The sequence below is a fragment of the Chiroxiphia lanceolata genome, chromosome 3 (genome assembly GCF_009829145.1).
Source record: "Chiroxiphia lanceolata isolate bChiLan1 chromosome 3, bChiLan1.pri, whole genome shotgun sequence".
In the NCBI taxonomy this organism is placed as follows: domain Eukaryota; kingdom Metazoa; phylum Chordata; class Aves; order Passeriformes; family Pipridae; genus Chiroxiphia; species Chiroxiphia lanceolata.
In genome coordinates, this window is record NC_045639.1 from 29,900,204 (window position 1) to 30,444,619 (window position 544,416).

The 544,416-nt window shown below is 39.2% G+C and overlaps 5 protein-coding genes and 2 long non-coding RNA genes across 24 annotated transcripts; 5 read left to right on the top strand and 2 right to left on the bottom strand.

The window, feature by feature from the left end:
• Positions 1–2,892: 2,892 nt before the first annotated feature.
• MOCS1 (molybdenum cofactor synthesis 1) lies at positions 2,893–33,717 on the top strand. 6 transcript variants are annotated; one of them, XM_032682572.1, is made up of 11 exons: positions 2,893–2,945; positions 10,699–10,831; positions 11,483–11,650; positions 16,267–16,431; positions 21,380–21,441; positions 22,674–22,785; positions 23,104–23,216; positions 23,827–23,937; positions 24,745–24,865; positions 26,065–26,112; positions 29,973–33,717. In XM_032682572.1, the coding sequence occupies exons 3-11, from the start codon at positions 11,494–11,496 to the stop codon at positions 30,839–30,841; spliced, it is 1,758 nt and encodes a 585-aa protein (XP_032538463.1). In that variant the 5' UTR covers positions 2,893–2,945; positions 10,699–10,831; positions 11,483–11,493; the 3' UTR covers positions 30,842–33,717. The 6 variants fall into 6 exon arrangements, with proteins under 6 accessions (XP_032538463.1, XP_032538464.1, XP_032538458.1 ...); XM_032682573.1 differs by having other exon boundaries at positions 2,895–2,945; positions 26,065–26,127; XM_032682571.1 differs by lacking the exons at positions 2,893–2,945; positions 10,699–10,831; positions 11,483–11,650 and adding exons at positions 13,083–13,157; positions 18,093–18,196.
• Positions 33,718–45,326: 11,609 nt separating this feature from the next.
• DAAM2 (dishevelled associated activator of morphogenesis 2) lies at positions 45,327–247,609 on the bottom strand. 4 transcript variants are annotated; one of them, XM_032681445.1, is made up of 26 exons: positions 247,462–247,609; positions 167,460–167,662; positions 143,766–143,855; positions 124,131–124,205; positions 117,798–117,892; positions 111,812–112,145; positions 104,401–104,511; positions 103,237–103,340; positions 100,849–100,915; positions 99,842–99,959; positions 97,612–97,750; positions 96,110–96,168; positions 95,510–95,694; positions 94,266–94,583; positions 87,432–87,539; positions 84,630–84,662; positions 81,086–81,192; positions 72,514–72,598; positions 70,856–70,962; positions 70,047–70,135; positions 69,107–69,275; positions 67,283–67,390; positions 65,823–65,883; positions 62,033–62,164; positions 53,396–53,566; positions 45,327–51,457 (listed from the first exon to the last, which is right to left on the bottom strand). In XM_032681445.1, the coding sequence occupies exons 2-26, from the start codon at positions 167,631–167,633 to the stop codon at positions 51,242–51,244; spliced, it is 3,255 nt and encodes a 1,084-aa protein (XP_032537336.1). In that variant the 5' UTR covers positions 167,634–167,662; positions 247,462–247,609; the 3' UTR covers positions 45,327–51,241. The 4 variants fall into 4 exon arrangements, with proteins under 4 accessions (XP_032537336.1, XP_032537335.1, XP_032537337.1 ...); XM_032681444.1 differs by lacking the exon at positions 247,462–247,609 and adding an exon at positions 222,510–222,707; XM_032681446.1 differs by lacking the exon at positions 247,462–247,609 and adding an exon at positions 202,266–202,280.
• On the top strand, positions 50,581–59,065 carry LOC116783700. The gene is made up of 2 exons (XR_004355798.1): positions 50,581–55,756; positions 58,065–59,065. It is a non-coding gene; the product is annotated as an uncharacterized LOC116783700 (long non-coding RNA).
• Positions 247,610–268,123: 20,514 nt separating the features above from the next.
• On the top strand, positions 268,124–435,799 carry KIF6 (kinesin family member 6). Of its 8 annotated transcripts, XR_004355793.1 has the most exons (23): positions 268,124–268,232; positions 269,092–269,201; positions 272,880–272,954; positions 281,152–281,299; positions 283,863–283,972; positions 292,666–292,795; positions 302,378–302,584; positions 307,849–307,992; positions 312,126–312,212; positions 314,793–314,896; positions 327,356–327,461; positions 328,342–328,480; positions 330,467–330,679; positions 362,250–362,352; positions 371,627–371,682; positions 395,190–395,240; positions 409,587–409,671; positions 410,678–410,813; positions 412,301–412,389; positions 418,920–419,009; positions 420,934–421,040; positions 424,110–424,208; positions 431,726–435,799. XR_004355793.1 is itself a non-coding variant. In XM_032681448.1 (22 exons), the coding sequence occupies exons 1-22, from the start codon at positions 268,167–268,169 to the stop codon at positions 424,124–424,126; spliced, it is 2,373 nt and encodes a 790-aa protein (XP_032537339.1). In that variant the 5' UTR covers positions 268,124–268,166; the 3' UTR covers positions 424,127–427,515. The 8 variants fall into 8 exon arrangements, 5 of the variants coding, with proteins under 5 accessions (XP_032537339.1, XP_032537340.1, XP_032537342.1 ...); XM_032681448.1 differs by lacking the exon at positions 431,726–435,799 and having other exon boundaries at positions 424,110–427,515; XM_032681449.1 differs by lacking the exon at positions 431,726–435,799 and having other exon boundaries at positions 412,304–412,389; positions 424,110–427,515.
• Positions 428,461–457,285, top strand: LOC116783696 (potassium channel subfamily K member 16-like). 3 transcript variants are annotated; one of them, XR_004355796.1, is made up of 6 exons: positions 428,461–431,839; positions 435,788–435,902; positions 436,441–436,607; positions 438,938–439,103; positions 440,434–441,043; positions 457,174–457,285. XR_004355796.1 is itself a non-coding variant. In XM_032681455.1 (6 exons), exons 1-5 carry the CDS (start codon positions 431,627–431,629, stop codon positions 440,655–440,657), a joined length of 885 nt encoding a protein of 294 aa, XP_032537346.1. In that variant the 5' UTR covers positions 428,461–431,626; the 3' UTR covers positions 440,658–440,662; positions 440,937–444,034. The 3 variants fall into 3 exon arrangements, 2 of the variants coding, with proteins under 2 accessions (XP_032537346.1, XP_032537345.1); XM_032681455.1 differs by lacking the exon at positions 457,174–457,285 and having other exon boundaries at positions 440,434–440,662; positions 440,937–444,034; XM_032681454.1 differs by lacking the exon at positions 457,174–457,285 and having other exon boundaries at positions 440,434–444,034.
• Positions 439,521–444,986, bottom strand: LOC116783698. The gene is made up of 4 exons (XR_004355797.1): positions 444,874–444,986; positions 443,589–443,684; positions 439,951–440,016; positions 439,521–439,556 (listed from the first exon to the last, which is right to left on the bottom strand). It is a non-coding gene; the product is annotated as an uncharacterized LOC116783698 (long non-coding RNA).
• Positions 445,344–474,885, top strand: LOC116783697 (potassium channel subfamily K member 17-like). Its single transcript, XM_032681456.1, has 5 exons — positions 445,344–445,478; positions 457,174–457,288; positions 466,204–466,370; positions 467,423–467,591; positions 472,228–474,885. Exons 1-5 carry the CDS (start codon positions 445,344–445,346, stop codon positions 472,497–472,499), a joined length of 858 nt encoding a protein of 285 aa, XP_032537347.1. The 3' UTR covers positions 472,500–474,885.
• The last annotated feature ends 69,531 nt before the right edge of the window (positions 474,886–544,416 follow it).

Here is a 544,416-nt window from a genome sequence, read left to right on the forward strand (position 1 = left end):
GTCTTTAAGAAAAGTAAATAACAATAGAACTACAGAGCCAGAGTCTTCACTGTAGGTAAGAACATTTTCTGTAGAGTATTACTGATCCTGAAGATTTTTTTTTTAATGCCGATGAAGCAAATAATAATTTTTTCTCTTTCTGAGTTTGTTACAAACTTTCGTCTTTATTCATTACACATCTAATTCAACCTTTTCTGCAACTGAAAAGCTCACTGAACAATTGCTACATTTAATATGAAGCTAAAATGCTTTCAGTGTTTCAACTTCAATTATCACTTGCTCTTCAAATAAATCCAGGAAATCCTTTAATTACAGTTATTCCAGTTCTACACGGAGAAGTGAGCCTTCATAAAGCTGCTGTAAATGTCAACAGCAAGCTTGCTTCTGCATCTTTTAAAACTTTTAATTAAAATCAGTATTTTATCTACTGTTTTGCTCTGTGTATGTGTTACCTTGACATCATACTGATGGGCATGGTTTCAGAATAGAGGTTTGGTGACATTATGAGTCATTTGAGTGTATTTCTTTTCAAATGGCTTCAGCTTTGGCAGGAGGGGAGTGTTAGGGAAGGGAGGAAGTAGCAATGTTGCATTAAGTTTTCCTGTTAGTTTGTATTCAGCCTAAAGACTGAATAAAGTCTAAAGTCTAAATGCTTAAGACTGAATTGGACAGAAGGCGGTGTTTTGCTACAGAGCAAAGATTTAAGTATAACCTGACTAAACAATTGAATCTGTACCAGCACATGTAACAATGTCCGGAAATAACAGCTGACACAAGCAATTGTAAGACCCAGTTACTCAAACATCAACAAGTAATGCACAGGTCAAACACTAAAGGGTTAAGACTGTGCAGAGAATTGTTAATGTGCAACCATTAGTTGCAAATGCAAATACCCCTGGCACAGCAATGTGGTAATGGAAAACAAAATTCTTTTAAATGGAAGAGTGATCATAGAACAGCATGGTGTACAAAATTGTGAGTTTTACTCTTAACAGCTGCACAGTTCTAAGTCCAAGAGCAAATAAAGTCATTTAGGGAATCACCTGTCTTTTGGAAGAATATCTGACATGATTCAGGGAAGGAGTTCCAGGAAAATTTTGTTATCCCACCCAAGCCCTCCTTTGACATGTAAAGTGTGTACAGAACAAGTGTCTGCAGTTCATCTCGGCAGCAGGTGACCACACTCTGCAGACACTCACCTGGAGGTGGACAGTAGGATACCGGACTTTACATCATGAGCCCCTTGTCTGAAACACCGCTAGTGTAGGGGAAAGTATATCAGGCTGAAAAACTGAAATATTGCTTTCTTATGCCCCACAAGATCAATTACGCCTCATTGTGCCTATCTTCAGACAAGGTTGTACAGATTTTACTTGAGACTGGGGCAGGACTGAAGTTATGATTTCCACCAGATATGTTGCCCAGCTGAGGATATCTGTGCTTCCCAATCCGCTGGCTGGCCTTGCTGGGACACGTACACCATGCGTGTGTCCTTCAGTGCCCACATGTCCCTCAAAGGCAGCTGGTGGGCAGGTTTTGGCTCTACACCTGGCTTTTGGAGGGTTGAGATGAGGGCAGGGGAAGGCAGATGGCAGATGTCAGTACAGGTTTTGCCCTCACTGCTGAGAGTCACAGGGCTCCCATCCAGAAGAGGGCCATGAAGACAGTGAAGGGCCTTGAGAGGAAGCCATGTGAGGAGCAGCTGAGGTCACTCGGTCTGTTCAGCCCAGAGAAGAGGAGACTGAGGGGAGACCTCATCACAGTCTACAACTTCCTCATGAGGGGAAGAGGAGGGCAGGCACTGATCTCTTCTCTGTGGTGACCAGTGACAGGACCCAGTGACAGCTCCCCTGAAGCTCTGTCAGGGGAGGTTTAGGTTGGATATTAGAAAAAGGTTCCGAGAGCAATAATTCTCCATGGTTCAGTAATTTTGCACCAGCATTCACAATTTAGGTTTCTGCTAAGATAGTTGTGGAATAAGTAAGTTTATGAATGCTTTAGTTAAAGTAGTGGTAACATAAGTATCCAGGTTTTGGATAAGAGATGCTGAACAAAGGTACTTTATAACCAGCTGTAAATGCGCTGCTCAATGGACAAGTTCAAGTAAAGTTCAAGCTCCAAATAACCACCAGAGACCACCAGAAGACCCCTACTGACCAAATAAGGACTTCTAAAGAAGTTCTTAGACCTAAATAACATATGTATGAAATTTATAAGAGAAATAGTGAATATGCAAGACATTTAATGAATATGTAAAATTGTAAGTAAACAGTAGCTACACTGAGCCAAGAACGGGGCACACGCATGATTAGAGGAGCTGTCCTCCTGTGTGTCCAGTGCTGATAATAAAGGAATGCCTGCCTGCTAATGCTCACAAATTGAGTTTTAGGGGTTACTTATTTGCCGATTTACAGTAAAAGTTCTTTACCCAGAGGGTGGCTGGATGCTGGAACAGGTTTCCGGGGAAGTAGTCACAGCACCAAGCCTGACAGAGTTAAACGACACTCTCGGGCACGTGGTGTGGCTGTTGGGGATGGCCCTGTGCAAGGGCCAAGGGTTGGACTCGATGATCCTTGTGGGTCTCTTCCACCCGAACATACTCTGTGACTGTGTGAACTGCCCGTGGCCGCTGCCCCGGGAGGACACGCCGGTGGCGCGGGACCCGCAGGACCCCGCGCGCGGCTGGGGCCGAGGGGAGGCGGACTACAGCTCCCGGCGTGCAGCGCGGCACCGGTGCCGCTCTGATTGGGCTCTCCCTCCCCGCCCCCTCCGCGTGACGGCTCGCGCGGGGCTGTCGGCGGCGGACCCCCCGCGCGCCGCTGCCGAGGAGCCGCATGGCGGCCGCCGCCTTGTGGGGGCGGCTCGTGCAGGGGGCGCGCGGAGCGGGCGCGCGCCGCGCCTGCAGCACCGGGGCGCGCGCCAGGGCTCCCGCGGCCGCCGCGCAGGTGAGGGGGGCGCGCCCGGCGGGAGTGAGGGTTTGGGGCCGGGATACCGGCGGGCGGGGGGCGCCTGTGGGAGCCGAGCCGAGCTCTACCTTGCTGCCTCAGGTCGCCTTTGGGATTTGGCGTCCCGGGCCGGTGCCTTGTCCTTAAGAAGACGTAGTTCATGGTGGGGCACTTGTGGTAACCGTGACTGCGCCCGCCGGGGTGAGCGGGGGGCTTGGGCACCGCGGGCGGGGTGTGCCAGCGCCTTCCATAGAAGTGCAACCTGTCCGTAAAATTTTGCAACGTGTCCCGGGCTACCCGGTGGCTTGTGCGACGAACATGACCTGGTTATGTATAGGGGAGGAGGGAAGAGTCAACAAAACGTGTAGCAATACATAGTTCTGTGCCCTTCTTTTGTTGAAATGTCACCCTCACTTTGGAAGTACGTGGGACACCCAGTCTCATGGACCGAGCTGATTCTGTGCTGCCCAGTCAAAGGAGAGATTACACAACGGAGTTTGGTCAGCTCAGATCAAAAACCAAGTGGTTTGGCAGCTTTCGGTGGTTGTGCTCCCGTGGTCACAGGAGCTCGCACTGGACCTGTTTGTTCCGGTCCTGGTGCGAAATCAACACAGGTGTTGCCCAGATACAGCTCCTGCCGGTTTAACTCTGGATCCCCCAGGTGAATTCGGTCTCTTGGTGTCCAAATGCAGGAGAAAAAGCTGCACGCAAAGGTTCTGTGACTGTCTAGCAGAAATAGGGCATGGCACGCAGAGTAAGCCCAGCTGGGACATGATTTATTGAGTTACTTGTGATTGCATGGATGGCTTTAACAAGCAGAAAACAAGCTAAAGCTACTAGTGACAGACTCTCTGTCGCCAGAATTGAATGCATTCACTGCCACTTACTTATTTACAGGAAGCCAAATGTATTCATGCATTGCTATGTTGAATGCTTACTTGAGTCACAAAACTAGAAAGGTTATTGAGTTTGGTTGGTTGGTTTGTTCTTCCTAAGCCATGAACATTTTTATAAATTCTGATCAGAAATACTTTTCACTACTTCCTATAGATCCGGTAGCTCTAACAATCATTCAGGAATACTTTTGAGAGAGCTTGGTTACAGCATCCATCTCTGAAAGCCCTACTCCCTTAGGGGACAAAAGCCACAGTGGCTGGAAGAACAGGATGGGTGATATGGGTTTGTGGCATCGTAACTGTGAGAGGTGTGCCAGGGCACTAGTGGCTCATACCCTGCAGGGTCTGAGAAGCAAAAACAAAGACGCTGAAAACTTAGTAACTATACAGTGATAATATACTCATTGCTCCTTTCTGTTCTCAGTCTCTCCTGGGATTCATCTGTAGAGAGGAGCAATTGGCATTGCAGCCATAGGGGACAGCGAAATGTGCTTTCAAATGACAGGATGATCAAACATTCAGAATAATTGTGAATACTGCTTGACTGTCTTCTGTGCTAGAGCTGAAAGTATTCATGGGTTCTGTTTAGTTTAATGAGATTTTGGAGGTGGGGTGGGTGCAAAGGGAAGAAGAGCCCCTTTTAAAATGGTCATTCCAGCTGTGGAAGGAAAAACCCTATAACTCAGGAGCTTCAGGAAACGGGTGAAAGGCTGTGCCCAAGGCCATCCATTGTAAGTCTTTAGTTTAGGTTCTAAACAGTGGAGTCGGTACAGTTGCTGTACTGGTATTGTGTGGTACAATTTTTTTATATCTTAGTATTTAAGATACAGTTGTCAGTCTCAGATGTGCACAGGGTGCAGTTCCATTTTTTAAGACTAGAAAAGGGCAGGTAGCAACAGGCACTCTGAAAGCAACGTTTTCACAGTTGTTTGGTTGTGTACAAGAGTGGTTTGGGGTTTTTTTTGTTTCTACTAATTCGCAGTTAACAAAGTTAGTTGGATGCCAGCCTGTTATCTTGTATACCTGATGGTATATGTCCAAATTATGTTTTTTAATTAAAATAAGTATGTAGGATGACCTATTCCTACTACAAAACTGTATTTTCCAGTACGCTAGAAAAAGTAATTTCTATTTATTTTCTTACTTTTTATTTTATTGTAAACTGGAAGTTTACTTGCAAAAACTCCAGCTTTTTGAAAAAAAGGAGGAAGATGAGAGGACTCTTAACATAGTGAGACTTGGGAGCAATGACACATATTTTTTTAAAAATCCTGCTCTAGATGTATCATGTCCAGTAAAGGTCTTGATACAAAGTTTCACTTCTGTTTTCTCCATCTGCTTATGTACATCCTGTAATCCAAACACAACCACCTGAAATTTTTTGTGCCCACAATGAAACCTTCACCGCCAGGATGAAGTGGAAAGCCCAGCTTGCCCAGAAAGTCCTCATATGGCCCTTATTGTCAGCCAGTCATGACTGAAGCTCTCTGTGTGCTGACGCTCCATTTTGCGGGTAGCTGGTCGCAGTCCCTGGGCAGTGCCCACTGTGCCAGTACTCACAACTGTGGCATGCTGTTTGGGGTCAGCTGTTGGGCAGCAGCTGCTGAGTCCTCAGACAAACATTTGTCTTGGAATTCTCAGCTTAGACCTCATTCTGGCACTTGGCCTACATTTCAGCCTCTGCGGTTGTCTAAGTTTCAGGTTGAACCAAGGACATTATGTCACTGCTTCCCTACAGACTGAGATGCTAAAGGTGAGGCATGAAAGAGAAGAGCTTTAGCTGAGTTCTGTCCATGATGGTGCTGCAGCAGCTTTAGGTGCTACATTGGGGCGGCAGCACTGGTGCACAAACCCAGAAGGATTGCAGGAACTGAAAGAGCCAGCAGGTGCCAGGGGCAACACTAACAGTGACATCGGTACACAGGTTGTGGTAGTCCCTGAGGCCTGTGCAGAAGTGTTTGCAAGCATTACTGTTTTGTAGTGCACAAATATTACTGGGGATGAAGTGAAGGTGGAAGAGTAGAGCAAGGATGATACTTGATCTTCAGCTTGGTTAATAGATAAGAGTTCCATTCTCTGCCCCCTTGTGTTTAAATGAGCCTTTCTAGTATCTGTCAGTTTGTGGTGTTCCTGGTGGTTATTGATACCTCTGGTGACAGCTTCCAATTTTGCTGTATTGTTAGAAGAGTTCTGGAAATCACAGGTGAATTGGCAGGTCTGAAGGGTTGACAGCTTGTCAAAATGTAGCTGCTAGGTGCAGTCATCTAAGCTCTCATTCTTTCAGTACTGGTATAAAACATGTGATTGACAGCCCAGAGAGAGAACTTTTTTTTTTCATGGATCAGATAAAGCACACCGTGTGACAGGTCATACTGCTCCATGTGCAGAAGTGTCTCCTGTTGACTATGGAGAGAGGGGAGTGGAGACTTGTGGGTTATAGCCATCCCTTTTGAGTGAGAAAGTTATGTGGTTGGGCACTGATATGTTAAAATACCAATACCTATCTGCCTTTTCCTATTTCAGGGAACTGAATAACCCTTTTCCTGTAGCCTGAGAACTGTAGCAGGCCGCTTTTGCTTTCTTCCTGCTCCAGTGGCTCTCACACAGGCTGCAAGTGATTAGGTTCAACCTCAACCTGTTCTTCCCCTTCAGAAAATCTTACTTACACCACAACCTGAGAGAATGTTTCATCATTGCCCTGAGTTCCCAGGAAGGCAGCTGAGTTTATATCTATGATATTTGGCCTTTTCTGTGGTATAGATAAAAATACAAGTCAGTGCTGGGCTGCAATTTTGGTAATACAGGATCCGCCTCTGCTGGAGCTCAAGTTGTTGCTACTGAATTCCTCATGGGTGTCTCCTAATTCCTCTGTGCTGACTTCAAACTGGACAGACACTGAAATAACAGCTTAAAAATTCCTTCTCCAGTCATTCTTCCCTTCCAGACAAGCCCATCTCTGTACAAAACAAGAAGCTGATGGAAAGAAGTTCTAGTAGCTTTGGAAAGCGTTTTTCTTTTCCCTGTTCTAAAACCCACTACTTTGCAGCAGAGAGCAAAAGTTAGTCATTTCCAATAGAAATTTTAAAGTTTATTGACACCAACTGCCTGCTGAGTGCCTGTTCTTTTAATGCTGCTTCTTAACAGTTCACTTTAGAGTAATTAATGAAGGGCATTGTTATTCCTGTTATTTCTTTGCCTGTAACAGCCATGCAGGTGGATGGCAGACCAGGAACAGAACAGTCTCCTGCATCCCACTCCAGTGGTGGCTCCTTCTGAAAACAGGAAATTGTTTTAAGCATCTTAGTGTCCTTGCAAGTATGCAGTTTTGACTTCCATTATATACAAGCATTGGATCTCCCTCTCTTGCCACTTTTCTGTCAGGAAGGACAACTTTTCACTTCTTTCTCTCCCTGTAATGCACACTCTAAAACCGGGAGACAGGAGGTTCATACTAATCTGTCTTCAGGTGGAGTGGGTAAGGATCCTGAAAAAGATGCAAACAAGAGTTATTGAGAAAGAAACAGGAGAGGAGAGCTCCCACAAAAAGGGCACAGATAATCTTAATAAGCATGGTAGTACTTTCCCTCTCAAATGCGAATACCTTTCCAAAATAATAGGAAGGAGAATGTCAGAAATCCAACGAGGCCAGAAAGCAGCACAGTTTTTAAGAGAAAAATATTTTCATGTTGTGGTTTTTCTGAGTTTGGCAGATTTAAAATATCTTTAGATTTAATCTGTTCAGGGACGAGTTTTCTAACTGGGGAAGAAGAAATGAAGTCTGGATATTTACCTGGGCTCTTTGACTTAACCCTGCTTGTATTCTGAGAAACCCTCACAGTAAGTGCAAGAGAGCCAGCATTTCTGTCAAAGCAAGGGATTTTCAACTTGGGGTTTTTTTGTCTTGCTGAAGAAGGAAGAGATGAAAGAACACATGTAAGGGTGAGCAGTGTGTGGCTGCAGAGGGATCGCCACTGACCCATTTGGTGCTGCAGTGAGGGAAGGCCAGGTCTGGGGAGGGCTGGCCTTGCGCCCCATACTGCTGTGCTGTTGTGGCCACTGCTTCTGAAACTGAAACTGAAAGGGATTGCTTCCTTCTGGCAGAAAAGCCATTGCATGGAAACTTGTTCTGCAGTTTTAGCACGGGCAAACAGATGCTCTCTGGGGTTTGAAATAGCCACTTTCTATCTCCTTTATCTTCTCTAGCCTCCCCCCCCCCCCCGCCCCGAGATCATCTTATTTTACCCCAAAGCTGTTTGCATCAAGAATTGTAGAGGATTATTTAAAAGTTAGTGAAAAAATTGTGCTGCCAAGAACGACTGCTCCTGTAGTGTTAGCACAGCTGGAAACAAAATTGTTGCAGCTGCTGATGGCTGAAGTTGGGTCTCTCCCCAGATAACCTTTGCTGTCTGGCTGATTTGGTCGCTGAGGGTCTCTCTGCCTTCTACCCACCACAAATCTTTCTTAAAAATGTTTTCAGAATAAAATGTTTTGAGGAAGCATACCTGGGTTTATTTTAGTTGACCTTTTCTAGACTTCTTGCAAGGGCTGTGTCACAGTACTGTACAGGGTTAACTTCTATAGTTACTAGTAATGATCGGAGCCAGGGAGCTGATGTTCCAGCCCTGTGTGTTTCTGCCCAGTCCCTTGGCATTATCCCATACATGCTGATTTTAGTATGTCTGGGGATTTCACAGGTCTGTTTTTCACTAGATGTACGTCATGACTTTTGCTTAGGTGAGCAGTTTAAATACCCATTTGTCTGGTTCCTCATTCTACATCTTAAGTTTATGTCAAAACTTTATTTAATCCTTTGCCTGCTGCAGCCTATCAAGACAAGTTAGCATGATTTCAGCTTGAGGCACAATTCTGCAGCTGATTCACACACACACACACACACACACACACTTTGTGAACACCATGTATACAGAAATGGGTTTTTATGTGCTTTTTCACTGGAGATGAAATTCACTGTATGTTCAGGAGTTGTTTAGTTTTCTTCTAGGTTTCTTGGCTGACTATCAGATGTCTGTATGTGGTTAACTAACAAGGACTCAGTGAAGGTGGTTCCTTTAATTATTTTGTGTTCTCTTTGTTTTGTGATGTTAGGCAGCTGGCCTCTATCATGAGTTATTAAATTGGCCTCCTATAAAATGTTAATTTAACTGTGATGTAGTAGATAAAAAGACTTGGCAGGGGTTGAATTATGTTGTTTGTAGATGTTTGTATGTAGTGCCTGAACCAAGCTGATAAAAGTATAATGGTAAACTTTTGCTTTTCTGCAGTACTGTGATAAGAGCTGGTTCAGTTAGTGTGTTTTACTTAGGGTATCAAAATATTTTCCAAAAGTAGCAGAGTGGTTTCAGCTGTGCTTTACAGGTGTAGAAAAATAGGATATAACATGGTAGTTTGAAATTCATGGGCTAAAGGCAATGGGACTCCCTCTGTTTAGACCTTGCTATAACCAGCAGTCTTCTGGCATTGATGGTTCTGATGTTTTTAAGTTATGTGGTATAAACTGTATTAGTTTGCAGCTACTAATTTAGGATATTTATTTTGATACCTAATGTGATCATAGAGTCACAGAATGGTTTGGGTTGGAAGGGACATTAAAGATCATCCAGTTTGAACACCTTGCCACGGGCAAGAGCACCTTCTACTACAACAGCTTTCTCAAAGCCCATCCAACACTTCCAGGAATGGGGTATCCACAACTTCTCTGGGAAACCTGTTCCAGTGCCTCACCATCCTCACAGTAAAGAATTTCTTCCTGATATCTAAGGCTACTCTCAGTTTAAAGCCATTCCCCTGTGTCCTATCACTCCATGCCCTTGTAAAAAGTCCCTCTCAGCTTTCATGTAGCTCTGTTTAGATACTGGAAGGTGCTATAAGGTCTCCCCAGAGCCTTCTATTCCCCAGGCTGAACAAACCCAGCACTCTCAGCTTGTTTTTGTAGGAGAGGTGCTTCAGCCCACCGAGCATCTTTGTGACTTCATCTGGTCTTGCTCCAGCAGGTCCACATCCTTCCTATGCCCTCATTCTAGAAAGCAAATACTCGTACTTCCTAAACGTTGTGTTGCTGTAGAATATATTACATCGCTCTTTAGGAAAACCCCAAGATTGTAAATAGAAATCACTTTTAATATTCACTTCATGAGAGTTAATAAAGACATTATTAAAATTCTGAATTTTATGCAGGTTGAATAGGTGTTCAGAATCATATATTTCTCTTCCAGTTTCACCATGCCCTGTATTATTTATCATCTTTTAAGAGAGACAAGCTTTTTGGAAGTACTCTTTTATATGGGTTTAGACAGGAAGACCTTGTTGGAAACAAGACATCGTGAAACATAATTGTACATAGCAGTATTTCAGTTAAGTCTTGCACATGAAAGTTGGTAGGAACACAAGCAGAGATGGCAGTGTTTCATCAACTAATAGTTCTCTTATCCTGAAGTGCAGGGAGGACCGCTTTTACATGATGTCATTTACCCCAGGGGTTGTAGTGAGATAGGGTGGTCCTGGATCATTGATTCTGGAAAGTAAAGAGACAGGCAACTGAAAAAAAACACAACCTCCTATTATGGACAAAAAACCTGAAGCACCTGTGGCAAAGAGGCTGTATCTTAAAATGCACAGGGAATATTGTAGAACAGTTCCATGGAATTAAGTAGTGAGAAAGTTAATCAATAAATGGCCAGTTTTGATCATAAAGACAAGTCATGGGTTTTTTCTTGTGCAGCTGTCCCTGTGGGGAAAAATGGAATAATAATTATCAGTTCAGCTCAAAGTTAATATTTATACATCAAGTTGACAGGGTGACTATTCAAATATTTAACACTGGCTTGTTTTCGTTACAGGAGTTGCAAAGCCCAGGAAGAGGACGCTTTCTACTGGAACATGCTGCCCCCTTCTCTCCTTTTTTGACAGACAGCTTTGGGCGTCAGCACAATTACTTGCGAATTTCTTTGACCGAGAAATGCAACCTCAGGTGTAAGTGTCTACTGGGTTCTGTGAACAAACCTCTTATACCCATATTATGCAAAGGCCAAGACTTGAATTGGGGTGTTATTGCTGTGTTGGCCTTGTGCTGTTTCTTGTCTTCACAAAGTAATAGTAAAGGACAGATAGACTAACTTGGACCTGAGCTGCTGGTGGGATGAGGAACCAGGAGCAAGCCTAGGGATTGCCTAGGGATTCCACTGACGAGTGGAAGTGACAGGTCTTTTGTCAGACTTGGTGTGGTTGGGATAATGATGCTTGTTTGCTATACCTCAAGTGTGTAGTAAGTAGGAGAGCTCATACCTAGGCATTCCCACAACTGCATCTGCAAAGTTTGTGGCAACGTCCCAGTGCTTGCCAGTTGAATTTGGTGTCTGTGTTTGAATGCAGGTTAGATAGAAATAAGATCAGCTTTTCCTTCAAAGTGGATCCATTGTAGTTTTGAGACACATAAATGAGTCTTGGGTTTTCTTCTGAAGGAAACCAGGAAAGTGTTAGGAGATTGCTTTTAAAGTTTTGCAAAATTGGTGTCATTTGACATCCATTAAAGACAGCTGCACTTGGTGCATTTTGCCCATCAATATTAGATTAATTGTTGCTGGTTATTTTTTCCCCTGTGTATTTCTGTAATCTTTGTTTCAGGTCAGTACTGTATGCCCGAGGAAGGTGTTAAGCTGACTCCTAAATCAGAGCTACTAACCACTCAGGAGATAATCACCCTAGCCAGACTGTTTGTGAAAGAAGGTGTAGAGAAGATCCGCCTGACAGGTGGAGAGCCACTCATCCGTCCCGATGTGGTTGATATTGTGGGTGAGTTCCAAATCAATACAGTGTGTTTCAGAGTGACTTGGTGCATATTGATCCATTGTCTTCATATTCAACATCTGTCAGACTAGCTTGCAATAATGCAGCCTTAGGGTGAAAAATCAAGAATTGATGTGACCAGGTCCTCACTGGGAAGGAACAATTGAGATGTTCTTACAAACAAAAGAAGCTGTCCTTTTGATTTTGAGGTGGGTTGTTAGTTGTGGGTTTGTTTTGTTACCTTGATAACAGATATCACTTGCGTGTGTAATAAGGAATGGTGGAAATGCCTATGTTTTTACAGCTATTGATGAAGACTATTACTTCATAATTAATAAATTATGAAAGTAAATTACTGGGTTAAATTACTTTTAAAAGTCTGTCTCCTTTGACTGGTATTGTGTTGGATGACTGTGCCTGGTTTTTTTCTTGAGCCAGGTGCTTTGTTGCTCTTTCCAGAGTCTCGTATGTTACGAAAATTGGACTAGCTTCATATGGTGTCAATGTATTAGATTAAGGCTATGTAGGTGGCTGCACTTTGGTGTATTGTAGACAACTGAACTAGTCTGTTTCTGCAGGTATACTCTTATAAGTACGGAAGAGAGGGTTAAAATGGAAGATGAAGGTCTTGAAAGAAGAGAAATTGCCTAGCAATACAGTGAGTTTTGATGCAGAAAACAGTTGGTCTCTGCCTCTGCTCTTTTTTGTTCAGGATTTGGAACACCGTTATGGTCTTTTCTAAAGGAAGCAGCAAAGCAGTGTAGTATGTAAAACTGACCTGCTTATAGCTGGAAAAGGTATAGCTGGAGTGAGCTGGCTTGGGTCTTCTTGAACCTTGATTGTGAGGGGTCATGGCACTGCACTAACTTAATATTTTTACAACTCTGGAATATCATTGTCTAGGACATTTTGCCCACACATGATAGGTTATTTTTGATATAGCATTGAGAGCTATGTGCCTTTTGAGAGACGTGTTTCTTTCAAGAAGTCATTCCCCATTTCTAATGATAATAGGTATAATTATTTGCTCCTATAAAGGGAGCTAGACTTATAAAATAGGTTGCAATTTAAAATATAATAAAGCTTTACAGTTCAGCATATAGTATTGGCATGAAAATTAGTTGAAATTAACAATGTCATCAGCTCAGCGTAGAACTTTCTTTCCTAGTGTATGCATCTTTTTTTATTTATCGGTGGTAGCTAGTGACTTTTTATACTCAACACAGCTACTCTGATGTTGATGATCTAAGTGGAGTAGTCAGGTCACTGCAAAATAATTATTGCATTGCTGCAATTCTGAAGTATTGGAATTGGAAGGATAGAAATCTTTTTGTTTTGTTTTGTTTTACTCCAAAGATAGAATTCTCAAAGGTTTATTTCTGTGCCCAAAAGAGGGAGATGGATCTTTTTGAACCAAGTTATTCTGCTTCTGTTACAGTTCTCAGCTGAACTTGGACAGATTCATAGTGATCACTTTAATGGAGTACAAAAGAATAGTAGTTTTGGGGTGAAGGTAATGTATGTTAAGATGATTGTCCCATTGCATTAGTTCATTCTGTCATGGGTTTGTATGAGCCTGGCTTTTTTTTTTTTAAGACTTATTGAAAGTTGGCAAATTAAGACTATAAACACTTCTCAGCCTTTGGTGTTACTTTATGGTGCCCAAGTTTGGGATCCAGATAAAAGTCCCAAAACTAAATAGATCAATGTAACAAGTATGGGAAAAGTCGTTGAAGGAAAAAACAGCCCAAAAATGTCTTCTGCAGAATTTGAGTAGAGCACCTTTATTGAAGCCATCTTAGCACATGGTACTGCTTTGGTCTGGGATGGAGTTAATCTTGTTTTCTAGGTGGTTTATAGAAGCAGTCTACAATATCTCAGATGCTGAATGGGGTTGAGATTTAAGTTAGGTTTGTTTTCAGCAAACCTTTCTCTCAACCATAAGTGGTCTGTGAAATATCAGTAAAGCTCAAAAATATTAATGCTGGATTACTATTACTAAATTTTTCAAATACTCAAATTCAAGGTTTTTTTGTTCTTCCAAAGAACAAATGTGATTTGAAGCTACTGTAGGAGACCAAGGTATTCAGCAACCTACTACAGTTCTTTAGATTATTTAAAATCTTTTAATACATGCACATATATCAACTATGAGTCCGCAACTAACACTTGCTGAAAGCTAAATTATGTCCTGGGGACTGCTGGAAACATATGTTTGAGACTTTCCTGAAGCAGCTGATTGTGGAATGTAGAATCCATCTCCTTTGGGATACTCAAAAGTATAAATAAGCACCGGATATAAACTGTGTGATAGCTGTTTATTATTAATAGTCTGAGAGGTACACGTCTCCACTGAAAAAAAATAATTTTCCATGGGGTGGAGGAGGGTTGACTGGATGACTTTTTATAGCAACATACACATTTCAAGAGTGAAGTGGTATAGGGTAGACTTTTTAGTTCATGTTTTAAGAGATACACATACCTTTTTGAGACTCAATCAGAGGTGCAATTAAGGAGGAGGAGAGTATGTAAAAAACTTGTCTATTTAAGAAGATGCTCCTGATCCTAAATGGAGAAGTAAATGTAAAAGGGTTTATTTTATGGCTCAAGCTTGACATACAATCTTGAAGTTTCATGCTATGGAATTATAGCAACTGTTCTCTTTCCTTTTCTACTTCTTGGTTTATATCAGTTGCTTTCGCTTGTGCTGATTGGTGCTAAAGCAGTGACCAAAGGTCAGCAAACAGATTTAATGCAGATACAAGAAGAATTACAAAGTTATGAAGTCTCTTTAATCCCTATTGAATTTAGGGGTCAACAAGCCAAGAATCCAAGACACTGTGAACAATACACTTGGTAAAGTGTACTAACTGGTCCTTTTTAACTTGTTGGTGTTAGCATTAAGCCGTCATCTCTAATTTCTCACAGTTGACTTCTGTCCGATTTGTTACTACAGGTGGTTCCATGTGTATTTCCGGTGCCTCATCCTATATCTTGTCTGATGAGGAGAAAGATGTGTGGATAACAACTGGTCCTACTGTCTTTAATTTTTCCATTTAGGCTGCAGCATGATGTTAGTTTTATTCAATACCTTTTTGCATTTTACATTTCTAGCAATGAAGCCTGTATGGTACCAACTCTCAGAATGCATTCTGTGCATTCTGAGACTATAAACAAAAGTAGTGATGTTCCTACGCTATCCTTTGGCTGCAGTATGTATACTATGCTCTCACAAAGACTAGGCTACTAGGGGTAACTAGTAGCTAATCTGTGGCAAAATTGGGCCAGTAGCACTTATCCTCTAGGAAACGTTTATTTTTGGTCATTTGGGAGGATTCTGAGAGGTGAATGCCAGAAAAAAAGTATTTCTTGGTAAAGATTGCTCTTTTCCTTATAACCTCAGTTTGCAAATGTCTTTATGGAGCTCTTAATCATATTGCAAGATGCTGCTGCTGCTGTAAGCTTCAGCATTTTTGCTTCGACCTGGCTTGCCTCATTCCAGAACTCTGGGCCCAGCTTAGAGTGAATATTTTGAGAATAGCTGGGAAATGAGATAAAGCAGAAGTAAAGCCCTTATCAACATGAACAAATAGAATCAAAATAGTGAAGGAAGAAGGAACTATGAAATATTTCTGCTGTAATTACAGCTGCCTCAACAGTAAGGATTCTTCAAATATTTATTAAATAATTAGGGTGGAGGCTGTGAGAGAGGAAGGGAGGAAAAAGTACTTTGCTGTGGCTCTGCTTCTGCAAGTTGTTTTTCCTATTTGTTATTGTACTCATAACTGGAGGTTTGAAAGCCTGCCCTCTGGAGATCAGGTGTGCCGAGGATTTCTGCATTTGGCTTATGAGGAGGCAGCTATTTTCTAAATTTTAGTCTCATGATATTAACTGTTTCTTATGCTATTTTCTTTTGTTAGCCATTTTTTAGTATCTTGCGTAAGTGCCTTCCAGTTGGCTGGGCTACCTCTGTGGGTAATGGAAATATTTCAGCTGTCAATTGCAAGTGTTTTGTCCCTTGGATGTTGTTGCCTTGGATGCTCTGTAATAGTCTAATATGTTGACCTTTTTCTGTTTCGTTAGGACTACATGTGGTATTTCTTTCAGAAGTTTAAAGTCACTACTGCTGGCAGCTATGTCTAGGCTAGAACTGGGTTTTAGTAAAGCATTGTAGAATAAATGTTGCTAAAGAAACAAAGCTACTTCAGGTGTCAGGTGCGAAAGGGATGGCTTGCTGCTTATTATCATTGCAGAACATAAAACTGATTTTGCAAAGCTAGACGAGGAAAAGAAGGTACATAGAATCAAAGGCCTTACTTCAAAAATAAAGTAACTATTTAAAAAATGGAGAACAAAATTAGTGTGCATTTTGATAAAACAGGACTTCATCACCCGTTTCACATGCAATAAACTGTTCTCTCATACATTTTGAAATGGATTTGTGTGAAAATGTTGGTTGTCTTCAACCGATATGGCTGGAAGGAGGCTGAAACACCGAAGTGTCCCTGTTTTCCTCACACCTTCAGTGACACTTTTTTGTTTCACAAATCTTTTGGGGTTTTGGTGTAACTTACAGTTGAATTACTTCTTTTAAAGTACTCATTTTACTTTTTATTTCCTAGGTCAACTGTACAAGCTAGAAGGGCTGAAAACCATTGCTGTCACAACCAATGGGATCAACTTAACCAGACTTCTGCCCCGACTGAAGGAGGCAGGACTGAATGCCATTAACATTAGCCTGGATACTTTGGTCCCAGCTAAATTTGAGTTCATTGTCCGAAGGAAAGGTACAAACTTATCCTCTAAGGCAACTGTGTTAATACCTACAAGAATGTTCTGAGTTGTCTGGTGTATCTTTCACACTCAGTTACATCAGGAGGGGAGCGAATTGCTATCCTTCTGGGGCTAGGAAAAGTAGTCTATAGTAGCTTACTCAATAGTGACTCTTTTCCTTCTTTCTACAATGCTTAGGCAGGTAGAGCCCCTTCAGTTGGAGCTGGTGAAGTAGATGTTCAACTCACCAGAGTCAGTGGGACTATGACTACAACTGCCAGTAGTAGCTGGCACTGTGACTGGTTAGTCACAAATCTCAAGAGGACTCTCCAGATCTTGTGTTGGTCTTGTGTGCTGCCTTCCTTTCATACTGTTCACAAAACCAGATATTCCTCCTATAGCAGCTGGGGACTAAGATGCCACAAGAACTGAACTTCTTGTCACGAACAGCGGCCTGTTCTGGAAGTTATAGTTGGGTGTGCTAGTAGTGGTCTCACTTGTGGTTAGTTATGTTCCCTATCTGCACTATTTTTTAATAGGGATAAACATAAACCATGCCTGAGGTAATCTGAGGAGGGCTGCTAGCTTTGTAACTTCTCTCCAACTGAGCAAGGAATTCCACACAAAGTTTCAAAAATGCTTGGATTTGCCCAGTCTTACAGATTCTTGCTTAAATGAATCCTAAAGCTCATCATGGAGTTCAGCTTCATGGTTGGGCTTTCTTCCAAACTAAAACTGGTAGGATCTTCTGTCATTCTCTTTCAGTCCCGTAATGTAACTTTGGCAGTCTGTGAACTAATTCAGACAAAACCTCTAAGTAGCCACCAGATGGTGCAACAGCCTAAGATAGATGTAGGGCTGTAGAAAACCTGTGAGAAGTAATGTCAGCGTTTGAATCACGGCTATCAAATCGAAGTTCTGTTGGCAGGTGCAGAAAGGCTCTCTCTAGGAGCACTACTTCAGGTTTCTATATCATGATGCAGAAATCTGTTCCTGTCATAAATCTGACTGGAGCATTACCATTCCAGCATAAGCTGTTGCATTAATCTGGTTGTTTCAAGGCAGAATTGGCTCCCAGAGTGGTATCTGGGAGTATCTAATCACAAGCAGGTGTTGACTATGCTCTTTCCTTCTGCTCTCTGCATTTGAATATTACCTAGTTTGTGACATTCATTAGAAACAAGCCCTTCTTTTGCTACTGAAGGGGCAAACCTGAGCCTCCAGTTCCTGAATTATAAGGCCACAGCTCTTCATATCTGATTGGAAGCTGTTAGGAATGTGCTGGTTATAAAGTAAACTGAAAGTTATTAGGGGATGTGGGTAATTTTTATTTGTATAAATATTCTCTTCCCCTCTTTCTCCTTTAAATAAAAAAGGATCTTTAACAACAAAGAGAGAAATTATTCAACTGAACAGCCTAGAGAATGAACAGGGAAGTTTCTATTACTCAATACTTTTAAAGAGGAGAATAAAGTCTCCAAATCATACTTTTTTTTGGAAGTGGAGATTAGGTAAAAATAGTAACACTGAGTAATGGGGTTTTTTTCTTTTCTTTTGTTAGGGTTAAGGGCTGAAATGATGTAAAAATACTTTTTTATTGTTTGGTTTGTTGTGGGTTTTTTTGGTTTTGGTTTTTTTTTTTTAATTATTATTACTGAGGGTTTTTATTTAATAGGGAATTTCCAAGTATGGAATGAGCAGAGAATAAAGTGCCTGTCCTTCTGTGCTACCCTGTCTCCTGTGGCAGTTCCAGAGCCAACAAGATATAGCTCTGTTAAGGTGAGAGGGATTCCTGGTCTTGAACTCCTACAGGCTGGTAACTTCTCTGGAAAGTAAAGATGTCATCTGATTATGGAGCTTATCAGGAGCTCAAGAAAATTGGAATCAATTTTTCTGCTCCACTGGAAAGTCATTCTAGGCTTTTAAGAAAACATTGAAAATATGTATCTTTGGTGCAAGCGCCCTGCATTACATCTGCTCTTACTTCCAGATAGTTGGGATAGAGGAAATGACTGAGATCACCAGAGATTTCACTGATGTCTGAAAGCCTGTTAGAGGACCATGGACCATAATGTTTCTATTTCTTCCCATCTACCACATTCTAAGGAATAAACAAATGAAAAGTGCTTGCTTCCAGGTAGCCAGTCTAATATGTTTCATAGACTGTGCTTCTTTTTTTGTTCAGTACAAGGAAAATGAGATCATATTGTACTGTACTTGTATCCTTAAACGTTGGCCTGAAGTCTTTCTTGTTTTAAGGATTAAATGGTGGGAGGTGTTGTTCCACATAGGATTGTTCTGGATGGGTCTAAGGTTCTCTGTCCTTCAAATTTGGCTAAAGTTTTGATTTCAGAAGAAATCTAATGTGACGAAAATATTGAAATGTTTCATTGGGCAGAAGAGGAGAAAGGTTGTCATTTTGAAATATCGAACAAAAACTTAGCAAACTTCTGCAACTTGACAATGTTTCCCAGCACAATGACATCTAGTATTCATTTCTGCTCTAATATTTTGAAATGTTTTGATTTTATTCTTTTTGTTGTTCTATTGCCACACAAAGACTTTGATTCAGAAGGGATGTTTCAATAAGCATGGCAATACAAGCGAACTAACAGCTTTTCATAGAGAAAAAACAGAAAGCATTAACATGAAAATATGAAATGCAATAACAGATTTATAATTTTTTACTGTAACAAGTTTTTGTTTTAAATAATCACCCTACCCCAGAAATATTTTAGTGGAAATAAGTTCATAGTTGTTGTTATTCAGAACAGCTGAATTTTTTGTTTACTTGTAGAGATTTTTGAGAGTTTTTCTAAACCACACTCATGTGCTAGCATGGCAGAAGGTAAGAGGCAGACCTGGGAAGGTCACTGAGTTAGATGCATTGCAAGATGTAATCCTGTTCAATACCTCTGCAGTGAGCTGAGCCCAGGCATGAGAGGTTTCAAACACGTGGAGTTTTTGATCTGTTGCTTGCCAGTGGTTGCTTCTGGCCTTTTTAGTTATGTTCAGTTTCACCTTTCTGCAATCCTGAGGTTACATGTAAGATTTTCTGAGCAGTTGCAGAGACTTTTGATCCCATTCGTGGCTCTGGATCGTGCTTACAGCAGTGTATCATTATGTCTGTTGCCACATTCTGCCTGCAAACTTGCTTAATTGGAATGAGATCTACCACAAGTGCTGCAAACTTCCTGGGCACATGCACAAGAAGGTGATGATTGAGAAAGGTGACAAGTTGTAACTTCAAACAGTTGCTTGCAGGAGTTACTTCACTGTCTTCTCTGTGCTCTTCACCTCTCGTTTTGCATTAGGACTGGCTTATAAAACAATTATATCTTCTGCTTTCCTGTGCCCACGCTTTATAATGTCTTTACCAGCCAGAGAGCATTTAAGTGAAATATTTGTCTCTCTCCTTTTTTTTTTACCCCTGACTTTAAACTCATCCAATATTAAGTATGCACAGAATACTGTTGAGTTATTGCTTATTTCTGCTAAATACCTACAGACTAAGGAAGGTATGATCTCTTCACTAGAGAATCTGAGTCTCCAGTAGATAATAGATAGGGAAGGGTGGGTGATGGACCTATGCAGAAAAACATATGACTAGGAACAGCACAGGGGTGGTCAGCACAAACTTCTGGAACATTTTGCCCTTTTACTACCATGTGTGAAGTATTTTGCTGTTGAAGACTGCAGCTTTGGAAGAAGGAGCTTAGTCTTGTGCAGTGCCAGAATGGGAACAGAACTTAGTCTAGAACCTGGCAGGGTAGAAGAGACATTCACAAACACAGTGCTGACAGCTGAGCAGACCCACTGTGCACCCAGAGCTCGGTAGTTTGCTGCCCATTCTTGCTACTATTCACCTTTGTTCTCCACCACTTGGTGAGTGTGTCAGGGAAGGAATAATATGTCAAGTCTAAAATGATATCTTTGTGAAAGGTCTTTACACAGAGTTGACAGAAGGGGTGGTTTGAATGAGATAATTAAGAGGCTCTCCTAAAGGACTTCGGAATTTCAAAACTGCATTGTTGCTTTATTTTTCTTCCAACTTAAGAAGGTAAATGGAGGGGCAAAGATACTTGCCCTGAGTCAAATATATTTTTTGTGTCTGAGAGAAGCTGAAAGGTGTAGGCCACCAAACGGTAGGATGAAGCTGGGCACTTCATTCCTTGATGTCACTGTAGTTTTTGACCTCATTCATTTGTTTTTGAGGATCAGAGGCCAACTGAATTTCTAAATGCTTTAATCTCTGCCATGTTTTGCTCACTAATTTCCCAAGTTTAGTCATAAAATGATGATCCTGTAAAGTGCTGCCTGTGATCTTCAGACTAATGGATAATCAGTAGCTTCGGGAAGCCAATTACATCTGTAGCCAGGGTTGAACAGGGAATCAGGGAGCTTTTGTTTGTTCCTAAACCCACTCCACTCCACATGCACTTTATAAAAATCCTTTTAAAATTCACTTAGCAATATTGCTGTCTGATTCAGAACAGTGATATTCTCTCATTGCAGCAAAGACATGAGCCATTACTAGAAAATAAACATTAATTTATTATTCTTTCTTCATTGCATCTGGAGGTAGTTCATAAAGTCTTTCCACTTCCTTTAAGAAGAACGTAACAGAAGGAAAGTTGAGGGGAAATGCTGGGGAAGTGGAGAATGTATTATGCTAATAATACATGGATATCCAAAGATGCAAAAAACCGTACAAATATTGTTGATTACTCAGATACCAGTTAAATACTGATCTTGGTGACGTGAGCACAGTAACAGTGGTAGTCTTTGGGAGTTGTGAGGGTGGAGTGTATATATAATTGAAGTCTATTTATTTGCAGCTCTTCCTACTTGCAGCCCTGTCTACTGAATCAGATTGGTTTTATGTGTCATCTTTGTCTTCTACTCCTTTTGCATTCTGATTTTAAACAAGGAAAATTATTTTTCATTCTTTTTGTATTTTAGGCTTTCACAAGGTAATGGAAGGAATCCACAAAGCCACTGAACTTGGCTTTCGTCCTGTTAAGGTAAAGCCAGAGTTTATTTTCTCTGAAACTGTTATGTTTTACCATACATACAGTTCACCTGATGAGGAATTTATTATATTCCACCCCATGAATAATTTCTTGTAAAACTGAAGAAAAAATTTAGTAGACTGAAGATCACACTAAGAAGTAACAAGGGAAACTCATTTCCTTGTGCAGCTGAGGGTACAGGTTCATACTGCCTCAGCCTATTGATTGCCTTGCAGCAGGCTACAGGATGGTTCTGCTCTGTATCTGCCTCCTCCTACCCTCTCTATTGAATTGATACTGACCCAGCTGTGAACCGGGCCGGAGGAGTTAACAGTAAGGAATTACCCTGCAAAAAGAGATTTTCTCCTGGTTTATCTCCTTTAGCTTCTTACAGCAGACTATTATGAGTGCCCATGTGAGAGCGAGGGAAAGAAATTGAGTCCTCCAGGTAGACCAATTTCACTGTAACATGAAATCCCACCCTAAGTCAGCTGTTTGCAGTTCTGCAGCTGGGGGTCCCTTCAGTTTCCCAACTGCTTTGGAAATTCTATTATGTGTAAGTGGTTTAGGCTATAGAGCTGTGAAAAACATTTAAAATTAAACTTGGTTTTAGGCTTTTCTGAAAGCACTTAAGTACTGTGAAGCAGGGTGTTTGGACATACAAGGCTGCCTTGCTAACAGAAATGTTAGGAACTCCACAGCTGTCTGTTGTTCTTCAGATAAAACAGAGGACCTGAGCCTCCAATGTAAATATTGTTTATGAGGAATGTGTGAAAAACTCAGTGTTAACCTCATTTTTGAAGGAAGAGCTAGTCATCCTGCAGCCTATGGCTATAGTGTTTGCCGTGAATGCTTCCCAGTTCAGGGAATTTGCCTATGATCTGCCATAGAGAGTGTTATAGAAGGTAACTTGCCGTTTCTTTTATGGAAGCCATACAGTGTAGGACTGGGGAGTGGCGTTGTCCTTTTAAACAGTAAAAGCTGCCATACCTTAGGTAGGTAAGATAATGCTTGTGTTACCTAGCTTTTTTATTAGTTTTCCATTTAGCAAGGCAACTTTAACCATTTTAATTAGGTTGGAGCAAAAACTTAGACTAGTTAGGCAGAAATTATCATCCATGCCATTACAATCCTGCCAGTTTCTCTCATCATTCTATCTGTGTTGCCTTCTGCAAGGACTGTGAAACCTTGTGTAAGTGGGAAGTACTCTGCTCACTGATTTCAGGTGTCTGCTTTACCTGCAGGTAAATTGTGTGGTGATGCGAGGCTTGAATGAGGATGAACTGCTGGACTTTGTGGATTTCACAAAGGACCTGCCCCTTGATGTGCGGTTCATAGAATACATGCCCTTTGATGGTAAGTACTCCTGCTTTGAGATTCTTCATGGTGTGGAGTGTGCCTTAGGCAGAGGTGAATCTGATTGGTGGTTATTTGCCCCATGGACTTGTCTCTGGAAGTTTTGTGAAGCTCTTTTGGGGAATTAGGAATTGCCGGAAGTTTTATTTTTTACAGCTTATCTTCTTCCCTGAGCTGGAGAACAATTAGTAGCAGAATTAGTTGGGGCTGGGACTCCTACAGGGAAAAATGAGATTTGTGGAGAATGTGAAGGTGGTTCTCTGCTAATTAAAAAAATAAAAGCCACAGTCTAAAGTACACTGATTTTGTTAATTCTAGGCAATAAATGGAACTTCAAGAAGATGGTGAGCTACAAAGAAATGCTTGATACAATTAAACAGCGATGGCCTGAATTGGAGAGATTACCCTGTGAAACTTCCAGCACAGCCAAGGTGGCGTTGGAAAAGAACATGTGAAACATGCCCCCGTTCTTTCCCTGCCCAAGATCCCCAAATTCTCCCAAGTTCAGCATTGATCTGGAGTTTTAGTCAGACTGCCTACACGTGGTTTGACATTCAAGAAATGCTAGTCATAGTTTTTACCTTTACAAATACAATGTGTTTCCTAGATGCCTTGGTCAGATATAAAGAATTGGCAGGCCTATATCCTATATTTACACCTTTTGAAACTTTTGTCTGTCTATGACTGCACATTAACATGGCTGATGAAACAGCTGTTCAGTGAAATAACTAATGCTTTAGAGTGTATTGTGATGATGGATGATTTCTAGCTCATGGCTGCTGCCTGAGTGTTATGCTGCCTACTGGCATCACCTGTTAGCTGATAACTACAAGTGCAAACATTTAACAAGTTTGGAAATTTCCAGGAACATGACAGAATAGACTGGAACCCCTGATTAAATTGATTTTTTGTTTCTTTCATATGACTTTAGAACTAAAGAAAATCTGTGTTAAAAATGTCTTCCAGTCTTTGGACAAGTGGAGCTTTAAAAATTAAGAGTCTATGTTTGATTCTTCTTTTTTCTCCTCTCGATTTCTTTAGAGTTATAAGGTGCCACATTTCCAGGGACAAATCAGCTTTATCACCTCCATGTCAGAGCATTTCTGTGGATCCTGCAATCGGCTGAGGATAACAGCAGATGGGAACCTAAAAGTTGGTAGTGAAACAGGACTCTCTTTGCTTTCATGCAGTGAAAATAGTGTTGAAATGCATCCCATAAAAGTAGCTGGGATGTAAAGACACATAATTATTACCAGCTAATTCCTGTTTATTTATCCTGTATATATTCTTGTTCCATCTTGTCAAGCTGTTAGGGAGATGTTACATCACTTTTTTTTGGTTTCTCTGTTTTGCTACCATAGTTAACTTCAGTTGTAAAACATGGTTGCAAGACCAGTAAATATAAACATTTATTCTAATCTTTGATTCAAAATCGTCTTAAACATGTGACAAGCAGATGATTTCCCATTAAAAAAGGATCCAAGCAGCTGTGAGGGCTTGGCTTTTGCGTTCCACAAGGATCGTGTCTTGTTTCCCAAACATCTTGCAACTCTTCTTCTTCAAGAGCAGCCTGTACATTTGCTCAACGATTCTAGAAAGGGGGGGATAACCATTTCCTGCCACGTTGAAACTGGCAGTTTCTGGCGGAAAATTAAAGTTTTCAATTAAAAATTGGCACTTATATATTGTCACCTGATATTGACAACAGCTGTGCTGCTGCTGAATGTCAGATGACCGAGGCAGCCTGAAGGCCCAATGAGCTTAGGTTGCATAAACATCCCAGGCGGTCTGTGTGTGCACATGAGGAGAGATAAAGAAAACAATCTCCATAAATGTTCCCTTCAATAGGGTACGCCTCTTCAAAGCTCTTGACTCTGAGGTTAGTACAAAATACTTGTAAAAGTAATTTATTTTATTCTTTCTCATTTCTTGGCTTCTGTTTCCTTGGGTTGGCTGCAGGTGTGCCTTTTTGGGAATTCAGAAGTGTCCTTGAGGGATCACCTACGGTCTGGTGCCTCAGAGGAAGAGTTGGTTCATATCATTGGAGCAGCAGTGGGCAGAAAAAAGAAACAGCATGCTGGTATGTTTGTTGTAACTGAGAAATAACAACAGTGGCTAGGGAAAAAAATGTCCTGGTACTCATAACCTTCCATGTGAGTTAGAATCCAGACTGTCTGAGAGATTTTTACTTTTGTCCTCAAAATGATGCTCATGACGACAACAGCAAAGTGTAAAGCTAAGCAGTTGTACTGGATCACTTTATTTCTTAAAATTAGTTTGCAGTAAAAGAAGTGCTAAAGCTAAATTGAGCTGTCGATCCAAGTATGCAGAAGTTTGTAGGCACTCATGTAGTACTCTGCAAAAGGTACACAAGGTCCGTGATGATGCAGTCACATTCTCAGGCCGTATTAGTCTTCTCTGAATTTATATTAACATAAACAGTCACATCTTGAACCTAACTGTATTTTTGTAATCTGGCTGCAGCTGGGAATGCTGACCTCTTGTACATGAACTGGCTTTATCATCATGGATTAGTCCCCTTTACACTAAAAACATACTTTGGCCCTTTTGTTTTCTTGCACATTCTGACAGATTAATAACAGTTGTTTTTCCCCATCTTTCATAATGTGTAAAACAAATTTAAAGGTAGCCTTTAAATCTGAACGTCAATTAACTTGAAAAGTACATTGGTCTGATAAAATAGTGCCTTGTAAACACAAGGGAAGGGGTGGAGGGCTTGATTCCTTTAGTTTTAGACCATTTATTTATGAAAGCAGGGGTTGGGTGGGGAAGAGTGTACTAAGGGCATTTTACCATCAGCGGCATTTACCTGACACTGTCTTCTTCCAGTTTTTGTTAATCTTAGTATTGTCCCTGGGCCCTTCTGTGACTGAACTTCTTTGAACTGGAACACTTACTAGCAACTTCTCTACTGAACTAGTACAGTCAAATACTATTGTTGAAAAACAAGATAGTCTCAAAGTTCTTTGAATTCTATAGTAGGTAGACTGTAGTTCGCATTATGGAAAACTTTCTGGGAAAGGGTTCTGTGGTGTGATAGACCCATAGCAGCTGGATGCCTGGAGACTCTGGCAACTATGGTTTTAAATAATACCAGACTAGATTCCCCTCTTCCAGTTCCTTTAGTCTTTATTGAGCTTTGTTTTTCCTAGCATGCAGGTTGCACTGTGAAGAGTAGAAAACTAAATATGTAAACCAGATGCATGACTTAACAACTAAAAAGCCAGGATTTTTATGTGTTCCTTATTTTATTTCTAGGCATGTTTAACATTTCCCAGATGAAAAACCGGCCAATGATCCTGATTGGTGGGTGACAAATCAGTACGTAAAAAACATACAATGATTTTGTTCGGTTTCTGTCTTTGGGGAAGCAGAATAGATTAGGCTTCTAAGTCTATCTTGTGTTTGATTCTGGCTTAGGTTTAGGCAAAGAAATGGGCTTCGTAAAAGGCAGTTGTGGTTAATGTGCTGAAGTGAGAAAGAAGGAAAGGTTTAATGTCCCTACCAAGCCTTATCCAGTCTTCTAATTGACAGCACTAGTTTTGTTTTCTCAGATTATGAAAGTTCATTACATTTTCCAAAGGGATAATTAGCTTTCCTACATTATTTCCTATCAGCTTCCTTTGTACTTCACAAGAATAGTATAGTAACTTATAAGACAGTTTGGGGTGAATTTTGACCATATTGCCACATAGATATAAAGGATGCAGGATGGACTTTTATCACTCAATAAAGAAATTCAACTTTGCTTATAATATATAGAGCCAGCAACCTGACAGAAATGCGAGTGTTCCCACCTCATTACTTCAGAATCTGAACTGTGGGGCTTTGTTCTTTTGAAATTACCTCTTACTACTGCAAAGTCTCAAAATATAACTGTGAAACCTCTGTAGACCAAGAGCTTTTCTGCTCCTCTTGTATCTCTTGAAGATGTTTGCTAACTCTCCCTTCTGCCTGAAGCTCTGTTTATGAGTGATGTAGCACTGCTGAGGTTCTCTCAGTGATTTTTTTATAACTCCTTCAGTGTGATTTTACCTCCTCCATGCCTATGTTTTCCTGTTTGGTAAGATAGCTATCTTCCCAAAGATCTTAAGAAATGGTTACAGGAGTTAGCATTGTGAGATTAATTGCAAGATGTTCTGTTGTTCCTTATCAGTAAGGGGCAAAAAAACCAAAAGCAGCAAGGGTGGAAGAGATGAACATTATGTTTCAAATCCAAACTCTTATCCTCCCACTGATGTTTAGGAGTAGGTTAACTGCTGGGCAGCTTAAAAGACAGGTTTTAATAAAGTACCCTTGGGTACTTTTCTTCACTGGGAATATATTTCACTTGGTGCCCCTCTTAGAAGGGCCGTCATTTTCCATGTTGAGCGGTGCAAGATTGTCTCTGAGTTGGCTTTTACTCTTTTGATTTGGCCACTGCTGCATTGTGTTCCAGGAAAATGGGAAGGAGAACGCTTTGTTTCAAGTGTTTGCTGCATTAGGAGAAAAATTCTGGTTTTCTTAAGATGAAAAATACTATATTATACTTTTGACAGCAGTCTAGGTCCTACATAATTTTTCAAGATGCCTCTAGAAGGATTCCTACACTCTAAAGTTAGCATTCATAGCAATGTTTGGATGTCTACAGATCAGATCCATCCCTTTTCCTTCTGAAAAGTGCTTTAACATTGTCTGACACACACTGAAAGAGGCAGCCTGTCCAGGTCTTTCTCCCTCAGTTGTTCCATATCCCTTTGAGTCTGACTGCTGGCAGTCACCGCATCAACGAAGAGACTGGAGATGAGTGGAGAGTATCCCACTGTGACACATGGGGAATAATTAGGAGATTTCCTAATTGTGTTTTGAATTACTTACAAACTTCAAATAATACTGGCGTGCAAGCAGTCAGTGGGGGAGTGTGTGCATGGAATTAATTTAATGAAATTTAGCGAATGCTGTGGAAATCACTAATTGGTTTTGCTAGGCCCAGTAAGCCAAACCTGGCATCTTCCCTGCACTGCTGTTGTCTGATCCTTTGCTATATGGTTTGTATCCTATTTCCCTTAACCAAAATATTCCTTTTGGCAGGTTGTTCTCCTCATGGGTTTACTTCAGTTATGGGAATTTCCTCATTAATTTAAGTACCTCCTGCCTTCTTTTCTACCCCTGGGATTGTGCTAGTTGGAAGCTAACACAATTAAACTTCAGGTGCAGTAATAGAATATAAGGAGATGGGATTTGTCAGATGGTTTTGGTATAATGTTATATAGAAAACCATTATCTATGTTTTTATAGGTATGTGAGCAGTTTGGGTGAAAATAGACATGACTAGGTACAACTTCGAGAAGTGTAGGTTGTTAGAAAAAGTGAAGATGCTTTGCATGTATTACTGCCTGTTGCCATCTGTTTACTTATCACTCTACTTGAGCAAACAGTGCTTCTCTTCCCTGCTCCAACCCACGTGTGCTTATCCTGTGGAAGGAAGTCCTTGTCTGCCTTTGCAGTTCAGCTTCTTCTGACGACAAGATGCCTTGCTGGTGGTTTAGCTTCAGCTTTAAAGTTAATCAGGGAATTCAGAAGTACTTTTCATTCAGAATTTTTAAGGGAACATTAAGGTTAGGTCCCACTATGAAGAGAAAGGGAAAGAAAGGAGCAATAAGCAAAATTTTCTGTGCTTTTCTAAAGCAGAGCAATGTTATACTCAGTCCATTAATGTCTATTTAATCCCATTACTCTGAAGGTAAATACATTACCTCAAAACTCACAGAAATCTTAATTTTAGTGGATAAGCCATCAGCTGTAGAACAAAAAGGGCCTTTGTCTGAACTAAAATTATTGCAGTGATTAAAAAAAAAATTAAATGAATGGCTGATTTAACCTTCAGGAATGGGTACTTTGAATGTTTGGAGGGTACTCTGGATGAAAAAGGTCCTAAGTACATTAGTCTTGTTTTGGCAGAGGCTAAAAGGAGATTGGTTGGTTTGTTCTTAAAAAAGGAGGGGGACAGGGGGCACAACCAAAACCTTATCCATGCTATGTCTGGCATGTGGACAGTCCAAGGCAATACCTGTAGGTCTGGGCAGCAGAGGTAGCTCAGCAATGTGCAGAGGGGTCGGGAAGCTATTTTGATGCACCTGTGGATAGGCAGAAAAGGGAGTCCCCAAATACCAGAGCTACCAAAGGAGGTTATTGAACAAAATTCCTAATTCCATGTTTCTCAGAACAGAGAGAGCAAGAGCTTCAGAAAAAGAGAAACATGCTTATCAATGAGGCTGTTAAACTGGAGCTTAGCCACTTACCTCCATACTGCTTGCTTTACTTACAGAACATTTTATTCACTTTTATGTGAAAAAGACTCCTTCTGTCTTCACACTTGGCATTTAGCCCAATGCAAATGCCAAAACCAAGGGATTAAATGGTGAAAAGGGACAGGAGGGCCTACTACCTCTCTGCCAGCTAGGAGCTCTGCCAGCTCGACTTGGAACATACTTCTGAGTAGATTTAAAATCTGTCAATGAGGGGACTATGGTTTTCCCAGTGCTTAAACTTCAGCTGTCATTAATGTGTTAAGAACTGGCAGTAATGAGAGGTTCCCATCACCCTCTGAGCTTGTAGACACTGCAGATGCAGATGCAGTGCTTCTGGTCCCTGCTGTCCTCAAGTGCTGGCATGACCCTTCCCTGCAGAAGGAGATGAAAGGCGGAAGTGCAGCCGCCTGTGCTGGGAGGGAGGTGTTTGGAAAGGCAGAGTTCAGAAGCTGAATGTAAGAATTTCCTATTAATGCTGCCAGGCTTTCGAAAGAAGTCTGGTGCTATGATGATCTCAAACAATGCTGTGACTCACTTTTCTTCAGAAGTGATGTTCCTATAACGTTTCTGGGCTGTTGTTTCTCAAAAGGTGTTAATACTTTTTGAAAGTAAATTGTTTCTTCTTGTCAGGGACCTTGAAATGAGTGTTTTGAGTCCTGAGGACTGTAGTAGCAAACCAGGAAACGCAGGAACTAACTGATGAGAGAGAAGAGAAAGAGCTTGAGGAAAAAAGTAGATGTTTGCAGGCTTATTGAGGTTTCTGCATCACAGGAAGTCCCAAGCAGTGCTCTGACAGGGTTCTCACCTGCTACAAACAGCTTAGCTTTCCAGTTAGTAAGATGTATTCTCATGTTACTTTTTGGTGTTTTTCCCCAGAGCCTGCATTGATGTCATTCCCACTATGCCAAGATGCCCTACAGAATCCCTCAAATTCAAAACAATGGGGCCACACATTTAGCCATTGGCTGACTTTGAGAGCAAGTTTACCCAAACAAAAGAGGAAAGCATTAATGAAAAATAAGCTTACAGGACAACTTTTCCTGCCAAGATCTCACCCAGAGCAACAGTGGCACATAACAGGAATTCTACAAACCCAGCTCAGAGGCTACTGTGTCTTCCAGAAGGACCCAAGTTCCACATTTGATACAAAGTGCCTTGACACTTCTCCCGTTGGACAAGTTTCTGTGGACTGTCAGTCCAAAGAGGCAAGTTCAGGATCGGAATTCTATACCATGGATTTGGGATCTTGCACCAAGGTACCTCGTGCCTCTGACAACTTGACTCACACTGATGAGGAAGGACGGGCCACAATGGTTGATGTTGGAGGGAAGCCAGATTCAAGAAGAAGTGCTGTTGCTGGTGCTGTGGTCCTGCTGGGTGAGAAGGCATTTGGGATGGTGAGGCAAAACCAGGTGAAGAAAGGGGATGTGCTGGCAGTAGCCCAGATTGCAGGAATTCAGGGAGCCAAGCTGACCAGCCAGTTGATCCCGTTGTGTCACAACATCCCGCTCTACCATGTTGAGGTGTCTCTGAGCCTGGATGAGGCTAGATATGCAGTGGTGATTCGCAGCTCCTGTCAGACCTGGGGGAGGACAGGTGTGGAGATGGAAGCTCTGACAGCTGCCAGCCTGGCTGCCCTGACAGTGTATGACATGTGCAAAGCAGTTACTCATGACATTGTCATCGAAGATGTGAAGTTGCTTAGTAAGACAGGTGGGCAGAGGGGAGACTTCTCAAGGGTCTAGGTAATATCCAGATACCTCCAGCCCTCCAAATGACCACTGCTCATGTTCAGCCTCTTACAGAACTACTTTTTCTCATCTGGTGGGCTTGGAGACATCAGCAGGTGTACAGTACAGCAACCCCATGACTCCAGCATTGCCTTACTCTGTCGGCTTACTGCTGGGTGACCAGTGAAGCCACTTATCCCTGTTAAAAACCATATGTGTTTTCTAGAGGACAAACTACTCTGCTCTGCCAATACCTCCATTTCAGTGTCATCACAATAAGCTTGAGGAAAGATTCATGGTTATACCACAGAGGTTTTTGGTTTGGGTTTTGGTGGGTTTTTTTTCCTTTGTGCTGTGAAATACTGACACATGCTGTAATCACACCATGCAACTGTGAGCTCTGGAAATGAAGCAAGTGCTGAAAGTGCTGTTATTTGGCAACTACTTTTAAGTCAAGGATTAAGATTTCCGAATTGTGTCTATCTGCCTGTTCTCCTAACCTCCTTGGTTGAATTAAGAAGGTGGCAGTGAGAAGAACATAGCTGAGGAACCTCACCATACAGCAGAGATTATAACCATGGAACAGTCAGGGTCAGGTGGCAGCTCCCATCCCTTTGCATTGCTACTACTTCCCTTCACAGAATCAAAAGATCTCAGAATGGCTAAGACTGGAAGGGGCCACAGTGGGTCATCTGATCCAACCTCCCTGCTCAGGCAGGGTCATCCTACAGCACATTGCACAGGACTGCATCCAGAATGCAGTATCTTCAGCAAGGAAGCCTCTACAGCCTTTCTGGGCAATCTGTTCCAGTGCATGGTCACCTGCATAGTAGTTCTTCATAGCCAGGTGGAACTTCCTGTTCATCAGCTTCTCTCTGTTGCCACTTATTCTACTGTTCAGCATCACCAAGAACAGCCTGGCTTCATCTGCTTGGCACTCCCCCCCTTCCAATACCTATAGACATTGATGAGATCCTCTCTGTCACCTCTTCTGGAGGCTGAACAGGCCCAGCCTTTCCTTTTAAGAGAGATACCTGGATGTGGGAAATATGTGGATATGATTTTCAAAAGAACAAAGAATATGGCAGCTGCCCAGTTCTCTGCCTTGAATTCTCTGTAAAACATGATGCAGAAACAGGAATTCTAGGTTTGAAAGAATTATTTTGCTGATCTGAAAGACATGTTTTACAACGTTAGAAGCGTGTTCTGGCATTTTGCCCTTAGCACTGGAATACATTGATGCCCTGCATTTGCATGCTTAAGGGCTTAATTGTGCTGTGCACAGAAGTAGGTATCAGCTCTCCCTGACTTTAGAAAGAGATGTCACACCAAACCCTAGAAGACTTCAAATTTTTTAATTCTACAGTGCAGTTCCCAGTAACCAGCAACCTGCACAGTCCTGACAGATAAAACAAAGTTAATACTAGTAGCCACTTGAAAGAGTAAGGCTTTTGCCTTGGCCAGAGTGTTTTCCTGCATGTTTCTCTGATTTGCTTTCATGAAGTCTTCTGGCCTTGGAGCACTTGAGTGTCTCAATAAATACAGCAGTGGCCACTGTCATGTAACATTAAATAGTTTTGATAATTAACTGTCCTAGATAAGAAATTACTCAACATTCTTGTTAATACTGATAGATCCTTTTCAGATGTTAATTTAAGTGCTTTAAACAGGGTGTTACTAGTTTACTACTGCTTATGGGTTATGTGAAGTTGCATATGATTCAGGGTGCTTCCTCTCCATATGCGCGGAGTTGAAGAGAGCTCTGATAAGGTCAAAGACTACAAAAAAAAGGGCATCTTAAGCTTTGCAAGTAGCTGCTTCTCATGAAATAAGGTTAAATTACTGTGAGCATTATTGAAGCACATACCACACTGCCAACACCCATCATGCTCACTTAAAGTAAGCACAGGTCTAAGATGAGGAGGCAATAGGTTTTACTACAAATCCTTTACAAATCTCATATACTAGCTACCAAAAAAGGCATTTTTTCCATTGCAGGTGAATGAATTTGATTCTTCATTCACTGTCACTGGTAGATAAGGCACATACACTGACAGACATAGCAGCTATAGCTGAAAGGGAAAGGAGTCTGGAAAATTGATGCCAAAATTCCATGAACACTTGTACACCTACATTCAGTGTTACAGTCCTGACGCCCTTGATATCACTGTGCTTCTCAGGAGTGTACCTAGCACTACTGTACTGAGCACCAACAGTTTCTCCCTGATCCTGCAAATACAAGAGACAGTGTTTATCTGTGGAATCACTGTGCCCATAGCACAAAAGTCTCCTTAGCTCAGCATGGAAACAAATTACCAGGAAAAGGAAGCACGTGTGTAACTTGTTAACTGATTTACACAGGCAGTTACCTGCACTCAGCATACACAAAGCACCCAAACTTTCACCCAGTCTCTAGATAATTTTGAAAGTGAAAAGGAAACTAGATGTACTCAGAAGTAATAAACTGATGCTTTAGGCACATGATTCTCTAGCTGCTGCTAAGTTTGCTGTCATGCTGTAAAGCTCACACAAAGGACTCAGGACCATACAAGGGACTACTGAAGCACACACATGACCACCAAGCACATCTTGCTACTTACGCACATTTCACTACTTTGCTGGTTTGAGAGTGGCTGGAAGTGTAGAGCAAACTGACTTTGGTGCCATTTTATGCTCATGTTACATTATCAAGTCTTTAAACTATGCACATATATAGGTAATGAACCAAGCATGAGTCAACAGAACATTTTGTGAGAAATGAGTTGAGAGCGCTGTATGTTTCAGTGGTCCTGGGTGGGCCATGGTGTAATATGTGTTGATGAACTGACTACTTTTTGGAGGCTTGCTTTTTTTTGTCCAATGTATTTTTAATAAATACTAGTTGTAATGGAGTATGTTTTGCATTACTTTGAATACCCTTTTTATTCAGTCAAAGGAACATCTATGTTTTAACCCACAAGCTTTTATGAACAGTTACCTTGGGACAAGCACCAAGACAGACTTTACAAGTTGCAATAATTAGTCAGCAATTAGCAAGGGACTGCTCACAATAACTTATTACTATAAAAAAATCTGGGGTTTTTTGTTGCTGTTGAGTGAAACTCATCACAATCTGGCTGTTCTTAAACTGTGTAATCTTGTGGGTTTAGCATCATAATTTGTCATCTCTTGTCATTATCCCAGCTTCTGCCACAAGCCTGTTCTGAGTCAGTGGCTGTGTGTAACAGCACTGCTTTTTGTTGCAGAGGAACATAAGGAGCTGGTGCCTTCAGAGTTCTTCCTCTTAGTCTGAATAACTGCACACTGAAACCAAGGTCTGGGGAAGCGCCTGTATAGAAGGCCATTCCTCCTGCTACCAAGAAGGTGTGTTCCTACCTGAGGAAGACCAGTCCATTGAGCTGTTCACAGTAACCACCCACAGGGCTCTGCAAGAAGGCAGAGATGGCAGCTGTACTCCCAAAGGGTCTCTTTTTCCAGGTACAGCCATGGCACTTGGGGGCATGGTTTAGCAGTGGACTTGGCAGTATTGGGTTAATGGTTGGATTCGATGATCTTAGAGGTCCTTTCCAACCTAAGTGACTGTATGATTCCAAATGCTGCCAATCATGAAATGAGAGCGCAAAGCTTTACATGGTTTTTCTAGGAGCTGCTTCCTAATTTGGAACCGGGTTTTTGAAGATTTAACCAGAAGGAACACAGCAAAGCACCAAGCCCACCACCTCCTCCTGAAGGGTTCCATAAGAGCACAAGTTGCACTTCTGTGCACATCAAACAAAACTCAGATGCAAATACTGCAGATCGTGGCAACCCTCACAGTGCACATGCAGTAGAGCTCTTACCTGCTAGAAACTCTCACTTGCCTCAGCTCACACTCCATTTGTGTGTTATTGTCTCTTTACTGCGAATCCAGCCTGTGTCCTTTGAGGCAGCTTGGCCTATCTTTCCTTCATGGCGACTTCCTGATGCTACTTACCCCACCCTCAGATTATCCTGTTAAAGACTGGATGCAATATGGCTGGTCACTAAGAATTAAGAGATTAAAGCTGTGTCAAAGAGAATAGTGCCTTCAGAAAGTGCTGAGAGAAGAAGAGTGGGGCATGGAGGGAAGACATGACTTGAAATACCTCAGGGAGGGACCTCTTCTTCTGAATGGGAACCACTCAAAACCACATTCTAAAAGCAACAACAGCTGAGCACTAAAAAGGGGAATGAATTTTTTTAGCTACTCTAAGCCACTGGTGACCTGCAATAATTCCTGTAAATTGCTGACGTTACTCAGCTTTACATGGGATTTGACTGAACAGAATCTGGCCCTTCAGTCTGCCCCTTCCGTGGCACTTTGATAGTTCTCAGCTTCCTCGCTTTGCTAGCTCTCAGCTCCTCCTTGCTGCCTCAGCAGCAGTCAGGCAGGCCTTTAACAGCTGAAAAATGGCTGCTGCATCATGTGTGCTTTGGCCAAGACAGAACTGCTAATTAGTTAACTGGAAACATAGTTCACTTCCCTCAACTTACCAGAGCCTCACTCCAAGAAAAGCTTAGTGTTTCAGGGAACCTAAAATCAGTTGGAGTCATCGCAGCGGGCTGACCAGGTTTTCATTTTTTTGAGACTTCAGATTAAAGCTTCAGCTTAGGTCTCAAAACCAGTGGATGTGAGGAGCACTGGAAAGTCATGACAATTGCAAGCAACCCCGTGGCATGCATGGCATAGTCCCCAGGAAGGCACAAGATGGAGCATCTGAATCCTTTGTCAGAGTCTAGGCCTGAGAAGGGCTTTGGGTGAACTCAGTGCACCCTGTCATAACAGCAGGGGCACAACAAGCTTAAACAGTACTAGCTGAGACACAAATGCAGCTGTCTCTACCTTTCCCTGTCCCTTCATGCTGGCAGTGCCATGTTTAGAAAACTTTCAGTTTAGAATCTCTATTTTTGCACTTACCCACTTTGCTTCTTTGGGGAGTAAAGGGTACCCAAAATAGTAGCAGTGAAGTGCAGCTGAGTGCAAATTCACCAGAAGGCATGGGATGGATGCTCTGAGACACTGCTGAGCTTTGCTCAAAGTGGAGCAACACAACCAACCAGCCATTGCTCAGCTCTGTGTGCACAACCCAACTCGCATGGCCATGGCCATGGCCATCAGGCAAGCTGCCTACTGTCTCTGGCTGTCTATCCATCCACACAACAGTTACTCCATGGAGCAAAGCTTCACAATTCATGATTGGTTTGCTTCCAGAACCCCAGATTAGCAAGAGACAATTGCTTCATCAATGACTCCGTCAACAGAGAGGGCATAATCTCAAATTCTGGAGAGCCTGTTCAAAATCAGAAACTCTCAGTACTACTAAACTCTTCCTGCATGAATTTAGTCTTTAAGTGCAACAGAAACACTCTTCTATACCCATGATATTTTCAGGGTGCCCAGCTGAAAGGACGCAAGGCCAGCAAAAGCAGCATTTGCATTTGCAAAGTCAAGAGCAGCTTGGCTGCAGTGTGACAGGAGGTAGGGGAGGAAGAGGAGGAGACAGCAGGAGGTCTGGGCAACTGTAAAGCTGTGTTAGTATTATGCTTGGAAAACAACACATGCTATCAGATGTATGCCACTGCATTGGTAATGCCCTGGGCCAGTTACCTGCTGGTGCACGTTGTGGCAAAGCTCCGTCAAAATCAGCAGAGCTGCGCAGTGTCACACCGGCAGAGACTGGGCCAGCAGCATCTGCTGCTGGCGGCTGGCAGAGAGGGGTTTCAGCTGCACAGTCTGACCTGCTGTTACTACAGCCTTAATGAACTTACGTTTCCTTATCAGGTTAATTTCGGCACTCAAGCGTCCCCATGTTCACGGTTCCAGCAAGGCTGGAATTGCTGTTGTTTGAGGCAGTGTGTGGAGCTACACCACCCATTCTTCCTTCTCTCCCTCCATCCCCTCTCCAGCTGCCACCCACAGTCTCCACACTTCAGAGAGCTGCCCTTCCCCACCCTGTGCCTGACATTGAATGGAAATGTTTTAGCTCTGTGGCTCACTTGGCTTCTGCAGATCAACCCCTGGGGCCATCCTCATCCCAGATCCAAGAAATGAGCTGAGGGAAGGGAATAATTTCTGCTGCCCCTGAAGCCTCATCTCTCCTATTGCAGCTGGCAGCTCAAAAGTCTCCATCCTGCCAAGACTGAATCTTAACTGAGATCAGTGGAAAAGACAAGCTGCTGCCAGGGCCGCCCTGATCCTGGGCTTCTAGAGAACACTGGCAGAGCTCGCCCAGCCTCACATGAGAAGACCTTCACTAGGGTTTGCAAAAAATAAAATTCCTCCAGTGCTGTGGTATCAGTGGAAGCAGCAGGCTGAAGGCAAGGAGAGTAGATGGCTTAGCCAGGTAGTTTGCAGAGGCAAAACCACACCACATGGAAAATCCTCCCATCCCTGCAACCTGCTGGGAAGGGAAGCCACCAGCAAGGCTGAGGGGTAGCTGGAAATCCCCAGGCCCTACAGTGAATTCAAATACTACAGCCAGCTCTGAACAAACATACAAAACTATCACAGTCTTGCCCAGAAATGCTCTTCCCAAGGGCTATAGGAAAAAGGACAAGGTAAGTTTGCCATCTCAGGAGAGAAAGACTAGAGCAAAACCTCTTCAAGCATCCCATCTGCATGTGTCACCAGGATGCTACATGATGCTTTTTCCAAGCCACAGATGCTGACTTCAAGCCCACTTGCTTCAAAGACCCTGGCAGAGCTGACTCATACTTCTGTGATTAGGCACAGTCTAGCCATCCCTTTGGCTTTGAGGAGGCAACCAGAAGCAATACTGCCAACTCCTAATGCACCCAAGGTGGGTGCTCCTCACCCAACTTCCTTATGAACAGAGTCCTGTCATCTCACCACTGTCTTGTCCCAGCAGTAGCAGCAGCAGTGCACAGCAGGAGCAGAGCAAAGCAAGTAGCCATAAGCCTGGGTGATTTTGACACCATTTGTTTCATCTTGCAGATTGAGGTGCATCTCCAAGTCCCTACATCAGAGCAAGGCCACAGTGGTAAGGTCTTGCTTGGACTGGGAGTTTAAGAGCTCCCCTTGCTGACTCAGGGTAGCAGAGTTACCAGCAGCTTATGCAACAGATGCCATGTCAGAGCCGCTGGACCTGAGCAGTGAAAACAGTCTCTTGCTTTGGTAAAACATCTTTAATGGGATTTTCCAGCCAGCAAACAGGCTTTGAGGGACACACCCAGGACATTCAGCCATCAGCAATACAACTGCATGCAGAAGGCTCTTGGCCAGCCAGACTGGGAGGGGTATTTAAACACAAGTTTCTTGCCTTCGTCTTTATAGCCTGCTATTTCTCTCCCAGCTCACTGAGGATGCCTCAGAGCACATCCCTCTGGACTGTCCCAGATGCAGCAGAGGCACAACAAGTAACAGCCCATCACCAGTAAACCATAGCTTTTGCAAACCTGTGCCAGAGAACTCTAGCTGAACCCCAGCAGCTGGAGGGGTTTTCATTTCCATTTCTCCAAAGCTGGTATTTCAAGGTGTTTTTATTTCTTTCTAATCAATGCACATGTCCAGCTCCAGAGGGGGCTGAACAAGGAGAAGGAGGCAGTGCAGCCACTGTATCTGTACAAAGTATTTCCACATGCAAGTGAAACAAGGCTCCACTCGCTTGGTGCGTGTTTTGCAGTGCGGTTACGGGCTGTCGTTCCGCCTCCACAAAGCTGTTATTTATTTACTTAAAGACTTGCATTCCATGGAAAAAGATGCCCCAAGATAGCACTGTGTTTCTAAAATTAAACCCAGCTGGATGGAGTGGGGAGCAAGCAAGTGAGCACTCCTGTGCTCCCACCAGCAGCAGGAATGGCTCCCTGTGTCCCGGAGTCCCCCACCCTCACTGAGCTGCAGTAGAGCCTGGCAAAATGCCTCCTGTGTCCTCAGTCGTGAGTGGAGGCAGCTCTCTGTGAAGCCGGGTTCAGACCAAGCGCCGTACTCAAAAACAGGTGTGCCACTGCTTCCCATGGCAGGGGATCAGGGCTCTGCAAAAGCCCCCACACTCCTGCAGGACAGCAGACATCCCATTATGTGCTTGACACAGGTTTGAGTGTGGCCAGAAATCCTTTAACAGAATTTGTGAGGACAAGATTGCATTCTTGAGGCTCATCTCCTATCTAATCCAGCCAAGATTTACTAATTTATGTATCTACTGGTAGCATCTTTCTCACACTAAAGCTCATTTAGCCCTCATTGTTGTAACCTAAGTTAAGAAACCTGTTTTCACAAAAGCCATTTATAGAGGGGAAGGAGAACACCCAAGTGTTCCTCCAACCTCACATGGCACCAGCAAGAAATCCCCCCCAGACACACTCTCGGCACCTGTTCCCCTGTCTGACACACATGCACAGGGGCTGCCTCTACTTCAGCAAGTGGCTCCACTCAGAAAAAAGTGCATCAGCTTGTCAGAGCAGCTGGTGCTAGAGCTGCTACTCAGGGGTTTTACCAGGGCCTACATTTAGCCTTATCTCTCAGACAAAATGTCTCCTCACACACACAGCTGAAGCTCTCCAAAGGACTGGTTGGATACTGGTGGAGCCCCCTGCAGCCATCGGGGTTTGGAGTGCCTTAGAGGCTCTTGGGAAGCAAAGCTCCAGGGATGGCAGAGGTGGCTCTGCTGGGGCCATGGGGAGGAAGGTGGGGTTCAGCCTCAAACCTCGCTGCTCTGCACAAATGTGGGACAAGGAAAGATGGCAAAGAAGTCTGAGCCAGACCCAGACCCAGCAGTGGAAGAAATAGGGATGATGGCTGATGGGGATGGCTGAGCAACAAGAAAAATGGTGAAAACTTTGGTGAGGTCAGGGGTGCATGTGCCAGCTCCCCCATGGCTGAAGGATTATGCCCTCTCCTGAGCACAGGCAGGAGCTGCTGTTCCTTCAGCTACGAGCAGAGACAGTCCCTGGCATCATGAAGCCTGTTTCAACCAAGGCAGGAAGAAGAGGACAGTCCCACCACTACAGGCCTGGACTATGACCCAGGAGGATCCGACCACAGGGATGTGGGCCAGACCAACATGTCATGCTTGGTAAGTAATTCAAATTATTGTTTGCATATGGGGACACTAACGTGACATTCCCATTGCTCTGTTCACTCAGCAGTGAGCACCTGGAGACAGATCTCCAAGCCTGAGTGCTCCTCATGCCTGATGTGCATCTGGAGAAAGTGATGTTTGCTACCAGACTGACAAGGCTGCTTTTAGCAAATGTGGCTTTTTCCCCTTGGTTTCTCCCAAATGTTCACAGAATATGCTGAGTTGCAAGGGACCCACAAGGATCATTGAGTCCAGCTCTTAGCCCTGCACAGGACCATCCCCAAGAGTCACACCATGTGCCTGAGAGCATTGTTCAAAACCTTCTAGAACTCTGTCAGGCTTGGTGCTGTGACCGCTAACCTAGGGAGCCTCTTTCAATGCCCAGCCACCCTCTGGGTGAAGAGCCTTCTTCTAATATCTAACCTACACCTCCCCTGACACAACTTCAGGCCCTTCCCTTGGGTTCTGTCACTGGTCACCACAAAGAAGAGATCAGTACCTGCCCCTCTTCTTCCCCTCACAAGGAAGTTGTAGACTGCAATGTTAGAGGAAGATTTCACCTCCCTGCCTCCCAAGGGAATACCTCCACATATACTGGTGATAACCCAGATCCTGTTCTAGTGACTATGAGAGGTGCAGACATTCAGGGTGTCAAAGCTCATTGCAGAGCTGAGGGAAAGGGTGAGTAGGAGTAAGAAGGGAAGCAAGCTGGCCACCACTCCTGTGAGAAGCTCTCAGGAAAGAGCTTGTCCCTCATCAGAGCTCAGCTATTTCTGTGACTACGTTCATTTTCCCATATTTATACTGGTTCTGCTCTGTGCGGCACTAAGTCAGGTCTACTGATCCTTGTCCAAGCTCCTCCTGCCTTCCTGTTTGTATTAGGGCGCCAGCATGGGTTAAAAATTAGAGAGTAAGATTGACTCGGTATCTGATTTATCCTCTTCCTCTTCCCATCTCGATTTGGGATATGCTGGTCAGAATCTCCCAAGAAGAGGATTAATTAGGAACAGACAGAGAACTGGCAGCTGCCTGACGGACAAGATCACAGCTATAGGACAAGCTGCAATTGGGAATCTCTTTCTTTGACTCTGGTAGAAGTCCAAGACATGCTTGCTGATGCACGCCAGCACTGACACCCCAGGAGCTGGCACAAGATCAGCACCCCCAAAGCCACAGCTAGCTCTGGTCCCAATGTCACGTTGCCTCAATGCTGGAGCAGCCTTTGCGGTGAAAGGCTGACCATCCCTGTGACTACAGAGGCAGCTGCAGCTCTCCAGCTGCAGAAGGGACCTCCTCTCCACTTACAGAGAAGCTGTTATTTCAGGGACCAAAGCGAGGGAATATGTTACTGCCATTCTAAAAGGGCAACACAACATCTTTAACATTTGCTCCCTGGATGAACAAGAGCTGCGCCACGAGGAGAACGACAGGAAGGTAGGACATGCTGTCTGATCTGCCTGCCAACGTCTGTCCCACTAGAGTGGTGCCTGGGTGTGAAGCCAGGCTGAGTGCAGAGCAACAGTGTTTGTACCACAGACAGTCCTCTGCCAGGGGCTTCACTTGGAGCCCGAGGTGCCCAAGCTCCTGCAGCTGTTAATAGCACAGAGGTGGCAGATCCACAAGGTGGGCAACCAAAGGATAATGGCAACAGAAAGGACTTGTGAGTACCTAAGAGGAAGGTGAATTGGGCTCAGATGTTGAAGAGAACCAGGAGTAGAAGCAAGGGTTACTTTACAACAGAGTGGGGCATGGCTCCGAAGAGTTATTTTCCTGCTTGGGAGCCCAAAAGGAAGGAAAGGCTGGATTGGACAACCCTGGGCAAAATCAGCTGCTTCTACAAAGCAAGAGCAGATCCAGACTTGTTTGGGGCACAAACACAGTCTGTGTTACCCAAGGAAACGCTTGCCCAGTTTATAATACCCTGTGAGCTCAAGGGTAGCTCAGCAAGCACTTGGCTGATTCCTACTTTTCCCCCTGAAAACACCTTGTGACTATGCAGGGGCTAAAATGACAGTTCCATCACACCCAAAGGCCTTCACATCCAAACAAGCTGCCAGCCAGGCACATCCTGCATCAGGCCCAATCACAGGAACACAAAGTAGCAAAGAGATGCTTTAGAACACCATTTCTTACCTCTGGAATCCAGTGACCACCTAACCTTCTTGAGGTGGTGGGGAATCCATCTTTGTTTTTTTACAATATTGCCACAAGGCCATAACCAAATTAAAAATAGCTTAATCTTTAAGCAAATGGACATTCATTTTCCTCCTTTTTTGTTTGATTCCTTCTGTGAGCAATGCAGCATGCAAAAGCTTTTGATTTTTTTTTTTCATTCTTCAGTCACTTCCACAGACCACCTTCTGATACCTTTACAGACCACTGGCTTTCCAGGAACCACAAATTGCAAAACACTGACAGAGTATGATAATCAGAGCATGAGCTATGGATTCACAACAGCCAAGTTCTCAGGTAGTCTCTCATAGAGCATCCAAGCCAATTCTTACAATACTCCTGACATTTTAGAGGATGATGAAACATGAACTTTGCTCCTGCAGACCTGCTGACAAGGGACATCCTTTACTTACAAATAGACAAATAGCGAGTCCCTATTTTCCATGTCCCTCAGGCAGAATAATCCATTATATCAAGAAATATGACAATCACAGTTCTCCCCCCACCAATCTTTTAAAACCTCTGCAAGGAATATGGAGAGAAGGGAGCCCTCTTCCCTCCCTCTCTGCAAGGACAGGCAGCAACATCACACAGTTCACAGCACACTCACCTCCCTGTCTGCCCCCCAGGAACGAGTGTCCAGGGCTGATGTCAGCCCTGCTCCTCATGTACCTGCAGCCTCTGCATGACTGCTTTTGCTTTCCCTGGTTAGCAGCTGCCTCAGTCATTGGTGGAACTGCTCTGAATAGCCTTTCCATGAAGGGAGAGGATGACAAAGGTCTTGCTATAACACAACAGACCAAACCACTACTAGTCATAGGCATTTCTACCAACAAAAGGCTTTTTCTACATCTCACACTGTGCAATAAATTAGGAAAGTCTTTTCCCCATTCCCCCCTCCCATTTTCTGATTATTTCTTTTTTTGAGCTAATGTGATTAGAGACAAGTTCTACTTTCATGAGCACTGCAAGGAATTGGCTCAACACCACTGTACCCCACATCTAAAACAAGGTAGGCAAGGAACAATTCCTGGATTCCCACGCTAAACTATTCACAGACGAGCATATTTCCAAAAATGGATAAAAAGCAACATGGCAGCAGTTACCTGGCTTCACGAGGACCATCACGCTCATCTCCCCTAAGCAATCTGTGGTGAGCCTGGGGTGGGGAGAATCAGGAAAAAAATGGGGGAAGAAAAAGGCAAAAGGGACAAAAAAAAAAAAAAGGAAAAAGGCAAAACTGGAAAAAAAGGACCTTATCTCCTGATGAGTGACCAAAGTAGACATAAATAGCAACTATGTCTCAGAGAAAACAGCAAGAAGCCTATTAGCTACAGAAATATCAAACAAACAAAATCTAGCATAACAATGTTAAAAACCAAAACTTTTGGGCTTTGTGAGGGAAAAAAAAGAAAAAGGCTTCAATTATTTTATTTCCTAGAGGTAGAAATCTACGGCCAAGCAGTTTTCTCCCAGAAAGCTCCATGTTTGCTATGGGAGAGACAAAAGCCACCCTTGTTCAAAGAGAAGCCAAAGGTTAAAGAAAGGGAAAACCAATGAATAACAGATTCTCAGCACGAGCAGAGAGTTTCCCTTACACTCCTGTCTCAGTCATTCAGGGCAGCTAAATCCCAGCACTAGTTTTGCTCAGAAAAAGCCATGAGGCACTTACCTTGATTCTGTGCAGTGATAACAAGGACAGGGAGGTCCATGGGAAAGATGTCAACCAGGAAGATGGAAGGAGGCTTCTGTGCTGGACCCATGCTGCAGGGCAGAACACCAACTCCTAACTGTGTGCTTCAATCCCACTCAAAATATTAAAGAAGAGTCTTCTTGTTAGAACTCAGGCAGGATATCTCTCTTGTTCAAAACAGACAGAATTCAAATGCCACTGGGTTTTACCTCTAACAAGAGGAAAAGCAATGGTTTGACCTCTCTACCAAATGCCAGCTGCAAGGGAAGAGAATCTAGGGAGGTTCCTGCATTTTCATCCTACCTCTTCCACTCACACAGTGCAGACATTACAGAAACATTCCTAGATGCCTTTGCCCTTGCATCTGTAAAGCAAGAATCTCAGAGTTAGAAGTTTACCAATGTGTGAACCAAACTGATCAAAACAGAGAAGCTGAGAGCCCTTTTAACAAATAAAACACAAGAACTTTCCCACAAACCACTCAGACTCCCATCTGCTGCTTGTTGATCCTCAGCCTGTGCAAGCAATTACCCCCTGATTACTTTTGCTCATTTCCACAATTTTTCCCACCTGAGAGCCAGAACCAACAGCTGGGGCTTTGTCCTGTGTGCTGTAGGAATGTGCTGTACAGCCAGCAAGGCTCCCACTGGAAGCATGAACTTCTCAGGAGCTCACGGTCAAAGCATTGCCCTTTGATGGGCTGAAGATAAGCATGAAATGTTGTGGTTTAAGGATGAATTTTGTCAGCAGCCTATTTCCGTTAACAGAAAAGAGGAGATCCATGTGTAAATGAAACAGCTGCACACATTGCGTCTATGATGAGAACAAGGTTCTGCCTCTGAGCTCCAAGGAATTCCTCAGCACATCCCTCAATTCAGCCACAAATTAGCTCTAGCCCTTGTGTGCATCTTGCTTGCCCTGCTGTCCTGTATCTAACTTCCCTACAGTCCCCCCACCCTGCTTTTCTGAAGTCTACACTCCTCATGTTGGCTTTCCTGGCTTCTTTTCAGGTGGCCTTATTTAACTCCTTCCTTTGCAGCAATCCTCTCCTGCCCACTCTTTCTCTGAGTCAACACTCTTGCTGTCAGGATGTTGTTCAGTTACATAAGGGAGCTTATGGCCAGCACTGCCACCCTGCACTCTCTTCCTCACTTGGACTACTTATGTCCAGACACGGATTATGAACCCTTAGAGAGGTTCTCTTCTTTTTCCTTTTTAAGTGAACTCCTATGTACCCTATGTTGCTCTTAAAGAAGAATGAGAGCGAGCTTTATTCACAGTCTTTTTAAGAGGACCCTTGGGTTTGGTAACCTGGTGGCTTCATTATCAGCTCTTCATCATTGCATGGTGTGGGGAAGATGTGCTTGTGTTTCACTGTGTTGCTTATTCCCCCAGAACAACTTGTGAAGTTTCTCACCAGCTCTGCAGTGACTGTGTCACCTAAAGAGCGGCGTGCTCTTAATCAAAGAGAGAGACCCACAGTTAAACAAAAAAGTACACTCAGACTCCAACTCACCTTTAAGACTTTTCAGCAAAATACACAGAAATTGAAACTAAAAAGAAATTTACAGAGACACAGTGGGGGCAATATATCTTTAATTTTTTTGCTTTTTTTTTTTTAGTATTACAGTATATTCTTATAAAAAGATACAGATAAAAAGGACACTACAGGATTTGTACATTTAATTCACTTATAGTCTTAAACTGACTAAGAATGAGGATATGCCAAGGCATTACAGCAGCACACAACCTCCCACTTCAATAAGCAGCACTGTACTTTCTAGCTGGGTGGGCAGGGGCACCTCCCAAAGACACCTGCGAGTTTCAAGCTGAGCAGGCTTGCAGGGGAGCAGAACAACTGAAGGTGGGGATGGTTTGGAAGGGAGGTCTTGAGCACAGGTACTCAGGTACTGAACATTCCCTTACAATTCTAAAAACTGTGAAGAATTTTAAAGAGCCTGTTTGAGGGCAAGCACGAAGCGGAAAAACAGCTTGTCACAGAGGGTTTTGTAAATCACTTGGGTTAGAGCTCCTAGAGGTGGAAGCTAAAAGGACCAAGCCTTTCATGAGCTGTGTAGAACATCTTGTAAATAGACAAAACTGCCTGAAGGAAAGTTTTAATCCAGATTCTACTTTGAATTACGCTGGTGTAAAACCAGAGTATCTTTCACTGGTTGCAATGGATCTATTCTACGTTACCATCTGTAGCAGAAAAATGGTTTGGAAGCATCCAGACCCTTTGATGAAATGAGGTGCCAAAACACCATGCTAGAGTCATGGCATCCTTCTCAACAGGCACAGTGAGCAAAATCTGGCAAACTTCAGGGAATACTGCTCATACAAACTACTATTTAGAGTAGGAGATAGCTTTTTTTATATATACATATTATATATATATATGGGTTTTGTTTTTTTTTTTTTTTTCAGTTGGCCAAATTGTGTTACCCAGGTTGTCCTTCTACCTTTATAACAGAAACTAGGGTGGCCAACAGAGACTACCAGTTTGGAAAGAAGGCAACCAGAAATCTATGTCAAGTGCAGAAGCCAAGGAGCAATGGCCAAACACCTGGTGATTGCTGGAGACTCCACGGGTAGAAAACCAACTCGCAGAAAGATTTTTTTTTTACCCTGGATAATCTGGGGAGGTGGAGTGGAGGAGGAAAGAGGGGGAGTAGAGGAAATCCTTATTCTTTGGCTATGAAGACGGGAAGGAATATTAGCTCTGAGGAAGGAGAACTGTCCCAATTTGTCTCACCAGCACGTTAACTCTGGTGAGAGGTTACAGGGCATGAACCACTTTCGGCCATCTATCCAAGCTTCTCTGGCATTATGGACAGAATTTGTGTGGAATGGAGAAGTTTGAGCGAGCAACTGTGCACCTTAACTCTTCTCAGTCTTCTCACCATGATTCATGATGAAAAATAAACAGCTTTTGTAGAAAGTGTTCTAAATTACCCAACCTCCATCAGTTTAGGATCACCAGGGGCAGTCATTATGACAAAAGCAATAGAGAAGGTTTTTTCCTTCCCTCCCTTCCCACTCCAAGACTGCTCACGTGCATCCCCTCACTGAGCTCAGCCTCAGTGGTGCAGCAGCCCAGCCAGCTGTCTCTAGCTGGTGTAATGCCCTGGCACGGTCTCAATAGTCCTTGCTGTAATGCAGTGTATACATACAAACATAGCAAACTAAAATAAGGCAAAATAAATAGAGGTGTCAGATTTACAGGTTCCCCTTAGAGATTCCTAAAACCTTTTTTAAAAAAATCATTTAACCCCCAAACGAACAAACAAACAAAACCCAAAACAACCAACCCAGAAACGAAACTGCATATATCATGTACATCATCTACTGTACAACAGATCTCTTTTCCCCTCACGGAAATTCCTGATACAAGCTTCTCCCATGCAACCCAGCTCAGAGTGTGAGCTTTCCTAAAGAAGAGGAAAGATTCAGTCAGTGGGGCTGATCATTATGGAAACACCTGCCCCATGGTCTCCCACCAGGATCCCTTGTGATTTCTCTTCCTCAGACATTTTGAACACATTACAAAAATTTTCTGAAGGATATCCAGGTAGTTTCCCCAGTAAGGAAGTCCCTTAGCCCTGAACACAAGTCCTACTTCTGCTTTCATAGGGAACCAGTGCCTGGACAATAGCTGTGCTGCAGAGTCTGGAAGGGCCTTGCTGCCTTGAAGTCACTTTACCTTGTAGCATTTCTAGAGACTTACCATCAACCGAGTAGAGTGACTCAGATAAAAGCAAGTGGGAGGGAGTCTTCTTCAGTCTTTTCTGGAATCATCCTAATGCAACCTTGTTAGCCACAATGCAGAGATGCAGAGGTGAGTGAGTGAGCACTAGACCTCTAGGGACAAAGTCTGGATAGTTAAAAAGTACCTCCTCTTCTAGGTGTGAGGAACTTCATCATAAAGTTAGCAATGACTGCATTTCTGCAGGAAGCAGAACAAGCCCTTGATTATACCCTTCTTTCTCACATCTCCTCCTCCACTTACTTCCAAAACCAGAGTGGCTTCTCTTAGAATGCTGGTGCTAGGCACAGGTGCAAGGACAACAGCAGACCCCAGCTGTTCGGCAGCTCTCAGTACGATGTTAGACCTTGGACTGCTTGCTATACCTGCTTAGAGTCAGATTTTCCTTTATCCTTCAGCACTCAGCAACTCTACCACAGTTGCTGAAGAACAGAATATTACATGTACTCAGAGTACGCAAGAGATGAGAAGCAAGACAAACTTGGCTCCAGCAAGAATCTGACACCAGGCCCTACAGCAGAGCCAAATTTTTCCTTATCTTCTGCACGGGCAGCCTCATCTCACACAGTAATTAATGGGCCTCTCCGCTTGTCACCGCTTCTGTGAAATGAGTGCTTGACTCAATGTGAAACTGAGCTTTTCCAAAACCTTATTTATGAACTTTCACCACGGAGTCAAGAGCCAGGGGGACTGTCCAGCACACTGAACAAAGCTTTCAGCCACCATCACAGATTCAAAACAGGAGTCTGGGGCACTGGAGTGCTGAGAAAGTTTTGCTGATGAATCAGGGGCATGACTTCGAGCTTTCTGTCCATCCCTGTAAGTATCCCACAGCTGATTTACAGGAATTGCACAATCTCTCATTATTTATGTATGAGTCAAAGAGGTGGCAAAACTATAGCAGCTTTCTTGGGCTCTCAGTGTTGCTGGAGCGCTGCCGCGTACCATCATACAGGATCTCTTTAGATCAGGGTCGAACTGTACACAAAGGGACAGAGGGGCATATCACTCTCTCTGCTTTTGCTACATTTGTGGCTTGGCAAAGTGACTTCAGTTTCAAAAATCACAGCACAAGCCTGGATTGACAAATACAGGGTGGGGGGAATGCTGTATTTATATTCAAAGTGTTTGCCCTGAGGTGTTTCTTCTCTGACAGCACTGGCAGGCTGACAGTCTGCCTTATCAAACAAGTACCTGGGGAGTAAGCAAGCAGCTGTACTTGCACAGAGCTATAGTCACATCATCTTGCACCAGAGCTGACCTTGGCACCACACCTGAATTTCTGGGTGAGTCCTAAACACAGGGAGAACAAAGACGGGGGGAAAAACCCTACAATGTTCTAATCCCTAAAAGCATAATCTTTGGAATTCAGGGATTATCCAAATCTAAACTCAACTGTATACCAATTTGGCACATATTACCACCTCTCATATGGCTTACATGGCATAGGTTACATGGCATGCTTTAAAACAAGACAAACAAAAGGGCTGGGATATATAGCAAGTCTACTTCAGGGAGCAGCAAGGAGCTTGTTAATATAATTTACAAGAGACATTTCTAAAAATCCATTTTGTAATTTAAAATAAAAATGCTTAAAAAAGTGAGAGTTTTTCTTAAACTTTCAAAAACCTTTATGAAATACAGTCTTTCTTCTACAAGGTGCTTGTGTCCACTGCAATAGGCATTGCTGTTAATAGCTAATCCCAGAAGGGGAGTGGGATGGTAAGGGAGGAGAATGCACCCAGCTCTTGTAAGATACCAGCTCTTTACGATGAGTATTATACAGAGGCGCGGCAGTCTGGAATGTCGTAAATAGGGAAGTTCTGGGGTGGGAGACTCAAAATTCAGTAAACAATGAAACATTAGAGTTTAACAATTCTGAATTTTTTGCTTCTTTCCATAGTTTACATAATTATTTAGGTTTCGAAGTGTCCAGAAAACCAACACAGTTTGCTTCTCCAGTATCGTCGTGTATAATACTGATCAGGCAGCGTGCATTGCAGAGGAAATTCTGTTCTGCAGACTCGGTGCAGAGCCTGAGGTTAAGTGACACTCAGACAAAAATCAAACCAAATTATTAAAGTGACAAATAGAGCTTTTTTCACTTCCCTGGGAATCCTTGACATTTTGTACTGTTGACTAATGATGCATAGTTTGTAGATGGTGGGTCCCTCTTCTGAAATCTCCTTCTTCCTATCTATGAGGAAGAATCCATCATCATTCTTTATTTTCCTCTTTTCCTTCTCCAGGGAAGATAATAAAAAAGAAGACAAGATGAAAAACAAAAAAGTAAAAAGAAGTACAAAAAAAAGCCCATAATAGCCCACACAGTCCAATCCCTTTCTTAGAGCCATGAAAACACACAGAATTCAGACCTCTTCTTGGGTTCTTTGCTTTTCTGCTTTGTGCTTCATACATGTAGCCTACTTACAAATTTATTTTTTTCCTCATGAACTAACCCATCTCTAAAGCCTTCTTGGATTACACAATTCTAGGTCCCCCTGGAAAAACTTTCAGCCGTAATTATGGGACTCTCCTTTGGTTTATTCCAAGTGATCTCTTCAAAATGAAAAAGTCCATGGGCTCGAAGGTTCATCTTTGACACCACTCATATCTTACTGAGTTAAGTGATTCCCCTTGGTAGGAGTGGGGCATGTACAGTGAAGGTCAGCCTGTTAGACAGAAAGACCAGTTCATGCCAACAGCAATCACAGCTAGCATCAAGTGGAAAACAAATCTCATTTCTTGCAGGCAGTGACCCTGTTTGCTTTTGCTTGAGACCTGCGGATGATACAAGAGAGCTCCTGATTTCCGTTGGGCTGCACTAAGAAATCTTGCACAAACAGGTAAGAAATTTTCCACTGATTCACTCCCAGCCTCCAGCAATGACAACAGGCTCCACAGTCATCTACTTGTAATCCCAGCCTGGCAGTGGCTTAGTTTTCTAAAGAAAAGCCAGAGCTTCTTCCTGAGAAGATGCATTTCATAGCTTCAAGACTCAACCACCAAGAAATTCCAGAAAACTCCTTCTAGAAAAGCAGAATTCAAAAGACTTTCGCAAGTTGATCCTGATTCTTGAATTTCCATTTGTTCCAGAATCTGAAGACTTCCTTCTAAGCATCACTTTGGACAGTGTAGGCCACACAAAAATACTATGCAGGACATGAGGTCAGAAGAATTTTTCAGGTGCTAATCAATGGCTTATAAAATCCAATTCTAGAAGGGAATTGTAAACTTCAAGAACCACATCTCAACAAACCCCTGAAGGCCAGTCTAGATCCTGAAGAAGTGACAGGTGTTTACAGAGCTGCTCTGAAATTAGTCTTCCTTGTTATCAGCAAGATGAAGATCGTGACTATTTTTTACTTTGGCACACAGAGAATTATCTTGTTCCAGCTGTTAGGCCCTCTGCAAGGCCTAAGTACTTTCTGTCATCACCATGAGGCCTTTGATGACACAACAAACTCCTAGAAGCAAATCTGTCAGCTCTGCATGGCCCAGTCACAGGCCCTGCTGGCTCCACAGAGGCACTTTTATAATGGTTCAAATTAGGAGCACAGAAGAGGGATGAGAGGAAAGCTGATCATGGAAAGGTAACGACTCTAGCCACAGTCCAAAGAAATCCTTTGGGGCAGCTGTCAGCCAGGCGCCATCACACACATTCATCTTCCTTCTTTTGCACTTCTTCATCACTTTCTTTTGGTTGATTATTTTTCTTCTTCTTGTAGTTAATAATTTAGTTTTGTCACCACCCGCTCCCGGCTTGTCTCTAAGCCTTGGTTGCCCGAACGCTTGCGGTTACGCTTGAGCTTGGATAAGTCTTTGTCAAAGACTTCACCCGACCTTAATGCTGATACCAGGTCATCAAACTCCCCACTCTCTTCAGAGATGCTTCCAGCTTTTGCTTTCTTTTGTCGCCTTTCTTTTTCCCTCTGCTCTTTTAGCTGTGGAGAAAGACACAGAGCTTTAGGATCAGCTAACCAAGATGCCAGATCACTAGGTACACTGCCAAGAAGCAGCTAAAATGCATCAGCACAGATTAGGGAAAAAAAAAGCAGGAGCTTATTTATAAGGCCATCACCTGGTGCCAAGAGCAACAGGAAACAATGTGGGACTTCCCTTCTGCAGAAGGTAGGAGAGATGAGGAATGAGTAGCACCGTGTGTCTACCTCCCAAAGCACTATCACCCTGCAGCAAAGAGGATGCATGGGATCTATCTGTGCTGCTGCTGTTTTGCACTAATTTTACAGTAGGATAGTGCCAGTAAAGTACCTGTGCCAAATGACCAGCTACAGGTGATGCTGGCATAGGTAATTACCCAGCTTCTGGGACCTGGCTTGCAGTGACCTTAGTGTGCCAGCACCTACCATGCTGATTGCACCTAACCTAGTGAGTCTGAAATGAGTTGGGATGTGTCTGTACAAAACACAGTCACAAACAACTTTGCACTTGAGGCATAGCTAGCTAAACTGACATGCAGAAAGGCTGAAGTCCTGCAAAAGGAGGAAAAGAAGAAAGAAAAGATCCTAGAAAGCTACAAGCTAAATATATTGCAGAATGAAAATTGTCCGAGATATCAAATTATTAATAGAAACCCTATGCACCAAACAGCTCATGTTTGCATGGTGGCAGCATGTTGCACTGCTGGGAAGATGAAGACACATTGCCTCAACTCTGGAAAGAGAAACTGATTATAAACACAAAGAGCAGAACTGCTGATTTTACAAATCATTGGATAAGTCCACCTGTCAGTGTGATGCCCTTGGTCTCCCAAGGGTAGCTCCAAGGAGCTAGGCTATCCCTTCTACACTGCTCAGATTCAAACTCAGTAGAAATGCCAAGGGATGGTCGTGACTGTCAGGAAGCAGACTGCTTGCTCTGCCCACTAGCTCCACATTGCAGGAAGACTCTTTCCATAAGCAAACTGCAGCCTCCCTAATGGTGTATTAGCTTATGAAACCACCCTAGTTCTTTAGCAGCGGGCTTCTGCACTTTCCAGGCTGACTGAGAGGAAACTTGAGCCTAAGCCCTGGCGTTTTATCCTTGTGTCCAACAGTAAGGCTGCTGGCATCCTGGTGTTTTACCTCTCTCCTCTTCTGAAAGGCACAAACCAGTGCTTTTGGCACAGCAAACATTTAAATCATCAACTCCCCACAGCAAGGCTTGGGGCCATGGTGGCAGCCAGGGTTACAGGGCTGGCAGGGGGGAAGGAGGCAAGGGGACTGCCAAACTTCTCAGGCATCACAGAGGCTGAGGTTAGAGGGGGAGGCTGGTTCACATGAACCCCTGGGGGAACACACGTCTGTCTCCCAGCAGCAAAATCCATGATGCACAAAAGTTCTCTTGCCACATCAAAGCTGGATGCAGCCCCAGTAATCAAGGCATTAAGGCTGCCAGAGAGAAATACTGCCAGTGTGGGCTGCAGCAGGTGCCAGGGCATTTGCTGTGTCACTGTATATTGTCAGATGACAGGCACACAGCAGAGGATGATGGATTCTGACTGGAAGCTGACCAGCTTGGCAGGAGTGAGGGAAATCTGGCTTCTTCACTTTCAGCCCAAAAGCAGAATACTCTGGCATGGGGCAGGGGCAACACCATTCTGCAAAGTGCCAGGGCAGAACTACTTGGGCTAGATTTGGTATCTGAATACAAAAGAGGGTAATTTAGGAGCCAAACAGTATGTCCTTGAGAGCTGACAAGACAGACAGCAGGAAAAATGTCATCATTTGAAAAGAGAATTATGCCAAAGAGAGGTAGTTGGGAGAAGAACATAAAATACTGACAGTGATGGCACATGAGCATTGAAATTGGCTCTCTCAGCCTTTTTCTCAAGACATGAAAAGGCAACAGAAGGAAACACCTTCCTGTGCCCAAATCCTCACCATAGCCTCCATGCGTGCCCTGCGCTCCTCCTCTTCCTTTTTCTTCCTCATATTCTCCAGATCTTGCTTGGCCTCTCCAAATGACTGTAAGAAAGTGTCGAAGATGCCAAAAAATTCATCTGGCTGCATCTTGCCCTCGCCCTCTCCAAAATGCTTCAGTGCCTTGGCATACTGTCAAGGGGGTAGAAAACAATAGAGCAAGAATTAGGCAGGCAGTTTGGTGAAGACAGCAAGGATAGCTTATGAGTAACCACACATGCAATTCAATACCCTCTGAACATTCATGTGGTGGGAGCAGAAACTACCCCCAGCAACAGAAGCACTTCTCCTTAAGGCAGGTGCCTCTATCCCTGAAGAATCTTCTCTCCTGGATATCCTTTGGGAGTCATGGGGCAATGGTGCTGGAGAGCACTAACTGTCCACTTATACAAACACCCCTCCATGTTTAGTGCCTAAGGGTAATAGAGTTAATTTCAGAGGACAGCCCTCTGGCCATATCTCAGCTGCACCTATGGGACAGCCAGGGCATGGAAAACAGTGAGCTAGGTGGGGAAACAAGTAGTTTTAGTCCATACTTTCCCCTTCCACCTTCCCTTCAAATCCACTTCTAAAATGTTTTGAGTTAAAGGGGTTTTTACAATAAAATTACAGTCTGTCCTCTCAGAAACCTTTTGCCATGTCATCCATCTCTCTGGAGTCCTCTGAGTCAGGGTGTTGCTTGGGAGAGAGGAGACTATAGACAGACAAGGCATGAGAGAGGGGCAAGGAAAGCAGCCAGGGCTCCCGGGCAGACTTAAAAGACAGTGAATACATCACAAGTGGTTTTTATTTTAAAAGGCAAATGTTGAGGCTGCAGGATACATTTTGAGGCAGCCAACTGGCAGGACTTCAGTCACAGGGCAGTTCTGATGGGATAAATTCACAGCAATCCCTGGCTCTTGGGCATCAGTCCTGCAGGAGTTGTACTCTCTTCTTTGCACACTCACACTTAGAAGCATGCCTTGTTACTCACTGAAATGCACTCAAATCCCTGCACATACAGTCTGTCAACAGCATGTACACACACAGCCACTAAGTGCTACATAAGGACACACATCCAAAAGCTGTAACATCGTCCAGCTGCCTTCACTCACACACCTCTGTACTGCAACAGGCAGCACGAGAAATACATTCCTGAAGGTATTTGTGTCCTGATGCACGGCTGTCCTACCTTGCACTTTGGCACACCACCACTGAGCAGCTGAGCATCCTTACAAACCTCAACATTTACCAAACCAAACCCAGACTCTCCCAGGCTATAGTCTGCCTTCAAACTCTCTCAAGGTCATACTAACACAGCGTAGTTTCCCCCTTTCCTTATGTGGGTGCTCTTGCAGAATGAAAGACAGTAAGAATCGTTCACGCTCCAATCCCAAACACAAAATGAGTTTGGAAGCAGGTTTCATAAACCCCTCTGGCCCTGTACCAGGTAAAGCATAAACAATGTCTCCCTTTCAACTGGGAAGAAATGTCCAAGGAAAGCAGCTTCCTTCTGGCACGGCCTGAGAGATTCAGCATCTCTCCTTCTCTGCTTTCCCTGCCAGGCCCACAAAGTTTGAAGCAATAGCTTCTTTTTTATTTTAAACAGGCTGTGTTCTCAGCCAGAAACAAACAAAGAAAACCAAAGAATCTGGAAAAAAAAGTGTTGGAAGAAATGCAAGTTGCCTTGAGCTACCAAACATGGCAGAAGTTGAAGGAAACTCTACATGGAAACAGCAACAGATTACTTCTCTGTTTAACTCCTTTTCTCTGAAAGCCTCTGAAGGTACATACACAAGTATGCACACCTCTCCCAATCCCTCTGTGCAATTTTATCTGTATATTATGTACTCATAGGCTGTTTGAATATAGGAAAGTGCAGGAGTCTCACAGTAACCCACTCCGAAACAGTACTAGCTCTTCATAAAGAGAGAATATAGGCTGTAAATACCAGAGAAGGAGATAAAGCATCTCCATGTGCTCTACTTCTTATCTTGTTTGCTCCAGTGTGACAATCAGTCAGGGAGGCAGAAGAGTGCCAGAGGAAGACTTCAGCACAGGCATTGCCCCTACTGCTTGAACACACAGAGCACCTGAAGCTCATTACTCAGCATATCCAGGGGATATGCTACCTGGAATCTCTTTCCACTTAATTTGTTGTTAACTCCTGTGAAAATTGGAAATAAGGCACAAATTAAGAGCAGTGACTAGAGCTGCTAGCTGGAAGGAAGGCCTGTCGAACTCCCATGAAGCCTGAAGTCCATGGGCAGCCCAGAGGAGATGGCTGTTGCCCCTTGCAATGCATTGTGTCCCTCCCTTGTGTTCCTCTTGTGCTCAGCAAAGGTGAGTGAAGGGGCACACAGAAATGGGCTGGTTTGAGTCCATGAATGTCCACTGGGGTTTCCTAGTCTCTTAAGGAATCTGGGGGTTGGAAAGGTGGGGGCCCTTGCCTTGGGGATCTTCGATCCTACACACATGGAAGTCTCCATTAGAGGGTGGTGTTGTCTGCGAATGTCCTGCACGTGGCCTGTCACCCAACTACTAGCACCAGCTAGTTCTTGTCACACTGGCAAGAGGAGCTTTTGCCACTGCCTCCCCACTGCCAACCAGAGAGGGAACAGTGTTGCTGTGCTGGAAAGACTGCCTGGGAGCCTTCCAGAGACACTCATGAGTATAAGGTGTTGTGGTCTCTAAGCAGCAGCGAGAAGTCTGAGAACAGCCTGTCTTTGGTGCCCTGTAACATAGGGCTTAGTAAGTCACAATCACTTACTGTAAAGCAGTGAAAGACAAAAAAACCCCAAAAATCTGTGAGCTAGATGTACTAAAATAACTACAAAAGAAATATCTGCAGTTCACTGAAGTAAACATTTTCCTTCTTTCTCTACCCCCTCTGGAGAAAAAGCTGACTGAGCAGAGGCAGGCAAGTCAGGAGATCCAGCCTCTGCTGCCAGCTCTGCCCATGATGTGGCTTGGGAACTCAAGCTTCCTTTCTGAGCCTTCCTTTCTCCATTCATTACAGAACAGAAAGCATTGCCCCACTAACCTGATATAGGAAATGGCAAAAAATCAGTTGTTCATATCTGTAGGGCACTGCATCAAGAGAGACAAGCTGTCTTTTCACTGTTTAACAGACCCCTCTGGCTTCATTACTTCTATTTCTCTGTAATTCTGGTTCTGCAAGCACATATGCTTTTTCAAAGCACTGGTGTTGGGATGAGAGGCAACGAGCTGCTGGAGATGGCCTACCCAATGCTGTTATGAAGCCCAGGCTCCTGCCTGCCCAGAGTGGCTCAAACCACACTGCCTGCCTCACTTAGGGTCTAAGAGGCAGTGTGGCACAGACCAAGGTGCTCTGGACGCCAGGTCTCTCTTCTGCTCTCTGTCAGAGGATTTGTGTCACCCTGTACAAATCACTTGACTGCTCCATGGGCAGATTCTCTGCCAAACAGTACCTGCTGTCATGCACAATTGTGAAATCTGCAGCTAAGTCTTCATGTGTCGAAACCACTTTCCAGAATTTTGTGATGTGCTGTAATATTGTGGAACAAGGGCTGAAATTTGCTTACTCCCGAAGTCATTTGGGGACAGATGAGATGGGCAAAAGCAAGATGGAAAACTGTGTTTCAGCAGGTTTTCCACTGTAAAACAGGATGGTATATCTTTTTTTTCATTAAAAAGTTCATTTCCACACCATAAGGGCCCCCAAGCTCCATGATATAACAGGTCCACGAGCTCAGTGCCAGCTCTGCTTCCTCTGCCAAACTTTCCACTGAATTTATCCTCTTGCCAAAGCAAATAGTTTAGACAGTTGTTTATTTTAAAAAACCATTTTAGCAAGGAGAGGGAAAGTGGGACAGCAGCACATACGAACTCTGCTGTGCTTGCCAATGAAATGTTAAACAGTGGCAGAAGAGCTCTGGAAATGGTAGGAATGGGGCTCTATGAGGAGGAGGAAAAACAGCCATGATAAAAATTTCCTGCTGTCTGTGCTGTCTGCTGTTGCAGAAGGAGCCAATGCATGAATGAATTATACCATGTAGCCATGCAACATGAACTGTCTTTCACAGAGAAGTAATCTTGAGTTTGTTGTTATGAAGACACCATTTCTGTACTCAGGCAGTTCAAATAAATGTCTGTTCTCTTTATGGGACAGATTCAGATCAGTTAATGCCAATTTCAGGCAGGGCTGGGCCCAGCTCTGCTTGTGCTTAAATGATCTCAAAGGATTCTCCCAGGAGTTCAGCAGGACTCTGGCAGCCACAAAATTGAGATATAGGTGCTCTAAACATTTCTCATATGTTAGATGCTGACCTGCACTGCAGCATCTGAAGTTCTAAGTTACTGTACAACAGTTATGTGATTTATTTACCAAATGGCTGTTTCTGACAGCAGGCTGCAGTGCCTTTTGTAACACATCTCATCTTGACTTCCTCAGACTCTGTCCTAACCCATTCCTTATTCATCACCCTCAGTGGCTGACAGAAAATACCAGTCCCCAAAATGCGCAACTGAAGTGCGCAGCCTGTAACTGGCACTTGGCTCTGTGCTTCAGAGTGTTCTGCTATTTTCTTAAATAGATTTTTGTTTTCAATGCCTTGCTGTTCCTCAAAACAGTTTCTATAGCTGCTAAGCTTATTAAATGTATGTGTAGATCCTGAATGCCTTTCTTTATCATGATAAACACTTGTTTGAGAGGAACTGTCATCAGAAAGACTGGAAATGGACACTTTTTCTACCTACCTCATCAGCCTTGCCCCAGCAGTGGCCTCTGCTGTGCCTCTATAGAGAGGCTTAAGTTTAACATTCAGCACAGGAATGGCAATATCTGACTAAGCAGACTTTGTTCTCCTAAGACGATCCAAAATGTTTAAAAACAGGTTTGTTATAAACCAAGCACAAAGTAGAACAGCTATGACACGGTCTAGTGATCTAAGTTCATACTGTCAATACTTAAGTACATAGTAAAGCTTCATATAGGGCAAATGTCACCTTTTTCAAGTAGGAAAATAAAATTCATACCATGGGAGGTTACTGTGCCTCTGCGTGGGGATTCTCATTGCTTCTCCAAAGGAAACAGAGAAAAAATTTTCACAAACAATATTCAACCTCATCTTTCTTATGTAAAAAAGTCAATTTTTTGTCTGTTCAAATATGTAAAAACTGGCGAAGGATTCAAGGGCAGTTTCACTTTCTCCTGCCCCCACCTTAAAGTTTATGGGAAATGGCAGAAAGCATTATCCCTTGATCTAATGTATATACTCCCTTATAAAGGAGTATTGAAAGCGAGAAAAACACAAAAAGAACAAGAACCAGCTGTGCTAGGGAGCCTGTTTAAAGAGTTGGTCTAAGTTTTCAATCAGTTCTTAACCAAGCCATCTGTTTACCGCATGAAGATACGTACAGTTACAAGGCTTCCCCTGCAAACAGGGATGCCTGAGTCTGACAACCTGGCCCTTTAAATTTAAAATATCACTTCCTCTCCATGGCCACTGACCATGAATTGTTCTGTTTAAGCAAAAAGGCCAGAAAAAGTACTGCATGGGATTCTGAAAAATATCATCTGCCAAGAAGGTCAGCAACACACCTTGGTAATGGATTGTTTCCATAACTGAAGAAATTACTTCTGCTAATACTGAAGAAGTTTAAAAAAAACAAAAAACTTCCTAAGTTTGAAAAGATAACTTACAGTGTTTTAAATCCCAGCTGAGGAAACATGGCTCTGATTAACTCAGGGTAATCAATTAGCCACATCTATATTTAGAAGGATATCCAATTCCAGCTGTGAAAACTAGGGCTTCATTATTAATAATAAATCTGTGAATCAGACCAGTTCTTCCTAGACTCATTTGGATATTTTTCAAAGTCCACCCTGTCCCACTGCTTTTTTTTTTTCCCCTAAATTTGCTCTGCAAAATCAAAAAAGAATAGGATAATCAGATGTCTTGGTCCCTCTCTTCCTTTAATTGGCTAGTAGGTTTCCATGGTAAGAAAAAGGCTTGTGATTCAACAAGCACAGAGAGCCCATTGAGGTTGGAAGATGTTATAGGCTTTGCAAAGCACATCTGGTTTGTTGAAAATTTCCAGCTTTCTTTTTCCTTTTTTTTTTTTTTTTTTTTTAAGAAAAAAGAGGAAAAAGAGGAAGAAGAGAGGGCCAAAATAATATGAAGCAAACATGAGAAATAGCTCAACATCGGTAAGGACAGACAGTTCCCTTATAGAAGTCCAAAAGCAGCTTTTTGCCAGTGGAAGAACCAAAGCATAGGTTGAGCAAAAGCTGGAATGGCGTGTGTTCAAACATAGTAAGGGTGTGTGAGGAGAAGGTAGAGTAACGTTTCCTAAGCATGTTATAGTCATTAAAATAAAACATCTCTTTATGTCAAGTGCTTTACATTGGCTATGTCTAAAAAAGCGTGCAACAACTTCCAGACATATTGGTCCGTCTGTAGGGAGTTTCTCTGGTTATTTTTAAAGCATAAGAATGGCATTTTTCCTGCAAGTGCCTGATCAGGAAAAGTTGCATTGCTGTGCTGGACATGTACCACTTGCTGGTTTTTAACCCCCAACTGAACCTGTAAAGAATCTACACTGGGCTTTTGTCCTAGTGTGCCAAAAAGGAACACCACCATCTATAACACCAAACAAAAAGTGTGCAATCTAAGCCACTGACATAGTGAATATCCTTCCAGAAATGTGTGCCTAAGTATAATGAAATTGCAAAATTTATCCAGTCATAATACAGAAGCCCCCAAACCACAGGAAACTGAGCTTTTCTCAGTAAATTTAGTGGGGCCATGGAATGTAAAATATATTTTTTTAATTATAAAACTAGTGTGGTGTGAACATTATTATACTTGAAGTAGTTTGAATCTTCTCAAGCAACATGACAACAATGAAAATGGATGTGATCAAGGCCATTCTGGTCTGAGCAATCTGGTCTAGCAGAAGATGTCCTTGCCCATGGCTCGTGTCGGAGGGTTGGAACTAGATAATCTTTCAGGTCCCTTTCAACGCAAACCATTCTATGGTTCTATGAAAAAATTAGTCACATTATGCTCTACAGAAATTCTTTACAACATTAGTAGTGTTAGACTGCCCAGCTTTGCCTCCCGAGTGTCCCAATACCTACTGCCCCACTGGCATTTGCCAGGGCAGCCCTTGCTGACAGTCAGTAGCTCCCAGTGTTTGCAGCTGCCAGTCACTATTACCAACTTTATCTCCACAGCAAGGAAATGCTTTTGAATCACAGAATGACACTACTGCAGAGATACATGAGTGAGGAATCTTACTGTTCAGATCCTCAGCCTATATTGTCAAAATCTAAGGCCTACTGATCCAATGGCACAGCTTTCATTAATAATGCAGCAGGTCCCTTAATGCTACAAGGACTGACACCAGAGTGGAAACAATTCAATCCAAAAGAAATAACACATTTGCTTTATAGAGCCAAGCACTTCTAACATGCCAGCCAACACGGGCAGATTTGCCATTACATATCGTTTACTTTAGAACTTGCTCTTCTCTAAACATTTTCATATGCCTATGATCTTTTCATATAAATTCTTCCTCATTTAGCTGAAAGACAGAGCGATTAGTGCCAGACTCCAGCCATCAGCAAAGAACAAGCATCTCTTTAGCTGTACAATTCTGGTAATGGAGATGGAGGCAGTAAAAGTACAAAATGATCACAGCACTACCTGAAGAGTAACACACACACACGATGGTGGCTGTGTAAGATGGGTCCAAGAATGTCAGACAAACCATGCGTGTTTGGGATTTCTATCCTTGTACTGAAATGCATCCAATAACAGAGATGCATAAGTGGAAAAGATCAGGTATATCAGCTACAGCACTGAACCAGATACAAAGAAGAAAATTAGGTCTATCCCAGCTGAAACCAGGACACCAAACTACCCAGAGTATCTTACTGTCCTAGTTAGAACAGCTGGGACCAGTTCATCACTGTATGGGTGTAACCCAAAACTGTATTCTATAACCTTCCATGCCATTTCCCAGAAACTGTTGTCAATAGATCATTTACACCCTCTGCCCAGATCAGCCTGACTCCTCAGGCTATAAACTAGGTGTTAAGAGACCTGAGAGATAGGAGGGTGCCCTCTGTCCTCACACTCATTGTGGAACTCCCCACCCTGAGGGAGGTACTGGGCATTCCTGCCTGAACTGGAGGATATATGATCTTGGAGTCTTGGGACTTTTTTAACCACTCGTGGGATCCAGAGGAAGACTGCAGACCACCACTCTCAACCAGACTGCAGACCACCACTCTCAACTGGACTGCAACCACCACTTTTCAACCAGACTGCAAACACCACCCTTGACTGGACTGCAATCATCACTCTTGACCAGACTGCAACAGCACTCTCACCAACAGGTTTTCCCCTCTCCTTTTACTTTGGACTCAGGGGGCCCAACGAACACCACTCTGTTCATGCCCCAGGGTGCTGGGTTATACATCTGGGTTTTGTGGGTTAAAACCAATTGTTTGTCTGTATAATCGTACTTATTGTATTATTTTATTAAATTGTTATTCTCACTTATAATCTCTCTTTTGAGTTGGGTTCATTTCCCCTGCCGGTTTACCTTTAAAACCAGCACACTTACCTTGTCTCTAGCCTCATTGAGAAGGTCTTCTAACTCTGAGAAGCTGAAACTGGCCACAGTGATGAAATCACTCATGACGGGAACAAACCTGTCCCCTGATTCCCGCATGCGTCTCTTCTGATAATCCAGTTCCTGAAAGAGAAACAAGAGATGTAGACAGGCAAGCATTAAAGATTCCTCGCTGACAAGGAAGGGAGCAGGCAAGCCCATCTATTTCACTCACTGCAGAGCATCAGAGCATGTCTGCTCCCACTCCACACACATTCATCCAGAGCTGTAACTCAGAAACCACTTTCTCACTAAGTCAAAGGCTTTGCCTATTACATGTGAGAGGGGCGGTCAAGATGGGAGGAAGGAAGGTCTTAGTTACAGTTCTGTTTATCCTTAAACAACAACCACTCTCAAGAAAGCCATCAACATGTTGAGTTTTTAAAGCAACTTTTTAATTTAAGTATCAAGTACATGAAGTGCTGCATTTTTTTGCCACCCCAAATGACAAATAACAAAAAACTCTGTGTAGCAAGCAAATTTGGAATTTTTAATAGTGAGCTTCCCTCCATCCTCTCTTCCCATGGTGACACAATATGCTGTATACTTGGGGAAATGTGCTCTAGATCTCCCCTTCATTTCTCTGAAAAGCACTAGATAAACAGCAAAAATTGGTTCTCCTACTGAAGGACAAGCAGACAGATGTCATGTGCAACATTTGCTAGCACCCTGCTAACCAATAAACATTAACTTGAACGTCATAAAATTCACAGAGTTATAAACGGAAGCTATTGCAATACAAAGAGTTACAGTAAAAGAAAAAGAAGACATAAAACCATAGGAAACTAAGTTCTATTTGTTTGCTACCTACAGAAAGAAAAAAAAATTGTAAGATTCTTTCTTTCTGGCTCAAGTTTTTTAGTTTTAAGCCAAGATCACCCATAGCTACCTCTTCCCTTACTCTATTCACTGTGCTTAAAGCACGGAGAGAGCTACAGAGCTCCTCAAACCTAAGTTATAGTGAGACTGGCAATCTCCCATGCCTGTGCTTGGCTTTTGTGCTGTTGACAGTCTCATGGGGACAATGAAATCATAATCTGGGCCTCATCTTTATTCTCAGCTGAATAATCACTGGGAATGATAAAGCATTACTTTCTCTGTAGGGAAAGCAGCATGAAACAGCAGGTCAAGTTACGGTCTGACCCTCTGTTCCCTTTGGAAAAAAATATTTTTGTGCTGGCTGCAACTCAGCTTGCATGCATGTTGGGTGCTCTCTGTTACTGGTCGTCAAAATAGTAGTTCACCAAGCCAAATGGGTAGCTTTATAAGCATCTATGCTGAGAAACATCTTCGGATTTGCTCCACGTGGTGCTGCTGAATGCCAAGAATTACTTTGGCCATCGACAATCTAAAATCAGACATGATATATGTTCTGGTCTGATGGGAGTTGGAAAGTGAATGTAACCACTAGAAGAAAAGACCACAAGGCAGAAAAGGGGCAGGAAAAGCAATGAGCATGTGGCCAGAGGAAGTCCACTTTAAAGAAGTGCTACTTCCTGTGCTTTATATTACATCTCTTCTCCACTGGTTTTCCTACCACATCACAAGGGATGGTCCTGGGAGTACTGTGCAGTGCAACACTTTGCAGTAACATAGTTTAGTAACATAGAATAGTTTCTATGTTACAATCACTTTGAATTGGACCTTACAAGTACAAGAATATGCTTCGAAGAACTATGCATATTTTTTTCAGCCACTCTCTACCATTCTAATTTTTAGGCTAATTTTAGCTGAAAGTTGCTCTACCCTCTCCTCCCCCCCTCCTCAGGCAGGTGAGTATAACAGTTCTGTCATTTTACTCCCTGTTGAAAGCTACAACATTTGAGACTGTTACTGGAGAGCAATGTTTTTCAAAGTAAAATTAAGATTAGGAGGTCTGCTCTTCAATTTCAAATGTAGTTCTTCCCTGCAGAATAATTCTCCCAAAATGCACAAAAAACCTAAAATCCACACAATAAACCAGCATGACTATGTAATCAGCCAGAGAGCAATGCCACAGAATAACAGAACTCCTCTGTATCTTCTAAGAAATGGTCTCTACTAATCATAATAGCACAACAACAGAGGCCAGAACTGCCCCTGGTGGGCTGGGCTGCTGGTTCTCTAGAGGGATGAAATGATTCAACCATGGCAGTGGTTTCTCAGGCAGTGGTTATGATCTTCTTGCTGTGTGAGAGAAGGGCTGTGCTGACAGAATTTCCTTCCACTACTTTGCTGTCCTTCTGGGAGTGTCCTACACAAAGGCAACAGCTGCATGAATGTCTCAAAAGTGAATATGTCTTATTTTTACAAAGAAGCTAGCTGCAAGTCTAGGAAGGCGGATTGTAAGTAGTACCTTTAAGAACATCTGACTGGGAAACTATTTTTAACTTTCTATTCTTAAGGGGTCTTGAAGAAACACCAGTCACTGGAGCCAAGGCTGTGGTGAGAACACACTGGAATGGAATCAAGAATCGCACCTTCCCCTCCTCCCCCTTCCACCTGACAGTGATCTTCTATTGTTGCTATAGTGCTGCTTTTTACACACTAGAAAACCACAAATTGAGCAAGCAGACTGGGAGGTGCTGGCAGCCTCAGATGAAAAATACCATGGCAGGGAGAAGGCTGAGGCTGGAAGATGATGATTGTATGGGAAGGAGAGGTTGCCCATGGAACCCACGTATGGCACAGAGAAGAAAAAATGGCTGTAAAGGCAAAAGGACAAATAATCCTTTTGAGAAAGCAAAACAGAATTAGCTACTCGCATTTCAATGGAGTGAACTGTCTGTCCCAGCCAAAAACTGGGCCCCTGTTTATGTCATGAAATCCACGTCAGCCTTGCCTTTACAGGTACCCTTAATTCCAAAACACTGTACCCCATGTATGCAGCAGTATTTCTTTCCACTGCTTCATTCTCCCTTACCCCAACAATCCAGAAATAAGGTTGGGAAAGTTGGGGTTTGTTTTGTTTTGTTTTGTTGGGGGGGTTTGTTTGTTTGTTTTTTGGTGTTTGGGGTGGTTTTTTTTTTATGGGAGGATCTCTGACTAGTTACATGATGAACTGCTGGTAACAACCAGACAGCCTGGAGGCTGCTGACAGGACAAAGATCTCTTCCTCTACACACAGAGGTAAAACAAAGGAAGGAAAATAAACTCATTACTGTCTGTCTCATGGTGAATGAGGAGGACAGGAGGGTTCTGTGTTAGTTCCTTGTAGATAGGTAATCCTTGCACAGAAACCACCCAGTGCAATTTCCAACTGGCTTTCAGTAATAGCAGGAAAAAACCCTGCCATTGTTGCTTTGCTTGCCAACTCAGCTGTTTCACCTTAAACTAATCTCTGTCTTTGCCTTCTCAAGGAGTGCTCAGGATAGAGGTTAGGATTGCATGTAACAGTGCACTACCTGCTTACTACTACTTCAAGGGCCATGTGAAACACTTGCTCATCAGCCATCCATCCCCCAGTAAAGAAAGAGCAAGAATTTTATTTCTTCTTTCAGTCCGTGCCATTTGTCAAACTGTCCTTTTACCTTCCAGGCAGAGATCAAACAAGCTTTTCATCAGGCTTAACTCTGCTAAGATCATCAGCAGTAGCTCCACATGAGAAGCTTTTATTTATTTTTCCTTGGTTAATGCATTCTGGAACGGAATGGGAAGGAATGAAAAAAGAAAACCCACTTTCTCTTATCATAAAATATATAGCGCCCCTGATTCTGAGAGAGATATTTTAAGTATGGCGCTTTGGAAACCTTCAGATACTTACAGCTTCAACAGCTTTCAATCCAGTCTTTATGTTGTTGACTTCCTTCTCCAGCTCTACCAGGCTGCACAGGACACAAACACAGAGCAGATAAAACAAAAAGAGCAGTGTTACACAGGGATACAGGAACTGTGCAGCAGAACAGGCCCATCAAGTCTGGTATCCGGCCTCTGGCACCAGCCACGCCAGATGATTAGAAATGAGGGGAAGAGGGTCTGCTAGTGCTCTGTGCTGCTTTTTGTATGAGATGTAAGATGAGGCAGACCCTGTTTGCCTGTGGTCATACTAAAGACTGGGATTTTCCTGGGTAGAAGAGAGGGGTTGCCCTCAGAATATCCGCCCTATGAGCTGGGCCTGACCCTTCAACAAGGAGCGCACACCACATGGCCAGCTTGCAGCAGTCGGCTGACACCAAGAGTAACCAAGGATCCCAGCTTTAGAACACACATTACTGGAGTCTCAGATTATCACTACATATGATTCTTGAACCATATAACTACTAAATACCATTAGCAGTACATTTACATGTGATTTTTGTCTTACTCACAGTCCAAACATTGTTTTTTCCATCTGCACTTCTACCATATGGTAGTCTGGGCCAGTTTACACTGTAACTGAGAATATAACTGTACTGTTAACATTAATAAATCCTTCCCTAGACACAAGCAATACACTGAATTTCTGCTCATCACATACAAACAGGAGTTTCTTTTGTCTAGGACTTGTAAGCAAATAAAAAGACTTTTATTTCCCGATAACCAGTTAGTACCTATTTGTGAGTCAGCCTGCATCCCTTTCAAGTATTTGGTGAGTCACAGCTTGCATCTCAAAAACACCACTTAAGCTTTAAAAAATACTTTTAAGTGTGAAAATACATTTGTTTTTCACTTATCTTTCATTAGTTGGACTAGTTCCTTATACAAAGAATCATGGCTGGGCAAATAATATGCAAAGGCATTTTTTGAGCAGTGCTTTGGAAAGAAAAAAAATGCTAGTATTTTGGGGGATGGCTTCTGTATTCATTTTTCACAAATTCCTCCAGAAATGGAGAAAAAATCATTGAAATTTTTGCAGAAACTATGATGCTTTCCGCATTTCTGTGCGAGACTGATTTGTGCAACAATTTTCCCGAAAAAGGCTTACTGTAGCCTCTGTGCCTAATTGACTCTGCTTTGGAAACAAACCTGCAATTACTCAGAAAAAATAGCATGACTTAGATGAATAACTATAGAATATGGTAAGTGAATTACAAACAACAGCCAGTCTAGTTACAATGTGTGATTCAGAAACAAAGTAGATATAGGCATATCTGAGTGAAGCTATCAATTTAGTTATCTACAACAAAGACAAATGTAAGGCTGGCCTTGAGTTTAGAAGACAGAAATGAAAAAATTATGATAATTAAGCTAACAGAAATCACTGGGAACTCCAGCTCTGGGAACAAGCAATAGCACTGGACTTACTTGACTTTTGCTGCTTCTGGAAGATGCTGCAATTCGGACTGAATATCTAGGATATCTGGATAATTCTTTTCAAAGATCATAATTAAGTAGTGCAACAGTGTAATATTCCTAAGGAAAAAAAAAAGAAGGAGAAATGAGCAGGATGATGGTCATGAGAAGGAAAGGATGGTGGGAGGATTGTGACAAATCAGTGAAAAAGTAGGAAATGTGCTTGACTGAGCAAAACAAACAATATATTAGCATTTAGGAGGTCTGTTCCTGAAAGAAAAGTACAACAGGCTAAAATAAATTAGTCCTTTATGAATCATCCTTCCTAAACCCTCAAGCAATAGATTGTATCTTCATTTGTTCTGGAAGCACCAGCATGCTTCCATCCAACTGGTAAATGGTGTAACAGAAAAGAAAATGGCATAACACAGTATATTTGTCCCCTATACTTCAGAGAATAAACAAGTAATAGTACTAAAGTGACATTAACTTGTAAGGGAGAAGCAAGCTGTTCTCAGAGGCAATGTGGGAAAAAATTCTAAGAGTTAACTAAGAAGTGGAAAAGGTTAGTGAAGACTGAAGAAGCTGCAAAGAAATCTCCCGCAGTAATGAAACAGCTTAGCTTATGAGTTGTTGTCAGGCTCGCTACCACAAAAGCAGTGGTAGCTCAAATAGGAGCAGATAGAATAGAGATGTATCAGGGATGCAGGAGAAGGTTTAACAAAATTTGTAAAGCAAATGATGAATTTTGCATGTCGAGAGAACTGCCAGCCGTAACAGCTACTTGAGGTGGGCGTTACATGATTAACTGGCAGGGAAGACAGCAGAAATCCACTGCTTCACACAGACTGGAGCCTGGGAGCTGGGAACTGGTGAGAGAACAGAATCTGCACAGGATGTTTAATATAGGGAAAACCCAAGCCAAGCTACAGTAATGCAAAAAAAAAGTTCAACACTAGCTACACAAGTGTTAGCCTTGGAATACAGAAAGGACATTGTAGTAGTCAAAACAGAACTCTGTTAGTTCAAACCCTATTATGTAGGGACAAATTTCACTGTCATTATTTATTCTGTCACAGCCTGAAGTTATTTCACCACAACTATGGTCTCAGCAGGTCTCGTAAGTCAAGGAAGCACCAATGTAAGAGATTCCCAAGGAAAACTGTAGTGCTGCTAGAATCCAAAATTCATATTCTCTCCCCAGTGACAGAATCAGTATGGGGATGTGGGGAAAAATATGGGGTAGCACTAAAAAGACCTGCAGTCTATGTCCATAAACAGTAAGCTCCACCTTCCTAAACCAGTTGCTTTCCTTATCTGTTCTAGATATAACCAGGATTCGCCTCTCTGAGCTATGCCTTGTGGTTCCAGTACTGGTGTAGGTAGAGAGACAGTTTATGACAGTCCTGCATCAGAAACATATGCCATGTTTCACAGGAGACAAAACTGTGTTCAGAGTTTATTGTTTTCTTTTTTGCAAAACCATGGCCACAAAACTTTGGTAAAAAGGGCAAACTCCACAGAAATCTTCCTTCCCCTCAAACTTATTTCAGTCATTTGTGAAATACTGCATTTTGTCATCTTTGCATAGTGTTGCAGGAACACAATCCAACAACAGATGTGCATTATCCAGAGAAATAGCAGAATTTGAGTGCTGTGTTAATAGCCAATCTTAATTGCTGCAGAATCCTTAAGAGAGAAAAGCTATACTTAAGTGCCAAATAAGACAATTTTCAGTTGCCTACAGAGCTAAAATCAAATGAAACTCTATTTTCATTACTATGATAAGAGATGCAGCAGCACAGTAACAGATGCATTTACAGCATTCTACCTTACCTGTCTATGCTGGATTTGGTGTCTGCAATTTTGTTCAGGCTGGAGACTTTGAAGCCATAAGCACTTCCTCTTTGGCCTTTGTTCATGTAATTCCCAAAGGCCAGAACTACCTCCAGGAGTTGCCTCAAACGCTTGCTTCGGATGAGTTCTTTGGATGCCAGAAGAATGGCTTGAAAAGAGAGAGAAAAGCAGAAAATGTTATTTCTCAGTGGCTGTTTTTAACACGCTTGGGCCCATAATTTGAAGTACCCTTAAATGTCCATTTGACTATTGCACAATAAATGCTGCAACACCATCTCTGTGTGTACTGTCCTTCCTGCTCCTCCCCCCCCCCCCAGAATCAGGACAACTGGAAGGAAAATACATCTAGCTTGTAGGAAGCTCCTCTGAACATAGGATCAAGGCTATTCTCTCACACTTCACACTCTAAAAACAGAGCCAGTGAGAACAGGGGGTAAGGCTTGAGTTCATTTGGAAGATTACAATACACTCTTCTCTGCAATAACTATGGATGTGGTACAGAAGCCATACACCACCCCTACTTGTAAGTTAGACATTCCAAGAATATCAGTGTCCTGAGGAATCTATTCTAAGTGCTCTTTGGAGAGGGAAGGTACAAGGACTTGAAGGTGAGAAGGGAAGGCTGACCTGCACAGAAAGGCCATGAAAGATGAAAGTTTTTGGCAGCTCGGCACAGCTTGATAGTACAGTCACATCCGTCAGGTCATATTTACAGAGTAACAATCATGAAACTGACTGTATTAAGTCAATGAGTGCAAGAAGACTGTCAGACAGAATTAATTGCTTAGGATATGACATGTCTTGGGCACTGCCTCTACAAACATGGCACATATATAACAGCATCTCTTTTGAAAACAAGCCTTTCTTGACCTTCCCTGCCCCTCTACCCAACTCATAGCGAAAGCTTTATTAACCATACCTTCCACTTTTGGTTTTGCTTCTGCCAGCCTCTCTGGAAACTTCTTCTTAAAGAATAATGCCTGCAGCCGTTGCTGGTAGTGGTCAATCCTGCATGAAGGGTAGAGGAAAGCCAACACTGAACTGAAACTCTTAAAGCCCAGGGCCAGTATGCCGCCCACATAATCTAATGGTTGGATGTTCAGTCCCATGAGGCCCAGGCATGGGATTACAGGTATAGTTCAAACATATATATGTAACTGCATAATCAACCTTGTTATGAAAATGGAGGACCTCAAGTCATGTTTTGATCTCAGCTGAAAAGGAGCTGGAAGAATACCCATTACTCTCAAAATATGAGTCATGGGAGATGCCAGCTGCACCTCAATTAGCAGAACAAGATGTTAATCCTGATCAGGGGTGTAGTAAAGCTGGAACAAAAGAGGGTCAGAGGATGAGGAAATGGGATAGCTGATTGGAAAAAGGGATCTATATGAAAACCTGACCCCTGGCCACACTACATGTATGTATCCATACTTGGATATGAATTCCTTTTTGTGAACAAGTTTAGGCAGAGGAGGCAGATTTCTGCCTGCCATCAGAGGACTGGACCTTATGCACAGAGACTGCTTATGCTTATCGTCAATAAAAAGTTTGTGTCATGAATAGAAATACTTGTAACGTTTGTGGGCTTTTGGCAAAAGCAGGGTGTAATGCTGGCCCAAAATCTCTTGCACATTCCCCCCAGTGCCGGATGATCCATTTTCAATAACAGTTACGGCTGCTTCCAAGAAGTCCTGTGTGCACTTCCCCATAATGTATCAAACAGACCTGCTCATCTCAAAGAGGAAACGATCCGCACGGGCCATGCGCTCAATTTCATGTTTATGCTCCTCCAACAGGTCAGTATCGCTCTTTTCAGGAACGAACTTCAGTAGCTACAGTGAGAGACACAAATCAAACACTGAGATATAAGATCCAAGGAAAATGAGAAGGGAACAGAGAGGCACAAACAAACCCTGATAGAGAGAAGGCCCTCAGATTTCTCTGCTGCCATGGGGAAGAATTACATTGACTCAGCCGTGTGACCATAACTTCAAAAAAGTGCAGCTGTGTCTACAAAACTGACCTTTTCTAAACCTTTGCTTGCTGTTCTGTCTTTATCCTTCACTGACCCCATTAAGATTAATTTTTAATTCTACAGGGAATTTCCCAATTCAAAATCCTAAAGGCCAAGCGCTGCTGCAACTTACCCAAGGGGAAGTACAGAAAGAACTTGATTCCCACAGCATTACTTGGAGTTTAGATTGGTGCAAACAAGAGCAGGATGTGTCCCACACACTGTGAAGTACCCATCATGCCTATCATAGAGTACACACAAAGCCTCATCTATCTCTCTCCTGGGTATGCCCTACACTGCTGAAACAATAAACAATAACCGAGCAACTGGATTTGCCTCTGACACTGGCTGCTATTCATATGCTGACCTTAAAAGCCCATACTTTGACAGATTTTTGACATATCTCATTGTAGCTGTGCTTTAGTATGGTCATAAATACTGTCATGCACACAGCCTCACTGCACGCCCACAAAAACTGCTCACAAGGCGTATCAAGCACTTTGCTTTTTACCACTTCTCAATATTTTACTCCACTCTACAAAAACATGATATTCCAAGGTGTGGAGCATTAGGATCTTGCAGTTAGTTCTGGAGCAGCTGTGAGCATTCAGATAACATGACAAGTAGGCTATAAATTTCCAGAATGGAAAAGCCTTTTGTACGTGATTAAATACTGTGTCTGCAAAGAAAGAAGGAATAATATTTGTTAGACAGTTCATAATTACAACATTTTGCACACTCCTAAGGAACTTCATCATCTTTGCATCTTTGGTCAAAGTATCATCTGTCACCATCTGCAAATGGGGCAATTAGGGCAATGGGGGTAAATAGGGCAGTGGTGGTTTAATTGTGGGGGGTTTTTTCTTCACAAGTTACATGGTCAACCAGGTGCCAGGGTTGTAAGTCCCTGACTCCCTTTCTAACCATTCCAGTTCAAACGCAAGATCCTTTCTAGTCCTGATTCTAACCATTGACCTACATGGCCTGGTTCCTGGCATTTCCCAACAGAAAAGCTTCAGGCAAAGAAGGGAGATGAAGAACAGAGAAAAGAAGAAGAAGAACAAAAAATGGGAAAAATTATGGAAAAAGAGAGACCATGAAAATAAACCTCATACCAACTGTAATCATGCATATTTTGCATCAAGAAGAGAAAACTCATGAAATCAACCTGATACAAATACAGTTACAGGACAGAGGTATACCCCAACAACACTGGGAAAAATACTTTTCTCATGGTCCCATGTGCAGCTCCACTGACATGGCAGGGCCAAGTTCAGATCTGCAGACAGCACAACTAGTATATATATCCACTTGAAAAAAGACAATGAAGGACTTAAAATAAGTTATATCTGACTGCAATCTTTCTCACCTGCTCAAGCATATCTTTTGCTAGGTCTTCTTGTTCATCCATTTTCAATATTGCTTGTCTGATTTCTTCATTAGACAGCTTCAGCCTTTCAAAAGTATCAACATTGTACCATTAGTTCAAAGCTTAAGCGACTCTGACAATTCAGAAAGCAGGAATCCTGAAACACTGGCATGTGAATCCTGAAACAGGCATGAAACAACCCTGGCAAGCTCTACTGTGAAGTTGCTACTCTAGAGTATTCAGTAAGATGAACAAATCAGTCCTAAAGACAGAGATTTTATAGATCACATGTTTTTATCCTCTTCAGCTAATCAAACACATCAAAAAATCAGATGGTGATTAAGAACAATCAGTTCCTCATAGATTTAAAGTGCTTCCAGCTTCCCCCATACCAGATACCTCCGTCATCAAGTTCTTTTGCTATAGTAAAACACAAATCCATGTGATTTATGACCGTGATCCCATGTAACAACCTAACCTGTGAATATTAAAGCATCTCGCAGAGTAACAAATAATGGGGTTGAACATTCCCTTACTGAGAACAGGGTTTCTTGTAAGAAGACTGGTTGTGCTAAGTTGACTCTTTCAGCAGCGACAGCTGACAAAGGGATAGACAGCATCTACATATCCATGTTTTATAACCAATATGAAACAAGTTCTGAAAACAAGGGCTTATTAATGTTATCTAAGGTACTAAAATTACACTCTCCTTACCACCTACTCCTGTCCACCTGTGTGCAACGAGTAGGGGACATCAGCTACAATTAAACACAGAATCAATTAAAAAAAAGTCTTGAGGTCTCCACTCAAAATCCAGGGTAGACTAGGAGGAGCCAAAATTTGTGATCACTGAGATGTTACTTGATGGATAAATGAAATTAACTTGGTGGTTCTCAGAGCAGATGTCAACAAAGAAATGCAGACTTTCACCAGTCATTTCAGGACAGTAGAGGAGTTCCAAATGAACCATAAAGGAATGGCTGTCCACAAGAAAATCTCAATTTTGGGACTGAAACAGGACAGTGTGAAAATAAATATCTGAGGACCGAAGTCTACAGTCTCCATGGACCTTTTAAAATCAACATAATTAATTAACAGCAGAAAGAGGAAATGTAAATATAAATAAGAGACAGGCTGATGCATGAGGCAAAATATTTTTGTCTTCAGTGCTAAGAAATTCCTTGTTGAAATTTCACATTGCCATTGACATTTGGATAGAATCATATTTTTGGAACTAGGTAAAAGCAAAAGAAAAAGCTTTATTTTTATAACAGGAAATATTACTAAATCTAAGAAACTTAAAACATTTTAATATTGCCCAATATAACCAACAGCTGGAAACTAAAATATGAATCAACAGACATTTGAAAGCTTTTACATATTACATCTCTAAATTAATTGCTCTTATTCTTTTCTTAGATGGTCATCGTGTCTTCTTTTGTCAAAGAGGGCAAACTGATACCAGCTAAGCAAGATTATGTACCGAATTTCCGGAAAAGCTACATAATTGGGTTATGCTTGGATGAGATATAAGCATTAAAAGTTTTACAGTGAAAAGGCTGGAAACTTTTTACTTCAGGTCATCAGTTTGACTGCAGATCAAAGCAATAAACTTCAGTACATGGACTTCTGCATAAAGTTCTACAGCCTCAATCAGAAAATGGGTTACTTTTGGCTTAATAATGAATTACAAAGTCCATGGCTGTGTGACCCTGAACTGATTAAACACTGTGACCAGATGAGGGCTGAAATTGGTGGCTGTGGGTCTGGTTCCTAGCAGACACATATTACACATGCCAAACAATTTGGTGCCTGCATTTTTTAAAGTGTTACATTTTGTGAGTTATTTTTCCTTTAGAGAGCACCTTTGCATTTTTCAGAATCTGGAGTCTGAAGATTAGTGTGTCTCATAACACAAGCACACAGTCTGTGAGAGGGAATGCAATAAACCAGCCTAATAACGGCAGCATGAAGGGGGGTTTTGTTGCTACTTTCATTGAGGTTAAAAAGAATGAGGGTGAGTTTCATGTTTTTTCCATGCAATTTTGAGCAATTACTGCACTGACCACCCACTACACAGTGCAAGTACCTCTGTGTGTGTTTGGGGATGCAGTAAACAGGACCAAACAAGCAGATTTGAGGTACATCAACACAATGATGTTGTGCCTATTATTGCTGATCTTGCTGTTCAGTTCAGGAGCCCGAGGACTTCAGACTCCAAGCTCATCTGTTTGCTGCCATTCATCAGCACTAAATACACTTCAAAACATCTTCTGTTCAAAAATAATTGAGAGCCCCAAGGACAGACAGTTATACAAACACACTGATTTCTTGGATGATTCTGTGCCCTCTGCCATCAGCAGAAGAACATCTGGCTTGAACGGTTTAGCCTGCAGTAGAGAGAAGAAGAAAGCCTGCCAGTCCCCTGCCAAGAAGCAATTTAACTCAGTCACTTACAGGACTGTAACAGGGTCACGGTGCCTGCAGGTGTGCATTCTAGATTATTACCAATCTAATTACAAGTATGGAAGAATTTACAGCAGAACAATCTTACTTTTCTAAAATGGATTTGTTCTTCTTCTGGGACAGGATGCATTTCAAGAGCATCAATGGCACAAAACATAGATCTCTCCACTTAAAAACTGGTTGAATAACTGGCCAAAGAATTGTTAATCAAGTGATTCTTGCATTTTCAAAACTCATGCCCAGCCATGTAGCAGATCTTAAAGATGGCCAGCACTAACGTGAAACAGATGTGCTGCTTTTAAACAGAAACAGGTGAACTGATTAAAGAAGAACCTAAAGCAGATGCGTAAAATCTTTCCATTTAAAACTGAATAGAGGCATCCCTCAGAGCCTAAAACTCATATGAGACAGACAGCAAATTAAAATGGGATTATGGCCCAAAAATTTACACTACAGAAATTACATTTTGATATCTCTCGGAAAGTCTGCAATGACTTTCTTATAAGCTTTGCAGATCCAGGCACTCTTCCTCCAGTTCCTGGAGGTAACTCAATTTAGAACAGTGTACAATTCAAGCTATATTTCCTCTGCCTTACACTTCTGTAAATCATGTATCCTGGGATCATGATTCAGGAAGTAAATGTGACCAGAACAAAACACAGTGCCCCTTTCCTCAGCTGCAGTACATTCATTCATAGCACAGACACTGGCTGTTTTTTCCAACAGCAGCCTGACACTGGTCAGATGACAAAAGGAAAGGACCTTCATGGAGAATACTCCCTCCTTCTTCCCTCACCCATACATCTGGTGGCAGCATATGGAACTCCAACTGCTTGAGTCATCTTCAAGCAATGTTAAAGCTCAACAACTACCAAATAACTTCTGATATGGTACTTAGCCTGCCTCCCTCTATCCCCTCTGGCTTCATAAATACTCTCTATTGACTCTGCAGAGTAATTCATCACCAATCTCCCCAGGACACCTCGACTGATTTAACACCAGCTTCACTTGCAGACATCAAGTGGTTTATTGTTTCGTCCTCTTGGAGAACACTGGCAGCCTGACTCAGAACATGCCTGGGAGACATGTTGCAGTTTTACATCAACTTCCCTTACAGACATCTAGTTCTCACTCATTTTTCCTCCTTAAATATACCCATTGATTTAACTTACAGTAACCTCCCCCCTTCATTTCTCCCTCACATGAATCAAAGCAGAATACTTGTCACTCATTAACCATCTCCTCCTCTGAGGAAAAAGTGAGTTACTTCATAGACTTGTTCCTTGGATCTTGCTTAGTTTTTGAGAAAGAAGAATGTCTGCTCACTAACAGAGAACCTGCAGTTTTGTTGAACCTATGTTAAGCTCCCATACCACAGGGATCACAGTCCCACTCTTACCTTGGAGAAGGGGACAGATTATCATGTATCAAGGCCATTTTATAGCTCTTACTGAACTACAGTGCTTCCAAAAGATGCCCAAAATAGTAGCTGTGACAGTGAGAGGCACTGATTGATACTTAGCTACATCCTAAGGCCAGTTTGTATAGCTCACACAAATCTTTTTTGCTGATTGCAGAATTCTCCATCTCCACAAGTCATTTCACACAGGCTACTAGTTAATTAATTTCCAAACCTTGTGACTGAGACATAAGCTTTCTCTAACTCTCAAGCTCTCCTAAGGCTCGGTACAACTGCCAAGCTACAGGCTGTTCAATATCTGTGTTTTGGGAATATTCATTGTCACTATCCCATGAAGGCCTCCTCTCAGAAGCAGCATTCAGGAGTCAGACTGGTCTAACTGCAGACTCAGTCAGAAGACAGAAAGATGCAGCCACTCTTTCCACATCCTCAGCTTGTCAATGAAGGCAATAGCGCTTTAACTTTTGCGGTACAACAGATGGGACATTTTACCAGGTACATCTTACACCATTATATCAACATGTTGGGAAAAAAATCCATCAGTGCCTTTTCAGCACTTCACTGTGAAAGTATTCTGGCAAGTGCATAAAGAAACAGGCTTTTCTTTTCTTGTCCTCCTTCAGCAAAAGCTCATGAGTGACCAAGCCACTTCTTATCCAAATACTCTCAATTTCCTTCCAAGAAGGATCTGGGGATGACCATCTTTCTGAACCAAAAGGAGCAAAGCAGGGCCAAACTTGGGAGTCCCCAAATTACAGTGAGATACTGATAAGGGAGTGGTTCATCTTTTATCACAACCCTACGTCCTGGTTCCTAGTTGTGACCTAAGAAAAGATGGTATTGACTAACATGCTCAGTTTGCCTTTGAGTATCATACTCAGGATAGCAGGTAAAGTCATTTATTGCAGACCTTCACTTAAAAGCAGGAAATCTCCTCAGGAACCCAGGAGGGTTTGTTGCCTAGTGTTTTTCAAGACAGCACAGTGAGGAACTGAATTGCTGAGTCTGATTAGCTGTTTCTGTATCAAGACATGATCTGTATCCCAGAATATCATACTACTTCGAATCTACTTTGAAATAAGGGTGAACACTGTACTGTTAACATGGCAGAAAGGCACACAGGGACTGGGGGCAGTGCAGAGGCTGACATTCGCTGAATAACTTGTCCTCTTAGTGTCTGAACTGAAAGGGTTTGAAAGCATGGAGAAGCTACAGTGATGTGAGAAAAATACTTGATCTCTCTAACATTCTCTTTGAAAATTCTGCCCAAGACCCTTTTCTTCTCCCTTATTGATGTTTGAATTGAAAATCAAGAAGGCCACAAATATTTGGTAAAGCTGTCTGCCAGTATCTCTATCTACTGTCATATTCATGTTTAAAATTACCATTGTGTAGTCAGATTCTGCCTTCTGCTACCATTGGTTTTATGACATTTTGCTAGCACTCCTACTGTTTCCAGTAACCTTTCTCTTTAGAAGGTTACTGCTGACTCACCGGGCCACAGGAATAACAAACACATCTCAGAAGAACACTGATATAATTTTTTTTCTGGAATTCATGCAAAATAACTTGCGAAAAAAAAGTTCCATAAGTATATGTTCAATTTTCTTCCATACAAGATGCCTTATAGAACTGAATCTCTCCAGAGCGTTTCACAGAGCAAGACAGTAAGCAATAAATATTTTGGGCATGTTCTGCAAGAACATTTAAAGATATGGTACTTTACACTCTACTTTTACAGTAGAGCAGTGAAAATATTATCCATTACTTAAGTAATGGAGGCAGGGAGAAGCCACACCAGTGAGAGGTCAGAGAAATTTCCAGCTGCTAGGTGAAAGCAGGGAAACATGTGGATATGGGATGACTCTTTCAGACCATACAAGTCTGACAGTAAATCTCCAGCCTGGTGAAAACTGAAGACATCAGGAAGTTCATGAGAGAGAGCAGATTTCCAGAGTGACAGAAGCAACTGTATGTTTGAAACACCATTAAGAAAGCTAAATTTGAGGTTGGTGGGTGCCTGAACTCACCACAAATAGATGGTTCCATGTCTTGTTTGAACTATGGCCTACTGGAAATACTGTGGAATAAACTCATCCTGTGTGTATTCAAACCTTTAAAGTGGGCCTATGGAACAGAGCTTTGTTTTAGATCCATCAGGCTCTGTTAAACAAGGACAATTTAATTCTTCCTCTGCAGGAACACTGAAAGATCTACTACTATCAAGTAGTTGAAATAGAGATTTTTTTATGGAAATAGAGATGGGAAGGGGGAGGAAGGCTTACGAATCTGTTAACTGTCAGCAAAAATAAACTAGCAATTCAATTTTCATCTCTTTTCAGCCTATCATGCTGCAGTCTCTCTGCAAAAGAAACCAAGAGACATCTATTTCTCATTCTTGCTAGATTTTGGCTTGTTGGACCATATGAAACATGAGCTCTGCCTGACCCCTTCTAACACAGTGTTAGTAAAACAAAAACATTTGAGTAGGGGAGGGAAAGAAAACCCAACCCATGCAGCTATTTTACTTTAAAGGACACGACAGTTTAGTGTAAACAAAGGGGGAATAAACTACAGGGATATATGCACAGTAATAGTCAATTGGAAACAGCTGTTGGCAGATAGCGTGGCAACCTGAAAGCTCAGGGTTGCACAAACTCTCTTTTTTTGTCACCAGTTTAAAATCCCCTGCCATTGTACATGTGTGCACATCCACATGCACATGTGTGTGAGGTGTGCTGCAGGACCAGCAAGGGCATGGCAGCAGACAGGAATGGTTTGGCTGGGAGTGTCTCTCCTTTAGGGTTTAACCTAAAGGAGGAAGAAGTGGGTAATGAAAAAAAACTGCAAAGGGGTCATAAAACCCTTTCAATTATTGTCTGCAGCAAATCCTCCCAGTTGCTGTCTTTAATAATAGAACCATATAAGCACAAAGCAAAAAAGGCATGAATGTAGAGGCATTATTTTAGTTCTCAAAGATTTTTGCTTTTCTGGTTGCATTTAAAAGGGAAATTTGTGGAGGAATACCAATCCTGGGCCAAGCTGTAAGATATTTCTGATATTCTAGGTGTAACACTATCTGTCAAAAACTTTAAATGATCTAAGCCAGTGATAGCTCTGGAAACTGGTGTTTCCAATAGCACAGCACAGGAGAGTTAACAGGGCACAACACAAACTGGCAGGCTCCTTAAGGACAGCTCAGTCTCCAAATCTCTATCATCCATGTTAGGCCTGCTAACAATAAGGGCAAGATGTTTCCCAGTGGAGAAGTTGACAGTGACAAAAAACAGTTTTTCACCTCTGGTTTGAGTCCAGAGGAGCAGTTTGAGGTGGACTGGCTTCATGTCCCACCTGGAGTGAACAAATGCTGTGTATCTTGAAGTGCAAGGGTCATGCTTCAGTGACTGCTGCTGGAGATACAGAGACTATCCTTTCTCTCTCACTGTATAGAGAGGATTCTCCTCTGGTAAGAATTGCCCAGACTTGCATGGCAGAAAGAGGTGAATGTTGAAAAACACATATTGCTGCCATCCACACAGCTTTTGTTTTGGAGATAGAAGATTTTTGTAATAAATATCTCGTGCCATACCAAGTCATGGACCAACTTCCTGGATTATCCTCAGCCCAGCAAACTGCACACATTATGTTACCACTTGTAGGAAATGTTCCACCTGCTTACATGAGTTAACCTGAACCCCAGACACAATTTAGTAGGTCCATCGAACAGTATGAAAATCCTGTTACCCCAGTGCCTCCCCATTCCTCTGCCCTCAGTCAGCTGCCAATACCAGCAAAGATATGTATTGGCAACTGCTGCAGAGAGAGAAATGTAAGCCTTCCCTCACTGAAGGTTTGGATGGTGGGGGTCCTACTGACATGCAGGCTAATGCCACATAAGTAGCATAATGAGAGCCTCCATGGGTTTCACTAAGCAATGGAAAGAACTCATTTCAGCCCCAGTGGTTTGGCTGCGACTTTGCTTTTAACTGTTAGCTTGCTGGAGCAGAAAAGCATCACATCCATATGAATGCTTATTTTCGACTGATCATTGAAACAGTTTTTCTGCTCAGTTGGTATGTTGCTATGTTGGTAGAAAGACATGAAAAAATATAAAGGGCCCTGATGTCACTGCATTTGAACGCATTAGTCATTACAGGAATATGCAAAGGGAATGCTGGCTTCCAACACCTAATTTACAAACAGAAGACCTAATTCTTGGATATGTCTGTCTATGTTTACATTGTGTCTCACCACAAGTCAAAATTGACAAAAATAAACATCATTCTCAGCTCTTCTGTATTCCAGGGAGATGCTCAGAGCAACGTTTAGAAAGAAACACGCAAAACAGAGACAAGTGACAGACAGAGAACATGGGGGCACATCACCTAGAGCAAAGTGTCAAAGACCTGCTTTCATCTACCAGTGAGTTTTCTGATGATGAGTCTTCAGGTACATGCTGGTGTTCAGCTGTTTGATGCACAAAATGTGTCTGCACTCATATTTTTATTGAGATAACATGTTGGACAGATGTGCTTTTATGAAACCATAAGAGAGGTTTATCTGAGGCTCTGCAGGTATTAGCAGGTCTAGTTGGGAAAAGAAACATGTCCATTCATTTAATTCCCTCTCCTCTTACCCCTGCATTGACCATAGCATACCCTGTGAGCTAAAGGTTAGCACACTTACTTGGAAAGAAGAATGACACAATTCTGGGCCCTCCGGCCATCGATCACAGAAAGCTCTTTCACCTTTCGCGTGGAGAGGTAAAGGTCTTCTGTTGAGCCCATCTCTTTCTGCATGTATTTCAAAAGGAGGGAGAACAATCAGTATTATGTTTCTCACCCAAGACTGATAGCTTTAGCTGAGTGTAACGAACAAACCCATCCCAACCTAGAAAAATCCACCCACATGGTAAGAAAAGGAGACAAGAAGGGTAGAAAGCATGTAGGTAGATCCTGTATTACTAGACAAACAGAAGTAATTCGTTAACACCTATGAGATCATCTTTCATCTCAAATACTGGACCTGATTCTGACCTATTGGACTCACTCTACCAATAGTTATGTTATTATGCTAATGTGAAAAACTGGCATGACAGGAAAATCAGGCACATTATGATAAAGCCCACTGGTGTCACAGCACATTCTTCAGTGGATGCGCCTCCTGCAGGGGTTACACAACATTCTTGTAAGGCTGCAGCACAATCAGTAAAAATCCTTCTGTCATCTCTTAAGGCTGCCATTGGACCTGACCAATCCATATCATATGAGAGATGAAAACAGTAGGGCACAATGACATTTATCTTACTAAATGGTCAAAATCTACATCTGAACTATCTTCTCTTTTAAAAACTAACATATTTATTAATACAGAAACATTTTCCAAAGTTCTGTGTATATCCCCATTGCTGTATTCATCCCCTGAAAAAAACCCCTAGAAAATCCTGTCCAGAATGTTTGTCACAGCACACAGAGATAAAATATTTGCTAACTCAGTCTGACCATCCAGAAGCCTCTTGCTGTCTCCTTGTCCTGCCTACACATGAGAGTCATGGTATTTGTTTCATTTCCAGACTGGTTTTCTGTAGTTACTTTTCAGTATCTTTTAACACCATTCCTTAAAGGGCAGTAGAGGTAATGATAAAACGTGTTGATTCTCAGTAATAGCACTGTGGTTACCTACAGAGAAGAGGGAATTGAAAACAGGAGTTTTTATTTTCCCAGCTAACTGCAGCTGGAACATTTTCAAAAAAAGCCTTTCCATGATATCCATATTCTCAGGCCTTGAGATTTTGAGATTTACCAGTATAATCTAGCTTTGAATGCACCTGTCAAATAAGCAGGTGCATAGTACGTAACAGCAAGCATGCTGAATCAGATCAAAAGGCCCATCTGACCCAGCATCCTGTCCCTGAGAGTGGTCAACAGCAGATACCCCGGGAAACATGTTAGATCATGGTGCTTCCCAAAATTCATTCTCAGGACTCAAGGTTCTGCAACTCAAGACTTACTTATATCAGCATGACTAATGTAAGAGATTTTGACACCCAAGTATTTGAGTGTTTAATGTAAATCATATCCTTTCAGTTATTGTTATAGTCAGCTACAATGAATCTGTGTTCCTCGTGGATATACAAGGGATTCATACAGCCACGTCCAAACGTGCTGTAGTGAGCCACCACCAATACCAAGTGGCATCTATAAGCAGGTACAAAGCACAACTGAAGCCATGCACACGGTAGTTCTGCTGGATGTGCCCAAAATAACTAGCTTGGCAGGAAAAAAAATTGCAATGTTACTTGATACATCAAATAGTGTTTCCAAACAAAGGAAAAATTAGCAAGTTCATTATTTCTGAGAGAATAACAATGCCAATAAGCAGAACACCCCCAGTATAACCTGGCATGTAGAGATTTAGAAGTTTTCCTGAGTTTTCTGAGTTTGTGGGGAGGAAGACGGGGGGAGGTGGAGATGGGCAGCTGTTGAAGGGAAGAATGGTACTTGTTGGTCAGTGCTCTTGGTTTCAAAGTTTCACTCATCCTCACTAGTTAATGCTGGCACGCAAGCGCACCTGGATAGTGATAACCAACACCCATTCCAAGGGAAAAAAAAAGTTTCAGCATTTGGTTGTGTATGTGGGGTGGGGGTTTAGTCAGTTTCTCTTAAAGTCATGCAGCATGGATTGGTACAATAGTCTACATGCCATTTCCAATTCCCCAACCCACAAGGTTCAACAAATAACTGGAACTATTCAGACATGGCCTACTCCTTGGTCATAAGGATTGGGCTAGTCTCATCTAAAAATATATTCTCTTAAATTCATATTGAGGAGAGAGATATTTATAGATACTTGGAGTTAGGTGTAAGCAAAAGCAGATGAAGCCTCAAGTTTTACCAAAACCAGATTCTAAGCTTAGATGAAGGAAAACAGATTGAATATGGACTATCCACATTTTCTCAGAAACCTGAAAAGTTGAGCAAGAGGGCAGTAGTGACTAGCTTTTGTGAGAGAGGCCAAGCCCTGAAAGCAAAAACAGTTGGAGCTATTGCCAACCTGACAGACAAGATGCCTAAGTTTTATCCCATCATTCTTTATCAACTTTCCATCTGGAATAACATTATGTTATGTGCTTCAAAGAGTATTTCACAGCTGATATTTTAATTGCAAATTCAAAAATCAACTAAAATTTCAGTGCTGGAATGACTACACGTGTTCATCTTATTGCTGCCTTGTTTCAAAGAGAGTTTGATTTTGGTAAGCTGAAGAACTTGTGGCCTGGTACCATGGCAGAACCCTAGGTTCTAGTAATTATCAGTACTTTAGGGAACTGTTTCAACCATATTGACTTGTTTCTTGGTGTGCTGCCATGGTAAAAGGCCCAAAGCCATGCATTAGCTTCCCCCAGTGGCAGAAATCCTGACTAGACTTTCTGAATACAGTTCCCTGAGCACTCATGGTGAGAACTACTTTCTTCTGAAGCCACTAGAGACACTTGTGATATCTGAAAAATCCTCTTCCCATAGCATTGCTCTTACCAAAATTATTGCCAAGAATTTTGCTTAAGATGCTGAATAAATTGAGAGGTATCCAGTTTAAAGACATATGGGCAATCCAATATCTCTACTTATCTAAACACCATTTTAGTCTTGTGCTGAATTTCGTTAGGGCTTCAGCAGTCTGAAACGCAACTTTCCTCCATTCTAACCCTTCCACTCCTCAGATGGCACAAATCCTTCTGCCAAGCCAAAGTGCCCAGTTCTACACAAAGACATATTTCCTTTATCAGAGAGTCTGTGGCTAGTGAATGCATCCGAAGACTTCAGTAGTCCAAAGCAGATGGACCACAGATGGGGACAGCGGGAGTGAAGGTTCTCTGAGAGCACCTTTTGTTCTCCACTAGAGAGACAATTACTTTGGTTAAGGAAGAGTTCACATTCACATTCTTCTTCATTCCTGGCCTTTTTCCCTCAGGATCATCAAAAAGGGGGATACAGACACCAGCAGAAATGACAGTGGGATTATAACTAAGTGAAAGAACAGGAACTACTTCCTACTCTGGAGCTAATACAACTAAAGGAAGTTTTTGCACCACCTTCCCCACCCAGAAGGCAGAGTGCAAAGGCATATGAAACAGTAGCACGAGAGGAGTCATGACCCCATAATGTCATGGTGTGGGACTTCACCTTCACACACACTGTAAGAGGATCAGGAGGCAGACAATGATACTCACCTGCTTACAGGAGGAGGGGTTAGTTAGCAGGTCCTATGCAGGCAGCAGTCGCAAATAACGAAGAAGAAAACATGCCAAAAATTAGTCACAGGGAAAGATATCAAGTTTAACAAGGCAGCTGAATTTAGACACACACTGTTTTCTAAGAGCATAAAATGCTTAGCAAGTAATACTGGCCCAGATGGTTCAAAGGTATTTCAGCATTCCTTTGCATATTTTAAATCAGCAGATGTTGGGGACCTAAGAGTTCTAGGTCTTTTCTGAAAATAATAAATTCAGTCTCTAAAGCATAAATCTCTTAGGTCTTGAAATATTAACTAGGATAATGCTTAAATACCTTTACAAATCTAGTCCAGAGCCTTACTTAAAGAACTGCCAAGGTTAAAACTTGACGGTCAGTTCTCCTCTCCCGATGAACAGGCACAGTTTGCAGTTATTAACATGTATGACAAGTAAAAACTTGTTTCAATGGCACTAACAACTTCTAGTCAAGTATTTTGAAAGGACTCTGCAACCGCCAAGGAAGCCTTACAGTACTGCTGGGTGACAAACACCAAATATTTCACAACATATTCCATTCTCCAGGAAAACACCAGATATACTGAATCCAAAGGTCAGTATAGATTGGAGCAAGTCAAAAGAAAGAATTCTTGGTCCAGCATTCTATACACTGGACAATTCTGTTTTCCCTCATAGCCACCAAAAACAATACACTGGGCTTGAGAGAGGAGAAGAGACTCTTTGTCATTAAAATAAAATGAAGAAAAAAAGAAAAGCCGTTTAATGTAAATGAAATTGGAAAAAAATACGAAGATCATGTTAATAACAGCAAAGAAAGAAATATTTTTATCTCTACTCATTCAATATTTCAGATGCAAAAGAGCAGATCTTTGCATTGACATTTTTCTTTACAGACATTCGGATGAAGTTTAAAAGTCACAAACTCAGGGTAAACACTTGGTCATAGTGGAGTATTTCTAAAAGTAAAAGAGGAGAAAAGACTAAATGTGAACTGGAGAAATTCTTGTAAGTTTTTAATTCGAAAGCAATTCTGGTTGCCTGGTCTTTTTTTTAGAAAAAAAAAATAAAAAAGAAAATTTATGAGGACTTGATGATTGGAAGCCAGTTCACACTGGAGTGAGTATGGATGAAAAAGAAAGCATTACAATGGAGTATTTAAGGGAAAAGAAAAACAAAACCACCAATGTAAAAGCCTTAACAAAAGCTGGAAGGGCAGCAATACATCTAACTACACAAAAATGTGAGTATGTTACATAACTGTTACTCTAGTGTCCAGAGCCACTATAATAAAGTATGTTTAATGAGGATGGAAGGGTACTGTTCTGAGACCCATGGAGGTCGCTCTGAAATGATGGCTCTATTCCAGTGGACAGGGGTAAGGGTCAGGTTAGTTTATGGTTGAATAGGTCAGACTGCTTTTCAGTGATTGGTAACATAGCCATAAATTTTATGATTCTAACTGAGACTCATCAGACCAGGACAGCTTTGGCTTTGGATTTTGGGGCCAAAAGGAAGCAAAGCTTTGCAAGGTGAGGAAGCTGCAATGTTTGCACCTGAAACATTGCAATGGAACTTTGATGCTGCAGTGGCTACTCATGTGCACAGAAGACAGTCTGGCTACTTGCGAATCGAGACCTCACCACCATAGCTAAGCTGTTGGCACAGGGTCTAAATCCAGTCTTGTAACAGCACTGAAGTTTCAAGTGCCTTTCTTCCCCTCTATGAACTAAGATCTTTTTTCAAGGCATGGGATTCATAGAAAGAGAGAGGGACCTACTGAAACAGTGACAGCTATTTGCAGGAGCAGAATGAGAAATGAAATCTCATCATGCAACAGGTAACATCACATTCTTCAGAGTTCAAGTGGGGATGCCTAACTATTTGGCTGTGAGCTAGTAAATTAGAAGAGTTATTCATTATGCTTATTGGATTAAACAGAAAAATGAAAGAGAGAAGGGAATAGATGGAAAGTCCAAAGACAAGGGGTTGGTTTGTTAATTTTAAGGTACTGAATAAGTTAATGAAATAGTCATCATTACTGTAAGGCATAATCATAAAGGTTGATTATGGCAATCAAGTCTGTGTCTTTTCCTAAAACGTCACAGCAATGATCCAGTTCTGCAGTGTACAAGGGAACGAACATATTCCAAACGCAAAGGAAAGCTGGGGGAGTTGAAGGAGTGCAAGTACAATCTGTCTGCTGCTAAATCTCATTCAGCGGAGATAGACAGACTGCAGGTGACTTGTTTTCCAAGAAATAGAGGAAGGAAAAAAGACATTCTAATAAATGGCCACTTTTAAAGTACGCTGTTTGTGTTATAATCTGTTATTTGGACAGTTTCTGTCATGTAGCCAGTTGGGTCAGTAGGCTGTTTAAGAAGAAATAGACAAAATGAAATTTTGTCAGCTAATTCAGTCACCTTGCTCAGTACTCAGGCAACTACAGTCTTTTTCTCTAGATGAATGGGAGAAACAGAAAGATTGATATGTAAATACAAATATCAAGCTCAGGAGGCTTTGGAACACAGTGGCTATTGAGATTAAACAGAGGTTAAATCTACTGGAGAGCTGATATTAGTGTGAAGTATGTCAATAACGGAAGGTTATACTCTGCCCTGTATGTCCCTCCCCACTTCTTTTGGTCTTGTGATTTTTTTGAACAGTGGCAAAGTATCAAATAATACAGCCTGACTGTAGGGGGACAAAGCCCCAGATGTGTCATGTGTTCTTTTCTCCTCCAAAAATTCAAGGAAGACAAGGTATAGAAGAGTTCACCCCTACCTGGTGTCTCTGATACGCGGAGAACATCTTTTCAAAATCTTCTAGATCCAGCACCTTGAATGCCTTTAAATCATCAATCTCATTCCAGATTGTGCCATGAATCCTCTCCTAAAAGAAAAGGTCATATTTTAATGAGATAGCAAAAACTTTTAGCTAAGAACATCCAATCCCATTTGGATAGATCATACTCTTTGTACTACTCCTGTCATTTTAGAGGGCACACTTTGTTTCAAGAGTCAAAGGAGAGAAAAAATAGTGGGGTTTTTTGTTTGTTTTTAAACATACTATTTTGTATTTTTCATCACAGCAAGCCTCTGATGGAAAGGCGCATTCCAAGACTAGTAGACCACATCTCAAGCATTATCCATGAACCCACAGCATACTTCCTTTCAAGAGTGGCCATCTGCCTAACACAAGGATTGTGGTCATGCTGAAAGAAGTGCTACCATCAGGAGGAAAGAGCTTAGGAAAGCCACTGATGCATGACAATCCCCAGACACATCTTCCCTCTTGCAAACTTTGCCAGGTTCTGTTATAAAGCCCAAAGAGTATATGGTTTTCATTCTGCCTGCCTGTGAAATTTTTATTTTATTTTATTTTACTTTTAAAGCTCTGAGTCTTTGAAGTCTAATTGTTTCCTATCACATAAACTCCCTTGTCTATATGAGGTCTCTGTCAACGCAGATAGACACAGACTATACTCAGATCTCTGAAATAGCATCAACCACACTAACTGGAAATGTTCACAACCCTTGTGATGATACATTACCCTGAATGCCAGGGAACCCTAGCTCTCTGGCAGACGATTAGCATGGAGTGGGACAGGCACAAACTCCTCCTACTTTGCTGTCCACCAACCCCAGATCAAATAGGTTCTCACAGTACATGAATTGGCTAACCAGCAGTCATCCTAAACTAGATGAAGGTCTTGGGTCTCCTGCTGACATTTTCAGGACAGATACCCTTGCTGGCAGAGGACACAAAGATTGAACTACCTTCTCCTTCCTTAAGGTACATGTTGTATGGGACAAGCTTTGGGTAATTGCCCATTTAGAAAAGGAAAGCTTGCTCTTCACACCTGACAGCACTATCTTTCAGTTCATTTAGTTAATAAGGTGTACATTTATTGTACTTTAATGAAAAATAAGGAAGTCACTGATTAAAAGAAAAAAGAAATGGATAGAAGGGATTGTAAAAAAAACCTAAGCAAACCCCAGGAGATGAAGACCCAGAAGAACACTGATGCAGAGAAAGCCATGAACAGCAAGCAACAGCAATGAAACCCCACACAGGCTCCAGCTCAGAAGTACCTGACCTGTACCTTCACAGCAAAGTGCATTAACACTTAATTATCAGAACTAATTAGGAACAGGCTCTACTTCCCATTCAGAGTCATCAAAGGAATGAGGGAAATGTGGTAAGCCACAAGGCTCAAGGAGCAAGTTAAAAAACTGATGGGAGGATAAAATGAGGGGGAAATAAAAGTGTGAAGTGTTGTGGAGGAAATTCCTGGCAGGGCAGAGCTGTGGAGTAAAACCATCACCCTCTCTCCAGAGATGGCCTGTGACTGCCTGAGGGCAAGGAGGGGTGTCTGCAGTGCTATTTACAATAAGAGCATATCCTAGGTGGGAGCAGCACCCATCCCTGAGCACGCTCACCAATATCATTGTATCATCCCTTGCAGTCAGTGTGGCTCTTTTTTCCATAGTGGGAAGAACATAATGACCCTGTGACTGTAACATGGCAAACAAATTTGTGAGGCTCATCTCAGCTAAAGGAATAGGAGACAGAGTTAATTTTCATTTTATCCTGAACTCTGCTGCCAATCTTAGCCAGAAGCATTCAGACAGAGTGATCATTCTCATTCAATTTCCAGGCTGGCTTTATAAACCATGAATTATAAATCCTAAGGGATGTATTTGAACAGCAGAGCAGTTCTCCCAGTGCCTCAGTGTTTCAGATTGTCCCATCAAGCACTGAAATGGAAGAACATTTCTTGACAGGAGCCAATGGACATGACTTCAGAAGCAGTCCTTAGAGTCATCATTCGGATAGAGCCCTGAGGAAGCCAAAACCTGTATTCTGTGTTTGGCACAGGTAGGATGTGACTCTAGAGACAGCTACTCATTAGAGTTTTGCACATCTACCTGTCCAGCTGCAAAACCCTCATGGGAGTGAAGTTTCCTCACTAATGGCAAGAACAGTGAAAATGTGCTACAGAGCAGTCTAATCTGAATGAACTGCAGAGGTGCCAGAACAGGAAGTTCTGAGACTCAGAAAGGGATTGCAGAGAGTAGTTCTTGTCCATACTTTCTGAGGAAAACAACCCAGTGAAAATCATCCTAATTTGATTCAGATTCGTTTTAGGACCCAGGTTCAATCTGGTCCTCTACAGGATGGTATGTATGCTACTTGTAGCAGAAAGAGAGATTCCAAAGCAGCATACATTGCAATGGTGTGCACAAACACAACTTGGACCAAAGCAATACAATTTTAATGTTAATCCAGTCAAAGAAAAATCAAGGCAAGCAGAGCTATAAACAACCTTTGTTACACAAAACACTTGCAATGGGGGAGTCCCTTCTATTTCTACCATCAGCTCTGTCCTTGAAAACTTTCATATTGCTGCCAGATAATTTCCTACACTGTGCTCTTGATACGCGGTTACGGATTAACTGGCTGATAGTTCATTGTCATCAGTCAGAGAAGACTGAGCATTTTAAGAGAAACAGATCTGCATCATGTGGTTACTATGATTAATGATTCCTTCAGCACCATAAAAAAATACTTATGGTCCCTAAATAACAATTTAAAAATAAATTCTTTATTCTTTCTTTTTTTTCCTCTGTCCTTAAAAAGAAAAAATAGAAATTAAAAAAGAGAGCAGACACTTCATCTGTAACATGCTTTTCTTTCCATCTTTACTTATTTATTTATTCATTCATTCATTTATTCACTCTAAAAGTCTTCTAAGATCTGTGGTTCCTCTGCTTTGGAAAGTCTTGGCCTGCTTTGAGAAGCAAATCCTATGAAGCACACTTCCCAACATCCTCTAGCAAAATCGTTGTACATATAAAGGCAGGAAACGTCTTATTATCAGAACAAGTATTGACAAGGCATTTGTTCCATCAAGCTAACTTTTTGGTATGTTGCATTTAACAATTCGCTCACTGTAGCTGCAACAGTTACATCATTCCACCCTTATAATGAATCCCAGTTTGCTGAGACCAACCAAGATTAGAGAATGACAGCATTTCATGGAGCTACAAGTCATATCAAGTTGTCCTCTGCTACATCTAACAGATGATTTTATTTACCCCGAAAGATATAAATAATGATATTCTGGAAGCCATCAAAGACCATCATGCCTCAATAACCTCACAGCATGAGTGAAAATTTACAGTAGTTTCATTTGACCTGCAGGTTCAGAGAAGCCATGGAAATGATGAGTGTCTTGTGAATACCGGAGTACGCAATCCTGCTTATTAACAGGTGAATATTTGGAGAACATTAATCAGAAAAGTGGAAGTAACTTAAAATTTTAATTCAGAAGTCCATTAGGAATCTGAAAAGGTGATATGAACACAGTGCATTTTCCAAACTTCTGCCTTGATATCACATCCTTTCTTCAGTGTAAGAAAAATCCACTTTGAGCAAAAACTGTATTTCTGGCCTGTCTGTTAATTAAGAAAGCTGTTTATCACATTGTAGGACTAGGCACCACCACAGCTATTATGAGTAGCTTCACACTGAGATTTTGTAGAACTCTTTCCATTAGTTTTGTATCTATGGCAGCAGTCCTGCATCACTGTTTGTTATGATACTTTTAGGCTGCTTTTAGGAAGAAAGTTCCAGAAATTAGAATCATCAATAACATTACAGAAACATTTTAAAAGAAAAAAAAAGTAGTGTCAAAATGAACATTTCTGTTTCTGTGATTGGTTGTTTTGGATTTTTAGGGGTTTGTGGGTTTTTAAAAAAGTTTTTAAAAAATTTTTTAAAAAAGTTTTTAAAAAAGTCCTATATGCTATGTAGAACAAATATCTTTCTCCTGAGACTATTGTAGTCTGGTCTATGTAGAGGTGGCTAAAGAAAGTCTCCCTGAGATCACTGACAGGAGTCACCACCAGCCTTACTCTTAATGGGAAGCTGCTTCTCTAGCCATGAGATAACAAACAAAGCAGTTGAAGGTTGACTTGGTTTGCTCTGAAAACTTCAAATCAATATGTTTGTATTTAACAAATAGGGAATAATTAATCCATACTTCCAGTGTGCTTGAAACCAGTCCATCATTTGGATAAATCATAAATGTCTGGTCCCTGATTGACCTTGGGTGTTGTGTAAAATTCAGAGAGAGAGAGCATGGCTGCCCCAGAAACAAAGAAAGGAATCTTTCCAGGATATTACAGTGGTTACATTGCAATATCTTTTTCTTAAAAAACTGAGATCCTTGGCACTAGCACTATTGTAGTGCTGTATGAATGGAATTCACAGACGATGCTACAGTGCTGTATGAATGGAGCTGTGGTGTGGAAGAGCTTCATCGGAATTCAGCCAATCCACTCATCTAAATGGCTTTGCCACTGATCATCAGCTCACATCAAAGCTAGTAAAAAATCCTTAATTCTCAATGGAAATTAGTGGGTTGGTGGAGTTTCCTTGTTAGAAGCACGGATACTTTCCAGTCAAACCTTTTCTCGTGGTGCCCATGGGAACTGTGGACAATCTGTTATTGTCAACTGCTAAGAATTTGGCTATATTTGATCTTTCTCTTAACACCCAACAGCTCAGTTCTTTCCTTCCAAAGACAAAATCAGCACTGGGAAAAAAGGTGTCATATGACTTGCCCTGGAGAACTGCCTTGATTCTGCTACTGAGAAAGTATATTGCAGACAAATCTCTCTCAGCCAGTCCTGTCCACATTGCTCTTGGCCTCTGTTGGCTTTCTCTCGCTCCCTTGGGGCAGGTTGCATGGAGAGAGAGGAGTTTGCTCTCATGTGGGCTGCCTTAATCCTGTCATCATTTTCACACTTACTTGAGAAACCTTAGGAGAGAGACTGTACAAAATACTTTGAGAAAGGTGGTCTAAACAGTATGCAGAGATACCTAAGAGCTGAATAACATATCTGACCTTGTTGCAGCCCTAAATTTGTGTACAGCTCTTTCCAACACTGTGTCCCCTCACCTTGCTGTGTTCCATGGTGCCTGCGCTCTTTGCTAACTAGAGGGGTTTTTTAAAACACAGAAATGTAAACATAGTGTTAATGTATCCATTCTTTAAAGTCTGGCTACTCTGACAGTTCAGGAGAGCACCACAAAAGGGCTGCAAAGGTAAAAAAAGGCATGATGAGGGCATCCAACCTACCCATGGACATGGTTCAGAGGATTCATATCCCTGTGAACAGAAAGTAAGTGTCTGATAGGGAAGCAGGAAATCTAGGATAACTGATGAAGATGACCAAAATGTATGTGCTCCTCCAGCAGTCAGATTAAATGATCCCATAACAATGTGTAACCCAAGTAACAAGGTGAGCCACCTGTGTTGGCACCACAGCCTCTGCTGTTTGCAGAAACCTTACTAGGTCAAAACATAACACCGGTAGACACCCCAAAACTAAGGCCCCACCCTCTTATGGCCCATTTTCCAACTCTTTTGCCTTCCTCAAAATAGTGTCTTTTAGCCACTCACCACCCAGGTCTTCAATTTTATTAGCACAGCTGCCTTCACTCTTATCCAGAGGGCAGGATAAGCCTACAGTTACTGTACACTAAACAGAAACACCTGTGACTCTCTCTTTTTCATATACATTCATATACATATATTAGTTATTATTTCTTTTCTTCAGAGCACTAAGTCCCATGTTCTGCAAAGGAAAATAAATCCTCGTCCTTACATTCTCTCCCACACCCCCCACGTGGCCTTGATAGACAAGCACAGACGGTGCAGCAAATATTTCACTTCACTTTATTTTAAAGAAAAGGAGAGAGGGGGAGAGAGAATACTTGTGGCATTCCAGAGGTCCCTGGACACTCATTCCAAATGCCAGAGTTGGGCCCTGGGTGAGTTTCAGTCTAAAAGAGAACCTGGGTTTCTAGGCAGCTATCCAAACTCAACACAGACACTTTTTTTCTTTCTAAATCAGTTAAAAAAATTAAGACCTAAAGAGAAGGGGAAGGGAAAAAAAAAAAGGAGACAGAGAGAGAGAAGGAAGAGAGAGAAGTGAAGGGGAAGGAGACACAACCAAGGTAGAAGAAAATGAGTGCAACAGAAAGAATCAAAATCCTTTGTTTGGTTTTTGTCAATTCAGAGTTTTATCCCCAAGAGACAGAGTTCTATCCATGCAAGGAGAAAGGTAGCTTCCCTCATGGGCATGAACAGATGGTGAAGTGAATCAGGCCACCTTTCTCTCCTTGGTGATGTCTCCTGCCAGAGTAGAGGCACTTGGTTTTGCAGCTGGTTCTCACCATGTTTTGCCCACATTGGCTCTGGTCATCCTCTTCCCTGGTGCACAAGTGAGGGCAGCTCTGGCATTACAGTCCTGGAGATGTCCAGCTCTAGCTTATGTATTCAGCCCCACTCCAGCTTTGCTTAACCAATAGCATGGCCAGATTCACTGCAGCTCAATCTAACCAGCACCTTGGTCACCACAGAAGACACAGTGCACTACTGGAGAACTGGGCAGACTTCCTAAAGACAATTAATGACACCTACTGACCTCAGCCCAAAGAAAGCCACAATATAACTTGTTTCTATGACTTGCATTCATGGCACTAATCAACACTGAGGTTTAATTAGAAAGTCAGCTAATTGCCGAGGGTACTGCAGTTTCTTACCTCGCTCAGCTTAGCCCAGTTGAAGGATTTCAGTGGGTGCGAAGGCTGTGGGATAGATTTCTTCTTCAGACTGATGCCACTGGTGCTGAAAGTGGTTGTTGAAGGGGGTGGCACCCCCATGCTGAAGAAAGGTGGTGCTCCTGGTGGAGGAGGAGGTCCTCCTGGAGGAGGTGGTGGAGCAGGAGGAGGCGGACAGCTGGAGAAAGGCAAAGGAGGTGGCAGTGGTGGCAAATTCTCAGACATGTGAGAAGAGGACAAAGCTAATGGGCCGCCTGGAGGAGGGGGTGGTGGGGGTGGGAAGGAAATGCTGCCCCCTTGCTGGAAAATAAAAAAAAACAGAGAAAAAGAAAGCAGTTTAAAAGGCACAATAACTCCATGTTGCCAGCTGATGTGATTTTATTACGAATCTCAAAATATTTGATGTTTTCTTTAAAGCCTCCTGCACTCAAAGCCATGCAATAAAGGGAGGAATCTCAGCTTTCATTTAAGAGAAAGTTTCAAGCCCTTGAAGTTGTGGAGAAGAGCTTGAAAAAAGGAACCATAAATGGCTCAGAAAAACAGAAAGCTAGAAAAAGAAGCCAAAATGTATTATTTTCTCCTTGTGTACGAAAAAGAGAAAAGTTCAATCTTATGAACTTATGAACTCCTGGGTTTAAAAGCTAAGGGTTTGAAATACTGAATACCTGTCATTAGGCCCCACTAATGCAAAGTGGGAGAGGGGAGGAGGGAATGAATCTGCTTTCTGCAGTGTCTAACTTCTCAGAGCTGTGCTCTGGTGAGTTGTGGCTCAGGCACACTGCTGGGATAGAAGGAGCAGCAAGCAGGAGGGAATAATTGCAAATGTCAGTTTTACAGAGCTTCAGGGCAGTACAGATGGCTCTTGTACCATGATAGGAGTCCTGTTTCTTCACTTAATATACTTTCATATCTGGGAGGTTTCTCTCTATTCTACTGAAATAAAGCCAGGGCCACCCTACTCAGCAGTAAAAGTTATGGCTGGAGGAAGACACGTGCACCTCAGAAGTGCCTACAAGGAAGGTGGCTGAGGAGAAGGAGTAGAGCAGCCCACGCATTGACCATTCTATACCACCAGCTCGGGGATACTGGTCTTAGCTAAAAGCTGAGCAGCTTCTAAGTATTCTCCACAGTGACCATGGAAGTGTCTCAATCACAATATGCTTTTGTTCATCATTCACTAGTTAGCAGGCTTTAAACAAGGGCGGGGAAGACTCCCAGTATCATACCGAGAACTCATTAAGCTGAGCCACCAGGTCATTCATCTGGTCTCGGGTCTGGCGCAGCTCCAAGGATTCCTTCTGCAGCTTGTCCTTCATTTTGTTCAGTGTCTTCATCATTTCATCTTTCTCCTGGGTCTTTGTTTCACACTCCCGCTCCTTCTTCTCTAGCCTGCTCATCAGCTCAGCATGGTCTACGGGGAACACACAAATGGGACTGATGAATAAAGCTCATGAACAGTCCCTGAAGATATGTTGGTTATCATGAAATAAAGCTGACAAATCTGTCAGTTCGACTGGGATGTATAATGAAAGCAGGAAAAAGAAAATAGAGCCTGATTGCCTTGACAATGACCTTCAGTGATCAAGACAGCAATGTCCAAGTTTCAGTTAGACTGTAAAACCAATACACATGAGGACTAGGGGAACCCCCATCCTATGAAACACATAAACTGATCACCATAAGACAAAATGTACATGAGGGAACAAAGCAGATTTTGTCTGCAAAAGGCAAAGATGTGCCCAGCTCTGCTGCTTGCTGCTCTGCATATGGATTGGGATCAGTCTTGCCTCCTTTTTTTCCTACCCAAGCACAGAGGATGCACTCACCTTTCCGGAACTTCTCTGCCTGATCCCTCCACTGCTTGACTTCATTTTCGTTCACCAGCCTGAAAGATGAAAAAACATAATTTAAACGTGTTCTGAGCTACCTAAGACGAAAGGCAAGTGGCCATTATGTGTAGTGATCAGCAAAAAGCAACCTGGTGAATGTACATGTTTAGGCAGGATCATGCCAGTGGTCAGTCTGGATTCAGATTTTGATCCTTAGCCAACAGCTAATATAAATGTGATGGCTTGTTACTCCAAGTCATTAAAAGGGATAAAGGAATGCCTGGGGAAAAATCCCAATACATTCCTGTCTTCAGGTAATACCTTCAAAGTACCAAGTCTACTTATTTTTAAAGAGAGAAGTCATCACTAAAATAATCATAGTTGCTATTGGTCACAAATTACCACAACCTTAATATGAGACCACATTGCCATTTTTTTTCTACTTTCTCTGGTTCTATTTTTTTCTTTCTTCCAAGGAGGGAGGATGCTTATCTATTGGGTAATATATCAGTAACAAGGCAATTCTCATATCTCATACCGGCACAACTATTTCCTATTACTGACAGAAAATATGCAGAGCATGCTGGGGATTGATTAGATATGTAGAATGAGGAGTAGATATGAAAGCAGAACGGGAAGATCGGGCATGAGATCTACAATGAAGTCTGATATCCAAAGGGGCAGAAAGAAATCGGCAGCAATCTATTTTTCCATGATGAGAAATCAGTTTCAATTTTGGCTCCTGCCTGTAACAAGAGGGATTTTTTAAGATTTTTAGCATAGGAGAATTTGGGTTCATATAGGGATTATGTTCTGTAAAATGCTCTTTTCAGTGGATAATTCGGAAAGGTAATGGGCCATGAATTACCTGCAGAGGAAGTTGGATGGAATGAAGAGTCCAAAAGTTTGACTAAAAAAGGACTGAGAACAGGGAAGTTGAAATGAGAGCCAGCTCATGTAGCTAGACTTCTCAAATGATGTATCCTATGGGAAAAAATAATGGTAGTGCCCTCAGACAAGTCAAGTGGGTGAGAGCAAGTAGACATTTTATGAAAAGGTAAGAGGTTTTGTGTCTAGGTGGGGGCTGCTTTCCACTATTTGCAATCTTTCTAAACTATGTGCTCATTAGTGAAGAACGAGATCAAAATATAGATGATGATGTTATTTTATTGTTTTTAATATCAAGGAAAACTTTCAAGAACATTTGGAATGAAAAAAGGCACGTGAGGAAGCCTTATTATGAAATTTTATTTTTTATTGCTCTTCTAACCAACTTAATATTTAATAGAGATTAGAAGTCAAAGGTAAGGACTTTGCTAGAAAATACTGCCAAGTTAAGATGTCATTAGAAGGAAATTATCTAGAAGGCTAATGAGACAATGAGAAGCTGTAAGTTAAAATAAAAAACTCCCCACGTATGATATTCTGTTTATTAAGAATCTGCATACTTATCATATACTTATACCTGCATAACAGAAATAAACAATAACGCAGCTTACATTTTAATGATGTTTTTGACATTGAAGTTTTCCAGTGGAGCTATATCTGGATCATCGCCTCGTTCATCCTGAAGAACAATTTGTTGGAGTATTCTGTCCAACAGCTGCCACTGCTGGAAGTTTCCTCCATTCCTCTTATCTGTATGGAAATAGACCAACCTATGAGAACTTCCAATTCCATGCCAAAGTGCACAAACCTGCCAAGAAACCGGCATTCTTTCCTTTCCACCTTCCATCTCAATCCTGTATGTAATAAATAACAGAACACAAAGCCTAACTCTGAACTGTCACTAGTAGATTATTTACAAACACCTGGCATATTGTAACAGCACATAACAGGCATGGGCGACTCAGTGCCTGATTTGCACATTCAGGCTGTGCAACCTTTTTGACAGATTAGCTCTAACTTGCACTTTAAACCTCTAGGAAAGTGATTTCTTTGTGATAGCCATTACTCGGTATTTTCTGGGGCTTGATGCTGGTTTTTTTTTTTTTTAGTAACTAGGTAACATCACGATCAGGCACTGTAAAAAACAATCAGATGTTCTATCTGCATGCTTGGTTATCTACAGGTCAGCAAAACTCAAATAGCATAAAAAATTCATACAAACACGACCAAATATTGTGGAGATAAAGAACAGAAATTGAACTCAAGGGACTGATCCCATGGGTATCAAAACAGAAGAGTCAGAGCAACATAGAGTTTACCTCAGCTTGCTAAGTTACATAACCTAGATCTTTAGATTCTTTAAAACTGCACCAGCCTGGCCTAGCAGGATTTAGCCCTTCTGCCACCAAAAAATCCCATCAACAGGTAAAGCTCAAGTGCTGTCTTAAGGAGTAATTATCAAAGAGAACACTGAGACAAAGAACTGCTTGAATTTGTGCATGGCAGTACCTGAATCTAATGAAAGCCTGAGAACATATCACTTTACTTTGTAAAAAGCACACAACAGTACATCTCCCTCATGTTCCCTTCTCAGTTTGACTGCTCAAATATGGAGCAGTGGGGGAAGTAGTGGAAGACCAGCACCTGATACCTAACAGGATCAAGGCAGGCAGTTCTTTAGTGATATTGCTATGCATTTGCTCCGCACAATCCTAAACATCCACTGGACTGATTATATGACTAATGCGTCTGTTCTTGAACAGGCAGCGGTTACGAGTATTGAGGCCATGTTCCTGAGAACACAGCTGCATTGGGCAGGAAACAACTCAAGGATGAAGGACCACCGCCTCCCTAAGATCGTGCTCTGTAGTGAACTTGCCACTGGCTGCCGCATGAGAGGAGCCCCAAAGACGAGATACAAGGACTCCTTGAAACAATATCTCAGCCTTGGCCATACTGATCATCATCACTGGTCTACTCCGGCCTCCAATCGAGAAACATGGAGACACACCGTCTGTAACGCTGCTGCTTCTTTTGAGAACGCACGCAGAATCACTCTTGAGGAGAAAAGACAACGCAGAAAGAACTGTGTCTTGCCAATACCGCCTAAGGAGACATTCCACCGTGCCTTTTGCAACCAGACTTGTCTATCTCGCATTGGCCTTTTAGGCCACCAGTGTGCTTGTAGCAAGCATGAATAGAATCCTTCTCAAATCTTCGTTCGCGAAGCCTAGTCATGATGAGATGCATTTGCTCAGCTGCTACACTCTGGAAGCATAAATGAATTTTTTTATTACAGTTAACAAGAAGATTCCTATCACTTCTTTTGGGAAAAAGTGCCAATATTATTTTTCACTTTGAGTTCAGGAGCTCTCCACTGATGCATTGCCATGAGATCGCAGCCTGAAGACTTACTGTGGAATTTCCTAGTTACAGAACAGCTTTCAGTACCGTATTGTTCATCAGAAAAATTCCTCAGTGCATTTTTTTAGTATTCAAAATGCTATCTATTTCTGGGATTTTCCCGATCTAGAGCACAAGGACTCTTTTTTTAAAACTTCTAATTTAAAATTGTTGAAAGCTCTGTCAGTGACTAACTGGAATGTCTCAGCTACTTAATTTTATTTGCAAGTACAGAGGGGTCAAGCTGCTACCTTAAATATTGCAACAAAAATCTGCTGAATGCAGTCAGTGTAAGATACCAAGTTCATTAGCCACAGCGAAGTTCTGAATAGAAGACAAGGGTAGTGTGTGCCCTGCTATCTGTGAGCTTGTACCTACCCCAAAGCTTCACCTAGTTCTCCAATACCCCCACCTCTGGAAATCTGTAAATGTACTCACATGGCATCTGCAAACAGTGCTGGAGGATGGATAACAAATAGGGATAGGCGTCTGTGTGCTTCAATCTCTTCTTGATCAACTCAAACATCTGAGAGGCACTTTTTGTATCAATGTGGATCTGAAGTGAGAGGAGAGAAAAACCTTCCACAGTGAAAGCCTGATTAACTGTGAAAGACCCAATCAACACAAAGAGATGCAAAGTCTCCTGCCATGTCCAGCTGCAGGTTCCAGTGAGGAGCATACACACGGATCTTGGAGACCACCATTGTCATCCCTACTCCAATATGGAAAAAGTCCCCGAAGTAAAGGGTTAGAAAGGTAGGAGGCATGCAAAGCCACCAAGAGCTGCTCTGGAGCAAGCAAAACATTTAGGTCCTAGAAAGTGCTGGTACAAACAGTATAAGCTAATCAAGAAAGGGATAGTTGTTCTGTATCAGTGTGCAACAAGAGCTGTTCATGAAGAAAGAGGAGACTATAACTATTCTGGACCCTACAGCTTCTTACTAATGTTAAAGGTTGTGGAAACTGTCCTTGTTTTACACTCATCTTTAAAATCTGCCAATTATAAAATAACATTCCTCTCTACAGGCTCTTAGGTGACAGTCTTAAGTAGAGTCTCCTGCAATCTTGGGAAAACAGCCCAACCCTCACCCATACCCCCGTAAAGGGGATATCTGAAACTAGAATGCAGCTGGATCATCAGGACTGAGAACCTGAGTGCAGGCTCGAGAACCTCCTTCACTCCTGAACTTTCAGCCAAACAGAAGAAAGAAGTTTTTATCAAAGCTACTTGGCAGAAGTCCTGTGTGTGATCACTGTTTTCATTGTTCACACATCACAAACCTCCTCCCTGCTAACTGAGAAAGAGTGAAAACAAGAGCATCAGCCACTCTCAGCAACAAAGTAAAACACTATTTTCAGAGAGCACAAAGAGAAGTTGCACCAAACATCCAAACTGGATGTATATTCAGTTTTGTTGATTTCAGGTACTCCAAATAAAAACTTACCAGGTCAAACCGCTTGGCAAGTTCCAGGTCATCTTCATTTCTGACCATCTCAAAGAAATCTAAATGTCTAGGAGAAAACAGAAAAACAAAAAATTTGCCAATGTTCACTGCATAATTCAGACTTAAGCTAAATGTGTCACTACAGAAGCAGCAAGACCTCATTTTCAGCTGGCACACTTGGACATTGGCAAGCCTTTCGTCCATGAAGTGCTTGCATAGGTATGCAAGGCAAGGGGGTCAGAGACAGGCCAAAAGAAATGGCTGGCACAGGTATACGTGCTCTGTAACTCCTATGCTAAGTCACTGTATTGAGGTAAGGTGCTAAAAATAAACATAAGATAGAAAAGGGATATATTCCTAAGAAGTCCACACCACACTTGTTAACCAGATGTTAGACCATTAACAAGTTGTTTCTTTCAAACAGTGAAGTAGAGACACATTCAGTGGATCAGTTAAACAGCAGAGCTCATAACTATCTCTATATATGCCTACTGATAAGCACAGCAGCATGCCTATGTTTGGATCTGGGGGCCTGGTGAGTGACACATTTGACCATCTGGACTTCTCTCACACAGAGACCAGAGCACAGTACATCACAGAATCATAGAATCAACCGGGTTGGAAAAGACCTCCAAGATCATCAAGTCTGACCCTTGATCCAACACCGCCGTGGTTACTAGACCATGGCACTAAGTGCCACATCCAGTCTCATCTTAAAAACCTCCAGGGATGGTGAATCCACCCTGGGCAGCCCATTTCAATGTCTGATTACTCTCTCTGTAAAAAATTTCTTCCTAATATCCAACCTAAATCTCCCCTGGCACAGCATAAGACCATGCCCTCTTGTCCTAAATGATGTCCTAAATGTCTTAGATGATGTGGAGAAAGCCTGTGGCACATTTCCCTGTACAGATCTGTTATACGGTCTATGTAATCCAGGCACCTGAGATCTTCCCAAACTTTTGTTATCATTCTCATGGCCAACCCGTAAATCTAAAAGTGCCCCTAAGCCCCTCCTAAACACTCCTGGTTAACTGTCCAGAGGAACACAGATTACCTATAGGACAGATTCTCTTCTTGCTTATAAAGTTTTAGATCAAAAGTAACATTCCTGGTCCCAGCTCTGCAGTAAAGCACAGACATATGACTATATGCACTCTTTCCCTGCGACATGAATACCCATGTATATGCCTCCACCTGCTCAAAGGTGTGAGGCCAGTGTGTGTGACAGCAGCTAGTGCTAACTGGTGTTTATGCAGAGTCTCAGGCACATCACATATGCCCCCAGGGATAGTTCTATCACCCCACAGCAGTTCTGATTGGAAGTCTGAGAAAATGGTGCCTTGAAAGCTGCAGGCGTAGGCCTGATCCACAGGTTTTTCACCACGTGCTTTGACAGACTCGACACTTCTATCTAGGAAATCCCAGATATCAGATAGCTACAAACCAGCCCGGCTCTGGAGGAAGAGGATGCTAAGGGATAGCAGTATATCAGCAGGTCAGTGCCTCTGCACAGGTGCCAAGCTTAATGTGGTAACAGCAGAAGAGACTCCCACAGCTGCCCGCTCTTACACTTTAAAATGCTTCATTGTGTTAGGCAAATGGATTTTATGAGGCTCCTCATTGGTTCATCAGTCTTTTAGCTTCTTGAAATGTCTTGGTCAAATTGTTCCAATCGAAATTTACTTCAAGTCTTTTTCAGCAGGGGGCATTGTAAAGGTTTAATTTAAGGTCACTAGCAGCTTCAATTACTGTGGTAAAACTAAAGAATTGCTTGTGGAGAAAGCATTTATTACCTATATAACTTTTAACACAGTAATTTGCCATTCAGTGTTGCATTTTGTGCAGTAGCAAGGCTGTTTGAAAATACTTCTCATTCTTCTCTCATGCCCCCTTGGCATCTCTACCCCATCGCAGGTGCCTCTTCTCATAGTTGTGCCAGTGCCACTTTTTGAGAGGTTGTGATATAGGATAGATCATAAAAAAAGACTGGAAAAAAACCTTGGAAACTCAGAACCTGCACTTAGACCACACATACTCAGTCTCAATGAAGTCAGTGAACTACTGACTTCCCTCCCTCCTACGAGGACAGGCTTTTGTTCCAGTTTTGCTACAAGAGAAAAGAATTAGAACATTTTTTATGTTTTTCATTTTGATTGACATCCTCAGAAGAAAAGCAGTTGAGGAACTCCTTGCCACAGCCTCTGCTAACTTCTTATGTATGTTTCCAACTTCATCTGCTGATGTTAATTTTAAGGATAAATTTAAATTATTTTTTTTAAAGGGAGGCAGTTTCAGGAAGACACATAGACATCTGTCTCAAATAGAGAAGAGTTTCTAAGAACTCTTTCTGTTCATCAGTAGCTGTTCTCAGAAAATATATTTTACCTGTCCAGTGTGGCATTCTCATGTCCTCTTAGCTTGTCAATGACAGGTTGAATTCCCAGCATTAGAAACTCATATCGTAGGTGTAGTCGGAACTCCAAATTGTCCTTAAAAAGTGGGGGAAAACCAAGTTATTTGGTTTCAAAAGCTGTCATTCACATTTTTAAAAAATTTACTTAAAACCTCAGTTGTTCCCTTTTTAATATCCTCTATCCTGACACCAAATTCACAGGATGATTAATTCCAGTAAAGTAAGTAAAAGAGAAATTAATGCTTTTGCCTCTGTTTCGCTTAAACTACAGCCCTCACTTACCTACTATGAGTTCTGTATATGCAGTCATAAAGACAGCACACTCCATGTTGTTCCATAAAGAACAGAAGTTATTAGTGTTTTTCCTGCTGGTCCATTACAGCTTCATCTCCTGCTTACAGATGACCATTAACTGCAGTCTTCCTCCTAGTTTTTACATTTGCTTATCATAAAACCACTATATACTCTTGACAAATTTTCTGACATCTATTCAGTCGGATGTTGCAGGAATCCCAGCGATAAAGACAAATATGTTGTCAGACAGCTCTCATGAGCTTGTTGTCTGTTGTGGTTTAATAAAAAAAACCCACAAAACAAAACTCAATGTAACAAAAGTAACACTTTTATAAGGAAATAAATCAGTTTTAACTATCCTCCAGACTCGAAAGGAAGTCTTGTTAATAAAAGAAAAACAAGTGGGTTTTTTTTCTGAAATGTCTCCATTTGATATTTTTAAATTAAAACGCTTTGAGTTTGGCTTTCAGTCAAAACAACTTAACATTTCAAAACATTTATGAAGGTAAACCAAAACATCTTCTAAAAGGCTGAAATAAGGAGGTAAATGCTTTGCACTTCTTAAAAAAAAACCCAAAACCAAACCAAACCCAAAACCAACTAACTAAAAAAGAACCAACCCAAAGTAATCACTTGAGTGTAAGTAGTCTGTTATATTGAAGAAGCTGGGAACGAAATAATATGAAAGACATTGTAAGACTGATCTTAACAATTAAGCATTATTTCCCACAAACTATATCCACTCAGTATGACAAGATTTGTGACTTAATCTACTAACCATTTCCAAGGTTAATTAATTCAAGCATAACATTTTAGAAGGAATTTCCAGGACAGTGACTCACCTCACCAGCACCTGCATTCAGAACAGCATTGATAAAGGACATGATGGCTGTTTTGAGGTTTACTTCATCTCTGTATCGCCCCATGCTTCGGTCTAGCTCATTTAACAATGACTGAAACAGAAAAGCAAGCTGAGTCAGAGGACATAATCTAATTTCTTACACCACTGTGCATACTGTTGAAAGGATATGCACTTAGTCTTCTTTTGATTTGCTATATATTTGCTTAAAGAAATATTTATTTTTTCAGACAATGTTGTTAGAAATTTCGGACATCATAATAAATAAATGAAGAATAGTAATTGGAATAAAAGGCCCACCTGATCCTAATAAAAGTTTTTTGGTTTTTTTTTAAACAACCTATTATTTGAGAAAAAGCAGATGCCCTTTACAGTTCTTGCCAACATGATCTAAGAAAGCAGCAGAATGATGACCTTCCTTCACTCTGTATGGTGAATATCACAGATTCATAGAATCATAGAACGTTTTAGGCTGGAAGGGACCTTAAAGATCATCTAGTTCCAACTCCTTCAACTAGACCAGGTTGCTCAGAGCCCCATTCAACTTGCCCTTAAACACTTCCAGGAATGAGGCAACCAAAACTTCTCTGAGCAACCTGTTGTAGTGCCTTACCATTCTCTCAGTGCAGAGGTTTTTCCTAATAGGTAATCTAAACCTTTTCTCTTTCAGTTTAAAGCCATTCTCCCTTGTCGTGTCACTACATGATTTTGTAAAGACTCCCTCTCCATCTTCCTTGTAGGCTCCCTTCAGGTAGTGGAAGGCCACTATAGGACAGGGAGTTTATACACACAGAAAAACAGTATCAGATCCATACATTGTTTCTACTCACGTCACTCAAGTAATTTTCATTATTTTCTTGGATCTCAGTAGGACAGATTGCACTTATGTATACAGGGGAAGATAATTTTAAAAAGAAGCTGTCTTTGGAGAAATAAATCCTATACACAAACCGTGAAATATTTCTCCTTTTTCTTCACTTACAACCATTTAACACGAAATAGACAATTGTTACCTCTTGGTAAGCTCCTTTTAGGGATTTGCTAATAACAGGAACACCCCCTGTTCATACAGCTCCAAAGCTCAAAGGTGAGTTACGCATCCTCATTGGAAACGCAGTTAAGCTCCAGTTTCCTTGTTACAGACTTACAGAATGGTTTTGGTTGAAAATGACCTTTAAAGTTCATGTAGTCCAACCCTCCTGCCATGGGCAGGGACATCTTTCCACTAGACCAGGTTGCTCAAAGCCCCATCCAGTCTGGCCTTGAATTATTCCAGGGATGAGGCATCTACAACTTCTCTGGGCAACATGTTCCAGTGTTTCACCACCCTCAACATAAAAAACCCTGTTCCTTTTATCAAATCTAAATGTAGTCTCTTATACTTTAAACCCATTAGCCACTTGTCACTACAGGTCCTGGTAAAAAGTCTTTCTCTGTCTTTCTTATAAGCTCCCTTTATATATTGCAAGGCTCCTGTAAGTTCTCCCCAGAGGCTGTATGTTCTCCTACTAACCAAACAGGGTGGGTATTTAGCATTCAGGAGGTATGTAGCACAGGAATGCTTTTGGTCTAATTTCCACATACATATAGATATTTCACTATAATCTTGTGAACATCAGGAGGCAGAAGAAAAAAGGACTAGACAAATAGCATGAGTAGCCTTTGTCTTATTTAGGATTAATTCCACTTGAATATTTACCAAAGAGGTTATATGCAAAAACTGATTAGCCATGAAAGCAACTCTACTTTTAGCTTTCTCCTGATAACCATTAATCTTCTCTCCAGGACCTTCTTTGATCAGTTCATAATTCCAAAAATGATTTTCCTTACTGGAAGAGTAACAAATTCCGCTTGAGATCTGGCAGTTCAACTGTATAAGACTCACTCCAGCACTAATAATAAATGCCTCACGCTCATATATTTGTTTTGCTGTTGCACTAAAAAAGAGAGAATTCTTTTACTCTTCCCAAGAAGTTTTGACCATAAAGGGATAACGAAGACAAAAATAACTTTTTAGTGTTCAGCTCAGCAGACCATCTAAATAACATTTTGAAGCTATGATGCTGAGTAAGGAAGCCCATTTTCTTTTAGTCAGTCTTTTGTCCCTGGCTACTGAAAGTGTTAATTCATAGCAAAATCTTTCCTCTGCTAGTCATCAGTTTCATAGGTCTAGTTTCCTGTAGAAATCCATGGAGATCTATCTCAAGAAACAAGAGGAATATCCTCCTATGCACTCTTTGGGGGAAAGAATAACCTCCTGGTTTCATGCTTGGTTTTGTGTAAAAATATTTTGACCTATCATACACTACTACTGAAAGCTGTTTTTACATCTGAGCATAGTATGTTCAATATCAAACAAGCTTGATTTCATAAACTACTTTTTCTTGCTACTTCTTAATTTCCCAGCTGGAATTTGCAAATATCCCTAGTCCTGGTATTTGAACTTTGATCACATCCAACTTCCCAACAGTTGTGTTATGACCAAATAATATTCTGTTAGAAATGGGAATGAGTCTTACATAAAAATACATGAAATGCCCTACAGAGGCAGACTGGCAGTCAGTTCAATCCAGCACCCTATCTCTAACAGTGACAATAGGAGACAATATTTAAGAAGTCTTTAAATTCACCAACAAAACCAACTATCCAACTTGACAAATAAGCAGAAGTGAAATAAATTAGATAATTTATTTCTGTTACTGTCAGATTTGACACTGAAATCCAATGTACATGTGTCTTCTTGGAATAATTTAAGCAGCCATCACTACAGAAGCATCAAAACCCGGAATGGTTTTGCTGGTTTTCTTCAGACGCTTCATTCCTACCATATTTTCTCATAGACTTTTAGGAACATGCTAGAATCTATGCAATAGCATATCAGATACTGCATCCAGACAGGTTGAAGGATGTCAACAAAAGTTTTCTACCCAGCATTTTAGAATGCTGAACTAGGAGCAGAATGCAGTGAGGGCCAAGCCAAATTCAGGGCAAGAGCAAACAAAACTCTGTGTTGCACGAAGCTAATTGAAGGGTAGCACATCTTCATGCAATCGTTCAACTTGAGAAGGAAACACTGTAAGTTCACTCAATTCCTAAACATCAGTCTACACCCGCATACCATGGCCAAACTCCAATATCTCCAATCCTTTGCAAATGGCTGGGGTTCAAGTCTTCACTTGAAAATTTCCTGTAAAAAAGATTTCACCACACCTCTTGGCAGACAGTTCTGTGGCCCAATTGATCTTATGGTTATAAAGGTTTTTCCTACTATTTTAGCAAAACTTTCCTCACTTAATCCCATTATTCCTCATCACTGACATACAGTAGGGTTTCATTCAGTCTGCCGGAAACCTCAAAAGGCTTTGGTTGAGCCCTAAAGGGAAGAAGCAAATCAAGGGGGAATACTCGATTTTAATTTGTTCCTTTTTAGCTCCTCTACTATAATTCCAAATTGATCAGATTTCTCCCTACAAATTATGGTCTGTACTGACAGTGTCTAACACAAACCAGGCAAGGGGGCTCTGGAAGGCATGCTCCTAATCTCCACCTTTTCAACTGACAATATCAAACTTCCTTTATTCCTTTGCCTCAAGCTTCAAAATTACTAGCAGTATTAAGGAGGGAAACACGAGTATTCTGCCCAAAGCAGTCCAGTTAACTTTCCACCTGAAAGTGAAATCAGCTCCTTTCAGACAGTATCTAATACCTAGGTTCTCTCAAGACTAAAAGGAAAATTCTTTCTCTCCACAGGGATGCACAACTGGATGAATATTTTAAATAGCAGGCTAGGCTAGAAGAGCACTGGAACATCCTGATAAACTTTTCCGGGCCAATAGAGAATTATGACTTTGCAATGTTAGTTTGACTCAAAATATAGCATGTTAAAGAGCATTACATATTACAATGTCATAACATAATGCATTGACTCCCCAGGAAAAATGAAGGGAAGCAACAAGCATAACAATAATCAGAAATGCAATGGCTTAGGGAAGAGTAAGACCGTGTCCCTTTAACAAGGGAAACCAGTCATAAATAGGATAATGAGACATGAAAGACTATGAAATCAGAGACTTTTCTTTCTCAGTTTTCATAGCATTCTATAAACCTGCATCTTCACAAGAAAAATACCTAAAAATTCAAGCAAAAGTAACGTTTTCATGGTCACACAGTGAGCCAGTGACAGAATTACACTAGTACTGATTTTCAATACATTACATGGAAAAAAATCCCAGCAAGGACACCAAGGACTCATCTTCCTAATTCCACATTTCTGCTTTGAGGGTTTTTGTCTGTTTTCTTTCATCTCTCTTCTTTAAGGAGCAGAGTGGGATTTTTAAACAAAGAAGTCTATTTCAAACAATTGGATGAAGACAGAGCTTTTCCAGATTGCTTCTGGATGGCATGCCTTTATACCATTGTGGTATTTGAGTAAAGATAGAATGCTATTCTGAAGAGGACATTCCTCTGAAGAGGACAGTTTTCAAAGAATATTTTAAGAGGAACTACAGGCTGCATGTTGGACATTAAAGGCAGAATTATTCTAGGAAGAAGGACGTTACAAAAGAAGGCTCAACAATTAAAGCAAGTAAAGGGATAAGCTCAGGCAAGAAGATGCGGCAAATGTGAGACAACAGGAATAGCAACTATGTAAATTGAGACACAAACATAAAGTGTAGAATCTTGTTGCAAGTGCTAAGACAAAGATGATCCTAATAGACCTATAAACACACTGAACATCAAAGATACAGGGTGAAGTTACAGTATGAAAAGGCACTTGAGTAAAGACTGAAGTCTCAACAAAGAAGAGTAAGTTCTGGAGAATCTCTCCATGGCTTTAAAGTGAACCCTATTTGAAGTTAAGGACTGATAACTGTAGTCAGTAGATGAAATGCTGGTAATTTAGAAATAAGCAATATTTCACATCAAAGTTTCCATTCAGAGCAAAATATGGTTATTATGTTAAGGAAAGACTACTTCATATTCACAGAAGTTCTATCTATATTTTCCATTAACTGCAACTGAAAAAAAAAAAAAAGAATGTATCAAGAAGCAAGGACATCCTTTCTAAAATATTTTAGTTTGACTAGTGGTCTTCACTTGGTGAAGCAATTTGATTAAATTTGATGCAATTTGGTTAAATTAATTGAGATTGCAAGTGTTTATAATGCTCAGGGATCTCACCGTAATTTGAATGTTGACTTTAGATACACTAGTATAAAACTGTATGTTTCTTATTCAAATAATAGGAGTTATTGCAGGACAGAGCCAATGCAAGTTTAGTAAGAACCATATCTTAAGTCACAGCTTTCCTTCTCCACTAATTCACCCGTTGCTGAGTCCTCTGACAACTTTTGGCTAATTCTGCTTAGAAGGCTGACCAGCCAGAACTTCTTATATTCAATAAAACATGCCATGTTTTATGTTACCATGTTAAATACATGATCTCTATTCTACACCAGTCTCTAAACACATGTATTAGAAAATGCAAACAAGAACACATCCCTTCTGCTAAATCATTTTCAGGTTTATGTGGGGCTTTTGTTTGTTTGTTTAAGAAAGAAAAAAGAGCAAGTATCCATTTATCTTTCATTTTTTTCCCCAACATAAAAGTATTTTGACAAGAGCAAGTTTTCATGCAAAGTACTTTTCGTGAATGTAAGAGTTGGTAACCACCTGCAAATCAGTCAACCAGGATCCTCAAAAACTCAGCTGTACAAGACCTGTGCTACCACACTTCACCCAGCAATGACTTCTATCTCAGTAATTTGATGACTTTTAAACCAATATAAAAAAAGAGAGACAGAGAACAACCAAATAAGAGACACTGAGTAAACTCAGCATCTATCTCCCATATGGGCTTATTAGAGCAGAGTCAATTGGTCAAGTAAGGGCAAGTTAACACAGGACTGCAAGTGCTGTCAGGGCTCTAAGTTACCACTGTTTTTTGGCAAGCATCTAAAGTTATCCCCACGTCTCCCAGGTATATAACAATGTCACATTAATTCAGGAAGGATTCTTTACTTCAGCTAATTACTAGAGAACAAGCTGGTTTTAAAGTTTTTCCTTCTCTCTTCTACAGGCAGTCCACAATAAACTGCACATCATAACTCATGTACATGGCTTACTTTTCTGCATCTGCATCCTGCTCCTCTACTAAAGAATGATGACATATCCTTATGACTGTAGCTGCAATCTCATAATCTTCCAAGTTTTACTGTAATTACTATTTTCTCCATTGAAATAGCCTCAAGACCTTTCAACTGACACCTAAAGGCCCCCACTTCTGGAATCACACATCATACATGTCATACCTGAGTACTGAAGGCATGTATCAAGTTTGAATAGACAAGAAATGCAAATGGGGCAGTGCCCATAGAGGTATGGAACTGACAGTGCCAAATATAGGTTAACAACAAATCAAGATCTCCTGCATCCCTGTCTCAGGTCTGAGTCACGGTCAGTGAATCCCATAGTGCCTTTAGTTCTAAGACAAACATTGGCAGCTGCTGTCCACCAGCACAGACTGTTTCCCCATTCACTTTTACAGTAATAAGCTCACTGTAGCCTAAAATCCACTGATGCATTAGCTGAGAAGGAGGTAGGAGATAATGACTGTCAGGCATCTGGATCCAGGGCCTGTTGGCTCAACACCACTCTAATCACTTCACCTAAGAAAGAATAGTAAATGGGTGAGATTATCCCAAAGTTTAGAAGCCACAGCTTCACACAAAGCAACAGATTCTGTAATATCTTTTTCTAAAGATGATCAGTTCACTAGGAAGAGGGACATTATAATAGCAGCTAGTAGTATCCACAGTAAAACTTGTCAATGATGTACTGATCTGCTTCAAAGTCTCTGAGAAGGCGTTTCCCTTCTATGATCTGAATGGGAGTTATTTGAGCCAATAACTGCTAAGTCGCAACAACTCACAAGTTGATTACTAAGTGGCAAGTGAACTGCCTCCACTATACATTATTTAAGTCACTGTCTCCATTACTTAATCCATAACTCTTTTATTACTAAATTAAGGATTTAAAATAGGGACAGAGGCTCCTGGAATTCCGTGGTTTCAGTTTCTAGGGCAGAACAAATCATTACCACTCCAGAAATGCCATCAAGTTAGAGTACGAATAGATTAGCAGCTTTCACTTAACATGGCAAACTTCCATTTTCAAGTAAAATATAGGAGATTTTAAGTTAGTATTAATGACAAGCAACAGGTCTTGATATATATATATGCTGATAACCTATTTGAGGAAGTTCCCTTCTTAAAACAAAATGAGAAATATTGCCTTTTTACTACTTAGCAAGTTTGCAGTATATGTACTGTAAAAATCACTCCCTGCAGATATTCATCATACTGGGTATTTATGTCAAGGTATCCTCCTTTTACCTGGAATCTTGTCCTTTCTGCAGCGTAGACTTGGTAGTGAAGCATGGCTTGCAAGACTTTTTTGTGACCATCTGGTACCAAGCACACAGCCCCCAGGATCTCCAGCACAGCAATCTTGGTCTTAATGTTCTCAGTCCGTAAGCTCTGGGAGATGATGTTGATGCTTTCTGGATGGGCCAGAACATGAGCCCGTCCTTGGGAGTTGTTCATCAGTGCCTTGATACACCCTATAACGGATGTGTGTATACGGCTCTCTGAGGTCTCATAGTCCATGCTCTTCAGGAAGTTCAGCAAACAGCTCAGGCCATCCAGCTCAATAAACCTGGTCACAAACCTGAAAGGAAAAAAAAAAATCAATCAAAAAAAAACCAGGTAGAAAAAATAAGGAATGCAGATCAAAGGCAATTTATTCAAATGATAGCATATTATTCAGCCCTGCATCTTTAAAAGCTGGGTAGTTTTTAGCCTAAAATTCACAGAATAATTCCCAGGTATTTAAGAAAATCAAAACAACAACAAAAAAAACACCAAACAAACAAAAAAAGGGGGGGGGGGGGAGAGAGAAAACAGACTAGTTAATAATGACGTGTTACATAGTTTAGGGTAATTATACTATGTCACCTTACAACGCTACCGTTTGGTCTCTGTGCTCTTTGTTGCAGTTACCACCAAACACTGCTGTGGTTCACCTCAATATTGGCTGCATTTTCAATGGTGAATGGATTCTTTCTCATTTGCATTTAAAGTTCTCAAGCTTAGAAATGGGGATTGTTAGATACTTCCTAATGTACCATCTTTCTTTTTCTGTCCATAAGTGAGATGCTGCTACTAAATTCATTAGTAATAAAAGCACCATGCTGAAAGACTGAACTTCATTGGTCTCTGTTCATGTGTCTGTACCACCAAGACAAATCTGAGCCATACTTGTATTTCTCTAGATAATATGGATTTGACATATGTATCATCTTTTGGTGGCTACACTCCACACCACACAGGAATTTTCAGGGTCTACCTGAAAGTTACACTCACTATGCTGATAGATTTGCCAATTTTCAGCTTATTTGGGCCAGCAATTTGACCAAAAATATGGAAAAGCCTGGTGCTTTCAAAGTTTTGGTCTGAGGTTTGGGTTTTGTTTAAAATTGGGTTTCAAAGTGAATATCAGAGTAAGGGCAAGCACGCCCAGGAACACGTGCACATCAAAAATGAAAACAAGGTTTAGTTGAACCCTCTTATGACAATCTGCCAAGTTTCACACAGGTCTGATTGCACATTCTTTGGATGCATCATCTTGTCTACCCTAACAAATCGTAAGAGCAAAAGTCTCTCTTTCTCTGGGCCAGAGAGCAGAATCAACATTGTGCACCAGGAATTTGGTAAGTTACCCAAAGCAGTTTGTTAGTCAAACTGATTATAGAAAGATTAAGACTTAGTTCAGTTTCTGTAATGCATTTAGCTGCTAGCATGACAAAAAAGACTGAAACTAGAGCATTCATGGCATAAAGAGTTGCTGCTAGGGATGTGTTTGGAAAAAAAATAAGAACAATCTCAACCTGTTACCAAATAATATGATACCAATGAATTTTGATCAATTCCCTCAGCCTAAAAAGTGGAGTTGGTCTTTGTCTCTACTTACAAAGGCATTGTCTAAATTCTCCTTCTTCTTCTTACCTTCATAGTTCTATTCTATACCTTAGCTATTCCCTCTGTCTTTTAGGGGAAGAGAAAAAAAAGACCTTTTTTCCCCTCTTTTTTCAATTCCAGGGCTGAGGGAAGACTTAAGGTTGATATACAGTTCTGAAGATATAGAGCAATACTGATAGAAACATTCTGAAGAAACAGCAGAACAAGGGATCCCTTAAATGTACTTTTATATAGAACACACAGTCTTATGAGAAGACAAACAAGGCACTACAACCTTCACATATTTAAGCCTGCTCTGATGACCACATGAAAAAAAATGGTAAAGGCACAAAAGTCACATTGTCCCGATTAAGCACAAACTCTCACTAAATTCACTGGCAGAGCAATTTTTCTAGGACTGTTAGGATGAGGTCATTCCAAAAAGGAGGCATGCGCTGAAAAGTGGTGTGTGTCACAAAACTTGATTAATGACATAATTTAAAACAATGTTGGGACTTTCCTATACTTTTCCTAGCCCAGAGAGCAAACAGTGAGCATTACTCAATAGCAAGCAAAGCCAAGTTCCCTTCCATTTCAGCTGCAATCAGAAGAAGGAATCAAATTAGGATTTTCATCTTCCTTTTTCTAAACACTTAGTTCCCTATTCTCTGGAAACGCCAGAAATCATGCTGGGAGAGGTAAAGAAATGGCAAAAGCAGTTTCTGAGCCAACAGATACTCTCAGTATGAGGATTTGCTCAGTGTGGGGAGGTGTGTGTGTAAATGTCTGTAGAAGAGAGAAGAAATGCGAGTTTAGCTGACAGGCTGAAAGCCATAATCCTCACACTGTTTGGTGTTTGAGCATCTGTACGCCTCTAAGCAGGTGGGTATGTGGGAGTGTGTACATGTGAGTCTGTGTGTATGTGCAAAAGCAAACTCAACTTATACAAGTAAATTGCCTACTTCCTCACAGTATGCACATGTGTAACTCACTTCCATCTTATTCAGCCTCCATGCTGCAAAGTAAGGTCTTGTTCTAGACTGGAAGGTGTAAAGTTAAACATATTTGCCAATGCATTCTGGCTAACACATTCAAATACTCAAGTGTAAATAAAGTAGTGTTTTAATAGGTGCTAAACAAGCAAATTAAAACCTCAGACTCTCACTTGATCAGTTTAACACACTTTAAAAGGCAGGGCATCTCTTTGCCTTTCAAGTTTTAGAGACTGCTGATCAGAATGAATTATCTAGCTCTAATAATAAACCTTTCATCCAAACACAGGTGTGGTGGCCTAAGAGGTACTGACCCACTGATGGATTCCAAGTGTAGGGGGTACAGCCGCCCTGTGAGACTCAATCCAAGTCAGGAAAGACAGAAAAATCATATGCTGTGGGTGTGCAGAGAGCAGGATATTCCCACCCTGTTAACAGGCAAGGCTACACTTCCCTGCAGCATCAGTTTTTGAACCAGGGGGCACACATAATCCTGACAACTACTGAACCGCTGAAAAACTCAGCATAATGGATTTTGCTTGCTGGATGCATAAATGATCATCTTCAGTATGCACCTGGATTCAACACTGCTAAATCAAACAAAAATAGCAGGAGGTAAATCTGAATAAAACAAAAGGAGAAAAGCAGACAGTAAAGGGGATTAGTGATGATTCAGACGAAAGGAATTATTTTTCTAGGGTTCCAAAAAGTTATTTTTTTTTCCAGTCCCCTGTAAGTTTTTACTTTTGTTGCACTTTTGAATCTCTATTTTGGGTCACTAAAATAAAAGCTCTTCTCTTACAGCTTCTGTCCAACAGTTTGTCATCACACTTGTTTATAGTCATAAGCTTTTACAAACCTGACAGAAAATGTGTTTCTTGACAAGATGCAGATGTGGGGGTTTTGTTCTCTAAGGCTGGGATTGTTCCTCTGTGCTAGGACATAACCTGGCTTTATTATTTCAGGGCAGTTCCTAAATACAAGAACAAAATGCACTTGCTCAAAGGGGGCCAACTAGCTGCCCTAGGGATGCTTCTATCATCTTCCTTGCAAAGAGGAAAGGAACTCGAGTTTGGGTAGGTCTACTTTACTTTTTATTGTTACAACTAGTGGGTTGGAATAGAGACACAGATTAGTAACACTGCTGTGCATTACCTACTAGAAGAGGCACAGTCCTACAGAAAATAAAACAGACAGCCAAACACTTGCATTTTTCTTCTTTTGATTCCTCTAGATCAGAGAATTCAAACAGAAGAGCCTATTGGTAAGCTGTCAGAGCCACTGTGTACCCTATCATCACAAATAGATTCCAGACAGTTCATCCTGTGTGAATTTAGGTTTCTCTTTTCTTCAGAGATGAACAGAAGTGGCAAAGAAAATAGGATTTGATATCCAAATTAAACTAGAAAGACTAGTATTTTGAAGGCTTGGGTATCATACTGCCGATGAGAGGGATTTGATGGAGCAGAGGGCCTCTCTCCTGCAACCTTTCCATCAAGAAGAAATTGGCTTGTTGATCAGGTATTGGCATGCAGCCCATTTGGCAGCTAACGAATTGAGTCGCTGGAAATTAGTTGAGACACAGGACTTAAGTCAAAATTTGGCTTGGCTTAACTGTTTTTTTAAAAAAAGCCCCACAACCATCGCCAGTGATTTAGAAGAGAACACTTTATAGGGCAGCCCATAGATGCTTGTACTGAAGCCTGTTAGGGTTATTATAAACAGATGAAGCAGCAGCCTGTTGTCAAGGGGATCCAGCAGATGCAATACAGGTTGGAGAAGGAAAACCTTGCAAGGCTTTGAGCAAGAGACAATTCTTTTTCTTCATCTCTATTGCTTTGTCCTGGAGGTTGGGCTGTCCTACTCAAACTGACAGAGCAGAACAACCAACAGTGGCAAGTAAAGTGTTTCAGCTGGACAAAGCAAAGAGGCCTTGCTGTTGCGGCTTCGCTCAATGAAAGCTACCACTTTCACAAAGTAAGCATCAAATCAGCTCCATATTAATGTAATAGAGTTGCTACATCAAGTCTCAACAGCACAGGACTTTAGTTTTTTTAGTTTAAAAGCCTAAGAGAGTTGGGAGGTTGGTAGTTGCCTTAGCTTCCATTTTAACATGAAGCTAAGGCAGCTGCATTTTACTGTGTTCTCTGCTCTAGGACAGTGATAGGCAGGATCAGCCACTTATCCCCTTGGGTGAGGTCTCAATATAGGCTATGATTTCTCCACTACCATGTTAAAAGCACTCACGCTACCCACATGTAAAGTTATCAAAGCTTGATAAATCTTTATCCCTGAGGAGCACCAGAAGCTGATTTTGTGCCCTCTTACAGCCCATCACAACAGGAGGTAAACGAGGTAAAAAAATTAGGTTTAAGCTAATGTGTTCTACCTCACACGTGCTGTGAGGTGAGAAGCTGTACACAGTCAATTTTTTAAATATTGTGAAAGGAAGAAGCACAATCAGCACTTAGCTCTGCAAGAATTCCCAGAAATATCTTCACATCAAAGTAACTGCAATGCAAATTCTTTGAGATAACTTTCTGGATTGTTTTTATTTATTTATTTATTTATTTCATTGGTTTGGTTTGGTTAGGGTTCCTCCCCAAAAGAACCCTGTTTTGCTAGGCATTACCAAAGCTCTCTGAAACTATAACTTCGGCATGGGGTGGATGCAAAAGTATTTGGCCAGGATAAAAGAGATTCAGAAATTTTTTCATGTAGTGCTTCCTGAGATTGTATCAACTACAGTTACAGCTTCTGCACAATGCTCTTCTAAGTGCTAAATTGAAAAGGTTTCTGTGCTAGTTAGTTTGCTATTGTTCAGAGTTTTGTTCCCAGAAGAAAGATGACTTTACCTTCAAAGACAAGTACACAATAAAGTCTCTTAATATTTTTCTATGCCACAGTTACACATAAAACAGGAAGAATGCCAAACCAGGTGATGTCAGATGGATTAGCTGCTTTGAACCAAACAGTTCACATTACTAAAGATAAGAGGAAGCTTAAATTCAAAGTTCAGAGTAGAGGCTGAGATTTTGCCCAACATGAATCAAATTACATGGGACGTTCAGAGGGCTGCGAAGACTAAAATCAGATCTTCATAGTCATTACCAGTGTTTGCGAATATCTGCCACAGCTTTTTCACAGTAGACTTTGTCTTTTATTTTCCTGAAGCTACATGCTTCAGCATTGGTGCCCTCCCAGCTAGGCAGGTTCAGACCAGGGACTGTAGGGCTCTCTGAGGATTGTCCAAAATATCAGAGAGGCTTGTGTGAGGTGAGACAATGAGGTTTCTGTCCTTACCACTCTTACCCATGTCACATCTGACCGCACAGACGCAGTGAATTGCGACGAAAGACTAACAACATTACCTCATGGGCTGAGTCCGCAGAGCTGTCTTCAAGTCTTCGACTATTTTATTTTTCATTTCTGTTTCTTCTTCGTCAAAAGCATACAAAGTCTGCATCTGTTCAGAAAATAAGATGACAATTAGGAAAGCTCGAGTTGCCTGAAAGGTAAGAGATAGGCCAAGAATTATGAAAAAGAACTCGCCCGTTAACACAGAGGTGTCTGTCGACCTCTCACCAGGAAAGCAATGCCTCAGCTACAAAACTGAATCCAGATGTGGCTGTTCATGTGGACTGGCAGCAGTGTATACCACTTTGCCACACTAGCTAAACTAGGCTTCTCGGATTACCCCAAAAAATCACAGTTGCCAGCTTGCCCGCAGAAAACTGTACCTAATTTGGAACAGCAATCTGCTGTGGTGATCTATGGATGTGTGAAGCAAAGTTTGTAGGGAGAGGCAATATCTTTTATTAGACTGACATGACTGGAGGGATTTGGGGGAGAAAAAAGAAAAAAGAAACACAGCAAAACAGACTTATGTGTCAGGTTTCAAAGCATAAAATCTTTTTCTTCAAGTGACTACACAGCCTGCAAGTACCTTGAATTACATTGTGTGTACATACAAGTTTGGCTTTTCTTCCCCATGTAAGTATATCACCTGTTTTAAGATACCGATGTTCCCTACAGACTTTGCCCTTGATAATGAGGAACATTTACTTCAAAAAGTGGAACATCAGAAAATCCCTGACCCTGTTTTTTAACAAGTTAACTGAAGTACATGAAGATTAGATTTTCCCCCAGTATGCATCTTGAGATAACTAGAGCTTGCTGTCAACTGGAACTGAAGTTGCTGTGGTCACTGTAAATTAAGCTGGGAGACAATGAGTGGAATACACACAGAAAATATGACTCTCAAAGTCATACAAAGCCATTAAAAAAAGTGGTATATCAAAAAAATAGAGTTCCAGATCTACACTCAGCGCTACTACCTACTACAACCTTGTCGTGTGAAGCAAAACTCTTCAGCACCCCTTCCCTTACATACATCATTCAGACTCACAAGTCCCATGTGTGGCTTTTTAAAAAGTCAAGACTTAATGGTCAAAATTCTTAGCCTATAGCTATATCTTCTTAGTCACTTGAACTGTAAAATGAGAGGATAAAGACTCTTTTTGGCAGGACTTCTTGTGGATATCACTCAGTGGTATCTGGAAAGCAGCTCTGAATCCCTTCTCAAATGAATAACCCAATTAAACTAGTATCATCTATCAGGGATCTAATATTATACCTCTCTGTGGTGGAATCTGAGTAGCTACAATTATGGTTCATTACAGCAAAATATTTCAGTCTTTATTTTACTGTTTAGCAAGCACCAAAGAAAACCTTCCTCTCACTGGAACTTCCTTTAACCTTCCCTGCCCCCACCACCAGCCCAACACCTCACTTCTCTTGGAAGTGCTCCCACTTTGCTTGCTTTTGCAAGTCATGTGATGCCAACACATGTCAGATCCTGAGGGTGGTCATTTGGCTACATGCCGTTGCTGTCTTATGCTGAACAGCTGGCATAGGGAGATGTGTTTAACTCTAGGGGTCCTCTCTCTGATCCATGCTAAAGTCAAATTCACTCAGTAACAGAGCAAGCTATTTCCTGCCCTAATGGAATGACAGAGCGCTACTGATGGAAAATGAGCTGATGATGTTTTATCTTTTGCCAGCATCCCCCGACAGCCAGAAACATAAATTGAAATGTTTAAGCCAAGCCATATATGATCCCCCTCTTCGAAAAATAAACAAATCCCGAACAGGCCTTATGGAATCTCAATGGCAGAGTTCTCGGGTGTGATTTGGGGCTTGATTTGTATTTTCTTGGGTGACAGCCCATCTGGTCATCTTTCCTTTGGCCCATAAATGCTCCTTTGAAAAGCTCCCATTCCTCCAATGGCTTAATTTCTCCTCTGAGCCACAGTGGGGGAAAAGTAAATGGATAGTAGGAGGGTGCTTAACAGTATTTCATTCAGAGCGAAAAAGGCCCATTTCCAAATGAAACAAATACAAATAATCCTGCCTTTACAACAGAGGGTGATTATGGAAAACCCCTTTTCTAAAGCTGCAGGCAGCCAAGAGCCCTTCAATTTTCACTCCTGTGTATGGCCAGGAACTCAAATCTTCATGCCCTCTCTGAAGACAGACTGGTCATGCATTTGCATTGTGAAATAGCTTTTGCAGCAAGAGTTATAGAAAACTCTGGGAGCTTTGTCCCTGGGAGACAAAAGGGAGGGAACTGTCATTATGTGATGTTGGATTTCGTTAATGTGGCTGACTGACGAACTGCTTTCCTGAAGTACAAACTGCACTCAAGGACTAATGTCTTCTGGGCTCAGGATGCAGCTAGTTACCATCAGTTAACCAAACCTATCAGGAAGGGGAAGCAAAATAGTGCCAGGTCCTTATCTGGTCCCTAAAAAGTGGTATACATAAGGCTTTTTTTTTACAAGCACATTTTGTATATTTAAAGTTTTCCGGATTAAGTGTATCACCTGGGAAAGTATAGCATCTAGTTACTTGATTTGCCAATTAAAAAGATCCAAGAATTCGTGGAAACAATAATTCATGTGGAATTTTAGGTGTAAAACTTCAGGTAGTGTAAGGAATTATTTTGAGATTTTGGCTGCATTTAAAATGAAACACTTAATTTTTTTTTAAAGTGAGTATTAATTTCCACACCTTATCATAATGGTTAACCACTCCCCAAAACTGCAGGAAAGGAAAATACAAGGACCATAACGACAGTATGCTGGAGAAAAAGAAAAAAAAAGAAACAAAAAGGGCATAAACTCACATCAGCAATAGACTGTATGACAGACCTAGTTCTACATAATAGTCTCACACATGTTAAAATAAAAAGGTAAGAAACAAATAAAATAAATAGTGAAAAGGCAACCTGGATGTTCTGATTTCTCATTATAGTCAGTTGAAATTCAAGGTGCAGCACATTTCTAACTACATTAAGGCTGAACTAAAAGAACATCTATAAATCACAAACTATAGATAGATGTAATTTAAAAAAACTTTTAAGCAAGTAAGTTTAAAGTAACACAAATGTCATCTAACTCAGATAGAAGAGACTGTTATCATCCACCTGCCAAATTCTGCTGAAAGATATGTACTTTTAACCTCCTGTGAAGCTGCTCTGCTTTGAACAAATGCTTTCTGAATCAAGGAAAAGGGCCTGGTTTCAGCTGTATTTATGAATCTTGACCCCTGTCTCACAGTCTTGACCGAGCCATCTCTCCAGAAGAGCTGGATCTTCAACTACCGTTCACCTGAAAGTCTCTCTGTGGAAATGCATATACAGCCAAGATCATAAAAGCAACACAGTGCTGTCAGAACTTTTCCTCCCCAGTAAAGTGAGAGCTGTGTTTATTTGTGCTGCCAAGCAGACAGTTACATGGGGTGAGGAGGGCAGGAGGAGCACAGGGAGGATATTAACAGGGCAGCTGCTCTGTTTTCAAGAAAAAAAATTTTGCATGTTCATGAATCAGCAGAAGATGACAATGACATTGATAATGGAAACGGTCTTAATTGTGGGTGTGCAACCTGTGCACATCACCAGTAGTATTTACAGAATGTTGACATCAGAGGACTAGACAAATTTGGAGGGTCCTCTTTCTAAATTAGACATCATTAGCAGTTGCCCCTTTCTCTTAAGGACTGGTCTAGAAGACAATCTACCAATGTGCTACTCAGCCCCTTCCTTTCAGTCTGGAGGATGGGACAGTGCCTCCACAAGGATTTCACACTACGGACTAGTAAAAAGATACAGTTTTGTTGTCATACTCTCTTGTGAAAATTGAGTTTAAAAACTATTAAAATCTGAAAAGTCATAGTAACAGAAACAATTGTGGGAACAGAACTGTGTCTAAAATGCATGGCTTTTTGAACTGGATCAGGACTCTGTGACCTAAAGTGCTTCCTAATACAGTGGTCTAAGGTTACAAGTAGGGAACGTCAAACATGTCAGGAATCACCACACGCTCTCAAACATAATCTGTGAGGGGCAGATATGATGGTAACACTGCAACGGGTCTTCCAAGAAAATAATTCCCGAGTACAGGAGCCTTGGCCTGCTGAAATCCACAGAAAGATACCTAATGATACCAGCAAGATAAAGGAGCCATTTCCACACTATCAGTGAGTAGGAAGAACATTTTTGCCAAGCTAATATATAAAAAAAGAACTTCGTAATTAAACAAAAGGATAAAGAAAAAGATGTGAAAGCTACATATAAAAAGATTCTTATGCAATGAATTCACAGGAGATGAAAGAATTCAATTTTATTAAAAGCAGGATCTAAGGCATTTGAAACTAACACTTCTGTGATTATTACTACCATTTCAACAATAATACTTCTTGTAATATTTCTAATTAAAATATTGCAATACCTGATAGTGCCCAAGAGATACAAACTGAAATAGACTAGACAGTGTCAGGAAGCAATATGAAACATAATTTTCTTTCACCACTTCAAAGTCAACTCCACTTGGATGCAGTTTAAAAATAATAAGTTCAAAAAAACCCACCACTAAATTTAGAACTGAAATTATATGGGACCTAAAAATAACTGTTTGAAAGTTAAAAATCTCAGAGGTCTAAATAATAATGAACAGAAAATGTCTTTTAAAGTGTGTTGGAGCTGGTTCTCAGCTGTATTACTCCAGTTTTCCGCTGATACAATTTCTGTGAAAGTCAGCTAAGTTTCACCTGCCTAAAAGTGAAGCAACTAAGTAGTAAATCAGAAGTAAGGGTCATAACTTTAGTGTGTCTTCTCAAGACTTCAAGCAGAAGAGTAAAATGTGAGTCTTGAAGCCAAATAAAAGGTTATCAATAATTCAGCATTGGCATTCAGGCATGCAAACAACATTACCAGGACTAGTGTTTATTGGTGCTCTTAAAACATGTTTAAAATTAGAAACATAGGCCAAAATATAGACTCATTCCATGGAACTGCTCCAGATTTACAACAGTGGTGTGTATACATATTCACTCCAGGTTTACATCAAGATCATTTAAAGACTAATCCAAAAGTCACTGAAATCAATGGAAAAACTTTAGTAGATTCAAGAGGCCTTGGATCAAGTCCTACCAGAAGTATTTGGCTCAGTGACATTGCAAGGTTTCAGACTAACTTTTTCGTCTTAATGGCCCTTGTAGAGTAAATTTGTTCAGTCAGGAAGTCAAAGCACAGTGTCATGCCAGTCAGTAAAGCTCAATGTGTTTTCTCAAAACAAGTCCATGTTCTTTCTATTCCATTACTCTGTCCCATGAAAATACGGCATGAAGGTAAGGTTATAGTTTTGTTTATTCGTGACTCTCAGTAGAAAGCAGTGTTTCTTTTATCCTCTTACAGTGAGTGATTATAACTTGTAAACCTTAAATTGTTTTACTGAGCAAGACATATTTCACCAAGAAAAATGCATCATTATTGACACATTCAGCATCCATTAAGACATTATTTTAATTGAATTATTTTATAGCTCATAACCACAATACAAAAGGTGCAAAGAAACCTTTAGAAATCAAAAATAAAAGCATAAGTTAACAAGCAAGATGTGCTATCTAGGATGCTAGGAACAGAATCCTATTATCATTTCTGCACAACTACCAACTAAAGCTGAGTAGACTCTGTGCATGAGTAACTGGAGGCAAAATTTGACTACCAAAATCAATAAAATGATCAAATTTACAAATGCAAAATCTACCATAACAAAGGATAATGGTGTATGCAGGTGTTCTGATTCTACTGGATGCTTCAGAGGAAGAGACATTCTATACAGCTGTTGAACAAGGAAAAATAAAGAAAGTTTACTTCAAATACCTTGCTGGTTTGTATCTAATGTCTGAGGTGTTACAGCCTTATGTTCCTCTATTTATATGCTCTTATATAAGCGGATAAACAACTACCTTTTCTGGAATTCTTCTACTAAACTAATAGCCCAAGTGTTATTTCGTAGACATTTCAATTTGAAACCATACAACAAAACTTTACCTAATTTTCAAATAGTTGCTTTTCTGATTCATCAAATAATCTCTTGAATTTTCATTCCAGACACTAACTTGATTGCCTTCAGAGCTCAGTATTGGAGAAACAAAAACTGGAAATATTTATGGTTCTTTCTAATCTACTGTTCTGCTAGAGCAGGGCTGTTTCTGAATCCACATACTCATCTTCTTTTGAAGTCCTATTTTAAATCAGTTACACATTTGGAACAAAATTCTTCTCCTCTTGGGATTTCTTCCTAAAGAAACACATCTCTGTGGTAGGAAATCTTCCCTGCTTTGCAGGGGAGGTAACTTACTGCTGCCATGGAATTGATGCGGTCAATGTAGTAGTCTGGCCAGCTGGTAGCAAGCTTATTAGGATCTTCTTGTTCCTGAAAAGAAAGTTAAGCAAGGTTACACAAGTAGCCTCTACAGGATGAAATGCCACTCTAAAACCACCTGGGATTCTTCACTGCTCTGCTCTTTACTATGTTATCTCCCCCATATTCTTGTATAATGCACATAGATGTGTGGCATTTATTACAAACATTTCTGAGAGCGTAAAGTTAGCACTGTCACCATGGTGTGTCAGATAAAAAGAATCTCCTTCAGCTGAGATCATTAAACACAGAACAATAAAGTTTGATGAAGAAACAGTTATCTTTGGCATCTAAGCAACAAACCTCAGTCCCTTAAACATATTATGTTTCCCAGTAGAAGGATAGCCCATTTACAGATAGCAGGTTTATATTTTTTAGCTTTATATTGACAGATCTTATAAATTTTGGCTTCTTTACTGCTAGGGTGATGTTGGAATTCACCAACAAAGGGGTTTAACATCTGCTATGGAGAAAAAAAAATCAAGTCATGGAACCTGAAAAGAAGCCAAAAGACTTCACTGTTTTGATGTGATAAACAAAAACAGGTCCAGACTGGACATTAGGAAGCATTTCTTTACCAAGTGTGTGGTCAAACATTGAATAGGCACCCTAGAGAGGTGGTTGATGCCTGTTGGTATTTAAAAGGCATTTGGACAATGCCCTTAACAATCTGCTTTAACTTGGTCAGCTCTGAATTGGTCAGGCAGTTGGACTAGATGAACATTGTAGGTGTCTTCCAACCGAAATAAGTCTATTCTATTCTATCCTATCCTGTCAAGTTAAGCAAAATGTCAGAACATCCAAAGGAAAAAAACAGCATCCCCTCAATTACAGTAGAGTCAATATTAATCCTTCCCTCCCTACTTCACAAATAATCCACCTTAAATCCTCTTCACTAGACTAATCTCAATCAACCTTCTAAAAGAAGGACAGGAACCAATTCTTTCTCGTTCCTTGACTGCTCAGTGGAAATGAGATTTCCTTCTACTAAGTCTATTTATTTGTAGATAGGTGTAACAGTCATGGGTAATATAAGGATTGGTTTCTAGGATTCTAATCTCCCATTCTAAACTGCTGTCATAATAACTAATATTAAGTCTCCTAGCATATGATTGGAGATTGAACTAATTAACTCATCCTGAAGGTGTCCAAAGACATATGAAGACCGTGTGGATCTCACCAATGCTCTCTGTGCATGAATGCTAGGAAAGCTACTCTGGAAGATATGCATAAAACCACTAAAAGTGTAGGTCTATCAGATCACCTCAGCTATTCCAGAATATTTAATTTAGAGATGAGAAACTGCTCTATGTGCTATTAAGCCACATTCAGAAAACACATTGCTACCTGACAATTTCCTGCCAGGCTACACACCAAACAACACATGGCAGCAGTTCTGTACAACTCAAAATCTTCCTATTTAGAACTAAAAATAAAGTCATGACTGAGATTTTCATCTTTCCCTCTCTTTCTTCCACTGGTTTTTCAACACGTAAACTAAAGAAGCATCTCCATTCACCATACTGAAAAGTAGCTTTGTTCTCATCTAGAAAATGACTGCAGAACAGAATACCAAGACAGGTCATATAATTATTTTTCAAACCCTTGTATTCAACTGAACAATTAAGAAGAGCAGAAGATTGAAACCAAGCATCATACAATAGAATATCTCTGTATAAAAAGTATGAAATGCTGGCAAAGTGGTAAGAGATACCAAGTACATCCACAGTTGCTATGCCCCCACCACCTCATGATAAATTAAGAACAAGGTGACATTACTCAAATTAAGTGAGAAGTTCTGCTGATTTTCCTTACTTTTTTTCCCTTTCCTGACTACAACGAGCAGGCATCTGGTGGACCCAAATCTATGTCAAATAGCACATTACAGAAATATGCAACCCCCTACCAACAGCCAGTTGGAATTGCCACACTACATGTTATTGGTAGACTGCCCTTTTCTGTGCAGAATAATATCTAGTGGCAACCATAACCCTGACAACGGTTTCACACTTGGCAGACCTTAACCTTCTATGCAAAAATTAATATATGACCTTGACAATGGAAAAATAAATAAAAACATACAATAAATAAATACAGCATCATTTTTATATGATAATCTTATCACCCTCAAAGAGAACAATAGAGATGAGGAGCCAATCTAAAAGTAGTGAAGTAAGGTCACTCCGCAGGGAACCAGGGTGAGCCACTGATCTGAAGGGCAAGGAATGCTCGTGTGCCCTTCCGAAATTTTTCTCTGCAGACAATTATAAAAGTCCTAGTGACAGCTATAATTGTTTGTGGACTAGATGTGACAAGAACATGGAATGCATGTATTCTCTATACTTCTGTCTCCATTCTGAATTCCAAGTAAAGAAACAAACATACATAATCAAAGAATGCCTGAATTCATCCTTTGTATACCAAAATAAGCTACAATACTTTTTCTCCTTAAAATTTGTTAGGGAGAAAAATGCATAAATGCTGGAATGGTACAGCTAACATTTCTAGATGTCTGTGTTAGATATACAGGCCGAAAAGCATCAGGATAGATATAACAAAAAAATCAGAATTCTGACTAATTTTCTACCTGAACCCAAACCACTAGAAATCTCACAATTAGAACCAAGGAGAAGACGACTCTTATCTCCTAAAGTATATCTGTATATGCAGTTAGCTTGACAATTAAGGCATGGTCCTTGGTATATCCCATTTTTGACCATTCTCCATCCACTACAAGCTGGTCTGAACTCTGAGTCTGCAAGTCCTATGGTTAGGATTTAATTAAAACTGGGAGAAAATTTGTTTCAGTGGAACACAGTAAGCGTAAGATTTTTTCCTGAATGAAAGCCCAGACTGAAGATGTACTGCAGATTCCTGAGGTTAAAAGAGTTTTAGCAGATACTTCACAATGCAGTTCCTCACTTTCTGAGGTTGTTTTGGTCTAGAAGCATATTAAGCAGAAGAGTCCATTCAATCTCAGTGGTATTCTACATCCCCTGCTCACACCAGAATTCTGTGGCTGTTAATGTGTGTTTTACTTCACTAGAATAAATAATTATGTACTTACAACCTGGCACTCTATTTCAAATATGAAGTCCCAGAAAGCTCCTTATACTCAGGATGAGCATAGAGATTTTTAATCAGCCCCATGAAGTCCTTAGGTGGCAAAGTGTTATTTATAGCAGTCACCTGGGCAACATTTTGAAAAGACAGTCAAGTTCACACATGTAGCATCAGAGTAGTTGGAAAAAAAACCAACAAAAAAACCAAACCAATAACCCACATTTAACTGCCTAAATAATGTGAGTTTTGCCCTTGCTAAGAAATTGCTGTACTAGGCTTTCTCTCAGAGAGGGAAAGATTAGTCGAAAATAGAAAGCAATTCAGGGTGTGTAGTGTGGGGTGCAACAACAGGATGCTGGTTTCTTTGTGTTTTGTTTCTAATATATTCAGGGGTTTAACCCTCAAATAAAATCTCAGAGAAAACTGCAAAGCAAAATTATGATAATGACAAAACCCTTCCCTTGCTGCAGGAGACACAGAGAAGGAAAAAAACCCAACCAAAGGAAAAATAATGAGGCTCTAATATATAAAGCCATATAGGTATCAAAAGCTGGAAACAATAACCCATCTGTATAAGGGAAAACATTAGCTGAAGGAATCTATTAAAGTAAAGCCTTCTTTTAGCTCCTTGAATAGTGTAAATATTACATTAAAAAACAGGCGTCAGCTTGTAGACTTTATAAGGGGCCATATCATTCTTCACTGGAGTAACAACTATGTAACTGCTGTGAAAACAGGATCTTGATACTATACAAGCCTGCAATATAGCCAAGGTATTATACAGGCTTTGACACTAATTTGGACAGGCTCCATGACTTGGTGGAAAGTGGAACTTATGACTTCATCCCAAATAGGACTTAATGGAGTTCTGCAAGTATTTGGACCATCTGAACCAACCAAAAATGAAAGAAAATAAAGCAAAGAATTGTGGGCACAGCTCAGCTTATCCCAAAAACCTTTTTGCAAATCCTGGGAGACCTGATCCATCAGGCAAGCTGTTTCTAGAAAGCAGAGACTTTTAGTGGATGCCATGTCAGTGGGACAAGCATTTGCCATAAGAGACTTAAGCAAGCATTGTGGACCACTGCCTTTGTTGCAAAACATTTTAACAAGAAGTACCAAACACTAGTGTTACAAAAATCATGTGGAAATGCCAGATATTCATGGCTGAGTGGATTAGAAAAATGAAAGACACTGTTTATATGGTGAGTGTTTCTTTCGAGATGGTTTCAGTCTTGAAAGAAACAGCACAGGAAAAGCCTGTACAGTAACTGCCTGCATTGAAGCTCTTTTGAGGTGAGCACTGGGTTTCAGTTTCCAGTGATGAGACATTGCTGTTTTACTCTGCAGCAAAATGACTGCAAAAATGCTGAGAAGTTCTCTAGAGCATGTCCTGAAAATCTGAGCACATCAAAGCATTAATAAATACATTAACAAAATTAGCAAGACTTTACAAGTCTTCCTTCCTACAGGTGGAAACAAAGAGGCATATATGCTGACATGGCAATTAAAACTCATCCAGGAAAACAAATTGTCAGAATTAAGAACACTGCTTTAACACTGAATCCAGCACTCTCTCATTTCCACCCTCATTTACACCAAGGTGCTTTTATTCAATGTAGACAACTACCAGCTCCCTGAGATCAGCAGATGCTTGCCATCCCTGGGTGTCCAACCACTACATGGACTTGGCCACTACCTGCACACACGCCCATGTGATAAATTGCCAGGGATGATGACTCAAGAAGCCCTTCTAACGTGTATACTATAAAATAACACTTCCTCCCTGAACAGATACATCGAGAAATGCATCATGTGTTATGGATGTCATAGGAAAAGCATGGGTACTATTGTCATGACATCTCATCTGTTCATTGGCAACATGACTTCCTTCTCAAATCTGTCTCTTCAGAACAGCCAACAGCTGTTTTACACTGTTTAGAACAGAATGGGAACAAGCCACACACCTGATGCTGGGAAATGTGGTTTTAAAACCTTTCTTGGACAAGAAGCCATGATATTGTTCATTAGACTCCTCTCTATATCAATAAAAACAGTGTGCAAACACAGATGAAGAATAGGAAATGAGGCTATGGTAATATAAATTCCTGTTCAAGCTTGTTCACTGCATCGTGTCCAGACACTGTATGCTCAAGTTCATACTTAGGTCACAAAGAATTGCATTTTCTTGCAAAAGCTACATTAAGGTTAGTGTGACTCCTCCTATGAAAAGCCTTCATGCATCATTCTGGTACATCACAAAGCTGAAAGAAAGGTTATTTTCCTGGTCTGAAGGGTCAGCATCATCACATACAGTTCAGAAAATACAAATCATAGAGTTCAAGTCATTACAAGAAATATATATGATTTAAGAAAAAGTGAAATATGTCATTTTATCATACTGAGTAAGCCCCTGTAGTTATTTTTTTTCATATTTCCCATTAAAAAGCAATAGTAATGGAAATCCTGATTATAAATAGCTGGGTATTTTTCAGGTTTTTTGTTTTGTTTTTCTTTGGTTTGTTTGGTTTGGTTTGGCTTTTTTTAATGTCAGTTCACTTTAACATGACTTTCATCAAATGAGATGAAAGCTTTGCTGGATAAAGATTCTCTGTTTCTGGTTGAAGCCCTCACATACTCTTCACAATAACAGCTTAGCTGGTAAAAGGTTCATCTGAGATGTTCAGGATTCAGACTCGTGTCCGTGTTCCGTTTCAAAGTGACATGCATGACCCTTGCTCTTCACACGAATATTCTGTCCACTAAAAATAAGGTGGAGTTTTTGTTTGCTTGAAGGCTGGAAGATGGTTATCACTGGTGCTTGATTTCCCACAAGAGCTACTCTTTTCCCTTCAGAGACGTAAAAATTCAACTCCTAGCATCATCTGTTATTAATGCCAAATACAATACAATCTTGTAACACCTGGCACTATGCACTGACAAAGGTCCTTAAAGAAATTAATGTATTGTGTTTTTTTCAGCAAGATCAGCAGAAACAGGGAAAACGGGATACAGACAATTACACAGTTCCCAGTTACACAGGAAATCTGTAGCACAGCCAAGAATCAATCCACACTGAAATTGTACTGCACTTCCATCCAAATCACCATTTTCCCTTTTTTCATGACTGACCTACTGACTTTTCTTCACTTTAAGGAGTTCAGCTTTCAAAGAAACATTTACTTGTTCATTAACACACTGTCCATTCTACTGGCTATATCTCAGTTCTGAGCAGCCAAAGTTTCACAAATAAAAAGTAGTTTTATTAAAAGACAGAAAATGTGTTTGATCTGCTGTGGGATGAAATGCTAATCCAGAAGTGGAGCTAAAATACATCTAAGCTTTTCAGACAGTTTATGCCTCCAAAAAGCCAACCATGTCCCAAGAGATGCTAATTTTGAAACAGGACAGACCAAAGGACTGAGCCATTCACTAGACAGATGTGGTCACTGTTCCATTTCTCAGACTCCTTGACTAGCATTTACACAAATATTCTCAGTTTGAGGAAGGAAGCTATAGCTAAGCCTTTTGAGCACAATTTACCCATACTGAGAAAAACAAACATTATTCCTTTCCCTTGAATTAAGCTATTGATGTGCAGATAATAATCCTTATGCCACAAAAGCAGTCTACTGTATAACTTATTAAAAGAGAATATTCATTAATTACCAGTTGGAGCATGCAACTGAGTAGTTTCTAATTGCCTCTCACAATGGTCAGGTATAGCCATATCTGCTTCCAGTTCACTGCATTATGACACAGGGATATTTTACCTAACAGACCACAGGGTGTTTTCTGAGTTTTTTTTAATTTTTTTGCTTCATTTTGCCTCAGCTCTGTCCTGCTGCCAGTAACTTGACAGACCTAATAATGACCTCTGATGCTGGTTACTAACCAGCCTTTCAGAAGAAGAATCAAAGGCTTCATATTATTATTTATATTACAAAATGCCTTATAATGTCGAACTGTGGAACTCAGTGTCAAAAATATAATAAAGTTTAAAAGCATAAAAGTGAAAAAGGGATACATTTATGATCAATGAGGATTCTCTCTTAGAAATAATTTCCTAACACTGAGAGAAGCTTCAGAGATGCTGAAATCCTTAGCCTTTAGAAATGAAAATGGACTATCAGTCATTTTTGAAAGGTGGTTGGCTCTACCACAGCTGAAAAACTTTCCAGTCAAGTTAAACTTATGCTTTGTTTTGAATTGATTATGCCGTCCCTCGCTTTTTTTGCTTACCAAGCACCCATAGATATAGAATCTCCAGAAGCTGTACATTGTATACACACACGGGGTGTCATTTCCAATCTCCTCTAACACTCAAAATCACTTCAAATTAATTATTTCTAATTAGTATCATTCTAAAGGAGAAGACCATGCTTTTATTTCTTATCCTCCAGAAAAAATGTGAGATCCATTGCATATACATACAGAGATAGTTTCTCACAGAAAATAGACTGGAATGACATAACTGGCAGGCAAAAAGGTTGCCAGTACAGCATTATGAGCCAAAGAATTAATGTTTTCTGAAATCTCAGAAGTCTCAGTCACTGATTTCAATGTATAACTGTAGTGTTTAAGCCAAGACTAAATTTTATAATAAATATGTCTGGCACAAGACTTACAACAGATTACTGACGAAGAGAGTCCCATTTTAAGGAACTTTCTATTTCAGGATTGCATTGTACACTTTTGGTTTTAAGATCCTGTCTTCTCTGTTTTTGGCTTTTTATCATTTTCCTTAATATAGACACTTGTAAACTTGTTGCCAGCACTGACTGCAGCAGCCTCTTCTTACATTTACAGATTATACAAGTCTGTTTGTCCCTCTTCAAATATATTTAGCCCTGCTATAGGATGGGAATCACACGATCAGCAGGTATTAATTTAGGGGTATAGTGTGTGCAATGACCAAGAGGATAACTTGTCCCTATATTTACAGAACTACTTAATTGTACAGCTGAGACCACACTGAATTATCCAGTGATTTTAGCCCTCGGGACAAAGCTTACTTGCCAAATTGAAGTCTACCATTATTACACATTGTTCCTCTGCTGAATGTTTAACTTCTGTCATGGTAGTTGGTCTCTTGTTGGGTAAGTTCTCCTGACCCTGTTGCTGCATAAAGATCATTCTGTCATATTAACTGAAGTTCATACTCATACCTTTTATGTGCTCTACTTTTCACAAGTCCCAAATCAACCAATATTTTGCAGTTCATAAGTGTGCAATCTAAATAATAAGCTGCCAAATAAGGTGATCCATGAATTCCCTGCACTTCCAATGAACAAGTTCTCAGAAGCCTAGCTGTCTTCAGCCCATCCTGTATGCTTCTTTGGAAGGTGAAGGGAAATGCCCACTATGGAGGATCCTACAGTCAGAAGATTGATTCATAATCTTTCTACTCAGGGGGTCTTCAGGAGAAGACAAAACATTTCTCATGGACATGGCTGGCTCTCCAAGTGTGTGGTTGTGGACTTAGACTGTATTCCTGAACCACAGCTCTGTCCCCACAAACCTGCAGCAAGCTTGAGGTCAGGGTCAAGGTTCTGCAGTCATTCCTGTGGCAGGTGAAGCCAACAATCTGTCACTATCCCAACAAATCCTAAGGAGTAGCAGTAGGACATACTCTATTGTTTCACTAACATTCAAGCTCTGCATTGGCCCTACTACTTTTCAGTCTGTGTTATATATAAGTAGTGTGTGTACGTTTCCATGCTAGCATTAACCCTGTTCAGCTTACAATCAACATGCTGTGGATACAGCAGGGACAGAAAGGAACTTTTTCCTTACCCATCCGCTTTACCTTGTCCCCTTTCCAACAGCACTATTTTCAGCTGTATCCCCACCACATTAGAATGTTGCCACTTGGACTGTCTCCCTCCTCACTTCCTTTCTTCCTCCTCTGGGCATTCTTTAGGCAATGTGAAAAGCCACAGAAGGGCCCAGACTGTGTAACTGAGCCTCTTGTCTCCCACATGCCTGCACTGCAAGTTTATCTTTTTCTTCTACTGTTTATCTCCAGCAAGCAATCACTTACAAACTTCTGTAAATAAAATGAAGTCACCTACCATTCATGGCAAACACCCTGCACGTTGCTTGATGATGGGAATGAAACGTCACTATCTGTGCTCAAATACAAATGGAACTACCTAGGACACACCTATCTAGAGCCAGCAGAGATATTTAGGACAAGTCCTTCTAGGAGCACATGGAGAATTTGTTAACACCGAACTCTAAAAGGTGTCTCTTCTTTGTTCATAACATGTACATTGTCTGTTTTATCAGTGATGCACACTGCTTCTTGCTTTAGTTCACTTCTGCTCTGGGCCCTTTACCAAGTGTGATGACAGATGGTCAGAGCAGCCACATATTTTCCACTTTTCTTCATCATTTAACCCATCACTATTGAAAAAACAGCAAAGTTAGGAGTTGTTGGACAGGTGAACAAAGGAAATAAATACAGTCTGGCAGGCACACAGCTTTTAAGCTGCTAGCTCAATATTTGAGGGCATCACTCAGTTCCTTTGTCTACCTCTGCCTATTCCACAAACTCAGGTAAAACTGTTTCAGTGAGCCTTCATTTCTCTCTCCTATTACATCTGCAAAATGTTTGGGATGCCAGGTGCCTTTCAACAGATGACTGAATATCATGGAAAACAATGTGATTTTCACCTCAGCTAAGGTGCATAGCTGAAACTGTCACATGTGACTGCAATGAAAACTAAACAACTTTCCAGAATTGTAGAAGAAAATTTCTTTTTATTCATGACTGTCACTATATCCTGGCAACAATTCTTTACCATGCTCATTTCTTAACTATTCACTGAAAAGAGAGGAGTTCAGCAACTCTTTCTACTCAGTATTCACTGGTTTTTTTAAGGGTGGTGGACACTCAGTGAAATTCAGAATATGGAGAAGAGTGAGCCCCGGTCTGTACCAAACTTGCTTCTCACATACCAGAGAAACAGGCAAGTTACTTATATATTCTTTGCTCTTGCTTATCCATGGAAGACTAATTTGAACAACGAAAACTGCATTGTATGGAATATATATTGCTATTATTTTTGCACACTGTCAGCAGGACTGACTCATATTTGGGTTGTGGAGATGCAGAACTTTTGCAAGAGGACAGACAGCACATAATCCAGTGGCAGCAACTAAATCACGCAATCAGCATTTACACGTACTTCCCATAAAGCAGAATGGGATTGCTCACCATTATTTTGTTCTTAAGTACAGTAAATTACACCATGTTAGTAGGATGACAGCTGGATAAATGTTTTCTTTTTTTTTTTGCCCCCTTCCCTTTTTTTTTTGGTTTCTTCTTTTTTTTCCATGGTTAGGTCAAATCTGTGCCCACTGAGCTTTCCCAAACTCCCACTGAATGCAAGCCAAATGCAAAACACAACAACAGGAATGATGATGACAATTTTCCAGCTATTACTGTACAAACTCAGGACTATTTTGGACCTGATTTTTGGTATGTATTGAGTTCTAACTTCAACTGAAGCACTAGTAGTTCACCTGAAAAACGCAGAACTGCAAGATGGACACACAAATTCTACATACTCAGAACATCTATAGCAGATAACATGGCAAGTTTTGGCATTTATGTCTTCAGCAGTTTGAATTAATGAGCTGGGAAGACATTTTCTAAGCAACAACTAACCCTTCTTGCTGGAGAGAGAGAGGAGTGGGAGGAAGAAACTAAAAATATTCCATGCTGTTCCCATGAAGGGGGGAGGGCATGGAAGAAAATTCTTTTCAATTATACATAAATAAAGATATAATTTCAAGACCCTGACCCAAGGTAACCTCTTACACCAGGATAAATAAATGAATCTGTAATTGTTAGCATGACAACATGGAAAACACAAACCAAGTAAAGCAGAGAATTTGGAAAAACTTATCTCCTCTTATACCTGCTACAATGTGGTCTTCTAGATATCATGATTCCAAACTGTAATAATGGTATATAATCTGAATTGTGCATGCATTTTTGCCTCCTTGACACTAAACTTATACTTTAAATCATTACAAGTATGACTTTAAGAAAAAAAATAATTAAGAGGAGTCTATCACATTATTAAGCCTACAGTATTGTTGCTTCAAATACACACTTTGGGGTACTTGCTATAAAAGGGAAAATATCAAGGAAAAAACACAAAGAAACAAAATACAAGAACTTAATGATAAGCCATAAAAAATGGGCAATGATTCTTCTCAAGTATGCTGACCTACATGAGAAAAAATAGGGCAACATCAACAAATTTATACTTATATGAGATGAGGGAAAAAAAAGACTAAATTCATTATACGGAACTCTAAAAGAATGAGATGGTGTCTTACATGAATCCCAAGTTTTATTCTCCCAGTGAGAACACATTCTCTGCATTAAATGGTGTAGAAGGAAATGTATATCATTTTAGGCTTTACTTTACATTGTATTAATGATGTTGCCCAAATTTGGGAGCTCTTGCTTTACTCTATGACACACATTAACAAGTACCATCAATCAAACTGCTTTTTCACAGTGAAACACCCAAGTACACCACTAATGAGGAAATGAGTGTATTTGTTGCATTAGTGACACTCTTGCTGCATTTTGTTGTTTTCCATTACAGCGCTTGTCCTGTGGTTGTCATAGGCCAGAGTTTCTCAATTTACTGCTCTAAAGCCTACCTGCATTTATAACAAAGTAATTTTTGAAGCCATGTGCCTGTCTGCCATACCTAGACTAAAGATACTGAAATGACCCAATGTCAACATCAAGCTAACAAATCATCCCAAACATCTGAGCATGAAGTAATTTTGTTAACAGAAAAAGGAACAGATGCTGGTGGGAAAAAAGCAAGTTAACTCCACAATTGCTGGCATTTTCCAAACATCCAGCTGAAGGAATGTCGTGGTTTGCAAAGGGCAACATCCTCCCACTGTGACTTACCAGTGTTATGAGATTTCCAGTGAGCCCTAGGCTAACTGAAAGCAAGTCTATTTTCAGAGAATTCATTTGAGAAATTCCACATTTCAGACTGTTTCATCAGCAGCCTTCTGAGCTAAGGAAGTCACACAGTCTTTCAGACAAAAAGCAACCATGGATCCCAGGCACTGGGAGGGAACCAAATAACATCTGCTACAGCCTATTTCAAGGAGTTGGTCTCATAGCAGTAATATAGGACAGTGTACAGTAGAGTGCATAGAGTCTTAGTGTTGCCCCTTTTCTTTACAGGACCATTCAGCTGCTTTCCTAATTTGATTTATGGTCAGTTCAGGGAACCACAAAACAATTTAGGATGGAAGGGTGCTTGGGAAGAAGGGACTGCCTCAGAGCTAATTTCAAAGTTAGATCAGGTTGTTCAGGTCATTTTCAAGGTTTGAATATTGAGTCAAATTAAAATGTTGACTAAAGAGCTGAACCTCTGCCACAGACTTCTAAAGTATCAGTAGGAAAAGAAACAACTTTCTGATGCACCAAAGACTTCAGATAAAGTCTAATTCTACATCTCCAATGTGGTTTTGCTGGCCTTTGCCCTGTGGTCATCAGACATACTCATCGTTTAGACAGCAATACCCTCACACTAAGCACTCAGCCTCCTACTGCCCATTCTCTCATGGGCACTCAGCCTCCAACTGCTCTTACTTTTAGGCTCTTACACGTGCTGTGAGGGTTACTGTGCATTTTCCAGACTTCACAGTAAAGAGAAAGTAGAAGCACTCACCCCCACATCCATGCACACTCTCCCTCAATACTTCATGCTAAGCTGGGAGAAAAACTTCCATCAAGTCACATTGAAGCCTCATCAAACTAGCACTCATTACAAATGGATTCTCAAATACTGCAGCAAACCATCTGGTGTGTTCCCGTCTGCTCCCCAATACAGCATATGAAATAACAACTCTAAAGAAGGGAACTTATAAGAGACGCTTTAAATGCTCCTTAAAGCTACAACTCCATAACCAAAACAGTTTAATATTCCAAATCAATAACAGACTCTAAGAGTATTTCAAAGAGGAAGAAATACTGCAAGAAGATAGAATTGAAAACAATACAACTTCAAACCACCCACTTCATTTATGATGAGACAACCACGTGCTTGGCACTCTTCATACAGAAAGGATGAACTCCAAAGGCTTTTATAGCTGAGATCAGACAATACAAAACCAAAAACCCACACTCAGACAATACAGTGGTGTGATCTTCATCTGGCATATTGTGTCACTAAATGAGACCAGATGAAGATCCATTTTCTCTCTTCTTTAGGGAATATCTGTCTTCCTCTGAATATCTCAGAACTGGCTGAATGGCAGATCCCAGAGGGTCATGATCAGTGGCAGAGGGTCTAGTTGGAGGCCTGTCACTAAGAGTGCCCCCGAAGGTTCAATACTGGGTCCAGTATCGTTTAACTCATTCATCGATGACTTGGATGAAGGGGTAGAGGCTTCCTCAGCAAATTCTCTGATGACACAAAGCTGGGAGCAGTGGTCGATACCCCAGAGGGCTGCACAGCCCTTCAGAAGAATCTTGACAAGCTGGAGAGATGGACAGAGAAGAACTGTTTGAAATCCAACAAAGGCAAATGCAGAGTCCTGCAACTGGGGGAGAATAACCCCTGCACCAGTACAGGCTGGGAGGTGACCTGCTGGAAAGCAGCTCTGCAGAAGAGGACCTGGGAGTACTGGTGGACAACAAGCTGTCCATGAACCAACAGTGTGCACTGGCACCAAGGAAGCCAATGGGATCCTGGGGTGCATCGGGAAGAGCATAGCCAGCAGGCCAAGAGACATTGATGAAGTCGCCTCTCAGCCATAAGTATTTGAAGGAAGGGTGCCAAGAGGACGGATCAAGGCTCTTCTTGGTGGTGCCAAACAATAGGACAAGAGGCAAAAGGGAGAAACTGATGCAGATGAAGTTCCGCCTGAATACAAGGAAGAAATTCATTACTGTGCAGGTGACCATGCACTGGAACTGCAACAGACTGCCCAGAGAGGTAGTGGAGTCTCCCTCACAAGATATTCAAGAATGGTCTGGATGCAATCCTGTGCCATGTGCTCTAGGAAGACCCTGCTTGAGCAGGAAGGCTGCAGCAGATGATCCCACCAGTAGTCCCTTACCAATTCTGTGATTCTGTGGTTTCCATGTATATCTCCTACTTTAAAGCAGGAACCTAAAGAAATTAACTCCTATCTAAATACAATATCTAAATATCCCTAGTAGGCTAACGTAAGTACATCAAAAGCTACAAAAGCAGCTTAGATCCCTCCAGTAGATTATAAATATATATATCTATATTATAAACATTATTAAATTTTATATTTATAGTTTTAACAGGAGGATGAATACAAAGCGTAGGGTAAATTGCACTGTCTGGAAGCTGGAACCCCAGCTTCAAGTTTCAAGTAGGGTTTATAGCCATAATACAGCCTGGGTTTGGATTGGAAATTTTGCTCTGCAAGAATCTGAAGGCAGGCAGGGGGATTGGGATGGAGGACTTTTTATGGTGACATTTTGCTGACGATTTAAACCTCAAGGTCAAAACTCAAAGCAAGACTCTCAAAGAAAGAAAAAAACAAAACTGGGCATGTAGACATTATTTTCAGTAATGTTAGATAGCCAGCATGGGACCACAGTGGGAGTTTGTGAAAATGAGCTGCAAATGGTATAAAAAGATGGTGGTAAAACTACTAAAAGTTAGTCTGACTAATCCTAGGATTCTCCAGAGTATTCTGAAGCCTATGAGGATGGAGCCCTCATTTTAGAAAATGGAACTGAATAAAAGGTGATGCTGCTTCTTTGTGGGAGAGATGTAAATCTTCTCCAGAAGGGCATCTGGGGCTGAGGCACTCTTCACCTGGACTGCAGCCTCAGTGGTTTCAGCACTGGCCTGTGACCTCAGTTGAAAGGGCTTGGACTCTTTGTGTAATGTAACGTGTAGTGCACAAAAGTGCCTTCTACTCCATCCTTCCTGCTCCTTGCAGTGAGCTCATCCAAAACCAGAGATTTCACCACAAGAACATCTTAGAAGACAGATAAGTGCAGTGAAGAAAAAGAATGAACAGCATTTGAACTGAAAATATATTCAGATCTTTAAGACTCTATCTTAAAAAAATGAACAGGAAAAGTGGGAAAGGGGAAAAAAAAAACAAGGGGGAAGGAAAAAAGAAAGGGAAATGGGAAAATTAAAAGGAATGTTGTATGCAGCCGAGGCACATGTAAACAGTGCAGGGAAAATGTATGAGAGGACGGCATGGCCAGAACATTTCCAAAAAGTTTCCTAACTTTGCCACTCTTTCATTCAGGTAGAGAGAAATGCATTTATGTATAAACATAAGAACGACAAGGTCTTTGTAATTATACAATAATTTAAATCAAACACTTTTGGAAACAAGGAGTTTCCTGACTCCTACTTGCATATTCAGTTTCCTAGCTCTTTTATTCATCAGGTAGATGAAAAATGTAATTGACAGATATTCAGAAAAACAATTGCAGGGGATGGCATCATAAGGAAATTCATTTCTTTTCTGCCTATTGACTGCTACAGACTATGGTTTAGATAAATTTTTCTCAGCATTTTTATATACTATTTTGCTATTGTGGAGAAGCTTTTCTCTATATCTCTTTCCCATAATAGAAAAAGGAGAATAAATTTAAGGATTATAAGCATGTACTCTTTTTCAGATGCTGTAAATGCCTAGTTCCAGAAAGTTTCAGTGTGCTGGTTATTACTTCAGTACTTGAGTTTGAATAATCTCACTTGAGTAGATAAAGCATAGTCAACTCTAAGCAGCTATTCTATGGTACAACTAAAATCCCAAGAATGCAAAATAACACTAAAATATCTAAGAGATGTCAACACAGTTATTACGATTGGGATTTTTGTTGGGTTTATTTGTTTGATTGGAAAGAAACTGTAGGATATAGCTAGTCTAGCGTGACTGTACTTTGGAAAGAGATTTGCTACCAATTTTTTTCCTCAAAGAAAGACTGGAGTAAAAAAAAAAACACCTAACTTGTTTAACTCTGCAAAATGTGTGTGCTTACTACTAAAATCTCCTCAACTGAAGGCTTACAAATTAGTCTCTGGAGGCAGGAAAGGCCATAAAAAGAAAACAACTTGACTTGCTTTCCAATAGCAATAAGTCTAACATCTTGTAGGATTATTCAGAAGGCAATAAGCTATCGCCCATACAATGAGGCCTCATTTTCAGAAACACAGATTGCATCCAAAGCAATGTGTACTGAAACAGTGGAATACCTGCATTTTCTACCCTCTTGAGGATCCCAGTAGAAGCTCACTTATGGATTAAGTAACTGACCTCACAACTTTTTCTCTCCATATAATTATTTGATCAGTATTTAATGAGATTATGTACATCAGTATCAGTTTCTGATAAAACAACACTGAAGAACACTGGTTTTATAAATTTTTACATCTGAAATTAACATATAAATACATCTGAAAGCTTGATCTAGTGCTTGATCTAATTCCTGCAAAACTTATATCTTGTAGGAAATCTAGAGATAATTTTACAGAAAAGAGTTACACAAGTGCATTTATGTTTTATGAAAGTCTAAATTTCAGCTTATGGTGAGACATGAAGACTATTCTAAACAAAACCAGAAAAAAGTACCTGAACTAAGGGAGAATGTCATAATTGGTATAGTCTACATATGGCTTTACTTAGTACTCAATATCAGGAGAAGTTCATACTACAGAGGAAGAGGCAATCTAAAATATGTAATATTGGTGTTTTGGGTGGAATGTCAGGGTCCACCAGTGGTGACTAATGATTGTTCTGATGCAAATTAAGACAACTGCACCGCTCATTGTCCACCCTATATTGACTAATGGTAAGGTAGAGAACAGCTGAGATTGAGAACACACTAACGTTTGTCAACAGAGCAGCCTTTATTCCTTGCAAGTAGCTACCCCACAGATCAGAGCAAAGTATTCACTATAGCTGGTAGCTAAAGCTACTACAGTTTCAGATAGGAACCCAGAATGGCCAGAAGCGACCAAAGCAAACATGGCTGTATAACACTGTGTGAATGCTCCTCTGTAGATATCACCCATAACTATGAAATCTCAGTCCAGAACTAAACCTTCTTTGAGTACTGAGGACTGTTGACTGGCATGTTATACCCTTGGCATATAACTTTCAATGCACAGACATACCTGCCTTCCCTCATTTCTTCAGAAAGGCTTGGTATCAGAAACAGGTGGAACGAGTTTTTTAATACAACAGTGATTTGCTGCTAAGATATTGGGATTAGGTACCATAGAAGATGATATTTAAAGTCTATCTGCCAAGATAAATGTGTGTCTATGGCAATGACTGATCTTCATTTTTGCAAGTGACATTTGGCAGCCCACTAATGTCGCCACCTTTAGAGCAAATCAGGAAGCTTCAACTTTCCATTACTTTTAAGCTAGGAAAGGCACCTGAGATTAATGATTGTGAACAACTGTCTCAGTCTGCACTTGACCTTCTAGTTCATAGTGTTTTCAGTTGCCACATTACAAAGCGTAAAGCCCATGCTTCCCAGAAAACTCAAAGAACCCAACATCAGCAAGACGGAGTTCTCTGGGGTCTTGTCCTGGATAGCTGGTAGTGTTCTGCAAAGTGAGAAATTGGACCCTTTGTGGCTAAAATTAGATTACAAATTCTTCAGGGAAAAGGCAGCCTTGCTTTAAAACGAAGCTCAGAATAAGCTTCTCTTTCACTGCAAAACACTGATGATAGGTGGATTAAGTAGTAGGCTAGAGAGAGATGTCACACCGATCATCTGAGTGCCTGTGAGGAAAACAATGAATAACATTGGAAAGTTAAGGTTTCAAGTAATTGAAAGTATCTACAATGTAATGAATAGGCATTTGGCAATGGTATCCCGTTCCAGTTAGCACATGATTTTGGATAGCTGGAGTTCAGCTAAATGATGTTGCATATAAATGCATTATAAAGATTTTCCAGTACGCAGCTTCTTTAACTCTGGAGGTCTTTAAGATTCTTATATCAAATCCACTGTTTTAGGAAGAGAGGGAAAAAAACCAAACCAACAACAACAACACCCCCACTGTAACGAGTGAATCCAACTAACATATTAAATACATTAAAGCACAAATTTTCCTGCCAAGGCACACTGGTCTGGGAGGTGGAATGTGGGGTTCTCTGAGACGGCTACAAATAGATCCTCTCCCACCAGAGCTGAAAAATCCAGCTGAGCTGGCCAGCAAAAATGTAAAGGAGACATTAATCACAGCAGCCTGCAACTTCCCTCCACTTGCAAGGTCTGTGTACCAGCAGGGAAAAAGAATGGAGAGAGCACTAAAGACAACTGAGCCTAGACTGCTCTTATGCACGTCCTGAGTTATTGCTGTCTCAGAGGCAATAATTAATTTATTTCTATTAACTTCTCTGTATGAAGTTAAAAACCAACCAAACAAAAACCCTAAATGCAAAACATCCATCTGGCTGGTCTGGTTTTCTTTAATTATGTGGTAAGAAACCTCATTGTCCCACCTTGAGGAAAAAAAGGCAGCAAACACAACCTCAGAAGGACCATGAGCAGAGTTTTAATCTGCCATGTTCAGTATTGGAATCTAAACTTCCTCTTTCACCTTCTGTTATGCAAACTTATGTACAAAGACTGATGCTCTCACAGTATGACTTGCACACCCGGGAAATAAAATTAACCAACAAACCCACCACACCTTTTTTTCCGTAACATTAATCGTTAATAAATATATGCTATTGGGGCCATCTTTGTTTCCAATTGTCTGTTTCCTAGAGCAGCAAAACTTTTCCACCACATCATTATTGCAGAAGTTCCTCCTTTAGAAGTTTCAGAACAGTGATACAACTCATCAATTCATTTGGCCATCATTCTGCCAGCGACAAAATTGCCAGTATGATACATCAACCTCTGATTTACTGTTCCTTATTGGTTTGTCAGAATTTGAAGATCTTGAATGGAGAAGTATTTCATAGAAATTGAGAGGAGCAGGTCATCTTTGCTTTCCAGTGCAACGGGGAACATTTCCTACAAGCTCTGGAAGACCTTGAACTACCAAGTTTTAAGACACCACTATTATAGTGTACTTTTCAGATATTTGAAGACATCCTGAAAGAATTCAGCAATACTTTTTTTATTCTAAGTAGCCTATAAAAGTTTTAAAAAATTCGTTAAAACATTTTCATGATAGCTTTTCTTTCAGCTCAAAAAAACCCCCAAAACCAAACAACAAAAGAAACAACGCCTAAACAAACAATAAAACAAAATAAAACCCCCAAACATGTAAAAAATTCAAAATGGGACATTAACTTTTTTTAAGCATACACTACTTATACGAAAATTGTGCCATATCCATGCTGATAAAAATCCCTACATCACTTAATCATGTTCTTGAGTAAACAGTAAATAAACACATAGCTCAAATCAAGATGCAATTATGGACATGCACACAATTCACTGGTGAGCTACTCCAATCAGGACAACAGTAGTACCTTCTTTTTGCTGCAATAAATCTGCCATTTCTTCTCTGGAGGGAGTGCAAACATAGCCTCTCTGTTCTTGTCTGTGAGATCCAATTCATCCTGGAGATTGTGAAAAAGAAAAACAGAAAAAAACACCAGTCAACAGCTGCATTGGTAACTGTTAGGAACCTTGAGTTCTCCCTGTCAGAGCAGAACCTATGAAGAGAGGTAGCCAGAACAATTCCCATTTCAAACTTCCATTACTAATGATCAGTCAAGAATGGGAAAGATCACATTAGTCATGAAGTGAGAAACTCAAAGCACTGGATTATGTGACACAGACATTCATTATGACACTTAAAGAAATGCTAAAAATTCGATACACCTTTTTCCTAGCTGGCAGTACTAATTTGCTCTTCAATAGGAAAACATTTAAATTATTGCATCTTTTAAGCAAAGTACATAAGACAGTTGTCTAGTGGCAGTAATGCCATCAGCAACCTACAGGTTGAAATGTTTTTCCAGATGTTTGTCCTCTGAACCACATAGTCAAAGACAACCATCATTTCAACATAAAGAACATCTCTCCCCACAATGTCACATTAGGTTGATCAGAGCAGCAACTTCAGTCTCTGTTAAGAATAGCAAGTTCAGTAGAACATACCCTCTTAGAGCCGAGCCAACCTTACATTAGTGAAACGAAAGATAATGCTGTGATCTGGAACTGACTCCCAACTCTGTCAAGAGCACCCTCTGGATACACCACCAAATTCCCCAGCTTCAGTTTCTCCTCTGTAAAAGGTGGATAAAAATAGACTCTATTCCCATACAACATATCTCAGAAAACATGAAAGCAGATATTGCTACTCCCTCTGTGTTTATGCAGCACTGACCAGAACAGGGCTACAATCACAGCTACTGGTTTCAGGTGCTTATAATGGAATTGAACAAAAAAGAGTGGTGTTCAGAGCAAGCAGTCTGCATGAGTAGACATGGATGAAGATGTATAAATCAGAGTTTCATCAATATAAAGAAAATCTTCCAATAATATTTCAATAAATCGATTTTGGTAAGGTTTTGGTGTGTCCCCCCCCATATATTTGAAATGTTTGGAGAAGGAAGAGCCCAGGGGTCCAACATCAAATGACATTGTAGCACAAAATCGCTGCACATGCAGATTCTGGCACCCACACTAACCTTGTCCAAGCAGAGACAATACCTCTTTAACTCAGCCCAACAATGGCTCATTTGGAAAGCATTCAGGGCTGGGAAACTTGTGAAAACAGTGAGCAAAATTGCACACTGAGCCTGGTAGCGGCTGCTGACAGATTTAAAAGCCCACAGAGATTTAAGCTGCAAAAAGGTACAAAAGAAATGCAAACAGTAACAAGGCGAGGTCAGTGCCAGCAGCTCAAGGTAGAAGAAGCTGGAGGGTTATTTTAAACAAGAAAAAGTTTAAAGGGAAAAAAAAAGTAGCTGTGCAAAAAGAGTGCAAACCATGTGGAAATGTTTAGGGTGAGTTTCCAAACAAGGGGGCAGCCAAGCAAGGCAAGGAGTTTTATCCCTGCTATACACAATTAGCAAGCTCAGGCCAGGATCACATTCTTGGGGGGAGAGGGAGAGTGAAACGACATGTAAGGCCTTAAAACAAGCGAAGGAATGCTGTTGGAGGTCAAGCATGCGGGAGGAAAAGGAGGGGCAGACAGGGAATCAGAAATGCCAGGTTTAGAAGAAGCACCAGAGGCCAGAAATATATCTGAAATGAGCTAGCTGGGCTCAACTAAGTTCTTTGAAAAAATTATGATTTTATTGAACTGCTTAAAGATCTTAACATTTTTCTTTTTCCTCTCTCTCTCTTTTTTTTTTTTTTTTTAAATACAGGGCAGCTAACTTGAGCTCTTCTCTTTCTGCTTCTGGTGGCAGGTCAGACAAGCAGCAGAAGCTCTAAACAGAAGCTGTGCACAAAACTGAATGACGTACATAAACAGTATAGTCCAAGACAACTATTTCATTAAAGGAATACTCCTATTGACTAAAACCACTCAGAGGGCAGGATTCTGAGGGCAGGACACTGCAGCTTCTAGACACTGCCTTGGACACTGGCAGTATCAGGGGCATAAAGAGCAATCTGCCTTCAATGGGACAATGAGAATATGCAACTCCCAGCCATGAAATTAAGTATTCTGATACCATGACATGCTCTTCAGGATAGAGGTGTAGAAAGGTAGTTTGAAAGCATGGAAGATCAAGTGGGGAAAAAAAGTGCATCCACACACTAATTTATTGTGACTCAAGCGGGTAGATTAGGTCAAAAGAAGTTTAGAAGCCATCACATTAGATCAGGTAACATAGTAACAAGGAAACTGCTCAGGTATTGCAAGCAAAAGCATATTACCAGAGGCAGATCCAAACACATCTGACTGGAAAATAGCACATGGAAGGAAGATGGCTTATCCTTAATTTTGAAAGTTAGTGTTTGTCTTTGTTAAGAGGTAAAACACTGGGTTCTAACCTCCAGGTCAGATGGACAGGTAGCAAGCATGAATATTCAGCAGGGAAAGAAATATCTGCTCTAGAAGGCAAAGCAGCAGTCAAACTTCTTTTCCTGAAATTAGTCTTCGGCAAGTGTGCTCCTTCACTGAGAGGAAGAAAGGAGTGGGAAGAACTGAAGAGGCCTACATGCCCCATCACTATCAATCAAATCCTATCCTATAAAAAACCCCAAGAAATCCCTGCAAAATACAGGAGACATGAAGCCGTCTTCTGGAACCCTCCAAATCATCTTACTTCTCCCATCCCTTTGCTCTTCCTATAAAAGATGAACAGAAGACCACTGTGACTGCACAGGAAAAATCGAGATCTAAGAAAGAAGACCCTGGATTAGGTAGACCATTTTTCTATTCTGATTCAGGATCCTAACACAGATGGCACATAAGAAAACTTACTGCCTTGGAGAGAAGCAGGAGGAACAACAGAAAGAATTAATTTCAGAAGGACTGGTCCATGAACAGGTCATTCCGACCCAACAAGAGGCAGATCTGTCAGTATACAGAGATTCAGACCTGTTAGTTCAGTGACAGCAAGCAGCTATTGAAGGAGAAAGGAACTGCCAAGTTTGGCATGAAAGGTGAAGAACTAAACTCTGAATGCAGCCATCAAGACTGGGGTTGGAGCCAGACTAGAGAAGCCAACATGACAAAATGCCCTGGGTGCAAATGTAAAGGGTAAAAAAAAGGTACGGACAGAACAAAGCAGGGAGAACTCCCTCCTCTATCACCTGTTCCAGTTTCTCAACAGAAATGTAGTAACTCTTCTATGCCTTGGAAAGGTGGCTCAGTTCCATTAATTCATGCCAGCGTGACCCTGCACAATGGAGCTCAGCCTCCTGGCTCTTAAAAATACTTGAAGGTGGAAGTGTTCTCATGAAACATGGATTAAAAGGATATTTGCTAGGCTGGGCTGAGGGAGATGTAAAGTATCTCCAGTTAATATTCCTTATATTTCTCTCCTTTATCTATTTCCTATTTTATTTTATATACTGAGAGTTAATTCAGTTAATTTCACTTTCATGTGGACTTTTTTTTTTTATGTACACAGATTGAATTTCAATGATAAAACATTTAAAATGTACTGGAGCTGGATTTGAGGTTCAAATACTTCCAGTCCAGTTCTTAGGCCAAAAGGGAAGATGGCCCTCATTCAAAATGGCTACAACCCAAAGAAACAAGAGACAAAGAAAGGAAACAAGAAGGAGGAATGAGTAGGAAACATAAAACCAGTACTTTGTGGGATTTAAAACCACATTATGTCCCTTTTTTGGGGGAACGTTTATCAAAGCATGAAAGCTGGATTTGATGCTGGGCAGCCATCAGCTCAATAATGATACTACTCAAAGCTCTAGAAAAGCTGAACAGAAAGGCATTTCTCACCTAGACTGGGCAGTACCTTTTTCAGTGACACAAAATAAAATTAATAAAGAGAAAAAGTAAGATTTCGGGGATGTAGAAGAGTGGTTCACTTGGAGAGAGACCCACTGAAGGAGAACTTTTAACACCTACCAACACGCCTGCCTCTCTAAAGGAGAAACCTCAAGGCCTTTAGTACACAGAGAATCCCAGCTTCTGGTGTCCAGCATCTCTTGACTTAAAGTCAGTGTTGGAGACCAAGAGTTCCAAATTTGGTCCTCCCTCCAGGGATGTTTGGAACACTCATGGGAGGATTCTGTTCTACTTGTCCCAGGTCCACGGGCTGCTGGACTTACTGGTCACCGGGGAGTTTCACACTGACTTAAGGTTAGACAGCTGCTTTGTTTTGTAAAAGGCAAAAAACAAAGGGTTGGTTTTTTGGGGGGGGTTGGGTTTTCTTGTGGCTGTTGTTTTGTTTTGTTTTCCTAAACATATAATGAATCATGCATAGCATTCCCAGCATTATGAAACACAGAATTCTGACATGATATGTTTACTGCAGGCAATAATTTGATTAATATGGGCATAACAAATATGTTGCCAGAAAGGAGATTTTGTTTATTTTCTTATGTTTAGTTGGATAACTGTCTTGTTTTATCACTTTTTTATAATTTCAGCTACAGAGTTGAGTTACACTTTTAATTTTTACCTGTAGGTCACAGTCTCTCTTACTTAAAATGCTCGTGAAAGCATATCCTTCCCATAAGCATTCACCCCAGGCCTGTTTTTCACATTTAATGGCTTTTTTATGACTGAGAGATGCTAATAACATATAAAAGCATATTCTGACTTTTTTAAAGTTTATTTCTGCCTACAAACATATTCAGGCAATTAATAAAGAATTATTAAAAAATGAAATGCATTTATCATCCTCATAGGATGAAATCAATCTTTATTTTTCACCACAGAATTGAACACTAAGACATAATACATAGGCAAATAGGCTTCAACACTTCTACTGTTTGGAGATGTCTATTGTGACTGTCTGATTACAGCTCTGTTGCACTGATTGGTTCTTTAACAGCGATGGGTACTCAAGCAAAAGGACAGCCAGGTCTTGGCATTAACAGGCTCCATGAGAACCAAATCTTCAGATGGCACAAACTGGCAAAGCTTCACAGGAAGTTTAAATTCTACTTTCCCTTGTTAAACTCAAAATGGAAACTTGGGAATTTCCAGAACAGATGAAAGCAGCAGTTATCTGATCTGTGACCAGCACCAAAAGTTTCAGAGGGTTATGCAAAGCCCTGCAAAAGTACAAAACCACAGACCAAACCCCATAGATGGTCAAACACTTCCAAGCTCCCTGTCTCAAAAAACAGGCTGATTCTGTGATAGATCTGACTTAATGTCCCTTTCAAGATAGCAATGGTATTTGCAAAAATTTTTTTCACAGCTGTGAAGTTTTTCTTTTGCTCAATCAAACCAGCATTATCTCAATTGTTCTTCACGAGTCATCCAATAGGGAAAACTGAGAAGGCAGGAATTCTATCTGGATGCCTTCACACACTCTAGGAAAAGCTCCACAATTTGAAGACTTTTTATTTTAATAACTTGTTTGCGTACTCACCTCAAAAATTTAGGTTCCAAGGGTACAATCATTTTTATGTTATACCTTGCATTGTATGAATTTTAGTTAAATGCACCACTCTTATCTTGCTTCCTGTTCATATTCCCATTCCTTCTTTTTTTTTCCTTTTTCTTTCACACACTTACCTTTTCTTTTTCCCCTCACTAATCTTCTCATTCCCCTTGACCCTTTTCACCTGTCATGTACAAATGCACTCTCCCTCATCCACCTCATCAATCATTCTCTCTGTCTCTAAACAGCATCAAATCCACCCAAATTACAAAATGAAGTACAATACACCGCTGCCAGTATAATAAATTCCCTGTACATTATGATACCTATGCTTCAGGTTCCCCAAGGTGATTTATAGAGATGTCTGTCACCATGTCCCCAAAAAGGCCACATTCCAGTTACCACCGATGCTCCCAAGTGGCATAGCACAGCTGACAGCCTTATGCTCTGGATGAATTTATTTAAATCTTGTACAAGTAAACAGTGACTACGACACACCATGGGGTCCCATCCAGCAGCCACTGGTAGGCCCCAGAGAAGGTTCATGTTCACGTGTAATGACTTAGAGGGAATAAGCAGTGGGTTAACCAATGCTGAAGTACAACTCAAGCCACTTGACATGCCTGGGAGTTCAGAGGAAGAGGAAGCAGTGGAAAGAGATCAGGGAGAATGTTGTCGGCAGCGCACTACAGGCTTTTGCAACAGCGAATCCTGTCCAGCATAACCATTACAGCTTTAAAAAATGAACTGAGTAGGACCACATTGCTAACACTGCTTATATTGCATGAAAGCTATGCTTTTACATTAGCAACAGCCCCAAGAACCTTTATATTTCAGTTCCTGATGCCTATGTCAGGTCTTGTTGCCGAATAATGAGCAAGTTAGTCTGGCGGCTCACGTGCAAGTTTGCCTCTGCCCACCAGGGAGGGAAGTCAGGAAGGAGCAGAGACACTCTCATCATAAGTACAGAGGCAGTGGTCCAAAGAGCTGCTTCAGAGATAACTTCAGTGAATGAATAAAGAAACCAAAAAAACCTAACAAAAACCAACAGAAAATGCCAAAACAATCTTCTTCAAATCTCAGTGTCTCTGTGAAGACCTTCAGATAGAAGAGATAAACCTTCCTTATTTAATCACTGTGTCCACCTCCAGGGGACAGTATTGGATTGTTCCCCTACAGTTTTCCTTCCATTGTTTTGTTCATCATAGCTCACCAGCCTGACATGTAAGAGGCAGCCTGCTGGAAGAGTGTGCATTTCCAATACTGAGAAGGTCAATGAGGCATTCTGAAAGACTGCCTGTCTGAACTGTCAGTGGATGAGACTCATTAGACTGCACAAACTGCCTACACCATTGTACAAACTGGAGAAATGAGCAGTGCAAAAGTCTTCAATCAGCCAACAGCACTACCACCCACACAGCTAAGCACACCTCCGGATGGACACTGGTTAAAAGTTTCCACTTGGGCATCTGATACATGTGCTGAGTCTACTGATAACCCATGAAGAAAAGGCAAAACAACCCAAAACCAAATCAGTCCTGCCCCTCAAGCTCTTTCATCTTGTGCTAATCCTTGGAATTAAAAGCAGCCTTCGTAAAGCACATAGAAACAGCACACAGTGAGAAGCATGGGAGTAACATTTTGATCAGTTTTACATTTTATAAGAATTAGGTGGATCACAGCAAGACATCGTTGAGTTTCCAGGTATTTGCATGCACATAGTATGTGTGTATGCCACTCCCACCTTACACACACAAGACATATCACGTAGCATCTACCCATACCACAATGTTTTATCATTGCATTTGTGCACTATGAAACCACTATGCACACATGAGTTGCTAACACAGCCTGTTGGCATAGGAAGCAATGTTTACATTCCAGCTACTGCCACAGATATGACGGTAAAGCAGAGAAGCAGACAAACAAAAGGCTGCAATTCCCATAACACTCTTTTTTCCTTCTTGCTTTTTCAAAAAGTTGCAGCTTTAAAACCCCTTCAGTTCTAAGGTCTCAAATCTCTTGATCCTCAGTCATAACAGTACAAGACAGAAAGCACCTGATGTTTACATACTGGAAAATGTGTTTTTACTCTACCCTGCCAACACAGAAGTTACTCATTCTTAAGGCTTAGCAGCAGAGTAAGACTTTCATCTGTCAAGGGCACTACTTTTTGATAGAGAAATTTATCTCACAGAAAGTCAACTAACAGGCCCCCCCCTCACCCTCAAACACATCCCTCATTATACTGCTTTTTTTTTTTGCTTTTTAATCATTGGTTAATTGCTTCCTTGTTTCCCAGAGAACAGCTAAATCTTGTCCCTCTCCTACTCCTCAAAGCTGTCTGTGACTTGGCAGCACACGAGTACACACAACCAGCAAGACATATTGTGGCAATCCCCTCTCACAGGCCACTAGAACCAGCATCTGCTGTTCATCTTTCTGTCCTTCACAGGCAAAACACATGCATGACACAACAATCTGCTGGGCCAAATAGAAAGATTGAGGAAAAGCAGTACTTGTTTATGCAATAATACACACAGATGTTTAGAGAGAGAAAGAGATCAAGGCTTAGACATGCACTTTCACATGCAGGGCTACAATACAGGTAGAGCGAGAGGGACATTCCACGGATATGAGTGGGCATATGAGGACAATAATGCAAACAGCTGACTATTAGCATTGCTTTTTCTGTTAAGGTGGGCTGCATGTCCATGTCAGTGAATTGAAATGAGTCCAGTGAGAGGGACAGGGATGAAAACTGAATAGTCAGGCTCATGTCTAGTCTGGATCCCTGCTGCTGCAATTTAAGCCTATTACTTCCGGCCCTATCAACTACTAACATGGGGAGTAGATTTTTTCCTTCCTCTTGATAACTGTTTTTCAGCCTATTAAAGGCTGTTTTAATGTCCCTCCTCAGTCTTCTTTCTTGATGCTAAACAAATCCAGCTCTTTCAGTCTTTTTAGAGGTCATGTCCAGCACTTCTGGTCTCTCCTCAGTCAAAGTACATCTTTCTTGATTTGCACTCTTCAAAAGTGGGTACAGTGTTCCAGCTGAGACCTTACCGATGCTGACTGCAAAGATTATTTCATGCATCTTTCAGACTGCGTTTCTGGTTACATATTCCATGTAGTCAATGACTTTTTTTTCTTTTTTAATAAAAAGCCTCAAAACCTGAATGACTTACATTCACTCTTGATCCACTATAATCCCTAGTTTCTTCTCTGAAGAAGTGTACCTGGCTCCTTTCCATCCTGAGTTACGAGACTTGCTATTTAAAGGAGTTTTAACTGTCCCCATTGAATCAGATCCTTTTTCACACAATTTCTCCATCTTATTTTAAGCTTACGTTTTAACATATCCACAGTATGGATATGTGCCTAGTGACACGCTCTAGAGAGAGTGCTGTTTACTGGGGACTCATATTTGGGATGTCACTGAGAAACTACCAAGCCTCGTACAGTCCACTGACTTCTATCCACTGCTGTTGTTTCATGTGGGCATCAGTGATACAGACAGCAGCAGTCTGAGAAGTCAAGAAAGGTAGTTAATACATGAAAACTGCCTCCTTCAAGCTCAGGAACAACGCATCCCAACAAAGAGGACATCGGGTAAAAAAGCCAGGAGGCCTACATGGATGGACAAGAATGTCCTGGACAAACTCAAACACAAAAAGGAAACCTACAGAGGGAAAATAAGTAGGTGATTGGTGACAGTCAACGTGGCTTCACTAAAGGCAAATCATGCCTGACTAATTTGGTGGCCTTCTTGTGATGAGGTTACAGTGCTGAGGGATAAGGGGAGAGCAACTGTCATGATCTACATGGACTTGTGTAAAGCATTTCTCACTATCCCACGTGACATCCTTTTCTCTAAATGGAGAGATGTGGATGCGACAGATTGACCACATGGTGGATAAGGAAGTCTCTAGATGGTCACACTCAAAGAGTTGTGGTCAATGGTTTGATGTTCAAGCAGACACCAGTGATGAGTGATGTCCCTCAGGGGTCAGTACTGGGACCAGCAGTGTTTAATATCTTTGTTGGTGACATGGACAGTGGGAGTGAGTGCACCCTCAGCAAGTTTGTTGGTGACGCCAAGCTGTGTGATGTGGTTGATACGCTGGAGGGGAAAAGCTGCTGTCCAGAGGGACCTGGACAGGCTTGGAAGGTGGGCCTGTATGAACCTTAGGAAGTTCAACAAGGTCAAGATCAATGTCCTGCATGTGGGTTGGGGGAAGCACAAGCAAAAGTACAGGCTGGGTAGAGAATGGATTGAGATCAGCCCCGAGGAGAAGGGCTGGGGGTGTTCGTTGAGAAGAAGCTCAACATGATCTGACAATGTGTGCCTGCAGTCCAGAAGGCAAGTCCAGAAGAGGACCATGAAGATGATCAGAGGCTGCAGCACCTCTATTATGAACAAGGGCTGATACATTTGGGATTGTTCATCCTGGAGAAGAAAAGGCTCCAGGAAGACCTTACAGCACCTTCTAGTACCTAAAGGGGCCTATAAAAGAGCTGAAGAGGGACTTTTTACAACAGCATGGAGTGATAGGATAAGGGGGAATGGTTTTAAACTGAAAGAGTGTATGTTTAGATTACACAAAAAGCTCTTCACTGTGAGGATGGTGAGGTTCTAGAATGTGCTACACAGTGAAGTTGTGGATATTGCACCCCTGGTAGGGTTCGAGGCCAGGTTGGATGGGGCTCTGAGCAACTGGGTACAGTGGAAGGTGTTCCCTGCTCATGGCAGAAGGGTTGGAACTAGATGATCTTTAAGGTCCTTCCAACACAAACCATTCTATGATTCTATGATCTGGAAAGTTAATAGGTGTGTTCTGTACTTCACCATGCAGTCAAATGAAAATACCAAACAGAACTGAAGTTGTTAAACCTCTGCTTGATACATTTTTTCACTGGACAGGTCGCAAGTTCTCTAGGACAAATACCGCATTTACGTCCACATTCTGATTACACACACTGTACCAAATACCTCTCTCAAACAGACCTTCTATTATCAGCATATATAACACTAAATAACAATAAAATCTGCTGTTTCAGCACAGTGCCCATTTTCCGCCCCTCATTTCCTTTCCTTCCCCTCCCCTCATTTCCCTCCTCCCTTCCCCCTCCCTGTGCCAGGGTTTCTTTTTCATGCCAAGGTCTTTTAGATGAGACCCTGTATGGGAAGGTAGTTGTGGGAAAGGCTATTAGGAAACTGCCGTCTAAACTGCTACCTTTCCGGCTTCTCCACCCTCTCCCTCCCTACAAAGTGTCCTCTGTTCTGTTTTAATACTAATGAGTTCAGAGAAGGTTCCTAGGCTAGAGCAATTTACAGTTTGGACTGTGCCAAAGCACACAGGCACACACCTCTCTGATCACTTCCTGCCCAAACACAGTCCTGCTGGCTTAACCCTCAAAATGTGCCTTGGGGATTGCTGCTGTGTCCCTGTGCCAAAGGCAGGCTGAATTTCCAGGGGCATCAGTGCTACCTACTCCTCTCCTCCCAGCTTTATCCTCTTGTGTGCATCCTATTTGCCATATGCCCCTATGGAGGAAAACAAGGGTAAGTCAGAGCTTGGCTGACCTTTAAATCTCTGATAAAATATTACGTAAAAGGGCAGGAGGAACTGGGAGGTTGGTTAAGAATTTAATGAGCAAAATTAACTTCTTGTTGAGCTTTGATTGTGCAGCTAAGACACATAAGCTCAAGCTTACACACAGGGTAAACTCAAAGGAACTCCAAAAAAATCAACAAAATTTCTGGTGGAAGTTCAGGTTTACACAGATAAAAGTGAAACCAGAAGCTAGTTTTAGTTCTTCTCTTGCTCTCTGAATTAGTATTCCAAATTTGGTAGTGCAAACCAGAAATCAGAATGCCTCTAAATCCATTAAACTGAGCAGACTTACTCTGGATTTACTCCAATGCAAAATATTGATGAAATTGTCCCTTTTAAATTGTCAGCTACACCACCAATAACACTGGCTCATTCTACAATCTATAGCACAGATTTCAGACGTAGAATAGACTGAGAAGTCTATCAGTCCCATTTTTGCTAGTTATTAACTTCTACTTTAATAAATGGAGATGATCTGTATTTACAGTCCAGACCAGCTAGAACATCATCCACATACTGGCTTCTGTTATCTCCTCTGGGTTGAAGTGGAGGGCAATTCCACAGTTCTCTTCCCTCATACAAACTGAGTATTTAAATAGTCAAACAGTGAATTGAAAGCATGACAGTATATTTGGTTATTCACTCACACCCTGTCCTGTCTCATTGCTCAAATATTCTGATAATCAGAACACAAACTACTGCACTGACATCACTGGGCTTAGGAAAACACCAGCCAAGATGTCTTTCTCTAAATGTTTCTACTAAAGAAATTACCAGAAACTTTCACAAAATACAGTAAAAAGAATAAGAGAAGAATGAGCACGTGCCTTGCATCATCTTCTAACAACAAATCATAATTGCATTTACTATCTGGTTAAGCATTTGCAATCCAAAAGCTCTCCCTCATCATTAATGCAGAAGCCAACCACCTCACACCAACCAACTAACTCATGCAGCTGTTGCTCTTTATCCAAGATGTAATGCTGAAACATAGCCACTAAAGCAATCCCAATGGATTTTCCATGACTCAGGGATCTCCCTGGACACCTTCCAAACAGGGAAACTGCAATCTGCTTTCCCCTTGTAATTTCCTTTGGAGAAATTATTCTTCAAACCTCCACCTAGCAAACCATTGCATAATATTGTTGTGCACACTGCTCTTTTCAAAAGGTGGTTATTGTGGGCAGCCTTTCCCTTTATGTGGTCAAAAAATGATGGGAAACTGCAAAATTAAAAGACGCCCTTAAGTGCCTTTAATGTAGAAGTGCACAGAATATACAGATGTTGACTAGGGCCTTTTTGCATACACCACTGGGTCAACATGTGAAAGAAAGGGAAGTCTGCCCAGGAAGGCAGTAGAGTCTTGCATCAGATCCTCCCTAATAAAAAAACAAGTAGAAAAGAGTAGGAGGCAATAATAGAGATTTGCTCCCAAGTTCTTCAAATACAACACATTTGACACTGGAAGACTCCTGTACTGCCTGTAACCTACACGTGCTGCATCTTTTCAGCAACTTTTCAATGTGGCTCCAATTCTGTATTAAAACTGGGTTAAGAAGCATTATTGTTTCTCACAAGGGAAACAAATGCACAAATGCATGAATTTAGTTGTGTAAGCTTCCAGGAATAGCTAGGAAAAAGACCATGGTCTTGAAAAGTTTTCCTCCCAGAAAGCTTATAGACTTTTCGTTTACAGAAAACAAGGTAGGTAGCATTAAAAGCTTTGGGTCAGTGCTGTTCCTGTGCCAGGTGGAAGGCATCTGTCTGTACTACTTCAGGATAAAACATCAAAGCTAGAGCGGCTGTGGAGGCAGTCTGGTGTGATGAGTGACAGAAAAAGCACCTTCTGACACTTGCTTTCCATGTGCTGCTCTCACCTCATGCTGAAGGATGAACACAAGGACCTCTCCTGTAAATGACACCAAAATTTGCCCCTTACGTAGTGTGGAGCAACATGTCAGGAAACTGCTGATCTGAAAACCCTGTACCCTAAAAAGGTGCTACTCCGTCCAACCAGCCTCCCCTGTGGCACCTTGTTCTCCCCACTTTGGAGTCCTGCACACCAGGCAAATGATAAAAAAAGGCTATTTCCCTCCAATACTGGAAGAGCAATCCCATATTACCTTAACAGGTCCCCTGAATAATAAACAACAAACCTTGAGTACTATTTGAAGATAGAATCCACCTATAGAAGGGCACAGAGGTATGACATAGTTATACACCCTTTCCCCACACTCTTCTTCAGCCTATATGATACACCATCTGAGCAATTATTATATCTGATATAAATTGTTATTAGGTGAGCAACTACAGAAAATAATCTGAGTCAACATATTAAACAGATGATACTTCATAATTGTTATCTTCTTCTCCATTCAATTATCTTATTTTTTAACAGTTCCTCTTAAACCCCTGCTAGACTCTACCTCCCTAGGGATAACTCCTGTCCTGCAAAACACTTACGTCCCATCCTCTTTCCCAGCCTTTTCTCTTCACTGGAAAATTTCACTGCTTCCCCAGCTTCAGGTGGGAAATTATTATAAATTATATAAATAACTATAAATTTGATAAGGTCTTCATCAGCTAGATGGATCTGGCTTTCCCTTTCTTGCTGTCATCAGGCTAAATATCAAAACATACCTCCTGCAAAATCTCAGATCTGGCCCTTCCTCTATAAGCTGCAGAAGAAACAAGTATCTGTCATCCCACCTCCCCCAATTACCATGCAAGCTCATTCTCTCCAAAAGCACTGCCAAAAGATCATCTTGGTCTAGCATTTATCCCATATCATATCCATCTTTGCCATCTGTCTTCACTGTCCCTTCAGCACCACAGCTACTTCATTTGTTGTGTCTTTTTCTTTAGCACTTTGGAAAACATTGCTCCTCCTTATCACAGTCTTCTGTCCAGTTACAATCTGGCCAACACGGTCTTTGTAAGACGTAGTACTTTCCTCTGTCATTTCTCACAGATGTTGGAGAAATTTCTCCAGTTGGCATGTTTTCATCCCAAATTACCTTTCTTATCTGATTTATAATAGTCTCCCACCCCTCCTCAGCAGAACAAATCTAGATTTGAATATCCTCTCTAGAAGATGAGGAATGAGGTCCTAATAGATTGTTAAGCCATCAAATACAGCTCTGAAAAACATAAGACACTAATACAGAGAAGTAAAGGAAGGATAGAAATTGTAGAAGGGCAGAAATCATACTCAGAGAAGCCATTCCAAAGTGCTGGAGCAATAAGACATCCCTGTACTACTGCTGCTGACACTAATTCTACTGGAGAGGGCCCACTCTGTTCCTCTAAGCCAGCAGGCAAAGTGGCAGGAAATATATGAGAATGCTGGTTCAATTCTAAGAGGAGGGTAGGAAATTGTCTACTCTGTATCCAAGTGTAGCTGGAAAAGCTCTAGAAAGCTGAAATAAAGATAAATTCCAGCTAGCAAGTATGACTCCTACTATCAATATCATCTCAGTGTTTTATCACTTCAGCGGCCTTCAGGCTCAATCCAGAAAGTTGCTGACTCTTTGTTATAGTCATAATGGAACACAAAAACCATTAAAATATTAATTACATCTTACTAAGGAAAAAGGCCACAGTAGAGCCTTATGTTATTTTTTTATTTTTATATCATGCTGCCTAGCACTTGCAGTTATGCCAAAACACAACAGTATTATCAAATCATCTGATAAGGTATTAGAACACATGGACACAAAATTTCTGAACTAAACATATCCACCTAATTCATGACTTAAGGGAGAGAATATCATGACAGCTCCCAAGCATTCAATAGAGGGAAGACATAAGACTGGCAACTTAGCACTTTCATTCTCTAGTGGCAGATCTGTTCTTTCCCCTCCTTTTACAACCCAAGCTACATATCTGTGATGCTCCCAAAATCCAGTACTTCTCCTCTTTTGCCTTAGATGGACTACATGCATGTCCTCAATCATGGAACATCAGGATTACTCTGGTAAAAACATGTAATCCTGTGAGTCCTTTCTCAGGTGTTTCATGTCTAGTGTAAGTAAATCATACTCAGAACACACTCCAACATTCCCTTCAAGTATTCCAACCACAACTGCAACCTTTCCCACTTTTCAGAAAGGCAGTCAGCATGCTGCTCTGCTTGGGATATTCAGAAGCCAGCAATCACCACAGACACAGAAATATCACACAGGCCAAATTTCAGCCAATGGTGAATGATATAATTCCACTACTGTCTTCAGTGGAACTCAACTGCTTTTCATTGGGTAGCTATCTATCCATAAATTTTACAGTAAAGCAACAAGATCTAAAAAGACAGTGTATTCCTGCATAAAAGCATTAAAACTACACAGGTACTTTGGTAACACCCCCAGCTTCTTCACACGCAAAATCTTGCACGTAAGACCAGGTCTGGATTTACATTTGTTTACACAACCTTATTGATTCTCAGACATGGAGTGTGAGACCTGGCTGCCATCTTATGCTCCTTACACAGCACCTGTGTCTCACCCATTTGCAGCATAGGGACTGCTCCTTCTTACACAGCTGGTCAGGGAGCTGAGAGCTGCCAACCAGCTGCATCTGCTGGAAGGGAGCCTGGAGTGAGAAAGCACTGGTTCTGCACTCAGTGCCATAAGCCTGTCCCTATCATAGCACTCCATATGTAGGTGAGCACCTGAAAGGGGAAGCTGTCTCTGCAATGAAGCCTAAACTGCAACACCTCATGTATTGGGACTTGAATAACTACAGAAAACTGCTTTTGGTGATACGTGCATTAAAATCAGGGACTTGTACACATGTACTGCACATGGGACACATGAAAAGCAGACCCAACATTATGAAAAAGTCTCTCTCCGTAGAGCAGGAAGAAAAAAAGTCTCTTCTGTGTGGAAAACTAAAAAGAAAAGAGGTATCTGGGTATGTACAATCTTGGACTGAAGAACTGTGCTGGACATAAAGGAACTCTGTAGACAACTAGACAGACTATGATACCATGAAGAGCTTTTGCCTCTCAAGCCTCGGTACCCTAAGTGCTTCAGAAATCTTAAACCATCTAGTTCTTTTGCCATTATTATAATAGAAGACAACTGCATCTGAGTGCATGAAAAATGTTAGTCTGACAACTATAATCTAATCTGAGAGAAAAAAAACTTTTTGTGGCCTGGCCATCATCAGTGAGGAGAGTGATTTTCTGCCTCAAAGCTTTGCCTTTTTTCTGCCTTTAGAGACAGTGTCTTCTACTTAGAGGGTGATGTTAAGGCTTCTTCCTGGATATGAGCCTCTGGTCATGAAAATTCTGTCTTGGTCTCATCAGTAGCATTTTCTTACAGCCTCCACTTGTTTATTCTCATTAAGGAAGTAATAACTGGGGTGAGGAGTCTCCATTGAGCTAAGGCCAGCAAAGCCTCCTAGTTTGCTCAAGTCAGAGCTCATCACATACAAATAAAAATGAAGGACCTCTCCAGATGTTGACTACATTTGGCACTACACTTCCTGACTGATTAGGTAGATTAATTCATTATAAAAGAGCACAGAGAGGATGAGGATGAGCATAGGAAATTAAATAACTTCCTCTTATGGGCAAAACAGAATAGAGGTACTTTTAAATTATGGTTGCAGGGAAATTTGCAATGATCAACAACTCTAAGGCACTGGCCTGTCAGAGGTGTAGTCTGAAACCATGATTTACATGCAGGGCAAGTGACACAGAAAATAAATCCCTATATTCAAAAGAATCCAGCAAAAGGATAGAATGACTCAAAAGACTTAACATTTGAAACTGAAATACTCAAATCTTGATAACATGCCTGAATTTAAATGTGAGTTAATACAGTTTTCAATATACACACGACACATATTTGGGGGTTGAAGTGGGGACCTAAAATGCATGTCTTTCTAAGCCACAACCTTTCAATGAGAAACTAAGGACTTAAATAAGCTTCAGACCTGGAGGATACTTTTCTGGGAATGTGGTGCTCCACACTGGGAGCCAAGAGACAGAATAGGCAATTCTGCATCTATGCTTCCCAGGAACTGGAAATAGGGAATTTTGTTCGCCAAGGTCATCAACTAACACAGAGAAACACAGCTGATGCCCTCTTGTGCCTCCATACATTGACATATATTGTCTATAATCACATGAAAGACCACAATGGAAGCATTTCTTGTACTTTTTACCACATAAATACTCTTGCAGGTTTCAGAGCCAAAAAGGGGCCTCACGAACACTGCCACAGCTAGGACTTGGCAAGCTTGAGAGGGACTGGTGATATATGGGAGTACTTATTCGATGTGGTGAAGCTTAGTTTTCATCTGAGGTTTGTGTTGTATCCATTACATTAAATGGTCTGCAAGGGAGAACTAAGCATGAAGGGAACTTGCTACTTCCAAGTCAGCTGTTTTCAGTGGGAACTACTACTACAGTTATTTAGGTTTGGATCTCATCTCCCTGTGGCTCTTGAAGGTATATTATCTAGTGTTTGCCAAACTGATGCCTAGCTCAGAAATTGTTTTGCTTCCTTTGATGAAATAAATAAATGAATTCTCAGATACCTCTATGCTTTACCTTACTTACTTTCAACAAAAAACCCTTCCTTTCTTTTCTCATTAACTTTTTCTGCTCTGGGAAATGAGACTATAATCACTGAATTTTATTCTCTGTTAAGGTAAAGAAGGAACAGATGTAGAGAAATTTCACAGACTAAGCAAAGAGCAAAATTTTCCCAAACTTTATGTTATTGGTCACTTCATCTGATGCTACTAGAAACATGTCCATGGTGACCCCACTGCTCCTTTGTTTCTGTCCTGAGAGAACTAGCATAGATTCCAGTCACATGGATGGCTCATATACTCAGTACACCAACTCCTTTCAGCATTTTGTAACTAAAGCACTAGCCTGTAGTAGCTAAAATACTACCCTGGCGTGTTCAGAAATCAAGGGAGTACAACAAAATATAAAACAGGAGCAACTAATTCCATCAGAACAAGATGAAGACACTGATTTACTTAGAAAGAGATTAGCAGAAATGTGCAGAAAAACTGAGAGCCATGTGGTAGGTGAGGACAAAGGAAAAAGACAAGAGTGAAAGGTACAGTAAAGCATCTGGCATCTTGCTCTAGATATCCTCCTTCCTCAGGTGACCTAAGAGAGAAAGTAAGAAGCATTGAAAATTTCTAGTCATGGTTACAGAAATTATCCGATTATTCAGAGGTTACCAAGTTGCTCCCTCTGCTGCTTGGACTCCACTGCCACATCTTCTCATATTTATCATCTTCATGGGAGTTTCTCTGTACAGCTCTTATTCCAAGAAGACTGAAGGAGAAAGAATGATATTTTCTCTCTTCTCTTTACTAGCACAGTCACCGGCATTCTTTCCAGCTAGATTACTGAGCTAACTCATCTTTAATTCAGAAATCAAGCCAACTTTGATGTTGTGGCAGCCATTAATAAATTTAATGGGATCAGAAGTGACAAGGGGAGAGACTATGTGTAATTTAGGGTTGTGTCAGTAAGGGACATAGTTCCATGTTTTTGTGGTGGCTGTTATAGAGCACTGCAGACAGAAAACAAAGTTAAGGTTTCAATCATGGTTCCCAGTATGGGCTGAGGGAAGGACAGAGATCTTGATTCAGCATTTGCTTCCATCTTCATTTCATTGCACTCAGGCAATACTACAAGAGAAGATACGGGTTTGATTTCCAGTGGCCTTATTATTCAGGAATACATTGTAGTTCCATGTATCTTCTCTAGAAAAGCTGAGGCTTCACAGTAAGATCTCTTCAAGAGAGTGAGAGAGAGAGAGAGAGAAGAATGTATGCTGCCTCACCTGAGCAGCAACCTACCTCTTTCAGAAACTAAAGAATGACAGGACCTCATATGGAACTGTCATTTCAACGGAAAAGAAGCTTAAAGGCAGGCCAAAAGAGATGCTGGATAATTCTAAATTTTTCAGATATAGACGGTTCATAAGTACTTATGTTGCTCCTCAACAGTAAATAATGTACCTTAAAAGGTACTTGTGGTGTCATGAGATCTAAAGTTTTGTTCTCGAAAAGCCTGTGAGGATGGTAAATAGTAATATGGTTGAAAAGCTTTTGTGAATCTATAAAGTCAGCAAAACTCCTTCTTTAGGGACTCTGAGGGGGTGAAAAAAAGAGAAGGAAAAAAACCCCAAACTAAAAATTGAAGAGATTCAAATGGAACATAAGAGAAACAAACCACGACAGGAAATTCCAGTCAATGTCCCACCTGAGCTAAATACCAGAATGCTTCTTACAAGACCACAACGGTATAACAGTAAGCGTTTCTCAAATCTTTCCCAATATAAGATTGGAGCATATAATCATACAATCAACTTAAAAAATGTCAGCTCAAAAGACAACTCCACTTCTTCCCCAAGGACCTCCCATCTTAGAATAGACAATCCTGAACTCCACCTTCTCAAATACCATTACCATCTCATGGCCACTAACAAAAGAAACAAAGAGAAATAATAAAAGCACAAGCTCTTACACTGCTCTTTCCTCTGTGCTAGCATTCTTTACATTTTTCTGCTTTTCCTGATTTGCCACCATTTAAATCATCCTTCTTGGCATGGTCTGAGTTCCTATCTGGGATTATGTTGGTGGTATAAGAGATCTAGATGGCAAAATCTTTAGTGCCAAGCAGCATATCACCTTTAACCAACAAGAAGATTCCAGGATTCTAATACTGAGCAAAGGGAATTCACTGTGACAAGAACACACGGCTCCTAACGAATATGAAGAAGGAGATGGAGAAGCTGTTCCATGAAAAATAATTATTTTCCCTTGCCTTGGAATAGTTCTTCCAGATTCTTCTATAGTTCCTGTTCAGTCAATAAATCTGTGCAAGGAAAAACATGTGTGCTTAGCACAGACATTTTTGCCATCAGGCACAAAACTGGTTTAGGGCCTGACAGTAGACCACCAACTGCAACAGCACTTTACTACACGGTAGTATACACAGTGCCAGCTCAGAAGAGAGACTGAGGAAGGAAGCAGAAGTGAAGCTGTGATGCCTTGATGGCCAGGTAGGGTCAGTTTTACAATTTGCAAGGTATGGTACCAGTCCACACCCCTTAATTTCTAGAGCCTCTCTTTTTTGCCTGTTCATTGAAGGGGAGACATTAAAGCCACGAAAGTGGCTCTTTGAGGGGCAAAGTTTGCGGTCACAAATATTTTTGTTTGCTTTGTGTTATGTGCACCTAAACTTCTGATAAGGATTTACCTGTACTGTTACCATTGCATTAATCCCAAGTCAATCCCTGCCAACAGAGAGCTACTACATCTTCTCCTGTCTCAGCCCCAAAAAAATCAGACCAACTCATCCTGAGCTCATACATGTATACCTGCCTCAGTCTGGAGACTACACAAGTTTGAAAGCTATGAATGGGTCATGTGAATCCATCACAAATAAGGGATCCCAACACATTCCTAAATAATCCTATTGAAAAATGGACATCTCCAAATTCAGTCGTCATGGTACTAATTTAAGTACCACAAGAACAGGTAGAGACATGCTTCTGGTCCTCAAAATGTCAGTTTTCCTCAGAAAGTCAGGTAGAAACATACTGATTGTTTACTAGAATGGAAAATGCATCACAAGGAAGGCTTCTCCAGCACAGCTAGGCTTAGCTTTTCTTGTCATTAACTCTTACATGGGAAAATGCCCCAGATTTTAACTGCAATGAGGGAAAAAATAAGGCTTTTAAAAATTCATTCAAGCACATCAGTGTTTCATTATACCCTTTGTAGAGCAGATGGCAAGATGAGGCTATACCCCCTGGGCCTGCTTCACGGAGCCAACACAAATGCTTCTCTCACTACGGATCTCAGATGATTTTGGTGTCATCATTTCACTTGGGGATTTGGGTCAAAAGGCTTTACACTCAAATCTGGTTTTTATATAGTACAAGTGCACCCAGACTAGGCCCTAACGGATAAGCAGCAGGGAGCTAGTACACAGCACAGAGCTCTCTCAGGCACTTCCAGGTCGCTGATTTACACTGGTGCATTTACAGGCTGAATCTTTCTAATCCAATTAGAATCTCATCTGAGCTGTCAATACAGATGTAGCCTGTTTTATTTTAGTGACTCATAGAACATGCATTAATCTGGATCTATGGACAAACTAGCCCTTCTAGGCAAATTCTGCATTCTGCCAGCCCAGTTTCTAGCCCAGGATTTTTCCTCTTATAAAGCCCATAACTGCTCTTATGTTACCTTTCTAATCAGGAACTCCTATGGACATGCATCACCATCCTATCTGACTGCTTTATAAAAATGTGTAATGTACACCATTAACCTTCTGAAAAACAGCACTTTTCTTTCCCAGCTCCCTTCTCATGCAATGATGGCTAGGGTACTATCATTAAGTATAAGAACTGAATATGATCTGTTTTCATTTCAATAGCTTCATTTGTTTGAAATGCATATGTCAGTTATAAGCTGTCAGCACATTTAATAAGTTATAGCATAGACCAACAACTCTCAAACTACTGGGGCCAAAAATTTTTACAGATCATCACGTATACTTGTCATTAAATTTTGCACCAGAAACATTATAAATTATACTGTTTAATAGACTTCCATAAGGCAACTGTGAGATGTTTTGCCACAAGCACATGGAACACCAGTATTTGCCAGACATAAAACTAAAAGCACCATTAATACCACCACAAACTCTCAAACTCCTCATAAAACTGATACCCTTCTCAGTAAGCAAAAGCCCAGCAGCAACTCAAACAGGTCTTTCACTATGACCTGAAGGTAAACAAGCTCCAGTTTTAGCCAGTCAGGTTCAGGGGCAAAGCACATCTGTTGGTGACATCTTCAGGAAGGCTGGGTTGAATGCTTCAACGGATCTCCGTATTGGAGAGACATGAACTTTGATACAGCAGTTCAAGCTTTGCATGTGAAAACCAATACTTAAGCATCATCCAGAAATAAATTGTCAGCAGAGCAGATTACAGATTACACTCTTACTCATGAGAGATATCAGTCACCACGCAGAATTCTCGACAGTCAGACAGCTGCATTTTCTGAAAGGAATTCAAGTAGTCTCACATAAAAGGCAAACTGACTCAAATATAAACCAGAATTCTCTGAAATATTTCCATAAAAGAAGATTCCTCATCTGCTAATTAGTTTGAAGCAAGTAGACTCTCTTCTGCTGCACATATTATTCTTCCTGAAACAGCTGCAAATTCTATTGACTCCTTTCTACACCCCTGCCATAGAATACTGAAAATGCTAATGGATGCTAGGGAAGGTGAAAACAGTTAATGGAAAAGAAATCCATACCGATTTACTATGTACACAGAAAGCAACTTTTGACTGATGAAGTCCTTGAGCTGAAAATTTTTAGAGGGTTGGAGAGTATCCTGGAAAAGACCACCCTATGGCCACATCTTATATTTTTCACTAGGCATCTGCTTTGGACCCCATCTTGAAACAAGAGCCTGGGCTAGGTTGTCAGACCACTGATCTGACAAACTACAGCTGTCCTCATATTTGGTATGACATACTATAGTTGCCCATATATTAACCTCCACTTGCATACCCAAATTATATGGTTATTTTCATTGCTACAGTATTTTGAAGCTACGGTCATGGATAAGAATTTAATGGGCTAATGTTATAGTGTAATGTAGAAAGACTACTTGCAAATTCCTCTAATTCTGAGATCCAATATTTTCTGTTCTATTCCTTACCTCAGGCATATATACCCTTACAGATATCTCACTTTACATAACCTCCAATCTCAGAATGGCAATGAGATATCTAATCAACTGCATCAAATGGGCATCACCTTTACAACACAGATTGCAAAACAACCCAGCCCTATGACCTCTGCCTGTGTTTTGCATGCAGGCTGAACAAGTAGGCAAAGACAGTGAAGTCGTTTGATGCCAGGCGTGAAAAGCAAGTGTCTGGCTCCTGGAGTCTGCAACATTTACCACAAAAGCAAACAACAAAGTTCATCTGAAATAGTTCCTTCCCTTCCTGTTTACGGTTTTTGCTGCAACAGCACCGTTTCATGGTTCAAAGGCAGCTGGATGATGAAACATAATTAGCATGGTCATCTGATTCTTACACCTCACCAGCAGAATGTTACTGATCAACAAAACAGAACAATCCTTATTTTATAGATCCTTAAGATTTTCCAGCATAGTATATTATACAGCAGATTTTATCCCAAAATTGTTAACAAGAAATTAACTGTCAGTTCTCTCTAGAGAATTTATGAGGTTCCTTCTAATATGCTCAATCCTACACCTGGAGAATTGCATAGTGCTATGAAAATAAATAAACATATTTAAGCATTTAGTTGTACTTATACCCAGTGCCACTATCATCTGTCCCGTCACTTGCTGACTTTGTCCCACCAAGGAACTTGTCATAAAAGAATGAAAAAGGAAAAAAAAAAAAGCTTCAACAGAAGCTTTTTCCCCTATCTCTACTAAATCCCTTAAGTCCTTTTACTCCTCTTTTGAAGGGAGGAGTTCATCCACCCACTAAATATATCAATCTGTCAGCAGAAACTTACCACAAGTTCGGAGAATCTGGCATTGAGCTCTTCTGCTGGTGGGATTGGGATAGAAAACTCAAGGAATTGGAGGGGATTATTGTCCTTGAGGTTGATTTCAGGGAGGTCACTACCCCCAAAACAACAAAGAAATCCCAAGGCATGACGATTCCGCTTCCGGGGGGCCATGATCATGGTGTATGATGCTATCTTCTGATCATGTTCTGCAGGGAGAAAAAAACAAAACAAAACCAACAGACATTAGATGATTAACAAGACTTGAATCTGCGCAGCTCTCTGCAGGTAACGGCTGGAAGACGACAGAAGGATCTGATACACAAAAGAGCAAAATAAACACTCAACCTAGACAAGGTAGCTAAGCTTTATTATGGTACATTAACACAGTGTAAAATCACTTCTCCCAGTGTCTCTGAAAAGGCTTTACAAACTCAGTGTGGGATTTCCCAGATTTATCAGCAATGCTCAGTAGCCAAGGTTGAATGCTACCACTGCATGCTGGTATTGGCCTTTCTCTCACTACTACAATAAAGGAACCAAAGTATCTGAAGCAAAAAAGCATGTGCTGGAGAATTCACCCAGAACACATGGAAGAGTCTTCCAAAGGTACCCCATTTGACCAATATAAAATGAACAACAAAACAACGAAGTAGAAATCAAAGTTTCTATCACTCTGGAGCCAGACTACCAAACATTCACTTTTCCCTTTATGACCAGGACTATCACAGTAGGACCATTTCATCTACCCCATTTTCAAATGCATGTAAGTAGTTTGGGCTGCCTTATGTATTCAGGAAAGAAACATAACAGTGCTAATGCATGCTTTCAAATTTACATTTGAGCTGCCAGATCCCATCTTGACAGGATCCAGGCTTGAGGGGCTTTGGTATCAGGAGTATAAAGGGAGGCCTGAAGGAGAAGCTGGGAAGCGACAGATTTCACTACCACACAACACCGTTTGTGAGCAGCCCATCCAAACAGGAAGTCTCCTGCCAGCAGTTTGAAAGGAGGGATCTGTGCAGTGCACAGAGAGCCACATATTTTGCCCTTTTAAGGGACTTGTTGTTTGACAGCTCAGGGGCTTATTTGTGTTATATTTTTAAGGACTTCACTTTTTCACTTAATCTGCAGAATAAGCTATATCCTTAGAGAGTAAATAATTAAAGCTTGTTGTGATGCCCATCTCCCTGGGCACGGAACAGGGGAGCAGAAGAGAGGTGGCAGGTGAACCACACCACAGGATGCTGGATGCTGTATCAGCGGCAACACAGTTGAGCTTTGTCATCAGAGCAGCTGCTGCTCTAACCTGCCCCACAATGCTTTGGTCTGTTTGCCTGCCAGAACAAGGCTGCTTTGAGCTTTCACAGAGACTAAGTAGCTGTGCAAGGAAAAAGCACCTTTGGGAAAGCAGTTGCATAGTGGGACTTAACATAGAGTGCATGGCCAGAAGCTCTCCAGGGACCTTTTGTGCAGAAATCAGCATGCTCACTCAAGAAAAACCTAAGCAACAAACAACAAAAAAAGTGCCCAAACCACCCAAACCTCCACCCTTGTGGCACTGTGTGCTTGGCAGAAATCACCTGCCCTACTTTGCGCTGGGATTAATTTATCTAGCACCTTCTCTTATGCACTGGAGAGGCATCAGCTGCAACTCTCACGCAGCTGAAAGGAAAGTGAGCTGCTACTAAGTACTGTATTTTGGTTTGCCCACTTTGCTTTGCTCTTCGTGCCAACTCTGCAAGGGGTGGTATGTTTCAGCAGGACTCAGTAGGGCAGGATGTTGCTGGCTTCAAAAGCCCATTCATAAGAACACTGGTTCTCACTAGGAGATGCCAAAGGTCGACTTGATCCTGAACCAGTCTTTGACACAGCTTCAGTCAGTAAAACCAAAATGCCCTCAAATCTATCACAATAATGTGCATGGCAACTTCTGTTTCCTATCAGTAATGGAGACGTAAGAGATTCAGTTGTTAAAAGATTTCATGAGAGAGCCTCAGAAGTTAAACTTGTATGGTACAGACCATCCTCTCGAGGATTACTCCAAGTGCAATGCCCTTTATGGCAATCTGGTCATGAATGAGATCAGAACCAATTAGTTTGACAAAACTTTGTTTTGGAAGGAACTCAAATCAATGAGACAAACCTGATTTACATGAAATATAATAACATTTGCATCAATTCAGCTGTACCCAAGCTCTGGCCCACTGTATAAAGGCTTCTCTACCAACCGTCAAAGGACTAGCATTCTCTGGAGCATCCTTGGAAAAACTGGCTGAGACACTGAAGGGATAGGACCATCTTCCTTTATGAGCTCAGGTCAAGACTTTGGTATAAACTCCTCAAAAAGAGGTACCTTACCAGGAAATGAGCACTACATGAATGGATGTGGAGGTCAGCATTTTCTCTGGGGTAAGTACTACCCTGCTCAGGCCTCCACAGGTTGTCCTGTACTGACATTTCATCACTTAGCCTTCATCTTAAGCAGGTTCATCTAAGAAGTGAACAGTCAGTCTCCAGTCCTTCTTCTTCCATAATGCTGAGAAATACACAAGCTAGTGTTGGTTACTGTGATATTTTTACAGAATCACCAGTTCCTTGGGATCCATACTTGAGAAACTCCCAGCTACTCAGCTTTTACTACTCTGCAAAAACGTGCAGAGCTCACGTGAACAGTAACCTTGCCTCGCTTTCACAAAGCATCATTCCATCGCACAACTCATGCTCCGAACACTGGCATTTTCCAGGTCCATCCCTAAGCAGCATGCATGAAATTCATACTGGCACAGTGGGGTAAAACACCACTTCTGTATTGCTACAACACTCTAATTGTAGATAGGTAAGATGTCTAGATGCTTTCAAAATAAGAACAATTGAGGACTGCTAGAGAGGAATCTAGCACAGGCATTCTAGAATTGAATCACTGAATGAATAAATGATATTTCTAAGTGGGACCACTGTCTCTCTAAAGGTTAAACCTACCAGTAACAGCACTCAGAAGGACATCTACTTAAGTTGCACTGTTTGTGCTACGTAAGAATTAATTACAACTCTATGATTTTTGTTGGTAGCCATAGTTTTTTACAAAATAAATATTTTCCAATAACCTCCAAGTTAATTATCTTTTCCTTTTCTTTCTCTTTCTTTTGACTTTCCTCTGTCAAGAATCAAATCTAGGGAAAATGTGCTTCCAAATAATGGGGCAGGTGGGGTGAGAGGCAACAAAGAAAATTAAGAAAAGAGCATCTTTCATTTTCCTGGGTGGTAATTGATAACAAAGCTGACATAAAAATTTATGAAAATAACAAAAGGTGGTGGTTTTTTATTCTAATGAAAGCTCTATTGTCTTTCAACTTCTTGCAAGTAAAAATTAAATGTGTGAAATTATCTATTTCTATGTATACCCCCAGTGAGAATCAAGAGGAAATCTCTCTCTGGAGAGAATTCCACTATTACACATAACTCCCTCCCACAGCTCTTCTCAGTTCCACTGTTTTGCCCTTTTGCACAACACAAACAAGTTGCTGTCATTTCAACAGCTAACCACACACCCGCTCCTCGTAGCGATCCCTCTCCTGCTTCCCAGCCCCATCTGTGGTTCGGCTCAGGTCAGGAGTCACAGCCTGGAACTTTGCCCAAGGTCTAATTATAACAACGTCCTCTTCCTCTGACAGAGCGTACGTGTTCATTTCTAAACCATTTGGCCCAGTGACCAAACATAATTAAGTTAATGCAATTTTTCCAAGTCTTATCAGAAGTTTTAGCCACATGGGATGGGATCCATGTTACACGAGGATCCTCTTTCAGTTGCTTTCTGAACTGCTGCCTCAGTCTCACTCTTCTCTTCATTCTCATCTCAGAAATCATAATTTTCATACCAACATATGCTAACTAAACAACACTTCACAAACAGTAAGACACCTGAAACAATTGCTATGCCAGCAGGTGTCCTATATGAGAGAGCTGATTCTTACAGTTTTACCTCACTGTTCTGTCCTTTGACACAGTGCATAGCCAGAGCACAACGGTAGCTAAAACAGAGAAAACTACTTTTGCATCACCACCTTTGGAAAAAAGGAAGAAAGATAACTCAGTGGTTTAACTAAACACATGCAGTCCAGCAAAACCCATATGCAATGTAAGGAAACATTAATGGAAAACAGTTCCAGAGCTGAATCTCCACTTATTATCAACAGACACACAATGTTGGTAGATAGAGCCACAGCTCTCACCTGAGTGGGAAGCATGGGACTAAATATATGATGAAGAATCACTGCCCACACTGATTTATGCTAGTAGGAAAGGAATCAAAGTGAATAATTTCAGTTCCCCTGTAAATATATCTTTCTTTATGGCAGGATAAAACATAAATGTAATGTGTGATCACAGAAGTAGAAAGAAACCTGAATTCAGACTGGTTTGGAACATAAACCAACTCACCCCGAACCCCCAAATTCAAGTTCAGTCTCTATACTATTCAACTATTAAATAATAAACCACAAGAAATTCATGGCAATAAAACGGATACCTTCATTGTCACTTATTGATAATGAAATTGAGAAAATAAGCACCATGCTCAAAACAGTCCAAATATACACATTGGATAAAGCTAAAGAGCTTCATACTGATCCTATGCTCAGTTCTCTGGACCATATTACTTCTTCAGTACTTCTTCAGATGGTGAAACTATGAACTTTGCAGCATGTTCCAATTACCATGGGAATTTTCCATGTATGTCACATGTGATGTGACAGATGTCAAATGCATTATAAGGCAATTGCAGCATGGGGGATGGGGAAAGGAAGCAGACAAGCAAAGTCCCCGTGAGCCAAGCCCACTTACAACAGTTCCACCACAGGAGAGAGGGCAGTTCGAAACACTGTGCATTTTGAAGCCGGTTCACGGATTTTTCCTCCCACAATACATCAAAACAAGAGTGCAGGTCCCTCAGTTGTTATAAGGACTTTGCAAGACAGTTCAGGCACTCAGCTCTGGTCTGTTTTACGTACCTTCCCATTAAAACTGAGATGGTTGATAATTTCAAAGCATTTCATACACCTAAAGATTGTCTCCTGTTATATACATAATATTATATGTTATTAATATTTATTTAATTTTTATTCATGTCTTTACCTTGGAAGTATGTCCTGAGGTAAGAGAAAAGGCAAGGGCTATTTGAAGGCTGTCAGGTGTAACTATATCCATGAACCTACTTAATGCAACGTGTCTGTCAAAAATCTCTTTATTTTTAATACTTTAAGGATGCTCAGGATGTGCTGGATGACTAATGACCACTAATGTTAGTCTGTTAATGCCCACAAATCCAATATGTCTTACCTGATACCAACTTAACAACACACAGCAACAACAAAAAAAGCTAGAGTGTAGGAGATCTTTCCCTTCTGAAAGATTATTTTGCAACACTTTCTCTGTGAATGAGAGGAAAAAAACTCTACAGAAAAAAACAAACAAAACCAAAAACCTAACAAAAACCCAAAACCAGCCAATCAAACAAAAACAAAAACAAAACCACAAAACCCACCAAACAGAAAAAAAGCCAACAGAAAGAAAAAAGATACCAGCAGGTTCCTCAAGTCCCTCCTAATCCATTAATCTATCCAAATTGTGTTCATAGGAAAACAATTTAAAAAGAACCGTCAAATTCAAAATACAAAGTTAAGTGAGCAACAAAGCAGTAAAAGTCAGTGCCATGAATCTGGTTAGTAATAATTTATTATTTTTTTTACACCTTTTTTCCCACACTTTAATCAAGTACAGATTAATAATTTTGTCTACTTAACTGAGCTGACCAAACAATCCATTCACTCTTTACCTGCTAAGAAGTTTTTTTTTATTTTTGCAGACGTATTAGTTTCCTAAAACTATCACTCCACATAGACATTTGCAAGGTCAAAACTAATCTGTCCTCCTAGACACCAAATTCTGAGTCTTAGTTATAATATTGCAACTCATTAGATACAAGTAAATCTACATATCTTTAACATTTCTGAATGGCAATGTCACTACCACATCTTAGGTTGTGAATTTTACTTGTTTTGTTTGCAGTCTAAGTGTTTATCGAGAATATATACGTCCTTAATCTCCGCAGTGATTGTACCACAGATTCACATTCTAATTTCAATTCCACACTTAGGCATGCTTGCCAACAGTTCAAACCACCATGGTGGTGGAGTGAACAGGACTGCATACCGCCCAAATGTAATCAACCTTTCTGGTTTGAGTGCAAGTCTGGAGGCCTGTCCTTTCCTTGCCCACACCCTCCACTCCCATACTACTTCTAAGTTCTCTAGTGTTGTAGCATTGCAGTTTGAGTAATATCTACTGATAACCTCCACTTCCTTCTCAATCAGAAAGCAACTGCTACCAAGATCAATTTTCCTGTCTTCCTCACCATGAACCATATTTGTCTAAAGATTACCAATTCCCTTCTATTAAAAAAAAAAAAAAGTTTCTCCTTCACAGTCTTAGTTCTTCCTTTCCATCTTTTCTACCAGTTTTAGTTGTATTCTCTACTTTTTTCACTGTTTCATTGCAATATCTACATTTTCTTTCATGACAACCATTAGATTTGAAAAGGCTTCCTGTAGCCACTTACTATGCCTCAAACTGCAGAACTCTTTTTTTTTTTTTTTAAGGAGATATTGAAAAGGAAAACAATCCTAAAGAGACACCTACTGCATGACGCAAGCTGTAAAGATGGCACCACACTTTGAGTATGTTTTACTTTTGTTATATTTTACTTTATGGTCCTAGCTGTGGCACTGAGGCTGTAGGTGCTCCAGTGTAGGGTCTTAATTACCTGCTTAAACCAGTTATTTTACAGTGTCAAGTAGACTGAGGTACTATACAGTAGGGCAGCAAAAAGGTAATCACCTGGCTGGAATCTGGCCAGGACACAACATATTCACACCCCAGTAATGATGCTGCTGTAGAGGCAGTACTTAGCAGTGTCCACAAATCCAGCATGGATAAATTCATGCTTTAAGAAATAATGGAATTTATGCAAGGATTTTCCATACCACAGCTACACTAGATGGGTTGGTTTGTTATGTCATTCTTGATCAAATTGCTGTGACAGTAAGAGCCAGTGGGAAACACACTACATAAAAGCAAACAGGAAAAGAATCCCACAAACCCTCCAGATGCCACCCAAAGACCCAATTCTGACTAAGACCATGCAGCAGCAAGTCTTTTCAAACACTGTCTACAACACCAAGATTTTACTTCTGAAATAATTGAGATCCTAAAAACGTTATTTTTACAGTTTGTCTAGAATAAACTGTAATCCTAGGGCTATAAAATCAGGAAAATATTATAATCCCAGTTCGTATCTGTTCTACTCAACAGAGGGGGTCTGAACTGTGTTTTCTAGAAGCTACAGATCTAGACAGCAGAGCCTAAGTTAGACTCTCAATTTTCTTTACTTTCTTTTGGTGATGGGTACAACACTGTGATGCAATTTTACAGAAAAAAAAAAGTGCCTTGGAAGCTGGAGTATGAGATGAAGCCTTTATTCAATATAAGAAATCATAGAATGAAGATTAAATTGATCATGATAACATCAGTCAAGCAGACATTCACACTGACAGCCAGAACCAGCACATCGCTCCTTCAGTTTCAAAGCAGAAGATTATTTTCCTCTAGAGAAAGATGAAGTCCTGTGCCTTTTACAAGTCTGTGATATGAAATATCTTTACAGCCATGGGTACGCAACTGACTCTAATAAGTAATGTTTGTCAGTTCTATCCATAAGATAAACTCCCAAGGATGAGACATCTACACCCCAGAGCAAAGTCTTTGATCATCTTAAGAAAGAAGCCAAGGGATTGAGTGATATGGAGAACGAGGTGTCCCACTCAATCTTCTATGCCAAAAGATCAGGAATACTAGTAGAGCAGATTACTACTCTAGATTAGTACTAAAGCTTGGTCTGGGAACTTAAAATCTCTGCAATATTTCTATTGAGAGGAGTGGGGTTTAGTTACAAAGGAAGTCAATCCAGAGTTTCCCAGTAGCACTAATAACTGCCACGTCAGAAGAATGAACACACAAAACCCTATTACTAAGGGCGTCCCTGTCTTGTTTGAGTCATTGTAATTTTTCCATTCTGTCATTGCCCAATTATTTCCAGACATGATGTAACTATTTTGCCAAGGGATTTGGGAGTCAAAATGTTGCCGTTGTTGTCATCATTATCCTGGGTGCCTGAATTTTCCAGACAAAATAAGCAGCTGAGGGCATTAGAGTGCCTCTACTGAGAGAGAAATACTCTGTAAGAACTGCCAATGTGCTCCAAGAAAAACAAACACATGGTAAAGGTCCAATTACATCTTCCCAAACTCCAGCTCATTTCCATGTGAAATGCTGTTTTCTTATTCAGACAATCAGTAGAAGAATATTTCCTATGTTGTCTGATGTTATCATAGCATAAAAAAATTGATTTCCACTCTAACACTCTAATCAGGGCTACTATGGGATGTTAAAACTCATAGAAATATGTCTTGGTTATAACCACTGGAAACTAACCACAGATGTAGATGTACAAGTGCTATCTTCACTATTGACAGGTAAATCAACTACCTGCACCAGTAATATTTTCCTGAAGTTCCCTCACTGGAAAAAGCAACTCAGTCTTTATAGCAAATGGGTATAACTGGGGGAAGACCCAACACAGAGACCATTTGGACTTCTATGTATTTTTTGTGGATAGTACCAAATCACTTCAAAACTAATGTTCATCAAGGCCACCTTGTTGGAAAGCCAGGTTCCGGGCTCCAGATCTGTCACTTTCCTATTTAGTCCCCCAGCCAAAGTACAGTGTACTTTTACACGTCACTGCAAACGTGTCTAAAATAAAAATGGTTGTTCTCAGTTTGATTCCATATACTGAAAAACCGCCAGTGGGGATAATAGTTAAAAGCCTTCTTTAGTGATTCACTAAATGGAAAAAACAGTCAGTAGACCCATTCACAAAGGGAACGGGTTGGGGGGTTCTGGTGCTCACTCCATCTTGGAGGTGGTTTCCATAGGTCAAGGCACAGACATTGATTTTATATACTTATTTTTTAAACTACTTAGATTGCAGAGTTGTCAATCTGGCACCAAAAATAAATTCACTGTAGAAAATCAAGTTAAGAAAAGGTCATATTTTATTCCAGCATTATTTTTGTTCAACGTTCTGACCAGGGATATTCTGGGTTCAGTGCCCTGAAACCTCAACATTACGCAAGTAGGTTTGAACTCCAAGCCAACAGCTTGGTGAAACTGTTGAACTTTTAACCTAACGTGTCTTCATGAAGAATGGATATTTGGAAAGAGTTTTGCTCAAAGATTTTGGGTTGTTTTCTGTGTGTATTTTTAAGTAGCATCCAGATAAAATATATTTTCTGGCTGCTGTAATATTTACAGGAGGAGACTTTACACCAAGACTGAAAGCTGGTTTCAGAGCCATGACTTAACCATCCCAAAACGTAAAGCAGTAAGTGTTTCATTGCATTAAAGTGAATAAGGCCTCATCTATATTTAAGTCAAAATCTACAGAGCTGATGCTCTGAGTGACACAGGTAGTGATTAGTTTAGAGGATCTGAAAAGAAAGTGCTGCCTAAAACCAGTCACCTTCCTTGCATGGTCAGCAGGTGCTTTTGGCGAACAGCATTATGTTCAAAAGAGTGGAGTAAAAGGAGGGACAGGGAGGACTCACCGTAAATACCGACATACGAGGACCTTCTCTACAAAGTGTTGCATATCCACATGGGCTAGAGCATATGGTGCACAAGGGTGTGGTTCCTGGGCCAATTGCTACCAACCCTATCTACTGCACTCTTTGGACTGCTGATAGCTGGTAGTTCTAGTCTCCCAGATCCTCATGGCAAGGGATCATGTCCACATCAAGGCCCTTAAGGCTCATGATCAAGAAAAGTTTAAGAACTGAAGTATATCTAGGGAAGATTTCCTAGAATTGTAACTGACCAACACACTGTCCTCTCCCAAGGATAGGTAATTTTTAAATGTGTGCTTAGATACCCAAAGCAAACTGCAGAAAAGCTGCATACAGCAAATGTTTGGGTAGTCATCTCCGGACTTCTAAATATCTACAGCAAGTCAGTAGCCTGCCTGAAGATATACCAAGTTCTTTCAGCTTCTGAGCCCAATCTACTTGTAGCTTGTTGACGAAGACTGAAGCATACTTCACAGAAAAACAGATTGCACTATAAAATTCCTTCAGCTCCCCACCACAGCTGCACACAACTGGAAAAAAAATTAAAAACACAATCTTGCTTCTAAACAGGTACTTGATTTGGATACATAGTCCTCAGACATGATCCAGAAAGAAGGCCCTTTGTATACAAACAGAACTCTACCCTCTATCAGAGAAGGAACATGTTTATCCCCTTAGGTCTGCAAACATTATTATTATATCCAGTGATGTATGTCTTTGCAGAACATGTACCAATTTCACTGCTTGTTGTCCTTTTCTACAGCACTGATTTATTAGATAGGTTGTATAGGATTTTATCCAAATCATCACCTGCTACAGTTTATTTTGTCTTACCTTTTGGAAGCATATTTAAAACTTATTTAAACCATACATTTTTGTTTATTTTATATCTTAAATTTATGGATGGAATACATACAAATAGAGACTGTAAGGAGTCATATATTGCCTTGTACAAGTTGAGGTCTTGGCCCTGGCTGCCATGGTCAGGCAGGGATATTTATCAGATAAATACATATTATGCAAAAATATCTCTCACTGCAAGAAAGGTTGAAATTGCTGTTATCCCCATTTTCTACTAGCTGAAGAGAAAACATAGCCAGTCAGAACCAAAATCTTTCCAGTAACAAAAAGTAGCAGCCTTTGCCCCTCTCCCTGCCGAGAAACCCATTTGAACAAGGCAGCACTCTCAATTTTCATACAACCTTTGCACCTACCTCCCAGCAAAATAAGTGGGAACTGCAAAATGTCAGAAGCTCTGAAACATCAAGACCAACTGTGTATTTGGTCTGGATGGCAAATCCAAGAAAAAATACTTTATATGTAACCCAACAATTTGCACACTAACTGCCAGCCTATCACTAAATTCTTCCTATTGACTGTTGGACCAACAAATATAAGATGAAACCAGCACTAATGCTATGGAATCCTCATGTTTTACTTCCTCCCCCCAGTCATTCAGATTACAAGCAGAGGGTCTATCAAATTGCAGTAGTGAATGCATAAAACAGATAAAACTGTACAGAGAAGTGGATCCACCTCCAAATGTCTGAAAAGAAGATAAACTAGCAGATGTATAAAGCAAACACTGACCCCATACCAATGAGATACTCTTCTGGGTGAACTCTTCCCTAGTGCTTGTTCTGTCCATACCCTAACATCAGTCAAACACAGCCTGAAAGAAGCATGGCTACTGCCCAGGAAACGTTCTTACTGCTGGGTTTACAGTGTTATCAGCTACTAATCACAAAAAGCTCCACTGGGACAACCCCAGAATTAAACAAATTAAGAAATGCACATTAGGAGAGTGGAGTTCGTGTGGGAAGTAGTGTTAAGGAACATTGTTTTGTTTCCAAGACAAAAAAAACCAGAGTTCTTTAGACAAGAGTGAGTCCACAAGGTCTTAGACTATCCTGTTCATGCTGAGATTTCAAACACAGGTAAAAATTTTCTACATTTTTAAGAGGTCATGCTTGATAACGAAACAGTTCATCTCCTATAGGGCCTACTAATTGCAGCACTAACTCTCCTTGATTCCCAGAGCACATTTCATATCCATATAAATATTGCAGGACACATTTCCTGCATCTGCTAGAATACTCCTACAGTAAGAGTTGGTCTCCACTTAAATTGCAATATTATGATGACACAGTGAACAGCTCACAATCATCAAATCCCAGCACTACGATCACCAGGTCATCCATTTCCCAGAAAGCTGTCCACGGTTAGAAATGCCCTTCAAGAGAGTTATTTCCATAGCACCTCAGAAAATGCTGTGCAAAAGAGGATGTCCAAAAGAAAGCAAAACAACCCCCACAAAAAACACTTTAATGCTGTGACTGGATCCACCTTGAGAAGCAGTTTTGTCTTGTTCATTTGGTAGAGAGAAAACAACATTTCCAGTATCTTGGAAGTGAGATCACTCTAACCTTCTAACCAAGTACTCTGGACCAAAGAAAGCATTTCTCGAAGTTGGAAGCAGTGTCTCTAAGGATCAAAATTTGAGCCTGAGTTACTAAATAACTGAAGAGAGGGAAACCGCTTATCACAGGAACTAGAGCAAAACGCAAGAGGAAAGATCAGTTTTCTATCTGGAAGGATGCTGCATTCTGTGGGTGTATCACAGCAAGTCTCATGCTGTGGAAGGAACCTTGGTGAGGATGTAGTGCCAGTGGGTCAATGGGCCAATAATTCAGTCAAAAAAAAAATATGTTTTTGTATATTCAGTTCTTCAAATATTTAGGTTGAGGTTACTCCAGAGGAAATCTCTTTCTTATCATATACTAAGGGGTTTATATTCTGTAAAGCAAAGTATTTCAGACCTTTTTTTGCCAGGGAATCCCTCAAAAATCATATTTATGTAGGCAAAGTCAGCAGCAAAAGAAACGAAAGGATAAAAGAAACAGAAAAAAAAGAAAAAAGAGAAGCATTTTATCCTTCTTTTCAGAAGGATATTAGAAGGTATACTCAAAATTCTGTTCATCTTATCAAGGCAGTAATTTCAGGGTGAACATACTATTCAAATTAAGTCATGGAGACTTTACAAGAGCCTTTCATTCCTCAGATGAGTGAACAACATACATTCCCTATCATTTCCTCTCCATGAGTGTAACAGACCCCTATTAATTCTGATGGAAACACATAACCTCGTAGAGCAAGAGACTGACTTTTCAAGCAGAACTCAGACAGTTAATTTCTGGTGAAATGACCCTTACTGAAATTATGCCAGGTGGGCACCTGCAATTTATTTTCTTTTAGCCTCCCCAAATATTTCATTTTCTCCAAAGGCCTTTTGAGCTGAATTTAGCAAAGTCAATCCAAAGTATCCAGAGCATCCAAATCATGATTTCCTGCCTCCTGTGGAATGTATTTCAAGTCATATAAAAACTTCAGTAGGGGCCAGAATGAAAAACTGCATTCGCTCCTGCAATTTCTATAATTAAAATTTGATGGTGCTAGCAACAGAATTGATAGAGAACCTTTCTTCTTTTAATAACTGATTTTTAAAATGAATAGTTAGACTGAAGATAAAACACCTTTTCATTTGGGCTTTAAAACTGTGTTCTTCACTTGAAGAGGTAGGCAGAACAGTGAGACAAAAAGCTAAGTCTAAATTGAAGGCAATACCTCACAATGGAACAAGAAGGTATATATGTACTTGTTCAGTGCTGCATAGAGCTCTTGCAGCCTGGATGTACTCAAAACAGGCTTGGATTTTAACCTTAGTCCTAACTCTGTGTCTCTTGACTACAGATTCAGAAAAGCACCATATGCTACATGTCTAGTATTTTTATGTTTCAGCTACACTTCCATGCTTCTTCTCAAATTTTCCTTGCCTAGGTATACTCTTCCATGCTCTTTATAACAGCTCAAACAGTTTGCTTCAAATTAGAAAGAAATTGAGGGCAGAGTTGTCACTACTTCTGATACCACTAAGCAGAAGCTGCTCTCAAGCTGTGCATAGTCAAAACTTTTCTTTCTCTCTAGGCCCTGGGCAGAGCCTCTGCACCTCTACCAGCCAGCACCAGAGTTCAGAGTTGTGCATCATGGACTGCTCTGCAACAACCTTCAGCTCTCTTCATTCTGCACTCCCATCACCATCACCAGCTAAGACCTACATGTGGTTTGCTCACTGTTCATGCTCACCCACAGATTTTCAGTGTATCACAGGGCAGCAGTAGATAAGTAGTACTGGCTCTGGAGGGGATAACTAACACAAGACAATAGGAGAAAGCAGACCCTTTCCCCCCACCGATGGAAGGATTTGTGGGGATGTGCTACGGTTCTGCATACCTCTTAGTTGGCTTCAAAGAGACATTTTATGTTCTTTTCTTCCTTCTATTTGCAGATTCTCTTCACTAGCTATATCTTTGGTACTCACCTGCCTATCACTTCTGACACAACCCCATGGAAAGAAGCTTATGTTAGCACACTACCATTCAGAAGCCATTCAACAGCCCCATATAAGCTGTTTAGCACCAGCCATCCACAAATAACATGCAGCCATCCATAACCCTAGGGACTTTAGACTGTTGGTGAATAGTAAAACAGTGTCCTCCTGTTCTTATGGTCGGTTGAGCTCTCACAAGCAGCTTGTGAATAAACATGTTCTGGACAGTAGAACATGTACTTCAACTATCGAAATATGAGTCAAAATTCTAACCTTCTTCCACCGTTTTGGTAATATATCCTTGGTTTTCAGTACAAGGTGTTTCTACCCAGTAACTGTTCCTGGGATCTCAAAACCAAACACACACCACCCCCAATGCAGTTCTAGAAGAGAAAAACACAAAACTTCCATGCAATTCTTCCTTCCTTTGCTATCTGAAAATCATGAATCAGCCTCAGTCCGGACTTCTGCACTCTCTTTCAAACTTCATAGACTGCTATTGTAGCTAGTACTCCACCTTAGTTCAAGCTCTCTGTCCCCTCTATATAAAGCAAAAGGATTTGCAATTTATCTCAGAAATATTCTGCTATAAGGAATTCCCTTCCACTAATTTTATTAGAACATTGAGAGCACAGGCTTTTGCAACACCTCTTTCCTATCTGCTTCCAGTCAAGGAAGCACTTCAGTAAGGACACTTAAAGAGAGAGAGCCTAAAACAAAGGTTTATTATGGTCCACATATCTGTATATATTTATCTCCCTTCCTTGTTCTCATTCCCACCATCAGACATACTCAAAAGCCTACAACATTTTGATAAACCAAAAGTAGCTGAGGACATAAATATGAAAACATGTACAGCAAGTTTATTTTATGCTGGTTTGTTTTATGGCTCCCCTCCAGCATTTTGGACGCACAGCCCCAGTAGGGTCACAGTGCTAAAATTTTCCTTAAACAAGTCCCACTCAGAGATCCAGGCCTCTTTTTCTCTCTCCATACTACCTGCATCTCAACATTCCTGAAAGAAAACAGAATTTATCCAATGCACAAAAGAATAATGATGTGTATGTACATCCCCCTGTATTGAGTCCTCTCCTGCTTGGCTACGGTCCATCACACCGCCCTTCATCAGTGCTGTTTCCCAAGTACTAAGTGAGGAGTGGATCTGTACAAAGCTGCAAAGGTGACTAACTGCTTTAGCTCATCAGATCCAAAAGTTAGTGGGATTGCAACTTGAGAGTTTTGAAACAAGCTCAGCAAAATAGTTGGAGCAACTTGGTCCACTCAAAGCCTGAGGCAGATGAGACAAAGGTCAGGGTTCCTTCAAGTATTACATCCCACAAAGAGCCCCATCTCAGAAGGCTCCAGTGCTCCATTTTATGCTTCAATCCGTGTTTTCCCGTTAAGGGGACATTAGAATCCCAAATCACACATTTTATTCTGTCTGTGTCAGAATGGTGGAAAAATTTACAAGTCCACATACTTTTACCAGGCAGTAGAGGCTAATCTCTGTGAAATACATGGAAGAATTGGGGGCTGGCAGATGAGACAAAAAGTTAAAACATTGCCTTCAGCTTCACTGAAGAAAATTTATGTGCCTTTCTCAAGGAACAGTGCTTCTTTCACACACATATAAAGAGAGTTTTCTTACTTTGCAAACACTCTAAAACCAAACAACTCTCAAATTAACAAGAAAGATCTGACAGGTTTTCTTTAAGATGACAGGTTTTCTTAAAGAGGCAGGCCAAACAACTCTTGGAGCAGGGTAGCAGTGGGGTGAGCCATGACACACCTTTCATTCAGAAGTTGACAAACGAGTTCTGAGCAACTGGTAGAGGAAGAAAAAAAAAGAGAGGAAGAAAAGGAAAGTGTGAAATAATGAGTCAAAATATCCCCTTTAAGAAAAAGGTAAAGTTTCCATGTGCAAGAGGGATTAAAGACAACACTTAGAAGCAATGTATACTACCAAGAATCTTTTCAAGGGAAGGCCCAACTTCCTGACCCCAGAAGCCACACGCTGAAAACTTTCACATGATCAAAAGCCAAGATACACACACACCACACACCTTAAAGGGAAAGCACTAGGAAACGGTTCACAGTCTAGATGTAACAATAAATCCTCATGAATTCTGCTGCTCCTTTTGAGGTATGGCTGGGCCAGGCAGGTATCCAGTTCTTAAGAAAATTCTGAAATACTGATCTCAGCAGTTGAATCTGGAAGGGGCCTCTCCAGACTGTCTAGTCCAATCTCCCTGCTCAAGCAGAGTCAGCTAGGGCAAATTGCTCAGGACCATGGCAATTTGGGGTTTGAACAATTCCAAGGATGAAGCCACAATTTCTCTGGGCAATCTGTGCCGTTGTTCAGACATCCTCACAGGAAAAAAGTTCCTTGTGTTCAGAGGGAATTTATGCTCTTTAACTCTTGTTCTGTCGTCACTGGGCACCACTGAAAAAGTTCACCTTTCTTAAGCAAAGAGTCAAATTTCTCCAAAGTCCTCTTACCAGGTAGGTCCTCTTATCAACATTTACAGCTCTATGTAAGCATTTAGGGAACTTATTCCTATGTTTAGATCTAGAGTGTGTTGCATGACAACAGAATATTGCAGAAATTCTCTCTTGTGCCAATGTCTGCTAATGACAGAAAAGAACAAGCTGCAAAATAAAGAAGCATGCATAGAAGAAAAGTTAGAAATTGTGTTAGAAATAAAAACACCAGTATATTTTTAATAAGCAAATGCATTATAGATTCTCACAGCACCAAAAAAAAAAAATATCACAGAGAGGGTGTCAGTCAGCCAAAAAAAGACTCAGATTGCTACTCTACTGCATTGGGCAACTGCCCCATCCTTTCTCAAAACCAAACATTAATGACAACGCAATTTTGCCATTAATATTAGAAGTTGTGAATCCCCAAACAATTTAATACCAGTAGAAGCAGCCTTAAAGAAAAGCTCTTGACTAGTAATGTGTACCAAACTCTATTAATGACAAAACTGTCATTAACATCTGTGGTTCCCTAGGGGATTTAACAAATAGAGGCAGGCTTACAGAAAAGCTCTTGACTGGTAACACTTATCAAACTACTGTTTTCCAGTTCTAGTGCAATCCACAACATAGACACTGTCCCTGCATTAACACAGGCAGTGGCAGTGACAAACACAGTGGACTTGTACACCTTCTTTTTCCCATACCAGGTAAGGTAAGACCATTGCTATCGCACTGGTGATGATCCAAACAAAGCAAAACAAAAAAACACCTTGAGTTTGGATTTGGATGCTCCAGAAGTTAAGGGCTTTGCAGAATTTTCCCCTTTGTATGTTTCAGCTGTTTGCACTGAAGTCAGCGGAAGTTTAACCACTGATTTTTGTTGGAATGAGATGGGATTTTAGCCACAGCAGGACTGCTAACCACTGCCACCTAGTATTTGTCCTTCAGAAGCTTTTCAGGGCAAATGCTTAGAAAGTAGTTGAATTCATTTTTTTGTAAGCAAGGCCCCAGAAAACCCCTTTCTCAGAGGTCAAGCTCTGTTCCCTGAGGCCTGGGTGCAAGCTGTCTTGGCAGGATTTCTCCTGAGCCTGTTGTGTGGAAGATAAGGAATTTGAATTATTTCCTGCTCAGCAGCATGCAGCTCCCCAAACATTTGACAGTTTATGTACTAGGGATCATCTCCACAGAAATCTGCCTAAAGAGACCATAATGCTGAAAATGACTGTTATCCAGTAGCAAGCAGCTCATCTTCACTCCTTCACACTCACCATCCTGTACTACTTTCTAACTACATTTTCTTGCATGTTGCTCTCCCAAAGCATACCAGCTACTGCATGCCTCCTCCTAGCCAGATCTGAAGGAAAGGTATTAACTCCCACAGCAGTGTACCAGTGCTGCAGATAAAGCCACTCCCCATGGAATCCTTAAATCAAACACACTCTCCTGTTCACCAAAATATCATGTGCCAAGTGAGGGTACATTTGGCCCTGCCTTGCCACCCTCCTGCACTGCATATATTATCTATCAGATAAGCCTCTGAAAGAGTCTTTGGGTAATGTCTTTTTTACACTGTTTTCAAAATCAGAGGGGCTTCCTCTCAAGACAGCTTGATTTTTATCTCCAAAAACATAAAAAAACAGGGGAAAACCAAAAGCAACATTTTACATTATCCTAAAATAGAACTGCCTGCAACCCTATGCCAGAAAAACAACATAACCCCCAAGGAGCACGAGCCAGGTATTCTCTCTCTTCAGGCAATCTTTACCATACAGCTGCTTGATCTCTTCAGGACACTCACCTGCTAGACTATGCCCAGGAGATGCTGTGAGTAAGGTTACTTCCAGCAAAATTGCCCAGCATCCCTTGGGGCCAGGCCTATCTCATGCAGTAGCTGAGCTTATTCAGCCACATCCAAGTGGTAATTTGGTACAACAGTTCTAAAGGCTTACCTGAAGTGATGCCTGCAAAGACAGCTAGCCTGACCTCTCCAAGGCATACCTGCCCCTTCGAGGCATTCATCCAAAACAGGGATTAATTGAAGAGAACATCTCAATTAGTTGATACTTTTTCCATTCAACTGCAGGTCGTTAAAGGAACATTCTACTATTTAGAGGACATGCAGGAAATCCTTTCTCTAAATGCACTGATCTTATCAGTCTGCTCAGCAGCCTAGCACTCTTCACCACTGTTGCTTGCAAAAAGAGTGTTATATATATAATCTGCAAACTTCACTTGCCATGCATGCACTTGAATTTCAATAATAAGATTTTAAAGAGACTTTTGCTCTTGCCATCAAGAGCAGATTACACAAAACTAATCAGTTTCCATTTCAGTGAAAATCAGGAAGCAAATATCCAAAAGGAGTGCAGCTTACTGATCAAAGCTGGTTAAAAGAACGGTCTTGAAAAAAAAAAGTCATTTTAAAAAAAAAAAAAAGGCAAGTTATTCTCGTGTTGGGAATGTATTTTGAGATTTCTTTTTAAGAAAAGAAAAAAACCAAAGACATCTCCCTTTTCACCAATATATTTCCCCTCCTACCGAACAAAACAAAAAAAGGAAAAAACACAATCAAACAAAAAAACACCCAAAAAGAACAGAAAAACCAAAAAAACAACAACAAAACAAAAAAAGGAAGAAATAAATATAATAGAGAAAATAATTTAGAAAAATCTATCACCATTGTTTGCATAGCATTCAGCAGCATAAAAAAAAGAGAAAGGAACAATTACAAAGAAATACATGTTTCTGGCATGATTTATCACAAATTTTGAAATATCTAGCACTCATAAGAATGTGGAAACATTTGGGAAAATCTTTGTTTTCTTCAAAATTTGGCAATTCTGAGAACAGACCTTTTCAATGGGAAAATCTTAATGGAAAAATTTACATGAGACATACTGAGCTCTTTTGAAAGTCTAACCACTACTGAGAGTAAGGGAGAAGAACAATTACCAAGATCTAATCTGTTTTCTGAAAATAGTCATTCAAACAGCCAGGTGATTGTCCTCTCCAACTTCAACACATGTAGGCTATTACCAGCTGCAGTCCTTCAGCAATAGCAATCATTTAGCAGCTAGTTTGGTCAAGAATACAGAAGTTGTACTTTATCCTTGAGTTGCATCATCGACTCTGAACCGGTAGTATAGCACATAGTAGGAGACAGAATAAACAAGACCCACTGGGCTAATTGCCTTGTGCCATAACACAGAGGGAGGAAACTAAAAGCAAATCTCTATCCGACATAGGATGGGGAGCAACTCAGCAATCAGGGATCCTTTCTTTTGCTGAGCAACTGTGAATGCTACAATGCTGGGGAGAAAAATTAAAACAACATAAATAAATACAAATACATACGAATGCCCTGTATCAATGATTGCCAAAGGAGAAGCAGAGCAGGAATGTCCAACTGTGTCCAGAACCTGAAGGGTTCTGAGCCTTTTAGATCTGCTCACACTTTCTCACTTTTCAAATCCCATTTCAAGAAAACGAGCAAAACAAAAAAAGAAACATCCCACAATTTTAAGACATATGGGGAAAATACTGCAGATTGGTAGCAAGCTTAGTGATAACCAAGCACTGATAAGAAGATAAAAGCAACACAGGATGATATTTCCATGTATTAGCTGGGCAACAAGTGAATACAGGCTGGAAGCATGAAGGATGTGAAAGGCGGCAATGTAAAACTCTGGCCTCGGGTTTATTTGGCTTTCACTGGCCTCAGTGAGACTTACACTCACAAATCTGATAGAAAATCTTATGAACTATAAAGTTGAAAGGGTTGTACCAATCAGCTAGTCTGACCTCATGCATAGCATAAGCCACAAGATTGCCATAAATTAATTCCTGCCTGAAGTAGAATATAACTTTTCAATAGGCATCTCATTTGATTTAAAGATTTCCAGCAGTAGAAAATCTACCACAACTCTCAGTAAACTTCCTTTCACTATAGATATTGTGTTTCATCTGCCAAGTTTCAGTTCCCAGAACCTGGGCCCTGACTTACTTTTTCTAGACTGAAAAACACTATCGCCAAATGTTCTCTGTATAGCTAATTATAAATGGTGATCAACAAGTCACCTTTTAAGCACCTCTATACATGATTACAGGATAAGCTTTTGAGTCTTATCCATCAATACCTGGGATTAATCAACGTTAAATTCTGTAACGTTCCATTTATGACCTCTGCAGAAGCCTTTCCCATGGTCACTTCAAAAACAGCTCACTCTTGGATCAAACGAGTTCGTCAAGTTTAAAACAGAAGTAGTTATGTCTCATGGCAACCTGGCAAGATACAAGGATATCACAATGCAGGTATGAAGAGAATGATGGTCTGCTTAAGATCATTCAGCAAGTAAGCATCAGAACCCAGAGTAATGATAGTTAATTTAGATTTAAAATCCTCATCCTTGCTCACAATGCCATCTTCCTGCACAATATAAGACAGAAACTATTCTAAAAACAAAACAAAAAACCACATCCTGGAATCTCTCCAGATTTGAAGAAAGCTTTTGAGCTATTTGCATGCAACTGAAAGCAATATAGAAAAAAATCTGCATAATAGCATCCTCTCTGATTATTTCGAGGCATAGAAAACATACCAAGTAAATGAAACTCTCAGGCCTGCACCCACAGCAGGCCCACTCACAGATTCTTACTCTTTTGCAATTTCAGAGGTGCTTGGCAAGACCAGTTCCAGCAGCCTAATAAGGCTTTACTATCAATTTGATTTCTAAGAACTAAGTAGTCAACAAAAAAAAAAAAAAAAGTGTGTCCAACAAATTCCAGTTTGCTAATGTAAACATAATTAAAAAAAAAACCAACCCCACAACAACTTTAAAAACAAAATATTTGAAAGTCAGTTTCCTTTCTTTACTAGCTGCCAAGAGCAAAGTTCAGGGCTCTGTGCTTCTTGAGTTGATGAAATCATTAACACCTACAGCAGAGTCAGGAATGTTACTCTGCCCTCAGGACTTGGTAAGTAATAAGAAACTGGTGTCAGTTTCACATTTAAAAGCCAGTTCCAAGTAATAAATTTCAAATTTCAGATCCGGATGGAAGCCCAGCCCGAGCAGCATAGCAGAGGCTCAATTTAAAGCACTTCGCTCAAAAGTTATCAACACTGGCAAGCGTGCCAGCAACATGCTTGTGAAAACAGCCAGAAGATGCCTACCACAAAATTATGCCTTGCTGCAAAATGCATCCAGCAGAGTGTGTGAAGAGTTACTGCAAAAAACAGTGAACAATACTCACAGCACAGAAAACTTGATTAAATCATTTTCTCTTTAGCCAGCCCTTTTGTTGCTACAGACGCCAGAGCAAGACTTAGGGAGACCTTGTGTGGCAACATCAGGCAGCAGGCAGCCAGCCTGGAAGCTAGAGAGCCAGCGTGAATTACAGGGTCTGTATGCATTTAGCAACTTCAATAAAGAACTCCATTTATATTCATTACAACACAGTTCTGTCTTCGCTGCTATTGGGGGTGCTACAGAGGAGGCACTAACAGCTGGTCCTCGCAAGAGTCAAGGTCTTCTAAAAGGATAAAAGTGGGGTGCAACCCTCTTTCCAACAATGTGGGTCTCAAGTGCCCCACAGCACAGGGTGATAGCTTTGCCGTGGCTCATCTCCCTCTTCCCCAAACACAGCACAGGCACCAACCTATGCAAGTTGTATGTGCCCATTTCCATTTCATGGGAGAGGGAACTATGACTGGAAGTTCAACACCCATTCATTTATTTAGGGCTGCCTAAGAAAAGCACAGGCAGCTTTCCAGTGCATTAAAACACTTAAACCAACATTTCCCTGACTGTGCTACTTCCCATCCATGCCCTCCAGGCTTTAGGGCTGGTGCAAAAGATTCCACATAGTCACCTCTCTTCTGTTTTCGTGTTCCTCAGGTGAATTCACCTTTGCATTATAAGGTACAGAGGAAAATAATTCCTACAATGATAACCTGCCACTTACTCTGCCTATATTTCAAGTTCAAGGCAAGCTCTCTATCTTTCATCCCATTAGTACGGGATGCACAGAGCATCCTAACATGCCAATTTTCCTGCAAGTTTCTGCATATTTTGATGCACTTCTTTTGACACTAGTGCTATGTTTTGTTCCTTCCCACAAACATATGTCAGATACCCTTCCTGAAAACACTCCCTCTGACGTGTGATCCAGTGCACTGCTAGTACTATATGCCAGTCTTCCTGTAAAATCTACTTCCCTGTGTTCTACCAATAGCCCAAGAGTCCAGGATTCTCAAGTCATTTCCGGTCCCCTGGATTAGCATCCAACGATGTCCTGTTTACATTTCAGGGCTGTGGTGGAAATAAACACCATAATGTCAGGACATTCCATCAGCAGGATTCCAGCGCAACCATGCTGGGCTGTGACCAGAATGCTGAACCAAGTATGGTCTTTTTACTTTATCTTATTTCCTCTTACTTATAGTTCCATTACCTACCAGAGGATGCCTTCTAGTGAGTCAGTCCATGCAAGCACATACTGGAAGGGTCTTTACAATCGCAAAGTTACTAAACAAGGGAATTAACAAGTAAGCAAATAAACACAACAAGCAGGAAAGGGGTACTGGATCACAAAAAAAGCATTTTATTTCTTTATCAAACAGAATTTCAAAGCAACAAAATCATCCCTCTATCTGCCAGATGATGAAATTAAGAGACAGATAAGGAAAAGCCATTTCCTGGTTAAATGGTTGTAAGGACTAAATTCTGCTGTCAACTATGGTAGCAGTAAAACTAAAGATGAGTCAAAATTAATAAATTAATTTCAATTATTCTTAATTATATTTCACCTATTTAAGTAGCAATACTTGAATAATCAGAAGCACAAATGGATCTGCTGTTAAATCTCAGCCAAGAGATATTTATTTTTATTTAAGTAGGTTATAAAATTTCCAGACTAGAAAACAGCCTGTTAGCAAAAAGGCTGTTTTGCAGTATGACTAAAAACTCTCTGTTTCTCACCCCAGTAATGTACAAACAAATGCTGTCTTCTCCATTCCAATCAGAATATTAAATGTAAATATTATGAAGAAGGATCTCTCAAAACACACAAGTTGGATGGCTACCAAGGACAGGCTGAAGGATCTGAGAGCAACGCTTTCTATGATGTACTGGATCTCTCAGAATCAGAGACAACAAAGAAATGAAAGATATACCTAGTTTGTATACTCTATCTGACCCAGTGCAAAAAACCTCTGCCCGACGATATTTTGTTGAGTTGCCTGTTCAATCTAGATTTCAAGTGTTGCCATTTCATGCACAGAAGAGTTACTGTACAGGTACTGATCCTTGAGGGAATATAACTGGAAACCAGAAGACTGTGCTGCTGGAGAATGCTTGCTCTTTGGGATTGAATTAGCATGGAAGTGGCTCCCTAACACTTGTGTAAGATTGTCATCTTCAAGTTGCAAACCAGGCTAGAGCTGTCTTTAAGACAGTTTTGTATAATGCTTTAGTCCCACAGATGTTTCATTTACTAAGATTGATGGCCCTGAAGACTATTTGGAAACTGTAGTGAGTGTGATGATAGCTGCAATCTATCTAAATAAAGCAAGGGAGATAAGACCCATGTTCCAGGCTTGAAATCGTCTCCTTCCACACTTCTAGGTAGCAGTTATTAGCCACTATTCATCAAGTCAACTAGACTGGACAGATGCCTTAATATGACAACCACTTTGAGAACCTGCCTCAGGTACCACAGTGCCACGCAGAACATTTTCCATTCTGTGAAATTTGATCAAGAAGAATTGTATGGAAGCCTAAGCCTCACCACATTTAGACCATGCTGCAAAACTCACCTCTTTGTCCAAAGCATAGTGTGAATTGTAGACTCAGAACCTCCTGGCACTTTTCCATGAGCTGTATTTTTCTTTCTCCCCGTCCCTGAAGTTTGCAAGCACATTGTTGGAGGCAGGTAGGGAGTTCTAGTACTTTTGCTCCCCCTATTTGGGAAGCTGTTGATTTAAACCATGTGCACACAGTGAAGTCTCAACAAGGACATTATGAATGCATGTAATGATGTGATGGCTGCTGGTGATTAGTGGAAAAAAAGAGAGGGAGGAGGAGTTTAGTGGGTCTTGGGCCAGCTCCTAATGGACAAGCTTCCACATCACAAAACCAAGGTCTGCAGCTGCCACAAATCACATCCATCAGCCATCTCCCCAGAACAGCCAAGCAACAAATGGACAGGCACTGACCATGCTGCTCACTCCTAATGTGCTTCCACAGGACTCTGGAGTGCACTGCCAAGACAGGTTGTGAGCAAATTTGATATATATTGCCCACGCTTTGCCTGCCACTTTAGCATCTTTAACAAATACTACACTAACTTTAAAAATAATCAGTGGGCCCAAGTTAAAAATAAATTGCAAGTTGGCTTTCATGAGAAAGCAACTGAGCCAATACCATTTATAGTAATTTGACGTGTCACTGAATAGCATCATTTTTATAAATACACTGAAAGCCGGACATGAAATAACTGGTTAACAGCTCCCTAATCACAAGGGCTTCCTCTGCTACACATTTTTCCTATTTATCCAATGGCTTCTGTTTTATATCTAGTTTGCTAATGGAAAAAGGGGAAGGGGGAGGGGGAAAATTGGCCTAAACTGATCCAGCAGATGCACGGAGCTGGGGCCTCAAACACTGGCTTCTTTTCTGCAGCCACTAAAGGGCGGTGGGGGAGAAACATTTCAGCAAAATTCTTTCTCTGCAGTAACTACCGCAGAAACACATTTCCCTCTGTTTGGAGCCACTCAAAATAACTGCAGCTCAAATGCCAAAAGAATATTTTGTGCTCCCTGCATTTAGAAGAAAAAGAGATGGGAAAATACTGAAGAAAGTTCGTAGTACGGTGGTCTCAAAACAGCCATAGAAGGCTTCCAAAAAAGTACACTCTCACAAAGAAAGCAAAACAAATCTAGCCCCAAAATATTTGTTATTTAATGATCTCAATGTGTTTTACAACCATGTATAGGAAATACATTATTTTATTAGACGACTCATCTTCTAGGCCATGCAAACCATTCAGAAATTTAGAACAACTCTCTACACCAAATTTCTCACAACTGCCAGGAACACCTTTGCAAGCATGACTGTGTGCACCAAAAGCATCTGTCCTAATTTATGCATGTACTAAAATAATTAAATAAAAATTCCTCAGGTATATTGACTTCTGTCTGCACTGCTTAGGAGATAAGATGCACATTGAAGGCTGTGCACTTCCATAGTGAACATCCTGCCTTGTGTTACTAAATGGATGGCAGACCATTTCATAAGACCATGAAAACAGAAAAAGGTGAGGGATTCACCATCTACTCAAAACTGCATTCACCTTTGCTCTGTCCACTTTAATTTTAAGATACTTGTTAAATACGTTATGTTTTTAGTCTACAGTGGTGGATAAGGGGGGCACTATACATGCAAGCAGAATGTGATTGCAAAAGTTGCCAAAATTCAAGTCAGTAGCAGAGGCAAGAAGCAAACACTGGCCTTGTTTTTGTGTCCACAAGGCCCTTAGCTCCAGTGAATAAACTTTCACTGGGTCCCCTATGTCTCTACTGCAGTATTAGCACTAGAAAAATAGGCATGTAAATCTCCTAACCAAACTGTAAGCCTCTTCACATAGAAACTATGCCTTTTTCCTGAGTCCTTGCAGTCCCATCATCAGCATCTAAAGGGAAAGTTTTCTTTCAATACAACTCTGTGTTGTGATGACTTATTTCCTAGTCAATTGTCAACAGTTTGTCTATCCAGAGCAGAAGGGAAGAGAGTAGTGACAAACATGGGAAGGCTAGTGGCATTGAAATAATCTTACGTCTGTACTCACTGCAGTGTGGGCAGGTTCTAGCCTCTAACCTATACCTCTTAAGTGCTTAGGACAGCCTGTGCTTAAAGCATCTCCAGGTCTGGGTCAAAAGCATTTCTCTTTCTGAACAGTATGAGTGAATTTCGGAAAAACTTAGCAATGTATCAATAGGAATTGGGTTCTGAAGATCACTTCAGACAAACAACAAACGAAGTTTATTCACATGGTAGCTCTGATCCACGTTATGAAGCAGGCTGTTTATGGGTAAGTTTTATAATTCCCCCATAAGGCATCCTGTCATAATAGGAGACAATCAGATTTAGGAATGACTGACTGCAATGCAGGACCTATGCCACCAGTAGAGTAGACAAAGGAGAAAGAATAGCAAGAAGCAACTTTCAGTGGAACCGTGGACTCATGTGAGCCAGGGACACCATGAGATCTGTTCCTTCTCTTCTTCCCCATGGCTCTCGGTTTCCTTTCACCCTTTGCAATCAGAGCACAGTGTTCACAGGAACAATTCACTAGGCTTAGTTCTATAAAAAATTAGGCAGTATTTCAAAGAGTAGTTCCTCTCCTCTTGCTAAAGGCTGAGGGGAAAAATGTTACCCAAAGTGGTTGGTATTGCTGGTCCAAATGAAGATGCTTTGCCTTGTGCTAGATAAAGTCAGAAGATGACAGCCCAGCAGCTATTGCCTTGATGTGCTGAGGGGGATTACAAACCAAGGCCTGCACTTTGTATGAAAAAGCAGCAAGCAGACTGCCAAGACCCCTCTCTAAATACATCTCAAAGTAGGTTATTGTGAGGAGTGTGAGCATTATGATCTCAGCTGCCAACAAGTACTTCTGCGGGAAGCAATTTGCAAGCAGGAACTCATTCTCCCAACAATCCAGGCTTTGACCCATATTCGTGCTGTGCAGTTAATCTAAGTGGAATTAGTGCTGATGAAAGGGGCCATATGGACAGCCCTTGACACAGAAATCTTATTTACCCACAGAAATTTCCGTGGCCAGCAGCATTGTAAGATACATCTTACATGCATGTGCCAAAGACACGTGCACTTCTCTCCAGCTGCCTAAACAAGTAACCCTGGATTATCCAACCCCAACTTTCTGTAAAATGGAAGGGAAAAATTTTGTGATTCCTAGATTCATGAAAAGCAAATAGAAGAGTGACTTTAAAGCATTTTTATATACCACACAGAACACCTACTTGTGTTTTCTGATTAGTGCCATGTTTGTCTGGGTCTGAACAGAGGATATCCCAGAACAAACCCATTGTTATTCTGGCCCAATTACAAAACAAACACAATGGGTAATAACCAAAATGTGTTTTTCCATACTACTACACATTTGCCTCCCTCTCTTCTCAGTCTACAGCTCCTTTAGTGCTAACCCAGAATTGCTTAGATCAAAATTTCTATTTAAGAACTCCTTAGCTCTTATGAGAATGTAAGGCATGAGAGGAGCATAAAGCCAGCAAAGCAGGAGTTATGCTCGGACTTAGATCCTACTTTTCATGGAAAGTGAGGCTTGCAACATTATTCCTTTATGTCTTCACAAAGCACATGGATTGTGTCTACACAAACTTTGGAGAACTCTGTGCATATTCCTCACATGCAAGATAGCAGCATATCACACAGCTGTCAGAGAAGCATCCTTGTTAACATTCTTCAGTTTGTTTTATGAACTGAGATTTTGCAAAAGAGAAAAGCGAATAGAATAATCTGTCCAAAACCAGCACTAAACGATGGTACAAGAGTAGAGACGAGGCAAAGGTAGGTGCACCAGAGGTCCATGCACTGACTGAGTAAACAAGAACTTTTTTTTCCTCTGAGTTAGATTATATGTGCTGGAACAGCTACGGTAGTTCAGGACTCTTTCATTTCTTAAAATGCAATGGTAGATGGTGTTAACAAAGCTGCAGCTGGATTCACTGTTGTTCAGCAAGTGTTAGCAGAAACATTATCTGGTGCCCTTTCTTGTATTTCTTTAAGTTTTCAATAATAAATATTCCTTATTTAATTACTTTCTAGCCACCCTACACACACTCTTCTGGTGGATTCTTCTGCAGGAGTGCAAGTTGAAGAATTACAGTTCATTGCCTTTCATATGCTTTCATGTTAACCACTGAAATTCTGGATTGACTACTATTGACAGGGACAGAAACAATTCAAAAGCTCATTGTTGCAGACATCCTAAAACTACCAGGCAGGCACAGAGCACATACACAATGTCACTAGCAGAACAGGTACAGATCAAAGACAAGCAGAAAGCCTCACTGCTTTCCTGTATCCTGTCATCCCTGACCACCATCTTTGCCTGATGGGAGGACATTCTTTCAAAAGAACATGCAGAGAGAGCAGGGGCAACATTATATCTTGAGTCTATCCCTGTAGGAAGATATGCTTATGCTTGGATGCCCTTTTGCACATTCCAGAGCCAGACTACTCAGGATTCATTTGTCCCTGGCTTCTACAGTCAGAGACAGGGCTGTATGTTTGAGGATATACAGTAGGGATCCACTGTGGTGTGTCTGCCATCAGGCCTGCAGCCATGTGGAATGAGGCTGGCACAATATTCACTTCCACCTTTCTACTGAACTTAGGGGTAAATTGCAATTCAGTACTGAATTAAAAACATTTTTCCCAAGAAACTGGAAACCAGCAAGTGTTTACATTGGAGCTAAACCCTCCATTCCACCAAAGCAGTGTGTTGGAACAGTTATGCACCAGGACAGTCTTCTTAGATAAGAAGTGTTTGGGGAAATCCCAATAATGCCTTCTCCAGCCTGACATCTCACTTGGACAAGGATCGTAAAACACTAGACCTTTTCCCCTCCAAGTGGTAAAACAGTGTTAACATCTCTTGCATAAAAGACAACTCCAGTCCTGCTTTTGCTTCTTAAGCCAGTACTGTTCCCACAAATTCTGTATCAGATCCTCAGCTTGTTTACTCTGAAAGTTCCTTGGAGCAGTGGTAACTTTTCCATCAGCTCCTCACTGGGGCTTAGCTATGAAGAATAATAGTCAAATCTGCATTGGCAACATCTTCTACGGCCAGGCATCAGGCCCAGAGAAAACATCAAAAATTCTCTGACTTTAAAGATATTCTCCTATGGTTGCTCTGCATTCTTAATTACATCGTCGTTCACCTCAGAGGTGAGTTTGCCTTTGAACCCATTGATTATGATCACATTTTCACAGCAACACCTTCCAAAAACACTGCTAATACTGGACCACCCAGAATGGTAACAGAATGAAAAAATGGATAATGGGATGAACAATCTCAATTAATACAAAATACTAGACACTGAGTTCACTAAACAAGATTAGCACTGCTACTTATTGGTTACAATATCTATACACAAAGGGATTTATGCCATGAGGTCATCCATTCCAGGAAAATAAACACTTTAAAAAAGATGGTAGGGAAAAGCCAGGTACAGAAAAATGCCTGTACTTCCCCCTTCTGCATTAGACGCCATTCTCCTTCCTCAAACCTAGACTAAAGCCTCCTGCAAGTGTTGTTCTCCTTAGGGTTCAGGTGATGATTTGTTTCACACACAAATTCAGCCCTAAACTGCATGTTTTATGGATAAATGCACAGCCCACATTACCCAGCACCTGATGGAAAGATACTCTTGTAAGATGAAGGTCAGAATGGACCATTATGATCATCAAAGACAACTTCTTGCAGAACACAAACTGCATATCACCTAACAACTTCTTTTTCACTCTCTCTCATACAGGTGGAAACAGACTTGTCACTGCATGGTGTCATTTATTTTTTTTCTAACTCCCATTTACAAAAGGCCAGGAGATGTCTCTTAACACCCAAAGACACTTCGTCAATTCATGTTTGATGACCATTCAAATTCTGGATCAAGTTTACTCCTTGACCCTCCTTACCCAAGGATCACTAAACGCTTTACTAATATCAGTGAATTTAGTCTCAGGTCATGGCTTAAAGGAGTTCTCTTTCCCTATTTCACAGATAAAGAAAGAGAATTAGAAATCGTAAAACTACTCCTATACAAAGCAGTGTTTGAAGAGCTACAGAGACAAAAAATGACAAAAAACCAACACACAAACCCATCAGACTACAACAAAATTCACTGTACTTCAATGCCTCTAAAGGTCTTCCGCCTTTGCGTAAATGTAATCCAACCTTAATTCTGCAGGATACAGGTTTCACTACAAGAATTCTTTCTGCAGCTTAGCAAAGATCCACTGGTAGATCCAGTCCACTGGTAGATTACCAAACTGCAGTTGATCAGATAGTGTTGAAGAGGAAACATTTAGGAATCTTGCTCAAATACAATGTTCCTCCTAGTCTAGTAAGTATTTGTGACTGAGGTAACCAGAAAACATCTACACTACCACAAAGCTAAGAAATAGCTACAAGTTTGATGCCTCTGGCCAAATTCTTTGCTCACTTACAGAAGGACAAACATGTCTGGCTTCAACAGGATTTACTTAGTATTTCAAAGGTGCCCTTGGTCTCCAGTGGGATGCAAGGTGTAAAACAGCCAAGAGCTTTACCAAAATTTGCCTACAGTCATCAAGACTCAACTACCAGGTACAATTGCCAGTAATTTTTATTGATGTCATTATTTTGTTCCCATCAACACCACTTTCCTTTTGACTTGTTCAGGTGATTGTTTTCATTTCCAGGCTGATCATAAACCCTATTCAATGTTCTGAGAAAGATACAGTCCCTTCCTCTAATTTGCTTTTGAACAAAACTAAGAACTATGGTACTGCTCTCCCAAATCCCATAAGTTTCACTTAGTAATGAGTTCTCTCAGAAACATCAAGTAGGCTCCTCCACTGTGCATGATATGAACTGTTTGTGATCTCCACTGTAGATAATTATTTCCAAGGCCAGAGAATTCCTGTATGTGCTGTGGCATACCATGGAAAAGAAGAATACCTAGAGATATAAGACAGACAATGCAACTAGCAAAAAAAGTCTATGAAAAACGGTATTTGTAACCTTCAGGATGTTAGAGCACCCTGGACAGGAGTCAGGAAGAACATGCCCTCTCCAATCTGGCGGGAGGGAAAGAAAAAGAAAAAAGAAAAAAAATTAGTAGAGAAGGAAAATGTTTTCCTTAGACTGGAACTATGTTGAATGGCTCCAGCACATGGAGAAGAAACACTACCTATACCAATAAGTATGAAATATGGCAATCTTAAACAGTGTGATTTGTATAGGATGACGAGGATGTAACACCATGAAATTTAGTACACCCTTTCCTCAGCATAACGCTTTTCTATTTTCCTTGCCAAAGCCATTGTTCTTCATGATGTAAGTTGACCAGAAGCTGAGAGCAGGGACAGTTACCCTTGTAACTGGCAAGTAACTTGTGCAAGGAATGCAGGGGAGTATGCACTGGCTTAAATTAAAGACAATATTCCAGTTGAAATGATTACTTGGTCCCTCTTGGCACGGTTGTTAAACTGCTACATTTTGCTACTGTAACAGGACTTTCTAACCTTGCTGTTTCTATACCAATTTAATATTGATTTCTGTTGAAGTTGCTGCCAATGCAAGGTCCTGAAATACTGGGCCCCACCACAGTCAGAAGGAAAAAAAGGTAAAATGGAACCAGGGAGGGGTTAAAGAAAACACAGAGAAGAACATTGTACTTGGCTGTACAAGTAACTCGTGAATACATCGAGAAATGTCCTGGATTATCAACTGTAATAAAATCTCTCAATGAGGAAAACAGGGATGTCCTGGAGAACTATGAGTTCTGGTTTTCTGTGTTCACTTCATGCATGGTTTGAAAATATTCCCTTTATACAACTGGAAAAAGAAAAAGGGGAAAGAAAGAGAGAGAGAACAAGAGAACAAGAGAAAGAGAGAAAAGAAAATGAAGCCACAGAAAGCTCACTTTTCCCAGTAGCTAGAGATAGATTTAAGCATTGCCCTTGTAAGGAGAAAGACAGCAAAATACCATTTGGAACATGGATGGGAGAGCAAGGATACTGAAATAAAAGGTTTTTATTTACTTCTTACTCACAGTCAAATTTAGGTGGGAGACTGACAGCCCAGTTGTTAGTTTGGGGGCAGCAGTTCCTCTACAGGGAATATATTTGAAGAAAGGAGGATGAAATGGAGCTGAAATAATGATCAGAGAACAAAATGGCCTACAAATTACATAGATGTATGCTTAAGGTGGGCAACCGGTTGTCAGTCAAGACAATTTTAGAAGCAGCAGCAAAGAACTCAGATTTTTTCCTCTCAAAGTTGGCATAGCACGATCCTCTATCATCTGCTATGGAGTAATCTTTTTGTCTATCTTTAAGCAACAGTTGGTAATATCTGTAAGATACAATCCAGAAACAGCCTTCTACACCATTACAGTACTAATTACTTTCTCTGAACTGAGGAAGACTCTCCAGGTTTCCACATAAATTCCCCATTTCCTATTGAAACATAATGGCTTAGTATGTGAACATTTCTCTCCTTCCTGCACCTGTATTTGTTTGAGTAGGAAGAAGTAATAGCCAAGTTACTCCTTCATCTGAAGCAATAGAAGCCTCTAATATTCACGTTGATGTCCTAGGAACTCCGCGTGCCAGAAACATAGGATGAGTGACTGCATGCACTTGGATAAGTTTTTTATTATATTTGCTTTAGTCCTGTCTTGATATGGTTGAAAACTACTTCAGCTTCCTACCTGTTGGGGTTAGGCTGGTATGTTTACTATTAACTAATTTTATTTTTTTTTTGCAACAGCAAAGACTTAAAAACTAGTCTTTTTATTTTTTTTTTTTTTTTTTTAAATCTAGTAGTCTGTTGCAAATTCTCATTAAGGGGCTAAACTCTGCTTTATCTCAGGTACGCTTTTAGGATGCCTCAACTACGTGCAGGGACAAAACACAGTAAGTTTTAAGAAAGGAAAAAGAGTATGCAACAAACTTTATCTTCCCATCTTCATCATAAAAATGCAAAGCTACCCATATGGCCCACTGCAAAAGAATGCATTTCCTGGAGGCACTGTGCTGTCTCACTAATGCACACATACAAGATGTACTGTACAGATATAGGCTGGAGGTCACAAAATCCCACTGCTGACCAGCAAAAAAAAAAAAAAATACAAACCCAACAAAAAAAAAACCCCTCATATTTCACAGTCAGGAGGTTCTCACAGAGCCACATTTCACAGCACAGCAGCTGAGTAAGGATTTTTAAAAACAGCGAAAACATCAAAGTATGTTTAAGGTCCCAGATACATGATTTTTGCTCAAAATAAAAACTGTCTGTTCCCACTGTTTAGAGAAAGAGAGAGTTGGATGTGGTTGTGGGTTTATACAATGACATGCATGCACAGCATCCTGCTAGGAAGCTTGCAGATCCATGATGAGGAGCATGAGCATGTGTTCATGCATCCCAGGACAGAAGTGTGATTGCACGCTTATTCACATACTCACATGTTAATCAGGCACGATGAAGGCAGAAACACAAGTTCACACACATGCAATTCTTACCTCTACTTTGTATACAAAACAGATTTGGAGCCTGAGTGCAATAACTTGGCAGTCAGAAAAGAGTGATATTTCTCATGCAGAAAATACCACCCAAGTTGCAAAAGCCATTTTTCTTGCTACTCTTCCATTCCATGTGCATGTTGGCACCTCATGCCGATATGAAGTCATAGTATATTCCAGGAACAGCTCTAGGGTTTTTTTTCTTTTTCTTTTTTTTTTTTTTTTTTTAAAGAAGGAATAGTAGAAAGTTTACCAAAATTGGCTTAAATCATAAAGACCAAGACCCTGAAAGATATGTAGACACTTTAATCGCAGGACAACCATCCTCCAAGAGAAATCTTGGGAATCTGTGGGAATCTGTGTTCCTGTGAACACCAGCAGAGTCAAAACCACAGTGAGGTCATTTGACGACTGCGGAAGAAGACAGAGGTTTCTGCAGGCTCTTATCCAGTGTTTCTGCACTGTATTAATAACCTGGGACTTCTGGCATTCATAATGCAATCCAGTAATTTCTGATAGACACAGAGGAGAATTATGTACCTTTCACTGTATATGACGGCATCAACTGAGGCTTTGAAATGACACTGTGGGTCTTGGATGGCTTCTCTACACTTTTAATCCACTGGGTACTTCAAGTGGAACCCAAACAGTGCTTTTCTGTGATCTATCTTCATTCATAGACAATTATTTTTTAAAGCATTCTAGACCATCTAATGACACAAAGGATCGGAAATGTGAACAGCTACTCTGCCTGCTGATTGCTGCTACCAATCTAAGATTTTCAATGACCCTAAAACCACAGAACCTATCTTCTCCAGTTATCCAAAGCTGTGTCATAGGATCTATATCTTCTCCCTCCAACTTTTAACCCGCTCACCATTTTAACAGAATGACAAGAGCCTCAGGCATTAAAGCATTTTTCAGCAGGCACCACTGGAATTCCAAGCAGAGAATTAAAAGCTGGTTTTGCTTTGTAGTGAGAAGAAATTATTCCAGCTAACAAATACTCTGCAGAGAGAAGAGACAATGCCTTGGTCATCTCTATCAACTCTGAAGAGGCAAGAAACTCCCAGCAGAAATAAAATGTTACAGAAACCTACCACTAGCAAATATTGATACAACTTAAGCCCCTGGGCTGGCAAGCATAACATTAGACCATAACATTAGACTGGCATGGCCTGAGGGAGCTGGAAAGGGTTCTCTGAAGCTACAAAGCCTCATTGTCAAAGGATGATAGTTATTCATTAATCTGTTTCCAGCCACACAGTTTTGGTGGATTGGTTAGTTTTGGTGAGTTTTTTGGGCTTAGACTGAAAACAGAAAGAAACAATATGCATGGCTTAAAACACTGAGAAACAAAATGCACCAAATAATATCTATGCCAATCTTGCAGATCTGTTATTCAAAACTCTTGTTTCATAATTAGGGTTAAAGTGCCAGAAAATGTTCAGATAGAAGTGCAAAACTAATGACAGATATTCTTTCCTGAACACATTTAGCCACATGTACAGAGAGGAAAAGAATATATTATCAAGGGATTGAGAGCAAGTCCAAATACAGGAACAGTTTTATCAGATTTTCCAGCTTGCTGCATTGGTCTCAGTCACACAAGCAGCACTTTCATTTGCTTTGTCCTCTAAGCAAAGCCTAGTGAAAAGAGCACAACTCCCTTTTATTCTGAAGCCTTTGGACTACAGTAATTCAGACAAGTTTTCAAGATCAGATGCCACAGGAGAAGACAAATGGTCCCTGGGTCATGCTATTTTTAATGGCAGTCTCTCTGCCATGACATCACTTCCATCTTACTTCTACAGAGGATAGCAGCTTTGGAGCAGCTGCCGTGGAGAAGATATGAAAGTCATATTAAAAAAAAAAAATAATTAGTATGTTATTACTACGAAAAATGTAAAGCAAATGTAGCTTTTTCTTATGGCCTTTGTGTTTAGAGGCACAATGTAAAGGTGATGGTCAAAATTTTCACTATTTCTGATAAAGCACTGCAAGAATCATGGACAAACAACATAACAAAATACCCAAGAATCTAAAGTCCTGCATAAAGCCACCAGGTTTAAAAATCAAGCGAATGTTTGCAGACCATCCAGTTCCATAAGTACCCTTCACTGTCTAAGGAAAAGAAATGTGCACTGTAAAACTTTTCTATTTTCACTCAGTTCAGTTATATGCTGTTCATGATCTTTGCTACCATGGGGGACAGAAGAGAGGAGAACAGGAGGAGAAAAACTGCAGCTTCTTACCATCAAAAAGTCTGGAAAAAGTGAAAGGCATTTTTAGGAAAGGAAAAATCCACACAGGATCATCCTTAAAAGTTTACCAGAATCAGACATTAAATACAAAGAAAAGACCTGTTCATTGTGAGGGAACACGATTCAGGATGGGAACAGTTCCCGGCATGGAGAGAAGTGTGAGGTGATTGGCAGGACTTTTTGCCTGCTCCCTGCTTCCCCCACTCCTCCCCCTTTTGCCTGTGCCCTATTCTGATTTGCTCCCCCGTTTGTCTGCCTGATACCCCACCCTATGTTCTGCCCCTTTCCCTGGCGGGATGGATAAGAATCGGGCGCACATCTGAATAAAGAACTTTGCTTGCACCCTTCCTCGTGTCCTGCCCCCCTTCAGACTGCGACAGTTCATCATGATATAAGAAAGAATTTTTTTACTGTGAGAACAATTAATCATAGCAACAACCTCCACAGGGATGTGGTAGAGTCCCCATCACTGAAGGTTTTCAAGATGCAATTGGACAGGGAGCTAGGTAATCTCATCTAGGCTTCATTTCCCATAAAAGGTTGGATCAGATGATTTTTCAAGGTCCCTTTCATTCTGGGCTGTTTCATCAGTATATGACCACTCAACTGCAGACTTGGTTAAACCATTTGAAGTCTGACATCCAGCTGACTGCATAGTAGATTCTACTTCCTGAAGAACTATCCACATGGACCAAGGATTGCCAAAGAAGATATGCAGTTGATTTTTTACCATTGTTAGGGTTTCAGTGTAACATCTGTCCAGTGGTAACACCAAAGTTACTTCACAGTGACAATAGGACTGGTTGGGCATTTACATCTGTGCTCATGTCCATGCTCTTTCAGCTTTATCACTATTGATTTTGGATTCTCTGCTTGCCAGACAATAGTATCTATATTACCATGATTTTTAACTGTCCATCTGGAGAGAAACAGACTGGTTCTGTCATCTTTTGCTTTCCAATTGCCAATCTTTAAGTCTAGACCACTAAAGCTTACGCAGAACCCCCCTTTGCTCTGCTCTAGTGACTTACTTCCAACTCTCCTCCATGCATTTCCTGTTCTGTCAACAGAGAAGCTGAGATAGCTGGAGTCACTAGAGGAAGGGGTCCCTGTTGGGAAATGCTAATGTGGCTAATGCAAAGTGGTTGTGACACAATGGGCCACACACCTTCACATCTCTGAAGCTTCAAGGTGCACAAAAAGGTGCACAGATACAGGCACACAGAGGAACTGAGGTATAAGAAGAACAAGAGACTTTTCCTGCAGAGGAAAAATGAAGAAATATAAAGACAGACATATGAAAGTAAGATATTTTTAAATCCAGTTGCTATAAGAGAAACTATGATTATTTCTAGCTTTAACAAAAGGTCTGACTGCGGCACATTAAGTCATGGCCTTCTAACTTTAATTTAGGTTTCTTGTGTAAAACAGCACTGAGAGATCACAGCAGAGCCTTTTGCAAAAGCTATATAAAGCCTGCATAGAAGTCAGGGTACTTATATAAGTGGCTAACATATTTTCAAGTTCAAGAAACCTCAGGTTTGCTACCACTGACCTCTTAGTTTTCCAGACTAAAGTTAGCTCAGGTCTGTCTGTGTGCATCATGCATTTCCTGTTCTAAACAGTGGTGCAAAAATACTACACTGGTAAGTTGCTGTTGCTTTCCATAACTTCCTTTCAGCATCAGCTAACATTCATGCTAATGGTTAGAGATGGAAGAAAAGCAAACTGTAAGGTGTTCAGTACCATACCTGTCATGGCACAGAATCAACTGGTGTTGCCTCTATCCAATGGCAGTAATATCATTTCACAGAGACCTGCTATGTCACCAAATCAACTGGTTGTAAAGAACTTCAGAGTTTAAAGTCAATAGCCGAGAGTAAGCTTACTTTTGATGTTATGAGGTTCACTAGAGCAAGTGCCTGTTTAAAACATCAAGCTTTGCAAATTCATCCACTGAGGTGGATATGTGAAGGGTTATTTTCTTGCTGTGGAAGAATGGACTTCTGGCAAAGCTATACCATTTACACTATTCCTCTACATGAAAGGTTCAGACAGGAGGCCTGAATACACACACAGATAAGCATAATCTGGGAAAAATGTAAAACGCAGAAAAAAAAGAAGACAGGTGATAAAGGAAGACTAACCAGAGCCAAAAATTCTCAGAGAACAAACACTTCAAGAGGTCCCAATCAGATTATTAAATGTGGAAAAGCAAAATCAGTAGCTGTTCAAGTTCAAATGAAAGACAACCCTTGAAAAGAATAGATAGCTGAAAGAATGAGACAGAAGACAAACCATAAGGCAACGACAGAAAGAGTCATTCAGTACCAGATAAATATGGAACTCAAGAAATAACAGCCTATGGGAAAAAAAGTGCATGAGATGAATTTGAATTTTAAGGCTGTAAAATTCAGACAAGCCCAGCAATCTGGGAAGGCTGTGGTACTGTTCAGAGGCAGAGCTCTTAAAAAGCCTTCTCCCACTACTTGGCAAAGAATTTGATGCCTGTGAAACTTCAGTGGAGTGTAGCTTAAGACAAAAATGCCACAGAGGCAAGACAATATCTGTGACATGACAAGGGAAAAATTTAGTTCAAGGTTTCTGGAAGCAACAGAGAAGGTGAGGACACTTTAAATGAAACTTAAATCCATGGAAATGAGAATATATGAAGCCAACTGAGAAGTGAAAAGTCATCTGGGTCACCCCTACATCCTCTGTGCACCAATTCCATCAACCTGGTAGATGCTGACAGACGCAAAAATAAAAAAAAAGTGAAGGAAGAAAAAGTAACACCGAAACATCTGGGGTTTATGGAAGCTTTTCTGATTTTTTTTGCTAAAAGGTATCAAGAATCGAAGAGTACATTTTGACTACCCTAAAAATTTCATTTTGGACAACTAAGATGTCTAAGTTGTAGCTAAGTTGGGCAGAAAAAGGTAGGAAACAAACATTCCTGTACAGCGTGATGTGAAGACGTGAGGAAATTGTACATGAACTGTAAGAAGGGAGAGCTTGTGTATCTCTGTGTGTGCATACATGCATGTGCATCCACCCAATATAAAAGGAAGGATGAGTGGAAGTTTTCCATAGAACAATTTGAATCTTCTAACCTAAACAAAGAATCTTCACAAAAAGAATGTGAGCAATGATTTTCAACTCTTTTAATTAGGAAGGGAGCTTTCAAAATAATTCACCATTTTTCTTACTGTATTATATTTCTCTCATTCTAGAAACTCCCTAATTCAATGGAGTCCACCAGTTTAAGTCTACCCACTCTTGCAGGGAGAGAAAGAGGAGACTCAGAGAAAAATGTTAACAGACTGTCAAATTTTGGAAAATATCACATGCATCTGCAACACGTAGGGCAAATATGACTGACTGATAAAAAATTAGCCCCCAAAAAGATGACTACATAGAAATCAGTCTCATGGACTGAGAGAGTATAGACTTTCAGAGAAGCCAAAATAAGAGTGCTGGCACTAACTCTGATGAGATCTGGATCCCACCCAGAATAGATAAGTGATTCAAAGTTAGGCAGCAAGTCAGTCTTCAGAATCACACACTGCTATTCCACACCACACAGACAAACACAGAGGATATACTCAGTGAACCAGAAATCCAAATCACTCATCCTCTGGTCTAACTGTTAAGCCATATTCCCTCCTACGTCATCCCAAAGCCAAATACAGAGTCAGCAAGCCAGGATTCCCAAGGCCCTCTGTTATACTCCTGAAGAAGGACTGAAGAGTGCAGTAGTGCATAGTTTCTTCTGCAAGTTCCATTGGAAAGGTAAGACTGGAGTACCACCAGATACTCATCATTATCTCTGTCTGCATAAGAGAATGTGTTCATAATTAAATTATAATTATGTTTGAAGTTAAAACAAGAGGGAAGGAAGAAGAGCTGCTTTTGGGCTGTTCAAAAGAACTGGGATAAGATAGTTTAGTTTTGTTTTTTTCCCAGACTGGGGCCAAAGATGCCACTAAGAGATATTAACTCATTTGTAAGAAAGGATAAAGTGCCATCATTTTTCACTTCTCTAGTTACAGAACACACCCAGAACTGGACTATGTTCAGACAGGTTGGGCAGGGTATAGTTAGTGTTGATAAAGAAAAGACCCAGTAAGCACTGCCCAGAAAGTGGCACTGAAGCCTGCCTCAGGAAAGCTGAGCTCCATTTAAAACCACTTAAAAAGGAAACTCTGTACAAATTAAGACTTAGTAATGAGTAAAAGAAGATCAGAGGCAGAACTACATGCTGATTGTGAGAGAACTTAATTAAGGAAATTGTACCCATCTGCACAGTGTTCAGATGACAACATGTTCATTTCTAGAAATACGAATATTGCTATTTCACAAGAAGAGTCAGAATAGTACCCAGGTTAAAGCCAGTTACATAACCTAACAGTGCTGTCTATGTATGTTCCTGATCTCTATCTTCTACATTAAGCACATATAGCAAGCTGAAGGTTCCTTGTAGAAATATTTTCAAGCAAAAACAAGGTCTGAATGTCAGACTCTGTATGGAGTTTGCATGGCAAGGTTTTGGTAGCACAGACTGGGGAGGGTGGCACTACAGTGGCAGCTTCTGTGAGAAGCTGCCAGAAGTTTCCCCTATGCCTGACAGAACCAATGCCAGCTGGCTCCGAGTCAGACTCGCTGCTGGCCAAGGCTGAGCCCATCAGCAATCGTGGTAGTGCCTCTGGGATAACATATTGGAGAAGAGGAAAAAAACTGCGAAATAGCAACTTCAGCTGGAGAGAGGAGTGAGAATATGGGAGAGAAACAGCTATGAAGACACCAAAGGCAGTGGGGGAGGAAGTGCTCCAGGTGCAGGATCAAAGGTTCCTGTGGTGAAGACCACGGTGAGGCAGGCTGTTCCTCTGTAGTCCATGGAGGTCCACAGGGGAGCAGATATATCCACCTGCAGCCTGTGGAGGGTAATGGTAGAGTAAATATTCACCTGCTGCCCCTGGAGGACCCCATGCCAGAGCAAAGGAGCCTGTAAACATGTGAGAAGCCCACGCTGGAGCAGGATCCTCACAAGACCTCTAGACCCATGGAGAGAGAAGCCCACACTGGAACAGGTTTGCTGGCGGGACCTGTGACCCCACAGGGGACTCATGCTAGAGCAGTTCATGAAGAACCCATGGGAAGGACACACACTGGGAAAGTTCATGAGAACTGCCTCCCATGTGTGGAACCACAGACTGGAGTAGGGGAAGAGTATGAGGAGTCCTTCCCCTAAGGAGAAAGGAGTGGCAGAGACAACGTGTGATGAATGTTCCCCTGTGCTACTTGCAGGAAGAAAGTAGAGAAACTGAGAGTAGAAATAAGCCTGGGAAGAAGGGAGAGATGGGGAGAGGGTGTTTTTAGGATTTGGGTTTAGTTCTCATTATCCTACTCTGATTGATTGGTAATAAATTAAACTAATTTCTCCAAGCTGAGTCTGTTTTGCCCATGATGGTAATTGTTGAGTGATCCCTCCCTGTTCTTGTCTCAATCCATAAGCCTTTCATTGTATTTTCTCTCCCCTATGCAGCTGAGGAGAGTGACAGATTAGCTTTGGTGGGCACCTGGCCTGTAGTGAGGGTTTTCCCACCCCATACATAATTGATTAAGGAGTGAATAATTTTGAAACAGCTAAATTTCTGTCTTGCATAACAAATAGTCAGAGCAAAGCTCTAAAGCATATCAGTAGAGTCAGATTTTGGCTAGCTTTGTTTGACAGCCGACTCTGTCCTTCGCCACCATGAATAGATCCAGTCTATTTCCCACCTAACTGTGTAATTCAATTGTTTCAGAGGCGTAGTCTTTATACAGCACACATTAAATATAGTCCTGCATAAGATCCACTATGAGATTTTTCCTGTCTCCATACCTGATAACAGGTGTGGCCATTCTGACTCCACACTTGGCATTGACTGCTGCCCACAAGTCAAGGGCAATCCTACCTTTTACAAACATTGAACGCCTTTGGTGTTGTCACCAGGAAGCACGTCAGAAGTGACCGAGCAGTCAGCTGTGCAAAAAGCTCCCATGACTATATCTCAAACACACAATGGGGTAAGATAACAAGAAGGGCATGGACAAAATCATTTAGCAGAAGGTCCTTATTCAGAATAAGGACAAAAATCACGTGGACTCTAAACTGCTAATATCAGAGAGGTAAAAAACCCCCAACCTAGTCTAAAAACAGTGCTACTAAAAACATCTTTGTAACTGAAAGGCTCTTTAGCACTGAAACTTTCATATTACTGTCTTTTGACAACTTAACTAGCCTTTCAATTTAAAGCACTACATCTTGATTTGGTGAATGGAGATGCTGTTCTTTTAAACAAACCATCAGGTTCTTGCTCAGGCTACGTTCAGGTTATGTATAAAGAGCTAGATGGTAAAAAAATAAGTAAACAAACCCCCAAACAAAAATAAACACAACAGAATGCTATCATTATATGGCAACCTCTTTAATTAAAAAGTATTTATTTTCTGCTAAGACCAGGCTTTCCCTTCTTCCTCATATCACTGCAACCAGCTACTACATTACTTTTCAAAACAGAATTAGTGCTGCCATACACCTAGGAGCTTTCAGGTATGTCTTTTCTCAGAATCATAGAATCTCCTGAGTTGGAAGGACCCACTAGGATCATCAAAGTCCAACTTCTGGTCCCACACAGCAGCATACCCCAAGAATCACGCCATGTGCCTGAGAGTGTTGTCCAAATGCGTCTTGAACTCAGACAGGCTTGCTGCTGTGACCACTTCCCTGGGGAGCCTGTTCCAGAACCCAAGAAAAACCTTTTCCTGATATGTAACTTAAACCTCTCTGGGGTCCTGTCATTGGTTACCAGAGAGAAGAGATCAGTGCCCAGTCTGTTTCTTCCTTGAAGTGCCCCATTGGAAAAGGGTCATTTTGGTCATTTGCTTTGGCCTTCTGAATGAATGGCAACTATACTATCAGACAAACAACTGAGCTGCATTTGCAGGCAAAGCTTACAGTACCATGCACAGTACACTCAGGGTATCACATATGTATACATTTACTCAGGAATTAAAGAAAACGTAGCAGGAATGCTCATCATCAGGCCCTCAAAATTTGAACCTGTTAAATGTATCCAATATCACATTTGCCAGGGAGGTGTGGGTGGGTGGAAGGTAATAGCAAAGAATTTTGTCATTCCTATAAGCTGAATGCAGCCGTTTCCTTCTATGGACATTATATGGCCTTTTAAAAGCACATTTATTTCTAGCTCTGCCTGTCCAGTATGAACCTTCTCCCCAGGATTCCAGAGGGAGAAAGTAGAACTAATCCTGACCAAAGAGCTCTAATGAGAATTACCAGCAGAACTCAGAGAGCAACCTTTGCTTGTCATGACTCTTCTTCAGTTTCTGTGCAACAAGTGAGGAGCCAAAACAACAGAACAGTAAGGGACTGTTTATTGATTTTTTTTTTTATTAGATGCCCCAGGAAGCCACATTTTGGTGTATGGCTGAACTTCAGCCTCCCGAGTCCTTGCAAGTACTGACCAAGCACCAACAGCATACTCACTCTCCTCTTTTTCAGTGTCCCAAGAACTCCTTCAGCACCAATTGCCTGCACTCAGGGCTCAGAGTCCTCACTGTGCCTTCTGAAATGGAACCATTGGAGCTGCACAATACTTGGGTTACCTCCATGGGAGGAGTGCCTGGATACAGGGAGTCCAGTCAGGCATCCTCTCCCAATTCTGCCACATAATTTCAATGAGAGAATGGAGGTATAGGTATATTACAATTAATGTAACTTCTCCTTCATCTTGGGAGACTATCACAAAAGGCAATCAGAGTATAAGAATAGAGTCAAAAAGGGAAAGATTTTCAACCGGTCTATTTTTTAACTAAAGTAGGGCCAATCATTACCATCTCTATTTTATAAATTAACAAAGAACCAATAAGTGACTACACAGGCTTGTTGTAAAACAGAGGAGTATACTGGATGCCTAAAAATCTCCTAGGCACAGGACATCTCCAGCCAGCTCTACTCAGTCTATGCTGACACTGACTAGATACATTTGTTACCTGTAAACTTAAGACTCTTCCTGCTGAAGTTCATTAGGATGGAAGAGAAAAGAAAGAGACTGGTTCTGCTTCTTTGAATACAATCAAAGTCAATTTTAAATATACTTAATATATTTAATTATGGTCATTGGAGCATAAGCACCTCATGCGATGAATTATTAAGGCTGTTTAAATAGATCTGTTGGAGGAGAGGAACAGCAATTATTTTGAGTTAGTGATCAGCAAACAAGTCCTAAGTATTCCTTTGCACCAGTCCTGAGTATCTTCATTCCAGAAGGATTTCTGAGTTATCTTATTTGGTAAACTCCCAGCAGTGGGGCAATACAAGGAGTGCAGGATACAGCAAGCTGTCCTATCTGTGTGTGCATACCTCTTAGCTGCAGGAGCAGCAGAGACAAAAAAACAGGGTATAGATGAAAAAGTGCTCTTGAAACAATTCATGAAAAAATGCAGATGAGAAATTTCTTTGGTAATCAAAAATAGCTCAATATATACAGAAAAATAGAGACACCAACTTCAGAAGAGCTCAGAACCACCATATTCACCTTAAGGTGATAGATCTGAACATAAGTCACACTACTCTCACGCCATCTGCTATGCTTACCTACTACCTACCATTTTCTCTAATATAGGAAACAGATCTTTTGTTTTGGCTCTCCCTCCTCTCCTCCTTTTGTTCTCCTGCCCAAAATTCCACCCTAAACCTCAGACAGTTTGACTGAGACTGGTACTTCCCTGCAAAAAGTCCTGGTTTTGAGATATTCAGTTAAATAAAAAGCTTCCTTGTAAGAGACATCCATGCTCAATCCTAACATTTTAAGACCAGCAGCATCCTGGTAAGGACAGTATAAAGTAGAGTAGCATGCTGAATGGACTATACATTTTTTTCTACTGAGTTTAAGGGCATTTGAGGAATCTTGTAAATGATGCCATCGAGCACTGCCCAGAGAGAGAAGCTGCATGGGAACATATGGAGGTCACAGCAAACCTTACTCAGCTCTCGCTTCCCTCCATGCCCGCCCTCAGCTGCAGCTTAGCGTGGGATCCTGACAGCAGGAGGTTCCCACTACAGGCCTTTGGCTTCATCTCTCCGTCAGCCCCCGGTCTCTCAGTTCTTCTCAGGAACTCTCCACACACTCTGAGGAAGAAAGATCCCAGGCATTTGTTTGGGGCTCTGGGAGCCACTTGCCTCATTCCTTCTGAGGAAACAGCTGGAAAGTTGCCCTCAAAAACTCATTCGTAAGCTGCATCCTCTCCAAAAGTTTTATCAGCTGGCTCATTTCAAGCAGGTTTTTACAGAGCAATGGGAGAGCTGGCCTAGATGATAGAAATGGATCAATGCTTTTGCCTATCTCAGGCATCAGATCCTCCGACCCAAGTCATCCTTCACAAAGTCCCCAGTTAAAACTTTTTACAGATGCAGAAATATACAGGCCACTTTTTCTTTCTTCCCATCTCACCCTCCTGGCCTCAGAGTTTACAAAAAGTTACACATACTCTCTGTCTAGGAAAATGCAGTCACCTTTCCCTGCTTCTGTCTGAGAAATGACTGGAAAGACTAAAAAGCTCTCAAGTCTGAAGGTTTTACCAAACCAAGGCACAATGACACTGATAATAAAGAACATGATGAAGAGAAGCACAGTTTTAAATATCTTCCCTTTTAGGGAAAAACAGAAGGAGAGAAAGTCAAGAATTCTCTTAGATCACAGGAGGATTATAAGAAAGGGGAAGAACTATTACAGTTAGAGACCAGTGTTGGCACAAAACCAAATAGGCACGAACTGGCTACGAACAAATTCAGTTTGGAAATTAGAAGCAGATTTCTAAACATCAGAGGAGTGAGGTTCTTGAATGGCTTCCCAATAGGAAGCAATAGGAGCAAAAGCTGTTTAATTTTGAGACAGAGATTGATAAATTTACTAAGGGAATCCTGCAACATAATTTCCTGCAATTACAGAAATGCTGTACTCTGTGATTTGGGAGGGCTCTTTCAGTCTTGCATACCTCATCCTATGCTTAGCCAAGACAGGATAGATAAATGAAGCAAAACCAGACGAGGTACAATAGAACTGGAATGTTAGAGAGGCAGATAGAATAAGGGTGAGTCTGTTTTCTTTAGTAAGTAAATTTATGGAAGCTTTTTTGAGTGGCATTTATTTATCTGTAGGTACTTATGTACTTTCAGGTAAAAATTTGGATCATAAGGGAAGACTGAAACAGGAATAAACTTCTGTGATATTCATGACCACCTGCAAAGACCAGTATGAAGGTGAACTCTCTCACCTATCATGCAATCATTTGACCACATCGTGAGAAATTATCTTCACATACCTGCATTCAGGGATTAAAGTTGTCAAAGGAACTGTAAAAAGAGGTAGATAAGTGAGAAAATTAACAAAGAAAATCATCCAGAAAAAATCCAAGCAAAACAAAGAAGTTTTTTAGCTGTCAAATGTGTGATGGGTATAGAAATAATCACCTATCTTTTTCAGACTTGATTGAAATTTGTCTGGAAAGAAGTCTCAGAAAGCTTTAAAAAGAGTCAGCAGGGAGAAATCTTTTCACATTCTATTTCTATATTGAAAAGACCACGATAATACCACCCTATTCTACACACAGGAAAAAAGCTAAACCTATGAAGCTGAAAAAGCATAAAAAATATAGCACTGTAACATAAGAAGTCGTCTGTGAACTCTCCTGTAGCACATCAAACATGAGGTATTCATTCATTCCCACAAGTGGAGTCAGTGTTGATCTATAAGCTGCAGCTCCATATTACACATTTCAGTTTCATGATAAGCTGCAGTTCTGTATTACACATTTCAGCTTCATGCATTTAAGCCAGACAAACATTCCCAGGGGATTGAAAGAACCCGCTACAGTGAGTTGTGGTTCTATTTCGGATCAGATCACAGCATAACAAATCACAGTTTCAGACACTAGGATAAGGGGCTCAATAAAGCAAGTAGCATGATAACTTCATGTATATCCCTTCTACACACACAGCCATGTGTAGAATCAAATCCAGCTCAGGTCCTTCACACTGTGCAACTACAAAGCAACAATCCCTCTCATACCTACAAGTATCCATTATTCATCAAAATACATATTCATAAATACACATCATTTACTACATATTGTTGTGCAGCAGTAGCTATCCAACCCTCTCCACACACACCAAGACTGTTTACCATATCTGATCTCTTTCATTTGAGAAAAAAAGAAGAGAACATCAGTGTTTAATGCAGAAAGTTCTTTTAGTGGTGCTGGTTTGTTCATCTGTGCTCCATACAAAATGGTCCTCAGAAGCAGAGTCACTAGATCTATTTGGTAATTCACCAGCTCCCTATGACTGCTATCCCACAAGATATTCTGAGTGCAGAGAATGCTGCACTGGCCCCATGTTGGTCTATCACATTTTTGAATCAAAGATGGTTTGTAAATTAAATAAAACTTCAGAAAGAAAAAGTCACAACTTAATGGTTGGATTGTAAAACCAGACATATAGCAAGTACCCTGTACTAGAACTCCAGTCCTGTTGATCTTTGCTCTGGTTCCCAAAGAAATAATGTTAAAACATGCAAGGGCATTAAAAACCAGTTTCTCTCAATTAAAACATCTTACAGCACCCTGTGCAGATTAATAAGTTCTTCTGAAATATGAAATTACTTTTGCTAATAACCAAGTAAAGATGAGAGACAAGACTTTCAAGAGAGTTCAAATATTTCTGAGGTACAAGATGCTATATTTTCCTCAAGAATTTTGCACATTAGATGCTTGACTATTCATGTAATTTTGTTCTCAGGCTGAGAAACTGAAAATGTAACTCTGAGCTATTTTAATTGACTGTGCCTTGGGACATGAAGTAAGTCAAAGTAGCAAGCATGAGCATAAGTCTCCAAAACCCTCGCAGTCACACTTTCTTGTTCTCCCTATTGTGCTCAAAGTTGAAGCAATGCAATAGTTGCCTTCTTTTCAGCTAATTAAGGTGCCTTGAAAAGATAAATGAAACAGGGAAAAATAACTTGTCTGAAGTATGTTTTCATTTTTCCATTTTAATTTCACCTACAAGTCAGCCACCTTAAACATGACATTGGATAGTTGGCAAAATCACAACATGATTGACTAAAACCTAACATCACTAGAACTCATTGTTTTTTCTTGGATATCTTTCTAAGTGAAAAAAAAAATTAAAAGGTTTTTCAATATAAATAAATCCCTGCAGGGCTTCCAATCCAAGCACTGTACAGTATTAGACAATGAAAGAACTGTAGGGAAGTGAACAAGAAACAGAAAGTTGGAACTACCTGGCCAAGTTTCACTCTATAACCTGAGTAGCGTGTCATTAAAAAATAACCAGCACAAAGAGTGAAAAACAGCTTCCAGTACAAATGTATACTTTTACAATCAAGTTCTCCATAGACAGAAATAAAAGATTCTTTTTTTCTAGAGAATATGACTAAAAGACAGTTGTTGTTTAAGTTTCAGGGAAAGGGCAAGAAAACATATACAAACATAAGAATACAAAGTTTGCATACTGTTTAAAAACATTACCTCTTTTTAAAATACATTATCCTGCCAAAAGGTTTAGTCTGTACTACAGTTAATACACATCCTTGCAGGTACTACAGGACCTCTGTTCCACTTTCACACATAGTCCCTCTGTCCCACCTTCCAGCCTGAAAGAAAGCATCTGCAGTTCATAGTCTTAGATTTCTAGCCCACATGCAACTTTCCAAAAGGCCTCTGAATCAGGAAAAGAATGTAGAGCCTAAAAGCACAAGACTTGTGTAATGCAAGTGGAATACTGAAACAATCCTTTCTAGTGATTGAATGGTTCACAGAGCTGGTAATGGAATACAGTATGTCCTTCCACCAGGTCACTAGGCTTAATCCATTCTGGATAATGAACAAAAAACATTCCCATTTGACTGCTGTTCATGTGAAATGAATTGATCAAGGCCATTCTGATAAGCGAGGAAGTTTGCCACAACACTATTTCTCCCTTGAAGATCACAAGGACTTCTGCAGGCATAACCTAAACAGATTCAAGAAGCAGCCATCCCAAATCTAACTAGTAAGCCCCTTGTTGGCAATCTGATGATGCTGGCCAAAAAAATGAAGTTGAACAGAAAGATGCTAAACTTTGGGTTTGATCCTCTGACGACCAAAACACATAGCTAGAGAGCAGCACTGGGGGAGCAGCACTGGGGGAGCCGACTCAGCCATGGTCCAAGGCAACACTTGTTCTGTGACTGAACAAAGGGACTGTAGTGGTCCAGGTCTGTCAGTTTAACAGCTTTCACCCAAACTAAGTTAATTTTACCTTCTTAAAAAGAAACCAAAAGAAACCTAACTCATCAGTGAAGCTGTTCAAGAATTTTTGAAGACAATAATCCTTCAGTTTACTGCAATCTGCACTTAATAAATAGATGTGGGTGCCAAGACGTAGTTCAGCCCCACCTGCCAGTGCACCTTTCTATTCCAGCAAACCCAGCTTCCTGCCTTTTAGCACACACAAATTTGGCACATTTAATCAAGTAATTGTTCATTTTTATAAAGTATTAAATTCCCAGAAAAAATATTTTGCTTGCCTACCAGAAGACAAAAATTGAGCCTTTTGCATGTTTTCTTTAAAAAAAAACCCACAACAAACAACCAAACAAAAAATCCACAACCAAAACAGAAAAAAGCAACCGACCAACAAAAAAGTTGCCATTGTGATGCAAATACTAAAGTTTTGGGTGTCTTTCAGCTATTGTAAGATGCACTAAAACAAGCAAACTCCTTCATCCACCCCTGTATACCTGCATCAAGTCCTGAACCTGAAAGTGCGGAATAATTCCCAGTCTGCTGTCAAAGGCACAAGCTGCCAATATGAGAGTGAAGCACTGGTGTAGGCAAGCACATACACGCTCACATATACACACAGTATTTATAAAACCACTGCTGTAAGGGATTTGCTGTTTATTTTTTTAATTAACTGAAAATGATAACACAAGAGCTTTTCATTTGGCATGAGCATGGGTTTCATCAGCTGCTGGAAAATATTCTTGTGGAGAAATAAAATTACAATGTTTCAAGGATTTAAAAATAAACAGAGCTATATGATCATGCCAGTTAATAAACAGATGTAGGTAAAGTTGCAGGTACATCTCGATACATCTAGAAAGAGGCCTGCAGAGCTAGACCCACACTCAGGGTAATGTATCATATTGGCTAAATAACAAAATGCCCACTGAAAAGAAAAGTGAAGCACAAGTGAAAAGAATTGGGAAAGGCAGTTGCAAAGAGTGTCATTAGTCTACCTGCTGCCCCTGGATATTGCATTGTACACAACATGGCATAAAAAACAGTTCATTATTTGAGTCTCCTTCTGCCCATCCACGTTTCTTACCATGTCATGTTTCTCAAACAGAACAATGTGTGACAGCAGAAAACTAAAAGTGATGAAGAAAAAGACTTCAGAATTGCTTTTACTCTGTGCTCCACTTCAAAAGTCAGCAGTTGCACTGTGAAGCAGTTACACGCCACAACAACAATAATAAACAGCCCTGATTATAAAACTTATTCTTTCCAATGAAGGCACTGAGAAGTGCAGCCCTTACTAAATAACAATACTGACAGCAGCCAGTTTGTTTTTTCTTCTCATACAGAAACTTTACAATCCACCGTCTCCTGAATTTATCTGATTATAAAAAAAGGAAGTGAGAGGGAATCTCAGCAGGGCCTTATTTTGTCCCTAGGGAACTAAAAATTCCTACCTCTTTTCCCCATTTCATGCTACAAAACACATCAACTTGATATATACTTTTGCCAAGTGCTCAGAAGATTATTTTACAGGTTTCAGGGCGTAGCAAAGAGAACAAAAGGGATTTCGCCATTGCTTTGGTTTACTGGCTGGCAAGGTCAATGCAGTATTTAAATGTGATAATTTAATGATATATTAGGTCACTACCATGTTTTTGTTAGTATAACTAAACTGGTAGAGTGCCTAAAAGTTTTTTAAAGACTTCTTGTTCATTAATTTTTATGTTTAAGAAATAATACTCTCAATAATAGATGGAGATTAAGGAGAGATTGATCTTTTTTCAAGGATTAGGATGAATCTGGCTAAGAAGAAAAGAACTTTGGAACTACCTACAAGAAAAGAAACTGCTTAGTCATCAATTGTCTCAGACACAAGATGACTGATGTACATATGTGAAGATGAAAATAAATTAATTCTTTGGAGGATGCTTATCCACATGAGCATTGACAGATCTGACGTAGACCCCCTGGAAGAGTCAGCACTAGCTGCATAGATGTAGCTACTCCACTGAAATTATTCTTTGGGGAACACATTCCTGCATTAACTGCTTTCCATATCCACCTTCAGAGCTAAATTACAGTAAATCTTATTTACTTTCCTTCACCTTCTCTGCAAGTTAACATTTTTTGATCTTGCACAGGACAACACCTTGAGAGGTCTCCACTTGTAGAGATAAAATTGTCCCATGTGTAATGGAAAATGTGGAATTCCAAATGATTGCAAAAGTAGAACCAGGCAAATAAATCAGGCATAAAAATCACATCTGTCACTGTTCAGTGTGAAAAACTATGATATCTGTTATCAAAGCACAAGGCAGGTTACTATGCTATCAGCAGAGTGAGCCTTTGATATGAAACTGAGGTTTTAAGTTGGGATCCTGGTTCTGTTACATAAGGCAAAAAGAAGCTTTACCTACAACACAGAATAAGGCCAGATTCACCTCAGTTATGTCAGCATCACAAGCCTTCATAACTTGTGGTAACCGGCACTAAATGAAGCCAGAAACATTCTTAGAGGAAGGATTTTGCAGTAGGCTTCATCAAGTAGACTATGACAAGATGTTCAAAGATGAATTAGCAACAAGAACCTGAAGCTCTCCAAACAGCGACCAAAACAAATTATATTAGAAACCAAACTGACAGCAATTTGTTAAGTAACCATGATTCTCGCTGTAGGTAGATTCACTTAGCAGAGTTACTGTCAGTGTAAGCAAGTAGTAGACAACTGCTGCAAGGCACAGAATTTATAGCACTGCCAACATTTTAAGTATCTACTGGCAGGAAAAAAGATTAGTGGTCTATAATGAAAAAAGCTATTCAAGGAAGCTCAGTTTCTTTAATTTGGCATAAATATAGGGGGAGGATTCCTTTACATTTTAAATATCACACACACATGTCATATTAAGCTACAGTTTTGGGAACTCTGCAGGAGTTAACTGTATGACCTCAGCATCAGCCACAGACAGACTTACATTGTTGACTCTCAGGTACAAAGTAACTCAAAGCAAAACACTTGGGAGCAAAATAAAACACATACTGAAGTGAATTTCCATACAACACAGTAAAAATCAAATCAGGCATATGAAACACAGTCTCCTCTATTTGTCAAGTGAAGATTTTAATTTGAAATATAAGCAAGTAAGAGAATTAAACTGAAACAACTTCAACTACCATATTAAACATGTAATTTGGACAAATTGTGAGGAGATGCAACTGCTAAGAGCTTCGCTGAACATCAGTGATGGTGGAGGAGACACACCTTGAATGCACAAATTAGCTTCCTACCAAGGCAAGCATCTGCTAGGCTCGGATGTGTCTCAGAATGTCTGATAGCTCTATCACTCTCAATGAACTTGCTCTACTGCACAGGGGTTCAGCAAGTCCTGCACCTCACACAGTGGACAGCTGAGTAGTCCCATCAAGCAGTGTGCTGGAAGGGAATTCAAAGAGATTCCTCACTAAGTTACTGAGACAGCAGTCAGACACTTGACTAATGCTTGCTAGTTCGGAGAGGAACTGAAGAGGGAAATCCTTCCTCTGATCTAGTAAATCATTTCAAAGGGCCATTCATACCTGGATGTCTTATGAACCTTAAGGAGTATAAAGAAGTGGCTATTTTTTTCCTGAAAAACTACTAAGATCACAAGGATGCACTGGCCCATAATAACTGTTTAACTGTCTCTTGCAGGAATTAAAATATGTTCACATATTCCACTGATTCAGCAGAGGTAGTAGAACTCTAAACTTTTCAATGAGGCATAATTGAAAGTCAGAATGACTGCGTTCCATATGGTCATTCAGTTCCTTTAATCTGCTTTGCCCAGCATGCCTCACATTAAGGACTCAAAATCTGCAAATCTTTCCACTCCACTGCAAGTGATTTTTAAGTAACAGGAATACAGTCAGACAGAAACATCTTGTTCAAGGCACAACCAAAGCACCAGGTCACAACGGAAACATCAAGTTCTAACAGAGGTTGCATCAGAGGGAAAATTGGCAACTCTGATCATTCTCTACTCACAAGAGAACTGAACTAGTTAAAATAATACTTTCATTCCTTTAAAAGCCTTTGAATTAAGGAAGCCCAAATTCCTATTCCACAAAAGCAGCAGAATATTATTATACACACCAGGTTATGCGTAAGCAAGTAGACACACACAAAGATAAGGACATTTTATTGTTGTATATTCTAATTCTTTGTTACACGTGGGTAAAATAAGGCACAAGTATCAGTCTCTTGTACCTGTAGTGGTACTGAGATTTCTATGAGCAAAGCTACCTGGACATGACCCTCCCCCTTACCCCAAACTACTTGAAAATATGCAGTTCAGTCATTAGGGTTTACCAGTCTTATTCAGCTTATAGGTCTCTAGCCTCTGCCACACATCTGTACTGGATACAAAGGATATGTTGTCATGTCAGATGTCTAACTCCAGCCTGCAAATTTGATCAACACTGAGTGACAGTTCTTCCTCATCTCCTATATCACTACTGAAGTAACATTGCCATCAAGACATTCCACACTTTCCCTTCCCTTTTTAATCTAGGCTGACCTCAAAAAACACTCCGGAAAAAATAACAGGGTCATAACAAGGCTCTAATACATTTCTCTCTATAATTCAGATAATCTCTTAAAACAATCAAACAAAAAAACTGAACTGTCTCAAAACTTAAGGGAACAAAAACTCAAAACATTGGCTACTATAACTGGATACTGTGTACTGGAGCTTTCTGCACGTGTGAACAATTTCTGGTTTAATTGCTTAAAACATCTTGCCTCTACTCGATTTTTCTCTTGAATTTTTACCAGCTCTCCATTTCAGAGAGGCTGATGCCAGGTGCAGCAACAGCGCCCTCTGTCCACTGCAAGGGGAAATGGCATCTCGTGCCTCTGCCCTCCCAGGGCTGCCGATGGATTTAGCTAAATTTAAACAAATATACACAACATTTGCCCGGCGCTACTTTGGCACGGGGATTCACAGTGATAACACAGTTTTTAAAAGTTTCTTATTTCTGTTGCACAAATATCAGTGCGTTTTAAAACTCTTTAACATGAGACTTGTTTTTACTCTGGAAAAGTAAGAGACAAGTCACTTCAAGATTCTTGAAAGTTTGGGGGTTTTTGTTTTGGTTTGGTTTGGTATTTTTGTGTGCGAGTGTTTCAAATCTCCCTCTTTAATCATCTCCGCGAGAAAAGCCAATTACAACTCGTACTAGCTTTCTGTCCCCCCACATGCAAAAGCACTTGCTGGTTTCTCCTTCCTCACTCCTGCAGCAAAGCGTCAATGTGGAAAGAGGATTTTAAAAAACAGGAGCATAAACACCTATAAATCCTCAAAGTTTTTTTACACTTTTATTTTGCCTCCATGTTTTCCCAGCTGCACTACTTAGAAGATCAAAAAAAAAAAATGGCTTGCAAAGAACACTACAAATTAAGAAAATGAAAAACTGCAGCCCAAGGAGGAGGATGTGACTTTAGTTTGACTTACCAATTTTATCCAGCTGTATATTTTCCTACTTGCTTTTTACAGCGGCTGAGCTCAGTGCTCAGGAACGTCCATCCCGTGTCAGGGAGCCAGGCAGAGCGCTGATCCCCACGCTGGATGCTGCTGGGCTAGTGGAGCTGGGGTGCGTGCTGCTGCTCCTGCTGCGGCGGCAGCGGCTGCTGCTGCTACGTGCGCTCCCTCGGACCCAGACCAGGAACTGCTTCCCATTCCCCAGCCCCGCTCCAGCGCTGCAGGCTGCGGGAGGCAGGGCCGGCCCCTGCTACTGTGCTGTGCTCTCTTAAAGGGGCCAGCCCCGGCCTGGCAGGAGCGCACGGAGCCGGGAGCGACCGGTGCTGTTCGGGCCGGCGCGGCGAGGGGACGGGGGGGCTCACCGCCGCCACCCCCCGATAGCCATCGCCGTGCGAGGCGGCTTCCTACGTGCCTCGGGAGCAAGAACAACACTCTTCTACACAGCTTTCCTTTCAAGGCTTTCACGTGTTGCGGTTTTTTAATTTTTGCTTACTTCACACCCTCCGCAGCGCCGGTGGGGCAGGAGGCGGCGGGGGCTGCCCCGTTCCCCGGGCCGTGGGCGCTGGGACCCCCGTGGGGTGCAGTGCACCCACTCCAACCTCCCGCTCCGTGCCTTACGCTGTGGCACACTGTCCTCAGCCCATGGTATGCAGCGGCACTGGGATCAGGGATATCCCTGGACATTCGGCTCCGTTTGACCTTAAGAGGTTTTATTACCTGTAATGGAGAGGATATGATTTAACTAAATAAAAAGCCCTCATTTCCTAGTTTTTCCTCTGCACCCTTTCTCTAGGTAGCTTTAATCCCGTGTAAACCACTGTTTCTAGCATGTGTTCTGTTTTCTGACTTCCCTTTCAACTATATCTGATATTAATAGCTAGATTAACGTGGGGGAGTTGTCTGCCTCGTGTGTGTTGCTGTCTGCAGTGGAAGAAACCACATTCTCTGTTAAATAGAAGCACTGAAATTCAGAGATAGTAATACCATCTGCAATATCTCTTTTTTTTTTTAACTCATGGAAATATATGGTTTGCTCTCTGTATGTGTGAGTCATTTGTTTTCATTACAATAACTGAACTCTCATGATGACAACACCAATCAACACATATCACAAGGCAAAGTCATATATACGCATGAATATATGTATCTTTAGTGACACATCTAGAGAAAGCAAGTTACAGGGGAAAAATACTGTCTTCAAATTGGCAGGCCAAACCAAAGAAGATGAGGCCAAGTCACCGCTGTCCTGTCCTCTCTGCCTTACCTTACACCAGTGCACAATAAGCACAGAATGGCTACAAACTGCTAGCAAGCCATGGTGTCTTTGTGTTTCTTTGGTGCTATGGAGAAGGGACGTGGGTACAAAGCAATCCAGCCCTTTTAATGACAATTGCCCATCACAAACAGGCTCAGTAGGTATCCGCTAACTACTAGCATGTATACCTTCTGTCCCATAAGCAAAGCAGCCATTTGGCCACATTACTAAATTATAAGGTTCAGCACTATTAGCCTTGTATTAAACCACAGGGACCCATCAGCGTTCCTCTAGCATGAGCTGTATTATGTTCCTGCCTTTTTCAGCATAAAGCCTGGGAAAGTTTTATGTGATTTATACATGCAAACTACATGTGATTACATCTGTCCTCCCCTCCATTCACACATATCTGTTGTCCTATTAATCCTCATTTTCCACTCACATCTCTTCCCACCACTTTTTTCGTCTCATCCTCCAAGTCCTTTCCCATTTATTCCCTGTTTCCCCCTTCCGCCAGGTACTTCTGTAGCTGATTTCTACCTTTTGAGCTCCACCTAACTGTCTTGATCCTCCCCTTCTCCCCTCTATACTCTCAGCTGCTTATTGGAAGAGGAAAGAAGAACTGAAAGGAGAACAGGGAAGGATAAACTGATTCCTTCTCTTCCATCTCTCCCCTTCCTCCAGCCAAGGTTCTGGAGCCAGAGAACTGTGTGCAGCCCTAGAAACTAACTTGCAGCAGCAAGCCAAGGGACAAGGGTTAGGCAGGCTCACATGTCCAATGCTATCTCCCTTGTCACTGGTCACAGTGAACCATTTATTATGATACAATGTAACCAAGGTAAATAGCCCTTGTCCATTAGTTAAAAGTTAACAAAACACCCATCTTGAAGACAAAGCTGGTCATCCATTCGATACCTTAGCTAAGGTTATTGGGATATGTTCAAAACAGGAAGAGTCTGTCTATGAGACAACACTGTAAGGTGCTGCAGTGGATGGGGAATTGAATGGCAAAGACACCAATGATGGAGAGAAACTGGGGCTGGGGGGAGCTAAAGTGATGCTCCATTGTTCTGTACACACAAAACAAGAACATGCAAACCACCAGAAAGTGCCTAGCAGGAAACAGGCTTGTGCCACTAGAAGAATGATCTAATCACCATAAATGTTAAGATAAAAAATGAATATCTGCTGTTCCTTACGTATGTTGCTCCTTACTCTCCTCATAATCCCATGTGAAAGCTGGCCCCCTCTCACTGCAGCATCTGGGTGTTCCATTGACAGAGCATTGTCTCATGGTTACAGCACAAGTCCTGGTTTCTATTACTGGCTGTAGGAGAAATGTGTAGTATATTAAATAAAGGACATAGAATTCAGATTCTGCTGCATGCTTTGATATTTAGTCATCAGTAAATGAAAGTAGCTAAATCACTGGTTCTTTCTGTGACTTTGTTTCCCCAATAAAAAAGGTACATTAAACTCTGGTGTTACATATTTCTACTTACATTAATAATGGCTTGGGATGAAAGCTGACAAAGAAGCCACCATTTCATTATGAAATACCGAACTGGAGATACCTTAGTGAAAACTAAAGTGTTGCAGTTTGCAAAAATGTTTGATTCTGCAGAGTAATCCCCTTGGACAAGAAGGGATATTTAATAGGAGCTATTTTGGTGTCTTAGCTTACAGAGGAGAGAAAAGCCAGAAGTCATGCCAAAGTTGCCAAGAAAGAAAAAGCTGCATTTGTCTTTCTGAACAGTGTATCACATAAGGTCTACTTTCCAAGGCAGCACAAACATACCTACAAAGGCAGCTCCTTCTGAATTTAGCAATAAAACAATTAAAGAAATCACTTCCCTATTTTGACAAGCATTTTTAGGTAGCGAAGACCAAGGTCAAAGCCAAAAAGCTGTATATAAGGGCCCAGAATAGTAAGGAGTGAAGACACAAGGGGAAAGGGACATACAAAACCAAACAGATTATTTGCTGCTCAAAAGCAGATTCCCTTCAGAAGGCAGAAGCAAAAGCTTCTCCGAGATGTTGCTCCACCTCTGGAGATATAAACTCTTTGTTAGATCCCTCGTCAAAACAAAAGGACATGGATATATTAATCTAACAACAAAAGAGCCCATTGTGAGAGGAGACACAGTGCCAGGCTGCCTGCTCCATCTGACAATGAGATTAAACACCATGGCTCTGTGCACTTGGCTGCATGCCTTGCCTGACACCACCACCCAAGTGCAGCCACAGGGTCTGCAGCTCAGTCACCACAGGGTACAGAACCAGCAAGACTTTCATACCCTCTCCACAGAGTTTTTTTCTACATATCCCCTGGTCTCTGAAATGCCACACAATGTTTTCAGCATCTCTTGAGTGTGACATGTAGAGCAGTATTGTTACTATACACTGACATTGGATGTAACTCTGTGTTGGAACCATCACTATCCTTATTTATCAACAAACCACAAGAAATTGTCTCCTGTTTCTGAGGGGCTGAAATGAAGCATATATAGCTAATACAATAGAAATATATGTAGTTAATTTAATTAACTACATTTAGTTAATATAATTTTTTTTAAATTATTATTATCTTTTGGCTCAAACCACACCATCAGATCTAAGGGCTGGATTCCACTCCCACTGACTGACAGATGAATAAGAATGAAACTATGCTCCGATTCGGGGTTAAAGTTTCCGATTAAAGTTTTTCAATCCTAACCAACGTCTTTAATGTGTTGATGCATGGTTTTGAGAGCTTGCTTGGAACTTTAAAAAAGCAGGGATCTGGACAATGCTCATCTGAAATAACACTCATTATTAATTAAACACTAAGACTGTTAATGCCATCAGATTGTTTTGCACTTGATGAATCATAATGCGTGCACATACCTGTGCATGCATGTATGCACTTACACATGAGTATTCATAGAGATATTTGAGTGAAACTGTGACAGAACTTATTGCTGTTAAGGTTAGCTTGAATCTAATATATTGCTGGTGTCTTTCTTTTTCTGCAGCATTCCTGACACTGTGGAAAAATATGTTTTAGTTAGCTGCCTCTACAAACCAAGCACAAACATATATTTTTGGTGAATTTATTTTCTCAATTTAAAAAAAATGTTTAAGGTAAATAAATTGGTTCCTAGAAACTAAACCTTATCAGATCTGCAAGAATTGTGCACTTAATGAAAGTTATGGCATACAGCATGAAGATAATTTCCTGACAATGCCTTAAGTCAATGTACTAGCTATCAAACTACTTCTACCAATTGTTGTTAGATAAAAATATTTGGTTTCCATTTTATAAAATGGCCCACACCACAGAATTTACATCAACTACAACTACATTAAAATCTGTATCCATCATAATAAGATGTAAGATGCTGGTTTGGACCTTCCTGGAGGCAGCACATTTCAATTTTCACCCATTTCCCTATGTTTTCCCTGTTTACAGCTCCTTCTCTTTCACTGGCTTCTCAAGCCCATTATAATACTCACCCCTGTATTGCTTAAGATTTTGTAAGTGGTCTGCACAAGTTGTCTGCTGACAAGAGAACATGCCAGCCTGAAAGAAAAAAATCAGTATTTGCTGCCTCTTCGATAACAGCTATAGAAAGAGGAAGGATATTTACCCTTCAAAAAGGAGACACTTAAAAGCTTTTAGAAAGTGAAAGTCTGCTTTACTCCAACTGAAGGGTAAAATAGGAAAAAAAAAGTGAAATTTTTACAGGAATTGTTTCATTTTTCCTTTTAGTTTTGCCTAGTATTTCTCAAACAGCTTCAAAGTGTATCTCTGTTTTCAGATAACAGCCCAACTCAAACCCAGATATCTGAAGGCATGAACGCAGAGATCTCAGTGACTTCCAGGAAAATCAAAACAATGTCAATACAGGGAAAGGCAAAGGGGAAGAGAAAGGCTACTTCCACTTCTTATTCTGACACAGGGTCTAGACCAGGTCCCTTACTCTGGTTGACATCTGGTTAGCACAAAACCAAAGTGAAGAACTAATGTCAGTTTTTGAACTGCCCTTCTAACTCTGTGGTTTATGAGCTGATGGAGGTATGTTAAAACTGATGCTAAGTTAAAACAGCCTTGGGATTTTGTAAATGATAATTGGTTACTAATGGATCCTGAAACAGCTGCTTAGCAGGCATGGAGCTCCAGCTAAATATCCTCCTCTTTACAGAACTGGGGACAGAGCTATCACACTGCTCCTATTCTAGCTAGGAAACTCACTTCCTTCAAAAATGACTTCAATATTGCCAGTTCTGCGTGCTTCTAAGTGCTTTGTAGCATCTCAGTGGAAAAAGGTACCTGGAGGAACAAGTCTTGGCTCCATCTCTGATGCCGGGCAGGGGACAACATTTGCTTACTGTGTATTCTTTGCAGAAGAGCCAGAAGGATTAGTTACCATTGGTGTGGCTTGCTAAACTCTGATTATTCATGTTCTCTGAAGTTTGCATGCAGACTAATCATCAGCACTGATCCCTTAGTAAGAAGCTGAAATCAACCAGGAAGGCAGTTGACCTTATTATAGCGATTAATTGCAAATGACATTTAGTTTCAGTATTTGATGGCCAGGCTCTTTATTCTGGCTTTGGGGACTTTGGTGTTTTGGTTTGGTTTGTTTTTTTCTGTGTTGTTTCAAGGTTTTTTCCCTTCCCTTCATTACACCACTGTTAAGCTGCCCTGATTTTTCTTAGACAGAACTTCCATCACATTGAATCTGTCCTATTTTGTGACACAGACTTTCCTGGAGAACACTTGACCTTCTTTACAGGCATTCCTGTAAGCTTAGGAGTCCTGGAAATGGGACAATGTTCCTACGGAAAGGTGGCTCCTTATTTCTATGCAAAGGATGCTGAATTGCTTTCTTGGAAATCTGCTTGACTGCAAGGGTGAGGACAGGAGAGAAAAAAGATGTAAGCCATCTTTGTTGTACTTGGCAAGAGTCTTCAGTTTACTGGGAATGCAGAGCACCCATGCTCCAGTGAGGTGCTAAGTAGTATATGTAGGATTACCAGAAAGACTGGGTTGCTCTGGAGACACAAAATACATTGCTTTCTCTGTGAAGCAGTTGACTGAAGAGGGGCACACCCAGATTCTGCAAGGCTTAATTCTGTCGTGGTAGTCTGAGCCAGAGCGAGGCTTGGTGTGTGCCAAGAGAGCAGCACATATTTAACTAGGTAGTGGCCCTGATTCTATGCAAGATGTTCATGCGCAGAGACTGGGCTCCTAGAACCATTGTTTGCTTCTAAACCGCTGCACATGCAGAAACTTGTCACCTAGAGGGATGTAGCTAATCAAGAATGAATTAGTCAGTTTTCCAGAAGACTTCAAAGATGTAAAATGGTAATGTTTTAAAATTATGGGGAGTAAATCTGTTCCTCTTGAATACATATTCATACATAGTTAGAGAACTGGAGCTGTGAGCAAAACATCATATTTCATTTCACATAACAGAACCTAAAGTTTAGCACTTGTATTTTCTGTATTGGTTGTCTGTGAGGTTGTAACAGTAGTGGAAAGCATTTAGGATATTGACTGAGGGAGAGTATCATGCCTATGAAGACAAGTACAGGAAACTTACTGCTCAGTGCACCAGAAGTATGACTATTTTTAATTCAGCCACACTTTACACTCATTGCACTCATGCAAATACTGCTGCAGAGTTGGAGTCAATAGGGAACTGGTTAATAGGACTTCACTGTATTTCAGATCCTGTAAAGTGAAAATATCATGGAAAAAAAAGGTTTCACATTATTTTGTCTCTGTAAATGACTGTTGCAAGCACTACAAGAGAAATAGAAAGGACACTGAAAATCATGAGACACTAGATGTAATTAGCCTTCATGTACAAATCGAATGCACGAGTTCTTAATAGACTAAAACACTGAGGGATTCTAAATTGCACCAAGGAGAAAGATGCTGACACTAAGTTTTCTTGTAATTGTCGGTAACATTGGAAGAATGAAGAATAGAATAAGGAAAGATAGATGAAAAATAGAGCATAAAATCAAGAACATTACTAAATTAACATTTCCAATAAGCCTATTTACTAACTTACAAGAAATGCCTCCAGTTTAGACTATAATTCAAACCAAAAGCAAGTTAATAGACTGAGTAACAGTGTAACTAACACCTGTAGCATGGTCTAGATATAAGTTCTATTCTGTTGAAATGGTGATGGGGTAAAGAGACAGATGGAGTATAAGATTACAATTTTTATGCCATTAGGATATATGTTGCTTCTAAACACACCTTGTTTTTCCATAACTGGGGGATAGTGAGGTTTTGTTTGCTGTAACCTTACTCTAAAGTTGAAAAACCACCTCACCACTTCGCAATAGGCAGAAGACTCCTCTTGCCTATTGAATGTAGGTAACATCATACATGCTTAAGAAAAAAGAAATGATAGCTAAAATTCTGTTCTTCTCCTATTCCCTATATGCAAATCAGAACTAACTTGGATGATCTGCATAGTTTCTGACTTGCCCTGCTTTGTCTCTCTGTAGATCTCTGTTCAGTTAAGATTCTCACCGTGTAGGAAGAGCCTCCCTCAGATGAGTTAGTACAGCTGATTTGACCGAAGAGATGGTCTTTTGGAGAAACAGTTGCAATAAATAGGTCCTTTTAGCTTTCTATCAATATAAAAGGCATCTTCAATGTTTTTTCACTTTCAAAAGAAATTACAGAAGAAATATCTACAGAGGTTCTGATACGGTCTCTTTTAACTTCAATAAAGGACTGGTCTTCCAGTGTCTGGATGAAACTTTGTCTTAAACCAGGATAATTTGAAGCACATGCTTGACACTAAGCTAGAGAAGATGCAGGTAGTAGATACTATTTGGGAATATAGCAGCAGGAAAACATTTAAAGGCTTCTGATCTCTTCTCTGTGGTGACCAGTGACAGGACCCATGGGAATGGGCTGAAGTTGTGTCAGGAGAGGTTTAGGTCAGATATTAGAAAAAGGTTCCTCACACAAAGACTTATTAGGCACTGGAACAGGCTCCCCAGGGCAGTGGTCATAGCACCAAGCCTGACAGATTTCAAGAAGCATCTGAATGATACTCTCAGGCACACGGTGTGACTCTTGGGGATGGTACTGTGCAGGGCCAAGAGCTGGACTCGATGATCCTTGTGGGTCCCTTCCAACTCAGCATAATCTGTGATTCTGTGATTCTTTACTGAAGTACTCAGCAGTGCTCTTAATACACTCTACAGTCAAACCCAGTATGAATATCTCACATGTACCATTATATCTTCAAATTGATTGCATCTGCATTGCAGACAAATTGTTGATTTGTTACTCTACACACTAGCTTGACTATAGGGATCATAAGTGATCACTGATGAAGATAAAGAAAAAGAAACAATTTTTTCTACACAGAGTGTGATTAACATATAAAAGATGGTTTTCAGCTGATACAGAACTATTGGCTTTGTATTCTTTCTATCAGCTGCTTTAGACAGATGACTTCCAGGATTTAGGAGGAAATCTGTTATGAATTATTTGCTTTTATCATTCAGCTAATTTTCTTATTGTTGGGTTTTTTTCATTATTTTTTATTAAAGCCAAATGACTGTGCTCCAGGACATTCCACAAATGCTGCCGTACTGTCATTTTAGGAAATACCATTAAAGCGACCTTTTCCTTGTTTGCTTCCCATGGTATTTAACTAAGCTGTTTTAAGAGAAACATCATTAGAATTGTCAATTCCTCCATGTGTGCCTTAAGGTTATTCATAGACACTGTAGTCTTTTGGGGATAACAGAAAAACAGGGCTTCGTTTTCCCTTTATTAACCCCATTTTCCACCGAAGTAGCAATATCAGGTTTAACACAGGTCTATCAACACTGGCCAAATTCAGACTGTCTATTTTTATTTTTTTTCCTCTCTAAGAATTTGATACTAGTGAAAAATACTACATTAGAAACATAAGAGAGTGAAGTCCTCTATCCAACCTCAAATTGTATATAGCACAGGAAGCAATTCTGCCACTCCCCTTTCCCCCTAAAAACCTTTCGCCACAATTCCTGATTTTTGTTCTGGCATGACCTATTTTAAGAGGATGTTGGACAGTAAATCCCAATAGCACTTGGCCCAAAATCACAGTTCTTAGCTGCTTTGACTCAGCCATGAGAAAAAAATAGATTAAGGTATGACAAAGCACAGAACAGTTGAAGTTGGAAAAGACTTCTGGCAATCATCTGTCCCAAACCCAGTGCTCAAATGGGGGCTCAACAAGAGGAGGTTGCCTGGAGCCTCATCCAGTCAGGCTTTGAGCATCTCTACATATGAAGCCTCCACAATCTCCCTCAGCAACTTGTTCCAGTTTTTTGATCACTCACACATTGAAAGTTTTTTCTTATGTTTAAATGGAATTTCCTATGTTTCAGCTTGTGTCCATGACCTCTCATTCTGCCACTGGGCACCATAGGGAAGCATCTGGCTCCCTCTTCTTTACTCCCTCCACCATGAAGTATTCATACAAATTGATAAGCAATCGCACGTCTCTCAGTCTATCCTCATATGTCAGATATATCAGCCCTTTAATCATCTTTGTGGCCCTTTGTTGCACTCCCTCCTATGTGTCCATCACTCTTTTGCACTGTGGAACCCCAGTGGAACTGGGCACAACACTCCAGATGTGTCCACAAAAGCTGAGGAAGGATCATCTGTTTTAACTTGTTGGCAATGTTCTTCTTAATACAGTCTAGAGGCCATTTGCCTTCTTTGCCACAAGGGTACATTTGAGATTCAAATTGTTCCCTACCAGAACTCCAGGTCCTTTAGCACAAAACATTTTTCCAGTGGGTTGGTCCCAGCCTTTACTGATGCATGAGGTTTTTTCTCCTCAGGAAAAGGACCTGACATTTTTTCTTTGTTGAATTTTATGAGATTCCTATTGAGTTGCCTCCAGACAGCAGTATAACCATCTATCTATTAATCTTTCTTCCCAGCTTTATGTTGTCTTCAAAGTTGCTGAGAGTACACTTGGTCCCATCATCCAGGTCATCAAGGAGGTCCCTGATCAGGCCACAATCTACTCTCCTGAAGTCCATGGTTGTGATCCTGGTTTTTGTATTGCTCCCTCCTCTCAGGATCCTGAACTCTACCATCCCATGGTCACTGCAGCCAAAGCTACCCTTGATTTTCACACCCCCAAACCATTCTTCCTTGTTTGTAAATGCCAGAGCAACTCCTGTCTTCAGCTCAACCATTATCTGTCTCAGGAAGCTGTCATCACTCCAGAAACCTCCTGGGTTTCTTGTGCTCTGCTCTATTGCTCTTCCAGTAGACATTGAGGAGGTCATGAGCCTCCTTGAGTTGTCTAAAGGAGGTCTCCTCTACTCACACTTCTGATATATAACAGACATCCACCAAAGCATTGATCTGGTTTATTATCCACAAGCTCTCATTTAGCTCATGGTCCATCACCACAATGAGGTAGTGTCAAGCAGATGCTATCATTGGAGAACTATTTCACAGCAACATCAGGCTCCTTCTCTGCTGCACTTTTTCCTTTTTATGATTTCCAGGGAACACTCAGAAATGCAAAGATATTCTGTTCTGGGAGCCCTCATGCCCATTTAAAGCAATACCACAGCTCAGGGTCAACTTAAAGCAGTTTCCCTGCATACCACATTTCCTTCCCAGTTTGCTGGTGTTGATATTTCTTTTCCAGTCTCCAGTCTTGCTGCCTGGGACTTCACCATACTGACACATGGTAGACTTGGACCTCTACCTTCCTAGAAAGAATTTCTACAAAACCTTTTCAACTCATCAATGTACAGAAACCCTTACATGGTCCTGGTTACCCTGGGGCTTTCAGCTCCTTAAAGAGTAATCCCTAAGAGCATTACATCTTCTCATGCCTGAGTCTAAATGTAAGGTAGCTTACTCTATGACACTTGCAATTGCAACATTTTTTCATTCTGATGAACAAACTGGATTTTAACAGGTGACCAAATCTTTGTTCAGCTACATGTAACAATTATAATCTTACTTATCAAGCAGGCCTGCTTATTTCTATAGTATTACTTTTGGTATGGAGCATTGTCTGTTTGATTCTGCATTCACATCTGCATCTATCAGTGCCACAGCATCTCACTATGCAATGAAGTGATCCTTGTTTCCACCTTCCTAACGTACTGTGTAAGAGAACCAGGATGTAACATCTGACAAGAAGCAACAGGCATGCTTCTGTGCAATCCTCATTCATTTCAAAGAAAATTCCTGCCCAGCTGACACTAAAGCAGTGAGTGTGTGGAGTTCTAAGCAGCATTGCCTGGCACATTATCTGTATGTACTCCTAAGTGGTTTTCTCAAAAGAGCTGGCGGAGATGGAGCAGGAAAAGAGAGATTTAATGCCAAATTTCTTCACTTGATGCAAATATCAGCCCCCTTGAATAATAATTTGACATTCCTTAGCAAAGACACACTGCCTTTGAAATATTTACTATTCCTTTACTTTATATAACCTTAAGAAAATTTGGGAGGAATGTGAACTGTTTTGGTTTTTGTCTTCCTATGACGGCAGAGATTTATTTATAGACAGGAACTGCAGGACAGTTCTCACGTGGCTGCTGAAAATTAAAACAACATGTAGAGTTTTGTTATGTTTTGCTTTTATGCCTTTACTGCTACAATCTCTCCCTGCGCTCCCTAAACCCTTGTTATTGTAACCGGAGCCACATTTTGCATTGCTACAATTGCAGGGTTATGTAAATTCCAAAGGCTTTAAAGGAAAGGGCCTTCAGATTCTACACAGGGACATAGGGAAGTTGACACAAACAGTTATGCCCAACATCTAGAGAGAGACAAAGGCATTTATAAATTGTCAAGAGACAGGAAGCAAGTCTCAGCCTCAGTATCAACCTGAAGTTTTCTAAACCTTTAGAACTTACTGGTTTCATTTAAATTGATTGTCCTCATTTTCAGTGTTGTGATTTGCTAGAGCCAGGCAAATTTCTTTCAGTTACTTCTGAAAATCTTCATATGTCCTCTTTCACTTTCCACCAGTGTGTACTGGTTTACCCAGGAGGGCCAACAATAGAGAGTTCTACGTGTACAAAAATTTTCAGACTTGAGGAACTGTATTTTTACAGTGATGATGAAAATGTACATGTTGAAATGCATTTGTTTTTTGACTTTACTGACGATGATTTTTATACTAAAAAGAAAGTCACAATAAAAGAGAAAGACCATACTCATGAAAGTCATTAAGGTAATAAAAAGTATGCTCCTGACTCCTTGCAAGCAGTCTTTATGGCACTTAGGGATGGGAAGAAGTGCGATACATGTTGCACATCTGTGCACTTCTGAGTAACAAAACTGTAATGCTGACACTAGGTGTGCATTTCTGTGCAGTCATGGGCAAGCCAATTCATGTTTCTGACTGTGTACTCTCTAAAAGAAGATAATAATGCCTGACTCAGACTGCATAAGCTCATCTTAGTCTCCAGTGTTTATTCAACTCAGCTAAATGAGAAAAATGTTTAGTCCACTTCTCCAGTCTTGCTTCTATTTCAGTTCTAAATCACCATTAGGCAAATCATGCTTAAACCTCAGACAAAAAACTACATTACATTATTCCTGAAGTATGTGGAGGTTTTGCTCAGCATGGTGCACCTCAATCACCAGAGTGTGCTAATGAGAGCTCAGGGAAATTACTGGTTTTGTGAAAAGGTGCAGCCAGAACTCCCTAGCCAATTCAGCTGACACTATAAGAATGAGGCTGTGGTGCCACTCCAGTATGCTGCTTTCTATAGCTGTTGAGTTTTCTAGGAAACCTTAAACTTATTGCAGTGGATATATTAAAAAAAAAAAAAAAAAAAAAAAAAAAAAAAAAAAAAAGAGCAGGGCTTGCTGCATTCTTCACCCATGTCTGGTACAGAGCCAATCATGGTAAGTGGGAAAGAAAATGAAGAAGCACTGGCTCATACTTTGCAACCAGGTAGATCAGTGCCAATTCAACATAAGAGCAGCATTCCGAGCAATTCCCAAGCTGTGATATTTTAAAAACAATCACTGCAGTGTAAAAAGATGCCTTCAGTAGTGTACAATAATTCCTACTCCCTTGGTAGTTACCATCACTGCACAGGTAGCAATACATATTATCATTATAAAAAGGTAGCTGTTTAAATCTTATTATGAAAGACAAGACTCATTTCTGCAGGTGCAGTTATACAAGATGCCTCCACAGCTGAGAAGTTTCTGCCAGTTTGTCATGTGTGTTTATTTATTTGGAGGCAGAAACTGCCTTTTGGAGCTCTGATCCTGACCATCCCTCTGACATTGGTCAAGTGACAATGCCTTTGCACCCACAACTCTTTTTGAAGTCAACCGGTGATGTGGATGCTCACCAATTCTGGGGAAAAAAAAAAAGCCCTACAGGCCAAAGCCAAAATCTGTTTGAGTAGAGGTGTTTTGGTTCACATCATAAATTATATAAACTTTCAACACAAAAACTGAAGCACCAACAGATAAGAATTATTTTTGTAAATGTGGTCTTGTAATTGTAGCAGTATAACACAACTCCCAGACACAGAACTGGGGAGTCCAAGAGACCACCTATATTAACATTTTTTTTGGAAGAGGACAGCATCTGTGTTGAGTCAGAAACAAGCATCCATAAGACAGAGAAACTAAAAATCAAAGCCATATTAGACTGTGTCCCATGAATTATAAGTACCTAAGAGTATGCATATTACTGAACAAGATAAAGTACTGACCCAAACTGTTACTTTATTTCATAAGTTATATTTTCTAATAGTTCAAACTCTTGTATTCTTTCTTCAAAGATTACTAGTTTAGTGCTCAAAACCACTTTGGAACACAGATAAGAAACTCTGATATCTTATAATATCAAATTCCTCAGATTTTGGTCTTAAAACTGAATCAAAATTGACATGCACCTCTAAATGATCAGCACTGCTTTGTATAGCCTTTGGTATCTTATCCAAGTATTAAGCAAGATGGAGTTTGCTTAACTTTTGGGACCTGTGAAGTCTGCAGCCTGTAATTAATTATTGGCCAAACCAGCAGCAAAGCTCCTACCTACAACTCATTAGTTTCCTTGAGTTGACAAAGCCCTTCCAATAGATACTACTTGGCTCAGCACAATTAGCAAAGCAAGCAGGACAAGGGGTTGTTTAGTCATCTCTGACATATTTTACAGCAGAGAACTTCCAATAGCTGACACAGGTCAAGCAAGGCAAAAAAAAAATCAGAAAATACTAATAAATATAACCACACAGACTTTTGACACATCAGACAAACCAAATAAAGTCGAAGTCTAAAGAAATTCTCCTACTGATTCTAAATGACAGTAAGAAAATAAAAGGCCTGTGTTAGCCCAGTGGTTCAATGTGGTCAGACATAATTAGGCCATATTAGGTCGTTGGGACTATGACTATGAAACTCCTCTCCCAGTTAAAGAAAGGAGGACAAAAGAAATGAACGGATGTAAACATATGGATAGAAGGTACTTAGTAAAAAAACTGTGAACCAAACCAAAATGAGAAAATACCTCCCATAAGCAAGAGAAACAGAATTAGAACAGTTCAGTTGGAAGGCACCCACAATAATCAGCTAGTCCAACTGCCTGATTGCTTTAATGCTCTCTAATGACACAACACAGGTGAGCTGCAAAAGGTAGACTTGTGTTGTCCTCTCTCCCTGCTGCAATCAGCTACACCCAAAAATATCTGCAGGGAAAATGACATCTGATACAGCCATGGTAAAAATGACCCAAACTAAGAAGTGGCAACTCTGAGGCTGTGGGAAAGTCTGCAAACAAATCACTGGGTGTGTCAGATACACAGACGCTAATATAATGCAGTGATTACCATGTCTCTGCTCAGTGAATATGTAAAAGTGAGCTTGGTGTTTCAAGAGCCATGCACAATGACCGATGAACAAACTCCAGCCTGAGTGCATTTGCCTGGGAGCAGTACAACATTTGCTGTGATTCTGAAGCTTCATGGGACGCTCAGGTATAACTGAAGCCCAGAGATGATAAACGAACCCAGCATGGCATCTTATTCTACATGGAGACTTTTTAGACTGCTTCTAAGTATCACAGAACTGGGAAAACTGCTTCTACAACAACCTGTGAGTGAATTTCTCCATGAGCTTCACTGAGGTTACAGGGCTCATTATTCCTCACCCTGTTAGTGTGACGAGATGCAGTGCATACGATGCACATTAAATAGCAGAATCCAGCCCTAGAAACAAGCCTCCAAAATTCTGGTGAGAAGCTTTAAAATTCCAAAGGCAACAAATATAGGAACCTAGAGAGCTCATGAATTTAGGTTCACAGAGATGGAACAGGAGACCTAGAAAATAAAGCTTATACATCCATGCAGCCTGGGCCACTCCTTTACAAGCAAGTAATAGATAGATAACACACTGGAAAGCACAAACCCCAAGCTAATGTCAGGGGTCAGCCATCAGAAGCAAGCTCAAGATTAACAATAGAATAATTCCTAATGGAAGTCAGAGAGTTTTTCCCATTTCCCTGGAGGTGTTGCCCCCCAGTCTGGCACCAAACTGCCCAGCTCCCTCTAATTTCTTTGTGAATTGTTTATTCCTGAAGGAGCTAAAGAATCCCAAGAGACCGTGACCAATGAGGCTCAAAGAAAAATGACCAGTTGCCTATCCCTCCCCTTCACTGCGTAACCACTTAGCATTAAGTACCCAGAATTGAACACAGCCTTCCTAGCGTTGTATCATCATAGCTCAGAGACATGTTTCCTCAGCAGCCTGTTTGGATCAAAGACTTAAGGCAACATCTCTGAAAAAAAAGAAAAGGCAAAACATAGAGAGGACTTTTTTGCCATGTGCTTCCATTTTAATTTGCTGCACTCCCACATGTCACCAGAGCCTGTAGGGTGGTCAGTTGGGTTCTGGGTCATGTCCATTCATGGCAGTATAAGACTACAAGGTCATCACGTCCCGTTTCCTACAATCACAAACAACTGTGTAATAGACATGTAGTCCAGCAAACTCCACAGCATATTTATTCCAATACTGTCCCATATTAACATGAGCCTTTTCAAGTGACCAGTGGGAAACAATTAGATAAGTTTTCCAGTCTGAAGTAAGCCAGCCATTTTCATTCTTAGTTTAAAGCAGGTGGCAGTGACAAATCAGATATTGGATTGTACAAAGGTATAATATCATCTCCCTGGCCTCTGATTCTAGAAATCATAAGTTAGTCCACTCCGTGGATAAAAATACATAAAGCTACAGATATTTTTTATATATGTCAAAATGATAAAAAAATATTGATATGTATGTAATCTGAATTGTATGTTGATATATCTTGCAGAAATCGAGGCCAGTAATTGAAAAATACACACTCAAACTAATGAAGTGGCATTCTTATACTGTTTCTTAATAAAACTACAGTGATACCATATGAAAATGTTAATATATTATGGTAGGTCAACTCTAGCTTGTATTTACAGCTAGATTTTCTTAGATAAGGCTCCCATTTCACAGTAGCTTAGCTACGCTAACAGATGTGTAAATGAGAAAGAGTATGGGTCCCTGGAGATGTCCCAATAGATGTGAACGTACTAAACATCACCACTGAAAATAAGCAGGGGATGAGGTAGTGAAGAGTTGCTTGCTAAATTTTGCCTCTGATTAAACATAAAATGTGTCATGAAGGGCATAGCAGGACATTTATAGCTTAACACATCTCCCCCAGCAGGTACATGAAGCTATTCTAGATAAGCCCAGACGCAGCAGGAAAACAATTCATGGGTCCCCCAAGGAAAATTTCACCTAGTCAGAAAATGCATCTGTTTTTCTCCCTATAACTTTGTAATGGTGAGTGCCAAAGACTTCATAACATTCACACAGACTGCCTGAATCCTGCTGATGATGAAAGGCTAAGGTCAAGCTTTGTACTTCTGTCATTGGCAACACATTTCAGGACCTCTATAACAGAGCCAGAGAGATTCACTCATTGGGATGCCTGACCCACAGGGCAGTAAAAGTATGAAACAAGCAATGAGGGCAAGTTCATATCTCAGTAGGGCACAGTTGGAAGACAGTTCATACTGGCAGGGCCCTCGCATGGTTATTACTCTATCCCTGCATAACAGTGCAGGAGGATGCTGACAGATCAGAGCACAGGCGAGAACAAAACCAACTGTCTCTCCGTGCACTCAGTTAGAAAGAGTTTAATTGGTTCCCGCTGTACACACGGCTGCAAAAGTAGCAAAGGACTGAAGTTCCCTCATGTTTGGTCAAGATCTTGCTTTCTTTCATCTGTTGTGCAGATGCTGATGGGGGTCGCCTGCCTGGAAGGGGTCAGGATTCTGCCAAAGGGATTTAAGCAAGGTACTCACAGTCCAGGCATCCCAGCCTAATGGTCAGTGAGTCAGTGAGAAAACCAAGACTGTCTGCACTAGTGGATGGCTCCATTCCTGATAACGTTTGTAAGGAAGAATGATATCCTGGCAAACCCTCTCCACACATGTGTGCTGTTTTATCTAACGAATAAACCCATTTGGCTTAGTAGGGTAGTTCTCTTACAATCAGTATCAGCAGTACCTGAGTTCCATATTCTCAGTCCAGGCAAAAACCTAAATGAAGGGTGGAGAGTAGGAGCAAGAAGAATTGGGACTTGTAACCATAGGCTCTGGGAAGCAAAAACACAGATATGGGGGAGGAAGTAAGAAAGGGGAGAAGTATCCACTCTGTAGTAGGGTGATACACTTGCATTCTGGGAGAAATACGATTTTGGTGAATATATGGCTTGTCTACCAGGCAGGAGGCTAAGTGCAACATAATAATAAAGATGTTGTCATATATTTTAGTTTAATTGCTATGGCTTTGCAACACTAATACTTGAGAGGACATAAAGTTACCTGAAAAAAAATGGGTCTCTAACCTATCTGCAGTGTGAGTACTCACATGATAGTACAGACTCTGATAACTTTGCATCTGAGAAAGCTGTGCCTCAGTTTTCCAAAATGCTAAATCCATTAGTATTGGTCAAGTGCCTGGAATTTTCCAAAGGAAAGCTCTGAACGCAAAGAATAAATTGCTAACTCTATGTACCACACATACGTGACTTATTCCCACATGTTTATATAGTATATGATTGCAGACAATAAAATATTCTCATCATTTAATTCCTACTGGGTGAGTAGGAACAGTCCATTGACATTGACCCAGCTCTATCAGAAACAATGTGCCTAATGGTCATAAAATACCCACAGCATTTAGGGTTTGATCTTAAACCAGTGTAAAGTACAGAATTTGCTGTATTGTAGGCCGATGATTTATTGATTACATGTTTTTGGAGGGACGTATGTTTGTAACATACTTGGGGGAAAAAATAGCTTCATGTTAGAGGAAAATCACATTACACCTCTAGAAGAGTCCAGGAAACTTCTACGCACAGATCAGCAGAAGCAAAGATGCTTGTACAGTTCCACAGTTGTTTCATTCCTTCTTGAAAAGGTTGTTCACTTCGACCTGACAAGGAAAGGAGCAGAATTGGCAGGCTAATGCAGAACAACATGGAATTCCCACGTATTTCTGTCACAGCCTTCTGAAGGTTTGAAAGAAAACAGATGGCAGTCAGTACAGGACCAAGAGCGTGCAAAGAGATTAACGATTTTTCAAGACCAGCATGAAACATTTTAAAATAGCCTAATTTTTTTATTTTTAAAGCACAGAGCTTTCCTGGAAAATGGAAGAACCAAAATATTTGTTAGTTATGAAAATATCAGCAATAATCATACTATTGATGAGTAAGCCTGTTACAAATGTTTAGATTTAGAGAAATGTTTAAATGCAAATGAAAATACAAAATATTTCCAAAAAATAACTGGAGGGGGCTAGCAAATCAAATCTTTTCCACAAAAAAATTGTCACTGCTTGTAATCCACTTTTCAACCACTGGACAAGGAGAGATACTGATCCCTTTTTTAATATCCAAAAGACAGAGACAACACTAAAAATAAAGGTGTAGTTTCTTCACATGTATTCTTGATACTTAACTCCAAAATTTGAATAAGTTTCCAGAGGTTTGTGATGCAACTGGTCAGGTTCTTCAGCCCACATTTTATATATATGACTGTTTCTACTGTGCAGAATAGCTGAAACATTAGAGGATCTTCACAGTGTTTTCTTTCTCAAAGACCACAGGAATATAAAAGTGACTAAAAAGAGTCAGAAGTCCATCTAAACTTTTACCCTATCTTCAAGTAATGGTCAGCTGCAGATGGTTAGAGAAAGGATATAAAAATACCATATATAGTCTAATCCTACCCCTCCTCAATCTTTTTAGTTGTTTAGGATTTGGAGATGGGAGTACAGCCAGATTATCATGTTTAATAGCTACCAGCAGACCTGTCCTCCAAGATTTTTCGTTTCTTCCCACAGCTCTTCTTAGGAGAAGAGAATATTGACATGTGATATGAAACCCCTGAAATGTATTCTTGCATGACTTCTTCACAGTAAATCCAATCTGGATTGTGCTCCTTGGCAGAAATGTTCCTTCTCCTTTGTGTGTGTGTGTTTGTATATTTAGTTTATGAAAATGTCCCAAGAACACATCTCCAGATCAGATCTTAAGAAGTTAAATTGGCCATGACCACATTATTTATAGATGAACAGGGGACTGGGAAAGTTTCCATCTCTTAAGACTTCAGAGCTCAGTAATTCAATTCTTTAAACAGTTAAAAACATTGCCCCTCCAAGTAGCAAACAAAATGCAAAGCCCCCCAAATCAGGCCAGTTCACTGCCTTGAATAATAAAAGCTATATCAGCAAAAATGAGTCCTTGTTTATGCCTCCTTTAAAAAAGAAATATACCAAGGAGACAGAATAGAGTTGTTGGGTCTCACAAATCAGCTTTGTCCCCAGTTCAAAGAAGAGCTGGGCTGGCACATAGATTGCCTGGATTTAAGTCATCTCGGGACAAAGTGAAGAGAAAAATACTCTTCAGCAAAAGCAAATATGAACTTAAAAGCTCATGAGCAGAAATACCAACTTCAGTGATTATTACTGGGAAGTCAGCAAGCACTTGTTATTCAGGGAAGAAGCCTATTTCTCTCTTGCTGCCAAAGTTTTTCTCAGTTACTCAAGGTTACCTCTAATTCCATTTTCACGCAGTCTAAACACATCCTTCTGATTTCCTGGTCCCACTCCTTGAATTCCAGTAAGCCTTCTGATCTCCTCCCTTTCTACCTTCTTTCTACCTTAGGTCTTTAATTTCTAACTTATAACTGGTATAAGCCTGCCATACTCTCAGAATAACTTTTTTACTAAATCCAAAACCCCCAAGCTTTTCCTGGTCAGATTTGTTACTCCATGTTGTCCCAAGTCTAGAAAACTACTATTAGAAGACATTAGCTGACACCATAGAGATCACCAGAGAGACAAAAATCTCAAGTGTTGAAATACCATGTGGAAAATTGAAAATATAAATCTAATATGGAGCACGAACTTCGGGCAGCAAACAAAGCAGACGCAAAGCCTCAGGGAGGGAAAAGCCTGTTTAAGCATTATCAAGTACACATTTAACACACAGCACTAAGACAGCTTGAGGCTATATTACCAATAGCACTGCTCAGGTTGTGATGTGGTCATGGGCATGTGGCTACGTAGTTCTCAGCAAATCAAAGCTGGGTACATTCTGGACATGTCAAGAGAAACAGAACATGAGTACAGGACTGACATACCAGAGGTCATGGGAGCTTCTGGCAACATGGGACACATTCCTCTGTGACTTCTACTGCTGTAAAGCATCAGTAGCTCTACTGACCTTCAGAGAGCTACACTGCTGTAAAAATATGTGAGAAGAATCAAATGCACTGTGTAGATTTGCTCAAATCCCTCGGCTAGCATTTCAAAAACAGCTTATAATTTTGGCTGTCTCAACTTTTGAGTGTCTTGGTGTCTTGAAAGACACTAAAAATAAAGAGCCAAAATTACAGGTTACTTTGCACAATTTGGGCCTCAGTTTCTCTGGACCAAATTCTGATGTTACTTCGACTTATTTATAATTGAAGCATGAAATAAGTTTCTTGAACAATACAGAGGTACAGAAAACTTTGACTAGTACAGATGAGAGAAGACTTGCACTCTCTGTGTCTCACTCAGGTCACTTACTATCAGTATGAAGACACTGGGCTAAATCCTCAGCTGGGACATATTTGTGATAGCTACACTGGAGCCTCCATACCTATATTCAGTGGCTGAGAATCCAACCCAATAAATCCCATTTAACTAATTTACATAGCATCATGAAATTTAATACCTACACAGAGCTTGGAAGATAACAAATCCTCTGCCTGATAATGACTCAGAGTTGTGACAAACAGAAGTAACTTCACTGTTAGGTGGAATTGCAGAAATATGAGAAATTAATCAGACCAACTGCATGTTAATATATTTTTATTGAAAACTAGCAGTTTTCTGCACATGCCTCAGTTTCAAGAAGTGTGATATTAGGGAAAACAATTGGTAAACGGAAAAGCCACACAAGACACCACTGTCAATAACCAACAAAACAAAAAGCATGGGAAAATACATGTAAACTCTTTCATCCAATGAAAATCAGAGCGGTCAGCTTTCTTTTAATTTAGGAACATGCTGTGCTTGCCTGGGGGCTGCAGGGGCAGGGAAGGGAAAGAGGGTCAGTTCTCCATAGGACTGACCCAGGTTTGAAAATTCACAGCAATTAAAGTGCTGAAAGCCAAACCTCCCACACATCCTTCCCCTAAGTGTCAGGAAATAGTGTCCCCTGATTGCTCAATCTCTAAGTCAGATGGCTGGCCTGGAGGGACTAGATGGGTTTCTGGGATTCCATTGGACCCTGGGGGAATTTTATGTCAACTAAAGCAGATGGAGCAAAACCAAACTATGTGGGAGATGCCTTCAAGATGCTGTTCAGCTCCTGCTGAGCTTCCCTGCCAATGAAGTACAGTCAGTGCACACCATGTCTGGATGGACTTTGCAAGAAAACTTTCTGTGACTGATTTCAAGATGAACAGAATTACATATATGGAGCACAACTAAAATAAACAGCAGCGATAGCAGCAGACAAGTGATACAGTGTTGTAAAGCCACTAGGATATCCAGGGAATTTGCTTACTCAGCTCTGTGAAACCATGAGACTACACTTCATAACACATAATATAGACTTTTAAAACCTCAGGGTTGCACTGTGACTGTCATAAGCTCCAACACTGAAAAGCTGTCTGCCTTGTCCATATTGTGTTTGTTTCTCTTGCTTCCATGGTCAGTGTCCACCAGTAGTAGAACCAGCAATTTCCCAACTGGTATAACGTCGTCCAAACTCTGATGAGAGGTCCTGAGAGAAAACCCATGCATTCTCATTAGAACTAAATTTATCTCCTGCCAGATCAATATCTCCTTCCCCATTTCTCCTCCCATCCTTCCACTCAGTGTGCAACTTTCCTGTTGAAACACAACAGCCCACGAGGAATTTCCAGACTTGCAAACCCCTGCAGGTACTGTTGCTTACAAGTGGGATGCTGAGCTGGAGGATAGAGAGAAGACTAATGAAACAGAAGAGAAGCAGTCAGATTAGAATACCCCAAATATGGAATTATCTCCTCCTTAGCTCCTTTTCTCACCCTCTCAGCTTTCAGCAGTTCTCTATATATTCATCCTGTATTGCCCAATGCACTTCAGACAGACTAACTGCTGAACCAGATAAAAAGTGTCTGCGGGTCCCAGACACTTGTCATGGCTGTGACAGCTCTCAAGTTTTTATTGGGGTATATAGGTTTCTAACAAGTTATTACATCCCTTAAGGATTTTTCTTTAGTTTTACATTTCCAGTCAATATTGTTAAGAAAATAAAGCAGCTTCTTGAAAAGGAGATGCTAGGCTACTGGAAACCTGACGAGAAATAAACTGGGGAGAGGAAAAGAATTCTAATATGTCACCGTAAAGCAGCTCAGATCCAAATACAATTTCTTCCAAGTCTGGAGACTTCACTTCCAAATTATATCTCTGCAGGATGTGCATTTGAGACTGCATTACACCATGCAGTCAGTATAGTTGTTTTTCCTCCTGCTTATGCTTGGCATGGCATGGCATGGCATCTTTTAGAGGGGATTAGACCTTGAACATCTGCCTCCATTACATTAGCCAGCACAGTAGTTACATCACCCTGTAGTTACTTTCAGAACAGCTAACTAAACTTGCTCAATTTAATTTTGCAGTGGAGATCCCTGCAAAACTCCCTCCTCCCAGTCCGCACTTTTCCTCCTTTACTTCCTTCTCCCTGCCCCAACAACCCAACAACCACTCTGCCACCCTCAAAAGGAAAAGTATTCAGAGACTTACTCCATTACCAGAACAGCTCAATGAAGGGAACCTTGACTTGCAGCCTTTCTTGTGACAGCTTGTTGGCTAGAGCCAATTGCTAACAGCATGGTGCATTGTACTATGCAATTCACATGGCTCCTGCTCCTCAGCCCAGCTTTGTGTTTATGCTCAAGGGCATCATCTCTCCTTCCAGCAATTGCACAGGCCAGCAACGCTCCTGGTGGCAAAGAGCTTTCTACAGTTACAAGTGCTTGCTAAGTATGTCAGCTTCACACAGGAGACATCAAACTGTTCCACACTGTTGGGGAAGCAAGCTGTTTCTGTCATGGGCCTCATTACAGAGGGTGTCAATGAAGATGACAGCTGTGGAGGCAGCTGTTCCCAGAACTGCTCCCATCTCTGCTTGAGGAATGAATGAAGGCGGCACATCCAGGTGTGAGGTGGGGGAGGTAAGGTTAGTTAAATGAATGCAACACAGAATTTTAATTGGAAATAAATACAGCTGTATGCCCCACTGAAAACAACACCTACTTAAAGAGTAGGTTTGGGAATCTCTGGATTGTTGAGGTTTAAAAAAAATTACTAAGAATTTTACTTGGGACTTGGACTATGTATCAGCACCTCTGCAAGTTTTACACAGGGAAATTCTCGTAGTAGCTGACTTATTCATGTATTACCTTTTTACAGCTAGGTCTTGGATGTGAGAGACACCTCTCCTCTGTGGAAGCAGTGGGTTCTTTGGAAAGCCCTTAGTATCAAGTGAGTACAGGCTCAAGGTGCTAAATTTGTCAGATTTAGTCAAGTGAATCCGCATACCTGCATTAGGATGTGTTATTTTCAGTAGCCTGGCACACAGAGTGGGATAGGACTTCATTGTCAGGGGCCAGGATACTGCCCATCATCTTCAAAAGAAAAGATGAACTGCTTGCTGCACAGTATGGCAGGGTATTAAGAGTTAAAAAAGAAATCCCACATTGTGGAGTTGCCTAAGGAAGTTGGGTTTTGACTAAAGCTTATTTGGGATTTTGCTTTCCTGCTACCAGAACATGAACTAGCTGAATTTCAGTTAATTTCATAGTCTTCCAAAGATATGACCTTCCCCTCCTCTCTCTCTTCTTAGACCTTTCTCATCCCATCACCTCCATCCACAGACAGAAGAGTGCAAATGCCTGCACTGTCAGCCCCTGCATACCTTTGGGAGATGCAATCAAGCTAAACCTGAATCTGTATGGAAGGGGAAAAAAAAAAGAAAATAAAAAAAGCCATACTTGCAGGGATATGTTCTTGCAAACAAGCAAAAACTTGAAAAGATTTTCTGCAGCAGCTGCACTTACACTGTAGTACCCGTGTCTCTGCGTGGATCCTCTCTGTTCTGCAGTCCCGTAATCCACATAGAAATGCTTGTGCTGCTCCTCTCTCTGGCACTGCTGCTGTGGTGAGACTGGAACTGCTGCTGTTTTCACTTTCAGACCATCCTCTCTCTCCAAATCCTCTGACGTCAGACAGCCTGTAAGAGATATTTATGGAACGAACAATCTAAAAGTTTCTCTAGGTAGAGTTCAGACTGCACTTTGGGGGGATCTGTAATTTTTACACTCTTGGATAGAAAACCCCTCCCAGAGGGGTCAGGGAGGAAACAGTTGGGAACCACAGATGTGGTTGTATAAGTCTCTGGCAAAAGACAATCCCTGTACTTTTCTGTGCATGATATATTATATCCACACCCAGGATGTAACTATCTGTCATGTAAGTCCCCATTTGGAAAGTGGTTTTCCAGTCTCTCAGCTGTGTCTAAAGAGGGTTTGAATCAAGCCTGACATAGAGGTCTCTTACAGACACACTCCTAGCCCACAGTCCCCTGCTGTGTCCAGACTTTGACTGGATTTAACTAAAACAAGAGTGAAACAGCATCTTGTCCACATCCTGTTTCATTTTGCACTAACCCCTTCCAGCTGGAATGTTTTCCCAGGCATGTGGGCCATCTTCCCTCCTAACTTCAAAATACCTTCTAGAAGTGTCTCACCTCAGATGAATACCAGCTCAGAAAATTAACTTGATCTTTGATCTCCATTATGCACTGCCTATTTGCATCTCTCTTTCTATAGTTTCTTTGCTATGGTACAGTATGACACCTTTCACTTGCTGTGAAAGCCACTGAAGTGTTATGTAGAAGAGATGCTAAAGCTAAAACTGAAACAGTATTAGCATTAACATTAATCAGTACTTGAAGAGTAAAATGCTCTCATGGTATAATCCTGCTGAGGCAAGTGATGATAAATTTAGACTGATAAGGCTTCTTTGTTTTGTATTTAGAAGCTGAGCTTGTCTGTAAGCCTGTAAGTATCAGTAGTCCCATCTAAGAGATGAGGAAACTGAGGTCTGAAGGTGAAGTGATATATGGTGAAAGTCCTTGAATGAGCCTTGTGTGATTACAGGCACACCTTTTTAAGAAGTTTAAAATTATTCAACATTTTCTGGAGGAGTGTACAAATGTGCTGCTATTATAAGCAACTGCCTTTTTTTTTTTTTATACCCCATCATTTCCATTTGTAAGCAGTTATAAGAAGTATATGTCTCAGTACCACTTTTGGAGATGCAATTGCTATTTCAAAACGTGCCAAGGTTCTTTTCTGTGCAACATACTAGCAGCAAAAAATTACCATCTGGGGCTGTGTGGATTAGTTTTTTCATATACATATGCTTTCTCTTTTCTGCTCTACCATCATCACCTTTGGGCATGAGAGAGGGCTTTTTGAAATCAATAAAAATCATCTGATCAACTTCAAAAGGTTTAAAATCTAATTTGCTCTAACTTTCTAATGGCAGCTAGCCCCATACACTGTCATATCATCGCTATCACCAAAAGCCTTGAGATACATTCCAGAAGAAAATGGCATCTCTTTGAAGAGATTTCCACATTTATATTTAAAAAGATGGGTATAACAACCTGACAGATGGACAAGAAAATTATCTCAGTTCCAAAGCAGCATTCAGTCAAGTAAAGGAAGCAAAATGTTTTCATATATAATGAAAAATAATAAAAAGAACCCAGTTTTGACAGTACAGTCCAAGCACTGAAGAAGTGGTGGTGGTGGTGTTCCCTCTGGCTACCAGCAGCCACTTGTCTACTTAAGATCAACAAGGATCATTCAGAACACGAGTCCCCACTCTCCTATGCTGCATACTGATCTTATTAAAGATCAACTCTGGAGTTACATTGCTACCTGTTGGCATTTTGTCCTATAGACATCCACAGGCAACTCTGAAGGGCAGACTGATTCAGTGCTTCTTTGTAGGATACCAGAAGTGTTCCTTATGGGTAGTTCCACATCCCACCAGCTTTCATTGACTCAGCTCCTTTAAAGCACAGTAAAGGCTCCCGGTGTTTGCTAAATATAAGATAGCTATCCATGAGTCCTACTTCCTCTGTTTAGTTTATAGGATTATATTACATCTTCTCCCTAGTGAGTGGAAAAGGAGCAACATGGAAATCCTGACTTTCACAGAGAAGTAAAGCATGAATAACCACAGCCTGTCTTACAGTGTGACCCAAGCGCAAATGTGATTTCTTTATTTCAAAAGACTTCACAGCAAGATTGAAATGCCAAGAGACTGAAATGCTCTCTTTACTCACACATAATATGGACACTGACAGTAAAATTTGCTACTAACCTGTGTCCTGTAGCTCATTTTATTTCTGTCCTGGAAGGATATGCCCCTTAGCATGTAGTTGTCAGGGTAGAAATACCCATGCTACAACATTCCAGCTACTGCAAACTAAGACAATATCTCTGTGAACCTGTTGCATTTCTGTAGGGAAATGCAGAATAGCCAGTTGTGTGGTTGTATATTCATAACCTTTGCACTGAATCTCATAGGAGTCACTTCCACAGGATGCCACAGGAGTCCTTTCTAGAACACAACATCATGATACGAAGAGCACAAACATACCATCTGTGGGCAATCTGTACTCCTGTTTCCTGTACAGGAGAACCCTCTCTATTACACTGGGAGTGTGCATGAAAGAGCAAAATTTTAAACAGAATTTATTTAAAACAGCACTTTTCCCAAAAGATACTAGTGGCAGGCACTTCTGGAGGGCAAGAATTAACCTTGGGCACATGACCAACACAAGCATAGGCATTACTCAGCCCTAAAACACAGAGTAAAAACAGAGAATCGAGTGAGACCCTCTGCATCCCTTGCAAATGACTGACAAAACAAGACAGCATGTGTTCCTCAGATCCAAGCTAGCCTTAATACATGTTCACATGAGCAGCTATAGAAGTCCAGTTATCACTCCCTTAGTGCTACATAACAAAATAATAAACCAAAGGAAATGAAACCATATTAAAATACTATTCTTGCTGCCATAGTGGAACAGACCATTCAGCTCGCTAGTCTAGTACACTGCCTCAAGCAGTGGTTAGATACCTGATGATTCAGAGCATGAAGAATGGAAAACTATTCCAGTTGTGGGCTGGAATATTACATAAGAACCAAGGAGAAAAGAGGGAAGGAAAATTCTTTCTTGAACCCCATACTTGATCAGTTTACACCCTGAAGCATGAGGTTATTTCAGATGCTGATTTTTTTTTTTTTCCCATTGCTCTGGTATTGCTATGCATGTTATTTCTGCATATATTTCAGTTTGGGAACCTGCCAGAGTTTTTTCCAATCTACTGAAGTCAGGAAAAGCAAAGTTATGGCATATCTTCAAAGAAAAGCACACACCAAAGCATGCAGAGAGCATCTGTGTGCATCTTTGTCCTCAGATGCACACAGCCTTGGCCCTAGTTTTTAAATCCACCCAGTGATTTTCCTTTCATTTTGCATGATGGAATTCTATTCTTTATGTACTCTTGACCCCTGGATTTAAATCTCCATTGCACTGACCAGAGTGAAACCACTTACAGGTCTCGTAGATGTTTTCATTTCCAGGGCCTGAAGCAGCACACGGCTTGCCAGGTGCTAGTAAACTGTTCAAGTGGTAGGAAGGGAAGCTGGTGATTTGTTGCAGAAAAACAGTGCCAGCAAGAAGGATTGTTCTAAGACACTGCCAAAGCTGTCTTTGTCCCATGCAGGAGATCATACTCTAATCAGGAAAAGAGGAAGAAAGCTCTTTCTGGAGCTGTATCACAGTGTACCAAGATGTCTCTTTAGATACACAGGATCATGCAGATTACAGTAAGTGTCTGAGTAGCATAATCAATGCATAACACTGGATAAATCTGTATTTATGGCTAGGCAATGAAGTGACTGCATTTTAGACTCAGTTTCTTCCAGTATCAAAGCCAACACAAAGTAAGACTCAGTGGAAAATAAAGCTCACACAACAGAAGGGAAGTTTCAAATTAAAAGTAGTACAGTATTAAGTAGAGTAAGACTTACAAAGCCATCAACTCTGCAGTACATTGTGACTGAACTCAGAGCCTGAGAGACAGATTGGACTTCTCAAACTAAATGAGCAACTTAGACAGACAGTATTCGTACATGAGAGTAGACAGAAAGCAACGTGGGCTGAGAACACCCTGCCTCCACTGCTGGCAGGAGAGGAGGTAGGAAAGAGTGAGCTCTGTCCTGCACAGGGAGTTGTGGCTAGGCTCTGACTCCTTTGCAGCTGTCAACTAGACCAAAGAGAATTGGGTAGGCAAGACTATTTGGACAGTTGTAAACTAAAATTGTTCTACAGATATATAATGTCAGAATTAAACAACATTTTGTAATATATCACAAGCTATTCCCAGCGCTAACTTAGGTTAATTTCGTTTTCCACCAAAAACTATATGGTGAATTCAGGTTAACCAGGGTCCTTTGAGAGCTTTGTGGGACAACAATTTCTTGGCTTCTTTCACATAAATACTGTATTGACAACTGTTAAAGCAGAGATGCTTCAAAGAAGCCAAAGAAAAATGTATGCACACAGTAGACAATCATGCAGACAGAAATGCCAGCAATGATATACCACATTAGCAACAATCCTAAGGTGTTAAAATACATCAGGGGAACCTGAGTTGGAAGGAGAGTTAAATTCTGCGGACTGTATCAAATTTAAATGTCTTGACTGGTATTTTTTTTCTTTTCTTTCCTAGACATTCTTTTTTCTTGCAAGGGATTTATTTTTAAAAGACTCCAGGAAGTCAAGAGAGCCTATTAGACTGGCAATTATCCTGAGTCACTTCCTATAATGGTTTAAAACAACCTCTCAGAAAATCTCTTTTGTGGGCACAAATGCAAAAGTATATCAGTGGCCCACAGATTTGAACACATAAACCTGAAAGAGTAATAATCTACAGCTAACTACATTACATTTTAATAACACTGAAAGAATATCAGGCTTGGAAAATCAAATTTTGGAAGATGACAGATAGCAAACATATTATGATATGGACATGTTTAGATGCTACCCATGTAAAACAGCTGTGGCAGAACATGGGATGCAACCTGGCTATCTGCATTTCAGTTCAAGACATTTAGCTCAAGATAACTCTCTCCTTGCAGCTCTTGCCACAGCTGATGTGAACACGATGCATGGGACGAAGCAAATATCTATAAAATGTAAGCACACAGTCAGAGCTGGTGCTGCAATTTTGGTGCTTCTACACTTTTAGGTGCTTTGGTTTACCAATGCTTATGCTCTTTACTGTTGTGCTTTCTGTATTATTTGCTAATTAAAGAAAAAAAAAACCCTCAACAACAGTTCCAAAACTTTTGCACACATAATCCTACCGAATTTTTGAGATATCAACATATTCCATGAAGTTTCCTGAATATTGGAGTTCTACTCAACTACTGTCATGTCACGACACTGCTCTCCTCTAGTGAAGCTGTCATTTCAAGAAGTAATGCAGCTTAACTATGACATATACAAGTGTTATTTCAGGCAGGAAACATAAGGAAGTTCTTGAGCTCTGCTTCTGAAGCATGACACAGTATTATGGACTTAGGCAGAAACAGTTGGTGTAGGTATTCTTGAAAGATATACAAACTGTAGAGACTGCTAGGCTTGAGCCCCAAGTTTTATTACCAGGTCAGCCAAAAGTGACCCTGTGTGCTACCTCACCTGCAGAAGAAGAAATTAAGAGTCTGCCTACAGCATAAGAATGCAGGATCTTGACTCATAACATCATTTCCTAATCTTTTATAATATAAGAAATTAATTAGGCAAAGAGAACAAAATTAAACCGCAATATTTGTTTGCCATTATTAAATACCGCAATTAAGAAATAATTTTCATGTAACACATCATTGATGAAAATTAGCAGTGAACCAGTTCAGATAAAATTTGTTAACCAGTTTGACAAGAAAAGGCTATGTACCTTTGATTTGTCACTTTCTTTGATCATTTCAAGTACAGACAGAAAGGTGATAGGCTTAAATAAATACTTTTGTAACTTTTTGTTAATTTCATAAAATTTATGTCATAAAAATTGCTACGATAAGATTCTTGTCCTGATTAGGCACGGGAATTATTAAAATCTGGAAGTTTTGTTCCTTTGTTTCTTCCTAATTAATTTGGCAGATCCAGGGAGGTATAACAATTTAATGACATTTGATCAAATTTGTCAAGACATGAAAATGTATGTAAAACATATAAATATGATTTAGTCTCTTTGACAGAATTCTTAATTTCTCTGGGTCCATTTCTTCTTCTGCAAAACAGAAATTCTGAAATTAAGTGATTGACATGGACGCTGTGAGGTTAATCTCATTCCTCTTTGTAAAGATCTGTGAGTTCCTCAGACTGGAAAAACTGAAGAACAACAAATTTATTCTGTGCTTGCATCTCTGATGCACAAGTGTGTATGAGATGTTGAACAATAATTCTACATGAAGATACACCTTTCTTTATCCTTCATGGAGTACCTGATTTGACAGAGTTTCAGATAATTTGTTTCACACGGGACAACAACCAAACAATTATTTCTGATGATTGTGCTTGTATTCCTGAATACTTTGAAAACAGAAAAATTCTTTTGAGTAACAGAAAAAAATGGCAAATACTTTTCTGTGCGCATGTCATGTCATGTTAAATTAACATAAGTTACATGAAATTAGCTTACAAAAGAGAGAAAATCATTGGCATGGATGTAATTACGCAAGTCTTTGTACACATTTCTGATTTGAGATGCCAAATGTATTGTTTCTTAGGACAGGAAAGAAGCATGCTCAATGCAAGTATCAGAAAGGCCAAAACAGTCAAATGGATGCACAAAAAAAATGTTGGTTTCCAGAGACTACATTTCTTTAAACAGTTGTCAAACACAGAAGTGGAGAAGGCAGTAATAGTGAATCCCACTTATCTCCCTTACTACAGTTTCCAAAAGTTCAGAAGTCCTTATTCTTCCAGTGAGGAGGAAGGTCTGCCAGGTTGTGAACAGCATAGTCAAGCACTCTACACTTCTTTGCACATTCCACAGTAGCTGTTACAAAGTTCTTCCTGCAGGACTTCTATATAGTGACAACGAAATTCTGGTGCAAGGCCACTGAATATGGAAAATTTCTGGATCTACTGGTGCAAACTGACATGCAGATAGACCAGCTGAAACTCTGCAGCACAGACACCCTATCTTCTCAAAGAAAGCTGACAGAGAACATTTAGTCTTACTTCTGAAAAACAAGTCACTATTTTTTTCTATTTTCAGGAGTATTTTTATGTCAACACAGAGTTTTATGGATAAGAACTTTGCTTTCATAGTTGAAGGAGCACTGTCTGGATTAAGACTGCTTTTAAAAGAAAGTTACCTGATGCTACCAGATATTATTAACAATAAAAAAGCAAATGTTTCATCATTAAACATTAATAGTTTAGCATTGGCAACAGAATTGTATAGATAGACATGTCTTGTTTGATTAATATTTTACTGAAGATTTAAGATGTTAAAATGGAAGGATGCCAGAGAACATAAGCGGTACCACCAGCAATCAGGGCCAGGCTTGAATTAAGGATGGATATAGATAAAGCTGTAAGGATACCACATTCATCATTAAGAGCATTGAGGTGAGAGGCATCATTGGCGGTCAGGGACTCCAAAGTAAAAGTTGGAGTTGGGAGAAAGAAAAAGTTAGGAATAGAAACAGTTCAGCTGGTGGGTAAAAATGACCCTGGCTGAGCAGGCATAAAAACAATTCAGGAAAAAGGCCTGGGACACAACTGTGAAGCAAAAATAAAAAAGTACTCTCTGGGTTCCCTTATATAAGGAATTGGTGCAGTACTCCACAGATGAAGTTCATGTGGTAGCCTTCACCAAGTATGAATTATAAAGCCTTCACTCTCAAGGAGATTGGTTAAGGCCATCTATGGAACTGGTTGTACCTTACTTAGGCATAAGCAAGGCTTAGTAGTAATAAATTCACAAACTGATATATTTTCTAGAGGACTTCTTTTGGTGTGTATTTGCTCTGTATTTTGCTAATTTTTTTTCTGAAAACACAAGTTGCTCATAAGAGAAATGCTCGAAGCATCTGAATACTCAAGTCTCTATTGACATATAAAATCATGCAATATCACATTGTATATAAGAATTATAATATAAAATTATAATAATAGTATTGTTCGGAGGAAAAGACATTTTCTAAAGCCTTAAACATCTGTTTAGATAAAAATTATACCAACTTAAGTAGTTTGAAAAATAAATTGAGGGCTGGAAGGTAGGGACAGGCCCATGAACCTGCAGGAAGAGACTGGGTTGTGTGGGGACTGCTGAACAGTGAAACACAGGTAAGAAATTACCAACAAAGTACTGGCATAAATGCCTGGCTTACTTGAAAAACTGAATGAAGATACTTTTACTTCCTGCCCATCTCTGAAACGTGATGAAAACTGCTCTGCATTACAGCTGTAATACAGAGGCACAGTAGCCATCTGAAGTCTTTCCAGAAGCGCAGGACCACTGGAATGCAGTAATGTTTGGAAGCAGTAGAGGGGATCATAAGCGAGTGGCTTCCTTCACATAGAATCAAGCCCTCTGAGGATAATTAATTTATCTGAGAGACTAGTCATAAGCCTCAGAAACTAGGGAATGTAAAAGGAATCCAAATGGAGGAGAATGATTAGGAATTGGTGAATGAAGTATTTTGTGAAACTTTGTGCTGGCAGAAGAGCACAAAGCAGCTAATTGGGGCAAAGATATGTTTTTGGCAACAAATATCTAACCCAGCTTCTTTTCTTCACACTAGTGTTACAAATCAGATTGTGTTAATATCTGTAAATCTCTTTGAGATCTTACAATGGAAATTACTATTCAAGTTTTATAAAAATATTATATAAAGGAAAAGTTACAGTGCCAGAATATATACAATGAATCTTTGGGTAATCATTATTCTTCCATGTTTCAAGAATTGTTTGACAAGTTTTTAAATTATTTCTCTGGGAACTGGTCTGACTGAAATGTGTTTATCTTTTGCCTTTTGTTAGCTCATGTTTGCATTTACTGTCCATTAATAATAGATGAACACAACAGCCTAAGATACTTGATTCTTTTATGAACTGATTATTCCACATTTCAGCTGTACATAACATCAACAGCATAGGGAAAAGTGGAATGTGGCAAGAAGCCCAGGAAAAGGCAAGTCGAGTTGGATTGGGAATTAGCTGGAAGGATAATAATTCTGCAAGCCAATATTCATTAAGTAATTTTATGTGCGGTGGAAGAAAATCATGATACACACTTGGCACCTGGAGATTTTAAAATGCAAAGAAAAATATTTCAATAACTGTACAAATTGGTTAACAATTGTGATACTAAACAATTATTTCTGTGGTCCCTTGATCCAACATGATTCAGTTTTCATCAGCGCTATTCTGAAGCCTCAATACGTAATCTAAAGAATTGCTTATCAGACAGTCTAGCTGCTTTCTGAGATGTTATACAATCCTTCCTACCATTTTCCCTTTTTCAGCCAACATTTGGCCTACATCCAAACAATGTTCACTTTAACAATGTGGGATTAAGCTTCTGGAGGTGCTTGGGCATATCCTGGGGCCTAGGCAATGCCTATGAGAGCATGCAAATACATCAAAACTGTAAAAAAAGAATTTCAAATGTTTAATAACTAATAATAAAAGCAGATAAAACCCAGTGTATTTAAACTGTGCTTCTGGACTAAATTAATGTCTGTTCTTAAACTATTAAATGTGATCCAAAATAACACTACCACCTTCCAAGGTAAGATGCTTCATTCCTTTTGTAGCTAGAGGTTTGCACCAAACTGCATGTTTTGCTTATGCAACTCTTCTGATAAATCATTCAATGGACAAATAATATAATTATAAATTAATTATAAAATAATATAAATAATATAAGATCCATTGAAAAGCAAATGTTATATTGCTAGTAACAACTTAGTTTAACTAGCCATGTAACTCACCTAGATGGACAGTTTCCTCTCAAGGGAGGCTATTGGAGTATCCCATTTGGCAAAGATCAGTCCTACTCTGTATATACGAACATCTGTTTATCAGTGAAAAAGATACTACTTACGTGAATGTAGGAAGTAGACAGAGATTTGGTTTTGTTTGTTTTGTATTTCAACTAGCTTTTCTCATTCATGCATCTCAGTGGATCAGACTTGTAACATGTGTAAGGGAGTCCTTATACATCTTACTAGATTTATACAATGGAAAAAGTGTTTTTTTCTTAGCTCACAAAATCATAGCTTCTTCAATGTCAGTAACTGTTAACAATCTTTACCTGTTGTTAACAATCTTTTACCTGTAGTGATTATCTATGTGGTATTCATTTGCAGGAAAAAAATATGTTCTGAAAAAAATCTCAAAATTGAATATATGTAATGCCTTAAATTTGCTATTCATGGAGGCAATCTGATATACATATTGACCTATGTTTTCAGATATAATATCTAGTACTTCATGTTTATTAGCTTATGAAAAATCTGACTGGAGTGTGTACAAATCACTGCCTCCTCCTGCGGGTCACAGACTAATGCAAACTTGAGAAAAAAAGCTCCTGATTTTGTCAACAGATCCCCAGTAAAAAGTATACTATTAGATTAATAATGACTTCATATGAAAAAATGCTGCTGGCATATATTTTTCTGTCAAATTACCTTCAAGGTCTTTGCAAGCTCTCTTTCTGAAACAAGGATCCACACTATGTAGAGTGTTGTTAAATTTATAACTCATCATCTTGGTTATAAATATGTGAAAGATTAAAATTGTTGACAGTGCTTACAATAAGACTTCAACTGAGAGAAGAAATAATGGACATAAAGTGCAGTGCAGTTATTAAGTTAGGAAAGAGGGATTATTCAATTTTCACCTTTGGCTAATTTGCTTTACCTCTATGCTCCTCAGTCATACATGAAAAACAGATAAAATGTATATCGTTGCTTGTGCCTGTAATCTTAGAGTCCTAGATTCAGCTTTAATTTGAAGAGGATTAAATTCCAAATGCAAGAGAATCGAAACTCACTAGTTCATTACATGATTTGGTATTCTTAAGTGAAAGAAGCATAGAAAGTCTAAATAGTGACTAAATACACAATCCATGGCCAAGATAGAAATAGAAGATCAACACTGGGCAAATGAACATTTTGTATTTTAATATAGTGACTCAGACAGGAAGTCTGCATCTTCATATTGGCAAGTAACTGATGTCTGTAGTCCCTCGATACCAACTCTTACCCAGTTATAAGATTTCTCAACTGCTGATGCACAACATCAGCATGTGACAAAATCACGCGGCCTTAAATGCATCTGGCATTTGAGATTTAGAATCAGAATGGTTTGGGTTGGAAGAGACCTTAAAGATTCTCTAGTTCCAACTCCCCTGCCATGGGCAGGGATACACTCCACTAGACCAAGGCTGAATTTGCAATAGTAGTTGAATGAATAATAGTAGTTGGCTTATTCTAAACTAAAAACTGGATATTACAAAAACCCAACGAAACTAAACCTCATTTTTCCTTCATCTCTTGAAAACATGTAGTCTTGTAAAAAAAAAAAAAAAGAAAGGATTTTTAATATCCTTGAAATGTCCTTAAATGAGGGCTATTATATTTGATTTCAAACAGTTCAAGAGTACTTCTAAATTTCTTAATTCACAGAGTTGTATGGGGGGAAAATGGTATTGTCCTGTTTGTCCCTCATTTACAACAATATGCAAACACATGGAAAACTCTAGTGGGAAGACTGGTCTTGGTATTTTAAGGCATTTAGTACCCTGATACTGAAGAAACAATTTTCTCTGGCTTCACTGGAGGCTCTGCTTGCACAATTGGACACATTGCTTAATTACTCCATGTCTTAATTTTCTCCTCTAAGAAAAAGGCGTGTACCAACTCTAGAGCTAAACATGTCCATGTCTGGCACAGCTGGCTGGAGCCATTATTGTGTTGGCTGGCTGTATTACTACATCCAAGTTGAAGCACTTGTGAGCTTGTGCAAGTACTTACGAATGATCTTTATGACAGTTTCCAGAGATCAGTGTACCTGGGCAGTATAATGTCCTTTAGTTTTAGGTATGCTATGCTATGCTATGCTACTTAAATTATGATGCAAGACTTTGCTTCCTTACAGAAGGCCTTCTCTTCTTGTACAACTCAATCACCTTGTAGGTACAAAGTTTCTCATCTGTTCACCTACTCAACTACTGGTCACCCCATCCTAATCCATCTTCTAATGAGATCAACTAATCTGCTTCTGTATTTTTCTTAATTACTAACTCTTCTGTGTTTCCTCACTTTCTTTACACTAGCTCCATACTTCCATCCTTTCCATCCAAATTAATAAGCTGAACAAAAAGCCCTCAAAGGGTCTGCTACCTTTGTTTCCCTTTACCTCTGAAGTAATACTTCATTCTCCTTCCTCATTTTCATTTTTACATTACCTAAGCCATGAAGTTTATTTTTACTGGCTGGAGTTTTCTTTTATACTCATATTCTAGAGCCTCCTTCACTATCACTCCCTGCATCATGCCTTCTACGTTCACTTAATGATAATTGTGAAACTGAGATCATAGCCCTTATCCTTATTCTTTATCCCTACTCTTTTGAACTACAAAACTTAATTTTGCTCCATGACTTTAGTCACCTTCCATCACCTTGTTGCATTTTCCTTATACCTAGCCTCAATGAATAAAAGCTTCTGTACCGTCCTCTCCCACCCAATCCCACACACAGATTCTCAAAACACTGTTGCTAATATCATCCTTTCAGTTATCACTGTTATTGCTGTAAGCAATTGCACCTCCTCCAGCAACTCTCCGGTCTTTATTACATTATTTTATTTGTCTTTAAGGCACATTCTGTAACACCTTATTCATGACCAAGTAGCAGATAGGTTTCTGTCAATGGTCAATCAATAGTATCAGTTTCATTTTACACTTTCCAATAAATCTTTCTCTGCTTTCTGTGATGCTAGTTTTCATTCCTGAAAAGAGCTCTGCAAAAATCTGTAAAATTACATACAGTCTCTCTTTAAATCCTCTTTATAGTAGTGTCTCTACAACAGCTTGATAGGAGAATTCTAGTCTCTATTATTGTGTTAATATTATCCACATTATTTCTGTTTATTTCCCTCTTTCCAGCATTGCCACCTGTCCTAAACTTGTATAGCAAGAGCTGTTTGGTTCACCTCTAAGCTTACACAGTGCCCAACCAAACTTCTAATCCATGGCTTGACTTTAAGACTTATTATAAATCAATGATGTCTAATAATTGTGTTTCATAATGTTTTGCTGAAGACAGTGGGATTGAAATCCTCTTCAAACGAACATACACAAACCAGTTATATAATGACTATACAAGGAATCACTCACTGAGCAGAACTGAACACAAGATTCTAAATTTCTCACCAGTTTACAGGTCAAAAAACACAAACCCCACAGACTTTTCTACTCATGGTCACCTAGCATTTTGTCTGTCCTTAGTCAGAGACAAGTCAACAATGGACTTTGGAAGGTTTCATGACAAAATAACAAATAAGAAAAACTAAAATGCTAAAGATAAACATGGGAAGGAGGTAGTGAAAACTCTGCAGATAAAATTTGCAGTGCATTAGAAGTGTGTTTATGTCTCCTGCAGTTTGCAACGAAAGATCCAATTTACCATGTAGAAGATGAAAAATAACCCTCAAAACCCAATTCAGAAAAAAAAGCCCAGCTTGGAAAAAAAAAAGATTTGTTGTCTGTTGCAGTCAGAGTCCTGAGAATCCCTAAATTTCTTCATGGAATTTTTGTTTACTCTTAAAAGAGTCAAACAATTAAAGACAGATATTTATGCACTTACATAAGCCCTCAGGAGGATATTTTAAGATTTTCTAGCTTGACTAAGTCTACCAAGACAGACGTTTTTAGGGCATATATAAATGTGTTTGGTGAGAATGTCAAAACAGTGAAATTTTAACGTGCTTTCCAAATCTCTTACATACATGAAGACGTAGCCCTGTTTCCCAAGAAACAGATTGTAACAGTAGCCTAAAAGAGAAAAACATCCCTGCCCTTCTCACAGGACTGGACTATTAAAAGCTGAATAAGGCAGTTTTGTCTAGATGAAAGCATTAACCATTTTAACACTGAACAGAAAAACAGAAAAAACCAAAGGTTATAGGGCTTTGGGATGATACTTGAAATACCAAAAAATATTGCCTCAACTTTTTCACATTCCATTCAAATATAGAAACCTAAGTTTCTGTATTACCACACCTTTTACAAATAAAGGTTGTACTCTTTCTGGCAGAGCTTATTTAACAAACTCAACAGATATTATGCATAAATTTAGGCCACGTTTCAAACTTTAAGTTCTGGTCATTTAAGAAGTGTTTCTGGTCATGTAGAAGATACATATTTGGCACTAATGTTTTCAGGAGTTGGATGATGAGACAAACTCAGACTTTGGCAAGAGTTTTGGCCCTTCATCCTGCCCAGTTGATCTGTGGAAAGATTTTAATGTTCTAACTTCTAATCATTATCTCAGCCAAATGGCATGATAGTTGCCAAGAATAAGTAAAGTCTATGAAAAGTAGAACTTTGGACAAAAAAGAAAGGACTTGAAAGTTTGGGCTATTATAAAACTTACAAGGCTGTTTATTTGGAAGCATATTAAGTTGCTAGGTGACATAATGGAGCTCAAGTTCTTGAACTGCCAGCCCAAGTATATATTATGACCCATATTATTTTTCTAATTGGAAGAAAACTATAATGGTAACCCCAGACAATTAGTTGTGACACTGTAACTATTACTTCAAAATGCAATGGCTGACCTTTTCAAAACGTGCAATTGCCAGATCCTGTAACTCATACAGTCACCTAATTGTTTCAAGCCTATAGGGTGCTTGTGTTCTGTGGCGTACTTTCTCTAATACTGGAGCTGAAGAAGGTTGACACATCTTTGAGGTTTAGCATAATTGCAAATGCTGAAAATTCTTCAAGTACAAGGTGATTTCTTAGGGAAGAGAGAAAGAAGATCTCAAACATAATAAATTTAAAGCAAACAAAAACTTTTCAGACCTCCATCATAAGATGCAGCCTCTAGACCAGTCCATTATCTGGAACAGTTAGATGTCACCTTTAGGCTCCATTTTCCAAGACTTTCTTTGAAGTTCCAAGAAACACAAATTCTGAAAACAGTTCTTTTTGTTTGGTAATAAGAAAAAGATGTCCTACAATTCCTGCATCTTTGTAATCAGGTCTTTACCACTAGTAACAATCCTCTTTTCCAAATCGTACGAAAATTTTAAGAGCCAAATTACTTAAGGCAGGCCTCAAGAGAAGACTTCTGTTAATCAGTGATTCTGTAATTGTGGATTAAATTAAGTGGCCTTTGTTCATCATGTTCCTCTTGTATCTTTTTACCTTTTGTTTTCTCTTAGAGGATGGAAATCTTCTGTTTGACAGAATCACAGAATCAATTAGGTTGGAAAAGACCTCTAAGATCATTGAGTCCAACCTAAGATCTAACACCACGTTGTCAACTAGACCATGGAACTAAATGCCATGTCCAGTCTTTTCTTAAACACCTCCAGGGACAGCGACTCCACCACCTCCCTGGGCAACCCATCACAATGACCAAACACCCCTTCTGTGAAGAACTTGTTCCTAATGTCCAACCTAAAGATTAAGATTGTGTCCTCTTGTCCTGTCACTAGTTGCCTCGGAGAAGAGGCTGACCTCCACCTGGCTACAGACTCATTTCAGGCAGTTGTAGAGAGTGATAAGATCATCCCTAAGCCTCCTCTTCTGCAGGCTAAACAACCACAGTTCCCTCAGCCACTCCTCATAGGTCTTGTACTCCAGACTTTTCACCAGCCTTGTTGCCCTTCTTTGGACAAGCTCCAACACCTTTCTTTTTTAATTTCCTTTCTTTTGTCTTCATTCTAGCAAGCACTGGACATAGACTGTAGACTCATCACAGTGGGGACTCCAATCAAATCCCTGTTCATATGAAAATTAAGTTATAATATGAAATAGTGAATGGAATAGTGAGGAGATTGAAACAGACATCTTAACTCTCTTGGCTAATGACAGTTTTGTACTATTTTGGGGGTTTTGTTACTATTTTGTTACTTGTGTTATTTTTACTGCTTCAAACAAAATAAGTAGCCTAATTAGTCCTTCAATTAGCTTCTAAGTGTGCCTAATAGTTTCTGTCCTTATACGTACCTGCACATACTACTTTGACCTTTATATAACTTTTCTGGAAAAAGAACCCAAGTTTAGAGAAAATTTCCCTGGGACTAATACCTATAAAAATGTAGCAGTCATATCAATACCCACATTTCTTAATAATAAAATAAGATACTAGGAGACAGTAAGTATTATTACAAGATATTAGGAGATTACGTCTCCATATGTCTTCATTCTTAAATGCATATCTCACAGCAGTTGCAAAAATGGGAGCCTTTTATCTTCCACAATGGCACAAATTTTCCTCTGCTTAACACTTTTAAAATCCTATATGAAAATACTCACATATAAGCTAGTCATAACTCAGAGATACAAAAAACCTAGGGATTATCTATTTTGAAATTGGAAGTGACTTTAAAGCTATAAAATCTGACCTCTTGTATAAGACAACATAAAACTTTGTCCATTAGTTCCTAAAGCAAATCGATAATTTCTTATTGAAGCAGAACCTCTCTGCAGATGACCACTTTTTGAAACTGCTTTGAACCTCATAAAGTATTTATCAGCACTTCTTGTTCCTAAGCACAAAAGAAGCTGCATTCAACCCACTGAAATAAATGCAGACAACACCTGATCTTGTTCTTAAATTGCTGGAATGATTGAATCAAGTGAGGAGAAGTTTTATCTTTTCTTTCTTGACCATATCTGAGTGTATGAATTTCCCCTAAAAGGATAACATAAAATGTTGAACTTTAGATTTAAATATCTTAGGAACTGTATGTGAAAATGAAAACCACGGTGATGAGATTCAGAAGAACCACAATCAGTTTCGTACTATCTTCTGTACTGGACAAGCTGAAGTAGACACAGAACATAGAGACTAGGAAAATGAGAGTCAGTAAAAAGAGAAATTTGATTTCTTACAGATGAAAAGAAGACTTCAAGATACCCAAGAAGATAAATAATCAAACTGTGGAAGTTCTTTGACTTAGAGATTTTTATTTTATATTTTCTGTGAAATGTGCAACTGTTGACCAATCTAATTAGGAGCAGCGTATGCCTTACAGCTTTGCAAATTATGAAGTTGACAGGTTTCCTACAGCCTAAAAGGTATAACTGAGAGCATGGGTTTTTTTAATGAACTCAAGATTACATGTTGACAATGACCTTAAACAGAAAACAGACACAGATTACACCCAGGCAGGGACATACTATAATGGTTAAGGTAACAAAAATTGTTAAGATAATAAAATAAGGTGAAGTTGAGTCCCATCAGGTGGCTTGGGGGAAGAGAAAGTACTCACCTTCTCTTTGCTTTCTTGTTTATAATATGGTTCTAGAAAGATGCTTGAAAAAGACTTTCTGGAACAGAGGTTCTTGATTTATCCTTGTCCCTTATCCCTGCTAAGTGGTCATATAGTACTCTTTCATAACTTTATTATGTTTTCTCTAGCATCCAAAGGAAAGAATCAAGAACCATGCCTTCCATTTTCTTCTGCTTTCCAATGTGCATTTATTCACCTGAAATTATTTCCATTTTTTTCTTATGTCTGTCTTAGAAGATTCTTTTACTTCCACATCAATTACTCATAGTATATTCATCCACACCCATAGAGCCTCTCATATCTAGCCTTTGCTAAAGAAATCAACTCCTACAGATTTGTTGTCTTACAGCAAAATCTCTATCAGGTTAATCATTCTAGTACGCCCTGTATTCAAAAACTTGCAGAAATAAAAAGAACTGACCATAAACACACAGGGAAAGTATGCCGAAGGTCTCACCAAGACTCTGCAAAATAGTGTGAATGCTTTCTTTCCTTTGTAGAACACATTCTTGATTCACTGAAGAACCACAGCTGTCCTTTTTTCATTGGCAGCTGTCATCTGGACTTCCACAACCAGAAAATCTTCTGATATTTCTCGCTGAATGGATTTCAGATTGTAGCAGAATATGTTGTCAGAAGTCCTCAGTCCCACATGCCTTCAGCGTTTTGCAACTTATAACACATTTAATGGTTATCCATATCTATTAATCTAAACCTATCCATATCTATTACTCATTCATCTTTTCCTGTATATCTTTATCCTTTTCAGCACATATAACCTTCAGCCACATCATCATCAGAGTTGAAATAATACACAATCCCATCTTTGGTGCAAAGTTATTAACTAAAATATTACATATGTTCTGTCTCACGAAAGTCTACTAAAAATTTCCTTACAGTCCAAGAACATCCTTTTTCTTAACAAACTATAACAGAACACCTTTGACTCGGTTCTCACTCCTCTTATAATTCTTCTGCTGATCTCCCATCTTGTGCAGTCAGTATATTACATACTCCACCCAAGAGGAAAACCTGGATAATTCTGATGCTCTAATTAACGATGCAGATTTTGTTTCGCAGAAGGACTAAACCTGGAGTGCTAATTCTGATTTGGGTGCTACTGGGCTAACACGCCAGTCTTGAAGGCAATATATTGTGGAGCACAACACAGAAGCACTCCAGCATTTCTGCAAGGACTGCTGTGCAACAGAAAGGGTATTTTAGAAGACAATCATGTCCTTTCTGTTATCTTTGGTCTTCTCTTGCTATGCAAGTGACCATTCTGCAGGTGGTCCAGAATTCCTTCTTCGCTCTCAGAAATTCAGCCTATGCTTTCATTCTGGAAGTAACTTGAGCCTGAGCTGGCTCACTGGCTTCTCTATGCAGGCCAGATCGTATTCAGACTAGTCCTGTGTAAAACCAGTGTGTCTTCACTGTGCCATTGGTTCAGAGTTTACAGGTCAGACTTCGTGTTGAAGACCGTCACCTAAACCATTTGCAGAGCAGACTTGATCCCAGAAGCAGTACAGTCTCATTCACCAACTCCATACTCCAGCTACTGAAAACCAGCAGACACAAAATGGCTTTCCTCACAATTAACTGCAGTGTTACAACGTCTACTACCCACTTAATTCAGAATCCAGCTAAGCTGCTAAATAACACAGTTGACTATTATAGTTGCAGTTTTCAAACAATACTGTACTCTCCTGCATCTGTTTCATTACAAAACCAAAAAAACACAACAAATTAACCCAGTTCCCAGGTCTTCAATTAAACAGCCCAATTCTTTCAGAATTCTGGGACTGAAATTATTTACGCTTACCTCCCAAATCCTGATTTTCCTGATCTTCTGTCTAAATTCATTGAACACTGTGATTTCTGCTTCCCTCTTGGCAGCATTTGTTTCTCTCTCATATTTCCCTCTTTTAGTCACTTCTGCCTCTAACATTGCCTTCAACATCCCCATCCCTACCCTGACAAGAGACAAACTTTTCTGTAGTTTTGGAGCAATGTTGAGAAGATACTGTCTATTCCATTATCCTATTCCAATGCCCTCGTTTGTTTGTTTTTTTTTTTTTTCTTTATTTAACCAACAAGTAATATTTTCCATTTGTTTTCATTTTTACCCTTTTGACTTTTGCACTTGACTTTGGATGGTGATTAGTCCTTTTCCATTTTATTCCCTGAAGGCTCACTACTTATGCCTCATACGCTTTCTGAGACAGTTATTTATTCATTTGGGAGAGAAAAACCTTTTCCCTACTGTTTTTCTTATTTGGAATACAAGTTCAACATACTTTTACCATATCTGAGTAGAAGAAATTTCTATCCTCCTCCGTAATCATGTCCCTGATTTTCCACTTAATTTAAATTAGTTTACTTGTAATCACTTGTAATCTGATCTCTACCACTATGTCTCACCAAAACGAACGCCAAAATACTATCATGTTGACTCTTCAGCAACCACTTCAGAGAGTAACGGGGTCCTGTTGGTACTGCTCTCTAAGTTTTAGCTCTGGTAACAAGATGACACCCTTTATTTCCCACTAGCAGTTGTCCCCCAACCCTTTTTATATTAGAATTAAGGACTTGATGCCTTCATTGCCTGTAATCTAGGTATTTTGCTTCAATTTCCCTTTATGGTGTTTCAACAGCGTAACAAGAGATACATCCCTTGAGCCTTATACGGATGAGCCGAGCCCGAGCAGAGCCATGCGGACACACAGGTACGGCACAACAGGTCAGGCGGGGAATTCCTGGCGTGCCCACGGAGGGCTCCACACGCCACACCAACCCCGCACCTCTGGGATGGGCAGTGTGTACAAGCTCCCTCTCCTCACAGCCGTGACACTGCGGCCTCGGGGAGCTCCGCCGGCGGGGAATTGCCATTAAGGGCCAGGCAGGCAGTCATCCCTCGCAGGTGGAGTCCAGCTGCTCCCTCCTCCAAGCCCCTCCAAGCCCCTCCAAGGCCACCCGAGGGCGTGAAGTGGCTCAGGGCCGCCTCCCATCGCTGCCGGTCGCGGAGCGTGCGGGGTTACCGCGCTCGGTCACCGTGCCGGGTTACAGTGCCGGGTCACGGTGCTCGGTCACCGTGCCGCGCTGCCGTTGCCAGGGGCTCGGCGGGCAGCGATGGTGAAGGAAACTATCCGGGTGTACGCGCGGGTGAAGCCGCTGGGCAGGCGGCAGCAGGCGGGGGTAGGCCGGGGAGCTGTGCCGCTGTGCTGCCAGGGGTGGAGTGGGGCTGCTGGGGAGAGCCGAGGGCCGTCCCGGGGGCCCGCGTCCCCCCGGGAGCGGGCAGGGAGCGGGCCCCCCTCTCTGCAAGAAGCTCGGCCGGCTGGTGAGGGCGGAGGGGTGGGTACACGAGCGGGGAAAGCAACAGCCCCGTCCTGCGCTGCGAAGCCTTAAGAAGTTCCTAAAATCACGAAGTAGAGCTTAGGCTGTAACTGCTGGGGGAAGAAGGGGCGAGGAACTTTCTTTCCAGCCTAGTTTGTTAGAGAAAGGCTCCGCAGGAAAACACTTGACACTGGTCACCGGGTTTATGCAGTTCAGCACCGTTCCGAGCATGGGAGGGGAACGTGTAGCTCCCAGGGTATAGCTGTACTTGCAAGGAATAATAAAGATAATGAAAGTGTTCCTCAGAAACCGTGCATTTAGGTCTCTTATTTGTCTTCTGGTTTTAAACCAGCTCAACTCATTTTGTCGTAACCTTTCCTAATGTGTTCTTCCAGGGTTTTTTTGGAGAGGTTTGCGCTTGGGGCTGTGCTTTGTTTTTCACAACACCACGGATATTGAAGTGGTTTAGTAAGCAAGTATGTCAGGCTACACTTTTGTTTCAAGTATTGTTGTAGCGTTTACATGGTGACAGAATAATGTTGGTATGTGCTGGCTTTGTTGTATAATAACCGAAGGAGGATCTGGTTAAATATTTAGTGAAATTTGTACAAATTTTTTCTTGAGGCAGTTACAGGTGCTAAACTTACATAAGTGTTATGTCTAAGGGCTATGCTGTTCTATTGGTGAAATTATGCTGTGAATTCATATCCATGCTTATTAGAGTTATTCAGTGGATGATGAGGAGGATCTTCTTTCCAGTCTGGAGATTACTGTGCCACGTGACTTAGCAGATGGGTTCGTCAATAATAAACGAGAGACCTACAAGTTCAAGTGAGTAAAAGCGTTATCTTTGCTTCTTCTGCCTTTAGTGATTGCTGTCTCTATGTGTAGTGATACAGATGTACAGAATCAGGAAAAGTCTAATCTTAAGTTTTGGTATAGGTAAGTTTATTTTTATACAACTCCCTAACAAGAGGAGTACTTCAGCATATGCTCTTCACCACGAGTTTGATAGCATTGGGTAAAGTTGTCTGTCCACTACAAGTCATTATACATTTCTAAGTCTCATCTCAAAGGTTGCGTTTTCATTTATCAGTTCTTCCATTTTTACTGATTGTTTTGAATTTGTGTATGAAGAGTGAATGCAGGACTGTGTGTGCTCTTGTGATCTAATGAATTGTTGTAGGCTAGCTAAAAGTTGTCTTGATGTAAAACACTCTGTTTAGTAGCTGTGTTTCAGACATTACCAAAACAAGATATAAAAAACCAGAAGTAGTTGAAAGAAACAAAACCTTGGTTGTAGAATGTAAATGTTTATTAGGAACTTAAAATCTCTACTAGCAATATCAGTCAAATATTTTCATCACTTCAGCAGAAAACTTTGAGGCAACAGTTTATAATTTTGATGATAAATAAAGTTATATATATAATCACCTCTAATGATGAGGGCAAGACTGTCTTTTTCCAAGTAGAATGTTCTTCATTTTTTTGTAATAATGAACAAGTCAATTTGTTGCTCTATGCCATTAAAAAAGAGAGCCCTAGATAAACATCTGCACTTCAGACTGATGTCATTTTACATCAGCTAAGGAAATTTGCTTGGGAAGAGAGGAACTGCCCTCTCCAAATAGATTAATATGCAACATTAGGCTAGGTTGCAGATGCCCAAGCCTGACTTAATGAATGCTGATATTTTTTTCTGACTTTATAATTTTTTAGTAAGTCTGTAGAAATGGATTTTGAAAAACACCGTGTCTTATTACCCATAAGACAATGCAAAAATAATTCTGTGGAGTAAGCATTTATTTTTGCTCTATGAAACTCATTCTTTCCTGCGGTCTATTTATCCTGGTCACACCAAACATTATTCTCTTTTGTTTTTACTCCCTTGTATGGGAACCAAACACAGTCTTGGCTGATTAAGCATTAGCAGGATAGAATGTATGCATTTATGTTTCGTGTATTGCATTTGTCTGCGATACTGTACACATTGCCTGGGTCAGCGTGGTACCTTTCCGTATACCCGCTGTCTGCAATGCTTTTCTACATACCCTGGGAAGTTCTATGTGAGTGTACATTTCCAAGCAGGGGGAACGACACAGCCAGACACCAGCAATCCAGGAGGTTTCTGGAGTGTATGGATCACAACTTCCTAACATACCATCAAAAAGCCAATGAGGGGAAAAACTCTGCTGCACCACGTATTTGCAAACATGGAAGAACTGATGAGAGATATTAGACCTGGGGGTAGCCTAGGTTGCAGTGGCCATGAGATAGTGAAATTCAGGATACTTGCTCAGGGAGCAAGGCAGAAAGTAGGATCAGAACCCTGGATGTCATAAATGCAAATTTCGGCCTGTTCACAGGCCTAATTGAAAGAATTCTATGAGACACAGCCTTGGAGAGAGGTCACGGAGAACTGGCTGATTTTCAAGGATCATCTCCTCCAAGCTCAGGAATGGTCCATCCAGATGAACAGCAAATGATGCAAAGGCAGCAGGAGATCTGATTGGATGAGGAAGCAGCTCCTGACTAAATGGCAATATTACAAGGAAGTGTGGAAGAGTTGGGAGCAGTTTCAGGTGACCCAGGAAGGCTGTGTGAGGAGTGGGAGCAGGAAAGCCTAGATAAGCACACAGTGAGGGGTGTTGAAAACAAACCGAGCTGCTGAGCTGAGGGTTACATCAGGGGCTCAGAGGGCTGTCATCCAGGCCAGCTGGAGGCCAGTCACTAGTGTAGCCAACGCGAGGATCCAGTACTGTTTAGCATTAAGGATCTGGGTGATGGGACCAAGTGTAGCTTTAGCAAGTTCACAGACAGTATAAAACTGAAAGGGATGGTTGATGCACCAGATAGCCATTCCTGCTGACCTCAAGAGACTGGAGAAATGAGCCCTTAGGAATCTCATAAAGTTCAACAAAGTGAAATGTCAAGTCCTGCTCCTCGTGAGGAATAACCAGGGCAGGCCCAAGGCTGACTGAAAGCAGCAGACCTGGAATCCTGATAGACAAAACATTGAACATGGGTCAGCAATACACCATTTGCAGCAAAGAAGGCCAACAGCCTCTGGGCTGCATTAAGAAGAGCACTGCCACCAGGTCAGGGAAGTTGATCCTTCCCCTCATCAACACCAGTGAGATCACATCTGGAGTTCTGTGTCCAGTTCTGGGCTCCAGCAAAGGGACACAAATATGATTAAGGGACTGGAGAGTCTGATGTGTGAGGAGAGGCTAAGAGACCTGGGACTGTTTAGCCCAGAGAAGGCTCAAGGCGATCTTATCAATAGATTATGGGGAGAGGGGAAATGAAGATGGAGCCAGATGCTTCTCAGTGGTGCCTACAGACAGGACAAGAGTTAATGGACACAAATTGAAATACAGGAAATACCATAGAATCATAGAATGGCTTGAATTGCAAAGGACTTTAAATATCATCTAGTTTCAACACCCCCTGCCATGGGCAGGAAGCCTTCCAGTAGACCAGGTTACTCAGAGCTCCATGCAACCTGGCCTTGAACACTCCCAGGTATGGAGCATCCACAACTTCTCTAGGCAACCCGTTCCAATGCCTCAGTAAAAAATTTCTTCCTCATATCTAATCTAAACCTACTCTAAGTTTGAAGCCATTCCCCCTTGTCCTGTCACTACATGCCCTTGTAAAAAGTTTCTCTCCATCTTCCTTATAGGCTCCCTTTTGGTACTGGAAGGCCACAATCAGGTTACCCTGAAGCCTTCTCTTCTCCAGGCTGAACAATCCCAATTCTCTTAACCTTTCTTCATAGGAGAGGTGCTGCATCCCTCTAATCGTCTTGGTGGCCCTCTTCTGGACTATCTCCAAAAGGTTGATGTCCTTTCTGCGCTGGGGACCCCACTGTGAGGTGATCAAATATTGGAACAGGTTGCCCAGAAAGGCTGCGGAGCCCCCATACATGGAGATACTCAACGAACCCCTGTTCTATCTGACTCTCCTTTGAGCAGGGCGTTTGGAACAGATGGTCCCTTCCAATCTCCAGAATTTCGATTCTATAAGGCAACTTCAGATATTTTATATAAAAAGTGACAAAACATATTGAATTATATATCTCCTTGTGACCTATAGTAATAGTGCAGCAGAGTGAAGGAAATAGCTATGAAAAAAATGTGAGCGTTGCTGTACTGGTGGGATGCTGTATTTGGTTATAGTGTAATCTATTTATCCAGGATTCAGTGTGGTGCCAGTTACAAACACTGATTCTCTTGATAGGTTTAAAATACGGTTTAGTTTTTTCTAAGCCACATCATTTTATCAGAGGATTTTATTGTACAGATCTTGTCAAAGCAGCTCTGTGTACAGCCTATTTATGTACAATAGCACAACAGCAAGCTGTGGTTAAGACTACAGGGAAAACATTGTACTAAGTTATGTAAGCCTAATGATGTAAACATTGACTATTACAAACACAAACAAAAATATATGAATCAAGTAGTGTTTTAGCATTCTAAGAAATTTTTATTTGCTTAATATTTTCAGATTTCAGAAAATTTTTGATCAAGAAGCAAAACAAGATGTGGTTTTTGACAGCATTGCCAAACCAGTAGCAGAATGGTACGTTTTGATCTTGCAAGTAATCAGGATGAAGCTACTTTTGCTTTTGTTGTATTACTCAGAGGAGAGCTGTCAAGTCTTTGTCTCATTGTTGTGTGGATTGATATTTTAATTTTCTAAATACTAACATAGCTGAATCTAGGAGATATACAATCCCCTGAGAATTTTATGTATGCAAATGTTCCCTTTTTGACTCCTAAAATGGCACTGCTGCTGTTACCTCTTACGTTGTATAGCCATAGAAATCCATGTCTGATTCTTTTTTTGTCTGTAGTATAAGCTCACTTCATTGCCTTAGAAAAGTATTCCCTATATAGTTTCATGAAGAGGTAAATCTAATGAAAATCTTATCCCCCTGTTTAGTTTTCATTAAGTTAGGGATGCTCATTTTACCTGTGGAGATATTCCTAAATTTTGCCCTATTAGTTTTGTCTTGACATGTAAGGCAGTGCTTTTGGTCCTGTTTTTGTTTTTCACCTCCATTTAATAATCAAGCACTGTTCACATTTCACAGTTTGCAAAGGCAGGCATTTAAGACTGATGAAGCTCTCTGCACTCGTTGTGTGGATTGAATGCCGCTCCAAAACAGGTGGATTTCCCAATATGCTGGATTTATTGTCTGAATTGCTGCAGTTTGTACTGGGTTTAATGGGGGAGAAAATGCCATGCTGCAGGAAGCAGAATTTCTGCATAATATTTGCTTATCAAACTTACTGCTGAGAATCCAAACTTGTAGGGAGCTGGGAAGTATTACTTTAGATGCCAACTTCTTTCTCATTCATTGTCTGGAGTTTGTCTAAGCTATGATTCTGCAAGTTATTCCTCGCATCTATTGCACTGTCCTGTGTTTAGGACTGTAGGAAAACAGACATCCTCAGCTGGACACTAAGCCTTTCTCAAGTTGTTATTTGGAAGAAAAATGTATCTGTCTCTTTTTAGTTTAATTTTTTGGGTTTTTTGCCTATTTTCTTCTTTGAAGTCCAACATAAAGCAGAAGAGTAATTGACAGTGAAAACGAAGAGCCAGTGAATTTGAAACTTCATTAGAATAAGTTAAAATAGACTTAAAACCAATATTTGTTATAATATTTTCTCACCCAGAAGAGATTTATTTGCTTATCTGACATCATGACATGTAGCTTCACATTAGCTCATACGCTTAACTTTAAATATTTCTGGGTTCAGTGCTGACTGCAGGGAGAAAAAAGTCTTTATCTTATTTGAGTTTGCTTGGAAAGAGAAGGGTTAAAAATCTCGTTGTTACTATGGATTTAATTATCCTCAACAAAAGCTTGGAGTATCAAAATTAACTAGCAACAGACTGGCTAATTTTTTTCCCTTTGGAGTGTTTTGCTAGAATGTGGAAAGGTTTTTCAGTTGAATAATTCATCTATACAGTGCTCTGATAAACAGGAAGTGGTATTCTTTTCCTTTATTTCCTTGGCTGATACAAGACTGTTATATGTTAATTTTCTCCATTATGTAGGCTTTAGTTTTGGAGTTTAGATATTTTTAAGTATTTAAAAGTATTTAAATACTATTAAAATCATTGTTGTTTAGGCATACAGTTATCTCCACATAGCCAAATCTTTATCTTTAATGCTAAAATTGATTTATAAATTCATTCTTAATGAAATCAAGATTTTGTCTTAGTGTTATAATGTGCTAAAGCTTGTGTTCTTGTTGATGTTTGTGTTGTTACTGATAATACTGAAGGATAATTTTACTTGTGTTTTTGTGATAGAGTAGGTAATAACTGAGGTACGTTCATGTTTCTCATTCACCTCCTTAATTTTTTACCTTTTTTTAGGCAAAAATATGTATTTCAAAATATATTTCTAGTCATGAGGTTCCTTGGTTAATGGAGTCCTGAACTGGGCCTGAAAGTTATTTCACTCTATAGTTAATGACTTGATTTTCCTTTCCATCGTGGGACAATAAGAATTACCCTGTTTCTCTGAGAGACCACAGTTTTTCATGGCAAAATGTTCTTCATTATTTGTTTCATTCAGAGTCAACATTCTCCTGCATGAAAAAGCTGTTGAAAATACATTTCTGGTTTTGGAGTCCCTTTACTAAGGGAATAGTTTTTGTGTGTGTATTGCCAGGGAAAAGAAAGTAGTGGGAAAGTATCAATGAAATACTTCAGTAACATTTTAAGGCTCTTTGCCATGCATACTTACAGTCCTGAGAAAATTCAGTTACAGATTTGAATGTTCAGAAAAAAAATACTTGGGCATTGTTTAAACTAAAACCAGCAATGCAATGCTCAGGATTCTAAAATCTTTCTAGTTTGTTCTTGGATGGAACTTGGATACAACTTTCTTGTCTTCCCCTCACCCCTTTTTTAAATATGCTTTCTTTGAAGTTGGGCCACTACTTTTCCTTCTTTAAGTCCAGTTACATTGTCATCTTGCCTGTGGTTTCAGAGGCACCAGACATTAGTTTGTTTAATTTGCTTCTTCAGTCAAAAGTCCCTGCCTCTGCAAACTATTAGAAGCATGTGATTTGCTTGAACTTTTTTATTACTTTTTTTGAATCCTTGAGTCATCTCTTGCATGGTTTCTTTTTATCATTTGGTTGTGCCTTCCTCTTTTCCTTTTTATTTTAAATATATATTCTTGGTAATTCTTTTGTGCAGAGTCAACTTGATGTTTAAGAAGCAGCACTAATTCTGTTATTCTATCAGAAATAGAGAAAATAAATAACATCCTACTTTTACAGTCTGCTAATGATTAAGTATTGTGTTAGCAACAGAACAAGGCTACTCTTAAGGTGTTTCAAATGCTAGTGTTATGATTATTAATGCAATCAGAAATTAAGTAAAAAATATTAACTGCTTTGAATTAGTTTTCAGTTCTAATATGGCCAATATTTTGGTATTAGGTGTCTTGATTTATTAAAGAATAACATTCGAAAATACATTCTCTTCAGATGTCTCATGCAAATGAGAAATACCTCAGCTGTTTATAAGCCTAATGACAATCACCTATGTTCTTTTGAATGATCTGAGAGCCTCCAGGATAATGCTCCCATTGCCTCAGGTTCTGGTTTATTCCATTTTGTCCCTGGATATATTTGTCACACAGTATTGGAAGTAGTGGTTTGGCTCATCTGCACCACAAAAACCTGTAGAATCTATGTACAGTAAAAGGACACTTATTTTTTTGGATGTCAGCTGGAAACAAAATTGGCTTCAAATTTCCCCTAAACTGAGAAATTGGATAGTAATGGTAGCAGTTCTTTCTGGAAGTGAGTACAATTATGAGGCAATAAAAAGTGAAAAGCATCATTGATGTTTCATTTAAAATGACTACTAGTTGCTTGTGTTTGTTTTGACTTAAATTGCACAGCTTAGAATTGTTCAAGAAGGCTGTTTGTTATAAGTTACGGTTTGACAGCTTTGATTCAGAGTATCTTTGTGCCACTTGTCTGTTTATGGTGGTTGTGGTGGAATTCTAAATATATTTAGAGATCTTAGTTAAAAAAGGAAATTATATTACTTTTCTTTTTCCTTAGGAAAGCCCTTTTGAAATTTCTAAGGAAACTTGCCTGCACTAAGGTCTCAAAAACAGTTACATTGGCTTTGTTTTTTAAAGATGAGACATTACCAATTTAGATTTGTTCCACAAATCTGGCAGACATAAAGAAAAAATGTCATACTGAGATAATTTGTTTGTTTTAATTAAAAGAAACTTTAGTCTGAGCTTCAAATGATAGAAGATACCTAAAAACTGAGTCTCTGAAGACAAATTCTCCCTGAAAACTTGTTTTCCAGATCCTGCAAATTAACTCCTTCCTTTCTTTTATCTTCATTATCATTTCTGGAGGCAGGTTTTGCGAGGACTGTGTTGATTTTTATATATATATATATATATATATATATAAGGATGAAAGTGAGGGACATTGGTAGAATATTTCAGGTCTGCAAGAACTGAGATGAGGAGAGGGCTATCAGTGTCCCAAGATCAAACTACAGGTGTTTTCTGATTTTTTTCATCAGTCTAGTATTTTAATTTTTTAATATTTGAATTTTTTTTCAATCATGTGCCTTTTTGTTTCTACTCATTTAAAATGAAGATGGCAGAAATCAAATTAAAATAATAATATGAAGCTGAAATAAACTAACAAAATCAAAATAATTACATTTTAAAGTTGAAAGTTGTTTCTGGTTCCCAGGATTTTCTCTTACCTATATATAAATATTTACAGAATTTAGTCCTTAATAAGGGGATTTTGTTGTTGTTTTATTTATTCATATTATAAATTTAGTAAAAAACTCTCAACTTTTTCAACAAATTAGACTAAGTGAGAAGGAATCTCTGGAGGTCATCTGGTCCAACCTCCTGAGCAAAGCAGGTTTTGTTAGATCACATTTCCCGGGCCCTTGTCCACTAGAGCTTCAAAAATTTCCAAAGATGGAGATCCCCCAATCCATCTAGGTACCTGTTCCAGGGCTTAATTACTTTTACTGTGAACAATATTTTCATTATATCCATTTGAAGTTTCTTCTCTTGCAACTTGTGACTACTGCTTGGTGTTCTACCACTGTAAGTCTCTGGGAAGAGTTTGAGTTCATCTCTGTAACAATCCATTGCATAAGGTGATAATTAGGTACATGTATGGCTTTCTCTTCTCTGGGTTGATAGGAAACAGTTCCCTTGGCTTCCCCTTGTGTGTGATGTACTGCAACCTGAACTAAAATGGTTCTATCAGGCTCACTCCAGTTTCTTTAGAGCATTTTTCATCTACTGGGGAGCCCAAAACTGGAGACAGAACCCAAGGAGAAGAGTTTCTTTTCTATTTTGCAAATTTTGATGGTAACTGTTCTGTTTGATTCAGCAAAACCAGTGCAGCAGCAGAGGAAGCAGAGTTCTTTGTTGTACTTAGGCAAAAGCCTCCCTAAAGTCTCATTAGCAATGAGCACAGAAGCAAATGAAAAGTTCTGTGTCCATAAACTTTAAATAGAACAAATGATCTTCACTGGAAATTAAAACAAAATGTAGTCAGAAAAACCAACCACAATAAAACAACCTCAGTCTGCTTTCAGCCTCTGTCTACTGTCACTGGGCTTTATACCACTATTTGTATTGTCTTGGATACTCAAGGACAAAGTACTGAATGATATTTTAGACTGTAGTAACGACCCATAAATTGTCTAGCTCTCACTTGAGGAATTTCTCACTTGAGGAATGTTAGAGACAGTTGTAAACATAACATATCTATCAATTTAAGTGGAATTGCTTCCATGAGTTATACTTCTGTATCACACCCTATATTTAGGAATTAGACATCTTTCAGGCATGAGACAAGGCAGTGGAGTGACTGAAAACGCCAGTACATAACTCTGTAACAATCATTCATTTAAATAGGGGTCTAAAATGAGTTTTCAAATGAAAAGCATGTATCTTACTGTGCATGTTTTTAAATCACTACTAATTAGGAGTAAGTTAGAACATGCAAGTTAATTGATAAGCGAGTAAGAAAATTTGAGGGGAAAATCTGCATTGTGTTACTCTCCTTTACGTTCATATGAGTCCATAGTAGAAAGAATTGTCCTATGCCTGATAATTGATACGAAGTTGTACTAACAGCTTCTACTTAGCCAGATTGTAAGGGAAGAGGCAGGGTTTTTCTAATGTCATCAAAAAAAGCCAGTAATCCACTGAAGTCCTGAGCCCCATCTTCTTTTTTCCCAGTTATTGGTGAGTTTAATGCAAGATGTTCCCTCTCTCTAAATACCTGTTTTTTTCTTACACTTCTAGAGTATCATAGTTGCAGCTACAGTGCTACAGAATATCTTGTCTTCCTCAGTGTTATTGACTAAGTCCTTATATGTAATGACCATTTCTTATTAACTCTTTTTTTTCCTCTGGACTCTTAAGGATTTATTTTTTTTAAACTGTCTTACCACCATGCTTCCCCATGTATCCTGTTAGTCTTTAGTCATCAGGGACAGAGTGGCTGGAGAGCAACCAGGCAGAAAAGGACCTGGGAGTTTGGATTGACAGGAAGATGAACATGAGCCAGCAGTGTGCCCAGGTGGCCAAGAAGGCAAATGGCATCCTGACCTGTATCAAGAACAGTGTGGCCAACAGGTCCAGGGAAGTGATTCTTCCCCTGTACTCAGCACTGGTGAGGCCACACCTGGAGTACTGTGTCCAGTTCTGGGCCCCTCAGTTCAGGAAGGATATTGAGGTGCTGGAGCAGGTCCAGAGAAGAGCAACAAGGCTGGTGAAGGGACTTGAACACAAGTCCTATGAGGAGAGGCTGAGGGAGCTGGGGTTGTTCAGCCTGGAGAAGAGGAGGCTCAGGGGAGACCTCATCACTCTCTACAGCTCCCTGAAAAGAGGTTGTAGCCAGATGGGGGTTGGTCTCTTCTCTCAGGCAACTCTCAGCAAGACAAGAGGGCATGGTCTTAAGCTGTGCCAGGGGAGGTTTAGGTTGGATATTAGTTAGAAATTCTTTACAGAGAGAGAATAATCAGGCATTGGAATGGGCTGCCCAGGGAAATGGTGGGTTTTGGGATGAGACTGGATGTGGCACTTAGTGCCATGGTCTGTAACCACGGTGGTGTTGGATCAAGGGTTGGACTTGATGATCTCAAAGGTCCCTTCCAACCTGGCTGATTCTATGATTCTATGATTTGTAGTTTGGGGACTTTCTGTTTTCTAGTGTTTAGTAGCCCTGAGAGAAAATTTTTCTTGTGATTTAATCCAATCTCTGCTGAAGCCTGTGTGAAATTTTAACATCCAAAACATGGCATGGCAAAGAGTTGAACAGCTTAACTACATTCTGCATGAAGAATCATTTCCCCTTGCTTCTTTTGAATCTGCTGTCTCTGAAATTCTGTTGATACCCCCTACCTTTTGACTACTCATTGCTGTCTTCAGCATTCAGATGCTGTGACAGTGGACACTAGAAATTACTAAGGTAGATAAATGAGGTGTTTTATAATAATAATTATTTTGATTTTTAACATCTGGAGTCTAAAATCTGTATAAACTCTGGGCATTTTGGTTTTTGGGAGCAGATGTTTGCTGTAATTCTTTTCAACATGTTTCTGCTTTTGTCTCTGACATCCTACTGTAATGGATTAAAATAAGCAAATTGGCAACTACTCAGGCCTTTAAATAAACTTTAGTAAGTTGGAGAATCATTGCATCTCTTGTGGCGCCAGACCAGCAGCTAGCTATATATATGTTGCTTTTCCTCTTATGCAAGGGTTGTTTGCCCTCTTTCTATTTATTAAAATCTTAGCTTATTTATCACTTTTTCAATAAACAAAATGCACAAGAAAAATTGTAGCTTTTCATTTTGTTTAACAGAAGTAGTAGGTCCTTAAGCACAGTAAATCAAATCCAAAATTAAAGTTTATTAAGCTTATCTACTGTTTTGGTGGAAATCAGATGGAAGTCAATGGTGAGAGTGCGGTGAATTAGAGAAAGATATTTGAACAAGACTTTTGTTAGGCACTTCTGCAAATAGAAGTAAGAGGTGTGGAAAAACATGATGAGTCTGAATGGCGTTTCATGCTGTCATTGCATAGCTGTTATGGCTGTTGAACAGAAGCTTCTTGTACAATCACAGTTGTAACAGAAAACTTTGCTATTACCAGTGAGGTTTTGTGTGTCTTCACAGTAAATGAAGACTTTACTACAGTGATTTAAGCACAGGTTCTCCTGCACACCCTCATCCAAGAGCAGTTTGATAGTTTAGTAGTATTCTCAGAATAAAAATGACCCTTTGTATAACTGTATCCTTACATGAGTTTCTAACCACAATATAGTTTTCTCTGTTTGCATTGAATGAAGTCGCATGTGAAATATTTCTAGATTCTTGAGCTGTTATGTATTCCTGACCTCTGCAGACTTTAAAGAGACTAAGTATCATCCTTGCAAAAAAATCATCAGCCAAAGAAAGCACTATGAAAAGGTAGTGTAAATAGTAATAAGTATGATCAAATAATGATGATATTGAATGATGGGGTAAGTCAAGGCCTCAGAAAGTCCTTCAGATCTAGAGAATTTAAATTCTATAGATTCTAGAATACATATCTTGAAGTGTATTCTTTATTATCGAAGGCAGCTGCTACATAATTAAGAATTGCTGTTACTTGTATTTTGGTTCTATACAAAGTTGACTGTGAAAAATACGTTCTGACTCAATAATTATCTTCTCTTTTCTTGATTGTATAGTGTTTTGGCTGGATATAATGGTACTATCTTTGCATATGGTCAGACAGGCAGTGGCAAAACTTTTACCATCACAGGAGGAGCAGAACGTTACAGTGATCGAGGTATTATTCCCAGGACTCTATCCTATATTTTTGATCAACTGCAGAAGGTATGGAACATGTTTTCTGTTTATTTTTAATGTCCAGTTTACAGATACTTAACTATTGCAAGAGGTTGTTTCTGTTTAGAGGAAGCCCTAAAATTAATGCTGAAGAAAATATCTTACTTGACACAATACTGTATGCAAGAATACATTTGTAATGGTTTTGGTTACCTGGCTTATTGCAATAGACTGAAAATAAAGGACATCAATGGAGGGGTTTTTTTGTAAGTTTAAGAGCCATGCTATTTTTGATTGCTGCAGCATATGTTCAGATTACATAATTAGTTATCATTCTCTTAACACTTATATCTGCTCCACTCTGGTTTTGTATTGTATGCATTGCATTTCATTTTGATATTCTAGGCAGTGAAATGAGTGAATAAGTGAAAGGATGTGCCTGAGTAAGCACATTGATTGTTCATTATGTTTATTACGCTTGCAAGAAATTTCATTTTCCTTTAGTGTCTGAAATACATGAGTGAACACAGTCAATCATTCTGGTACTTTTATAACTATAGGAGGCAAAAGTGAAGAGAGGAGTTTTGTGTAATTTATGTTTTGTCTCTTCATTTACTCCACCAGGCCTATGATTCATTAAAGATTAATCTTCACATTTTATCAAAGCTATTTAATTAAACCAATTTAAATATTATTTGGCATCAACATCAGTCATTACATTGTACTTTTATATTCTGTCATTCATGTAATACAGGGTACCAATTCATATTCATAAGGGTATATGTCTCAGTCATGTTAACATGCCCTGTCTCAGTAGGGGTTAACTACAGTAAGTAATTACTTTGGCTCTTTGGAAGTATGGCTTTGGCACATAAAAATACACATAATATTTCAGGTGCACAAAAGCTTGCTATTGTGGGAGTGGAAATGAAATAAACCCCCACGTGATCATGTTGCCTTAGACCTTCTGCTGCATTCACATGACACCATGGAGGACTTTTGTGGTGAAAAGTGAACAAGTTGATTGTGCAATTGCTGGCAATGAACAGTGTCAACACACCAGCATTCTTTTCTAATGCTAATTATGTCATAAAGACAAAATAGGATGAAAACTAACTAGTTTATTTGTCATCTTCTCAGCACATAGTTCCTACAGAAATAAAAAAGTTTCCCTCTTCAAACTGGAGTTTGAATCAGAAGCTATACCTGATTATGCTTATAGGGATATTTCTTTTTTCCTGCCTCCAAATCATTGTGTTTCTTTCTTGGTGCATCATAAAGAATCTCTTCTTGGTGTTTTATCTTTCCACTTACTTTTCTTTTCATATCTTTCACCTGTTTCTTTATATCTACAACTGTGTTTTGGAAGGTGCTGACATAGTAGACAAGACATCTGCCTTCTAACCCTAAGTAGTATGAAACAGGAGACAGTGAAATCAGGGACACAAAATACAAGACTTGTGAAGCTCTGAGTTGCACAAAGACAGTGCAGTTTGAAACCAAGGAAACAAAGCTTTTTACCCTAAATAAGAAGCAAATCAAGCCCTTTGTTTTTAATAACATCTCCTTTTAATTTAGAAATTCTCCTATTTCCACAGTTTCCTGTTTGAACAGTTTCTTACTTAATTTTTTCCATCCATCTGTAGTGTATCTTTTTAAGTCATATCCCTTGAAATAGTGAACTGTCATTATCAATAAAATAAAAACCCACAGGAAATAACTATTCAATGAAAATGAAAAGTTATATCTTGAAGTATTTTACAAAACAACAGTAGTGGATTGGATTATTAAACTTCTACTGTGATATGAGTGCTTTCACAGTGGCTTCATCTGGTGAAAAGAAGTGACTGGTTTTTGGGTTTTTTTATTTTATTTTGGAAATCATAGCCCACTATTTTGAGGTTTGAGGCAGGAGAAAGTTCTATCTGCAAAAACCAGTTGTGTTAAATTACATTTTGGCAATGTAATATACCAAAAAAATTGTGATTGCAGAGAACAGCGACATCATATACACTGTTTAAATGTTATAATAAAGAGAGTGAAAAGCAGTATGTCTCTGGTGTATCTAAATGGAGTAAATCTTATTTTTGCAGTTCCTTGCTTGTTTTTTTTTTTTAAAGCATAGTTTTTCTATCCATAATATGAGGGTTTACCTTTTTGTAATAGCATTCTTTTCTTGGTGTAGATGTGAAAAATGTCATGTTGCATTATTCTGTAAGCAGGCTCCCACGTTCTAAATGTACAGAGACTTTTCTAGGTATAAGGAATCAGTTAAAAATCCCAGACTAAACTCATGGGCATGGTGGAGTTTTGGGGAAGATTTTTGGTTTAATATGTTTTATCTGTGTGTGTGTGTATGTGTCTGTTTTAGTTGGGGTTTTGGGTATTGGGTTTTTTTCATTTTTTTTTTCTTAAGCCTCTATACATATGGTAACAGAAAATATGAAAGTATAACAAATTGATAATGTACACCATACCCAGGAAAAGAAAAAAAGACAGAGTGAGAAATTAACATAAAAGCAGTAGCGATAAATTTGTTATCTAATCTAACTCTGACTTCTCTTTATAGCACTTCCTTTTTTTCTATTTTTTTTTTCCTTTTCTTATCCAGGACAGCAGTAAAGTGTATACAACTCATGTTTCCTACTTAGAAATCTACAATGAATGTGGTTATGATCTGCTGGACCCAAGGCACGAGGCCTCCAGATTGGAAGATTTGCCGTAAGTAATAGGACTACTTAAGAGAATCATCAAAACCAACAGGAACCATTTTCGTATACCCTGTAGCATTGTTTGGGGACTTTTTTGCAGCTGTGTTACTGATCTCAAGTGTTAATTTAATCAGTATACTTTGTTTTCTCAATTTTATTAACACTGCTTTAATTTTCTGTCATTTTGTGTGTATAGAGGTTGGGGAGACTAGATGGGAGTAACTGAAGATAAAGTATTAAAAGTGTACTTTGCAAAGGAGATCTCTTACAGCCACTGAAAACAAGAGAAGGTACTTGTTTTTCTCATGACAGCCTGTCTCTGTATGGTATACATGACTGTGTGGGGCAGAGATATATGTAACAAGCATTATTTCCTTGCAACAGTAGTGAGAAAAGCTCCCTGCTTCTACTTGGGCCTTTTCCTTCAAGTATAATTATATATTTTTGTAGAATATGCTTTGAGGAAATAAAGTAAGTAACAGCTAGAAAATAGGCCACAAGGAACTCCAAAGAACAGGATGTTTACTTCAGAATGGATGATTATTATAATAGTTTTCATTGATCAAACACCAGCACTTACTAATACTTGGAGAAGGGTATTAAATATAGGTTTGTAGGTCATGAACACTCCAGCCTGCTGAAATTAAAAATTTCCAATTTGTAGGAAATCCAAATCCTAGTTTCCGAGTCTGAAATAATAGTTTATAGTCTTTGCTATTCTTTAAATAACTAAGCAAACAGTAAATGTGTATGAATAAGTGAGTTGTTGACTGGATTTGCAAATGCTTTGAAATAATGCTGGGCACCATAAGCTTTATCACTCAACATAATGGTAACAGAAACATGTAAATAGCAATTAAATAATTGCTGATATAAGAGCAGGAAATGAACTGAAAACTTGCAATGAGGAAATAACTGAAAATCAATAGAATTTTATGTTGAAATGTCTAATTATGTTATTTACATACTATTAAAAGAATTTTATTTATTAAAAAACTCTTCCAACACAATATTTTATTGTGTTAGAATAGAGCTTTAGTTTTCTACACAGTACGGGATATCTAGGACATACTTACAAAAAGTTTTCAAGATTGATCTTTATAAAATGAACTAGTCTAGAGATTAGGAAGGCAGCAGAAAAAATGCAGAGTATGAGACAATTGGTCTCATTGTTTTGCTTTTTTCCCCTGTAAAATGGAATTAAATTTTAGCACTTTATGACACATTGGTGCTATAAAGACTGTGCATATTTACCAGTGTCTTTCATGGCAAAGTTTAGAATTTTAATTTAAGTTATTGTCTGCTTTGTGTGCTATGCAGACAAAAAATTTACATCAGAGGCTAATTTGGGTAATAATTTAATTTTTGTGCCCATTTTTACAGTGCAGATTTTTTCAAGGTTTTATGTAAAAAAAATCTGTTACACTTTATTCAGCTTATTAAAGTTAATGCTATTAAGTTATTCAAGTTAATTACATTATTAATATGATTTATTAAGTTATTTGAAATATTTGAAGTAATTTCATTTGACATTTTATGAAACTGAATTTATTCAATTGAAATAAACTTAATTTGATTAATTTAATTGAAACTTTGAAACAGATATTTGGGGGTCATATAGCCTGGAAAATATCTCATATTTTGAAACTAAGTACTGACTATCTGCCAATAATTATGAATTTTAGAGTCTCCAAATTGGTTTATATATGGTGATTCAATTAAGCTTAAGAGTAACTCCTTGTTATGTATTAGGCTATTTAAAAAAGTAAATGTTGATAATTTAGTTATAAATTACGGATAAAGCACACTGGGATAATCATAATTATCTATAAATTTACACAGTGTATACTATTGCAGGATGGATTTTAGTGAGATAGTAAATTTTTCTGTGCAGAGTAATCTGAACAAGTGCTTTAAGGTTTTATTATATGTGGACAGTTCTATTTCCAGTACATCATTTGTCAATTAAATGTGTTCTGTGCACTAAAACTATACCTTCACCAGTCATATTAACTCATAATGCAGTCAGGGGCAGGGAACAGGGTATACACCACCACATGTGTAAAAGTATTTAATTCATACAATATTTTTTGTTTATTTTTTAATATTGTAGTTTGAGAATTCAAAATTTAAAAAAGTATAGTGAGCTGGAAAGGGATTGTGAATTGCAGGAACGGGTAGTTGCATGATTAATTATTTTAATTACTTGAATAATTTTCACATATGACAAAGTAGAAGTTACATGTAAGTAGTAAACACATATTTTAAAATTTATCAGGTGTTTATTACCTAATATTTATTTAATATTTCTGAGAATTTTATGTGCTTAAAACCCTGTAGCAAAATACTAAATAACCTAACTTTCTCAAGTTTGTTTGAAAGCCTGTATTTAATGAGAATATTAAAAGGAACTAATGTTTTTTGTACTGTAAAAGGGTCACATTGTGCATAATTTTCTGTTGAACTTCACAGCAGATCATCCAGGCTTTAAGCACCATACAAAGCCAAAGGCAGGGTATTTACCCAATGTGCATGGGTAAATATTAGCAGTCAGTCCTGATACTTTCCCAAGTATTTAAGATGGACAAGAAGAGTATTTAAGAAATGTGTCATTCTGGAAGAGTAAGCAAAAAGATTAGTTAACCTCATAAAGTATGCAGATTGTTTTGGAAGAATATTTTTTAATCCATATTCCTGCAAAAGAAGGGGGTGGAATTTGAATCAAAAATATGTACTTCTGTCTAGCAAACTCTATGTTAATGGGTTAGTATTATTACCAGTTCAATGAAAAGAATAAACACAGATTGCACTCAGGTAATAGAAGTTATGAAAAGCACACTACAGGCTTGTTGCTAATACTTGAAAAATGAGACATAAAATTGTATTTGATGTTTAAGGCAAAGTGAAAACTAAACTTTTTAAAAATTGTCTGTTGCATGATTAGATTTGGAATCTCAGCTCCTGAAGTCAAGGTTTTGTGTGTAGACATACTTAGTATTTTCTGTAGACTATGAGATTTTCATCTTTAACGTTGTTTAATCATTTCATCATTTCATTAGAGTCTGCCAGGTGAGAAGGGAAGAAACTCTCACAAAAAAAATCCCTGGTTTTCTGGAAAGAAATTCCTGAAAAATGCGTAAATGTAGTTTATATATCTACACATTAAACTTTTAATGGAGAGAAAACAGTTTTCTTGATGTAATGATATTACATATAGCCCATAGAAGATATCCTTTGATATACCTTAATGATTCATCCAAAATGTCTTAGTTTACAATTTTAACTTGTTTTGCTTATACAAAGCTGACAGCGTTTTAATTTTGTGACACTGTAGCTGAAACCCAGCATATGGAGATGCAAAAAACATTTGAAGATTCTTACTTGTTAGAATGCAAAAAATTGAATTTAATATTGACAATCTAATTCTGTTTGTAGCTGTAGAGAGTTCCATGTTTATGCAAGGAAATTATGATTGTTTTCAAACATGTAAAAAGTATAAAATTGTTGCTATAAAATACAGCTGGTAGAAGACTATTTAAATACTTACTGCCACCTCATGTTTTCAAAAAAGTTTTGCAGAACTGTTCAAATTAGGAATATTTTTCTGAAGCTCTGAATTTGTGTAAAAGCTATTCATCTTCAACAGATTCTCTGTTGTAGTGTATTTGTAATTTATATAACTCAATGTTACTGAATCTAACAAATTTCACTTTAGTTACAACCTACCAGTACTCTTCCTAACTAGTTCTTATTATTTATTAAGAAGAATTTTCTTGGCACTGAATAATTACAAAAAAGTAAAGAAGGAGATTATAGAACCATTAGTCAAGAATGACTTAAGTCATAGACAACTAATAAGTTACCTCTTTACCTGTCCTACAGCAGGTGACCCTCTTGCATATGAAGGCAAACTAAAATTAATGCTGGTTTACCTTAAAATGTTAGCCTTTAAACTGCAGTAGTTGAGGAGCTACTTCTCAGGGAGCTTAGATAACCATTAATCAGGAGTGATTTGTGGCACTTAGTACCATGGTCTAGTAACCACGGCGGTGTTGGATCCAGGGGCTGGACTTGATGATCTCAGAGGTCTTTTCCAACATGGTTGATTCTATGATTCTGTCTGTATAGCCAAGGGAAAATGCAGTCTGAACTTCAAGCCAGCATAAGTGATTCCCCACTTTTTCTATAAAGTCCTCTTTGAGAGGGAGATGTGGAAGTTTAGGTGTGATGCTGTCAGACTTTAAAAAAGAAAACCACACTTGAAGCTAAGAGCTAATTAACTTCAAACATCAACAGTGATGGGTGTATCAATATATATTAGTAACATATATTAGAATTGTTATGTTTCATGGGATCAATATGAAATATTTTCACTTTAAAAAAAATCTGTAACTGGATATTGGTTAACTACCTCAAATGGGTTTGTACTCTTCTATTCTCTGCTGCTCTCCAAGGACTTTAAGAGATACCAAACTACTGAAATGGAAACTAAAACAACTAGTATAATAATTCCTATGCTATTAACAGAAGGATAAAAATAAAAAAGGCTAAAGGAATAATTTTCAACATATATAGGAAATATATTTTTGTAAGGTTAAGCTTTTCTGTTTGTTAATGAGGAGACAGCTTAAAACTGTTCTGAATCATTTCTTCGAAGATTATGATTTTTTTCGTTACAGTTCAAACTATAGTTTAAATGTATACAATAACTTCAGCATACATTATATATTGTTTATTCATATCCAGATTTTATGTTGATTTGTTTTTGAAAATCAGTAGGAAATCAGTGAAATTTTTCTAAGGCGACTTTTCTAAAAACATTTGATGAATAAATTAATTCAAGGCAACTTTGCTTGCGAATGTCAAAGCCTATTTAACAAACTTTTTGGGTTTTTTTGTAAATAAGATTGTTGCAGTTGTCTGCAAATTCTAATATATTTTATATGTTTTTTTGTTACGCAAACCACCAATCTCATTGTTTCAGTTTGGACTCCTTGTTCAGCATGGTGGTGTCAGGGGGAGAGGCAGTGCACAGCTCTTTCCAGATCTCAGTAAGAAAGCCCTGACAACAAATGGCTTACTAATGTAACTGCTTTAATTAGACAGAATAAGAAGAGGAATATAGGTTGCAAGTAAATTACATCCCATCAGGTGCTGGGTGCCTTGCATTTGTGCATCATTGGACAGGCCCTGAATGGATTTCTCCATGGTGCACTGCACAGAGCAGTACAGTTCCAGTCCATGGAGAGAAGCTCTCCCTTTTGGCCTTTTGAGCTATTATAAAATTTGCTTACAAGGAAACAGTTCCATTCTGAAAGGTATTCTTATGAGAGCTTAGTGTATTTTTTGTGCAGCCAAGGGATCTGTGCAGTGCGACACAGGCCTGAATGCCCCTCTGTGTGTGCAGCACATCACAGGCTGTGCCTGCTCAGGGTCACTGTTGTGTGAATCACTCACTCCTAAATGTGTAAGTCTCCCAGTCATGTCCGTTACATACAGGACAACCAAAGTGTGTTTTTGTTGTCTCACAACAGAATCCATTGGAGACAGTGGGAAAGACTTCCTATCACAATATGAAGTGTCAAGCAAACAGTCTGCACGAATTACTCATCTCATAATTCTGCCATGTCTCACATGTGAAGGAGATTATGGTCTAGGTCTATACTTCAATGGAAAATCATATATGTGTTCTATTGAAAGTTGTGTTGGTAGCTGAATAACTTTGTAGCCTTGCCTCTTGAATCAGTGTTGACTTTGTCCTCTGTTGTGGTATTCAGGGAGTTATACTTCTGAAAGATCATTTTTTTGGTGTGATCTATAAAATTATTGTCTTGATTATTCTTTCTTAAAACCTAAAGCTCCTTGCAATTTTACAAGTAATTAGCTGTACTTATCCATTAATTTATTCTATTCTTCTAGACAGACTCCAAGATGCACGCTTGCTGCTTTTCTCTTTTATCTTTTTCCTAAATTTATTATTGGCTGTATACTCTCCTCCTCACATTGAAGTAGTATCACTATAATCTCCTCATGTATTATCATAGAAGGTGTGTATCCTCATATATTATTTATTTGTATCATTATGATTAATTTTTAATTGTTTATAAAGTTTTTAATATTGGTCTAGATTTCTTCAATACTAAACCCTAGAGATGGATATAATAATAGGAAACTTGATTTTTAAAATCGTAATTTTTTCCAAAATATTTTAACGGGTTTTTTATTATTTATATAACATATGAAACGGTGTTAATTAATCAAAGGAAGCTTTAAGTTCATTGTTTACCAGTAACAAGAATTTCATAAATTAAAGCATTCAGTGTGCAAGGCTCTCCTGCATTAATGGCAGCTCAGCTGATGCAGGAAAGGGCTGGAGCTAATAAGAAAGCCTGATCCCATCCTACAGGCTTCCTAGGCAGTTACTAATTCCATCCCTTAAGCCAAATGGAAAAGACTCTTTGTTTATAAAGAATACAAAACCTTGTCTCTACCTTCTTTCAGTCATTATGGATAACTTCACAGAATTTTTCCACCCAAGTTAGAGCCATGAACTGTAAAGATTTTACTAATACAGCAAATGTACTCTAGAAATTATTATCACGCTATATAGTAACTTTATAACATTGTAAAAAATAATTTTGTTGTTGTTTTGGAACATACCATTCTGAGGAAGTTTTGATAGATGCCTCTCTAGATGTTCAAATGTAGGCTTCCATTTGGAAATCTTCCTAATAGTTGCAAGACCAATGTATAGGAGGTTGTCACTGTTTTTTGAGGTCTGCACTGTCTCCTTTCTGATATATTAATCTTCCAGAGCTTTACATCCAAATTAACATCTTACTTCTCTGGAAATTGTTTCACAGAATCACAGAATATTCTGAGCTGGAATGATCGTTGATCAAAGTGTAGACTGAAAAGATCCTTAGAAGTTTAAATACTATGCCAAATGTGCATAATAAAACAATATTGTTTTCCTAAATTATAAAAATAGGTAGACGATGCTTACTGTGCAATTTCAAATATTAAAATTAGTCAAAACATCATACTGCAATCAGAACCACTCTGGGCTTTACTGTGTCATGCATGCACAGGTGGAATTGCAAACAGAATACAACTTGACATTTTCAAAAATTCGTTAAGCAAGAGCAGAATTATGCTTTGGGGTTTATGCTTTGAATGGGGAAGCTGAGTTTTCTGACTGTGTTAGTAATGTCTTACACTACCACACAAAAATAAGGCTATCATGCATGGAAAAGCAATTGTTATGAATACTAAAGAAGCATTGTGTGTACTTTTACATGTGAAAATAGTGAGTGTATTGCAATTGTTAAAATTTTTTCTGTATATCTGTTCAAATGTTTTGACCATCAGACTATGAACTACTTCCCCAATATCTAAGTGCAATGCTATGGAATGCTGCTTAGATGCTTGATTTGATTCTGTGAGTTTTGGGGGGAAAAAAAAAAGACAAAACAGAACAAAACCATATCTTTCTGGTTTTGAAGCAACTTGAAGTAATTAACATGCAAGAACTATCTACTGATAGAAACTCAAGCCCCATACTCCCTCTTGTGGTTAACCCTGAGGAACGTGAAAAAATATGTATATACATATATGTATACATATAGGTGTACATCTATACATATAAAGTATTATCTATACTTACACAGAAAAAAATAGGTTTTTTTAGAAAAAACCCCTGTAACTTCTAAAAAAGTTCTAACTTGCTTGTTTAAAATTGTCTCAGAACATGTAATTCATCCTGAAGCATGGGTTATTTATCCTCAAATTTAGTGTACTTCCATTTTAACAGATTCTTCCCTCTGGGAGTTTTCCAAAGCCAATGAGGCAACTACTTGGCTTCCATGTTGGATACTAAAAAATGGTCCAAATGAGGAGATCCTAATGGCTACTCAGTAATGCCAATAAAGTTTAACTCTAAGTAACCATTTCAAAAGAAAAAAATTCTTATGTAAAGGACTATTTGAATAAGTGAGAAGGGTTTTCAGTAATATTTAACAGCTCTCTTGGAACTTTTGCCATATCCTTGCTACTTGCATCTGACTTCCTTTCTGTAAACTTTACAGCTTATAGAAGTACAGCTAAGAGTGTTTCTGACGTCAGTGGAAATAAGTAAAATTCTGTTTTCTTGCTTTTAATTTAAGAAAGGGATAATTTACAGTTGTAGTTACTACCATTTAAGAAGAATGAAAGGAGAAATAGTCTTTACAAATGCAAAGTTATTAGAAACATGTTGACTACAGATGTGTTGATTCTGAAATATTCCATGCCTATTTGTCCATCAAGATTATGGTATGTTTTGTGTATCATCTGTGCTTGGTAATAGAAAACAAACCCCCACTTATTATTTGTTTGTGATGATTCATCTAACCTCTTGCTCTTGAGAGTTTACTATATCTCATTAAAATAAAAATCCTAAAGCTTTCTCTAATACTAATAGATTTCATATATTCCTTTTCTGTGTGAAGGTTTGTAATAAAGGAATAAAAAGAAGGTGACAGATTAAAAAAAATCAACACTTCCTTTAATGGGTATAATTTATTTTTCACATCTTTAGTTCTTTCATCATGATTGATTTAGATTTCACCTTTTAGGTACATGCAATCAAAATGAAAGTATGGAACAAATATTGCTTTAAAACTATAGTTTTCATTTGGTGGTTGTTTTTTATTTTCCACGTAGAAAAGTGACAATAATGGAAGACTCTGATCAAAACATTCATCTGAAAAACTTGTCTCTTCAGCAAGCAACCAATGAAGAGGAAGCCTTAAACCTACTCTTCTTGGGAGACACCAACAGAATGATTGCTGAGGTGAGAATTGCTGCTCCAAATCCTCCTTAACGCCACGGGAGTTAAAATGGTCATAAACCTCTCCACATAAGATGTATATTTTGGAAGTCCTTGGAGATAAATTAGTGTATTCTTTCTGAGTGTATTTCCACAGTGAAAGTAAATAAGCTTCTTTCTGATGACAGCTTTCACTTTGCGAAGAGCTTTCTGTTTTCCCATAGTGAATCTGATTGGTGGTTGTTGATGTCATAACTTACCGAAATTCAAATAAGTCGAATACAAAAGTTCTCCTAAAGTATAGCCTGACTTTTGAATGTGGCATGTATCATTGTACATATACATTTAAAGATTGGAAAACATACCCTTACACAACATTGTCAACTACAATTCCCACTGAAGTTTGTCCCTGGAAGTGTTTGACACCAACTTGGATGAGGCCCTGAGCAAGCTGGTCTAGTGGAAGGTGCCCCTGCCCATGGCAGGGGGAGTTGGAACTAGGTGATCTTTAAGGTTCCTTCCAACCCCAATCATTCATGATTCTATGATTAAGTACTAAATTGCCTTTGAAGTGCTTACCATAAGTTATCAGTCCCTTCTTTTTTTTCTTCTTATTGCATAAACATGTTGTGTTATGTGTAAAAACAGAACAAAAAAACCCAACAAAAATTCAGCCGAAAAAACCCCCAACAAATAACAACAACAACCAAATCAAAAGGAAAGAAAAAAACCCAGAAAAACAGTCAAAAAACCCAAATGGTAGTGCAAAGCAAATTCAGAATAAATATATGCAAATATGCAAAGACAAGCGTGTTTTTACTGATTCTGAAAAATTCAAAAGAAGTGTTTCTATATCCAAAATTTGTAGGATTCTTTTTTGCCTTATTTTTGTACTTGTTTGAGGAATGTAAATATAAAAAGTGTATTGTAAAAAGTGATCACTGGCAATGTGTCTTTACTACAATACAGTTAATTCTATTTTAGAACTTTGTGGGTTTTCTTCCTCTGTATCTGTATCACCAAAAAGATATATCATAAATCATTGACAAGGAAGACACTTAATGCATATTAAATAGTTAAGTAGTTCTGTGTTCTTGCTGGCTGACCACGTACACCTGAGCACAGGGGAAGAAGCAGTTGATTACAAAATATAAATTGTCAAAACAAATCTTTTTTTTCTTTCTCAAGAAGGAGTATTTCAACAGTTACATTTTGAGAGGCAAGAAATAATCAATGTAAGGGCTGTTAATAAATATGAGTATTGAGTCAAGAAACTGCTTCATGATATTGAAATGGAAAAATTGTAGAGGAGAGGAACTTGAAACTGTAGTAGGGGAGACAAAAAGTTAACATTGATTTCAGAAGCTTTGAAACCTATCATGATAGTGAGTAATCTCAGAATATTCAGAGTTGGAAGGGACCCACAAGGATCATCAAGTCCAACTCTTAACTGAATGGCCCATAAAGGAATCAAACCCACAATCTATGCCATTATTAGCACTGTGCTCTAACCATCTGAGCTAATCTCAGGGTCAACAGAAAAATAGAATTTGTTGTATGGAGAAAGATCTTCAGAAAATCTCTGATCAGTCTAGAGGCCCTCTGTATGAAAATGAGACCAAATATTTAAAGAATGATACACTGCTGGGTGACAGGATCATAAATCAGCAATTGTAAAGGGCAATTTTGTTTTGTATTTGGAAAGAGAATATATATCCAAAACACTGAAAGTTATAAACAAATACCAAGACTAATCAGCATGGTAAGTCATTAAATATCAAGATGAAGTAATGGCCAATAGCAAAATATATAGAGATGAGTAAAAGATAAACCAAGTCAATAATGATACTTTAAAAAAAAAAATCTCCTAGTCTTCATTAGTATGTGTTTCAGAGTACTATCAGCTAATGACTTTTGCTGTACTTTTTCTTTGCATGAATTTGCCCAGATGCCTTTTTTGACCCTGCCAGATTTTTATCATGAAATCTCATGTGACACAAGGTTCCATGTCTTAAGTGAATTGTATGAGGAAAATGCTCTTTAGCTTGTTTTTAAATCTACAACTTGTTAGTTTTATTTGGAACATGCTAGTACTTGCTAGAAAACAATAAGAATAGACATCAGATTGTGCGGCACCCGAATAGTAGAGAATTCACTAATCTAAATAGCTTGGGTAAGCAAATGCTATGCCAACATCAGTTTTGCTGCTTTTGCAAGAGTTTTTTGTTATATAAACACTATAAAGTTATTGTTTCATTGATCTTTAATAAAAAATACTTAAAAGAAAAAATGCTGAGAATACTTGCTTGGAACAACTACCACATATTGCAACAATATTTACTTTGCTTAGCCTGAATGCTAGTATGATTCTAAAAACTCCAACTGAGGTTGATTTCATTGTAGAAGTTTTTTTTATGTACTTAATTCATAAATTTTTCCTTTATGATTGCAACAGGTATGTTACAGTACAGTTCAGTGAACTTACTGATTCCTGCTTCGTCTTAGCATTACAGAATTTATATGGCATTTTGCGCTTAAGGTGACTGTGGTACTTTATATGATAACTTATGAGAATGAGAGAACAGTGTTTGCAAAAATGGTAGATTAATGTAGACATCTAAGAAAGAGGACTTATGACCTAAAACATAACTTCTTCAGAGATTCATATTTTTAAATCTTAATGATGATAATACTTATTGACCTCTCAAGACTAGAACCCTCTTAAGTAAACTTAAAAAAATACACAAGATTAATAAAGCTAAATAGAAAAGAAAGTAAAAGAAATGCTTGATTCATCTTTTTTAACGATGACAAGTTTGGCTGTGGAAAAACTCAGACGACTGTCTTGGATCACATATGAAATCTGTAGCCTCTAAAATTGCAGTCTGATGCTTTATCCCTTAAATAATCCTTCTTTGAAGAGTTGATTATTTTGAAAATAAGAATGACAATTTAATTTCTGCATCACCTGTGCTAGTGCAGTCTAACTTGTGATTTGAAGGCTGCATTTTTCCTTCATCACTGATTGTGCTAAAAAGAAAGTGATCATAACATTAGAAGTATTTTACAGGCTACATTCATTCATTCATTCATTAAATGTCAGAACCTAAGGGAACATTTATAACTGAATACTTCTTTCCCACACATAACTATATAGCTCATGAGAAGGGAAAAAAGGAAGCTAATCTAATTTTTGTAGGATTACTTTATTAGTCAGTGTAGAACTGGTCCTTTCCTCTAGTTTTGACAAGTTGTGGAAATGGTAAGATGGGAGACATCTGTGCACAAACAATTAATAATGTAAAAATCCAAATAGGAATTTTTTGTTTCATATTTTTCCAGAGACAAATAGGCAGAGATCAAACCCAAAAAACTGATTCTTTTCTTGGCAGCTCTGCCAAATGTAAGGGCTAAATTTTTTGGTTATCTCATAGTGCCCAGTTTCTTGTTCCATTTGAATGCATGAGAATCTGCAGCAACAGGTTATAAAATCTGAACTCATTTTTTTGTATTTTAATTTTGTAAGCCAGCTTTGATTTAGGTATCTGATATGCTTGCAAACAGGGGATTTCAAAATCTAATTTGCAATATGACACAGGTCGTAGCAGCAGTATCTTAATAAAGCTCCTGTGCAGAAATAAGTGTTTGACCATTTAGGTAGTGTTCACAAACCATTTCATTTTGGTTTACTGTTAATATATGTTCAACTGAAGTGGTCTTCTCTAAGTTCTTGTGATGGGAATCTCTTATGATCTTTGTCCTTTGAAATAACATGCCTAAACCTCTGTGATTTTGAGAATTCTTGGTATTTTTTAGTATTTCTCTTAACTTAGCAGAGTAAGATAGTCTCCCTCCCAAGGACATGCATTGATTTCCAAACTGTAAAATCTTTATCTGAGATTAATGTGTCTGAGTACTGCAATTGCATGTACGGCTAGACTTTAATTTTCCTCTAATGAAAAAGTACTTCATTTTAATGAGGAAGGAAATGTTTCAGTATATGGTTTTATACCTATAGTACTTAATTTTTTAAATTTGGAAGACCATACATACTATGCTGTATTGGTACTACATACATACTACACAGTATTTTGTATGTTCCATCATTCAAAATGTTCAAAGTACACATGGGGGAAGAAGTAAGCTTTTGGCAATGTTTAAATACATTTATTTCAAGAAAAAATTGAACTTTTGAAGATTTAAAGATAGCTGTGGGGACTGACTTGTGACCTCTGAATTGGACTCATTCTGTTTGTATTTATTGTCCATTGCTATTCTCTTGAATGTATTTAGAAAGACCTTGTAGTGTTTGACTGCATTTTTTATTGGATACAATATGAAAAATAGGATTTGAATGTGGGAACATATGAGATTAAATGACACTTGACAAAAAATGCATGGTTATCCATGTTAGCGCTGCATTCCAGAAGGAATTAAAATTTTCTGCTTTGCTAGATTCCTCATTGGTGTCAATTATTAATTTATTTCCACTCCAAAAAACCTGGTATTATTAGCACTAAATGGCATTGTCATTTCAGCACAGGTGCTTTCATTTCAGTGTGTGATAAAGAAATCACTAGTTGTACATACTACTTTGAATAGTCGTTAAAATGCTTTGGGATTTATATGGATAAAAGGTACTATATAATATAAAGTTTAATAATATCCTCACCAGGGAGTATTAATTACTTTAAAAATTAGCTGAGCTCCTGTGGTCTAACTGTGAAACTGTACTTCTATTAAACATGGAAACATAAAGTATTGCTTTCAGGAACTGTTTGCACCTATTCTGATCCTTATATTTTCATAGCAAAAATTTTTTCAATTTCGACTATGTCAGGTGTACTTAAGTACATGTGAAGAGCCCTTTCACTTGCACCATATTATTTAGAAAGGAAACTAAAGATATATTAAGGTCTCACTCATCTACCAAATATAAAGGAGAGATCCTTCTATCATCAACTTACATACTCTTCCATATAACTCAGTTCTGTTTTAACTGGTGGAGTTTATATTCATTAGGCAGAGATATCCATCTGAACTGTGAAATGACTGTAGCTGTCATAACTTCTTCCTACAGATATCCCTTTGAATATAGCATGAGATTGGAGAAAATCAATTTGATATGAGTCTTGGATGCTATCAGTGCTTTTCTCTTTTGACTTACTCTTCTTCAAAAAGTTAAAAAGTGAAAAAACCTTAAGAGGAAAAAGAAACACTCTTTTAAAGAAAATTTTGTACCTTTTCATTCTCAAAAAAATGCAAAACTTCAGAATCAGACTTTCTTCACTTATGCATTGGCTAGTCACTAATTTACTCACACAGGGAATTCACGTTCTTCTGCTGTCTAAATATTTTGATTCAAGGAAGAAAAGATTCCACTGGAATGGTATAAGCTGCCAAGTGGAGATGGTTTGCAATAAGGGCTGAACAACTGCATTTATCACCTGTAAAATCTTTTTGTCCCAGCAGTCCTGAACTCTCTTATGTATTTTCTCTGTCAGAGTGTTTTGGCAGCTATAATCAACACAGTATTCTTCCAGATAGTAGCAGCTTCTCTTAGTCTAATGGTGATTTTCAAAAAGCTTTTCACACGTCTTTCTCCTATTTAAGAAACTTGCTCAATTATTAAGAACTCTATTTAGACCAGTAGCATCCATTTATGGCTATTGTTAGTGAAAACAACATTTATAATAAGCAGCAAGAAATTAAATATTTGGGAAATACATAAATTTCTGCATAGGGAAGAATTCCTGCAGTGTTTTGTTGACTTAAAATAGGTAAAAATAAGATTAAGATGGACAACTTGGACTCCAGCAAATTTTTGGTCATTTTAATGACATTTTCCTTGCCAGAAACATCCAACTCAGATGTTTCTTGCAGGATGACTGTTCTGTAGATTCTCATTTAAGTAGAAACCACCTTCTTGTAACCATTGTATGAATAAATGTAATAGTTAAAGTCACAAAGTTTCTATACAATTTATTTAATTTCAGCAATTTTGGTCCTGGAAAAAAACAAGTCTGGGTTGTATGGCTTCAAATATGCCTTGTTCATTGTTTCCAAATGAAACACTGTTGCTTTACGAAGTCCTGATCTTAAATGTTATTGAATTCCTCTTTTACCCTGCCACAAATGGGCAGCAACAGATGACCTGGCATTAATTCCTTTGTAGTGTTCTTGTGATATCACAAGGCATCCAAAGTCTGCTTAAGTGGTTTATGATGTCACAGAATTCCTGGAAAAAAACTATTTCTTTGTAAGTAACTGCAGCTCATCAGTTGTTCTATATATAACTCTCACAATAGCAACCATCTGCTGAGAACCAGGACACTCCCCTCCTTCTTTTTTTTTCCTTCATCACATCAAATTAGTGTGAGGATGATTTCATATACATATGGTTTGAATACTGCTAACAAAGCCAAAATGAAGTCTGAAAGCCACTAAAGGAACATTTTAGTAGGCTCTGAGACACTGTCCAGAAATTTCTGCTTTTTGGTTTTCAGTTTTCAGTTTTCAAACTTTCTAAAAAGATGAATGGTGATTCTCAGAAGTTGCATATGTAAGATAGAAAATACCCAACCAAACAACAGCAACAAAAAAAGGCTTGGTTTTGGACTGAAGATGCTGACAAGTCATCATTTCTGTTGTATGCTTTTCATCTACTTTTGTGGTAAAAGAAGCGAAGTGTGGGGGATTATGACTGCAATTAACGTTTCACGATCTCTTCCCATTTAACAGTTTAAATTTTTATTGCTTTATGCTTCCTGCAAGAGTTCTAACAGAGCTTCCTACATATTGGAACTGCAAAGCAAAGATAACATTACGTTGTTAAAAGGAGTATTGGTGTCTTATTAAACCATGATTCTACTCTGAAGAAGGACTTTACAAAAATATGAGTTTGGGATTCTAGCCAACGACTCCCAAATCAGCTTCATTCATTTTTTCATTCACGTGAAAAAAGGAGGCTGTGGAGAGAAAAGCAATAGAATTTCTAATGGCCAGTCCAGCCAAATCTACTTGGAACATGCAAAATAAAGCTGTGGCTAGTGTATTGCAGTAGACAGTAAGGACTGAATAGATGAAATATTACGCTGTTTTGGAACTCAGAGTCCTTAAATTATTTTCTTTTATACTTCAATTTTTATTTTTTTTTGCCTCTATTGGCGTTAAACAGGTGTGACTAAAAGCACATTTGGAAATACATGAGGTTTTGCTGCATAGTGAAACACGTTTACTTAAGAATATTCAGAAGTGTGTAACTTCTGCTTCTTTTACAGCAACCTTTACTTTTTGTTTCCACAACTGAATCTGTATTGATATTTGATCTTAGACTTGTCTGCTTAGATTTGTCTGCAGTATAGTATGACTACATGTCTGTAGTGCAAAATATCAGTTCTGTTGAGGAGAATGTCCTTAAATATTAATTCTGTTGTGGATTTTGAGCTGGAAAAAAATAAAATATCCAGTCCTGCTTCACAGAGCTGCAAGTAATAAAATTATAGCTGTCCTAGTAAAATAAGTGAAGCTGGCTCTGATTAATCATGGAATCAGAATTGCTGAATAAAGTACATTTTCTCAGCATATAACTTTTTCTTAGTATACCTGCATTTTAAGTAAGTTTTGGAGTATTTTCTTGCTTGTCACCTTTCCCTGAGCCTGTTTATTTTCATTCCAACTCTACAACTCACTTCCTCTTCATTTGCTCAGCATCACCTCTGAAGACATCATGGCACTCTGATGCTCATTTCACAAGACTGCAAATTCCAAAATTCCTCATCTGTGTAAACTAAAGTTTCTTCTCCCTCTCCCTTTGAGCTTGCCTTTATTAGATAAAGTGGCCCAAGAGAAAATAGTGCTGAGGCTGTAATTTACATACAGAATTCTCACCAACAACTACAAGTGTATGCTGTTCCTGCACACTACCTACTTGTTCATGCCCTGTATGCTGCCATTTTCAGGTATTTTACTAGAACTGTTGTCCATAGCTGTGCTGTGGCTGAATTGAGAAACCAATCCAGATTAAATATCTATGGTTTGCAGACTTTATTTTTTTTTTCCTTTGAACTGAATCAGTTCCCAAAAACAGCTCAGTTGCTGGCACTATTAAGGCTGAAAAAAATATGGGGAAATGGAAGCTAAGACAATTGAACCAAGCAGTATAGCTGTCCACATTATTCTTGTTACAGGATTATTAATCTTGCACTCATTCTGTTAAGAGCTGTCCTTTCTGTGTTAACAAGACAACATCTTCAGCACCTGCAGTAGGCAGACTGTTTTAACATCTGCAAGCAGACTATGTAAAAAAAAGCAATATGTTGGTATTTCTATTCTGAATCACAGGGTATGCCTATATAGATAATTACTCCAGAAAAACAGAGGAATAAAGTATAGAAAAGAGATTAATGTAGACAATATAACCAGGATTTTTTTATCATCTTTTTCAGCAGCTATAAATATAGATTTAGTTGCTAAGTAAATAATATTAATTTGCTAATTTATTTCAGTCCCCTATTTTTCTGCATTTATGCCCCGAAGACAATGTTGTCATACTTGTTATAGTTTATAAATAAAAATACTATGTGTATGCTAACCTTTAATCTCCATAGTCTAAAGCTTTGGCTATTTATAAAATGAGGATATTAAGGAATTCTTTTAAAGTTTCTAACAATATCTTCATACAACTAAATGAAAGGTGTTTTAGATGATTAAAGATATTTTATATGTCTTCTTAAAAAAAGAAAAGCGCATATGTGATGGCATATGGTCATTTGAAATCTAAATAACTGAGAGCTGTTTAAGATTTTATGTTCTGCATTTCAAATATATTGAGAAAACCTTTAAAGTGATGCTAAAACTGAGCATCTATAAAAATTGACCAAAAATTTCCATGTGTCTAGTTAAGGAAGTGTGGCAGTAGTTTATTCCAAAGAAATACATTTAATGTATTTTTATGAATATGAAAACTCTGTCATGTCACATAAAATTCTGACACTGATTCTGCCAAGTTAATTTTTTTGATAGAAGTAATAATGCAAAAGTCTGAAGCCTTATGGAAAGTCCTAGTCTTAGTTATAGTGGTAGCTATCTATCTAAACAAAAAATAGGAAAAAAGTGTGCACCAATGGGGAAATTGATAACCTCTCAGAGATCAGGAGTTAGTAACTTTCCCTCTGATCAAGGTGCCCTTTTCTGATATTCTTTAGCATAGTAAGACCACTTGCTTTGCTAATGTGCTCAATCACATAGTCACAGATTCCCACAAGGATCATCAAGTCCAGCTCTTAAGTGAATGGCCTGGACAGGCAACAAACCCCCAACCTTGATGTTATTAGCACCAGACTCTAACCAACTGAGCTGATCTCAGAGGATCTTGGAGTAACCTTGGTTGCTTGCAGCACAATTTGTCCAGATCAAAGTTATCCAAGTATTTGGCCAGAATATGAATGTCAGGTAAATCCTTTTGGCTTCTTCTTGCATATTTGTTACAGGTCCAATAGCTAAAAAACTGGATAGGGGATTTTGATTGCCAGATTGTCGAGCTATAAAAACCTAAATTTATTCTCCCACTGAACATTGAGGATTCTTCCTTTCTTTTCACTGTAGACACCAATGAATCAAGCCTCAAGCCGATCTCACTGCATTTTCACTGTTCACATCTCCAGCAAGGAACCTGGATCTGCAACTATCAGACGCTCCAAGTTGCACTTAGTAGACCTTGCTGGATCAGAACGTGTTGCAAAGACTGGAGTTGGAGGTCACTTGCTGACAGAAGCCAAATATATCAACCTGTCATTGCATTATTTGGAACAGGTATAACAGAGTAAAACGTTTCTCCCTTTACTACATCCCTGCTTAGCAATGTGCAATGTTTTGGAAAACTTGATATATTAGGATATTTATTGCAATTTCAAAAAATTGAATTCATAGCTCTTCCTTTGAATTAACATATTTTAATTTAAGAAAAGCTTAAAAATTAAGCTTAAAAATTAAAGAGTGAGATTATAGTATGTATACAGGGTAGTAATTTCCAAAATACTTTTCCTGTTTTATCTGCAATACTAAATATATTTGCAAGATTGCATCCATAAAAATGTTTTTTGTAATCTTCTTCCCCTTCCATGGCTGGGATCAGGATGTATCACTCAAGGATCAGTGAACTAAAGTGTTTTGGTTTTATTTGGTTCAAGCATTGTAATATGGTAAATTACTAGGTTCTTCTATCATGTGTTGTTTTATTCCTCTACCAATGAGAATCTTTGATCTCTTTAAGACAGGACTTACCTTTGGTAATGTATTTATGGGGTAACTACCATAATTAGTTATTACTACTCACAGATGTAACTACAATGATAATAATAAATCTCCACAAATCTTTGTCATTCAGATGTTGTTAATGGAAAAGACTTAGCCTCTTGATTCAAGGTATGCTAAAATCCTCCTTTCACTGTTGCTTTTTGTTTTTCCTCTTTGGAAAGGGCAAATAATGAGAAAATAGATTACTCCCAACTAATATTACTAATTTAAGAAAAAAAAATTCTTGAGATAGCAGTAGTGAATGGAAAATTTGGAGATGAAAGATTTTATTAACAATGATGAGTATCATTAATTGTATTTTTACAAAAATTAAATAATTGCTAATTTATTAATATAATTATTATTTTATTAATAATAATTAATTGTAATTATTAAGTTTTTAATATATATCTCCGTGATCTACTGTGGTGTTTTGTACGTTCGATGTTTAGAATGCTGTAAAACACCAAGTACAGGTAAGAAACACTTGGCAATGAATGAAATCTCTTCTGTGAATGCTGTGCTATTAATTTGCAATCATTGAAGTTCATTTCAGACTGCACACCTGTAAAAGAAATTAAGTTCTTCCTAAGGCTGAATACATAATATTGTTTTCACAGTACAGTAAACACTGTTCTTATTGCCAGAAATTAATTATTTGGAGGGATTCTGATGGAGAATACAGGATTTTTTCCTAAGGCTTCTTTAAAAATTTTTATGTACGACCATATCAGGTCTGTGAGGCTTTCATTTAGTGGGAGAAGTAAGGGGGTAGAGAGAAGAAAAAATGCTTGACTTTGAAATTTAAACTTGTCCTTTTTAATTTACACATCAATATATGTGTTATTTAGTAAAATATACAGTTGAGGAAATCCATAAAACCAGAAAATTTTGTGGGTGTCTATATGTGACAATTCTTTATTATTAGGAAGTATAACTGTTTGTTCCACTTGCTGGGAAGAATATTTTTCATTTCTGTGTTATGTCTTTTCCTGTTAACAAGAACAAATCTCTTGCATTTCATTTAACCTACAGTGAGAGATATTTCATCTGTCAAAAGAAGAAGCTTAAAGCACAGCAGGTGGCAGTCAGTCATTTACTATTACCCTGAATTTTTTTCAGCCCCCCTGTTTGTTTAAATTTTACCTTGAAAAAAAAGTCTGTATTTCAGTTTTACTCAAGGGGAGTGATAAGGATTAGTGATTCTAAAGTGGACCGCTTCAGAATCCTACAAATTATACTCACGATCCTTCTTATTTACTGTATGATTTTACTGTATTTATAATGCAACATTGCATGACCTTGTACGAGGTTGATTTTAATAATCTGTGTAGTGTGTTTTCAAATACTCAGGTCTGAAGTGCTGTAGAAACGAATATTTTTTTTCATGCAACTTTTAATTCCTATTTTAGGAGAAATACAGTCGGAAATAAGCACGTTGGGTTCTGACTGGGATTGTGTATCATTAATAAAAATGTTTTCTGATACTGAAGACTATAAAAAATATCTCTTTGTTCAGTGAGAATTAAACCATTCAATTCTGACCCTTCAGTGACTAATATTAAAGTATATAGATTCCTCCAAATCAGCTTATTTACATTCTCAGATATTTAGTTGCCTACTGGTGGTTTAGTGTTAAGTTATGCCGTTTTTAAACGCTTTTCATAATAGAATAGTCATGTAAAATGATTTTTATTGAGATGACAATGGGAACAGAGTTCTGTGTTACCACACTTGGTCTACTTGTTCAATATTCACAGTATGTTTAAAAAATCTTCAAATAAATCAACTCACTTTTTCTCCAAGTGGCCTCTGTGTCTAGAGAAAAATGAAGATAGTGTCATGCAGCTGATCTAAAGTGGCATCAGGAACTTAGAAGTCCCTACTACCATGTCTGGGTAGCTTTTCTGTGTCTGAGAGATGCAGTAGCATATTCTGGAATTACAACTGCATTGTAACTGTGTGTATGTAGATATTCCCTTCTGATGCACAACATAAAGTATCCTGGACCAAACTTAGAGTTGCAAATTGACAGTGATACTGCCACATGATTTGACACTATAATGGAATTATTTCCCCAAAATAATAGAGTACAATGTTCTCACTGCTTTAGTGAATATGCCTGTTAACTGTCATTTAACATGTGTTCCACTTAGGGAATGTTGAATGATTTTATTCATTAGTGAGTGGTTGCTACCCATACCTACCAAAGGTTTTTTTAATAAAATTTGAAATTACTGCCAGTCATCAAATGCTAGATTTATTCACATCTTATATAAAAGATAATTTTTCTGTTTGGTGTTTCCTAATAAACATATATGGACACTAGAGTAACAGAAAACCCAGAAACTTTTAAATAATTTAAATTGAAATACATGTATTTGTTTCTGATTAGAAAATCATGATTTTGGGGTGAATTATTTCCAGCAAGACCTGTAATATATATTGCAAACAAGCATATGTTGTCCAAAAAGTAAGAATGCTTGTAATTAACTACAAGACATCAGCAACAGAGTTTGGTTTTTTTGGTGTTTTTTTTTTTTTTGCTGTAAGGACCAGAGCTTAAGCTGCTAAACTCTACTAGAAATGGGAGATAGGATGGGAGACATAAAAAAAGACCTCAGGGGTTGACATATGGCTTCAGAGCATCTGATACACGAAACGATGTACCTGATAGCTCTGTACCTGCAAGCACCCCAAAATCCTCATCTCTTGAGGATGGTCTGAGAACATGTTCTGGCTGCCTGTTGGCATGAGGTACTAGTGCAAATCTATTCCTTCCATAAAGGATGTGAACAGGAACAGGGACCCTTGGGCACACTTCATATCATGTCAGAACCACTTGTGAGTCTCAGGCCTTCCTTTATGCTTAACAATATTTCCATACATTTCAGTGAAATCATTTGTGAGTGATTGTACCTACTCTACTCCATAATGTGTCATACAGGATGCAAGTAACTATAGTTCTGGCAGCTTCCACATTTAAAAAGTTAACTAGACCTTAAAGTCATTTGTTTGACCCACTCAAAATGAAATTTTCTGCCTTAAATTATGTTGATTTCACTCAGCATATTGCATATTACAGCCCTGGTTTAGTAATATTATTAACCTCAGATCTACCGGTATTAAAAAAAACAAACCACAAAAAACCAAAAAAACTCCAACAACAACAAAAAAAACCCCACCCTTTTTTGTATTAAAAGGACAATAATGCCTTCTTAAATGAGACAATTTTCTGATTATCATATTTTGTGGCTGTTAGAGGACCCAGGTTCAGAGTCTGTATGGGTGGTTTCTCTCACTTTATGAAAGAACATTATTTCCCTCTCCAGATTCTCCTCTTTCTATTCTAGATTCCTTGATTGGATTGTAAAGATTGATTTAGTGATTTAGGTGAGGTTGTACTAAAGGGACTTAAGACCAAAATCTTCTGTATTATGACAGTACAGTGGCTTTTGCTTCATAAGAGTTGGTCACAAAACTTTCCAGTGTTAGTGTGGGAGGGTTCAGATTCCACCTGCCCTACAGACTTCCTGCATGAGCTTCAGAAAAAATGAACTTCTCTGTAACAAAGTTCCCATTTTTAATGGAAATAACATATCTTCCCTCTGGCTCTTTTTCCATCTTGTCTATTCAGATTATAGTCTCTGTGTGGCAGAGGCTGACAGTGTGCTTATTAATGTATGTGCTAGACTACTATGAGGTTTCTATGCAATATTATCAACCAACAAAGTTTTAACATGTTTCTATATAACAAGTTGTAAATATGAGATTTGAAAACCTTGATCCAGGAATGACTTTCCAGATTCCTTTACAAGATAGTAATTTTCATATTATGCATTCATGTCTGTCAGGGCTGCCAGTGTAAGATTTATAGTTTTAACTTTCTGAAGACTGTTAAGAGAAACTAGTGCCACAAAAAAGTTGCTACTAAATTTTATAAAATAACACTTTTTGTAAATGCAGCATAAATTAAATGTATACTGGAATGTAATATTTATTATTAAAGGAAAACCAACTCCTAATGATTTAGGAGAGCTTGCACAACTCATATAGCTACAGTTTTTCAGTACAGTCCTTGACCCTATAACAGTTCAAATCTTTTACATCGCAGGAGATCATGGGATAATCTGGCCTTTTATTTAATAATAATTAGGTCCCATAATATAAACAGCTGAGAAGGGAAACTGAGAATAGGAGGTGTACAATTTCCTTTTTGGCCAAGACATATATATTCTGAACTGAATCATTTCTTTCCAGCAGTACATTGTAATCATGAACCCTTTTATTTGTGCTTTGCTTTCCAAGACATTTTCTCAGAAATAAATGTATCAATCCATCTAAGAAGCACATGCTTTAAGAATGTGTAATTTTTAAAGCATGCTTTAGCAAATATTGAGGAAATTTTTACTTGAATACTATGCATATTTTATTGTTAAGACAAAAAAGTATGAGGAAGATTTTCAGTAAGTTCCTGTGTTTTAGGAAAATCTGTGGGTTTATCGTGTTCAGTTTCCATGTTGCTGAGAGACTGTAAGGCTAGGGTATGATAAAATGTAATTTATTTGGTCTTTCAGATCCAGCTCCTACAAAGACGTATAAACACGCTGAAATTTAAGTTGAAATCCATTCAATAAAACCAGCAGGTTTGCAGCTAAGGTGCATAAGCGTAGTTTTATTGTATCCGAAGTTCCTGAGTAGATTGTTTTTGTTCTTTTATGTGTCAGTCATTAATAGGTATATAAATTTCCAAGTTCTTTCTGTTTTTGCTATTGTTTTAGGTAATAATTGCCCTTGCAGAGAAAAACCGGTCCCACATTCCGTATCGAAACTCTATGATGACCTCAGTGCTAAGAGACAGCCTGGGAGGAAACTGCATGACTGCCATGATAGCAACACTCTCTATAGACAAAAGAAACATAGATGTATGTTATTTTTATCTATTTTGAGCAAAACTATTTCCACTTCTCTAAAGATCCTGCCTTTTGAATTTTATTGTAGTTTACAATTCAAATGTGTATGCTTTAATTCTTATCCTTATTAAAATAAAAAAATTAACTTTGTTTGCAGGAGATAATTTTATCTGTAGAAATTGCACTAGGATATAGACATATCCATTAGGAAATGTGCTTTTCTCTAAGTAATCTCAAGTCAAGGAGCAGTTGGGAAATGATTTGCACTTAGTACTGAACTGTTCTTTTTTTTAAATTTACTGATTTCCTGAGGAATAAATTTTTGAGTTACGAAAATGCATTTCCACTGAAAGCCTTGACAGAACTTCTGTTAGACTTCTTTGGAGTCAAGACTTCATTGAGTGTGGTAGACAGCTGGAGAGTTCACTAGGGAGGAGAGGGAATTGGGTGGGGTAATTTGGGACTTATGGAAATTTTTTAAATACTTTTATGTCCCTTTACTAATTTCCTTCCCTGGAATTATGTGTAGTGATGTTTTCTTCTCTTTGTTTACAAAAAGGGCTGTATTTTTTATCAAAGGGTTGTAGTGAATGGGGCTACATCTGGCTGGAGACTGGTCTCCAGCAATGTTCCTCAGGGTTCAGATCTAGGGCCAGTTCTGTTCCAGTATATTCACCATTGATCTGAATGCAAGATTTGAATGGACCGTTACCAAGTTTGCTGATGATACCAAACTGGGAGTTACTGTTCACTCTCTTGAAGGACAGGAGGCCTTGCAGAGGGATCCATATGGGTTGGAGCATCAGGCTATGAGTAATGGGGTGAAATTTAACAAGTCAAAATGATGATTCTGCACCTACAGTGAAGTAATGCCCAGCACAAACATAAACTGGGAGAGGAGTGGCTGGAAAGCAGCCATGCAGAAAGGGTTCTGGGGGTGCTGGTCAGCAGCAGTTTCAATGTGAGTCAACAGTGAGCCCTGGCAGCCAAGAGGGCACCACATCATGGAGCACATCAGACACAGCACAACCAGCAGGTCCAAAGAAGGGATTATCCTGCTGTATGCAGTGTTGGTGTCTGCATACACCTTGAGGACTCTGCGCAGTTCTGAGCCCCATGACTTAAGAAAAATGTGAAGGTCCTTGAATGCATCCAGAGAAGGGCAACAAAGCAGGTGAAGAGCTGTAAGGAATGTCCTGTGTGGAGTGGCTGAGGAATTTGGGCTTCTCTAATTTGAAGCAAAGGAGGCTTCTTTGATCTCTACAACTCCCTGAGGAAGGAAAGCAAAGAGGGAGGTGCTGAGCTCTTTGCCCTGGTATCCAGCAATAGAATGAATGGGAATGGTTTAAAGATGAGTCAGGGGAGATTCAGGCTGGATTAGGAAGCATTTCTTTATTAAGAGGATGGTCAAACATTGGACCAGGCTGAGAGGTGGTCGATACCCCAAGTCTGTCAGTATTTAAAAGATGTTTGGACAATGCCATTAACAACATGCTTTAACTTGGTCAGGCAGCTGGACTAGATGATCGTTGTAGATCCCTTTCAACTGAAACAGTCTAGTCTATTTTATTCTAAAATATGTAGTGATGTGAATAGATAGAACCCCCGCTCAAAGCCATTTGTAATATATTTATTTCCTGATTTTATTAACATCAAAGCATTCTAATGTGAATAAACAAGAAAAAAAAACTATTTAGCCTAAGACTGTTTTCCGAAATACAGTGGAAAGCATTATACTAAAACCATACTTCGTCTAGTTTTAGACTTCTTTTTCTTTAGAAAATGGACTTTGCTGTTAAATGAAAACAGATTGCTCAGACTTGCAAACGTAATTACGCAAGCATATTGTCTTGTTACAAATGCAACTGGGTAAGTTTGTTAATTTTATTTTAGGCTCTGTGGGATTAGCACCCTTTTGTACATCAATTCATCAGGTATATGTGTCTCATGTTGTGTTCTAGATTTCTATTTTGGGAATATTTAGCCCAAGCAATTATGCAGAGTACACTACTGACAGTTTTCATGTTTTTGCTTTAACATATACAATCCACACAACAGATCTTATTCTTCAGTTCTCCCAAAAATAAAAAACAAACAAACAAACAAAAAAACCAAAATCTCTTCCTTGCTCCCTGCAATCTGATATGTCCAAATAATATAGATAGATGATAAATTAATATGTCTGAATAATATAAACAGATGGTAAGTCAATTACTATCAATTAATGATAAGTCATTAGAAAATGTCAGAATGAGGATAGTGCACGAGTCATTATCTTTGCTTTGCATATTTGCGTATTTTTTCCCATGGGATATACATTTCATTCATGAATGAAGCACAAGACAGAACTACCACCCAGTGGGAATTGAAGTTGCATAATAAAAGCTACTTTCTTAAGGATCCGGTGTTGTTTCTTGCAATGAAAGCAATGAAGCAGAGAACTCAAATTAAGAAAGGGCCCTCATATGAAGAGGACAAATGGAATACTATCCTAGAGAACTAGATTATATCCCTACTCCTACCAATGAGTTTATACAGAATTTTTCAGATCACTACATCACATTTTTTGTGCTAGTTTTGTGGAGTGCTTGAATAAAGATGTTGATTCTGAATTATAGATATATTACTTATTATATCTGTAGCTGAAGCTGAATGGAAGCTGTTTTGAACAGAAGATTGTATATTGATAGCAACTGCATATAATTTTTTTGGTATCTTTCACTTCACTTTCCTTTCTGTTAAGTGTAGTCATTCCACACGCAGCAAAGCAATAACTAGAGGGTTAATTGGCTAATTCTTGTGAAGCCCTGAGGTGCTGTGATGATAAGTATGGTAGAAAAATGATTAGGAAATTAGATGTCAGGCTTGATGACTGTTTTCATGGCATAGAATAAATAAATTGTAAGCTTACATATTGAACATCGAGAACTGAATTGATTAGCTACTCATTAATTTAATATATGCTTCACACTAAACAGGGTAAACAGATCTGGTGGAAATGTATGTATGTGTAGTGTACATATAACTGTACTCAATATATGTACAGAACTTAATTAAAGTCACATTAGCTGATCATCACTGCACAGGAACGGTACAGCAGAGGCAAACACAGCTAATACTGTGTACAACTGTCTTAGTTTAAGACCTTCCTTTCCTTTGATTCTCTGTGTATATTATGTTTTGGCAAGAAGCACTAGTATTTTTCCTCATGTAATCCTAATTCAGATACCACCCCTTCAAGCACTGACAGAGACAGAAGTCCTGCAGAAAAAGAACTATATGAACATAACATTTAATTTGGTATTTTCATATGTTAGAGGACTGAAAACTGCAGAATTACTTTGATTCTGAAAATCAATTCTGTTACAGTAGTAAAGTACATGTAAATTCCATTTTAAATGCAGTATAGCACATCTCAGAAAATTTTATTGTACAGTTCTCTAGCAGGGTCTGACATTCAAGTATCAGCTGATTTCAAAGGAGGAACAGTACATATAAGGATCTTTGATTTCATTCTGTGCCCTAGATGGGGTAACGCACTGATTATCAAAGAGTTTCCTCCACAAACTCAGTCTTTTATCTTTTTTTTTTCTGCCTTCCTTTCTCCTGCGTCCCATCTTAGCTCATCTGACATTTTTTTATCTGGCATCACAGTTCTCCTGTATGCCTTCTAGTTCCAAGTCTCCCAGCTTGTTTCTCATTTTTTCTGGACCTCCACTCTTTCCTTCATCTCTTTTCCTGCTGTCTTTTACATAAAATGATCTAGTCCCATTTTCACCAAAAAAAAAATAGTTTTAGATAATTTTCTCTTTTTCTCATAATTCAAACCTTATTACCTTCTAAATAGCATGGCTTTCTTATCCTATAGTGCCAGTCAGGGACTTATCTGAAACACAGATGGTTAGGAGATTAACTGGATCAATAAAATATGTACTATGATTTAACAGTTTTATATGTCACTCTCATTAATATGCTGACCTAATTTCCTTTGAATATTGTTATTTTGGAATATAAAATGATAGAATATTTCTGTAAAATGCTCAAAAAATAGAAACATAGTTTAATGACTTCATTAGCAGTCTGGTCTACTTACCTGGTGCAAAGCTAACTGAAATTCTTTTCTTTTATTTTTCTTTTCCTTCCAGGAATCTATATCAACCTGCAGATTTGCACAGCGAGTTGCTCTTATTAAGAATGAGGCAGTTCTTAATGAAGAAATCGACCCCAGATTGGTGAGAGTTGTCTGGGGGCAGAGAGAAGGAGATTGCTTGTTTTACATTTTAATAATCAGTAGCAGGCAAACTGATGTCGAGAATTTTATACTGAATCATCCCAATAAATTGGTTTTAGATGCACGTTCCAACTGTTTTCTGTAAAATAACTGCCATTCTACTCTTTTTCTTTTGGACACAATTATAAAACCTCTAAAGGCTTTACCAGCTCTTAAAGCATCTGAAGAGTAATGGTCACTTTCATTATTGGTTTTGTGTTGTTTTTTTCAGAATGTTAATTTCTAAATCATAACAACACATAATTGGATGGCTCTAAACCACTTAAAAATATGCTAAGATTACTAGTCACTTGGTGAAAGCACACTGCTGCACTGAAATTATTTGTGTATTATAAAGCTAACAAACATACAGATACAGTTCTTCCTTGAAACTGGTTCAAAGGTCATTTTAGCTGGGAAGAAAGAATTCTGAGAAGTTACCTTTAGGAAAAAAAATGAAGACAAGTAAAGCAGATAGAAATAGGATTTCTAGAATCTGCAGAATATTAGGTTATATAATGTAATAAGCATTTGTTGTCTAAAACTTGGGGATTAGATGATTAATGATTTCAAGTGACAATTCATTAATTGTTACTTAATGGTAATTATCATATTTCAGTTATTGTTAATAGTTGTGCTTTTTTGTTGTTGTTGTCTCTTGTCCTTGAAATTCAATGGGAATAGAAGATTCTTGTCAGGTTTTCTGCTGTTTTTCTTTTTCATTTATTTATTTATTTATCTCTCCAAGCAGTTTCTAATAGTAACGGCATCACAATTTAAGAAGAAAGAAAGGCCAAAAAATAAACCCAGTAGGCATTGAACAACTTCTTCATTTCTGTCTGTCTGTCCTCTTTTTTCTTTCCTGTGTAGGCTTTATAGTAGCAAATCATGCAAAAGATTTCTTCCATGGCCACAGAAGCCTTTGATTGAGGTGTAACACATGCAGGCTCCTGAGCATTTACTACATCCTGTGGAGCAATACTCCACGAGTTTGGTATGTCTTGCTCTGCAGGATCACTTAGCAAGTAAAGCAAAGTGGACTCGTGAGAATTAGAAAACCGCCCCCCCTTGTGGAAAGGCGGGGGTACACAGGTACCTTGACTTTATGTGGCTCTGTGCTCATTGTGGAATTTGTTGCCCATCTTAACTACCTTAAGTACATTCCCCGCGTGCAACCTGATTATTCAGTAAACTGCTCAACTTAGGATTTTTTTTTTTTCATAAAAATCCAACACAATTTATTGGCAGTTTTTATCATCTGTGCGTTGAATGCATGCTTTATAAAGGGAGTTCATAATACTTCTTAATAGATCTGAGTTAAGACTGACTGTTGCATGAAATTTATTCTACATAATGGAGACTTCCTGACTTTTTATCTTACTAGAGAAGATGAATTTGTACTCATTGTACTTTTAAGCTACTCATCTTTGAACCTCTCTCACTCATGACCAAAAATTTAAACTGAAAATAAGAGTCTTGACCCTGAATTAAACCTCCTGAAACTGGTATTTCTGTTGTTGTCAGATTGAAGTTAATCGTGCTAACAAATTTGAACATTGAGTAGAGATGGTGATATCATTCATCTGTCTACCATTTTATACTCCAGCCTCAAGTTTTATTTGCTTGACTCAGTAAGTGGTGCAGACTACATCAGCGTGTGGCACCAGAGTGGGCCAATATGAAATTAGGTTAAAACATTTTTCCTGCAATATTCTCTAATTGTTCTTGCAACTTCTCTAATTAACAGTTCATCACTTTAATAGGTTCTTAAATAAAATATTATAAGCTAGCCTTTCATACTTTTGTTGTAAAAAATATGTTAACAGTGGGTCTAGGGTTAAAAGAAATCATCAAATGCATATTTAGAATATTTTCATTTGTAAAATATGGTTTCATGCAGACATTTTTTTCCCAAAGTAGTGTTCCAATAATGAATTATTAGAATTAAAAAATCGAGTTCAGTTCTCCAAGCAATTTTCTCACAATCATTACTATTCATAATGCAATTTAATTTTGTTGCCTTATGATTTTAGTTTGTTGTTAGCAACTGATGCATCCTACAAGTAAAGTGTGCTATAATTCTTATAAAAGTGTTTTGGAACTTCTGTTTCTAAAGGGAAAGTAAAAAAAAAAAATCACTTTTGGTGTGTAGTTCCCCTTTCTCTATCAAAGATGTCAGTTCTTAAGTGTCCTTTCATTATTAATAGGCAAAACTAATAAGATAGAAAAGCTCCTTTTATTCCTATGTTAAATTTTATTTCTCTTTTGCAAGGAATCTTTTGAACTCTTTCTGTACAGCCATGTCTTCTAACACAAGCATTTACTGAGTTTAGAAGACTTTTCTTTGTTTTATAAATGGAAAAAGAAAAAAAAGGTGTTTGATGTATTTAAGGCATTTTAACAGTTTTTAAAAAAAGATACCTTGTTTAAAAAAAGATAAAACCGAAGTATAATATTTACTTAAACTCAGCCTTCTAATGCAAAAATCATAAACTAGCTATTATTTGTAGATGATGCTTGGTTTATGCCTTGCTGTTTACAGATGATTGTCCAGCTGAAAAAGGAAATCCAGGATTTGAAGGATGAGTTGGAGCTGGTGACTGGCAAGCAAAGAACGTCAGAGCTTTCACAAGAAGAGCTGCTTCAGTAATGGCTTACATTGTTTTCGTTTTTTCTTTTATTATTATACTTTTCATCAGTTTACTTTTCGTTTACTGGCATAAATATTTAAAATTATCTCAGAGTTTTAAACTTCCCTGAGTGAATAATAAAGTGAAGTTAGGTGCCAGTTTAGAATGGCAGTTTTCCATGGAAAGCTCTATGAGGCTGCTGGCTGTGTTTTTGCAGCCTCAGCTTTGAGGAAGTGAAGTAAAGTAAACGCAAAGGATGGGAATGCCTGTCAAGTGCCAGGCAAAAAGAAGTGTTGTATAATAGTGCAGAATGAAAAACAGTCTCTCTCAAAACTGGATATGGAATCTGACTAGAGTTCGAGGAATATTCTTCTACTAAAAAGTATCCTACTGCAACGTTAGTTTGACGTAAACCAAAAGAAATCTCACATTTGTGATCCACAATTAATCAATGTCTTAAAAGCCAAATATTCATTTTTGTTTTTACTGAGCATACTATTGAAAATGCAGTATTAATTCATGTAAATATTGTAACATCCTGCAGCTTTTTGTAACAGATCAGTACAGAGTGTAAGATCTTTCTATATATAATGTAGAAATATTTACTTTGGTCTAAATGTTCAAAATAACAATTCAGTTTCCAGTTTTGAAAAATTTATTCTGTAGGATGGACCTACTTAATCTCTGTACCTCACCTCTGTAAAGAAAGAAGTAACTGCCTGATTTTGTTTGGTAACACATTAACGGTAACCGAAATGAAACTGTGAGAATTTTTAGTCTTACTTTAATTTCTCTTGGGACTGGTTCAAAAGACAACTGTCAGTGCTAACATTTTCCTGAAATACAGAAGATTCTGGAGACATGAGGACAAGGTGCTACCTTGAACCTTGAGTTTCTCATGTAGATTGTTGTCATTATTAATTCTTGCTTTGTTTTAATTAAAAAACGAAATGACATCCATATCAAGGATGAGAAGCGAGGTAGCATTATTTATATGTATATATATATATATATATATATATATTTATACTGTTAATCTGAGTAATTTTCAACATGGGCAGTTACCAGCATATTCTTCTAACCAGAAATGTCCCCTCATTTCCTACTGATTTAATATGTATTTATCATTCTGCCCAAACATATGGGAGTCAAATGCATAAATAACATTACGAAGTAGCACTGGATATGACCAAGACAAGACATAGAAAGAAAATTAAAGAAACAGCAAGAAGAAGTATCTCTCTTTTTTATTAAATGAAGAATTAAATGCCCTTATTAGTTAGTTTCTTTTTGCCCTGACAGAACTAGTCCTTCAGAAGATGACTGACTCAGTGACTTTATTCAGACATGCTTAAATCTGTATATTCATTTAAAGATGTGCTTTGCTAACATTATTATAAAAGCCTGTCATTGGGTTTTTTAAGATCACACTCACGAATCCTACTTCTTAAGATTTTCCACCTGACTTTTTGCCACAAAAATGGCATTCTTATGAATGGGAATGGGTTAATGGTTGATTAAACTTTTGACTATGAATATGCAAAGAAAACCTAGGAAGGAACCATCTGCATACAGTTGAACAATAGCATACAACTGGGAGGCCTTGTTTCAGAAATGTGACTATACAGTGTATTAGTTGTATGTTTTTGCTTGTTATCTGCATAGCACAATAGACAGTGCATTGCACTGTCAGAAGAGGTTTCTTCTGAGATCATAGCAAGGAATTTTGCATCTGATTACTTCAGAAGGAAGCAGGGAGGAGACTTTAATGACTTTCTACCTGTAATAAGACACAGAATGAGAAATAACTGTCAAGGACCTCAGCTATATTAGGTCAACAGAGAATATTCAACTTTGAATTTATCATTTATTTATGTTTACTCAGGCTCATGTACCACAAGTGTTCATTGTTTTAAAAATAAGTTCATTTTTGGAACAAGCACTGTGCAATTAAAATATAGAACAACACTTAAGTACTGATGACTGGGATATAATGCTTCTCCTGAAGATCACTAGTAAACAAGAATGACCTCAAACAATTACCCTCATCAGTCATCAATGCCATGTAATGGCATTGTTCAAGGATCATTATTTTTTGTATGATTTAAAGTGAAACAAAAAAATTGGATATACAGAGGTTTTTCAAGCAGAGAGCCAGAGATAGTGCTAGAGAATAACTGTCATATACATCAGTCAGACTGTCTTATTAGTACTCTATGCTGTAGTTGAATGGAATGTCACAAGCTAAGTCAACCTTTTTAAAAACAATTCAAGTGGAGGAAAATATCGGATGTCAGGGTTTATGAGTTTTGCATTTGTATGTGTTGTAAACACAGTGCTCACATAAACTGATGTGGACTAAACACCCAAATAAAAGTATAATCAAATGATAGTATAAAAAGTCACTACTTCAATGAAAATATCTTTCTATGGGTTTTAACATGAATACTTTTTGAGCTTGCTTTCATATGGCAATAACATTTGTGACCACACTGATTTTACATGTCTGAACCTGAGGTCCATAAATGTTCTGAGCATTTATGACAATCAGCAGATAGCATCTAAGTGCTCTGTCTCCAGTTAAGAGTCTATCAATACATAACATGACATCTTTATGGCAGTTCTGTTTTTTGAGACTGGCCGTCTGAGTTTGGAGCTACTCATTATCTGGAGAGTTCACATTAAAGAATAGATGTACCAGTGAGTAGTCCAAACAGAAGTATTGACCTGGATGAAGGCTTATAAAATCATGATTGACTATTGCTAAAAAATATCTGTTTTGTGATTTTCATCTAGTTTTGCATCTATAATGAAACCCGAATAATATTATTTATCAGGAGACATATAGATCAGTTTGTTATGACAGGAGAATAGGAAAAGAAACATAGTATAGGTGATAATGCAACATACTGTGTTGTGCTTTAATTCAAGTTGCCACCCAAGAAGGGTTCTTAGGGGACTAGTACTGTAGGGGATTTTTTTTATTATTATTATTGATGTTTTTTTAATATGGCAGAGAAGAATTTCTAATTAAGGTAATTATGGATTTCAAATGCTGTTTTGACATTTTTGCTTAGCTGGGATATCTTCTGTTTAAACTTAAATAAACTGTACCTCAGTATATATATGTGTGTATATATATCTGTCTATAAATAATCCAAGTTTATATAGATCTTTTCAGAATTCCTAGACTTCAATGAAAGTCTTACTGTAGTTAATTTTATTGCAAATAATTAATTAATAAGGAGAAGTGTTACAAAGTATAGTCATATAAAAAATGGATGTGTTTTAATTCTTCTTATTCTCATTTGTCATATGTATTTTAAGGGAGGTCAGAGCAAAATTAATCTGCTCAAAGTATTCTGTGCCAGTTTTTTAATTTATTCTTTGATTCTGAACACAGTTGATCAAAGATATAAAACATGTCAGTGAAAAACTCTGTGCACTAAGTACATATTTATTTTGTTGTCCTTCACAAGTCTTTTTCTCGGGCACCTTTCAGTAGAATACAGATGCCAAAATGAAGCTGAGTCCAGTGATACATTTGTAGATCCAATATTATTTTTTTAGTCTAACAAAATGCTTAGGTTTTTTACTCTCCACGTATGTTGCAGGATGTGTTGGTGATTGCCCAGGAAATAAGTATTAATAATACATTAAAATTTTATTTTGTATGTTTCTTGACTTATGAAGTTAAGAAATGCCAAACATTTCTTGCAATAATGAGCTTCATTCCACTTGCTTATGTTCAGGGCATTCTAGATAAAATCAATGGGCTACTCAATACAGTTGAATTTGTTAAATGTTTTACGTTGGTATATGAATAAGCTGAGGTTACTTCGTTGGTTTTTTTCCACACTTAAATCAAATATGTGTCTTCAGGGATTTTATTTTTTTTATTATTCATTTAATGGAAGGAAAAAAAATGTGTCAGATAGGCTTTCCTAAGAATCACTACAATGTTCTATTGTCATTCACTGTTTAAAACAAAATGGAAAACAAATGCTCTTTTCTTGTGAATGGTAAATTATAATACAACAGAACTTAGTCATGTGACTAAAGCTACAGCTGTCTGTAATTCTTATTTCAGAATTCTATGTTAAATGGTAAGCATTTGCATTAATATCTCATATTTTTTATTTTATTACTTTATTCTCATAAATTTTAAACAGAAATGAATTCTGCTGCTCTCATTTTGTTTATTTAAAAAGCGAAGCATAAAAAATTCAACTAGACTACATAAGTGGTTCAGAATGTAGTTCATAAAATGCTTCCAAAATCTGAATTGCTTGCTTTGGATCTTACCATCTACTTCCTTAGCTGTAAAGGGCTGATCTAAATATTTCTTTGAGCTAGAGAACTGGCTTCTTGTTTAGGAGAAAAAAATAAAAAGGGGATCTTTGGACTATTTTTAAAAAATAAAAAATAACATCATACATCCCAAATACAAGGAAATTGTACTCTCGCAGGCTTCTGAGTTATGCTTTAGAATAGAATTAAATTACCTTCAAATGATGGTTTTTTTTCTTTTATAAAATGCATGCCAAAAGTAAAAGGGAGAGTTCCTTTTTTTTATTCATTTGAGATTTTTATTTTTTTTAATCATATAAATGAGCTCACTAGCAATTTACAATCTGTGCCCAGAAAGTCAGGATTTCAAATCAAGGTCCTGTGTTCCAGAGCACCCACGCTTCCAGAGCCTTTGCCAATTGGAATTCTCTAAGAACAGGACCGGAAGTACTGGCTTAGCACTTTAATTTATTAATAACTTTACCTTATTTCTTTCAGATACATATGTTATTACAGACACTTCTATTTTTTACTTCAACAGTCATATATTGTTCATCATACTTCAGTCCTGGATATCTCATTACTTCTTTCTGTCTTTCATTTTTCTGTTTCAACATTGTGACATCTGTATGCTATCATGGTATTAACAATATTGCACTGCTGTACAATATAAAGCTTTAAGAGTTACTCAAACTGTGGAACAAATGTCTTCCTTTAAAAAGCAGAGCAAATGTTCTTATTTGCTGATGTTAGTGTTGAATTTCAGTTGCAAGGTAGAAGAAATAAAGGCATATCACCTTGCCTTTTGTCAACACAGCTCTGCAGACTGTTGATTTGTGTAGAAGTTATCAGACTGACAGACATGAGCTGTGTAGGCAGTATTCAAGAGAAAAGAAGCTATCGTAGCAATAAAGTAGTCTCACATTAACTGCTAGCTCAGATGCTTGATTTAGAATGCTGTTAAATCAATGTATTTCTCTAGAGGACATTTTTTCTCTTATATGTTAAAAAATCTTTAGTGACAGCACAGAAGGTTCAGATTCCTGATGCAGATGCCTGAGCTAGATGCTTAAAGTAAGTGTAAATACTTTTCTGTGATCCTGCATTTTGTTCCAAGACCACTGAAAGTAGGAAAAAAATCTTATATTATTTAAACTGATCACCTTTTACATTGAAATTATTGAGAGATAATAAACTGTAGAATTCTTTTCAAAGGTTAGTGAGTTTGTTTTAGTATGGGGGTGGAAGGAAGATAGACAATGTCCTGTTTTCTTATGTTCAAAATTATACCAGTCATCTAGTGTCATACAATTCCAAGAATCATAATGAAATACAGTATAACTAATACTAGTGAGATGTATGGGAAAACATAACGTAGCTTTAGTTGATTATTTAGATGCTTGAAAAAATCTTGGAGGCAATTTTCAAATACATATGGTCAAAAGTGATCATAGAAGCTTTTTGAATCTCACTGAAATTCATTGATCAGCTGAGTTCTGAAAGTGCTGCTAAGTTTGCATCTATAAATTTGTTTTGAAAATCTTTTTCTTTTGAGTCTCTACGTCTAATTAATAACCTATAAGTGATACTTTACTGAATCTTTTCAAAACTACTTCTCCAATCTATACTGTAGGAATATCTTGGTGTTCATCCATATAAGTAGTTTTGGCTTCTTCGAATAGTTGTTATGCTTGTTCTATGTCCTTTCATTTTATTTCAAGTTCTTTCTACCTTAGAGATATTTTGATTTTTTAAATTTTGATAAACTGAAGGTTAATTTTCTCTTACTACTTTTACGAATACTCCAGTGATTAGAATAGGACTACTGTTAGAGCCACAAATATTAGCTGGCAGTGAGTAGCATTTCTTTATGTACACGCTTTCGGCTTGTTTTTATAAAGTGCTGTTGAAGAAGGAAATCATCTCCTCAGCAAGCACTTGACATGTTTCTTCTCTGCAAAAAAATTGCATGTTTAGAATTACTGTAGGCACTTTTTTCCTGTATGAGCTAGTCTTGGTCTTTTTATCGCCCATTCAAAATCACCCCTAGTTTTACTGATACAAAGATCATCACTGAAATTAATGATTTGCAACTGTGTAGAAACTCATCTTACATCTGTTTGTCACATGGCAGCCATTTAATTCAGAAGAATCTCCTGTAATAGTTGTTATAGTTGTTAGAGCACTATACAGATATTTTTAAAAAGCGTAAAAATCTTCCATACTGTAGAAATGGAAGACACTCAGGGACTTACTGCTCTTCCTTCTGTGCTCTAAGACTGCACCAGATCAATACAGCCTATACTAGGGCTTATGTAACTGGTTCCACTATTTAGTTAACTTAATTATTATTAGTTCACCCAGAAGTTAACACACTTTTTTTAAATTAGAGGTTAAGCAGTTATTTCTGGATAAAGAATACAGCATTATCCTCTATATATGTGCATGTGCACTACCTGTCAGTAATGTATTAGAGCTCTTCTCAAGGCCAGCTCAAATGTATTTTGTGTACTTTTATCTTCTGTCATTCCATTGACAACAATGCCTGGAAAAACCTTCCTTGTTTCTCCTGTCTGCCATAGCATTATTCATAAAATCCACTACTTAGAAACTCCATGGTCTTCCCATGCAGATGCACACTTGAAACTAACTTAGCTTCAAGTTAGCTGTTCTTAAATGTAATAGTAATTCTGCTCCAACTATCATGCCTTTTTTAGATCAAGTCATGACATTTGTAGAGATGTGGAGGTACTTTTTTTAAAGAACATAGACATCATTATTAAACTTAAATATAATTTTCAGAATTAATATATGAAGGAGAAATTGGTATCAAGTATGTTACCAATGAAAACTATTACAAAATCAAGCTAAACAAAATTCTTTAATTAGAGACCTCTCTGATTACCACAAGTGTTTTAGTAGCTGCCTTGTTAGCAGCCTATTTTTCATAAACTTGGATTTCCATTTTGCTTGTCACAGACTTCACAGCTGACACACAAAATTAATTGTTCTTTAAGTTGACTTAGTTTCAATACATAATATACAGTGGATCACGGGTTAAAAGGCAAGCTCTCCCAGAAATTAATCATGGCACATAAAGTGAGGTCAAAACAAGTCCTTCCAAATCTGTGATTTGAGACCATGCATCCTGCAAGCTATTGAGAGCTCCAGACTTTAAAAACATACTCTCAGTTGGCTGGGAGTGCTTTTCTGATGCATTTCAGCTGTGTAATTTGCATCCTGGTTCATCCAAACATATGACTGATTCAGAAGCGGATTTTTTTAAAAAATATGGGAGTCTGTTATTTAATGAATGGGTAAAAGTGAAATAGCACGGTGCTCATTTAATCATTTTGCAGTTGTGCTATCAGAAAAATTGGGTGGAATCTGAAATAATGTGGATAGAAAGCTTCTGTGATTTATGCATGGTCTAAATGGTAAGCAGTCTACATTAGAGAAGAATTTCTGAAGGGTGGAAAGCAACAGAAGAGAAATAAAATTGATAATGTAAAAGCTGTCTCCAAGCTGCAGTACAGTGTGTGTTTACATTATTTGCAGAAAAAAGATATAAAGAGGGAAATGCTAGACCAAGAATTTGGGACCGATTCACAGTCAGTAATGAAAGAGCACTGTTAGTTTAACACGTTTCTATCCTAACTGTTTATGACTGTTCTACTGTGAGTTTTCTTCCAGTCATCAACAGAAGAATTTGTGCTTGATACGGCTTGTGGCTTTAGATTCTGTTTTCATGATTCAAACTTGCCTGGATCAGCATGGCAATACCTTTATTTTTGTACTATGTTCATTTGTAAAAGGTCACTATCAAAATTAGTTTTAAATTAATCTCTTAACTCACACTGTACATTGATTTAGAAAACTTTTGTGTGTGTGTGTAATCTGGTTGTTTTTTTTTTTTTTTCTGGTGAGGACTGAGAAAGAAAACCTCATTCTTTGTTTACTGCTGTTTTTCACAGAAAATGGGTCTTTGTTTGATACTTTCATATTCTTCCTCCTTCAGGGAATTTCTGTTGGGAAAACTATTCTTTCTGATACAGCAGGGTTCTGGCAACAGGCCTCAGCACACCCTTGCTCTTATTAGTCTAAGTTAGGCCTGCTGTCCTCAGGGCAGAACCTTGTAGTCCTAAAAGTAAGAATGGAAATGTATGAAAAATTGCCTTTTGAGGCTTCATCTACTGTAATAACATTAAATAATAAATATTTAATGCTCTGTAACTTCCTTTACCTTACAACATACAAGAGAAAAGGGAAAAAATAGAACCATTTTGGATCTCTGTGAGTTATGAGACATCTTCATATGATGCTGATTTTGCTGTCGTGTGAAATTAACTGTGATTATCCATGCTCCAGTTTTGATTAGCATAAATTCTGCATGGCAGCCTTATTGAGATCCTGCGTAAGCTGTAATTAGTGCAGAATGCAGCAGCTGGCTTACTAATGTTATTAACTACAACAAATGAAAGACTTTGGTTTTAATATTTGTTTCTACACAAAAATAGAGGGTTTAGGATTTCTAAAATGTATTTTTAGGGGGGTTTCTTATGTTAGTTTAATACTTTCAGTGGAAGTATCTTGTGGTTAGTTACTTTTATTTCAGATTAATGTAGTCTTTTCTGATGTAACTCACCAGTATAACAAAAGGCCCTCAAATTTAAATAAGTTAAAGTGACCAACTTACCTTGAAAGAGCATAAAATTCTGAAATACAGATACATACTGAATATTTCCACTGTAGCAGTTAAGTGTGACAAGTAAGTAATTCAGTCTTTCTACCTAACCCCATAATTAGGTTTCCATTGAATTTCAGTTAATTAAATAGTTTCCATCATGGCTTTTTCCCATGAAGCTGAGAGCACTGCAACTTTTTAAGCAGAGCGGTGTGAAATCTTGGGGCTAAGTATTTTTTTATAAAGGTATCTTCAGTGTGAAGTGAAATTCCTGGTGTTGATCTTCAGATGATAGTGTAGAGACCATCTCTTTATTCAGTTTTCTCCTCCAGTGAGTGGGTTTTGGTGTTATTTCATTACTAGGTCTTTGGGTTGATTGTATTGAATTTTTGTTTTAGTTAGGGGATTATTCTTTCTGCTGCTAATTGATGTCTTGCAAAGCTCATTTTGTAAGTTATAATAAAGAAATAAAATGTCGAAACAGGAATTTATTTCTTCTGCAGTCCACCTCTCGTATAACAGTAAGGTCCAGCACTGCTGTAGTGCTAGTCTTCATAAATACAGTCAAGGAAGGAAAAAAAACCATACTGAAAGCAACAGTGTTCATATATGTATTTAATACTCTAAAAAGGAGTTTTGATATGTTTCTTGGTTGATTTTTTTTTTCCTTCTTAATTCTAGCTGGGTTTTTTTATAAGTTTTAGCAAAACTGTTTGGGCTTTTTTCCTCCCCTCTAGTTTATGAGTTACCTTAGCACCCTCAGTCATGTTATAAAACCTATGTACATGAATATCTCTGATTGTTCTAAATTATTTTCTCAGTGACTTTTGGCAATATGTGTCATGGGGAAATTAAGCTTCAGCCTAGATTGTTTCGGGAGAAGAAAATCTCAGTCACAAACTTAGAAATTTTTCAAATATGGTATGCATTCTGTGCCAAGCATGCTCTTTCCTTTAACAAGTTCATTATCAAAATAACCTTCCTTGGGCAATTTCCTAATTTCTCTTTTGAGAGGACATGCAGATGTTAACCATTTTCCTTGGCATAGTAGCAGAAGCTGGTCATCAATAAATGTAAGGTTCGATTGCTCTGGTCTTTTTCAAAAGAAACAATAGTTCTCAACTCTACCAGGAAATACTGACTGACTGACTAAGAGACATCTAGATGTGTGTCTCAGGGCTGAGCCACAATAACTGACTAAAAATACTTTGCTTTTTATTTGCTTTTACTTTTTATTACTCTCTTAGAACTGAATTGAAAAAAGGTCCTTTAGAAAAAGGACAGTGTTACTCGGCCTCATGATTTCACATTACCTTTGCTCTGCCACGTACATGTGCCTCTAGGTAGGCAAGTAAAGGCAAGATTTGCTAGGGAGTTCTCTGGAATTCTTGTTGTCTATGGGTTTCTTGTTACTCTTGAGCACCTAGACCCAACTTTGTTCAGTGCTGGGCTGTTTTATGTGTTTTTCTGGTCCAGTTCTTACTGATGTGTACTCTTGCAACAGTCTTTGTTTGGAGGAAACCAGTTTACTATACATTCTTCTGGTAAAGAACTAAGGATCAAAGATAGGTGACTACCTCAGAAGATATCATTATTGCTGAGGAGAAGGGTATTATCCATCTCTTGAAAGAAATGGAATGAAAACCAAAAGCCATTTTGGCTCTCCTTTACTTTTAGAAAGGTTTTTCTCACTTTGTCCCTTTCGATACGAGGGCAACTACAGCCTGTGTGAAATGTTTTGATTAGAAAGAACGGGTTGGAGTTTTAACTGTGCATGTCCTATATGAAATACATAAATCTTTTACAGCCCTATTTTACATAAATCTGTGCTTGACTTTTCATATATTCCATATATTTAATTTCATTTTTATGGATATTTGTAGAGATAAATATAATAAACTGTTTGAGTCAGGAATATGATAAGTAAAAGGATATTCACCTTGTAAATTCTGTTGTCATTTGTTTCTGTGCCACCTAGCAAGCAGACATACCTTGTCTAATCTATATTAGGAAAAAGAAAATGTATAGTCTGTATTCTTTTTTTGTACTTATTCTCAGTTGTATTTTTCCCCTCCTCCTGTGATTCTTTATTGTCTCCTTGATTTATTTTGTTAACATCTCTGCAAATGAAGTAGCATTGTTAGGTTTTTTTCATTTGTAAAAATTAAAATCTTGCTACTATATAAATTCATATGTTGTTTTCACAATCCTTGAACTGCTAAATCACTTAAATTACTATGAAATAACATTCAAAAGGCTTGCATATTAATTGAGGAGCTGAACAAAACTCATCCAAAAGAAACACTAGGCACAGAGATGGTTCTGAACTCTTGCCCTTTTCAGGCAGTTGGGTACTGGCTGCAGCTACCTTAGATACCTTGGCTCAGGTTCAGAACTTAATTTTGTCTTCTGAGGATAATAAGCTAAATAAGCATTTAAAATTATAAAATTGTGCTTTACAGGGTATATGCCTGTCATTGTTTCCCACCATTTGCCTTCTAAATAACTGTAATAGCATCTGTCAGGAGCCAGGAAGCCATAAATGTAAAACCAGTTGGTGGAGTTTGAACTTGCACTTGCTGTTTTCCAGAAATGTACCGTAGTAAGTGGGTTAAGGGGCTAGTGTGGGATTAGAAATCCTCTTCCCTTTGTCTTGAGAATGATCTGCAATGCATCCTGGAATGCAAAACCTGGAAAGATGGTGAGAGCATGCAAGGGGAAGTCTGTCTCTATCAATATAGCTGTGATATCCAACTTAGAAGCATGGTATATTATGGCTGTATAGCTTTCCAGGTTTTAATAATAAAAAGGCTTCTGTGTGCCAGATTGTCTTATGAAGACTGAATTACTGAAATAAGAATAGTATCTCCCTAAGGAAGATTTTGTCAGATAAAGAACACATTGCAAGAGAATAAAATACTTATTGCATTTCATTGTTCAGAAGAAGAGCAGTAGGTCTTTGAGAAATCTGTAAATACCTGCATTAAAAGATAGTTTGCTTTGCTTGGTGGTTGGAGCAGGTAATTTTATGTATGAAAGCTGTGCTGTCTGCTGACTATTGTAGTGGAAAAGGAAGTAACTTTTCTTTTGCATAAATAATCATATATAGTAGCAAATCCTCTGTCCAAAGCCTCTAAAAATCTAGTCTTCTGAGAGGACAGGCTTTCGGTTTTGTCAATTATAAGATAGCAAAAGAATAAAAGGTTATAAAATAAATGAGAAAAAGAAAAGATTGCTTTTTAGATGCTGTTAGTTCCAGAACTGTTCCTTAGCAGGTGCAAGTATGTTCAGATATGCAGTTGTTGGATCTCCAGTATCAAATCCAGCTTTTAGTAATCAGAACAAAAGTACCTTTTAAATGCATGGACCTTGAAGGAAAATAGCCTACTAATATCTGGGAGCTTGGTACATTTTGTGTTGTATTTGACACACCACTTTGCAGAGTTGTCTACTTGTTTGCGATTTTTTTTTCTTCTCCTAAAAAATGCTGTGTATTTTCAGGTTGGATGAGTTAATTGAAACATTTCTCAAAGATAACGATCCTGATAGCACTCTGGATGTTGGTGCTGACATGCGCAAGATTAAGTATTGCTTCATTCATATGAAGGTATTTTTTTAAACATGGATGGAAGTGCAGCTGGCACTCTGAAAATAACTTTAAGACATTCATTGTTGAAAAGTGTTAAAAAAAATGCAATACAGTTGAGGGGTGCTGGAGAAGGGTAAAACACCTGAACTTTGAAGTGCTTGGAGGACTGATAGAAATTTTAAATTTAATTGGAAAAATTCACCAGTGTTTTGTGGAAACCTCAGCAAGGATCTCAGCATGCACTAAATTGTAATAGAGCACTGATACTTATTGGAATCAACACAGACTAGTTATTTGTATTATGGCTTGATCTTCCTGTCTGTATTTCCAGCACTGTGAAGGCCTTATTTTGGACAATTATGTTGAAAGATACGAAAATGTAGATTAAAACCACTAAATCCCTGAATCTGTTATACTAACTCTCCTGAAGGTGTTGCAAGCCCTTCTGAGTCATTGAGCAAACAAGATGTGCTTGTTAATTATGAAACTAGTGAGGAAAGCAATAGAAGATAATACTTTTCTGTATTTTGGGATACAGTTTTTCCAATAAAACAATGTATGCATTCCTGATCTTAATTTATTGTCCTTAAATAATTATTTTTAGTTATATTGTTAATATTGAAAGTTCTGTCATGCTAGAGAACGCTGGAATTTATGTCTAATTTATGTCTTAGAGTGAAGTAAATTGTATACTTGGCAGTGAAGATTGACCGATACAATTTGTTCCCTACTTGACACAGTAGATATAAGTTGACAGTCAACTGGTGGCATGATTTTGTTCTGCCAAGAGCCTAGAAAGGCTTTACCTTTCGTACCATAGCTAGACCATCTCAGAGTAGAATAATACTGAGCTGGAGGTAAAGTTAAAAGAGTATGCTTTTTTTGCTTCTCCTAATAGCAACTGATGAATCATCCCACAACTTCTGATAAAAAACTACTCTCACGAAACATCTCTGAAGAAGAAGACACTAACAAAGAATCAGGAGAAGAACTGGAAAAACTTAAAGACCTTCTGCAGCAAAGAGACAATGAAATCAGTATCCTTTGTGAGGAAAAAAATATTATTTTGTTTTGAGATGGGCTTACAGTTTGGCTTACAATGGGATTTATGTGTGTGAGATAGGCTGTATGGGAGCTGCCCCTACTGTGTTAAAGCAAATACAGTGAGCAAATGAGCAAATACTCAATTCCCAACTTTTGTGTAACAAGACTTCTGCTTTGCACCTGCATCTCTTTCAATTGTAACCCAAATCAAAATCCTGGATCCAAGCCCTACTTAGCTTTAGAATGGTCCACCCAATATCCAAATAGTGTGGGTCAAGTCACGCCTAAAACACTCTCCTCAAGAAAATTAAACCATTTTTTAGAGGGGAAAACTCTCATACAGTATAAAAACCAATTTATTACCTTACAAAGAATAGAATTTCCTTATGTGTTATTTTTAGCCAAATGAAGTGCTACTTTGGGGACTATTGGGCTATATGCCTTTAGAACAAATATAAAAGTTGTACTTTTTACATTTAACTTTAAAATTTAAAGCTAAAGCTTTTTGGACATGAAAGTACTAAACTGCTCAGACGTGCTTCATCCATTTCACTGCCTCACAAGAAACATGAGTAGCTGTGCTGTAGCACAGTGGGTGGGAGTTATTTTTAGCAGATTGACAGAACTGTGGGCAAACTGCAACATCACAATGTCCCTAACTTTGTGGCTGCTCAGTGGGTAAAATTTGAATATGGCAGAGAAAAGAAAATATGAGTTTGCTAAGTGTAAAGATAATAGAGATTTTCTCACAGATACTAGTAAAGAGCAAACCCGGTTGTGTTCTTTGTGCTCAGCAATTCCTGATGAATTTTAAATGTCAAATGAAAATAGAATTTTTCATTGGGGTATAACATGCTACCAGTCTGAATGGGGGTGTTGGGAAAGCTTCTCTAATTCTGCTCTGTCACAGATGATAATATTTTCATTTTCCAAGGTGTGATTTCAAATAAATTTATCTAAAACACTAACTCATTCCTTTCAAAAAAGACTTCAATTTTGTGTCAATTTTAATGTCTGAATTCCCAGAAACATTTCTTCCTGAAATGAATTATTTCATTAGTATGGGAAAAAAAAGCAAAATATCTCTATCAAATGTACTTGTGCTAAGTAGATTTACACAGCTTTGTTTGTACAAGGAGGAAACTTGTGGAAATCCATGTTAGAATTACATAGGAAGAGTATAAGAATTAAGTCTTTGAAGACAAGACTGATTTAGAGAGTTGCTAAGTGACTGTATATCATCACATTAATAACATGTCTAATGTGATGAAGTGGTGGGAAGTATGGAAGCTGTTTAGTTAATAAACTATGAGTTCCTTCTTGCCTACAGTAACTAGAAGCTATCATAACAACTGAATTGGAAAGTGTTTTACTATTACTACCTAGTCAAGTTAATAATATTCCCTAAAGACTACTTAGATTTTCTACTGTTCATTTAGAAGATTAATTAGTATTAAAATGAATAACATATCAAAAACATATCACAGGGACTTCTGTGGTTTCATCTGAACGCACACAGGATTTCCGTTGTGCGCCCTCTATGAGCTGTTAGGCAAAATGTGTTTATACCAAATATACTTCCAGTAAATGCATAGTGTTATTGCAAGAAATTTCCTAAAGACCTTTTCTGCATTTTAATAAACCTTCTTACTGTGAAAAGCCTAAACATTTGCGAGGCTACCTGTAAGTTAAAAGGTTTTTTTCTTTTGTTTGGAAGTCTTGTTTATTACAAAATTTAAAAAAATAAAAAGGAAGTGTCACACAATGGCAATAAGATCCTAGACTTTTCCTTCCTGTTTGTATGTAAATGCTTTTATCAGGAGTTGATTGAATGGGATCAACAATTTGTGGTCAATGTGTGAATTTGTAATGTTTCGTAAAAATGAATCTGCTGTTTGGAAAAACTGAGGTGGATGATTGTTGCTCTATATATATTCAAAAAAATAAATTCTTAATTACTTCCTTAATGTGTCGTGCAGATATTCTGGTAAATATGCTAAAAAAAGAAAAAAAGAAAGCACAAGATGCTCTTTTCCAGCTTAATGCCAGCTCTGCTTGTTCTACAGTCTTGGAGCAGTCTCTCTCTATAAACTTGGAAGATAGGCAGAGCCCATCTAGCTGTTTCAGTCTGAAAGGGGCAAAAGATTTCAGCTCTTCTGTTCACAGACTACCTTTTCTTTCTAGACAAACAGGTTAGTGTAATTAATTAAGAGAACATTTATTGGATTATTCCACTATGATTTACAGCGTATGAATCAAATGTGAACCAAAACAGGAAAGCTTTATTTTCAATATCAGTCGTATTGTGCTAATTCTGTATCTACAAATACAGGGTTTTAAATTTAAAGCTCTCTCAAAGTGCTGATAGCTTTTACAAGCTGATGTGACTACTCTGTGGGACAACCCTACAAAACTGGAGTATAAATTCAGTTGCAGGCCCTTGAATCTTTGAGTGAATTCTCAGAAAAAAAGACCTTTTGAGCATAATTCATTAAAAACATTGAACAATTTTAGGTGGGCAAATATCTCTGCATTCCTTCAGAGTGGCCTGACATTCTGCTACTAGTTGAATAATGTTGGCAGCACTTGCACTTGCAATCTTTTGTAATGTATAGCTGATAGCTATTATAATGATAATGCCTTATAATGTTATGTCTTAAAATGCTTGCGTTATTGTGCTCAGGGAATACTTCCAATGGCAGACTTAAAAAGGTAGTAGAAACATTTACTATCACCTTACATAGCAAAATAAGTAATTTTAATACTCTAGTATCCACTAGATGCATATTCTGACTTCAGTTTTTCCTTTTAACCTTCAAATTTCTATATGAGTTTGAAAAGCTTTCTCATCATGGTTTTTGACAGGCTACTGCAATGATGAAATTGTCAACTGGCTGGGGAGGCTTGTGAAAGAGTGAGAAAGAAGTTTGAGGGACAATTGCAAAAGTATTAAATATTCTTCTCAGGAGTTAGGTTTTACCTCAGGCTTCATCAGACCTCATAACTAATTCTTCTAATATTGTCTTGCACACTTCAATTAATATGGCTATTAATTAAAAAATTTCCAGAAGCTTATGTATTCAACCCCAAAAGTTTTAAATACTGAATCATGAGATTAAATATTCAAATCATTAGTTTCCAGAAGACCGAGTTTTAAAAGATGTGCAAGTATAATTTTTTTGAAAATGTGTTCTTCTGCATACTAAATTTTCAGAACTAGCTGCAGCCATTCCCAGAACTGGATTTTATAAGATTTCAGGGATCTATTTCATCTCATTTGTGAGAGTGATCCCACCGGATTTAAGTATGTGGTTAAATCACTGTGGAAGCAGCTCAAACAATGGAAATAATATTAAACAGCATGGATTGTGTATGTAGGGCAGTTTTATAGTTGGTATTTGAAAAGGGTTAAATGTTAACCATTGCAGTTTTCTTTCCTTGCATCATCTGAGCTGGTTATTTATGACAGTAAGTAACAATATTCTTGCAAGTTGTTCATTTCAAAATCCACTTAAAATAACTTCCAGTAACTGTAGACAGGTTTTTTGTGCATAGTTGCATGTTGTCTTTATTTTCTAGTTGAATTGTTCAAATAAAAAGGTTTTTTGGTGTCAGTAGGTTCTAGAAGTGCTTATGTTTTTGTTAGCAAAGAACATACCTCATCCTAGATTACCACGTATAACTATTACATGTTCATGATTTGCATTTTTGTTTACTTTTTTATGTGTTTTATGAGGGGATTTTAAACTGAAAGAAGAGAGAATCTTCAGCTTGAATTTCAGACATGGCAGCTGACAAGTAGAAACTTAGATTTTGCTAGTGTACTATTGGGAATGCTTTTCTTAAACTAGTTAAGGTTGCCAGTTATCCTCTAAAATTCCTTTGTAATTCAATTAAGAGTCAATTGTCACACTTGCTATTGTTTCAGCTACTGAGGAAATCCCTTTGCCTTCAACATTTCCTATTCATAATGCTCCTTATCGTTTTCTAGGAAAAATTTATTTAATTGGTGTCATAGTAGTATTAGCTAAATGTAATCATAACATAAAGCTTTTGATTACCTTAGAAATATGTCAGCAAAAAGTAGCTATGTTGTATCAACAAATGACTAACATAATTGCATCTTTTATATAGTGTCATTTGTTCTTTAGTCTTTAGAGAACAATTTAAAGAACAATTTGCAAGCAGTAGCAAATTCTGTTTCGATCAATGCTTTCTCTTTTTGCAAACATTTGTGTGTGTGTGTTCATATGAATTTACTTTGAACATAAATAGGAACCAGCATGTCAGCTCAAACTGACTGGATTGTTGAACCTTATCTCCTGCACTCTGCATTAGTGAGGCCAAGTTGGATGGGGCCCTGAGCAACCTGCTCTAGTGGAAGATGTCCATGCCTGTGGCAGTGAGGTTGGAACAAGATTATCTTCAAGGTCCCTTTCAACCTAAACCATTTTGTGATTCTAAGTTTGGATGAGGCATCATTCTCACTCAAGCACAGAGCCTCATTTTTCATATATTGAAAACCTGAAAATAATATTCATCATTATAAAGTTATCCATTAATTTCAAAATGTATCTGAACTGTATATGTATGCCTTGTTGTCTGTAGTCGTTAAGGATTCACTAAAGATGTGTGAAAGGGCTTGGCCCTGAGCCAGGGTCAAACTCCCAACTAGAAGCTTTAGTGTAATATTAGCGTACATAATGGAGTAATATTAAAGCTATTCTTCATCATTTAAACTTTCTGCAAACCTTACATCATTTATGAAGATTTCAGTTTTCAATAGCAGGAAGGCTTATGTGATATGTTACCTGTTTTAGCAGTCTAGCTTTCTTTATTTAATTCTGTACTCTCAAAGGTGTCATTAGAGGGATTTAATGCAATAGAATTCAAAATAAATGTTATTTCTAGTGTCTCTAATGTGTTTTCCATTTTCCTATTTCATTTCCTTATCCTGAAAACAATTAAATTAGGAAATCAGCAGAAAGCATAGGAAAAAAAATTTACTTTAGTGAAGCAGTTGTTAGAAAGTCTATCTAATAATTAGATAAACTTTCATTTATTTTACTGTTGATTTGTTGTGTAGCTTTAACATTTGTTTGCCCAGAAACTGATCTTTACCATTCTGTGTTAGAAAATAGAATAATTTCGTTCTGTTACTTTCATGTTAGATTTACTGCTGCTTTTACATTGTAAAATCTCCAGACTTATTGACCTGTTACTGAATCCATAAAAGAAAAAATTATTTATGCTACTAAATTTCCGAAAAGTAAATGAACTATGAGAACTCATACAGTACTATGCAGGCAAAGTTTCTTTCTTGGTGTGGTAAAAAATGTATTATCTCAGAGAACTGCTGTCTCAATATGTTGAAGCATATTTTTATCATTTTCCTTGTATGATCTAGGACCATATCTGCATTGGAAGATATGTGTGATGATGTTTCTAGTCTATCCTCTCCAGATATTGCTTTGAGTAGGAGAAATGCAGTCATACTATTTCACTGCTGAGCTTGATGTAATAATCTGGGTTAACAGGAAAATTTTTATCTCATCATAGCAGTAAAACAATTCCTGGTCCAAATTTGTTTCACAGCAGGCTGACTTTGAAGGTGAATGAGTATTGACTTCTACAACTGTACATGTTGTATAGGCACAGCTGTAATTTATCTTTTTTTAAGTCCATCCTGCACTGAATGTGCATGCTCTTTGAAAAGACACTGAAGTGAACATAATACATCTTCAAAGGTTTGACATATGGTAGTATTTACCTTCCTGTACATTCTGTCTTTCCCCCACTGCTTGTATGCCTGAAACTCTAAACAGAAGCCTTTAATGGTAATGACTGTACAAACTGAAAGATCAATAAAGCCTAACACCCCACATTTGGTCTGACATTAGATTGGCTCAGTTGGTTTAGAACACCATCAAGGTAGTGGGCTCAATGCCCATATGGACCATTCACTTAGGAGTTGGACTTGGTCTTTGTGGGTCCCTTGCAACTTGGAATATTCTGTGATTTCCAAGTAGGTTTTTGGGCACTATTATAGCATATTTTTGACTGCTAATAATTACTAAGTTGCAAAGAGTTGATTTCATAGAATAATAGAATAGTTTGGGTTGTAAGGGTCCTTAAAGATCATCTAGTTCCAATCCCCCAGCCATGGGCAGGGATGCCACTCACTAGATCAGGTTGCTCAGGTCCCCATCCAACTTGACCTTGAACACTTCCAGGGGTGAGGCATCCACAACCTCTCTGGGCAACCTGTTCCAGTGTTTCACCACCCCCACAGTAAAGAATTGCTTCCTAACATCTCATTTAAACCCACTGTCTTTCAATTTAAAACCATTACCCCTTGTCCTGTCACTGTCTGCCTGTATAAAAAGTCCCTCTCCCTCCTTTTTATAAGCCCCCTTTAAGTACTGGAAGGCTGTGATGAGGTCTCCCTGGAGTCTTCCCCATGCTGAGCAATGGCAGCTCTCTCCATTTGTCTTTGATTTAATATTAAATGGTATTTTTTCTGAACAGGTATGTCTTTAACTGCTTGTTTGAATATCATATTCAAAATAATGTCATTAGTAAAATATTGTTGAACATAAGGTTTGATACCAGTGGCAGACCTAATTAAGCACAACTGAGATTGGACATGTGGATCATCGTAGTGTTCTGTATTGTTCTTTTTTTGGTGTATATTAGGGTCTGTATCAGCATGTTCTTCTTGATGGTTGTAGCAGAGGAATATGCAAGTTCAGTGTCCTAGTAAAGTCCTAAGTTTCGCTGATGGTACTGGGTTACATAGCATTGAATTCTTCAGTTAAAAATAATCACAGTTTACATGCTGTCAGATTTGTTTTCCTTGGATCCCAAAAGACTTCTTTTAAGAGGGAGTAGTAGGTAGGGTGCCTGGAAACAGCGGAAGGCGGCCTGCTGCTCTCATTTTGTCAAGTCAGCTCCCATCACTGGGGAGGTTTTACAGGTTGCATAAGACAGAGAACTTAGAGTGAACAGATCAGAACTTGTTGTCTTAGTCTAAGTGTTATACCATGAAAGGGGAGAACTTGCTTTTCAATACCCATCTTTAATCACAGAGCACTCAAAATTATAAACCCGTAACTACATGAGTGAAAGTGAGTAAAACACTATGGCAAATTCAGTAGCTGCTGTTATTTATTGCATCAGAATATCTTTCATAAATCTGAAACAGACACAACTAGCTATGAATTTAATTTATGTTTCAGATGAACATTCCAGAAAATGCAAAGATAAATTATTGGCATAATAACCTGAGCTTTACAAATGCTTCAACCATTTTAGTTTTAGTTCATCAATAAGTGTCTACTGCAGCTTTAGCTGTAGTAATAATTTGTATCTTGTAGAGACATAAATGTAGAACTACACATAGTCTTTCTCAGGAGATGATGTCAATTATTATAAATTAGTAGTTTTCGGGATAATTCCGAGAACAAAGGAACCTAGTAAATCAGACTTCATCATGCATGCCAGTAGAGTGATAAACATTTTATTGTATTGTACTTTTACTGCATTTTACCACTTCTTCTGTACAGAGAAGTCTTATTTTCAAATCAGTCTCACACTGCTGCTTGCTTCTTAGCATAATTCTGTCAGCGTAAGAGACGTATGATACCATTTTTCCTCCTGCTGGATTTGTTTTTCTCTTGAAATATAAACAGCCTTGTTACCAGACAATAGTTTGACTATTGTGACACTCAAAGAACACAATAAATCTTAGTAAGAGCTTCAAATCATTGTATATGCTGATGGACTTGAGAGGGATTATTTTGCTCTCACAAAAGACTTTGTCAGGATCATGTTTTGACCAGTTTGAGCCACTTCCTTTATCTTTCATTGAGAAGCTGTGAGATTTTTTGAGAAGTTGGTAAAGAATTGACCTCCTGTGTACCCCCTTCATGGTTTAAGATCACTTTTTGCTCAACACTGTGCAAATACCTATACAAAAGAGCATTCCTGCTGAAGGGCTGACAAGTTGACTTTGAAATGTAAGATGAGAGATGGTTTCTATAAACAGACGATGATTATGAATAGCATGAAAGTAGTGATGATAACACACGAACTGCTCATTTCTGAAAGCTAAATATTTTTGTCTTGTATTAAGATTTCTCAAAATATTTATCTTGTCTTTTTTATATATTTATGTAATAATTCAGAGAAAAATACTTCCTTCCATTGTTGAAAACCCACAGAAAGTTCCCTAATGGAACAGATTGACTGAGGTTTTCCATTAGAATCTCTTCTATGTCTTTTAGTTCAGAAAAAAGACAGGGCTCAACCCTCCAGAAAAATTAAATGCTTAGCAAATCTATTTGTATCTTGGAGTCTTTTCTGTGTCCGGTAGTGCTTTGGGATATCTGGTGGCAGACTCTTGGCACTGTGCCCATGACAAATCTTTTGTCAACAAACACATTTAGCCATTTTATTGCTATTTGACCAGCAAAAGAGCTCACTAGTGCTTTTAGGGCACTGTTCAGACTTACTGTTGATCTTTCTCCTTAGTCAGAAAAGAAAGTATGTGCTACATTTTCTATTACAGGTCTGGGAAAAAGTTTTTATTCCATTTGCTCTCCAGCTGAACTTCTACTGAACTTCTATTGCATTGCTACTGTTAAACCTTTGTAACAACTATTTAAAACAAGATGTGTTGTTTTGCTAACTTCTTAAGCATAAAATGTTTTCTATAATGTACAGTGATTATTTGTTATAATAATTTTTTTCTTATTGCCAAGTTTACAGATGAAGCAGGAAGTATCAGACCTCACTGCTTAAGATTTAGGTATTTTAAAAAGCCTTCAAAATAAATTCAGCAAATGATAACAGTCAGCATAAGCTTTGGAATAATTTTATCGAACTTTGCTTCTGATAAGCTTAACAAAGCTATTTTCTGATATTTCAAGTTACAAGATAAAACATGTATTGCTAAGGCTCCAATTTCTGTAATAAATATGAATGAATGTCTATCTTCAGTCACATGTTCGTAGCATGTAGTTGTGGAAATTTTTTACTTTGTCATGTCCTTTTATACATTTTGGTATATCTCATTGCCTTGAGAGATCACAGTTTTATTCCTCTTTTTAATGTTTTAGAAGGAACAAAAAGTAAAAATTAAAATTCAAAGTAGTTTCTAGAAAAAATTACTGTCTTTAAATGTACACTGATTGCAGTAAACACCAAGTAGACTACCTCTGTGAATTTATAGAACACTCGACTAACTTCTGGGGGTTGGGGCTTTTGTTTGTTTGGGTTTTTCTCAAAATCTAGTCTTCTATCTGTACTGCTTCCAAGATCTTTTTTTTGGTCAGACTTCACAGTGAATCCACTGTCAGTTTTCCTTGAGTGAGGACTTTGAACTGAACTCACTGAGATTAGTGAACAGCAAGAAACCAAATGTGTTAAGAAGTTTGAGACTCTGTAACATCTTTGTAAGGAACAAGAGATGATTATTCTTTGTGACAAAGAAATATAAATACATGTTGTAAGATTTAAAGTTAAGTGAGCCCTCGCATTTGGTATTCCATGATAAAACACTGTGTGTTACAATTTTTATCATCTTAACTGTTTCTAAATATGAACGTAGGGTTATTTTTAGAAGATGAAGCCTGGATTTTCCTTTTTGGAGCTTGATCCCCATTTGCAACATCAAAGGCAGATTTTGTAAGTCATAAGGATTTAATGAGAGTAAGGAGCAGATCATTACAGGACTTTCATTGGTTTCTGAGAGACATTGAAATTTACTTATATACTGAAAATGTTGTTATGTAAAGACACTTACTGCTTATATCAACAACGTGTTCTTTCTCCATATTTATTTGGTTTTACAAAATATTTCTGTTTTTTCTAAAATGCCCATCATGTCTTTCTTTCCACTTCTCAGATGGGAATGACTTCTAATGTGGAACGTATGTTTGGAAGCTTGTTAAAGATGCTTTTGGCAGTTTTTACTACCTTCCTCTTGAGTCTGTTTAGATGGGGAAACTTTCCAGTATTTTTATGCTAGTTTACTGTTCTCTGATCCAGATTAGTCTGCTAAATGTAACCTAGTGTTCCTTGGAAGTTCTCTACTATTTCAAATCTTTTTGGCTTCCTCTTTCATTAGCCATATTTTGGCTATTGGATCCTTCAAACTAACTCCTTGAAGTTGTTTTTGGGGGTTTTTTTTGTGACTGAAGTTCTTCAATTCTTAATATTTTAGAGGTAAAAATATACTTCCGAACATTTCTGTGTACTTGAAGGGTAATCAAATTCCTTTATATATTGATTGTCAGATTTGGCAAATACCTCTGTAGAACCTCTTCCATATTGTTGTTGTTATGAACATCAGTCCTGAGAGACTACAGTATCTTTTAACAGAGCCACTGCATGCACATTATATATGGATATGGGTAATCAAAGGACTAGAAGGTCCTCCTGTTAGCTTAATCTTTATATATTTCTGTATGGATACTGCTAATTCTGCTAAATAATAGATTAGTCTAGAGTTCTGTTTCTCTTTTTTTTGTGTGTATTTAAGCTAAAAAATGCCCTGTTTCATTCTGTTCCTCACAAAAACAGATATTGTCTTGAGAGACTAATCTTAGCATATTTGAATATAAAAACAAAGTAGAAATTATCACACATATCCCAGAAATCCCTAGTTTTTTCTGATATTTGCAATACATTTAACTGTTAAGATAAGTTTCATCCAGATGTTTCAGACCAATTTCATGCTGTTGTTATTGTACAATTTTTTCCATTGAATTTGGTGGATTTATATGTCTTTTTGCATCAGTGACAATTGGCTCCGAAGTATTGGATGCTTTTGGTGAAAAAATCATGGCATGGTTCACTTACCTCTCATGCATCATCTTTTTGACTCTTACAGTTTTAACTCTGGAATACCTATTTAGTAACTGTGTCTTTGTTTTGTTCATTTTCAGTCTCTGTTGTAAGTTCAGAAGGATACTTTCAAAAGAATAACATTATGTTAGCAGGAGGTTATGTGGTATTTAGGTTAATCTGAGAAAAATTAGACCATTATTGACTTCGGTGTGAAAGAAAAGAGTAAACAAATTATTGGAAATGAACTAACTGCTAGAGCTGATGTGATGTTTGGTTTTCCACAATGTCATGCAGTAAGTTTGGTAGGTTTTACTTTTAGATCGGGTAAAAGCTCTTATTGATTTTCATTGCAGGGCTGATCTTACAAGTCTGTGGCTGAGATGCTCTGCTGTGTCTATCTACCAAGCTACACTGAAAACAGTCTTTGATCTTTTTATTCATAGAGTCAGGTAGGAGCTGGTCTAAGACTTCCTTAAGGCAATTTTGCAAGTTGAAATGATTTCACAGTTATGCAAAGAGCTTAATTGGTTCTTTGTAAACATGTGTGCATCAAAGATCCTTCGCATGTAGGTAATTATGGCCAGTCTCCTGTAGCAGAAATGATTATTTAACGTTTTGTAAGCATTTAGCAATAATTCCAGTTTTTCTTCAAACCACTTGTATCTGACCAATGCAGTGAATGGTGGAGCCAGTCATGACAAAGTTTTACACTGTCTAGTTTTGTACTGTATTGTAATGCTTATGATTAATCTACTTTCCCTTAATAGTTTTTCTGTTTTCCCATTTTTCCTGACAATATTCTTTCTATAGGTGAGTCATTTGGTGATGGCTGAGAAAAACACTTGCTGAAAGGTTTTTTTGTTTTTGTTGTTGCTGTTGTTAATGATATCATGCCAAATATTAGTACAAATAGTCCTACTTCTAGTGTGAACCTCTGCTTGATTTTCAGCATTCAAATAAAATTAAATTTCATCTTTTGCTGTCTTTTCTGGTTTCCTAATCATCCAACTAGTTTCCAATAATTTTCTATAATAAGGATTCTCAGTCTTTTATTTTTTTGTGTCCTGAGTGTAATAATCTCCAGCCTTTTCATTTTGGTCAACTCATGGCCCTTGAACTGTTGCTGTACGTTCATGTTACTGAACTTGCTTACTGTTACTATCTTAGTTTTTTTAATGTTTATTGTAATTCTGTAATTCCTTCAAATAATGATAATCTCAAAAACAATATTCCGAAGTTCAGCTCTAGGCAGAACTAATGTAAAAATGTAAACTGGAAATCTGGTGCTGTTAATATTGGATGCCATGTTTGAAACCTTCTGCAATTTTTTATTATGCCTATTACAATGTCACTACTTCTTTCTGCTGCCATTTTAGGCATTCTATTACCTAAATATAAAAGCCTTTAAGAGCATCAGTTTGTCATGCTGGAACTCCCAATAAACTTTCTCAAAAATATTAATGGAGAGACTAACTTGTTTAATATTTATATTGTACATTTGAAGCACAACTCCTATGAGGAGTGGCTGAGGGATCTGGGGTTGTTCAGCCTGGAGAAAAGGAGGCTCGGGGTGGACCTTATCACTCCCTACAACTACCTGAAAGGAGGTTGTAGCCAGGTGTGAATTGGTCTCTTTTCCAAGGCAACGAATGACAGGATGAGAGGAAATGGCCTCAAGTTGCTCCAGCAGAGGTTTAGACAGAAAATTAGGAAAAATTTCTTTTCTGAAAGGGTTGTCAAGCATGAGAATAGGCTGCCCAGGGAAGTGGCGTAGTCACCATCCCTGGAAGTGTGGATATGGCATTTGAGGACATGGTGATCACAGTGGTGGTGCTGGGTTGACAGTTGTACTTGATGATCTTAGAAGTATTTTCCAACCTCAAAAATTCTGTTTATCTATGATTTACATGCTATTTTAGGAAGATATTGTCACTCTTTTCTTTATTCCTCAACAGAAATCGAATCAGTTTCTCCATATGCACGTATTCTCAATAGTATAGAGAATACATAAGTGGTTCAAGATTCTTAAATCTTTGGCTTTAAAACATATCACTAACATTTTAACTAGAAGTGAGACTGATATCTTGTCATTGTTTAGAGTATATATATATATATATATATATATATGATTTATGCTCTCCTTAAAGTAGAGGCAGACTCATGCAGATTTTTTAATGAAGATCTGGAGCATTTCAACTGCCATTTTCTCTTTGCATTGGTTTATACTTTTTAACAATATGTTTAGCTCACATTTTCAGGCTTTTTTTTTTCTTTTGCACTTACGAATATCCAGGGATCATTTAAAAAGAAAATCCTTGCAAGCTATATCATATGAAATACATCTAAAACTAGATGAATCTGAAATGTCAGTGAAAGGGATATAAAAATAAAGTTTGAAGTGGTAGTTTTTATTCTCTCTCAAAATCACAGTCTTTAAAACAATAAAGTCAATGTGCAACTAACCTTTTATAATACAGAAAAAAATTAGATTTTTCCTTTTGAAAGTGTTTGTTTCACTTTTTTCCCCCAAGAATAAAAGTAAATGTATTTTCCATTGCTTGTTTAGGATTTAATTGCATTCAGAGGACAGGCAGTAAGAGAACATACCCTAAGATGATATTTGTGACTTTGTGTTAATATCAATTGATAAGTTTTATCATGTATTCTGCAAATTTGTAAGTCTATTTTCAGGAGATCTCAGTGGAGCCCTGTATGTTTAAATTGCCTTAACAGCTTGTGTTACATTTTGATACTTTTTTTGATTCTGTTTAGGAATTTCTAACCCTTTTCTTATAGCAAACCCAGCACAGAGAAAGCTGTGCTGTGCTAGATAATTGTTTGGGGATTTTTCCACGTGATATTCTTGTTGCTCCTGAACTTCTGAAATCAATAAATTTACATGTGAGGCTTATATTCCTGAAATAAACAGTTAAAACAAACAAACAAACAAAAAAATCATAGCATTGCATCCACATAGTATCTAGGCATGAATATTGTAAGGACATTGTTCCTGTGTCACTTCCAAAACAGACAGCAGCACCACCTCCTGGGCATAAAACTGCTGGAAATACCTGCATCTGTTGCATAACCAGATGCTGGTTATACAAGGTGAAGATTTTATACCTTCACAGGAAGGTATAAAACCCCAGCATAAACTGCTGTTTATAGCTTGTGGTTCAGTTGGGTTTTTTCTTGATGTCTATTACTTAGTGTTTAGATGAAGTGCAAAAGCACAAGATTTAATATTTCTTCCAGTTTTAGTTGCCATCATAATTCTGTATATGTATGTGGCCGATCTCTTTCTGGTTTCTGATGTACTATGTGCATATTTAAAATGTTGATTACTTTGATATTTATAGCTAAATCTTTTACATGCCCCATCAAGGCTGCCAATCAAAACATCCAGATGACTTAAAGAGGATAGCTCAAAGTATCTTATCTCCCACTCTTGTGGGGGCTCTCAAGTTTGGGGACATAACCTGTAAAGCTAAGAAAGTTAATCAGAAAAAGGATAAGTGCTTTGAAGAATAGGTCCAAGGCAGCCACAGTGTTCATTGTATCACTGCACAATCAAGCAGGATTTATTATCAGGGCTTTTATAAAACAACTACTGGTATTTTAGTCTCTGAAGAAGTACATATAAGCATGTTGTTATTTCCCTATGGTGTCAGTCGGACCTAACCACATGTCAAACATTCATGTAATGTTTTGATACTTTGTGAATTAAAACTTTCATCCATTTGTCCTTACTGTTTGAAGAGGCAAGGTTAAGTCAAAAGAATTTCTTTCCCATGCCTAACTTCCCTCATAAATTGTTGCAGATTGCTATCATGTCTTGTTCGTAGGTATGTCTTTGAGTGATTTAATGGTTAATAATAATTTAAATAAAGATGGAAATAAAAGTAAAAACAAGCCCTGGTATGATTTTCTAAACTTTATGATTACCTGTAGAATGGATTTCAGTTAGGACTATATATTGGAATGTGACCTATTTGATTTTGATTAAAAATTTGATATATGCTTCTTTGAGATGAGGATATAAATGAAGATTAATGTATCCACTTCAATCCACAAAATTATTATGCAGCATTATGGGAACAATGGGAAGAACTACTCAGAACTTACAGTACCACTCTTGAAGAGGAAGTTTACTTGTAGTATGTAACACAACTTTGAAGTGGTTTAGACTCCAATTAATAAACATGATAAGCATGTTTTAATCTGTGACTGAAGAGCACTTTTTTCAAGTAAAGGATTTTACTACACTGTTCCATACATCTGTTGCCCCAGGTTTGATTCCTGCAGTGTACTCTGTATAGAGCTACAACTTTAAGCTGGTTTGAAACTGAATCTGGTGTAAAAGTAGCTGCTTGTCTGTTAAATAGAAATGTTCTCTGCATATCTGTAATGGCACAGTTCTACAGTATTTCTCAAATTAAGCCTTTGGCCTAGAAGTGTCAGTCTTTTGGAACCTGTCTTTTTAAGAAAGCCTGCTAGAAGTTGCATCAATTATAAAAGGGAAGATCTGTGGTCAGACCATTGTTTCGGAAATGTCTTCACTCTTGGCACTCATGAGGTGCCCCAGAGCTTTCTAGTACTTGTTTTCCACGCTGTTCCAAGTCTGATTTTCTCTGGATTTTTAGAAGGAAGGAATACATTGAAGAGCTGTGAGAGGAGATATGTGTTTCTATATTCCTATAGCTGAACTTGTTAGCTGTAGTTTTTTATATTAAATCATTGAATTTGTACTTAGGGGAAGAAAGCTTGGGTAAATTGCATCTTATCTTGAACTTTTGAGTGAAATAACTTTAATGCTGGGTTGAAAATTTCCATGATAATGTCTAAAACGTTGGAGGGGGACTCAAAAAAAAAAAAAAAAGAAAAAATCAAAAAGACTATCAGTGTATCACTGTTTTATTTTCTCTCTCACACTCTGTTTCTGGGCTTTTTTTATTCAAATGTCAGGAATCTGTTTGATGTGTTTGATGGAATACATTAAGAGACCATGTGCTGGTTACAAATAGAAAATGTGTTTCTGAATACTATTTTTTGTCTTTCTTGTGAAAATACTGTGACTGCCAGGAAACTGTAGATGGAGTAGACAGTAGAAGCAATTGATATTAAACAGTCTTTGTGCCACACACTTGACTGCCTAAACTGTGGGAGGAGAAAATTGATTTGGAAGGGGTAAAAAGAGGAGAGCAGGTATGGATTAGATTTGTCTTTTGTAAATAGGGTAGAAAAGGGCAAAGAGATTTGTGGCTTACTATGTATTCCTAATGAAGCTGGGAATGAGATGAGGAATGGGACTGTAGGTTGGAGGGAAGCAAGAGCTAAGTTACCAGGGAATGAAAAGTGGCTCCAAGAGAGTTATTGGATGGAAAATGTCTAAAGAGACAAGGCAGTAATATGCGTTTTCAAATGATACATGCAATAAAATGGAAACAGTAGTTCGGAAGTTACTGCTTGTCACCCTTAATTTAGCTGTTACTCCCAAAAAGACCTGAAAGCTCAAGACAGGCACCTGAGCTGAGGCATATTTTAGCTTTAATGGAGCTTCACTAAATTACGCAAGCTATAGGAAGAAGAAGTACAGTTTTAAACTGCTGCATATCTAATTGTGATCCCTTAGGCAAATTTGTTGATCTTTAAGATAAAGAGGTTGACCTGAAGTCAAAACAACCAGAATAATAACAGACTTTTTTTGTTTATAGGTACTTTTAATCACTTGGTTTGAAAATAATGTGTTGTTACAGTCAAAGACTTCATTTTATCATAATAGAGATTGTGCAGGACAAGGTATGGTAAAACACCTGTTAGCAAAGTCCAAGAAAATATGATTCGGTCATTGACAGCCTGTTCGGTTCCTCTGATGAGTATAATGTATTTGATGCTTTTATGTTATAACAGCCCAAATGTTTGTTATAGAGGCTTTCTTATTGAAATTTCCTTTTCTATCTGCCACTGAATGAGTCATAAATAGTGTCAATTTCCAAAAGTAACAATGACTGTGTTATGTCATGTTCCAGTGAATGGTATCTCTGCAGACTTTTCATAAGTTACTCTTTAGAGTGCATTCATGTGTGAAGCTGCATAGAGAGAAGAGAGGAAGAACAGAAAAATACAAAAAAAATTTAATAATATCAGGTCATGGATGCAGTAGTCCATGTGTTTGCTGTTTGGCACCTGTTTGATACTATTTTTCCTGACAAATGTAAAACTGAATTTATTATTACTGGACTGCAATACTTTGAGCGGTCAAATATATAATACTGGCATACAGTTCTGGGGCTAAATTGAGTTTTTGTGTGGCTGAATGGAATGCCCATCTTGGTTGGATTGAAAAATGTCATAAGGCTTTTTTTCCCCAAGCATTTCTGCCAGCTACGTACAGGAAGTGGCTTTGGCAGTTGTATCCAAACAAGTAACTTCATTTCCTGGAATCTGCTTTTTTGCAAAATGTGGACTTCGGGAAAGAAAGTGTAAAGAGGTTTGTTAAGTGGTAGAGGAAAAAATCACCCCTAAAAGCCTCCGAGAAGTTTGAACAAATTATCAAACTCCATTTTTCCAGATATAGTTGCAACAGTGTTATATAATTTCTTTTTTCAAATTGATAGTTTCTTTATATAGTAAAAATAATGTTAAAAATGTATTGATCATAACTGCACATAACTACTAGAACCATTATGTTTATTAAGGTCCATTTCACCATGGTGATATCTGAAAAAAAAAGGAGACAGCATTTATTTTTTCACTGGCAAGGCAGCAATAAAGTTGTTGAGATATAAGAGAATGCATCGCATGACCACTCAGATTATAAGGGCCTTTTAGCAACCTGAGGATTAGTAAAGCCTCTGTTTACTGTCATTAAAAAAAAAAAAAAAAAAAAAAAAAAAAAAAAAAAAAAAAAAAAAAAAAAAAATTAGAAAGACAAGAGATGTCATCTGACTAGTAAGGTGCTATTTTTTATGCTGTTGCAAATTCATCTTTTTCTAGTCTAACTAGCTGGGTTGGAATCACAATTTATTTTTTCTTTTGTTTTTTGGGTTTTTTTGCCTACTCTCTTAAGGTTCCTAACCTGAATATTTCAATAACAGTGACTGCAACCTTCCTCAGTGTGCTGGATAGCTGCCAATTATATAAGCATAGCCTTCCTCTTCTTTCATCTTCCTAAACCCTTAATCTCAGGGTCAAATCACAGATATTTTTCAGATGCTTGAAAAGCAGTAGTCAAAAGCTGGTTTGTATCAAATAATTTTTTTAGAGGGTTATTGCAAATGAGGAGCTATTTCAGAATTGCTAATAGGGAAAACTGGAACACTGAAAAATGTAGTAACAGTGAGTCATACTGTGATGCATCAGATAGAAATCTTGAAAAAATTGCCATCTTATAAATAATATTGCAAAATCCTACATTTTAGAGAGAAAAGTAAATACTTGTGGCAGAAGAAATGTTAATGTCAGAGAAAATGCTACAAAGTTCACAGATAATTGAGAAATCAGAATATATATTTTTAGCAATAGATTTAGTTGTGTACTACAGAATGACAACATATGAAACAACATATGACTATTGATTCATATAGAATCTTTATCCAGTCATTAAGCATTCTATTAGTGGATGAAGAGTTGGAAGCAGTTCAGTGCAATAATTAAAGCATAAGTAAAGGTAAGCAAATGTTGTATATCTTTCCAAAGTGGCAAAGGCTGTGCTTCTTGTGTCATAAATGGCAGCTGCTGTAAATTTTGAGGGAGGTGAAAGCTTTACATTTCCCTTTTTATTTTTGTTACCTCTTTTTATATTTTATTCTTCATGTAATCATCTATTCTTTGGTTTTGTAATGTTCACTTTTTCATTATTAGCAGAGAAACTTCAGACAGTTGTCTTGTTTGCAGTTGTGCCCGTTGACTACTTACACCACTCTTGTTATTCCTAAAGAAATGAAACTTCTTCATAGAAAGAATATTTCCTGAATAATGTGCAAGTTTCTGTTAACATTTGCCTTTGTATGTTTCTGATTTTTTTACTGAATGCTTGTGATAAAGTATATTGTCTGACTGAGGTTGTTAGCTGGCTTGGAATCTTATTTTTGTTGTTTGTCGTATTTTTCCTTCATGTTCACTATTGTTTGCATGCCTCTACTACTGTGTGGATTCAAATTATAAATAAAACAACTCAGCTTTCAACTGCATTATAGAGGCAATACATTGCATTGAACAAGATACTACACTGAAATGCAGGCCATCTGTTTTTTATTTCAGTCTTTATTTTTTACTAAGTTTGTGAACTTACACAAGTGATCTCATCTCTCTGAACTAGTTTCTTCAACTGTGAAATAAATTATTGTGGGTTATCTTCCTTGATCACTTTGAGATTTCATGTTCAAAGGCCATCTGTAAGTGCAAAATCTTGTTTTTCCAACATTGAGGAGCAGATGAAATGATTTGTGAAAGTAAGACAGTGAATTAGAAGCAGAAACCAATATAAAACCTTGGAAGTCTTGACTCTTCATTTTCAGTCAATATAACTGTTACAACACAGTTCTTGAAATTGTTTCTCTTCATTGATAACTAATCTGTTTGGGAAACATTGTTGAAAATCTGGGCTATGCTGGCAACTTAAAATTCTATGTAAGCTTGGACAAACCTCTCTATTTATAATATGTTTGATATTTATTGTAAACTCTGAGAGTAAGCTGCGTACAAGTATATTTCACGCAAAGTTGTCTCTACTTGTTCAGTAAAAGAAGAGACTAAAGCACTTGGAGTGAGCTGGGAAAGTTCTGAGTGTTAAAATGATTGTATGTTTTATTTTGAATCCTTTCTTCTGCAATACCTCCCCACTTCGATCAGCTCTCTTTATTTATGCCATTTACATCCAGCTATAACTCTTGGGAGAAATAATTCTAAATATTTCAGAAATTTCCTTTAATCTTGAAATGTGCAGAGAGATAGTGACATCAGTGTGAGCAATGACCAGTGTTTGGAAACAGAAGGAGAATGTCTTAGTTTTGTATCAGGAGTGTTAAAATAACTTTTCCAGAAGAAAAAGAGTTCCAGGAAGACATCCTTTTGATTTTCAGCAGGTTTATTTAATTAGCTAAAGCCCGATACAAGAGCTCATGGCTCTAAGATACAGCACATTTAATATTGTAGTAAGCCTGTATGACAAGGAATTGCCAAAATATACTGTCCCCTTTTGATCTTCAGGAAAACAACCAGTTTAAAGCCATCAAAGAAACAGTGTACTTGGCATTCAGGAAGAATTATGCTGTTTTTCTAGTGATAATCACTTATTTCAACAGGGGGCAAAACCACTTTTAATTCTGTGTCCTGACATAAGCAGATTTAGAGCTATAGAGGTTATTGGTGCAAAAATTGTCTTTTGATCCTTTGTAGCATATGAGTCATAGAGTTCAGTTGGTTACAAATTTTGTTTAAAAAAGAATGGGAAGAAGTTGCTTTTCACAGTGGGAATTGTGCCGATATGAAATGGAATTTCACCCAAATACTTTACATTACATGATAGGAGTTTTTTGTAAGGGATGTTCCTAACACAGCATCTGAAACCATTGAATTTTCACCAGAAAATATCTGAGATATGATGGGCCAGAGAAACAACAGGGGAGTCTTGCTTCTGCGAGCAATCAGTTTTACCTTTAATATCTCTGGGACAAGAATGTCATCCGTTTTTATTAAACTGGGAGTCTTTTGAATCATAGAAAAAAAAGGCAATAAATAAGATTCAGAAGAATGCAGAATGATGATTATTATTATCAATTTTAATATAATAGTTAGGCATCGTCATAATAATTACAGTTTTCCTTTTCTCTTTCTATTCACTGTGGAGGCTACAGGCAGAATAAACAAAGCTGACAATAAATTAGTAGATGTGGATTCTGAAGAAAACATTTTTACGTGATGTAAAATGTGTTACATGTTATTGTGCAATTGTATACATGTTGTATAAAGGAAAAATAATTTGTATTTTAGGTGATTAAGATAGCCTCTAATATTAGAATTTTTTTCACTTGTCTGTTCTCAGGAATGAGAAAGATTTTTCATCTCTGTGCTTATCCATATGTTTATGTACATATTAGTAAATAATGTTTGCTCTCTCTGATTTCTTTGAGTATTTGGGGGAAAAAATGCCTGTGCATGTTTATTTGCAGGATCAGGAATTTAGCTTCTGAATTAATTTGCTTTCCATCATCACTGTTGAGGATGGCAAAAAAATGTGTAATTGTTTAGTGCAGATATGCATCTAATAGTAAGAAATTTGGAACCACTATAACCTTTCATAGGCTCATGAATTTTGAATGATAATATATATTTCTGTAAAATAGGCACCCTCCAATAAGACAAAAAGACAAACGTTCAGGAAATTTCTAAAGATACCCTGATAGTTTTCTGGAAGACAAACATTCTGTGAATTATTATAAGCAAATAGATGTTGCCAAATCATAGGTTTATTTTACCACACTCTATTACTGAACTGCTCTCTGACTTTTATTTCATGGGGAATGGTTGCTGTACAAATTATCAAACTCCATGAAGACAAGGAATGATTATTTTACTGAATGTGGTTATTTATTATTATAAATAATAACAGCAGGACCATATATTAATAGGATAGACCACAGTAGCCTGCAACTACAGGGTAGAAGGCACTTCCTGCCTTTAGGGGCAATTTAAGATGGAAGTTTCACCAAAAATTTAATAAATTTTAGCCTGGTGAGGTTTCAGGGTTTGGATTTGGAGCTGTTATGTGCACTTCTGTTTCAAAACTATATTTGTAAACTCTGTTTCCTCTGAGGACAGAAAATAAAGTGAATAACACAGATCTTTTGGCAACTTAGCAACAATTACGAGGTCTTAGCTGTCTCTGGCTATTCATTCTCCCTCTGGTAAGACAGAAATTCATTCTCTGCGGTGGACCTACCTTCAAAGAAGGTTTCTTAATCACTTCAGTGACCCAATATGGTGGGATTTCACCTGCAGAATATGTGAGAGTGAGAATTAATTGTCCAGTAATTCTACACTGCTCATAGTTTTTTGACTCTAAGCTCAAAATAGGAGTTTCTTATCGTTAAGTAGTAGTTCTTTATTAAAATGCATTAATGTATATTTAACAAAAAAACCTCACTCCAACTTTTTGCAGCAGCAATAGTATAAACACTGTTCGTGGCGAGTGTCATCCCTGTTGCTGCTTCCAACATGTAGTGAGCCTGAGGTTGTCAGGTGGAGAATTAATTTTTAATGAATATGTTCCTCCTTCGTTGCCCTTTATGTTCCTTCTTGGTTCTGGGAGCAGTACTATAGTTAGACATAAAAGGTGTTCTTCATTCATCATCCTAGAATGGATGTACCATGCCCCAAAAATGGATATGCAAAGAGGAAAAAGCTAGGTGAATCCCTGGATTGAAGGGAATAAGCTTTGAGATCTGACTGCAAAGGTTTAGACATACAATGTAGTAAAGAATAGTCTTTTTTGGCGATTTGAAAATAGCATCACCAGCAGTGGGGGACTCTCACATTCAGTCTTATTAATTCAAAACCTAGAGATATTTATACATTTGAGTGGCAATTTCACAATAATAATGGATATTAAAGATTGTATTTCAAGTGAGGTTTGTTTTGCGTAATGCAAATTTACTTTTTTTTTGTAATGATGTGCTTTAAAATGCACAGCATTGAAGTTTGGGAAAATGACAGGCAGTAATTGCACCAATGTTGAATTAAGTAAGTTTACAAGCTCACCAAATGATAGTACTAATTGGGGAACTTAACATTCCTGGTCTTAGTTATATCTTTTATTTAAAACAAAGAGTTTAAGCATTGCTTCTAAATCAGATGGGTTATTAGAATTCTATTGGTTGCATTTTTTCAAATGTTTCTTGCTCTTCTAAGAGGAATGCCTGAGCCAAGAGGAATAAACAGGGATATTTATTTGAATTCCAGAGATATTTCTGTAACATTAATTAAGTTTCTCAAGCATTTTTTATTTCCTTCAAGTGATCTAAACTAGAGACACTTATTACCACTTATTACTTTTACTCTTGATATGAGCAATGAGGGGTTTGCTTGTATAATTTTGTCATACATAGAAAGTCCCAAATTTATAACACACAAGTTTTTAGAGCCTTTTAGCTGATACATAGGATTGGGTGGTGCAATACTTTGATCCTGATAACACTTTAGCCCAACTTCCTTCCATCCTCCATTACTCAAACATGTGCAAACATTTAGGTGGTGGGTTTTTTTTAATTGCACTGAATTATAACTTACACATTTTGAGTATTCAATTTAGTATATATCCACACTAAGAAAAGAATACATCCACATAGTTAACCTTCTGCAGTTGTCCTGTAGCTTTACAGTGATGATTTTTAATCTTTTTGTTGTGAAATTGCCAGAGCAAAAGCAATGTTATACATAAAGTAACTGAAAAGGGATATCAGTGAAGACAATCAGATGATAGGAACTCTGTTGTCGCATTAGGAATGTGGAAGCATGCAAGTAGATATTCAGTAACTATAATTAATGTCTTAATAATTTATAACCAGAAAAAAGATCACCTCACAATGGCCTAGCTGTCATAGAGTGTGTTGTCAGTTACACTTTTTTTATAAAAGTAGTATTTTTATTCAGTATACATGATTTTTTCCCATGCATATGTTGATATAGTAGTAGAGCCTGAATGCATTTTTGTTTAGATGCAATATTTCAAAGTTGTCTGTAAACTGTTAAGTAAAGAAAGACAGAGATTTGTCTTAAAGTTTCTTAAGCCTGAGCTGTATTAGAAGAATGGCAAAAGAAGCATTCAAATGCAGTTTATGTCTCTACCTTTATACAAACTTTTCCCCTAGTCTCTGGGACCTGAAGGCTGCTCATGCCAGTAATGACTGAGGCAAAGAAGGCATTCAGAGCCGCAGCCTTTTCTGTGTCCTGTCCAACTAGGTCCCCCTCCTCAGTCAGCAGGGGACCCAAATTTTGCCTAGCCTTCCTTTTGTCTCCTATGTATGTATAGAAGCCCTTCTTGTTGTCTGACATTAAGCCATTTCTTTCCATTTTTCATTTTGTGTAACCCAGTACAAGAATGCAAGTTACACAAGGTAACATGAGTACATACATGCTTACTGTACAGCTCACATAAAATCAACATGAATATACAGTGGCATTGGAAACAACCAATGGCTTGAGTCTTGGCAGACAAAATAATTTTAATAAAAACAAAGGGAAGATACCTCATTCTTTACTTTTCCCTACAGAATGAAATTACTGGGGATGGAAATGAAACTTTTTTTAGTAGTTTTCAGCAGCATTGCAAAAGGTCTTGGTATAGATATGTTTTGATATCCTGAAAATTTGACCAGCTGTTCATATATTTTTTCTTACCAAGGACAGTTGCTACTTAAAACCTTTTCCATTTTTATTAATTTATCAGTATTTCCATGCAGGCAGGATTTCTCTTGTTGCTAACAACGATTGCTAATGACCGTAGCTCAAAACCATGTGAACTTAAGTAAACCTTCTATTGTATTTTAAGAATGCTCATGGAGTCTCTTTCTGAAGGTTTCATTCTTAGAGCACTGAAGCTAAATAGTATTAATGTGTTGCATAATTTTGTTCTTAAAAATGCATTTTTAATAAAATATTTTAATGAATGCCTCTGCTCAAAATGTTTTATTAAAAATGCAAATTACAGCTTTACTTAAACCTCCTCAGTCTTCTAGACTGTGTTAACACTGATTCAGAAGGCAAATATACTTATATGTTGGTTTGGCAAAACTTGTTTTAATAAGGGATGTATATGGTATTCAAAATAATTTTTCTTTATTCTACAGTGTACAAAGTCTTAATGTTTCCTTTACAATTCAGTCCTTCCAGATAAATTTTTCCCCATTCAAAATAATATATGTATGATCAAAAGAGTTTTTAAAAGCAGTAAAAAGCCTTTAATAGCTGAGGAAAGTCCAAAATAATGAGCTGAAGTTTTAGCTAAAGTAAGCTAAAAGTTTTGTAAAAACAGCATGATAAAGTTTGAGAAGATGAAGTGAAAGTTCCAAAAAGAAATTAGCCAGTTTGTTTTTATGAATAAGCCCAGGCCTGATTGTTATCTCATTCTTTTCTACTTTGGCTGCTATTTCAGAACTACTACAGATAGAAATGGAATTTATAAGTATACCTGGACTGGCAATAACTGTTGTCTGTCTACATGCACCGTTCTCTACTAAGTCTTGCTAAAATGCATCCTTTGTGTAATAAAAGAGGCACAATGTGTTGAATTCCAAGGTGAATTCAACAACTTATGTCAGGGTAGGTGTTTAAGAGTATGCAGGCACCTGAACACAGGTGTTCTCTAAACTTCTGCTGATTTATATACACAGGACATTTTGACTTTGCTGACCTTCTGGAGCTTGTCACATGCCTAAAAGTCCTCAGTTGTGATGAGATTAGTTAAAACTTCTGAAGGCTCAATTTTCTTTGTATATTTAAAGTGCAGTTAATACACATTGGTGCTATTCTGTAATGTAGCAGTTACAGGATTTGCTCAGTAGGTGAGTGCTTGAAATTTAGTGTGGTCACTGCTGAGGTATAACATACCTAATTATTTTTTCAAATCCAGACATTAGTACAAAACAGGCTACTGTTTTGAGAGACACCCCAATAAAGCTTCAACAGAGCAAGAATCAAACTTCATTCTTTTAAATCACTAATTTTAAATCACTAATTTTTAGCTTCCAAAAGAGCTAAGTGCTAAGCAATAGAAGTAGTAAAGCTGTTCATCTTGAAGGTAAATAGATAGTAAATTCTAAAGTTAGTTAATTTAGATTACTGACTGGAGAAAAGAAATAGTTTACCATGGAGTTTATCTCATGGTTTCTTCTTTTGACTCTCTACCTCAGCATACCCCATTTTTTCAGTGCTGAAGTTCCTACTATTAAAAAAAAAACCAAACCCACAACCAAAAAACCACAACCAACCAACCGAACCAAAACCAAAACAAACAAGCAAACAAAAGACCAATTTCTCATTGAGTGGCTCCTGCACTCCTGTAGTTTATAACCTGAAATACTAAGATAGCCCCAAGCTGCTACTAATTAATGGTGTACCTACTACAGAAGGTTTTTTTCTTGTCTACCCAAGATGCAGTATATTTGGGCTTCTACTTCAGCAAACCTCAATATCTCAATAAAGGAAAAGCTGAAATGTAAGACGAAATTAAAAGTACAATAAGTTTCCAAAACCAGATTGATGTTTATAACAAGTTCTTTTTCCTCTGCTAAACTGTTCTGAAAATGAAACATGCCTCTTTTGTGGTTTATGGTGTTACTGGCAAGATTGGTGGTAGAAATTATTCCTCAGACACCAAAAATACATGCAGATGTCTGCAGATGTCCCTAGCAGAAAATTTCACTTGCATTTGGTCCAAGCTGTCATGACTCCATTGATGTAAGTTGTCATTTTGTAGAGCTCTTAAGATGTTCTTATTCGCCATTCAGAGTAATTTTTCTAAAACTGAGAAAGATCTACTGAAAAGGAGAATTTAAATACCATATCTATCACTCAAAACAACATAGAACATGCAAATGAGGAAAATTTTGTTGAGAGTACTCTATCTTTTTTGAAATGTGTTGGCTAGTTAAAAAAAGGAAGAAAAGTGCTTTAACATAAAAGCTCTTTTTTGTGTCTAAAACAAGTGGCAAAAGATGCTGCTGCAACATGGCAAGTACGTAAAAGATGTCTAAACATACACATTTAATCTGCTGTTGCTCAATCTTAATTGAAATATTCATCTTAAGCACAGTAGTCTAAATTTGATTTAAAATCAGCTGTAATTTGAGTTGACTCAAGTGCCTGAATATTGGCGCTTTCTTACGTTTAGTAAAATTTTTAGAACTGCATCAACCATTGAAGGGAGCAGATTTAGACTCCAACAAAACAAGGGAAATGCACAGTTTATTTGTAGTATCTTATGTTGGATGTAAACTGCACAATGAGATATGTGTCCTGCTTTATGAGAAGTTGTATTAATTGTATGATTCCGTCATATGCAGAAGCGAATCTTATTTATTTAGAAGTGGCAACAGCATTGGGTGGGTCTCCTAAAGTTCTTGTGGGTTTGACTTCATAGTTTCCTTTGTATCCACCCACTGTGCTTCTGCCAAGCCTACCATGCTTCATTTCAGGCTCTCCCTTTGTACCTACTAATTAAGGACTTTAAGTGTGTGTATGTATTATACAATCAAATATCCTGTAATTCTCACTAGCAGTGTGCTTTGCAACATTTGACAGAGAAACAAACTGGTATACCAGTTTTTCAGAATAGGAAAATGAGGAAAAGCTATTTCAATAGTTTCAAGTTTATCACATAGAGATCACTCTGATGTTGAATTTGGTATCAGACTTACCACAGTAAGGGGCCTAAAACCATGTTTCTGACTATCATTAGATTTTAAAGGTCAAGTGGCTTTGGTTGAAAAAACTAGAGCTGTTATAAACATGGATCTGGGTTAATATGAAAAATATTTTTCTTACCTATATTATAATTTGAGATTGCTCAAAATAAAGAAACTGAAGAAATTCAACATGATTAAAGCTACCGTATCCCATTTGGAGTTTTGTTGTTCTATGGTCTTAGACAATCTTGAAATTTTCAATTTCATCTTAAGTTTTTACTTAATTAAACCTTTGGTTTTGATATACAATTCAATATTTGCCTTAATACTCCTGTAGAGGATTATTAATTAATGTAATAACCTACTCCTAATAGGATGCTTGTAAGTGGTCGTTTGTTTAGGTTTTCTCTGGAAGCATTTCAATTGTGCTTTATAAAAATTATCTTTTACAAAGTTGACATTATGCATAATAGTTAGGTTTTTTGTTTTATTTTAATACTCTTAAAGCAATCCCATCTTTAGTGATCACACATCCTATAACAATATTCATTGCACTAGAAATTAGTGTCATCATGGCTGGGCTTCACGAACGAAGATTTGGGAAGGGCTCTACCCACATTTGTTGCAAGAAATTAGTGTAATTTCTTGTCTTTGATTTGTGTCTGGCGTGCTCCTGTACAAGATTGTTCTTTGCTGTTAGTCATTTTCAGTGTTTAATTTAGTGATGATTTCTCTTCTGTTTATAAATTATTCCAACGTATATGGAATAGTTTGTCTTGTCAATCAATTAAGTTTGTGTGCGTAAGATAATGCCTAGGTAAATGACCCATGCACCAGTTATCTCAAGGGTTTCCACAACAGAAATTTTCACTTGTGGAATTCACTTGTCTGACCTGCCTAGATCAATGTTCAGTACCACAATAAATACGCTCATAATCTCAAGAAAATGTTCTTTTTGCTCTCTTCCACCCCTGCAAATAAACAAAGAAACTCCAGAACCAGAGAAAGAATGTATGCCAATGTTTTATTTAGTTCATTGCATCTGAATATTTTGATTTTCCTTCAAGGTTTTTACCTTTCCCAAAAGTTTTGCAGTTCAACACTGCAGGGGTGCTGTGAGCAGCCTCCTTTTATGTCTTTCCCATTTTTGAATAGTAGTCTTATGAAGGTAGCCATATGTAATACACATGGTTTTCATGAGAAATTTAGCTGAGCTTTACAGCAGGGAAGTATTTGTTGTATATTGTTTTGGGGTTTGTTTGCCTATTTTTAAGTATTTATTCTTTATTGATTCATTATTCCCAAGCTCTGTTACATCTTTTTTCCATTCTGAACAGATGGCTATGATATCTTGATAGATCCTGGTAAAAATGTAATGAATTATGCTTATATTTCTAATACCTTAGTTCTATTACGAAGACTTACCAAATATACTCTTCAGTTTCATTTGGAAGTTTTTACAGTTCTTTTGTTCCCATTTGATAATAAGTGGAAATACATAGTAACACAAACAGGCTGACAGTCTTCATAAGCATGAAGACTCACAATTCACACTAGTTGCTATCCTGAAATTCTTCAGACAACCCTCACTTGCATGAGAGCTTTCCTTGAGCCAAGGGAACTTTTTGCTCCTGTTGATTTCAGTGGAAGAGCTGACAATTCTTGTCCAATAGAGAAATAGTAGAAATGGAAAGACAAAGTCTTTTTCTGTGAAAATGTAGTTTCTGCAAAACAGATAGGTGGGCAGATATGTGGACAGATGCCTTTCTCATCAGAATACGTGGTCTGAACAGCTAATCCCAAGAGTTTGCTTTTGTCAACAGTCTTAATGTTCCTTCCTCAGAACAGCTCAACTTGCAATCTTAATTCTTCTCTTCTGGAGTGTTGTTTCCAATTCTTTTAGTGGGTTACACTGGCATCGTCTCATATGAGGGCTGCTGAAAACTCCTCAGAGCTCTCATATACCAGGAACAAAATCTGGTTACAAGGTGGGATTGTGAGGAGACACTGTGGTTCTGCTTTCAGACAGAGAAGATATCAATTTCATGCTATTGTTTGACATATTTTTCCAGACCTAACTGAAGACCAATGTAAACTTTTTCTGTGGGTTTCATGCATTAAACTTTATGAAAGCCTTCTCCCTCTGAGCAATAAAACCTTTTTCAACAAACAAACCAAAAAAAAAAAAGGTGGCCAGACTCAGGACTGGAAGTGCCATTTCCAGATTGAGCAGTCTTGAAATCTGTATGGGGCAAAAAAACCCCTACCACAACACTAAAATAGAGTACTTTGAAATTGTCCAATATTTTTAAACTGTGATCACTAATACAAGCTGCAATAGGATTTGTCAGTGTCAGATAAATTTAAAAATCAGTGTGGTCATTTAAATATGTACACCAGTGTTTAATCACTTGGGGCAACAAAATAAATCTATCCACTTTCGTGCTCCTACGTAATCAATGTAGCCCCAAAGTAATCTCAGTGGATACGATACCATTTAACTTAAAAATAGCATTCAGCCATATCATTTCTCTACTGAGAGTTGAGCACCCGGTGCTGCACTATACCCTACTTGTTCCTTTAACTTTAAAGTTCATTTTAACTTAACATTTGGTGTTTAGGACATCTGTAAATAGCATCTGTATATGTAACAGCATAGAATAAATGATCTCTAAATAAGTTAGTGATAGAATAGGGTGCATAATACCTGCCAGGGTCTTTGCTGCTATACAGGCTTCTACCTGCTGTAGGTGTGCAACTGAGTCTTTAAATCACTTTGATCTTTTCTTACCTTAAAAAGTAATCAGCAACATCCAAAAGCCTTATTACATTTTTGCTCAGTGTATTTTGAATTATTACTGGTTTCATAAGTTTAGCCCATTATCAATACCACAACAAGCTTTCTATTTCTTGGTCATTTCAGATCTTCTTGGTCTAGTTCAGAGCTTGAGCCTTAATTGCCATCCTGTTGACTTACCAAGTTCAGTGGGACAGCTGTAATTTGCACATTTCAGGAGAGGAGCCTATTGAACCAAAGCTTTTTGCTTAATGTGAAAGTTGAGAGAGTTCACTGAATAGGACTACAGACTGGAATCAAACCTTCAATGAAAACATTCTTAAACATACAAATTTGGGATGTGAAGTGAACTTGAATTTTACCAAAATTTCAACTGTGTGAATTTGCTGTAAATAATGATGGGTTTGCTGTGAATTTCATATTGTGTGACTTGGGCATACTTGTGTTTTAATATTAAGGCCAAACTACACAACCTAACAGGAAAGGTATCATTTAAATCGAATTGATACAAAATTTATCACTCTTTCATGCAACTCTGTCAACTGGAGTTTTAAGACTGTGATTGCAAGAAATTTTTATGCTTTTTCCAATGATGTGAATTATTTTTATGGTAATGATTATTCCAGTTCATATTGCAATGACTTAATGACATGTGTTTCCTGGTTCTTTCTTAGATAAGAATTTTCGAATATTTATTTTGCAACCCCATGCCATGTTATTAAAGAAGGAGAGGAAAAATTGTTTTTCTTGTAAGAATGAAAGAAATTGTTTTCTCTAACAGTTTTAGCTGAACTATTCCACTAGCTTGCCAAAAATTTCTCCTCATCAATGGTTTCTTCTCCTAATTCTGCTTTTATTCATATCATGTATATATATCTGTACATAAATTTTGATTTACAGCTAGAGAAAAACAGAAATTCGATAGCACCTTGGTTTAAAAGAATATATAGTTTATTTGTTGGAATTAAGCCCAGGAGAAACAGCATGCCAATAATGTTAAGGCACCTTGGCACTTGGAGGCCATTTGGAAGAAGGTGAGGCTACTTTATGAAATTAAAGAATATATAAGGAAATGTAAACAGCATGATTGAAGATACCACATCAACCATGGAGAAGCAATAATCTTCATCGCTGAGCAGAATGAAAACACAACCACTCCATCAAGTTTCCAATGTCTCTTGCAGTCTTTTACTAGTATTAACATTGCTGTCTTCCCTTATTATCATCCTAAACATTTTTGTCATTACCCACAGGCTGCAACATTTTTCTGTAGTTGTTTTATGTTTATATTATGCTGAGATACAATCTCAGTGTTCCATTTTAAGTTCCTTTCCTTTTATACCATTTTCAGAATAGTATTGTTTACTAGTTCATATGTTTCTCTATTTTCTTAAAATGAACGGCATAAACCAGAAAATTTCCCCTTCCCAGGAGTTCTGGGGATCTATTTTTGTGTGCTTTATTTGGCTGTACAAATGTGCTACCTCTTAATTTAGTGCTGGAAAATGATTATCAGGTTACCTTTAATTTTGGTTGATGCTTTTCTGCCAGGCAGTAGCAATAATCACTGTAATAGTTTTGTTTTCCAAACTTACTTTACTGTTTTTACTCCTACTCTCTAAGGCAATACATTGCCAGAAGAGTTAAATACTTTACATTGCAGTGTTATGCATGAGTAAGGGCATTCATTGTTTATTTTAGGCTTGATCAGGAATTTTGTCCAGGCTTTCTGCACTTAATACAAACTTTTTCTGCAACAAAAGCAATTCTAGAAGGTCAAATCGGGCTGCATGTTAAAATTAGTGCTAGTGATGGGATGAATGTGCTATAAAATTCTGCTTGCAAAGCTGCCTGTTTTTCTTCAAGGCAAGCATGAAACATGAACATTATATTCTCAGGTCATCACCACAGAAAAATATATTTTCCTAAATCCTCTTGCTCTTTTGGATCACACAACAGTAAAGACTGCACCGTATCTTTCTTTGATTTTCTTATTCAAAAAGGGTGGAACATTTCTGCATGCTTTGCCATTCAAACATTCCTGGTGGTTCTATTTTCAACTCAAAATTTTTGAATTAGTAACAGATGTGCTGATTCTTTTGACTGAAACAGTGGGCAAATTTTTCTCTTTATTTTGAATACATTTTTTAAACTCTTACTGATTATTGAACTCTTAAGTCCTAATTTTTTTTACCAGCCCTCACTGTAAACAGTATCTTACATCACTGAAATCTCACTGCAGTCAGTGGGAAATTATCCTGATATTATAAGTGTGATGAGGTTTAGCAGAACATATTTAGAGTGACTTTAAAATGCAGTTTATGGAGCTAGACCCCAATAAGGGATAACATCCCCATATTGCATATCCCAACCTGTTTAGGTACGTTTTGCCTATTTTTTGCCTCAGTTTCACTAAAGTGAGTTTAGAATTCGGTGACTCTGAAAACAATGTATTTCATCCCTATTAAGTGAGAAAATTGTGTTAAAGAAAACAGGAGAAACTTGGAGAAGGAGAAAACCCTTACACCAAAATTGCAAAACAGGTAGCCTGAAAAATAACTGGCATACGTATGTTATTGGTAATGCTGGTCCACTGGCTTTCATTCATTCATGGGTAGGCTTCGCGAACGAAGATTTGGGAAGGACTCTACCCACATTGGCATAAAACACAAAAAAAAACTTACACAGCAGAAATCCTAGAAAATTTTATAGCTCTTATTCACAGTGGATTTAGGGGTCCTGGTGCATCTGAAGCAGGAAGGTAGACTTGTGAGTAGGAGTTGTGAGTAGGCTTTAGAAGTGAAAAAAATTATGGAGAATCAAATTCCAATTTAAGGAATATAATTTTTGAGGTTTAAGTTGCAACCTTGAGGTTGAATTAGAGGTGAAGCTATTTTGCATTTTTCACACTTGTTTGAGTGAGAGTCCTCCACCTTTTTGCTCCTGAGCTATCTTCATTACTGTAATTTATTTAAGTGTTTCTCCTTGCTTATATAATGACATACATGTACACGTGATAACACAGGTGCTGGCATGATCTTTCATTCTCCTTAAGCCTTTGAACTTTTTTGCTAATACAAATGCATGATATCTTACCTGGATCTTAGATCATCTAACAATGAGAACTGATAAATTATAGAGACCGGAATACTTTTCTACAGTGATTTTTAAAAAGATTTGAAGGCCAATTAAGTCTTGACTTTCTGGTACACAAAAGGAAACAAACATCAAGTTGGAAATGTAAAAAGGCAGAAACCAACCATTTTTGTAAAGAATATGAAAAATATTCACTAATACATAATTAAAAGAAGCCTGAATTTTCTTTTTCTAGGAATACTGAAAATATTATTTTAAGGATCCAGTGTGAAACAGATGAAAGAAATACAGAAGTAAATTGAGTTTTGCTGTTGTGAAAATACCTCTGGCTCACACTTAAGAATATTTCACATCAACATTTTAAGTTATCTTGAGAAATTATACATCTCAAGCTTTCAGACTTTAGAGAATTGAGGTGAAACAAAATTAATTTGTCAGATAATAGAAATCTTTAGTCAAAAATGCTTTCCCATTGGTGGAAAACTGAACTTTAGTCTTCTTTGTACTTTAAGACCCCTGGGCTGACTTGTTGTGTTTGTCTAAATAGGATTTAATTAAGTGCAAAATGTCTGTCTTTTGATGACTGTGAAGTAATTATTTTTTACCTTGGGGCAGGAGGAAAGATGTCACTTGGATGTCAGGAAGCTTTTGAAGTTTTCAAACGGGACCATGCTGACAGTATAACCATTGAGGACAACAAACAGCTTCTGAAACAGAGGTGAGTGTCACAGCAAAATACAGCTGGAGGAAGACATCTGACAGTTCATTATCAGTCTAGGTAAGAACATAATTTTACACCAGACATCCCAGACTTCTATTGAGGACTTGGTACAGAAACTTTGCCTTTTCTTACTTAGGACATTTCATATTCAGAAGGCGCTATGTGGTAAGAGAATAGAAGTCTGGATAGAACAGGAGAGTGGCATGAGGAATCTTAGTGCATATTGCCACTGGTTTTATTCATCCTCATAGCCATGTTCAAGCAACGTGGCAATGGCATTCATGATCAAGAATTATTTAGAGGAAGTAAAATCCATGTGACTGAATCAATTACTGCAATTTCCATTGTCAAAAATGTTTTACTGGCTTTGACACTGAGTTGGATAGTAAGCTAGGAGATGTTTAACATATGCATCTGTCTGTTGTTCCTAACTTTTTTGCCAAGTGATTTTAACTTCTCTCTGCCAGTTTTGCACTTGCAAACAGAAATAATACTTTCCTCTTCCACATTTGTTGTTAATACTGGCAAAACACTTCAAAATGTGGTGAAGATGGCGAGAATGGAAAAAACATTGAAAACATGTTTTTATACAGCAGATTTTAAACATCTCGCAAATTAAACCACCAACCCTTGTCCATGTTGATTGGATAACAGCACTGTTTCCGTGTCAGTTTTTCAAGTGTTAATTCCCCTTGTACTGCAAAAGAAATACATGGGTTTGAGATTGCAGATGCCAAAAGCAGGTCTCTCCATCTGTCCTTTTAACTAGCAATTCCCCTAATAGTTGCTTGGGATTTTTTTCTTTTTCTTTTTTTTTTTTTTTGCCCTGGAGTTTTCTCCTCCAGCTTTCTCCTGCTTTCTTCTTCTTTCTTTAACACAATTTAAACTCTTAATAGGCATGAAAGACATTGTTTTCGGGTTACTAAGTTTAACATTCATTTACTTCAGTGAAATTGAGGCAAGAAGTGATCTCCACATCTATGTGACTTATTCAAGCTCTTGCTGTTTATCACTTTTCTGAATTGATTAACTTTCTAACTGGATCCATAACTCAGACACAGGAACACAAAGTGATGAGGTATTAGATGTATGTAAGAATTTATCCCTGTAAACTGGATATTTAGTAATGCCTTTCTTCTAATCCATATATCAGATGATGCCACATCACTGCATCATCACTGCATAAATGAGTAATTTCTGACTTTGCTGTTTGTTGAGCAGAACACTTCATGGTCACAGCATGATAATGAGAGCAACACAGTTCTGAGCCATGCCCTGCATTTCCTCTAGTTAATCACAATTCTTCCATATTTTTTCTGTTTGTTATTACTATGAAGCAAACCAGTATTTCCTTCTGGTTTCAGAACATATAATAGAGATGGGCAGAATCCACAAAGTTTGATGACAGATTTGCCTTCCCTAAAGGACAAAGGGATTCAAACTAATGCCTTGGGTAACCCTTCTCTAATAGGCATCAGCTGATTGCTGAAATCAGTGCTAATGTGAACGTTGATACTCTGAAGCAAGAGTTTCCCTCTGCCATTTGCAGTCATTTTTAGCAAAAATGCTTATAGCTCCAAGTTTACCAAGTTCATTAGAATGGATTTACATCAAGTCCAGTCTGTAATTTGGAATGCAGTCTCTGAACTACCAGTTACACAAAAGTTCTGTTACCCAGCCAGTGTTCAAATTGCACAGGAAGAAGAGTGTGGACACCACATGTTTAAAAGTTACTATAACTTCTCTTTATATGTAGACCTCTCATGTTAATAATTTTGTTTATAGTTGCATAACCACTTCTGTCATACCACAAACAGTATTTGGCTCACAAATTACTTATTTTTAGCTGTCTTATTTTTCCTTTGGGTATTTGGGGGAGATTTTCTTGGCTTGTTAATTATCATAGAGGATAGGAAGGAACCTTTAAAGGTCATCTAGTCCAAGCCTTCTGCAATGAGCAGGGATATGTTCAACTAGATCAGGTTGCTCAGAGCCCTGTCAAGCCTGACTTTGAGTGTTTCCACAGACTGAGCATCCACCACAACTCTGGACAACCTGTTCCAGTGTTTTACCACCCTCATTGTAAAAAGTTTCTTCCTTATACCTACTCTAAATCTACACTCTTTTAGTTTAAAACCATTACCCCTTGTCCTATCCCAACAGATCCTGCTAAAACATTCTTATAATCCCCCTTTAAATATTGAAAGGCTGCAATAAGGTCACCCTGGAGCCTTCTCCAGGCTGAACAACCTCAACTGTCTCAGACTGTCTTCATAAAAGAGGTGTTCCAGCCCTCAGATCATTTTTGTGGCCCTCCTCTGGACCCACTCGAATAGATCCATGTCTTTCCTGTGCTCCGGAACTGGATGCAGTACTGTTGAGGAATACATTTAGTGCCGGTAGCTCAGTGTGCCGCTTCAGTGGGAGCTGCAGATTGAGCTCTGGGTGGCAAGAGCCCAAGGCAAGAGCCTATGAACTGGCACTGACCCTTTGCACAACAAAGGCCACAACCAGCCAGGTGAACAGACACTTAGAGGCATAGTAGGAGCTGGTGACCTAGATGGGAGAGCTGAGACTTTCACACACTTACGCTGTCCAGGGTTTCCTTTGTTCCAGGTCCTTCCTTGGAGGCATCAGCTCAAGCTGTTATTCTATTGTTGCATCATGATTAAATTATTTTAAGGATCCAGATGTATGAGAGGCTCTGCTATGGGAAACTTAGAGTTGAGCCAGTAAGGAACCCTTGTCTGACTGTGTGAGTATGGTGAGTGTAGGGAGTCAAGCAGGGCACCTGTTGGCTCAGTGGAGCCACCTGCTGTGAAGGGGCTTTGGTCTAGCTCAGGTGATGTGAGTGTGACTGTGTCCTGGTTTCGGCCAAGGACACGGTTCATTTTTTGCAGTAGCTGTCAGAGGGTGGATTGTGGAGCCGTGTGGGCATTGCCAAGACCATAATGTTATTCTGTACCATCTTACATCATGGCCAGGGGTATGGGGGAAAGGGACTCTCGCTTCTGAGAAGGGCATTCCTTTTCCGGTGGAGCAAGTGTGGTGAACAGAGTGGTGGGGTAATGCTGGTCTGGAGCAGAGGGAGTGGTTTTGATGATATGGCTGAGGTTGGGTTGAACTCCGCACTCTCTCTTTTGTACACTTTTTGTATTAATATGGTTGCTCTTACTATCTCATTGCTGTTTCCAGTAAATTGTTCTTGTCTCAACCCATGATCTTTGCCTTCTGTGTGCGTCCAGCTGGAGGGGGAGGGGAAGTGAGTGGCATTGTGGTTTTGTTAAGCCACTAAATTTGAGAATACAATTCCTAAACCACAACAGACTGCCAGAGTGGCTCCTGGATAGTCAGACAGGAAAATTTCCTTAACAAGTACTCCAGGTGGGATTTCACAAGACTGCAGTAAAGGAGAGAAATCACCTCCCTCAACCTACTGGCCTCCCTTCTTTTGATGCAGCCCCAGGTACAGTTCACTGCCTGTGCTACAAGAACACGTTGCCAGGTCATGTCCAGCTTTTCATCCACCAGTACCCCCAAGTCCTTCTTCTCAGGGACGCTCTCAATCTCTCCATCCCTCAGCCTGTACTGATATCAGGGTTTGTCCCAACCCAGATACAGGACCCTGCACTTGGTCTTGTAGACCTCATGAGTTTCACATGGGCCCACTTCTTGAGCTTGTCCATCCTGTCCCTCAAGTATGTGAACTGCACCTCTCAGCTTGGTGGCTTATGCAAATGTACTGAGGGTGCACTCAATCCCAGTGTCTCTGTCATCAGTGAAGATTTTAAACAGTACCAGTCTCAGCAATGGACCCCTGAGGGGCACAACTTGTCACCAGTCTCCATCTGGATGATGAGCCGTTAACCATTACCCTCTGGATGCAACCATCCAACCAATTCTTCATCCATTGAACAGTCAACCCGTCAAATCCTTATATCTCCCATTTAAAGAGGATGTGGTAGACTGTGTCAAAGGCCTTACAGAAGTCAAGATAGACAACATCCACAGCCCTTCTTTTCTCCAGAAATGTAGTTATTCCATCATAGAAGGCTATTAGGTTGGTCTGGCAGGACTTGCCCTTGCTGAAGCCATGTCTTGAATCACCTCCATGTTCTCCATGTGCCTTAGTATAGCTTCTAGGGGGATTTCTTCCATGATTTTCCCAGGCACAGAGATGAGCCTGACAGTTCATAATTCCTGTAGGTCCCATAGACCTGTGTACGGTTTCCTCAGGTGGTCATGAACCTGATCTTCTCTTACAGTGGTAGGGATTTTGCTCCTCTAGTCCCTGTCTTGCGATCCATCCACTCAAGCGGTGTGAGAAGAGAAATTGCCAATGAAGACTGAAGCAAAAAGGTCGTCAAGTACATCAACCTTCTGTTCATCCATTGGTACCAGTTTGCCAGTTTTGTTCATCAGGGAGGGGTATACTTTCTTTGAGCTTCCTTTTCTGGCTGACATACCTGTAGAAGTCTTTCTTATTATTCTTCCCGTCCGTTGCCAAGTTCAGCTCCAGCTGCACCTTGGCTTTCCTGACTCCATCCCTACACAACCAGGCAGCACCACTATAGTCTCCTAGGTTACTCCTTGTTTCCACTGCCTGTGCATTTCCTTCTTGCCCTTTAGATTGATCAGCAGGTCTCAACTGAGCCGTGCTGGTCCCTTACCTTCCTTGCCTGATTTCTTGCTCCTGGGGATTGAGAAGTTTTGCACTTCATGGAAACCATTCTAAAAGATCTGCCAGCTGTGTTCAACTCCTTTGTCCCTGAAGGCAGTTTCTCAGGGGATGCTATTAACTAACTCCTTGAAGAGCTGGAATTTTGCTTTCCTAAAATTTAGGAGCCTCTCCAAGACTATGAATTCCACCAGTGCATGATCACTTCAGCTCAGGCTGCCTCCAGTCTTGACATTCCCGATTAATGCACCTACACTGGTGACCAATAGATCCAGTATTGCATCCCCCCTATCACCTTGCTGAAGAAGTTATTCTCAATGCGTTCCAGGAATCTCTTGGATTGCCTACAGCTTGCCATGCTACTTTTTCAGCAGATGTTGGCATGTTTGAAGTGCTTCAGCAGGAAAAGAGCCTGCGAATGTGATGCCTCCTGTAGCCAGATCAAGAAATCTTTGTCAATAGGCTTTCCTTGATCAGGAGGCCTGTAGTAGACACCAACTGCAAGGTTCCCTTTGTTGCCTCGGTCTCTGATTCTTACCCATCAGCTATCAGCCTGCACTCTGTTCTTCAGAGACAGCTCTTCACACTCAATCTTCCTCTGGATGTAGAGAGCAACCCCTCCTCTCTTGTTCCATCTGACAACCTGTAGCCATTAATAGCCACACTCCAGTCATGGGATTTGTCCCACCAAGTTTCAGTAATAGCAACACAGCAGCACGGTGGCTTCCAGCTTCTGTTTGTTGCCCACACTGCGTGCATTGGTGCAAAGGCACCTCAGCTGGACTGTTGACCATGTCACCTTCTTAGAGGGGCACTTCTTAATTCCTTTGAGGTATTTCACTGGTGTTTCCCTGTTGGTTCCTATTACCTCAGGAGCCCCAGGTACATCTCAGTAAGACATCGAGTACGCATTATATCATTCTTAATTGAATGGTGAACTGTCAGTGAGCCTAATTGGAAGTTTCACTGTGAAGGTCACAACTGTTGCTTGGGCTGTGAAATTATTCATATAGATGTGACTATATATGGTCATACATATACAATATACATGGATTTTTTTCTGTAACTACCCTTGTATAAATGCTCAAAAGCAGTCATTTGGTTAAATCAAATACTGAAAACATTTGTTTTGTTAAAATATATATATATATGTATAAGAAAAATTCTGGTTTTAAATAAAGCTTTTCACCTTCTGCTTCAGAGCTCTTCACAGAGGCAGTAGCTTAGTACTGTAGCTCAATACAGTCTCTGGATTTAAAAGGTGGGAAATCTGATATGGTTAAGGATAATTTCTTTATGAAGCTCATTACTGTTCAAGTGCAAGAAAATAGTTTCAAGCTATTCAGTTAGGACAGTTGCCTATGAGGAGTACCTTTGTAAGATAAAAAAGGTGACCTTCTACAGCTTACTTTACAGTTAATACAAAACAATTATTTTTTATTTTCCTTCTGTACATTAATAACTTCTTCCCTGCTTAAAAAAAAACCAAGCCAAAACTAAACACAAAAAAACACCAAAAAACCATGTGTTTATGCCCAGACAGAATCAGATTTCTGCAATTTGGACTTCCTATACTTGACTTCCAGAGAACTTAATAACATCCTATTTCTCAACATAACCATGTTCGCTTAGGATTGTTTCTCTGAGGAGGAGAAAAATACATCTCATTTTCTGGTGAAATATACTATCAAAAAATCTTCCCAGATGAGCCATTCCAATGTAATATTGCATATTGCACAAAGCTTTTAAGCCCCATTTTAGTCAGTATTTCCAGTAGTAAAGTTCTACCGAGCTCACAGATGTGATGTAAATCTAGTTTCCATTTTGTTTTCTCCACTGTTTTCCATTTTCTTCTTTCCTTGCTTTCTGTGTTTCAGCTGGTTAGCAACTAACTTGTTTTTTTCAATACCTATGGGCAAGTTTCATGGAAAGGATGAGTTTCACTTAGGTCACTTGTTGTAATTTCTAATAATTAAAAACAAGTGAATGTTCATTTAATTCACTAAATGTCTCCACTGTCTTATTAGACAGCCTCTGAGTTTGTCTTGGTTTACATTATGAGTTAGAGATTTGTTTTTCAAGAAGTTTATTTTTAAATTACTGGCACTTGCGTTCAAAGAGTGAAATCTTTGCCAAAAATGCTTGTTCCACTGAAATCAGTGGCTAAATTCACTTTAGGGTTTCGTCATGGAGTATTTATCTTGTAGGTAATAGAAGCCATGATTTGTCAACTTCAACCTTTCTGTTGAGTGGTCTCCATGTAAGATACACAGGAAGTTTTTTCAGCTTACAATATATAATTGTTCACTCGTCAATATTCATAGCAATATCAGCTTAATGTTAGATAATACCGCCTTTTTTTTAATTGGAAGAGTCTCAGTAATAGCTTTTTACCTTTTAATATTAGAGCCAAATCTTATGTCTTTACCTGGTTTATTTTGTTAGACTGACTCATAGTCACAGATGGAATCCATTGGACTGTCATACATTAATGCCAAATTTCAGTTTATGTTATTGTGCTAGTTTATAAACTGTGGTGTTTGAGAAACATATGCACGATCCGTTCAACTATTGGCAGTAGCCTATGAATAGTGACTGGATAGATAGATGGCTTCAACTTGTCCGGATAAATCTCTCTGTGAACATGAATCAGAGTTAATAGTCAACATGAGATTTGCCTCAAAAATTATTAAGTTATTGAGGAACTTGCTATTTTGTTCATGGGACCTGAGGGAAAGAAAGAGGAGATACTTTGGGGTTTCTTCCCTTTGATATTTACTCACTCTTCAATGCCTGCTTGCGGCTCTAAGTCAGCACCAGTAGAATAAGCTTATATAAAGTCTCACAGATGCTTCAAAGGCTTCTACCTTCTTTATGTAAGAAAGAGTAAGTGCTGAGGAACCCTCCGGCTCCAGCCATTTAGTCTTGTTGAATTCAGCTTTGAAAGTGTATGTTTGTGAGCAGATACCAATGAAGGCACCCAAAATTCTAACTCATTCCAGTTTTACAGGGAAATTGACTAGTTGAGCAGGGGCGGTTTTTCAAACCCCACCTCTCCAGGGAGAAGTTGTATTTCTTTACTCTATTTTGCCATTATTTGAGTTAGACAGAAGTACAACTTGTGGATTTCTTCAGTTACTTTGTCTAGAGCAAGACTCTTCCAGATCACCTGAAGTCTTGCTTAATAATTGAGTTCTGCCTCCACATTCTGCAAGGTTCCACTTGTACACATACAAGTAACAACTCAGAGTTTCATGTCAATCTTAATGTCCTACAACAAATGTCACAGTGCAGCAAATCATCGTTCTAAATTTTAAACTACTACTGTTTAGACTATTACAATTGATGTTTTCTTGAAATAGCCTCAGTTCTCTCAGTGACTCCTTGGACTTTTTACCATTGTACATTGAAGTAACTGTCATTGTTTTTACAGCACAATATGTTTGGCATTTGAAAACCTGATATGTCCTAATCCTGATTTTTCCTGAGCAGTTTTATATAGTACAGAATTAAATAAGTGTAAGAGAATAATTATGACAACAACTACTGTGAAACATCAGAAAATGGACAGAAAAAAAGCACAAAAGGAGTAGGCATCAAGTGCTAGCAGACTGTAAGAAATGTAAAGAATATAAATTTTTAAGGCTCGGTAGATAGCTGGTTTTTAAGAATACATTTAGATATGACACATTTCCTAAGGAGCAAGACATACCGTGAGCTGTTGCAAGCTAAAAAAGAAACTTCTGATCAGAATATTTTGCATACCATGTGAAGATTTGATTATTTGAATATAATGAGGAAGTGGTCAGTGAACTCATTTAGAAACATACCTGGAGGGAATTTCCCACTTATTTCCAGTTTTGATTTGAGGTCAAGCTATTTGCATTCTAGAAAAAGAGCATTTCCAAAGACTGATTCATTCATTCGTTTCCGTCCTTCTCAGCCTGCTTCTTGCTTGCTATTTGCATATCTTCATGTGTGTTGCTATTTGAGCAGTAGCTGAATATCAACTGAAAGTCTGCATTCACTTAGTGGCTATCTGTAGAAGAACAGCGTCATTTAGTTTTCTCACATTTTCTGTTTGAGAGGTTTCTTAGTGATTAGGATATATATTTCCACACAGCAGTGTTCATCGGAAATATGCTAATTACAGGCTGAAATTTGAAATTTCCTAGTGAACAGTTCTAATACTTTCAATCATTTTGTTTTAATTTGCTTGGGTTATTTTTTAGTTTTACTTTTATATCACTTTTTGTTAAAACATTGCAAGTAGAGTAACATATTAAGAATAATACTGTGGTGTAGTAAGAGTATTTAAGAGAATCCAGTCATTAGAGTTGAGATACCATAGTTTTTAAAACTTAAAAGGTCAAATATATTGGTTTTGTCTGTCTAGTAAACTTATCTGTTGCATGATTTCTTTCAGAAAGGTTTCTCTTGGACCGGATAATCTTTCTAATGAAAAATTGTTTCCAATTACTTCTACTTACCAATGAAAAATTAGTACTGAGTAATTCAGTATTTTATTGTGATCGACTAGTTTCACTAGTTGTTCTTTAGAATAATTCTGTATCATTATCCTTGCATTGACAGGTTTGCTGAAGTTAAATGCCTTGGAGAAAAGCTAAATAAAGTGAGAAGTAAAATAAGTGAGTATATTTTAACCTCATTTTACCTTTTAGTTTATGAAATCACAGCATTCAAAAGATATAGGAAGAGATTCTATTTTCTAAAAGAAAATAATCAATGCATTGCAAAGATTTCCAGTAAAGTAAATTGTAAGCTGCTGATGGCAGTAATAATTTTATGTACAAGTTTTGATTATTTCGAATACCATAATGGGAAAAAGAGCTCCCTTCTTTATTTGACAGGATGTCTGAAATTTATGAGAAGGAGAAATTAAGGTATTAGCATGAGGTTTTTTAATTTCAAATTGTCATCACAAAACCTCTCTCGATGATTTTTGAGCAGTCTTGGGGTTCCAGAGATGTCCCAGCACACTGGAAGCAAATGTTGTCTTGATTTTCAAGAAGGGCAAAAGGGAGGACCCTGGAAACTACAGGCCTGTCAATCTCACTTCAGTGCCTGGAAAAAAGTAATGGAGAAGATTATTCTGGGAAGGATTGAAAAACACCTGCAAGACAATACTAGGTTGATTGATCACAGCCAGCACGGCTTCCTGAGAGGAAAGTCCTGCTTATCAGACCTGATTTCCTTTCATGACAAGGTAACCTACCTAGGTAATCAAGGGAAGCCAGCTGATGTAATCTTTTTGGATTTCAGTAAAGCTTTCAATACTGTCTCTCACAGGATTCTTCTGGACAAAATGCCCAGCCCGCAGCTGGATAAACACACCATGTGGTGGGTTAGCAATTGGCTCATGGGTCAAGCACAGAGGGTAATAGTGAATAGGGGAACATCAGGCTGGAGACCTGTCCCTAGTGGGGTTCCACAGGGCTCCGTCTTAGGCCCTGTGCTCCTCAACATCTTCATAATTGGCTTGGACAAAGGACTGGAAAGGACATTAAGAAAGTTTGCAGATGATACAAAATTGGGAGGAGCTGTTGACTCCCTTGAAGGCAGGAAGGCCCCACAGAGAGACCTTGACAAATCAGACGACTGAACAATCACCAACTGTACAAAGTTCAACAAGGGAAAGTGCTGGATTCAGCATCTGGGGTGGAGGAACCCTGGATGCATGTACAGACTGGGGAATGATAGGCTGGAAAGCAGTGCCACGAAAACTGGGGGTCCCAGTGGATGGCAGGTTGAATATGAGTCAGCAGTGCCCTGGCAGCCAGGAGGGCCGTGTCCTGGGGGGCATCAAGCAAAGCGTCACCAGTCAGTCGAGGGAGGGGATTGTCCCGCTCTACTCTGCACTGAGGTGGCCTCACATTGAATATTGTGTGCAGCTTTGGGCACCACAATATAAAAAAGATATTCAGCTCTTAGAGAGCATCCAAAGGAGAGCAACAAAGATGGTGAAGGACCTTGACGGGAAGCCGTATGAGGAGTGGCTGAGATCACTTGGTCTGTTCAGCCTGGACAGGAGGAGACTGAGGGAAGACCTCATTGTGATCTTCAACATCCTCACAGGGGGAAGTAAAGGGACAGGCACTGATCTCTTCTCTGTGGTGACCAGTGTCAGAACCTGAGGGAATGGCCTGAAGTTGTGTCAGGGGAGGTTTAGGTTGGATATTAGAAAAAGATTCTTCACCTTGAACAGGCTCCCCAGGGAAGTGGTCACAGCACCAAGCCTGACAGAGTTCAAGAAGCTCTCAGGCACATGATGTGACTCCTGGGGATGGTCCTGTGCAGGGCCAGGAGCTGGACTCAATGGTCCTTGTGGGTCCCTTACAACTCAGCATATTCTGTGATTCTGTGACATTTGGCATCCAGTTTCAGATTGTTCTATACCAAAAATCACCCGTGGATACATTCAACCCCAAACTAGAGTTTTTCTGATTCTTCTAGCAGCCTTTGATATGTTCCTAGTTGATTTCTGAGTTCTCTTGATTCTAAGCCTGGAGTTTGTTTTCCTAAAACTGGCTCTCCAGGCTCTCTGTCAGATATTAAACAGTTTTTTAATCTCTCCCTGAAATTCTTGGAGATCAGGTCCTTGTCCTCCCATATGCACACATTCAGGTGAACCGTGTCTCTTCAAGCTTCCAAATACAGGCTATGGGGGACCAGATTTAAAGGTACTCTGGCATCCAGGGCAAGTGGTATAGACCTTGCACTCAGTTTCTGTCTCCTTCCTCTTTGGATGGCACCTGCACAGACATGGAAAAAGAAGTCATTATCTTCCCTTCATGTCTTACAACAGCAGTTGACTTCTGGGAAAGAACAAAAATCTCACAGTACAGCTGACAAGTGCTCTTTACTTATACCATATCCATGATTATATTCTCTGTGGTCATGGAGATAACTACTGCCAGATTCCCCTCCCAATCACCTTCGGGTACACCACAAGTCCCTCAGTGACCTTATGCAGTATATTTAAAGTTATGTCAGATATGTGGAAAGCCTCAGCCATGTTGGCATGTGTTTTCAAACCACAGCACAAATGATGTTTGGAAGGGATCGAGAAGCAGACACATCAGGTGCTGAGCCCTACTGCAGCAGTGTTCTGAACAATAGGTTATTTTTGTAAGACATGATACTTGAATTCACCTGTCTTCTCTCAGTTAATTAATTTGTCTCCATCAGACTGGCCAGAACATAAATGTCAGTACAGAACCTGTTCATGAGTATCCACAGATTGACCCATGCAAACAGAATTTCAATATCTATCTTGCAACTATTGGTCTCTGCAGTGCCCATGTAAGCTCATTTAACTCCTGGTTAAACCTACTGAAAAGGATTCTTTTTTCTCTGCTGCTGCCATCTTGAAGTCCAAGATTGTCCTGCATTTCTTCTGTCTCCTAGATTTCCTCATCTGTGTTAAGCCCAACAGATTTCTTGACCTAAATGAGGTAGAGCCAAAGCCAACACTGAGTGTCAGACTTCTTTCTCTTGCTCAAGTTGAAATCCATTGTGAAGCAGGAATAGTGCCAGCAATAAGCAGCCACACATAAGCACATCTTTCTCAGTATTTGCAACTGTGCTGGTTAAAGACAGGAGCCTAGCAGCAACTCTTAAATGCACCTTTTATCTGATGCAAATGTCTTAGGGGAGAACAAAAGTTTGAAGGGTGTGAGAGACAGTGCAAGAAGCAGCGAAGCACGTGCCGGTCTTGAACGTACCGCTTGTATTGTCGTGCTGGGACAAGACTTATGTGGTCTGCAAGTCCCTTGAGTTTTGTAGCAATCTACTGTGGCAGCTCTTGGTAATAATGTAACAATGCAATGTAGATGTCATCTCTCTAGACTGTTTCCATGGATCGCAGCAAAATCTAAAAGAAATCTTTGGTTTGGACTGAATCGCTGTGGGTTTTTCCTCAGTAAGTTAGGCAAAATTCTGATAGCTGTAGTGCAGTAGAGTATGGCTTTTGCTGTAATTAAAAACATCTGTTTTAAAACTTGTTTTTGGTTAAGTTCTTCAGTGTTAGAAGCGGAACAGTGAGGTATATCTGGGACACAAACAATACAAAAATCTAAGTGCCTATTCATATGCATATGTAACATAAAAACCCAAACTGATCCCTTGAACAAAACAAGCAGCCATGTAACAAATTACTAGTATTGCGCTGAACTTATATGTCTATTGCACTATACTTACATGTCTCATATAGGTAATTGTAATAAGTTGTAGACCACGTGAATGTTGAAAAGTTACTTTAAGAATCAAGCTAGAAATGACCCCAAAGTTCTAAGAAAAATTGCACAAAAAACATTTTGGTTTTGTTGAAAATTAATTTTGTTATGCTCTTTTTTTTTAATTTTGGTAGTGAAATGGAGAAAAAATCTTTTCATTCAGTTTGTACTGTAATCCTACTGTATAAGCAAGAAATTCCATCCATGTTGTATCCATTTATAGCTCTCCATATTCTGTCTATGCAGATGTACACTACTTTGTGTATGGTTTTTAAACATTGATGTCTGAGGCTTGAGAATAATCATAATTTACAGTCTTTTCTTTAATTCTTTCTATGTAGCATTATGCAGCATGTGAAAATTTGCACTCTGGCTAATACAAAGACTACATTTTATTCATCTGTCCTTTTGTCCTGTCCTGATTTGTTTTGAACATAGTTGTTAATATATCTACCTATAAGCACTTCCTGACAATTATTAAATTTTTGCATCCAGTAGGACAATTTCTGGCTTATTCTTCTCAGTCAATGCAGTTACACTACTTTATGTAGTTTAGCAGCCTGAAACAATTAATCAGTTAAGTCTGCTTCATCATAGCTTACATATTCAGAAGTCCATTAAAGATGCTAAGTTTACTAGACTGCCAAATCTTTACTGAAAATGTGGTAGGAGAAATAAGAGTCATCTGCAGGCTGCAACTGGATCTTTAATTTACTTTTATTATTGTTTCAGTTTCCTTAAGCATTCCTGTCTGCCTTGTTGTGCACAATCAAGAACAGATCCCATCAATATCGGTTTCCGTTATTTCTAAGCTACTTTTAATAGTATAAAACTATGCACCACAGAGGCCACAGAGCACATTTCATGCAGTCTGATTATATTTTGAGATACTGATAGCAGCAGTTGGCTGTAACTTTTATGTCATAAATAGCCCTTCATTCTGACTTTGGAAATATTAGTGTTTTGCAGTGAAGAGTACACAAAATACTCCAACCCCTTCTCAATTACACTAGCATTTCAAAAACATCAGGAAGTTAGGGCTGTAAAAAGAAATTTGCAAAGATTTTCATGGTAGGCTTTTGCTGATGTTGCTGCTTGCATAAAAAGATTAAGAAGAACAATGTCTAGTTGTAAGGTGGATTTCAAGTGTAGAGTGACTATAATATCAGAAATGAGACATTGTGGCTAGCATGCCTTTTGCTACCCTACCACATAGTCCTGGATTCTGTGTCCTTTTATGTTTAATAGCACTACAGAGAATACAGAGATTTTTAAATTATTTTTATGGGAAATAATAGGTATGTCTTCGATATGTCATTATGCTTACTTTTCACAGTGACCTCCTAGAAGTAAGGGAGTGGATTTCATTGTAGGATGAAAAGTTTCTTTACTGATCAATGAAAACAAAAGAAGAAAAAGAAGGAAGTGTTTCTTAGTCAGGGTCATTGTAGTGACCCTGTTTGCTGCATTATCACACTAACTTCTGTGTAGGCCAAAAGAAAAGAACAGAGAGTTTTGGTGAAAGCATTGAGGGACAATTATTTTTTGCAAGTCAATATATTGCATAAATACACCATAAAAAGACAGAGAAATGGTATGGAGTTTGAACATGTAGACATGTCTGGATTTGTTTGAGTGAACTATTCAGAATTGTTTATGTATGACTGGGGAACATACCCAAGGACTAGTTTTTAAAAGACAAATAAAGAAAACCAACATGACTGAAACTGGAAAAAAATAACTGAGAGACCAGGAAATAATGAGAACTCTGTAACCAATGTAGAAGAAGTGGAAAGTGGGCCAGCACTGACACAAAGTACATTTTTACCTTTCTCCAACATTAAGTACTTTAAAAGTGTGTATTTCACTGGCTAAAGAACAAAAAAGAATAGGTTTCTTTTCTTGGGAAAAAAATGCTGTGCCACTGCATGTGTTTTTGTATTGTATCGTTTTCAGAGAATTATGGTTTCTAACAAGAACTATAGATCCTTTTGGTATTACTGAAAGAGACTTAGTGAAGGAAATTTGATGCTGAAGCCAAGGATTTTATTTCAGAATAGTGAAGGTATAGAATTTCTCCTTGCAAAAACTTGAGTGATTGTGCCTAGCACATTGTGATGGGTCAACCTCAGCTGGCTATCCAGCTGCTCTCTCATATCCTTTCCTCAATAGAACAGGGGAAAAAAGTAAGAAGAAAAAGCTTGTGGGTTGAGATAAAGATGAGGAGATCACTTACCAACTACCATCACAGGTGAAACGGACTCAAGTTGGAGAAAGTTAGTTTAATTTATTGCCAATTTGAATGGAGCCAGATGGTGAGAATCATCAGGATTTAAATCAAAACTTCTCCCCTTATCAAGGTTAGCAGGAGGGTTTTTTCCTCGGGTGCTGTTATCAACAGGTGGTTTTACTGGAAACATTCTATGTGAAAAGACTCTGACAGTAAGGACTAGTCTTCATCTGAACAAACCACAAAGCAGTAGGTAACCAAAAAAAAGACCCAACTACTACTGCATTGATCACAGAGTGAGTTGGTGGAATTAAAACTACTATTTTCAGTGTAAATTAAACTGATATATTCATTCTGAATTTTACCACTAAAAAAGTTGCTTGTATACAAGAATGTGCTATGTGTTAGGTGCATTTAAGAGTAGTAAAAATTTTCAAGTTCATTCCTATAATTGTCTGACTATTTTGGGGTATTTTTAACACTATTAGGTTTAGTTATTTCCTAAAAGAAAAAGCATACTAAATGGTATTTAATGCCCGAAGGGAAGCAGTTGTTGTTTGTAGTAAGTCCAGAAATCAGCTAACATTATGATTGAAGCTGGGAGAGGAAGGGCAAACTCAAGTGGGAGTAATAACTGTGTGAGGAAACAGGCACTTTTGGAATGAAAAAGGGTAGGTGGGTGGATTATGCGCACATGATGTTGATGGTGCATCTATACCCACAGGAATGCTGAGCTGTTGCACTGCTCTGCCTCATTTCAGGCTTTGAGTTTAGTGCACAAGATAATAGAATACCAAAGCCAATTATGATCTTCGGTGACAGCATATCTGAGAATTGCAAAGCACAGTTATTGAAAAGTCTTCATTTAATTTGCTTGCAAATTATTCAAATAATTTTCATATATATCCCAGTTAATGGGGTGCTGCACTGAAATGGAGAGGACTGGAGGAGAGCGAGGTCAAGACATTGCAGTGCTAAGGATAATATTGATTCTGATTCACTGTCTTGTATGTCACATTGTTATCTCTGCGAATTCACAGTAGGTGTTAAACCTAATCCAAACCTAATTAATATAAACCCAGAATTTTAATCGCCTTTTTCTCTATAGGCAAGATGCTATGTATATATACATAAAAATTAATTTTGTTACGGTCACCCTACCTCCCCATGGAGATAGCCAAGTAGGCCTACATTTAAACTCCAGGCTGAGAGTATTTCTTGCAAAGGTTTTCTTTATACCTGTGATGCCTTAAGCCCCTAATGGTTTTTATTTTTCTAAGCCTTGTAAGTTTTATAAGTAGATTTTAAAAGCAGCAACCTTCCCTCCCTTGTCCCTTTCCCTCTAGCACCCTTAGTTTACACATTCCTTAACCCTCTTACCCCATTCTGTGCTCCCTATATCACTCCTACCCCTGACTACAGCAGAAATGTTTAGTCTTTTGTCAAGGCAAGGCCTAGATTGTTGGCAGAACAACATATCAGGGCCTAAACCACAGAACATGGTCAAAAACTGGGTGACTGTGTACCCTTTGTGCTCTGATGATGGTGAAGATGGGATGAACAGAGGGTCCCAAAATACACCCCAGACCCATTTTCAGGGAGTGGACCCGGGGCGGTCCAGAGCAAAGGCCACAGGGTGGACACATTTGGGATTGGATGGATGGTATTATAAAATGTAACATCTGGGGCATAGGGGCGCGCGCGTCGTGTAACATCTACTGCCTTGGCATAATAAACCCTTTCTTATCTCACCCCTAATTAATTGCTCCGGGAGATTTTTTTCAGCACCTAAATCCCACGGCAACACCTGCACAACTTTATGAAGGGAACTGATAGCAGTGTTTTTGCACAGATAAGAAAAGAAATAAGACAAAGTTAGGTTTTTTAGGCAGAAGTAGTCTAAGAGCACTCTGTTGGCTATGTTGTATATCTGCATTGTTTTAGCTTCACATGCAGGCAATAAATTACTTTGAAAAAGGAGAATCAGTTAGTTAAGAACTAGAATCCCAAGGCTGATCTTAGGAATGTTACGCATATTTTAAGCCATGATTATATGGGCTGAAAGAATTGAGGGAAGTCATGAATGAGCAAATAGCATTTTAAAAAGTTTTGCTGAAGAAGTGTCTGTATTTTGGAAGGATGGCATTTCTCTGTTGAAGAAAAATTCCATGCTTTACATGGAATCTAAATGAAATTAAAATCCTCAAAATTATTTACAATGAAAAGAAAATCCATCAAAATCAATGCATTGCTTTCTTAAAGATCATTAATATTGGTAGTATTATCTATTGCTTTATATTAATATATAGTTCTGAGTCAGACATTAGCTTCAGAGAGAGAGAGAGAGACATTGTTTCAACCATGAATAAAGTAAGGCTATAATAAGACAGAAATTATTATGCTTTGAAATGCATTCCATTCTATACTGTAATATTCTGAGATACTTATTCTTTTATGGAAATAAACATTGCAACTTCATAGCTGCTGATCTAATTCATTGTTCTAGTTTAATTCCAGAAAGTATCAAGTACTTAGGCAGACTCATATCTGATCTATATGCTCAGTGAATTTTACTGGAAATGACTAGTGTAGGAGAAAAATGGCAAGATCGGGTTTAAAAAGGGATTGAGAAACTTCAAGAAGAGAAGTTACGTGCCATAGAAAAATATGGTTCAAATGAGATGCAAACAACTCATAAATAAATGAATTCAGTATGCAGATATAATGAGCAGATAACTCAATAATGTCATTCCACAGCATTTCATTCTTCAGGTAGCTTTTATGAATTGCTATTCTCAGCAATGTAATCCATGGAATTTGAAATCTTGAAATCCTCACTAAAGAGAAACTCTAGCTGAGGTCAGTTTGAGTTCTACTTGAGTACAGATTGAAAAGAAAATTCTGAAAATATTTCCATATTTGTCTTTATTGTTGTTTTAGTTGATAAAGGGCAACAAGCATTAGACAAAGAATCACAGACTCACTGAATATTTTTGGTATTGGTAGGAAGAGACCTTAAAGATCATCTTGTTCCAATCCCCCTGCCACAACCAGGGACACCTTTCACTAGAACAGGTTGCTCAAAACCTGGCTAGCCTGGCCTTAAACACTTTCTGGGATGAAACATCCACACCTTCTCCAGGCAACCTGTTCCAGTGTCTTAACACCCTCACAGTAAAGAATTTCTTCATAATATCTATTCTAAACCTACTCTCCTTCGGTTTGAAGCTGTTCCCCCTTGTACTGTCACTACATGCTCTTTGTCCCTCTCTGTCTTTCTTGTAGGCTCCCTTCTGTCACTGGAAGGCCACAATTAGGACACCCCTAAGCTATCTCTTTTCCAGGCCGAACAATCCCAGTTCTCTCAGCCTTTCCTCATAGGAGAGGTGCTCCATCCTTTTAATCATGTTGGTGTTCCTCCTCTGGACTAACTCCAAAAGGTCAATGTCCTTCCTGTGCAGGAACCCCAGAGCTGGATGTACTGCTCCAGATAGGGTCTCACAAGGGCAGAGTAGAGGGGCAGAATCACCTCCTTTGACCTGCTGGCCACACTGCTTTTGATGCAGCCCAGGACACGATCGGCTTTTTGGGGTGCAAGTGCACATTGCTGGCTCATGTCCAGCCTCTCATCCACCAGCACTCCTAGGTCCCTCTCAGCAGTGCTGCTCTTGATCTGTTCATCCCCCAGCCTGTATTGATACCAGGAGTTGCCCTGACCCTGGTGCAGCAGCTTGCACTTGGTCCTGCTAAACCTATAACCTGTAGTAGTAATTATTTTAAACAGACAAATACTATCACTTATAGTGTGAAATATATTGCAATATTGTCCACCTTTGAGGTCTCCAAAGCTGCTTCCTTGAACTCCATTCACAATTTCACCTATCTTTATATCAGTAAGGCTGCTCAGCTTCCTTTTGATTTTGGGAGTAATTCATGGTTGTGCACTCAACCAGTCACTTTAGGATTGTCCTATATTTCAAATGTGGTTACCTTTACATGTTTTCTCATTCATGGTCTTCAGGAATGATATAAGAGGTATGATGTGGACTTTCAAGGGATTTTTCTTATTTAATAAGCAAGTGTTTCACCCTATGGAACTGTTGTATACCGCCCTTAAATACTACACTGAATTTTGTGTCATGAGAGACATAAAAACTGCAATAACAGCAAGTGAGTTTGCTACTTATCTTGTTCTTTGATTAGAGGTTGGTTTTTGTTTGGTTTGGTTTGGTTTGGTTTTTTTTTATGTGGAAAGATCCCTGAGAACTGAGCCTTAATGCATCCGTCAATGTTTGGCATCAAAAAAACTGAAGGTCCCAGAATTTTTTTTCACAGACAGAAATCTGAGCAATGTGGTGAATCAAACATGCTCAGGATGTGCTGAGGATGTGCAACTGGGCAGTTGGTGCAGCTCAAGCTGTGCAATTCATCAGGCACGTTCTGTAGATGTCAAATGTACTGTGTGGGCCTTCTACAAAGCCTGCTCAGTGTCAGTCTGCATGCTTGCTGCATGTACCAAGATTTATGTGTCCAGGAGCCCTGGCTGGACTGTTCAGTACCCAAGAAGTTCCAGATGAACAGCCAGATCAGCAATCTAGAACAGGCTGAAACCATAGTTTAGTATGAGAAGTAGGAGATTTGACAAGAACACATCAGTGTAGACTGGAAGCTCTCTGAGAAAGAAAAAGTTTCCTTCCTCCTGCTTCATCACTTCTGTTTTGCACTGGGATATATGGAAAAATAAAGCCTCAATGCAATTAGCCTCCACTGATTTCCTAACTCCTGGGAGTCTGCCTATATGTTGCATCTGTCCTCTGTCACTTAACAGAGTCAGTCTTGGTCTCCGAACACAAGTTGGATCAGAAAATGGAACAGAATTAGTATTTCTTCCATATTTCATCTCGGGTGTGTAACTATGTTGTTTACTTCTGAGGGATGTCGTTTATGACTAATATAACAAAGCACATTAGCTCTGCAAAACCTGCAGCCATCTGTCAGAAAAACAGAAGAGAAAACAGGCTATTGGGACAAACAGTCCCCCAGATGTAATTTCCCAGCTGGGATGTTATTCAGTGTGGCCCAGTGCCTAGAAGCTTCAGTCTGTTTCTGATCTCCAGGTCAGTTTCAAAGCAGTTTTGTAATAAATGGAATGTTTATGTGTCCACCAAAAATAGCAGTAGCTGTTAAAGCTGAAGCCATTCAGCATGGCTGACAGAGTCTTCGGATTCTTTCTCCTTAATTTCTTGGCCCAATTGTTTTGCAACCTAATACTGAAAAAACATTGTTCCTATGTATGTTTGTTTTGGATAAATGTCTAATCACCATGCCATTATGACTGCAGTTTTGGAATCTATTTTTTAAATATTACATTTTGATTTTTGGAAGCACGGAATTGAAAATACAGAAAAACAACTGAGTTTCTGCAGATTTTATTTTCTTAACCACTCTGTCACCATCTGCAGTTTGTCCATTGTAGAAATGTGATTTACTTTGCTTTGCAGGATGCTACATCTTATTTTTCTGTCTGGTTATAACTCGTTCCATTTCCACTTATTTCCTTCCTTCCATGATGAAATGTAGCTTACTTTCAACTTGATACTGTTAAGATTCTTTTTCTACTGCTTCAGGCATGATTTATATGGCCTAGTTTAGCCAGGGATCTGTAGAGCACAATATAAAAATGCTATACTCTCTCACAGCATCTTTTGGAAGACCTCTCTCTCAAGGTGCTGTAATGCAGACTAGATATCATGAATTTTACACAGGCCTGGCAGATAGCTACAACATGGTCGCTGGTGGCTACCCACTCGGGGCAGACTCAATGCTGTGATGGAAGCTTCCATAACCTATTTTCTTATCGTAGGAGCAGCCAGTTGTCTCATAATATAAAGCAGAGTGATGGGAATATATTTTTCTTTCTTGTTAGCAGTTCAGTGGAAAGTTCATGTTAATGACTTTTTTTGTTTCTTCACAGTGCTCATAGTGAGTCAGAGTAATCAATTAACTGCCTTGTTTGTAATTACCAGATCGTATTTTTGGTACTCAAGAGAATTTTTCTTTGAATTTCAGAAGTCATTTCCATGTGAGCAAGGCTCACATTGTCTTGGAGTAGTGCAGTTATATTTGCTGAGTGTAATTCTTAACACCCTATGATTAGGCAATGTATAATAAAATAATATTTTTAGCTGAATGAGAGTCCCTAGAAAACTGGTAGTAAGATGTGCAAATAAGGAGGAAAGACTAAACTGTAAACCATTACTTTGCCTTCCTGAAATTAAGAGAGTTCATCTGCTGTTCTTGGTGTTTGCAGTGTAAACGTCTAGGTCTAGTGTTTGTCTCGCTTCAGAGGCAGACCTAGATTGATGGAGCTATGACAGAGCTTTCTGTTCTGCCACTGCTTCAGTGAGGATCATGCTAGGGCAATTGTCAGAGAAGACAGAAAGGAAGACGTCATTGCCCTGTCACCACCAGCTGCTGTAGGATTTGTCTTACCTGATCTTTTAGAGATCAGACTGACAAGAGAACCAGGCAGCTCTAGCAGCTTTCTGACAGCCTTTTTGCTTTTTCTGCTCCTTCTTATAAGAAGAGAATACCATCTTTGGTAATATAACGTAGTCTTTGCAGCAGCACTTAGGAAACTCATTTCAGAAGGTATAAGTCTTTTGGCTTCAGGGGGCAATGCATATGTTAATGCCAATGCTAAATATTGTCCATTGTTTCAGAGTAGCTTGCATGTGTTTGGTTTTACTTTCAAACAATAGGCAATGCCCCAGGGTGACAGTGCATAGGCTGAATGGGTCCTTACAATGAGAAAACACAATTTGTCAAATTACTTATTCAGAAAATACCAAACTGAATGAATTCATTTGAACAGCTCTATTATGCTCCCCTGGTGTGCTATTCTTTAAACAGAAGAACCTTATTAGGGTAACAGTCACTGCAGGCCTGAGATGTTAATGTTTTCTTTGGATCTGTGTTGGAATCTACATATGTAGGAAACATTTTCATTTTCTAATTATTACAAATGATGTTCTGTTCTTTAGAAACCGAAGTATTTTCAGGGGAAAAAGTTATGCTCAGGAAGACACCATGTAAACACTTTTTACTTAAGGTTTTCACTAGAATAACTAGAACAAATTGATCAAGCTCGTTGGATTTAATCAAGCTATGAACTGCTATGACTATAAACTTTGAAAAATGCTCCTCAGTAACAGATTTTCTGCCTGTAAGCTGTCTTTGGACTGAAAACATGTAGTCATGCTGGATTGCTACACTGCATTTTGCTCTTTTATTAGGGAGTCTGTTCTTAAGTCAACCTGTTAAATTTGCTCTTTTAAAGAGAAGATGCTAGATGATAGTTCATGCTATACTGGGGAGCTGGTGTTTAAATCCTACATTCTTTAGTACAAAAAGTTTTTCTTGATCATAGAATCATAGAATATACTGAGTAAGAAGGAACCCATCAGGATCATCCAGTCCAACTCCTGGTCTGCACAGGACATCCCAAGAGTAACACCATGTGCCTGAGAGCTTCTTGAACTCTGTCAGGCTTGGTGCTATGACCACACTTCCCTGGGGAGCCTGTTCCAGCGCTCAACCACCCTCTGAGTGAAAAATGTTTTCCCGATATCCAACCTAAACCTCCCCTGACACAACTTCAGGCCATTCCCTCAGGTTCTGACACTGGTCACCACGGAGAAGAGATCAGTGCCTGTCCCTTTACTTCCCCCTGTGAGAATGTTGAAGATCGCAATGAGGTCTTCCCTCAGTCTCCTCTTGTCCAGGCTGAACAGACCAAGTGATCTCAGCCACTCCTCACACAAGCTTCACCTCAAGGCCCTTCACCATCTTTGTTGCCTTCCTTTGGACACTCTCTAAGAGCTGAATATCTTTCTTACATTGTGGTGCCCACAACTGCACACAATATTCGAGGTGAAGCTGCCCCGGTGCAGAGCGGGACAATCCCCTCCCTCGACTGACTGGCAATGCTTTGCTTGATGCCCCCCAGGACACAGTTGGCCCTCCTGGCTGCCAGGGCACTGCTGACTCATGTTCAACTTGCCATAGTTCAAGACCCCCAGGTCCCTTTCCACAGTGCTGCTCTCCAGCCTATCATTCCCTAGTCTATACATGCAACCAGGATTGCCCCATCCCAGGTGCATAATCCAGATCTTGTCTTTGTTCAACTTCATAAAGTGGTTGTCCATCTCTCTAATTTGTCAAGGTCTCCTGCAGGACCTCGCTTCCCTCAAGGGAGGCGACAGCTCCTCCCAATTTAGTGTCATCAGGAAATTTAGTATTCCTTTGAGTCCTGCATTTAAGTCATATATGTCTTTACTACTGGATAGCCAGAGATTTTAAGAGTGAAAAATCAAACCTTCAGACTCTAGAGAAGTAGACCTCAGCTTATTCAGAGTAGTACTGTTAAAGAGTGATACCCCTTCAAGAGCACAGAAATATGAATTTGTTTTTCATAGTATCTTGTGGTTCATTTACACATCTGGACAGCGTTCATGCAGACTTGCAGTATAGGCGTACCAACCTACGTCTACTGAAATACAATAGCCTTTTTTTTCTAATCAAACTAGTTCCTAAATCATGTAGGACTAGTGATGTCACCACAGATGGATGTTGCAGAAGGAGTGCAATCAACAGAGAATAGCTGTATTAGGAAGATTTTCTCATGCACTTTTGTTAAGATTGAGGGATGACGTCTGTTCAGAACTGATAACATCATTGTGCCACTTACATAGAATCAGGTTGCATTTTAAATTGCTGAAGAATTCAAGAAGCAGACTTAGGCTTATGCACAACACTAAATATATGCTGTATCTTTACAGGAACCTATTTCATATTTTACTGAGATGTTAATATGTGTCTAACATATTTTACCAAGTAATTTCTCAAAGATTTGGTACATATGTTACAAGTAAATGAGCATTAAAAAATGTATCATACACCCATTCTTACTCTGATCTTGTTTCTTTCACCCTGAAACCTTTGCATACATACCCTAAAAATGTGGTAACATATCTAATGACCTTGAGCACTATAATTTTTTTAATTTATTTTATTTTTAATTTTGTGTCATATCTGTCAGGTTTTTAACATCACTCTGTCTCATCTGACCAGAAGTTTACACAGCAGTATGAAATTCCAGGACAATTTCTTGGTAAAGATAGAAAAATTTTAAAAATCTGTGAAACTGAAGTATATAGTGAGGCCTGGAACTCTATACTCAATTTTATGTTGAGCAAATCTGGTGAGAAAAAATGTCACAGTATGAAACTGGACGTCGGATTGTTGCATAGAAATTACAAAGCCATGCAGGCAGTATTAGTAACTATATTCATCTTGTACTTGGATATAGTCACTCTCTGTTTAAAACTTGAGGGAGCAAAATTCTTTGGTTTTGACTTTGCTTGTTTGTACTTTTAAGACCCTTTATTTATTTTTTAAGCTTCTTATATTTGGACATTAAAAAACGAAAGAAAAGAGCTGTATAAAAAGCTGTTTCTCTGGCTTTATTTTCCTTATTCTTTCTCTTCACATTAATTCCTCAGAAATAATCAAGAGATAAGCTACATTTAGTCATATGAGCATCCAGAACACTAAATTCACAGATTATGACTCCTTATCCATATGGCATTGCTTTTCAGTCACGCTTTTTGGACCAGCTTAATATTTAATTCATGAACAAATACATGTGATAAACAACAGAACAACAGTTTCCAGATGTGCATTATTTCTGTGTCTTTCCTAGCGTATGAAGATAGATACACAGAATATTTGTTTAACTTCAGGCAATACCTAAAATAGCACTCTGGCACCTAAGGTATAGCTTAAATTAAATTTAGGTACCTAAATTCAGAAGAGCTATCCAGGAAAAAGGAAAAAAAAAAAAGAACCTGTTCACTTTAGTTCCTGAAATGCAACTAACTGCCATTGCTAGTGCATACAGAAGCACTGCTTTATTGACTGAACTACCTATACCCTCCCCACTGAGAATCCAGAAACAATGTGTCCTTCTGCTGAAGTGTCCTGGAATATGCTTGCTGCTATATATCCGTGCTTGGCTAAAAATGCCTGGGCAGCAATAAGTAGTGACAGCCAACCTTGGGACAATAGAATAAAGATCCAAGCATTTGTTTCTAGATTCAGAAAGCATCCAGGTTCTGAGTTCCACTTTCATGGAGATACTGAACTGAAGTCCAGACCCCTTTGTGTTTTCTGTTGGTTATCCTAGGTATCCCGATGTTCAGTATCTGATTTGTTAGGAATTTGTGTGCACTAGCCACTTGCCATATTCTGCTTTCTATGGAAAGAAGTCCTGTGCCTTTGGGTGAATGGGAGTTGTGGAACATGCTAGCATTTCCCTCATTTATATGAATGGAACCTTGGGGAATACCCAAACAATTAAGGCCTACGCAGCCTATGACAGGTCTGTACTTAGAGGAAGAGAGAGGTCTTGAATCATGTCATCAGGAAAATAAAGTGAGTTTCTCTACAGCTCTGCTGTTTAACCCTATCAGAGCATTTTTTTGTTCTGTAGCAGCCAGAGTGTATGAAAGGCTAGTAGAAAAAAAAATGTGATATAAAGGGTGCTGTGGAAATGCAGGCCAAACAATAAACAGTTAAAGGAATGACCATCAATCAGAAAGTGTAAATAATCAGCTTGTGAGGAAAAAAAAATGTAATCTGGCCAGCACTAACAAGAACTTGTAGGAAAATGGAAGGAGACTTAATATGGAGGTTAGAAATAAATGCATAGAAATGGGTACAGAGTTTAGAGGACTGTATATTGAGTAGTTCAAGGAATAATCAGTGAACCACAGAATCAGTTAGGTTGCAAAAGACCTCCAAGATCATTGAGTTCAACCTTTGACCAGTCACCATCTCTCTAACTAGACCATGGCACTAAGTGCCACATTCAGTTGTTTCTTGAACACCTCCAGGGATGGTGACTCCACCACCTCCCTGGGAAGCCCATCCCAATGCCTGACCACACTTTCAGTGAAGAAATCCTTCCTGAGAAGTCCAGTGTCATCCTGTAGAAATGACTGTCAGTGGCTGCTGTCTCATAAGCTTTCTGTCTGTAAATTTGAAGTTAATAAATGTCTCAATAAAAACTGTTATTGTCTCAGCTGAGTATGGCAAGGAAGGAAACATGTCCCAGTCAGATATTTTAAATAGTAATCTCAAAATGTGCAGTATCATACATTATAGTAAAATATATGTATTTGAATCTGTGATATTTAAGCTTCAAGGAAGGAAATTAAGTTGGGAAAATGGTGTGTTTCCATGTGTGTTTGTTAATGTGCTGAGCTTAGGCTATGGTTTGCAACTATGAATTTGGTGTGGAAGTCAGGGTTGTGCTTCCAATTCTGAAACTCTTGTCTTTTCTGGGGTCTCCTACTGATGAATTCTACTAAGTACTATCAGCTACCTTGCTTCCAATGGTGTGCCCCATCTCTTTGCTGGCAGTTACTGTCTCCGATTCTTTCTTCTCAGCTGGCAAACGAGAGTGTTTACTACATTGTTGTTGACTCCATGATAGTGTCTCACTTAAATTGCTGATATGCTTGTGCTGAGGTGCCAAACTGTGCTAGAGCAAGCAGAACACAGGCAGACATTTGCTTCTACCCCCTCTGCTGTGGGGCAGTGACCTTTGACAGCAAACTTTGGGATTAAGGGAAGGGAGAGGGAAAAGGAAAAAGGAGAGCCAGTAAACCACTGGAGATGTTTCTTCAGTGAACAAAAGGCAGAAATCTCCTGCAGCAGGTCATGCTTAACAATATGTTACCTCACATATTGTCATTAATTTATTTTTGATGCTGATGAGAGTTGTACTTTATACCTTTAAAAATGCATGTGCTATAGTCAGGAGGCGTAGAGTGCTGCAATACTGTGTTTTCTCCCCTTATACCACCAAGGGCTTTCTGAAAATGAGGAGCTATCAGATCACATGGGGATTTGGCCAACCATGTATCCCAAAATAAAGCATTTTCATCAGAAATAGTGTTGCTAACGCAGACTACTTTGCCTCTACACGTTGTCCTAAGAGAGCCAATTGACACGTTTTTGCTATCAGAGAAGGACTAAGTTTGAAAAATAGTAAGAATTTTTTCCCAAATGTTTCTCTGGGTCAGAGAAAAGCTGAATGGTTTATCTGCTCTTAATGCTGCAGGATTTTGAGTTAGAACAGAATCTTTTTTATTTAATTCCATGACTTTTCTTATCAGATACTTTTTGTCATAGACTGTGTTCTCATACAATTTCAGCATCAGATTTTAAAAAATATCTACCACATCTGGTAAGATTTGCAATAACTGTCTGTGTTTGATATTCTTCATTTGAGAAATTATTCCACTTGAATATCTCCATTTGGGTTCAATGTCCCCTACTTTCAGGAACACTTCGTAAGCTGTTACAACTCTGACCTCAAATGCAGTTAAAAATATACCTCTACAAGGCTCATGGAATTTATGTGGCTACTGCCCACTTTGTAAAAGCCTGCCTCAGTGCTTATTTGCTGAATATTCAGCTTTAATTTGTGCTCATTCAGCAGGACTTCTTATCTGATTCAAGTGGAGGCACTCAACTTTATGAATCAGATTTAATAGACCCAGAGTCTTAATTAGGTCTTCATAGCTGGGTCCAACTGCAAATGTAGGGCCATTGCATTGCAAACAAAACCCCCGCATACTTCCTGTAATGGTTTAACCCCAGCTGGCAACTAAGCATCACACAACTACTTACTCATTCCTCTCTGATTGGATTGGGGGAAAGAAACAGGAAAAAAAAGAGAAACAACTACTACCATATAGCTCAATTAGGGACCCAAAATTTCCTGGAAGGTGAATTCCAGGAATCAGAGGTTCCTTGGATGCATAAGAGGTTTTTCAGCTTAATATTTTATGTAACATCAAAAACAATTTCACGATGAAGAAGGAAGGAGATACAGCACCCTAGATGAGGTGTGAAGATTTCAGGATCTCCAGGATGGAAGGACTAATTAGGGTAAACACAGGCTTGGAAAATGTAAAATAATAGAAAAATACTAAAAAATAGCAGGAGATAAAGAGTTATTGACAAAGGCTTTAGCCTGTCAATTACCGAGTCAGAAGAGACCCTGTGCCAAGTTAAAGGTTTATCCATACCAATAGCAACAAATATTCTCAAAGGAAGGGAGTTAAGGTTGTATGTGTACTCTTAACTTGACCAGCACTTCTATCTTTTAAGTTAGCAGCCTTTGAAACATTATAATAGTATTATATGGAGGATCTGATAAAACGTAAGAGTAGTTTTAAAACCTGTCATATGGACCCAAACAAAATGAAAATACTTTTTTTTTCAATCACTGTTTTCTTAATTGTAATATACTCATTTTTCAATTGAAGCATATGCAGTATGGTCAAAGCATTCATTGTCTGTAATAATTTGGAAGATAATTTCAGATCCTTGAAACAGTCTGAAACAACACAAAGACAAGAAGTTAAAACCATATTATTCAAGTTATGTATTCATATTTAGTCACCGTATGGGATAGTTTCTTCTGCTTTACATCAGTCTTAATTAGATTTCTCTAGTCCATTTTTCTAGTGTTGTCTGTTTCCCTTCTTGCTTTTGTCTCCTGTCACAAAGCTGAATTTCTGTGTTACCAGTTCATCTCTTTTCCATACCTCAGGATGGTACATGTGTCCAGAAACACAGGCCAAAAACAATAGATTTATCACAACCTTAATGACAGCTGGCTGCATGCTGAGTGAATTCTTAAATTCCCCAAAACTACTTTTTTGCCAAAACATGTAGAGTTGCAGCATTCAACATTTTCTTGGGACCGTTATCTCCAAATGAAGAATGACTCCACTGGAAAAAATTTGGTATCAGCTATAGACCTATTTTTAACTTCTTGTTTGGTGAAACTTCAGAAAACGTAATTAGCCATATGTTGAGAGATGTTCTCCAAGTCTTAAATTCAATTTTTGCAAACCACATTTAAGCACTACCTTGTCCACAACTTTATACTGTTGGAATCAGAAGACATGGGTATTTTAATGAGAATGTGATTCTTCATATTTCTTTGGGTAAATATTTGTGTTTATGAAGATTGCAGAACTGGCAGTACTAAAGACTGAAATCTTCCATTTGTTTATATGGGAAGATCTGTACAGGCAACAGTACTGGAATCACCCCCTACTTCTGTCACTTATGAACTTCAAGCCTTGCATTAATGTTCTCAGAGGCAGAAAAGTAGAACAGTTCAGAAACATTCGTTCTCCCCCACAAGTATTTATCCTGAAAACAAAACAAGATTACTTTAATCAAAAGCATGCACAGACAATCTTAAGGTTATGTCAAAAATAAGAGTTTCTACGCGAAACCCATTTTTTCCCCAAATTAAATCTTAATAAACTGTCAGATTTCAAATTGGATTAAAACAAATTGAAAGATTAAATAATATCTGGCTAAGTCTTGGTATGGAGTTATAGTCAGGTGCCTCATGATACCACCATGTCCCCAGAATCAAAATTCCTTTTTGGGCTACTTTCCCATTACAATTACAGTTTCTCCTCAGGAAGTTTTCTGCAAAATGAAGTTCAGTTTTTGCTGCCTTGAAAAGGCAGTTTGGACTATGTGAATCGGAAAAATGTCACCTTTCTGTTTCTATTTAAAGAATAAAAACTCTTGCTATAAGAGTGCTGACGCTGGATTTTTATTTTTCTGGCCAAAAGAGAAGTTTTCTTTGGTTCCTCTCTGACTACAGGTGGTCTGGTTCCAGCTTCTCATTCTTTCACAAAGCTGCCAAATTGAAGAAGGACAAGGTTTCTTGCAACATCATGGTCCATGTCATGGATGGAGCAGTAGTGTACAAAGGCTAGAATGAAAGGGGAGAGGAGCATTTGGGGCAGTTTCACACTGCTGACTGATCTGACAAAGCTTGCAATAGAAGCAGAACTTTTGCAGCCTCTGTGGTTTCTATCCCAGCTGTGTTGAAAGTGAATTCTACATAATTAAAAGTCAAGCCTCTTGGCTATAATCATTTAAAAACAGTCCCCATGTTCTTGTGTTTCCACATATTTGTACTGATGGCAAGCTGTTATCTACTGTTCGATCTTACTTTCATTGACTTGTTTGCCTTGCTTTTTTCAGTTGACCTCATTGCCACTTGAAATGCAAAACATTTAGATTGCTGATGATCTGTTTCTAGCAAGGTTAAAGAAGGAGAAATAAGAGGATATATTGACAGGATTGAGAACTGTATGTCACCCTTTTTTTCAGTTGGCTCTTGATGAACAGCATATTCTCACTACTACAACCATTTTTATCATATGACAGTGGCAGCTGCCTTTTGCAGCTCACAGTGCATAAGAAAGAGAGTTCATAAGCTCTTAAATATATAGATAGCTTTCTGAGGCACCTCAGTTAATGGTAATCCATTGAGATGAATCTCAAGATTACTACAAATTGTTTCATGACTGTCTCATGGCTCAATATTGAGTAACATCACGCTGTGTGATACGGTGCAATAGAACACAAGGATCTAAATATCCAGAGTAGCAAAAAGCAATTTGAGGGAAAAAATAGCACATTTAATCACATTGTACTGAGTATTGACATCAATTGAGTTGCTTGATAAAACTTTCAAAGCACAAATATGGTGAGCATTGATCATTTAACACTGCTTTTATTGGTAAAAATTATTAAGGGGATTTAGGTGGAGGATTTATTTGTTTGTTATAGCAGGGGTAGATGAGGTTAGTTATTTCAGTTAATCTCTTTCTCAGTAGCTGAAGGCTGTTCTTAATTTTACAGCTAACTTTAGGTAGAGAAGAATTCATTGGTTTAAGTAAAAATAACTAAAAAGAATAAAACTTCCTCTGCAGAAAAATACAACCCTGCAATATCTATTTTATAGTGAAGGAGTAGGTAGAGTGCTTTGGTTTGTTTGTTTCTCTATAAATATTCAAAACAGCAAAACTTTACTGTTACACTGTAATGTATTGCATACAATATCATTTCTACAATGCTACTAAATACTTCACAATTTTTTTCATAATTCCCAAAAAAGTTTAATTTGTCATGGTTCTTTTGTGCTCACAGAGCAGTCTAATTCTCATGACCTGTGAATTCTGAATGGTTTTTTACATTCTCTGTTTAAGCATTTGACAACTGTTAATGAGGTAATTTGCTCTGATTAGTTTATTCTGTAGGTCTTCATTTGTAAGCAAAAGGATATTTTTAATTCAGAATGCATGCTAATATGATGTAGATAATCAGAGGTCTGGGGAAAAAAAAAAGTGAATCCAGCGGATTTTTTTTCTTTCCCTGGTATCCAGATGTACAGCTTAGTAAAGATTATGAACAAGTCTTTGCTTAGAAATGGTTTTAATTTGAAAACTTGAAAGGCATAATTCCATCCTCCCTCAGAACACACGCACTGTTGAAATTGTACATTTAGCATTATGTTTTTCCTTTATTGTTTTCATTAATATCTATGAATAGTGGCTTCCCATGTTGTAATTTAATTATGGTTTGGAATAATTGGTAAACTAAAACAATGTCATAGAACAGGGTGAAAATTGATAAAAGAAGGGTGAAGGTGAATTATATGGGGCATGGGAGCCTAATTAGAAACAATGAGATAATGAAATTTTAGTTAATTTTTGGTTGTAAATCAACGACCTCTACACTGTGACTTATGTTGAGTAGTTGATGTGGTTTAGGAACTGTACTCCCCAATTTAGTGCTCCCACCAAGACTCTCCAAACCACGCACCGCTCTTTCTCTCGCTCCCCTGCTTTCTCCCCCTTCCCCACTGCAGCAGGTGGAGAGGAGAATTGGAGGCCCAAAAGGCAAAGACCACAGATTGAGATGAGAACAATTTACTGGAAACAGCAATGAGATAAGAAAATGAACACTAAAAGCAACACTACTAATAACAACATATAAGAAAGGAAAGCATTCATGGTAACAGGCAATACTGGATGGCTCCCTCTAGCATGTTTTCTCAACTGGAAAGAACCCCTTCTCCCTGGAATAGAGTCCCTTTCACACCATCCCGGCAAGGACATGAGATGGTATAGAATAATCTATGTGTCCTAGCCATGCCCCTTCGCAGCTACTGCAAAAATTAACCCTGTCCTGTCTGGAACCAGGACACTAGTAGAACTTCCAGAAGCTCTAACACATGGGATATTTAAAACTGGGCTAGACAAACAGGAAAAATGGACTGTAGAGAACCAATTTTTCCCTGGCAAAGATGCAGATTAGTGACCTAATATCTCCTTTCCACCATCAGCGCCTGTAAGTCTGTTTGAAAAAATACTTGGAATTCTCTATGTCTTTTAGTCTCACTTGGATTTCTTTTGTATCTAGCAACATCAGATCATTATTCTATGAAAGTGCTTGACAGTAAAGAGCCTCATTTTCAGTTTTTCTTACTGGACAAAGTTAAGTCTTAGGATATGTAGAGTCACATTGTGCCTACTTGTTTACTTGCAGTAGAGGGAAGGACAGAACTCAGAAAACTTCCTGTCCCATGGATCACAAAAAAAAAAAAACCTAAAATTGGCCAGCAGCACAGGGAATTTCAAATGATGGGAAAGCAATGACTTCATTGATTTTTGACATTTGAATTCTAACTATTTGCATTTTGTGTCCTTCACAGACTGTCTGAAAGGAGAGATAACGCAGAGGCACATTCAGAGAGCAGCTCTAGGTAAGACCATAACATTTCAGGTATAGGTAGGATGAGTCTGCTTATGAGGCAGGTTGTATTTTCTATGACAGTTTTTGCCACAGTATTTCTGCAATATCCATGCCATAAAGAACATGGACTCTGTGAACTTTGCCTGAAATTTGACTCTAAAGGCATCTTATTTTATATGTGATGAGAAAAATAATACAAAATTCTTATAGGTTTTGGAGTTTGGTTTCTGATGAGTCTAATTTGAATTCCCATTAACAGACAGTGGTATGTCCTGAGACTGAGCTAATAGCCATGTTGCCACAGTCTGTCTAACATCCTTTTTAATTTTTCTCATTCTGAGAGGGGCTGAAGGCATATACAGGTCGTTTCTCTTGCATCTAGTTATAGGAGTTGAGAAGTTATTTCTTACAGTTTCTGTTGACACAGCTGTGAAGCTAAAAGTGTCTATGTAAGTTGTTCACATAAGTGTTAAGTCATCCAAATTTGTTTTAAGATGTTTAAAGCTGACTCCACTGACTTTGTACTGAAACAGCCTAGGAGTGTTCATATGAGAATTCCACTTCTGGGACAATAAACTTCATCTAAAATTTGACAGAAAACTGCTGTTGCATTAACAGTTTAGATCCCCCTTCATTTAAATCCATAAAAGAATCCCAAAATGTGCCTTCATAGACCTTCTTCACATAAAAGATGGAGCTAACTCAGACCAGATTGCAGTTGATGCATTTATTTCTATGTGTACATAATACAGAGAACGTTATTTGTCTCTTAGTAAGAGGGAGAAAATTGAGGGACTTTCTTAATCTCAGAAGTCAGGCAAGTAAGTTACTGCAGAAAAAAAAATAGTTTCTCTTTCTAATTTACCCATGCATCTCAAGCTTTGTTGATGATGTTACTATTTTATACCTCTATCCCTTTTTATTTTGATAATCAGCACTGAAAATTAATGTTGTCCATACCAATAAAGCCTAGGAGTTAAACTCAAGTTATTTTGATCAGTATGAGAAGGGGAAATGAAGGAGCTGCTGATCTCCCTGGTATCCAGTAACAGGACACATGGGAATGGTTCAAAACTGCATCAGAGAAAGTTCAAATCTGATATTAGGAAAAGTTTCTTTACCAAGAACAGGCTTCCTAGATAGGTGATCAGTGTCCCATACTTGACAGTGTTTAAAAAGCACCCTCCCCTCCCCTCCCCTCCCTGCTTTTCATAACATAGGTAAGCATAATTTTTCATGTACTTACAAAATGCCATAGTAGTGACTTTACCAGCTATACATTTGCATTGTAAATATTCTATTAGTATTCTAAAATGCAGCAGGCAACCCATGCATTTTTGCCTTTTGTTTTAAGCACTGCTGTCTGCCTATCATCACAAAGTCTGGACTGCACAAATTATTTTCCAGTATTTTCATTATTCTTTTAAATACTCTGGTTATTTAGACTTAATATTTATTCTATGAGTTGGGGAGTATTATTTGCCTGCCTGTCTTTTTAAGTGAATGTTCTTCCAAGGAGTAACAGGTGTCAAGTCTCCCAGGAACTTCTGGACGACCAGAATGTCATCAAGATACTTTTACTGAAAACTGCGTGGTAAAAGTTCTAATTAAGAGTCTGTTGAAATCCCAACATGAAATAAAACACACCATTGTTTCAATTAGAAACCAAGTTAATATCTTCCAGCTGCCTTTTTTTTTCCTTAAAAAATTTTATGGTTAAAACTCTTGAAGAAGGTATTCTAGCTGGATTTTAAACAGTGTAGATTTGTTTCCCTCATGGCTGTACTTAAGATGTGGATTTCTTATTGAAGGAAAACTCCACTACTAAGCCCATTGCTCTTAGCTATCTCTTTTAAAACACCATATGCTGGAAGTTCACAAAGGACACAATTAGATGGGAGGTTTCATCAGAGACAAGGGATTGCTCCATGTCTGTCAGTACAGAACCAGAAACACTGAATATTTTGTGCAAAATTGCAATATTCACTCTTAGGGTGACTTTCATCTTTATTAATTATAAAAATACTTCATTATACAAATAACTTCTTTTAGTTATCTTCAGTGAGATCTTTCAGAGTAACATGCTTAAAAGTATTTTCAGGCAGGATTTAAAATTCCTTTTTCATGACTAACTGCATTTTTAGGCAGGATTTAAAATAAAATAATGTATACACTGCTTAAGTATTCACAGAGTGAAATCATTGCGTCATCAGAACGTTACTGGGTGTAAAAGATTTATTTGATTCCAGTGTAATATTAAGATACTTTTAACTAGCATTTCTGTAAAATACAGGACCTGATTCTCCATTTTCTTATTCCAGTTTTGCATAGATAGAGCATGACTGCAAGCAGGCTAGTGTAACATTATTTGCCAGCACTGGGGGGAGACTGCATCCTAAGCTGGACCTGCCTGATGACATAGGAAATCCTGTGATGTATTGTAATGGGAGGATGCTTCTATGGGGATGTAGTCATGTAGCAAAGGTGTGTTTTGTACAATTACTTTCCATAACAGAAGTAACTGTGCTATGACTTGCACAGTATTGCCTATTCAACTACATCTTGAGTAGAGGCCTCTGTTGGGTCAACTGTGGGAGTTAGGAAGGATCCTTGAACATACCCTTGACTGATCTGTCCATATCAGCAGAAATGTTTAGTAAATCTACACATCCCCCAGGCTGTTCAGTCAGCTTCAAGCAGATTGGGACAAAGCTTCATGCACAGAAGGATCATCCATTATGTGCAGTCTGAAAAGTTTCCTAAATTAACATGAATGTTAGTCTGCGATCAGTGGTGCAGCTTCTTCAGCACAGTATGCCCCTCATTGCTGATAATTACGGGTAGTTTATCAGTTTAGTTGAAATGGAGTGTTGCAGCTTTCCATTTCAAATAATTTTCCTTTCCTCACGTTTTCCATAAGACTCCCTTCTCTTTTTGTGTAAGTTTTGAAATCTGGGCTAGTAGCAATCCTTGCTAGTAGCAATCCTTTCTTTTGAAATTCTCCTGAAAACATCAAAAGATGGCAAAACCTTTCTGCTTCTGGGGAGGTTTGTTGAAACTAAATTACTATCCAGCTCCACTTTCTCTGTAGAGCTATTTGAAATGAAAAAAAAAGTAGGAGAAATGTGGGTCTTTGTAAGGAATCTGCATCCTTTGTATGGATTTCAGCATTAAGGTGCAGTTTTATCAATATTTTATTAAAAACAAAAAACCAAACAAAACCTCCACTTGTTTTTCCTGGGTTTGTAACTTGAGTTTTAGAAATAAGATTCTTTATTTCTGCCATTATTCAAAGAGTTCTTCCAAAGTTCTTTTTTAAGCAAAATTCCTTTGATAAAGCCCATTCCTCATAAAAAATAAAATAACTAGGTGAGTCAGAAATAACAGATATATTTGAATCCCTGATATTGCATACCAGCATTTGATTTAGTATGGCAAATGCCTGAGAGCAAGGCTTTTGGCATGTTATTTTTATATTTCGATTTGTAACACATTTGTTTTAAGCAAAAATAGAAAAGTTTCTCCTTATCTTTGTACCCTCTGTAGCCTTTTCTATATCATCTTCTCCTACATTTTCGAAGCTAGATACCTGTTCTAAAGGTATTAGTATCAGCTTATATCCTTTTTCTTGCCATGACGGGTGTTTCTTTATAGTGTGTTTCATTCTGCTTACTCACCTTTCCTTAATTAGAAGTAAAAAAACATGATCAATACCAGAATAAAGCAGGGACAGACAGTGCTGTATAATTAATGTATCAGAGTACTCCTGCAGGAATATTCTAGACAGTGTTAGGAAAGAATTTCAAGAATCGATTCCTCCGTGCTTGTGGTACTGTCACTACTATATATCCCATCTATACCTGATGGAAAGAAAAGTATGTTGTTTGACACATTTCTGCATATCTGAAGAGTTAGAATGGAGAACTGCTGCTCCCAGTTGTCCAGAGTGTTAGCTCATAGAATCGCAGAATGATTTGGGTTGGAAGGGGTGTTTAAATATCATCCAGACCAACCTTCCAACCATGGGCAGGGAGAACATCTTTCACTAAATCGGGTTGCTCACAGCTCCAGCCAGTCTGACCTTGAACCTTCCAATGTGGCCCATGCCACTAGAAAAGCTGATCCACTGGGGTTTGTATCTGGTATATAAGTGTATGATAGTTCTCTGCAACCATTGCAGCGTTTTTCAGACATATATAACATTAATTAGACTAATAATTATAGCTGTCTTGAACTCATCTACTGTAATCTGTGTCGATGGAAAGCACATCTCACTTCCAAACCGCTGGTTTGCATCAGAGTTGACCTGTTATTTAAATAAATCCATATTTAAATAAAATGACCTTGGTTTCTTTCACTTCTTTGCATCTTGTAACTGAGATGACATTTAACATTTTTCATATGAAACAGAAGATTCTTGATCTGTACTGATGCCATGAAATGAAGAGACACAAGTGTTTTCAATCACAAAATGACAGAAGCTGACCAAACTGGCAGTTTGTGTTTTCCCACACAAATCCAGCACAGTCCATGGAGAATAATAGATGGCCTGTTTCAAGACCATCATTCTTGGTGCTGAAAAATGATATCTTATGTATGGGCTAAATAAAGGACTTTAGAGAAATAATCTCTTTGAAGTCCAGAATTTTAAGGGGTTTTCTGGTTTGTTTTTTTCTGTGGGGCTTTTTGTGGTTTTTTGTTGGTTGGTTGGTTGGTTTGGTTTGGTTTGGTTTGGGTTTTTTTGTGGGAGATACAGCAACATGTCCCCAGTACTACTAATCATCCAAAGGCTAAATTATGCCAAAGAGCAGTGTAGTCAGTTTGCAGTAGCCTCAGAATAAGGGAAAAATTTCTCTTAGCAAATCATAATTTTGATATGCACAATGTTTCTGTGTGTTATGTTCTTCTATACATTTGTAGTTCAAATGTCAAGCAACAGTGGTGTTTTTTGTAAAAGTTCCCTGGTTTTGTGCATACAGGGAACTTATTTTATTCCTAGGGTGACCTCTAGCGGTATCAAGGCCACTGTTTTTTAGTGATGGGTTTGGTTTCTTTAGTGTATTTCAAAGAAAATAGGAATTCTGAGAGTGACAGAAAGCTGGTAAGATTGTGCTTGTTAAAAAGGATGATGATTTTTCACTGTTGTTAAGACAAAGATACCAATAGCAAAACTTGAAAATTCAGAAACCGGTACCTCTTGGCCTTTTAGAAGTTTTACTCTGACAAAGATAAAACTGCTTTTGAATTTGCTTTGTAGAATTATTTCTAAAAGAAAGATTTACCAAATCAGTTTTTAAGCAAGTGCTTGAAATATAAGTAGTTATATAGGATATTACAGGTAGATTAGAGAAGCTTGTTATTGTAGTGTATTTAAGTCATTGCAGTTATTTCAGATTTGTCTTGGTGGGAAAAAGCATAGACTTTAGCCTGTAGTAACTGTGAAGTTAGACACCATAACAAACTTATTCTCTTGGTTTTGCATGCTGTTTTGTGCTTCAAGTCAGCACAGTTTATGGCTAAAACTATGAGCTCTTGAAGAGCTTTTGTATTTCTGTATCTACCAAGTCCTTCTGTAAAGATGTTCACAATCAGGAAAAAGAACCACGGATTTGAAGCAGCAGCTAAACAAGCAGCAATGATTTTTTTCCCACAGTACCTGAGGTTTCTTCTTAGGTAATATGTTTTGGGGATTTCCCACTATTACATTGGAATTAAGTTTAAAACTGTAAGAGTATGCACTGTAACGAAGACACTTAGCAGGTTTTTTTAGGTACAATGCTAAATTCTAGAGAGAGGCATGAATTTTCCCTTTCATTCTGTCTTCAAGAAAGAGAATATTGCATCTTTACTGGAAGTCTTTGCAAATATCTCCTCTTGAACTGTCAGAGAAAATTCTGAGATTACTTGTGTGTTCCTATTAAGCTTCCCATGTGACCCACTCAACTTCAGCTATCCTAGCTCAGAAAAGAGCAAAGACATCTTTGGATCAAGCGATATTTTTATTAGGAGTCATGAACTTGTAGCACAGCTATTCAGTTCTCAGTTTTATTGACACTGACTTAGGCATTTCACTGTTGTTGGAACAGCTTACATTCTCTGTTAGCTTTCTTGGAATAAGTATTTCTTCTGAAATACTGAAAAGTTCAATGCAAATTGCATTATTATTTAGAGACTCCTTCTGGTTTCTAGCAAGTAAGCAAGGCAGAATCTGGAGATAAAGCTCTCATTCTCTAGTTTGGTCTACTAAATTAAACTATTAAGATCCTATGAGGATAATTACACATTGAAAGAAGTCATCAGAGAAGTTTGAAGGATCTCTGTCCATGGAGTTTTTCATGACATGTCTGGACAACCTAGTCTGATTCAGTTTTCACTAAACTTTGAGCAGTAGCTTGGACTGTGCAGCCTTCCAAGGTCCCTTCCACCCACAATGATTCTATAATTCTAAGACGGGACTTGAAGTGGAGGGAGCAAAAAATCGACTGATTCTAGGCCTGAGCTTGTTTGCTTTAGCCTCAGTTATCTTTGAGTAGCCTCTATTGGCTCTAAAAAGTTTGTAGAAAGTTTAACTAAGGTACTGTAAACTTCTTTCATCCGGCCATGTCCAGTGGGTATGTTGGGCAGCTTGACTATTTCTGTATCAGTCAAGGTTTTCTCTGTGAAAGCTCTCTGAAATAAACAAAAGTTCTGTAATCTAATGAACTGTAAACAACAAATGGAGCTCTTTCACATCTGTATTTCTTTGAGTTTTTCAAGGTAGTGGTCAAAACTAGAATAGCAATTTCTATCTATCTGATCATATAAAGGATAGAGGGAATGAGAAATAGCATGGCTAATGTGACATCCAGTGTTTCAGAACAATCTTCAGACCTTGTAAAAAACTTCTCCCATTTTACTTTTTGCTGAAAGAGCCAAAGGAAATTAATTCACTGCTTTTCTGCTCAAAATTTTTTTCATATTTAAGATCACAGAGAATAATGTCTTCAAATAAGTAGCTATTAATAATATCCTACAAATGTGCAGAGGTTGGATATACTTCTCCAGATAAGAATCTTGTGCATAAATTGTAATTGTTTCTGGATACATCAGGATTGTCTCTTCTCAGTATATGGTACAGAGTAATTCATCCAACAGCTACCAGAGCATCAAACTCAATGTCCTTTCCTTCACAAGTCACAGAAAAGAGCTGAATTATGAGAAATCCCTAAATACCTCTTTATTTCTTGTACCTTCTTGAGCTGGTAGCCAGCACAAACAGCCCAGCTGCAGCTGATAGGTGTGTGCATGGGAAGACCAGCAAAAGTGCAGCACTTGATGTGGGATATGAGTGTGGCCAGCAGGGATAGGGGGTCCCAAAACCATAATCTGGCCCCTGTAACTGCCCGAGTTGTACGTGATCCTAATCAAATACATATGCTAGAACACTGAACAACATCAAAATGGATCTTAAAGAATAACATTCCTGGTGACATGAAATCCTATATTGGAGCTTCAGAAATTTTCTGGAAAACTCATACAATATTTTAAAAAGCATTCAGGAAACTGTTTTAGAGGACCAGTGGAGTAGCCATGTGGGAGAGTGGAAACAAAAATTTCTGTAGTACTTTTGTCTTTATTGTACACTTAAGTGAGGTGAAGTCTTAACACATATCTCTGCTATTTGCACAGAAAAAAACACCAGATTCATGATAAAGGGGCTTCAGGCCTAACACCTTTTGTCTTCCTTGGGCCAAGAGTTAAACTAAACATTTTACAGTGCAACCCCATGCTCATAATATATTGATTTCATCAATAATGGTGTGTCTTTTCTTTATGTTTTCTATCTCATCTACTTCTCTTTTGCAGATGAAAGGACTTTTACTAATACCTTGTAACAGAAAGATCAAAATTGTTCGAACTGATGCTGCCACATGCATTTATTTGGTTGGTATTCACTTCTTGAATCAAGGTCAAAACCTCCTTTATTGTCTAACTTGAAGTTACACATCAGTTTCAGGACCCACCTATACACAGTTGAAACAGAAGCAGTGAAGTATAAAAATGTATGTTTATTTTTCTTTAATATTCTTGCAAATGAGGTTGCTATAAATTTAGCGTACAGTCCAAAATCAATGCTTCTGTGCATTGTCACGAGTGTTTGTACTGACAACCACAGACAGAGTTCTACAGAGAATGCAGGTAAAACACCCCTTTTATTTAGAAAACATTAGGCCTATTGAATTGATCCCACAGTTGCTGCATGCACTGAATTCCTAAATGTGACCTGCAAGTACAGGACTTACTGTGCATGGCTGTGTATATTCATGCACAATAAGGCTGGCACTTCTCAGAACTGAGAATTCCCAGCAAGAAATATGGATGCCCTAAGCCTCAGTATTGCTTCTGTGCTCTGTGACACTCAGCGTGACTGCACCTGGGAATTTCTTATTCATAGGAAAGTTGTGCTATATTATTCTCAGTCAAGTTCTTATCTTGACCAGGCATTACTTTACAAAAACTGTGGTGGTGTCTTACTGCAACTGCAGTCTGCATATTGGTAGTAGAGTATTCCTAATGTCTCAGGTTTGTGATAAAGAACTGACTTCAGAAGTATTTTCCATCCTTTTCTTTCAAGAAGAGCATAACAAAGCTTAGCAAAGAGATTTTTTTTTCCCCATGAAAGCTCTTGGATGTTGTAAAAATTAATGCTTACAAAACCTCAAAGCTTATGGGTGACAAACAACACCCCTTCTTAGAAGGCAGAGAGAGATCATTCAAATATATCAGGTATGATTTTATCTAATATTATGAACAAGATAAACGATGCAACAGTAATCTCGTGTAATCAAACGGTAAAATGTATTTATTAAGTGTATGCAAGAATCTGAGTTAGTAGGGGGTTCCTGGCTAAGACCTAGCTATGTTACCATTCCACTAAATTAACTGGCATGTATAGAAGATATTAAACTTGAAGCTGCTTTCCCTCCCCCTCACCCCCAGTATATTTTACTTGTATATTTGGAAACCAACAGAGAATTTTTAGCCACCATGGTTTCAGAAACTTTCATGGCTTAAGTGCAGCTGATGTGAAGGTAACACCTTCTATTTTGTATACCATGTATTTTGAGGAGCAAATTTATAGATGACTAGTTTCAAAGAAGCAACTTGAGGGAATTGAAGTGTGAGTCTGTATTTAGCTAAAACAGTTCACTGATATGGGAAAAAAAAGTCTGCTTTACAGGTGTATATTGGAAGTTAGTTAGTTTGAGCCAATATTAAGCCAGTAAAACAATAAACAATGCAAAAATCCAAACCAAAACAAAAAACAAACAGAACCAAACCCAAAAACAAAACAAAAACCAGCATACCAATGGACTCTTTTAATAAATTCAGTGATTAAAATCAAAATCAAAATCTAGAAAATACATGTCCCCAATCCCCTGTACATTCATTAACTTGTAAAATGCTGGAAATAGGACAGTTTGTTTCAGTGTATTCTCAAGACAAATTGGCTGAAACTTTAAAAAATCTTTTATATTAGGGTTAGGGAAATTACTCTAAAACCCACAATATAAACTCATCCAGGCACTAGGATATTTTCCTCTCCTCCTGGATTGGATGTGCATACTCATCTTTGATTTTGTATAAGGTACACACGTGTTGCCCAGTGACAAACAGAGACTGACATGGCCTAGGGGAGGAATAAAAAAGAAAAGGGGGGCAATTACTTGTAAGCTGATCCTTAATAATGGATGGGTAGTTCTGTTTTAAAAAAACAAATGACAACATATGGTCTAGTTTGAAAGCACTAAAGCCCGAGTTTGCCAAAAGCTCCAAAGCTGATAAAAAAAGCAGTAAATATGTTAATGGGATACTAAAGTGAATTCTAAATTTGGTTACTTCAAGTGACTATAAATTTAAGCAGATAAATACAAGACTATCTAGTGAAAAAATGAAAATATTTGACTGCAAAAGTACAGCTGGAGGGCAGGGCACAATGTTATTTGAGGCACAAGACAATAAATCCCTAGGAGTTTGACTTCTGGGATACACTCAGGTCGAGAAATATACGAGTGCCCCAGAGAGTATAAAGTTCAGGGTCACAGAGAGTTTCTTGCAAAATTTTCTGACTCTAGACAAGAATCTGCCAGAGTATTTCGTGTTGTTGCCAGCTTGCAGTAAACCATGGTGATAACACTTGGTATCTTATGCTAGAAATAGCGTTTTTCATCCATGCTTTCCATATTGCTTTGCAATAGTGATCCAGTTAGCAGGTGCTATAATTTCTTTCTGGTACTGTGTGTTTTGATGATGTGGAATGTGCCGTAAAATTTACTACTTCCTGTGCTCCAAAATTGGCCCTTTCATTAGAATAAAATAATTATATCTTAGAATGCCTCTTAGAAATTCTTTATGCAAAAAAAGCCAAAAATCACGAACTTTTATGATATGAACTGTCAACTCATGCAGAGCTCACCTTCCTCTGTAAGCAGACAGCTGGTATCAGTTGTATCCTGTTCCTCACTTTACCAAATGGGTTGTATGTGAAGATGAACCAAAACCAGTTAGCCCAAAAGCATAAAAGTTGCTAGCTGTTTCATTACCCAGCATAGCACTGTCAAAGTCTCTTCTTTACATCTTGTGACCTCAGTATTCTTTAAAAAGACTTCACAACGTAGGATTCATAATTTTTGACACTCAGCTGTATGTGCAGTTATGCTAATGTAAAGAAACTAATACTCCTTATCAGTACATTACTGACTACTGACAAAATAACTCTGTTGTATAGAATTGGATGAAGGTATGCCAACAGAAACCCCCTCTAGTATACACAGAGCCAATGTTTTCCTAAACATGCACATCATACCTCCCCTGCACCCCTGAAACCTGAGTCTGCGTTATCCAGGATTAAATTGCAGTAACTCCATTTGTTTCCCAGGAGAAGTCACTGGGGCACTAAAAGTGCGTGTGGTGTTACACATCAATTGAATGAATGGCTCATCTCAGCTGAGGCACTGAAAGCGTAGAGCGAGACTGTACAATCAAGTTTCATATGACAAACTGTCAATCAATGAATTAAAAGTCAACCCTGAGTGGACAGGGAGATACCACTTTGTGTTCTTCTGTGCAGTTGCAGAAAAGATATCTGATAATTAGTATTTCAGCAGTAGCATCTCTACTACATCTTGTAATGTATTGCAGAATTTTTTAATTTATAAGGGCAAAAGTTGATGTGATTTTTCAGCATTTAGCAATTTGCATGTACTTCCTATATATGTGGTTAATTAGTGCTTTCTGTTCTTGGATGGAAGGGTAGAAATATACAATAAAAAGAAACTCTTTAGTGGAATAAAAACCTGGAGCAAAAAGAAAATATTTCTTCTTAGGTATCTGAATTAAATTTTTTGAGTAAATATTATGCTTTTTATTCACTCAGTTGTCCCTCTCATGTTATTTTAAAATAACTGAGCCTACGTACTGAAGAACATTAACATTAGACATGAGCCATTAACCTCTGCCTTACCTTCCTCACGTCAGCTGTAGCTGAAATTGCCTGGACTGGTAAGAGGAGAGGAGTGTGAGGCAGCAGCAGGAGCCCAGGGGCAGAAAGAGGCCACTGCAGGGATTCAGGAAAGGTAAAGAGGAGAGGGGAGAAAAGAAGTAGAAGAGAAAGAGGAGAAGGCAGAAGCAGCAGAAAACATAAGAGTTGAAGTACAGTCCACCAGACCTTAGATGTCTTTTGCCCGGAACATCAGGAAAGAGCCATGTGTATGTTTGTATATATTACAGTAGGTAGATTCAAAAAGGTTTAGTCTTTAGAGCAGAAAGTTATTCAGTTAACAAACAAACACATTGTTGCAATGAGCAGGCATAAGAAAAAGCTGAAATGGAAACTGTAGCAGCTTGGGAAAAGGCACTGGACATCTTACAAAGGAGTGCCCCCGTAGGCATGTCCTGGACTTAATTTACCACTGAATTTCATCTGATACTGTGATCAGATCTCTTCTGCTTTTGTGACACGAGCACAGTGATGGATGTCTAAGTTGTAGCCATTTATGCAATGCTGGTTTTGCTACTGGGGCCCCATCAGCTTGCAGTATACTCATTTCTTTCTGTTCATGAAACTGTGCTGCTCACCTTGCCCATAGCTGTGTTTCTGACTTTCATCAGTAGGTGGAGATAATGGGTGTAATTTTATGCAGGGGTGGAGATGATGGGGCCTGTTTATGATATAGGTTCTCATCTCATATAAAAGGCTTTATTATTTCTGAAGGTAACTTGCAACCAAATAATCCCTTCTACAGCATGTAATCAGCAGAAGAAAAACATTTTTCATGGTGTTTTTATGTATAAGTGACAAAATTCTGCCTAAGTTTTGCTGACCTTTCAGAGCTAATATATAAACATTTTTCCAAGTACTAGATGTCCTAATAAATCAAGGAAGGAAAGCTATATTATGGCCTTGCATCACTCTGTAATGACTAGAAGAATTTGGTGATGTTTTCGTGTAGGGAAGTCCTCACTTCAGAAACAGTATTAACATTTTAAGATGATATGGTCTTCCACTCTGTATCATTTCCCTTCCTTATAAGGAGCTGGAACTGCTACCTTCTGAACTCAGACACTGTTACAGATTGTGCAAATAGGACAAATGCACTTCAGTGTTCTCAAAAGAGTCCCCTTTAACCACTGCTGAAGTTGGCTCACACTGGGTCTGGCTGGAATATTCATGGAAACATACTAAGGATTCTCACATGGTCTGTGAGCATGGCTCAATTAGGAGGAAGTAACTCCCTAAATCATTTCAGTTTGTTCCACAAGAGCATATTTCTCCCAAGCCTATTTTCTGTGTATTCGTGAAGGTCAGAACAAGTGTGAAGCCTCAGGAGCTTTGCAGTGAATGTCTCCTCACAAGTTCCCTGTGTAGCTCTGTGCTTTCCCACATTATGCCTTCTCTTGGGATGAAATCTGACAAATCAGAAAATCTTCATATGCTGTAATCATGGAAATGTTTACTGCTTTCTGCAGAGGTTCTGACATGATTATGATGGCCTTCTTATTATCTGTTGTGTTCAGGTATAGCTTGTTATACAGTGCCACTGTTGTAGCATCTCCTCTGCCATGATGTTTTTACCTTGTGCATTCACTTTAACATTCCAAGCAGTTTATATTTTTTATCTTTTCAGAGTACCCTCTCCACCACAAATGTCTTCACCCTATTCTTCTTTTGTAATCACATGCAGCAAAGCCTTTCAATGTACAAAATGAGAATTCTGCATGGCCTTTGTCCACCTTGACTGTCTGTATTAACATGCTTGACTTAAGTATTCTAATGAAATAAAATGCCTTTCAACTTAATCTCTATTAAGCTATAGGGTGCAGCAACAGAAGATTAATGGTTTCAGCTGGCGTGCTTAGAGGCAGAGAGGGGTCATTACTACCCTCTTGTTCCAGACAGAATTCCTCTCCTTAAAGAGAGGGTGCATTCCTCAGACCTTGTGACAGGCTGACATAGAATTTATTTTCTTGGCAGAAATAACAGTCGGGGTGGAAACTTGCATGTATTGTACAGCAAATCTTTTGTTTCTTTCATTTTTCTTGAGTTAAAAAGGTTAAACGTGTTTTCTTGGGAACCTAAAACTATTCTCATTCATCCTAGAAACAGAAACTGTTGTAATACTAGGAGGTAACTTTACATTTCCTTTCACTGATGAACATATAAACCATGACAGAAAGACTGTTTTATCATCTCTCATAATAAGCATATTGTGTATTGCATGCTCACTAGCTCTGTTACAATCCTAAACTGGTTTCTTAGATTAATTTAGGCTACTCAAGGTATTTCCTCAGTTCTCCTTTACCTTGAAAATTTTCTCATATAGTTTCAGGATGTTTTCCTTATTTATACCAATTGTCTGAATTTATTGCTTACCGAAGTGTTAATTTTTCTTTCAAGATTTTTCTTTTACTTGTCCTTCTGTTACTTTATTTCCAAACACCGACACAGCTACTGCTGTCTCTTCTTTTTGAAACAATTTCTGGTCTTTTCTTTGTAGCCAAAACTGCCAGGTTGAATGCATTTGATAGGGTTTTATGCCAAAGATGAACGTTTAAACTGACAACTTGCTTTTATTCATGTCTAAAATCAGTATTCCCATCTCTCCTGGAAAAAAAAATTAAAAGCAACTTAATTCAAATCCCTAATTATCAAGTAAGGCCTAAATAAGGAATTTGAAGAAGCATTTCCAGAAGAGAGAAATGATTAATGACCCCCATTTTGTTAACTACCTCTTAAAAAGTAGTTTTTATTCTAATTAGAAATTGCTTCTTTGGACATCATATGGTCATTGCTTACATCTGAACATTTCTCCTATAGCTGTTTCAAGTCCTTCCGAAGAGTTAAATATGTTTGATCCAGTAGAAGAGAAACTTAGAATGCAAATAGAAGAAGAAAAAAAAAGGTATTACTTCTGCCTCAGACTTCTGCTATCCTTCAGAAGATAAATTATACTGATAGTATATTCCCATTACAATTCTGCACACACAGTTACCCTCAGGGTTTTCTCTGACATTTAAAAAATGTCAGCTTTGTGGTTCACTAATAGTTTTTAAATTTGTGTATATGCTGTTGGTTTGTCTGTAAGATGCCACAGTAGATGACTGGGGAAAATTTATGCTTGGGCTAAAAGCTAAAAATAAATAAAAGCAGCTTAATATCCTCTCTGAGGCTTAGTGTTCAAAACTTGTTCTTTGAATCCAAATGTGTTATGAACCTTTTTGGTTGATTCAGAAAAGTCTTGCCTTTCTTGACCTAAGGAAAATCTTTAGGTTATGCAGGATTGACCAAATGTAAATAACATGCAGGATACACATTTGTTAACCAGTCCTTGTTCTAATGTTGCTGTAGCCAGGAGTATAAAAGAAAATAGATGCAAAGATATCAGTTCTAAGTATTTTACTAGCATTTGTCTTATGCGCAACCTCTGAGGAAACTTCTGGCTCTTTCATACTCCTGGTAAATCTCCAAGGATATGTTAGCCAAGAGGCCTGGTTAATGAAGCTTCCATCTGAAAGGGGAATCCATCTCAGCTCCTATCTGAATCCAAGCCCTGGTGGGATTCTTTATTAATGGTAACATGCTGAGTATTCAAAAGAAATAGTTTACATAGTTGATTGAACCTATATTTTAATTGTTAATCAATGTTGATCCCATTTGAATTTCACTAAATTTTTTTATGAAATAAAAGGGTTTTGTGATAAGTTTCTTGCACTTATAAAAGCTTTAATAAAACGTGAAGCTTTTTTAAAACATTACATGCTTCCTTCTACCATCTCTCTGTGTCCCCTGCATCTCTGATTATTATTTATTATTTTATAGTTTAAATCTGTAACTGTTCTAGATAGGATAAACCTTTCTTCAGATATATGTTGGAAGATCTGTAATACACTTTCTTCTTCTCATATTAGTTATAAAACAATGTTCAATCGCTTCAAAGGGCTGAAGGTAGAGATTGAGCACCTACAGCTTCTTATGGAAAAAGTAAAGATGAAGATGCAAAAAGACTTTGAAGTCTGGTGGTCTGAAGAGGCAAAAAGTTTACAGGTATGAAATCACTTTATATTTCTTCCATTTTCATGTAAATATAACATCTTCAATCATTTCTTAAAGTTGACTAAATAGAAAGGAATATGATTCAGGGTCTGGTTCACCTGTGCTTATGCCTATGTAAATTGGACAAAGGTAATGTCCAGTAATAAATCGGACAATGTGAAGCTAACACAAATAAAGAAAAATCATTTTTTTCTTCTCTATTTTTCTGTTTTTATGTTCTCCCAAAAAATTGATAGGGAAGAATGGGCCCAAAATGCCAACAATTCTGAAGGAACATTAAACAAATAGAGAAGATTGGGAAAAATAATCTTTTTTACTGCTAGCAAAACTGTGATTTAATCAGATTTATTCCAGCAAATGTAGTTGCTTTTTTCCTTTGTTTCAAAGACTCCAGTAATGTTTCAGCTTCCCTAAGCTTCCAGAGGGTTAGCAGCTCTCAGCACAGACTGTGTTCCCTCACTTTCTAGCTGAGGTCCACCAGTGTTTAAGAACCCAGCAGAAACAGAGTGCTCTAATTCAATGACTTGTGTAAAAATGAACTAAAGAGTGTCATTTTAAACATTGTATCAGAAATTCATAACACAGTCTGAAGACTACACTCAACTGAAACAACAACACAGCTTTCTTATGCTCCTCTTCTGACACTTTTTTAATGACTTACAAGTAGTGACATGGCATCTCCCAATGAAGCACTGCCATGAAACGTACATCAGCCTCATGAAAAGAGTACAGTCCATCCCATATCATTTATTATTACCTGGAAAGAAGATTTACCCCTTGAGGAAAAGTTGTTATAAACAAAGAAATGTTTAGCCCATTTTTTGCTTAATTCTTGGGAGTATAAATTAAACTGTATTTTTAAGAAAACAGCCTAAAGTAAATACAGAACTGAATATCAGAAACTTAGTTACCCATACAGTGCCACCTAACTAGCTTAACTTCAAGTTATCATTGCAAAATACTTTTACATTAAAATCCCTGACCGTATTAGTGACAAAGAGGATAATGTTTTAGTCACCCTCCTGTCTAAATATTTAGGCTTTTCAAAGCACGCAAGTAATATTCTTGAATCCACTGGAGCACATTTTTCGGTATTCCTTAACAAGAGAGCTCCAAGATGCAACCTCTCATGATTCATCAGCAGAAGACTAGAAAACTGGAAAAAGTAATTGGGATTGATTTCTTGGATCTTGACCTATCTATACATCTGAGCTCCCTATGAAACTGAAACCAGTAAACACATGCTGTTACATATTAAAAAACTGTAACTTGAGCTTAAAAATACTTGAACCAATTCTAAATACTTTTCTCTTTATTCAGAAGTGTTTGTGCAAGTGGAGAAAATACTGTACAATTCAAACTCTGTGTTTTCTGAATAAGTCATTACCTACCTTGTTATTGCTGAAACCTATAGGCCAATATTAAGAACTCTAAAAAAATGCTCTCCTACCTAACTTGGTTTTTTGATCTAAAACCAGCAGGAAAAGCCAGAGATGGTTACATCAGCAAATACCGTGACTGTTTATCCCCAGTTTATCAAATCCTTGCAGCATCTATCAACTAACAGGTAAATTGGTTATTTTTCTCCTCCTTTTAATGGAAGTGCAGTTCACCAGAATGGTTTCGCAAATATCACACTAAAACACCGTATTTACAGTTACAACAGAAATGAGTATGTAGAAAATGAATTTTTATCATTCAGTCATTTTGCAGTCATCTTGAAGGTAACTTACTGTACCTCAGTTCTTTTGACTTGTCTTGGGACCCTGGAAACCTGTCAGTAGGGACCCCATGACAGATAAGAAAGGCAAGCTTGTTATCAATCAACTCTGCTGTATGAGGAGACTATATCTCCTTTGGAATGTATTCAGGGGGCTACCAATCAAAGATGATTAAAAAATTATTTAATATATAGCCTAGATAGATTAGCTGTTGAAAAATGTTATGGTGTTACATTTATGCAGCGTATTATTACACAATGATATTACATTTGATATTATAGAATGCTGGTGCATCCTCTACAGTAGAAAAATGTAATCATCTTGTTAGTTTCATCATCAGTCACTTCTGATTTCAAAATGTCTAATTTAAATTTGCAGTAATAAATCTTCCATAACCATCAAGAAAAGTAGAGTGCCAGAAACCACATACCTGACTGTGCAGTTTCCATATTCATGGATAATAAATTTCCTCTCTCCTGCCCACCTTTCTCTTGCTCTTTTTTTCTCCCTCTCTCTCCCTGCTTGTCCTAATACAGTTGCCATTTCTCTGATGATTGGCTTTAAGAATTGGACTCAATGATCCTTCTGGGTCCCTTCCAACCCAGAGCACTCTGTGATTCGACCTACATTTTCTCTTTTGCAGCAAACACAATATATTCTCCTACCATTAAATAATGAATACTAAATTTTCTTAAAACTGTAAAATATATTCTAAGTTGTATTTTAAACTTATCTGTATATGTAGCAAATGCTACAGATATCAGTACAGAAAATGATACACATAGTCCTTTAAAGTTGTCTAAGAAGGCATTTTCAGATGTCTTAAACTGATGAAAACCAACTCTAGTCTCCTCTACTTTGCTTCAGTTCTTATTCTGTGTTCTCTCGAGACTTAAACACTATTCACTTGGCAAATGGCTGTCAGGTTTTAGGCCTAATTTGAGCTGTTCATTTCTGGTGTTAGGCTGAAGGTTATTTGTCCCACAGAAAAGCTGATGGAACAAAATGTGAGAGTATTTTTGGTCTGTCAGCACAAAGTATCGGGAACAGTGTGGCCAGCAGGACCAGGGAAGTGATTCTTCCCCTGTACTCAGTGCTGGTGAGGTCAAACCTTGAGTACTGTGTCCAGTTCTGGGCCCCTCAGTTCAGGAAGGATATTGAGGTGCTGGAGCAGGTCCAGAGAAGAGCAACAAGGCTGGTGAAGGGACTCGAGCACAAGTCCTGTGAGGAGAGGCTGAGGGAGCTGCGATTGTTTAGCCTGGAGAAGAGGAGGCTCAGGGGAGACATCATCACTCTCTACAACTCTCTGACAGGAGGCTGTAGCCAGGTGGGCATCGGTCTCTTCTCCCAGGCAACCAGCAGTAGGACAAGAGGGCATGGTCTTAAGCTTGTGCCAGGGAAGGGTTAGATTAGATATTAGGAAGAAATTTTTTACAGAGAGAATAATCAGACATTAGAATGGGCTGCCCAGGGAGGTGGTGCATTCACCATCCCTGGAGGTTTTTAAGATGAGACTGGATGTGGCACTTAGTGCCATGGTCTGGTAACCACAGCAGTGTTGGATCAGGGGTTGGACTTGGTGATCTTGGAGGTCCTTTCCAACCCAGCTGATTCTATGATTCTCTGAAAGTCAGCCAAATTAGCTCAAGCAATCCATGACTGTCACTCTCTTTAACTTTGTACTGCGTTGAACTAAGCACCTCTTGCACAACCTCTCTGCCCCCCCTGACCTAGGAAACAACAATTTTCAGTCGGTGTCTTGATGCATTGCTCGGGACAGTGATAGCTTTTGCAGTCTGAGTTAGAATTAAAAAGAACATATGGTAATGCCCAGGCACTTTCCAGTGCAATGGGAGACTGGTCTCCAGCAGTGGTGAATCTTCCATCCCCTACCCTAGCTCAGAAGCAAAATTTTGTAACTGATTTCTGTATAATTTTTATTTAAGCTTTTCTATCAAATGCCTTTATTGTTAATGTTTATTACTGGAGGAGAGGTCTCAACGAAGTCTGTCTGGCATTTTGAATAGAATGGTGTCTTATTGCTTTCAGCTGCCAAGCTTACTGCCCCACATAATTTCTTGCAAAAAAAGCAGATGTTCTTTACAGTGAACAGTTTCTCTGTGTCTAAGTAATGGGCATGTTGGCTGAGACTGACTGTATGATCCTTGCATACATATCGCAGTCACAGAATATTCATCTTCTGGAACTTAAATCGTAGATGGAGTCAGAATGAATATAGTTTTAATTTCCCATCTCTATCAATATTCTTGCAATAATCTTTAGAAGTCAACTGTTCTTTCTTTCCTACAGTTTTAAAGTTGATCTTATTTTATGTTAGGCTGTTCAAACATTTCCAGTGTGATGTATATGGAAATAGAAACATTATTTCTGCTTTTTTGTGAGACAGGAGCTGGAGGCTTAACATCCCACTGTGCATGAAAATTTACTTTTTCCCCTACCTGATGTAATAACGTTTTAGAGTAAAAGTTTTCAATGTAACAGGCTTTAAGAGAATAAAATAGAGAAAATTTATTTCCCAAGAATTTTCTTGACCCCAGTTGACACAGGAACTTAACATACCAGTTCCTGTGATGGTATAGAATGAGCCCAGCTACAGTTGCTCCTCTTAGTTATGTAGTCCTGAGACACAAATGGCTCTACGTTCCTAACTCACCTAGAAATGAACAATCTCTCTTTGAAATTATATTGTTATCTTCATCCAGCAGAATAACCCGTCACAAAAGAAAAAGCTGACATAAATTGTATTTGAAGTAATGTGGTGTAAATAAAACCTATTTCCAAGATGGAATTCAGTTAACAAGCGTACTCAATAGATGTAAGATCTAAAACTTAGTGGGCTACATGTAGAAATCTAAGACTGCCGTTGACAGAGTAAGTGTGCAGTAAAACCATTCAGACAAACTCCTGAATATGAATACAGTCCTCAGGATTAGAAATAACAAATTATCTATCTCAGCCTACAAAGGATACAGGTATAGTCTATAAACTTTTTTGAGATTTTTATATGTGTTTGAACAAAATCTTTTGATCACCATGTAGCACACAATTTGTGTGGATTATTACTTTTTAACACACCTTAGTCTTGTTATCAGAGAAAATTAAGCCTTGGGAGAGCTCAGATCATATTTTATACTAAATTAATTTATAACTAAAATAACAGACAAAGGAAGCTGGTAATCCTTTTGAGGCTTAAGAAGGATGCACACATATAAAAGGCATTTGATTCATGGCCAAACATCTCTCTTTTTACAATTGAAAAAAAATTACTGAATTGTTAAGTGTTGAAATGAGTGTGTGTTAATAAAAGAGTTGAACTGTGAGTATTTCTGCCTCAGTCAGTAAGGTTTGAAAGCTTGTGGTGGTAACTGCAACTCATACTGTATATATGTTTATGTCTCTTAATGGGTTCCTGTCAAGTCTGCAAAAAGACTGAAAATGCATGTTGGGCTCAGCACTCCATGTGTGCTTCACTTCAGCATTCAAGCACAGCATTTTGTTTTTCCTCATATAGTCTTCTCCCACAATGCCTTTCATTAAGGAATTTGTCAGGTTCTTGTCTATTCACGTTACTTCTCTTACTGAACATTTAATTTCAGTAGTGTTAAACTGTTCTTGTATTCCCCTCAAATCAAGCAAATAGTTATTCAAATCTTAAAAAGTTGTGGATTTTTTTCTTCTCTCAGAAGGAATGCATTCCAATCTCAGTCAGATCTTTCTTAACCTTACTCATTCCCTTTTACTGAATCTCATTTGTCGTATTCCAGCCAGACCCAAGTATGTTAAATCTCAGACTCCTTGGCTGTCCTATTTCTTCTTCAAAACCTTCCTAGCACTTTAGATTCCCCTGGAGATATTTTCAGATAACTCTTCGTGTTCTCTGATGACTTTGAGCATCATATTTTCTAAAAATTATTGTCCTGGATTGCAAAATTTCCTTCTTGTATTAATGCTGTGTGAAACAAGGGCAATGTTTACATGTTTTGCAGCATTTTCTGTCTAATTATTTTTTATTCCTGCCAATTTTCCTCTATTTTCATGATGATAAAATATAATCTGGGAATAACATCATCAATTAATCACATTTCAAAGGTTTTCACATTCTGTGGTGACAACTTGAACAATGTGTCTATGAATTTGCAAGCTAGGCCAAATTTGATTTTGTAACCAACTACTAAAATGCTCAGCTTTTAAGCAGCTTGAATCTTTCCTGTCTTTACACAGAACATCTGTTCCCCTCATGTCCAACGCTCAGATGACCAGAGAACTGCAACTGAGGGTTTTTTAACATTACAGAGGTTGCACACCTTCGAATTTTTCACTTTCTATTTTAATCTATGTGATTTTCCACTATTTTTCAGCTGGCAGATTAAGCATTCATACTGTGAGATGTATCATCTCTCCAGTTTCTCTACCCTGTGTGCTTGATGGAGCTGATCAGTCCATGAATGCTTAATCTGCCAGCTGAAATCTGTTAGATTAGTCCACTAATTATTAACCTCATGTGGAAGCAGCACTTTGAGTCATTTTAAAAAACAGTTATAAAATACCTTATACATTTTCTTAAGAGTTTGCATCCCACATCAAAAATGTCTGGCTGCAACCCCAGAGGCAGAGGATAGAAGGTTAAGGTCCCTCTCTAAGCACAGTAATGTTAATTCCCTGATTCTGGTATCATCTGTTTTGGTGTAAATGGTTTTTTTTAATATCATTTTTCTTGGGTACCCAATTCTCCAAAAGCACCCTAAGGCAAATTTTGGCATATTGTCCCTGGATCCAGGAATCCAGTTGAAAGTGAGATCCCTAGAGATAAAACTTTGCCACACCTGTAGTGTCTAGGGTTTTTTAATTGTTCTGAATCTAAATCCCCTTTAAAATAGGGATTTAACAATTTCGAATAATAAGTTTCATTTAAATTCAATGGAAAAAAATAGCTCCAACTATAAACTACTGCAGTTTAAAAATAAAATACTTCAGCTGACTCACAGTATTTGTAAAATTATACATTCTATGCATGACAAATAAAAAGCAAATAAGCTTATTCCAGTTAAAAGAAAGCAATGAAAAAGAATCACATTAAGTCACATTACCTTACATTTGTTATAGGTTAAGAATAGAGTCGTGGATGGTTGCTATGGTTTAGTTGATGTATAGTGATTTATTAAACCACGATTATATGACTTGGATACCTAGGTATCTCAAGGTACTAACACAGAGTGCTTTTAGAAAACTGAATTTAAAAGCCTAAATCATTTCTTTTTTAAGAACTGCCAAATCAATGGAAAAAATGTTCAGGAAATCCTAAGGCAGAATGATGACGTGAAATTCCCAGATATTGTTAAATCACATAGTAGGTAATAACATCACACATCCTTTCTAGCTCTTGTAATATGTAGGTGTAATAAAGTAAAGAAAATTATTAACTTCAAATACTATAATGCTTTAGTTGAATTACGCAGGTGTGAATGGCATGGGACTTGAGGAGTTAAAGAGGAACATACAGCAAAACTAAAACTGTTCATCTGAAAATGACTTATACTCCTGGGCACAATATCTTCTGCAAAACTGAACCTGGCACAGTGTAATACAGTAAAATTTTAGTAATAAATTTCTTTCCTTTTTCAAGTTCTCTGCCAGAAATATCAATTCATCAGCCAAAAACGAACTACTGCAGAGTTAGAAAAGCAAGAACTTGCCAATCCTGCCATCTACTGGAAAAATCCTTAAACTGAGTAATTTAGTGTTTCCACTCTGGATCCGACAGCATATGCAACCCCTGGGGAAAGAAGAGAGTCCCTAGATATCCAGTGGCAGAAAATGCCTCCCTAGCAGTGAGCTTCCTTGATAATGGTATCTGCAGGGGCAGGAATGCACAGCAGTTGTTTGCAATATATTTGGCTATCATCAACAAGTCACATCCCAAAGTCCTCGCTGAGTCTTTATCCAGTCTCCCACTGATTTTCGTAATAATTTTGCCTGACTAAAGAAAGAATGGAAAATGAGCTAAGGCCTCACTTGGCTAATAGTCAGTTTGGGAACTAAATATACCATTCCTAACTCTACATCAGATACATCAAAGTGCTTTACAAGCCCAGCTTAGAAGGCAAAAACTAAAAGTATAATCTTTATGAGCTTATTTGTCATTCTTTCTTAGCCACATAGCTACACAGATCTAATCATCATATGAATTAAACTGAAAATCTTCTTCCAGTAAACAAGTGCTTTATAAAAATCTTGAAAAACATCTTCTTTGTAGTTACTTAGTGTATGTATCCATATATGCTACACAAGGATTAAATTCTTTTTTCGTTTCTTTAATTTCCTTCATTTTCCTTCATTTCTTCATTTCCCATTCCAGTTTTTCAGAGATCACAAGAGTCAGCCCTAATGAAGATCCAGCCGGGAAAAACAATTCCATCACTTTTAGTAATCCGACTTTAAAAGCAAGGTAAGAAGTGTACCTGGGCTATTCAGACGAAAAAGAAAAGTGCTAAGTAGTACAATGCCTAGATAATTCTCCATCAGACTATTTAACAACAGTCTCCTCAAAAAATAAAAATGTAATAGAACTTGCAGATTTTCCTCCAACTTCCAAAACAACAACAAGGCTGTCGCATAGCTTTACACCAATCAGCTGCATTATCAGTATTGAAGATGTGGTTTCTTGTTTGGCCTGAGGCTTTTTTCCCTATAAGCTAATGAATCCTCATGAGTATCATTCCCCAGAGAAAGGGACTCTTTCAGAGTAAATAAAATATTTGAAAAGAAGAGAGATCAGAGTATTTACATATTGCAGAATTGCAGAATGCAGGAACTAGGCAGAGATTCTTTTCATACTTGTAATTTTGTCCTTAAAATTTTGTCCTCCTACAAATTATTCTATTAAAATAAAATGACAACAGTAGCTCAGGTGTGTCAGGCTTGGAAAAGGTTACATGTCATGTTTTCTCAAAAGAGGTACTGTTTCGTGAAAATTAACTTAGCAGGGTAACAAACTATTGGGTTTTTGAGCCTCTATTTTTTTCTACTGTGTTCATTTCCATATTCTTTTCTCACACTGAAACACTGTGCTGAGTCACTATACTTACTGAAGTTACACTCTTATTGTGCTCAACAGTTCTGGGTATTAAGGCCCTTAGGAAAATACAGTTACTATTTTTCATACTGCATTAGTAAGAACAAAACACAAGGGTTTTTTTCTTTCATTTTCCAAAACAATCCAGAACAGGGAAAAACTGGAAAATTTCGTCCCCTAAAACCTGTTTAAATGTTTTAAATTGCATTTGAGTTCAGGAAAAGCAGAAGAAAAAGAGAAGCTAAAATGGAGTTTAGACGATACCTTCTCAAATATATTGTGGTTTTTTTATTTTTTATACCAATGCTAATCAAATTAAAATTAATAAGAGAATAGTTCTTTTCTGGTGTTCTGCAATCACCTTGTAAATTTCATAAAAATAGGGGGGGTAATTTCTACTTTTTTTTTCCATTTTGGTTCACTGATTCAGCAAGTGAGAACTTCATTAGTTGAACAAAGATAAGGATGTCAGACTGCTGTTTATGTTAGTCACAATTTCCTCCTACTGGAATAGTCAGTAAGGAACAGAGGAAATAACTATAATTGCAAATGTAGGATATGCAAAAAAAAGGTTTCTCCCTTCGGTTCCACTTGTCCTTCTGTATTTGAAATTTTTGTCACTGTATTTCTGTCAATGTATTTGTTTGAAGATTAAACACTGTATTAAAGACACAGGCCCAAATTCTTAGCTTTCTTAGCTTATTAGAACAGCTTTATTGTATTATATCATCTTATACCACCGAGAGTCAATGATTTGAGTGCATATATACAAGTGTTCAGCTGGGACTGGGAGACTCAGCAGCAGAAAGAAGTTGCATCTGTCAGGAAATGTCATGAACGTCATGTGATTGTTTACTTCTGTGTATGGATGAAAATTTAATTCCTTCATAGTAGGCAAAAATACTATTGATCTGTTCAAATTTATAGCAGCCTGAAGCAAACAAACACACAGCATAGTCACATCCATCATTTCCTTCGTAAACTCACTACATTAGGCTTTTCCACTTGCTGAGTCTTTGACTCAGCAGTAAAATATTTTTAACCCTTTGTGAGAGGCTCTATAGCTGATAAGCATGTAGTTTTACCACATGCTAACCTTAGCTAATTGGTTAATATTGACTAATATTGGCTAATCTTCGGAACCTATGTAAGACCATTAAGTCGAGACTCACTTCTCCTCTGAAATGTGCCTTCTCCAACAATGTATGGAAGAACAAAGTCCTCCATGGTGAAAAAAAGAGGAGATAGAAAAATTAACCTTATTCACTTGAGTCCACAAGTATACTTCTTATTTCAGGACCCCACAAAGTTCAAGTACATCTATTCCCTTGACTGGAGACAGCCAGGCTGATGCTGACATCCTAGCTTTCATGAAAGCAAGACAGAGGATCCTGCAAAGGAAAGGTAAATCCTGCCAAAAAATTAGGAAGCCAAACCAAAATCTCTGGTACAGCATTTTAAAGCCAAAATAGCTTTAGTCCACATTATACTGATGCAAGTGAGAACTGATTCTGGCTTCAGTTACATTACATTATGTTCTCAGCCATTCTAAACACTTGAGGTTCTTCACATGTATTTATTTTAGTAACTCAGTGCTGCAGTGCAAAACTGTGAATGCTCTCTGTTTTACTCAGTCACCATGAGTGAACTTTCTGGGGCGTGCATGGCTGTGCAGCCTGCAAAGTATATTATTTTACCCTTAAGTAAATGCATTTGAATGAGGTTTCTTGGTGATTAAAATACTTCCAAATTTTTCTTTAAACTATCTGGCCTGTTTTTCATCTGATACAAATTTAGTTGTAACAACTGTCTCCAAATAAAGATTACTCAAATGACTTCACTGCACCCTACCTCAGGAGGCAGACTGGCCCACTGTGTCCATCAGAGTATCTCCTTAACAAATATTTCACTATATCAAAATCTAATGAAACTGTATCAAACCAGGTACTGAGAGCAATCACAGGTATGTAATAAAGTTCACTCTAGAGTGTAGATAAGTAAAATTGGCAGGAAGCAGAAAGCAATAAATAAACAATGGTGGCACTGCAAGGCAGCCTAAAAGTAATTCATCATGATAAAGAAGAATGACCTGTGGTTTTCTTTTTTTTTTCTCTGAGTAATAGTTTCTAGTGGCAGCAACCAATTAGACAGAAGATGAAAGCTGTAGTGGTTACTGAAGCAATAACTTTCCATCAGCACTTTAGTACTGATGACAGCATTATTCAACAAACTATCAGCACCTGGCAGATGGTGTTAGCACTGTCACAAAGTGGGGCTTTGGTATCACACTGCTTATCAGAAAACTGTCAGGTAAACATACAGTGGCTGAAAAAACAGTCTCTCTACACTCATCCAAAGCAAACACTTAACACACTTATGCTTTGGGATCCCTTTTGTCTTTATTTAGAAAAGCTGTTGTCAGGTTTCTTCTGCAAATGAAATTAAATTGATTTTATAGGCAGCTCACCAGAAGAAGGTTAGAGATAAGTGTCTTACAACAAACATTTCAGGCCTTTAGAAGGTCCAAATCTAACTGTGACAAGAGCACATCTGTGATTATCTCCTAAATCATACCATGTCAGAAATGTCTCTCTCAAATGCTTTTTCCATCCTGATTTTTTTCAGCCATAGGCTATTACCCAGCATCATCCATCAGTTTCAGAAGGGACTAGACATTATCAACATAGACAACTATTTAGACCCCAAGTCATAAAAGGTATTCTTTCAGAACAAAGGACAAAAAATTGTTCTGAAGTTCAGTTAGACAAGATGAGCTGCCCTAAGTAGACGAAAAGGAATGGAGTAGCATTTGATCATCCTGGCAGTGCAGGGCTGGATGACTCCACCAATTGCTAAGCATAGGCAACAGAACAAAAATTAAAGAGGCCTTGTCAGTATAACAAATTGTGTAGGGACCCGATGTGTCATAGTAAAGAGACAGCTCAGCAGCAAGTTCTGAGAATGATTTGGAGTCAACCTAGCATATAAAAGAATGCTTTACTTCCTTGACTGCTTGTGTGGAACGGGAAAGCCTTCCAGATTTGAGGGATTGAACCAATAGCAGGAACTATTGAGCAAAAAATTTTTGTAAATTCTAATTTAGCAAGATGAAGGAGGGTAAAATCTACAGTTTACTACTACTAAAGAAGTACTTTGAGATTCAGCACCACAGTGAAACCTGAGGACATTTATTAGGTGCAGTGGTAGCCTTTCTAATTCGGAGAAGAAAATGGGCTCAGCAGCACCACTATTCGTGCATCTGTGCTAGTGTTGTGCGTGTTATGTGTTCCCTTTTCCTGTGAGCACATCATTTCCCTCTTACTTGATTTGTTTCTAGACTAAAAGGAGACACAATAACTGCTGTAGTGTTTGTGCATCAATGGCTATATAGAGTTTCCAGCAACACTTGCATCCAAAGCAGATCAGAACTGGAGGGTTTTCTTTTGGGGGGCAGGGATGGGGACTATGATGTTCCCATTCCTGCACTCAAAAAGAAAAACTATCAGATGTACAGTTACGTAGAAAGGAAGAAGAATGAATATACTCTCACTTATAACTTCGTGGGGAAAAAATTATGTTTTACCAGTCTCCCACATAGCTTTTCCTCAAGAAGTTTCAAACATATACAAAATAAACCAAAGAGAAATTGTTTGCCCGAACCCATTAAGCTGAGTCAGACACTTTCACATAGAAACTAAATGTGCTGAGTCCCAGTCCAGTGCTCTGTCGCCTCCTTCCCAAACTCTCTTCAACTGGGATGTTCAATAATCATTTCTGCATTTGCATGCAAATGCATTCACTCTCTGCATGACTGTTAACACACATAGTGCCCTGCAGGAAACAACATGAGGAAGCATAGGGTCAGCCAAACTAAAGACTGCTAGGCCTAAAAAGTGTCAACATCATTACTACTCTTTCCTTTATTGATCCTGACCCTTTCAAACTTCTATATCAGTATTTTAGAAGCAAATTGAGGGCCTTACTTTACATTAGCTGGGTGGCGGGGGGGAGGAAGGATAAATGTGTGCAGAAGCCAACAGAGTGGAAAATAAGTTCCATAAACAGAAAGCATGGGAATGCTCAATATCCTTAGTGACAGTAGTGCAGGAGTGGGAATGAGAGGTCTCAGTAAAGATTACCTCAGGGATTGTAGGTCGTTACTGTTTGCTTTCTAAACAGAGCGGAATTAAAGCAGGTACATTCACAGGGCCTTGCTGGGATTGTTAAAGGATTGTAATAACTACATTGGAAAGCTTTTTACAAAGGGCTACTCTTCAAACATGCTTTTGTTGCCTTATTCAGTCTTGAGGTAGAGAAATGAAAACACAGAAGAGTACATTAATGATTTTATGTCTTAAAGTTTTAAATTAAAAGATTTTTTCTTCTTTCTTCTCTTTTGTGTTTCTGAAATTTGTTTTAAAACTGACAATGCAACCTGAAATATAGTCTAATGTATTATTTATCTCCTTTCAGGTTTGGAGAACAAATGAAATTCTTGTCACAGTCCACCATTTCCTTTTAGAAAAAGTGAAAGACCTTTATTCTTTCCCTTCCTGTTCTGTTTAGAAACAGGTACAAGTAAGTACTGTAGATGTACAGGTTTAATTGTTAAAGGTATATAAATGATTCATCTTTGACAGCAAAATCCATTTCTCTGGCAATAGATTTTTGAGTATTTGCACTCACTGTCTTCATCTTGCATTAAGATTATGCAAAACTGAAACAACTAATCAGGAGTTCACCAAATATGTTTGTTTATGAGAATTCATTGTATGTTTTCTAAATGTTAAAATTATCTAATGTGTTAATGCAATTCTACATCTTTAATCTGGGAAATTTATTACTACTGATAGTTTTGTTTGCATCAATTTGCATAAGGCTTTATTAATTACACCTATTTGCCATTAAGAGATATCTATTCAATAATAGTAGTTATCTGGGTTATAAAATTCTATAGAACTTCATTTGAGGCTTTTTTTTTCCTCCGAGGAATAGAAGTTTTCATATCAGATTATTAGAATACTGAGATTGTCTTGTAATATAAAAAAATGTATTTTAGAAAGTAATTTTCCCAACTGTTTTCTTTTTATTTGAATGGATTAAGTGTTGTGCAAAATATATACCCTCCCAGAATATACAGGTTTCCGAAGAAACAATTACACTTAAGAGGTTTAAAATAGAACTGAGCAAATACTTCTAAAACACAAATGAGATGTGAAAGTTTAAATGCAGTTATATCTTATATAAAATGTAAGTTCACTATTGGCTCAGTACTACTTTACTGGATAATATCTACGTATGTAACAACTTATTTTACACGTCAGACCAAAATCAAAAAATGCAATGCAAAATACAGTCTATTTCTCTGAGATATACTTGCTACCAGACTGAAAATATAATTTTTCATGCTAGTGATAATCTTATAGTCATGCATTTGGAAGGATTTGGGTTTATATAAAAATAAAAGAATGTATTGACAGAAGTCACATATTCTTAAGTATGTATATTTCTTTAAGTTATTGATACTTAATTCTGTGTCAAATTCCTAATTATACAGAGGTACGTGGTGAATTGCTATGTTCAAACCTACAGAAGATATACATTTATCTAATTAACAACTAATATGCAATCAATTTTAAAAAATTAAAGTTATACCTTTTTTTGCCTTTTAATTTTCTGTAAAAGTCAGCACAGCTACCACAGAAATTGGTAATCTTTATGCAGGATTTAGTATGTACAAGGTGAGATAAAAGTCAGATCTGTTCTTGCTTTGGAAAAGAGAGAGTTCCAGGATTTGGTCAGAGGTGGAAAAATGGCTGCTTTGTTGGAGATTACATTAAAATGTCCCTCTTCCAGAATTTTTGTCTGTCTTTCTTCTTCTCACTCTGTAATATATAAACACTGCACTAAATACACACTGAGTTATTGTTTATGCAGCTTCTGATGAGAGCAGGGCCACTGACCCTGCTAGCTGGAGAAGTCCCAGAGGTTCCAAACTGTTGCTGGGTGAAGCAGCTGTCTTTTTTGGTTTCCAGTAGAATTCCCATTGTGGTGAATTTATATGAAGATGGCCAAAAGAAAATCACTGGTACAAAAACTCCTTCCTTTTGACATTGAAGCATTTCCAATAGCTTTAAGTAACTTGTTAAGAGGATACCAGTGCAACCCTGGTATCTGTGCTATTACTTGATGATTCAGTGTTCTGTTCTCAGTTTGCCTCACATCTCACTCACAGAGAGAAAAAATTCCTTGCTCTTCTGTTTCAAAATTCTCTAGCTGGTTTTTACACTGTTGTAAATTTGGTGCGAAATTCAATCATTGTCAACAAAGTAGTCCCTGATTGGCAAAATAGTCTGAGAGTAAGATTATACCAAACACTTAAGAACTTGGACAAAAGTGCAGCCAGTAGTAGAAAATCATATAAATACATAAAACCATATATACAAATACAAAGCTTTCTTACTTCTTTGAAAAATTTCATAATATTATATGGAAAGAAAAGATTGCTCATTCAGTAAACAACAGTCTTCAGACATAAAGCATTCTCTTTTCAAAGAAACTGCCTCCACTTTTCAAAAGTTGCCTCTTGGGTTTATAGGAAATGTCAGGTTGGAAAGGACCTCAGCAGGTCTTTAATCTCTCTTCCTCAAAACAGCATCAGCTATGAGACCAAACCAAGATGCTGAGGGTTTTGTTCAATTTAGTCTTGAAAACCTCCAAGGATGGAGACTGCATAATCTTTCTAAGCAGTCCATTTCAATGTTTGACTGTCCTCATCATGAAAACGTTTTCCCTTATGTCCAGCCTGAACTTTTCTTTTTTGCCCATTATCTCTCTTCCTCTCACAAGCCACACTGTCAAAAACCTGGTTCCAGCTTCTTAATGTCTTTCTCACAAGTGTGGGGCACTTCCCTAAGTCTACTTGGCTTCATGAAAGCATTTATTGCTTCAAAAAGTTTAATTGGCCACAGGTGAACGAAGTTTCTTGTTCTAATAATCTCTCTTCATATAATTTCAAGTTTAATTTGAAATAACCCAAGTATTTACCACATTGAAGAAACAATCAGAAGCCCACATTTATACTGGTATTGACTCCTCTCTAAGACACATGTAAAACAGTATTGCTAAGCATGGAAATTCTCATACATATCTCATTCCTGTCAATTCGCCGTGATATCTAGTTGCATTTGGTTCAATGTTCATATGGTAAATACCATTTTTTTATTATCTGCAATCAGAATAAATCTTTTTTTTTTTTTTTTTTTTGTGGAGATTTCTGGAGGAAGTAGCTGGAGAGTACTAGATATCATATAGATATTTCTGGGATTAATTGATACCAGACATTGTGGATCATCTTGTATTTCAACACATTTCCAATCTTCTACATGGTTTATTTCAGAAAAAGATACACATCCTCTGGTCTCCTACAGCAGTGTAGCTTCTGGAAGGGTCAGAGTGTGACCCAGACTTACAATAAAGGTCAAAGGCTCTGGTCTCATTTATGCTGAGTCTGCCAGGGCTCTATACACAGTCTGGAATGGCATTAGTGAAACCCTTAAGCTAACAAGCTCTTGGCTTGGGCATTTTACCACTTCCTGGCCACTGCAGCTTTCCAGAGAGCTTCAAAAAGAAAATTACATAACCTTGAGTTTCTCTTGCTTGGAAGATGGACATGCCTAATTCAATCTCCCTCTGTCACTCCTGCACTTTTTAAGAAAGAGGCTTTGAAATGGAATAATGAGGTTCACATGTGTAACAGTGTGAGCATATAATGTAATATACACTTACCTGGTTTAATCAATCACAGGATGCAATTATTTTATGTCAATAGTATAAACTGAGAACACTTCAACGTAATAAAATGTTAAGATCTTGTAAATATTGCCTCTACCAAATATGCAGGTGATGAATATGAATGCCAAGAAGATGAACATCTGGGAATGTCCTGTTACATAGAGCATATTTGGTAGCTCCATATAGAATTTATTTGTCTTTTCAAAGTCCATTTTTAATAACCACAACAATTAAACTTCTGGTTTTAGATTATTTCAGATTTTTATTGTTGCTTAAGTCAATGTTAAATGATCTTTTTCTAATATTTTTTTTTCTGTTTCACTTCCTGCAATGTTTGGTTTGAAATCTCACCTATAAGACAAGCAATGTAAAGTGGATATTTTTAAGTGGCTGCTATTCATGCCTTGATTTGACACCACTACAATAAAAGTAAAGATTTCTTTCTCTTTTCCTTGAGGGAAATCTCAGGGGCTGCACCTGAGATTGCCTGAAGATTATTCTCTGTTCATTTTTTAGGGCAGCTGCAGTGCTGCCAACAGTGCCCACTGTTGTGGGCCAACAGGTACTCAAAGGTATTTATATAGATGAAGAACACAAAACAAGATCTACTTCCAGTACAATAACCACAGAATTCAAGGAAATTATTTCTTCTTCCCATGGAATCTGTCTGAGAAAAATACTGTTGAAATCTTAAAATTCTTTATACTTTTTATCCGAAAATGCTTCATGTTTTCACCTATGTGAACATAAATCACATCAATCATGATTGGTTTAAATTTGGAGTAAGAACAAGATCAGAAGTAGAAAATTGCCAGATGGCAGTGTCATGCCTGAAGAAATGCAATGGTTCTGTTATTTATACTTAACATGGTGCTAAAATAATTTCCTTAATTCTTCTCTGAGGTGCAGAGTCTAAAAGTCATTCAAGGAGCAAAGCAAATTAAAAACAATTAAGTCTTTCCATTGTACAAACTGTTCAAGCTGAAATGCATAGCAAGTGGAAGAATGGATCCCTGGATCTTTACAGAAAAACTAGTCCAGAAAAATCATTCTTCATCAGAAATTTATGAATGACAGGATCAGCCAAGGTACCTTTCAACCATTTTATTACTTATTTTAGGAACAGCTTATTTATGTCAATGTAAATTATACTCCTACTGATCACAATGGTATTTTTTCTGGCTTTTGAAAGCCAGTGCAGAAATTGAGCAAACCATGTCAGTTATTTTTGGCCCATCCTTTATTTTGTATCTATCCATGTTTAAGTCTGTTAGGAACTGTAGTAACAATAGGTGAAGCAGTTGGAGAACCCTGAATCCTTTGATTTGCTCCAAGTAATACATGAAAATATTACAAGTAATACATGGAAGTAATACATGAAAAAATTACTATTATGTTGATTGTAAACCAGGATGTCCTTTCCAGAATGGCTCAGATTTTTTGTGAGAAAAGCTGGATCCTGTTGGGTCAGTCACATTGAGGAAGAAAAATATGATAAGCGAAGGAATAATCAAGGAGGTTGTGTTCAGCCCTGGGTTCAAAATATATGTCGTGAGAATTCATTCCTGAGCTTTGAGACCAGATGCACTCCTATGTTCAATATTGGCAGGAAAAGCAGGACTTCTGAGGAACAGTCAACTTCCAAGTTCAGATACTCTTAAGAAGTTTTTGCATTCAGGACTTTTTATTTCTGTTTGTGAACTCGTGTTTTATTTATTTTTTAATCAGAAGAGCATTAGAAGAGGAACAGAGAAGTTAGATTAGACAATGTGCTTTGTCATCCTGTCATCAAAAGGGATCTGCTAGTATTGTTATTTCAGCAGTTTGTATATTATGCCTTTTTACCTCGAAACCAAATTTAATTTCTGATGTGGTAAGCCATGCTGAACTCCCTCTTCTATATTCAAAACTCAAACAAAAATCGTAAGTCTTCAGTTTACTTCCAAATGTATATATTTGAGTTTCTTTTTTTCCTGAGGCAAGACATAACTTCTTGGCTGCTGCACACAATCTGGCTTTGTTTGATTCCTATATTGCAACCTTATACTAAAGGAGGGAAAAAACAAACCAGTAGGAATAACTACAGTATAGAAGTAAAAACACCTTTAGAATTTTAGTGACCCAATTCGCAACACCCTCAGAAAATTAAGATCCCAAAAGTAAGCCTGAGTGGACATTTTTTCTTAAGGCATAATTTAGACTGCCAAGTTTGGCAGCTGGAATGCTTTGTTGAACTGAACTGAACAGAATGGAAGGGGATATAAAAGAGATTCAGTGCTCTGTTTTTTCGTTTATATCTTATTAGTTTCATACCCTTAATTGTGAAATGTACTTCAGCTGAGAAAATCTGTCTCAGCCCAGCTATGCAGATGGGTTTGCACCCATTCCAGAAAACCAGTAGACTGTCATTCTCTTGGCCTGGTAGACATAGGTCCTATAAACAACATGAGAAACACCTGGATCTGTCACCAGACAGCCCTGCTACTATAACAAGCAGTTGTGCAACATCCCAGGCTTGTCAACCCTTACTGTGGCATAAGGTATGGAACAACAAGCTGTACCTTTTAGTTATGGAAATCAGACACAACAGAGATGTTCTTGTTAGACACTAAGTAATTGTCACCCTTAGCACAGACCAAGAGAAGGCCTTCTGTCAGTTGGGCATCTCAGTTGCTTCAGATCAGATTGCTTCATAATGTTGAAGTGCTCAGTAATTTCAATGCCATGCTCAGTAATTTCTATGCCACTGTAACTTCTGCCTCCCAAATGTTTCACTTTTTCAGCTGAAAAGAAATGCCAGAGCACCAAGGCTCAGTCCTTGCACATTGCACTTCTCTACTGAAGTCTTTCTGTCCCTCAGTCACACTGACAGAGTGGTGACAAAAGTCCAAGATGGTCTCCTTGGAGCTGTCCACAATAGTTTTCACTTTTCACAGTGCTAAGTAGCCTTCTGCTGCCAGTCAGTCTCCTCTTCTGGATGATGCCTGGCTCTAGGCTACAAGCACAGTACAAATGGCAAGTACAGGAATTTTCCCAAATAAGATATAAATGAAATAATTTTTTCGGTCTTTTTCTGTGAGCACTAACTCTTTTTCAAAGGTAGGTGAAAACAATCTGAATGCTAAGCAAAGGAGGGATATCTGTAGCCAGAACATTTTAACAGGAAGGGAGTTTAATAATAAAATTGCATCCCTAGCTACCTGGCCTTCTTTCTGTGTGTGTGTGTGTGTTTTCTTTTAGAAGCAGTGTGGCATAGATGACACTTGCCATAAAGCTCTTCCTACAGAAAAATATGCAAGCCCAGCTCATTTCCAGTGCATGATAATCATTAAGGCTCCCATGGGTGAACCTCTGATACTTTTTTGGCCAATGATTAACCTTAAGCCCTCCTTTCCCCTTATGCACTTGGATTAAAAAGGCAATATGGAGAGAGAAAGCAGTAGGCATGAGTGGTGCATTCTCTAACTCTATGGACTAAAGGGTGGAGTCATCTGACAAATAGTTCAGGAGCAGCACACCAGGCAGTGAGATTGATTTTATTAGGGTTAGAAAAGAAAGAAAGGTTCTGTCGTGTGACCAGGCTGAATTCAGGATGTTTTTAAGCTCCATCATGCTGCTTTTACTGGTGCCAGCAATGTTTTTATGGTACAGACGGCAGCTATTGACTTTTCCATTTATTCAGCTCTATACTCTTCTTTGTTCTGGAGAGTCTGCTGTAATTAGAGTTTATAACGTTTTCTTGTACAGAAGTCTAGTGTTTAGTGTAAGGCTTTACTTGTCAAGACTTTAAGAGTCTATCCTTGACTCTATATTCATGTGACCCAGGGTAAGTCATATAACCAGAGTTTTGATTCAGCTTCTCAGCCTGGAAACCAATACCATCCTCAGAGGGCTTCATTCATTTGGTTAAGATTTTTGGATAAAAGTTGTTTTAATAGAAGAAAAACACTATCATTCACATTCTTATTAAGCCATAAATGCTCACCTTTTGATCTGGATAGAGAACAGATGTGGAGGGATAAAATTTCTCTGTGGCATTTCGTATAGCCCTGATACCTGTATGTTCTATTAAAAAATTCTCCAGGGCAGTAGCTGGGAACATGGGTGTGTGATTTCTGGATGTTCTGGGTAGCACACATCTTGGGACAGTAACCTGTTAAGTACTGAGCAGGGACTGGCAACAGCAGAGCAGCAGCATGCCCCTCCTCGCCATACACAACCGGCCGATCAGCTGGACTCCGCTACTGGTACTGGGGTATCTCTTTTACCTCCTCTTGGGTGCTATGGTGTTCCAGCTGCTTGAGAAGCAGGCAGAGACCCACTTTCGGGACCAGTTCCAGCTGGAGAAGCTTAATTTCCTGCAGAACTACACATGCTTGGACAGACAAGCCCTGGAGAAGTTTGTACAGGTAAGAGGAACAGGTTCCCATTATTTTGGCTCAAGCATTATTTTTGTTAGAAAAAATTATACTATTGTGGTCAAGCATGTTATAAACTGATCAGCTGTCCATGATATTAAAGGTCTAACTGTTTAAATTAGAGGCAGAGGTTTCTCAAGCCCATTCATATACCTCTTTATCTCGATCTATTGAACTACTTTCTTCTCCCAGTCACGAACTCCCAAAATATGTAAATCTGCCTGATGCATTTTTGTGTTACATTGCAGTAATTTCAACTTCATGGTTTGTGGCTCTCTCATTAATTATTACAGGGAATTATGCTTTGGGACAAAATCAAGAATCAAACCTAAATAAGCAGGTTGCCCTTCCAAGGTTCTCCAGTCCAAACCTGTGCATTTCTGCCCTTTTGTACTAGGAATTGTCTACCGTCTTTGAAGGTGGCCCTGCACTCATAGGCCTCTAAAGAAAAGATAAAGCTAACCATCACTAACTGTGTTATCCCTCTTGTAAGAAGAGATAAAGAGCTCTTATTCAATATAGGTTGTCAGTTAATGACATCTTCAATTACATTTTAATCTATTCCTCAAAACTGCAAGGAGATACCTTTCTTGGTATTTCTCATACTAGTATTGCAAGAACTGGACAGAAATACTTGAACTACCACTTTCTTTGTGCTCAGAATCTACCCAGATGCAGAGCTGGGTGCCTAAATAGTTTGAACTCTTTCTACCATGTCACTAAACCTGATAAAAACTCTAAACATGCTGTGAGTTTGCACTGCCCAAGTTGGAGGACTTCCACTAAGGTTTTGATAAACAAAAAGCCTAGATTTTGTAAATGGATTTAAGCAAACAGTGAATTTCAGATTAGAAAGGGTAGCAAAGGTGCCTGAACCTCTGTCTACAAAGCCAATGTTCTGATTACTCATACTGTGATATATTTCTTGTGGGACATTGGACATTGGCCAGAAAATTACTAGTTTTAAAGAACTTACATGCCTAGAAACATGTCTATTTTTTTCAGCTATAGCATTTGGTGATATTACCTGTCCTTTCCTTATCTGTCTGATAGTGATTGTAGAGGCAAAACCCCTGATTCTCATTCTAAATCTAACTGGGATACCTTATGGGATTGAAAGGTTTAGTTAAATCTCTGCTACCCTAGAAACCTTAGGGAAGGTTCGTATGTGTCCAGATTCTTCTCACTCTGGCTCCAGTGGAGCTTTCTTAGCACTGCTGTGCCACTCAGAGAATCACATTTTGTTATGTCTCTGCAGAATTAAATAAAATTTCACTTGTAAGCTGTTCCAGATAAAGCCGGCTGAGGGCACCAAATCACCTACAATGCACCAAGCTTCAAAGTACTTAGACTTGATAGTCCTCAAGGTTCACAGAAGTGCAAGTCCTCTCTGACTCACCTGTTATTTATAAGACTTGTTAAGAAATTTGTCTAACTCTTACTAATATTAGGAAATACTACTCTTCCCATATTAAATCTCTAACTTTAAAACTAATGCAGGGAAGCAGTTGTGTCTCTGCATGTTTTAACTGTATGGTTAAGAAGGCCTGTTCTTCATGTCAGAAGTTCCAATCTGAAAAGTCACAGTAGTCAGACTGCAGTGAGACACGGCACCTAGACTTAGTCTGCTCAGCTAACATGTCTTATCGTAATGCCCGTTCTTTAAACATAAATCCTGAAATGTGAGAGTCAACCCTGGTTTCTTTCTGCATATTTATGATCACCAATAATAGAATTACCAGTTATAATTCATTAACTTTTGACTCGATTGTGCAGGAAACAAATTCTTGCAATTCCATGTCAATAAGCTGCATTGGCTCTGCATGGCTAAAACTGCCTAGCTGAGAGGTGGCCCTGAGCTGCAGCTCCTGAAATAAGCAGCCTGGAACTTTAGGAGAGTGCAAATCCAAATTCTGTGATCTAATGCATCTCTGGTAAACATCGCTCAGAAAATTATGCATTCTGACAACATAACTGAGATGCATTGAGTAAGGAAGTACCCTTTATGAGTCCCAATTTTGATTATGAGTCCCGATTTTGATTATGTCTATACTTTTTCAGCCTCAAAGGAATTGATCTAAAGGTAAACTGAAAGGACCAAATCCTTGTCTATGACCACAGGTGGCTGCAACGTGCATCGGCAGGGGGACAGGAGGAGAAACAGCAGGAGGTTTTTATTCTCTCCACATACTACTGTAGCTTTATATAGGTTTCACACTCCTACTGTAAATTAGAGCACATTGCTTTTACTTACTGGCTACTTTTGTTCCCAAAGGCAACAGCTAATGCTCGCCAACCATTCAACAGCTGCTCTGATCACACCCCAGCCATAACCCTTACCTGAGCTGTAGATGAAAGGAGCTAGGAGCCATTTTAACTGTCCCATAGGAACCTGGTTTTTTAGGAACAATTCTCCTGGGCACCAGGATGGCATTTATTTCATGGGGTTGTACTTAAAAGTAACAATAATACCAAGAAATGTGACCTTGTCAGACTGTGTCTTAAGGGTTCAACATTCAAAATTGCCTTACTCTTCCATGTTGACTCTCATGATGTGAATGTAACTCCTGTGAACTCTTGTGCATTGAAATGCATAGAACTGTCAAGTGTTTCTTACAGAAATAAATTAAACCTGTGATTATTTTAGACATTTCAAAGTATTCACACCTTAGTAACTTCTCTGTGTTCCTTCTAAGCAGAAAATGAAATAGTCAGCTCTAGAAAATTTGACATGTTGAATTCTTCCCATTCTAAGGACAGGTTTTTAATGGATAAAGTTGTTTACTGTATTGAAAAGAAGCTCTGCTGACACTTCAGTCATGAGCTCACATGTGATGATGCCCAGCAGCCCTCTGATAAACTTGACCAATGCTGTAGGATTTTTTATTGCAGAAATAAGATTAGCCACTAAACTTACAGTACTCAAGTCCACCAGTACAGATCATTTAAAATTGCAAAACCTGTACAAAATTGGATACCTTATAGTGTGTATGTTCATTAGAAAAGCAATCCTTTTGGCAGTAGTCAACATTTCAATCAAGAAAGAGGATCTTCTTTGGTCTCATACTCCTGAAACCAGCTGAAGCTGGTGTTTCTATTAAATCCTACTCATGTCTTGCATCATACAAAGTCTTTAGAAGAGATGAATGAGTAATTCCTTAGGCATTTTGCAAAATTACAAAGCTGTGACCTGGTGTGTGACAAACAAGGAGATTCTTAAAACCCAGGCACTGAGCAGAGGGAAACCAGTCTCCTTCAGAGAAATCCTTGGAGACAGCAAAGGAACACATTCTTCACTAAGGCAGTTGACAGGATATTTGATGCAGGAGCAGTATTTTTTTAGCACACAGTAGTTTTAGTCATCTGGTAAGAGCTATCTGAAATAGCAGAGAATATTTTATTAGTTAATCTTTCAGACTAGGAGAAGCCTAATATTCATTGAAAATTATCGAGAAGTCAAAGCCAAAAATAGAAATTCATCCTCACTAGTACTTACACAGAGGAAACAGAAATGAACATGTTCCTCGTGCCCTTCCCCACAGACACATTTACACTTGCCTACGTTAAAAACTGGAATGAGATGACTAGACTGTGGAAGAAGAGAAGAGGAATTACCTTTATTTTTTATGGCACAGCTTTACTTTTTTTTTCCCAGCTGGATCACTTTGAGGAATCCCTCCACTCTTTTCCCCTCAGATTTCATCTAGCTATGGAACTGATCCTACTTCAGTGACCAGTTCTCCAGGGGCAAGAGTTCAAGTTCCTAGCCAGCTCTATTTCCAAGTTTTGCCATGTAAGGAGTAGTCCATTTTAGTCCAACTCGACCCTGTTATCTACACTGTTTATCACTCTGCTTGCTCAAGATGGAAAGCAGTATTTACTTCTCTCTATTTCTGACATTCTTCCTCATCTTTGCTCCTTTGACCTCTTCCACCTCAGGTCCTCATGGAAGCATGGGAAAAAGGGGTCAACCCAGAAGGAAACTCTACGAATCCCAGCAACTGGGACTTCAGCAACTCCTTCTTTTTTGCAGGAACTGTTATCACCACTATAGGTGAGGTACTCTCTTTCCTTATAAACCTGGGTTTCCTCCAACTATCCTTTAAAGCCCCCAGAAATGTGTAATTGGTGGATAGAATACACCTGCAAGACAATCAACTACTGTGACTTACAGCTTTCTGTTGGTTTCCAGTTATGCCTGTTATTCTTGCGTATCCAGTGTTTTACACCTGCCAAGGAAGCCGAGTGCCTTCTTGGTACATGCGGTATCATCTTATACATGGACAGCGCATCTTGAGGTTGCTTTGAAGCTCTGAGTTGCACTCACCACAAAATCAGAAATCTATAGCAAGTTACAATATTCCCTATAAGAGTAGTATTTTTCATGTTCAATTTTCAGCTAGTAGTAGTGCATGCACGGGCCTTCGTCATAAACTATGGCAATTTGTAGACAGATTTAATTACAGAAAATCATGTATTCACAGGTTCATGAAGCTTAATGTAGTCGAGCTTCCAAGCTTAGGAACTCTCCATGATGCCTGCAGCTTTACTGTAAAGCCTTTTTGTGTAGCTGTTTTCTTCTTTTTTTCCAGGTTATGGTAACCTGTCCCCCAGCACAGTGGCAGGGCAGATCTTCTGTGTGTTTTATGCCTTATTCGGAGTGCCCCTCAACCTGGCCTTCCTTAATCAGCTGGGGAAAGGTCTCAACGCTCATCTGCTTACCCTGGAAAGATGGGTGCAAAAGCCAGGCCGTGCCCAGGTACAGTATCAATTTATCATTTGTTTCTTCTATTTTAAAACTAGTTAAAATTCTCTTCTCAGATATGTGCTGCTGCTAGACTGGATTTCCTTGTGTGAACCACAGCAGTTATGTGGCCTTCTATATCAGAAACTCGATACGCTGGATTTATCTACAAGAGCTTTAAAGAAATAGGCTTTTGCCTAAGGGACTCTAGATTTGCCTTTTTTAAAACCTGGCTCAGCAAAACCATTAATCTGCTGACCTTAGAAGAATGTGTGCGTATACACACATAGCCAAATCAAGCTTCTATTCTCTAGCCTGTGGTAGCATCTATCCAGAGTCTAGCTCTACACTGTGCAAAGACAAATTATTTTTATTGGTATGCTAATCTGGCTTGAATTAGTTTCCCTGATTGTGCCAGCAATTTAGCACTGCCTCTCTTTTCTTAAAATGCAGATACTTCTTCTCCTTACTTACAGCTTATTGGTGAGTCATTGAACTAGTCCAAATGTTTTATAATAAGAGAAGCACTGATAATAGAAACTACATGAAGGTTATTTATAACACAGTTAGTGCATGTTTCTGAGAAAAAGTCCAGTGAATTGACTGCTTCACTAAAACAAAAGGGAGATTAGATATGTTAGATATGTCAAAACATTTCACAGTTCTGACACAAGTTTTTTCATTTGTAAAATCTCTTGAGTCACTGCATTCTTTATCTACAGAAGGAAGGCTATAAAGGTACTGTCAAATGCAGACTTAGATTCTATAAGCAAAATTTCTTTAGCTGCATAACAGATACCTGTTCCCCAAACACATGCAGCTCTACCACCAGAAGGATTTTCATGTTAGTATGGCTACATCTTTCCTGAGATTTCTAACAGCACCTCAGGGATGTGATTTTTATTTTTTTTTTCACTCCTGAATTAACACCTCATTTCTGGCATAATTCCTATGATCAGACAAAGCTTTGAAGCTGTATCAGCTTGTTTACCCTGAAAAGCCTCTTCCAGGAATTTGGTTTACCTCCTTTTAAACACAATTTTGTCATACTTTGAGAAATTAATTACAATCAGCTCTTCCTTATTCCTGACTTACTGTCCCACATTATAGGTTTGTACCAGAAATTTCTTAAAAGCAGGCTAAAAAGTAAAATTGTGCATTTCAGTATAATTTTTTATGCAAAATTCATTATCTAATTAAATGCTATTACACTACTAGAATTAACTAAATGGGAACAGATATCAACTATTACCATGTTGATTGGTAATTCTCAAGGTGCTCTGCAAATGAGTTAATTATTACTGTAACAGCTAGAGAGATATGGCACATAATATAGAATTGATTTGTCCAAGTCACCCAGTTGGCTCATAGCAAGTTTCTCAAGCTCAGAGCACTATTTTATATGTGAGGTAATACTGCAAGAGAAAAGGAAACATGATACCTGGACCTTCTACTTTATAAACAGTGGTTTGGCTTTTCATCCAGTCACAATAGGCACATGAATAGAAAATCATATTCTGCTTTGAATGCCCTTGAGGGCATTTTTAAATAATTGCAATGAGTTTGCATCAGCACACCACTAGTCAATAGTTCAACAGAATGTGTTCCCTGGAAATCCATGAATTCCTGATCCACAGTCCTAAACTGCTAAAATCTGCTGTCATGACCCATCCCCTGACCAGTCTTTGCAGTCACATATGCAGTAACTTATCTCCAGAAGGCAGACATTTGTACTGAGAGGCACAGATCTTCCCTGTGCTAACAGAACAGTTTTCCTCTGAGTGCTTTTAAGTTAAAAATGAAAGAAGGTAAACTGACTTCACTTAGGTTTCATCCAAACATATTTTTGGCTGAGCTCTTATAACCCACTTTATAAATCTTTGGAAGCAATCATGGTGAAAAGAACCATAATTTTTTCTTGCCAATCTTTGTATAATGAGTTATGCAATATTTGGTGATTTTCCTCAAAGACAGAAACTGATTGATTACAAGAGTACCTCCTCTTGAATTGAAATTGAAAAGTGAGTATTTCATTCTTATGGCTGTTGTAAGTCTGAAAATATGACTGGAGCATTCTTAAAAACTCATTGCAAAAAGCTTTAAAAAAATCCTCCCTTTTTCCTAATTTTAAGGGGGTTTTTTGTTTCATGATTAGGTACAATATCTATGTGCAGAGTAAACAGTGAGCTCAGCCTGCGGTGCATGGAAGCATTGGCTTATCCTTCCTTTTTTTACCACTGCTCCCAGCTGGATTGGGTTTCTGATTCAAGAAAAAACCGACCCAGCAATTTCAACAAGACAAATGCTCCATGCTGCTTAGCTGCCATCTTCGCTTTATCTTTCAGGTGGTTCAAACACTGGCAGTGGCCATCTTCCTGTCCACTGGGACTTTGCTTTTTCTGGTGTTCCCGCCATTAGTCTTCAGTTATGTAGAAGGCTGGAGCTATGGAGAAGGCTTTTACTTCACTTTCATCACCCTGAGCACCATTGGATTTGGAGACTATGTAGTAGGTAAAAAAGAAGGTGAACTGGATTAAGCTTTGTTGAAATATGTTACTCTAGTATAAAACTAAATACAGGGAGCATAGATATCCATTCCACTATAAATCTGGTACAAGAGTGAGCTCAGCCAGACTAGTAATAATGAGCTAATATGTTATAGGACATGAGCATTTTTCTCTTGGCAGCTAAGCTGCGAATCACCCAACTCATTTCACATATGCCAGTGAACACCCCCATTCAACAGTGTCTCTGCCCAGGCTGCCACAAATGGGATCCAGGAGTGACAGGTGGAATATAAATGAAATTTCTTTGTCTTAAAACAGTATTAAGCCTTAAAACCACCCTCTCCTAACAGTGATTTGCTTCAGCAAGAGCCTACCATTCCCAATAACAATTCATGTCAAATATTAAATAATCAATACTTATAATGGGAACAACATTACTGACAACCACAGGATGCCTCTGAAAGAAAACAAACCCAGTGAGATTACATAGTCTTTAGAGATCTAGGCTGAGAACATCACGGTAAAGACACGTGAGGGGCTACATTTCCACATGCTTATTTCAACAAATGCGTAATCTTAACAGATTATGTCTAATGTGTGTATTTCTTAAAATCACTAGGATCTCTTACTTTGCAAGTAGTAGGTCTTGCAAGTACTACCTCTCCTAGAGGTCCCAAAAGAAGATAAAAAAGCATCCCATGCTGTATCTGGCATTGTGGAATTTCATGATGATCTGGACAACAGAGACTAAATGGATAGCTGCAGTGCTGTGCTGTGCCTGTACCAGCTGCACCGATTGTCCATGCTGTGGAAATATCAAACCAGGGACTAAGATTCTCATAACCACTTACTTAAAATGGCTGCATTTCCTATAGTATCCAGGTGATTGTGAATCCTGCATACTGAGTTATATCACCCTACAAATAGGAATCACTACATCATTAAACTGTATCTTCCTAAGTCATCTGAGATTCTCAGTGTTTCTCTTGAGTAAAATATGGCTAATATGGATTCAACATTGAATTTCCAAGATGTTTTTTTTCCTTTGTTGTTGGCTAGGAGCTGTTGATTTTGTGCATCCCTGATCAACATTCAATATGGCTATTTTTATTGTATAGCCTCAGCTTCAGGGATTTGATGGCAACTGTGCTAAGTTTAACCTGAGAGCTGGCATTAAAAAAAAAAAAAGGGAAAAAAAGAGATCTAACTGCTAATAGATCACACAAGCTCACTAAACCTACATTTTTGCAGGGGGTGGAGAGGGTGTATCAGTATGTATGTTCAGCAGAACAAAGCTGTCAAGATTAATGTGCAAATTTCCCCGGATTTTTCAGGCACAAACCCCAACAAGCACTATATCCCTGTGTACAGGAGCCTAACTGCAATTTGGATTGTTTTTGGCTTGGCCTGGCTGGCTCTGGTCTTCAACGTGGGAGCTGACTTGATGGAAAAATTCCTTCAGCTAAAGGGGCATAAGTCTGACTCAAGCTTGGCAGAAGGAGGCACCACCAAATTGGAAGATGAACCTGAGCAGCGTAGAATTCATATCCCTAGCTGAGCAAGGTACAAAGAGAGCGGTCTGAAACTGCATCTTTCATCTGTATCTCACACTAAGCAAGCCCTGTGGATAAAGGACTAAACCACAGGGTTTGGACTGTTTCCTAAGGAGGAAATGTTCCAGAAACATGGAAATTTCCACACCCTGTGTAGGCATCAGCCTACACAAAACCTCCAAAGGAGTAGCTATACAACTGTCCCAGGATTCATTTTACAATTCTCACTCAAAAAAGGCAACTTCCCCTGAAGTAATTAATTATTATCCTTTGTCTTCCTCTAGTGGGATTCAGTTCTTATGGTCACTCATTTTCAAAAAAATCCAGAGTGACTGCCTCCCAGCTTCAATAAGAAGTCACATCATCAAGAATCTCAAGTGGAAAAAGTCAGGTACAGAAATCTTTCTTCATTTCCAGTCAGAAAACAACGAAAAGCATAGAGGAATATCAACACTAATGAAAACCTGCTTAATGACAGCCATCCAGTTAAGATTCAGTTGATATTGTCTGAAATGAGCAGCTTTCACATAAAATGAAAACATTTATTTTCCGGGCTAAAATGCTTCTCTTTTAATTGTGCAGAAATTATGTGTCTATCCAGCACTACCTGGACTGTTACAATTCATCTCAAAGTGAACTGGCAGCTCAAAGCAGGTCCTCATCACAGTTCATTTCGCAGCCACTTTAACAGCACTTTAAACTAAATTTAAATGCAAGCAGATTTCCTTATTTCTAGCCAAGTCACAAATAATATTAGAGTCTGGTATTTTATTTGGGCCAGTTCACTGAAAAACTATCATGCACCGTACAGATTTGATGCTGTATGTTTATCTCTAAATAAGGCTGATGATAGGCTCTGGCATTAGATCTGATCCTCACTCGAGTATAGTGTCACCCGTGAGAAATAGGGAGCTTGATTTTATCACAGTTATTCTAAGTCAAAAGTAGCAGAAGCCATCTCCAAAGAAGCTTAAAAACCAAAGAAGGTCATATAAGCACCTTATAAGAGGATAGTCACTGAGATGAAAAACTGTAGTCATATTCTGTATTAAAGTGAACTATGGAAACTTAATAAAACAATTATCCATTCATTGGGTACCACATTCAATTGGTTATAACCATCACTAACACATTCCATGGGCATGCTTGTAATTATATACATACTGCTATTTATTCAGTATGTTTATACCTCATAGTAACCATCAGTTAATCCTTTTAAACTCATTTATAAGAGGAACTTTAATGTAAAGTGTGAGTGAAATATGACTGCATATGTAGACCAGCCCCAAGCTAGCGTATGTCTGACAGGCTACAGGAACATCAAATATCAGCCTTTCAGCAGCTGCTTTGATATTTCATTTTGGAGATGTGTCCATAAAACATGTAGAGGCTTGTGTAGGTCACTAATCTTTTCATGCATACTTTCTGAGCTAGATTTTTACTCCTGAGAAGGGTCACAACAGACATTTGTTCTTACATCTGACATGGTGGTTGTTTTGTTTGCCAGTTGCTGACACCTGCATAGTGCAGCATAGCTGTTCAAATTTGAAATGCTGGCGTATAAGAATGCTGGGTATGGTTTATTAGACTAGCTTCAACTGTTCAAATGAGTGTTCAAATGCTTATCCCATCTAAGATTTACCTCATGTCTTACCACTACCTACCTCACAGATTTTATCTCTTCTGTTTTTTCACTGATCTTCCCTATGCCCTCAGCTATTCCCATAAATTTATGCAACAGCTTTCTTGGTAGACTTTTACTGAGAGCAGCCAATTATCTCCTGTCTGGTTTTTTGTATCTTTGCAAATCTCACAGGAGACTTTCTCAGTATTTTCTATTCTTCAGACATAATGTTTGCACTTGCACTTTTTAACATCATCACCATCACTGTATTCTGCACCTGCCTTGCGTTAACTCTACAAGACATTTTTGGCCTGTTTATGTGAAAGATGAAACTAAAGTTCTGCTGACTTTTATATCTAACCTGTTCTCTTCACCCTGCATTTTTCCATGCCTTCCTTACTTTATCTAACCACAGCCAGTCACAACACATGCACTGCTCTAAAGGTGATCCTATACAGTGTTTTACACCATGCTGCATACCATAAAAAATGATAATGAGGTTTATCAGGGACAGAAAGCAGTTACTGGCAAAGTGTTTCTTAAAGTTATTCTTACTTGACATCTGACAGCAGGAAGTTTGGAATTTTTTTACTGCAGTCCAGAAAATTGTTCCTGTATCTGCTAATGATTTTGCAAAGTAGCAGCATGGTGAGACCATCTTCTGAATTTTTTGCTACTGCTGTGTTTAGTAAAGCTGAAAGTAGCTGCAGCAGTTGTCCAGCTGTCTGCCAGAAGACTTAAAAAGATACCTTAAATCAAGCATATGGCCACATTGGAATAGAAACAAGAAGGATACTGATGCCCTCTCATGCATTACGTAAGTGATAGAAATTTCTTGCTCGCTTTGTCAATTTTTCAAGGTCCTAAAAAACCCTAAATGTCATGCACATCTGTAATTGAAGTTAATTTGAGGTATATAGTGGGAGCACTGGCCTAGTTCTTGATGCACCAAGTGCTTTCTGGTAGCCTTCCTCTAATAAAAAGGCAGTTGTCAATTATCAACTGACCAGCTAAGAAAAGTAACGTGGAAGAACTGCACAATCACAAGGGTTTGCTAGGAGCCAGAGGAGCACACAAAAGGGACTCTTCTGGTCTAATAGCCCATTTTACCAGTGGTATATTTCTGCACATAATGGAGAGTGCACCTATTTAGCTCCAACACATGGAAAACAGCACTTCTGAAGCCTCTGAATGTAGCTCTGAAGTTTGTGGCAGAAGTGATGGCTCAGGCAGTGTTCATCTGTGATGAGCAGCTACCACTTGCAGTCCAGTGCAGGACAAGAAGCAAATGTCCTTCCAGGCTTACACTTACCCTTTAAGCCTACGCAACAAGCCTTTCTTCATCCTGAGATGTATTGGTACCTTCCAGACAACATCAAAATATCATCGACAAGATTCGAGACCTTCTCTGTGGAGATGTAAATAGAAGACTGACAGACAAGCGACACTTCTGAGAGTACTCAAAAAAACCAGCCTTTAAATATTATATAATTCTGTGAAGATTTATTGTGAATCCTGATCTCTTTCTCCCCAGTTTCCTAGTAAGCACATGCTTGATGTCCTGGTTTTTCGCTATCTGTCTTGTAGTTAAAACTCCTGAGTCTCCCCTGTAATTTGTTTTATATATTTTTATTATAAATATTAAATGCTATGTGTTTATTCATAATGTTTCAGCATGGTTATACTCAGTGTGCTTTGTATAAAATATCTGGGTTTAAATGCAGTCAAAATGTCAAAATGTAGCTCAGATGTATCTATTTCCCGATCTTCAATGAAAGAGGTGACGAGTATATATTCTTTTTAGTATCTTTGCACTTTTATTTTCTCATATATATTTTTATAGAAGCTTTCCTTTTTTACATAATTCCATTTTTGCTTTAAATATCATTCAGTAATGAATACCCTGAAAAGGCAGAGTTAAGACTGAGTTATAAGCAGCATAACTTTTTTTTTCCCTAGAACTGTGCTCAGGATGATATCTTTACTCTGGAATTGATCTAGTCTTCGCATATTAATTTTTGCATCTTGCTAGTAAAATCATGTGTTTATGCTAATCACTTTAAAGCACAGCCCAGAAAACCAGAGATTAGCACATCTCCACAACAGTTGCAGTGGGGCAATACCTGTTTGAAGGTTGCCTTATTTGTAACAGTATGCACACGTCCCTGACAAAAATAATTAGAGGGCAGTGTGAGAACGCATTTCCATGTGACAGCTCATAAAGGCATCCTGTTCGGAAATCTAGCGGGTTTATCCCCCTTTAGCTCACATTACGCAACAAAACAGGTAAATTAAAAAGATTTTATACACCAAAAGTGACTTGGCTGTTTTATCTCCTGGTAAGAGAACAGAAAGGAACGGTAGATATAGTTTTCTACAAGAAAATAATTAATCAAAGCGGTCTTGAGAACTACCTATATGAAGAAAGTACTTCCACGGGAAAATTACAAATTATAAAAAGATTCTGACAAACTTGCTACCTTTTCACTTGTTTATATCTAAGAGTTGTTATCACAAATACCTGTTTGCTGCCTTTTAAATTAAATTAGCAGTGAAGGAGGAGAGCAGATTTACGCAACCTACTGCCGTAGTAGTACTTTAATAGTGCCAGCTGATGAGAGAGATACTTGGATTTGCTGGGAAAGGGGCTGGCTAGCATCCCTCGGAGGGGTGAACGTGACTCGGTGCCCGCGCTTGCTCAGGTACTCGCGGCGCGGAGAAGGGACCCCTGGGGCAGCTCCGCGCTCTGGAACGGACAGGTGTGAAGTGGAACGGCACCGGAGGAGGACGGGGGCGACGCGGTGGGCTGCTGCAGCGGGGAGCGGCACAACCACCTGCCTGTCCCGGCACAGCCCGCCTCTGTGGACAGGGGCAGGCCGGGGGAAGCGCAGGGGGCCGGCCGGCGCAGCCCTCCTCCCGCGGGCGGTCCCGCTCCCGCCCCCGCCGCTTCTTCAGCGCCGGGGGCGGCAGCGGCCGCGGAGCGATGCTGGCGGTGCGGCTGCAGCAGCGGTGGCGGCGGCGCTGGGGAGTGCCGGTGCTCCTGGCCGCCTACTTGGGCTATGTGGGGATGGGCGCCGCCGTGCTGCAGGCGCTGGAGCGGCCGGCCGAGGTGCGGGCGGCCCAGCGCCTCCTCCAGGAGCGCTTGGAGCTGCTGGCCAACCACACCTGCCTGCAGGGGCCCGCCCTGCAGCGGCTCGTCGAGGTGAGCCCGGGCGCGGAGGACCGGAGCGGAGCGAGGGGCGGCCGGCGGCAACCGCAGCAACCGCGCCCTCTGCCCGAGGGTAACTTATATAAAAGTACAAAAACTTCTCCCTGTGTAGGTCTCTTGCTCACACGCAACCTGCCCCGAAGAAGCTGCCCACGGCGTGGAGAAAGCCTTACGCGCTCCGCAGGCAGCCGCCTCGGCTGCGGTGTTTGGGCACGCCGGGCTCCCCCGGCTCCTCGCCCCGGGCTGCGGCCGTCTTTTCTCCCCGCTATAAAGGGGCTCTTTCGTTCTCCGCCGCCGACCTGCGGGTTTTGAAGCGCCGCCGTCCCGACCGTAGGCAGGCAGTGGCGGAGTATCTGACTACGTGACAGTTACCTGCGGTTAATTACAGGTGGCTTGGGTTTGCTCCTGCACTTACTAAGAATGAATTATAGTCTGTGACGTCTTGCAGGTGGTAAATTCTGACGGAAGGGTTTTGTCGTGGTAAGTTAAATGGGTGTTTACACTGGTGTCAAACTTTTTCCGTTTTCTACTTGTTAATTAAAGGGAAAAAGGAAATCCTTAAATCTTTCAAGATATCATTTAATACATTTCTGAGGATGTTTGCAGGACGGTTGCAAAATATAAAGCAGGAGCAAATGCAATCTTACTAAAGTACAAGTGGTTGCATTTTTATTATACAGATACGAGCAAAGTGGAATAAATGGGTTCTCTTTGCTTAATTTTTCTCTGAAAAAAAGAAAAATCTACAATATTGAAGTGTCTTGAATAATTCCCCAAACCCTTTGAGTTCAGTAGGTACTGGCAGTTGAGTATATACTGTTTGCTTTGATCAGTCTGCCTCAAATAGATGTTGCCAAACAAACAAAGAAAACCTGGGGGGTTTGTTTGGTTGGAATTTGTTTTTTGGTTTGGGGGGAGTTTGTGGGGTTTTGTTTGTTTTGTTAAAGTAGTGTATGATGGTGACTGAAAACCAAAGCAGCTGGCCACCAGTTCAAAGAACCTAAAGAGAACTTGGATAAGTGCTTCTTCTTTTTTTTCCCAATAGAGAAAAAACCACAGAAACCATCAAACTGATAATCTTGTCAGGTGTTTCAGCAAGGCCCTGGCAGACAAAATTATGCTGAAGACCTATGTCACAGTCTCATCCCCTGACTTTCTAGATGGTAAATCCTCTGTTGGCCATCTGTAGTTCGCTGAACATATGACATAGATTTGGACTCTTGTAAGATACTGTGGTAACTACTTTTATTATTTATAGTGTATGTTGTGCTAGCTGTGGAATTTAAATAGAAGTGATAAATACATCAGAGAAGACCAGTCTGGTGTTTCATTAAGGAAGGTCTTAGCTGAGCTTCACTCAGCACTGGCCCACTGTGCAGTGAGCATCTGGCATGGCACTTGCCCTGTGCTTGCAAGGGCAGGAGGGCTTGATGAATGACAGTGACAAGATGCTATTAGTGGAGAGAAGATGATCACAACTAATAGGTAGAAATGTCATTCTGATGGTTTGTTTTACTGTGGCTTGACCTCTACTAATTCTTGATACTACCTAGTAGTCAAGGGAATAGGACAGCTGCTCAAAATCCATTTAGACCAGATGTTGTTACAATATGCCATGTGAGTACTCAATTGAGACCTGAGCAAGCCCTTGATGGGGAAGTTACAAGTAAGCTTTGTTTCACTTTACAGAGTGACTGTGCATGCATTTGTGCTCTGAGAAACCACACTGAGTTTGAATGGCTTTGTGTGCAATTTTTAATAACTTTCACAGTGAGGAATTAATCATAAACAGATAATCCACGGAATTGCTGTTTTCCTACACTCTTTTCTAATTTCCTGTGCAGCAATCACTTGCTTACTGTAAGTGTGCTCAAAAAAATGGGATGTTTTTCTGTGCAGTCAGTTGTTATTGTAGTTCATTGCACATCTTAAAACTCAAATCTTCATTTGCGCAGCCTAGCCATGATGATGACATTGAACACAGTTTATCAGGCAATGTCACCAGTGGCCCTCTTCAGATAAGAAACTTGTATTCTAGCTACACAGGTGATTATTTGCTAATTAAGAAAGACATATAAAGAGGGTTTGTGAAAACATAAAGCAGTGTGTGAATTTTAAGTGCCTTGACATTACTGGCAATTCCTCATTGTTTTCTTACAGCTCTTTCATTCTAGATAATTCTAAACTCTGTTTATTTTAAGTGTATAGGGGCCAATATGGAATAAAATCCTAGTTTGCTAAGCAATGTACAAACATAATTTTACAACCTGTTTATCTCTTAATTCCTAGTTACCAACCGGCAGTGGAAATCCGCTGTTCCAGCCTCGCACAGATGGAGAGCAATAGCAAGCTCCTGCTTTAAGGAGATAGCAGGGCAGCACAGAGTGAGGATGGGAGGAGGAAAGGCAAAGTCAAACAAACCATGCTGTAGTAGCTAGACCAGTGAATTCTCGTTTAGTAATTTCTATGGCTCAGATCCTTTCCAGGGAAGAAGTAATTTTCTAGTTAAAAAGGAAAGTACAGAAAGAAGTGAAGATAGCAGACCAGCAACAAAAACAGAATGACAGAGGAGAATGTGTTAGAAAGTGTGTGACATTTGTGGTGGTGGGTCTGTGCTTCCTGTAGCTGGATTTTGTTGGTGTTTTTTTGCCTAGAGGAAGTGGCTGGCTCTTCCCCTGTGGGATGCTGAACAGTTCCATATTTCCTAAGTAGTTGAAGATAGCACATGCAAATGCTTTATGTTTAAGGAAATAAATAATGTGTGCTCACGTGTTTATGCATACCTATATGTGTGTATAAGAACAAGGGCAGCAGAGGGGACAACAGAGGGGGCCACATGACTGTGGCCCCATGTCCCTCAACTGTGCATCCAGTAACATTTGCTCAAGGAAGACATAACTTTGGTTTTGTTGACCCATCTAACCCCAGGCTATTTTTCCAACATTTTATACAGTCTATGACACGAAGAGATGTTCACTAGGAGCAAGACAGAGAGCAAGCCACCTCATGAGCCATTAGGTAACATGCAAAGAGGACAATATCTGGCCTTTTATTATAAATATGGTGGTGGTCTTCACATGCCAGAATTACTGAGTGTGATGTTGCATCAGAGGAAGCTCTCAGTGAGAAGACTTGCAGAAGATGGAAACAGATGCAATGATAAGGCAGATTTCAGGTGATGTACTCTAAATACAATGAGGAAAAGTAGCTAGACTCAGCTCGGGAGAAAAATATGTAAAAATCTGTGTCCAGGCAAAAATTATGCTGGTTCCAGATTCAAGAAGTGTCCAGAAAGTGAGGCTGCACAGCATATTCTGTACTGGCATATCTTCTAGAGCTGTGACCTTCTCTGACCTTTTGGGGCTGGGGACACCTACACACACTCCACAGTGTGGTGCACTCCTAGTGCATAAATGTCTCAGTTTTATTGTATAGGGTGTGTATATATAGCTCTGCTCCAGCTGAGCTGTCCTCCAAACTCACTCCTTTTCCTACATCATTTTCAGTGGTTTCGGGCACAGAGCTGGTATCCTTGCCAGTGTCTCTTTAGTCAGATGACTGGCTGTATGGCTAGGTTGGAACAGGACTTTTACTGTGTTGTGCTATCACCATGACATCCTTTTCATGCTACCATTTTTTTTTTTATATAAACTTTTTTTTGTTGTTATATATATATTTCCCTAATATAGTTGTTTACTATATTTATTGTGTTCCATCCACTTTCAATTGTAGATATATAATGCTGTTTAAACACAATTGCTTACATAAACTCAGAAAATGAAAGCTGAGCTAAATTAAATAAATATTTTTTTTGTCTAGAAAGATTTAAGGTGTAGTGAAAAGGACCTAATGCTAAAGGGCAGGTTATAAACTAAAAGCCTGCAGGTGGATCTAGATACTGTTATCTCCAGAGTCAACAGCTAGAGGTACACAGAGAGTTTAGTAGATGTTTACAAAAGCAATGAGATCCCATGTGACTGAGAGATCCTCATCAATACCTGGGCTTGTTCTGGCATTGAACCAGCAGAGAATTGTGACAGCTGTCAGGAAATACAACCCTGCAAATACCATTTACTAAAATAATCTTGCTCACAGATGATGAAACAGTGGATGACTAGTAAGGGATGAGCATAAGGGATCGCCTGCTGGTGATGAGGGTCTTTAAGAAACAGCATTGGCTCTTGGTATTTTAGACCTGTGACATCTGTATAGAAACCAATTTAATCAAATTCACTTGTCACAGATGAAATAGGGTTGATCCCCTGTAATTATTTTTTCTAATTTCATGCTTGTCAAAATGTACTACTACTTTGATTTAGTTACAGCAGTTCATCATTCTCCAGACCTATTAATTAAAAGAGCCATGGATACCTTATCAAGAATGTGCATTCTGTGCTAATAATATCCTGTTATAGCATCCATTTGACAGAATTTGTTTAAGATAAAATCATTATTCTATAAAGCAGTAGGTATATAATTTTCTGTAAGGTAATAGGCTAGAACTCTGCTGTTAGACTTCCTGGGAGGTGATGGGAAGATGTACTGGTGAACTGTTGTTTCTGGTTAGTTGACTCATTCCTAGGTCTAATGTTCAACGTAGTGTCTAGTACCTGTGTTTAAAAAGAGAAAGGTGAATGGAAAGCAGAGCAGCCTATTATATTATACCTCTACCTAAAGAGAGAGATTCTTTTCTTATTATCAAATTCCCAGTTACAGTTGGTCAGGCTTGGTGGAAGTACCAAGTAAGGGAGTAGCAACCTGGCATTAACTGATAAGTGTCTCAATAATCTGTCCAACCAGGAAGGTTTGAGACCTACAGTGGATAGCTAAAGACTGGCGAGTGCCCTCTAAAAAGATGTGGATTACTCTTACAGGTACTTGTTCATCATACTCTTTCTTTTTTCTTTTTTCTTTTTTTTTTTAGTGCAATTAAAAGAAAAACAACTACTAGGGAGGGAAATCTCAATTTTACAAGGATGATGCAATGAAACCTACTGTGTTCTGTAGATTATATAGGCAGCTCCTTTCAACAGACGCTACCTATTTCTGTTGCAGCCCATCTGTCGAATTACTTCTGTCATTGGGGTTTGAGAAGTGACTGGAATTCAGCAACACTTTGTCCCATGAATCATGTCATAGATTCTTCCTTCATATACGAGCTTAATTTTCAGAAAAAGTACAAGTGTCTGAGAGATTGGTTTCATCATTACTATACTATGTCTTTTGCTCCTTCTCTGTTGAAGAGTAATTGTAGATGAATTCTAGAAATGGTAGTGTAGACCCAGCTGTAAAGTCAAAGTGCTTTTGCTCATAGGGTTCCTTTGGTTTTGAGGAACTAGTGCCAATTATGTTAGCTGGGGAAGGTGGGGAACAGTTCCTTGATCAGGTCTCAGGTTGAGTGGCATGAAGTTAAAAAAAAAAGTACAGCTGGATTCTTCTGGATTCATAGCATATCTTGTGCCTGCTCTTGTTTTGGTCAGAATTCATGTAAGTTTCCTGTCCAGGCAAGGACAAGGAGTCAGAGCTTATAGCTGGGAAAGTGTGATTAATAATCTATTTTTTAGTTATTTGGAAATTAATTGACCTCTGTCCTTGCAATCTGATCCAAGGTTAATGTTAACCATTTTCTTGTGATTTACAGCTGCTATTCTGTGAGGAATAAATGACTGTTTATATGCCAACATTGTGCAGAAATTTCCAGTGCACAAAGTTTATGTGAGTTGTTTTCTCATTAATCTAAATGGCAACTTGGTGCTTTTTCAACATCTCCTTTCCCTCCTTGACAGATTGTGAAGGTGAGGAAAAGTGTCTGAAATCAGGCAAGCCATTTTCAGAAGGACACGTACTCCCTGGAAAAGTTGATGGTTTTGGATATGTGTATGTAAACGTCAACTAAACTTTAGTCTCAAGTTTCTTACACCAGTCCTTTCACATGCTTTTTTGCCTTACTTGAGAACTGCTTTCAAATACAATTAATAGATAACTGCTTTTGCCTTTAAAAGATATCTCAAGATTACTGCAACCACTGACCACAATGCCACAGTTCAGAAACATGGGGCAGCAGCAGTGAGAGGAGCCATGGTTTGTAAAAGGGTCGTTTGTATGATTCTTTCCATTATAGTTTCCTCTAGAAGAAAAAAAGTCAGGAATTCTTATGGAGATACTTGGTAGAGTCCTAGTCTTCTGGGGCTTTACTTTCCCCTTTTTCACTTTATGCCTTGTTTTGGGGAGGGCAGGCAGATAGATTAGAATCAGTCTGTTTAATCATTTAGATGAAGCTGCTTTTTTTTCTGTAAAGACTGTAAAAGGAAAGAGAAGCACAATGTTCTGAAGAAAGAGATTGTAAGGAAAATAGTGCCACAGTTTATATATACACATGAATTAATTCTTTATTGCTGATCTTAAATGCCTTTTTTGAAAGCTATATCTTAGTCACATGCCGTTGTGAGTGCAGAGGAGAAAGATGAATTTTTTAGTTGGTGTTAAGGAGGTCAGAGTAAATGATAGTTCTGCCTTTTGCATACTTGATCAGAAGTCGTGCTGCAGCCACAGACTAGTGGTGGAGGAGCCCACATATGATGAGGATATTGGAAGAGAGGATATGTGTAAGCTGGAAAATCTGGGAGTTGCCCAGAACTCATAAGACAGCAAACATGATAAAAGAGACTTATGAGTATGGCTGAAGGATAGAGCAGCTCTGTAGCAAATAGAGAATAAACCTACATTTTGCAGGGAAGACGATGTTACATTCAAATGTCAAGAGGGAACCAAACTCTGTAGGCTGAGCCTGTAGAAAGGTTCTGGATCCTTAAGCAGATGTCCTGGTAGAAACAGCCACCTCACTTTTTTGGGGTTTTGTTTTGGATTTATTTTTTTTAGCTAGACAGTATGAACAAAAGAGACCTCTTGCCTGTAATTGCTTTCTGTGGTTTGATTTTGGCTAGTATGACTGTAACTACATTGAGTTTGTTGCTACAAAGCTGTGTAGCTTGGTAAGACTTCTCCGGGATGGATGAGGTACTCATTAACAGTAATTTGTGAAAATAACAGCCACAAGAGATGTGAAGGGCTAAAAGGAAGTCAGTCTGTAAGAGTGATTTAAATATTTTGATGTATTTTTTTGACTCAAATAAGGAAACTGGTAAAATGTTGTGTTTGGATGGTCCTGCAAGAAGAGTCAGCAATGATTATTCTAATTAATAGTAAAATAGAAGGAAAAAAGGGGTATTGCCATCCTAAAATAAGTTCAACAAGGGAGTCAGCAGAAATCCACGGCATCCTTATGGAGTTACCATTGAGCCTGAATTCAAGGAGCAAATTCCCTGCAGAAGTATGCAGAAAACCAGGCTTTGATTTGTACTGAAATATAATGATCTAACATAAAGTGTGCATTTGCAATCATTAGTTTATGACATTCTTAACTGAAACTTCAGAGCTTCTGGTTGAGCAAAATGGAGCTGGACACCCAATTTGGGTATACTGAGGCATGTTTTATCCCAAAGGCAACAGGACAGATGTTACATTTAAATAGACTACTTTGAGTGGATATCATGCTGGTGTTGTAAGCACCAGCTATGACAATATTAGGTAGCACCATGCAAAGCCTACTTGTACAAGGAACAGAACAGGCTATTTGAGAAAATGTGGCAGTCTGCAAATGAAATTTCAGTGATTCATGAAGGCTAAAAGTCTAAAATATCCCAATTTATAAATGCTATAGCAGTTACAATAATTCCCATAGAAACTTTTATCTGTAGCTTAAAACTATATAAACATTGTCAGCTACAGATGAAGTAGTTGCTGTGAACTGCAAATTATTATCATTTTAGAGAGGGGGGGAAAAAAGTGAAGAGAAATGAAATTGTGGGATTTTGTTGTACAGCTTGTCTGTCAGTAGAAACCAAAGAGCCATTGAGTTGTGTTTCTTTCTGATAATTTTAACCACCCACCCGCTTCCTTTCTATTCTTCTTTGAGTTGCATGTGACCTTTTAAGTTCCCAAAATATCAAGCCCATGCTCTTCAATTTCAGTATTTGTTGTGTTTGAGCAGTTGGTGGTATTGACTGGGGCAGGCAGATCCCTGCTTTTGAACACTGGATTTAGGATGCTGCTTCTACTGGGTACCCTTTAATGCATTAGGTTTTGAGGCAGATCCTGTCTGAATTACTAGTCTAATTAAGAGGAAAAGGAAAACCCCTAGGATTTCACCTCCAGAATGGGTGTAAAGCAAAACAAAATGTCTGGTTCTCAAAAAGGCAGGCAAAAGAAACCAAGCAGTTATGACCCAACATGTATGATTCACTTTCTGTTTAGTACACCTGGAACCCACAGGCTGATTAACCCAAGTTTATTTGAAAATCAGTGGTAGAGACGTATCAGTGCCTCTTCAATGAAAAAAGCAGGGAGAATTCAGCTGTTCTGTTAGAGTGTTTATTAGCTGGTTTTTTCCTGTGTTCTGTCTAAAATTATAAACTCCTATTAATTTTTCTATGAAAAAGAGCAATAGCCAAAAGCAGAAGTCTAAACATATTAAATTAGGGAGAGTATTCACTGATATCTTCCTAGATGCTCGCTCAGCCTTCAGGAGTTTGCAGTTCAATTACTTCCTGTGCCAGAAGTAATTTCTGTGCATTAATAGCTATCTATGGATTTCTGTTTCATGAATGTGCCTCCCTGGGCACATCTGCAGGAAGGCAAGCTCCATTAGTTCTACTGTTCTCAGAAGAGTCAATCTTTAATTTTCTATCATCGTTGTTGCTGTGTGTCAAAGGTTGATTCTAGTTAGTATAGTAAAACATTTTTTACTTCAAAAAAACAAAAGCTGGTATCCTTAACCCCACATACTGTGAATCTTCCCCTTTAAGGATAATCTCAGTAGCTCTTTCTTCCTAACAGTAATGAATTGGACATTTCTTCTGGGAGTGTAAATTTATTCAAGGGCTTTGATTTGCATGGGTATTCAGTGCTCTCCGTGTTGGGCTGGCTTCCACAGGGCAGTGAGCCTAGTGGTTAATGGTGTTATCTGGATGTTTGATAACAAGATTTAACAAAGAAATGGGTAGGTAGAAGCTTACTGCTGAAGGCTCTTGAAGACTACAGCAAACATACCAAGTTCCTCAATACCAGAAACAGAAAACAGCTGACACGCTGCAGGCTCAGTGCTTGCTCTTTGCCAGTGAGTAATGGTTACGTGGTACCTTCCTTCTCCATGAGAGTAGCACAGGTCGTTGTGCCATTTGGGACAAATACAGTCTGCCTGTCTGCAGACTCTGAAGACACATGCTGTGCTTCCTGGCAGTAGCATCACCTTGGGGAAAGTTAAGACAGTGACTCTGGGATGCTGAGTTGTTGGAAGTCACTGCAGAGCTGTCATGGGTGCTCACAACTGCTCAACCTCTTCATTCTAACTGTGCAAAATGGAAGTGGTGCAAGGATGTGAAATTAAGCATTTAATGACTTCATTACTGCTGCTTGCTTCTCACATGATGTCTCATGTAGGCTTTTTGTTTCCCCTTTCTGCATGAAGAATTTTCCATTTCCTGGGGCCAATTCAGCCACAGGTTCTTGCAATCCTGTTTAGTTCTTAAGTGTTTCTGACTTTAAAAACTTGATGTTGTGTGTAATGTTGTCAGCTGCTGAGCTTGTATCAGCAGTACATCAGGCAGGAGAATGGACAACAAACATGCTGCATATTTAAGGTTTTTGAGTCTATCTGATCAAGCTGCTAAAGTTATCTGAGAGCTGGACTGTTGCTGTTCCAGCAGGTCTATATGTGTTTAAGACTAACTGCTTAAAACTGCAGAGATCACAGTTTACAGAAAGAAAGTTTCAGGAAAATAGCAAGCTTTCGATTTCAAATTTAACCACTAGTTTCTGGTGGGGAAAAAAACCCCACAGGTCATCTATGTAAATTTCCAGTGTCTCCCTTGCCATACAGCTTAGTTTGGGAGTTATTTTATGTTCATGGGAACTGTGATTCCTGACTAGGCCACTGTCTCCAGAATTTCTTATACTTCCTAAAACAGAGGTCAAGTATGGTCAGAGATCAGCAACAATGTCAGAGCCTGCACCCTATGCAACCTGACAAACCTCAATGCAGACACCAGACCTGGAAGAAGAATGAGGGGTGGCAGAATTACACACAACTATTCAAAACAAATCCTGGTGGATCTCAGTACAACATTTTTGCTTTTTTTTGGGGGGGGGGGGAGGAGGGGGAAGCAGAGTTTGGTTCTTTTATGTCATGCTGTATAAAAATTCTTTCCTTGAATTGCCCTGCTCAGGTTGTGGTAACAATTCACAGAAGGAAGCAAAATGTAATATAGCATATGGTCCTTAGCTCTTTTTGGAGCACGGGCTCTCTGCTCTGTCTTGCAAAGAGAAGAGTGTGTTGTCAGATTCAGTAGATTATAATGTGACCCTGAATGGTTTAGATTGCCTTCAGTTATGAATACATGAAGATACTTCTGAGAATGCAACTGTCAAGCAGTGCTTGTTTCTTGGAAAGATATGTTGATCTCTGAGCTGCTCCTTGCTCTTTAGTTTGAGAACTAGTAGCTTAGAGAAAAGAGATAATGGTCCATGCTGCTTGGAACTCTGAAAACAGTTTTCAATTCACACAGAGCATGTTGCATCAGTAAGATGGGGCAAAGCTTCCTTGCTTTGCCGGCTGAAAGTGCTGGTTTGCTTGATAGATGCATAAGCTACAACTTCTTTGTAAAGCCCACAATTGGTCAAAATCTAACCTGAGAGTGATTCGTTTTATTATCAATGGTGAAAGCTTTATCAGCAGTCTTTTTGTTCGGATAGCAATTGTATTATTCAGTATCTGCATATCCTCAGAGATGATGAAATGTATGTATTCTTGGCTACACTTTGCGTTCAAGGATAATTAAGTGTCAGGGTTTCTTGATCAGTGAGTGTGAAATGTTTAGTGTACATGCTGTGATTAATGTTTTAGACACAACTGTCATTAATTTTGTTGGCATGAGAAGGCATAATCAGATGTGGACACTGTTAAAACATCTGATATCTTATTTTAGTGTAATTCTACACAGTTCAGTGTAGTGGCTTCTAAGTTTTTCCCGGGTAAATTGAAGAGAATCAGCTATAATGCTAATCTAATCTGTTAATTCACATTTATAGTCCTGATGTGGGGACATATTGCCCAAAACTAGTAGACTGTCCATCCTGTGTAGTCTCAGTCTCATATAATATACCATATACATTCCTCCCCAGAGGGATCCCCACCAAAGGATCTGTATCATTTACATATGCATGTTTATTTGCTGCTCTGGGTCTTCTGCCATTGGAATATCTCATCTGGAAACACTTCCTTTTCCTAATGAGTATGTCATAAGGCAGTTTGAATAACCATCTGTCTAGGCTTTCTCTAGTTACTTCTTTTCCTCCAGCCTCTTCCACATTTACCTCTGCTATCTACCATGTGCATGTGCAACTTTTTCATCGCCGTAAATGCCCTTTTCTTAGAAGCAATAGTCTGACTTTTGGCTTTTCTGACCTTGGAGCTCCTTGGTCTCTAAGGCACAGGATATCCTCTATTAAAAGGGAAACAACAAAGTCAGTAGTAGTTGTAGTTTTTGACTTTACCAGCCAGAAGCAGAAATGCCAGTCATGTAAACTTGTCATAAGGGGGTTTGTGGGGTCTCACATTATTGTCTCTTTACAGGCTATCATCCAAGCCTACAAGAGTGGTATAACCCTCCAGGGAAACACCACTAACCTGGGCAGATGGGACTACAGTGGGTCTTTCTTCTTCTCCATCTCTGCAATAACAACCATTGGTAAGAGTTCCCTGCTTTCAGGGCCACCTCATAGGTAGGAAAAGAGTGGGAATGAGGACAGATGCTGCTCCAGCACTGTGGGTCTTCCTGTAGCTTGTCTATATCATGCAGAAGGTAAGCACCCATGAACCTAGCCCTAGAAACGCTTTATCATCAGTGCCAGCACAATAATGATCTCTAACTGATTATATGCAGGGATAATTAAGTCAGTCCATATTCCTACTAAGTTACACAACTTTTAGGGCCTGAACTTCACAGTGCTGCAGTGCCTGTACTTCCCCAAGCCTAGTGTGCTCTGAGAGGTCTGAGGTGAATTGTGCATTGAAATGAGCTTTTCCTATCACAAGGAAAGGAATGATTCTGAAACACTCCTAATACTAGCTGCTGCATCTTCAGAGGCTATATTTATGAATTAATTCCTTCTTATTACTATCTGTATTGGTTGAGGACCTGCTTGTTCAAGTGAAAGTTAAATAGCTGGATAAACATCACAATTCAGTTGACTCAGGTTTCAGCAAACGACTAATACAAAGCCATAAAGGAATGATGGAAATTAGTAGGGGGGAGAGAATGGAAAAAATAAAATGTATTGGGTACAGTGTTAGTTAAGGCAGATGCTATTAATTATTGTCGTTTCATGTCCCCAGTCCCCAAAAACCATTAATAACTTGCGCTTATGTCTTTTTATAAGAACTATGGAGGGGAGAATATGTGGAGAGATGGTTGTTGAATATCAAAAATCCATCATAGGTTTAATGATTTGTGTTGAATTTGTCAGCTCTCTTCAATTTCAAGTATATTTTTAAATCAAGAATTTTCTTTTTGCACCTAAATGGCACATTCTTTTGATTTCTGATTGTTAGATTGTCTCCATCTTAGAACACTAAGCCCCCACACAGGAGCTCAGAGAAAGAGAGTGGTGGGAATGAGTGGGTGGTGGTGTGGTGTCATCTTCCTGTGACTCAGTACATCTTTCTACCCTGTTCTTTTGCACGTGCATTGTTCTGATTGGGAACACACTTTTAGTGTGCTGTACTACCTCGCACGGATTGTACCAGATGATGGCAGTGGAGGCTCATTAGACAGTGGGTTTTCAGTGCAGAGCCTGGGCAGTTTCTTCCAGCCTTTGGTACAAAGCAGCATCTGCTCAGAGCTGCTTCGCTTACTTCAGTAGTGAATCCTGATCAGCTTATAAGTCATCAGAGGGACTGTTTTAACACAACCAATTTAAGTTAATTATATTCAGGAAGAATCAAAAATAAAAGGGGAATTTGTGATGTTGGCAGAGATCCAGACTAAGCATTTCTGGCTGCTAAGCTACTCCTTTTTTTTTCCTTTTTTTTTTCCCCCCCTCTTTCTTTAAGTAAACTTGTTGCACTGATGGCTGGGGGAGGAAGGATGGGACAGGACAGCAGAGGCACTTGAAAAGAACCAAATATTACAGCTCTCTATCTCATAATTTTAAAGCTGATGCTGCGACTCTAGGGACTTGCTCGTGATTTTTCAGTTGTAGAGCTGAGAATGCCATACAAGTCACTTCTATGCAGAGAACTTCAGACAATTGGACCCTTTATTCTTTTGCAAGTTAAATTGTTAGTTGCATACAGGTCTTAACACTTGATAACAGTATGTTGTAGAAGAGAAAACTACAGATGGTTTCACAGAGCCTCGCCTTGAGTCTGTTATCATCTGTTTTTATGCAAATTCTTGAGATAGTGGCTAGTTCAGCTTCATGGAGGAAATCGATATGTGACTGAGAAGGACAATTGATGTCAAGTAAAGAGCCAAGCTCCTTTCCAAAGAACTCAATGAAGTTCACAGGAGTGAGTCACAGTAGGAAACTTCATTTATAAGGCATGGCAATGGGGTAAATGACCGTTGAGAAGGTTTCTTGAGGATTTGTTGATGTTTTAGTGTCCTTACATGGCAAGGAAGAGCCTATCCTAGGCCATGATTAAAGAACCAATGAAAGCAGGTCCAGCCTCACAAGATTAATGTATAGGAGTTAAAGCTCAAGGCATTCTGGCAAAGGAGTTCACAAAGGGTGGAGTTAAGATGATAATGGAGAAAAAGAGATTCTCAGGAATTTAGGGGTACTATATAAAGATTCTGAAGAATCTGGATGGACTATATTTCATGTATTCCAGCTGCTGCAAGTCCTTCTTTGGCCTGTTTGTCTCTTCCATATTCTTTCTCTGCAACTAATGCTATTGGTGTCTTGCTGGCCTCTTAGTGTCTTTGTGGTCTTTTTCCTTAGTCTTCTCAAACAGCACTGCCAAAGACATTATCACTTTCACCTTCATCACTTTCCTTTGAGATACTATTTCCATTCTGTTAGCTGTATTCTGCTTTAGATACTTCAACCCCCCTCAGAAGGCTTGATTTGTTTCTCAAGTCCTTACCAGAATGCTTTCTCACTGGGATACGGGAAGGATGTAATTTTCTTTCCTCATTAAGACCGACTGAGGAGCATTAGCTTCTTTCCCCGCTGACAAGATTTGACTCCCCATGTTTCCTGTTGCAGCATCTTCTGTGCTGTACTCTTCTTCTTCCATTTAAATGACCCTCATCTATTTCCACTAATAATTAAAAGCAGCATGCAAATTTTGCTGAAAAAACAAAGCAAGTTCTAACCTGCAGGCTGGGCACACATGGTTCCCTAATCCCAAAGGTTTAAAGAACAGGTGTGTATGAACTAAAACCTATTGTTTTAAGTGCCCCAAAGCCTATGTAGTTTTTGGCCAGTCTTCGAATTTGAATGGAACTGCATTTATAACTTTTGATCATGTGGGTTGGACAGCCCTGGCCATCTGATGATTCTTTCTCTCCACTCTTACGCTTCTGTGCTTTCTTCATTGCCGTCTTTGACACGTAATGTCATCCCAGTTTTTTTGTTATCTCATTTTCTGCAGAGTTTTTCCATAGAAACCCTCTCTCCAATGCCTTGAAGGGTCATCTTCAGAGTTCCTTTAGAGATGTAGTACTAAACATGATTAAAGAAGAGAAGCTAACTTGCTGCTGGTTTTATCTCTCAGATGTCTTTATCCCTTGCCGACACAAAGTCTCTCCTTTCTTTGTTTACTCTCCTCCTAGTTAGTTTGGACTAATGCAGAGGTCAAAGCAAGTTGAGAGTGGGGCACAAGATGAAAATTCCTGAAGTCAAATGATCTCAGGGTGGTGTAATTTCAGATAAGGTGCTAGGAAAATGCTTTGTGTTGAGGCTGTGGTTGTAGATGGGAGAGTAGTGTCCTCTGTAACCTGAACATCCCCCTTTATATTGGGTAGGGAGATGCCATTGCCTGGTGCTGCATTACCATTTTCTGCTGCATAGCTGCATACAAATGAAATTCATTTGTATGAATTTCAAAGGCCCTTTTTTAAATATAAAATAAGGCAAATAAGCCATCTCACCATGTGGAAAGTAAGGGAAAGACCTTCTTCCTGTTCTTTCCATCTCTGATTATCACAGTATAATAGCTCCTAAAAGCAAAACCCCAGAGGATTAGGGGATAGCAAAGAGTCAAGGAGCAGGTTATTGAGTGAGCGGTGCCACAGATGATTCCCATGGGGGAGGAAAAAAAAGTAGCAAGTTCAGGGTAGTGTAATGCTTTGGACCAGCAAAAGTTTCTTGAACACTCTGACCCTCTGTAGTGCTGCCCAGCGTCTGGTGGAGTTCCTGAGAAATGGCCAAGTTTCTGCCCATTGCTGGTGGACAATCCATTGAGAAAGTCAGTTAAAGTAACTTAATGTCTCAGATTAGTTAAAATATGGAATAACAACCTGGGGCCTCTGATGTTTGAATCCTCTATGAACCTCAGGCTTGTGTAGGGGAGTTCTCTGCTGAAGAGCCCCGAACCTTTGATGAATTGATCGTTTCCCTGCCGTGTGACAGCTTACAGAGCTGCTTCACGGGCTTGGCCAAGTAGGACGTGGCACAGTGATCCATGGGAGATAACTGGTGGATGTGGGAATATCACTTGCAGCAACATCCTCTGAGCTATCTCCTGAGCACTGGCAAATTTGGTCTGCTTTCCTGACTGCATACCATCTTGTCCAGTTGAGACTAAGCCTGCTATACAGCTTCCATTGCATACACAAATAAATACAGTAAAAATAAAACTGCAGTACTCATCTGAAGCATTGTTCTGGCCTTTCACTCACTGAAGGAGTGTGCAACCAAATTTGCTGTCACGTGGAATTTCATAGGGCTAAAACTCTGTTCAAACATGTTTTTCAGCCTACCAGCCTTAGTTATTGGTCTCTACTTCAAAACAGCACCAGCTAAAATGAATAGTGATGGGCAGCTTCCACTGCATGCCCTGGTTCAACCTGCCAGGGTCCCAGTGAGCTGTGCCATGTAAGACACAGTTCCTGAGAATCTGCCCACTAGCTTTAATAATCAAATTCTTTAAATTCTTGGTTTGTTCTAATCATAAAACTGAGAAGCCAGTGCAAGAACTGTGGCTGCTTGGGGCTTCCATGTCCTGCTTCTGTCTCTACCACAACTGGGAGGCCTTAGCAAGGTCATCCTCCATGGATGGATGAATTGGAAATAACTGACTTCCCATGTCAGGTGCCCTGAGCACAGTGGCTGTGTCCATCTGCCAGGTGTTCCTGAACTTGAAGTAGACTTGATGCGTATAATATGAAATCTCACAAGAATCTTGAGAAGCCAAATATGTTTTCATATAGTTATTCTCATGGAGGCAATCAAAGTGTGAGGGAGAATAGGAACCCCTGACTTGCTAATCTTCAGTTGAGTGTAGGTGGTACCAAATGACCTCTGAAAATCTTAATGCTTGTAAGATCATAAGATAATTCAGTCTTCCTGGTGCCTCAGAAGGTCTCTGGTGCAACTGTGTGCCTAAAGCAGTCAGCTTTGAGGCCAAACCAGGGTAATGAGGGCTTTATCAAGGACACCTTCCAGCTGAACTGGACCTTTGCTCACATTTTCAGGAATCAGACAAACATATAAGGCTGTCTGAGTGATCAATAGGTTTGTTTGTGTATTTTTCCACTTTGAATTTTACAAAGACAACTTTTCTGTCTTACTTTTTCTCAATAACACATTTGAATTTTTCATGAGCAAAACCTTTCATTTATCCCAGATTAAAACATTCAGGTTACTTGTAAAGATCACAAGGAAAAGTTTAGATTTTCTGAAAAATGTTAGAGGAGGAGCTGTTGGTGGGAGGAGCTAGATAGTTTGAGGGTAAAACTTCCTTCAGTACCTGGGAGAAGAGGAATGTGGCTCACTGGAGATCACCCCAAATGCCAAGTGGAGCGTTTTTGAGTATTTAAATGTCTAATGCAAAATAAAGTAATTCTAGGACTGACACCCCTCACTGAACTGTCCAATGGCCCTGTAGGTCAAACACTCCTGTTGTTCAAGACACCTAGCTCCTAGGCTTAGATGAGTGTGTGGCTGTTCAAAGCAAAATACTGTCAACAAGAGTACTCTGTAAATTTGGGATTAGGTCATTCCTTAGGAAGTGATGGCTTGTATACTCTCGAGTAGGAGAAACAATTAAACCAAATCTCCCCAAAAATGTGTTTGAATGCTAAAAGCACTGATAAAGTTACAGATTAGGGAAGCAGCTCTTCCTCCTTCTTGTTTTTTTTTTTTTTTTTTTTAAATCCATTGGGTTTTTTCCACAGATGAAAGTAAGTTTGTAAGTTTTTTATAAGTTTGCTGATGATTTTCAGCCTGTGAAAGACACTTGTTTTTTGTTCTAAGGACTTTTTACTGAAACTACTCTTTCACATCCAGGCAGTGAGAACAGGAGCTAAACAAATCTTTCATTGTGGGTAGCAGGAAGTTGCAGTTGCCTTAGTTGAACTGAGAATACTGCAAATAGGATATTGTGAATGAAAAGATCTTTTACTAATAAGTCTCATCTTAACAAGTCCACAGAGCTTCCAAAGCCCATATGTTAAGGGAATGTAATGGGAAAGCAGAGAAAAAAATACTGAATTACTAAATATGTATAACAGAAGCACATGAGTTAAAGCACATGGATATGGACATTTAGAAATAAAACCACTCTTATTTTGCTTCTTCTAAAGAAGCTTAACTTACTTTACACTTTATTTCAAAATGAGAGTGCTGTACATGTGCTTAATCCAGCTTCAGTGAAAACACATATTGGTGTCTATGCAGTTTTTAGTGAGCATCCTTTGGTGTCTCTTGGATCAGGCAGGTACCAGGTGACATCCCAGCAGCAGGCTCATGAGGGGTGTGGCACAACTGCCAGTGTAGTTTTAGTCTCTGAGTTTGGTTCAGATCTTCTAATGTATAGCCCACAGTGGTATAAGACACCAGTTACCCTCATTCCATTTACTGAAGAGAATATGTCCTATTTACCCATTCCTGCTTGAGTTTTATAACAATTGAGATTTATATACAACTAGGTTGGCATCTATTTGTCTCATGCAAAGGCAAGTGGATGTCATTAGCCAGGAATAAATTTCCGGCCATTTCGCATAATCTGAAGTCTCCTGTGCTATTTGATTAAACTTTGTATCCTGTATAAAAAGCTAATGGGACTGTGGCTTTTTGGTATATGTTCAGCAACTGCTCATCAAGTCTTCAGCAAATTGTCTTGAGCTGCTGAGCCCAAAGGAAAAGGGAAGTAGAGAAATCAAATGCAAAGCAGATCTGGTGTTTTGGAGTGCTGGGCTTACTGTGCGCATTAGACCTTCTTACATTATTGAATTTGCCACTCTAAATTAGTTGTAATGTACAGTTTAACCATAGATACTCTCCAGTCAGAACTATGTGGCGTGGCATCCCCAAAATTCTGGAGGCTGCTGTGCTTCACATAGTGATCTGAGATCACAGGCCTTTCTTCTCTTATCCGATGTTTTTCTTCAGAGGTGGAATAACTTGGAAAGCTGTGGTAAAAAGCAGTCTTTTAAAACTTAATATAGAAGGAAAAGAAGGGCAAAGGGGATGGGGAAATCACTTTGGGAATGGCTGGCCATAAATGTATTTAAATAATGTTCGGACTTCAGCCTTACAGTAAATGCCCCCCCCAGCACTTTCTCCTTGGGCCAGATCAGTCCACAAAAGGGAAAAACTTGAACTAATCCACTGAAATGTGGCACAGCCAGTGTGAAATGCATCGCTCCAGGCACATATCCCTTTAATTCACTTAGGTGAGATTACCAACCAGATGTACTTGCCTGCATGTCTCATTTACCGCACCTGTTAGTCTGGAAATGGTGAAAGCTGGCAGAAATCAGCAGTTACATGTGGGAAAAAGTGCATAAACATTATAAAGCTGCTCACAAGCAAAGAACAGTGGATCAAGGGTTGAACTTGATGATCTTGAAGGTCCTTTCCAACCCAGCTGATTCTCTGATTCTGTGAACATAGCACTGGAATGAAGTCCTAATTTAGCCCCTTCATTTGACTGTATTGAAAAACTATCTCTAGTTACATAACAGCATCCCATTCTTTCTGAGTGATGCTCTGCCCTCTCCCAGGGACAGGCTACTGGAACTGCTTTGGAGGTATATTATGTACTATCATATGTGTTAGACTCAGGGGCTCACAAATCATTCAAGTCTAAAATTATTGGAGGGAAAGTCCTCCAAATAGTAGAACTTCAAATTTGTATGGGTGCACACTTAGAAATAGTTTGCCCCAGACCTTTTTCTGGGTATAATTCACTGGTGCCCATGCACAATTAACTGCAGAATTGTCCATGGCGAGATTTTTGTTAGCACAAAACGTGGCACAGGACGTGTAGATATCCCCAACTCACAGTTGTACACATTTCTACATTGTTGGTCAGTGGCTTATTGCAGCTGGCATGTGACAGAAGTTAGTGAAGGAATGGGACTCTATCTGATTAACCACAGGTGTTTGCACTCTCACTTATCTGGGGTACAGAGCCCAGCCCTGGGACCTCTCCCTCCTGGGCACTGCTCACTTGCCCTGGGGCTACACCACCTAAAAGCAGGTAGCAAGGCACCGGTGCTTGCGCTGTGCTAACCTTGGGTGTCGCCGGGAGGGGATATCATTATTTGTGGTGAAAAGATAATCTTGCATGTGGACATACACCAATCTCTAACGAGCAGAGGTGATTTTGAAATGTAGTCAAGGCCACAGGTCTCTGACTGGCTAAATCACAGTTGAAATGCTTGTGGTGTGCTATTTCTTCCCCTGTCTTAGAAAGCATCCTATGAAATAAACCATAGTTAAATCTGACTTTCCTGTGGCATAAAACACTTGAAACTAAAGAGGTGCGAGTTTGCAGATTTACAGGACATTTTAAAAAGAAAGCGTGGGGAACAAAGACAAATATTGCAGCAGTGATTTTGAAGGCATAATCACCTGAGGATACAAGCAAGGCTGTGCTTGCAAGGCAAAACTTTTTATTAGACTCTAGACAACCATTTTGACAATTTAAGGTGTATTTGGTACTTGTGGCACAAATGAGGAGTATAAGCAAGGAGGCAGTGTGAAGTTCACTAGTCCTGTGGGACAGAGGTAGAAAAGGGTGGTTGTTATAATTAAAACACTATTGTTGTGATTCAGAGACCATCTGACAGCCATGCAGGATCATTTACCAGCAAACCCCATGCCAACAATGCTTACAAAAACTGAGCTAAACGGAAGGTTTGCATTTACGTCAGATCCCAGCCAGGACAGTGGGTAGGGGAGAGGAAATTCACTGGTAAATGGAAAAGGAACTAAGCAAAATTGGCAGGGAAAGAAGTGTTATTTTCCAACCCACAATAGGATATGACAAACAATGGATGTAACTTACAGTTATTTATAAAAAAGGTCCTTTTGGAGCAGTGACCTTCTTGCCTAACTTCTTTAGAAGATGGAGGTTGACCCCTCCAGGGGAGGAGGGCAAGCAAAGAGTATTTTAGATTTAATGCCTCATTCCTTCCCTGCCTAGGCTATGGGAACCTGAGCCTCAGCACTGCAGTTGGTCGAATCTTCTGCATCGCGTTTGCACTTTTTGGAATACCCTTGAACCTTGTACTCCTGAATGAAATTGGGCAGCTGATGCTGCTTGGGGTTCAGCATTGTGCCCATCGCCTGGAGGAGGTGTTTCCTTGGCAGGTAAGCAATGTGCATGGGTATATCTCAAGGAAACAAAAGACAGAGGGCATTGTCTGGTATTTGAGATCCTCCAACTAACAAGGACAGCCTGCCTACCTATTTGGCCAAAAAGGCAATAATATTCAGGAATAGCTGGAAGCAAATAAATTTAGTTTCTGACAGCCCTATGAGGTGTCAGATAAGGTTGTTTATTAATTGAGGGAAATTCTGTGATGAATGACTTCCCCTACAGCAACAGAAGTGCTAAAGCATGAGAGCCATGCACAGTCCTAGGCTATCTGGTCTGTTTATCATCAGTCATAATTAGAATTGCCTGAGTAAGTTATATGGGAACATTTGTCAAATAGGCTTTAAACTGGCATGAATTTAGGACTCATGGAGGTGATGCCCAGTTTGTGTTGACTGGATGTTGAAGTTTAACCCCATCTGGCAGCTAAACACCATGCAGCCACTCCCTCCCTCTCTCCCTCCCAGTGGGATGAGGAAGAAAATCAGAAGAATAGAAGTGAAAAATGTCATGGGTTGAAATAAAGACAGTTTAACAGGTAAAGCAAAAGCTGTGCATGCAAGCAGAGAAAAACAAAACAAGGAATTTGTTTACCACTTTTCATCAGCAGGCACATGTTCAGCCATCCCCAAAAGGCAGGGCTTCATCATGTGTAACTTGGGAAGACAAATGCTATCACTCTGAACATCCCCCCTCTTCCTTCTTCCCCAGCTCTGTATGGTGAGCATGATACCATATGGTATGGAATATCCCTTTGATCAGTTGGGATCGGCTGTCCTGGCTGTGTCCTCTCCCAAATTCCTGTGTACCCCCCACCTACTCACTGGTGAGGTGGGATGAGAAGAAGAAAAGCCCTGTATTATCAATACTATTTTCAGCACAAATCTAAAGTACAACCCCACACTATCTACTATGAAGAAAATAACCAGCCCAGGTAAAATCAACACACTGGAAGATCCACGCCATTTATCATGGTGGAATGTAATGAATGTTTGCATGTTTTTGTGGAGTCCTTCATAAGCTTTTTTTCTTCCTGTTTTACTAGAATAAAGCTTCTCTCCTGATGAAGACCTGTGCACTGGTAACTGGCTTGTTATTGTTCCTCTTGCTACCTCCCTTCTTATTCTCTGACAAAGAAGGCTGGTCTTATGAAGAAGGCTTCTACTATTCCTTCATTACCCTCAGCACTATAGGGTTTGGAGATTATGTGATTGGTGAGTAGTTCACATTTCGTCGTTTGCACTTACTAAACAACAAAATCAAATGCATGGCATATGAAGCTCCCCACTTGGCAGTTTGACACCACTAGCAATCCACAGACCTGATGATAAATATATTGTAATAGGCGTTTGACAGGTTGGGGAAGACGTGATTCCTGTGATAGCAATGCACCTGTAGAAGAACAAAGAAATTGTTTCCTGGTCAATGAGTAGTCTTCCAGCATTCATGTGGTCTGTCCCCTGAATGACTACATCACCAAGCTGGAGTGCTCTGTTTTTAATCACAGCAGTAGCTGATGGCACACTTATTGCACTCCAATGCATCAGCAGCGATTAATTTCAGCAGACGCTATTCTACATCACCATTAACAGACCGTGACCATTTCTTCTGTCAAAACCCTAGAAAACTGCTTTCTAAAAGGCAGCTTAAGTCACTTAGGTGTAGACTGTCAGGCACCAGGCACAGCCTAGTTTTGGATGCCAAAACCCTATGCCAGAGGAAGTGGGATTGGACCCACGCCCGTTGCATTTGCTGAAACACAGGACACACCTTTTTGATAAAGACTTTCTCATTAAAAACAAATTGATTATAGAAACACATGCACCCTTAAATCCCTGGGAGACAGAAAGGCTAAAACATCTTATTATAGATTCTCTATTTTCTTTTCTTCATAGCGCTTGATTGATGGTTAGAAAACTTTGTGGCGGTTACTTTAGGACTTGTGTATAATGCATCAGAGTTATGATTAGAGCTTGTGTAGGCACAAATAAATAAGCTGGAATCACGTTATCTTGGGTAAGGGTAGCCAGATGAAGCTTAACAAAAGCTAAGTTAGTTCAGCGTTTTCCTGCACTGATTTTACAGATGATGCCGAATTCTGTGTGGCAGCAGCTTTACTTCTCTCAGTTTCTGGTAATGAATTTGGTATACCTCCCTCTTCCAGGTGTACCTTCACCTGTGTACTACCTTTGTAACTGGCATACTACCATAGATATAGAATCATAGAATCATAGAATCAGCCAGGTTGGAAAGGACCTCCAAGATCATCAAGTCCAACCCTTGATCCAACGCCACCATGGTTGCCAGACCATGGCACTCAGTGCCACATCCAGTCTCATCTTAAAAATCTCCAGGGACAGAGAATCCACCACTTCCCTGGGCAGCCCATTCCAATGCCTGATTACCCTCTCTGTAAAGAATTTCTTCCTAATATCCAACCTAAACCTCCCCTGGCAGAGCTTAAAACCATGCCCTCTTATCTTACTGATAGTTGCCTGGGAGAAGAGACCAACCCCCACCTGGCTACAACCTCCTTTCAGGGAGTTGTAGAGAGTGATGAGGTCTCTCCTGAGCCGCCTCTTCTCCAAGCTAAACAACCCCAGCTCCTTCAGCCTCTCCTCATAGGACTTGTGTTCAAGTCCCTTCACCAGCCTTGTTGCTCTTCTCTGGACCTGCTCCAGCACCTCAATATCCTTCCCGAACTGAGGGGCCCAGAACTGGACACAGTGCTCCAGGTGTGGCCTCACCAGCACTGAGTACAGGGGAAGAATCACTTCCCTGGTCCTGCTGGCCACACTGTTCCTGATCCAGGCCAGGATGCCATTGGCCTTTTTGGCCACCTGGGCACACTGCTGCCTCATGTTCATCTTCCTGTCAATCCAAACTCCCAGGTCCCTTTCTGCCTGGCTGCTCTCCAACCACTCTGTGCCCAGCCTGTAGCGCTGCAGGGGGTTTTTGTGACCAAAGTGCAGCACCCGGCACTTGGCCTTGTTGAACCTCATCCTGTTGGAATCAGCCCAACTCTCCAGTCTGTCCAGGTCCCTCTGCAGAGCCCTCCTGCCTTCCAACTGATAGATATGCTAGGTTCAGCATGGGAATAACTGAATGTGTCAGTGTCCTGTGGTATGTACTGGCCAAACAATTTTGGCCTTACAATCCTGTATGTGTGGTTTTATGTCTAGACTTAAAAACAAGGTTCAAGTGACCATCATACTGTTTCCCCACTAGTGTGATACAAAACTGGAAGGAGTAGCTGACGTGCTGGAAAGCAGCTCTACAGAAAATGGTTGGGGGGTCCTTTGTGGACAACAAACTGGCCATGATCCAGCAGAGTGCCCTTGTGGCCAAGAAGGCCATTGGTATCTTGGGATGCATCAGGAAGAGCATTGCAGGTCGAGGGAGGTGATCCTGCCCCTCTACCCAGCCCTGGTGAGGCCACATCTAGAGTGCTGTGTTCAGTTCTGGACTCTTCAGTAAAAGAGAGACATGGAGCTCCTGCAGTGGGTCAGTGGAAGGCTACAAAAATGATGAAGGGATTGGAGCATCTTTTTTAAAAGGACAGGCTGAAGGAGATGAACCTGTTTAGCCTGGAAAAGAGAGGCCTGAGAGGAGATCTTATCAAAGCATATAAATATCTTGAGAGTGGGTGTCAAGAGGATGGGATCAAACCTGTTTCAGTAATGTTCAGTGACAGGTCAAGGGTCAATGGGCACGAACTGAAACACAGAAAGGTTCATTTGGATATGAGGAAAAACTTTATTTTGAGGGTGACAGAGCACTGGCATGGACTGCCCAGAGATGTTGTAGAATCTCTTTCTCTGGAGATATTAAAAATCTACCTGAACACAATCCTGTGCAACCTGCTCTAGGTGAATCTACTTTATCAAGGGGGGCTGGACTAGATGATCTCCAGAGGTACTTCTGCTGCTGTTCTGGGCAAGGGAAATTCTGGGGGATATCATATACCAGGAGTGATGTCCTGTGTTCACTTTGGACACAGCTGCTCTGTTTTGGGAAAAATGTAAGCCAGGCTATGGCACTTGGATTTGAAGTCATAGAGTGGTTCCTAGCCAGTTTTATTTAGTAATATTGATGTAGCTTCTCTTACTGGCCCTGAAATTTGCTCATTTACACACTCAGTAAGTCCTTCTGTTGGACACAGGGTGCCATGTAGGTCCTATACTGCTTCAGATCTTCTCACCCCCAAGTCTGCACCTATCATATGGTCTCTGTGGGAAAAGCATTCTCCTTGGAAGCCTCAAATAGCCCTTTGCTCATGTTTTCATTTATTTCTAAGAAACAAACAATTTTTAAACCTTTAAATTTAGCATTGATGAAAGGTTCTTTTTTGAATAATGCATATAATACTCTTCCTGTTTGAAGTTCACCTTGATGTAGAAAGCCAGGCAAAAGAGTAGTTACCACAGAAGTGTTTAGAATCATAGAATAGAATGTTCTATTGGAACATTCCCTTCTGTTGGAAGGGACCCACAAGGATTATTGAGTCCAGCTCTTAAGTGAATGGGGATCAAACCCACAATCTTACTGTTATTAGCACCATACTCTAACCAACTAAGCTAATCTCAGGGTAGCTCCCAAACATTTACAGGGACTTAGTGACAACTTAATGTCTTGTGGTCCCATTATATTGAACACGTACAATGTATATTACATAATATATAATAATACTAAGTAAATGGGTGTAAAGAATTGGCTGTTTAATATGACTCTACTGAACAGTTTCTACTTATCACAGTCTTGTAGACAGTAACAGTTCATAGACCATGATTTGGGAACTGCTAGGACAGTTTTCTTGCACCCAACCTATCACAGATGACAAAAACCTAAACACTTGAGGACTGTTTTGATGGATGTCCCATTTTAACCCAGCCCTGTGAGTGCTTTTCACTGGAATGTGGTACGGAGTGTGGCCTCCAGGTTTGTGGAGGTACCACCTTGTATGTGTTAACTCCTCACATTCTGTCCCAAAATTATTGGGTTTCCTGTAGTACCTGCTGCACTGTAGATATCCAGTTATAAAGTGACAAACCTTCCTAAGGTAAGGAAACTAAGTAATGACACCTGAGAAGCAGTGTAGGAAAAAGGCCATGCAACAACTTCACGGCCAGTGATTTGTATCCTGTGTCTGTAAAGGTACACCAGACTGCTTTATGATACAGCCCAGTCACTTCATAGGGCTTTTTCTGTATTAATGTTGCTACTGACACTAACTTATCCCATAGAAGTCTCTTTGCACTAAACACTGTGGAAACACAACCAGAAATATGGCTTTGCTCCAAGGGGATCACAGAGTACCTAGCTGAGTAACCAGACAGAGGTAGCATAATTTCAAACTGTCTTCCAAGGCTTGGTTTTATCTTGGAGGTTTTAGGACTGCTCAGGCCTCTTTCTTCCCACTCTCAGAGACTCTCTCACTTGCTTATATGTGGTTTAACGTGGATGGATACATAAAACCCACTTACCTCTCTGCCTGCAGGACCCCCTGTTACGTGCTAATACAATATTGTTATGCTGAGTAATAAGTAGAGAAATAAAATTGTGCGCTTAAATGTGAATAATTTCACTTTGACATAGATGCAATCTGGGATTTATTTTTCTTTCTTATGGGTAAACTTTGCAATTCTTAGGGAGTACTAGGTTATTGGTGACATGTCATGAAACATACTTGCTTACAACATCTATTCACGTGCTAAGTAGATGAGATACTCGTGTTTTATATAGAAACCACTAATATTAATTGGTATTTCAGCTACCTTTTTGCTTTTATGTTTATTGTCTCTGAGGCACTCTCGATCCAATCTAGAAATGTTTTGGGTGATTCTATTCTAGGGATGAACCCAGATCGCACCTATCCAAGGTGGTACAAGAATATAATCTCTCTGTGGATCCTCTTTGGGATGGCCTGGCTAGCACTGGTTATCAAACTTTGCATCAACCTTCTAGAGAGCTCCAGTGACTTCTGTCAATGCAACAAGAAGAGCACCGAGATGGCAGAAGACTTAATGGATGGCAATAAAAATAGTATGACAGGACTTCACAATGTGGACATCTGCAGTGACAAAGACACAGAAACAAAAGGACCAGGTGAATCTCATACCTAGACAGCTCCTACAGAAGCCCTCTGGGGGAGAAATATTCCCTTGGTGTCCTGTAGGTTTCAGTGCACCAGAGATGCACCATTTAGAAATGAGGGAGTGGTGCTGCCCTGACCTTCACATGGGATGAAAACTTGCCTATGACCTTGAAGTGCTTCTATTCTGCATTGTGCAAGGGCAACAGAATGTTTCATTTCCAGCACCACAAAAATTACCAACGGGACTCCTAGCCAAAAGTAGATTGATGGAGATATTACCTGCCCTCCCACTCAATATATGAGGTAACCTTTGACATCCATTTGCAACATCAGCTGTTGTCCTTTTCTTTGCATGTAAAGTTCTTGCAGCCTCTAATTGCTATGTCTGTGTCTGCCAGTGTGTGGCATTTTGCAGATGTCACAGCTAGAAAATCAAGTGCCATTTAATGAAGGAAACAAATGGCATGTTGCTAAAAGACTTAAAGAAAAGCACTATTTAAAGCTATTTGTCAGTCACGTGCACCATCACCTATATACTTGTGCTTGTGAAAGGTGGCAACAAGCTTTTGCTCTCTTATCACTAGTACATGGATGACAATGAGAGAGAGCTTGTAGAGGTGTTTAATAGAAACAGATAATTCAATTTTTTTAAAAGAAGTTTCTACGTCAGAGGTTCTCTAACATTAGAAAGAGACTAGGTCGGCTATTCCTTACTCCAGAACTTACATGGGTTCATCCTTTGTAGAGTATTATGTAGACCAGATGTCATCAGCAGGTCATTTAGATAGATTATTTTGCCTCATCTTGGAAGTCATAAAAGGAGGACTAGAGGCATTTTTAAGTGGCAGTGCTTCCAACATTATCCTGAGGCCAGTGTTAACAAGGGCTACTTTAATCTAGAAGCAGATTGAAGTATCTTCAGCTGTGATCAAGAGATGCTATTTTGGTGAACTTCTCATGTCATAAATGAATAATGTACCAGTTGTATCTAACATCTTTTATATAATCACAACTGTCTGATCTGTGGAATGCCAGACCTGCTTATTTGGCCTTTGTGTCAGTCATGAAACAGAATGGTTTGGGTTTTTTTAATTCCATTAAATTCTCAAAAATCTTTTGATACATTATCTCATTGATAAAGGCACAACAGAGTCTAAGTCATGCTGCCATTTGTATTCCCCTATCTAGTCTTCTTATTTTCTTATTCCTGTTGTGCTACTTGCATCCTAGAACATTAACTTTGAAAACTTGACCATAGCAGCAAACCAGAATGAAGCATTTGGGTGAGCCTTCAGCTTTTTCATTGACACAAGATTCCACATGAATGATAGAGAAAAGACTGAAAATTCAATCCACTGGAGAATGAGACTCAGGAATTAGAAGTATCCATAACTATATTCATAGAAATGTAGTGAGTGAAAAGTTTACAGTCTTCAAGAACACAGAATCTGGAAGATATATTGTGAAAAGAGAGTTTCCATATATAGGCCAGTCTGAGTGGTGGAACTGATTACAGGAGAAAATGCTGGAAAGAAATCAGCTGGGTGAAATTTAGTCTATCAAACTTTTGCTGATTGCATAGTAGTAAATATTCTCTCAAATACTGTTTGAATAGGCAGAAAAGATAAGGAAGGGAGGCAGTGGACATATTGGGTCATACGGATGCAAAATAAATACGTTTCAAATTTTTGAACATTGGGGAATTTCTTTAACAGCCTTTATAATAAACATTTTTGTTTCTTCTGTGTTTCATCTTGCTTATTTTCACTGATGGATGTACAGTGTAGGTTTTACTTATGTCATAATGGGCTGGCCTACACAAAGACCAAAGTTTATTTCTTTAAACACAAGTAAATCAATTCCACAGCATAAAGCATGATACTCTTTTATCCTTATCCTTTGCACCCTTTTTCACATACAAAACTAAGTAAATGTAACTGTATTGTAAAATCTGGATGTCCAAAAGATAGTAGGAGTTTCTACTGTTGAAGCACAGGAATGACTATGCTAAATCTATTTCAACTTCAATTTGAAATGTCAGAGATTCTGAGGATTTCTGTCAGCTCTGCTCTTTGATGAGAAGGCTTATCTTGAGAAGAGTTTCGACTTTTGAATTTGAATGTTTACTGATCTCATTTAATTCACATTCCCATGTATTTTTAGTTTGTGAATGGGGTTTTCAAAAGTGCGTTGGAAGTTTGGGGACCTTGGTTCCACTGAAGTTTGGGCAGCTAATATACACTTTGAGAGGTAAAAGGAAGACAAACTTTAGGAGTAGCCTCAAAAAAAAGGAAAAAAACCCAGTAAATTCTTCATAGATCTTGGTACTTCCATCATATGTCAGGGTTCAGCCACAGACCTAAGCATGTGGCTGGGTCTCAAGATGCCTCATTATCTGCTCCAGCAATCTTTTGTGATTCACTTCCTTCTGCAGCTGTGCTGTTACATTACCCAGCAGCTCAGCACCAGTAGTCCTGCCATGCACTTTCTTATACAGCATACTTTATGCGTGCATCTGAACTGCTTGCAAGCCATGTGTACCTCCAGAGCTGCAAGTTGCTTGCTTGGGGTTCTTGGATCACCTTAAAAAATATGAAATTAGTCAAATGCCATCTCTGCCTGGGTTCTCTGACACTGAATTCACATAACGTCACTTATGAATATACTTTTTTTGACAGTTCTTCAGCTAGCTTTTGATATGGACAATAGATACAATTGTGTCTGAATCCCAACAAACTGATATTCCTCTGGTCTTACTGATCTTTATAAAACTGTATTGTGGTTAAAAGGCATGGATGAATTTGTTCCCAGAGGAATGAGAAGAAAGTGGAGTTTTGCAACATCACAAAGAAAACATAATCAATGTGTCTATTATATCAAAATATGAAAGGTTATCTTCTCAAGGGTAAAATAAAGAAAACAAAAGCATGATGCTGTTATCATTCTTGTCACAGCTGACTTGCAGTCTTCTGTAGTCTGCACTGGAAAATTACTGATGCTCCTTGATTTATTTTTTATTTAATATCTCTTCCTGTTCCGATAAGTGTGCAGTTTTCATTAGTGATTTTAAGTTAGACTTTCACTGCTATTATTCTTCACAAGTCAATTTTTCCTTATTATCCTGTTTTCTTCCTTGGGAGGAGCAGGGGTTGGAAACAGGTTTGGTTAGTAATGGTAGTTGTAAATATTTATGTAACATCAATCTCCAGAGTCTTTTTCACAATCACATAGAGCATAATGTGCTTCTGACCTTTATACAGTTTCCCAGGAAATCAATCCCTTGAAGCAAGAAAACAAGCCCCTGTCTATCTCCCATACTCCAAGGACAAGTCCTGGCTTCAGCCTCAGTGTTTCTTATGCTGGCTCTTTCAGCTAGTCCAAAAGAGATGTTTACCCCTTGGGGAGTGATGTGTCCAGAAGTACGTAACAGGATGTTACAGCAACATAGTACAGACTGCTCAGAACTGCACACTCTTTGTCTAGTTGACCACAGTATTTTGAGGTCCCTAGACTAGAACAAAAAAGCCCTTCTTCCACGATGGTCTATGGCTCCAAAAAAAAATCCAGGTTGTCATTTTTCTTGCAGTGGTTGGCTGAGATCTTACCTTAAAACTGATACCCCAACTCCGTTTAGAGCTGAGACTGTTTAGCGTAGAGAAGGCTCAGGGGGATCTCATCAATGTATGTAAATACCTACAGGAAGGTGTGAAGAGGATGGAGCCAGGCTCTTTTTCAGCAGTGCCCTGTGATAGGACAAGAGGCAGTGGGCACAAACTGAAACACCAGGAAACACTTTTCCGCTATGAGCAAAGAACTGGCATATATTGCCTGAGGAGGTGGTAGAGTCTCCATCCTTGGACATATTCAAAGGCTATCTCTAGGTGACCCTACTTGAGCAGGGGAGTTCGACCTCAGCCATTCAGTATTCAGCATTTCAAGGTCAAACCATCCTCCTAATAGTCCAGAGTGCACATCCTTCCACTCTCTCCAGACTATCTCCATTACCATTCAGGTTGCACCATCAACAGGCCTGGTAGACCTTCCCATAATTTGTAGACAATAATTATTTTTGTCTCACAATCAGACATGCTTTATAGGAAGAGTGGTACAGAGCAAATACTATTATTTTGGGGAGAGGGAGGGGAAGTGTCTCCTCCAGATGTTAGATACCATTGTGCCATTCCAAAAATGTACAATAGCGTTCAGCTTTTCAGGTTGGTATAGCCTCCTGTCAATGTTACCTATCTGCCTACAAGTTCCAGAAGAAGGATTCAGTTTTATTTCTGACACACCTCAGGTAAGGCAAACCTCATTTTGGTTTACCCTTTCTAAATTAGAGGCTTATATTGGTACAGGCTGCTACTTACCAATTGAATTTGGGCAAAATTTTAATACAGTTAGGTCCTATAATGTGAGCCTGCCATCTGTGTCAGTAAATATGCTGGCTGATGGAAAAGATGGATGCAATAAATAAATGGTCTTTTTCAGTACAGTTATGCTATGCCTAAGGAACCATGTGCTTGATAGTGTCTCCCCTTCCAGTAGCCCTGGCTATGGGTGAGGTAGCACCTGGGTAGATAATTTCTGTGATTGCCTTTGAGCACCTTTTGGTTTTAGGAGGTTTCTTCTTTTATTTATTTTTTTTTCAATATCTCAAATAAGTATGTGGAAACTTCCAGTTGAAATGGAGTTGAGTCTGAACATCTGGGCAGCTGTCACACTGCATGGTTCTGGGCAAAGATTCAAAGGTTTCTCAGAAAGATGGGTGATTACAATGGAACAATATCTATGCCCTTATAAATCCTCATTTCTCAGGACTGTGATTTAAACAGGTGTTAAAGGTGGGGTTTTTTTTCAGAGATAAACGGAAACACATGTTTTAAGGTAGCACTAAGCAGGTAGAGAGGATCTCTGGTACCTCTGAAGTCAATGTGTGTTGCAGTAAGAGCCACTGAAGAGCTGTCCCTGTTGGACGAAACAGCAGCAACATGGATTATTGTATTCTTAAGCTGTTTATGTTCATAAAGGTGCAGATATGGTCTCCAAAACTTTTTTATTCCTTTTCAAGTTCTGAGATAAAGTACCTTTATTTTTAAGGGAAATTGAACAAGAAGACATTCCCAGTAAAAAACTGATAGATCCATAATGCTTGAGTCTAGGTACTGGAGCCACCCCTTGAGGCAGAAGCAATGCAATGTAAGTTAGAGATACTTTGAAACTGTTTTAGTTTTTATTAGTACATAACTGTTTTAATTTTTAGTAGTACATATATCTTCCCTGATACTGACTTAAACTCACTGGAAAATAAGATTTAATTCTTGAGTAATAAAAATTTCCAAAATCTCTAAATTAAAACAAGAGCTTGCTTATACAAAATCTCTAAATTAAATCAAAATCTCTAAATTAAAACAAGAGCAAGCTATAACAGATGAAAACAGAAAGTGAGAGAAAATAATAGGAAAGAAAACATGAAGGAGAGAAGCCTGTGGAGTTTATTACTCATTCCTAAGGAACTTGGTTATCAAACTTGATTAGGTTCATACATTTCTTTTGGTTATGCCTTTAAAAGCTATATCTTAAATAAATGGCTACATCTGAATTTAGTTAGTGATTATGGAAACGCTTCAAACATCCATGTATCTGAGTGAATAGAAAGGCCCAATGCATAAATTTAGGGTTGTACAAACCTGCCACCAGAGGCAAAACTGAAGAAGACATAGGTATGAAAACTGAGCAAGAAGGCACATAGTAAGGATAGGGTCAAAAAGAAAGAATTAGTTGAGGCAAGGAGAAATCCATTGAAGCAGCATTTGCCTAGCTGACTATGGTAAATGAGGAATGGATAATTGAGGGAACTTCTAATATAGTTAAGAATTAGAGTAACGTAATTTAGGTAACTACCGATCAAAAAGTCATGATTGTACTGTAACTGCCATTACTTGATATATAATTCTACTACGAGCTGAAGTTGAAAGACTGTTTTTAAAAAAACATTTCAGTTCTCCAGTTAATGTTGTTGTTCATCCCTTTTTCCACTACTCTTTTGGACTGCCCAGTTAGAACATTATTCTGGTACTAATGATCCCCCGAACCTCAAACCGATAAACAGGGTGCCTTCCAAATACAAGTTTAAATCTGTTGATTAAGCTTTGGTTAAAACTTAAAAATGCAAATTTTATGAGGTATAGCACAGAAAAATATAATCCTAGAAGGCAAATGCGGTGGATGACTGCATGATGTACTGGAAGAATCATAGAGAATGCCTGGCAGCTTGGTTTTATATGGTTTTGCTGTCAACAAAGCATAATGAGGAGTTTAATAAGTTATGGGCTTCAAACTAAGGGAGAATTTCTCTTTAGTAAGCAATGAATGTAAGACAAGACTTCAATGTAACATAGTTTGGGTGCACCCAAAATAAAGCCCCGTTTCGGATCTTACTTAGTGAGGAGACATAAGCGTTGAAACCATTTGGATGAGAGGACTTTTGAAGTCTTATAGCAGTTTTAAGTCCAGAGGTTCAAAAATACTGAGTCATACTTTTCAGTGTTTGCCCTTTGAATTTCGAACTGTTAGTGCAGTGCACAACATTGTGTATCTGTATTTGTGCAAAGGAAACAAAGGAATAGTGCTGCTAGTGTTCCTAATTATATTAAGGTCATGTTAATTCCTACAGCGTGTTCCCCACATGGCTCCAACCCCTTTCCCAGCCAATAAAAAATTATTTTATAATTTCTTCTTCAGTAACAATTTTTTTCTCATGCTTTTTTCTGGTCTTGATTCTGCTTAATCAGTCTTGATCCTGCAATAGTTCCCTCACCACTCCTGGGCCAAAATCAGCTCTGCTGCTCTTGTATTTCCCCTGTGTGCTCAAGCCCTTCTCCCATGCCAGGAAGAATTATGTACAACAGTCTTCTCTGCTATGCTGGGACCAGCACGGTATATAATGCAGAGAAGAAGGAGGAGCAGAGGGTTTGCAGGGACTACTTTTCCTGCTCCCACTCTCTTCTCGTAATTATGTTAAGTATAGGATCCCAGCTCTGAAGGAGGTTGAGATCTCCCCAGTATCTGCACCAGTTCTAATCTACTGGTCTTTACCATGAGGGGAGCAAGAGAGTCCAGATAGTCTCAGATGGCTGGCTTGCTTTCAGGTTGGTTGTCAAGTACTGGAAAGGTGAAGCTTTTGTTGTCAGCTGCAGCCATGCTTCAAGCTCATTTGGCTTGTGGAGAATTTGAAGGAACTGGCAGCACTTAAGTCCTTCAGGAAAAGCCTGAAGAAAGGTGGTGATGGCTTCACACAAGTTTGTCTTCCTTTTGAGAGAACGTTAGCTGTAGTAATGCAGGAAGTACCAGGTGGCAATGAGTGACCCTGGGAACTGAGCAGGAAATAGTCCTCCCCATGGATCTCTCTGGATGTTATTGCTATTTGTTCCATGATAGTGTTGCCTTTTTAGTTCAGAACAAAATGTTTCAGCTGAGCAGTGAGTTGAAGACACAAGACTGAATGTGAGGATATCTTTTGATGTGACATAGAATATAATGATGAAAGCTAGTAGCCACAAGAGAGCATACTGCATAATGTTCTTGTTGTGACACTGTGACACTTGTTATGACTAAAACTTTTGAAGTTTAGGACCTGTCACAGAATATCTTCATGATTTTACAAATAAGGACCGTTTACCACTCAATCTGCATCTAGTTCTCAGGGCAACAGTACAATAATCCCTGCAGTGCATGGAGTACTAACAGGAGGATTCACTGAATCCAGAAAATCCAGAGCTAACCAAACCAGTAAAAAAAATAAAAACAAACCCCCCCAAACAAACAAACAAAACAAAAACATCAACAAACAAAAAAGCACAACAGGTGGACTCCATTCTTACTCAGTCATAGTGAAGTGCCTTTATCTGGACTATGTCCAGATGTTAGGCGTAAGCCAGTGCTTTGTCTTGAAAAAAAATAAAGTGCTTAGGACTGATATCTGGGAAGGTGGGATCCATTTTCAAGTCTTCAGTCTGACTCAGGTAGGGCAGGCCAGCAGTATGACATTATGCCCTCTACTTAAGGTTCATGGGCAGGCCATCTCAGTCACTCTTGAAGCTGTTTCACTGCTCATAAATTATTAACTTGGCTGTGAGGTAGGGAACTATTAGCTACTCTCTCTCTTGCTTCATGAATCACTACATGTGTAAATCTTTATGTGGATTTAGCCCTTAGGGAATTGCTACAGTAGGAAGAGAAAGAATAGTCCTGTGCTTGGATTTCAGTAGCCAGTGGTGTGAAGAATTGCCATCATAGATATCGTCGAGTTAGCTCTCGTGGGTCTGTATGCTTGTTGGTTCTCAGGCACTATAACATCCTGGTATTTGATGGACTTGTCCCATAGCGGAGCCCTTAACCCCAAGAATGATAAGCATGTTCCCCGTATAAACGGAAGCTGGTCTTTCTCAATCTCCTTTGCTAAATATTTGTTGCAGAAATAGAGAGACAGTGGTTCCATCTATAGCTCACTTATGCAGGTATGGAGGTTGTGAAAATATGATGTTTAGGATCCATTACTGTAAGTGTTAAATAGTTAACAACTGGATGGGAGAAGTGTACCTGCAGCAACTGAAAAAGACTCAACTCAATGTACCTAGCAACTCCAGTTTAGGAGGGGCAGGGCCTTCAAATCCTGGCCTGAAATCTCAAGTTATCACCTGCTGAGTAGCCAGTAGCAATTTTGAGAAGGTCACTACCGCGTTAATAGGAGATCTGTGGCACCTACAAAGCAGTTGCCACTGGCGAGCCGTGAGGATGCAGAACTACAGAGGATAGTTAAGCACTGCTAGGCTCAGTTGTTACATCAGACCTGAATGATCTGTTTTAAAGGATGTAACTGTATATACAGCTGGAACAACTGTGGAATGCCACTACACAAATAAATGACGTGCAGAAATAAAGTCAAACTGTGGGTGGGTGAGCAAGTTTCTCACCTGTAATCTCCCACACCATTTGCTTTGCAATAAAAGGGAGCCGTCAGAGGCTGCCAATGGGAGCTGTGTCTCCCAGCCTTGCCCTCCCTTATCATATTTCTGAGCAAAGCTAGATGATTAAGCAGCGTCTGGTGTGACTGACCTTGTGTCTGAGGTCAGTCAAGAGACCTGCAGAGCAATCAGTTGATTCACTCTAACAAACAGTTACTAACTTTCAGGTTTTCAGCCCTAGATGCCTTCAATCAGATGGGCATGGGAGGGTTACTTTAGGTCTTGGTTTAGATGTCTCTGTACACTTCAGCGAGTTGCTGTGGGTCAGGGCACTTATAGCCTGAGAAATGAGGGATGATAAAACTGCCTGCACACAGACACACACAGGAGTACACAATATGGTAAGAGCAGGATTTTGAACTCAGTAGGTTATGTCTGTGACGAACAGAGAAGTAGAATGGGGAGAACATAAGATCATGTTGTAAGAACGTGTTTCTGGAGTAATTCAAACCTTATCTGCACAAGGAAGTATTTGCCGGTATAACTTCAATTGGTATTGCTATACCAGGAAAGCCTCCTAACAAGTATAAAGCTCATATTACTTTCCAAAAGGAAATAAAGGCTTATATCGTTGGAAAAACTGTTGTATTCTGGACTAACACAGTTAGGCTGGCAAATCTTGGAAGGAGAAGTAAGACCTCTCTTGATCCTTTCACTTTTCTATAATTCAACTTCAATCACAAAGTGGAATTAATGTTTCTTATTCTACAGCTCCCAGAAATACTGAAAGGAGTCAGTACTTAAGCTTTGTACAATACTTCCAGAAAGAAGATCTCTAATGCACTCTACTGATTCAGTGGCATACTGTTAGCATGCTGTGAGCACTCACACAACCCCTTAGATTAGCTGTTGTCTCTAGCTGGTGACAGCATCCACGTAGATGTTGAGGAAAATTAGACATGATCTGCTTGCCTGCCAGTTACTCAGAGGTAATCTAGTTCCCAATTACTGCATTTCTGCAGGGGAAAAAATGTCTAAGCACACCTGAAGCTCCATCAGGCTCGTCATGCTAAGCTTTAGCTAGTGCATGTGGCTGTAAGCATGTGCTCCTGTACAACAAGCCAAAGGTAGCCTTGGTAAAATCTTTTGGTGTTCAAGAAACCCGGGGAATCGCTGTCACTGGACAGATATCATGGAACAGTTTTAGTCTTCCCTTATCATTTCTAAAATACTGTTCTTGTTTCTGCTTCTACTGTTTTTTAAAATGCTTGGTTTTGCTGAACAGGGTAAGGTAAGGTAGCAGATTGATCTGTTAAAGATCAGGCAAAGAATCTCACCCAATATTAGGCATCTATACATAAATTAATCAAAGGACTTCATGATTTGTCTTACCCACTTTATGAATAAGATGGATTTCACATGAACAGTGTGTATGTCACTTAGTTGCTTTTATAGGAGGCCTTGGCATTGTGCACATTAGGATGTCAGATGAATCACATCCTAAAGGTCTTTACTCACCCTGCACCTAGACCTCTGTGTCTTCTGTGTAGATGGAAATAAAGCAATCACTTTTGCTTTTATTTTAGGTCATTTTCACATTTTGGTTTTCAGGCACTTGGCAGCTGTGTAATGTTTGGTTTGCAAACACTCCCAGGGAAGGGCTCGGTCCAAGACAATTATTTTCTTTACAAAGAGATAAAAACTCAAACATTTTTTGTTACTTTCACATTTTGTAAAACATTTCTCTGTTCTTCTACCCCAAAATATAAGCCTCAGGCTCAAACTACTTATTCCTATACCCTTCATATGGTTAAAAGTCTCCTCTTTCCACACTTTACCCAGGCTTATTGAGTTGTTCTGTGCTTGATTTTGATGGTGGTAGAAGTTTTTTCAAAACTCCTCTTTAACAGCCCAGACATTTTAGAAGCTGGAAAACGTACAGACATATCTACCCTGTGCAATACAGGCACATGAACTAATGCTGACCTATTGCTACCTAAAGCTGATACATCTGAATGGTGCTGCTGGGCTGCTGGATTAGGCATCTCTGTGCCCATGCTTTGTGCTATGTGATGTAGGCATGCCAGCAGCCATCTCTTGATACTGCTTTCACACCCACTTTGCTGCCATGCAATGGAGAGTAATGTTCTTAGAAGCCTTAAGATGTTCTTAGGAGCCTCCAAAGAGGAATAGTAGGGAGTGTTTAAAGCCAGCACTGTCTATAAACTGTTTATAAAAGCTGGGTCTCGCTTCAGCCATTTTCCCATTGAGAAGTTCTCAGTTAAACTGCCAATCCAGTCTTCATGCTTCCTCACACTCATAAAAGTCTAGAGATTATGATAGTGGAAGAATACTAAATATATGCCAGATACTTGATGGGATAAGTGAGCCTATTGTGATTAAAGGAAGTGAATCATATCTTCAAACAATGTAGATTTGTACAAACTTATCTCAGCCAAGAATGTGGGCCCGCAGTCATATTTTCAGCTGAATTGAAAATTAACTAATAAGTGGGAGAGATTTAGGTAGCAGGTCAGTCAGGCTTGTCCAGTCTTTTTAGTGGTAGGAGGCCAGGAAGGAGCTCTCAGCATCTTCCACTTAAGCCCCAAGTCTCATGTTGGTGTCTTACACATTCCTGGTGCAGGAGAAACCCCTTTGATTTCTACTCCCACTTTTCCTTTTCTGTGGACACAGCAGCTGCTACACCTGCTGAAGCAGGAGAGGCTCCCTGTGATGCAAAGCAGGCGCTGAATCTGGACAAGACCACTTACCTGTTTGAAATAGTTTGGTCAGTCTGTTGCTGTTGTGGTTCGAGAAATGTTTCATCTGGGATATGCACATTCCTATTTGCGCAGTTAACCCAGATATAGGCATGCTTGTAAGGCAGCCCAAGAGCCGCTTCCAGCCCATTGATGAGTCCATCTGTACCCTGAGCAGTTCCTCTTTTTTAATCAAATGGGTTTGAAATATTTATCTGACTGTATAATTCAATAGTCTGCTGTTGAGAAGGTGGACAAACCTGTCTTGTAATGTTAGTTTCTCCAGTTTCTCTGAGGGCAGATTGTTTTGATTCTTTCTTAGTTTTCTATGTTCCACATAGAGACCCCATGTCTTTTGAACATGGACCTTTCCTGCATAGTATAATAAAGAATGAGTAGAATAAGGCCTGTGGGTGACTCCAAATGGATAAGAAATACATCAATTTTGGGGGTTTTTTGGGCAGGGTTGTAATAGATGCATTAAATGGCTAAAATGTTTTCAGTCTTTAAAGATAATTTTCTTTGGAGAAATGTTGGAGAATGCAGAAATCAACATGTTGGGCTTGTTTGATTGCCGCCACACAAAAAAAGAGCAGAACTCTGGCATTAATGGAAAGTGCCAATTAAATTTTCCATTTTCTGGATCTGTGAAATGTGGTTTTAAATACAAATGAGAGTCAGATCCAAGGGGATTATCCAGATTGATTCATTTAAATTAGCATCAGTCTCTGAGTGGATGCTCTTGTGTCTGTTTCTAAGTGATTTTTAAGGTGGATAGACTGGGAAGCAGACAGATAGATGAATGAGCAGGTTAGCAGTTGAGACGAGCATAGCTCAGAAGTCATGGTTACCTAAATGGAAGAGAGAATAAAAAGGAGGGAGCTGCTGGAAGCAGGGATGCCAAATAAACCACTATGGGCAGTCATGGTTTTAGATCCATCTCTCTTCTCTTGATCAGCCCACCAAAAGATAGAGATTTCTCCGGGGCCTGAGGTAGGTGCCTATCCCTCTCCTGAGATTTCAGCTGTGGGAAGTGCTCAGAGCTCCCTCACTTGACATACGTGCTGGTTTCGGGGAAAGACCTCTCCTTCAGGGCTGCGTAGGCATTACAGAGCTATACAGCAGGTGGTGTCCTAAAGGCTGTTTGAGGATGCTTTGTGTGATGAGAATCTGGTGATGAGGTCTGCAGAGCTGCTAGTCAGAGATGAGGCAAATAACACCAGTGGCAAAGTGCTCTGAAGCTGGTGAGGCAGTGATGAAGTCTAACTCTTCCTGTCTTCTTGCAGACTTTACGAGTGAGGATGTGTGGCAGCGTTTCCCAGCTTTAAATCATGTAGATTATCCAGGCTGTAAAATGTTTTGGTTTCCTTTGAATGGTTTCCGTACAACAGCCACAAACATGCCTCTCTTTCCCCGCAGCTCTATTTCTTGCTGCCAGGCTTGGGCCTGCTGTTATCCCACTGCTTATTGTTACAGATCTCAGTGACTCTCAAACAAGGACAAAACATTCATTGGAGCAGGCACCTGGAAAGACATTTTCCATCACCTTCAATACCACTGTCTTTTCCCTCTCTTTATCTATAAAATCGTTTTGCAGCCTTGCAGCATACAGGTTACCTGATCAGGCTTTTGCCTGTCTCTAGTGGGTATTTCTTGATACTCTGGGAAGAGGAGGTGCTTATGAGAGTCAGGAGGTGCGCAAACTGTCGTGCTGTTGTTGAAGTCATAAGTACTAGCTGTGAATCACTTAAGGTGATTTGAGAATGTTGGTTATGCTGCCCTTTCATTATTACAAATCTGCCGAAAAGAACTGGCCTACATGATATTTTGTATTGTACTGTTATTCCTGAACATTGAATTATGCATGGATTACTTTATTATTCTAGGGTCATTCATGCACACTCACACAGACAAGCCATGTATCAGTTTAGATCCTACTTTCTGCTGTAAAAGCATGCATGCCTACATGCAAATCTACAGGAAAAAAAGCTGCATTCATACACTAAATCTCAGCTTTTTCTTTTTCTGCTTTACTTGAGGCAGAACATGTCTCGTGTTAACCTCAGTGGTGGGTTGTAGAAAGATGAGTGCAAATCAGTGAACTGTGTGGTTAGCTGGTAGTTTAGTGGTCTGGATTCTGTTCTCTGTTTTCATTTTGACCTGGTGCTTGACCCTGAGACCTCTCTTTGTTCGTCTTGTCTATTCAGATTGATGGGTTTCACTGAAGTCTGTACTGGATGTGAGTACTCAAGTCAAGGGAATCAGGGTTTCAGGGTATGCCTGCATTGCAGTTTTAAGCTGTGCTCCTGCCTGTGCATTTGCCTAAACCCACTAGTGTGTCTGCACAAAAATCTTGCTTATGTGGCTTGGATTAAGTGATAAAGCTTGAACTATTCCCAGCTGCTAATCAGTGAATTCCTGAGAATGCCTTCTGTTATGTATTCTTGGCTTGACCTGTTGACTAAAATTACTTGTATCCCAGAGCCACCCATCCTTGTGCCCGGTAGCTGCTGGTTCATCCAAGCAGGAGCCAAGTAAGCACAGCAGGCACCAATGTTATTTGAGAGATATGTACATATATTTCTCTGCAAGCCATACAATCTTTATAATCCAATTGTGGGCCAGTGTACCTCACTAATGTAGCAGAGTGAAGAGTCCTGGTGTGACTGCAGGAATTTCCAAGCTGTCCCCCTTTGTTCTGCCTTCTCACTCTCAGGAGCAGCAGAGGTACCGTACCAGGTTAAGAAGCCTGTGGAGTCCTTCCAAAACCCTCCATCAGACTGGGACCCACACCACAATGAGTTTTTTCTTCATCTTTAGCCTATGTCTGTGAACTAATATGAACTACTTCAGCTGCTAACAAAGAAATTTACTGATTTGATATAAAGACCTTTGATCTCTCAAACTTCATAGCTGAGTGTTGCAAAAGTTAAGTCTTTCACACCCTGTTTAATCCATGACCAGTGCTGGTTTGAGTCTCTTTTCTTGGCAAGGCAGGACAGTAGTTGTTGTCCTTCCATAAATTTCTTAACAGTTCAATAATATTTTTAAGAGAATATGATTCATCACTCTCAGTACTATACAGTTTTTGTTAATAGTCAATAATCATTACTGGCAAACATCACGTATTTCAAATCTGAAAACTAACATTTTTGCTGCCCCCAGTTTCTCAGCTAGTGTATGTGGGTACTCACTGTGCCTGCTCCAAAAATGTGATTGCTTATGACAGTTTTGCTGATGAGTTGAGACGTAGGAAGATCCACCTGAACACCTTTATTTGATAAATATTACTCTTTCCTGACACCATTAAATAGGGGCTTCAGAAATTCAAGATACAGATCTGACCAATGATGTGTTCTATCCATGAAACAAACATCTGTTATTTACCAGAGTAAATGAATCACCCTCTTCAAAGTCATTTCCCCACTGGATTATAACTTAACACTTATCTGGGATGTGAACCAGGAACCTGAATGATGACAGGACAGTTAAGGAAAGTAAGTGGTGTTTCCTCATTCCTTCCAAGTGGTTTTGCAGAAAATTGATATTATAGCTTTTGTTCAGCTTGTGTACTATAAGCCCTTCTCTCTTTCCTGCTCTGAACCACAGTTTGTGTGGTACTACGAACACTATTAAAAATTAAATCCTCCAAAAAGACTGCTTTTCCAGAAAAGGGTGAAGAGCCAAAATCCTTTCTTTCAGAATTACCTGGCTTTGGAATGGTGCATTCTCAGAGCATGGCAAGTTGCAAGAAAAAAACATACTTATTGAATTGTCCATCAGGTGCCTCTCATTTTGTGGGTGCTTGGATTAACTAATGGTTCAAAACAAAGTCCAGAAGATCAGATCATGTTAGCTGTAAATCTGTTGACATCAGTGAGATTAGACCTGAGGTTCATATTTCTCATCTTTTTCTAGGTTACAGAGGCTTTTATGGCTGTGATAATTAAGCTTCAGATCAGTTCTCTGAATTGTCTATTATTACATCTATGTGGTCAGTTCAAGACTTTTGTTAAACTAATTTTTAAGATGCTGAGAATTGATTTTATTTCTTTATTGTCTCCACTGCAAGTACACATTATTTCCTGGGAGACTGGCTAGCTCTAAGTGACCTGAAGGCCACAAAGTCATTATTACAGACAGGAGTAAGACTCAGAAGTCTTGTCTCTATGACAGTTCTTCCAGTCTTAAACTACTTCTTACTCAGCAATGTTTTTTTTCAAACACGTCATCCAGATTTCTTTAAAGACACATATCAAGAGAATTTAAGAAAAAAAAAAACACATTAGCTTACTCTCATGCCTAGAGAACCCTTTTCATTCTGCTTTGTAGGCCAGATCAATTCTAATACCCAGACAAGCTGTTCATGAGAAGCAAAACCCTCATTAACCTCAAATTAGACCCAACTGATCAGATTTTAAGTTACCATTATGTCAATGAAAACTAAATTACAATGAGATGATGTTACAAGCACCTGGCAGAGGGAGTCATGTGGGATGAGATTCACCCAGTGTAGACAGATCTGAACAAGATACTAAGTGTCCCTGATAATTAATGGAAGGAAAAAAAGATGTGGCCAGGGCATGATTCATTTCATTCCCAAGTTGCTGATGAAAAGGCAGCAGTTAAATCTGACTATAAAAGTATCTATTTCCATTAACTATAAAGTGAATTTATTATGACTACCTTATATAGAGAGACATTTACATCATAAACATCTAAACATTGATAAGATCCACCAGAGGATGAGATCCCACACAAAAGGTGAGTATAAATGCGGAAGTCACTCTGTGAAGTGAAATCTGTAGTGCAGAGCCCACAATCAGAAAACAAATTATGATGCTGGAGAAGTCACCATTTGCAAGACCCACACTAAGAAGCTCCAGTGCCTTCAGGAAGCTTGCACTTAAAACGACAATAACAAGATTTGCAAGATACCTGCTAGAAAAGCAATCTATGGCACAGCCCGAAGTGTCTCTGGTTATCCACCAAGCTGATTAATTGAACAAGAACAAAGGTCAGCAGGGCAAGGCCATGCAGGAGCCTTGCAAAGAAAAGCCCTTTAGTCAGACTAGGGCATGTTTATGAGACTGATACACCCAGCCTGTAAATGCCTCCATGCCAGAGAAAGGCAGGAAAGCCATGTGAACACCTGCATGCGTAAGGATGTCGTGTCCCTGTAGCAGTGACAGTTTCTGCTCCCTGTCCACACTAAGAATTAGTCATAATCGAAGAGCGCAGGGACAGCCTGAATGGGATTTGAGGTTTCCATCTGAGGTTTCCATTTATGGTTGCACTCCAGACTGCCACTTCCCTCTGTCCGTCCTCTCCATATCCCAGATTTCAATCTCTGATCCTTACAGTGATGTATGTGTCCTGGAAGAACTAAAAGTAAGCTCCTGGAGTTTCTCGCCAGAGAACAGGAAGGCCCCATTTGTAGTCACCTTAGCCCTGCAAACAGCAATGGCTGTAATGCTCATGAGCCTGGATAGGTGCTAGTGCAGCTGGCTTGTGCTGAGCTCTTTCATGCCACAACTACACTGCCTGCATCTAAGCTAATATCTACCTCCACCCATGTTAACATGTCTGAACTTAATTCAAGCACTGTTACGTAAGTCTCAATGACTACAGTTCAGGTGTGTGCAGAGATTGCTGCCTGTAGGTTCACAGATATTGTAAGCACAGCCATGGCCTAGTGGCTAACAGCAGCAGGTAAAGAAGTCACAGAGACAAGCCCAGCTCTACTTGTAAAGCACAGCTCTGCAGGTAAAAATACATCAGCACAAGAGGCTTCTGCTGGCATGGCCACCTTGTTCAGGGACCACTGCTGTCCCAACTCTGCCACATTAGACAGAGCTGTAGGTCTGAGGTCCGGCTGTGTGGTTCAGTAACGTATATGTTCTTGCCCAGTGTCCTCATTCAGTGTGAGCTGAGTTCCTCTGATATTCCAGAGAAATCTAGCTACTTTAGCAGGCCTTTCATATACCCACATTAGGGCAAGAGTACTTAACAGGCCAGAAGAGGTCTCAGCCAATGGTTCCCAAATGCCAGACTTGTGGGCCCTGCGGTGAAAGCAATCTCTGTTAAGAGGTTTGCCACGTAAGCAGAGGAGTGTCTGCTGTAGCTCTTCCCATGGAGAGAGACTGGCACCATGCCAAGCATACAATGTGACTTGTGAACCAGCTGCAGACCATGCCCTGGGGTCTCAATCAGCAGCTTTGGGTGACATTTTGGGACACCAGTATAATGCTTGGTATCCTGGAGCTCTGACCCATCAATCTGGTTTTAACTCATTTCTGTAATTAAGAAAAAAAGAAAAGCAGCAGATCAAAACCCGTCTGTATTCCTTAAGAACCATTACTTTAGTGAGAGACTGTTAATGTTATGAGAGACTTTCTGAGCGCTACTGAGATTTGTCTGTTAACAAGAACTTTATGAAATGTTCATTATCACCACCTACCTACCAGGGGAGCTAACAATTTCACACCCTTTTTATTCTTAGCTGCACATTATACCCTCTTAACAACATTTTAAAAATAACTGCAGGAAGAACTGAATCACACATAATTTGAACAATTAGAAGTGACAAGCTGTTTTTCTCATCTAGTAAAATATGTCCATTTGGCATACTTTGCTGTCTAGCAGAGCTCTTTTATTCACACCACTCCAGTCTCTAAGGAAGACAAGCTATTATTATTATTATTCCATTGAAGAAATGGACATCTGTACTTTCAACAAGATTAATATGTTGAATGCACCAGAGTTATTTTATAGACTATGAATTTGTTGTTATGAAGCAGACCCAGAAAACCGAAGACATGAGGCCAAGCCAAGTGAGTCCTTGTGAAAAGCCTCCCTCCTTGGTCCACCGAGTTAGCCAAACAAAATGAATCAGCCCTCCTGTGTATAGCATCTCCTGTTTATAAACTGGGCCTTGTACCATCATTTGCTCCTTAACTCAGTAAGTATTTAAGTGTTTCAAGAAGATAATGCATTCCATGTCAGAGGTGGCATTCTCTAGAGCCATTCTCTAGAGAAAGCAGGGGCCCCACGTTGAGGATGTTACTCATTCATCTTTATACCAGCAACACATTTTTTTCTTTTCATCTATGAACAGTAAAGTTCAAGTTTCTTGCTGCACAACTAGCTTGACCTAACAGGCAAGCTGAGAGTTGGGACCCAGGGAGGACTTGTAAAGACCTGATGCCTGAGGATGCTTAAAGCCTAATTCCTATCACCTTTCTCCTTGGTCACCTACGATAAGGCATAGCTTTAAGATATATCTCTTTTAGAAACAAGTCACTTTCCTCTAATTTTTAAAGTTACATATGTGCTTAAAAAGGCAGGTAAGTGGTTAGTGAATATTTCAGAAGTAATTTCATATTTAACTTCTATTGAATGAAATACCAACTGACTTACTGCTTTGAAAAATCCTAGAAAGAAGGTTGCTGAATACACCTACATATTTGGCCACTATCACCCCATCAGTGAAATGAAAGCTATCACAACTGCCTATTCCTTCAGGACAATGACAATATTTTGCTAGGAAATAAAGCACTGGAGTTCTGCTAAAGAAGGTTAAGTAGGTACTAAGAACATCCTAGTTTTTGATGTTGTGTCTCTTGCCACAGATAAAGAGGAGGCAGTGAGCTGAAGCATTTCGTTTTACTGGACTCACATCTTGCTTTTGGATATGGTTAGCTTCTTACCTTCACAAATCTCCAATTCTCTTTGCTCTACTCTGTTCCTCCCACCTGCCACATACACAGCTTATCTCATCCCACCCTCTTGGATGGTAATGGGAGGTTAATTATCCAGTGAGAGACAGTATGACTCCTTTCTTCTATCTCTCTGAGCACTGATATGGTGCTCATAATTATAATTATTTCAGCTAGCATGCTAGGTATTTCAGGAGGTGAAAAATGCTCTCTATTTGCTACAAGCAAATCCCATTCTTTTCTGCTTGATCCACACTTTTTTTCCTTCATCTGTTTTCTAGAAGCAAATGAGACATGCTTTCATTGTAGACTCTATTAGCAGGAAAGCAATATCTAATTTTTAAAAACATCATTTTGTTTTCCTGTTCCCTTCTGTCCCTTTGAGACTAAGTAATCCCTTGTGAAAAATCTGACCCTATTATGATGGAACTGTAAACTCAGAAGAAATCAGTAAGTGTCCGCTTGCTGGTGTGCCAAACAAATCTGGATAAAGCACATCAAAAAGATAAGACCGATCCATTTCCATGGTCCCAAAGGGAGAAAGCTTAATGCATTGCTGTGCTTCCTTGCGTAAACTGTAGTGACTACAGGACGGGATCTGCCTGGTACCCAGAGTTTCTCCCTTTCTACAAAGCATTAATCTTATCTGAATTCTTCACAGAGGAAATCTTTGTTCAGTGGTCCAAGAAGTAATCCTATTAGTACTTTGGTTCTGTAGTGTAGTACAGCTGAACCCATGAAACACTGATTGTCCTTCACTCTCACTGGGGGCAATGGGAACTGATAGTCCTGATTACTTTGCAGGATCAGACTGCAGAGAAATCATTCCAACAATTATAATTTGTCCCCTCAGCATCAAATCAGGTTTTTTTCCTGTTATTAGGTATAGAATTCTAGGGGTTTTAGCTATGAAAAAGTGTATTTAAATAAGGTGAATTTGAAGTCAGGTGTTTGGTCCTGTGGGAGAGGTGGGAAGGGGCACTGCAAGCTTTGCATCCAGAAGGAAATGGCTGTAGGGAAAGGGAAATAAAAGAGGTTACATGATGCAGTTAAGGAATACAAGAGATTTGCAAAATAGTGCTTCGTAAAGCATGAGATTCTAAATCTAGTTTCTGAGTAAGTGTAGGGAAAAGCCCAATGTTGGGCAGTGGCACTGCAACCGCGTGTATGTACCTTGCCTCCAGCAAGGAATATATGTTAACAGCACTGTTATCATCACAGTTCGCAGGAACGATCAAGGATGTTTGCCTCAGGAACACCCTTTTGGACAATAGTAGCCTTCCTGCCCTCTCTTCGGCTGAAGCAAGTCATAATTTACAGCCACATCAGCAACAGTCAGTGCAGCCCTCAGGCAATGGATTACAAGTGCAGCTAATGCATACAGCATTGGGCAAAAGCTACACCCTTTCACTATCATATATATTCTACAAATGGCTTAAACTGGTGACAAATCCTAGAAATTCCCGTGACATATTTCTAATCTGGGTAGCCTGCATAGGGCCGTGAAGTGAGTGTTTATTGCTTATGTAATTTGCAAATGACCTATGATTTTGTGGGATAACCTAAACGTTGAACACCATGGCACAAATTATATCAGGTTCCATTTCCATTGAATCCTATGAGCTTGTGCTGGTGGAGCTTGTGCTTACTTCCTGATCCTTATTCAGGCAGCACAGTCAGGGCTACATCCAGACTGGGGCCATCTGCCCTGAGCCATTAATTTGACAGGAGTGTGCCAAATTCACAGACCTGGAAAAGCTCATTCTACAGCTGTGTTATGAAACATCTGTGTTTTCCTTCTGTGCTGAGCTACAGTCTGGGGAATAAATTAAGACTTGTTGGGTTTCTGGATTTTTTTTTTCCTGTGTAATGATTTTTTTTTTTTTTTAATGAACTGAACTTAAAAAATGGGAAATATTTGCCATTAAGTGATAAATAACCTGACTGGTAACAGGCTAGCAAAAGACGGTCTGTTTGGGTCTATAACTCTCTTTCTTTATCTGCAAACATTCACATCCACAGCCTCTTATTTTCTTTTCTCTCACAAAATTTTTTATTAAAATCATGACAGAAACAGTCCAGATTTTCAAAAGTGAAGATTTATTGCAGAACTTGGACAACCAAACTCACCCTGGAGAAAGTATTGCCAGCTCAGAACAATTACTGATAGATCAAGAGACGTGCTAATGGGGGACAGAGAAAAGGCTGAAGATCTCATTTCCTTCTTTTCCTCAGTCCTCACTGTCAAAGTCTGCCTTCAGCCTCACAGAGCTGCGTGCCTTGTGGCAGAGTTTGAAGGAGACAAATATTGCTAGTGGTAGGAGAAGATTAAGCCAGAGACTGTGCAAACAAATGCATCAGCATAAGCATGGAGATGTGTACAAGTCCTTGGGATGTGATGGCAAGGATCCAAGAGTTATGAGGGAGCTGACTGGTGTCATTGCAAGGCCATACTCTATCATATTTGAAAGATTATGGTAATTTGATGAGGTCCCCAATGCCAAGAAGAAAGGCAAATGTCACACTCCCCTCCAAGAAAAGCAAGAAGGAGTACCTTTCTTAATAAGAACATTTCTAATAGGACAGTTTGGTACTAATGAGGCTGCATTTGGAGAACTGTGTCCAGCTCACAGGAGGGAGTCCAGCAGAGGACCACAAGTCACATGACATGGGAGAAGACACTGAGACAACAAGGTTTATTTAGCCTAAAACAGAGAAGGGGATTAGGAAAGCTTATTGCCATCTTCCACTAGCTATGGGGGGGGCTACAGAGCAAGTAGAGCCAGATTCCTCTCAGACATGCACCAGGAAAGGTACAAGAGGCAACGTATATAGTTTGCAGTAAGGCAAACTGTAACTGAATATTAAAAAAAACAAAATTTCCTCCTGAAAGTGACACTGCACTGGAACAGGGCAGAGAGGTTGTCAAGTCTTAGTCCTGGGAAATTTTCTAATCTGAGCTGGTCAAAGCCTGGAGCAACCACACCCAGCTTTGAAGTTACCCCCGCTGTAAGCAGGTAGCCTGGTCAGATGGCCTCAGGGATGCCTTACAGTCTGAATTAGTCTGTGGTTCTGTGACTCTAATTTGTTGGGGCTGGAGAGTCTTTCATGGGTTCTCTTTCCTGTGTGTATTTCCAAAAGAGAAAAGAGAGTCAGGAAAGTATACGTAAGTGTCAAATCACAAAATAATTCCCTTATCCCATTAGAACAAATAAGGAAAGTGAAATACATAATGAAATGGACCAAACTGTATATTTTGTTCTTAACTTACTCTTGTTTGGAGGATAACGACTCCAGGTGAAGAACAATGAGTATTATAGCTTATTAGTAAAATGAGGGTGTTTTGCAGGGCACCTCCTGGCTTTTTAGCAGTAGGCTAAATTTACTTGCAATAAGAAGAATTTATTCCACCATGTCTGAATGATTTCAAATGTAAGGAAGTCTGAGTCAATGCTGCTGATGGCTTGGTAAGGAGAGCGTGACTTCTGGTGTGTGGAATGCAGTCTCATCTGACACATCTGTGCTCTGGCCTTCTGCTGGGATCTTCTTTTCTTGCAACCCCAACATTGCATTGCATCATCAGTCAAAGCTGTTCTCATTTAACTCCTAAATTTAACAAGTGTCTAAAACCTCCAAATCCACATAGAAGATGCTAACTTTTAAATATTCTTCTGACATCTTCTTTTGATGCTGGAGCTCATTCATCTTAAGATCTGCACACAATGAAAGTAGATATGCTGGGGAGAATAAAATCAGCATGATGGACAGACAAACACTCTCTGATTAAAAACACTGCTCTTTAATGCATCATCTGTTTGGTATGGACATTCACCAGCAAACATAATCTTACTAATATAGTGAGGCCAATACCACTCTATAGCAAAGACTTATGGAAAAACCATCTGTTTGCACAGCATTTCTGTTATTGTTATGCAACACAAAGTGAATTTCACCACTTTCAATTCCACTTTCAAATTTCCATTTACAAGAATCTGTAGGAACATCTTGTATGCATTCACCACGCACACAAACACATGCATACACAGGCACAGTGCAAAATAGTCCATTAATGATTGTTATTCCTATGCTGTTTGGTTGGATATTTACAGCCACAGGTTTTTCAGCTGAGATTACCAACCCAGTTAACACAGTGGCAGCACAAGTGTTGTACCCAGGTATTTTCTCATCTGACATTTGCAACAGTGCTGGTGCAAAAGTGAGAAGTTACCTCTCTAGAAACAACCTGAGTACCTGAAAGCTAGCTATCCGTTCTCTTCTGATCGTGAAATGGGACCAAACTCTTTTATGTAACTCATTGAGTTTTGTTTGTGTTTTGTTCATCTTCCAGAATTGGAGTAAATTGTGAACCAAACATGCAACAGGCATGTTCTCATGGGTTTTGAATGTCCAGTGTCACTCTCAGCAAAGAACAGTAATGGATTAAGATCTGTGTGACATCCCAGGCCAGGTCTATTTTCTGCACTTCTGTGGCACAATACCATACACAGAGTCCTTGCAGGAGAAGCTCACCTCGATTCCTCCATGGTGTCTAAATACCATCCTGCTTGAAAGGCCGAATTTTTCCAACTCCACAGTTCCTCCTGTTGGCCAAATCCAAATTCAGTCCTCACTGAACAGTCTCAGCTCCTATGTCTTCCCATGAAAAAATGTGCTCCCAAAATGTTGTCATTCATTTCTGTCATGGAAAGAGCCACTCCCATGCACCTCCCCCGAGAGCCTTACACACACCCTAACTCATGCTTCAATTCATCCTGCTTAGCTAGTGTGCCTGATGATATGATGTTGTGTACTGCACCTTATATTAATACACAGAGTCCAGAAAAGCCCCTTTAGCAGCCTCATGGACTAGTAATGATTCATCTCTCTAATAAAAGGTTAATTCCATTTTTTTTGTTCATCTTATCTCTTGGCCTAGAAACAAGCTACAAATATTTTTTGCATCTAAAGCTGCCAAAACCCAGACATCTTACACAAGACCAGCTGCTTGGGACTTTGTCCTTAGCTGGCTGGCAGTGCAATGCTAGAGCAGAGCCCAGTTTCCTCCCCTCCTGGCTGCAGCTCAGCTTTGATTACACAGACCCTTGAACTTGCAAGTTCCCACATGGCAGCAAGATCTCTGCTTTGTCTTCAATTGGGTCATCAAAGTTTTAGTGATACCATTGCCATGCACCTAATCAGGGGATGCTCTGCTAAAACAAAGCTGTTCAAGTGGGGATACTTGCATATGGGTACATCTACCAACAGGGCAGTTTAATCAGTTTTAGGGCAGATGCTCCGTTCTGTAATTTATGCTACAAACAAGGGCTATCAGTTCACTTACAACATCCTCACCATCTCTGATGCTAAAGGTACTGTAGCTTTAAAGTTCCCATTCTTTACAATATTTTTTTCTTGACCTCTGATTTATAGAAAATATCATGTCTTCCTTCTTCTTTTTCCTTCCACATACTTTCACACTACTTCTAGTCTTTTATCAATATCAAACCTTGTTTTTGTTGTTTACAACTTCGTCTCTGAATACTGTTTGTGCTTCTTTCCATTGAGGGAGTTAAAATTCTGGTATAATTTGGTGCTTTCGTTCTGATACATTTTGGGCCCACCATCAAACACTGGCTGTCGCTCCCCTTCTTTTTCTGAAAGCCCCTGCAAACTTTGCTTCTGGCAATATCTCGGAATATGACTACATGATTTTTAGTTGACTGTCACTACTCTGCTCCCCTTACCATCACACTGCTTGTTAGCATTTAAGAGTGTGATTTTGATTTTCATTGCCTTGTGTCAGTGTGCAAGCCTGAAGGGATCTTTTTATAACTGTAGTAACAATTCTCAACAAAATCAATGGCACTTTCATTACTGGTATGAAACATCCATTTTCTTTTGCCCCCAAGGAATGGATGCTTTACTGTAGATGATGTTACAATAAACGCTGACAATCAGCAGTTACAGAGTAGAGCCACATCACAAGAAATCTCTGTCATGAGACTGCCTTTAATAGGCAGCCAGTGGAACTTGGCTCACTCTAACACTGAATTCTGTTATCAACAAGTCTGGCATCAAAGGAATTACAATTTCTTCTAAATTTTCTGAGTTTGCCTGAACCTCATTGATCTGGTGACTTCTGACCTCATAGCAGCCTTGCTATGAGTTGGAAAGTTGGAAAATAGCTATTGTTCCAATTTAATATGGGAAAATGAGTTTCTCAAGCAAATGCCTACCAAAGGTGTCACATCAGTGCAAGTGCTGAAATTGCTGAAGTACATTTTTAGGGACTTGACTTGGCTCACATTAGATACCTGTAGATTCAACAACAGATGCCAGAGGATCTTGCTCCCACACCATTGCACAGGAGCAGACCCCCAGCTCTGGTCTAACCCATGCTTCTGGGTTTCTTTCACATGAACACAGGGACAACAGGAAGAGAAAGACAGAGGAGAGAGCCTGGTGCATGGCCAAGCTACACTCTGTTAAAAGAGTTAGGCCTTGGACCTAACTGGGACATATACCAGCCCCAGGAATGGGAATGTGTTTTCCAGAAGCACAGAGGCAAATTAAGGTGCTGTGGGACATCATGTCAATGCTAAGCCACTGCCGTTCCTTCTTCCCTCGGCCGCTTTATTATTGATTATATATTATTTATTATTTATTAGTTATTAGTTATTAATATTGCCCCAGACAAGGGTGCACCAGTTGTGCTGATAGAGCTGCTTGTGTGGCCACTGTGTGAACCAAATTGGAAGACAACATCTGAAAAATAATTTCCTTTTTGTTATTTTCTGCCTGAAGTGGTTGCGCAAAGCTGTTTACAGCACAGCTGCACTACTGAGGGATAGCATGCCACTGGACAGGGTGTAAATGAGAGGAGGCATCTCTGGGGAGGAGTCTGTGAGGAGAGGAAGGAGATGATACTTTAAATCAGAATAGCTGTGAAACCCTTTGTAATGTAAACTACAGCCTAACTCACTTAGCTCTTCTTGGGCTTTCTCTGTGGTCATTAGGGAGATAAAAGCTCTTTCAGTGATGGAGAGCAGGAGTCCTTATCTCTCTTCATTGATTATAGAGGGATCCCAGACAGTGAAGTGCTTAATGTTACCCCCAAAAACAATCAGTGAAGCCAAACTTCCACCAACTCAATCATTTTCCCTCTTACTGTCTTCATATTAAGGAAATAGCTTTCATACTTGCGCCAAGAGCCTGCCAAAATAGCAGAACTATGGTCCTAAGAGTACAACTACTTTGTAAATCTGATCAGCCAACAAACAGGAATCTGAATCCTGACTTCACCTACCAGTCCTCACAGTCCTCATCTCAAGTTCGTTTTTTTTATTTGCAGAAATTATATAGTGTTTAAGATAGGAGTCTAGGCCCGTCCTTACCTACTAGAGACAATCTTCAAGTCTGCTTGACTTCTTTTTGTCTTCCTCTGAGCAAGGTTTTCTTAATCTCTGAGCAACATTTCGCCTTTGAGGTTGCTTACCCAGCTCCCACTCCACTCCTCAAAATGCTCCTTCATTAATTCAAATGAAGTCTGGGCTAAAAGGAGAGGAAACTGCACTGTATCATCTTCCAGTTGAGCTGGAATGATGAAGCTGCAGTTCCCTGTCCATCAATACCAGTTTCTGTGCACTGCAAGATCATGTGGCAGTGCACATTTGATATAGAAAAGTCATGAATTCAGGATGTTATTTTGGGCAGATTAGTTGCAGGAGAGCAGCTCTTACCTGCTAAGATACACCCTCAAAACATTTTGAACAACTTTGAGGCAGCAAAGAGAGTAAGATTAGTTCAGTGCCTTGCTTTCTGAGACCACAATGATTTTGATCCATGATTATTTGCCCTAAAAGTGGAATGAACATATCAGGGAAGTCCAGCCTGAGAAATGTCTGCCAGCAAAGCAAGCATCCTGTATTTTCTCTTGGAAGGATGGCATTTATACTCAGAGACACCCCAGTCCAGTCATATCAGAATTTGCAGTGTTTATTTATATAAGCTGGAAAATGACCACCCAGCTATTGCAACCACACAGCTGTCAGCAGCCATCACCCAAGCAAAACAATTTTGCATGTTAATTGACCACTGAATAACACACTGTGACTTTTTCTTTGCTTTGCACATTCTCTGCAATTCTCTGTGAATTGCAAACCAATAAATCTACCATACTGTAGGTCTAGTTTTTTTGTCATTTTTCAGCTGACAGACACGCAATTCAGTTCACACACACTGCACCAAACATGGTTATAGCACAAAACAGATTGCAGAATTTTTTTTTAGTTAAGTTATTCTATAGATGTAGATTATACAATAGCTGTACTAAGATATCTGGTTAAAATGCACTACATAAAAGTATTTCATGCAAGATCACGCTATGTCTTAACCATATCAAGAACTAATCAGATCCCACAAGAAAATACAGTTTCATGATATACATGAGAATTAAAGCATGTATCTTTGAAAGCTTTTGCTGTTTTTAAACTGAAGTTATGATGATATTATGTCTTATATCATTCCAGCCTCCAGTACTGGCACATGTTAGTTTTAATTTATATCTGTCTTCTGTGGCATACATCCAGTGAAAACAAGACATAAGCCAATGTCAGAATGTCCTTATGCAAAATCGCACTGTTAACTAAATCTGTGCAGCATCACACTATTTGTCAAACTGATACACCTTCCTGATTAGAGCTTGCTATTCCCTTCCCACTCTCACACACAGATACAACTAATTAATTTTTATTGTGTTCTACTTCAACCCATATTTAATGAAACTCTTCACATAAAACTATGAGCAAAGTCATTCCCCTCATAACAAAATGCAAGATGATTCTCAATCTGATAGTGGGAGTTTAGGCTATTTATTTATAGTCAGTCAAAAATAAGTAATCAGCAGTACATAAGAGTTCCTTGATAAGTCTTTGCCTCTTCCTTACAAATTTGCACATGCTTGCAAGGTGACTATTAGCAATTTCCTTCCTCCTCTTCCTCTTGTTTTTGGAAGAAACAGAAGCACAAACAGAGACTGTTACACAGGGTGCTGGGCTGTCTTTACCTGTACCAGGTAAAAATGGCCCTGCCCTGTCACGCTTTGGGGATCAACATGTCCACACCTTCTCTGACTGATCCCACACTGCTGACACAACTAATTGTGGGGCTATGCCAGCAACTAGACCACTGAATGGAGATGAGCTGCAAATAGGTGCATCTCTCCTTTCCCCAAAACAGCTATTTTTACTGAGGTCCACTTCAGTGCTGTGGTTCCCAGCACAATCCCATGAATGGTTGTGGAGGGGCTGGTATGAACGAGCATCTAAAGATGGATGGGATCGGGGCAGGAGCTTCCCAGATGAGTTCACTACTAAAGTCCCCATATCGTGGCAGTGCAGCCTGGGCAGATGGTGCCAGTGAAACAACACCCATTCCCAGCTGAAGTTGAGGTCTGGTGGGTCAGTGCTGGATTACTGGCTGGCCATGCTGACTCAGGAGAGATAAGGGAAAGATGTGGGCTATTGCTGGAATAGTGAAACTGTCTGTCAGGCAAAGGTCCTGAGGGAAAAACATTGTCTTAAGGGCTGTACCATGATACAGAGTTGTGTTACAGTATCAGCAGTGGCAACAGTATCCCATTTTGCCAAACACTTACAGCAGAGATTAAGGTAGACTCTGTTTCAACTGCTTCAAAAGTCTGCAGGAGATGATGGAAAACATTGCTTTTGCTCTCAGTTCTCCCCATATGTCAGAGAGGCACATAATAGCTCTGTTTTCCCATTTCAGAATTTTCCCCAGTTCTATCACTTGTTTGTGGAAGGTCTCTGCATTTACTGGCACCCCCTGTTTGGCCAGATGGCCACTGGCATGCCCTTTACTCCCAGTGATAGAGCCAAAATTGTCCCTAGCATCTGAATAAGATCTGTCAACCACCAAACATGGGGTCTGGAAGGAACTTTCCCTTGGTTCAACCTGCCAAGAATTATCTATATATCTATGTATCTGTGTATCTATCTCTTCTCCTGTAATGTAAGGCCACATTCCTAAATCTTCTGCATATTATTTATCTACTATATCCTTTATAGGACAGTAATGTAGGGTACTAGTAACACCCTTTGATACTCTGATATCTCCCTATGGCACAGGTCGTGTTGCAGCCTTCCTTACAGAAGTTTGCTGTAGACTGTGGTAGAAATATCTCAGGTCTGTGGTAGGGCATGGAACAGATGGCATGTGGAGTTTTTTGGGGCAGCATTGCTTGCAACTAAAGCAGTACTGAACCAAGGTTTTTATCCACAAATTAGGCTTTTTTTTCATGTTAAATGGAAAAATAGATTCCATCAACATTTGTCCTTGCAGTTTTACATAATTAACCTTTCACAACATAGCTATAAGGGATATCCTGGGTTCCTGAAACTTTATTGCTGTTTTATGTTCTGGAGTGACAGCAGATCTTTCATGATTAGGACTTTTTACTGACTACAATGATCCTTTTCTTCAGGACCTCCATTAAAATCCCTTTGGAAATTCCACTGGCATTCATATAACTCACTGTTAGACTCTCTCTTCCGTGCCTCAATCTTTTGACAGTGGTGCCCACATGACTAGCTCATGGGTTGATCTACTGACTGCACTGCCCGACACAACTCCTTTTCAATAGTCATTGCCTTCATATTGTGGTTAGGAGTAAATCACTATCTGCCCCAAACCAAAATATCTCTGTCAGTCTTCCCAGGTCTCTCTGAAATGTAATCCTTTAGTATTAGTGACGAAACTGAAACACAACTTCATTCCAGTGCAAACATCCACACATCTGCTATCCCCATGGTCTTTCCTGGCTACCAGATCCAAACTATAAACCATGCAGTCATGTTAGCATAGTCATGTTAGCACAGTCCTGCTCCTGAGCACAAAAGCCTTGCTGAGAGGCAGAGGATCTGAGATAAAAGTACCACACTCAGATCATCACCTCTGTGTCAGAACTGGCTCATATCCTGCTTTAGGAAGGAAGCAGACCATCCCTGGGACCACCTGCACCTGTCTGTCTAGAGGCACTTTCATCAATGCTGGTGGGCAAGGGCTAAATCCTCAAAGCACACTAATGCTACTTCTAATGTCCAGCTGCCCTGATACTGAGAGCAACCCCCAGCCCCAGGTCTCCAGGTCCAATGCAACTACAGAGCTGAGTAAAAACATTACTTCTGAAGAGGAGAAACTGAAGTTTTACATCTAATGGTGTAAAAAGGGATGTAATCTAAACAAGAGAAGGAAGATAGTCTAGCAATGGATCTTATCTTAAAGCTAAACACTTAAATTGTTAGTTCTGTTTAAAAAAAAAAAAAAAGAAACACAAAAACCCCCACAACCAATCAACCAAATAACAAACAAACAAACCCAAAAACCCAAAATGTAAACCAAAAACAAAGTCACCATATCTGAAAAGTCCTCTGCCAAGCATTTTCAAATGGTTTAGTCTCTATAGTGCAGTTAAGCAAAAGGTTTCTCTATGGATCTGGGATCACTGTATGAGTTTTATCCATTACCTGTGCAACTTGGCGGCAGTAAAGAAGCCCACTGCAGTATCAGTGGTGAAATTCTTGCTTATTTAGGTGGAAAATTATTAGCATAGTTTTCTTGTTACCTAACAGCAGTCTGAATTCCTGAAAGGGATAAAGGAAGATGATCATCTTCATTCTTTCCAGCTGCACCAAATAAACAGCATTCCTCTTCCATGTTTGTTATTGCTTACAGACCACGCAAAGAGTCCCATTTCCTTCTCCAGCTTTGATGCTTATGAAAAATTGGAAATTGTAGGGACACACCCTGCAGCTGTCTTCAGCCAACAAAGGGTTAATTGCAATTGCCCTGACATTTGGCACTCAAGAGAAGGATGATAAAACTGTATCTACACTGAAGCAAAAAAATCTCAGCAGGATAAGAAGCATTGCATTGAGGAAAAGGGAGTTCAATGAGCAAGGGCTCCTTAGTTACAGGCAGTTTTGCAGCCTTTACTGTGTTTGTGTAGTCCAAGCAAGCAATCTTTCCCCACACTTTATCACATATATAAAGATATCAACTGAAAGTGCTGCACAGTTAATTTTGGCTTGAGAAGCAATACAGTTTATATTGGTGTCAGGCAACTTTATCTAGGGCTTTTAATGGCATAAGCATTTGTCTGGCAAAAACCAATATATTGCACATATGATCAACACATTCATAACCTGTCCAGGGTAGGCCTAAATTTCTAAATTTGAATCTAAAAAATTGTGAATTGTCGCTGATGTAGCTCCCTCTTTACACTTGTGCAGTGCATCTGTAATTACAATGTGTAAATTGCCTTAAGGACATAGTGACATTAAGAACATAGTGATATTTGTCAAAGGAAGCCTTTAGGAGACTGAGCTGTTGGACTGAGTTAAACCTCAGGCTATGCAATTGGGTTGAATATCTGCGTTACCTTCTGTAAATTGCAAATTTATGGAAGCAGCCATTGGAAACAAACACTGAACTGAAACGAAGAGTCTCGCTATCAGGGCTTTGTGCCATATAAATGTAATAATCTGAAATGAGTCTGAATAACATCTGCCTTTGCTCACTCAGATGAGTGCAGATTCACCCCACAGCCTCATGTCAGCCTCATGTTTCAGCTCATTCTTTTTTTGAGCTGTTGACCTCTTTGAAGTGGTAATACTTCTACAAGGCCTGTGTCTCCAGAAGCAAAGGTACTATACATACATCAATAACTTAACTCCTAACACTCCAGATAGCAAGGGAAAGATAATCAGAGTCTGTTTTGCAAGCTTTAACTCCATGGGATCAGCTGAGTTAAATGGGTGTCGAAGAGAAGAGGTGGGCAAAATGCCCATCTCCTCCCAAAGTTTTGTCTACCATATTCGTCTGTTCTCAAATTTTCCAGTGAATGGCTCACATTTGCCTTCCTCTCAGAAGAACTGCTTTCTTCTATTAGTAATCATATAATATTTCTATACTGTCTTCTAGGACTAACATAAGGAAAGTTTTTTATGTATTTTACCTAAAGCAAGTACTAAGGCTGTTAAACAACTACTATGATTTAAAGGGTGGCAGTAAAGGTTTTCTATCACATGGTGTAAATTGAACTAAGTTAGTTTGGCTCTGTATGTTCTTATAATGCAGAAGGAGATCTGGAGTCATAGAGGAAAAATATGCTTTAGCTTTTCATTTCAAAATTTAAATTGATTTTATCCATTAATATAATTAGACCAGGATAGCTATACTGATAATCTTCCTAATGGAGACATACCTTATAGGTGTAAAGTAATTAGCTGAATTAAATAAACTAGATGACCCAAAGGATTATTTTTTTTCCTTCCCTTGCTTTTTCTCAACCTGTTTTAATTACATCTGTGTGATATTATCTTTCATTCTTTCTTCTGGGCTTGCATACTTTCTCTTTTGCTTTCCATAAAAATTCTCACTAGCAGATTCAAGTAGTTTAATGGAAACAAAATTAAATTTGTAGCAAGTATCAGATAAATAAAAAAATTAATATAGACCTTGAAAATGTAACCCTCCATTCCCAGAACAACTGCACTGAAAAAAGGGACTTAATAAAACTAAACACATCAAATAACTGGAAGATTTCAGTGAAAACGTTTTGAAAAGTAGCCAGGTACCTGTAAAACGCATTTCAGCTGGGAAATACATAGCAACGCTCAAGGTACACGGGGGTTGGACACAGAACATGATGTCAACTGCACTGACATCACTTATTCCCATCCCCTGGTACAGAGTGACCTCCCCGGTGGCCTGTACCCTTGGAGGAAGAGGGAACAAAGTTGGATAGTGGAGATAGAAATCTTGGGTCAAACCTAAGCAATAAAGTTTTCATGCTCTGAATATATGCCTTCTTATTCCTATCCCTCTAAGTCACATCCTGAGGTACCCATCAGATTTCTGTGGGTTTATTTTATTATTTGGGAGAGGAAAGTGGCACGATTCCTCACCAGAATGTGCTGTGTCAGCAGATACCCTAGGGTTGACCCAGTTATTTTCCGAAGTGCCTTTGTCAGTGCAGTTAATAGTTAGTTCACAATATCTGACTGTTCTACTGCTATAAATATGTCCTCACTAGGCATTAGTACGGTATATGGACGCCTTATGCCCTAAGTAATACCTACAATAACGTAGTCTGAAAGCTATTTCTCAGAATTAGACAGAAGCTGAAATTCATCTAAGACCCCACTGCTGCTGAAAGTAGAGGATACTGATGCCTCAGAGCTTTTTGGGTTTTTTTAACTTTTGTAGATTTTACAAGTAGTTGTGTAGTGAATGTAGATTTTAATGTAGCAGTATTATAACCCTTACTCTACCTCTGCCCATTCTTTGGGCCATGGTGGTGGTCATTAGGGGATGCTCAAAATGAGTTTTATCAATAAAAAGCTTCTGTTTCTTCTTCTTCAGCTACCTTACCTGGCTGACTGTGAGTAAACAAGGACTAGTGACGGCACATGGGAAGGGACAGAAGTGCATGAAGTGCAGCATTAAATCACATTAAGATAATTGGATATGTAAAGTCAACAAATAATGTTGATCAGTGAATGAATATGAGCAAATTCCTTTCTATTCATGACAACTATCCATGCAGAAAGACAAAAATGTGTCGGACAGATATGTCAGTTACAGTAGGGAATTGGTTCAGTTCTTGCTAGTTCAGAGTAAGAGAGGAGTGATAAGACACATTAACCCTTGAATTAATGAACAGAATGTTTCAATTTTAGTTTGGTTGGAGCAGAAACAAAAATGCTTAAGCTGCTTTTTCCTTTTTTTTTTTTTTTTGAATGCTGCCCAAGATGTGGGCGGTAACAAAGCATCAAAAAGGTTGCAATTGATTTGGAGCATATGGTAAAATTCTTTGTCAAGGAAAAAGGGGGGAAAAGTTTTGTTTGCTGGAAGAAAAAGAAATGAGAAGACCAAAGCAATTCAATCTGCTGAGTGTGAAATGCATTAGGAGGATAGGAGTGTTGCACAGCTGAATGTTGTGCTGTCACTGCCAGACACTCCTCTGCTGGCTCCTGGTCCTGGAGTTCTGAAGTAGGTCAGGCAGTTCCAGCCCCATGTTGGTCAATGCCACAGCCCAGAGCTGTGGGGACAGGACATATTGATCCAGTCCCGCACAGATAGAGAGGGGGGCAGAGAGAGGGTTTATAGGCATTTTGAAACAAAAGGAAGAAGCCTTTTTAAATATTTTGTAACAGAAATGCAGGCAATACATACCTTATTCAGATACTGATGGCATTCACGTCTGGAAACTGCACATCTGTAGTAAAAACCCAAAGTTTCTCCTGTGTTCCCAGATTCCTGCATTCCCAACACTGCCTCCATCTCTGTGGAGTTCTTAGCAGTCCCCTTCCTTGCACACCAGCATCTCTCAGGAATCAAGTTAGCCTTGGTAGGAAATGAAGACTTGCTTTGTTAACTCCTACCATCTACCAGAGCGTGCCCAGTATAATCACAGGCTCTCCCTTGCTTCTAGTGAAAGAAGACATTTGACCTCTTTTCTGTTTTGGGAGAGAAGGACGATCTGAAAGATATTTGAAAGTGAAAGCTACTCTGTAAAGCCTTCTAAAACTGCCAAATGGACTTGTATACCACAGCTTGTACACTCACAACTGTGCTTTGTGAGGTAAATTAAAATTTGGTTTCAAGTGAGGCCACAGAGGTGAAGCCTGAAAACTTTATTGCTCTCAATGGACTGCTTTGAACTTCAGCTCACTGGGAATGAATTGAGACCAAACTTATGCTGTCACATAGGTTTTGTGATCTTTGATCAAACATGTACTATTAAAGGAAAGGGCACTGATGGTCTTTCTTGGTTTAGGTGTGCCTGCATTTCACACATAAAATAGATAAAAGTAATCTATATATCGTTGAAATTACAATTGATAATCCAAGTATTGATTGAAGTGCCAGTGAGAGGTAGATCATAATTTGGAAATCAGTGTATGGTCAAATGAAATAGGAGAGGAGGAAACCTGAAGTTCAAGGGACAGATGGCAGCTATAGCTTGTGAAGGGATGCCACCATGAGATGTTAGGAGGCCTTTTGACTCTTTCATGAAACCTTTGTGCTCCAGGTAATGGGTTGGAAAGTCATTACTGTGGACATTTCGCTGCTTGAATCTCTATTTGTCCACTTTGCTCACAAAAGGCTTAATCTTTTTTTGGATTTAAATGTGTGCTGCTGGAAAGTATTAGACAAAATATTTTGTGGAATCCATGCTTATTAATGTATAGATATTTATCACAGAAGAAATTGAAACAATTCCCTTGTTCATCTTCTGTGAAATCCAGCTGAAGAACTTAATCCTAGAGCAACCAATTTAATGCCAACATAAGCCTATGGAGCTCTTACTATAATGTAATAATACATTATAGAAATGTATTCAGAAAAGAGAAGTTTAACTCTTTTCCAGTGAAGATTCAACCCAGTAGTGAATTATTTCTGCAGCACATTAGCTCCATATTTTCACTGGGGAGCAAGGAGGAAAACAAGTACTATAATTCAAAACAGCCAAACAGACCAATTTTTTTTTTCACTTTCTCTCTTTCTTTTTTTTCAATTTGCCTGAAAAAGAGTTGAACCAATCTAGCTTTGTAAAAAGGTTTGTATAACCTAGCATCCAGATACACCCCAAAATCTCAGATGAAGAGTTTACAGTGGTCAAACAGGCTCTTACTGTCCTCCACTTACCACTGAAAGAATTGGGAAAACAGCCGTACTTTCTGTTTTGATACAAGGGTCCTTAGAATGAAGACCATAATAAGTCTTTATGATATTAAGATATATTTTAGGTAGTTAACATGGAATTAGAACTTAATCACTGGAAGCGCTTCAGTTGCTGACCAACTCTATGCAGTGCTTTGAAATGTGATTCTCCTTTGAAACATGATAAATAGGAAAGAAAATGTGATTGCTGATAACCCTGTAGTGTGTTCAGAGTGCCTCACATGATTTTAATGTCTGTAGTGATCTGTTGTGGTTGTTTCATCTTTGATGTATTGGAGAGGGAGTAGGCAAAGAAGCAAAGTTGTGCAGATATGCACATATTTCTTGTTTAACAGTACGCTTTATTGCTTAGTCCTTTTCCTCAGTGGACCTCATGTGTACTGTATCAGGACTAATTTATTCCGTGTCTCTGACTGAGATGCACCCTTGGTGGCACAAGAGAGGAAGAGTAAATGTAGGAGAGTGCTTTCAGGAGCTCACCCTAGGAGCTTGGCCAGTGGTTCATTCAAAGATGCCTGGCATTAATAGCAGACCAAAGAACAAAGCCCTGGAGGCCTAACTCTTGGTCTTTTGCTGTAACCTCAAACTTACATATTTACTGAAAAGGTATTTATATTACTTCCTTAGCAATTTCCACATGATGATCTTAGTTTTGTCCCTCTTTTTGTTACATATCCACAAAAGCTAGAAAACAAATACGGAATTGAATCTTCCCTTATGTGCTAATGAAAAACAAATACCAGGAGCACAGCTCAGGGGGGGGTTTACTGTCATATAGCATACTTAGCTTGGAAAAGACAATGCTGGTTAATTCCCTTTAATGGTAGGTACTTCTCAATATTACCTGCATAATATATAGACAGACATAAATAAATACAAGACATTTCTAAACTTACTTGGTATCTTAATCATTCAAGAGGCTGACACCTGCTATAGTAAATAACCAATGTGACCACAGGGAAAACATTGTGTCTGTTTGCTTTCATGTATTTATAGAGCACCTACCTCAGTGGTATGCAAAATATTTGGTTGCATCACATTGCCTATAGCTTCATTTATAACACACATTGCTCACAACAGAGACTGAGCTCTGGTAGATAATTCAGCTGAGCAAACTGTCCTGCTCATAGTGACTAGTAAGGAAGAGGCCTACAGCAAGCAGCCAGGTGATGGAAGCACAGCAGAACACAAGCCTATTTTTATTGTTCTGAACTGTTGGTTTCACTTACTTCTTTAGCTCACAGAATTTCCAAAGTGCTCACTGGCATACTACAGAGGAAACCCAAACTACTGTTCCTATGATTTTAAAGCAATTTCTTCTAAAACAAGGTGAACCCTAAAAATGGTAGGCGGTCATAAATAGAGTACATTTTTTTATTTCATCCTCTTTTGAATCACAAAAGCCATCCAAAGTTTCATTTTTATATAAAAACTCATACATACTTACACAAGACAAATGATTTAACATTCTTTTCCAGTGCTGAGAAATGGTTTGCCATAGACATATTGGGGATTAGGTATTTTCATTAAAAAGACAATAGCAGGAAAAGAATATTTCTGGCCTCAGACTATGTTAATTCGAATTCCTGTGTACATCAGAAGGGATTTCTGAGTTTCCCATTCTAATCCTTGCAATCACAAGGATAAAGCTTCAATGATTTAGCATCTCACATCTCAGTTTTCTGCCTCATTTGAGTACTTCCAGAGTGGTAGAGAGCACCCATTTCAGGGAGGTTCCTAAATTCATTGGCAGATCTTACAGTCACTGGGAAAAAGCATCATAAATGCAAAGTTAAAGCTGTCCACTTTCATGCCTTTTAAGTCAGCTTCAGGTCTAACACCCACATCTAAAAAACTATCCGATATCTGAGAAATAAAGGATATCTTTGAAACCTTGACACTCCGCCCTTCCCTGTCAATAGCACTGGAATTATGCACAAATCATCCAACTGCCTTGCTTGTGTAAAGTGTGATTACCCAGAAGGATTAGTCACAGGAGTACAACAGAGCTGTGATTCATATGGAAAGGTGATCTGGATGGACCATTTCCACCTGTAAATAGAGGAGAAAATTCCTTGAAAGGACACTCATTTGATCAAAGAAGGACTTCCCGTAGCTTCAAGAGCTCCTACACATTTTGTTTAAGGACTGCACTGAATCGGTCCCATAAGTGAGGATGCCAGCAGCTGTCTGTGCATAGGCTTTTAATGGCAGGTGAATGCAGGGTTGGATTGTGTCAAACACATAAAGGCAGAGAGACTACAAGAGAAGCAAAGAGCTTATCAAATATGAGAAATCTGGTGTTCCGGGGGTGAGGTGCGTCAGGAATTTGGCTGCAGGGCAGGTGTAGCCACCCCCCTGCCGAGTTCAAAGCCAGCCTCCAGTATGGGAGCGATTCCCAGAGCTGGGGTGCACAAGCCAGGCAGGGTAAAGGTTGCCTGAACATGTACTTTAATTCTTCATTCCTAGTGTTTAGAAACTTAAAATTTTCTGACTTGACTTCTTCTAAAAAGGCATGGGACTCCATCAGATATTCTTAGCTGTGCTTCAAGAAAATTATTTAAAGATTACTTTTGTATCCTTATTCTATTTCTCTAAGGCAAGAGAGAGAAACAAGACTGACAAGAGTCAGACATCCTTGAAGCAGCCATAGCTATCACAGTTTTTCAGCAGAGACACTATGGCAACTAGTTAAATATAAAGGAAGCTATGTGATCTCCAAGTGATTCTTCTGTTTTTTATAGAAATGGGAGCTGAAATATTTGCGTTGCTGATATGGATTCTCTTAAAGAAACAGTGACATTCTGGGATAACTATGGGATAACTATTCTGTGACTCAAAAACTTGAAGCTGCACCCAGCAACAACAGCCTATGCAAGTGTATCCCTAGTTCAGATACGATTACGCCAGTGATTATGGGCCCCCTAGATCTGCTGTGTGTGTCTGAGTTTCAGGGCTCCTGTCAGGAACAGACAGAACTAATCAGGGGTTTCACCTCTGTACTGTCCACCAGTAGCTCAGATGAAGAATTCAAGTGTGAACTTCTTTAAAATGTTATTCCCACACTCCTAATCGTAGTCTTCTCTCTCTCCACGCACTTTTTTTGTGCCTGTGCTATTCTGGTCTTCCAATTTCTTCCCATTGATGTACTAATCACATGCTTCATCCCCTTCATTCCAACCATGCTTAAATCCTCTCTTTCTTTCAAGCACCCTAAAATCATAGACTTTTCCCATTTGATCCTATCTCTCTGTAGTGGCTGGAGAGTTCCACTTTGTGAAATCAGATTGCACAGTGTAGCACCCTGTTTTTAGTGTATTCCAGCCTCCACAGCAGTAGGAATCTTCTCTTGGACACCTGGCACACTGCTGCTGCTCTACTACTACTGTAATGTCACTGTGATTTCCAACATTAACAAGAATGATCACCTTATTCTTCCAGGAATTCAATGCTAAATATTCCAATTTTATGGTGTCAGAAAGGGAGAATATTTTTAAGACTTATCTGGAGGAATAAGGTGAATACAAGAAAATGATGGTGCAAAAGAGCTTAACTGAAGTAGGGCACTAGAAACAACAGGATAGAATTGATATTATATAAATGATAAATAATATCTCTGGGTCACTTGAGTTCAACTTCAAAATGAGGGGTGATGCAGGGCCTTATTATGTCAAGCTGTTAATTTTTTAGAAATGGTGACCTTTATTCAGATGAATCTTGAAAGAGAATACTTGGCTGTGCTGAGGTTTATTACAGTTGATTAATTATCTTCTAGTACATTTGTAGAATATGATAAGCATGTGAATTTAAGACAGACATCCCTATAAAACGGATGACTGCTACTAAAGAAGAGTTCGGTGGCTTCCTCTAAATAAACAGAAAGGGTAAGCCAATAGCCTCTCTGCCACAAATGAAGTTTCTCTCTATCTTACCTTTCTGTTTTCTTTTCCACCATGAAACACCTCCCCTTCTTTCTGCTTATCTCTGTTATCTCTCCTATCAGATGTCTCCCAGAACCCTGTTTCTGTAGCATTACCTACCAAATACAAGCTTTTAAAGTGGTAGAGAGGTACCTGGATATTCACTTTCTCTAGCTGTCCAGTAGAAAAATGTCACCATTTTCCTACCCTTTCCCTCCCTCTGTTTTCTTTGTTGTTGCTTTCACTGGTTGTCTGACATCTTACCTTCTACACATATCCCTTCCATACACACGGCCACACCTGATCTTTTCTGAGAAACATCAACACATCTACTGAATGATGGGTATTATTTCTAAAAATGATCAGTGAAACTGTTGATTCAAGAGACTTGAAAGTGTGTGCCTGATAAGGGTGGGAAAGAAAACAAGCACTCATACAGATCTAATGTTCTGCTGATCAGCCTTTTGACATTGCCTATGAAATGGCTATTCCTGGCAAAGCCTGGACCTCTCTGCTCTAGAGACACACGACATGAAGGCAAACTGAGGGTATTGAGGGTCAGAACTGCACTTATATATGAAAACATTTAGGATTACTGGGACTCAAATACTAGCAGATAATCATGATGGTCAGAAAGGAAAGGCTTAGGCAGGTACAATTTAAGAGCGGGGATTCTTATTCCCTGTAAAGCTCACAGAGTTTACTTGTGATTTGTTTAGTGTGTCCCCAGAAGCAAGTAAACTGCTGCAACATGACGTTTCCTATACAAATGAAAAAGCCTTATCCAAGGTGGAGGTTGTTCACAGTAATTTCTCCCTATGCACGTGAGTAGTTCTTGTAAATTGACTTAACAACTTGTAACTTGACTATCACGTCTGTATTTGACATTTGTTCTCATCCTATCTCCACATTTCTGTTTATCCTCACAGTACTTGTGTAGGACACACCAATATTCTTCTTCCTTTTGCAGAGGAGGAAATAAGGCATTGAGATGTCATTTGCACATAGCTTTAGTGTGCAAGTAGTGAAAACTTGAATTAGGATTTTCTAAATCCATAATTTTTAGTCCAACTGTTTCTTCCACAGTGACTTCTGCTCGCCCTGTTGTTTAAGTACTGCATCTTCCCCGTGTATTAAAGTCCTTCCTAGATGGCCTATATCAAAGCAGAATTGTGAACATCTGAAATATGGTGCTTAGTTTCTGAGGTATCTCAGAAGAGCCTCTCAACAAAGGTTCAGAGAACTGTGATATTCAGTGCCTAAATGGTGTGTGCCCACCTCCAGAGAGGGAACCCTTGGTGCTGAGTGAGGTGTCCCACAACAAGCAGGAAGGGGCAGATGTTTAAATTTGAAGTTGATAACAGGCATCTCAGTACTCAGAGCACTGAGCCAGGCATCAGGACATACTGAAGAAAGGAATGTGTGTGCAGTTCTCCCTCTTGCCTCCATTTAGTAGTTTAACTCAGTTAAAGAGTTAGTTGCTTTTGCAAGGCTGAAACCGAAACCAGCTCATAAGCATCAGCATCTCAGTCAGGCAAATGAGGTGGAAGAACTGCCCATTCCAGTGTCCCTCCTCAGCCTCAGGGGCATTGAACCCAGGGCTCCCTCTCTGCAGGACAGCCAGTTGTCAGACATCGGCCATTCCTGGTGGACACCTCTTACTCTTCTTTTGAGGATAAGGGGTCAGGATTACAAAAGTCACATGACAAGGATCGACAGGACAAGAGAGACAGTATGTCACCACATTGTCTGGGGACTCAGGAAGGAGGGGAGGACCTGTGTCTCCTATGCCATGGTTGGTTAGATACTTTGTGTTGCCGATCTATTCTGTGGATACAAGAATGAAACTCAACTTCTCAGTCCAAGCTATGTCCCCTTAGGCAGTTTAGATGAGATTTGAGTTATTTGCCTCAAGTGGTTGGGAAATTGTCTTAAATTGCTCTTTATGTGGTTAAATGCTGTTATGGATCACACAGACAGTTGCTGTAATTAAGAAACTGTAATTTAGTGAGAGTTAGGAGATCTGGTTTCTATTTTTTGCTTTGTCACAGATTTCCAGCATGATCTTGACAATCAAATCAATTCAGGTCAAGTTACAGGGAACTCAGTGTTTTAGGCGTTGGCTATTACAAGAAATTGGAATGTATCTGCACCTGATTTGTGGAGTCCAGCATTTACCCATTTCTTATACATATCATTCACACAAATTTACTTACTTTCTTACATTTTGTGAATATGCTGACCAACACACTAGTTCATCCTGGAGTTAAACTGAGTTTGTAGCATTCTTGTACATTATAGATAGTGAAATAATGTTTGCAGAGCAGTCTGAGACTCTCACGGGCATTAAATTTTGTATAGATGCATATGAACTAATGCACATGCCTTAGCTGATAGTTGATATGTCAGTCTACCATATGGATGCTACCTAAGGCAAAAAATTCACAATACAATGTCAATCTCTGTTTCTGAATCTGTTTCAGGAAGATCTGGGTCAGCCATGACTTCAGACTAATGTTTTGATTATGGAAATGTCTTGACCTCATCTCTGTGAGGAGACAAAGAGTCATAGACAGTGCCACCACTTAAGACATAGTAATGTATCAACAATATAATTAATGATCAATATACTATTTATATTGTGGTAATGTTTACAAACCACAGTCATATACCTGCTATACAAACACATGCAAACATGATTTCTGCCCCAAAGAACTTAAAATCTAAATCATGAAACAAAGCCCATTTTCAGAGTTTGAAAGAGAAAAAAATGTCAAACCAATGACAATAAAAGATTGTGCAAAGCAACTTATCTACACTGCAACAGGGAATTCTTGGTTTCTCTTCAAGGGAAAGCTACTCTCATGTAACTTGAAGAGATTTTAAACAATGTAAAAGGTTGTGTACATATGCCTATTTCAGAATATTAGTGGCTAATTTGAGTGTAGATAGAGACTTACCTAAGTGCTTATCTAGACAGTACATATCTTATTGTCATAATATAATTAACTAATGAAAAACTTGGTACCCTTTCCTCATGTAGGTGTCCAGATGGAACACAGAGCTAGGCAATTACATAGCCGGTGCAGAGAAGTAATATCGGCACACTCAGTTGTGCTCTTCAGGCTTTCTAACAACACAGTGTATGCACCTAACTCAGATATCTACAATTTAGGAGTTCCATACTTCCATATCTTTCCAGGTGTGTCCTCTCTTTCTGCCCAGAGATTGTGTCTGGGTACCCAGTAGCCCAGTTACTATGGTAGTACAGCACTGTAGCTTTCTTGTCTGACAAGAAAACCCAAAGAAACTTCTAGCAATTTTGTACAGATCAAAGCTACAGAGTTTGTGCAGTTTGTCCTGCAACCCTCTCTGTATTGGATATTCAGGCACTTCATGACACAAATATATTTCTGTTAGAGAACTTACTTAAAGAAGAAAGGGAGCCCTCCCTAAACTAGAAAACTAGAAAATATACTGCCCATGCAACTTATTTAATAGAAGAAAAGTGTTTCTTCAGTTTACACTGTTGAATTATTGAAGGCACACAGAGCTAACCTGGAAAGAAAAAATTATACACAAAGAAAGTGTCTGAATGGGGATTGCATTCCTCTTCATGGGGGAGGAAGGGAATAAAGTAAACCCCCATCGTGGCTTCTTAGTGAACAAGGCAATCAAGAGTAAAGGTAATAACTGGAGTACTAGTCTTGAACTACAGAAGTGAGTTTTGCTGGTGCTCATCTGTCAAAGCTCTGATGGCAGTGTCCACATCAGTTTCATCATACTGACATAAATTCATTCCTCAAATTAAAATGAGTTTTTTCAGGCCATACTCATGCTTTCACATAAAACCCATTACTATTTGATGGATGAAACTTGGGGAATCTTATAGTGCATAGGGTTCATCCAGATCTTTTCAAACCGAGACAAAATAATGTGGCCTCAGCTCACCCTCAGATGAATATTACAAATCCACATGGATCAAGAGGATGGGAATACCAGAGCACTGGAAAATGTTTAGACAGGATATCACAGCCCAGAGCTGCTGGGGACAGCTCCAGCACGGCAGAACCTGCCCTGATGCTGGCATGCCTCTAAATGCTTTGGATTCCTTGTAGGTAAACAGCATGTACCAGGACATACCCATCTGAGTGCAGAAGGGCTACAGACAAATAAAAAACATATGCTGGGAATCAAACACAAGGGATTAAATTTTGCCTCATGTATCTGCATTTCAGTCCACTGTTTTTAGTGCCATTACCCTGGTTTGGTGTCTGTGTCACAGAAGAGAGAGCTGTGAAAGAAACCAGAGCTGTTGTTGCTTGGGGCTGTTGCTGGAGGGCATTAAGCCAAAACAGGCACTTGCTGCTGCTGAATGTATGGACACATAGAGGGAATTATCCCTTCTTAAACTGTGTTTTCCTCAGAACTCAGTCTGAGTCCTCAGCAACCTCTTCCACCACGTCATCACAAGTCTCTGATATGCCCATGGGTCCTCCACTTCCACAGTCAGGCTACAGCTTCTCCACATTCCCACCTTCAGCCCCTCAGCCCAGGCCCATGTCCTTCCAGTCCAGCTCTGCCATGCCTTGCTCCTGCATCTGCGCTGGATGGGAGGCAATGGAGGGATGCTGGGAGCAGCTGCCTCACTGCATAGCACTCAGTGGTGTAGGGCTACACCACTGATTTATGGCATTTTGCTTTGTCCCAGATTGGGGCCCAGGTCCCAGAAATGGTATTTATAAACATTGTTCAACAAGAAATCTCTGATGAACTCTAGACTGGAAGATTAAAATCCCAAAATGTTGCAATTATCTTGTGGAGTGACAGGATACATGTCATTAACTTACATTGCTTCTGGACCTCAGCAAGTGTCTTGAACGTTTATTCTCCACACAGAGCCATCTGGCGATGCTAAATGAGGAACGTCTGCACTGCTTTCCATTATTTACTGTACACGTGCCCTAGGATAAGTGAAATTAAAATACATATTGCGGAACCAAAAGCCCAAACACAATCATTCTGAGGACACAAACATAGTTATAGGTATGTATCTGAGAATGTCTTTGTTCAGTATTACCATATACTTTGGCTAGAAGAAATCCACTCTTTATGAAGTGCAAAGCATCAAGAAACACAAAAATGGAGAGTGGAAAATCTGGAGGTATTTTGCACAGTTCCAGATTTATATAAAGATTTTTTTACAGTTGTAGCTTCTAATTGCTTGTTAGAAATGACATATTCCCGACCAGTAGTGTCTGTATTGCTGAAGTCCCTGAGAAGCCCCTCAACCTTGCCTTGCAATATAGAAACAATGTATTTTGTTCCCACCACCCATTCAACATCTAGGGGCCTTTAGCCAGCACATTGAATTAATACATCAATGACCTTCTGCACAAAGAGCTCAAACATCAAGCCTCAAGCACTCTGTATGAGGTAAGAAAATACCTTTGCCATATACACAATTCGAGATTATGATTAACTAGCACAGTTAACTAACAAGATAAATTTCTACTTGCCCCTTTGGACATTAAGGATAGAGAGGCTGAAGTAGCATTAACTAATTGTGCACCCTCATTGCCCAGTTGCACAGAATATCCTGTCCTGGAGTTCATCTTCCAGAATGCACTTATACTTTTCTAAGCTTTTAAGCCCATTTCAGACAGTTTGCATACAAGTTTCATACAGCTGCACTTGTAAGAGGGTTAAAATCAGATATATATTGTCTTCGCCAGTGTATGGAAATATTTCCATGTTATGACCATGAATTCAAACATATTGTTAGGGGAGATATTTCACAATTTAAAATCAAAAGCACCTGATAGTACTCATTAATAAGAATGAGCCAAATAGTAACTATATAAGAAACATTTTCCCCAAAGATAAATAGTGATACCTGATTGAAAGAACAGAGACTTGGAAAGATGGAAAACCATAAATTACTCCATAAAGTCAAGCATCAGAAAAAAAAATATGTGCTAATTTGTGAATTTGGCCTGGTTGCCTGAACAGTTCTCAGGCTGGACTGTGTGCATGTACACATGCATGGCACAGTGATGCACCGACCAACCACAACACCTGAATCTCACAATAGACTTACATTAGGGATGGTAATCAATTGATGGATTTACTGACAACATCAGAAAAACTGATGGATTTTTACAATAAATACACTGTAATATTAATGCCAAAAAATCCATTCAAACAGAAAAGTAAAGGAATTGTCAACATAAAAATGCAGATTCTATAGAATAAGCATAAGACCTTCAAGCTGGATCAAATTGCCTTAATAGTGTATTTTAATACTGGTAGGATTTTTTGCTCCCTCAGATCTCAGCAAAGAGCTATAACTGACAAAAGTAGATTCATTCTGTAGGTAGATTCCACATGGTTTGAAGTTATTGCAGAACAGATCAGTAGCTATGGCAAAGATGAAGGAAACACAGTTTAAAAAAAAAAAAACTAAATACTGACATTTAGATTTTTTTGCTAGTGTTGTCATGGGTTTCCCCATGACATCCTCTAAAATGATGTCTACAAGAGCAAAAGAAAGCTCCCGGTGTTGTGGCTCTGGACAAAATCAGTAGGAGCTTTGAGAACTCAGTGTGATTTTAGGAAGCAACAGGAGCTGAAAAGCAAAGAAGCAGAAAAACTTTCCTCCCAAAGGAGCTTCCCATTGTAGGGTGGATCTGGAACTGTATTCCTCAAATCAGTTGATTCAAGTAGGTAAATGTGTCTCTTTGTGTGAGAAAGAACCAGACCAGGCAGACCACAACAGAAACACTCAAACATGTTATGAAAGAAAGAAGAGTGCTCAGGACCACAGAATTACTGAAGAGGCAGGCATGGGGATGAGTTTGAGGTTATAACTGCTTTTGTTTATTTCCACTGGAATATTGATTTACACATGTTCCTTGCATCAAGGAATATAAGGAAATCACGGTAACCAACTATGTCTTTGGTGCATGTAGAATTTGAGTATCACAAAAGGTCAGTTATGGTTTCCTACCTCTTTTTGTTATTACTTACAAATAAGTAATTTGTCTGGCTGGCATAGACATGATATGTGAATGTGAGATGGTGTAAGCCGGAAATGAGATAGTGTCACTGGGCAGGGTAAAAACAGCGAATGGTACAGGATGCTCTGTTGAGAGTCAGCCTATGATTATGAAAAACGTGGGCTCCTATGTTCAAAACCACATATTATCAGGTCTAGTCCATGCACATATTTCCTGGAACCTTTGACAAATGTTTAGAAATAAAACCAGCCTTGCTTATAATGACATCTCAGATAGACACAGAGATACCAGTGAAGCAAAAGCAGTTTCTTTTTCTTTTCACAATATCTTTTTCTCTCCTGTGATACTTTCACACTCAACATAGCCACTTAGAAGTGCTCATTAGAAAAAGACAAATTTAAGAAAAAAAAAGCATGGATAGAACTAGGGGTTCTTAATCCTTATTTAGTCACTAAGTTCTATTTGTTTGAACTAGTGAAATCTAACGCCTGAAGATGTCCTGGACATTTATCACACTTGATGTCTAGCTGTGAAGCCATGAGTTTAGGCATCCATTTTAAAAAGCAGGTGAAAATTTTTTTTGTATTTGTGTCCAGCTTGAATGTCTGTTGCACAGCTAGCAGGTAAAAGAGTAATGATAGCGAGTTGAAGGCACTGTCTTGGGTATCAGGACATCTGGAGTCTGTGTCTGGCTCTGCCAAGCCTTCTTTAAATACGTTGCATCGTCTTTGAGCTTGATTCTTTCCCACCTACAGAACAAGGAAAACAAATCCCAATTTACATTGGCATTGCAAGCATTAATTCATTGCTGTCTGTAAAGGAGATCAATCCTTTGATAAAAGGTGCTAGAGGAATGCAAAGTATGTCTGTAATATAAATATGAAAGTGGGGATACTGTCAAGGACTGCCTTGGCTAAATCAAAGGTTCCAATACCAACAGCAGTCCCTCTGAGAGCTGAAATTGTCTGGTCTTTGGATATGTGGCAGGATATGTGAATTCTGATGAGGACAGGAATAATATTTAGAACTAGAGAAGATTTTCTTTAAAGGTAGAGTTGCTATTTCTTGGTGACACAGAACACTTTACTCTCCAGCTTGTCATGGTTGTGTGATTTGTGTTGCAAAGAATGCGCCTCACCTCTGCTATATATTCCTGCTGGCTTCTGTCAAGGTACTCAATGACTTGTAAGTGGCCCATCACAGTTCAATGGCCCCTTTTATTTCTTACTAAGGAGTCCCATAAGGTTCTGGTGGCAGCCATTAAGTCTTTATGACACGTTATTGAAGCAACATAAAAGGAACATTTAGGAAGAGACCAAGTGAAGCAATGAGAAAAGAGGACTTGTATTCAATACTAGAATGAGCCTAGGACACAAAGTGCACAAGTCAAATGCAAGTAATAATAAAGGGGCTGTTTTACAAAAATAAAACCTCCAACTTTTGGGCTGTGGCTGGAGTCAGCTATACCTCAGACATACATAATTCTTGGTGTACTCCTGTTACCTATTAAACATACCCTGTATGAATTTGTAAATATTAGCAAATGCTGTTCTTACTTGCAGGAATGCAAATTTAGCAGCAAAATTTCTAAAATGGTCTAGTCCCATGGGTAAAAGAGCTAGTAATAAGAATATGAGGAACAGTGGTTCCTTATTCAGTGGAGTGCTGTTGGCAGGGGCAGGGTAAGGATTCTGCACATGGTCTGTGGCCAAACTTTTGAATCCATCTACTGTCTACCTCACCACTTAGTCCTTCAACATCACATACCATATTTCCAGTGTGTACCTCCCTTCTGGCATTAGCAATGTTTTGCAACGATTCCAGACCTCAGGCGATGAAGACTGTTTAAGCACCGCAAACAGAATTGCCTCTTGACTTGGTTACAATTTTTTCACCCAAAACACATTTTCCAGAAATAACACTTTTTCACTGGCAACTTTATTTTTTTTCCTTCTGGAGACACACTGGTACTTTGAAAGCTTTTGGCAGAAGTCTGGCACGTTGGCTGCCTGGCTAAAGGTGTGACTGCCTGATGGACTTACAATCTGGCTAAGCTTCTTGGGGAATCAGCCAACTTCCTTGGCTTCCCTACTTACAGCTGAGCAGGTATTTTGGCTGGCCAGTGGACTGGGTTGTTCCCATTTGCTGGAAACTTGGCCGCTAGTGTTTTGTCCTAACTAGAATGTTAGCAGCCTGGAGTTTTACACAAAGCAGAAGTTGGTTTGGTTGGGTTTTTTCTTCCTGCCATCACTAGTCACCAGGAATACACAGCACAAAGTTATAAGCTTTCTTCCGAGAAGAAAGGTCTTGATATCATTTTTGACCAGAATTTGTGTTTCAACCTGTGGCTAAGGTTGGTGGCAGTAGACGGCAGGGATTTCTGGCATGGTCTAAAATATGACTTATTTTCATTAAGTGATTGATTTTTGCAAAAGTAAAAAAGAAGATGAAAGCCATTGTGTGTCTTCCCTTTTCATACTCATCTTGTGATCACTCAATACATTTCAAAAAATCTCCTGGTTGAGATCCTTGACATTAAGAAAGTATTAGAATTTTTTCTCATTCCTGGTATATGTGAGTGCATGTAATGGTCTTCTCTATTTTTGTTTATGTAATGAAACACCAGTGCCCCAAAGGCACTGGTCATTCATTTACTTATGTCAGCATTCTTGACACTGTCTTGGCTTTTTCCAGGCAGACTTTCTGTGCATCAATAGCAACACATGAGACAGCATGCTTTCTTATATCTTCTTCAAGTGACCCCTTAAAAGTTTTCTTTGTCTTTCTACACAGTTTCTTGAATTCAAATGTAGCTGGCAGACAACTGATTTGAAAAAGAGTACAACTGTCATATTTTTAGGAGCTAGGTTCACTATATTCCAAACAAATTAATACGAATGTTTTTTTCAAGAAGTATAATTTTGTATATCTGAAGTGTAAAAACGTTTAATGACAGTCAGTTTAATACAAATTTTACAGATTTATTTGTCTTGTCCAGCCCATCCCCGGAGTGTCTTTTATATCTCATTAATCTAACTCTCATATATTCATGCAGACTATTACATACTGCACAAATACAGTGCAGTTACAACTCAAACCTTTTGACCAAAAGCCATCTCCTTGGATCCTCTGAGTTTTCTCGTGTCACACAATGTTTATAAAACACACACTCCTTCCTTGAGAGTTTGCAAAGAAATTACTGGAGCTAGACAAACTTTGAGCCAAGTGTGTTCAGATTTTTTATCCCGATGTTATTTACAAATTCAGAGTGAATTCATTAGATACCTTTGTCTAGATCCTGGTCTTCCTTCTTTTTTACCACAAAGAAAAAGGAGGATGTGATAGATACTGGATTTATCTGACAGCCTGGGAATCAGGCACTTATCTGGGCTGTGAGAAACCCTGGGTTAGCACCACAACTCCACTTAGGGTAAAACATTACAGTATTACAAAAGAAAGACCACAGAAAAGCATCCAGGAATGAGCCTCCACCTGCAAATGTTTATCCAAAGTGAAAGTTCATCAGCAGATAACTAGAGAGGGGCTCTTTGACCACACTTGATGATTATACCAATTTTCTGGGAGTTGAGTAATGGAGGCAGACGACAGAGTTGAATCAGGATAGTTCATGCCCTGTGTAAGTGCTACAGCTCTTGAGATACTGAATAAAGCGGCAACTGTCTCCCAGGGAGCAATCCTGAGAACTACTGCCACTCTACATGTTTATATTTCTGCTTCTGTGAAAGTTAATAAAATTAAATATTTTGTATTAACTGGAACATGACATGTCAAATTAAATCAACTTCTAATTTTTTTTGGCAAGAAGATTCAAATTCCAAATTTCCCCCACAGTTTTTATTTGGCTTCCAACTCAAAAAATCAATTATTTGACAGCCATCTGGTAGATGTGTCTGATGAAATTGCTCAGAACCAATTTTACGGAAAATTTCTGTGTTTATGTAAACAAATAACCTCATTGCTAAGCAAATATTTTTACCCATTTACCTTCCCTTTGGCTCCTGCATTTCTTTAAAGTTTTCAAGGACAATCAAAATATCCAAACACACCTTGTACTTTTCTGTGAGGACTTCCATGCTTAATATGTGGTACCCTCGCAAGATCTGTGAGGAGAGCAATCTCTGTTTTTATGCATGTCTTCTAAAAATGTGTGTATTTTCTCATTCTTGCACGTACCACTGAGGAGCCAGATATGTGCCCTCACTTTCTTTTGGAAATACAGAAGATGAGACATAGGTAGGTAGATTCTTGGCTTGACTCTACCCACGCAAAGCCTGCAGAAGTAATAAGTGTCTAAAATCAGAAGTTCTCTTATCTTTAGTGAATTTAAGGAGTTAGGAGCTGAGATACAGTAACTGACCACAGCCATGGTAATAGTTATAGCAGTGCAAACTAAGGAGACAAGTCTAGATGTTCTCTAGAAGGCATCTAAAGCTGCCAACAGTCAAATAGTTGTGCTTTTTCAGCTGAATGGGCAGCAGCTGCTAGTTGTGGGGTGCTAGTTTGAAGCTGAGCAGTGAACTTATTGTACAAATGCATATGCCCTTATGTTTGGTCTCAGATACTATGTTGCATTAATATGGTTACGTTACCAGGAGCACTGGCTGGGAAATGATGCAACAGCTTTATCAATTCAACAATTGCAAGAAAAGTGGGTAATTCAGGCTTCTATTGGAATTATATCTGCTTCCTCAAGCCTGTAGTGCCCCACCTTCATTGTAAAGCTCACCATCTGTCCAATCTCCTTGTTTAAAAGACTGACCTCAGGAATTGTTTCAGATAGTTATACAGATTACCTGAGCAGATGGTTTTAAATAAACATCAGCCCAAGTGGTTAACATGTGCTAATCAACCCAGAAAGCCTGTATCTTTACCCTTTCAGAGGGACCAGAGGTCGGTTTCTCTGAGTGGTGCAACTTCTGCAGTACTCAAAACAGGTACCGACATAAACTCTGAATTAACAAAGTGTTTAAACATGTCTTTAAATATCACCACAGCAATCAGACTTGAACCCTGAATGAAGAGCCTTGTTCCATTAGAAGGATACAGGAATTTCCTTGAGAAATCAGATTGAATGTCCAGTTGGTTCAAGCCCACATGAGATTGTGGTCAGACAGATGGAAATCCATCTGCTCCAGGCTAGTTTAAGTACTGAGCTGTAAAATCAGAGATGCTCTCCTGTTCTTTTAGGTTAGTTCCTAGTCTCCCTTTTCCAGACCACTTGCCGTATTACATACTTTTCTCATGTAGCTCTTACTTGCCTCTGATCTATGAAAATATCACTTTCTCTTTCTGTGAAAGATTTTGATCATTTTTCATGCTTTTCTGTTCTCAATCCTTGATTTGCAGCAGCCTTTGCAAAGTTTCTCATCATGGTCCTACAGCAGTCGCTGGGCATCTTGTTTGGTGTCCGGCACAGCAGGGTGCCTCTCCATTTTTGATTCCCACTGGTAAACTGAGGGGTCAGGGAGAGGGATGGAATTTCTCAGCCCCTTTTTGTCACCATGTGTCATCTTGTTGCTGTAAGCTTTGATTCTGAAACTGCTTATAGCTAAACATGTAAAAGATTTTTGAGTAAAGTGTGCATTCATGACGGATGTAACTTGAAGGATGTTGGTACTCTGGGAAATGAATGAGGTTTGACTTCTCTGATACAGTTACTAAAACTGCAGATAGATCAGCTCAACAAGCATGCATGATTTCAGTAATTTTGCACTGGTCTCAAAGCAAATGCATGTCTTCAAAGGCATATACTGAAATTCTAGGTAGGGTTCCAACCACCTTGAGCTAATTTAAGTTTGGGCAGCCTTAATCTTAACTTCTCCTTTTTCTAGTTCCCAGCCTCATATTCCTTCCTTCTTCCTTGTGCTAGATGTAATATTTGTATGTCTGCAATGTGATCTGGTTTGTGAGATCATAGAATAGTTTGAGTTGGGAGGGATCTTTAAAGGTCATCTAGTCCAGCCCTCCTGCAATAAGGGGGACATCTTCAATGAGATCAGGTTGCTCAGATCCCTGTCCAACTTGACCTTTAATGTTTCCAGGGATGGGGCCTCTACTGTCTCTCTCCAGGTAACATGTTCCAATGTTTCACCACCATCACTGTAAATAACTTCTTCCTTCAGTTTAAAACCAGAACCCCTTGTCCAATTTCAACAGGCCCTACTTAAAAAGTTTGTCTCCATCCATTTTATAAGTTCCCTTCAAGATGATCTAGTTTAAATAAAATCACTTAGAAATTGCCAAGGCCACTTGAAGACCTGTGGATTATTTGTATCCTTTTTTCCTTGGTGAATGGGATGTAAAAGTATCATAGGCTTTGAATTCACCAGCCATGGAAGGACATGTCTTCCACTGAGCTGTGATAAGATTTAACCTTCTAAAATTCCCTATTCTACTTAGTAGTATGTCTAATTAATTTTCTCTAAGTATTTGGAGCTGCACTGCATATGGGAGCACTGTATCTGCAGAGAGAATTGTTAAAGCCAGAATCAGACCATACTTTTGGTGAGAGGCCACTAGAGTAGGAGAAGCAACAAACCTATTTATAGTAGGCATTTTGTCTATCACAAGAATGTCAACAGACAAATTACCATAACCTGCCTGAACCAGCGAAGCCCTCCTGCAAATGAAAGCCTAGATTGTATTGGGAATGTTTGTTTTGTCACTTTTTAAATAAATGAAGAAACCAAGGGTGTATTCATGGCAGCCAGTAGAGCAAGTAGTAATTTTAGATGGACAATCCCAGAATCCTTACTGCTGGCACTAAGTGACTGCAGTTCTGGTTGGTATCAGCATTAATCCTATCTGGGTAAACATAGATTTGCCTGAGTCACAAATTTAAGCTGTATCAGCTGACATGCTTTCATCTACTAGTTTCAGGAATGTGGTTTCTGCGGTAGATCCACCTGGAAATTACCCCCCCTGGACAGATTGCTTGTCAGTATCTCCTTAGGGCTTGTCTTCAGTGCTGAACTCTGCTTTTTCTATTTTATTTTTTTTTAACCTTGGGGTAGCTGATGTACATCAACAATCTGAAAATTAAAGGAAAGGTAAAGAATACCTGCAGCCACAAGAACAGTTGCAGTGGAACAAGGGAGAGATGCTGACTGTGGGTTAGAACCTGAGTACAGCAGGACTTAGGGACACTGGGGAGCTGCCTACCCTGTCATCTCATTCCTGAGGGCACACTTGCTGGGCAAGTGAGATTGGAGATTACAACATGCACAAGAAAAACCAAAAATCTCTGTTTTGGAGGCCTAACTCTTCCATTTTTATCTATAAAAAAAGTCACTCCTCTACTTTTCACACTGTTTTACACTCAGGTTAGTCTTTGTTTTCATCTACATTAAGGCCCTTCTGTACCTTCATCTTCATTATTTTATTGTATGATAGCCCTTTTTGTTGAAAGGGAAGAGGCTTGTTGTTGTTCATATTTTCAAGGCAGTGCACTGGAGAGGAACATTGACTGGAGCAGCATTGCTCAACTGTCCCAGAGCCTCAGAATGTCAAAACTTCATGGTGCAAATATAAAAGGCTGATGTGGTCAGGCCATGAGATCCATCAATAAGCCCTGACACATTTGGCTCTATTCCACTAGCAAGACACAGAAAGAGGCTGTTCTATGAGTCTCTTATGTAGATATTTAGATGTTTTTCTCTTCAAATCATCTTCCCTCCTCATGGAAAATACTTGTCTCTTGAAAGATAGGATTAATGGTAAAACTTTTGTTACTCACATTACAAGGCGACGTCTTTAAGTTTAGCCAACAATATATGATGATGATGATGATGTACCTTTGTGTCTCAGATTTGGAACCAGTGCCACCATGTCCAAGGGAGATTCAAGTACCTTAAAGTATTAAATCTCCTTGGTTATATTAAATTATTAGATTGATGTATGAGGCAGGGAAGGAAAATTAAGATCATGAAGATGTCTTAAGCTATGCTAACATGTTGATTACTCGATGTATTGGCACTGCCAGAAGATATATCCTCATTCCTAACTTTTTATGAGTCTCCATATTATAGGATAGTTTAGTAACTGGCTTTTCAGCCTGCACGTTTGCAGTTCTCTATTTGACTTCAGTTACACTTTGCATGCCATCTTTCCCTCTTCCACGCCCTGCTCTTTCTTCTCAGTAAGATTCAAATACCAGATAACTGACAGTTTAAGAGCTTATGATCACCACTGGCTTTCATGATTGGATATCCTTACTAAATGAGACATGAGAAATCCTCAGGCATGGAAAAAGTATAGCTAGCTTGGAGTTCAGGGCTCTCCACAGATCTTATACCTGGAGATTTGAGATGGCTTGAATTTTGAAGTTCCTGTTTCTTCTGAGTGTGAAGGTGACCTCAAAGTGACCACTGCTCCTAACCTGTAGCTGGGCAAGTTTAAACAGTCCTGGTCAGAAGTATGAGTTCTCTCTTTGAACTTTCTGAACTGTTAATTGTTTATCCTCAATTAAATATTTACTTTGGACTTGTTTTCTAATCTAGGGCTTTATGCCGTGCGACACAGGTGCAGACTCTTGCCATCTTAAGACCACTGATCCAATTGTCAAGATAAGCTTAAGTTTTAGTGTCTTGCAAAAAGTCTGAGGGACATGCAAGTAATTTCTAAAAGGAGTCTTAGACTTCTAAATCACTTTACAGAAAAGAATATCATAACAATTAGACAGAATGCACCCTGATATATAGGAAGATTTAGCTTAAGTCAGTAGACAATTAACTACAGCTAAATCAACATAGAGAATGCTATGTCCTCTCATTATATCAGGTTAACATCAGTTCCAATACAAATATAAGACTTACTTGCCTAATACCTTTATAGCTATGTGAGCATAACTTCACCCAAGGAGCTGCTCTGAGAAGCGTGAACACTTCTTTCAGTGACACCAACCTCTACCTTGTCATTGCTATAATGTCATATTGCACCCTAAATTAAATAATGATTGGGTCTTATGCATTTAGATGAGAGTTCTGATGTGGTATAATATGATCACCCAACTCTTCTGGGTGTCCTGAAGTTCTTCCCAGCAGAGAGAGACCTCATTTTATGCAGACTCCCATTCCAGCAAGGCACTCAGAAACAGGAATCAAGGAAACATTTAGACCACCGGTTTTGAAACAAGCCATATGGCAAAGCAGGACTGATAAATCTGAACTACCAAGTCAGCAGTGTGGCTCTGACACAGAGTTGTGGGCCTGGAAGCTCAAGCTCCTGGTTGCATTCAAGACCTAATGGTTGGACTCAGAGTAAGCTGCACATCACCAGTAGATCCAGTCTGCATTTTATCAGAAATGCACTGAAAATATTCTAGTGACATTTTGGGGTGTTTATGAGTATATATTTTCTAATAAAATCCTTTTACATTGCAAATTTCTCACTACTCTCAAAAGTTAAATTTTCACAATCACCTTTTGTCATATTTACACAGTCTGTCCCAACTTATTTGATTCATTTGATCCTGCTAGTGTTTGGAGATTGTCTAAAAATTCATTTGCAAGGAAAAATGACAACAAAATATTAAAAGTAACCTTCACAAAGAATCTCATCTTTCTCTGCCTTTGAGGTTTGAGTAGATAAAATTATCTCAAATAAGTTAATGATGCTATTTGCTTCAGCATCATATCGCTTTTTAAGACTGGTTTACTGACAGGACTCTCTGGGTATTTGAATGTTTTGTAGGGAGCTTTTTATTTTTATTTGATTAATGTCATCAGCCTCTGATTAAATAATATGACAGAATAGGAAAGAAAGAAACATAAATTCTTTAGCAAAGACAGTTTTTGCCTCCTAATTCTTTATGGGGTGTTGGAATTGGAAATTTGCAAACTAGAAACTGAGTTTTAAGTAGGGAGAAAAGGGTTCCCATCACTTCAGATAAGCAGCTTTATTTTTCTAGTTGGTTAACATCCTACAGCAGTGTCTGCTCACTGGTATGATACTTTTTCTAAAATGTTATAATTCTTAAATTTCTATTAATAATTTTTTCCTAAAAAATAAAAACAATGTAGAGAATCAAGAAATTCAGAGGTATCCTTTTGCTCTTTTTCCTAAAAGGAAAAAATGTTGAAATCTTTTTTGTGCTATGACTTGAAGAAGAATATTGCAGGTTTTATTGTTTCGTGGGTGTTTTTTTGTTTTTGTTTTTGTTTTGTTTTGTGGGTTTTTTTGTTTTATTTTGTTTTGTTTTGTGGTTTGGGGGGTTTTTTGTGTTTATTTTTTTTTTTTGCGGGGGGGAGTGGTGTTTCCCAAAATCTGTGGAGAATTTTTGAGACTAAGAGTTTAAAAGGCATTGTGGTTAATAGAATTTGATATAAACATATTTCATTTAATCCACAAGACCAGTATGAGGGAGATGCCCCTGGAGGATTAGTCAAGAGTTTTGATCAATTCCTAACATATTCTGTTGATTAATGCTCTTTTATCTAACAGGGAATATTCAAATATATAAACCTATAATATAAAGCTATGCCTATAGGCCTATAGGCCAAGTCATGTTCATGGCTCCTAATATTAGCTCTGTGGTTTCTTTGAGGAATTTGAAAAGCCTAGATGTGCCATTATCACTCCTGATCCCTAAACATGAAATGTAGGATAACTTCTAAAATGACCTTTCTTGGAATTCTCAGCCATTTATCGTGTTGGGAAACAGTTTTGTAAACATGTGAGTGAGACATGGAAGATATTTCTGTTTTCATGAGAAATCAATGAGATTTGAATTCTCTAAGGTTGGGTGAAGTATTGATCATTTTAACCACCCAACGTCATCTTGAACTGATAATGCAAAAATACTTTCATTGTTTATTATACTACGGAAATGGATAATACTGACGGAGAGCTGTCAGTCTCAAACCTTAAGCCACCTTATTTTTCTACATTCATCTGCTAAGGTCAGAACTGTGTGTTTGTCTGTTCTCTAAAGAAAAAAACTATTAAAAAAGATCAGTGCCAGAAACCCAGCGCTCATACAACCCTTTGTTAACAACTTGGTGCCAATAAGTGGCCAGTGGGACTGGTGACACACTTCCTTTCTGAGTACTGAAAATACAGAATTTAAATAGTACATTGCATAACCTGAAAATTTGCATTCCAAAAAATAGAGCAAGAGTTGCAATGATCTACAAACTGAAATCCAAACACCCAGAGAACATGATTCTCATAGGTCACTACTATTTGAAAGAGCTCCCAGTCTTGCTGTCCCACTCACTTCTCCAAAATATGACAAGCAAAGACAACTTTGTACAGAGCTCCACCATCACATTTTCAATTGGCTAAGCACCGTTGTAGCTCCAGAAGTGAACACTGAACACAGACAGATGTGCTCTGTGCATCTTTATATATATATATGGAGAGAGAGAGAGAGAGAGAGAGAGAGAGAGAAATAAAAACATAGATTTATAATTTAATGTGATAAAATCCCATTATGGGAAATGAATACTATAGAACTGTTTTCAGATTCCACTTTTAACTATCCATAGTACACACATGAATCCATCTGTGAATGCAGAATTCATTTACACATGCAAGTTGCATAACTGATTGAACAGTTACCAGAGTTGTGTGCTCAGGTAGGGGATTATTTTAACATTTACCTCAAATTGTGTGGATGCAGTGTAGGCGTTCTGTTGAGTTTATGACTAATATGCCTCAGAGGAGACCTGCGAAAGGGAGAAAATAATCTGTCAAGAACATACTTAACTTGTTTAGTTTAAGCCTAAACATTTGAGCAAACTTTAAACCTGAGCTGAGATGGTTCCAGGAACCTTCTCTAAGACAAGCACCTCTGACTGCAGGTTCAGGATTGGCATCTCCTCCTTATCAAAAGAACATACTGTACAACTAAAATGATATTATGCTGGATCTGGAATATATTTTACAAGTATGTAGTAAGCATGTGTTTAGATACTTAAATACAATATGCACTAGTTTTAGATAGTATTGTGCATTTAGGGCACGACCCTGACTCAGGAGGTTATATATGGCAGGGTTTGTTTGGTTTTCAGTTCCTTGTATTTTATGTTTCTGCTCACCACTGTCCTGACTAATTGTTCCTCTTTCTTTATGTATCCACTGACTGCATGCTTCTTCTATGAGAGTGTAGACAGTCCAACTCTATGCAAAAAAGGGACAAGTAGTAGTTGGTTTTGGTTTTCTTTTAAGCTGTTTCTCCCCATATGTTCCTTCTCTCTGTTTTAACGTTATTTCTCCCCATATGCTGGACCTTGAGAGGGCAATGTACCTTCAGAAGTAACCAGTGCCCTTCAAATTCTTATCTAAAGGAATCCCACAGGAAACCTTGGAGCTCTTACAAAAATTTGGACTGTCTGTTACTTATCAGATTTACAAGGACATTAGTCTTTGGCTATCAAGCCCCCTTGGAGCCACCAACTGTCCTCTCCTCTTCTCCTTGCTTTTAACAGTAGAGGTAAACATCGACTTAAGTTTGCTTTGTGCCATCAATCTGTAATAAAAAGAGGTTAACTAAAAATGCTGGCAAGATTTTAGCTCAGTATTAGCCTTGAAGCCCTGACATCAGTGCCTCGTTATTTCAAGTTATGGGCTGTCTAGCAACTGACAACAAACATTTGGACCAAGCCTTTACTGGGTGGGGAAACTGTGAGAGCATCTTTCTCTCAGTAACCGCCGGTCTGCTATCATTTACCTGGCTTGCTAGTCACAGCCTTTAATGGGTGCACATTTCTCAACATCATCTTAGTTACAAATTTCCCAGTATTATTTTTTTTCCCATATGGAAAGACCCATACATTTCTTGGTTTTCGTGATAAGCCAGAAACTGAAGTAACCTCACTTGAGTAACAACAAGACAGAGACTTATTATAAAACTACCTTTTAAAGCATATTTCAATTGCATCGTTGTCATTATATGTAGGTAAAACACTGCACAAACATCTAATGCTTGGGAAAGTCAAAAAAGGGATGGCTTGACAGATACAGCTTATTCTAATATCTAAGGAGCAACTGGGTTCAGAAACTATTCCTTGAGCACAATAACACAATTTGGGCTTCTCTGAGGGGAGACATTAATATCCCTCCCTGAGGGAACCTGATAAGCATTCAAAATGAAGGCAAATAAAAAATATCAAAAATAACATTATGTAGAGCCATGACAATGTGTAACTTGACATCCTCTTGGTCAGGTAAATTAGTGAGAATGATGGTGACAGAGAATATTGTTCAGCGGGAATAGGAGGCAAAACTCTCATGTTCCAATCTCAGTTGAATCCTGGGCCTTTTCTTGCTTCCCCTTCCCTGACTCCTTTTGTTTTACTGGTTTTTGGGTTTGGGGGTGTTTTTTTAAGTTTTGTGAATTAGGGTAAATCACACAACCATATCAGAGCTGCCTGTAAAAATGCATTCCCACAACTGAGAGCCATAGTTAGTGCTAAATAATGCTTAACAATTAATTTGAGACCATTAGGTAAAAAGAATAAAAACACCATATTCTGTTATTACATTAATTCAAAGAGTTTCTGATAGTATATTTTTGGGCCAAATCCTACTCCTTTTGCAACTCAGAACAGAGTAAAAGCCTTTTCAGTCCATGATCATTTTGTACTACTTCCAACTTGCTGAAATATATTCTGTCCACAGGTATACAGCTCCCGACGAATCCAGCCAGTTTGAATTTAAGAGTGCTTGAGTTTATGACGTCGTTATCTGTACAAACGTGCAGAACTACAAGGTTAAAGTTCAGTGTTTTAAGCAGTATATCTTCACATGTACTTGTCCTCAGCTTTCTTAAGCATATTATTTAAAGCATTTTAAACAATGAAATTATTATGGCCACTGCACTCACATCTCATTTTTCTAAATTTTTATCTAGACTAATATCTTGCACACACTAACTTGTAATAAACAACCCACAACAACAGAGGTTGACAACAGAGATAAGCCTACTTCAAAACTCCAGGTCTGAATGTATCTGAACTTCAGCAAGCTCAAAGAGAAGTGAGAGCAATGAAACTCAGCCCTTTTTCAAGTAATTTTTTTCCTGACTTCATGGGTTCCATTCATTTTCTGTGACATAAATTAGTCCTCAGCTGGGGCATCTGCATTTACTTCTCTGAAATATAAATTTAAATTGAAGTAGGGCTGGGAGGAGCATCCTGCTAGCTCAGAAAAGAGAGCTAGTGGTTTAGAAACAGAGCTGATGGTTCCTCTTTTTCTTGCTGGTTGAAGGGGCAGTGTTCATCTCACTGCCTCTCCTTCCTTCAGCTGGCGCCATGAGATTTCCTCTCCTCTTCCACACTTCTGCAATTACTGACACCCTTCTGAGAGTTCAGAGAATCGCAGTTTCTGTGTTTGAATAGAAGTGCTTTTCAGAACTTTGGCTCCAAAACACAGGAACCCAAAGAACTTGTGTATTCTCTGGCCTCCTTTCTATAATTATTTTTTTAGTTCTTTAACATATGCTGATCCCTTGACAATTTCAATATTTTTCTGGAGAAAAGGAGACAATATGTGGTTTGTGATGAAGCTACAAGGAGTTTAGAAACCTGTATGTAAAAGATTATCATTAAAATAATCTCTCTACCCAAGCATGCACAAACCAATCTTTCGGCAATAAGATACAGGACATAGCATTTTTAGGAGAATGGAGAAGGCCTTAGGCTGACCCGGTAGGACAAAACTGAAGGCTGATAGGTTACAGCCATTTGGCAAGGCAAATAACATCCATGAAGTACACAGTTCACTGTATGAAATTTCTCTATTTCTAAAAGAATAACTAAACCTCAGTCAATATTTCTGTGGTTGTGAAGGCAGTGACATGATCCACTGGTAGGTGCCAAGAGGAGCCCTGCTGAGCCTTGAGGCAGTTTGAGTGAAATTCACTCTGCTGCTGCTCCTCCACTGCTTGGTAGCACCATCCTCCTGCACCCATCCCTGCCAGCAGCATCCCCCAAAGTAAGAGCCGTTGCCAGCACTGTGGCTGCAGAGAGGAAGCACTCTGCCCCCAGGCTGGAGCAGGTGGAGGAGAACCTGCAGGGGCCAGCATTCAAAGCAACCTTGTTAAGCAGCACGCGCCTGCCAGCAGTGGCATGCCCTGTGCATCCCCTCGTGCGTGATCTGACATGCCCAGTGTCAGATCAGGATTAGGAGCTGAGATGTGGGCATGCATTCTCAAGAGATGATTCCTTTTGACCTCCTTCCCTCCCATGTGATTCAATTACTTAGGAGCCTCACAGTTCCAGGCTTTGACAGTTCAGAGATCTGCAAAGGATTGAGCCAGACTTGTTTTGTATGGAGCATGAAATACATCTGGGACAATGGTTAGCATGAGACCCGACTGTCTGTAAGACTTGGAGGATTTTAGAGTTATGGAGTGCTTGTATCCATCCCCTACAAAAATGGAATTTCTGAAAGAATTAATGGACTGTCTGGTTTTCAGTCAGAGGCTTGTTGGTTTTCACTTGTCTTATTGCAAGACATTGTTTTTGGAGAAACATATTTGGTTTAGCAGGTGTACTTGGGAGCCTTCACTCATGTCATCACAGCCACTGTACTCAACTGGTTGCAATTTTCACAGCAGGTTGGAAAGGCAGATCAATGCTCTGTGCCAGGCACTATCTATGACACAATGTTCTATTAACTATCACTGCATGTAGCAGACACTCAGGCAGGAACATTTCTGAACAGAAATTCACTGAATGTTCATACATGAACAATGTAAGAAGATGGACAACTCACGCAGGACAGAGTGATGGTGTAAAACCTTTTCCCTGCCATAGTAGTGGCAACCTTCATTCTTTCTCCTTATAGTTCAGTGGGCAGAAAGGCTTCGGTGGTCCTTTTCAGAATTAAAAGAAAAAAAAAATATCCTCACTTTTCCCAAATAATCTTTTGTTTTCTTTAAGCAAAATTTGCCCATGTGTGGAACTGTAACAAGAGTTATCTCCCACTTATAGTCAACCTGAGCATTAAGCAGAACTCAGGTGTTGTAGAAACCATATCCTGGCCCTACACACAGGGCTGAAACTCACTCAGTATTGTGCTGTGCACAGTCCTTTAGAGAAAAAGTCAATGCAAAGAATAAAGAATATACCAGTATTACTACTGTTATCCTATATATGTATCTGATTCCCTGTTGGCCCAACAAGTGCTGATATTACCTAAGAAGCAGCTTGTCCAGCTAGAAAACAAGCTGGCTGCAGGACTAGCTGTAGAGAAGATACTGTGAGAAGAACCAGAATATGAGAAACTGTCAGAGCTCAATGGGAATAAGTTATGTGCCTAAAACTGCTCCCAGAAGAATAATAAATCTTTCTAGTTTTGAGGCCTTTTTCATAGAGAGGATTTCAGAGCTCAGCTTTGTGACAGTGACTGTTTTAACAGAGGGCTTTGCGTGTTGCAGGTGGCCTATGTTGGTTTCAGTGGTTTTTTACAGGTGCCTAAAGGAGGATTTGTGAGTTCTGATATATTGCCTGGAAGTGGCTTCCCATATGTGAGATAACACTCAGTGTTACAGAAGGATATGACTTTTTGTGCTCTGCATTCCAGTTTATGTGTAACCTCTCACACTTACCTACTTCACCTAAAACATAGCATTTGCATAGTTTTAAGAAATATAAATGTACTGGAAGCAGGGAAAATTCTACTGACTTTTTACTCTATGAATGCATAATGTCTGCCTTTCTGTGGAGCTAAGTTTAAAAGTTGGATCAGGTGTGCTGGAATCTTTTCTCCTACCCAGTCTGTTTAAAACCAGGCATAAATGGTTTAAAGAGACTGACCAAAAAAGGCAGAGAACTGGATATGCAGCTTTGAAATTAGTTCAGGAGAATATCAGAGTCATTCTTTCCATTGTTATTTGAACGCCCTCGTTACTGCATGGTACAGTGTATTCTTTGGAAAAGAAGTGCATCTGGGGGAACAGATTGGACAGTGTTATAGTCATTTTCTATTCACTCTGCAAGGTACAGATGAAAACATATAATTCACTGCAGGGACTGACTGAAAGGTGCATATTGCTTCTGTATGCATTGGCAAGCTGTCAAGCTGCTAGTGTGAGCTCTTCCTTACCCCTCACCCTGGTCCTGAGGTGGGATACTCAACTGTTGTGAAAAGCATTTGTTGAACTGCAAAAGTCTCACATGGAAAAGACCAAGAGGTTTTTGATCTGCACCCTTAGCACTGCCAGATTCTATCTATATTATTCAGGGCAATTTTCCTCTCCCTTTCTTTTTCTCTCTGCGCCACTCTTTGAAGATATTAAATCCTTCTATCCACACAGGATTGAATTCAGGCTTTATGTCTAAACCACAATCTAAATAAACAATGTTAGATTTCTGATATGGAAAACTGCCAGACTCAGAGGTATTCTCCACAAAGTGGAGACCATAAGGAAAGAAAACGTTCATATTTGAACTGGATCTTAAAACTTAGGATCTCTGTTCAGAAACAGATATTAGTTTGCATCAAGACTAAATGGAGAAAAGACATTTTAGTTTAGTCATCCCAGATAAGAAAGACAGCTTTTTCTGGAAAATGAAAATGATAGCTGCAGTATCTGTTCATCATGTGGTCCTGTTGCCTACAACACAATCAGTGAAGGCCTCCCTTGGCAGTCAGTCTGCACAACCTTTCCTGCAGGCTCCATCCCACCCTTTCTTCCAGTGCCCAGCTGCTGGCAGTAGAAACCTGTCCGCTGGATCTTGCCAGCGAGGCACCATATCAGCTTTTCCCACTGTCCTATGTTAATGATAGATATCAAAATCCCCTCTCTGCTTTACCTATGAGCCTCAGTAATGTCCTTCCTACACTGCTCTGTTAATATGTGTCAGATTTCCACACATCATGGTAATAGATATTCCAATTTTAATCTTTCCACATGGTTCTCCAAGCAGATTTGGGTGCCAGTGTTGCAGCATGCCCTACAAGCAGTTCAGCTAAAAGAGGGACAAAGGAATTTAATCTCTCTAAACGTCATACAAGGCATCTGAACATTCCAAAATAGAGCGGCAAAATAACTCACTTCCCACGGCTGAGAATAAATATTTGTTAGTTAATGTATAATTGTGTAACTAGGGCCTTTCCCAGTATTAGAAGGATATTTGGGGGGCATGCCTTTAGTTGATACATGCGGGTTTAATGATCTTGTCCCAAGTACTTGTAAAAGCCTAGTGTTGAGACAAGCCCAGAACTAAATAAGGCCTTCTTTATTAAGCAAGGCTGCTGTATTTGCACAGAACAGCAGAAGAAAGATGTTTCTGACAGTTCATTTATTGATCTGGCTTAGAGATTACTTATTTGTTATGTTTTAATAGCTCTGTGTTGATTATCGGTTCCTTTAGTCAAAATGGAAGTTGTATTGTCATCTGTTTATAATAGACACATATTGAAATAACATACAACACAGTTAACGTCAATTGGCAGGTTCTGGCCACTTCTGTTTAGTGAAAGCAGCACAGCTTCTTCAACTCAGCTATGGAAAATGGTGTTTTTGGTAGGGTAGAGGCAGGTATCATGTGATCTGTTGTAGACCTAGTACAATAATTTCAGCAAGGCAGCCCAAGCCTGTCCATATGCTTGTGACACAGTGGCAGTAATGCAAGACTGTAAGCTTCAGACTAATTTGAGACTTATCTTGGACAAGGGGGAGTGAAGGGGTGGGGGAGTGTAGTTTCTGCAGGACACATTTCTGCACTCAGATACGGGCTGTGGTGATCAAATCTCTTACGAAAATTAAGGGCTTCAGGCTTCTTGGTATATTGCCAGGGCAACCTTTACTTGGACAAAATGCTACTGGCTCCTCCTTCCCCTGTGAAAATTTCATCACAAAAGATGATGATGCAAATTGCTTTACAGGATCATAGACACACCTTTATTAACTCTGATTGTCACTGAATTGCAAAAGATTGGGGTTGAGAGTAGGGAGTGAAGCAAGCATAGAAGATGAAGCAGACCTAAGAGCCAGGCTCCCCAGCCTGGAGAATCTTTATTTTTGCAAGTATCCCCAGTCAGTGAGAGTTCTTGGCTGCTGAGATGAGTGAGCGTTTGCAGATTTGTCCCATTGTTTGCATACAATTCCTTGTTCCAAAGAAATCTTGCAAAAAAACACATGCAAGGAAAGCACTGAATTTTCTGTCTTGACTGAAGCAATGCCATCTGCAGAGTTCACCCATCTGCGTATTGATTTGATCTTAAAAAATAAATTAACTAGCCCATTTAGTTTGTATTTCCTCTTCCCCCCTTTTTTGCCTCTCTTTGGCAAAAGAAATAACTAATATTCAAAGGAAATGAGTTGTGAAACCTCTAACAGGCTGCTATAGTTTCTATAACCCACGTTGGCACTAGGGACATTTGGCCTCAGATGGTCCTCTGGAATGAACAAAGAAGTTAGGGATGTTCACCTCTGTTTGGATGCCCCTAGAGAGCACCACATCCCTTTATCTTGATGAGGTCAGTGTTGCATTCCTCATATTCTTCTCTCTCTGTCCCTACCCAACTGCTTCAGAGATTTTTGCAGATGCACAGGTATAGTTAGGGGTTGTCTATTCTTATGCTCCCTGCCTTCCCTTAACTCTGCTTCCTGTCAGGCCTCTCCTACACCTCATTATTGGCACCACTGTGAGTCTGACCTGAGTTACCAGGACTTCCCCACAGAAGGAAGGAGAAGAGCAGCAATTTGAATATGCTCCCATTCACTCACTGCTGCCTCAGCTTCTCAGGACTTTGTTCCAGTTCTGAAACAGAATGATGAACAGAGCACTGCTGAGGTGCTGCGCAATACAAGGAAAACCTCCAGCATCTGACTTGTTTTACCACCTCAGTCATGGGTTATCTTGCAATTTACTGTGACCATACACATATACATCCCTGTAAAGTCACTGTCAAGAGCACGGTGGTCACCATGAGTCTTGCTGTTAACTGAAGCACTAGACCAGGTGGATTTTTTTCTGGTGTTCTAACTCAGTCATTTTTGTGCCAGGTTTCCTCCCTAGAGTCATATCTGTGAGTGACCTGGATTTGCTTGCTACTTCTGCACTGGGTTTTGGCATGTGGGAGGCACCATAGGAAGGCAACAAACAGTGAAATACAAGTTCCTCCAAACCCTCTTAAATATCTCTCCTGGTGATGGTCTAGGAGGGTAGAAAGTATAAGTTAAAAAGTTACTAACAGCTTGCAAGCCCTTCCCTTGCAGGACAGCTGTGGGTGTTAGGGCTTATCCTTTGCTATCTTCTTTCCCAATTCCACACATGATGGAGGAGGGACCACAAAGGACCATGTGACAGGAAAAAGGGCCTGTGGAGGTAGACTATGTCAGGAACTCTTGTTTTCTTCCAAAACTCCTTTAAGCATAGAAGGAAGAGGCACATGCACAGAAACAGCATGGGCCATGGACCTTCTCCATTCCAGGACACCAAGCACAAAAGCAACTAATATCTATAGAAAAAAAAAATCTGAAAAATCCATACTCCTTTAACTGCTTGTAGCCAACTCTCTCACTTAATCTTTTTTTTTTCCCAAGATAAGACCCAATCTCACCTCACAAGCTGTTGCTGCAGGGTTTGGAACAGGAGAACAGATGATAAGAATATGATCCTTTTCAATGTTTTTTGGGTGTATAGCTGTCTTCATTTGTTATCCACAAGGCTCTACTCACCCAGGAGGAAAAAAAAAGCCATCAACCTCCCCTCTGCTTTTCCTCTGCCAAAATTAGTGTGCTGACTTTGTTTCTATAAAGGGAAGAGAGGTAGGTGGGACCAGCTCTTCAGGCATATTGACTAACAAAACGTGAGTGCTACACACCGTGCATGGAAGGGAGCCTGATGTGGATTTGGGAGCTGCCCAGCCACACACAAGGTCCTTCATTGCTCAATCTGGCACACAGATATGGAGCTGTGTAACCCAGCTGGGAGATGGGGGAGACTAACAGCTCCTTGAATTCTCCCCTGTAATCTACCCCTATCACATTCAGGCAGTAACACTGGAGAAGGTATGCACTGCGGGCACTGCATGACACCAGATTGATAAAAGTTAATTTAAACTGGTTCAGGAAACAAATCTCAGAGCAATGTGCAGGCATTCATCCATATTACTATATACAAATAAAATTTAACTCCTTCTTAATGACACAAAAATAAGACTTGACAGTGATGTTTTACATAACAAAATAACAGATTGTTGCATATTCACTGTTACCATGGTGCTCAGCTATCCTTGAGCATACTGTCTAGAGCAGGAACGTGTTCTGGGTATCATGATGGTAATACCCAGTCCAGGACTAACATCGTACAAATTGGGGTTTTTTGTAGAGCTGTATGCTGAACTGCTTAGATCACTGACGTGAATGTCAGTGTGAAGGACTGTCATAAAACATTTGGCACAACCACTGAGGCCATGGTGGAGCAGAAAGAGAAGGCCAAAGTATTTCTTTTTAAAGTATTTTGAAGGAAAGCGTGTTTCATCATCCAGTGACTTCTATGGATGGCTGAGGAACCAGGCAGTCAAGGAAATACATGCAGAAAAAATGTTGAAATACATAGGCTTCTTCCTGATGAAGACATTTCTCTTGAGCACTGCAGGTATCTCGTGCAAAACTGATGATCCAAATGCATATTTCTCGTTGAACTTATTACAGCCATTCCACACAGGTATTGTACTCATCACCAGTTATTCATTAAGCAGCATGACTAACATCTGTCATGTGGTGTTTGTTCACTCATTATCTGTCTATGAGTGAAGAAGTCTGTTGCAGTGGTATGCAGATTGTTTTGGTAAAGGTTTTTATTATTTTTTATTATGATTTACTATGTGTTACTCTACATTCAGGGCATAAAATTGCTTTGTGTAAATGCTTAAGCCAAAAGGTATGAACAATCCCATGGAGAATTTTTTAACTTTCTACAAATGTCTCATATAAAATTCTGCATCATCTGCAGACCAGCCTTACCCTATTTGTGCACACTGAACTGCACCAAAGAAGCAAATGGCTTAAGGTAGTCACGATAGTACACTCCTGAACTTAGTTCAACCTTCCATGGCTAGATGTATAACACCTGAAGGCAACGTTGAGGTGTCCAAATTTCAACAGATAAAGAAAAGATGCAGAGTTGACAGGCACTGAAAACAGTCATCAACCAGGCAAAACCAGACTCCTAAGTGAAAAATGGCAGAGGCTTGAAGAGAGGCTCATAGTTCATATTCAGTACAACCTGCAGTCTCTGCCACTACATGACAGGTTTGCTTTGCCCAAATAATGTCTTTTAGTTGCTCCATCTAAAACATATTCTGACATGTATTAATTCATTTCAGGCTGTTCTAGGAAACATCTGTACAGCAAATGTGTCTTAGACATACATCTTGGATGATAGAGATTTCCTTTTGGATTGGACAGCCTGAAATAACGACCTATGCAAATAACACAAATGATTGATACTTGTGGTATTGCTCACCACAGTGCTATCTGCTGGTTCTCTCTTGATTTTTAATGAGATTTAAAAGCCTGTGAGTGAATAAACCCAGCCTATTCATTAACTTAGCCTAGCATGAAAAGCTGTGGGGCCTATGTGGCAGGTGCTGTGGGTTAACAATAAGGTACTGTTTAATCCAAGGGAAACAAAGAGGAGAAAAGGGCCATGAATAAAAGGATATGGGATCTTTTATGAGGTCAGGAGAAGCATTTTGGATCAGGAGGTGCAAAGACAGGCCAGCTACAGAAAACATTCCTTCTTGCCACACTCCTTTGGCCAGCAGCATGAAATTATACCTTGTAATTTGTTCTGCAAAAGACAACGGAATCAAAGTGAAATATCTAAATGCAAGAAGTTTACTGATACTCAGTGGATCATCCCTACTTGTAAGAGTAGTTGATTATGGTTCCTTGGGGAATAAACTATTCTTCTGGATATTGTTCTTTACCAGGTTCATCTCTTTGAAACTCAGGGAGACACAAGGAGAGAGTCTAACAAGTGCAATAGGATTTCAACACAGGGAAAAATGGTATGTGATTTACAGGTCTGTTTGTTTTTAAACACTGACTCAGCTAACTGAGAGCACTAATTATGCAATCAGTGATTGGGAGGTTAGAGTGAAAAGTAGAAACATTGAATCAAAATTGTAAACAAACTTTCTATAAAATGCCTGAAAGTGTTTTTGCTTGTCTGTGCTCTATGACTGCAGTGGGTTCAGGGTCATTTGTGTCATTCCTTGTGCCTTTAAGATACTATTTCAATGTATAAATGTGCCTTCAGAGACCTAAAGACAGATGGAGAAGAGTACAGTTTCAAAATATAATCAAATACCTTCCCATTACAAAGCACAGATGTTCAGGGTCAGGAACACACAAGTGTAGTATTGCTGTATCGTGTCAGGCTACCGATGCTGCTGTTGGACTAACCTAACCATTTGCAGGTGACTCAGAAGAAGGTGCAAGAGCACGAAAAGGAAAATTGTATCATAGTTTGCCTACTGAAAGAGTTCTTCAACACTTTCAGTCACTTGCCATAAGTATTTATATATCTTAGGATTTTGAACTTTACTTTTAAATTAGTGAGTGAAGCAATGATGGATGCTCACATTGTTATGTGGCCAATGGCTTTTCAAATTTTGCAAAGGTCTTGGGCCAAGTGATAACATCTGGGAATAATTTTCATGGGGTAACTGTGCATCATGAGGTTCTTCTTTTCCTTTGAATTCAGAGTTCTGCCTTACAACTTCATGAAGCATCCCCCATTTTTGCCTTAATAATAAAGTTTAGTGTAGTTTCCTTATGACACTATTTTCTGCTTGTTTCCTTTCCCTTTCCCATTCTCATCCATTCTGCAGGAGAAATTTCAGCTGGGCTTTTGGATTGTGTACTCCAACTGATGTACCTCTACAGCCCAAAATCCTTAGTGTTGATGCAACTGATATGAACGACTCTATTTCTTGACTGTTTACTTCCTGTTGGGGGGGGCCAGAAAAGGAATAAAACAAGTTACCTGCACAAAAACAGTGTTTGCAAGATGATCCATGTAAGATGAACTGTGTCCGCACCAGAAGCACTTTGCCAGGGTGCATGACACATTGCTATATCCTCTCCCTGTCCATTTAACCCCATTTCCAGCCCTATTAATTTAAAGCAGTTGGGTTGCTTTCCTCCTGCCTGGAAGTGTGAACACGGAGTAGCGTGGGCTGCTTCACAAACAGGGAGAGCTTCAGCCTGGAAGGGGTTTTAACCATCTCATGGAAAATTACTACCCGCTACCTCTCCCTCACTCCCAAACACACAGAGAGCATGCACAGAAACATTTATTAAAGGTATAAAATGCACGAAGAAGGGAGATGCAGTGTCTGCTCTGAAGAATCTGTAATGCACACGTCTGGACGACGTCCCAGGGAAGGGGTGAAACCTGCCGACAGACTTCTTATTTCCTCTTCAGATCTCCTGCTCACCTTTCCCCCACGCTTCCACGCATCCGGGAAAGCCACGGCCCTCGTTTCACAGCCTACCGGCGTCGAAAACGAGAAATTACGCTAAACCTGCCAGCACGAGGGAAAAAGCAAAATAAAACTGAGCGACGCTACCCCTTCTTCCCCAAACTCGAGGGAAAGCACGGAGGGCAACGCAAGGCTCCGGGCGCAGGGATCAGCCATGCTCTGGGGGCACATGGCCGGGGCCAGGCTCGCCTCTCGGCCCCCAAACGGGCTCCCGGCGGCCGTGCGGGCAGGGCGGGAAGCGGGGGAGGTCGCGGCTCCGCTCCCCTTCCCCTGGGCGGCCCCTGTAGAGCGGGCGCTGGCCGGACCCCATTGCCGCTCTCCCGCTCCG

Excerpts from the sequence above, each read along its gene's own strand:
- LOC116783696 (XM_032681454.1), top strand. The coding sequence starts at position 431,627 with ATGCCCCTCCTCGCCATACACAACCGGCCGATCAGCTGGACTCCGCTA. Across the intron at positions 435,903-436,440 it reads AACTGTTATCACCACTATAG|GTTATGGTAACCTGTCCCCC; the intron begins GTGAGGTACTCT and ends CTTTTTTTCCAG. Across the intron at positions 436,608-438,937 it reads AAAAGCCAGGCCGTGCCCAG|GTGGTTCAAACACTGGCAGT; the intron begins GTACAGTATCAA and ends TTTATCTTTCAG.
- KIF6 (XM_032681448.1), top strand. The coding sequence starts at position 268,167 with ATGGTGAAGGAAACTATCCGGGTGTACGCGCGGGTGAAGCCGCTGGGC. Across the intron at positions 312,213-314,792 it reads AAGAAATCGACCCCAGATTG|ATGATTGTCCAGCTGAAAAA; the intron begins GTGAGAGTTGTC and ends TGCTGTTTACAG. Across the intron at positions 328,481-330,466 it reads GCAAAGAGACAATGAAATCA|ATATTCTGGTAAATATGCTA; the intron begins GTATCCTTTGTG and ends TGTGTCGTGCAG.
- LOC116783697 (XM_032681456.1), top strand. The coding sequence starts at position 445,344 with ATGGGCGCCGCCGTGCTGCAGGCGCTGGAGCGGCCGGCCGAGGTGCGG. Across the intron at positions 445,479-457,173 it reads CCCTGCAGCGGCTCGTCGAG|GCTATCATCCAAGCCTACAA; the intron begins GTGAGCCCGGGC and ends GTCTCTTTACAG. Across the intron at positions 466,371-467,422 it reads AGGAGGTGTTTCCTTGGCAG|AATAAAGCTTCTCTCCTGAT; the intron begins GTAAGCAATGTG and ends CTGTTTTACTAG.
- DAAM2 (XM_032681445.1), bottom strand. The coding sequence starts at position 167,633 with ATGATCATGGCCCCCCGGAAGCGGAATCGTCATGCCTTGGGATTTCTT. Across the intron at positions 117,893-124,130 it reads GCATCAATTCCATGGCAGCA|ATGCAGACTTTGTATGCTTT; the intron begins GTAAGTTACCTC and ends TTTTCTGAACAG. Across the intron at positions 72,599-81,085 it reads TGTGTCATTCTTCTTTCCAA|GCTGAAGCTGTCTAATGAAG; the intron begins GTAAGTGTGCTA and ends TACTTTTGAAAG.
- MOCS1 (XM_032682572.1), top strand. The coding sequence starts at position 11,494 with ATGCCCGAGGAAGGTGTTAAGCTGACTCCTAAATCAGAGCTACTAACC. Across the intron at positions 21,442-22,673 it reads TTGGCTTTCGTCCTGTTAAG|GTAAATTGTGTGGTGATGCG; the intron begins GTAAAGCCAGAG and ends CTTTACCTGCAG. Across the intron at positions 26,113-29,972 it reads CCGGCCAATGATCCTGATTG|AGCCTGCATTGATGTCATTC; the intron begins GTGGGTGACAAA and ends GTTTTTCCCCAG.